General features: G+C 39.7%; 3 protein-coding genes across 8 annotated transcripts; 2 read left to right on the forward strand and 1 right to left on the reverse strand.

The window, feature by feature from the left end:
* Positions 1-14,464: 14,464 nt before the first annotated feature.
* ELOVL4 (ELOVL fatty acid elongase 4) lies at positions 14,465-54,776 on the reverse strand. Its single transcript, XM_019967073.2, has 6 exons — positions 54,354-54,776; positions 25,538-25,725; positions 24,286-24,366; positions 20,897-21,068; positions 19,606-19,733; positions 14,465-17,050 (listed from the first exon to the last, which is right to left on the reverse strand). The coding sequence occupies exons 1-6, from the start codon at positions 54,451-54,453 to the stop codon at positions 16,775-16,777; spliced, it is 945 nt and encodes a 314-aa protein (XP_019822632.1). The 5' UTR covers positions 54,454-54,776; the 3' UTR covers positions 14,465-16,774.
* A 61,258-nt stretch (positions 54,777-116,034) lies between these two features.
* Positions 116,035-162,358, forward strand: TTK (TTK protein kinase). 6 transcript variants are annotated; one of them, XR_011568378.1, is made up of 23 exons: positions 116,035-116,198; positions 117,341-117,481; positions 120,256-120,478; positions 120,833-120,939; positions 121,322-121,465; positions 123,327-123,441; positions 123,600-123,672; positions 123,763-123,857; positions 125,037-125,124; positions 126,162-126,282; positions 129,439-129,587; positions 136,315-136,451; positions 138,109-138,235; positions 141,071-141,163; positions 149,252-149,409; positions 149,537-149,688; positions 150,891-151,015; positions 152,360-152,437; positions 155,592-155,768; positions 156,222-156,306; positions 156,835-156,932; positions 158,565-161,018; positions 161,902-162,358. XR_011568378.1 is itself a non-coding variant. In XM_019967074.2 (22 exons), the coding sequence occupies exons 2-22, from the start codon at positions 117,343-117,345 to the stop codon at positions 158,649-158,651; spliced, it is 2,571 nt and encodes an 856-aa protein (XP_019822633.2). In that variant the 5' UTR covers positions 116,035-116,198; positions 117,341-117,342; the 3' UTR covers positions 158,652-162,358. The 6 variants fall into 6 exon arrangements, 5 of the variants coding, with proteins under 5 accessions (XP_019822633.2, XP_070651874.1, XP_019822634.2 ...); XM_019967074.2 differs by having other exon boundaries at positions 158,565-162,358; XM_070795773.1 differs by having other exon boundaries at positions 136,318-136,451; positions 158,565-162,358.
* Positions 162,359-217,585: 55,227 nt separating this feature from the next.
* BCKDHB (branched chain keto acid dehydrogenase E1 subunit beta) lies at positions 217,586-484,561 on the forward strand. The gene is made up of 10 exons (XM_019967076.2): positions 217,586-217,820; positions 223,642-223,719; positions 226,353-226,421; positions 269,848-269,981; positions 270,204-270,359; positions 273,329-273,437; positions 309,085-309,182; positions 312,730-312,840; positions 410,032-410,118; positions 484,415-484,561. The coding sequence occupies exons 1-10, from the start codon at positions 217,625-217,627 to the stop codon at positions 484,553-484,555; spliced, it is 1,179 nt and encodes a 392-aa protein (XP_019822635.2). The 5' UTR covers positions 217,586-217,624; the 3' UTR covers positions 484,556-484,561.
* The last annotated feature ends 92,155 nt before the right edge of the window (positions 484,562-576,716 follow it).

Genomic DNA, 576,716 nt, shown 5'->3' on the forward strand with positions numbered 1-576,716 from the left:
TGATGGGCTGCCGTCTATGGGGTCGCACAGAGTCGGACACGACTGAAGCAACTTAGCAGCAGCAGTAGCAGTAGTATGTGCCAGGCCATAGGCTAAATGCTTTTCCAGCAATATTTCATTGAGTTCTCATTAAACCTGACTACCCAATTGTGATATAGAAGTGGGCAAACTAACATGAATTTTAAGTATAAAAATAAAATATGGGATGAACCAAGCCACCTCAAATTTTTACTGGAATAAAGAATCCCTTCTTCCCCTGCTGAGTCTACAGCACAACGATGGCAAAAAGGTGCTGATCCTTTCAGCAATATCTAAATGAAACTAATCATATTAATGAGAAATGTAAATGATTAAATGTCTGTGACTGATTATTCCAAGAAGTCAGAGCCGTTGCCTTCATAATAGTCTGATCATTATGACTCAATATATTTATAAAATCACAATTTATGTCTAACTAGCAAGAATAAAACAAACCTGGAATATGTTTCCTCTAGTCTGTATGCTCTAAAAAATGAAGCATAAGTTTAAGGTAATTAAAAAATATGATTTATCAAGACAGCAGGAGACAAGCCACAGACTAACAGAAAATATTTGCTGAAGACCTATCTGACAAAGGACCGCTACCTAAAATACACATGGCACTCTTGAAGCTCAACAATAAGAAAATAAACAATCCAAATTTAAAATGGGCAAAAGACCTGAGCAGATATTTCATCCAATAAGACAGACAGGCAGCAAATGAAGATATGAAGAAATCCTCCACATTCTATGTCATTAGAAAATTGCAAATGAAAATAACAATGAGATGACACTACACACCCATTAGAACAGTAGCCTCCAAAACTGACAACATCAAATGCGGACAGGGACGTGGAGCAGCAGGAACTCTCACTCATTGCCGGCAAGAGTGGGAAACGGTACAACCACTTTGGAAGACAGTTCAGTAGTTTCTTACCAAAAAAACCACATACTTCTACCACATGAACCAGCAATTTGCTCCTGGGTAGTCACCCAAAGCAGTTGGAAACATGTCCACACAAAACCTGCACATGGATGTTTATAATAGCTTTATGCACCATTACATTTATGTTCAAACTGCAGGAGATTTATAGATGTATACAGGGATTGGCATGGTATTAGTAATGGTCCTTAATCCAGGAATCCATGGCAGGCCCCTCTGGATTTAAAGTCATTAATTTCTATTATTGTCACAGTGCCCAACCAGGAGCCCTTAATCTGATTATCTCTCCTGCTATTCTAACCAGAGCTATTCCAGTACTGTCTTATAACAAGTGCAAATTAATTCCTAATATAAAATAATAAATGCTAATATAGAAAGTTCTTTGAATTTATTGTTAATAAATAAATTTTGAAGTGCTTCAGTATTTAGTTAAGAAATCACACTCTTTCCTTTCATGATCTTCTTTGCCTGAATTCAAGTTACTTTAGTCCACAATCAAACAATATTAGAATAGGCTTCCCAGGTGATACAGTGGTAAAGAATCTGTCAATGCAGGAGACCCAAAAGACTCAGGTTCAGTCCCTGAGTCGTGAAGATCCCCTGGAGAAAGAAATAGCAACCCACTCCAGTATTCTTGCCTGGAGAATTCCGTGGACAGAGAAACCTGGCAGCCCACAGTCCATGGGGTTGCAAAGAATTGAACATGACTGAGCGGCTAACACATACATACATACATCCTTTCACACATTTTCAGGCCGGCTCACAAGTGAAGCTGTAACACTGCTGCAGTCCATTTACAGCTTGTGTTTGCATTTTATGTGGAATAGTATTTCAGTTCAGTTCAGTTCAGCCACTCAGTCATGTCCGACTCTTTGCGACCCCATGAATCCCAGCACGCCAGGCCTCCCTGTCCATCACCATCTCCCGGAGTTCACTCAAACTCACATCCATCGAGTCAGTGATGCCATCCAGCCATCTCATCCTCTGTCATCCCCTTCTCCTCCTGCCCCCAATCCCTCCCAGCATCAGACTCTTTTCCAATGAGTCAACTCTTCGCATCAGGTGGCCAAAGTACTGGAGTTTCAGCTTTAGCATCATTCCTTCCAAAGAAATCCCAGGGCTGATCTCCTTCAGAATGGACTGGTTGGATCTCCTTGCAGTCCAAGGGACTCTCAAGAGTCTTCTCCAACACCACAGTTCAAAAGCATCAATTCTTTGGCGCTCAGCTTTCTTCACAGTTCAACTCTCACAGCCATTCATGACCACTGGAAAAACCATAGCCTTGACTAGATGGACCTTTGTTGGCAAAGTAATGTCTGTGCTTTTGAATATGCTATCCAGGTTGGTTATAACTTTTCTTCCAAGGAGTAAGCGTCTTTTAATTTCATGGCTGTAGTCCCCATCTGCAGTGATTTTTGAGCCCCCAAAATAAAGTCTGACACTGTTTCCACTGTTTCCCCATCTATTTCCCATGAAGTGATGGGACCGGATGCCATGATCTTCGTTTTCTGAATGTTGAGCTTTAAGCCAACTTTTTCACTCTCTTTCACTTTCATCAAGAGGCTTTTGAGTTCCTCTTCACTTTCTGCCATAAGGGTATTTACCAGGCACAATTATTTTCTTTTTCATTTTCCCAATCAGAGTTTCAGCATAAATGAAAATTTATCATAGATGGTTTAAATGAAAAACCTTTTATAAAGAGATGGCTTACAGAGGTGTAAGCAAGGTTAAAGGAACAAATGACTTTGTGGTGCCCAGACCCTAGCAAGAGGGTGATGCTGTTATCACCCCTAGAAGTGAAGAAGCAAGAGAAGAAAGCAGTGCTCCCAGAGCTTAGTGAGAATTAAAACTGTGGATAGATTTCCCAGCAGGGACTGTGGTTGTGGAGGGAAGTAGCTAGGGTCAGAGATGCATCACCCAAATAGGGAAAGAGCATGGAACAGATGTTCTATGCATTCTATCCATCCACTTTTGACCTCCTATTGATTAGATCCAGCTAATCAGGGAGCCAAAGTGATGCAGTGTCCACATGGGTCAGTGTCCTAGGACACAAAGCAAGGCAGAATGGATCAGACGCATGTAAACACAATCAATCTGTATTTCACAGAAATTTTCAAGAGGTCAAACTCGTGGGCTGAGGGAAAAGCGACAGTGCAGCAGGACTGATGCTGTGGCAGGGTGAGGCACTGCCCTCGCCACTCACCTGGGCCTTCGTGGCTGTCCACTTGATGAAAGGGTACTGCTGTGCATGGCTTAGGTTATGACACAACGAATCGGATAACACCCAGTCCACGATAGGCAGTACAGCTTCCATGGTCATGTGATAGTCTGTGGTCAGCTACACAAATTTCTCCCACGGTCTGGAAGCAGTCCAGGATCTGTTTCTTTAAAATGGCATATTTGGAGACTAGACTATGGCTTTACCCTAAAGCCCTAGAGGACTGCACTGTAATTCTACGTTAAGGCTGGCCAGAGGCCCCTATAGGATTGCTTTCTGTCAGATTCTTCAAGAACCATTTGATCTGTTGGATCTTAAGACTCAAATAGCACAGTAACTTGCATGGCAGTCCATAGTAGGAACAAAGCCATTTCCTACTCTGGCTCCGTCCAGAACTGTCAGCCTGATGGGTTACTTGATAAGTTAGTTAAAGTAGCCCCTTAAATGTATATATGCTGTTTCAAAGGTCCAGTGAAATATAGTAGTCTAAGAAATTCACCTCTTTAATACCGGTGGGTAACAAAGAATAGCAATTGTCTTTCACTGAAGACAAAAAAAATCTCCATCTGCTATAGACCACTGGACTGCCCCAAACTGTTGATGTCATGGCTTTTGAATATACATGCTTTTTCCCGCTCCCACCACCTGTTGGGCACTTAGCAAGGAACCATGGTATTTTCCCACCTCCTGGGCTTCTTTGGTAGCTCAGATGGTAAAGAATCTGCCTTCAATGCAGAGGACCTGGGTTCATCCCCTAGGTTGGAAAGATCCCCTGGAGAAGGGAATGGCAACCCATTCCAGTATTCTTGCCTGGAGAACTCCATGGACAGAGGAGCCTGGAAGGCTACAGTCCAAGGGGTCGCAAAGAGTTGGACATGACTGAGCAACTAACACTTTCACTTTCTACCTCATCCTCATCACTAATCACCACATCCAATAGCAGGATGAACCAAGAAATATCTTATGGTGCAATGAGACAAACAGGATTTATAGATTATTATAGAATACTAGATAATCAACACTATCCTGCAGTAAGACCACAAAAAAATAAAGGTGAAAGAAACTACTTCTGTTTCCTCTTTATTGGAAAGGAGAAGAAAAACATTTGAAGATTGATAGCTAAGTATCAGATGTCAAAATTATATTGATTTGTTGCAGTTAATTGACCATGTCTAGAACAGCCACTTGGAAAAGACAATGGCACCCCACTCCAGTACTCTTGCCTGGAAAATCCCATGGACAGAGGAGCCTGGTGGGCTGCAGTCCATGGGGTCGCTAAGAGTCAGACACGACTGAGCGACTTCACTTTTCACTTTCATGCATTGGAGAAGGAAATGGCAACCCACTCCAGTGTTCTTGCCTGGAGAATCCCAGGGACGGGGGAGCCTGGTGGGCTGCTGTCTCTGGGGTCGCACAGAGTGGGACATGACTGAAGCGACTTACCAGCAGCAGCAGTAGAACAGCCACTGAACTTGGAGTTACATGATTAAGTTAACATTTCCCAGATTACTCAGTGGTAAAGAATCTGCCTGCCAATGCAGGGGACATGGGTTTGATCCCTGGTTGGGAAGAGCCCCTGGAGGAGGAAATGGCAACCCACTCCAGGATTCTTGCCTGGAGAATCTCACGGACAGAGGATTCTGGCGGGCTAAAGTCCAGGGGGTTGCAGAGTCAGATAGGACTAAGCATGCACGCATATATGCATAAATAATCCAAGGTCATTCTCCAAGACTCTCCAATATCTGGCTAGGGTCAAATTGGAGAGTTAAATTAGTGTATAATAAAAGTAATCACCCCTGAATCTTCATGCCTTCGTTGCTGGCATGAACCTCTAACATTCATGGAGAAACATGGTATTCCTTTTGGTCCACTGTTTCAAGAAGGTGATTGATATTTAAGGGCTTTGACTCGGGCCTTTAATCTATATTAGCCCTCATTCCACTCAGGGAACCAATGTTGAGATTCAGCCAAAGACTGAGTATGACTAATCCACTGTACATTCAGGAACCAAAGAGTGTAGGTTTGGGGATCCATGGGGCCACTGTGAGATGGACTTAGGCCAAAATTACCTTTATCCCCCAGCCTCTTTAAGCCTCGGTTTTGACTGATGGTCACAGTGGGAATTTGGGTGCCTGACGATCAGCATCGGCTCAGTGATCCAGTAATTCCCCTAAAGTCTGCTTATTTCCCTTCCCTTTGGGTGAAAGCTAGTAGAATTTATACTGCATTCTTGTGACAATGTCACAGGGAATTTTCTCAAGGGAACCCCACATTCCCACATTCCTTTCATTTAGGAAGTCCTGGGTCTATGAAATGACTCAAGTATAGAAACTGGTGTGGAGGCTGTCTCTCTCTGTCGTGGAGACTCAAGCCACACCTGTGCTCACTAAGTTTAGAGTGAGAGATAGAAATCAAGTAGGTTGCCTATCTGTTTCAGTCCTAGGGACATCATAATAAATTAACAGCCACCATTACTACTCGGGCTTCCCAGGTGGCGCAGTTGGTAAAGAAGACTCCTGCCAATGCAGGATATGCAAGAGATGAGGGTTCGATCCCTGAGTCAGGAAGATCCCCTGGAGGAAGAAATGGCAATGTACTCCAGCATTCTTGCCTGGAAAATTCCATGGACAGAGGAGTCTGGTGGGCTACAGTCCATGGGGTCATAAAGAGTCAGACATGACTGAGCATGCACACACACACACACATAAATACAGATGAAGCTATTTTAATAACGACTCAGGGGAGTTCCCCGGCAGTCCAGTGGTTAAGACTCCATGCTTCCATTGCAGAGGGCACAGGTTCAATCCCTGGTCAGGGAAATAAGTTCCTGCAAGCCATGTGGCATGGCCTAATAATAATAACTGTCAGACTCAGCTGCCCATTACTATAACCATGTCCATTTTGGCATTTAAGTACTGGCATTTGGCCTCTAGCAATCGGCAATACCATCATTCCTACTGAAGTCAGAGAATATATTTCAGAAACAGCACTTTCCCTCCTTCATCATCCTGAAGGATCGGAGTATGTTACCCCAAAGCACTTCACTTTGACAACAAGGATTTTTTGAGCTGCAGACAACTGAGAAAAAGCAGACACAGAAAGAGCTCTTTGCCCTCCCTCTGACTGCCTAACAGCAGGGAATAAATTTTCCCTGTGAGGCCGTTCCCTCTACTCCTGTATCAGAAAAGGGAGAACAACCCTTATCCCTGAAAACAAAGAAGGAACGGAGATGAGTCTGCATTATGAAAAAAACAAAAAACAACCTTACAAAATAACCCTATCTCCCATGAGTTTCTCCTATATGCTTTCTAGTTACTTTCCTACAGAGTCTGAGCCCTAGAATCTGAGATTCCCTTTCCTTTGTCCAGTCACCTCTCTATAATTTGTTGTCTTTTGTTAAAATGGTATATAATTCCCAAGGCTAACCATTTCTTCAGGTTTTTTATTTCTTCACCTATGCATATAAAATTAAAAATATTAACATCAATGTTATAAAGCTCTTCTCCTGATAATGTCTCTTGTCAGTTTAATTCACAGGTAAAGTTGCCCTAAAACTCAACATTCAGAAAACTAAGATCATGGCATCCGGTCTTCATTTCATGGCAAATAGATGGGGAAACAATGGAAACAGTGACAGACTTTGTTTTGGGGGGCTCCAAAATCACTGCAGATGGTGATTGCAGCCATGAAATTAAAAGACGCTTGCTCCTTGAAAAAGTTATGACCAACCTAGACAGCATATCAAAAAGCAGAGACATTACTTTGTCAACAAAGGTCTGTCTAGTCAAAGCTACGGTTTTTCCAGTAGTCATGTATAGATGTGAGAGTTGGACTATAAAGAAAGCTGAGCCCCGAAGAGTTGATGCTTTTGAACAGTGACACTGGAGAGGACTCTTGAGAGACACTTGGACTGCAAGGAGATCCAACCAGTCCATCCTAAAGGAAATCAGTCCTGAATATTTATTGGAAAGACTGATGCTGAAGCTGAGACTCCAATACTTTGGCCATCTGATGCGAAGAACTGCCTCATTTGAAAAGACCCTGATGATGGGAAAGATTGAAGGTGGGAGGAGAAGGGGACAACAGGGGATAAGACGGTTGGATGGCATCACTGACTCGATGGACATGAGTTTGAGTAAACTTTGGGAGTTGGTGATAGACAGGGAGGCCTGGCGTGCTGCAGTCCACGGGGTCTCAAAGAGTCGGACACGACTGAGCAACTGAACTGAACCAAACGGTCATGAACCTAAGAGGGTAGAAGAAGTTTTCCTCCTTACAGTCCACAGCCTACAGAAAACAGCCACTACAGAAATTTGCAAGGACATATGACCAACATACAGTTAACACTGTATTTCTCAAATATGATGAGACAGCGGTCAAGGAGAGTCACATGCAATAAATAACCTGCAACATTCCTAACACCCTTAGCCTTTGGAGTCTCTCCTCCGTAACACAATGAATTTCTAACATATGTCTCACTCTGATGCAGGCCATTAATGATTCCAGGTTTTCCTGATTTCAGGTTAAACATTTGACAATTATTAAAGCTACTCCTCACTGTTATGTCCTCAAATTATTCTGATAAGTACATATATATTAATAATTTCAATCCCATCAAATTCTTTAAAAATAATTTCAGGGTAACCCTAAGACATGTTTCTTTTTGCTTGCTTAGCATTCATAGAATCAAGGCAGGGAAAAATTAGCCAAGTCCCAAAGCCTTTGACTGTGGATCACAATAAACTGGAAAATTCTGAAAGAGATGGGAATACCAGACCACCTGACCTGCCTCTTGAGAAATCTGTATGCAGGTCAGGAAGCAACAGTTAGAACTGGACATGGAACAACAGACTGGTTCCAAATAGGAAAAGGAGTACGTCAAGGCTGTATATTGTCACCCTGTTTATTTAACTTATATGCAGAGTACATCATGAGAAACGCTGGACTGGAAGAAACACAAGCTGGAATCAAGATTGCTGGGAGAAATCTCAATAACCTCAGATATGCAGATGACACCACCCTTATGGCAGAAAGTGAAGAGGAACTGAAAAGCCTCTTGATGAAGGTGAAAGTGGAGAGTGAAAAAGTTGGCTTAAAGCTCAACATTCAGAAAACGAAGATCATGGCATCTGGTCCCATCACTTCATGGGAAATAGATGGGGAAACAGTGGAAACAGTGTCAGACTTTATTTTTCTGGGCTCCAAAATCACTGCAGATGGTGACTGCAGCCATGAAATTAAAAGACGCTTACTCCTTGGAAGGAAAGTTATGACCAACCTAGATAGCATATTCAAAACCACAGACATTACTTTGCCAACAAAGGTTCATCTAGTCAAGGCTATGGTTTTTCCTGTGGTCATGTATGGATGTGAGAGTTGGACTGTGAAGAAGGCTGAGCACCAAAGAATTGATGCTTTTGAACTGTGGTGTTGGAGAAGACTCTTGAGAGTCCCTTGGCCTGCAAGGAGATCCAACCAGTCCATTCTGAAGGACATCAGCCCTGGGATTTCTTTGGAAGGAATGATGCTAAAGCTGAAACTCCATTACTTTGGCCACCTCATGCGAAGAGTTGACTCATTGGAAAAGACTCTGATGCTGGGAGGGATTGGGGGCAGGAGGAGAAGGGGACGACAGAGGATGAGATGGCTGGATGGCATCACTGACTCGATGGACATTGAGTCTCAATGAACTCTGGGAGTTGGTGATGGACAGGGAAGCCTGGCATGCTGTGATTCATGGGGTCGCAAAGAGTCGGACACGACTGAGCGACTGATCTGATCTGATCTGATAATTCTAGGCTATCTCATCACAGGATAGATTCTGTGTTTTCTCACTGGAGAATGCTCTAATTCTTCTGACAGATCTGATGACACTAAAAGCGTAGAAAGCAGACACGAGGAAGATCAGCATTGTTTTAGAAGGTTTCCACCTTGGGTGAGACAGTGACTGCAGCCATGAAATTAAAAGACACTTCTCCTTGAAAGAAAACCTATGACAAACCTAGAGAGTGTATTAAAAAAACAGAGACAACACTTGGCCAACAAACGTCTGTATAGTCTAAAGCTATGGTTTTTCCAGTAGTCATGTATGGATGTGAGAGTTGGACCATAAAGAAGGCTGATTCTTTTGAACTATGGTGTTGGAGAAGACTCTTGAGAGTCCCTTGGACTGCAAGGAGATGAAACCAGTCAGTCCTAAAGGAAATCAACCCTGGATATTCATTGGAAGGACTGCTGCTGAAACTGAGGCTCCAATACTTTGGCCACCTGATGTGAATAGCTGACTCGTTGGAAAAGACCCTGATGCTGGGAAAGATTGAAGGCAAGAGGAGAAAGGGGCAACAGAGATGGCTGGATGACTCAATGGACATGAGTTTGAGCAAGCTCCAGGAGACTGTGAAGGACGAGGAAGCCTGGCAAGCTGCAGTTCATGGGGTTGCAAAGTCGGACAGGACTTAGGGACTGAACAACAACCACCTTGGTTGAAGTCATTACAGGATCTCAAGTAACCAAGGACTAATATCTGACCAGGAAGAAACTGCTGCTTTTCTTGGCTAGAGATATTCAATGGGATTTAGAGATTCAGGTTCTCGGATTCATCCAAATCCATCCAAATGTCCCCATTCCAATTCTTTGGTTCCCACTCTTTCCCAATTAACACCGCAACTTTCACTTATTGAGGCTGTGAACTTCAGTGGTAATTCTGCCACCACTTTGGACCAAACTTTGGACCTCATTTTAAGGTGAGATCTCCCACTACAAGATGTAAGAGGGCCTCTTAGGGCAGCTAGGAATGAGCGATTTTTCTTTCTGATAGCTCTGCAGGGCAATCAGAAACATCCATCTCACTCAAGTCTTTATATTCCTCATTTCTATCACAATGCTTCAATAATGCCACCACTAGGTCTGCCAAAGACTTTGCTTTCAGTAGTTATTTTGTTCTAGGTGACCATGGTGAAAATGTCAGCTATCTGCTACATGGAAAATAGTATCTCATTTCCCACTGGTCATGAAATTGTCACTGCCTATAAACTCAACGAGGTCAGATAACCAATGCCACATTCTTATCTCAAGCAGCCTGTTTCCTGACTACATTTTGGTACTGAATACTTCATTATGTAAGTAATGCAATACTTACATGAAGTATGTAATACTTCACTGCATGCAATAGATATCACTCAACGTATTTCAGGCAGAAAGGGCTGTAATTCAAAGGATTAGATACTTACACTATTACTGATAACTTGGAGGAATAAAAGTCAGGAGGCCACCCGCTAAGTCTTTGACTTCAAATTCCCATGACCACATCTGCCATGACTGTTATCACCACTTCCACTGCCTGCCTTCACCAACTTGGTGCCAAGATAGTAGAACATGCAGTTCAGCTATTGCCAACATATATGTCAGTAAGAAGTCTATTCATACAATTGCATTACTACAGAAAGATGGCATCCACCTCCCTTCTGCCTTTCAAAAGTTTCATTAAGTGCCTCCCTGAGGCTTCCCTGGTGGCTGAGATGGTAAAGAATCCACCTGCAATGCAGGAGTCCCCAGTTTGATTCCTGAGTTGGGAAGATCTCCTGGAGAAGGGCATGGCAACCCACTCCAGTGTTCTTGCCTGGAGAATCCTAGGGACGGTGGAGCCTGGTGGGCTGCCGTCTATGGGGTCACACAGAGTTGGACACGACTGAAGCGACTCAGCAGCAAGCAACTAGTTAACCTGAATTTGTCAGGGAGTCTGAGAAATGTACTCTTTCATCCTCCAGACTGTTAACACAAAGGGAGGAAAGGATGGAAGGAGAGCATTTCAAAGGGTTAGGAATGGATTCATAGAGTTGTTAACATCCAGCACACAAACCTAACGATGCAGCTGGATTACCTAAGTAGTTAATATGTGCAGAAGACTCTGGGATGTAAACTCCAAATTTCAACTCTGAGGATAAATTAGAAATTTTTTCCCCAAATCAAGTCCCATACTCCCATATGGTACTAGCTCCCATACTCCTTTTCTTTCTGACAAAAAGACCAGACACCACTTTTACGAGGGCTGGTGATAATAATTCAAGTCTAACGTAAACATGTAAACGTTGTCAAATAAATATATCTTTAATGAGCAACTATCTTTGTAACCAAATAACATCTTGAATTTTCACTATGAGAATTCAACATGGAAAATATCTGAACTTCACATATATGTATAGTTGATAAACCCTAACTATATATAATCTGCTTAGAAAAATGTTAAAGTGTGTTTGGTTCCCAGATTTACTGAGGAAATTAGAACATAAATCATATTCAAAGGTGAGGTGTGAATGTCACTAACATAATACTGTGCAAGACTAATAAGCTACCCACCCTCTCATTACCAAATAGCTTGGTAATCATTCTTCTTGCAAGACTGGTTCTTAGGATAGCTACCTCACAGGGAGGAGAATCTCAGTCTAAGCCTACAGCATCAGAGATGACAAAGAATGAATCTCAACTGCACACTTTCCTTTCTCTTCACGGCAAATGAAAAAAAGGAAGAAAAAAAAAATTAAACAGAGGAAAGGAACTACCTGACTGGCTTCTCTAAAATTGAAAGAAAAGGATTCAAGGGTATGTGGAGACTGACAGTGGATACAGAACATGCCTGTGGGCTGACAAATACTCTTTACAACGCACAGTCTTGTATTTAAAGTGGGATATCCAGTAACTTCAAGACCTTGTCTTTTTAGAAATGGTTGTATTATTTAAACCTTTCCAGAGTTTTTCATCTTAGAATGGCTTTTAATGTGGACATATTCTTTGTGGAGATGTTCAGTTACAATGTGACTTTCTGATAGCTGCATTAGATTAGGTAGATAGATATCAAATGATGTGTTTCAGCATGCATTTATTCTTAAAGAAGATACTGCTTTAAGGACAGATTCTTTGGGGAAACCTCACCTACGAGGACGCTAGTGGTAAAGAGCCCGCCTGCCAATGCAGCAGATGTAAGAAATGTGGGTTCTATCCCTGGACCGGGGAAGATCCCCTGAAGGAGGGCATGGCAGCCCACTCCAGTATTCTTGATTGGAGAATTGCCACGCACAGAGGAGCCTGGTGGGCTACAGTTCATAGGGTTGCAAAGAGTCAGACACAGGTGAAGCGAGTGACACGCATGCACATACTTATGCGAATAGAAAAAATTAAAAAAATTCTAGTTGAATTTCAATTTAAGATCAGATGGATCTCCAAGAAATAAAAGTATGAAGGAAACTTCGGTCACATGTGGACATGTAAACATGTCTCTATGTTGTAAAATGAAAAAGACAAAAAAGGAGACTTAAGTTCTGGGATTTCTTTTAAACAGATAGAAGAACATTTAATTTCTCAAAAGATACAGCAAAATTTAGACCTGTAAGTGCAAAAGGACACCAAGAGATAATTCAGATCATCCCCCTGCCAGGATGGTAATTAGTCACCATCCAAATGAAGCTATTACCATCTTTTCATATGTCATAGTCCTCACCTGGTATTTGTTCTGTATGTCAATTATAACTTTTAACTTAGACTTCTGAATCTTCAGGAACACAGTTATGTTACAGCCTCCTATTATAAAAACTTAAAAAAAAAACCGCTGTGCCCTTCAACTGACACTTGTGCATTCCCTCTATATTACATCAGGAAAACCGACCTGAAAAACACTTGTGTGATCAGTGTTTTCACACAAGAAATGTTTCTACATTTCTTCCTTTTCACAAAGATCCTTCTGGTTCAGATGTCCTCCGCCTAAAATTGTTGTTGCTGTTAGTCACTAAGTCGTGTCCGACCCTTTCGCTACCCCGTGGACTATATAGCCCACCAGGCTCCTCTGTCCATGGGACTTTTCAGGCAAGAGTCCTGAAATAGGTTGTCATTTCCTCCTCCAGGGTATCTTCCTGATCCAGGGATTGAACTCACATCTCCTGCATTGGCAGGTGGGTTCTTTTAATGCTGAGCCACCAGGGAAGCCCATGCCTGAAGTACCTAAGCTTAATTTAAGGATGGATTTTAAAACCCAGTAGTAAGGACTTGCTTTCTGAGGTTACCTGTCAAAACTGCTTACATGCTGAGTGGCAGATGATTGATTTCATCAAGCAGGTTTTGTGTTTCCTGCTCAGATGCTGTGTGCCTGGGCAGGTTGCTCACCCTCTCAGCTCTTTGACCCTATTGATCATCCAGCAAAATCCTAACTCTGAGTCACCCAGGTCTGTAGTGAGGATGCCACTTACAGCCCATACATCCAAAGTCATCTTTTTCTCAGTAAGGACAATGTTACAAATACGGCTGGCTGAGGTTAAGGCGATAATAAGGCAAGAGCTGAGAGACTGAACAGTTCAGCATGCTGTCACAGTCTACTGAAGGTGAGATTCAAAAGCTCTGCCCCAATAGTCAATACCCAAGGCTTCAACTACATTATTAACAGATATGACAGCAAAATCACCTCCATCTCTAGGTTCTCTTTCTCATTTATAGGGTATCCCTCTATGAAGCACTTCTCTGATGACTCAGATGTGTCTGCAATGCAGGAGACCCTAGTTCAATCCCTGGGTCAGGAAGAACTGGAGGAGAGAATGGCAACCCAGTCCAGCATTCTTACCTGGAGAATCCCATGGACAAGGGGAGCCTGGTGGGCTACAGTCCATGGGGTCGCAAAAATTCGGACATGGCTGAGCAACTAACCTATATGAAGCAAGCTTTCAAATTAAAATATTCCTGATAAATAAAAAAGCACTGCTAGATTTCATGTTCTAAAATGTGAATATAATAATCTATAGGAAAATATTTTTGAATGCCTCAGAGTATGCGTGGAAAGGGTGAAAAAGAGAATAACTAAATTAATAATGCTAAAACTGGAACTAGTCAGCGTCCACCAGCAAAACAGAGCCAGGAGTAACACAGAAAAGAGAAGAAAGAGAGCCGTAGTTATCAATTCAATGGGAAAACACACTGCTAACACATCTCAATTATTTCTAGTCAATGCAAATATTTCAGAAATTCCCTATTTTCTGTGTTAGAAAACTTTTCTTAAGTTAATGACAAAGTTTTACCAGAAAGAGGATGCAATCCTCCTCACTGATTTTTACATATGAGGCATGTGTATTTAGTGGGGTGATAGAGAAATTATGAAAGCGATCAGAAAAGGCTGTATTTATTATATCTTAAAATTATCTTTGGAAAAAAAAAAACTTAAAAGTATAGTAAAGAATGGAAGATTTAAATATCAGCACAGGAGAACTTGCTAACTTTATTTTTAGAACAAAAAACAGCACACCATTAAATAGTGTTACCATGTACACACTGCTATATTTAAAATGGATAACCAACAAGGACCTACTACTGCATAGCACAGGGAACTCAGCTCAGTATTATATAACAACCTAAATGGGAAAAGAATTTGGTAAAGAATAGATACACGGATATGCGTAACTGAATCTCTTCACTGTACACCTGAAACCAATACATTATTAGTCAACTACACTCCAATATAAAATTAAAAGTTTCTTTAAAAAAAAAAAAAAAAGCTTACATTTGAAATGACAAATGTAAGAATTCACAACAAAATGATATGTCAGGATCCAAAAATTCTTCCAAAGATACATCTAAGTTTTAAAGTAAAAATATGCTACCATGAAAAAATAAGCTTTTTGCCAGAAATTATTGACACCGAAGTTCTAGTTTCATTTCTTGTCTACATTAGAAATTGGCAGCAGGGAATAATTTAGAATATTAACAACTGAATTAAATAAATAAATATCTAGCAGATTTATATTATAACAAACTGAGTAGCCAAAAAAATCATTTTTCCCACAGCAGTAGTATATTTATTGTGCTGAAATCAGGTAGCGGGGAATGAATAGCTCTAGGGAACCAGTACAGAATGTTCACAAGATTTACAAATCTCTAGTCATTACAAACTGAGCGGTAAAAACAAAAGTGTTGAATCCTCCTAGATCAAACTATTACGTGCTGCAAATTTTCTGTAGTTCTCATGTCTGCATGCCTTGAAGGGGGAGGGGGGGAGTGTGTAATTTGAATGCACAATAAATATTTCATAGTTTACAAAGTATTCTGAAATAGTCTGCACAAACAGCATTACATCCTGCACATGCAGTTTTGATATCTTAAAGATACTTAGAAATACTCATGCCTTTTTATTTTTTGGTCACAAGATCTCTGTGCAATACCCACTAGCAATTTAACCTATGTAATAAGACATAGTACATGTTCTTTCCCAGTCAATTTCCAGTTGTGTTTTTACATTACATGAAATACTTCATTGGTAAAGAGCAAATTTAATTTTCTGGTTCTGACTACTCTCACTTTTACTCACTTTATGTCTTAGCAATTAACACCTTGTAATAATCAAGCATTGAATTTAATGATCTTTAGCACCAAGGAGTCAAGAATATCGCACCAAAACGGGTTTACACTTTGTATCTAGTTACAAATAAGATCTTGCAACTCTGACACAGAGAAATATCACTCCAAAATTAAACACATTGAAAGAGAAGGATAATTTCACAAAAAAGCTTGCTGTACGCTATTTGTAAAAAAAAAAACAAAAAGTTAGTGAATTTGAAAGTTAGTATTAAAATTTACATTAGAGGACTCCTTGATTTTTTAATTAAAATTTATTTAATTTTAAATGTTCTTTCCAACAGAAGAGGTAGGTGTATTTCCACATATGAAAAATCGGTAACAGCCACAAATCAAAACAAGGAAAGCCTGATAAAAATCAACATATTCTCTTCTAACAGCACATAAATGTAGAACTATTTTATGATGTTACTAGTAGACACATAAATTGTTTCATGTTCCAATCAGACAGTAATCTTAATTTTCATAATATATATCTAGTAGTAACAGGAGTATTGAAAGGCTGCCTTTTAATCACAAAAATTGTTTCCCACAGTGATTTGTGCTGCAGGTCACAGTGAACTTTGAGCCACTGGACAGGATTTTACTGTAATTCTATTTTCACCAACACCATCATCATAAAGCCTCTAAGAGTCTACAAAGATCATCAGATTTTTAAAATTTAATTCCAACCAAAAGGGTATCTTCAGACTACAGGTGGAGAGACTTGATCATTCCAGTCAGCAAATGAATTCAAATGTGCACGTTTTAAAATATCTGCATTTTCAGTTTGGGACCAGAAAAGATAAGGTAACTGATTTTCATCAGTACTTAAGTTGCAATTTAGCTAAAAAAAAAAAAAAAATGCATAAAGACCATGTTTCTGTGATCATCACACTGAAGGATGAAGAGAAATGAAAAATCTCATGCACTGTTGATGTGAATGCAGGGGGAGGGGCGCGGGGGAAGGGTCTCCAAAGTCACGTGATGATTGCTTTAGTCTGACAACATCAAGGCTGATAAAAAAAAAGTTTAAAATAAAAACTTCATAAATAAAACATCTGGGTGTTGTATTTAACACTTTACTCAATCTAAAGGTTACTAATAATACATAGAGCACATTTGCCTTTTTGCTCCCCACCCTCAAACCCTTATTTGCTTCTGTTTTCCCTGAAATCTTAAATGAAGTGGGAACTTCCTCACTGTCAACCCCAGGTAAGGCCCAGTTCCTTTTACTCTCCTTTTGCTTTTCCATTCTTCTGCTTCTTGCCATTTTCTACCACTAGGTGGTTTTCGGATTTGTTCACACCATTAGCTGAAATACCATTCGTTGCTGTTTTTCCGGGTTTTGCTTTCTTAGGCTCTTTGTACGTCCGCACATAGAAGTTAAGGAAGAGGAATATGAAGCTGACTGCATAGACAATGAGAGCCCAGTGCATCCACTTGGGGAAGGGGCAGTCGGTGTAAAGGGACAGTGCTGTGTGCCCAATGGTCACATGGAACTGAACCTGAAAAACAGAACAGCACAGGTGCGCTTACCGTGGGGAGCCAACAGCTCGTCACGACCCAGACAGGCCCATGCGTGCCCCCAGCACCCAAGACCTAAGAGCTCTCTGGCTCCTTCTCACGTGGGCCGCATCTCAAAACCATGTCCTCAACGAGGGCTTCCTGCTAGGACCCAAATACCCCCACCCAATGGGGTCCTCCATCCCTTTAACCAAAGGGTTCTGGTTTGTGCTGGTTTTCTGTTTCATAGGAATTATGTCTTTTGCATCTGCTGACTTCTGGACTGTCTGTCTCTTCCCTCGAGTACCACCTGAGGGTAGGGCTCCGCATTGATCCCCACGATTCCTGGGCCCTTGGCCTCTGGACCCTGGGGATTATTTTTTGGATAATGCTGAATAACATTATCTAATGAGAGGGACTATCACTGGCCTAAGAGAGTGAAGGCACTTCCGTTTTTGTTTTCCTCCCAAATATATTGCTTTCTTTCCACAAAGTTGTTAGCAAGCTGGTACATATACTTTTAAAAATACTTTTAAAAATGAGTTTATCAGAATGGTTCATTATCTGTTTTCTTATAGGAAACAGGTAAATATGCATTTTAAAATTAATTAAAAATTAATTTAAAAATTGACAACACAATCCTTTAAAAACTAAGATTCTTGGTAAAACTTAGTAGATATTTGATAGTAAGTATAAAAGGAGAGGATGGTTCTCAATATAAGAGTTTATGAATTCCATGGGGTTAATTCCATGGGGTTAAACACTTAATTTTTTACAAGGTTAACATACAAGATTCACTGCTGTGAGAACTTCTGCCTTGGAAATACACTACCCTTCACAAAATTAACACCCTATTTAAAATGGGCAATTGCAGCTTCTCTGTTAAGGATAGCATCATCAATATTATTATATTAAATATTATTTTAAAATTTTATCCCATATATAGCTCCAAATTTCTATCAGACTAAAAAACTTTAAAAGTTTCCCAAGGCAAAATCCAGGTTTTAGGGACTTTTGATTTCACAGTGATTCTTAGAACCTGCAACGCTAGAAAAGGGTGTGTCTGGGGGGTGACTGAGTGGGGCATCGCTCAAGGAGAATCAGGTGCCGTCTTCCCACAAAGTAGATTACAACAGTTCACATGATTTCTGTCTTCATCTCATTTTCTTGGGTCCATTTACTAATAACTGAGAGAAACGAATTATACAAACTGTGTAAACAGGTTACACAAAAACTGGAGGAAGCTTCCTGTAGCATTTTACTTACAAATGAATCCTGCACACCCAGCACTCCCCAAAAGCTTTGCTTCCTGTTTGGGTAGCCTGTTGTTTGGCAACTTAAAACAGAGATGAATGATATTTCCAAATGTGATTCCACTGATAAAATTGTGCACATGCTATGATTAAAGCAAATTATAATAAATTCCAAGGCTTGAAGAATAGCTACCAGGCTGGTTTTGGATTTCCTGAAGATTGCACTCAGTCACCCAGATGCTACCAGAAGTCCTACTAGGGGCTAGTGCTGCGAACTGTCTGCTCTGAAGATGAACATTTGAGTATACCAAGCTCTGCTCTCTAAGGATTGTGTGTTAGAGAATTAAGAGTTCTTTGATCCTTCGTCCTTTAACCTATTTATTTTTTGGCCACATAGCGCTGCATATGGGATCTTAGTTCCCTGACCAGGGATCAAACTCACACCCTCTGCAGTAGAAGCATGGAGCCTTAACCACTGGGTGGCCAGGGAAGCTCCCCTTGGTCCCATCCTTTACCCCACCCCTTCCTTGGTTCTGTGACTTCTATACAACTTTCCTATTCTAAATGTATAGGATCTGTTCACAAGGACGGAAAAATGGGAGTAAAAAACAGAAAATTTATTTAAGGGCAGAATGAAGAGAAGTAATAATAACATTTTAAGTGGGAAAAAACTAAGAAAGAAGTTAGTTTTCTAACTGTCAGACGAGTGTATGCTCCTCGGTTCTGTCTCATCCACAACAAAGATTTGGAGTGACGGACATTAAAGTGCTTGGCGTGTCACAGCTCTCGGGTCTTGGACAGACCGTGTTCTAGCTCTCAGGGTTCAAATGGACCGTGTTATAGCTCTTAGACAAATCAGTGTTACAGCTCCTTTTTATTTAGATAATAGCAGGAAGATCCATCCTCGAGGCGTGAGGGCATGTTGACCCAAAGACGCGAAGAGAAGAACGCCCCACTGTGCGGGGTGGAGGGGAGAGAGAAAGAGAGAGAGAGCCCTTTGGCTCCTCTTTTTATATGTTTTTCCCTCCCCCTGGGTCTGCCCTATGCAAACTGGGCTAGCCAAGAATGCTGTTTGTTTTACCTGAGGTCCTCAAACCTTCCTTTGTTCTATTTTTGCGGGCTTTTCCCTTCCTTGTCTTTCAGCCACTGCCATTTTGGACTCCTGTTTCCTATTCTATCAACTTCAACTCCTATCGTTGGAGCACAGAGAAAGCCAGTTTGGTAACATAAAATGGTTGAAAATAACTCAGCACTTCACAATTAATGAGAGTCTAACATTCTCAGTGTTTTAATTGAGAACTTACCAGCTGCAACATGGTCAGGTATCGTTTCCACCAGAGATATTTCTGAATCCACGGGCCGAAGGCAGCTAACCCATAGTATGAATACATAATCACATGGATGAAGGAATTTATCTGGGCTCCAAAAAATGCTTTAGAAAAAGAGGTAGTTACAAGACACAGAAATCTTTATTTAATAGGTGATAAACCATTTGAACGTAAAATAAATCAATCTACATTATTTTCCAACATTTAATTCTGAGTATAGATGAGAAATAAAAGTTGTAAAATAGTTCTAATGGACAAGCCTTCTCTTCAGATAATGCCAAATATTTTTACAGTTTAGACTCCAGCTTTTACCATATAAATAAAAATGGGTGTTCTTCAAAGGCAAAGGACTTCCCAAGTGGCTCAAATAGGCCCTAATATACTTAAGTAGGTCCTAATACTGCCAATATTATTTTTCATTCTGTTGCTCTTGGGGGAATAAAAGCCAGGGTACATATAATGGTTTAAACAGACTTGTAAATCCTTCATTATTGTCTTTACACGTGCCGATACACATAGCTACAACAAAATAGTACTCATTTCTTAGATTTCTAAATAGTTTAAAAGTAAAGTAGCAAGGTGAAGTGTAGTATGACTTGTACCCTGGGTCCCCATCAGAGGAACGGTCTGTTTCCAGCTCAATGATGTGAATTATCTCCAATGTACAGGCATCTGAAAAGCTGGAGGCAGATCTTGGCCAAACTATGAGTTCAGATTCTCTTCAATACTGAGAAGGCTACATACAATTTCCTTTGAGTAAGAAGCAGTAGGTACACTGGGGCCTATTTGAGAACAAGAGCAGGCTCTGGGCTTGGAGAAGAGACGGAACCTTCAGATGGAGAAGTTCTATCTTGGTATCCTCTGGATCAGAACCACTAGAATTGCTCCCTCTCAAAATACTGTTTGCTACACTTGGGATTCATTTATGCTAATCTCTGGGGTAAATCTTTAGGTGTCAAAGTAGTCACAGATAAACAGCTAAAGCTCTACTTTCTTCAAATTTCTTTAAAGTGACATTAACACAGGAATAATTAAGCCTGGAAGTAAGTTATATATTTGTGTGTGTGTGTGTGTGTTAGTTGCTCAGTCATGAGCCTCCTCTTTGGGATCTCATGGACTGTAGCCCGCCAGGCTCTTCTGTCCATGGAATCCTCCAGGCAAGAAAACTGGAGGGGGCTGCTGTTAGACCAAGTCAAATTCTCACCACTCTCCACCCGACACATTTATGTAATTTAGTACCCGGGGACACATTCCTGAAGATGCTCACCCTGTCCTCCTGCAACCCACTTAATTCCAATCCACCACAACGTAAACATGGTACAGTGATGATACACGTGAAGAAAAGAGACTTGGTTGTTTTTCTTCCTCAGGATAAAAAACACCGTGTCCAAATACTCAATTCCTTTAGATATAAAGTACCACCACAGAGCAGCAGCTATCTGCAGAAAGAAAGGGAAAGCATTTTATAAACACCAGGATGATACTATCACATGGTTGTCTACTAAAGTTAAGTCTTAAGCAATTTTTACTGCACAAAATGTATGAGGCATAGAATCATTTTTGTTTAAGTGGGTGTGAAACGTAGGCATTTATTCATGGGGAAAATGATGGGAAATAAAAGAGTCCAAATCTATATCTACACTGTGCCAACAGTTCAGAGGAAATTTTCAGTCTGTTTCATAGCCGATGTCATGGGTACCAACCTGCTGATTGCAGTGCTGTGAACACTTTCAACTGCTATGATTTTCAATGTGGTAGAGAAACTGAGATATTTACTCTATAAAGGTATTTCAGTTGTTCATGCCTAGCCTATATTCCAGCCTCAGATATTCTTGCAAGTATGCTTGAGTAGCAACTGGTCTCTCTTTCTCACTTTAACATGTGCAACAAAATACTTAACCACATTATTTTTTATTAGGCAGTGAAATTTTTTAAATGATAAACTGCAATAAACACACACACGCAACAAATATTTCCTAGGTCATAAATATAATCCTGCTTACATGAGTAAGTCTTTTCTTTTCCTGAGCTCTAATTAAGACACCAGATGGTGCAGAAAGATTACATTACACGCTGAGATTAAGGATCCAAGGATCCAGTGAGAGGTGACCTCTGTATATACATTTTAAAATATTTCACAAGAATCCCACTAAAATAGTAATCTAGATTCATCTTTCTTATGTCAAGTATTTTCTATGACATCTGCCCTATATACCAACAGCAAAGGCAGCGGTACAAAACTGAAATCTGACGGTAAACCTGTGTGTGTCAGCAGTTTGGCAGATGCATTCACAGGAAGGCTTAGGCTCTTCAGAGCTGATGGGGTCTTTCTTCATTTGATAAGAGCACCTGTTGGATGCCATGGGTTTGTGTTTGTTTGGGTTTGGCTGTTCGCTTTTGAAAAACAAAATTACGATTATAAAGTGTAGGCAAGGAAAAAAGAGAACAGCCAAAGAAAAAAATAATGTATCTACAAACTGAGAATTATTTACTGAGTCTGTTTGCATAATAACATTGTTGAAAATGATAAAGTTGTTTGAAAACAAACTTGAAATAGGGAACTACTGACAGCAACATTATATTTAATATTCACTATTATGTTAGTCGGAGAAGGCAATGGCAACCCAGGACAGTACTATTGCCTGGAAAATCCTTTTAAAGTGTAACATTTTGGTGCAGTAAGGGGCTTTGCAGGTGGCTCAGCAGTAAAGAATCCACCTGCCAATGAAGGAGACATAGGTTTGATCCCTGAGTCGGGAAGATCCCCTGGAGCCAAAACTGGCAACCTACTCCAGTATTCTTGCTTAGAGAATTCCATGGACACAGGAGCCTGGTGAGATATAGTCTGCGGACTTGGACTTGACTTAGCAACAGAGTATGCAAACTCTATCTAGAAGGGAAGAGGTCATGTCTTATTTTCCCTCTTATCTGGCACTCTAAATCAGCAATGATTCATAAACAGTAATTAACAATCCTTCTTTCTAGTTTGTGAAAGTGTTAATCGTTCAGTAGTGTCTGACTCTTTGCGACCCCATGGACTGTAGCCCGCCAGGCTCCTCTGTCCATGGAATTCTCCAGGCGAGAATACTAGAATGGGTAGCCACTGCCTTCTCCAGGGGATCTTCTGACCCAGCAATCAAACCCAAGTCTGCTGCACTGCAGGCAGGTTCTTTTGCATCTGAGCCACCAGGGAACTGAAAAGCTACATCAAGTGAGAAGATCCCTCTTAGCTACATAACAACGAATACAAAGATGAGTCTCTGAGTAAAACACTTATTCTGCCACATCTCAGAATAACAGAGAGGGAAGAAATGTTCAAATACAATCTGCTGCCACTCTTGTCCTTTCTCCTCCTAGATATCAGGTCTCACAACAGCTACATTTTTAAAGAACTGATCAATTTACGCATGCCAGAGGGCAGGCACACAATGCCCAGAGTAGTATTTTAAAAACTTTATCCCCCAAACGTTAACATGTTGTTTCACCCAAAGGGTTTATCTAAGCTCACTCCTCAAAGAAAGCAAGTCCGACAAGTTTCCTTTTCTCTCTCCAGATGCAAGCAAGACCAGTGCTCCTCTGCTCCAACCAGGAGAAGGTTCTCTAGCAACAAACCTAAACAAAGGGGCTCCCCTCAGGCAATCTCAGGTCTGAGCTCCCGGTTAACCTTTTGTTTACATGACTGCCTCTCCCCCTTTAGCTAGAAAGCCAGCTCCACAAAGGCTGGATCCCTGTCTGCCTTTCCACTTGGGCTCCCAGTACTATCTGTGTATAGCTGATGTTCGGTACACATTTGTTGAATGATTAAAACCAACGTGACAACCAAAAGGGGTAATTTTTCATCAGCATGTTAAGTCTTCTAATGGGGAAATGAAGACAGAGGCATAAAATCATAAATACATTAAAGCAAGTCTTGGGTCTTGATGAATACTAGTGTTTATATTGTTGAACCCCAATGCTAAAGAGCTATTTTTTTTCAGGGCCAGCTACTACATATTATATTATTACTACATATATTATATCTAATATAAAACACACACATAGATATAACATATGTTATGGACACATGTTTAATATGAACACAGTATACAAGAGGCATTCAATAAATACTTAACAAAGTAAGATAATTTGTTTCTTCACTTGAGTAAAATGGCAATTTTACTGATGTAGGTGACTACAAAGTAAAATATGAAAACACTGTATTACTAGTCTATTTTTCTCAAACATTTTTCTCAGAAACTGGGTTTATACCTACACAAGCTGTGCTATGCCTAATTTACTAAACATTAAATCGTTTATATTTGTCTTCCTCATACTTTCTTAACAAATGAATTCAACTTCAAGAGTTTCTATTCTTGACCCAAAAAAACAAAAATCTAAAATATAATCTTTATACTAAACATGGAACTATTATTATTTTTTTTTTGAGTACTGCATTTCAGTAGTCCAACACATATTCACTCTCAAATCATCAAATGAGAAAAGATAATGGGGAAGGAAAATGGATTTTAAATTATGTAATTTTTAAAAAGTAGTTTTACTGACCCAAAACAATCCCACTATAGTTTTACCACTACATTTAAAGCATATTTTTCACAGACTAGAGACTACAAAATTAAACCAACTTCTACTGATTACCAGTATTTTTAATGTACTTACCCTGACTTCATGAACGTTATCAGAATAATCCACAGTCTGGCAAATATAGCTATATCCTGCATTATATGATCCCATGAGTAACTGGAAAAAGCAAATAACATTTGGAGTAAAGTTTTAGAAGATATAGCATTTAAAAGTACTACATACAATGTGCAAACTTCCAAAATATTTTTAAAAGCAATATTGTCTTAAAAATAAATTTCAAATGCACTAAACATTTAATATGTTGGAATTTCTAAAATTAATCATCCATCAATTTATTCTTAAGTTGAAATCTAAATTTAAAATGACATGTAAAATTTGGACTGAGACATTCTATCTATATTATAATATTAAGAGAAACTGTGATTAATCATGCTGCAAGAGTTGCATGGGTTTCTAGTTTTGAACCAGAGTGGATTGCATCTAACAAATTAGGTAAAGTAGCCAAATAAATTAAAGTTTTTTATGATGTTGAGTTTCTATAGGCTACGCTGTCAGTTAAAGAGATTTTTTAAAAGGAGCATACGGTTCATTTTCTTAGCATCACCAGTTCAGCTTGCTGGGTTCAGGTTGAACACTAATGAGGAGTCTCTTGGAAAACAAACTCCTTTCACTCTTGTAACTTAAAAAGTGGTTGGGTCAGTCTAGCTTTTAGGATTTCCTTTTAAAATGCCATAGAGAATTTGTTGGTGTCCAGAAAAGTATACATTGATTAGCAGCAACAGCTGTATAACAGTTAACTCATTTTAGTTCCAACCTAAAATATTAGTACAATTATATTATGTGGTAGGATTTAAATTTGAAATCAGTATTTTACATCTGCACATTTTCATCAGTTACCAAACCTGCAACTGCTGAATGAGAAATATAAATAGCCACAACTATTTACTGAGGTCTTAATATGTTGTAAACACTATGCAAAAATTATCTCACTTATCTCTGATACTTTAGAAGATAGGTATTATGCCCATTTTATAGATGGGGGAAATGAGCCTCAAAAAAGTTAAGGAACTTCCAATGTCAGAAAAACTAGTAAGGGTTATTTTAGAATCCAGTTTGTCTGCTCCCAAATTTCACTTTAAACAAGTCTTATCCTTTATGTATGTTTCAGATTTTTGCTATCCATGCTTATGTCAATAACATAAAATTTACTCTTAGAGGAGCTAACAGTTATCTTACGGCACAACATTCCGATCGTAGTTTTACACATTCTTATTTTCTAATTTGCAACAGACCTGAGGAAGTATAAAGTGAACTTTAGTAAACCTACCTCTCTGAAGATAAAAAGGTTAAGCAAAACCATCCCGAAATTATAGAGAATGAGCACTAAACGCATCTGGAAAGGTTCTCGGTCCTTCATCCATTTTGGACCCAGCCACACGAAGAGGAGGTACAGGGTGCTTATGCAAAGTGTAGGCAGTGGAGACTGCATCAGAGGCCAGTTCTCGACGCGTTTATCTACAGAGGGGACACAAAATTCATTACATGATAAACGTTTTATCAGATGAAATTATTAGGAAGTGCCACATTTCAACTTAGCTTTCCTCTGTGACCAAATACAGATCCTTAGAGGCCCAACAAAAACACATGACATAAGTTCTAATGACGTGGACGAACCCAGACCCTACTGTACAAAGCGAAGTAAGTCAGAAAAAGAAAAACAAATATCGTGTATTAACACACATGTATGGAATTTAGAGAGACGGTACTGGTGAACCTATCTGCAGGGCAGCAGTGGAGATGCAGACACAGAGGACAGACTTGTGGACACAGGGGGATGAATTGAGAGTAGAATGGAAACATGTATGCTACCATATGTAAAATAGCCAGTGGGAATTTTCTGTATGATGCAGCGAGCTCAGGCCAGTGCTGTGTGACAACCTAGAGGGGTGAGACAGAGTGGGAGGGAGGTTCAAGAAGGAGGGGACATACGTATACCAGTGGCTGACTTATGTTGATGTGAGGCAGAAACCAACACAATACTGTAAAGCAATTATCCTCCAATTAAAAAGATATACATTTAAAAACTACATGACATTTAAACCAAAGAAACAAGACCAATTCCTGGGAGTAGCTTTTGGAAGTGAAGTTGCATTATATAAGGTACACCTTATACATTTGACAGAGAACCCTGACAACAAAGAGACGAAACAAGGTTCACTGAAAATACAGAATAGGCTTGGGATGAAATGTTAATCAAAGGTTTCACAGACAGAAAATACTTAAAGGAGAAACTTGACCTTATATTAAACGTGAAATAAATCAGCACAGTTTGGAAGCTGCTCCCTCCTATGCTAAAAGCAGGAAAAATTTAGTAAACTGAAAAGGTCTGGAGAATGGAAGCCATCCCCTGGAACATTTCTGGATGCTGAAGACAAGAGTATGGTTATATCTTAATTAAGTTGAGGATTAAGTTAGAGGTCATTACAGTTTGATAATTTATTTAAATGGCAACCACCATATTCAAGACATTTTTCTTTTTTCTTGAGAACATGAATTTATTCTTTTCCGATGAATATAATCAACTTAAGTGCTTTTCTGTAAAGCTATAAATCATTTACCTTATGTATGTGTAAATATATATATATATCTCCAATGTAACACATTATTTCATTTAAATTGAGTCAGCTGTCTTTAAATTCAAATATGTAATCTTGAATCAAATTTATAACAGAGTTTTGCCACAAATATTTCTGAGATGCATAATAATGAAATATGAGGTAGACAAAAATTTACATTATAAAAAGACACTGAAGTCAATTTTTATATTTCTAAAAGCTAAATGGCATTTTGAAGGTTGTGAATCTAATGTCTAATTTATTCTTGGTAATGCATATTATTTCTATGTTGTATTTTGAGGAAAATAATATATTTCTCAATAGTTAAAAAATTTTAGCCAGTTCCTAAAACCTAGCCTAAAGGAATGTAATTTGATTGCTCATTACAATGTCTATTTAAACTGTCAGTTTTATTAAAACTATATATGTGAAACAGCTCTGGATAAGTTAATTATCTTTCAAAATACTTTACATAAAAATAAATTAGTCTGTTTCTATATTACTGTCAACAGAAAATAAGATAGAACATGTGAAACACAAGTACAAAAATATTTAATCACATAGCTTCCAAAGTTGGGAAGTGATTTAATAACTATGGTTTCCATAAAAGAAGAGTTGCTACAAGGGTGGGATGGGGCTTCCCAGGTGACACAGTCAATAAGAATCCCCTCGCAATATAGGAGACGTGGTTTCGACCCCTGGGTCAGGAAGATCCTCTGCAGAAGGAAACAGCAACCCACTCCAGTATTCTCACCTGGAAAATCCCATGGAGAGAGGAGCCTGGTGGGCTACAGTCCATGGGGTTAACAAAGAGTCGAATATGACTTAGTGGCTAAACAACAACAAGGATGGGATACTGACTCAAAAAGAAGGAAAAAAAAAAAAAAAAAAACCACAAATATGAGAACAAGAATAGAAAACCCAGAGGAACTGTTTTCACTTTATAGTTTACAGTAGAAGCCTACATCTTATCTATTCATAGAAATTATGGTCTGTCACTTAAATCAAAACATATTCCAGAACTAAAAATAAACTAAAATACTTAAATGACAGGAGGGATAGTAGTCCTCTTATAGGGAGGGTAATTTAAAAGACGGTGGGATGGCTTTTGTTGAAGGCACTGTGCCACTGTGGTCTCATTAGTGGTTGGGCAGTCTTCTTTAATGTCGCTATGCTGTCCTTCTGCACTCATATCTTTCTATGTCAAAAGGCCCCTTAAAACATGGGGTATTTATCTACTTAGATCTCTATTTTTCTATATTATAGAAAAAGACTAATACAAAGCCCCTAAATCCTAAAGCTTGGCTCTACTTCCGGTCACAAGAAAAGAAGTTGCAGGGGTGTCCCACCTCCATCCACAAACTAGAGGGCTTTTCCCATGGGATAGATGCAGAGAGCAAAAGAACTCTGCTATGAGATAATCTATGTAACAAAGAAAATCACAAAGAAAGATCGATTATATTCTTTGCAGCTGAAGACGGGGAAGCTCTGTACAGTCAGCAAAAATAAGACCAGGAGCTGACTGTGGCTCAGATCATGAACTCCTTATTGCCAAATTCAGACTTAAATTGAAGAAACTAGGGAAAACCACTAGACCACTCAGGTATGACCTAAGTCAAAATCCCTTACGATTATACAGTGAAAGTGACAAACAGATTCAATGGATTAGATCTGATGGACAGAGTGCGTGAAGAACTATGGACAGAGGTTCATGACATTGTTCAAGAGGCAGGGATTAAGACTATCTGCAAGAAAAAGATATGCAAAAAGGCAAAATGGTTGTCTGAGGAGGGCTTACAAACAGCTGAGAAAAAAAGAGAAGCAAAAGTCAAAGGAGAAAAGGAAAGATCTGAATGCAGAGTTCCAAAAAATAGCAAGGAGAGATAAGAAAGCCTTCCTCAGTGATCAATGCAAAGAAATAGAGGAAAACAATAGAATGGGAAAGACTAGAGATCTCTTCAAGAAAATTAGAGATAGCAAGGGAACATTTCATGCAAAGATGGGCACAATAAAGGACAGAAATGGTATGGACCTAACAGAAGCAGAAGATATTAAGAAGAGGTGGCAAGAATACACAGAACTGTACAAAAAAGATCTTCACGACCCGGATAATCACGATGGTGTGATCACTCACCTAGAGCCAGGTATCCTGGAGGGCCAAGTCAAGTGGGCCTTAGGAAGCATCACTATGAACAAAGCTAGTGGAGGTGATGGAATTCCAGTTCAGCTATTTCAAATCCTGAAAGATGATGCTGTGAAAGTGCTGCACTCAATATGGCAGCAAATTTGGAAAACTCAGCAGTGGCCATAGGACTGGAAAAGGTCAGTTTTCATTCCAATCCCAAAGAAAGGCAATGCCAAAGAATGTTCAAACTACCACACAATTACCCTCATCTCACATGCTAGTAATGCTAAAAATTCTCCAAGCAAGGCCTCAACAGTACATGAACTGAGAACTTTCAGATGTTCAATTGGGATTTAGAAAAGGCAGAGGAACCAGAGATCACATTGCTAACATCTGCTGGATCATAGAAAAAGCAAGAGAGTTCTAGAAAAACATCTACTTCTGTTTTATTGACTACGCCAAAGCCTTTGACTGTGTGGATCACAATAAACTGTGGAAAATTCTTCAAGAAATGGGAATACCAGACCACCTTACCTGCCTCCTGAGAAATCTGTATGCAGGTCAAGAAGCAAAAGTTAGAACCGGACATGGAACAACAGACTGGTTCCAAATTGGGGAAGGAGTACATCAAAGCTATATATTGTCACCCTGTTTATTTAACTTATATGCAGAGTACGTCATGCGAAATGCTAGGCTGGATGAAGCACAAGTTGGAATCAAGATTGCCAGGAGAAATATCAGTAACTTCAAATATGCAGATAACACCATCCTTAAGGCAGAAAGCAAAGAGGAACTAAGGAGCCTTTTGATGAAGGTGAAAGAAAAGAGTGAAAAAATCTGGCTTAAAACTCAACATTCCAAACACTAAGATCATGGCATCTGGTTGCATCACTTCATGGCAAATAGATGGGGAAACAATGGAAACAGTGAGAGACTATTTTCTTGGGCTCCAAAATCACTGCAGAATGTGACTGCAGCCATGAAATTAAAAGACGCTTGCTCCTTGGAAGAAATGTTATAACCAACCTAGACAGCATATTCAAAAGCAGAGACATTACTTTGCCAACAAAGGTCCATCTAGTCAGAGCTATGGCTTTTCTAGTAGTCATGATAGATGTGAGAGTTGGACTATAAAGGCAGCTGAGTGCCAAAGAATTGATGCTTTTGAACTGTGGTGTTGGAGAAGACTCTTGAGAGTTCCTTGGACTGCAAGGAGATCAAATTAGTCAATCCTAAAGGAAATCAATCCTGAATATTTATTAGAAGGACTAATGCTGAAGCTGAAACTATAATACTCTGGCTACCTGATGGGAAGGATTGACTCACTGGAAAAGACCCTGGTGCTGGGAAAGATTGAAGGCAAGAGGAGAAAGAGATGACAGAAGACAAGACAGTTGGATGGCATCACCGACTTGATGGACATGAGCTTGAGCAGCTGCGGGAGTTGGTGATGGACAGGGAAGCCTGGTGTGCTGCAGTCCACGGGGTCGCAGAGAGTTGGACAGGACTGAGCAACTGAACTGACTATGTAACAAAGAAAGGAAGATAAATTCACCTTAAGGCGATTCTAATTTCTAACATTATACGTTATTTCTTACTCTTATATACACAATTCCTACTGACTTCAAAGGCAGTTCCGAGCATCAAGCAAGGGAAAAATTAGAGAGGTGGGTCCAAAATTTCCCCCAAATCAAGAATAAATAAAAACGTGCATTCTTGGGAGGGAGTTTGGGGGGAAATGGATACATGTATGTATATGTATGGCTGAGTCCCTTTGCTGTCCACCTGAAACTGTTACAAAATTGTTAAGTGGCCATACTCAATACAAAATAAAAAGTTTAATAAAAAATTTAAAAAGAAAAAATGTTAATTGAATCATGGAGTCACAAAGAGTCAGACATGACTGAGCGACTGAACTGAACTGAATCTTCAAGAGCTCATGCTCGTTCTCAATCATGTCTTACTCTTGTGAACCAATGGACTGTAGCCTCCCAGGCTCCTCTGTCCATGGGATTCACCAGGCAAGAATACTGGAATGGGTTCCCACTGCCTACTGCAGGGGATCTTCCTGACCATTAAATACAAACAGTTCTACAAAACACACATTGGTTTTTGCAATCCTTGAACGTAAGCCTCAAACTTTGCTTAAAATATTAATTTGAATATTATTTTCCTTAAACCTGAATAGCAAGTTTACACATGACATAAATGATTGGTTATATCATCATAATTTTGTAAAACCAAGAACAATGAACTCTGAATGGTGGGAGAACTGAGGTTCTCTTTAACAGACTCTCTCAAACCACATAAAAGTTGGCATTTTGTTCAGGACTGTTACTTTTCAAAGAACCGAAATCTTTCAATAAAATAAAATAAAGTTCTTTTGGGAAAAAAAATGCCCATCTCTTAATGCACAGTGTTACTCACGGAACAGAGATATTTAAAGAGACACGAGTAAGAAGCTGAAGGTCTAGACAGGAAGAAATACTGACAGAACCCAACAGGGATAAAAGAGGTGGCAGGGGGCAGACAAGGAGTAACAGGCGCAACAGAGAAGGCATGCGAGACTCCACTAGCAGACAGGCGAGCTGTTTTAAGGCCAGCTCTGTGGCTGTGGGTAAGACCTTAAGGGCACAACTTGTCCTCATTCCCTTCATCTGTAAAGCCTGATGGGGAGCAGGGAAACTGGATTAGCGCTTCTCCGACTTCAACAAGAAAAAGAATCACTTGGGAGCATAGTTACAGTGAAGGTTCTGACTCAGTAGCTTGGGGGTATGGCTCACCTTTAGGAAGATTTACTTTCTAGAAGTAGGATTGTACTTTCTAGAAGCTCCAAGTGAAGCTATGCCAATGTTCCATGGACCATCCTTGAGTAGCAGAACACTAGGTGACCCCTTGGGAGTTTTTCTTCTAACTTCTAAAAATGGCTACTTTTTACAACAACAGCAAGGAGAAGAAGGGTTCCCTGGTAGCTCAGATGGTAAAGAATCCCCCTACAATGCAGGAGACCCCAGTCTGATCCCTGGGTTGGGAAGATCCCCTGGAGGAGGAAAAGGCAACCCACTCCAGTATTCTTGCCAGGACAATCCCATGGACAGAGGAACCTGGTGGGCTACCGTCCATGGGTTTGCAGAGCTGGGACACGACTGAGCAGCTTTCACTGTTTCACAGAGAGAAAGAATGGGATTGAAGATAAGGAATACTGGGTTAAGAAAACAAGCAGTTTTTGCTGGCCAGGGACCCACTTCTCACAGCCAGAGCCCTGCACGTATTCTCCTTATATCACACTGTTCTGTGGCCATCCTCCAATGCCCTATCCCCACATCCTATGCCTCTGGTCTGACCTCTTCTTCTGAGTTTGGTGTTTATTTTTTTTAAATAATCACTTTTTATCTCTTTATTTATTGTTGGCTGTGCTGGCTCGTTGTGGCTGTACGGGCTTTTTTCCTCAAGTTGCGGCTAGTAGGGGCTACTCCGTAATTGTGGTACCAGGGCTTCTCATTGCGGTGGCTTCTCTTACTGCTGAGCGTGGGCTCTAGGGCATGTGGGCTTCGGTAGTTGCAACCCGTGGGCTCAGAAGTCGCGGCTTCCGGGCTCCAGAGCACAGGCTCAGTAGCTGTGGTGCACAGGCTTAGTTACTCCACAGCAGGTGGGATATTCCTGGACCGGAGATCAAACCCATGTCTCCTGCATTGGCAGGCGGACTCTTTACCACTGACCCACCAGGGAAGCCCTTAAATAATCTTTTGAAGGAATTAAATCCTCTAGTTACTTGAGTTACACGGAATCCAAATATATATCATGCGTATTAGAGTAAAAGAAGACATGTTTTTGGTTTGCTGTCAGTACACAGTGATGGGTGGGGTTCCACACCATGAATTTATTAGGGGTGGGAAAAAAAGAAAAATTCTATTGAAACACTATCCCTCTTGCCAACACTGAAGTCAGATTCTGTCATCAAGGAATATCAAGATTCAAATGGGTTTTATGTAACATTCTTGGGAATGCTCTCTATGCAAAGCTCTTACAGGGGAGGGAGAGGGTCAGTATGGCACAAATAGCATATAAACTGAACTCTAGTTGATTCGTCATATTGTCTTCTTTCTATATTTTATTTTATTAATATGTTTACTAACATGTCTATGCCATCCTATTTTGATGATTTTGCTCTTATTTTTGAGTCTATTTATTAACAATTTTGGGCCTTCCTCATGGCTCAGATGGTAAAGACTCTGCCTGCAATGCAGGAGACCTGGGTTCAAGACCTGAGTTCAATCCCTGGGTCAGGAAGATCCCCTGGAGAAAGGAATGGCTACCCACTCTAGCCTTCTTGTCTGCAGAATTCCACGGACAGAAGAGCCTGGTGGGCTACAGTCCATGGGGTCACAAAGAGTCAGACATGACTTAGCAACTTTCACTTTCACTAACAATTTTAAGCCTTTCATGTTGCACATCCCTGAATATTCATTAGAAAGACTGATGCTGAAGCTCCAATACTTTGGCTACCTGATGTGCAGAGCTGACTCATTGGTAAAGACCCTGATGCTGGGAAAGACTGAAGGCAGGAGAAGAAGGGGACCACAGAGGATGAGATGGTTGGATGGCATCACCGACTCAATGAACATGAGTTTGAGCAAACTCTGGGAGATGGTGAAGGACAGGGAAGCCTGGCACGCTGCAGTTCATGGGGTTGCAAAGTGTCGGACATGACTTAGCGACTAAAAAACAACAATAAATTAGATGTGTAGAATTTCAGATTTAGAAATGATCCCTTTATTTTAAAAATGAGATGCATAGAGACCAAGAGACTTGCAGGAGACGGTGGAGCCCACCTTCTCAGTCACCATGCCCACTGATTTCAGGCCTAAATTATAGGCCTGAAGAATTTTTCAAATAGAACTCTGACTATCCATCATGGTCCTTAAAGGGAAAGAAAACAAGAGAGACTTACAGAAGCTCCCTGAGCAGAAAGAAGGACAAGAGATAAACACACTGAGGCTCGCACCTTCTCAGGTGCCGCATCCAGCAGACCTGGGCTAGGGTCACGATGCTCTGGAAGACACGACACCAAATACCGAGGAAAGACCAAGGATGTGTAGCTTTTGAAAGAGGAGGCCTCATCAAATACTGAGAGACCTAAAGAGGCACCAGATTTCTTCTCTATTTCCAGAGAACCCATGAGAAGGGCTTTGGCAAAATAAATTATGCCTATAAATTCAGAAATTTCTAACCATGAGGTCTCTCTTTCTATAAGTAGAAAAGCTGTCTCCTTTGGAAATGAGTTTCCTTTATTTAAGTTGTGAATAATTAAATTAATTTTAAATGAAAGTTAAGCACATCTAAAATTAAATGTTACTGCAAATCAAGTTTTGGAGCAAGGAACTTTATTTCAAAAATAAAAATTACCAAGACATATTTTAACCTTCCAGACCCTTAAGGGTTAACTTCTTTCTCAAGAAACTGTTTTCATCTAAAACACTCTGACTGTTTCACAAAGCTCATGCCAAGTGAGACTGGTTGACAAACACTAGTTTGGTCAATAATCATACAATTTTATCTATATTAAAAGGCCATGTAATGGTTAACAACTATGTGTTCAAGAGAACTCACAAGCTGTTCACTAGAAAAGAGTTCACTTTATTATGTGTAAATTACACCTTTATTTTTTTAATGGTACCAAAAATATGGTCCATCTGAAGCGGGGCTTCCCTTGAATACCTTCCCCACCAACAGTTTTGCTTATTCTTAACCTGACTTACATCTTAAAAATCACCCAGCATAGTAAATAGAACAGCCCTTCATCCCTTCTGAGCTCACTGATTGGGGACAGGTCATTTTGTCCTTTACCTCTCAAAACTCATCATCTATTAGAGGAGACAGACATGACAAATCAATTGCTTTGCAGGATTCTGAGAGCAACATCAGAGGCCAGTCTGGGGACAGGAGAGAGGTGACAAGGGCAGCTTCCGGAGCTGACGCCCAAACCACTCCTTGAAGAAAAGAGGAGAAACTTGGCAAGGAGATAGGAAGGGCGGAAGGCTTTCCTGCAGAGAGAACCATATGTATAAGGAGCCACAAATCAAGAAATAAAACACGTACTCTGGAATCTAAGCAGGCCTGAGGTAGAGGATGTGAAGTGAAAGTGAAAGTCGCTCAGTCGTGTCCGACTCTTTGCGGCCCCATGGACTATACAAGTAGTCCATGGAATTCTCTGGGCCAGAATACTGGAGTGGATAGCCTTTCCCTTCTCCAGGGGATCTTCCCAACTCAGGGATCGAACCCAGGTCTCCCACATTGCAGGCGGATTCTTTACCAGCTGAGACACACAAGGGAAGCCCGAGGTAGAGGATATACACAAGGAAAGATGACAGGAAATGACTAGAGATTTACAGGTCAGATCAGACCTGGGAGAGTCTCACAAACTCTGCTGAAGAGGCTGGAACTTATCCTGTAGATAACAGAGAGATGCTTCCTTGGTTAGAAACTGGAGACCACATGTGGCTTTCAGCAGATGCTGATGGAGGCAGCAGGGGATGGACTGAAAGGGAAAGGCAGGAAAACCAGCTGGGTCAGTGGTTTTCAAGTATTTGTCTGTTGCCCACAGAAGAACCATCTGCTCATTAAAAATGTAGATTCCTAGTTTCCACCCCAGATCTACTGAATCAACATCTCTGTGGGTAGGGCTCAGTACTACAACCTTCAAATTCCCCTGCTGATGCTGATGGGCGGGGCAGCCAGCCTTGGAGACCACTACACTGTGCAAGAAATGAGTGTAACCTGGATTCAAGGGCTGCACTGCCAATGGAAAAGATAGGCAGATGTGAAAGTCACAAGAGCAAAATCTACAGGCTTGGTGGCTGATATGGATGTGAGAAGTGAGAGTGAAAGAAAAGCTTGGGGTTACTCCCAGATTTCTGGCCCGGTTGGTGGCACATATGGTGAAGTTGTGGATCTGGGACAGAGAATAAAGGAAGAGAAGCAGGAGGTAATCAGGTGCTTTCTAAACCTCTTCTGTCTGAAGCACTCGTGGGACACCCAGCAGGAGGTATCCAGCAGGGTCTGGAGCTGCAGATGACTGCCAGGGCAGCAGAAACACAGAGGAGTCACTGGCAGTGAGAACCCCTCCAGGATTTCAGGTCACAAGGGAAAGAACACACAGAATGAAAGACTAAAACGAACGAAGGCTGAACCCTGGGGAACACCTAAGGGAAGAGTGGGATCAATGGCTGCGAAGCAACCAGAGAGGAAGGAAGAGAAAATAGAAAAAGACGTGAGGACCAAGAGAGGGGATGGGCAACAGACTCTATGGATGCAGGATCAACTGTTCTTTCCAACTCTTTTTAATGAGAAAAAATAACTGTCTCACAAGGTTGATGGGTGATAGTTAAATGGGTACGTTCTCAGCACACGTGGACGCCACAGGCCCTTCCTTCTGTTGCACCGTTCCCTCTGCATCTCCACACAGGTGGGTCATGTGTTAGGGATCACCTGGCAGGTGGGTCCTATGTCAGGGATCATCTGAGCCCCTCTGGCTAAGAGCCAAGCCCTCTATGTCTTCTAGGCCTTTTCTTCCCAACCTAGAGGCGTTCTCTAGGCTCTGAATATGAACTCTCAAGTCAGACTAGCAGCCTTATGACACCAGCATTCTCATTCACCAGCTGAATAAGCCCCAGCAAGCTACCCAGTCTCTCTGACTTTATGGGTGATGTTAGGGTTGCTGGGAGGAATAAGACACGACGTACACTGTCTGACAGAGAATAAGAGCTCAGTACATGTCAGCACTGTCTTTACTATTGACAATAATCAAACCACTAAATCCTCCTCTCTCCCAAGAGTTAAACCAGATTAAAGAAAAATCACCATCAGCAACTAATCTTAGCAGAAGACTATAAAGTGAGAAGACAGAATATTTTATAACATATGCTCAGCATATATATTTTATAACATATTCTCAGCATATATAACAAATTATAAAATGTGCTATATTCTCAGCATATATAATATGTTATATATGCTGAGAATATAGCACATTTTATAATTTATTCAGGAAAGCAAATGCATAACAAGTCTAACTCTAAATTTTTAATTATTTGAAAAAAGTTTTTTTAAAAAAACAAAAGCATCCTTTTAAGAAAATGTAAGCCAGATTTTAATAAATAATAAAATATTTTTAGTCCAATAGTTTTGAAGTAACCCAAGTCCTTGGAAACTTCTACTTGTATACAAACAACTGTAATTAATTCTAACAACAAACTATGTATAGTAAAACAATTTTCTTAAAAAGCTCTATAGGCCTCTTCTTTCTTTGAAGGCTTATTTCTTCTAAAGCTTTTAAGAACTTGGGATTTCTACCAGTTAGAAGGAACTTTCTTCTGCAAGTAGTCTAAGCTGACAGTTGATTTACAGGGCTTCCCAGGTGGTTCAGTGGCCATCAAAAGAAAAATTAGTAAAAATTTAAAATTTTAGAAGATCCAAATTCCCAGAATTGACAAGGAAGGGCACATGGTTACAGGAGGGAATAATCTTAGTTGGGTGATGACTTGGAGAGTCACACAAAGCAGAGGGAATATGGCACCCAGGGACAGAGGGCAGGACCTGAACTGACAACAGCTGGATTCCAGCTCTATCGGTCATTTTCCAGCCCCATGACTTTGAACTTGAAACTCTTGGGCCGCAGTTTTCTCCTATGTAAAATGCGGGTGATAATGTGTGTGTGCTCAGTTACTCAGTTGCGTCTGATTCTTTGCCAGGCCATGGACTGTAGCCCGCCAGGCTCCTCTGCCCATGGAACTCTCCAGGCAAGAATATTGGAGTGGGTTGCCACTTCCTACTCCAGGGGATCTTCCTGACCCAGGGATCGAACCCACACCTCGTGCATTGGCAGGTGGATTCTTTACCACTAGCGCCACTAGATTACCCAAATCACAGAGTTGCTTTGAGGTTCAAACTGAAAACCCTCTGTAGGAAGCCACTCCAACACGAACCCTTTTTGCACTCAAAATTCACTAAACATGAATTTCTTCTCAAACTTTTAGAGCACGCTGTGACTGCCTCTAGCATGCCATGACCCTGTCCTGGCACTGTCTGCTTAACTGTGTCCCATGCCAAACAGGGCAGGGACGTGATCTCTAAAACCACAGAGGTTCCCACGGTGGCTGCACCCACAAATGGTTGAGCCCAAGCACACTGAAGGCCACAAAGTATCTAGAAAACAGCTACTATTATTACGGCTACTGTGAGAATCGACAGTCAAGACATTTTATTTTTATTGAAGTGTAGTTGATTCACAGGGCTCCCCAGGTGGCTCAGTGGTAAAGAACCGCCTGCCAGTGCAGAAGACCCAGGAGACGCATGTTCAATCCCTGGGTCGGGAAGATCCTCTGGAGAAGGACATGGGGACCCGCGCCAGTATTCTTGCCTGGAGAATCCCACGGACAGAGGAGTCTGGTGGGCTACAGTCCATGAGGTCACAAAGAATCTGCCACGGCTGAGTGACTGAGCACACACGCAGCTGATGTGCACTGTTGTGCCAATCTCTGCTGTACAGCAAAGTGACTCAATTTTATAACTATACAGATTCCTAACATTCAAGATATTTCTAAACTGCCCTTTTGATTCCTACAAAATGAGCAAGAGTCCTTGATCAATATCATTCTAAAAAAAATACAAAGTCTCTGTTGGAGTGGGAAAAAAAACAAGTATTCTATATAAATCCATGCCATTGCTGTGGTTCTCTTAAATAAATTTTAATAACATTATTTTAAAATTCTTTAAAAAAATTTAAAATTTTAAAATATTTTTAAATTCTTGTTTTTCTATCATAGTACATAGTGATTGTGGTGTCAGTCTCTCAGTCGTGTCTGACTCTCTGCAACCCCATGGACTGTACTCCACCAAGCTCCTCGGGGATTCTCCAGACAAGAATACTGGAGTGGGTAGCCATTCCCTTCTCCAAGGGGAATCTTCCCAACCCAGGGAGCGAACCGTTGCACTGCAGGCAGATTCTTTCGTCCAAGCTACCAGGGAAGCTCTAGTAGGTAGTACATAGTAGATTATCAAAAACATTAAAACTCCATCCTTGTGCTATTTGAAGTGCGGTCCCAGGCTTTCCTGGTGGTCCGGTGGTTAAGAATCCACCTGGTGCAGGGGACACGGGTTCATTCCTGGTCTGGGAAGATCGCACATGCCGAGGGACCACTAGGTCCAAGCATCCCATCTACTGAGCCCGAGCTCTAGGGTCCTCAAACTGCAACTACTGAGCCCACGAGCCCTAGAGCCCAAGCTCCACAACAAGAGAAGCCACGGAAACAAGAAGCCCACACGCTGGAACTAGCGAGGAGCCCCTGCTCGCAGCAGTGGAGACCCAGCGCAGCCAAAAATACATACATAATTTAAAAAGAAAAGAAAGTGTGGTCTCTGCACTAGCAGAAAAGCACATCTTGGGGACTTACTTGAAATGCAGATTCTTCAGGCCTCACTCAAGACTTACTAAGCCAGAGCTGTGCTTTAATTAGTTTTCTAGGTGATTAACACATTAAAGTCTAAGAACTGCTTTAGTCTATTCAGAAGTGTAGGCCTACTTTATATAATACATAATCAAGTCATGTAATTTTGATTTGTTTGTTCCTAGAGCCTCCCTGAATAAATCAGCTAGTTTTGTTTTCTAATGACGTCTACCTCTATTTAACCTCCCATAGTGCTTAGTCGCTTAGCTGTGTCCGACTCTTTGTGACCCCATGGACAGTAGCCCGCCAGGCTGCTCTGTCCATGGAATTCTCCAGGCAAGAATCCTGGAGTGGATGGTCATTCCCTTCTCCTGGGGATCTTCCCGACTCAGGTATCGAACTGGGTCTCCTGCATTTTAAGTGTATTCTTTACCATCTGAGCCACCAGGGAAGCCCTTAACCTCCCACAGACAAAAGAAAAACTCAAGTCCAGCAACCAACTAGAGACACTGAGTAGCTTCTGGAGTATAGTCAAGACATCAAGACATCAAGAAGTATGTACTACACATTGTTCTCTGTAACTATTCACCCCTCCTTAATAAATTAGAACCAACAACTGCAAATCAACTCCATGTTTTTAACACCTGGAAGCTAATCACTAATCTTCAGGTGATATTGTTATAAATCCATTCGCCTCTAAAGACTATACAAAATAACAGTGACTTCATGGTATGCTGTACACTGAAGCATCCCAAAGAGAAACTGCTATTTTTCTGAAGAATGTAGTCAATGTCTTCCTCCAATCATTATAAGTATCATGAGGGCCAGGGCTACAGCCCTTGTTCCTTGATGTATCTCTACAACAACACTTGCAAAAACTTGCTAAAAGAAATTTTTTAATGAGCAAATGTAGATAACTGTTGTCAAGAAGAGTTTGAGAAAGATCTTATCTCTGTGACAAGGATAAACTAAATACCACCTCTTCTGGGTACCAGTCTAAAATCTGATGCTTAATATATTCTTCAAGCCAAGGAAGATTTGGGGTATCAGAGAGATGAAATAGGCAGAAGCAGAGAAGAAAGGTCTGGATACAAGTGGACAGGTCACCAGCTGAGATTTACTCTAGAAATCAAACATTCTGAAGATAGTGGAGGACCAGGGGGTGAGTCAGGGTGATGACCAGGGGGAATGTCTGTCTGCTTTAACCCACTCTGGGCTCAGGGCAGAGGATGCTGCTTTTAGTTTGGAAGACTGCCTGGATGAACTGAAGGAAAGGGCAGCTCCTGAAGAATTCGGAGGCTGAGCTAGAAAAGACTAAGAGGTTAGAGTGTGATGGGCAGACTGGAGGGAGTGGACGTCATCACCAGCAAGGCTTTGAGGGGTTCAATGGCCAGCGTAGAGTTTTATGAACTCAGCTGTATACTAGTCACCCAAGAGCCTGCAAGAATGAAGAGAGGAGTTAACACAGAGAAAAAAGAATTCTGGTTCCAAGTATATCTGTACAGAGAACACAAAAAAGGTGAAAAGCGAGAGAAATTATAAAATTTCTCATAAAGAGCAGCTAAAATAGGGACGGACTCAGAAGCTTCAAGGAGAAAAGGCAGTAATGCAGACAAGGTGAGTGAGTCAATGTGTGATACGAGGTGCAGATCATTTACACGAAGGCTTAATTTGGGAGGGTTGGTCCTAAATGGATATTATCTGGAAGGTTGGTCTATCTGCTTAGAAAATGGGGATAGTAGAAACAAGATTGTAAAGCAGCTATACTCCAATAAACATTGCTGTTGCTGTTGCTTGGGCTTCCCAGGTGGCTTAGTGGTAAATAATCTACCTGCCAATACAGGAGATGCAAGAGACATGGGTTCGATCCCTGGGTCAGGAAGATCCCCTGGAAGAAAAAAATGGCAACCCCCTCCAGTATTCTTGGCCTGGAGAGTCCCATGGACAGAGGAGTCTGGTGGATTACAGTCCATGGGCCACAAGGAGTCAGACACAACTGAGCAATTCTTGGCCTGGAGAGTCCCATGGACAGAGGAGTCTGGTGGATTACAGTCCATGGGCCACAAGGAGTCGGACACAACTGAGCAATTGAGCACCCACACATGCTGTTGTTTAATCGTGAAGTCATGTCCAACTTTTTGCGACCCCATGGACTATAGCCTGCCAGGCTTCTCTGTCCATAGGACTTCTCAGGCAAGAATTCTGAAGTGGGTAGTCATTTCAGGATCGAACCTGCCTGGGAAGCTCCAATAAAAAAATAATTAAAAAAAAAATTTAACTGAAAAAAAATAAATAAATAAAATGGGGATAGTTACATACTAAACCCAAAGGAGTATAAGGATTAAATGTGACACATACAAAGCACTGGTCAGAGAGCTTTGCCCATAATAAATATTCAATAAATGTTCACCATGATGACTGGACAATAAAACAGTATTTGTAGGACGAGTAAGGAGGCTGTGTTGCTTTATGCAAAGGTCACCAATGAAAGACAGAGGTAAAAGATCTCAATTCCATCCCAGCTCTGTTACTTTCTAGTTGTACAGTTTTAAGTCTATCTCTTCATCATGGTGGTGGTTAAGTCACTAAATTGTATCCGACTCTTGCAATCCCACGGACAGCAGCCCACCAGGCTCCTCTGTCCATGGGATTTCTCAGGCAAGAATACTGGAGTGGGTTGCCCCTTCCCTCTCCAGGGTATCTTCCTAACCCAGGGATCAAACCCAAGTCTCCTGCATTGCAGGCAGATTCTTTACCACTGAGCCACCAGGGAAGTCCTCTTCTAAGGACACGAAGAAACATTAAATAATACAAAGTATATAAAATTCATATCATAGCCTTCTATAATTCATAAGTCCTATAATAGAAGTTCAATAAACAGTAGTGAGTTCTACCATGTGCAGACTATATCTATATTCATGGTTTAAAAAATTACATATTCATAAAAGCCAGTGGGGGAGATTTAGGGCAGTCATAGGTCACAAGGAGAGGCAGATGTATATGCGTATGTATAATATATACTTTTTAACCATGAATTTAGATACCATCTTCATATGTTGAAACTCACTGCTATTTACTGAGCTTCTAGTATAGGATCATTATGGACTATAAAATGCTGTAATTTCCATTTTATACACCTATGTTAATGTTCACAGTAGGCATTATTTAACAACTCTATGAGAAATATCAATAACCTCAGATATGCAGATGACACCACCCTTATGGCACAAAGTGAAGAGGAACTAAAAAGCCTCTTGATGAAAGTGAAGGTGGAGAGTGAAAAAGTTGGCTTAAAGCTCAACATTCAGAAAACGAAGATCATGGCATCCGGTCCCATCACTTCATGGGAAATAGATGGGGAAACAGTGGAAACAGTGTCAGACTTTATTTTTCTGGGCTCCAAAATCACTACAGATGGTGACTGCAGCCATGAAATTAAAAGACACTTACTCCTTGGAAGGAAAGTTATGACCAACCTAGATAGCCTATTGAAAAGCAGAGACATTACTTTGCCAACAAAGGTCCGTCTAGTCAAGGGTATGGTTTTTCCTGTGGTCATGTATGGATGTGAGAGTTGGACTGTGAAGAAAGCTGAGCGCCAAAGAATTGATGCTTTTGAACTGTGGTGTTGGAGAAGACTCTTGAGAGTCCTTTGGACTGCAAGGAGATTCAACCAGTCCATTCTGAAGGAGATCAGCCCTGGGATTTCTTTGGAAGGAATGATGCTAAAGCTGAAACTCCATTACTTTGGCCACCTCATGTGAAGAGTTGACTCATTGGAAAAGACTCTGATGCTGGGAGGGATTGGGGGCAGGAGGAGAAGGGGACGACAGAGGATGAGATGGCTGGATGGCATCACTGACTCGATGGACGTGAGTCTGAGTGAACTCCGGGAGTTGGTGTTGGACAGGGAGGCCTGGTGTGCTGCGATTCATGGGGTTGCAAAGAGTCGGACACGACTGAGCGACTGATCTGATCTGATCTGATGATGAAGAAATGGACTTAAACATAATGTACATTTGATATAGAAGAATAATGTTATGTATACAGGAAGCCAAGACAGAATGCAGGCAAGTAATCTTCTCACCCCATTTTCACACTTTGCTGGGCTTCTCAGAAAAAGCAGTTGTAAAACATGTGCTAATCTGAGAGTTCAAAGCCCAAATACCACCCTTAGTGCTATCAGTGTGGCTTTAAAAAAACTAAAAGTAAAAAAACACTGAGATACTACCGGAGTATGAGGTGTGTTTTAATGGAAACTTTGGTTAAGATCTTCTCTTGCTAACTGTTCTATTTGCTGAATATCCATAATGGATCCTGAATTCCTCTTCACTAATTAACTAATTTAAGAAGTTTTTAGTTCTTGTATTATGAAGTTTGGCAAACACTTTCATAATTCACTTTGAATATACTTTTTTTAAGGTCCTAGGCGAGTCCATAATATGGAGTCACCTTTACCTTCTCAGGCTAAATACCACTACCACTTTTTTATATATTTTATATATATATATATTCATATATATGGTATATGGACTTCCCAGGTGGCACAGTAGTAAAGAATCCACCTGTAATGCAGGAGACACGGGTTCAATTTCTGGGTCAGGAAGGTCCCCTGGAGAAGGAAATGAATGGCAACCCACTCCAGTATTCTTGCCCGGGAAATCCCATAGACAGAAGAGCCTGGCGGGCTACAGTCTCAGTTCAGTTCAGTCGCTCAGTCATGTCTGACTCTTTGCGACTCCATGAACTGCAGCACGCCAGGCCTTCCTGTCCATCACCAACTCCTGGAGTCCACCCAAACCCATGTCCATTGAGTCCGTGATGCCATACAACCATCTCATCCTCTGTCATCCCCTTCTCCTCCTGCCCTCAATCTTTCCCAGCATCAGGGTCTTTTCAAATGAGTCGGCTCTTTGCATCAGGTGGCCAAAGTAGTGGAGTTTCAGCTTCAACATCAGTCCTTCCAGTGAACAACTGATCTCCTTTAGGATAGACTGGCTGGATCTCCTTGCAGTCCAAAGGACTCTCAAGAGTCTTCTCCAACACCACAGTTCAAAAGCATCAATTCTTCAGTGCTCAGCTTTCTTTATAGTCCAACTCTCACATCCATACACGACTACTGGAAAAACCATAGCCTTGACTAGATGGACCTTTGTTGGCAAAGTAATGTCTCTGCTTTTTAATATGTTGTCTAGGTTGGTCACAACTTTCCTTCCAAGGAGTAAGTGTCTTTTAATTTCATGGCTGGAGCCCAGAAAAATAAAGTCAGTCACTGTTTCCACTGTTTCCCCATTCTATGCAGTCACAAAAGAGTCGGACACAATTTAGCAACTAAACAACAAATATATATACATATATATGTGTGTGTGTGTGTGTGTATATATATAATACTTTAGTTTAATTTCATACAACAGCCCTTACAGCACCATTAAGCATTTCAGATGCTTTTCTTTAGATTACCTCTAGTGGTATTATGACTCTGTTCAGATTTAGTATTCTATATAGTGATACTATGTCCACGAGAAAGCAGTGTAAGGTAAGGTAAAATAAGAGAAGGTACACGTCTGAGGACTTTGCCTTCTTGCTGGGCGAGCACAATGGGAAACAAGGGCACCGGGCTAAGAGATGAAACAACCTCTTTCGATTCGTTTCCACTACACTGTCACGTGCAAGTTGTTTAACTTCTAAACATGGAAAATATCACTGCCGGCCAGGCCTAAACCCCAGAGTTGTGAAGTTCTCGGTAATCCTGTAAAGCAAAATACAAAGCCAAGGCTGTAGTCCCTGTCATTTGCTACTTTCTAGCCATTTGCATGCATGTGTGCTAAGTCGCTTCAGTTATGTTTGACTCTTTGCGACCCCATGGACTGTAGCCCACCAGGCTCTTCTGCCCATGGGATTCTCCAGGCAAGAATACCATAGTGGGTTGCCATTCCCTTCTCCAGGGTACCTTCCCGACCCAGGGGTCAAACTCACATCTCTTACATCTTCTGCATTGGCAGGTGGGTTCTTTACCACTACTGCCACCTGGGAAGCCTTCTAGTACCATTTGGGTACTTTTTAAAAAAAGCAACAGTACGGAGAAGGCAATGGCACCCCACTCCAGGACTCTTGCCTGGAAAATCCCATGGACGGAGGAGCCTGGTGGGCTGCAGTCCATGGGGTCGCTAGGAGTCAGACATGACTCAGCGACTTCACTTGCACTTTTCACTTTCATGCATTGGAGAAGGAAATGGCAACCCACTCCAGTGTTCTTGCCTGGAGAATCCCAGGGACGGGGGAGCCTGGTGGGCTGCCGTCTGTGGGGTCACACAGGGTCGGACACGACTGAAGCAACTTAGCAGCAGCAGCAGCATGAATACTCTACAAAGAGAGACATTTTATGATAAACAAACAAAAAATAAAAACAGTTTTAGTGTTTTGGCAATGAACACCAAAGAAAGATCATTTCTAGAGATGCTATATTAATTTTACAACACATGAAAATCTTTTTAAAATTGTAGTAAAAATACATAAACTTTACTATCTCAACCGTTTCTAAAGTATACATTTCATTAGTGTACACGTCATTAGTGTTACATGTATTCACAATGTTGTGCAACCAGCCTCCAGAACTTTCTCATCTTGTGAAACTGAAACTCTATATCCATTAAACAAGTCCCTGTCTCCCCAGCACCTTCCCAACCCCTGGAACCACCACTCTACTTTCTTTTTCTATGAATATAACTATTTTAGGGACTTCATAATCACCAGTATTTGGTTCTTCCTGACTAGCTTCTGTTACTTAGTATAACGCCCAAACGGTTCAGCCATGCTGTGTCTTGTGTCAGAATTTCCTTTCTTTTTAAGGCTGAATAATATTCCACTGTATGCATGTATCACAGTTGATCTACTCACCCATCAGTGGATATTTGGGTTGCTCCCACTCTCGGCCATTATTAACAGAGCTGCTCTGAATATGGGTAAACAAATATACATGAAATTCTTTAACAATACATGTCTGTGCCTAAGTTTTCATCTGATAAACAAACAAAATGAAAAAAGAGAAGCTTACTCCTTCAAATAATCAGTTCAAAAATCACAAATGCCTTGATGTGATCACACCTAACAACAAGAAACTGATTCCTCAGTGGATTAATGCATTTGACTTTCAAATTCTAATTAAATACAAATAAAGTATTATACTGAGTTTTTTTTAAAGAATTACAATATTCCATGGAGAAGAATAAATGACAAAAGTAAGATGCTTTAATACCAAAGTGCCTAACCAAAGTTAAGGAACACACAGCAAAACCATTTAATTTCTTTTGTTTTCCCTGTATGCTAAAACCTACATATTAGTAGCAATTTTACAAAAAATTTAAGCCATACTTCCAAATTTGCTAGAAATGCTCAAAGAGTACTTAAAACTGAAAATCTTTTCTAATAAGGTATGATAAAATTTGCATGTTCTATAGAAAAAAAAGTATGAAGTAAAATTAAGTTTAGACTATCTAAGCCATTGCTTTAGGAGCTATTCTGAGAATTCAATAAAAAGGCCTGAAGGGGACATGTAGTTTCAAATCTTCTCATTGTACAAGCAGAAATATGAGCCCCCTCAAATCATGAGTAACTTCTCCAAAACCATGTAAAAAGCCATCCTCAGAATAATAAAATTACTCTTTAATGTTACTGCTATTATTTTTGACAAAATAGTTAACTCTGGGTTGTTTGAGAAATACCTAGATCATCAGAGTATTACAGCAACAAACACAGTACTACATCAAAAAAACAGGGGCTTAAATATCTGTATCTCTGCGTTTTTTATTCCTTCACCTATCCCTTATGGCGCAAATAAGAGAAAGTGAAAAGGACTAAACATGAACCTGTTATTTTTAATATTTACACAGCACTGCTGCTAAGTCGATTCAGTCGTGTCCGACTCTGTGTGACCCCATAGACGGCAGCCCACCAGGCTCCCCCATCCCTGGGATTCTCTAGGAAAGAACACTGGAGTGGGTTGCCATTTCCTTCTCCAATGCATGGAAGTGAAAAGTGCAAGTGAAGTCGCTCAGTTGTGTCCCGACTCTTAGCGACCCTATGGACTGCAGCCCACCAGGCTCCTTCATCCATGGGATTTTCCAGGCAAGAGTACTGGAGTGGGGTGCCACTGCCTTCTCCTTACACAGCACTAATAACAGTTTTACTGGTGAAGACTGGAATTGTTGCCTGGAGTCAGGTTTTCAATTACTTATCAGTATATGTTTATTTGAAATTGCTTTATCTATGTAAAGAATGTTTAAAAGCTGCACCTATATTTAGAATTTAAGAGCCAGGAGAGACCTCAGAGATTACCTGCTGCTGCTGCTGCTAAGTCGCTTCAGTCGTGTCCGACTCTGTGTGACCCCATAGACGGCAGCCCACCAGGCTCCGCCGTCCCTGGGATTCTCCAGGCAAGAACACTGGAGTGGGTTGCCAGTTCTTTCTCCAATGCACGAAAGTGAAAAGTGAAAGTGAAGTCACTCAGTCATGTCCGACTCTTAGCGACCCATGGACTGCAGCCTACCAGGTTCCTCAGTCCATGGGATTTTCCAGGCAAGAGTACTGGAGTAGGGTGCCATTGCCTTCTCCGCAGAGATTACCTAATTCAACTCAATTTGCAGATGAAAAAAGTTGACTTGGAAAAGCAAAGTGCCCACTATACACACTCACTGGTAATTAGTGGCACGTCCAGGACTAAAGCCTAAAGTCTAAACCCCAGTCCAGGGTCCTCTCCATCTCCTACACCACATGGACACCTCACTTGCACACACACCACAGTGCTTACGTGCAGATGATGAAGAGAGAGGAAGAACGGCATCTGGTTCTACATCTCTTGACAATATTCTGTGCTACTAAGTGATTTTATGGTTTGATTCCTTCATTAAATCAAGTCAACACTGATTGATTTAAGACTAACTTATGATAAAGATCATTCTTAAACTCTCCATAATTTACTGTAACCCCTTAAACTCTCCATAATTTAGTGTAATCCCAAGCCTTATTAATATTTATCAATCAGAATGTATCTGAAATTTCACTATCTGAAATCAAGCTAGATTAAGGGAGTCATGTCAAGTCAACAGATGTACGGGCACTCCCCAGTGTTGGGGAGAAAAGTACAAAGAAGGGAAAAGATAAGTAATAATGAAGGTTAAAACAGTGCAAGAAAACAGAGTCTCAGAAGAAACTGCACAAGGAGGTACATGAGCGATTGCTCAGGGTAATGGGGTCAGATGGGGCGACGAGCTGCGCTGGGTACCAGGGCTGACAAAGGCTCCACGTGGGAGGGAGCCTGAGCCGGGGCCTGGTGAAGGGCATGTGGGAAGGGAACCAGGGAAAAGGGCAGGAAAGGCAAGGGCAGTGTGACAGCCAACATCAAGTGCACCTGTTTTACTCAAGCGTGAGTCTTCCAGGTTGGCTAGAGCTTCGGGCCTGTGGACAGGGACCAGCGTAGACAGGAGAGCCAGAAACTGGGTTTTGAGAGGCTAAGTATTTCTTCCTCCCCTCTCTTCTCTAAAAGTCAAGATCCATATGATTTTGTAACATATATATTGTAATACATTCTCATCCTAAGGGAAAATGAAACAATGGCACCTTAATTGAACAGGAAAAAATGTCCTAATAAGGAAAAAGAAATAAGAGCCATCTCAACGTGAGAAAAGACAGATTCTGCTACCCGACTCTTCTCTATGTGACCACAGACGTCTAATTCGAAATAATAAGTGACTCAATAATTCAAAGATAATACTTTGGTTAACATTAAATCATTCACTAATGACATTATCACAGGACTTAGGAAAAAAACAAAACACTGAATTTTAAAAGGATGACCAACTTCTTGTGGCTCTTAAGATCACAAAAGCACTCACTGATATAATTATCTATGTAATTCTTAAAACCTTGTTTCCCAAAGCCAAAGAATCTAACTGTGTAAAACTGTGTCCCGATTCCAGTTTTAGAGCCTGCATTGTTCTCCCCTCCTGGCATTCCATCTGTGATTGGATACTTTGGCGGAATGGACGAGAGTATCAGACATTAGAGTCCAGGACCAAACAAACAAACAGACAAAACCCTACAGCAGCATGGACTTCCTGGAGGCTGCAGGGAGGCTGTGAAAAAAGGTAAGAGGAGGACTTCGTTGAAAACATGGCCTAAGGGAGACACCATGTTAGAAGATGAACATGTATTTGTCTTTCACTGTCCAGAACTTAGAATGTCTTTTCTCAAAGAAACACTGAAAATGATGAGTTCCCACACTAGTCCAAACAGAAAACCTATTTTAGATAATGACGTGAATTAAAAAAAAAACAACTATACATTAGCTGTGACAAATAACAAGATCAATGCAATAATGCTGTGCTATGCTCAATAGTGCCCAACTCTTTGTGGTCCCACGGACTGTAGCCCACCAGGCTCCTCTGCCCATGGAATTTTCCAGGCAAGAATACTGGAGTGGGGCACCATTTCCTACTCCAGGGGATCTTCTTGACCCAGAGATTGAACCCTTGTTGTCTCTTGCTTCTCCTGCATTGGCAGGTGGATACTTTACCAGTAATGCCACCTGGGAAGCCCCAGTGTAACTGAATAACCTGTTTTAAGACCCATGCGCCTCTGGGGCCCAGGAAACTGTGGAACAGACCCCTGCCTATCTGAGCTGAGTTAAACACCCCCTTCCGTGAGCCCTCAAGTTTCAGCACACCTGTCTGACTCACTGGCCCTTAAACTCATTCCTAGTTTCCATGGACTTTTAGTTTTGACATCCATTTTTAGTCAACCTAATAAACACTCTCCAACAGCATCCACATCAATTTCACATGGTGAAACAGCTTAAATACTCTAAAGACAGAGCCATACACTCCTCTCACAACTCAAGACTGCCAGGCAAGTGGAAGTGGAGACACGGAGAGTAGAGGAGTTTCCTGACCTTCCCCAGGCTCCAGCGAGGCCTGACCCTGACTCTGACCACACTGCTTTGAGACCATGACAGCAAGGAAGTTGGAATGGGTGTCATCTCCAGACTTCTCAAGCTGCCTGGGATGGTGACCACTTGTCCTCATTCTATCCCAGAGCCCAGAACAGTGCCAGCACATGGCAAGTGATGAGACAAGAAGGAAAGTTTATACAAGCCTCGCTTCCAGATTTTATCATCACCCCACAAGAGGCCTCCACCCTTTTGGACCACACTTCTCCCATCTGACCCTCCAAAGTGAGGGGAAGGTCAGATAGACTGGCCTTTCACATGCTGATCTCAAGTCCTACTCATCTACCTACTTTGATCACAACTCCCAAGTAGACAACTCATTTTTCACCCAACTATAGTCTGCTATATTAGTGAACATAGAGCAGTGCCCTGCCCATCACACATGCAATGTGCAAACATATTCCATGAACAATGGCTGTTTACAAACACATGGTCAAAAAGAAACATGGTATCTCCAGAGGCAACTGGCCTTAGAGTGGACATGCTGGTTATTAACTTTCTAAGATGTTTCTTTGTTAATGCTACTAATAAGTAGCATTAACACAAATGCTACTAACACAAAATACTACTAATAAATAATTACTAAAATAATAAATGCAATGGAAAATATAGACAATTAGGGTATTTGTAAGTCGGGGATATTGACTCATCAGTTTTGAAATCGTACCTACAATTTTTCTTGAGTAGATATACACTTTGAGCCTAGGATCCCAGTCCAATGATTTTAATGTACTCATAAAATGAAAGAACAAAAGGAAAACACCACAATGACATCAGAGTACCTACTCTCATGCCACCAACTGGTATTAAAAAAGTCCTGTATCAGTCTATACTTTCCTTTATATTATAAACTAAGACTCACTTACTTGTTCAAAATATCTAAAAATAGAGAAAAATTATTTTTGCAGGTTTTCTAAGAGTACAGCTCTTTCACAGTTTCAATTCCAAGGTAAACACTATTAATTACATGGTAAAAATAACATTTTGAATGTTCATACACTGCGGGACATATTCTGCATTTGCTAGATGTGTCTTTGAAAAGCCCAGTTTTTATGCATTGCTTTGGACATGTGTTATTAAATACCGTCATTTAATATAATAGCAAAAAATTTTAATTTTTCCAGACATTGCCCTAGGGCAAAAATCTTTGGAATCATCAAACGTACTCCCCAAGTGTGTAACTATTCCTATTAGACTGCCCAAAGTAAATAGAGTTAGGCAGAAACCTTGACACTAACTTTACACTTAGGCAGACACCTCAGGGGAGAGAAATATTTAATGAACTGACAGAACAGAAAGCAAGAAGCCCACAGCTACCACGTGGGGATGAAAGCGCTCCAGGGCAGGCAGCCTTGTTCATCTCTCGCTCTCCCTGGAGGATCTGAATTCTTTCACCATACTCACCACTATTTCTCAAGACCATCTTTCTCTCTGCCCACTTTTATCTTACCCTCCTTCCAAATTCATCAACTTTTTCTTCAGCCTCATCTCCTAAGCTACTTTTCTACTTTGAAACTCCTTCACCCAGATATTCATGAAATTATAGGAAGGAGGGCCTCTTGGAATCAGTCGTATGAATCAGTCGAAGACAGGAAAGTGTAGAAGCGGGGGTGTGGCGACAGGGTGAGAAGAAATGGGGCAGCTCGGGGTTCAGACCAGCTCTTGTGCCTGAGTCTGAAATAGTCCTCCTTACACAGCAGTAAGGCAGAGCAGACTATATCCCACTAAGCCTCTAAGTTGGTTAAGAAATACCATCTACCTACACTAGGTAGCTCAAAGCAAGGAAGCAGTCTCAGGTTTCGTAAGTGGATAGCCAGAGCATGGGCAAATACCTTCCCTCTGACCTGCTAGTGAGAGGTCACTTCTTTCTGGTAGCTACTCTCATTTCTCAGGCTGGGTCCACGATACTATATTATTTTATTTGCCCTTCACAGGCCAGAGGAAAGCTTTCACATGAGGCAACTGCACGAAATTTCCCACTTCATTTGTGACTTTTTTTTTTTTTTTTTAATACTAGCATCATTAAGGAAGTAAGTAAGTAAAGTCGCTCAGTCGTGTCCGACTCTTTGCGACCCCATGGACTGTAGCCCGCCAGGCTCCTCCGTCCATGGGATTCTCCAGGCAAGAATACTGGAGTGGGTTGCCATTTCCTTCTGCAACCAGCATCATTAGGAAGGAACTAACCATCACAGAAAGGTACATTCTACCTTTGCTCTCAATGGTTCTGAAATTGAGCCTTCCCAAAGGTGGGAAAGCTCTGAGGGAGGGCAGACAGACAGGCATGAGAAGTCCTGGGTGTGGCTGGCTATATGGAGATTGGAGGACCTTGACAATGTCTGGAGTCTGAAATATGCAAAGTGCAATTATCTGCCAACCAATTAGCGTGATGTTCAGCTCTGCACAATTGTGTAATGGGAAACCCTGATGCAATGTTTAAATAACCAAAATCACAGAGATGAAGGAAATGATAACATCTCTCCCAGTTTTTGTAGGTACCGCAAAACCTCAATGGACACTATATAGAAGGGAGACTTTAAAAATCAATGACTCCATTAAAAACTGCTTTTTAACCATTTTCAAGTGCAACAGCTAATTAAATCGCTTATTTCTCACTGTCAAACTTAACATCTTCTGAAAAAGAACTTTGCTGAAGTTAAAACCGAGGCAATGCCAAGGAATCATTTTGTCTCCCACAGAAATAATTTCAGAATACGTTTTTTCCCACAACATATATCCATGAATTCATGCTGCAACCACTGCTTCTAACAACAAACACCAAACTATACAACAGACACCAAACTATAGGAATATATTTCCATTTCTAGGGAAGGGAGGCTCGATGGTAACATGTCACGTAAACCTCTTCCACTGTTGGCATGAAGGGCAGTACTGCAAAAGGACTGGCAAATGAGAAAACATAAGATCCCTCCTAAAATCCTGTTGGCCTCGTTTATTATTTCAAAATTTTGTAAACGCTTTAAACCCAAAAGTAACTGAAGCAAATAAAGAAAAAAAATGGTAAAGTATAACAACTGCCTCCCCTTAGGCAGGAAAGCCGCCTAGCTCAGTTAACTAAGGATCCCTGTCAAACTGCGACGGCGAAAGAGAAAAGTTGGTCAATTTAAGAAAATGATACCCATGCAGGCTTCTGGGACCACCTCTAGGTGCTGCTGTAGAGACCCCCCATCCTACAGATTCCCCATTTCTCTCCCGGTTGTTTTAGCTTCCCCCCCTCCCCCTGACCGCACTGCACTGCGCAAAGCCTTCGCAGACTATCACTTGGATCCTCCGGGCGGATGAAAAAGCCTCCGAAACTAACCCCCTCCCAGGTTCAAGGAGCCGAACAATGGCTTCCGACTTTTCCTTCCAAACGATGTTGCGGACGGACAAGCCAGACAAGAAAATTACGGGCAGGTGTGTCAAGGCAACCAGGAGCCCAAAAGGACAGCGACCCCCCACCCCGACCCCGGGCCCTGCTCCCCTCCCCCGAGCCCCATCACGGAATGTTCCTAAAGGTTACAGCAGACCCCGGAGCCGGAGAGAACGGTCAGAGCCCGGCAGGTGCGCGGCCACAGGGTGGGGCGGGCCTGCGCCAGGCTCCAGCTGCGATCGAAGCGCCTGCATCCGAGAAACCTGGCGAGACCCGCTGGAAGGAGCTCAAGAGGGAAACCGTGCGGGCGCCGGGGGAGGGGAGCGCCTTAACGTTCGGATCCGATTTAACCAGTGCCCGCCCGCCCGCCGGTCCTCGGACCCGCAACACCCCAACAGCCGCCGGGCGGGCGGCGGAGGGCAGTCGGGGCCGAGGCCGAGGTCCCCCCCGGGGGAGGATGGCGAGGATGGAGAGGACGGCGAGGATGGAGAGGACGGCGAGGACGGCGAGGACGGCGAGGATGGAGAGGACGGCGAGGATGGCGAGGACGGCGAGGATGGCGAGGATGGCGAGGCGGCGGCTTTACCTGTGATGGACAAGGTCCAGCGGTAGAACTCCACGGTGTCGTTCAGCGCCGTGGACACCGCGTTCAGGACGCTGCCCGGCTCCGAGTCCAGGAGCCCCATCCCGGCCGAGAGCGGGCGCCGGCGGCGACGCGAGGAGGAAGCAGACACCCCGCGGGAGGGCTGGCCTCGGCGGCGGCGGCCGGGGGACCCCCTTCCCCCGCGAGTCCCCCCGTCTAACGGCGGCGGCGGCGCCGCAGCTGCGTCCTCGCCTCCTCCTCGGGGCCCCGCGGCGGCGGGGACGCGGCGGCGAGGAGCCGGGCGGAGGGCAAGGGACCGTCGAGGCTCCGGGGAGGAGGAGGAGGGAAGGAGAAGCAGGCGGAGGAGATGCCGCCGCGCGCGCCGGGCGCTGCACCAGTCTGCCGCCGCGCGCCGCCGCCGCCGCTCCAGTCTCCTCGGCCGGCGTCACGTGGCCGCGCGGGGCGGAGGGGCCGGCGCGCCCCTCCTCCCGCCCGCGCGCGCGCGCGCGCGCCCGGGGACGGCGCAGGGATGCTGCGGCGGGGGCGGCGGCCGCGCAGGCGCCCCGGATCCCTGCTCTGGCCGCCGCGTTCGGGGAGACCCGCACGGCGGCTTCCCCGCGCCCTCTTCGCCCAGGTCACCCGCCCCACCGCATCCCCAGCTCCTTTCCCGCCTCCCTCTCCCTCTAGGCCGCTGCGGAGAAGTCTTCCGCCTGCCCACAGGTGACCTCGCATCCGCCCGGGATGCATCTTAGAAAACAGGACAGGTGAAGGATGGGAGTCTTGTGGGCAAGGCTGATGGACGACGTGCTTTGGTCCCTACTTGTCAATCATTTCGGTGTCCCTTGGGTTTTTGTTTTTGATTTTTGGTTGGTTGGTTTGTTTCACCTCCGCCTGCACTGATGTCACCACTATAAGGGAGATGCTGAAGTTATCCTTCTAAATAAGTAAAAGGATATTTGTCTTCTGAGCTACGGTGATGGAGAATGGACTTTGGGGAGCTAATCATTAACAAGTTAAATAATTTGAATAAATGCTCACGTTTATTGTTCGGTAGAGTCTTTTAATATTCAGGGAGTAATCAAAGCAGTGTAATTGTTAAATGAGGTTATAATAAGTAAACGAGGTCATTAGGAAAAGAAAGAGGGCCTAGAGAGGCCTTACAGTTAGAGAAGTCTGCTCAGACCTGAAGGAGTTGTGGTGAATCTGAAAGGATGATTACTCAGGAGACAAAAGACAATCTAGGCAAAAGAGGGATGAGTTGTTTATTTATTTATTGTTTAGATGAGAAGAAGATAGGAGGCCACAAGATAATCTTACCCCTGAAAAGTGAACCTCTAAAAAGTACCAAAACTACACTACACTCAGTTCATAATTAGCTTCTGACATCAAATAAGACCTTTGAGAATAGTCCAATGACCTTTTCACCTACTTGATATTTAAGCATGTCACCTACTTTTTGTGTAACCTTTTCACCAATTGTTGATTTAGGAAGCTCCAGTTAAAGGCCACTGATGGATCAATAAATACAGGCCTTTGAGTGCAGTGTTAATTTCTTGTGCTCTTTGACAGTATTAAAATAATCTGAATACTATCTTTGTCATAGTTATTTGTTTGCCAATTGACCTGTTATATGATCTTTGATTTTATTTTATATTGGAAGCATCCTGGAGGATAAGAATTATTTTGGGTTCCTTTTCAAAGACCCAACCCAGTGCTATAAATAAGTATTTATGATGATGTCAAAATGATAATATATTTTTTCAGAACATAAAAAGAACTGTAAGTGGCAGACATTTTAAGGAGAGAAGCGATAACTAAAAGTAACTGATTTATTGTATCACACAAGTAACCAGAGTCTTCATTAAATGCTTTTTTTTTTTTTTTTTGGAAATTAACCAAGCAAAATGTAATTTATCAAAAAACCAGACTGAAGGTTTTTATATTGAAATTATGGTTTCTCAAGTCTCAACCTAAATTTATGTGTATCTGTCCCATTCTAGAAGCTATACAGTATGTATAAAACATCCTGTCAAGTTTGGAGAGTGGATTGTTGTTTTAGTTGCTAAGTCCCATCTGACTCTTGTGTGACCCCGTGGACTGTAGCCTGCCAGGCTCCTCTGTCCATGGGATTTCCCAGGCAAGAATACTGTAGTGGATAAGAGTGAATAATGATCAACAATTTACTCTTCTATTTTGATGGTCTGGCAAGGTTCAGATTAGTTTGAATTTCATCTAGAAAATTGACTACTATTTCTGCATTGTGAGATCCTGAATACTTTCTATGGAGAACAGATCCCTCCCCTCTTTCGCTTTCACATTTGCAAAATCTCAGCATCTCTGCTTGTTTAATACAGTGTCAAATTCTTAAAACCATTTCAGATGGTATTTCCCCAGCCTCTTTTTTATAGTGAGGCCAACTTAAGTGCCTCTATTCACTAGGGGGCGCCTGTCACATATACAAAAATCCTAGACAAGTGATGACAGATGTCAGGCAGGGCACTTGCACGCAGGGCTTCCATGACCTACCTGGTAGAGTAGTATGTTTGTTTGCATTTATGGGCTGTCCAAACATACACCAAGAACCAGAGCCCTAGAACTTACCTGCCCTGACCTATCACCCAGCATGGAGACTGACAGGCCAGTCCTCAACTCACAAGGTGTGTACAAACACCACTGGCTGACCAAACCCAAAGTCTACCTACCCTATTTGTGCAACAGAAGACTTGCATGTCCACTCAGCTAGAGTGGCAGACATCTAACCAAGATCTTGGTGGCATTATGTCAGAACAAAATCAAATACAAGCATCCATGGTTGGTATCTGCAAAATTTTGAGAATGGAGTTCTTTCTTGGGGAATGAATATAAATACAACACAGTTACCTACAAAAACTAAAGGAGAGGATATGATTATAAAAAGATCATTTTACATAAAATAGCAAAATATATTTTAAATGTCTTCCAGCCCATACAGAGTTAAGAACATAAATCAAGCTATCCACTTTTTTCCCCTGGTGTTTCTGTATTTCCATGTTGTCAATATTGTCAGCAACCTATGCTTTCAAAGAAAGCAGAACTTAAAAATCTGTTGAGTCAGGAGTGAAAGGAAGTCTGATAAAGAGCAGTAGAGAGACCCTGAATCTTACAGAAGTAAATGTTGCCAAGTGGATCATACTCACAGAAAATGAAGAAAATCGATAGTAATTGCTGTCTATTAGTTCTAGTTTTCTGTTAATTCCACTGGCCATTCCACCCCCTACTCCATAAAGGTAAAAAAGTATGTGGTATCCATTACACCATGAAAGAAAGTGAAAGTGAAAGTTGCTCAGTTGTGTCCGACTCTTTGTGACCTCAAGGGCTATTCAGTCCATGAAATTCTCCAGGCCAGAATACTGGAGTGGGTAGCCTTTCCCTTCTCCAGGGGATCTTCCCAACCCAGGGATCGAACTCAGGTCTCCCATATTGTAGGCAAATTCTTTACCAGCTGCTGCTGCTAAGTTGCTTCAGTTATGTCCGACTCTGTGTGACCCCATAGATGGCTGAGCCACATATATTCTTAGCTAGTTTGGAATTACAATCTTTTCCTTAAGGCACCTTTCATTAAAAATTTGTTAGGATGTTTACTTTTTTGTTACCTTGTATATAATTATTTTTATTATATGAAGTGGATATTGATTCTCCTGATAATTCTTGTATATTGAAAAAATTACAAATAAAACAGTGAAGTGAAAATCCCTCACAATCTCATCTCTCTTCTTTTTCCAATTTTTACACATCTATTGGAGAAGAAAATGGCAACCCACTGCAGTATTCTTGCCTAGAGAATCCCATGGACAGAGGAGCCTGGTGGGCTGCTGTCCATAGGGTCGCACAGAGTTGGACACAACTAAAGTGACTTAGCATGCATGCATTACATGTCTATATAAGCTCTTTTCTCTTTACAGAAATGTTTATTTTAATGCTATTCTATAATCTGCTTTCTAAAAATAGAAATCTATTTCTTAACAATAGATTAGAGCACTTTTCAATGTAAAAATACTGACTACATAATGTTCCATTATATGGATATACCACAATTTATTTAGTCTCTGCAATTTAGATTGTTTACAACTTGAGCTATTATAGCAATTTAACTGTTAGTACCCCAGTATGCACAATTTTGTGAACTTGTCTAACTATATTCTTAGCATAAATTTCTACAAGGGAAATTTCTAGGTCAAGGAGCTTTAATTTAAAATTTTGGGTATCTGATGAATAAACTGTGGAAAATTCTGAAAGAGATGGGAATACCAGACCACCTGATCTGCCTCGTGAGAAATTTGTATGCAGGTCGGGAAGCAACAGTTAGAACTGGACATGGAACAACAGACTGGTTCCAAATAGGAAAAGGAATTCGTCAAGGCTGTATATTGTCACCCTGTTTATTTAACTTATATGCAGAGTACATCATGAGAAACGCTGGACTGGAAGAAACACAAGCTGGAATCAAGATTGCCAGGAGAAATATCAATAACCTCAGATATGCAGATGACACCACCCTTATGGCAGAAAGTGAAGAGGAACTAAAAAGCCTCTTGATGAAAGTGAAGGTGGAGAGTGAAAAAGTTGGCTTAAAGCTCAACATTCAGAAAATGAAGATCCCATCACTTCATGGCAAATAGATGGGGAAACAGTGGAAACAGTGTCAGACTTTATTTTTCTGGGCTCCAAAATCACTACAGATGGTGACTGCAGCCATGAAATTAAAAGACGCTTACTCCTTGGAAGGAAAGTTATGACCAACCTAGATAGTATATTCAAAAGCAGAGACATTACTTTGCCAACAAAGGTTCATCTAGTCAAGGCTATGGTTTTTCCAGTAGTCATGTATTGATGCAAGAGTTGGACTGTGAAGAAGGCTGAGTGCCAAAGAATTGATGCTTTTGAACTGTAGTGTTGGAGAAGACTCTTGAGAGTCCCTTGGACTGCAAGGAGATCCAACCAGTCCATTCTGAAGGACATCAGCCCTGGGATTTCTTTGGAAGGAATGATGCTAAAGCTGAAACCCCAGTACTTTGGCCACCTCATGTGAAGAGTTGACTCATTGGAAAAGACTCTGATGCTGGGAGGGATTAGGGGCAGGAGGAGAAGGGGACGACAGAGGATGAGATGGCTGGATGGCATCACTGACTCGATGGATGTGAGTCTCAGTGAACTCCAGGAGTTGGTGATGGACAGGGAGGCCTGGCGTGCTGTAATTCATGGGGTCACAAAGAGTCGGACACGACTGAGCGACTGATCTGATCTGATCTGATGACTGATTAACCTCCAGAATTACATCAGTTCATAATTCCACCAAAATTATGAAAGTGTGCTCATTTCTATACACCCCATTATTCTTGCTGAATTTAATTATGTCCTATAGTCATTACTAATCAGATGGGCTGATAATGATACTTACTGTTGCTTAACAGTTAATCATGTTTATTGGCATTTAAGCTTCTTTCTTTTGAGAACTGTCTACTTGTATTTGTTGCACACTTTATTAGTTACATCTATTTTTCTTACTGATTTATAAGAGATTTTATGTAATAAAGTTATTGCTCTGTGTGTGTGTGCTAAGTTGCTTCAGTCATGTCCTCCTCTTTGTGACCCCATGGACTATAGCCCTAACAGTTTGCTATATATGTTGCTAATGTATTTTCCCAGTTTATTTATATTTCACTGGATTTATTATAATAATTTTTTCTGTTTGTATTTTTTATCTCTTTTTTGGCGGCCAGACCACTCAGCCTGTGGGATCTTAGTTCCATTTAAAATACAATGCTCAAAAAAATAAGTACCAAGAACAGAATCTTTGAAGAAAGAGTTAAATTAAATGAGAGAGTCATAAATGCAAAGGCCTTGGTTAGCTCTGATTTCTCCTCAATCTAGAATCACATGTTTGTACTGCTTATTTATTTATTTGGCTACACCAGGTCTTGGTTGCAGCATGCAGGATCTTTTTGTTGATCATGGGGAATCTTTTAGTTGTGGCACGCAGGATCTAGTTTCCCAACCGGGGATCAAACCCACACGCCCTGCAGTAGAAGCTTGGAGTCTTTAACAACTGGACCACCAGGGAAGTCCCTATAATAATTTTTAACTGTGCATATTGGAGGCTGGGGATAAAGCATACGTTAGGCTCACTCAAGGCTGTATATTGTCACCCTGTTTATTTAACTTATATGCAGAGTACATCATGAGAAACGCTGGGCTAGAAGAAGTGCATGTTGGAATCAAAATTGCCGGGAGAAATACCAATAACCTCAGATATGCAGATGACACCACCCTTATGGCAGAAAGTGAAAAACTAAAGAGCTTTCATTTTGATGAAAGTGAAAGAGGAGAGTGAAAATGTTGGCTTAAAGCTCAACATTCAGAAAACTAAGATCATGGCATCCAGTCCCATCACTTCATGGCAAATAGATGGGGAAACAGTGGAAACAGTGGCTGACTTTATTTTGGGGGGCTCCAAAATCACTGCAGATGGTGATTGCAGCCAAGAAATTTTTAAGACACTTACTCCTTGGAAGGAAAGTTGTGACCAACACAGACAGCATATTAAAAAGCAGAGACATTACTTTGCCAACAAAGATCCATCTAGTCAAGGCTATGGTTTTTCCAGTAGTCATGTATGGATGTGAGAGTTGGACTATAAAGAAAGCTGAGTGCCAAAGAATTGGTGCCTTTGAACTGTGGTGTTGGAGAAGATTCTTGGGAGTCCCTTGGACTGCAAGAAGATCCAACCAGTCCATCCTAAAGGAGATCAGTCCTGGGTGTTCATGGGAAGGACTGATGTTGAAGCTGAAACTCCAGTACTTTGGCTACCTGATGCAAAGAACTGACTCATTTGAAAAGACCTGATGCTGCGAAAGATTGAGGGCAGCAGGAGAAGGGGACAACAGAGGATGAGATGGTTGGATGGCATCACCGACTCAATGGAAATGAGTTTGGGTGGACTCTGGGAGTTGGTGATGGACAGGGAGGCCTGGCATGCTACGGTTCGTGGGCTTGCAAAAAGTTGGACACGACTGAGCGACTGAACTGAACTGAACTGAGGCTCACTCATCACCACCTCCACCAGAATTATGAATCAGAATGGTTTTTCAAACTGTGTAACTTCTGGAAATTCCGATCTACACTTCTAGGAGCAAACACTACTCCCTTCCCAAGAATCTCAGCTCCAAACATCTTGCACTGAATATTCATTATTTTGAGATCCTCAGTACATACACCCAGTCTAGACTCTTTTATAGATCAGTGCTCTTGGTCCTATCTCTCTTCACATAGCTATACTTCAAGGCCATATTGTGCATTCAGGGACATAGTGATGAGTGCCAAAGCACAGTATTGCTCCCAGTTCTTCTGGCTTGGTTATAATCCAGAAAGATTCTATCACACTCAACTGAGTATTTCTAGGTTTACGGTTCTTTCATTTACTACATCCTATAATATCACCATCTTCCCCAATGATATAGACCTTGACCATGAAATCTGATGATAAATGGAAAGTGTTAAGGAGAACACTTCTTCACCTTGCTCTCACCTTCCCATTACTGACAGTCAGTCTGGTTTCATCATAGCAGAAGACAAAAGAGACCCCTGAGAAAAAACCAATTCACGTGATAAAGAGACTGGCTGAATTTCAAGGACTTAGTATTGAAAATCTGACTCTTGATTGCAGGCCAGCATTTAGCTGACTGGAGAAGCCATCTTTCACCAGCCATCTTGATATTTATTCTGGGGATGCCTTCAGGAAAATGGCCATATGTGACTGAATTTAAAGAAAGTTGCTAGTGATGAGCTAAAGTGTTTGGGGCCCAGCAGCTATTCAGTAGGACATTCGCAGGAGAAGAAGAACTGCAGAAAAGTGAATGACCTCCCTTAGACCTTGGAGAAACAGCTGTGACCCTGAAGAATCCATGGACAAAATTAAAAGGCAAAGCTGAAGGAAAGTCTTGGCTTCTCTACTGTCATTTATATCTGCTCCCCTTTCTCATTCTTTTTCACTAGCTCCTCCTCTTCTTTCTGATCTTTGAATATCAGAATTCTTATATTACACCTCCTGCCTTTTGATCCATTCTCATGGCATTGGTTGCCATCTTTGTATAACTCCCAAATGTGTATTTCCAGTGTACAGCCTTCTTTCAAGTTCATAAATCTCACAGCTTGTGTGGTACTTTGTCTTTGATGGGCTTCAGGCGTCTGAATCTGAGATGTTAGAACACATTTCCCCCACGTCTGTTCTTGCTTCATCTTCTTTCATTACTACACATGCCCCAACCCATCACCGACACTTTACCCTCCCTTACCATCCATATGCAATCCATGACCAAGTCCGATCACTGCTACTGCAAAACGTATCTTGACTCCTTCCACTTCACTCAGCTCCACTGCATACACTTTAACCTAAGCTTCCATCATCTCCTCCTCACCTTAATCACTTCATCCACCCCTTATCTGCTCTCTCTGCATGCATTTCTTTCCTCCTTCTCACACAGCAGTTTAAATACTCTTTTAAAATTGCCCATCAGATCATGGAAAATGATGTATCTGATAAGGAGTCAATAACCAAAATACACAAAGAATTCAATATCAAAGAAACAAGCTGATTAAAAAGTGCTGAAATTTGACAGAAAACAAAATTCTGTTAAGCAATTATCTCTTAATTAAAAAATAAATAAATTTTTAAAATAATGTAATTGAAAGAAAAATAAAATTCATAAGTCAGTAAAAAAATAAAAGTGAGCAGAGGATCTGAATAGACGTTTTTTCTGAAGACGACATACAGATGGCTGAGAGGCACATGAAAAGATGCTCAACATCTCTATCATCAGAAAAATGCAAATGAAAACCACAATGAGATAGCACCTTGCACCTGTGAGAATTGTTATCAAAAAGACAAGAAATGCAAGGGCTGGCAAGGATGTGGAGAAAAGGGAACCTTTGCACACTGTTGGTGGGAATGTAAGTTAATTCAGTCACTATGGAAAACATATGAAGGTTCCTCAAAAAATTAAAAATAGAACTGCCATGTGACCCAGCAATCCCATTTCCAGGTATTTTTCCAAAGAAAATAAAAACACTAGTTTTATTGCAGCATTATTTACAATAGCCAAGATATTGAAGCAATCTAAGTACACATCAATCAGTCCAGTTCAGTTCAGTCGCTCAGTCATGTCCGACTCTTTGTGACCCCATAGACTGCAGCACGTCAGGCTTCCCTGTCCATCACCAACTCCCACAGCTTGCTCAAACTCATGTCCATAGAGTCAGTGATGCCATCCAACTGTCTCATCCTCTGTCGTCCCCTTTTCCTCCTGCCTTCAATCTTTCCCAGCATCAGGGTCTTGTCCAATGAATCAGTTCTTCGCATCAGGTGGCCAAAGTATTGGAGTTTCAGCTTCAGCATCAGTCCTTCCAATGAATATTCAGGACTGATTTCCTTTAGGATTGACTGGTTGGATCTCCTCACAGTCCAAGGGATTCTCAAGAGTCTTCTCCAACACCTCAGTTCAAAAGCATTATTTTTCGGCTCTCAGCTTTCTTTATAATCCAACTGTAACATCCATACATGACTAGATGAACCTTTATTGGCAAAGTAATGTCTCTGCTTTTGAATATGCTGTCTAGGTTGGTCATAGCTTTTCTTCCAAGGAGCAAGCGTCTTTTAATTTCATGGCTGCAGTCACCATCTGCAGTGATTTTGGAGCCCAAGAAAATAAAGTCTGTCACACCCATCAATAGATGACTGGATAAAGAAGATGTGTATGGCTAGACAGATGATATAGCTATAGATATAGATGGGCTTCCCAGGTGGTGCTAATGGTAAAGAGCCTGCCTACAATGCAGGAGTCCAGGGTTCAGTCCCTGGGTTGGGAAGATCCTCTGGAAGAGGGCATAGGAATCTACTCCAGTATTCTTCCCTGGGGAATCCCATGGACAGGGTAGTCTGGTAACTGCAATCCATAGGATCACAGAGTCAGACACAAGTGAAGTGACTTAGCATATATGCACACACGGATAGATATATCCACACACACAGTAGATTTATTATTCAGCCATAAAAAAAAAGAATGAAATCTTTATATTTGTGACCACATGGATGGACCTAGAGGGTATTATGCTAAGAAAAATAAATCAAATTTAGAAAGACAAGTTCTGTATGATTTCACTTATATGTGAATCTAAAAGCAAAACGAAAGAAAAAATGTAATAGAACAGTCATAGATACAGAAAACAAATGTGGTTACCAGAGGGGAAGGGCATAAGGGATGAGTGAAATAGCTGAGGGAGATAAACTTCCAGTTACCAAAAAAAAAAAAAAAAAGAGCGACAGGGATTAAATGTAAAGATGGGGAAATACAATTAACAATATTGTAACAACTTTGTTGGCTGACATGGTAATCACATCATGGTCATAATTTTGTAATGTATAGATATATTGACTCACCTATGTTATGCACCTGGAAATAACATAGTCTTGTAGGTCAATTCGGAAAAGGCAATAGCAACCCACTCCAGTGTCCTTGCCTGGAGAATCCCAGGGACAGAGGAGCCTCGTGGGCTGCCGTCTATGGGGTCGCACAGAGTCGGATGCTACTGACATGACTTAGCAGCAGCAGCAGTAGGTCAATTATACTTCAATTAAAAAAAAAAAAAAGGAGACCTACACTAGCTAACACAATACTGAAGAAGAACAAAATTGGAGAACTTACACTGCTTGATTTCAGGAGTCACTGTAAAGCTACAGTAATCAAGACAGTGCAACACTGAGAAAAGGATGTATACACAGAACAATAGAAAAAGCACCCCAGAAAGAGACACACAGATATCCTCAACTGATCTTTGACAAAAGTACAAAGGCAATTCAATGGAAAAGGAATAGTCTTTTCAACAAGTTGTTCTGGAAAAAATTGTGTCCATATACAAAATAAAACAAAAACCATACATCTTTCACCAGAATTAACTCAAACTGGATCACAGATCTAAGTGTAAAATGTAAAATAATAAAACTTCTAGATGAAAACATAGGATATAATCTAGGTGACCTTGGTTGCAATGATGAGTTTTTAGATACAACACCAAAGTCACAATTCATGAAAAAAAAATTAAGAGGCTGCCCTGTCAGTTCAGTGGTTAAGACTCTACACTTCCACTGCACGGAGCATGGATTCAATCCTTGGTCAGGGAACTAAGATCCCACATGCCACATGGCACAGCCAAAAACAAACAAACTGATAAGTCATTAAAATTAAAAACTTCTGCTCTGTTAGAGACTGTTTAGAAAATGAAAAAACAAGCCACAGACTTGGAGAAAATACTTGCAAAACATTTTTCTGATAAAGGACTTGTATCCAAAATATAAAAAGAATTCTTAGCATTCAACAAATCCTTAGTATTCAACAATAATAAAACAATTCAGTTTAAAATTAAGCAAAAGAATCAGACACTTCACCAAAGAAAATATACAGATGGTAAAGAAACATGTCGGAGGCTCAGTATCATGTGTCATTAGAGAACAGCAAATTAAAACAATGAGATACTACTAAATGCCTATTAGAATGACTAAATTAAAAAAAAAAAAAAAAACAAGGAAAAGAAAACCTTGGTAACACCAATCGCTGGTTAAGGTACACATTAGACGAAACTCTCATTCACTGGTAGCAGAAATGCAAAGTCGTACAGCCACTCTGGAAGGCAGTTTGGCGGTTTTTTACAATGCTAAACATAGTCTTATCATGCAATCTAGAAACTGTACTCATGAGTATTTCCCCAACTAATCTGACAATTTATGTCTACACAAAAAGCTGCACATAGATATGTATAGCAGCTTTTTCATAACCACCAAAAACAGAAAGTAACCAACCTGCTCTCCCATAGATGAATGGATACAGAAACTGTGGTACATCCATACAGTGGAATATTATTCAGCAAAACAAAGAAATAAGACATGAAAGACACGGATGAAACTTAAATGTATATTGCTAAGTGAAAGAAACTAGTGTGAAGAGGGCTACACACTGTACAATTCCAATTATTTGACATTTCTGAAAAGGCAAAACTATGGAGAAAGTAAAAAGATCTGTGGTTTCTGAAGGGCTCAGGGAGATAGGAAGAGGCTAAATATGTCTAGTACAAGGAATTGTGTGGGTGATATACTCTTGTATATGATACTGTGATGGTAGATAAATAGCACTATGCATTTCTCACAATCCATAGAGCTTTAGAGCAAAGAGTTGAGCCTTAATATATTATTCATTTAGAAGGTTGGGGAATAGCAGGATGGAATACAGGCTGTGACAAAAGAATGTAACTGTATTACAGAATGTATGGAACAACCACATTGAAGAGGGTCAGGGTAAAATTTGCTGCCCTAGTAGATTTGGAAGTGAGTAGAGTCTATAAGTGGAGAAGGCAATGGTACCCTACTCCAGTACTCTTGCCTGGAAAATCCCATGGACAGAGGAAAACTCCATGGATGGAGGAGCCTGGTGGGCTGCAGTCCATGGGGTCGCTAGGAGTCGGACACGACTAAGTGACTTCACTTTATTTTTTCACTTTCATGCATTGGAGAAGGAAATGGCAACCCACTCCAGTGTTCTTGCCTGGAGAATCCCAGGGATAGGGGAGCCTGGTGGGCTGCCATCTATAGGGTCGCACAGAGTTGGACACGACTGAAGCGACTTAGCAGCAGCAGCAGCATAGTCTATAAGACTAAAGGCAAAAGGAAATGCTCATAGGCAATGTACTCTAGTTGCTAAGGTTGTTTCCCACAGGAGTACAAGTCCACAGTTCTGATGCTGCTATATGAGTCCACTGGAACTGAACAATTAAGTAACTGGATGGAGAATAGCATGAGCCAGGTTTCTCATTGTTGAAGTGGAAGCTTATAAATAAGCAAGGAAAAGATTATTATAAATTAGCCATGGGGTGATAGAGTTGGAGAAATCCATATAAAATCATTATTAGCTTAATTTATTGATAGAGATGTGTATATACACATGTATCTTTGCTCTGTCAGCTGCGAGGGCTTAGAGGCACTGACACCCTTCTGGCAACAAGCACACTTAGTACCCAGATTTTGGTTCCTAACACTATTCTCCTATCAAAGTAAACAAAGATAAAATGACCGATTCTAGGACTGGGGTAGGAATGTATAAGATGACCCCCGAACATCTTTTAGTACCAGGAAGTCATGAAATCTTCAAGAAAAGAAATACAAATTGGTGTGAGTTTTGACAAAGGGACACAGGAAACAACTGGAAGAGCTCCCAGTGCCCAGAGCTGGAACACTTTGAGTGAAAAAATAGAGAAAGTAGTATTGCCTTGTAACCCAAAGTGTAAAATAAGATCCATGAGTCCAAACAGATAGAAGTGATTGAACAAATAAATATAGGGGGAAGAAGAGAGAAATCCCTTGCAGAAGAATTCTAAAAAATTAGGTAGCTATTCCCCACTCGATGGGATGGGGTATAACACCCCACTCCCTAAGTGAGGGCTGCTTGTAGTAACTTCTTTCCAAAGAGCACAATGTGGAAAGGGAAGAAAAAAAAAGTAACTTTTTGTTAGATAAATCTGACAAATACTACCTAAGCTAGGTGATCAAGGTCAACAGTGACAGTGATAAGAAAGATTGATAATATGTACCCTTGCTTTGATGTGATAAAAATAACACTTTACCTCTGTGGTCTTATTTCCCCAAGCCTATAACCCCAGTCTAATCATGTGAAAAACATTAGGTGAATTCCAGTTGAGGAGTATTCTACAAAAAAATAGCTTGAAAAAGTGAAGTCGCTCAGTCGTGTCCGACTCTTTGTGACCCATGGACTGTAGCCTACCAGGCTCCTCCATCCATGGAGTTTTCCAGGCAAGAATACTGGAGTGGGTCGCCATTTCCTTCTCCAGGAGATCTTCCCAACCCAGGGATTGAACCCAGGTCTCCCGCATTGTAGGCAGATGCTTTACCATCTGAGCCACCAGGGAAGTCAAAATATCTTAGTTCTCCACAAAACTAAGTTCATCAAAAGCAAGGAAAGTTTGAGAAACTGTAACAGACAAGAGGCATTTAAGGAGACCTGAAAACTAAAAGTAACATAGTATTTTGGATGGGATCCTGGAAAGGAAAAAGAAACACTGAGAAAGTTTGAATAAAGTACTGACTCAATATTGGCTTAGTAACTGTGACAAATATGCAATATGAAAATGAGATGTTAATAATAAGGGAAACTCTGCGGGGTGTATATGAGAACACTGTACTTTGCAATTTTCATTTATATTCAATCTATTCTGAAGAATAAAGATTATTTTAAAATCATCAATAAATAAAATGTGAAAAATAATTATAGCCTTTTGAAATCATTTCAATTATGTGGTTTATCTTAAAAGAAATAACTACCAAATGTATCTTACGGTATAATCAGTTGAATTTGGTACCTAAGCATACATACGTTGTGAGATTTAAATGAGATCAGACATGGAAAACAGTATGACCACTCAAAGGATATTGGTTGCTCTTGCTATTGTAGAAGCTGATTACTCAGGTGTAATCCACAAAGAATCAATAATGCAGCAGAAAGACAAGTAAAACAAGTATAATAAAGGGTAGTAAGTGATGACTAACAACTCTTCCTTTGCCAACTGTGTAACATTGGAAGATGAGTTAATCTCACCACTTCAGTCTCTGGCAGCCCCAGTAAATGTAGTAATAAAAATATTAATCTCAATGACACCATTGATGACAAATTGCTACAGAAGTATGCTGAGGGGCAATAGAAACAACAGGATCTCCTAACCTAGACTGTGGATATCACTGGTTTTTCTAGAAAAGATAGAAGCTAAGATATATGTCATGAATACATGTTAAACTAATTTATATACAAACATTCAGTGAGTTTCTACTACATATATTAAGCTCTACTTAATTTTTTGGAACTCAAATCAAGAGTAATTTCACATTACTGCCCATCACATCTCTGCCTTCTATAACTTTTACTTTTCTTTTAAATGTTTGACATCAGTCAATTTTATATCTAGAATCAACAGGCATTCTTTAAAGAAAAAATGTCTTTGTAAATTGGACAGTGTTCTCCCTAGCCAGAGCATGTATAGAATAAAATTGCAAGGGTTTAGCAGTGAATAGGGCCTAAACAATCATAAAATTATTCCTAGTTTTAAACTCAAACTAGAAATTGAAAGAAACATTATTTTCTCATGCTCTACTGAGATCATTTTTACCAAGAAACTAAACTGTCTGTGAGTCATAAGGTCTATTGGGTGGAGCTAATTTAATTGATCTGCAATGTCACAAATTTTAATTATCAAAAATGAATCAGATTCAGCAACATTTCTAATATTACCTATCTATTTTGGTCCAGAATAATACAAAAGATTTCCAAATAAAGGATGATACATGAATTAGTATTGGGCACAAAATCCTCAAAGCTGTGAAATAACCAGTTTCTTGGTAAATTTCTGGTAGTATGAATTTATTTATTCCTTTTTGATCTAGAATAAGTAAGAACAAGACCAAAGGAAAACAACATAGTTTGATCATATTTTGTTAGATTCCTAACTAAGACAGTGCTCATTTTACTGATAGAATTTTTCTTTGGCACTTCCTTTGTATGCAACAGATCACAGATTTTAGGAGCAACTAGGGGACTTCTCTGGTGGCTCAGTGGTCAAGAAACTCTATCCACCTACCAATGCAGGCGACATGGGTTTGATTTCTGGTCTGGAAAGATTGCACATGCCACGGAGCAACTTAGCTAGCGCACCACAACTACTGAGCCTGTGCTCTAGAGCCCGGGGTCTGCAGCAGGGAAGCCACAGAAATAAGAAGCCCGAGCACCACAGCTAGACGGAAGCCCCCACTTGCTGCCACTAGAGAAAAGCCCGCAGCAATGAAGACCCAGCACAGCCAACAAATACATAAGTAAATAATCTTTTTTTTTTAAAAAAGAGCAACCAGGAAGATAGAGAGTATGTTATAATGGAAAGCATCCTGGTCCCGGAATTAGGAGGCCTCAGTTCTGTTTTTATCTCTGGCCCTAAGATGTGTGGGCGTGGACAAGGCCCAAGGCCTGGACAAGAGTCTCCTTAAGGCTCTTCTTATCTGATAAATGATGATAATACATTCCTTATCTTCTTCAAATAGTTGTTGTGTGGGTCGAACGAGATAAAGATCATTAGAGTTAAATTATGACATTTTACCAGTGAAATTGTTATCAATGAATATACTTTAAAGAGAATAAATTCATCAACAGATATTGAAAAATGTTTTAAAAAGCTATTGTGATATACCTCTCTTCATTAACAATTGAATTAAGTAACCTCAGAAAATGTTCTAAATTTTACTTTGTAGGTACAAAATAGAAATGACCATTGCAATAGTTAGTTAGCAATAGTTAACCATTGCTAACTATTTCTTCCTGTGGGGGAAAAATTATAGCCCTCTGAATACTCTATAGTATATTCTCATGTTGAGAAAACCACACCCAAAACAAAGACAATTAAAAACAATTATATAGATTGACCACCACAAATGTAATTTTAGGTAGATTAGCAATGTTAATGGTTAGTACAGTTCCTAAAAAGAATAATATGAGCTACATTCTCTAAAATTTGATGAAATACTGTATTAACATTATTTTCTCTCATACAGAATTATCAAGGGATTATATTGGGAAAAGAAATTATAAATTTTCTTTGGAATTGTATCTGTCTCCTTACAGCAAATACCTTTCTCCCTTGCCTTTATATCATGCTTTCTCTCCATGTCATTCGAAGAAGGCAATGGCACCCCACTCCAGTACTTTTGCTTGGAAAATCCCATGGACGGAGGAGACCGGTAGGCTGCAGTTCATGGGGCCGATACGAGTCGGACACGACTGAGCGACTTCACTTTCACTTTTCACTTTCATGCATTGGAGAAGGAAATGGCAACCCACTCCAGTGTTCTTGCTTGGGGAATCCCAGGGACCGGGGAGCCTCCTGGGCTGCCATCTATGGGGTCACACAGAATCGGACATGACTGAAGTGACTTAGCATAGCATATCCATGTCATTTCACTGCAGGTGAGAGAAATATACAATTCCTCTAAGAAGTCATCTAAAAAGGAGAGGCCAAGAAATGCTACTTATCAGTTCTCAGCTTCCTAGAAAGTGAAAGTGAAAGTAGAGTCGCTCAGTCCCATCTGACTGTTTGCGACCCCATGGACTGTAGCCTACAACGCTCCGTCCATGGGATTTTCCAGGCAAGAGTACCGGAGTGGGTTGCCATTTCCTTCTCCAGGAGATCTTCCCAGCCCAGGGATCCAGTCTAGGTCTCCCGCATTGTAGGCAGATGCTTTACCATCTGAGCCACCAGGGAAGATAGTAGACAAAGATGTCACTGTAGTTCAGTCACTAAGTAGTGTTCAACTCTTCATGACCCCATGGACTCTAGCAAGCCAAGCTCCTCTGTTCTTCACTATGTCCCGGAGTTTGCTCAAACTCATGTCCATTGAGTCAGTGACACCATCCAACTGTCTCATCCTCTGCTGCCCCTTTCTCCTCCTGCCTTCAATCTTTCCTTGCATCAGGGTCTTGTCCAGTGAGTTGGCTCTTTGCATCAGGTGGCCAAAGTATTGGAGCTTCAGCTTCAGCAATAAACCTTCCAATGAATATTCAGGACTGATTTCCTTTATTTTTTTTTTTTTAATTTAAATTTATTTATTTATTTATTTTTTGGAGGCTAATTACTTTACAATATTGTAGTGGTTTTGCCATACATTGACATGAATCCACCACGGATGTACATGTGTTCCCCATCCTGAACCCCTCTCCCACCTCCCTCCCCATCCCATCCCCCTGGGTCATCTCAGTGCACCAGTCCCAATCACCCTGTATCATGCATTGAACCTGGACTGGTGATCCATTTCACATATGATAATATACATGTTTCAATGCCATTCTTCCAAACCATCCCACCCTCGCCCTCGCCCACAGGGTCCAAAAGACTGTTCTATACATCTGTGTCTCTTTTGCTGTCTTTCATACAGGGTTATCATTACCATCTTTCTAAATTCCATATATATGCATTAGGATACTGTATTGGTCAGAAAAGGCAGTGGCACCCCACTCCAGTACTCTTGCCTGGAAAATCCTATGGACTGAGGAGCCTGGTAGGCTGCAGTCCATGGGGTCGCTGAGAGTCGGATACGACTGAGTGACTTCACTTTCACTTTTCCCTTTCATGCATTGGAGAAGGAAATGGCAACCCTCTCCAGTGTTCTTGCCTGGAGAATCCCAGGGATGGGGGAGCCTGGTGGGCTGCCATCTATGGGGTTGCACAGAGTCGGACACGATTGAAGTGACTTAGCAGCAGCATACTGTATTGGTATTTTTCTTTCTAGCTTACTTCATTCTGTATAATAGGCTTCAGTTTCATCCACCTCATTAGAACTGATTCAAATGCATTCTTTTTAATGGCTGAGTAATACTCCATTGTGTATATGTACCACAGCTTTCTTATCCATTCGTCTGCTGATGGACATCTAGGTTGCTTCCATGTCCTGGCTATTGTAAACAGTGCTTCGATGAACACTGGGGTACATGTGTCTCTTTCAGTTCTGGTTTCCTTGGTGTGTATGCCCAGCAGTGGGATTGCTGGGTCGTATGGCAGTTCTATTTCCAGTTTTTTAGGGATTCTCCACACTGTTCTCCATAATGGCTGTACTAGTTTGCATTCGCACCAACAGTGTAAGAGGGTTCCCTTTTCTCCACACCCTCTCCAGCATTTATTGCTTGTAGACTTTTGGATAGCAGCCATTCTGACTGGCGTGAAATGGTACCTCATTGTGGTTTTGATTTGCATTTCTCTAATAATGAGTGATGTTGAGCATCTTTTCATGTGTTTGTTAGCCATCTGTATGTCTTCTTTGGAGAAATGTCTGTTTAGTTCTTTGACCCATTTTTTGATTGGGTCCTATCTCCTTTCAAAGACAATGGGCTGCCTTTCTGGGTGCGTTCAATGTTCTTTCAATGAATTTGTTGGGGGAGAAAGTGGTCTCCCCGTCCTATTCCTCCACTATCTTAGGACCTGATAGCCTGATTTCCTTTAGGATTGACTGGTTTGATCTCCTCTCAGTCCAAGGGACTCTCAAGAGTCGTCTCCAGAACCACATTTCAAAAGCATCACTTCTTCAGCACTCGGTCTTCTTTATGGTCCAACTGTCACATCCATACATGACTACTGGGAAAATCATAGCTTTGATTAGAATTTTTAGGCAAAGTGATGTCTCTGCTTTTTAACATACTGTCTAGGTTTGTCACACTTTGCTTCCAAGGAGCAAGCATCTTTTAATTTCATGGTTGCAGTGATTTTGGAACCTAAGAAAATAAAATCTGTCTCAGTTTCCACTTTTTCCCCTTCTATTTGCCATGAAATGATGGGACTGGATGCCATGATCTTCATCTTTTGAATGTTGAGTTTTAAGCCAGCTTTCTCACTTTCCCCTTTCACCTTCATCAAGAGGCTCTTTAGTTCCTCTTTACTTTCTGCCCTTAGACTTCCATTATCTGCATATCTGAGGTTGTTGATATTTCTCCTGACAATCTTGATTCCATCGTGTGATTCATCCAGCCCAGCATTTCCCATGAGGTACTCTGCATATAAGTCAAATAAGTAGGGTGACAATATGCAGTCTTGTCCTACTCTTTCCTCAATTTTGAACCAGTCGGTTGTTTCATGTCTGGTCCTAACTGTCGCTTCTTGACTCACAAACAAGTTTCTCAGGAAACAGGTAAGATGTTCTGGTACTCCCATTTCTGAATTTTCCAGTTTGTTGTGATCCACACTACAGTCAAAGGCTTTAATGTAATCAATGAAACAGAAGTAGATTTTTTTTGGAATTCCCTTGCTTTATCTGAGATCCAATGAATGTTGGCAATTTGATTTCTGATTCTTCTGCCTTTTCTATCCCCAGCTTGTACATATGGAAGTTCTTGGTTCACATACTGCTGAAGTCTAGCTTGAAGGATTTTGAGCATTACCTTCCTAAAGTGTAAAATGAGTGCAATTGTACATTTGAACCTTCTTTGGCATTGTCCTTCTTTGGGATTGGATTGAACACTGATCTTTTCCAGTCCTGTGGCCACTGCTGAGCTTTCCAAATTTGCTAGCATATTGACTGCAGCATTTTAACAGCATCATCTTTTCTGATTTTAAATAGCTCAGCTGGAATTCCATCTAGGTTTGTTCTATTATTTTATTTCCTATTTATTTATTCTATTTCCTATCACAGCCTTGACTTCACACTCCAGGATGTCTGGCTCTAGGTGAGTAACTACACAATCATGGTTAACTGGGTCATTAAGACCATCTTTGTACAGTTCTCTTGCCACTTCTTCTTAATTTCTTCTGCTTCTGTTAGGTCCTTACCATTTCTGCCCTTTATTGTGAACATCTTTGCATTAAATGTTCCATTGGTATCCCTAATTTTCTTTGAGAGATCTCTAGTCTTTCCCATTCTATTATTTTCCTCTATTTTTTTGGCATTGTTTTCATATGAAGGTTTTCTTATCTCTCCTTGCTATTCTCTGAAACTCTGCATTCAGTTGAGTATATCTTTCCCTTTCCCAGTTGCCTTTTGCTTCTCTTATTTTTTCAGCTATTTGTAAGGCCTCCTCAGACAAACACTTTGCCTTCTTGCATTTCTTTTTCTTTGGAATGGTTTTGGTCACTGCCTCCTGTACAGTGTTATGAACCTCTGTCCATAGTTCTTCAGGCACTCTATCAGATCTTATCCTTGAATCTATCCATCATCTCTACTGTATAATCATAAGGGATTTGATTTAGGTCCTACCTGGATGGCTTAGTGGTTTTCCTTACTTTCTTCAGTTTAAGCTTGAATTTTGCAATAAGGAGTTCATGATCTGAGCCACAGTCAGCTCCAGGTCTTGTTTTTTACTGTCTAGAGCTTCTCCATCTGTGGCTATAGGAACATAGTGGTATTGACCATCTGGTGATGTCTATGTGTACAGTCTTCTCTTGTGTTGTTGAAAAAGGGTGTTTGTTATGATCATCCTGTTCTCTTGACAAAACTCTGCTAACCTTTGTCCTGCTTCATTTTGAACTCCAAGGCCAAACTTGCCTGTTATTCTAGGTATCTCTTGACTTCCTCATTTCCCTCAAAGGGAAAGAGATACTTCCTCATTTGACTTCCTCATTCCAATCTCCTGTGATGAAAAGAACATCTTGGGTTTTTTTTTTCTTTTTGGTGTTGGTTCTAGAAGGTATTGTAGGTCTTCATAGAACTGGTCAACTTCAGCTTCTTCGGCACTAGTGGTTGGGGCATAAATTTGCATTGGAAATAAACTGAGATCATCCTTTCATTTGTAAGACTGCACTCAAGGACTGCGTTTTGGACTCTTTCATTGACTATGAGAGTTACTCCATTTCTTCTAAGGGATTCTTGCCCACAGTAGTAGATATAATGGTCATCTGAATTAAATTTGCTCATTCCCATCCATTTTAGTTCACTGATTGTTAAAATGTCAATGTTCAATCTTGCTATCTTCTTCTTGACTATGTCCAATTTACCTTGACTCATGGACCTAGCATTTTAGGTTTCTTTTTTTTTTTTTTCTTTTTTAAAAAACACATTTATTTTTATTGTAACAAAGTTACTTGTACAGTTTTAAAGCTGAAAACTGAGAAACATCTTTCCAGTGAAACAAGAAAACATTTAAAACAGGAACAAAATTACAATTTTGTTTTAGAGAATGTCAATTGCAAATAAGATACTATAGGTTCTGCTGATTCTCCCATTGAGTGGCAAGGCTCCAGGCATCATTAGAAGAGAATTCTATTTTAACAGTGTCATCTTAAGCTGCAAAGATGTGTGGATAATGGACATCTTTGCATTTTAGGTTTCTATGCAGTATTGTTCTTTACATTTGACTTTACTTTCACCACCAGACACATCTACAACTGAACACTGTTCCTGCTTTGACCCAGCTGCTTCATTCTTTCTGAAGCTATTAGTGATTGCCTTCTGCTCTTCCCCAGGAGTGTATTGGACACCTTCCAGTCTGGGGGTGCTCATCTTCTGGTGTCATATCTTTTCGCTTTTTCATACTGTCCATGAAATTGTCAAGACAAGAATACTGGAGTGGGTTACCATTTCCTCCTCCAGTGGACCACATTTTCTCAGAACTCTTCACTGTCTGTCTTGGGTGGCCCTGCACAGCATGGTTCACAGCTTCATTGAGTTACACAACCCCTTTCACTACCCCAAGGCTGTGATCATGAAGGGGCAGATGTGAGTAACAGTCCTCAAAAGAAGCCTTGATTGGAACTGATGAACTGGCGAACTGTGTAAGGGAATCTCTGGACAATCCCAGGACTGTTCATATGGATAGCATATGAATATCATAAGAAGCAGTTGCTTAATTTACATATTTACAATACATTGTCTTAAAGAAAGCAACAATCAAAGAATGCTGTTACTGGTCCCAGGATGAATATAACAAATCTATTAAAAATAACATTGGGGAGAAAAAAGAAGACTTGACCTGCAGTTTCATTGAGGGGTTAAAAACACAAGAAAATGCTAATATTTTAGAGGAAATAACTGGGAAAGAAAAGAGAGAGGGCCTTAGAGGAGGATTGATTCCTATTTGGTAATAGGTTTTTAAGGCAGGGGTCCCCAGCCTCTGGGATCTAATGCCTGATGATCTGAGGTGGAGCTGATGTAATTATAATAGAAATGAAGTGTGCAATAAGTGCAATATGCTTGAATCAACCCAAAACCAAGCTCACAGCCAGTCTGTGGAAAAATTGTCTTCCACAAAACTGGACCTTGGTGCAAAAATTATTGGAGACCATTGATTTAAGAGTAAGGACAGTATCCTATTCATCTTGTATGTATCTTATTCTTGTATGTGTGGTAGCATGGACAGTGCCTGACAATGAGGACGTTTTTGATATAGATAGCAAATATTGAATGGATGGGTGGATGAATGGATTGATGTATGGATAGATGGATAGTAGATATAATAGATTCACTTAGAAAATATAAACTAAAACAAGGTATCACAATCTCTTTCAGACCTGTTAATTAGGCAGGATTGAAGATGAAGCAGGAATAACAGCTAGGCACTTGAACATGTGAACACCTATCCATCTCTTGTCTAATTACCCCTGCCAGTCTCCACTCTCTTGATGATCATTTGGCCAATATAAAGGGGACTGAAGAGTAAAGCTGAATAGAAATAAAGTCAGTAAGAATGAGAAGGAAAAATATTATGACAACAAAACAACTAGAACCAAACAATAATTGATTGAAATGTGTAAATTCTGAAATATGCTTTATATGCCCTGACTGGATATCAGTGTTACAGTATCTGTTCTCCTGGATAGTATGCAGCAGAAATAAGAGATATCCTATAAACTGCAGTTGAGTAGTAAAAAGAAAAAAAAAGAGATGCTAATGCTCACATACCCACTATTTTGATATTCCTAATTGGCGCTTCCTATTTTACAGGCTTTAATTAAATTATTACATATAAGATATGAATGGAAGTAGCTTACATCAGTGGAGTAGGAAATGGCAACTCACTCTAGTATTCTTGCCTGGAAAATTCTATGGACAAAAGAGCCTGGCAGGCTACAGTCCATGGGGCTGCACAGAGTTGGACACGACTGAGCATGCACACATAGCTTACATCAGAGGTAGCAAAACAAAGTTCCTACAACTTCCATCAAAGTAATGTAAATAAGAGACTTTCTGGTGGTTCCGGAGAAGGCAACAGCACCCCATTCCAGTACTCTTGCCTCGAAAATCCCATGGACGGAGGAGCCTGGTAGGCTGCAGTCCATGGGGTTGTGAAGAATCGGATACAACTGAGAGACTTCACTTTCACTTTTCACTTTCATGCTTTGGAGAAAGAAATGGCAACCCACTCCAGTGTTCTTGCCTGGAGAATACCAGGGACAGAGGAGCCTAGTGGGCTGCCGTCTATGGGGTCGCACAGAGTCGGACACGACTGAAGCGACTTAGCAGCAGCAGCAGCAGCTGGTGGTCCCGTGGTTAAGAATCCACCTTGTGATGCAGAGGACTTGGGTTTGATCCCTGCTTGGGGAGCTAAGCACCACAGCTAAGGAATTCACGTGTCTAGAAGACACAGCAGAAGACCATGACACAAGAAAGACCTGAGGAAGCCAAATAAATAAGTAAATTAAAAAAAATATATAATGTAAGTAAGTGACAGTTTTGTACCTTTTGACATAAATGCTCACCAATGAATGTAGAAGGGATGAGAGGAGTAGAAAAATCAAGATTTTCCAACCACCCTAGTAATAATTGATTCTAACTTGTTATACATGGATATTAAAATTATTAGTTGAAGAACTGTTTAACTTTCTGACAGTCTGGTAGTTAAGAACTAGGATGCCACGTGCTATGCAGCATGGCCAAAAAAAAAAAGAAGTGCAGAAGAACTGTTAAGGAACAGGTTAGTCACATAATCTGAAATATCACTTCACCAATCACAATCAGATTAATTACAAAGCGGAAAAGTAAGTTTTACAATGGAAAACTGCAGATAATCTTAACAAATGATGACCAATCTTGGGACTGACTGATGCCATGTACCTTCTGACATAAAGCACTGAAAGACCAACGAGTATGTAACACGATGTGGCCCCACGTCTCTGGAAGGGCAAGGGGCTCCATATTTCCTCTTCACAAGGTCCTCAGGGGAACTATTAGATTGAGTCATGAAATGTGAGAGTAAGTTGTAGGAGTCAGTCTGAGCAAAATGTATTAACAGCAAGTATTTCAGGAAATTGTGTGTCCCCTCAGAAAGCTGGCGTTCATCTGGAAACACTCCTCAGCTGCCTGAGGAGCGGTAGCATAACATTTTTGCATGACACTCACAGCAAAAATTTCCGTGGGCTCTGGGGCCAATTCACATATCTCTGTAGCAGGATGACAAGAGCCAGTACCCTGCTTCAAGTGCTCACATGCATGCTAAGTCACTCAGTCGTGTGCAACTTGTTGTGACGCTATGGACTGTAGCCCACCAGACTCCTCTGTCCATGGGATTCTCCAGGTAACAATACTGGAGTGGGTGGTCCTGCTCTAGGGGATCTTGCCGACCCAGGGATCAAAACTGCGTCTCTTATGTCTCCTGCACTGGCAGGTGTGTTCTTTACCACTAGTGCCACCTGGGAAGCCACACACACATCCCCCCAAATGCTCACATCTCCCATCAAAAGCTCACTGATGAGGTCCTTCCCGTTGACTTTGAACATGACATCATTTAACCAAGAAACGTATCCTAGGCTGATGCCTCTTAAGCTTTAATATGTACACAGGCCCCTGGGGGGGGGGTCTTATTAAATTATAGATTTTGATACATACTCTGGCATGGTATTCAAGAGTTTGCATTTCTAACAAATTCCTAGGTGATGCTGATGTTGGTTGGCAGACCACACTTCTGAGGGTACCACCCATCTCATTTCTGCCTTCACAAACAAAGTGATTACCAGTGATTACTGCTGAAACAGGCCTGATTTAACCAATTCTATCAGTTGCCATAAAATTATAATTGTTCTGACTAAAAGACTTGCATTTGAGTTTTCTTGAATAGTGTTTCAATTGTATAAATCAAACTGATTTTTAATCACTAAAAAATATGTATATAATTCTGTAATAGTCTACTATATGGTTGACTTTTTTTCTCTAGATTAGTTTGGGGACTTCATCTTGAAAATGGCAGATAGTGGAAAACATTAACTTTCTAAATTCTCTTAAGAGCTATTTGGACCAATTAGCATGGAGCAAATTTGAGGCTTGTTATGCTAAACTATTGATATTTCTCTTGGCAATCTTGATTCCAGCTTGTGCTTCTTCCAGCCCCGTGTTTCTCATGATGTACTCTGCATATAAGTTAAATAAGCAGGGTGACAATATACAGCCTTGATGTACTCCTTTTCCTATTTGGAACAGTCTATTGTTCCATGTCCTGTTCTAACTGTTGTTTCCTGACCTGCATATAGGTTTCTCAAGAGGCAGGTCAGGTGGTCTGGTATTCCCATCTCTTGAAGAATTTTCCACAGTTTATTGTGATCCACACAGTCAAAGGCTTTGGCATAGTCAATAAAGCAGAAATAGATGTTTTTCTGGAACTCTCTTGCTTTTTCCATGATCCAGCAGATGTTGGCAATTTGATCTCTGGTTCCTCTGCCTTTTCTAAAACCAGCTTGAACATCTGGAAGTTCACGGTTCACGTATTGCTGAAGCCTGGCTTGGAGAATTTTGGGCATTACTTTATTAGTGTGTGAGATGAGTGCAATTGTGCGGTAGTTTGAGCATTCTTTGGCATTGCCTTTCTTTGGGATTGGAATGAAAACTGACCTTTTCCAGTCCTGTGGCCACTGCTGAGTTTTCCAAATTTGCTGGCATATTGCATGCAGCACTTTCACAGCATCATCTTTCAGGATTTGAAATAGCTTGAGAAATATCAATAACCTCAGATATGCAGATGACACCACCCTTATGGCAGAAAGTGAAGAAGAACTAAAGAGCCTCTTGATGAAAGTGAAAGAGGAGAGTGAAAAGTTGGCTTAAAGCTCAACATTCAGAAAACGAAGATCATGGCATCTGGTCCCATCACTTCATGGGAAATAGATGGGGAAACAGTGAAAACAGCATCAGACTTTATTTTTTTGGGCTCCAAAATCACTGGAGATGTTGACTGCAGCCATGAAATTAAAAGACGCATACTCCTTGGAAGAAAAGTTATGACCAACCTTGATAGCATATTCAAAAGCAGAAACATTACTTTTCCAACAAAGGTCCGTCTAGTCAAGGCTATGGTTTTTCCAGTGGTCATGTATGGATGTGAGAGTTGGACTGTAAAGAAAGCTGAGCGCCGAAGGATTGATGCTTTTGAACTGTGGTGTTGGAGAAGACTCTTGAGAGTCCCTTGGCCTGCAAGGAGATCCAACCAGTCCATCCTAAAGGAGATCAGTCGTGGGTATTCATTGGAAGGACTGATGCTAAAGCTGAAACTCCAATCCTTGGCCACCTGATGTGAAGAGTTGACTCACTGGAAAAGACCCTGATGCTGGGAGGGATTAGGGGCAGGAGAAGGGGACGACAGAGGGTGAGATGGCTGGATGGCATCCCCAACTCGATGCACATGAGTTTGGGTGAACTCCGGAAGTTGGTGATGGACAGGGAGGCCTGGCGTGCTGTGATTCATGGGGTCACAAAGAGTCGGACATGACTGAGCGACTGAACTGATGCTAAATTATTAATTTTAACAGTTATTTTTAGTTTGAGCAAGGTTTACAAACTGAGCTCTTGGACCCAATTCAACCTATAGATGTGTTTTGTGTGGCATATGAAGTTGTTTGTTTGTACGTTGCAGTATTTTACAATTAGGACTTTATCCATAAAAATAGTTTAAAAATATTAACCTTCCTTGAGCTACTGACATGCTTAACTTTCTTTACCAAACAAAAAATTTAAAAGCACTGACACATTTGACTTTCCATATTTGTTGCTATATTGTTAATTGATTATTCAATGAAATCCAGAGCAGAATAATGTGAGAAAAGAAAGAGCAATGCTGTTTTTAAAAAATCTATGAACTCAATGAAACACAAAATGAAATTGATAGTAAAAGAAAATACTTTCATGGAACTCTACCAATGTTATGTGTCAGCTTGGATGGGAGTGGAGTTTGGGGATAATGGATACATGTTTATGTGTGGCTGAGTTCCTTTCCTGTTCACCTAAAACTACTATGACATTGTTGATTGGCTATACCCCACCCAATACCAAATAAGAAGTTTAAGCTTTGCAAAAAATACTTAAAAGAAATAAATAAATACAAATACTAAATATGTAAAATGAAATCCATGCGTTGAGACTGATGACATCATTAATTGACAAAATATACTCCCATTTTAGTAACTATTTAAGAGAATAATACATTAATATTTTCTATGATCTTGTGGTAGATTGCCATATTAATGCCCCCTTGAATCCCTTGGGGATCCTTGTGGCTCCCCTTTGAAATCCACTCTGGATTTGGCCATGTGTCAGCACTGGCCCATGGAGACACCAGTAAAGAAGACAGAAACAGATGCTTATATAAGTGTTTGTATATTGAGGCTTTTGATCACCAAATAGCCCAATTACCTTGAAATGCCACAAATATCTCTAACTGCCAAGTCAGGATAATAATAATAATCACTAAGAGAACTCACATCTTTGTATCTGGATGTTTGACTATAAGGAAAATTAGAAGTTTAGCAAAACTTAATGGAGTATGTGTGTTCCAAGTTAATGTAGTTGACCAACCATACCCAGGCATTCATGCTCTTAGACCTGGCCTTGCCACTCAGCATTCATAGACTGCTGACATGGTCACTTGAAGGGTCCCATTTAGTTTCCTTTAAGGTGAAAGACCACATGTAAAGAGAAGCCAGCCATCTCAGCCTCTGAGCCCTGTGGACTCACAGACTGCATGTGTGAACCCAGAAACCAAAATATTTCTTCTATCTCCTTGTTCTCTCTCATTTGTAAGTTAACTAAGTTACATATATGAAACAAACCTGCAAATTAAAGCATTCTTAATAAACTTACATGGAACAAACCTATAAATTAAAATATTCATGTTAAACAAAACATTGCTGGATTCTGTATTCTATGATTATATGTATTAAAATTGTTTGAATGTCCAGAGAGTGTGGAGAGTAAGGATAAAATAAATGAATAATCCTAAAGCCAAAATGTAGTCTATTACTTCCAAGAATTTTTTTAATCAAGGAGCTAAAAAGTGATGATTCATAATAAAAGGAATTTTCAAATTGCAGGGTATTTTAATAGATTAAGAACCCAGAGTATGAAAGCTGGAACCTAAAAAAGAGATATATGAAGATGACTATACATGTTCTTTCTTTTTTAACTTAAAATTAATTTCTTTCAGATTTTCTAGATTTATAGTTTCTGACAGATTTTACAAAATGGAAACAAACATCTACAAACATTATTTTGGTTAGATAAAACATATATATATTTTGCAGGTAAAAGATTCTGCCACTATAAATACAAACAATATCTTTCTGCAGATTTGGAAAATATCAACTTCATAAAATATCATATATTGATACTTTGCTTTTGGTTTTCTTAAAAGACATTCTCTTAGAGAACAGGCTGAGGTCAAATGTTAGAGAAATAAACTGACTTGCCCAAAATTGCAGTTGGGTGACTGCAGCCATGAAATTAAAAGACGCTTACTCCTTGGAAGGAAAGTTATGACCAACCTAGATAGCATATTCAAAAGCAGAGACATTACTTTGCCAACAAAGGTTCGTCTAGTCAAGGCTATGGTTTTTCCTGTGGTCATGTATGGATGTGAGAGTTGGACTGTGAAGAAGGCTGAGCGCGGAAGAATTGATGCTCTTGAACCGTGGTGTTGGAGAAGACTCTTGAGAGTCCTTTGGACTGCAAGGAGATTCAACCAGTCCATTCTGAAGGAGATCAGCCCTGGGATTTCTTTGGAAGGTATGATGCTAAAGCTGAAACTCCAGTACTTTGGCCACCTCATGCGAAGAGTTGACTCATTGGAAAAGACTCTGATGCTGGGAGGGATTGGGGGCAGGAGGAGAAGGGGACGACAGAGGATGAGATGGCTGGATGGCATCACTGACTCGATGGACGTGAGTCTGAGTGAACTCCGGGAGTTGGTGATGGACAGGGAGGCCTGGTGTGCTGCGATTCATGGGGTGACAAACAGTCAGACACGACTGAGCGACTGAACTGAACTGAACTGAGTAGCTGGCTCAGATGGTAAAGCGTCTGTCTATCAATACAGGAGACCTGGGTTCGACCCCTGGGTCGGGAAGATTCCCTGGAGAAGGAAATGGCAACCCACTCCAGAACTCTTGCCTAGAAAACACCATGGATAGAGGAGCCTGGTACAGGCTACTGTCATGGGGGTCACAGAGTTGGACACGACTGAGTGATTTCACTTCAGGGGCTTAAATAAGATGAAAGCTAAATTTTCTACTCACTGGTCTAATACAGTCTTTCCATTTTACCAGTCTGCTATCTTCTTTTTTTTGTGTTCCTGAGTATTTTAGAGCTTTATGCTATTTTCACAGGAGTTTAGGGTTTCAATTTTAGATGAAAAAAAATGAAGGATGACTTCTACCTAGTGCCAAAACGATAACCTTCATTTGTTCATTTGATAAATATTCAGTAGCTACTGTTACATTAGGCCCTGTTCTAGGTTCTAGGAATATAGTAGTGAACAAGTTGGGCAATTATTCCTATTGTTGTGGAGAATTTTAGAGGCAAAAACTAAACAAGTAGAATCTACAGTATTTCAGGTAGTGATACTGTGGAGAAAAATGAAGCAGGGCTGGCAAATAAGCAGTGCAGGAGTTGGGGTGAGGCTTGGGTACTTGGTGACCCATTTAAAATACAATGCTCGGAAAACGCAGTACCAAGAAAAGGGCCACTGAAGAAAGAGTTAAAGGAAATGAGAGAGTCATAAAAGCAAAGACCTTGGTTAGCTCTGATTTCTCCTCAACCTGGAATCATGGGTTTCTTTCTTTTTTTTAATAGTTATTTATTTGGCTGTATCAGATCTTAGTTGCAGCATGCAGGATCTTTTAGTTGATCATACGGGCTTCCCTGGTGGCTCAGAGGGTAACGTGTCTGCCTGCAATACGGGCAACCCAGGTTTGATCCCTGGGTCAGGAAGATCCCTTAGAGAAGGAAATGGCAACCCACTCCAGTATTCTTGACTGGAGAACACCATGGATGGAGGAGCCTGGTAGGCTACAGTCCACGGGGTCACAAAGAGTTGGACACAACTGAACGCCTTCACTTTCTTTCTACAGAATCTTTTACTGTGGGATCTAGTTTCCTGACCAGAGACTGAACCCAGGCCCCCTGCACTGGGAGCTCTGAGTCTTAGCCACAGGACCACCAAAGAAGTTCTCTAGAATCACATGTTTCTGTTTCAGTTGTGTATAACGTGTGACCCAGAAACTGGGTTAACAGCTGTATTGTCAAAAGTTTGTGAATTTCCTATAATCTGAGCATTCTGTGTTATCCCCACGCATGTATACTAAGTTGCTTCAGTCGTGTCCAGCTCTTTGCAACTCTATGTAGCTCGCCAGGTTCCTCTGTCTAAGGGACTCTCCGAGCAAGAATACTGGAGTGGGCTGCCGCGCCCTCCTCCAGAGGATATTCCCAACCCAGGGACTGAACCCAGGTCTCATATCTGCTGCATTGGCAGGCAGGTTCTTTGCCACTAGTGCCACCTGGGAAGCCAATCTTATCCCCATAACAAACTTTTACTTATGGTTCATTTTATTTATTTATTTAAACAAAGTAATAAAAGCAATACAAAATTTTTCCCCTAGAATGTTTGTGTGTGTATGTGTGTGTGTGTGTGTGTGTGTACATCTGTGTGTGGTGAGGGATGTATGTGTGTGTGTGAAAGAGAGATTGGGGGGGTGACAGGTTGAAAGCAAACTGCAATATATGCAATTGCCTGCTGTGGTGCCAGCTGTTGGTAGAAACTGGGTCAGAGGGTGGAGTAGGTGGAAGTGATGCTTTTCAGTTGGTACAGATGGTTCAGTCATCTGCCAGCTGAACCATGACTGAGAACTGAGGCCCTTGACAAACCCAAAGGAAAGCTGTGAGCTGAATTGTTTAGGTTGATTCCCATGTTGTGTTAACAGTACATGGAAAGGGACAACCACACACAGTATCCATTCACTAGGGATAAGTACTGTGAATGATACCAAAGCATGGAGAAGCATTACTCAACCCTGGAAATTAATGGCTGTTTTCAGTGACCGAGACTGTGGAATCAGGAATGATCACTCCTTCAGAATTAAAAAGAACTAGGAAGCAAAAGCCAAGAGTTCTAGTCCTAGTTTTGTTATTTCCCAGATTTTAACCCACGGCAAATCACCAAGCTGGTCTAGGCTTCAATCCTCCACCTGCAAAATGAAAAAAAAAAATTGTGCAGCCTATTTTTTAAACTGGTGTGAGGATTAAATGAGACCGTTTAAGTGAAATCCCTTGGAAACTTGTAACATTATTTACAAATATAAAATATGATCATCTTTTGTTTCTCTTGCTATTTCCTTCAGGAAGTTAGGACTGATTGCAATTATTACCATTATTACATTTTGGTATAGGTTATTGATGTGATCATATAATAAGATGTATTTCTTTCCCAAATGACTACCTTTCAGAATGCTAAATTACCAGCTATTGAATATCTAAACTTTTAAATTCCTATTTCAGAGAAACTGTCATCAATTTCACTCACTAATATCAATGTACTATGTTCTATTTCCCCTTTGAATTACTATTTCTCTTTCCATCTCCTTCCATCTTTAAAAATCAGTTCAGCTCAGTTCATTAAGTTCAGTTCTTCAGTCATGTCCATCTCTTTGCGACCCCATGGACTGCAGCACGCCAGGCCTCCCTGTCCATCGTCAACTCCCAGAGCTTGCTCAAACTCATGTCCATTGAGTTGGTGATGCCATCCAACCATCTCATCCTTTGTCTTCCCCTTCTCCCGCCTTCAATCTTTCCCAGCATCAGGGTCTTTTCCAATGAGTCGGTTCTTTGCATCAGGTGGCCAAAGTATTGGAGTTTCAGCTTCAAGATCAGTCCTTCCAATGAATATTCAGGACTGATTTCCTTTAGGATGGACTGGTTGGATCTCCTTGCAGTCCAAGGGACTCTCAAGAGTCTTCTCCAACACCACAGTTCAAGATGATGTATTTTCTGTAAGATACCTATGTCATCAAAACCAACATTGTCATTCAACCAATGCCTGCTTTTTCTTCTTCCTGTCTCTCCTGCAGAGCTGATGCAAAAGGCACCACTTAGGATTCTTAGCCTGACTCTTTTTTAGAGAAAAGGGCCCTTGCTCCTCCATTCTTCGCCCCGAGGCATCCGTGGCAGGACCAGTCGTGCAACCTTACCCTACCAGGTAAAGAAGGGAGCGAGCCTCTGACAGGCACTGCTGTCACCGTCCTGGATGACTGTGGCACAAGTGGCACTTGAATCAGACCAGTGGGGACACACGGTTGTGCAAGAGGCTGTAGGCGGGAAACTTTATCCTTGCCCCAGAAGAGCACTTTGCCACCTCTGCGTGTTCCAAGTGAGTCCAGTCCTTCTGAAGCTTTGAAATAAAAACCAACAATATGAAAACATTAGGACGTTGTTCCTAATGAAAAGATATGCATTCAATTGTTTAAGAAGAACTATAATAGAAATACATATTAGAATAAAATAGAATAAATATGTTTAATGAGAATAAAATACTGTATTAAAGTTTTTTCTTAACTTACTGACCGAAAGTCTTGAGCTACTTTATGTATTCAGATAAGTTAATTCAAGCCCTTCATAGGGGATATAATTAGAAGATACTTTTAAATAAAATAAATAAATAAATTGGAAAAGACTTTTCTTTTCCAATGCATGACTTATACTTAATCCTCAGAAATTATTTTAGGATTTCAGAATATTGCTCTCTTTTAAGTGTTGAATTTTGTCTTTATTCTTATTTTTATTTAAGACATATTGATATATTTTGCATATTTATACAGGAGAAAACAAACTGTTCATATTTAGTTTCTTTCATTTTCACTTTCGATAATATTGACTTTTAAAAAATATTTAAATTTTTATATTGGAGTATAGTTGGTTTACAATGTTGTGTTAGTTTTCAGGTATACAGAAAAGTGAAACAGAGTATGGTTTATTATGCTTATTATCATGGCACAGTGTTATGAAGTTAATTGCCCGTGTTTTAGTTAAATGTCTTCTAGGATTCATGTTGATGGCTTTTTTGAAATTATTCATCCTAAATAGGTGACTGGTCCCTTAGTGTCTCCTTGCTTCAGAGGCAAGATGTGGCAAGACTCTGAGAGGAGCTGGCCTCTTTCTGAGGTCTCTTAGAAGCCTGTCTTTTCTGCACAGTTACTATCAGACCTGCTGAAGATTCCAGGGCTCCACACATGGACAAAAGCAGCAGATCTTCTGGAACTGTCCTGGCCCTTGAACAGTAACCACTGTGAGCAAATGACTGATGAGAGGTGCCCTCCAGAACCGTAGTGATAATCCAGACACAAGGTTCAGTCTCGTTGTGGGTGGGGCCCCAACTATTACTAATTTCTTTCCAGGCGTTAAGAAAGGGGCATGCAGGAGGGAGGGGACATATGTATATTTATGGCTGATTCACGATGTTGTAAGGCAGAAACCAATGAAACAGTGTAAAGCAATTATCCTTCAATTTAAAAAAAAAAAAAAAATATATATATATAAACCATGAGAAAAGGGGTGTGGATTTGGATTTCAAGTGATTTAGAGATTACAAACAAATAACTTTGTGACCTGGGCTCCTGCTAGTCCTTTGTTTTGACTTTTAACATACACATTCACAAACTGAACCAGGAATTGAAGAGAATTAGCTATGACTTCCTGGTTTGAACAAGAGAGTATTGTGCTGATGATCTTAGATTAGTTAGGCTCACAGATATATAACAGCAATCTTCAATTTTATTCATTGTCTTTTCATTGTGAAAATAAAGTAAAAAAGCTACATTTTATTTAGAAAAGTCACCACAATTTCATTGAAATAGATCTTTTTTTTCATTTTTTAAAAATTGTACTGAAGTATAGTTGATTTACAATGCTGTGTTAATTTTTACTGTATAGCAAGTGACTCAGTTATACATATATATATTCTTTTTCATATTCTTTCCCATTATGGTTTATCACAGGCTATTGATTATCCTTCCCTGGGCTTTACAGTAGGACCGTGTTGTTTATCCATCCCATGTATAATGGTTTGTATCTGGTAATCTCAAACTCCCAATCCTACCCTGCCCCCTTTGGCAACCACAAGTCAACTATTTTAATGCTGTGTATGTATATCCTTCCAGACAATATAATTAACAACAAACCCGTGTCCCCAGTTTGAGGAATAACATGGAAGAATTTCAGCAAAATTGTTTAAAGCTGAATTCCTTCCTGCTCTTGGTAGAGGCCCCTGTGCAGTGACTGGCTTCTGTGTTCCCTCTGAAAGTGAAAGTGTTAGTCAGTCAGTCGTATCTGACTCTTTGCAAACCCATGGACTGTAGCTCACTAGGCTCCTCTGTCCATAGAATTCTTAACGCAAGAATACTGGAGTGGGTTGCCATTTCCTCCTCCAGGGGATCTTCCCAACCCAGGGATTGAACCTGCATCTCCTGCAATGGCAGGGATTCTTTACCATCTGAGCCACCAGGGAAGCCCTCTGTGTTCCCTCTGGTGGCCTTTAAATTGCTCTTGTTGACATTTCGTGGCTTCTGTTGCTGGCTGCCTTTATTGGCAAGGATGTGGGAGATGGCCTTATGTGACTGGAAGATTTGTCACTGCTAAGTTGATTTGAAGATTTTCTTCTGCATCAGTGTAGAAAACCTGGTGGGCAATAGAAGCAGGCTCAGGCCTGTGAGAGCACGTCTGGGAATTGCAAGTCTATTTTCCTGGGACCTGAAGAGCCTATGGGAAAGAGTGTGAGCTTGATCTCCTGCTTGGACTGTAGGCATGCTGTGTACATGCTAGTCGCACTGCTGCTAAGTCACTTCAGTCGTGTCCGACTCTGTGAGACTCCATAGATGGCAGCCCAGCAGGCTCCGCTGTCCCTGGGATTCCCCAGGCAAGAACACTGGAGTGGGTTGCCATTTCCTTCTCCAATGTATGAAAGTGAAAAGTGAAAATGAAGTCGATCAATCATGTCTGACTCTTAGCAACCCCATGGACTGCAGCCTACCAGGCTCCTCCATCCATGGGATTTTCCAGGCAAGAGTGTCCAATTCTTGGTGATCCCATGCACTGTAGCCTGCCAGGCTTCTCTGTCCATGGGATTTTCCCAGGCAAGAATACTGGAGTGGATTGCCATTTCCTCCTCCAGGGGATCTTCCCAACCCAAGGATTGAACCTGCATCTCCTGCACTGGCAGATGGATTCTTCATCACTGTGCCATCTGGGAAGCCCTTGGACTGTAAGCATTTGGGGTGAATTATGAGATGCTGCTGCTAAGTCGCTTCAGTCGTGTCCGACTCTGTGGGACCCCATAGACGGTGGCCCACCAGGCTCCCCCGTCCCTGGGATTCTCCAGGCAAGAACACTGGAGTGGGTTGCCATTTCCTTCTCCAATGCATGAAAGGGAAAAGTGAAAGTGAAGTTGCTCAGTCGTGTCCAACTCTTCTCGACCCTATGGTCTGCAGCCTACCAGGCTCCTCAGTCCATGGGATTTTCCAGGCAGGAGTACTGGAGTGGCGTGCCATTGCCTTCTCGAAAATTATGAGATAGTCAGCCACAAATCAAACTGAAGTAGAGCTATAGAGTCTTCAGGGAGAGAAGTCATTAAAAGTGCAGAAGGAGGGAAGCTTAATCATCAGAGGAGAAAGATCGCTAGTATGTACAGCTTTGTGACTGTTACAGCTGTTCCCAGCCCAGTCCCATAATTTATATCTGGGTCCAAGTGAAGGTTATAAGTAAAAGCTGAAAGATCATTTACTGAACACTTCATAAAACATAAGGTGCACACACTCATACTGCATTGTTCTTGACCCTTCATATTGAAAGTTACAAAGGACAGACAGGTAACCCTAATTTGCCACCAATCTCCAAGCTTTAGTACTGCAAACAGAGCATGGCAAAGTCCTTTGTGCTCAGTAAAGTAACTCCAAATTTGCTAAAGAACGAGGAGTTTGGAGGCACAGAATCTTGGAGAGCAACGGGGACCCCTGATGGAGAAAAGCAGTTCCCAGTGAGGCTAGATTTGCTCCCTATCACAAAGAAGGCAACCCCTGTGACTTTCAAAAACAACAAAGGGAACACCTCAGGGCCTGAGGACCAGCATTATACAGTTAGGGGTGATAAGTCCTGAAATCTGAGTCTTGTTTTTTTCCCCCAAGACAAGTTTTTTTGGAAAGCGTTTCTAATTGTAGAAGTTGCAAGCAAGCTACTTTCACAGTTACGGTTCTATGGAGCTGGTAGTTTCAGAGATCCCAGCGTTCAAAAGCATATCTCAAAGTTAATAATAAAGCCACGCCCACACCAAAAGGAAAGCACTCTTAGGCTGATTTGAAATGTACAGCTGTGGATTCCAGTCGTTCTCAGAAACGGGCCCGGCACTTCCTTGGAAACCAGGTGGGATGAAGGCACCACCTGCAGAAGTAAATGTCTCTAAATAAGTTAGCTACATGGACAAGATGACCCAGTCCTTAGAAAACACAGGAAGCACCAAGTCTCTGCTGGTGGGGTATGTGATACAACTCATTTATCAGGGCACTCACGGGATCCCAGGGCCAGCAGCCACTGGGACACAGTGCACAAGGTGAAAGCTGTCAGCGAAGGGTGAGTACTGAAGGCCAGGGATCTCTCCCAGTACCGCTCAGCCTTCAATTTACTACAGCAGAGGGCATGTTCTGGGGTATCTTTGGGAAAACACTTGAGACAGTAAAAGAAAGATGATCTAGAATGCAGCTACCCGCTGATGAGTTCCTTTGAGAGCTAGACACAGGCTCACATAGCCACAGATGGCAGATGCTGCTATAGAGAACTACTGTCTGTTCCGAATGGTTTAGTCTCTTTGGTTTGTAATGGTGCCCCTGGACTTGTTATCCTCTTTCATTTTTATTCAGCACATATTTTTTATGTGTACGTAATAAGTACATCCTCTATGTGTGAAGTTATAGTAGTAAGCAAGACATATTTTTTATTAATTTTTATTGGAGTATAGTCAAGTGGGCCTTAGAAAGCATCACTACAAACAAAGCTAGTGGAGGTGATGGAATTCCGCTGACTTATTTCAAATCCTGAAAGATGATACTGTGAAAGTGCTGACTCAATATGCCAGCAAATTTGGAAAACTCAGCAGTGGCCACAGGACTGGAAAAGGTCAGTTTTCATTCCAATCCCAAAGGAAGGCAATGCCAAAGAATGCTCAAACTACCACACAATTGCACTCATCTCACATGCTAGTAAAGTAGTGCTCAAAATTCTCCAAGCCAGGCTTCAGCAATGCGTGAACCATGAACTTCCAAATGTTCAATCTGGTTTTAGAAAAGGCAGAGGAACCAGAGAACAATTGCCAACATCTGCTGGATCATGGAAAAAACAAGAGAGTTCCAGAAAAACATCTATTTCTGCTTTATTGACTATGCCAAAGCCTTTGACTGGGTGGATCCCAAGAAACTGTAGAAAATTCTTCTAGAGATGGGAATACCAGACCACCTGACCTGCCTCTTGAGAAACCTATATACAGGTCAGGAAGCAACAATTAGAACTGGACATGGAACAACAGACTGGTTCCAAATAGGAAAAGAAGTACGTCAAGGCTGTATATTGTCACCCTGCTTATTTAACTTATATGCAGAGTACATCATGAGAAATGCTGGGCTGGAAGAAGCACAAGCTGGAATCAAGATTGCCAGGAGAAATATCAAGAACCTCAGATATGCAGATGACACCACCCTTATGGCAGAAAGTGAAGAACTAAAGAGCCTCTTGATGAAAGTGAAAGAGGAGAGTGAAAAAGTTGGCTTAAAGCTCAACCTTTAGAAAACGAAGATCATGGCATCTAGTCCCACCACTTCATGGGAAATAGATGGGGAAAGAGTGGAAACAGTGTCAGACTTTGTTTTTTTGGGCTCCAAAATCACTGCAGATGGTGACTGCAGTCATGAAATTAAAAGACGCTTACTCCTTGGAAGAAAAGTTATGGCCAACCTAGACAGCATATTGAAAAGTAGAGAAATTACTTTGCTAACAAAGGTCCGTCTAGTCAAGGGTATGGTTTTTCCAGTAGTCATGTATGGATGCAAGAGTTGGACTGTGAAGAAGGCTGAGCACTGAAGAATTGATGCTTTTGAACTGTGGTGTTGGAGAAGACTCTTGAGAGTCCCTTGGACTGCAAGGAGATTCAACCAGTCCATTCTAGAGGAGATCAGCCCTGGGTGTTCTTTGGAAGGAATGATGCTGAAGCTGAAACTCCAGTACTTTGGCCACCTCATGTGAAGAGTAGACTCATTGGAAAAGACTCTGATGCTGGGAGGGATTGGGGGCAGGAGGAGAAGGGGACGACAGAGGATGAGATGGCTGGATGGCATCACCAACTCGATGGACATGAGTTTGAGTGAACTCCGGGAGTTGGTGATGGACAGGGAGGCCTGCGTGCTGTGATTCATGGGGTTGCAGAGTTGGACACGACTGAGCGACTGAACTGAACTGAACTGAACTGTACTGATAGTTGCTTTACAACATTGTATTAGTGTACTCTGTACAGCAAAGTGAATCAGTTATATGTATACATATATACTCATTTTTCGGAGAAGGCAATGGCACCCCACTCCAGGACTCTTGTCTGGAAAATCCCATGGACGGAGGAGCTTGGTAGGCTGTAGTCCATTGGGTTGCTGAGAGTCAGACACGACTGAGGAACTTCACTTTCACTTTTCACTTTCATGCATTGGAGAAGGAAATGGCAACCCACTCCAGTGTTCTTGCCTGGAGAATCCCAGAGATGGGGGAGCCTGGTGGGCTGCCGTCTATGGGGTTGCACAGAGTCAGACATGACTGAAGCAACTTAGCAGCAGCAGCATACTCATTTTTGGATTTCCTTCCCACTTAGGTCACCACAGCGCATTGAGTAGAGTTCCCTGTGCCATACGGTAGAGTAAGACTTATTTTGGTAAATTCTTAAAGACCTCATAGCCTGGCAAGCAAGAGGCATAAACAAGTTTATTCATTTATTCATTCAACAATTTTTAATAACTACCTACAATATGCTAGATACTGCTCAATGGTTTTGGCACAACACTGAATGAGAAAACAAGGAAGGATCTTAATCTCATGGTGCTTACTTGGTAGGAGGAGACAGACGATAAACACAAAGATAAATAACTAAACAAGATAACTACAGATAGTGATAAGTACTATAAAAAGATAAAGCATGGTGATGTGATGGAGAAAAACCAAAGGCCTCACTGAAGAGATAACTATTTGTACAGGAACCTGCAAGGTGGACAGGAGCCAACCACTGAAGATCTGTAAGTGTGTGTTCTAGGCAAAAGCAACAATACAAAATAGAGCCCTTACACAAGAAATATTTTGGTGTGTTCAAGAACTGAGAAGAAAGTATGCTAGAGCTTAGTGGGAGAGAAGAAAGAGTGAGATGAGATGCTCTCAGAAAATCAGAAAGGGCCAACCCATCAGGACCTTAGAGGTTTTGGGAAGGAGCACAACTTCCCAAAGATCCTATAAAGGCCAGAGATGTTATAAGTAGGGGATTGCTGTGATCTGAGAAGTTGCAATAACATGTGTGAGATATTTCATTTCTACTTTCTAACAGCACTCTCCCCCAGTATCTAAGAAACTTAAACTCTTTTCTTTATGTTTATTCTTTGGCCACAACTCGTGTCATGTGGGATCTTAGTTTTCCAACCAGGGATTAAACCTGTGCTTCCTGCATGACAAGCACTGCAAAGAGTCCTAACCACTGGACCAACAGGGAATTCCACAAGGAACTTAAATTCTTCAGAGCTGATTCTAGTGGGTCACTAAGTAACCCTAATCCCACCAGAAGGCTCACTCTTTATCCTAATATATGATGCCTCTGCATTGACTCTTATCTCAGTTCCTATCCATTCCAGGGACCATAAGATGGGATACCCCGTAAGACACTGGTGGTGGGGGGCTTTGGTTTTCTCTTCTTTGCTGGAGATTTCCATGTCAACACTATCCAGCAACCACCTCTCCCAGGAGATTCATGAGTATTAAGATTTCTACTAGCCTTTCACATGAGAACAGCCCTATATTGAGGAATTTGACACACATACACATACAACCCCTAGTTTAATAGAGTCTCAGTAATAGTCATGCATCAGGGGAAAATGACAGAGACGTCTGCAAACCAAATAGGATTGTGAGAAGGGTGGTTTAAACACATAAAGGAAGGCAATTACATCCTATATAGTAGCTACGTGTTCTTGTACATGAACATATCTGCAAAACTCAAGGGACTCTCAGAAATGTTGGCTTCTGCTGCTGCTAAGTCGCTTCAGTCATGTCCACCCTGTGCGACCCCATAGATAGCAGCCCACCAGGCTCCTCTTTCCCTGGGATTCTCCAGGCAAGAATACTGGAGTGTGTTGCCATTTCCTTCTCCAATGCATGAAAGTGAAAAGTGAAAGTGAAGTCACTCAGTTGTGTCCGACTCTTCAGGACCCCATGGACTGTAGCCTACAAGGCTCCTCCATCCATGGAATTTTCCAGACAAGAGTCCTGGAGTGGGTTGCCATTTCCTTCTCTGAGAAATGTTGGAGGAATGTGCATTTTTCAAAGAAATGGTAGGTTGCACTAGGCAGTTAGGGAAGAATGAGTCACCAACAGGCTACAACATGGAATAGCATATCCATCTTCAAAAGAGACTCAAATATTTTCAAAATATTTGGGGCTTCTGGATAAGATGAATCATTTGGGTTTATTTTGTTTTCATCCATTCACCACCATTAAAGTTACTTTCATCATCATCCACATATATACACACATATATATGGACTTACATTGTTTTATAATGGCACCCCACTCCAGTACTCTTGCCTGGAAAATCCCATGGACAGAGGAGCCTGGTAGGCTACAGTCCTTGGGGTCGAGAAGAGTCGGACACGACTGAGCGACTTCACTTTCACTTTTCAGTTTCATGCATTGGAGAAGGAAATGGCAACCCACTCCAGTGTTCTTGCCTGGAGAATCCCAGGGACGGCGGAGCCTGGTGGGCTGCCGTCTATGGGGTCGCACAGAGTTGGACAAGACTGAAGCGAGTTAGCAGCAGCAGCATATAGAGTAATATAAGTTATAAATAATTGTAATATCTATGTATAACCATATTAGTTACTATGTATACTGGCATTTATGTGTGAGTCACAAATATATATTACAATTATTATGGACTGAATATTTGTGTCTCCCCAAAATTCATATGTCCCCCCAATATGATGTGCTCTTATAAGAAGAGAAGAGGCATCCAGAGATCTTTCTCTCATTTTCCCCTCTTGTGCACAGAGGAAGGACCATCTGAGGACTCACTGAGAAAATGAAAAAGTGCCATCTGGAAGCCCAGGAGAGAGGCCTCCCCAGAAAACAACCCTGCTGACACCTTGATCTCTGACTTCCAGCCTCCAGAACTTCAGGAAAATATATTTCTGTTGTTTAAGCCACTCAGTTGATGGTATTTTGTTATGACAGCCCAAGAAGATTAATTCAGATTTTAGTACCATGAAGTAGGATGCTGATGAAGCAAATACCTAAAAACGCAGAAATGGCTTTGATGGGTCAAGGCTAGAAGAGTTTTGAGGTGCATGCTAGAAAAATCCCAAATTGCCTGTTGGTAGAATATGGATGGGGCTTCCCTGTTGGTTCAGTGGTAAAAAAAAAAAAAATCCACCTCCCAATGCAGGAGACAAGGGTTCAATCTCTAGGTTGAAACGATCCCCTGGAGAAAGAAATGGCAACCTACTCCAGTATTCTTGCCTGGGAAATCCCATGGACAGAGGAACCTGGTGGGCTACAGTCCATGGGGCCACAAAGAGTCAGACACAACTAAGCGACTAAACGACAACAGAAATATGGATGTTATGGGAATTCATTGATGGTCTGGTGGTTAGGGTTCCACGCTTTCATTGCCAAGGGCCGGGATTCAGTCCCTGGTCAGGAAACTGGGATCCCACAGGCTGTGCGCCCTGACAAAAAATAAAAAATTTAAAAAAGAAATATGGATGTTAAAGGTGATTGTAGAGAGAGCTCAAAAAGCAAAGAAACAGACAGAGACTGAAAGAGGTGAAGGTGTACCTTGGTCTGTTTTTTATTTTCCTTATTGCTTACAGTTAAATGTAAGAGGAGATATAAACTGAAGCAACTGTAATGGCTAGAAGAAGCTTTTATTATCACAAGGAACAGAATGTTGGTAGAAAAAAGAACATTAGAGGTGTTTCTGGTGAAATCTCAGACAGAAATGAGGAACATATGATTGGAAATTAAAGAGTAGATGATCCTTGTCGTAGGGTAAGGGAGTTAGAGAAGGCGAGGTTCAGAAAAAGAAGGAGGCTGGCACTTTACAGGAACAGATCACCTTTAATGAGGTGAGAAGGGGCAGCAGTCAGATTAGTGAGCTGCTGTGCTTATCCAAGAAAAGAGTAAGTATATATAGGCATGTATGTGGAAAGCTACTGTCTTAATGGGGCCTGTTCTTCTCCAAGGGTGTTCAGAGTAGTTATCCCTTAAACGGCTGGGGCAAGGAGTTCTGGAGATCGGCCAGAGGCTGGACTGGCTGGGAGCTGGGCATAATCATCCTAATGTCCATTTTTTTCTTCAGGTGAGAGAGTTCTTTGTTTTGCATAGAATGTTGGGGAGGACCTGGAAGGGAGTTTTAACTCCAGGCTACCTCGAGCCATGCAACTTTCCTTCATTCCAGACCCTAAGGAATATATACAAAAAGAGAAAGAGAGGTGGGCGCTGTTAATGTTCAGGGCTTCTTCATGCTGATAAATGATGGTCAGGGGTTTGTGGTCTGGGAGGAAGGAAGTCGAAGGCCTGTAGTGTTGATTTTCTATTTTAGCCATCAGGGTCTCAAGCAAAAGAACAATCTTGACTTGGTCTCAGGAAATGGCTCAGATTCAGTCTTGGAGGACTCTCTGGAAAAGATTAAACAAACAAGGCCCAAAGGTGAGTAGGAGGATGATAAAAATGAATGGTCTGAGAAAGAGTAAAAGTTATAAAATGTTTTCTGTAGCCACAGGATGGAGATGTAATCGTCAATGTGTTTGAGCGTGGATCCTTGAGGACTTGAGACCCAGATATCTGCCAGAAGTTGTTCCAGGAATAACTGCAGCCATGAAACCGACAGGCTCATCTGTTGCCAGTTGGGGCTGGTAGAAGCTGTGAGAACTTTAGAGTTATAGGGCCTGTGTGAGAAACTTGATAAGTATTAATCTGGCAAGCATTTTCATCGTTGGGCTGTATAACCTTTATTTCTTTTTTTTACCGGGTGATGTATACCCAAGGGGTGATTTAATTTTGTAGTGGTAGGGGTCAGCAGAATTACTGTGTAGGGTCCTTGTCATTTGAGGGTTAGATCTGAGTGGGACTGAACTGTCATATTGACTTTGTCTCCTATTTGAAGGGATGGGTATGGAAGATTGGGGTGTGGTCGAGGGAGTAAGTTATCCATATGTTGTCAAAGGGCATCTCGTATCTGGGCAAGTAAAGGCAAAGGAAGGTGGGAAGGCAGTTTGGGACTGTCTTGGGAGGGGGGAAGACCCAAAGGTATTATGGGCCTCCCATACATGGCCTCAAATGGACTGATATTTAAGGGTATTTTTTGGTAAGGCCTGGAACTTTAAGCGGAGAAGGCAATGGCACCCCACTCCAGTACTCTTGCTTGGAAAATCCCATGGATGGAGAAGCCTGGTAGGCTACAGTCCATGGGGTTTCGAGGAGTTGGACACAACTGAGCGACTTCACTTTCACTTTTCACTTTCATGCTTTGGAGAAGGAAATGGCAACCCACTCCAGTGTTCTTGCCTGGAGAATCCCAGGGACGGTAGAGCCTGATGGGCTGCTGTCTATGGGGTTGCACAGAGTTGGACACGACTGAAGCGACTTAGCAGCAGCAGCGGCAGGACCTTTAAGAGGGCTAAAGGGAGGAGTTTAGTCCAGTCTTGATGAAGTTCGACTGTTAATTTGGTCAGAGTTTCTTTTAGGACTCGGTTGGCTCTCTCAACCTTACTGGAAGACCGGGGATGATAAGGAATGTGAAACCTCCAAGTAACTTGAAGGGCTCGTGCAATAGTTTGGGTGATTTGGGATGTGAGTTCAGGACAGTTGTCAGACTGGAGGGAGGCAGGCATTCCAAACCTTGGGAGGATTTCAGTAAGAATAAGCTGAGCCACAGTAGGGACTCGTTTGTTAGTAGTCGAGAAAGCTTCAATCTATCTAGAAAATGTATCTACAAAGACTAGGAGAAGTTTAACCCTTTTTATAGGTGGCATGTGGGTGAAATCTATCTGCCAGTCTTGTGTGGGAAGATGTCTGTGAATTTGGCGGGTGGGGAAAGAGGGGGGCGAATGTTAGAATTAGGATTTGTCCATTGACAAATGGTATAAGTTTGGGTCAGATTATTTAAATAAGTCACATCGTCCTTAATCAGTTTAATAAAGTTCTGAAGGAAAGCCTTAAGTACTTTTGCAGAGGGGTGGAAAAGGGAAAGTAAATATGAAAGTAATGTGTGGATGTTAGGCTCATTAGTTTGGGCTAGACGCTTACTCCTTGGAAGGAAAGTTATGTCCAACCTAGATAGCATATTCAAAAGCAGAGACATCACTTTGCCAACAAAGGTCTGTCTAGTCAAGGCTATGCTTTTTCCTGTTGTCATGTATGGATGTGAGAGTTGGACTGTGAAGAAGGCTGAGCACCGAAGAATTGATGCTTTTGAACTGTGGTGTTGAAGACTCTTGAGAGTCCCTTGGACTGCAAGGAGATCCAGCCAGTCCATTCTGAAGGAGATCAGCCCTGGGATTTCTTTGGAAGGAATGATGCTAAAGCTGAAACTGCAGTACTTTGGCCACCTGATGCGAAGAGTTGACTCATTGGAAAAGACTCTGATGCTGGGAGGGATTGGGGGCAGGAGGAGAAGGGGACGACAGAGGATGAGATGGCTGGATGGCATCACTGACTCGATGGACATGAGTCTGAGTGAAACTCTGGGAGTTGGTGATGGACAGGGAGGCCTGGTGTGCTGCGATTCATGGGGTCGCAAAGAGTCGGACACACTGAGCGACTGAACTGAACTGAACTGAAAGACAGGACTAACAGAGGTGGTCTGCCGTTTTGTGTCGTGATCTGTTACACTGTTATAAAAGGAGGTAGGACTATGTAGCTGATGTCTCCGGCAATGTATTACAGCAGCTTGTTTTGGGAACTGAGCCGCATGGAGGAGTTCAGAAATAAAAGAAGCATTGAGAATAGGCATGCCCTTCTGAGTGAGCAATCTCCTCTCTTTCCAGATTATAATGTTAGAATGTAATATGTTATAGGCATATTTGGAGTCAGTGTAAATGTTTATCTTTTGGTCTTTAGCTAGGGTCAAAGCTTATGTAAGAGTTATCAGTTTAGCCTGTTGTGAGGATGTGTGAGCTGGGAGTGTGGCTGGCTTGATGAGGCGAGGGGGGATAACTTTGTTGGGCTGTCCCTGAACTATAGCATATCCAGCCCCAAATGGGGCTTGTTTTTGGGCATTGCCATCTATGAACCAGGATGGGACTTTGGGGTCATTAAGGGGCTGATCAGTTATATGTTCAAAGGGATTAAGTGTCATATCTAAGGTCTGAACACAGTCATGAAATAAGTGTTCTGTTTCTGGATCTGGAGTAGGGAGTAAGCTAGCAGGATTAAGAGGTTTACAAGGCATAAAAGAAAGGGATGGGTCGAGGAGTTGTGTGTGGAAGATCTGTAGTTGAGCAGGGGGCAGAGAAGGGAAAGCCCGATGAGAGAGTAAATCTTTGTAGGAATGATGTGAGCGTATATTTAGAGGAGCATTTTGGGTTAGTTTTTGGGCTTCAGGTATTAAGAGGGTGGTTGCAACTAAGGCCTGGAGACAAGGTGGCCATCTGAGCGTGATCAGATCGAGTTGTTTTGATAAGTAAGCTACAGGCCCCATATGTCTCCCCTTTTTTGGCACAGAAACTTTAAAGCATGTCCTTGTTGAAAATGTACAAAAAGGGAAAAAGGCTTGGTGTAATCAGGTAGGTAAAGAGAAGGGGCCTGTAGTAAATGTTTGATAAGAGTCTGTATAGGGGTGTGGAGAGAGGTGGGGGCCAATAAGGGTTCATCTGAGTTTTTTCAAGTAGCTTGGTAGAGACGTTTTGCATGGAGGGCAAAATTTGGGACCTATATTTGGAAGAAGTTTAATAGACCTAATAGAGAAAGAAGTTCTCTCTTGGTTTGGGGCCTGAGGGTCTGTTTCAAGGCTCGAAATCTCTGAGTTGGGATTATTTTGGATGTGGGAATGAGAAGTAATTTTATGTAATTGACAGTGGTGGAAGCAGTTTGTGTTTTGGAGAATGAGACTCTGTAGCCCCAGTTGTCTAGGGCATTTAATACTGTTGCAGTATGGACTAGGCAGTTATGGTGAGAGGAAAATAAATCGTCTACATACTGGACTAAGGTAGTAGAGCCTAGGTCTAAAGTTTGTAGGTCTCTTTGGAGGGCTTGACTGAAAAAAATGAGGGCTATCTCTAAACGCCTGTGGTTAAACAGTCAAGGTTAATTGTTGAGATTGATATGTGTCTGGATCTATCCAGTTCAGGTCAGTTCAGCTGCTCAGTTGTGTCCGACTCTTTGCGACCCCATGAATTCCAGCACGCCAGGCCTCCCTATCCATCACCAACTCCCGGAGTTTACTCAAACTCATGTCCATCGAGTCAGTGATGCCATCCAGCCATCTCATCCTCTGTCGTCCCCTTCTCCTCCTGCCCCCATCCCTCCCAGCATCAGAGTCTTTTCCAATGAGTCAACTCTTCACATGAGGTGGCCAAAGTACTGCAGTTTCAGCTTTAGCATCATTCCTTCCAAGGAACACTCAGGACTGATCTCCTTTAGAATGAACTGGTTGGATCTCCTTGCAGTCCAAGGGACTCTCAAGAGTCTTCTCCAACACCACAGTTCAAAAGCATCAATCCTTCGGCGCTCAGCTTTCTTCACAGTCCAACTCTCACATCCATTCATGACCACTGGAAAAACCATAGCTTTGACTAGACAGACCTTTGTTGGCAAAGTAATGTCTCTGCTTTTGAATATGCTATCTATGTTGGTCATAACTTTTCTTCCAAGGAGTAAGTGTCTTTTAATTTCATGGCTGCAATCACCATCTGCAGTGATTTTGGAGCCCCCCAAAAATAAAGTCTGACACTGTTTTCACTGTTTCCCCATCTATTTGCCATGAAGTGATGGGACCAGATGCCATGATCTTAGTTTTCTGAATGTTGAGCTTTAAGCCAACTTTTTCACTCTCCTCTTTCACTCTCATCAAGAGGCTTTCCTCTTCACTTTCTGCCATAAGGGTGGTGTCATCTGCATATCTGAGGTTATTGATATTCCTCCCAGCAATCTTGATTCCAGCTTGTGCTTCTTCCAGCCCCGTGTTTCTCATGATGTACTCTGCATATCAGTTAAATAAGCAGGGTGACAATATACAGCCTTGATGTACTCCTTTTGCTATTTGGAACCAGTCTGTTGTTCCATGTCCAGTTCTAACTGTTGCTTCCTGAGCTGCATACAGGTTTCTCAAGAGGCAGGTCAGGTGGTCTGGTATTCCCATCTCTTGAAGAATTTTCCACAGTTTCTTGTGATCCACACAGTCAAAGGCTTTGGCATAGTCAATAAAGCAGAAATAGATGTTTTTCTGGAACTCTCTTGCTTTTTCCATGATCCAGCGGATGTTGGCAATTTGATCCCTGGTTTCTCTGCCTTTTCTAAAACCAGATTGAACATCTGGAAGTTCATGGTTCATGCATTGCTGAAGCCTGGCTTGGAGAATTTTGAGCACTACTTTACTAGCGTGTGAGATGAGTGCAATTGTGTGGTAGTTTGAGCATTCTTTGGCATTGCCTTTCTTTGGGATTGGAATGAAAACTGACCTTTTCCAGTCCTGTCAAGGTGAAGGCAAATAGGGGCTGTGAGGATTGGTATAGAGGTATAGTAAAGAAAGCATCTTTGGGGTCCAATACCATGAAATAGGGTGTGTCAGAGGGAATATGTGAGAGAAGGGTGAAGGGATTAGTGACCACGGCGTGTACGGGTATTATGGCCTCATTGACCTTGTGAAGATCTTGGACTAAATGTCAGGAGTGGGGTCTCTTTTTGACTGCCAGTATGGGAGTATTATGAGGAGAACAGATAGGCCGCAAAAGGCCTGCTTTGAGCAGTTGGGAGATTATTGGTTTAAGTCCTTGTTGGGATTCTGTGGTCAGGGTATATTGAGTTTGGGTTATTATTTGAGAGGGATTTTTAAGAAAGACCTGAATGGGGGAATGGTGTCTGGCCTTTGATGGGGCTTCGGTGTCCCAGACCTGAGGATCTATCTGGGGAAGTTCAGGGGGTAGGTTTTGGGAGTGAGGGCTGGCCAAGGGTTTGGGTGCCATTTGGATGTAAAGAATTGATATGGGAGGTTTATAGAAATTTGTAGCTTAGTCAGAAGATCATGTCCTATCAATATCATTGGGCATTGAGGAACTATTATAAAAGAATGTGTTAATGTTGTCTTATCAAAGGAACAAAGGAGAGGACGGTTTATGGTAATAAAGACCCCCAATTTGGATAACAGATCTCTCTCTCTAGGAATGCCATTGGGCACTTCGGCATTATGAGGAATGAGTGTATGAGGGCCAATTTTCCAAATTGACAGAGTAATGGAGGCCTGATTTTTGGCCTTAAGGGAACTCCAGAGACCCCCTGATAGTGAGTTCTGAGTCCTGAGTTGGGCCAGAGTAGGAAGTTAAGAGAGAGAAAGCCGCTCCAGTGTCTACTATAAAGGAGGTCTTTTTTCCGGCTACTACCCCGTCTACCCTAAGTTCCGAGCTTGTGTCTGGAACACAGTCCGGGGGGCTGGAACCTGGCCCCGTTGTTGGAATAACTCACAGCGTTGGGTTGGGGTTTGGGGTGAAGTGGGGATCTCTCCAGGGCGCCAGGTTGTCCCTGTGGACACTCCACTCTCCAGGTCTGGGAGGTGGAGACCTCCCTGGGCATGTCAGGGCATCTCTGGGGACAGTCCACCTTCCAGTGGCCCTGCTGACCCCAGGCTGGGCATGCTTTTGTGGGGGGCCACGGGTTAGGACATGTCTTTGTCCAGTGTCCTGACTGGTTGCATCAGAAGCAGGGCCCGGGGATGGGGGGCTCTTAAGTTTCAGTCTGGGATGACTTGGGCCAGGCTGATCTTAATTGCTGCCGCCAAAAAGGCGTATTTAGCTTTTCTCTCATGGTCTTTTTCTCTTAGCCTCTTCCTCTCTATTATTGAATACCTTGAAGGCTATTTCTAGAAGGTCTCTTTGGGTGAGGGGGGGGTGGTCTTAGGGCCCTTCTCTAACTGGCATAGTTTTCAGTGAATATCCGGGGCTGACTGGCTTATGAACTGGACATGTAGGTACAGAAGTCCGGCAGGGGTGGAAATATCTAGATTAGTGTATTTTCGGACTGCCTCAGTAAGCTGTGAAAGAAAAACGGCAGGATTTTTATCTTTTTATTGAGTCATTTCCCTAATCTTATCTTAGTTAATATGAATGTGTGAGCTTTTTAACATTCTTTCTAGCAAACAGGTGATCATATGATGCAGGTTCTGGATGTTGGCATCACCTGCTGGATATGTCCACCGTGGCTCAGTTAAAGAGATTGTATCATCAGTCACCGGATTAGTCTTATCTTGGTTATGGAGCTGATCAGCATGAGTCTGGGCTGCCTGTCATATCCGTCTTTTTTTAAATCAGGGGTTAAAGTGGCATTTAGGATGATATCAGTAACCTCAGATATGCAGATGACACCACCCTTATGGCAGAAAGTGAAGAGGAATTAAAGAGCTTCTTGATGAAAGTGAAAGAGGAGAGTGAAAAAGTTGGCTTAAAGCTCAACATTCAGAAAACGAAGATCATGGCATCCGGTCCCATCACTTCATGGTAAATAGATGGGGAAACAGTGGAAACAGTGTCAGACTTTATTTTTTGGGGGCTCCAAAATCACTGCAGATGGTGATTGCAGCCATGAAATTAAAAGATGCTTACTCCTTAGAAGGAAAGTTATGACCAACCTAGACAACATATTAAAAAGCAGAGACATTACTTTGCCCACAAAGGTCCGTCTAGTCAAGGCTATGGTTTTTCTGTGAGAGTTGGACTATAAAGAAAGCTGAGCACCAAAGAATTGATGCTTTTGAACTGTGGTGTTGGAGAAGACTCTTGAGAGTCCCTTGGACTGCAAGGAGATCCAACCAGTCCATCCTAAGGAGATCAGTTCTGGGTGTTCATTGGAAGGACTCATGTTGAAGCTGAAATTCCACTACTTTGGCCACCTGATGTGAAGAGCTGACTCATTTGAAAAGATCCTGATGCTGGGAAAGATTGAGGGAGGGAGGAGAAAGGGATGACAGAGGATGAGACAGTTGGGTGGCATCACTGACTCAATGGACATGGGTTTGGGTGGACTCTGGGAGTTGGTGATGAAAAGGGAGGCCTGGCGTGCTGCGGTTCATGGGGTCACAAAGAGTCGGACACGACTGAGCGACTGAACTGAACTGAACTGAAAGATCATTTTAGGTTAAATGATATGTTTGTGTAAGGCAGAGGAATTTTTTTTTTTTAATTGAGTAGGATTCTCTGAAAAGGATCTCAATTTTTCTTCAATTCGCTCATATCAGAAATTGAGAAAGGCACATGAACCCATGTAGGGCCCTCCGGTCCTGCTACCTCTCTGAGAGGAAATGTGTTTGTTTCAGGTCCTGGCTGATAGAGGGCGGGTGGAAATCTCTTTTGGGGTTTTGGAGTCATCGCTTTCTGTTTTGGAGGAGGAAGGGCTAGAGGATACAATCTTGTCTTTGGAAGCTTTTTTTCTGGGGTGGTAGGGAGGAGGCTCATTTGTTGGGTCAAAATTGGGGGCTAAGGGTTTAGGGGGCCTTTTAGGGGCTTTTGATTTGGATTCTTTTGTAATGGAGGCGGAGAAAGAGCAGAGGAGGATTTGATAGGCAGAACAGTCTTTGTAGAGAGAAGGACACCTTTTAAGGTCTCAGAAGGCTTGAATATAGGGGACCTCTGACCGTTTGCCATTCCGTTTGAGGAAGTTCCTGAGATCTGATAAAATATTGAAATCGAAAGTCCCGAACTCAGGCCAGTGATCTGTATAGAGTTGTTTTAAGCGGTTAGCTTTGAGTTCAGTGAGTAAGAGTGGTTTGAGAGTTTTGAGAACACAGGCCAGAGAGGAATCTTTTGGGACAGGTTGGCCAGACCCCATAATTGAAAGGCAAGCAGAGGCTTCTATTGGGAGCTTGAGTCGTACCTGTAGTTGCAATAGGAGTTATGAGAAGAGAGCTCTGTGTCAAGATGGAGGGTCCCCCATCAACTACAGAGTGGCCCTAGGCAGGGGGTCCCCTGGACCCAGAGAGGACTGAGTTCTAGGGCTCCTCTAGAACACCATCCAGATCTTATCTTAACCTAGGGCCTGGCTTGAGTGGAGTGTTGCATGTAAAGCACTCGAATGGCAAAAGACCCCTGTCCTGGAGTTGGTCAGTCTCATGGAAAAGAAAGTGTAGAGAAAAGAGGAAGAGAGAGAAAGACAGAGAGAGAGAGAGGCCAATATTTTTCGGGTTAGGTGGAAAACCAAAAGCCCTTACCCAAGACTTGTACCGCTCACGAAGGCACAGGGCGTCCTCTCGAGGAGATCTTGAAAGCCTGGGTGGCAAAGTGAGCTTGGCAGGCTTCCACACTCCAAAATGCTGGCCATGGAGAACAAGAAGGAACCTCAACCTCCCAGGTTTCGGCACCAAAAATGTAGGGTAAGGGAGTTAGAAGGTGAGGTTCAGAAAAAGAAGGAGACCAGCACTTTCCAGGAACAGATCAACTTTAATGAGGTGAGAAGGGGCAGCAGTCAGATTAGTGAGCTGCTGTGCTTATCCAAGAAAAGAGTAAGTATATATAGGCATGTATGTGGAAAGCTACTGTCTTAATGGGGCCTGTTCTTCTCCAAGGGTGTTCAGAGTAGTTATCCCTTAAACGGCTGGGGCAAGGAGTTCTGGAGATCGGCCAGAGGCTGGACTGGCTGGGAGCTGGGCATAATCATCCTAAAGTCCATTTTTTCTTCGGGTGAGAGAGTTCTTTGTTTTGCATAGAATGTTGGGGAGGACCTGAAGGGGAGTTTTAACTCCAGGCTACCTCGAGCCATGCAACTTTCCTTCACGTGTTATAAAATGAGGAGGAACTTGGCTGAATTGTGTTCTAGTGCCTTGTGAGAGGTAGAATTTGCAAGGGATGACCTTGGATACTAAGCAGACGTTATTTCTACACAAATTTTGAAGGTGAAGATGCAGCAGGGGTTCTCCTTATTGCTTATAGTAGAATGCAAGAGGAGAGAGATACTTTGAAGGAATTGCTTGGGTTTTTTAAAAATTATTTTTTATTTAACCTTTGGGGATTTTTTTTTTAATTCATCTGCTGCTTTTCATTTTCTTTTCTTTCTTTGAAAATATTTTTTAAAAATATATTTTAAATTCTTTTATACTCTATTTTTACTTTCCTGAGGGAATTGTTAAGAAATTCCATACTGCAAAAATGAGAAAGTGTGTCCTGAAGGAGTGCCAGTTCCTGTCCTGTATCTAGACAGGATCTCCATATGAAGATTACTAACAGATTTAATCAGCCATCTCAGTTGAAGCCAGTAATAAGAATGAGATTATACCAGCAGAAGTGCTGCCAACTGAAGGAGAGACAGAGAAAATGGGATAGAATGAAGACTGGCAGACTTCCACAGGACAGGGGTACTCACTTCTGACAAGTTCCCGCTCTGGATCCATATCTGAGAACATTTTCAAAATATATCTTAAATCAGTGGTCAAAGACCAAAATGATCAGAGAGCTCAATAATTGAAAACCCTTACGTCTGTTTTCATAGACCTCTACAAAGTTAGGTGTTTCTAGTTCTGCACTTAGCAGTGTTGCCATGGTATATAATTTTACACTTTTTATTTTTATCCTACTTGTTTCTTCATATTTAAAGTGGGTTTATTGTAGGCATCAGATAATTGGGCTTTGCTTCCTTATTCAGTATGAAAATCTCTATCCTTTCCAGGGGGAGTTTGGGTCATGTATCAGTTCAGTTCAGTCGCTCAGTTATGTACGAGTCTTTGCAACCCCATGGACTGCAGCACGCCAGGCTTCGCTGTCCTTCACCAACTCCCGGAGTTTACTCAACCTCATGTCCATTGAGTCGGTGATGCCATCCAACCGTCTCATCCTCTATCATCCCCTTCTCCTCCTGCCTTCAGTCTTTCCTAGCATCAGGGCATTTCCCAATGAGTCAGTTCTTCACATCAGGTGGCCAAAGTATTGGAGTTTCAGCTTCAGCATCATGTATACTTAATCATGTATAACTAATAAATCATGTATACCTAATATGTACCTAATCTATAATAATCTATTATAACCTATAATAATGATTATACCTAATCATGTATATCTAATGCATCATGTATACCTAATATAATTATTGATAGAGTGGATTTAATTCTATTTTCTCTTTTTTTAGTCTTTTCTCCCTGACTTCTGCTTCATTTTTTATTAATTGAACATTTTGATTTTTCCTCTTTTGTTCACTGATTAGCCATAAATTTTACTTGTCTGCTTATTTAGTTTTACTTGGTTTTCAGTGTTATACTGAATTTAGAGGGTTTTTTTCATACTGTTTTTACTGCTTTAGAGTTTTTAAAAACACTATCTGATATGAGATGTGAGCCACATATATAATTTATAATTTTTCTAATAGCTGTATTAAGCAAAGTTAAAAGGAACAGGTGAAATTTTAATACTTTAAAAACCTGATTCAATATATTCAAATTATCATTTCAACCCATAATAGTATTAAACTATTAATGAGAAATTTTAAATTATTTTTTCCACTATGCTTTTGAAATCTGATGTGCATTTTACACTTGTAGGCTATTTCCTTTCAGATTATTCACATTTCAAGTGGTAAAGAACTATTTGTAGCTAATAGCTACAGAGGTAGACTGTGGAGGTTTATAGAATGCATTCTTAACTTATCACAAGTGATAGTATACCATTTGACATAAAGTAGAAAAACTTTAAGCAAAACACCTTCCCTCCCCCCGGCCTTAGAGCATTTAGTGTCATTTGTTTTTCTTTTGTATAAACCTAACAACATGTTATTATTGTTATTATTTTTTTGCTTTGTATATTTTAAAAAGATTTTTAAAGTAAGAAAAATGTCTTTTATATGTACTCATATTTACCATCTTCAGTGTTTTTTGGTTTTTACGTAGATTCAGAATTTTTTTGGTCTGAAGGACTTCTTTTAATAGCTCTTATACAAATCTGCTGCTAAGTCGCTTCAATAGAGTCTGACTCTGTGCGACCCCATAGACGGCAGCCCACCAGGCTCCCCCATCCCTGGGATTCTCCAGGCAAGAATACTGGAGTGGGTTGCCATTTCCTTCTCCAATGCATGAAAGTGAAAAGTGAAAGTGAAGTCGTTCAGTCGCGACCCCATGGACTGCAGCCCACCAGGCTCCTCCGTCCATGGGATTTTCCAGGCAAGAGTACTGGAGTGGAGTGTCATTATACAAATCTACTGGTGATTAATGCTTTCAACTTTTGGATGTCTGAAAACATCTTTATTTTTCCTTCATAGTGAAAAATATATTCATAGCCTATACAACTGTAGGTTGATAATCGTCTCTCTTCAGTATAGGCATACATCATTTTATAGTGCTTCACAGATATTGCTTTTTTTAAGTAAATTGAAGGTATGTGGCAATCCTGTATCGAGAAAGTGTATTGACACTATTTTTCCAATAGAATTTGCTTGCTTCAAATTTGTCTGTCACATTTTGATAATTCTTGCAATATTTTAAACTTTTTCATTACTGTGTGTTATGATAATCTGTGATCAGTGATCTTTGATGTTACTATTGTACTAGTTTTGGGGTGCCATGAACCACATCTATATAAGATAGTAAAATTAATTGATAAATCTGTGTTCTGGCCACTCTCCCAACCAGCAGTTCCCCTATCTCTCTTGTGGGATCTCCATATTCCCTGAGACACAACGATATTGAAATTAGGGCAATTAGTAACTCTACAGTGGCCTCTGAGTAGTCAAGTGAAAGGATGAATTTCTTGTCTCTCACTTTAAATCAAAAGTGAGAAATGGTTAAACTTAGTGAGAAGGGCATGTCAAAAGCAGAGAGAGGCAACCAAACCTAGGCCTCTGGCACCAAGAGTTAGCCAAGTATGAATGCAAAGGAAAAGTTCTTGAAGGAAATTAAGTGTGCTGCTCTAGTGAACATGAATGATAAGAAAAACAGTCTTATTGCTTTAAACAGTCTCACTGCTTTTTCTCTAAAGAGAAAGTGGTCTGGATAGAATATCAAACCAGCCTCAACATTCCTTTAAGTCAAAGCCTAATCCAGAACAAGGCCCTAATTATTTCAATTCTGTGAAGGTTGAGAGAAGTTAGGAACCTGTAGAACAAAAAATTAAAGCTAGCAGAGGTGGGTTCATGAGGTTTAAGGAAAGACACTTGTCTCCATAATATCACAGTACAAAGTGAAGCAGCAAATGCTGATTTAGAAGCTGCAGCAAGTTATCCAGAAGATCTAGCTAAGATGATGAATAAAGGTGGCTACATTAAAAAACAGATGTTCTACGTAAATGAAACAGCATTCTATTGGAAAAAGATGCCATTTAGGAATTTCATAGCTAGAAAGGAAAAGTCAATGTCTCTTCAATGCTTCAAAGCAAAGGCTGACTCTCTTGTTAGGGGCTGATGCAGCTGGTGACTTTAAGTTGAAGCCAGTGCTTACTTGCCATTCTGAAAATCCTAGGGCTGTTAAGAATAGTGCTAAATCTACTCTGCCTGTGTTCTATATATGGAACAGCAAAGCCTGGATGATAGCACATCTATTTACAACAAGGTTTACTAAAATATCTGTAACTTACTGTTGAGATCTACTGCTCAGAAAAAAAAGATTTTCAAAATTTTACTGCTCATTGACAATGCACTTGGTCACCCAAGAGCTGATAGAGATGTGAAATTAACTTACTGTTGTTTTCATGCCTGCTAACACAACATCCATTCTGCAGCCTGTGAATCAAGGAGTTATTTTGACTTTCGAGTCTTATTTTCAGAAGTCTTAGGCGCAGGTCTGTGGGTAAGAAATACACTTCATAAGGCTGTAGTTGCCATAGAGAATGACTCCTCTGATGGATCTGGGTAAAGTGAATTGAAAACCTTCTGAAAAGGACTCATCATTGTAGATGTCAAGAAGAATATTCATGATTCAGCAAAGAGGTCAGAATATGAACATTAACAGGAGTTTGGAAGTGATTCCAACTCACATGGATGACTTTGACAGACTCACAACTTCAGTGGAAGATATAACTACGGAAGTGGTAGAAATAATAAGAGAGCAAGAATTAGAAGTGGAGTATGAAGATGTGGCAGAATTGCTGCAACTTCAAGATAAAACTTGGATAAAACTAGCTTCATAAGGATGAGCAAATAAAGTGGTTTCTTGCGATGAAATCTACTTCTGGTTGAGATGTTATTAAAGATGGTTGAAATGACAAGAGTGTTTGTTTATTTTTAAAAGAAGCCCCACACTCATTAGCACCCTATTTGTTTGTTTGTTTATCTAGCTGCACTGGATTGTAGTTGTGGCATGCAGGCTCTTTAGCTGCAGCATGTGGGATCAGGTTCCCTAATCAGGGATTGAACCTGGGCCCCTGCATTGGGAGCATGGAGTCTTAGCCACTGGACCACCAGGGAAGTCTGACAACAGAGAGTGTTACATCAGCTTATTTGAAATAGCAGTTGCAGGACTTGAGAAGACCCACTTCAATTTTCAAAGAAGTTCTGTGGGTAAAATGTTAACAAACAGCATTGCATGCAGATAATGCAGAGAACAGAGAAACCATTCACTCAAGCGAGAGTCAATTGATTTAGCAAACTTCCCTGTCTTATTTTAATAAATTGCCATAGTCATCCCAATCTTCAGCAAACCACCCTGAACAGCCAGCAGCCTCAACATTAAGCCCAGACCCTCAAGCAGCAAAAAGGTTATGATTTTTTGAAGGCTCAGATGACTGATTGTTATTACTTTTAGCAATAAAGTATTTTAATTACTTTGTACATATTTTAGACATAATGCTATTCCACATTTAATAGTTTGTATGTGTTTTGTATGCACTGAGAATCAAAAAATTATGTGACTTACTTTATTGCAGTATTTGCTTTATGGCAGCAGTGTGGAGTCAAATCTGCCATGTATCTCAGGTTTGTTTGATCTTAAAGATATTGCTCCATTGTCTCTGGGCTTATGTTGTTTTTGATAAGAAGTCTTCTATTAACTTTATGATTCTTCTTCTATATGTGTTTTTTCTCTCTGGTTGTTTTTTAAGACTTTGTCACTAGTCTTGAGCAATCTAATCATGTGCCTACATGTAACTTTTATTAAGTTTCTTGTGCTTGGGATTTGTTGAGCTTCTTTGATCTGCTGGTTTATAGCCTTTACCATATTTGAACAATTTGAGGCCATACTCCCTTCAAATATATTCTTAAGTTCTCCCTCCTTTCCTTTGAAAAGAATTCTTAATTTTAAGAATTTTTTTATTTTGGAATAATTTTTGATTACACAGAAGTTGTAAAGGTAGTGCAGAGAATTGACATACATGCCTCTCTCCATTTCTCTATTAAGATCTTCTATACTGTTATACCTTTGTCAAAATTAAGAAACCAACACTGGCACATTACTATTAACTAAGCCTTAGTTACTTATTACTTGAATTCCATCAGTTTTTCCATTCATGTCCACTTTTTGTTCCAGGATCCAATCCATAATACCTCCTTGTTTTTATTTGGCAAATCTTCTTAGTGTCCTCTGGTCTGTGACTGGGGATATTAATTTTAACAATATATTTTAAGACAATATATCAAACTATCATTTCAAACTGTAATCAATATTTTTAAAATTATCTATTATTTTACATTATTTTTTTCATACAAATCTTCAAAATCTAGTGTGTATACTCACAGCACAAATTAAACTCTTTGGAAGTACTTTATCTGAATTGAGAGCTCACAAAATTTACAGTTGAAAAAGTAGACTAACATCCTCTGGTGGTTCCAATACACTTAAAATTCTTCCAATAATTGCACTATCAGTTTTTAAATTAAAATTAATTACTTAAGGAACTTAGTTCCTCAGTTGCAATAGCCATATTTCAAGGGCTCAATTGCCCTATGTGGCTAATGGCTACCATAGTAAATAGTACAGCTCCAGATCATTGTAAGGACTTTTGACATTTATTCTGAGCTCTGAAGTGGAAGTGTTAGTTGCCCAGTTGTGTCTGACTCTTTGCAATCCCATGGACTATAGCCCACCAGGCTCCTCTGTTCATGGAATTCTCCAAGCAAGAATAATGGAGTTGGTAGCCATGCTCTCCTCCAGATCTTCCTGACCCACAGATCAAATCCCGGTGTCTGCATTGCAGACAGATTCTTCACCATCTGAACCACCAGGGAAGCCCAGCAAAGGAGTGACATGACCTCACTGAAGTTGACTCTGCTCTCCTGGAGAACAAACTGAAGTGAGGGCAGAAGCAAGGAAACCAGCCAGGAGGCTACTACTATAACCAGGTGAGTGGTGAAGGTGTCTCAGACTAGGGCAGTAGTAGTGGAGGTGGAGAAAAGTGGTAGGATTCCAACATTACCTTGTTAGACTTGACACAATCTGCCTATGGATTAGATGTGGGATTGGGAATGACACCAAAGTTTTGGGCTTAAAAAAAAATTATGAATGTCTTGTACAGAGAAGATTTTGTAAGAAGTAGATTGAGAGTGGGGAGATTAGGGGCTATTTTGAACATTTGAGTTTAAAATATCTATAATATCTACCTTACATTGACATGCTAACTAGGCAGTGGATATGAATCTGGGGTTCAGGGGAGAGAGGTCTGCTGGAGTAATATATTTGGGAGTCATTAATGTGTAGATGGTATTTTAAAATGTAAGAGTGGAGGCTATCTATCACTGTAAAGTGTTAGCAGTAGTATTTTCAGAAAAATGCAAGTTTGGGGATTGGGTCCAAGAGCTCCACAAAAACTGGTGGCTCATTGGTAAAGAATCCACCTGCCAGGCAGGAGACAGGATCTCTGGGTTGGGAAGATTCCCCTGGAGAAGGAAACAGCAACCCACTCCAGTATTCTTGCCTGGGAAATCCCATGGACAGAGGAGCCTTGCGGGCTACAGTCTGTGGGGTCACAAAAGAATAAGACACGACTTAGGGACTAAACAAGTTATCTTGTCTAAGCTCACTCTGCTCGCTTTACAACAGGCCAATGAATTGCAGAGGAGGGGGATGAGACAAGGAATACAACTTTATTCTGAGAGCTGACGGACAGAGAAGATGGCAGACTAATATCTCAAAATAACCATCTTGGGGTTTGGATACCAGGTTCTTTTATTGATCAGAGATGGGGGGAGGTGAGGAAACAAAATAAAAAAGCCATTAATCTTGCAGCTGTCTCCTAGAATGGGAGGCCTCAGGCAGGGTATATGTTCCTCCTTCCTGCCATCTAGAGGTGGACAGGTCTCTGAACAAAGGCATTTTAACAGGCAGAAGGGCATGATTCTCTGAGGTAAGCCATTATGTATGATTATAATAACAAAAGCAAGGAAAAGCAAGTCAAAGACAGTTCCAACAGATTGGCTTTTCCCTGCAATAGCAGCAGCAGCAAAAGCAGGTGCTGGACTCAACAATGCAAAGGCAGGGATGAGCCAACCAGATACAGTAAATCATTTTGCTCTGATGAAACAAAAATACAGAGCCAGAAGGTATTAAAAAAAATGCAGTCAGTAAGGAAGGGCTTTCAGGCTGGCCGGGTGGCTAGTCAAGAGCTGAGAACGCGAGGGTTCAAAACACAAGCTTTGGCGTTAACAACGGACAGCTGCAGTTAAGTTTCTTTCACGTACACAAAACCGACCAATTTCTCCTACCATAGAGCATGTCATTCTGCTGGTACAACAGGCATCTCGTTTCCAAGAAGGAGAGAAAGCATTGCCTCCTACCGCAAAGGCACTTAGCAGCCAAGCCAGCCCTCGCGGAGGGCACTTGAGCTCTAAAGTGGGACAGGCTCGGAGGGGAGAAGGGAGGCTGCTAAGGCGAGTTCAGGCGTAGAATCTCGATGGGCATGTGTGTTCTGCGCTGAATTCTGACAGAATGGAAGAACCCTGGCTTAAAGACAAGGCAAAGCGTCATTTAAAGACAGTGGAAGGACTAAAGTTAGTGGAAACTCAAGGACAAAAAGCACTGAGACTTTTGAGCTGGCGGCAGGGCTGAAGGCACTGCGAACGACCCTCCCCTACCACATCCTCCGGCACCAAGGACCCTGAAGGACCAATAAGTGAGGAGGCGGAGGGGGCGGAAAAAGGCCGACTCACCAGGCACCTTTAAGGTCCTGATGCTGAGAGCAGCGTCAGCCAGCGCCTATCTCCCTCTCACCGGCTAACTCGGCTCGGGAGTGGTTCCTTCTGGGGCAAAACCCTGGCCTGGTTTTTAAACCGGAAGGTGCCGGAAAGCTGGTCTATCCGCTCCTCGAACTTCCGGGGCGCGGAGCCGGTGGAGTCAGAGCGGAAGACCCCCGCCGCGAGGGACGTTCCGGTCGCAAAAAAAGGGGCGGTGCCTGCGCGCACCAACCAATCACAGCAGATGCTTTCACGTGGCCAGCACTGGCCAATAGGCGACCGCGTCGGTAGCGGCGGGGAAATTCAAACGTGTGTGTGGAGAGGGGCTGGAGTTTCCATCTTTTCTTCTCAGCTCCGCTTTTCCGCGGAGAGGCCTACCTTGGCGGCGAACGGAGGGGCGGAGGCGGCCGGGGTCTGTGGGCGCTTGAGCCGAGCCGCGCGGGCCGGTGAGCTGTGGTGACGAGGCGGGAGGTCCCCGAGCCTGGCAGAGGACGTGGGGTGCGGCTCACAGGCCGGAGGGGGAGGGACGGGCCCGCTGTCCCCCGCCGGTCCTCCTGTTAGTGCCGGCGGTTTATTTGTCGAGGACTCAGGAGGCGAGAGGTAGATGTATGGACTTGGCTGGGAGAAGGGGCCTGCTAGGGCCTCTGCGGGAGACTCCTCTTCTTGTGTGGTGTTTTAGAACCGGGAGAGGAGCCGGTGGCCGTGGTTCTGACAGTTACCTTTGGGGCCTGGCTTCAGGGGGTGATACCAGGCACCCGCTTTGTCGCTTCTTTTCATTAACTATACTCGAGGTCGGGGGCGGCGTTGATATCAGTGACCCTGGGTTACTGGATTGATGGGTGTGAGAATCATCACAAAGATGACATTGACGGGAAGAAAGGCTGCGGACTCTTTGTGGACTAAACAAACATCAACACCGTGGAGATGGAATAAGTAATCAGTACTGTACAAATACTGTAGATTCTCGGTATGGGAATGATTAAGGTAGCACATCACCTTTCTGCCAGATATACAGAAGAATAAGCCTGCTGATATCCCATTTGTGAATAAAGGGCTGTGATGTTGTATGTATTCTGCTTTGTAACCACTTGCAACGTGCAAGTTTACTGACATAAAGCAGGTGAATAAAGGAATGGTTTTTATCATTGTCGAGAGGATTTTTTATGCCTATATGTTTCTACCAGAATCCAAGCAAATATACTATCACATTTTTTAAAAAAAAGACTGAATTTGCAGATGGCCCAGAGAAAATAATTATGGAAAAAGAGTGAAAGGAAGGCATAGAAAAAAGTTTGAAAGGGGGCAGCAACTTCCCTGTTGTGCAATGCCTTTTTGAAGTTCTGGTGGAAAGAAGGAGTGTACTGAATACTTACCTGTTGGAAACCTTGCTGGACAGATTACAAAGACATGCAATTGTTTTTGTGCACATAGCTTCCCAAATACCACCCTGATAATATCTGTGTTGAAATGTGTTCGTTTAACTAATGTTTTAGTCTCCTGGGTTCTGAAAGGCTAGTTGCAACATCTTTTTTTTAAATTCTAGTCAAAGTAGGAATTATGAATAGTTCGATTTTTTTTTTTTCCTTAGAAATGGAGGCTGAGGAGTTAAGTGGCAAAGAGTTGACAATTGATTCCATAATGAACAAAGTGAGAGATATTAAAAATAAATTTAAAAATGAAGATCTTACTGACGAGCTAAGCTTGACTAAAGCCTCCACTGATACTACAGGTGAGTTGCGTTGTTTTGAGTGCCCTCTGAGGTAGAGGAAGGAACTGTTAACTGATTGATGCTCACCAATGACAGCACAAACATTTTATGTTTTAATCCTTTTGTGTGAAAATAGTTCCACAATTTTCCACTTTCTTAAAAAAGGAAACAACACTATTTATTACAGTGTGCTCAAAGGTGGTTTTCTTCCTTTTCCATTGTTGGCAGCTGTCATTTCTGCTCATATGCTTGCCATCAATAGGTACTCCTTCCCCGCCCCCCCCCCCCCCCCGCACATTTTGCTGCAATCTGAGAAAGCCTCACTAATTACACCTTAATAAAACGGTGTATAAATGTAAGGCTAACCACACAGTATATGATTTGAAGAACCTTTCTGTTACTCTCCCAGCACTCTCCCAGCCTTTCTTGCCTGTTCTCCTTTGCTCGTTCTGTTTCAGCGGGAGCAGCTTCCCTACTGTGTCTCCTGTGTGCCGGACCAACCCCTACCCCAGTACCTTTGTTCTTGCTTTCTGCCCACTCTTAAACCTTCTTCAGGTTTTTGCTCAAATGTCTTCTCAGCAAGGCCCTCTCTAATCCATTTATTTATTTAATTAAACTTTTTTATTTTGAATTGGGGTATAGCTGATTAACAATGTTGTGATAGTTTCAGGTGGACAGCAAAAGGGCTTAGCCACACATACACATGTATCCTTTTTCTCTCAAACTCCCCTCCCGTCCAGGCTGCAGCATAATATTGAGCAGAATTCTGCTTGCTATAAGGTAGGTCCTAACCCACCTATTTAAAATAGCAACCTACTGTATTATTTTTCTCCACTGCAGTAGTCGCCTCATATCTCCTTTGTTGTTGTTCAGTCACCAAGTCATGTTCAATTCTTCGCTACCCCGTGGACTGCTTCCCTGTCCCTCACCATCTCACTGAGTTTGCCCAAGTTCATGTCATATCTCCTTTACTCATTTGTTGTCTGTCTACTCCACTAGGATGTGAGCTCCATGAGGGCATGGTTTTTATCAGTGGTGCTCTATCTACAGAACTAAGAATGGTTCCTGGCAAGTAGTGGGTACTTAAAATATTTTTTGAATGATGAATGAGTGAAAATACCCAAAGTTTAATGTCCTAGTTTTATGAAAAGTATTAGCTCAGAAGCTGAACTCTTTATATTAGGTTGTTGAAAAAGTCACCTTTAGATAAGTTTTGTTTTATTTATAGTAACCATTCAATGGATGAAGGATTGGAAAGCAAAGGCAAAAACCTATCCATATAAATAGTCAAAATGGCAGGTCATATTCCTTGAAACAACTTAGGAACTTATCATTTTGGTGTTAAGCAAATTTTTTAATGGTGATAGAATAAACACATACTTTATTTTGTGTATTTAAGTAGCACCATTGAAGATTATGGCTTCCCTGGTGACTCAGTGGTAAAGAATCTGCCTGCCAATGCAGGAGATGTGAATTCGATCCCCGGGTCAGAAAGATCCCCTGGAGAAGGAAATGGCAACGTACTCCAGTATTCTTGCCTGGGAAATCCCATGGACAGAGGAGCCTGGTGGGCTACAGTCCATGGGGTCACAAAAGAGTCGGACATGACTTAACAATAAAGCTTATTTACAACAGGGTAGATGAGTCTTTATTTAAAACCCTTAGCTTGCTCAAAACTGTGAATATGTAACATGTTGATAAGTGGGATGTAAGACATTATAATACCGAGTAAGGTTAAACCTGGTTTCTAGATGAGAAGAATTTACCTATTTACCATGCTGCATTGTAATGCATGTTTAGCTCAAATGACTGCTGACATAATAGAGACAGGAAGTTCTGAACAGAGAGAGCACAGTGCATGAGAAATACATCTGCATTTTTAAAGACTTTTTAAGAAAACTTGAAGACAAATTTGTTAGGGAAGTGATGGGAAATGAAACTGGAAAGTGAAGTTAAGATCAGAATAGATTATGGGTAAAAACAAAGTTCTGAATCTGTTTTAGTAAAAAGCAAAAGCAGTAATTTTGTTTGTAAAAGCAAATATTTAGCCCTCGTTGAAGGTAACTGAAACTAATAGAAGGGATGATAAGTTTCTCTAAATTTAATAATGTTTAGTAATGACTAAAGTAACCTGACAAGGACACTGACATTAAATCATGTTGTCTTTTAAAATCTGTTAACACCAAAGAAAATTAAAAATAAATTACAATGTGAAAATTATGGAGAAACGTGGGTAACTTGCAAGGAGAAGACAATGACCATATGAGTTGCTTATCTTCTGTAAACTGGTTTTGATTGATTGAAAAGTAAATTGAGGAATATGGAGATAATATTGGATGGATAAGGTTGTAAAGAAGGTTATGTTAGGGCTAGGACGATATGTTTCTAAATTTTTAATAAGTCATTGATGAAGAATTTTCCAGGAAAGTTGGTACTGGTGGTGGTAGGAGAGGCTTAGGTTTTCTTTGACTTGTTAGGATGCTAAAATAAAATTAGGCTGCTACAGGATAGCTTTCTTAGACTGCATATGGTATTTTAAAGCTACTCATAAACATTTCCAAATTCTCTTTTCTTCAAAATATGCAGCTTTTTACAGTAAAACATACCCTCTTAAAAGATATATACTCAGTAAATGTTTATATTTACATGAATTGTTAAAGTTTAAAAAATATTTTAACGAGTTTGTGTGCATTTGTACTGAGAGTATAAATGATTACCTGTAATTTGAAAGAAAAGTGCAATTTGGTATTTGTTTTTTGACTTTCATTTTTTGCTATATTTTGTCCCTTATTCAGATAACTCAGGAACTGTTAACCAAATAATGATGATGGCCAACAACCCAGAGGATTGGTTGAATTTGTTGCTCAAACTGGAGAAAAACAGTGTCCCTTTAAATGATGCCCTTTTAAATAAATTGATTGGTCGTTACAACCAAGCAATTGAAGCACTTCCTCCAGATAAATATGGCCAAAATGAGAGTTTTGCTAGGATTCAAGTGAGATTTGCTGAACTAAAAGCGTAAGTATTAGCATTTTAACTGTATTCAGCTAACTACATTACATAATACAAAACTACATCACCAAAAGGTAAAATGAAAACATGTTGTCAGAACTACTTGTAAGTTTAATATTTTTTTTACCAAGTCTTTTTGTTTATAATTAACAAGTGAACTTGTAAACTTTCTTTACAATGTACATATTTCCACAAAAATTACATACTCTAGACTCCACCTAAAAAAATTTAAAAATTAACTTATTTAATTTTACAGACAGAAAACAATATTCTGTGTCTTCTGGAAAATAGGATGAGGAGTTATCAAACAGGCAACTGTGTTCTTTTTCTTAAAACTTAACTCTGAAATCTTTATTTCAGTATTCAAGAGCCAGACGATGCACGTGACTACTTCCAAATGGCCAGAGCAAACTGCAAGAAATTTGCTTTCGTGCATATATCTTTTGCACAGTTTGAACTATCACAAGGTAATCTGAAAATGTCAAGTCCAGATTTTAAGTAAAAGATAACTTCCTATTGTAATTTAAATCATGTGTGTGAAATAGAAATAATGAGGCAAAAGGCATGAAAGTTGATCAGATGAAAATTCAGGGAAGGATGCTACCTGAATGTAAGTGTACGAAATATTTGTTATACCAGTTTCACTTGCACATTACACAAGTTAAACTGTTTGACATGAATTGTTACCAGAAGTGAGAAATTGCTTGTTTGCTTATAAATAAAATGTGTGAGCCTTGGAATAAATATTTTTGCCTGAGACTTTAAAATATTTTTCCTAGGTTCACAGAATATGTATCTGAGGAGTAAAGGTTGCTGCATTAAAATGACTGTTATTTTTTACTTTGTTAGGTAATTTCAAAAAAAGTAAGCAACTTCTTCATAAAGCTGTGGAATGTGGAGCAGCGCCACTTGAAATGCTGGAAATTGCCATTCAGAATTTGAACCTTCAGAAAAAGCAGCTGCTTTCAGAGGAGGAAAGGAAGAGTTTATCTGGTAAATATGTTTGTGTGTGCTAATACTTTTCTGTGGTGTTTAGTCCTGCCAAAAAAGGATTCAGGATAATATTCTATAGAAAAATATTGTTTATTTAGAATGATCAAAGTCTAAGATTAAGTTTTAGATGTAAAGGTGGTGAGACTTGCAGAAGTAACAAAGTCATTACTCTCTTACTGGCATTTTTTTTTCCCCTACTCAAACTAATTAGTAACACATTAAAACAACTCAGTAAAAACAGTAAGGTCCCGGACTCCCCTGGTGGTCTGGAGATTGAGACTTCTGCTTCCACTGCAGGGATACAGGTTCAATCCCTGGTAGGGGAACTAGGATCCCATATGCCACAAAGCATGGCAAAAAATAAGTAAATTAAAATTTTCATCTACAAAAAAAAAAATACACTTTAAAATAAAGCAATAAGGTCCCAATGTATAGCACAGGGAACTATATTCGATATATGTAATAAATAGTAATGGAAAAGAACATGAAAAGATATATATATATATATATATGTATGTATGTGTAATTTAATTACTTTGCTGTACACCAGAAACTGACACAACATTGTAAATCAACTGTATTTCAATTAAGAAAACAAACAGGGACTCCCCTGGTGGTCCAGTGGTTAAGAATCTGCCCTGTAATGCAGGGGACCCAGGTTCCATCCCTGGTTAGGGAGTTAAGATCCCACATACTGTGGGGCTTTTAAGCCTGTGAGCTTCAGGTACTGAGCCCTGGGCGCTCTGGAGCCCGCACACCGCAAGGGAAGATCCTGCATGACGTAGTGAGGATCCCACATGTCGTAAGGAAGACCCAAGGCAGCCAAATAACTAACAAACCAAACAAACTTGATCTAAGCAAGCGAATCACCTTTTGCTGTTAGAAATAAGGCACATGCCTTTACTCTGGGTAAGTTCAGTTCAGTTCAGTCGCTCAGTCCGACTCTTTGCGACCCCATGAATCGCAGCACGCCAGGCCTCCCTGTCCATCACTAACTCCCGGAGTTCCCCCACTCACGTCCATCGAGTCAGTGATGCCATCCAGCCATCTCATCCACTGTCGTCCCCTTCTCCTGCCCCCAATCCCTCCCAGCATCAGAGTCTTTTCCAATGAGTCAACTCTTCGCATGAGGTGGCCAAAGTACTGGAGTTTCAGCTTTAGCATCATACCTTCCAAAGAAATCCCAGGGCTGATCTCCTTCAGAATGGACTGGTTGGATCTCCTTGCAGTCCAAGGGACTCTCAAGAGTCTTCTCTAACACCACAGTTCAAAAGCGTCAATTCTTCAGTGCTCAGCCTTCTTCACAGTCCAACTCTCACATCCATACATGACCACAGGAAAAACCATAGCCTTGACTAGACGAACCTTTGTTAGCAAAGTAATGTCTCTGCTTTTGAATATGCTATCTAGATTGGTCATAACCTTCCTTCCAAGGAGTAAGCGTCTTTTAATTTCATAGCTGCAATCACCATCTGCAGTGATTTTGGAGCCCCCAAAAATAAAGTCTGACACTGTTTCCCCATCTATTTGCCATGAAGTGATGGGACCAGATGCCATGATCTTAGTTTTCTGAATGTTGAGCTTTAAGCCAACTTTTTCACTCTCCACTGTCACTTTCATCAAGAGGCTTTTTAGTTCCTCTTCACTTTCTGCCATAAGGGTGGTAAACAGTTATGTAATTATGAAACAATTATGAAGTATCGTTGGAGAATTAGCATCACAGCATCTTCATATCTGAATATCTTATTTAGGGACAACTATTTACTATGAATTGACTTTTAAAGTATTATTTATGAGTTTGTTTTGTGTGTGTATTCCTTATGTCTTTACAAATTTAATTACAGTTTCAAAATGTTTACAGCATCTACAGTATCAAGTGCGCAAGAACCATTTCCCAGTACACTTGGACATTTACAGAATAGGAACATTAGTTGTGATTCTAAAGGACAGACTACTAAAGCCCGGTTCTTATATGGGTAAGGAAACTGAATTCATTTTTTAAATATTCATCATAAATTTATATTATATATCATCTGCATATATGTTTTCATGTTATAATAGTGTTTAGCAGTTGATGAAAATGCTTGTATCAATATTATTCTTTTAAAAATCGGTTTTTCTTTTTTTTCTTTAGAGAGAACATCCCCCCTCAAGACACAGAGATAGGCTATCGAAATCCCTTGAAACAAACAAGCAAGGCTAAACGGGTAAGTTATTTTTTACTTTGATTAAAGCAGAAGTGGTGAGGTCTATGCTTATTTCCTTGTTAGTTACTTAATCTTCCAAAACATTTTTAGTCATGCCCATTTGGAAGAGTCCCAGTTAACCTTCTAAGTAGCCCGGATTCCCATGAGAAGATGGATGTTTCAGTTGCACCACATTTTACTAAAAGGTATGTTTGAGTTTTAACTTTCGTTTTCAAAACTTGAAGACTGATGGCAAAATGATTATAAAGTCTCTTACTACATAAAAGTGGTTACGAGTACATTTTTATTTAGAATGAGGAACGCGTGGGAAATACGACTTTATTTTGCTTTTTTTCTCATTAAAAATATTCATTAGAGCAACTGTTTAAAAGTTAGGAGACATAGAAGAAAAAGTATTGTTAATATGAAGCTTACAGGACTATGCACAGACTAGCCCAGCAGTAAAAACTCATGACGTTTGAATCGCTTATGGTAGCCTCTATGGTAAGACACTCTAGTGTGTGTGTAAGTGTCCACTGAGGGTGGGAAGTCTGAAAACAATTTTCTTTGCAGCTAGTTCAAGGAAAAAGCAGCTATTGGTAGGAAAAATCATTAACTCACTCATTTGCTTCTGAGCCTAGGGCTTTAAGAAGTGGGGCAGGGTAGGTAGAGATGAAATGTTGTCCACCACATCTGAAGTGTTCTCCTTCCTTCAGTTTGAAAAATGAGAATCTCATAATCCAGCTTAGCTAAGGGTCTTCATTTTTCTGGTGTATTTTTAACTCTAACCACTGTTCATAACATTATTTCTAATGGAAAAGACTCCTGGATTCCACAGAATCATTTTGCCAGTAAACTTATAGAGATAAAACATTGTTTTTAGCTGGTGTCTTCTTTACTTAAATGCTTATTATACTTAAGGTTTGACTGAATATTGATATTAAAGAGCATTTTGGATGTCAAGGTTAAGCTCTAAAAATCTTATGAGGTGGCTATTTTCTGGTTATCTTCAAGTACTAGCTCAAGATTAAAGGAAACTTTCTCCACTCCAAAAAAAAAAAAGAACAAAAACAGCCATTTTCTTGGTGCTTGTATTGATACACTGAGCTAGGCACTGTGGAGGCCCATAGGAGGGTCTACACACTAGTTCTTATCCTTAAAGCTATTTACAACCTGAAATGTAGTTTAATCTACACACTGCTGTTTCCTTATTCTTTCCCATATTCATGCCTTGATTCCAGCTTTAACCTAACTTTAAAATGAAAAAGATTAAATGACTTTGCTAATTCTAAAAAATAATAGTAATAAAATGAAAAAGATAATACCCTGAATACCCTGAAATGATTGATTTCAAATTAAACAATTGTTTTGTTTCATGGTAACAGACATATCTCTGGGTCAGAGTGCCGAGATACAATCACACCTGGATGTAAATCAAGTGGAAATGATTCCAGCGAATTGAGACATTTAAAGGTTTTTCCATTTTCAAATCTTTATCTGGAGCAAGGGTTCCTGACCAGGGTTCATGGAGCTTTTTCTGGGGAAGGGATCCATGGTTTATGTATCTCCAACAGTGTTCCTAAAACCCCAGGAGAGGTCGGGCCACTAATGGGAAGTGATACAGAAGTCCTAAACTGTTTCTCCTCAGTGGAAGTGGGAGGGCAAGGAATGACCGTCTTCTGTTGAAGTACTATTTATTATATAGTGTTTAAGCAGGTTAGTTGGCCTGGGTTTGGGAATAATGGGGCAAGCTTTTGTTTCTTGGTGTGTTGAATCATATGATCTGACAGCAAATTAGACAAAAATGAGAGGGTGTCTTTGTGGTGGGGCAGAGGTGAGGGCTTTAAGATACTCAATCCTGACATCCTGATATGGCAGACATGTGAACTTCCAAGACAGGAAGTAGCTTTAGTCCCTGATGCACTGATTTTTAGGGGTTATACTGTTCTTATTGAAGTTCATTTAGACCCTTGGCATCATAATGTGGGTCTTTTCAGTTTTACATTTTTTGTAATTTCTCTCTCTCTTTCGTGATGTATCCTTTTAAATGAGTTTAACTAATTTACAGCTATCTTAGGGAATAGCACATAGTTGTGTCAGGAGTTTACTTTTGGGATTTAGAATAAGCACTGTCTTAGACTTCTATAAATCTTAATTTTGACCAATGTTGTTATTTTTGGTGATAAAATGATATAGTAACAAAATAGTGAAGCATGTTTTACAATGTTGAATTTAAGCTTTCTAACCTCTCTTTTTAAGTGAATATGCCTTATCATTTGATAATATGTCTACTGAAAGCAAATTGGCCAAATCTATCATTATGGCCATTCCCATTGCTCTAGTCAATAATTCAAGAAGTTATTTTTGCTTGTGAGTCTACATATAATTATTTTCCTAGCAGTCTTTTCATATAGATGAGACTCTAGTATATTGAACACTAAGATTAGTACTACTTCTGTTTTTAAGCCTTTGTCTTATATTACATCAAAATAAAATCTTACTCTATGTAGTCTGTTCAAAATGTTCGTTCCAAGGAACCTGTGATGTCAGATGAGAAGAGTTCTGAACTTATTACTGATTCAGTAACCCTGAAGAATAAAAGTGAATCAAGTTTTCTAACAAAATTAGAAGGTAAGAGTGACAAAATAGACTACCTCTTTAATTAAGAACCACTTTGTTACTTGTGAAAGTTGACCAGCCCCCTAAAAATTGACATGGAAGAGTAGGTCCCTTTATCTTGTGTTTCAGTTAAATTGTATAAAGTATATGAAAAGTATTCAATTCTATAGCAGAGGATTTGCCTAAAAGGTGTGTAAGAGAATAGAGGGAAAATTCAATGGCATTGAGTTAATTTTCTCAGTTGGCTTGAGAAGTATTTGGGAAAGTTGTATTTATATGACAAGTCTTTTCTTTCCTCTTTTGTCAAACATTTGCTTTTCCACTATATGTGTACTATGGTGGATATTCTAAGAGCATATAAATGAATGAGACAGGTTTTAGCCCTGAAAGTCCCATGTCTCAGGAAACCCTGAAAACTGGGATGCCATTATTTTGATTGGGACCATCAGCGTTCCCTGATACCTGCAGGGAATTGTTTCCAGGGTCCCCCCCAGATGCTCAGATCCTAGAATGCTCAAGTCCTTTATATAAAATGATGTAGTATAGTCAGTTCTGTGGAACCTGTGGATATAAAGGACCAACTATAGATTTCTTTTCCTGATATTTGGAGGAAATGATTTTATTTTATGTTTTCATGGCATCTATTACAAACTGATATGACTGAAAAAGCATCTTTACCAAAAATACTTGTTTATAGTACTGATCTGGCACCTAATTTAATGCTAAGTGAAAGTGAAAGTGAAGTCGCTCAGTCATGTCCGACTCTTCGCGACCCCATGGACTGCAGCCTATCAGGTTCCTCCGTCCATGGGATTTTCCAGGCAAGAGTACTGGAGTGGGGTGCTATTGCCTTCTCCAAATAAGTGAATGCTTACTGAATACCCACACTATGTTAATGGTATTTTATTATGTAGTAAAATTTGCAATCAGAAAACTACCCAAAGCATAAGAATACAGCCAAATGACATATCATTTCTTTCACGTGCATTTCTGTCAAGTATATTCAGGGTGGGGTGGTCAGGTTCACAGCAATTGTATACATTCAGCTCATCGATAGTACCAAGCAGTTTTCCAAAGTGTTGTGTTTAACCAGCACTTATATTGGCTTTTACTCCATATTCTTCCCAATCATTTTATTGTTGGTTTTTAATGTTACACATTCTGATTCTGCTAAGTAATAGTTCATTGTGGTTTTAATTTGCATTTTCCTGTTGTCTAATGATGTTGAATGCCTCTTTGTGTTTATTGGCCATTTGGGTATCTTCTCAAGTGTTTGTTCAAGTATCACCAATTTTTCTATTGAGTGTCCTTTATTTTCCTCAATGATTTTTTTGGTCTATATACAGTTCTTTTGTTGGGTACATGTGTTACAAATAACTTCTCCCATAATGTGGTGGAGACTTGATTAAATTTTAAATTATCATGCATTTTAATTTATCAGTCTTTTCCTTTGTGGTGAGTGTTTTCTTTGTCTTTTAACAAATCTTCCTACTCCAAGATCATAAAGATATTTCTATATGTTTTGGAAGGTATCATTTTACCTTTAACATTTAGACTTCTATTCTACTTGAATTTAATATTTATGTATGGTTAAGATGAAGTGGCAGGATTCATGTTTTTCTTCTCCATGTGGATATCTAGTAGACTCCAACAGCATTTATTGAAAAGACCCTTTTTTCCCCTCAGTGAATTGTTATAAGTTAGATGAGTCTGTTTGTGATGTCTGGTTTTTGGATAGTTCTCTGTTCCATAGTCCTTTTATGACTTTGTGCTAACTCTGTCTTAATTACTGAAGTCAGTCTTCATATCTGTCAGTGCAAATCTTCCAACTTGTTTCTTTGTTACAGACTATTTTAGTTATTCTAAGCCTTTTGGATTTCCATATAAATGTTAGAATCTGTCAGATTCCTTTTTTCTTTTTTTTTTAATGGTATTTTGTTTGAGTCCTAGTGGGACAAGTTGACATCTTAACAAATAAATTTTCTAGTCCTCTAACCTAGCATACCCCTTCATTCATTTAAGTAGTCTTTAAAACATTATTGAAAAAACTATTTTCTGTATAGAGATTTTGCATTTCTTTTGCTAGAAATATACCTAGATATTTGATATTTTTGATAATACAATGATGAGATCTTTAAAAAAAATTATCCTTTGCTTCTTTGTTGCTAGTATATAAAACTACAACTGATTTTTAACTATTGTTCTCGTTTATAGAGACATTGCTAAAATCACTGTTTACATCTAATATTTGCCTATGAGTTCTTTCATGTTGTTTGAAAATATATAACATTTTCTTTCTTCCAATCCTTTTACTTTAATTTCTTTGCTGTGTTGCACTTAACAACCTCTAGAATAATGGTGAATAGAAAGAATTGATAAGTAGCATTTTTGTTCATTCCTTAGAGAGACACTTTCACTGTTTTACCCTTGTATAATAACTAGCTTAGAGTCTTAAAGCTGTTTTTTTATCATACATCAAAACAGATTGAGGTTAACAGTTTTTTTGTGACTGGATGTTGAATTTTATGAGATACCTTTTCTGTGTTTATTGAGTCGGTCACGTACTTTTTTTATTATTATGCCAAATTAATTTTCAGTGTTAGGCAAACTTTACATTTAGGAATAAACACAGCTTGGTCATAATTTATTGTACCTTTTGTATATCACTTGCAAATATTTTATTTAGAATTTTTGCATTTGTAATGATAGGGATGGAATAGTGACACTCATAAAACAGTCAATATTGTTGAGTCTGTCTTGTTCAGAGACCCTTAAGATAGTAAATTACAGGCTAACTTAAGGTAAAATTTTTGTTAAAAAAACTAGATCTATGAAAAGTGGTGAACTGGCTTTTATTAGTGAGACTTTATGATATATGTTTTTGGACTTTTGCATATTTATTTCTTTGTTTTCTGGTAAAAAACAGAAGTATTTAAACTGAGAATAGTCTCTGATAAAGCTCTAGATAACAACCTAGGAAGATGGCTGTTGCAGCTTTGTAAAACTGATTTGCTAACAGCAAATTGTCAGTAGCTGGGTAAAGCTTATAATTTCTGTTTTTAAGAGCAAAACGCTAATAGAATTTGTAACATGTTCTGTTGTTTAGGTTTAATTTTGTTATTATCCAATATTCTTGCCCATTAATGACAACAATAAATTCAATTGCAGAAACTAAAGAACATCAAGAACTAAAGGTTCCAGAAAGTGAACTGAAACAACGGCAATCAAAGAGAAAGTCTGAATGTGCAAACCAGAATGCTGCTGCATTTTCCAGTCAGTGGCAGATTCCAGAGGTAATCCCCAAAATTGATACAGAGGTAACTTTCTTTTCCACATCAAGTGTAGCATTTTTTATAATGTGATGATCATGTTAAGTGTTTTCTTCTTGTATTCTTTAGTGGAGTAGTTTGCTCAGAAGTATGTGTGTGTGTGTTTTAAATTCACAAAACAATGATCAGTAACAAACTAAACAATAGGTTTAGTTTAGTAACAGTATATATCAAGCTGAATTCTTTTCTGCTTTCAATAGTATTTCTAGATTGCTGGTAGACTGGTGCAGAGGTCAGCAAACTACAGCCGAGGAGCCAAATCTCGTTCCCAGCCTGAATGTAAACAACACTTTTTGGGAACACAGCTATGTCCATTTATTTACTTACTGTCTTTGCCTGTTTTTGAACTATAAAAGCAGAACTAAGTAATTGCAACAGAAACCTCATGGATAAAATAGAAAAATACAGACTAGATAATGTGAATTCATAACAAGTTGAATGATCATTCCCCATGGCTGGGGTCTATTTCAGAAGAAAGGATCTGTTAGAGAGATACATCTGAATATAGTCCTTGGTCATACTCTCCTTACAATTAATTTTTAATTGTAGTCTCACTCAGCAGTTCTCAAATATTTCCGTCTTGGGAATCCTCTTTTATATTCTTAATTATTGAAGCCCCTAGAGAACTTTGGTTTATGTAGGCTATGTTGATCTCTTTTTGCTATATTAGAAAGTAAAACCAATAAATTTTTAAAGTATTTGCTAATTTATTAAAAATATCAATAATAAGCAGATTACATGTAAATAATACTGTTATGAAAAAAGTATTTTGTTTTATTGAGGTATAATATATATTAGTTTTAGGTATATGACATTATGATTTGATATTTGTATATACAGTTGACCCTTGCACGATATGGGTTTGAACTGTGTGGGAACTTATGCATGGATTTTTTTTCAGTACATATGTACATATAGTACTATATGATTTTCTGTTGGTTGACTCTGAGGATGTGGAACAGTGGATACAGAACTCCAACTGTAAAGTAATATGTGAATTTTTGACTTTGTGGGTAGTCAGTGCCCCTAACCTCTGAGCTGTTCAAGAATCAACTATATTGCAAAATGATCACCACAATAAGTCTAGTTAGCATTCATCACCATACCTAATTACACATTTTTTTCTTCAGATGAGAATTTTAAAGATCTACTCACTTAGCAACTTTCAAATGTGCAATACAGTATTATTAATTATAGTCACCACATTGTCCATTACGTTCCAATGACTGATTTATTTTGTAACTGGAAGCTTGTACCTTTGATCCTCTTTATCCATCTCCACTCCTCCCACCCACACCCCTTGGCAAGCCCCAAACTATCTGTGAGCTTGGTCTTTTGCTTTTTCTCCCCTCCAGATTTTACATCTAAGTGATATAATGCAGTATTTGTCTTTCTCTGGCTATTTCACTTAGTATGATGTCCTCAAGATCCATCTGTGTTGTCACAAATGGCAAGATTTCATACCTTTTATGGCTGAATAATAGTCCATTGTATATCTGTACCATATTTTCTTTATCCCCTCAGCCATCAATGAATATTTAGATTGTTTCTGTTTCTTGGCTCTCATAAATACTGCTGCTATGAACATGAGAGTACAGACATCTTTCAAGTTAGTGTTTTCCTTTTCTTTGGATAAATACCTAGAAGTGCTAGGTCATATGGTAGTTCTGTTTTTAATTTTTTGAAGATCTTCCATACTAGTTTCCACAGTGGCTACACTAATATACATTTTCACCAACCCTGCACAAGACTTCCATTTTTTTCCACATCCTTGGCAACACTTGTTATTTCTTATCTTTATGATAATAGGCATTCTGACAGGTATGGGGTGATACATCATTGTGGTTTTGATTTACATTTCCCTGATGATTGGTGATGTTGAACTTCTTTTCATATCCACTGGATATTTATTTATATGTCTTATATGGAAAAAATATCTAATCAAGTCCTTTTTCCATTTTTAAGTTGTTTTTGTTTTGAATTTTTATTTGATTTTTTGATAATGAGTTCCTTGTGTATTTTGGATATTAACCTCTTAATGGATATGTGGTTTGCAAATATTTTCTCCCATTTCATAGATTGTCTTTTTTATTTCATTGATGGTTTCCTTTGCTGTGCAGCTTTCTAGTTTGATGTAGTCCTATTTATTTATCTTTGTTTTTGTCTTTACATTTGGTGTCTGATCCAAAAATTCATTACCAATACCCGAATTTTCTTCTAGAAGGTTTAATGTTTTAAGGTCTTACATTCAAGTCTTTAATTCATTTTGAGTTAATTTTTGTGTGTAGTGTGAGAAAGTAGTCCAGTTTCATTGTTTTCCAAGTGGCTATCCAGTTTTCTGAAGACCATTGATCTATGTCTGTTTCTTGCAAATATCAGATTGTCTTAAATACTGTAACTTTGTAATACGGTTTGAAATTAGGGAGTGTGGTTCCTCCAGCTTTGTTCTTTTTCAAGATTGCTTTGGGTATTCCAAACTTTTGTGATTCTATACAAATTTTAAGATTGTTCTATTTCTGTGAAAAATGCCATAGGAATTTTGATAGGGATTGCATTGTATCTATAGATTGCTTTGGGTAATATGGTCATTTTAGCAATATTCTTCCAATCAGTGAGCACAAAATATCTTTCCATTTATTTGTGTCTTCAGTTTAAGAAGAAGACATCAGTGTCTTAGTTTTCAGTATACTAGTGTTTCACTTACTTGGTTAAATTTGTTCCTAGGTACTTTATTATTTTTGATGGGATTGTTTTCTTAATTTCCCTTTCTGATAGTTTATTATCAAGGTATAGAAATGTAACAGATTTTTGTATATTGATTTTGTTTCCTGCAACTTTACTGAATTTGTTAATTTTTTCTAACAGGTTCTTTTCGTGTGTGTGTGTGTGGCATCTTTAGGGATTTCTGCATATAATATGTCATCTGCAGATAGTGACAGTTTTACTCTTTCCTTTTCAATTCTGATACCTTTTATTTCAGCTTCTTGTCTACTTGCTGTGGCTAGAATTTCCAATACCATTTTAAGTAACAGTGGCAGGAGTGGGCATCCTTGTCTCGTTCCTGATTTCAGAGGGAAAGCTTTCATCTTTTCACTGTTGAGTATGATGTCAGCTGTGTGCTTGTCATACGTGGCTTTGTTATGTTGAGATATGTTTCTTCTGAAAAATAAATATTTTTCAAAACAAACTAATTACAGTGAGGAGAGTGATATTTGTTTTATAGTCTTTACAATTTTTTTTAATGGTTGGCATTAGAGGGCTAGATTTCTTGTATCTGCTTTTGTATCCAGTCTGTTTCACTATCACATGCCTTGGGAAAACTTTATATTAATGAAAGAATGAAAGTGAAAAAGGCAAATAATGTCTTAGTATGATTATGAAAATAGTTTTAACCTCTCAGACTCCCTGCAAGTATCTTGGGGAAACTGGCAAACTTTCTGCTATTTCTGGGTCACTCGTTGAGAACTGTTTATCTAAATAATGGAGTGGATAATAAATGTTAAATGAGAAGAATCCTGAGAGGTTGAATTATGGACAATCAGCATCTCCTGTATTTTTCTTTTTAAAAGTTAAAAACTAATAGAATGGTGAAAGGACTTAAAACTATTTGTCATTAGGGAGATTCAAACTAAAACCACAATGAGGTGCTATTTCACCCACACCAAGATGGCTGTAATTAAAAAGAGACAATAGTAAGTGTTGTTGAAAATGTGGATAAATTGGAACCCTCATACACTGTTGCTGAGGAGCTAAACTGATGCAGTCTCTTGAAAAATGGTATGGCAGTTCCTCAGAATGTGTAGCAAACAGTTACTGTATAATTCAACAATTCTATTCCTAGATATATACTCAAGAAAATATATATCTGCAAAAAAGCTTGTATGTGAATGTTCATAGCAGCATTATTCATAATTGTTAACCCAAATAGCCATCAACTGGTGAGTGAATAAACAAAATGTGGTATTCTGATTTTATTTCATTTTATTATTCAACAGTAAAAACTAGTGAACTTTGGGAAGGTCATGTAAGAACTGCTATATGTAAAATGGATAACCAACAAAGACCTATTGTATAGCACATAGAACTCTGCTCAGTGTTATGTGTCATCCTGGATGGAATGGGAGTTTGGGGGAGAACGGATACATGTATGTATATGACTGAGTCCTTTTGCTGTTCACCTGAAACTACCACAACATTGCTAATCGGCTATACCCCAATGCAAAAATGTTTTTGGTCTTAAAAGAAAAACATTTTTTAAAAAGTAGTGAAGTGTTGATAAATGCTACTACATGGTAAGTGATAGAAACCTGTCACAAAAGGCCACATATTTTGTGATCTCCTTTATAAGAAATGCCTGGGATTGGTAAATCCACAGAGACAAAAAGTAGGCAGGTGGATGCCAGAGTCCAGGAGGAGTAGAGATTGGGGGTAATGGCTAATACAGAATTTCTTCTTAGAATAATGAAAACGTTCTATAATTTAAATCGTGGTGACGATTGCATACTCATGAATATATTAAAAACCACAGAAGTGTACACTTAGGTGAAAAAGAAAAGACTAGGCAGTTTTTTGTAAAGAATCTGCCTGCAATGCAGGAGACCCCAGTTCAATCCTGGGTTGGGAAGATCCCCTGGAGAAGAGATAGGTTACCCACTCCAGTATTCTTGAGCTTCCGTGGTGGCTCAACTGACAAAGAATCTGCCTACAACGCGGTAGACTTTGGTTCAATCCCTGGGTTGGGAAGATCCCCTGGAGAAGGAAATGGTTACCCACTCCAGTATTCTGGCCTGGAGAATTCCATGGGGTCGCAGAGTAGGACACGACTGAGCTACTTTCTCTTTGCTTCACTTACCTTATAGCTATAAGCTCCCCCTAGCTATGTCCAGACCATTTCTTCCCTTGTAAAAACCCTGTACTTTTCTTTTGGTGGTGTGTGCTGCATGCAAGATTTTAATTCCCTGACCTGGGATCAAGCCTGTGCCCTGTGCAGTGGAAGCGTGGAGTCTTAGCCACTGGGCCACCCGGGGAAGTCCCCAAACCCTACCCTTCTGAGGTGCCTTCTTTTGGGATGTGCTGTCCTGCAATTGCTCATTGTCATTATCTCTGAACATCCTCGTGACTCCCCATCATTCTCTGAAAATATTAGGCTCTGGATCACTTCTTTCAACTTCAACCCAACAACTGTCATTGTTTTTTGTTAGCTTCTGTACCCCTATGTATCACTAGTCCTACACCTGGCCTCCAAATTCATAACTTCTTCCTCTTTCATGCCTACTTTGTTAATTTCACCTTAGCTACCCATTCCTGTGCCCTCAATTCTGATCTCCAAAATCTCAAATGCAAACATCTAAATCTATGGTCTGTGAGTATAACCTTTCCACTTTCGTTACTAAATAATCTTGCTACCACATTTTCTCAATACCATTCTGGCTACTAATCCAAATATGTGTGTGTGTGTATACACACACACACACACACGTATGCATATATATATATATATATATACACACATATATATACATATATATGTGTGTGTGTATATGGGATTGGGGGCAGGAGGAGAAGGGGACGCCAGAGGATGAGATGGCTGGATGGCATCACTGACTCGATGGACGTGAGTCTCAGTGAACTCTGGGAGTTGGTGATGGACAGGGAGGCCTGGCGTGCTGTGATTCATGGGGTCGCAAAGGGTCAGACACGACTGAGCAACTGATCTGATCTGATGTGTATATGTATATAAGGAAATCTTAAATGGAAAATTTATCTGGGAAAAGAGGTATAGTGGCCAAAAACACAGAAGACTGAAAAGTAGAAAATAGTTTAGATTTATCCATTGTGGATCTCCAGAGTATAATGTGGACCCAGTGGATTGAAATTATAGAAGCTGATTTAATCTAGATATCAGTGAATACTTACTAATAACTAAAGCTGTCCCCAAATTAAAGTAGAGATAGTGAGCAATCAGTTACTAATAGTGTTCAAACAAAATGTGATTTGCAGGAGTTGGCAAGATTTTCTGTAAAACCTTTGTGAGGCAGATGGTCACTGTTGTAGCTTTTGAACTCTGCCATTATTGCATGAAAACAACCACAGGCAATATGTAAACAAATGGGCTTTGCTGTGTTCCAATAAAACTTTATTTATAAAAACAAACAACAGCCCGAATTCAACCTACAGGTTGTACTTTGTCAGTCTCCGCTGTAGCGGATGTTCATTCATCATTGCTTTGGAATTTGTATGAGATAAATTTTGTAAGCTATATGTCTTTTACAAGGGAGAAGAACACTAGATAGGTGTTTGCCATTTCAAACGTTGCTAAATAATTAGTATTTGATCATTTTCTCTCCAAACATAAAAGTAGGGGATGATTCTATTTGTAAAGACTGGTTTTCTGAAGCACAGAACACTTATTAATATCTAGATTATACAAGTCCAATGCTAGTGACAGTAAATATTTAGATCCTGTTTGTTCAACACTGCTGTGTGCCTTCCCTCTAATTGCAATCTCTTTGAGGAAAGTATAACAAGCTTCAAAATTTAGAGTGAAAGAGCTTTAACTGAAAAGTTATTGAAAGCCTATAATACATCTACTTATTTTAGCATATTTTTGTATTTCATATTTTAATTTTATTTTAGAAGTTTAATATTTGTGAAATTGTTGAACAAGTGACTAATTAAAAAACCCGAAATCATGATGTTTTTTATTTTGGTTTAGCAGAAACAAACCACTTTTGAGCAACCTGCCTTTTCCGTTTCAAAGCAGTCACCACCAATATCAACACCTAAATGGATTGATCCAAAATCTATTTGTAAGACACCCAGCAACAGTGCCTTAGATGATTACATGAGCTGGTAATTCCTTTTGGTTCTTAGCTTGGTACAACATGTGCTTTGGGGCAAACAGATCTGGAGGTGAATCCTGCTCTATTACCTGAAAGACTTTCTAAATTCATGTTATTTTTCTCATCATCAGTTTTTTCATCTGTAAAGGAAGGGAAGGTAGCCACAATATATTTTTAAGGATTGTTATGAAAGTCTCTGTCATTGTAATCTGTACCTACTCTGTGTATATGCTTTTTATATCTATAGGTCTCTAGGCAGTACCTTTAAATAGTTTGAGTATGCAAAAATTCTTGTTAATCAAGCACTGCCACTTGTATATCTCTGTAGTTGAGAGACTTTAAAGATTAGCATTCTTACAGTAGATAAAGGGTGGATGCATATTATAGCGAAGGAGGTGTTAATTGGAGTGTGAGAGAGGTTGGTAGCATATCTCACATAGTTCTGGGTTTGTTCAAGATTGGAGTGGCTGCTAGTGAGGAATGAGTGAAGAAGCTGATCAGTGCTGATTGACAGAAGACATAAGGCATGTTGAAAAGCAAATCAATGGCATTTCTAAGAAAGCAAAGAGGGGATATGGCATGTGATATCCTTCAACTAGTGGCTATATTTTTAATATAGTTTTAATGTCTTAGAGGATAACTGAAGTTCATGTCTTCAGCTTTTCATTTTCACAATGTGATCTTGAATACTAATTAGAACTGGCCTTGGAGTTTTAGAACTGATTCTATTAAATAAGTAAGCTGTTTAATACAATTTTGCTATTTATTACCTCATTTTATTATACTTAGAATACTTTAAAGAATGACTGCTAACTAAAATAGGATATCGTTATTTCTTATCAAGTTATTTATTGTCAACAAATATTTGTAGAATTCCTTTGTGCCAAGCACTATTCTTGGTGTTGAAGATACAATAGTGAATAAGAGAAGCAAAGCACAAATGCGAGCTGAACAGCTTTGTGTTCCAAGGTCAAACTCTCATGTAATTGGCTTTCAGATATTTCTAGTAGGTTGCCATAGAACATTATTATTAAAAAGCACTCATAAAATCAATGATAGACTGAGCTTTGTCTTGGCTAAATTTTGTAAAATAACTCTTAACTGTATTTTTAAATGACATCATATTTATTTTAATAAGGACTTCTCATCTGGAAACAAAAATTACTTTCAGAAAGAATACCCCCAAAGTGAAATTTCTGGTGATGGTGAATCTAAAATAAATATTTCAGATGTATTAGGAAAACTGACTTGGGTTCTATTTGATATAACACAATTATACTCACCACACAAAGTCTGAGTCAGAATCTTGTTTTTATTTTATTTTTAATTTAATTTTATTTTTTAACTTTACAATATTGTATTGGTTTTGCCATATATCAAGATGAATCTGCCACAGGTATACACGTGTTCCCCATCCTGAACCCTCCTCCCTCCTCCCTCCCCATACCATCCCTCTGGCACGTCCCAGTGCACCAGCCCCAATCATCCAGTATCGTGCATTGAACCTGGACTGGTGACTCGTTTCATAAATGATTTTATACATGTTTCAATGCCATTCTCCCAAATCTTCCCACCCTCTCCCTCTCCCACAGAGTGAAGTAAGCCAGAAAGAATCTTGTTTTTAAAGCTTAAATGTTTTAAATTTTAAAAAATATATCTTTCCCCAGTTTTAGAACTCCAGTGGTAAAGAATGACTTTCCACCTGCTTGTCAGTTGTCAACACCATATAGCCAACTTGCCTATTTCCAGCAGCAACAGCAGCAAATACCTGTTACTCCACTTCAGAATTTACAGGTTTGATAAGCTTTATTTATGATGGTACATGATACGGCATGATCAAAGATTTTATTTTTGCAGGATTTATTTGTTAAGAACAGTGTTAAAAACTTATTCAATCTTAGTCCCATTAGGCCAAACTGATTTTCTGATAAGGGTGCCTCGTGACTTTGATAGGTGAGTTACTGAAGAAACTGAAGTATTTTTCATTAACTTGTCCAAAGTATCTAGTCTGAATAGCTAGATAAAATTTCTTTTGTAATCTAGGTGATTTTTCATTCCACACAGCTATTTAAACCAGTTGTTATTGGGAAGCTTCATTTCATCAGCTGATTAATATACAAGTATATATATTAATATATATACAAGTAATATATAAGTTTTTAAGAATATCAGAATAGCAATATGAGATGCTACTAGAATATATTATAAAAAAACCTTTTTTGCTGGTGAGGCGATTGTATTGGCATCTGGAAAGATAACTATTTAGATACTCTTGATATCAACACTAAAATTAATTTTTAATAACTATCTGAGAAGCAGCTTAATATTGGTAGAAAGAATAGGCTTTGGTGAGAGTTTGCTTGGCCTTGACTCTTGGCCTCACTACTTACCAACTATGTGACCTTTTGTAAGTTAATTAAATTCTCTATTTCCTCATCTATAAAATAGGGATAATAAAGCTCTCTATCCCATAGGATGACTGTGAAGATTAACTTAGTTAATATATATGTAACTCTTAGATCAGAAACTGGTGCTTGGTAAAGAATAAAAGTTGGTAGCAATTGTTTAAGAAAAACAGCAAAAAAAAAAAAAATTAATGAACTCAATAAATCAAGAGATTAAAAAATTAGCTGACAGAAAATAAACCAGTGGTAACCAGGGGCTATAGGAAGAGGAATGGAGGGTTATCTCTAAAGGGTGTAGGGTTTCAGTATGAGATGAGGAGAAGGCCTGGAGATGAATGGTAGTAATGTTGGAACAGCAATGTGACTGTACTCAATGCCACAGATAGGACACTTAAAACGGTTAAGATGGTACATTTTATGGTATGTAAATTTTACTACAATTTAAAAACCAATGGAACAAGTTTAGCTGACAGTAGATTATGCTAAAAGAGGTAATAGTGTTTTGAGGGTTGACTCAACAGTATAGTAAACTACAAAAAAGAAAAAGAGAAAGATAGCCTGGTTTGCCCATCATGTTAATTCAAAGAAAATTCATTGAGGAATTACTCATGTCAGGCCTTGTTTGAGCTGAACTCTGAAAGGCAAGCCAGAGGATCCTTCTAGAGGAGCTTGGTGTCAGGAGGAAACTGAAAAGCCAGAGTGTGACTAGAGTTCACCAAGGGGCAGGGCGATCCTCAGGGTTTTGCTGGGCTCTTTAGGCTTTGCTCCGAGGGAATTAGGAAGCTGTGGAACAAGCTGGAGTTGGGGAGTGAAGCAGTCTTACTTGTATTTTGGAGAAATCTACTTTGATCATGGGTGAGGAGGGTGGACTGAGCAGGTTGTGGGATGTTCTGGGTAGGACACTGAACTTCACACTGGTGTTGAATCAGATATAGGTCAGAGTTACTGTGTTCTAAAAACAGTCAGCAGCTAGGAGGAAAGGATATTGGACCGCTTCCTTTGCTCTCAGAAATTTTCGCAGGAGAGGAAGCTCCAGAAGGAAGAGTAGGGAAGGGCAGTGAAGGGCAACTCAGTGGAAAATAAGGTGTCCATATGTCAAAGCCTAACACTTTCTTATAGAAAACATACTTCATGGCTCAACAGTGTCTTTTCAACCCTAAAAGTTAAAGAAGTTACAGTCCTCTTTTATATCCGGGCTTGCCTGCTGATGGCTTAGCAGGTAAAGAATCTGCCTGCAATGCAGGAGACACAGGAGACCCAGGTTCGATCCCTGGGTTGGGAAGATCCCCTGGAGGAGGAAATGGCAACCCATTCCAGTATTCCACCTGAGAAGTCCCATGGACAGACGATCCTGGTGGGCTACAGTCCAAAGGTTGCAAAGAGTTGGATATGACCGAGAACGAGCACGGTGTACCAGTTACATTATGTAGGAGAGCACCCGAGAAAGATTCTACCGTTTGGGATCTAAAGCAGGACTTAGTTGAACTGAGGTTCATTTAGACCTTGTTTCAACTTGGTTAGTCAGCTGATTGGGTGGTGTCTGTGTCCAGCTTCCTGCTCAGCTCAGAGTAAGTCCTTATGCTCTCCATCTATTCAGAGCATTTATTGGTCCACAGAGGGCTCTCACGTCAGGGAAGGGAAGGCATGCAAGTTGAATATGGTTCACCAGTTGAGAGTTTGCTGAAGAAGATGCTCAAGTTCAAACTAAGCAATTCATTGAATATTATCCAGCATAAAGGGGACATTGCTGAAATCTGCCTTTGATTGACTCTGGAACACTTAGCACCTTAGCATGCTGCTTCCTTTATAATGTTAGGCTAAATGAGAAAAACGAATATGATAAAGTTGTGTGTTTGTTTATGTATGTAAGTAAAGAGGTTTGTATAAGAGAATAGATGAGAAAGATGAAAAGTGACAGCTTGTGAATTTGTCTGTTGGACATTAAGTGGGGTTTTTTCCCCCTTAAATTTTCTGTTTATGTATGTAAAGTTGAGATAAGTTAGACGAGGAGACTTTGAACCATTGCTTATATATTAATAAATTTATTTCTTTGACTAAAGTATGTAAATTGCTTCTGTAAAATATTGAAATGTTGTGACATATCTGATTGCTTAAGATTTCAGATAACTTCAAAATTGGAAATGTTTCACTATATTAAATGCAAGTTAGTTTCTCAGCCATGTTCTATGAATGTTTGAAGCTTTATCTTATTTTAATTATTTAGATTTCAGCATCCTCTTCAACAAATGAATGCATTTCAGTTAAAGGAAAAATATATTCCATATTGAAGCAGATAGGAAGTGGAGGTTCAAGTAAGGTAAGTTTCTTAAATTTTTAAGGAATGAATAAAAATATTTTAAACTTTCCTCTGTTTGTCTGTGTACCTTTTGGGGCCTTTTTTCTTAATTTCTAGGGGCCCATATTTCCCTTGAGCCAAAAAATCCTTATCCCTTTCTCCCCTCCCCTTTCTTTCAATCTCAATTCTGTGTTCTTCCCCTCCAGTGGCCTATGATTCTGTATTTCTTAACATTGACTGGGGGATGGCAAACGACAGCTTTGTGACATCCCCAAAGAATCTTTCTGAAAGTGAGGCTGATGGTGATTAAGTAGTAAGTGAGCTGAGTATGATTCAGCAAGGTTTCTGATTAATGGGTCTTGTTTTGAGTTTTTCTTTTCAAAAAACAGAGTTTAGTAGCAAATGATTCTCTAGAATTGGACTAGATCATTTCTGAAATTTATCTGAGTTCTAAATCCATATGGTGCTAGTTCTCTGGATAAAAGGCATCTCAAAAGAGTTTCCAACTTCAGTACTTCTCATTCTGTTCTGTTCAATCCACTTAAAACAGATTTTTATTTTTACCTTCTTTGCTCTTCAAAACAGTTGTTATCAAAATCACTAGAACTTCCCTGAGATTCCAGTGGTTAAGAGTGCATGTTTCGTTTGACAGAAAACAACAAAATTCTGTAAATCCTTCAATTAAAAAATAAATTTAAAAAAGACAAAAAGTGCATGCTTCTACTTTGGGAGGCTTGGTTTTGATCATTGGTTGGGGAACTAAGATCCTGCATGCCACACAGTGTGGCCAAAAAAAAAAAAAAAAAATCACCAATGACCTCCATATTTTTACCAAAACTAATTCTTGCCTTTGATTCTGGGCTACATAGCAAATGGGACAGTTGATCACTTTCCTCACCAAAGCTCTTTTTCCTTCTTGGCCTCTCCGTGTTTCTCTTCTCCAGTGGCTGTTCTGTTTTTCTCATAGCGCTGACCTCAGAAGAGCAAGGCCCCTGAGCTCAGTTGCCTCTTTTCTTCTGTCTCTAAACTCACTCTCTTGGTGCTCTCATCCAGTCTTGTGGTTTTACACACCAGGTATATGCTGACAGTTCCCAAATTTATATTTCCAGCTCAAACTTCTCCCTTGAATTCCAGCGTTGTGTATCCAGTTTGACTGCTCAGCATCTCTTCTTGGGTGTCTCTAGATATTTAAAACTTAATATGCCCCAAGCATAACTCTTGTTTCATAGTCTCCCATTTCAGTAAATGGCAGCTTCTTTCTTCCAATCACCAGGCCTAACACCCTGGGTCATCACTGATTCCGCTTACACTTACACATTCATCCAGCTGATCAGCAGGTTCCACCTCAAAGTCCATCCAGAATCTGACTCTTCCTCACCACCTCCACTGTTGTCCCTTTGGCCAAAGTAGCTTCATCTTTTCACCTGAATTCTTAAAATTGCCTCCTAACTTGTCTCACGGATTCTTGCTCTTCTTGTCTGCTTTAGCGTAAGGGTTTAGTTTCCTCCAGATACCCTCACATCTTTGCTCAGGTATCTTCTAGATCAGGCCTTCCCTTGACTACATTCTAAAACCATCGCTCTTGCCTTCCAGTCCCCAGCACACTGTATTCTCTCCTGCTGTATTTTTCTCCTTAGCTCGTCTAATATGTTCTGTAAGTTACTTACTTGGTTTTATTTTTTGTGTCCCCTTGCACTTGAATGTGAGTTCCATCAACATAGGGATGTTTGCTCCATTATCTAGAACGGTGCCTGGAACAGAACAGTGACTGAGGTGTTTGTTAAATGAATAAGCTGACCCTCCTCAGCTGTTTTGCTGTTCTAAGTTGTTATGGATAATACATATGCCATAAACCATATTGAAGTGAAGTTGCTCAGTTGTGTCCGATTCTTTGCGACCCCATGGACTGTAGCCTAACAGGCTCCTCCATTCATGGGATTTTCCAGGCAAGAATACTGGAGTGGATTGCCATTTCCTTCTCCAGGAGATCTTCCCAACCCAGGGGTTGAACCCGAGTCTCTCATGTTGTAGGCAGACGCTTTACTATCTAAGCCACCAGGGAAGTCCAAACCATATTGGGTTCATTTTCATCTTAACAGTGTTTTGAACATTATTTTCCTTGGAAGATAATGATGATGTAAGCTTACTTAAGTCAAGGGCCAAACGATAAAGTTATGACCAGCCTGTATTTTCTTCGTGCAATTAAATTATTTAATTATCATGATGGCCTTGCCAAATTCAGTATGCCTCAGGGAAAAGAGGGTAACATGCTTTATGAACCTAACACTGTTCATGCTCTGTCTGCTAGAGTTTAGACAGTGACCAACTTAGACTGTATTAAGAACATTTTAGAAGATTCATGGGGCTAGTAGAAATGGTCAAGACATTGACCATTCTAGTTCTTTCATTAACTTTGCATGAAACTGAAAAATTATAACTGACACTATCTCTAACTGGAAGTAAACGCTCCCTAATCCTTTTCATGAGTTATTGCCAGAGCAGGGACATTAGGGGAGGACAAGCACATACATGGAAAAAGCTGATTTAGAAGTTGCACTTGCTCAAAATTTTTGAGATCTCTGTTTTAATATCCTGCAAATCTTTTTTTCTGATATACCTGACAATGGTAATATGTTTTGAATGTCCACTTTATTCTGTCCTAATTGTCTTTAATAATGGTAGCTAATGTTTGCTACACACAAACATGTCATCTCAGCATCCTTCCAGCCCTGGGCAGAAGCTGCTCCTAACATTCTAATTGTATTGAAACAGAATAGTAGATACTCTAAATTCTCTGAGAGGTGTAAGGCTGTTTGTTGTTGTTTAGTTGCTAAGTTGTGTCTGACTCTTGGACCTCATGGACTGTAGCCCCGCAGGCTCCTCTATCCATGACATTTCCAGGGCCAGAATACTGGAGTGGGTTGCCATCTCCTTCTTCAGGGGCTCTTTCCAGCACAGGGATCGAACTTGCATTTCCTGCATTAGCAAGCAGATTCTTTACAACTGAGCCACCAGGGAAGCCCGTAAGGCTGTTTGCTGCTGCTGCTGCTAAGTCGCTTCAGTCGTGTCCGACTCTGTGTGTTTACCTCATGCCAAATAGCTTTGTGCTGTTTAAAATTGCTTTTCTTTCATTCCTTGCTGTTGTCTGCTGCCTCTTGCCCTATCACTGTTTTATGTTCCTCCCCCTCTAATTTGCTTTCTGAGCAAGTAAACCAACAATACTTTGTTAGAGTTTTGTATTTAAAGTACAGGTAATTGGATGTAGCCGACGACCTGATAGGCTCTGCTTTCAGTGCGGTTTCAATGCATGAATCTCATTTACTCTTGGGCTCTTTTCTTATTTCTTGCCACTATTTGCTGGATCAGTTCAGTTCAGTCACTCAGTTGTGTCCGACTTTGCAACCCCGTGGACTGCAGCATGCCAGGCCTCCCTGTCCATCACCAATTCCCGGACTTTACTCAAACTCATGTCCATTGAGTTGGTGATGCTATCCAACTATCTCATCCTCTGTCGTCCCCTTCTCCTCCTGCCTTCAATCTTTCCCAGCATCAGGGTCTTTTCCAGTGAGTCAGTTCTTCGCATTAGGTGGCCAAAGTATTGGAGTTTCAGCTTCAGTGTCAGTCCTTCCAATGAACACCCAGGACTGATCTCCTTTAGGATAGACTGGTTGGATCTCCTGGCAGTTCAAGGGACTCACAAGAGTCTTCTCCAACACCACAGTTCAAAAGCATCAATTCTTTGGCGCTCAGCTTTCTTTATAGTTCAATTCTCACATCTATACATGACTACTGGAAAAACCATAGCTTTGACTAGATGGACCTTTGTTGGCAAAGTAACGTCTCTGCTTTTTAATATGCTGTCTAGGTTGGTCATAACTTTTCTTCCAAGCAAGCGTCTTTTAATTTCATGGCTGCAGTCACCATCTGCAGTGATTTTGGAGCCCCAAAATATAGTCTGTCACTGTTTCCCCATCTATTTGGCATGAAGTGATGGGACCAGATGCCATGAGGTTAGTTTTCTGAATGTTGAGTTTTAAGCCAACTTTTTCACTCTCCTCTTTCACTTTCATCAAGAGGCTCTTAGTTCTTCTTTGCTTTCTGCCATAAGGGTGGTGTCACCCGCATATCAGGAGACAGAAATGGCAACCCACCCCAGTATTCTTGCCTAGAGAATACTGTGGACAGGGGAGCCTGATGGGCTGATGTCCATGGGGTTGCACAGAGTTGGACACGGCTGAAGTGACTTAGTATGCAGGCATGCATTGGAGAAGGAAATGGCAACCCACTCCAGTATTTTTGCCTAGAGAATACCGTGGACAGAGGAGCCTGGTGGGCTGCTGTCCATGGGGTTGCACAGAGTCAGACACGGCTGAAGTGACTTAGTATGCAGGCATGCATTGGAGAAGGAAGTGGCAACCCACTCCAGTATTCTTGCCTGGAGAATCCGAGGGACAGAGCAGCCTGGTTGGCTGCCGTCTATGGGGTCTCACAGAGTTGGACATGACTGAAGCGACTTAGCAGCAGCAGCATCTGCATATCTGAGGTTATTGATATTTCTCCCAGCAATCTTGATTCCAGCTTGTGCTTTATCCAGCTAAGCATTTCTCATGATGTACTCTGCATATAAGTTAAATAAGCAGGGTGACAATATACAGCCTTGACGTACTCCTTTCCTGATTTTGGAACCAGTCTTTTGTTCCATGTCCAGTTCTAACTGTTGCAGATAGTCAAGGTTACTTGGCTTTTAAATAAATGATGTTTTCTTTAATGTTAAAAGAGGTAAGTTAATATTTCTTGCTTACACTGGCATTCTCTATCTGAGTTTATACATTTTAGAAGCCCCATCCCATTGCACATTTGCTGAAAGTTAGACACATTACCAGTATTTTTCCAAATGTATTAATATTATCTGCCTAATAAGCATTGATTAGAAATTGACTGTCATTATAGCCAGAACAGTTTGGCCTGGACCTCACCATAGCAACATCTTGTTACTGTCAACTTGATTTTAAAAATTGAAACTCAATCTACTTTTCACAACCAAATACACTGATAGCTTACAATTAGCACTTATTTTTAATATTGTTTACCACATGGATGAAATTGTCAACTCCAGTCATAGTGGAATCAACACCATCTGTGAAATGAATTACTTTTGATCCCCTTATTCAGCCCTTAGTGTTCCTTGGCATTTTTTAATGTCTTTTCCTTCAGATTATTTCCCTGGTTATGATATCTAACAGTGTTATGAATGTATATGAAATTTAAATTACCTTATATGTTGATAGATGTTTTATTAGATTTATGCATTGGAGTCATTGAATACCCATTGTCATAGGTAGATGAAAATGTACTGTTACTCTCCTAACATTTTTTTTCCCTTCTATACTCAGAATAAGGCCAAACATTTTTTTTTTCCTTTTTTTTTTAATTTTATTTTTAAACTTTACAAATTGTATTAGTTTTGCCAAATATCAAAATGAATCCGCCACAGGTATACATGTGTTCCCCATCCTGAACCCTCCTCCCTCCTCCCTCCCCATACCATCCCTCTGGGTCATCCCAGTGCACTAGTCCCAGGCATCCAGTATCGTGCATCGAACCTGGACTGGCAACTCGTTTCATACATGATATTATACATGTTTCAATGCCATTCTCCCAAATCTTCCCACCCTCTCCCTCTGCAACAGAGTCCATAAGACTGTTCTATACATCAGTGTCTCTTTTGCTGTCTCGTACACAGGGTTATTGTTAGCATCTTTCTAAATTCCATATATATGCATTAGTATACTGTATTGGTGTTTTTCTTTCTGGCTTACTTCACTCTGTATAATAGGCTCCATTTTCATCTACCTCATTAGAACTGATTCAAATGTATTCTTTTTAATGGCTGAGTAATACTTCATTGTGTATATGTACCACAGCTTTCTTATCCATTCATCTGCTGATGGACATCTAGGTTGCTTCCATGTCCTAGCTATTATAAACAGTGCTGCGATGAACATTGGGGTACATGTATCTCTTTCCCTTCTGGTTTCCTCAGTGTGTATGCCCAGCAGTGGGATTGCTGGATCATAAGGCAGTTCTAGTTCCAGTTTTTTAAGGAATCTCCACACTGTTCTCCATAGTGGCTGTACTAGTTTGCATTCCCACCAACAGTGTGAGAGGGTTCCCTTTTTTCCACACCCTCTCCAACATTTATTGCTTGTAGACTTTTGGATCGCAGCCATTCTGACTGGTGTGAAATGGTACCTCATAGTGGTTTTGATTTGCATTTCTCTGATAATGAGTGATGTTGAGCATCTTTTCATGTGTTTGTTAGCCATCTGTATGTCTTCTTTGGAGAAATGTCTATTTAGTTCTTTGGCCCATTTTTTGATTGGGTCATTTATTTTTCTGGAGTTGAGCTGTAGGAGTTGCTTGTATATTTTTGAGATTAGTTGTTTGTCAGTTGCTTCATTGGCTATTATTTTCTCCCATTCTGAAGGCTGCCTTTTCACCTTGCTAATAGTTTCCTTTGGTGTGCAGAAGCTTTTAAGTTTAATTAGGTCCCATTTGTTTATTTTTGCTTTTATTTCCAATATTCTGGGAGGTGGGTCATAGAGGATCCTGCTGTGATGTATGTCGGAGAGTGTTTTGCCTATGTTCTCCTCTAGGAGTTTTATAGTTTCTGGTCTTACATTTAGATCTTTAATCCATTTTGAGTTTATTTTTGCGTATGGTGTTAGAAAGTGTTCTAGTTTCATTCTTTTACAAGTGGTTGACCAGATTTCCCAGCACCACTTGTTAAAGAGATTGTCTTTAATCCATTGTATATTCTTGCCTCCTTTGTCAAAGATAAGGTGTCCATATGTGCGTGGATTTATCTCTGGGCTTTCTATTTTGTTCCATTGATCTATATTTCTGTCTTTGTGCCAGTACCATACTGTCTTGATGACTGTGGCTTTGTAGTAGAGCCTGAAGTCAGGTAGGTTGATTCCTCCAGTTCCATTCTTCTTTCTCAAGATAGCTTTGGCTATTCGAGGTTTTTTGTATTTCCATACAAATTGTGAAATTATTTGTTCTAGCCCTGTGAAGAATACCGTTGGTAGCTTGATAGGGATAGCATTGAATCTATAAATTGCTTTGGGTAGTATACTCATTTTCACTGTATTGATGCTTCCAATCCATGAACGTGGTATATTTCTCCATCAATTAGTGTCCTCTTTGATTTCTTTCACCAGTGTTTTATAGTTTTCTATGTATAGGTCTTTAGTTTCTCTAGGTAGATATATTCCTAAGTATTTTATTCTTTCCGTTGCAATGGTGAATGGAATTGTTTCCTTAATTTCTCTTTCTGTTTTCTCATTATTAGTGTATAGGAATGCAAGGGATTTCTGTGTGTTGATTTTATATCCTGCAACTTTACTATAATCATTGATTAGTTCTAGTAATTTTCTGGTGGAGTCTTTAGGGTTTTCTATGTAGAAGATCATGTCATCTGCAAACAGAGTTTTACTTCTTCTTTTCCAATTTGGATTCCTTTTATTTCTTTTTCTGCTCTGATTGCTGTGGCCAAAACTTCCAAAACTATGTTGAATAGTAATGGTGAAAGTGGGCACCCTTGTCTTGTTCCTGACTTTAGAGGGAATGCTTTCAATTTTTCACCATTGAGGATAATGTTTGCTGTGGGTTTGTCATAAATAGCTTTTATTATGTTGAGGTATGTTCCTTCTATTCCTGCTTTCTGGAGAGTTTTTTTCATAAATAGATGTTGAATTTTGTCAAAGGCTTTCTCTGCATCTATTGAGATAATCATATGGTTTTTATTTTTCAATTTGTTAATATGGTGTATTACATTGATTGATTTGCGGATATTGAAGAATCCTTGCATCCCTGGGATAAAGCCCACTTGGTCATGGTGTATGATCTTTTTAATGTGTTGTTGGATTCTGATTGCTAGAATTTTATTAAGGATTTTTGCATCTATGTTCATCAGTGATATTGAAGGCCAAACATTTTAAATTATTTACATCAATAATCCTTATGTGTCTGTCTAATAAATGTAGAAGTATTGTGAGAATATATAAATAATGTATTCTAAACTTTTTCCTTTGTTTTACTGTATAGGTATTTCAGGTATTGAATGAAAAGAAACAAATACATGCTATAAAGTATGTGAACTTAGAAGAAGCAGATAGCCAAACAGTTGAGAGTTACCGGAATGAAATTGCTTACCTGAATAAACTACAACAACATAGTGATAAGATCATCCGACTTTATGATTAGTAAGAATTTTTCAGTTTAAAAGAAAACTTTTTTTTTTTTTTTGCTTTAATTCTTATGATAAACACTTAAATCTTGGTAGTATAATCTAACCATTTATTGTTTTGTTTTCGTTTATTTTAATGGCAGTGAAATCACAGATCAGTACATCTACATGGTAATGGAGTGTGGAAATATTGATCTGAATACTTGGCTTAAAAAGAAAAAATCCATCAGTCCATGGGAACGGAAGAGTTACTGGAAAAATATGTTGGAGGCAGTTTACACAATTCATCAACATGGTATTTTAAAATCTCTTCATTATAATGTTAAAATATTCATTAGTAGTGCCATCTTAGAGAAAGACACTTATAATTTTAAGGTATTGGTTATTGGCAGCTTTAGGCTAAATAAACTAAATATTTGGCAGTTTAATGAAGATGAAGAGACAAAACCATTTCTTTAAAATACTGTTAACAAAAGAATACAGGGCATGAACTCAAATCCCCACGTTCATGAAGCATCCATAACACAAAATGTTTCATTATCAGTAATAACATAGTCCCTAGTCCTGGGTCTCCAAATATTTGAATCGCAGCAGATCTGAGACTAAGGTTCAGGCATTCTAAAAATGTTAAATGTTTATTTTACTCATTCTAGTTGTTTTGTATTATGCACCTTGTATGAGAGTTTTTTTTTTTTTTAACTACTAGCTCTACATTCTGGGTTGGCTTTTTACTTGGTCTTGGTTCTTTTTTGTTTGTTTATTTTGCTTTTTTGTTTTATTTAAAACTCTTTAATTCTATCATGGCCTTATATACTGTACAGAGCAATTGTCTCTTGTTTTTGCATCCCAGCCTCTCCCTGCAACCCCTAATCTATTTCTCCTTCCTCATAGAATCCTGAATTTCCTTCCAACTTTTCAACAGTTTGGACTTGGTTCTTTTTAGTGGTTCTTTGCCTTTTCCTTATTTTAAATAACTGATAATATAGGTAATTGTAAACTATCTCCTTATGTCTCTCTTCCTATAAATTAGAAGATAATTCACCAGTGATCAAGATCAGGCTTAGGGGTGGGTATGTGAGGGGCAATAGAGTCCTACCACATGGCAGCATCATTTACAGTACTGTCTTGTGGTCAGAGAAGCACAGTGGTTGTTAAGAGCATAAACTCTGAAGTCAGACTGCCTGGTTCAACTCATGACTCTGTTCCTTAGGCTGTGTAGCCTTGAACAGATTGCTTAAACTCTACCTTAGCTTCTGCAACTAAAAAGAGGATAGTAATAGTACTTGCCTCAGCATTGGTATGAGGGTTGAATGGTTCAATACAAGCTGCAAACTTAAAATAGTGCCTAGCGTGTAGCAATTTGTTGTATGTTCACAGAGCATATTAAAAATGAATATTTAATTTGACTAAAGAAACCAACTCATGAGTAGACTGTGCAATATCTTTGTACTTAGAATGTTTGACATTGTCTGATATTATACTGTATTTAATTTGAAGGTATTGTTCACAGTGATCTGAAACCTGCTAACTTTCTGATAGTTGATGGAATGCTAAAGCTAATCGATTTTGGAATCGCAAACCAAATGCAACCAGATACAACAAGTATTGTTAAAGACTCTCAGGTAATGAATGGCTGGTTACTACACAGTAGAGTTCAATTCCTTTTCATCTTTGAAGTATTAATTTGCTAATGAGGATTTTATTTTTCCCTACTTCATTTTTCAAAGGATTTGAAAACTTTTTTTATAAGAATAAATATTATAACCATAAAAAATAAATCAGTCACACAGTTAATACAATTTAGTATAGAAAGTCAAGTCCCAGTAGACATATATCCAGCAATTTTGAATGATTTTCATATAGCTGAGGTAGAGAAGCAGTAATACCTGCCTTGAAATCATTTTGGTTATCTAAAATTCACCTAAAACTTTGTCTCAGTTTCCTGGTAGCAGCCAAAGAGAATTGCAGTTTTATGTTTTTCATTGTCCTTTATGAGGTAAGATTATTTCATCCTTCCAGAGAAGTAAAGCTTTCCCTATCATTTACATTTGAAAAAAATTATTAAGTGGGCCATGATATTGGAAACAACATAACAAATATTGTACTCAACCACATTTTTATAATAAGATATGCAACAGCAATCTTAATAAGCTTGTTCCCATAAAAACCAAGGTGATGACAATCAAAGAATGACTAAAAATAATCCTGCTTACAGCCAGGACAGTGTGCTCCATGTATGCAGATCTCTGATGTGGATCTGCCTTAATCCTAGGAATAAAACTGGATTTTTTTTTTTTTAGGAGTAGCTGGGCAGCATGCCCTTCAAACAGTTCTGTTTGACAGTTACTTCTTTTTATATCAAAAATACAGCTGAAATTTAGTTGTAAATCAGTTTGATGATAACTTCTATGGCAAGACTCTAAAGTATAGGCATTCATTATTTGAAAGCAGAATCATTTTAGAATAAAACAAATACAGTGTAAGGTTGGCATAATCCTGCTGCGGAAACTCTTGCATGATGTAGACACCCATCCTGTCTCTATTTGGACGGGGGCCTAGGGAATACTTAGAGACAAACTGGATTTTTGGTTGATTGGTTGGTGGTTTATATTGAAAAGTGTTCTGGGTCTATTCCAGCACAGAAATGAGTGACGAATCAATTCCTTCAAAGTTTATGGCCATTAATAAATTTTATCCTGTGAAATGTTATGGTCTCTGCCTACCATAATCATAGAAATAGCTCAGCATTCTGAAAGGAGTTAATTTTTTGATTATGAATCTAATTTATTTTGCTGGAAATGTGAAGAAATTTGTTTTAATATTTTTGTCAGTTATTTGAGTTTCACAAATATATTACTGAAATCTGTAATTATTCAAGTTGTCAAGAATTTGGCATTCATGTTTTTAAAAATAGCAGACTGAAGTATTTTCATTGATTTCCGTGTTTTCTGTGATTTGGCAAGTAGGTTGGGACGGTTAATTATATGCCACCAGAAGCAATCAAAGATATGTCTTCAAGAGAAAATGGGAAGTCCAAATCGAAGGTACTTTAAGATTATTTATATCCCATTTATTTTGCACAAACAGGAAATGGGCTAGTCTCTGACTAAATTAACAGATAACTGAAATTTTATTTCTTTAAGTTCTAAAATTAAGCCATTATAGAGACCTTGCCTTATTAAGCAGACTGTCCTGGGATTCAATTTTACCCTTCTTTATTGATTTGAGATTGCTCTTTTAATATTGTGCTTTTAATGTGGTGATGCCTTACAATGTGCTCCTATAAGAAATGCATATTGGATATGTTTTTAGTTTTAAAAATAAGACTAAATTCTGATATGGACATCTTAATTAACACTGAACTTATAACCTTAGAAGTCTTTTTTGTTTCCTCTCTGACTCTTAACGTTTTATTTCTTACCGTTTCTTCATTTGTAAATTTTACATTTCCAAGTACAACTCTAGCAGGTAATTTTTCCATGTACTTTCCCACTTGCCTTATTTTACTACCACTGTGAGCGCTCATGCTAGTTTCACTGGTGCCCTTTGTTGAGTCAGCTTTGCCTGCCGTGGTGCCTCTGGCTCCAGACTCATCCTTTTTCCCCTATAGCAGTGCAGTCTAACGGATGCAAGCATACATCGCTGTGCAGTCCCTGTGTTCAAGTTACAGATCTACCTCATTATCAACTGTCTTTGTGACCTGACTTGCCTGTTTCTTGGTCTGTCAGTTAGGCTTCCGAATAGTACCTATTTTAAAAGTAATTGAGGATTAAATGAGAAAGAATATAAAGCATTTAGTACATTGTCCAGCTGAAAACAGTTGCTTAATAAATATGCTTTCACTTGCTAAATTATATTTTCCTCCCTAGAAAATTGTGGCTTCTACATATCTTTGCAAATAACTGACATATAATTATGCGTAACAGCTTCTCTTATAAAAATTCTTCTTAAATCTCTTTAGCTTCTCCTTTTCTTTTAGCACATAGATTTGTCTGCTGTCTTTTCTTGATTAGACTTGCCATAGTTTTGTTAATTTTCAAGAGCTAGGTCTTGGGTAGAGGTGGGAGGGAGGCCCTAGAGGGAGAGCATCTGTGTATACTTATAGCTGATTCATATTGTTGTACAGCAGAAACTAACACAGCATTGTAAAGTAATTATCTTCCAATTAAAAATAAATTAAAAAAATAAAGAACCAGGTCTAGATTTCACTTATTATATTTTCATTTGCTAATTAATTTCTGCTTTTGTCTTTGTCATTTGTATTCCCTTTAGGTTTTTTTCCCTTTGCTTCTGCATTTAAATAATTGCTATTTTAATTTTAGTAGTCTTCTGTATAAAGTTTTACTCAAGTAAAACTTTGAGTTTTACTGTTGCTGCTACTGTTACTGTAGCGTTTCTTATTTTCACAAATTTCCAAAATTCCCGATTTCAGGTTTAAATTTTTCTTTCTTTATTTTTTTTTCTTTAAAATAAAATTGGGTTTGAGCTGCATGTAATGTTCAGATCTTTTTCAGTTGTCAACTCAGTACTTTAATATGTAATAATGGGAAATATCAATTCCATTGTATCACCTGCTCTGCAGTGGCCTTAGGGATTCTGAATAGAAGATAAATTTTTATCCCAACATGTAAGCTCATTGTTGCTAAAGAAGAGCTCAGGGCCCCTCCCAGTCTAGCTCTATTCTGAAATTGCTTTCCAGTGAGCAGCTAATGGCCACTTGGGGCTTCTGTTCTGAGGTCTGTCGGGCACATTGATTACTTCTCTCTGCGTCAAATGCCTCTACCATGCAGGACTTGTGGCTGTTGGTGATTTGTCTCCATTTACATTCTGGTTTTATTGTAAATATTTTCCTTATGTTTATGGTTTTGCTACCAGGCAGCTCTGTCTAACTTATCTGGGGATTTGGAGAGTTTGAAAAACTATGCTGCCATAACACTGCTATTTTCCTTGAATCTGAAATTATTTTTAGTTTGTGATTTAGGTTTAGAAATGGACTTAAATTTCCAAGTGATTAAATTAGAGGAAAAGATTATTTATTATTATTATCAGTTGTCTTTGTGTTCAGATAACGGAATCTATTTTCTTGCTCATGTTCTGAAGGGCATGTTAAAATTTGCCCCCACTTCAAAGAATTTAATATAGTTGCTTAATATAGTTCTATTAAATGTGGTTTCAGTGCATAAAAATTCATAACATCTTAGTTGATTATACCTTTTATCACAGTGAAATGACCTTCTTCTGTTAGGAGCATTTTGCTGTGTTCTCTTTTTCTAAATATTAATATTGTTGTCTCTTCTTTTTCTTTTTTGTATTTGGTTATATGTGTCCATTTTTTTCCCCCTCCAGCTTTCTGTGTCATTTGGTTTAGATTAATCCTTTGTATAGAACATATGGTTACTTTTGTTATACTGTATATTGAGTATGTATCTTTTAAAAGAGGAGTTTAGCCATTCTCATTTACTATACTCACTGCTGTGCTTGGTCTTAATCATGTTTTTTTAAAGTCAAAAGTAGAATTATGTTGTAATATTGCATTACTTCTAATGAGGTAATTTAATACAAAGAACATTTAATAATTAATATTTACTGAGAACCAGAAACTATTCTCTATGTTTACCCATATCTCATGATTATTTAATGTCCATGACAGTGTCCTTTTATTATTTCTGTTTTGGAAGTGAGGAAACAGATAAGGAGAACTACCAGCTAGTACTAAGGCAGGGACTCAAGCCCAGCCCAGCCCAGCCCAGCCCAGTCTGGCTCTATAGTTTATGTTCTTAGTTTTAGGGTAGCTCAGCTTAACCTTTTTTAAAATCTATACCTAGTTACATATTATGAATTTATTTAAAACCATATTTTAATCCAGTAATTTTGGGGAAAACAAGTAAATTTCATGCTTGCAGTTATGATTTTTAGCTTTGTGTTTTCACAGACTGACAAGAATGTAATATTTTGTTTCAGTCAATCTATTTTAATTATGAGTTTGTTGAATGGAGCTCATTTCTTTTGATAAAATTGCCTAATGTAATAAAAACTAGAAAAGGATGTTTTGTAACGAACATAATTTAATACTTGACACATGTAATGATGTTTAATTATGATTTTAAATATGAGGGTAAATATGTGTGTGTGTATAATATTTTAATTTTATGCCAAAATAACAGTAACTTCTTCTTTTTTTTTTTTTTTTTAACTTAGATAAGCCCCAAAAGTGATGTTTGGTCGTTAGGTTGCATTTTGTACTATATGACTTATGGGAAAACACCGTTTCAGCATATAATTAATCAGATTTCTAAATTACATGCCATAATTGACCCTAATCATGAAATTGAATTTCCTGATATTCCAGAGAAAGATCTTCAAGATGTATTAAAGGTAATATTAATAGTATATAAATATAGAAGAATTATATTTCATATAGTACTTAATTGTTTACTTAAAGAAATAGCTGAGGGAATTCTCTAGTGGTCCAGTGGTTAAGACTCAGCACTTTCACTGCTGTGGCCTAGCTTCATTCGATGGCCAGGGAACTAAGATCCTGCAAGCCGCATGGCATGGCCAGAAAATGAAAGAGAAATAGATGAAATGATTGGAATTTCTGGAGTAGATAAAGCTTTTCCACTGAAAGTTCATTTTGAAGGTTTTTAAAACATATGAATACTTGGAGATTTTGAAGAAATGATGTGTAAAATCATCTTGTCATTTCTGAGTAGGCACTCTAGAAAGCAGCTTCTGTAATATGATGCAACCTGGAAAAATACTTTATCAATATTGCATAAGGAAACTTGCTTTGTTTTTGTTTTAAAAACTTAACCTTTATGTTTATAGTGTTGTTTAATAAGGGATCCTAAAAAGAGGATATCCATTCCTGAGCTTCTGGCACATCCGTATGTTCAGCTTCAAACTCATCCAGGTACTTCTTTAAAAATAAATTCATTATCCAGTTGGTAATATCAACAACCTTCTGACTACTCTTTTCCTGCATGCCTCCTCCCTTAAGGAAGTTCCTTAATGCTAAATACGAAAATAAATGAGATCGCCTTCCTTTACTTGCTGGCATTCATTTTTACTTATCCTAGGAAAGGGACTATGAACAGTGATAAATTATAAGAATGTAGTTATTGTGCTTTTAAGCAGAATACACATTTATATATGAACTTCTATTTTTCTTACTTGATACCAGTGTGCTATTAATTCTATATTTATTTTACACCTAGGCTTCATAGGTGTCTCAGTGGTAAAGAATCTGCCTGCCAAGCAGGAGATGTGGGTTCAATCCCTAGGTTGGAAAAATCCTCTGGAGGAGGAAATGGCAACCCACTCCAGTATTCTTGTGTGGGAGATCCCATGGAAGAGGAGCCTGGCGGGCTGTAGTCCATGAGGTCGGACGTGAGTCAGACACAACTTAGCAACTAAACAACAAAACCAAATTATTTTATAGGTAACCAGACGGCTAAGGAAACCGCTGAAGAAATGAAATATGTTCTGGGCCAACTTGTTGGCCTGAATTCTCCTAATTCCATTTTGAAAGCTGCTAAAGTGAGTATGTCTATGCTCTGTCTACACTAATTTTAATTGTTTTGTATAGTTTAGTGAGTTAATAGGCACTTAAACAAGTAAACCAAAGGAAAATTGGCCCAGTCATTAGATCAGCTATGAAGTGTGTTTCTGTATTTAGATACTGAATATGTGCTTTTTAACAAATACAGATTTATTTGATTTGCACTCTTGTAATGGGCAGACAGCACAATTGAAAATGGATTGTCATATAAGGTATATTGAAAAGATTGCTGTCAAGTAGGTCTCAACCAGACTAAATTCAGTAAAGAATCTTTTAAATCAACCCCATTTTTAACACAGCTTTTGAATTTATTTCTTATAGCCAATTTTATTTTTAAACCATCTTAGATAAATCAGAGTATTTGTCACATATAATGACTTCTGGGTAGCTGTATATAGCAGTCAGTACTTTTCTCAAAGCAAATGTCTCAAACCTGTTAGTCTCCCAGTGCCTGTTTACACCATAATTTTTTGGATCTCACTGACATTAAACATGTAATCATTTTTATATAACACTGTATACTTAATTGACTTTAGTTACTAGTTTAATATTTCAGCTATAACATTATTGTAAAATTACAGTAACTTAAACTAAAAAACACTCTTAGCTCTCTGGATAGGGATAACACCAATCTAAGATGTTAAGAACTTGAATACATTTCTGGAGGAATTTATTACATATTTACCATTATTTGCATTTATATAAGGTAAATTTTTTCTTAAGTTTTCTCGAGTGCTAATAACTAATCAATGGCTTTAGGAATTGAAATTGGACCAAAATTTGTTATGTAATTTTTCTCTATATTTCATTTCTCTAATTCTACCAGTGTATTGTTTAAAGCCTTTTATAAATAAAATTAGGTGGATTACCTTTATCACTAAGATTATGTGTTCCTTGATGGCAAAGATATCTTCTATCTTCATAAATTAGATGTTAGCTTAGCCTTAAATCCTTTATTAAATATTGTAGATTTTAGTATATTAATTAGACTTATTTATATAGCAGTTGTATTTTTTAATGTCTTCCATTCTTTAGTTTAAATATCAACTGAAAGTATATTTTCTGTTGATTTTATTTTATAGTATAGGACTTTACTATATAGTAAAGTATACTATATCTAAGACTGGCTTTATTTAAGAAAAAGTTAGGTATCTTGTAATAACACAATGAAAAAGAATATATAGAGGAACAGACAGATATAAATATATCTGAATCACTTTGATATACACCAGAAACTAACACAATATTATAAATCAACTTTATATACTTCAATTAAAAAGTTTTGCTATGTAAAACTATGTACATCAGCTATAAAAGAAAAAGTAAGGGAGATTAAGGCGACCTTGAGGATGCATCCATACACTTAAAAATAACTGTGTTACATTTTTCTTCCAGAAAGATTGAGCTGCATCTCATGATAGCTGATTCTTAGGCCAAGCTAGGTGTTTAAAACCTTTAACTATCTCCAATAGTGTATAAAATAATTTGTAATTATAAGAACAATAGAGAAATGTTACATATAAGAAGATGTGAAGTTAATTAAACCTTTGTTAATCTGATATACATTGAATTTTAAATATTACAAATCAGATGTGTGTTTTTAATTTTAGACTTTATATGAGCAATACAGTGGTGGTGAAAGTCATGGTTCCTCTTCATCATCCAAGACTTTGGCAAAAAAATGGCAAAGAAAATGATTTGTGGCTACTCACGAACTGTCAGGTATCACCTGTAAAATACCGGAACTGTTAAACTCTTGGTTCTCTGTGGAAATCTCTTGAAGACAGCTTCACTCTGAACAGAAAAATTTGGTGGATTATCCTCAAAAGAAAACTGTAAAAATCCGCTAATGGCACTGTATGTATTAAATTGTAGAATTGTTTTCCCTTTTATGCTTCCCTGTAAGTCTAATCTATTTGATATCATTTTCACACTTGGGATAGTAGATGGAAAATGGAAATGTATTCTGAAGAACTATGTAAATAGGCTTTGTATAATATAAAATGACACTAAATTCTCAAAGTTATAGAATTGTTTTCTTCAAGCAAATATACTGTTGGTGAAGCAACAGATTTCTTAATAAAAATGGATTAAGGGAAAACATGAGAGTAGACCTTAGTAAATTAACTTTGGGGGAAAAAATTCCAAAGGTTTCAAATTCTAAAAAAAGATTTCCAGTTGTTTTATGGCACTGGTAATACTTCATCATTTTAGAGCTGCACTTGGCTCTTTTAATTCTCTTTGATTCTTCATAATATCTTTGTTTTGGGTGTTCAGAGTGTCATGCTGGATTCCTAGAAGTAGGCAGTATAGAGCATGACCTCATTGTATGACTTGCTTAATGATGAGCAATTACAAATGTGGTCCCAGAATTTCTGAGTCTAAGTATAACAGGTTACTTAAAGATATTATCATACAGTATTCTTTTCCCCAATTTTTTCTTTATATTTTGATAGACCTTTTTTTTTTTTTTATTAAGACTTTATTTTTAGAATAGTTTTGGATTCACAGCAAAATTGAAGGGAGGGTGCAGAGATTTCCCGCATGGCCTGCCTCCCTATCAACATCCACCACCAGAGTGGTACTGTTGTTACATTTAATGAAGCTATATTGACACACTAATAATCACCCAAAGCCCATAGTGTATATTACAATTCCCTCTCAGTGCTGCGCATTCTAGGGATTCAGACAAATGTATAATAACATCCATCATTATGCTATTTTAAGAGTGTTTTCACTGCCTGAAAAATCCTCTGCGCTCCACCTGTTTATCTCTCTCCTACTTCTAACCCCTGGCAACCACTGATCTTTTCACTGCCTCTATAATTTTGCCCTTTCTAGAATAATCCCATATATTCGGGATTGTACAGTGTTTAGCCTTTCAGATTAGCTTCTTTCACTTAGCAGTATGCATTTAACCTAGTAACATCCACCTTCCTGTCTTTTCATGGCTTGAGAGCTCATTTCTTTTTAGTGCCTAATGGTATTCCATTGTCTGGATGTACCACAATTTATCCATTCACGTACTATAGGCCATCTTGATTGCTTTCAAATTTTGGCAATTATGAATAAAGCTGCTCTAAACATCTGTAAGTAGGTTTTTGTGTGATATTCAGCTTCAAAGAGTTGAATACCAAGGAGCATGATTGATATATGGTTAAAGTATGTTCAGTTTTGTAAGAAACTACCAAACTGTCTTTCATAGTAACTGTACTATTTTGCATTTTCTCTAACAGTGAATGAGAGTTTCTGTTGCTCCATATCCTTGTCAGCATTTGATGTTGTTCATGTTCCAGATTTTGGCCCCTCTAGTAGATTTGTTGTGATATCTCATTGTTCTTTTTATTTGCATTTCCCTGTTGACATATATTGTGTAGAGAATCTTTTCATATACTTAACCATCTGATAGCTTCTTTAGAGAGATCTTTTCTCCTTTTTCAAAGATCTGTTAACTGTATTTATGGGTAGTCTATTTCTGGGCTATCCATTCGGTTCCAGTAATCAGTTTAGCTTTTCCTTCATCAATAAATGCTGTCTTGATTACTGTCACTTTATAGTCAGTCTTGAAGTCAGGCAGTGTCAGTCTTCCAACTTTGTTCTTCTCCTTTACTATTGTCTTGACTGTTCTGGGTTTTCTGCCAATTCATGTAAACTTTAGAATCTCTTTGTCAATATACATAAGGAAACTTGCTAGAATTTTGATTGGGATTGCATTGAATCTGTAGATCAAATTGGGAAGAACTGACATCTTGACAATATTGAGTCTTCCTGTTCCAAGAACATTTATTCTCTATTTAGCTCTTCTCTTGGTTTAATTATTCAGAGTTTTTCAGTTTTCCTTGTATAGACCTTGTACATACATTGTTAGATTTATACATAAGCATTTCATTTTGGGTGGGGGGTGGCTAATGTAAATGGTTGGAGAAGGAAATGGCAACCCACTCCAGTATTCTTGCCTAGGAAATCCCATGGACATAGGATCCCATAGAGCCTGGCGGGCTACAGTCCATGGAGTCTCAAGAGTCGGACACTACTGAGCAAGTAAACCACCACTGATGTAAATGGTAATGTGTTTTTAATTTCAGATTCCACTTGTTCTTTGTGGTTATATTGGAAAACAATCAGTATTTATATATCGGTGTTGCTGTTGTTGGTTATTTGTTTCAAGAGTGTTTTATTGATTTTTTTTTTTAATTTTGAATTTTCTGCATACATGATAAAGTTTCTCACTATTAGGTATGCTGTTTGCTGTATGATTTTTTATGGCTATTCTTTATCAAATTGAGAAATCTCTGTTTCTAGATTGCTAAAGGTTTTTATCATGAATGGGTATTTGATTTTATCAAATGCTTTTCTGTATCAATATTAATAATGATTATGTGATTTTTCTTTTTTTAGCCTATTGATGTAATGGATAACTGGCTGTTAGTGTAGCTGACATCATCTTGGGCCCTTCTAGTTTCTCCTGTCCCCCTGCTGACCTTAAGCAGGACTGTGCTGTATCTTGTTTTCAAGCCCCTGCCCCTGCCCTAAGTTAGCTGTGAAATTGTCCCAGTGGCCCCTCTAGTGCACAGTGCAGCTGTCAGTGCTTCTGCCCAGTCCCACCCTATGATTAACTTAACCTATCAATTTTTATTGATCGTTTTCAAAAAAAATCAGCTGTTGGTTTTGTTGATTTTTCTCTTTTGATTTCCTGTTTCCAATTTCAGTGATTTCTCCTCTAGTTTTTATTAATTTTTTTTCTTCTGTTTACTTTGGATTTAATTTGCTTTTCTTTTTTGGTTTTCTAAAGTACAGACTTAAATCATTGATTATAGATCTTACTTGTATTTTTGTTTAATTTTGCTGTAAATTTTATTTTATGCACTGCTTTTACTGCATCCCATAAATTTTAATAAATTCTATTTTCATTTCTGTTAATTGAAATATCTTAAAATTTCTCTCCAGGGTGTGACTACTAGGAAGCAGAGATCATCATGGGCTACCTTTGAGACTCACTACCAGCAAATGTTGGCTGTCTTTATGATTTTTTTTCCTATTTCGTACAGATTTTAAAGCTTATCCTTAAGAGTGTTGGCCTAAATTACCTTTTCCTTTTTTTAAAAAAGTAACTGTTTTACATATGTGTATATTCTTAATCAGTATACTGATATCTCCTTAATTTGTTCTTGAAAAATCAGATCTTCTGTGTAAAAATAACATATCATAAAATAGTAAAACACCCTTAAACAAGGGGCAAGCTATCAAGTTAGGATTACAGTGTTTAAAATAACATCTTCTGATTGTTAAATTATGTCCAGTTTTGCCCTGTGTATTTTGAGACTATTTCACTAGATATAATATAATGGTCACCATTTCATAGGGATTCTCTTTGTTTCTAAATATATATTTATCTTGGCCTTTCTATGTTTCTTTGGTTAATAGTTGCCTCGTACACACATATATTCTTTAATTTCTGTGTCCTTTTAGGAATATCCCATAAATAACATACCTGAATTTTACCTTTTATTGTCACTGGCAATTTCTTTCTTACCTGACAACTTTAATCTATTAACATTCATTATGATTATATTAAATGTGTTCCTACTATCATATGCTTATATTTCTATTTAATCTATTTGTTCTGTGCTTCCTTTGTTTTTAGTCACCCTTCCCATCTTTTTTCCTAGTTTTGTGTTTCTTTTTCTATTTCATAATTTCGCCACTGACAGCTTAGAATTTTATCTCACTTTTTTTCTTTTCAGTTGTTAGTCTTAAATTTTACCATTCTTATTTAACTTAACAAAGATTTAAGTTAAGCAAATATCTTGACTTCCTGCCAGAGAATTCAATGACTTTAATGTATTTTAACTACATTAACACAACTTCTGTGGCATCGTGGTGTAACAGTTTTATCCTACTATAACCCCATAGACTACTATCATTTTATACAAACAATATTTATTTAAGATTCACATAAACATTTTTTTCTGGTCTGATTTCTAAACTGATACCTATTTTCTCTTTGCACATTGAGGTTATTATTGTACGCCTGGTTTCCATTATTGCTATTAGAAACTCTTCTGTCCATCTCATTATTATTTCAAAATAAGTGATCTGCCTTTCTCTTTAGCTGATTTTAAGATCTTTCTACCTTTTGTAATCTGCTATTTCACTAAAATATGGCTAGTCTTTTTTTTTTTTTTTCTTTTAATTGTTTGGTACATATTATGCTTTCCAAGTGTTTGGAATCACGTATCTTCTTGACTCAAAATTTCTTAGCTATTATGTCTTCAAACTTTTTCATTTTTAAAAATTCCATCTGGTTATTTTTTGAATGTGCCCATTTTTCCTTGCTGATTTCTTGCTTCTTCCTCAAATTTGTGATTCTTTAATGATTTTACATTATTATTCTTTAATCATTTTACATGGAACAATTTTACATTTCATACCTACGATTCCAGTGATATTTCTGCATTGAAATCTTTTTTTTTCTAACTCTTATGGTGATTTTTTTTTTTTTACTGAATTGGAGATCTCTAAGACCATTCCCAAGTTTGATGATTTGCTCAGAGAACTCAGAGGATTCAGCATTTGGTTATGGCTTATTCTAGTGAAAGGGTATAATTAGCAAAGGAAAAGGTGTGTGGAGCAAAGTCCACAGGAAACAAGACATTAGGTCCGAGGGTCCTCTCCCAGTGGTTCACATAGGGTGCACTTAATTTCCTAGCAGCAATTTGTGACAATACCACAGAAGCGCATTAGAGAGTTGGCAGCTTAGGTTTTTGTTGGGGGCTGGTCACATACTCACCCTTTGTCTGGGATGTGCCAAAGTTTTAGGCTCCCAGAAGGAAAGCTGATGTTTAGCTTAAACCAGATTGCTTGTTCGTCACAGTTTAGGCACAAGGACCCACTCTTACTACTTAGATAATGCTGGGAACCCTTCCGAAATCCTAGTTCCCAGACTTCAGCCAAGGGCCAGCCTTATAAGAAAGCCTTTTAAAGGACAGCAGTCTCAGGCTTGCTATGTTGACTCTTCTGTACGCTTCCCTTCTTGTGAGTTTTGTCTGTCTTTGTTTGTGATGTATTTGCTTGATCTCAATTGTTGGAAGTCCTTAAGGAAGCTGGTGTTTGCTGTTAAACCAGTATTTGTATCAATCAGAGTAGGTTATTGTCATGGTAACAAGCAACCCTAAAAGTTATCAATAGCTTTAAGCAATAAAATTCTGTTTCCTGCTAATATCTATGGGGGAGGAAGGAGGACATTGCTCTGGGTTGTCCTTACACTCTCAGACCCAGACTTTCAGGTTGCCATGACAGACAGAAAGGGAAAGTGTGATAAATTTTACACTGTCTCTTACAATTACTCCTTGAAAGTGACATCCTTGACTTCCATACACAATTCATTGGCTAAAGAAGTTACATGGCTTAATGTAATAACTGTGTGTTCAAAATAGAAAAAGCTAAAAATATACTATGAACAACACTAATTAAAATTTAACAGAAGATATAACAATACCCTTTCTTATTTTGCTTCAAACAGGGGTTCCTACCCTGTAGTTCAGGGCTTCCCAGGACTGCTGGGTGTGGAGTAACACAAAGAGAGCAGAAGTATTTTCTTTTTTTTTGGCTGTGTTGAGTCTTCATTTCTGGTCAGCTTTTCTCTACTTGCTGCAAATGGAGATTGCTCTCTAGTTGCAGTGCTCAGGCTTCTCATTGTGGTGGCTTCCATGGAGCACAGGCCATAGGGCATGTGGGCCTCAGTCGCTGTGGCACACGGGCTTAATTGTCCCATGGTATGTGGGATCTTCCCAGATCAGGGATTGCACCTGTGTCTACTGCATTGGCAGACAGATTCTTTACCACCGAACCACCAGGGAAGCCCAGAATAGAAGTATTCTCTTTTGTGTCACTTTGGTGGGGTTTTTTTCCCAAAGAGCAACTTTGGGGTGCTCTCCATGGTGTTCTCCTTCCTCTTTCTTCTTTTCTTTCTTCCTTCCTCTCTGCTCTACTTCTCCACTTTTACCTCCAGGGAGAAAGTGTATTGTACTGAAGAGGAAAATGTATTTGTAACGACACTACTTAATTGCTTAATAGTTAAAGTAAGAAATAACTTTTATTGGGTTACAATGTTTGTAGAGCCATAATTGTGTGTGTGTGTGTGTGTAAAATGTGTGTATATATGTATAGATACTGAGTTAGTCAGAAAGTACATTTGAGTTTTTCCATAAAGAACTTTTTGGGCAACCCTATATATATATATATAACCAATTTTTATACTATTATTAGAAATGTACTAAATTAGACATTTGAGAGAATAAGATCAGAAAGGTCCCCGTAGCCACAGATAGGGCAAGGAGGAAGTAATTGTGGATGGTTGTTTTATATTCTGGCTACAACTTCACCAGTGAGGTAAAGCAAGAACACAGTTGTACTCAAGCAAGCAGAGCAGAGGGTCCAGCCCAAACTCTGTAATAAAGTCTTCACTTAGTTCAGGGATATTATAATGTCCTTATAAGATACATATTATGTGTATGTGTGTGTGTATATATATATATATATATATATATATATATATATATATAAAGGTTTAATATGCTTTTTAAAAAAGCATTTGCAAATGAAGAACGTGATAACTAGTCATGGAGCAATGGTGGACTAGCTAACTCTACCCAGGAGAAAAGTCTAATGGAGTTTGTGGTGGTGGTGGAGTCAGGGTGGGGTGTGTTGAAGGCAGATAACGGAGGAGTGGAGAAGGATTGGGGAAGGGTTAGGAACCACACTGGGAAAGCATACTAGGGGAGATTGAGCATGCTACCTTTCTTCCCTTTGGTGGGACAGATCGGCTGACTACATCTGGTAAATTGCCTCTTACATATCATCTCTTGGAATAAATATAAACTAATCTTTTACGTGTTGTGTTAGTCACTCAGTCATGTCCGACTCTTTGCGACCTCATAAACTGTAGCCCCGCAGACTCCTCTGTCCATGGGATTCTCCAAGCAAAATGGAGGCTTTTCCTTTTAAATAGTGCTTTAGTGATTTAAATAGTGATTTTAATAGCACTAAATAGTGATTTAGTGCTTTTTGTTTGTTTTGTTGGAGTATAGTTGGTTTACAGCATTTTAGTTTCTGGTGTACAGCAAAGTGATTTAGTTATATACATACATATATCTGTTCTTTTTCAGATTCTCTTCCCATATAGGTTATCACAGATTATTAAGTAGTTCCCCATGCTATACAATAAGTCCTTGTTGATTATTTATTTTATTCATTTAGTGTTTTTTTAATTACAAAAGGAAAATAGTCTCATCTTAATCTACCTGAGAAGTAAAATAGAATCATCAGTTCAGTTCAGTCGCTCAGTCATGTCCGACTCTTTGAGACCCATGAATCACAGCACGCCAGGCCTCCCTGTCCATCATCAACTCCTGGAGTTCACTCAGACTCACGTCCATCGAGTCAGTGATGCCATCCAGCCATCTCATCCTCTGTCGTCCCCTTCTCCTCCTGCCCCCAATCCCTCCCAGCATCAGAGTCTTTTCCAATGAGTCAACTCTTCGCATGAGGTGGCCAAAGTACTGGAGTTTCAGCTTTAGCATCATTCCTTCCAAAGAAATCCCAGGGCTGATCTCCTTCAGAATGGACTGGTTGGATCCCCTTGCAGTCCAAGGGACTCTCAAGAGTCTTCAACACCACAGTTCAAAAGCATCAATTCTTTGGCACTCAGCCTTCTTCACAGTCCAACTCTCACATCCATACATAACCACAGGAAAAACCATAGCCTTGACTAGACGGACCTTTGTTGGCAAAGAATGCCTAATCCCAACACCCTGAGTTAGTTACTGGTAACAGTTGGCATATTTGCACAATTGAGATAATATATTGATAACTTTATACTCCTGTTTTTTCACCTGCTTTTCTCATAAGCATTTTCCTAAATCATTTAAACCTTTCATAAATACAGTTTTGATTCCTATGAAATATCATGTGAATGTAAAAAAAATATTTCTTTTTTTTTTTAAATTTTGTGTTAAATAATTCAGAATAAACTACAATTTGTGTTACATAATTCAGAATAAACTACAACAAAGCTGTTTTGCTTTTAAGGAATGGAAGTTAATCGTTTGTCCTAAAACATAACTAATAACATAAATCCATAAATAAAGACTGTGACACTGTCATGGATTTTTTTTTTTTTTGGATCTATCAGCAATTTGGTATTAGATTTGGAAACTGAGATTTGATTTTACATTTAAACCATTCCTGATGTGTAGTGGTCAACCCAGTACCTTTGTAAGTAGATTCAATTTAACAATATTTTAGGGAGAAGAAAAGGCTATCTAACCAGAAAATCCTGTTGGTTCCACTTTCAAGATATATCTCTAACTCGAAGTCCTTACCTACTCCACCTGTATCACCTTGGATCATTGCAGTAACTTCCTACCTGTTCTCTCTGCTTCTACTTGCGTTGCTCTGTACTGTGCTCTTCACAGAACATGCAGCTCGATACCCTCCTGTATCGAGGGTATTGCTCCTCTGCTCAATACCCTCCACCTGTGTATGCATGCTCAGTCTTGTCTGACTTTGCGACCCCATGGACTGTAGCCTACCAGGCTCCTCTGTCCATGGGGATTCTCCAGACAAGAGTACTAGAGTGGGTTGCCATTTCCTACTGCAGGGAGTCTTCCTGACCCAGGGATCAAAACTGTGTCTCTGCATCTCCTCTATTGGCAGGTGGATTCTTCCCCACTGCAACACCTGGGAAGCCCTACCGTCCACCTGAGTCACATCTAATTTAAAATAAATGCTAAATGCCCAGTGTCTTAAAGGCGGGCTTTCTGTATGCAGTCATATCTGGCCAAGGCCTTAGGGCCTTTGTCTTTGCTGTTCTCTTCCCTAGAATGCTTTTCCCCCAGTAGTCACTCTGTTTATTCCCTCATTTCTTTATGTTTGTTCAAACGTCATGTTCCTAATAAGGCCTTGCTTAAACAGCATATTTAAAATCACAACCCCCCCCCCCCTCCCTGTGCTACGTAATCCCTTTACTTGCTTTACTACTTTAAATATTATTTATCCTCCTGAGTGAAAACTGAGTGATAGTCTCTCAGTCGTATCCAACTCTTTGTGACCCCATGGACTGTAGGCTGCCAGGCTCCTCTGTGGGGATTCTCCAGGCCAGAATACTGTAGTGGATAGTGGTTTCCTTCCGCAGGGGATCTTCCCATCCCAAGGATTGAACCCAGGTCTCCCGCATTGCAGGTGGATTCTTTACCAGCTGAGCCACCGTTCTAACATTCTCTAACGTGAACGTTCTCTAACATCCTCCTAACATTCTCTATAATGGATTTAACTTTTTACTGTTCACCTCCCTCTACTGTAATACCAGGCTAATAAAGCAAACCTCTTTTATTAGTTTTCTTCATTACTGTATCCCCAGTGCTTAATGCAGTGCCTGGCCGGTAATTGCCACTTGATACGTATTAGTTGAAAGCATGAATAAAAGCTTTTTTTCCTGGAAAGGAAGAATTAGAACAGATTTCTTGTGGAGATACAATAGGAGCCATGTTTGCATGTTCTTCCCACCCCAGGCTGAGACTCCCTTGGCTCCACGTGCTTGGCTGGCTGAGAGGGCCCCCTGGTGGTAAGGGTGGGAGGTACTGAGGGTGCCGTTCACCCCAGAAGTTTGGAAGCCGGTGGCTTAGTGAGTCAACGTTCACAACCCCCAGGTTGGGTGTGGAGCAGCAGCAACAACATCTGTGGTTCTGGTCCTCAGCAGGAATTTCTGGTTTGGGTGTGAGTCTGCACCAAGGACTGACTTGAAACTCTGCTGTAGGTCTTAGCCAGGGACTGGCTTGCTAAGTGGGTCAGGTCAGGTTGAAAGACTGACGATTGCTAGTTACCCAAATCTATCTGGTCACTGCCCAGAGAATTTTCCTTGCGTTTTTGCAGATCATTGCATTTGTTTTGTCCTCAGCAACTGGTCCTTGGTGCTTAACCTTCTATGACTGGGGGCAACATGGAACAAGTCAAGAAGGGTTCAGCTCAAGCAGCAACTCCTTATGATGAAGAATGATTTTTTTTTTCTTTTACAAAGATTGATATTTTGTTCTTCTGATTATCAAGATGGCTCTACAGCCAACATTCTCCTTTTTTTTTTTTGCTGTGCCATAGGGCATGTAGGATCTTAGTTCCCCAACCAGGGATCAAACCCATGCCCTCTGAAGTGGAAGTGAGGAGTCTTAACCACTGGACCACCAGGGAAGTCCCCACATTCTCTGTCTTTTTTCTTGCCACTTCGGTCTCCAGATTTGAACTCTGAACAATTTTGTCTCCCTTTCCCCCCACTTTTCTCTTTTCTATCCCAACCACACACCGAATTTGTATATGACTCCCTCCCATTCTTGCACTCTCGTCTGTAAACCCCTTCTTGTCCTGACACTCCCGTGTCCTCCATTCCATCCTGTACAATGGTGGTTTCCAAAGTGTGCTTCCTCGAGTAGCAGCATCAGTGTTGTTTACCTGAAGATTGGGTTTTCCTCTTAGTTGGTGTTGAGCCAAAAGATGCAACCCAGAAAGGAGAAGGATTTATTATTTGCAGTAAGAAGAATACCAGGGATCTTTCCCAAAGCAGTGTCTCCTGGAATAGCAAAATTGGGGAAGTTTTAATTTAAGGGTATATGCATATTCATGAAAGTGCTTGAGCAGAGGAGAATTCAGCATAGAATTGGGGCAAGGGTTGGCAGAGTCCCTTGCATTGGCAGGTGGATTCTTTACCACTGAGCCACCAGGGAAGCCCAAGATGGCTTTTTGATTGAAAGAAACAAACAGGAAGGAAGGACTCTTTGTTAGACACACCCTGTAAACACGTGATAAATACTTGTTGAATGCCCGAGTCTGAAAAGGGAGCTAAGAAGACATCAAGGAAGGTGAATGGGGGCCTCAGATACCAGAATATACCAGCAAGAGGAAAGAGGAGTGACAGGAAACCAGTGCAAGTGAACAGTTTGATTTAAATAACACCCTATTTCTCCTGAGAGGAGCATGTCACCTTCATGCCAATTGGTGACTAGGAATTCAGGTTGTAAGGTGAGCCCACGAGTAGAAATCAGGGGAGATGATGATAATTTTGTCTTGCCTCATTTTGTGAGCTGAGTGATTTTGACACTCAGGAGCCAAGGAACTGCTTCCTTCCTGAGTTATAATTGTAGAAATGCCTAAAAGGGCAGCCTTCTTAGAGTATGTCACTCAGTAGATGAAGAAACAGCTATGAAAATTAGCAAGTTACCCAAGGATGCACTGCTGTTCCTTTTCAGAGTAGAAACTAGGATCCAGATCTTCTGACTTACCATCCTAGACCTCTTATTTTTTCTTGAAATCTCTATAGCTTTTTTTTTTTTTTTTTTTAAAGAAAACTATGTTAAGTTTTAAGAGTCTATATCTTATGAAACTTTATCTAGGTGAGAATAATTAATACCTAACTTGATTCCAGATTTTCAGATGTGAGACCTAATTCTAAGAAAGGTTTAATAACTGAGATGAACTTAAATTATGAGGTAAAAGCAACTGTCAGAGTGATTGACATAGGCTTGGCCTTTAATGCCTCTGTTTTTCTAATCTTTGAATTATAATTCAGGTCCTCACCTGAAACTTTCTCCTCATCCTTTGTTTGCATAATTTAGGGCATTGTCTTTGGAGTTATTCAGATATGAATTTGAACCCTGGCTCTGTCATGCTCTGTGTAATTTTTTCATAATTGCTTAATCTCTCCAAGCCTTGCTTTCTCCACTATAAAATGAAACTGACAATACCTTACAAGTTTTATCAAGAGAACACAGTGGTCATAGCAAACATGCTATTCCAACAACACAAGAAATGACTGTACACATAGACATCATCAGATGGTCAATCCCGAAATCAGATTGATTTATTCCTGCAGCCAAAGATGAAGAAGCTCTATACAGTCAGCAAAAGCAAGACCTGGAGTTGACTGTGGCTCAGATCATGAGCTCCCTATTGCAGAATTCAGGCTTAAATTGAAGAAAGTAGGCAAAACCACTAGGACATTCAGGTATGACCTAAATCAAATCCTGTATGATTATACAGTGGAGGCAATGAATGGATAAGGAATTAAACCTGGTAGAGATCTCAAGTGCCTGAAGAACCATGGACAGAGGTTGGTAACACTGTGTAGGAGGCAGTGACCAAAGCCATCCCCAAGAAAAAGAAATGCAAGAAGGCAAAGTGGTTGTCTGAGGAGACTTTACAAATAACTGAGAAGAGATGCAAAAGGCAAGGAAGAAAGGCAAAGACATACCCAACCAAATGTAGAGTCCAAAGAAAGGCAAGGAGAGAGAAGAAGGCCTTCTTAAATGAAAAAGGCAAAGAAATAGAGAAAAACAATAGAATGGAAAAGACTAGAGATCTCTTCAAGAAAACTGGAAATACCATGGTAACGTTTCATGCAAAGATGGGCATGATGAGGGACAGAAACAGTAAGGAACTAACAGAAGCAGAAGAGTTTAAGAAGAGGTGACAAGAATACACAGAACTAACTATACAAAAACAATCTTAATGACCTGGATAACCACGATGGTGAGGTCACTCACCTAGAGCCAAATATCCTAATGTGTGAAGACATGCCACCTCAAGTGGGCCTTAGCATCACTACAAACAAAGCTAGTGGAGGTGATGGAATTCTACCTGAGCAATTACAAATCCTAAAAGATGATGCTGTGAAAGTGCTGCACTCAGTATGCCAGGAAATTTGGAAAACTGAGCAGTGGCCACAGTGGAACAGGTCAGTTTTCATTTCAATCCCAAAGAAGGACAATGCCAAAGAATGTTCAAACTACCATACAGTTGTACTTATTTCACATGGTAGTGAGGTTATGTTCAAAATCCTTCAAGTTAGACTTCAGCAGTATTTGAACTGAGAAATTCCAGAAGTACAAGCTGGTTTTAGAAAAGGTAGAGGAACCAGAGGTCAAATTGCCAGCATTCATTGGATCATAGAGAAAGTAAGGAAATTCCAGAAAAATATCTACTTCTGCTTCATTGACCACACTAAAGCCTTTGTGTGGATCACAATAAACTGTGGAAAATTCTTAAAGATGTGGGAATACCAGACTACCTTATCTGTCTTCTGAGAAACATCTATGTGGGTCAAGAAGCAACAAAATCAGACATGGAACAACTGACTGGCACAAAATTGGGAAAGGAGAATGAGAAGGCTATATATTGTCACCCTGCTTATTTAACTTATGTGCAGGGTACATTATGGGAAATGTTGGGCTGGATCACTCACAAGCTAGAATCAAGATTGCTGGGAGAAATATCAACAACCTCAAATATGCAGGTGATACCACTCTAATGGCAGAAAGTGAAGAGGAACTAAAGAGCCTCTTGATGAAAGTGAAAGAGGAGAGTGAAAAAGGTAACATTCAAAAAACTAAGATCATGGCATGCAGTCCCATTACTTCATGGCAAATATAAGGTGAAAAAGCAGAAGCAGTGACAGATTTTAGTTTCTTGGGCTCCAAAATCACTTCACATGGTGACTGCAGCCATGAAATTAAAAGATGCTCCCTCCTTGGAAGGAAAGCAGTGACAAACCTGGACAGCATATTTAAAAAGCAGAGACATCACTTTACTGACAAAGGTTCATATAGTGAAAGCTTTTCCAGTAGTCGTCTATGGATGTGAGAGCTGGACTATAAAGAAGTCTGAGCACCAAAGAACTGATGCTTTCAAATTGTGCTAGAGAAGACTGTTGAGAGTCTCATGGACTGCAAGAAGATCAAACCAGTCAATGCTAAAGGAAATCAACCCTAAATATTCATTGGAAGGACTGATGCTGAAGCTCCAATACTTTAGCTATCTGATTCAAAGAGCTAACTCACTGGAAAAAACCCTGATGCTGGGAAAGATTGAGTGCAGGAGAAGAAGGGAGCAGCAGAGGCTGGGATAGTCAGATAGCATCACCAACTCAATGGACATGAGTCTGAGCAAACTTCAGGAGATAGTGAAGGACAGGGTGCTTGGCTTGCTACAGTCCACGGGGTCACAGACATGATTTAGCAACTGAACAACAGCAGTACTTTACATGATTACTCTGAAGAGTGAATGTCGTGATGCTTCAGAGTACTTAGCACAATACTAGACACTTAATAAGTACTTAATATATATGGCCTATTTTTTTATTATTGATATGCAATTAAACTTTAGTCCAATCTATACCTTCTCATTATGAGGCAGTAATGGAAAGAGTGTGGTTTGAAGCAACTACCTGAGGTTGAATCTTGACCCCACTGCTTACTACTTGTGTGATCTTGGAAACATTACTTAACTGTTCCAGGCCTCAGTTATTGTCCCCATTTTACAGACTAAGACCCTGTTCCTAATTTGCAGGGTCACAGTGGACCTTGAGAATCCCAGGGATGAGGGAGCCTGGTGGGCTCCCGTCTATGGGGTCGCATAGAGTCAGACACGACTGAAGCGACTTAGCAGCAGCAGCAGCAGCAGTGGGCAATGAATGAGTCAGTACATGAAAAGTGCTTAGATAAGTGCTTGGCACAGCAGAAGTACCCAGTAAATATTAGGGTTAATATATTTCTTTCAGTACTTAATTGGCTTGTTTTCTGACTTTGAAGAGATCCTTTCCTCTTGGCAAGACTGAACTTGAAAAACTTTTCTTGTCATTCTCCTATTCTATGTCTGTATTTGCACCTGATGGCTTACACCTCCCATATCTTTTATTCCCTACCTTTCTCCCTGTTGGAGTTGGAGGAACCCTTTGCTCCATGATCAGAAAATAACCAATTATGCATGAAAGAAATGGTCAGCAGTAAAGGAACAAGAAGACTGCTGATAATGTTAGAGGTTTAAAGTAATTTTAAAAAACTAGAGGACTTACCTGATGTTCCAGTGGTTAAAACTCCATGCTCTCACTGCTGGGGGCACTGGGATAATCCTACATGCCATGGGGCATAACCCCCTCTCCAAAAAAAAAAAAACTAAGGAAAATTTGAGGATGTTAAAAAGGAAATTAATGATCTAGACAGAATAGAAACTATGCTGCTGCTGCTGCTGCTAAGTCACATCAGTTGTGTCCAACTCTGTGCGACCCCATGGACTGCAGCGTACCAGGCTCCTCCGTCCATGGGATTTTCCAGGCAAGAGTACTGGAGTGGGGTGCCACTGCCTTCTCCCAGAAACTATGCTAGATTACTTTCTATTTAGTTGGCATGTGAAGGAAATAATACATCTTTCTGTTTGCCCAAAGACACATTCTTTTATTCATTCCTTTTTTCTGTATTTTCAACAAGTAGCCCGATAATTCTCATTCTGGTCTGCCTAGCTGCCAGTCCAATCTTGTGCCCATCCAGTACTTCATGTGACACCCTTGCTGGTTGGCTTCTAGAGGGTAGTCACCTCCTATCCTGTGTGCATACGGCAACCACACTAACTGCCTGCTCACAGCTCTTCCCTCTTTCTGCCTGGAAGCAGGGCTCAGGTTCCACAGAGGTGTCCAGACCCCTCTCCAAGGGACTCAGAGAAAACTGGCTCTGTCCCTGGCTCTAGGAGTCGATATTGATTGGCCGAAGCTCGACTTGGTAGTCTCATTGTTCTTCCAAAGACAAGTTCAGTCCTAGGCACAGATCTTAATTCTGGCAAATGAAATACGAAGGGAAGTCAGGGAGCTCTTGGAAGTATATCCTAGTGGTAAAAATAAACTTATGGAAAGAAGCAGTACCTAGTCTGGATGTAGTCATGTCTGCATTGATCTTAAACTCTAGTCGCCCCCCTGCAACTGTGAAGCGGATTAGAAGGAGGAGGGCAGACCAGAAGGGTGGGAAAAAAGCATGGATCCTTGGGGATGTGCCAGAGCATGAGGTTAGCTCTGAAGCCATCTCACTGTGGAAGTTCTTGTTTTATGGGATAATAACATTTCCTTAATGATTAAGCCAAGTTGGGGACTTCCCTGGTGGTCTAATGGCTAAGACTCCATGCTTCCCACGCAGGGGGCCTGGGTTCTATCCCAGGTCAGGGAACTAGATCACAATTCAGAGTTTGCTTGCCATAACTAAAGATCCCATGTGCTGCCACTAAGACCTGGCACAACCAAATAAGTGAGTAAGTAAATAGTTTTAAAAATAGTCATAATTAAGCTAAGCTGCATGTCGTCTGTTATATGTAGTTGAAAGTGTCCTAAATAGTACACATACCCTTGTTCTGCTTGGACACAGACATTTTCTCTAGGCCTCTTCACTTCTACTGCCTCGGTGAGTATCCCAGCCCAGAATAAGAAGCCTCTCCTTTGAGCTCCTTTATCCACTCAGTATGGCCTCTCCATCTTTATCTCTTCCTGTAAATGTAAGACCCTGATATACCTTTTTGGTTCCCAATGTCCAGCACACCACCTGAAAAACAGACACTTAATTGCCAGTGGTACTTAGGATGGAAAGAGAACAACTCTGGCCTTTACCGTCTGCATGTTGGTTGGCACTCATTTGCATGGTCAGCAGTATGTTTTAACGGAAAGAGGGTAGATTTAGGGGTTGATGGACTTGAGCCCCAGCTTCATCACTTCCTAACTGTGGGTTCTCATGCCACTTCCTTAACCTCTGTCAATGCCTTTTCCCTCTTATGTACAATATGGTTAACAATACCTTACCGCATTATTTTGAGAATGAAGTGGAGCAAGGAATATAAAATGCCAAGGACATACCGGACACTTGATGACATCATGTACAATAGCTGTGTCTATGTGACTAGATAGGCAACTTCTCCCAAATTTGTGATTGCTGAAGAGAACGCATGGAAAGAGGACAGTCAGTAGTGGTTGGAGTGAAGAACTGGATATTTCACTAATATATGTAAGTTCACTAATATTCTGAATATACGAATGAGGAAACAGGCCCGGAACTGTTCTAAGACTTAAGTCTTACTGCTCTTGGATGCTTTTTTTTTTTCAATCTTTGGCTGCACTGGGTCTTCTTTGCTGCACGTGGGCTTTCCCTGGTTACTGCCAGCAGTGGCTACTCTAGTTGCAGTGCTCAGGCTTCTCATCATATTGACTCACTGCAGAACACGGCCCCTAGGGAGTGCTGGTTTTAGTAGTTGTGGCACAGGCGCTTGGTTGCTCCGAGGCATGTGCATTCTTCCCTGACTGGGAATCGAACCCATGTCCCCTGCACAGGCAGGCAGATTCTTAACCACTGAGCCACCAGGGAAGTCCTCTTGGGTGCATTTTAATGTACACAAATGAGCTTCTTGCCCCAGATTAAGATACATTTACTCCTCAACTTTGTCTCTTCTTCTTGCATTGAGGCTCAGGTCAGGTGACAAAGAAGAGGATGTCAATACGAAATACTTTCAAGACCAGGCTAATTGAAACTGGGTAAGAAAGACTGCTACGGGATCTACAAAATGAATCATTGCATCCTTCCTGAGAGACATGATATAAAAATTGGTAATGTGAAGTGAAAGAGCAAGTAGTAAGGGGAATCATCTCTATTCCAATTTTGACACCAGAAGAGATGTTTTAACTGCAGCAATTTGATTAATTTTATTTCCCTCATCTATAGATGCTTTTGCTCTCTAAAGCACGTTCTCTCCTTGTTATTTGAAAGATCACATTAAAGGGGAGAGGAAGAGAGTGGAGAGCAAGGAAATTAAGAACATGGAACACCTTGACACCTTGGTCCCCATGAAGTCACCCAGTCATTAAATGCCAGCAGCCCACAGGAGTTGCTCAAACTCTCACACTCTTGACATTTGCTCAGAGGAACACTCAGGCCTCTTTTGCAATCCAGGGTTAGAAGGCTTTGTAGAAAAAGTGATGTTTAGATTTTGGTTGTGCTCTTGGCCTGTATGTTTAACATAGCAGATGGCCCTGGACAAGGGGTCTGAATGTGTTTCCAAACTCAGAGGCCATGACATAAACATTCTGTCCTGAGGCCAGTCATTGCTAGGATAGGGAAGGGAAAGAAAGCCCAAGTAGGTCTTGGGTTCTCAGAGCAGAAGCAGAGGAGTCTTGGCTATTGATGTACCTGGTTACAGGGAAAAGGCAATGGCTGTTGCATGAGTAAGTCATGATACATGATTACATGAGTGAGCCAAGAGCATAATATAATGAATATAAAGTATTTATACTTTAAGAAATCCATTTCCGAAGTCAGTCACAGATCTTTCAATCTTTCTCTTCTTTCCACAACACAGCAGAAATATTAAAAGGGAAATGGATACGTACCATTCAGCCAATTGTTCCATACTCTTGGGTTGTAGAAGAATAAAACTTATATTGATTATTCATTGGTTGTCTTCCTACTTTAAAATGTAATTTTTTTCATTTTAAATTCATTTATTTAAATTCTTTTATTTCTCACTTTTTTTCTGACTCCCTAATTCTTGTCAAAGATAGTAGAGACCACACTTCAACTATTTTATTGCAGTGACAGTTTCTCATTTAAATTGTTAGAATTTTTAAAGCTTGTAAGACTAAACAAATATTCACAGAGAAGCATTCAAGGATGTTTCTGGCAACACATTGGTGGGCAAGAAATTGGAGGCAATCTGTCTTGGGAGAAATGGGGAAATCAATGGCGGAAATGCCAGTAGCAGTACACTAGTTGTCCATGAGCCACCATGCATAGATCTCGAAAATAGTGCTAAGAAAGTGAGAAACAGAAACAAGAACATTTAATTAAATAAGTGCACACAGAGACATCCCTAGTGGTCCAGGGATTAAGACTTCATGCTTTTCACACAGGAAGCCCAGGTTCAATCCCTGATCAGAGAACTAGGTCCTGAGAACCTAGTTGCAGAGAACATGCTGCAACTAAGACCTGGTGCAGCCAAATAAATATTTAAAATATAATAATAAAATAAGTACACACAGAAAAATATTTTTATAAAGAAATATATAACTTAAATGGTGAAGAAGTGAAAGTCACTCAGTCGTGTCCGACTCTTCGTAACCCCATGGATACTGGAGTGGGTAGCCATTCCCTTCTCCAGGGGATCTTCCCAACCCAGGGATCGAACTCAGGTCTCCCATACTGCAAGCAGATTCTTTACCAACTGAACCACAAGGGAAGCCCCAAGTTAAATGGTATATGTCAAATATTAAAATAGGTATTTATTTGGGGGAAAGGCAATGCTAGAGAAGGAGGAAAAAAAGTTAATGGCAAAATTTAGAGAAGATATTTACATGTATTAGCAATGAGCATGTGCCATAAATGGCACAGAATAGTATCAGTGTAGATTAACTCAGCTGTGTACTGGAGGGTCCAAATAAATCTATAAGTAAACAGAAGAGAAGGGATTATCTATAGTGGAAGAGCTGAGAGATGTTTCTGAATGCTGTTTCTATAGAGGCAGACTTGATGTGTCCCAGGAATTGTATCATTTAAGGCCAGGAGAATGATAGTTCGCTACCTGTGGGATAGCTAGAGTGTGATTTACCTGGTGAGCTGATGTGACTCAACGTGAGTACCCTACTGACAGGAATGACTGCTGAGATCCATGGACTCAGTCTTGTTGCCAACAGACCACAGAAACATTGAAGGTCATTTTCTCAGTATTAGAAACGATAATCGGAGAAAGCAACTCTTGCCTGGAAAATCCCATGGACGGAGGAGTCCATGGGGTTGCTAAGGGTCGGACACGACTGAGTGACTTCACTTTCACTTTTCACTTTCATGCATTGGACAAGGAAATGGCAGCCCACTCCAGTGTTCTTGCCTGGAGAATCCCAGAGACGGGGGAGCCTGGTGGACTGCTGTCTATGCGGTCGCACAGAGTCGGACACGACTGAAGCGACTTAGCAGCAGCAGGAGCAGCATGAGCATTCCCTGATGGCTCAGAGGGTAAAGAATCTGCCTGCAATGCAGGAGACACAGGAGATGTGGGTTCGACCCGAGTTGGGAAAATTCCCTGGAGTAGGATATAGCAACCCACTCCAGTACTCTTGCCTGCAAAATCCCATGGATGGAGGAGCCTGGTGGGCTGCAGTCCATCGGGTTGCTAAGGGTCGGACATGACTGAGTGACTTCCCTTTCACTTTTCACTTTCATGCATTGGAGAAGGAAATGACAACCCACTCCAGTGTTCTTACATGGAGAATCCCAGGGACAGGGGAGCCTGGTGGGCTGCTGTCTATGGGGTCACACACAGTTGGACACGACTGACACGACTTAGCAGCAGCAGCAGCAGCAGCAGAAACAATAATACCTTCCATGTGTATGACATCTCACAATATTCAAGGCACTTTTGTGTTTACACAAAAGAATCAGACTCATCTGATTCTCCCGAGAGAGGTTAAATGAGATATTATCATACGTTCACAGATGAGGACTCTGACACACAGTGTGTCTTCAGCTACTGTTCCAAGACCACACAAGCTAGTAGAAGACCTGGATCTAGAAGACATGTCTCCTGAGCAACTGCTGTGCTCTGCTCTTTCTCCTGGTGAGAACTGTCAGTTGAATGGGGCATACCCCTTTTTGCTTTGGTTCCCAGGAAGCTCTTCTGAAAGAATTATATCTGGGCTTTTTTTTGGTAATATTTATTTGTTTATTTGCCTGTACTGGGTTAGTGGCAGCCCACAGGATCTTCAGTCTTCATTGCAGCATGCAGGATCTTTCGTTGCAGCCTGTGAACTTCAGTTGCAGCATGTGAGACCCAGTTGCCTGACCAGGGAATGACCCTGGGCCCCCTGCATTGGGAGTGTGTTGTCTTAGCTACTGGACCACCAGGGAAGTCCTGTATCTGTTCTTATCATCTGCACATTTATTCTTTTTCCCTTGGTCTTGAACTTTACTTTTTTTTTTTTCCTATTTTCCTGGTCATAGTTCTTTATTCCTACTTAAGTTTTACCCTTATTTTATTCTGTGGCCACTACAGACTACATGAACTCATTTGTACAAGAGGTAAGAATATAAATAAATGCATAAAAGTAAAAATATGGGGTCCACAGTTTTACATAAAAGTAAAAAGTTTCCACAGCGGGAAGATAAAAAAGCACATTTTACTAGGATGGTCAAATAGCTAGCTCTAATAAGGCTATATTAGAAAACCACATTTAGAAAATCATAAATGCTTGGATTGTACATGGTTTGATTAGCATTTTGAAAACCATGGCAAAGAAGAGGGCAACTTCTCTAACACTAAATTAAGACCATGATGTAGATTTTGAAACTTAACAAATCAAAATGACCCTGGCTCAGTAGTCCCTGTTGCTTCATGGATAAGGAACAGTCCTCCATGGAATCCCCCTCTCTGGAGTGGTCTGGTTTTAGAGCATCAGACTGGTATGCTGGGTTTACAACTCTTGTAGGCTTTTGATGTGGATCATTTTTACAGTCTTTGTCAAATTTGTTACTCTATTGTTTGTTTTATGTCTTGATTTTTGGGCTGCAAGGCATGTGAGATCTTAGCCTCCTGACCAGGGATTAAGCCCGCACCCTCTGCATTAGAAGGTGACGTCTTAACCACTGGACTGCCAAGGAAGTCCCTTCCATTTATTATTTAGATTGCCCTTCACACCGATCACTGACCTCAGCCAACCTGTCCAGCTTCCTTTCCATCCCTTCCCCTGACGTTCCATCTGGCACCTACATTGCCATGGATTCACCATCTCCCTTGCCAGTACGCACATTGGGTCCTATGATGGATCTCCCTTCAAGGCCCAGTTCATGTCACTTCCCTTGAGAAACTGGTTTAGGCTCCTCAGGTCTCATCACTCAGGCAGAAGCTTCTTCCTGGGGTCAGCATTTTGAATATGCTGCCATAATTAGTAGCTAATTCATACCTTTGTCTCTCCTGCTAGATTTTGAGCTCCTTCAGTCAAGACGTGTTTTATGTCCTTCACGCCTTCTTCTGACCTAGCATAGCACTTGTTATATAGGAGGTACTCAGTTAATGTACTTGATGATGTGATTTACAGGTGGCTGAAATGGTGTCCAATGAGTTGCCACATGCAGCTGCAACATGCAGCCAGACACTCTACCAGGTCACAGCTGCAAATGGTCAGGTGTGCACTCCTTTGGCCTGATTCTTGGGCTCCAGTCACAGCAACTCCTTGCCTTTCTTTGTGGTCTTACTGTGGTCCTCTTTACCCTCTATTTTCCTAATGATGAAGCTAATCTTAAAAGCCTAGATGCCTGCTTTAAAAGTTAATTTTTAATTATCATGATTTAATTTTTTGAAATCTCATTTTTTTAATCTGGCAAAAAAATGTAAATATCAATATGTTTATCATGCTAAGAAATGTGTAGGTTTTTAGGAAATAAGAATATTTACAGTCTATGAAAAACATCTCTGTGTGTATACATGCTATGCTATGCTAAGTCACTTCAGTCGTGTCCGACTCTGTGTGACCCCATAGACGGCAGCCCACCAGGCTCCCCCATCCCTGGGATTCTCCAGGCAAGAACACTGGAGTGGGCTGCCATTTCCTTCTCCAATGCATGAAAGTGAAAAGAGAAAGTGAAGTCGCTCAGTCGTGTCCGACTCTTAGCGACCCCATGGACTGAAAGCCTACCAGGCTCCTCCGTCCATGGGATTTTCCAGGCAAGAGTACTGGAGTGGGGTGCCATTGCCTTCTCTGGTGTGTATACATATATATTAGTATATACACACATAAACACATATATATGTGCATGCGTGCATGCTCAATCATGTCCGACTCTTTATGACCTCATGGACTGTAGTCCGCCAGGCTCCTCTGTCCATGGGATTTTCCAGGCAAGAATGCTGGGGTGGGTTGCCATTTCTTCCTCCAGGGGATCTTCCCGACCCAAGGATTGAACCCTAGTCTCCTACATTGGCAGGCAGATTCTTTACCACTGAACTACCTGGGAAGCCCTATGTATATGTACTTACATATTTTAAATACGGTTTCTACAGTCGGTTTCTGTGTTCAAATTGAGTTTCTAGCTGAAATTTGAAGTTTCACTTTTACAGTCTGAAAGCAAATTTGAACCATTCACAGAAAACCTAGAGCTGAAAACATTTTTTTTTTTTGCTTTTTAAGTTTGTGCTTGTTGTTATGCATGCAGGCATTCCTCCCTTCTGCAGATATTTATTGAATCTAGGGCTGGGGACATAAAGTAAATAAGACAATCAGTTCAGTTCAGTTTAGTCACTCAGTTGTATCCGACTCTTTGAGACCCCATGGACTGCAGCACACCAGGCCTCCCTGTCCATCACCAACTCCCAGAGTTTCTATCCCTAAAAGCTGGTAGGGGCATAGCAGGAGCTGGAGTGGGGAGTAAGGGACAAATGTGAGGAACCTGTAGACCACAGGAAAGAGTTACTTCTTTTCCTGCCACCTGCTGGGAACCACTTAAAAGTTTTAAAGCAGGACTGAGACACAGTTCTGTCTCTACCTGTACTTTAAAATGTTTTTCTCATTCTTTGAGAAAAATGGAGTAGTGGGAACATAAGCAAATAAGATAATTGCTAAAGGCTATGGCAGTCATCAGTGAGACAGTGAGCGCTGCAACTATGGCAGTGGATTAGGGTGGAAAGAAGAGGCATTCAGTAAATACGAGGTAAAAGCAATAATACGGGGGACTTCCCTGGTGGTCCAGGGCCTAAGACACTTCTCCCAATGCAGGGGGACCTGGGTTCGATCCCTGCTCAGGGAACTAGATCCCGTATGCCCCAACTAAGAGTCTGCATGCCCCAATTGAAGATCTCACATGCTGCAAAGATTAAAGGTCTCATGTACCTCAACTAACACCCTGCACATCCAAATAAAATATTTTCTTTGAAAGCAATAAAGTGAAAGTCGCTCAGTCGTGTCCAACTCTTTGCGATCCCATAGTCTATACAGTCCCTGGAATTCTCTAGGCCAGAATACTGGAGTAGGTAGCCTTTCCCTTCTCCAGGGGATCTTCCCAACCCAGGGATCGAACCAGGGTCTCCTGCACTGCAGGCAGATTTGGTCACTTTAATTGGGGAAGGTGACAAACAAGGGCAATAGTAGCTTTCTGGCTTTTGCAGTGTGGGGCTGCTATTTGTGGGAATTAGGAACACAGAAGACCAAAATAAACTAAGAATCTGTATATAACTACTTCTCAGAAATAGCTACATTTGAAAGTGAGGTCACTTGAATGACTCTTTAAAGGTCAAAATCCTGAAAGCAACACTTTACACTGTACTTCCAAGGGGACTGCAGGAGAGGGTATCAGGTTTCTTTGGTCAGTCTGTTCTTCCCCTCTAGATCCTCGGACGCAACTACACTGCTTGAGTGGTAAGCTAAGGCTGACCAATGCCTTGGGTCCAGTTACTCTGAATCTCAATGTGCTGTACTACCTGGGGGTCTGTGCTAGATCCCATCAATACACTGACTATCTGAGGCTGGTCACACATCAAACTACTGAAAACATTACTAGTTAGTTGTGTGCAATAAAATTTATCTCCCCAAGTCTAATGTTTTAAATCCCTGGCTCATGTTCCTCATCAACTGTTTTGCAAATATATGTCACATAGAAAGTTCAAATTAACTAAGCACGCACAATCAATATAGAAAATACTAGTAGTAACGTAATTTATGCCAGGTACTATTCTAAATAAAGGGCTTCCCTGATAGCTTAGTTGGTAAAGAATCCACCTGCAATGGAGGAGACCCCAGTTCGATTCCTGGGTCAGGAAGATCCGCTGGAGAAGGGATAGGCTACCCACTCCAGTATTCTTGGACTTCCCTTGTGGCTCAGCTGGTAAAGAATCTGCCTGCAGTGTGGGAGACCTGGGTTCACTCCCTGGGTTGGGAAGATCCCCTGGAGAAGGGAAAGGTTACCCACTCCAGTATTCTGGCCTGGAGAATTCCATGGACTGTATGTATAGTCCAGGGGGTCGCAAAAGTTGGACACAACTGAGTGACTTTTGCTTCACTTCATTCTAAACAATCTCAGTGAATCATCACAACAATTCACGGAGGTAAGAACTATTATTTGACCACTTAGTAGATGGGGGAAGGGAGTCATAAGATTTACCCAAGGCCATGTATTAGTAAGTAATTCAAGCTAGTACGGCCTGACAACCAGATCCTTAAATCATTGCACTCACTGGAGTAAATATGACCCCATAATAAAAATTTTATTCTTGTGGACAGTAGCTCGTCATTTTACTATGGAAAACCCAGGGAAAGAAAAACTCAACATATGTTGGGCCACAAGTAAATGTTAAGCACAATTAGAAACAGAACTAGATTATTTATAAAAAGGGGCTTCCCAAGTGGCCCTAGTAGTAAAGAATCCATCTGCCAGTACAGTAGTTGTAAGAGACATGGACTCGATCTCTGGGTCAGGAAGATCCCCTGGAGGAGGAAATGGCACCCCACTCCAGTATTCTTGCCTGGAGAATCCATGGACAGAGGAGTCTGATGGTCTATAGTCCATGGCATTGCAAAGAGTTGGACACAACTGAGTGTCTGAGCACAGCACAGCATTTTTAAGAATTCAACATTCATTCTGTAATTCTCAAATCCATTCTGTAATTCTCAAATCACTGAATCACAGCATTAAAAAACTTGACAGAAACTGCTTTCATTACAACCGGTTTACTTAATATTTGTGCACTTTGGGAAGAGTTTGTCTGTCACTGAAGATTAAAGTGTTAATTTTAAAGGTTGTGGACCTGTTAGGCAAAACACACGGACTGAATCTGCACATCCTGATCAGGAACCATAGTAACCATTTTTGTCAGTTATTTCAAGACAGGAGGTCCTGATAAGGAATGCAGAACTAACCAGAAGAATTCGGGAAAGGTCAAAAAGAAGACATCACGTGTCCCACCACCTCCCAGAATCCTTGTTGCATCCATCTTGGCTGAGCAATGTAAGCAATACCAGGAAGGACCCTGAGCCAGAATGATTGGCCAAAGACAACCCAGAAACTAATCCCATCATCATAAAACCCGAGACTGCGAGCCTCTTGGCAGAGCAATTCTCCTGGGTTCCCTTACCCTGCTATTCTCTGCCCAGGTGCCCCTTCCCAAAACATCTCTTGCTTTGTCAACATGTGTGTCTCCTTGGACAATTCATCTCCAAGTGTTAGACAAGAACCCCCCTCTGGTCCTGGAAAGGGGTCCTTCTTCCTGCAACAGACCTGTTGCTTTCTCGCCACTCATGCTGGGGACCAGGAAGAAGTCATAGCGGGGAGTTCCCATTAGCTACAATGAACACCCATGAATCATGCCTTTGCATCATGAAAAGTGCTCTCAGACCCTTCCTCTGAAATCTGATTTTTGGCTCACATGACCTCCCTTGGAACCACACTGGGCATGAAGTATCATTAGGGTGGCCAGAGGTCGTGGTTTGTCAAAGACCTCCCTGGCTGTGTCACTAGAAGCGTCACAGCCTGGGAGACATCTCAGTGCTGGTTGATGGTTCAGACCTGAGCAAGCCTGGCCGGTTGAGGTCCCTTGCTCAATAGCTTGGTCGGACCTTAGCATCCAGACGAGCCAAGTCCTGGGGAAATGCCAGGAAGTGTATCTCTCCCTGGAGCCTTTGCTTTCAGTTTAGTTTTTTCAGTGCCAAGTTACTCTAAGCTTGCTTATCCTTTCCAGAGTCTGAGGCTCTCGCTGCATGTAAAGGTCTGAGACCATCATTGATATCTCCAAAGTCATTCCTAATAGCATGTTCATTCTCCCAGGTTTTGGCATTGACTTTTTAGTCTCAATTCTTAAAGACCTTTCAGGGAATTAGGATGCGTGTGGCAGGTCATTTAGTGAGGGTAGCCATGCCCCTGTAGTAGCACTACAGAATCATCAGGGCAGATAGGCATGCACATCTTGTTTTCCATGGCTCCTCCCTTTCATTTATTTAATGGGGACATTCCCGTTTCTGCTGGTTGTTGTTGTTCAGTCGTTCAGTTGTATCCAACTCTGTGACCCCACAGATGTCTGCACACCAAGCTTCCCTGTCCTTCACTATCTCCTGGAGTTTGCTCAAACTCGTGTCCATCAAGTCATTGAAGCCATCCAACCATCTCATCCTCTGTTGCCCCCTTCTCCTCCTGCCTTCAATCTTTCCCATCTTCAGGGTCTTTTCCAATGAGTCAGCTCTTTACATCAGTTGGCCAAAGGATTGGAGCTTCAGCATCAGTCCTTCCAATGAATATTCAGGGTTGGTTTCCTTAAGGATTGACTAGCTTGATCTTGCAGTCCAAGGGACTCTCAAGAGTCTTCTCCAGCATCACAGTTTGAATGCATCAATTCTTTGGCTGTCAAACTTCTTTATGGTCCACCTCTCACATCTGTCCATGACTATGGAAAACCATAGCCTTGACCATATGGACCTTTGTCAGCAAAGTGATATCTCTGTTTTTTAAGACGGTGTCTAGGTTTGTCATAACTTTTCTTCCAAGGAGCAAATGTCTTAATTTCCTGGCTGCAGTCACTGTCTGCAGTGATTCCTGCTTACTGTGCGTTTGACCTGCCTTTGTTGGTTAATTATGGGCCAAAATAGGCCACTCTTACTTTAAGAGATAGAATCAATGAGAGTTTTAAAGAATTGTTTTGAAACAAAAGTATAACTTTTCATGTGAATGCTAAAAACAAAAACAAACCAAAGAAAAGAAAACAAAGCATGAGACACCAAGACCCCTAATTTTTTAAGCAACAAGACGAAGTTAAATGCACACATGTTGATTTACTCTTGAAGGTCTAGAATCGAGGAGTCTCTTACGTAGGCAAAGGCTTTTCTTGTTCCTAGTGTTGTCTGCGTGTTCTGTTAGAGCTATAGTTGCTTCCTTGCCCTCCTGTTTTCAGAACTGATATTTCTCAGGCAGAGGCAGAAGTACAGGACAAATATTCCAGAATCCTTAAGAGAGTACAACCAAAGAGACTGACCAGATAGTGATGTGGAAGTGGGTTCAGGGGAATAAAATTAAGGGAAGATTGGGTAAGGATCAAGAGCTTGTGAATTCTAGCTATTGGGGTACTGGTGGCTTGGCGTTTGAAATGTAGGTTCGTAATGAAGATGATGACAAGGGCTATCAGAAAATAATTGAAATTAAATGAGCAAACCTCTAAAATAGGTTCAGTACTTGAAGGAATTTTAATCTTAATTACATGAGTTGCTTCCAGTTATAGTCAAAAATGGTATATGATTATGCAGCTTGATAATCTTCTGTATGTAACAGGTTAACCTGGTGGCTTCTTGTGATTAAATCAGTAAATTCTATTTGTGTGTGCTCTCTGTGAATTTTTATTTTTATAGCATGACCCTTTGTTCACCACTTGAAGCAGCAGGGCAGAGATTCCTCAGAATTAATTTTAAGCACATGTATCTGTAATGCTGGACATTGTCTTGAAGATTTTACAAGTATTAGCTCATTGAATTCTGACAACAATCCTTTGAGGTCCTGTTATTAAGGCCATTATTCAGGCTGACATATATACACTGCTGCTGCTGCTGCTGCTGCTGCTGCTGCTAAGTCACTTCAGTTGTGTCCGACTCTGTGCGACCCCACAGATGGCAGCCTACCAGGCTTCCCCATCCCTGGGATTCTCCAGGCAAGAACACTGGAGTGGGTTGCCATTTCCTTCTCCAATGCATGAAAATGAAAAAAGTGAAGTCACTCAGTCGTGTCCGACTCTTAGCGACCCCACGGACTGCAGCCTACCAGGCTCCTCCGTCCATGGATTTTCCAGGCAACTACCATATGTTAAATACACAGCTAGTGGGAACTTGGTATAAAGTTCAGGGAGCTAGTGTGGTGCTCTGTGCTGACCTAGATGGATGAGATGGGAGGTGGGGTGAGAGGGAAGTCCAAGTGGGTGGGTATATATGTATACACATCGCTGATTCACTTCGTTGTACAGTAGAAACTTAAATAATTTCTATTTAGTAGAAACTATTAAATGATAGCTTAATATTTGGTACTATTAAATAGCACAACATTGTAAAGCGATTATACTCCAATTAAAAAAAAAGAAAACGAGGCATAGAGAAGTTAAGCAACATAGACAAGGTGAAGCACTGTGTAAATGACGGCAGAGGCTGCATTTGAACCCAGGCCTTTTGTCTCCGGTGTGTGCTCCGCTCTCAGACATGGAGGTGCACTGGGGAGAACCTCTCTGGGGAGAACTGCACTCTGGTCCCTTTGTTCTCAGTGGAGTAGGAGCAGCATTAGAAGACAGGCTTGCTCTAGAGCTGACTCCATGAGAACTTGTGGCTTAACAGGAAGAGAAGAGGCAAAAACAGTGCAATAAAAAGAAAACAGATTTCACAAAAGCAAAGTACCCTGGGATCATTTGTGAATGTTGCTTTTGCAGAAAGAGTTAAGTCCCATTGGGAAATTGAGGGTGTTGTTTCAGATTTACAAAGTCATTTCTAAGAGAAGAGGCTTGAAATTCTGTTAAGTCAGTCAATCTAAACTATCACTCAGCTGACTTTAGTCCGGGAAAGCTTTATGCACAGGAGAGTCCAATAATAACCAGGCATGATGATGACCCTGACTCAATGAGAAACCCCTCAATCCACACACATGACTCACATATACAACTTCATAAGGCAGAGATGTGTGTGACCCACTTTAAAACATTTCCATGAATTGAAATGAGATGCATCCTTGTGTAAATAACCTATATGTGGCATTTCTTAACTCCCTGATTCTTTCTAAATGACCTTTAGAACTGTAATTTTATAAAGTATAATGTATACTGTCTTGGTCTAGAAACGTCACCTGTACTAATCCATCCAACTTCAAAAAAATTATCAACATTTGAGTCATTCTATTATCATCTGTATCACCTCCATACAGATGAGGACTCCCCACCCCTTATTGATTATTATTATTAGAGTTTGTTTTATGTAAAATGTGTATTGTTGTTGTTGTTTAGTTGCTAACTCACGTCTGACTGTTTTGAGATCCCCTGGACTGTAGCCTGCCAGTCCTGTGTGTCCATGGGATTCTCCAGGCAGGAATACTGAAGTGGGTTTCCATTCCCTTCTCCAGAAGAGGATCTTTCTAATCCAGGGATTGAACTCAAGTCTCCTGCTTGGCTGGCAAATTCTTTACCACTTGGACACCTGGGAAACCCTTGATTGAAATGTACAAATATTAGCTGTACAGTTTGACAAATGTATATGCATGTGTAACCCACATATTTATCATACTGTAGAACATTTCCATTTCACCAGAAGATTCCTTCTTAATCAATCCCCAACACGTTATGGTAGCCAGCCTGTACGATGGGCCACAGAGACTTCTACCATCCGCCCGCACAGTTTCCTCCCACACTGAGTTAAGATATCTCAGGTAACTGTAGGATACTGTGGAAATGATGAGTACATTTTTAAAGACGTTGAAAATATCATCTTGTTTTCTTTTGGATGGCCTGCTCCAGGAGAAGCCCACTGCCAAGATGTGAGGACACTCCAGTAGACCTATGGAAAGATCCATTGGTAAGGGACCAAGGCCTGCTGCCCATGGTCAGTGGGATGAGAAGCTTTCTGCCAGCTGCTGTGTATGTGAGTGAGCCATCGGGAAGGTGAATCAGCCAACCTTGCTCAAAGCTTCAGATGGCCGCATGCCTGGTCAATGTCCCAATTTCAGCCTCACGAGGGACCCTGACTGAGAACCATTGGACTATGGCACTCTCAAATTTCTGACCCATAGAAACTGTTTGATAATAAATGTCTGTTATTCTGTGCTGGTAAATTTAGGGTCCTTTGTTACACAGCAGTACATACTACTATACCCTCACTATCTCTTGATTTTTTATCTTATTAATAATCTTGCTGATTTTAGAACTTCATATAAATAGAATCGGGCTCCCCAGGTGGTACAGTGGTAAAGAATCTGCCTGCCAATGCAGGAGACGCAGGAGACATGGGCTCAAAACCTGGGTGGGGAAGACCCCCTGGAGAAGGAAATGGCAACCCACTCCAGTATTCTTGCCTGGGAAATCCCATGGACTGAGAATCCTGGCAAGCTACAGTCCATGGGGTTGCAAAGAGTTGGACATGACTTAGTGACTAGATAAAAACAACATAAATGAAATCATACTGTGTGTCATTAATAATTGATTTTAAAATGTAATTTTATCCTTAGTAGCTTGAGCTATTCCCTGAAAAATTTCTAAAGAATTTTTTGCTAACGGGATTAGAGAGGCACCTCTTAATTGCCTTAGCAATTTCCTATTTGTCTGTGTGTATTTCATTATTTAGCCTTTTCATCACATTTTCTCTTTAATAAAAATAGTTATTTCATCCATAGGCATGATCCTTATGAGGTGTGTCATATAACCTGGTGTCCCACTAGGACCTACCTAGCTCAGGGTCTTGAACCCAGGAAGTACTCAGTAGATACACAGTAACTGCGTAACTAAATCAGTGTTATTGCCAACATTCCAATGACTGAGTGATAAAAAAAAGTTCAGTGTGTAATCCTTCCTCTTAGTGCTGCACTTTGTTATTCATGATTTCTGACCTGTAATCCCTATCATATCCCAAACCATTCAGAAATAGGTGTTTGAGGGGCCGTCTGAGCTTTCTGGAGCAATCAAAAGCAACTGGAATAACATGTTGCATCACTGTGTACCTGAGGTATGTATTACACCTACTACCTGCAGACTTTGGCTGGAAATTCTTCCCTGAGGAATGTCACGAAGAGGGACAGAACACAGTCTGTCTTTACTGAATACAAGTTTCACCAACTTCTGAGTCATTCTGTTATTTGTTTTGGAGAACACATACATTGTTTAATTCCAAAGATGTCAAGATAGAAAAAAAATCTAGGTCTGTTTCATTTGCAACCACTGCTAAGTTGCTTCAGTCGTGTCCAACTCGTAGCGACCCATGGACTGCAGCCTACCAGGTGCCTCCGTCCATGGGATTTTCCAGGCAGGAGTACTGGAGTGGGATGCTATTGTCTTCTCCCTTGAGGAGGACACAATATCATTTCCGTGAAGTCCTTGCCCACAAAAATGTATAACCTGAATTTAATCATGAACAAGTACTGATCAAACCCAAATGGAAGGATTTCCTACAAAATGATAGGCTTATATTCTTCAAAAGTGTTGAGGTCTTAAAAGACAAAGATGAGTACATTGTCTAGATCAGTGTCCTAGAATTTTAGCACACATCATAAACCCTGTGGGAGGGCTTGCTAAGGCACAGATTGGTGCTTCCTTAGTTTCTGATTCCTAAGTCTAGGAAAGGGTCCCCAAACTTGCATGTCGGTTTTTTTCCATGATATACATGCTGATGGTCTGGGGACCACGTTGAGACCCATTGGTTCAGAATGAGCAAGCTATAACCCATCAATCTAATCAGGTGCTGCCTTTCTATAAAGTTATACTAGAATACAGCCACACCCACTTGTTTATGTCTTGTCTATGGCTACTTTTGCCCAGGTTGATAGCTCTAATAGAAACCATCTGGCCTGCACAACAGAGAATAGTTACTATCTGACCCTTTTCAGAACACATTTATTTGCCAACCTCTGGCATAGAATCTAGGTTAAGTAGGTAAAGTGGTAACACAGTTCGCCCCCACTGTCCAAAAGTAGGGCATCCCTATGACACCTTCCAGAAGTGGAAATGGTGCAAAGGGGAGAGCAATTACCCATGAGCACATCTTGGTAGAAAGTGAAGAGGAACTGAATACCCTCTTGGAGAGGGTTAAAGAGGAGAGTGAAAAAGCTGACTTTAAAACTCAGCATTCAAAAAACAGATCAGGGCATCCAGTCCCATCACTAAATGGCAAATAGATGGGGAACAAGTGGAAACTGGCAGGTTTTATTTTTTTGGGCTCCAAAATCACTGCGGATGGTGACTGCAGTCATGTAATTAAAAGATGCTTGGAAAAAAAAAAAAAAAGATGCTTGTTCCTTGGAAGAAAAGCTATGACAAACCTAGACAGCATATTAAAAAGCAGAGACATCGCTTTGCCGATAAAAAACCATATTGTCAAAGCTATGGTTTTTCCAGTAGCTTAGTTGCTCCATCGCATGTGGGATCTTCACAGACCAGAGACTGAACCTGTGTCCCCTACATTGGCAGGCGGATTCTTAACCCCTGGACTACCAGGGAAGTCCCAATCTTCTTTATTATTGTTGTTACTATTACTGTGCTTGACTTTGTTGCCATGAAATTCCCAGCTTGCCCCATGGTGTCTCTGTAAGGCCCAAAGAGGTGCTATTGGGACAAACCTCAGGTTTGCCCAGCTCAGGGACTGGAGGTTCAGGGGTAGGGAATGTCTTCAGCTTGGAGGGCACCCCTTTCCCTGTGTACCTCGCTATACACGACTGGGCTCCTCTCTCATCTCTCCCTGCTGCTGCTACTGCTGAGTCACGTCAGTTGTGTCCGCCTCTGTGTGACCCTATAGACAGCAGCCCACCAGGCTTACCTGTCCGTGGGATTCTCCAGGCAAGAACACTGGAGTGGATTGCCATTTCCTTCTCCAATGCATAAAAGTGAAAAGTGAAAGTGATGTCACTCAGTCGTGTCCGACCCTTAGCGACCCCATGGACTGCAGCCTACCAGGCTCCTCCACCCCTGGGATTCTCCAGGCAAGAACACTGGAGTGGGTTGCCATTTCCTTCTCCAATGCATGAAAGTGAAAAGTGAAAGTGAAGTCGCTCAGTCGTGTCCGACTCTTAGCGACCCCATGGACTGCAGCCTACCAAGCTCCTCCATCCATGGGATTTTCCAGGCAAGAGTACTGGAGCTCATCTCTCCCTACAGATAGCAAAAAGGGATTCATTCCAATTTTCTTTCTTCCCTATCCCAAGCCTTGTGAAGCCATCACAGATTCTTTCTGGGAACAAAACAGTTCAATGATTTAACCATATTAAGCCAACAGCTTCAATGATTTCTAATCTCACATAAATTGACAAATAATGAAATATTTATTTTTTTCTAGAAATAGGGTGACCTGCAGGTGCTTGTCTCACAGCTTTTCACTTTCAGTTTGCCCTTGAGATTTTTGCCACTGATGTCTCAGGGCCAGGCTCTTGGGCCATCTTGGACACTGAGGTCAGAGAAACACTCAGCCTGTGAAGATGAGGCCCCCAGCCTGAGGTCCCCTGCTCCCATCTCTTGATTGTGCTTTCTGGGTGACCCAGGCCTAAACTTCTGCCCTCCTGAAATGTTATGACAGGCCATAGACAAGAGGAGAAGTAAACCAGAGTCAGCCCTCTCCCAAACTGGATCACAGGGATATGCTGGGAACCGGGCGAAGTGCATTCCACCCAAACTGACCTCATCTTTATAGGATGGCTTCTAGCAGGTCCCCCTTGGATACATTTTCTCAAGTCTTTGCCATGCTGACACCAATGAGAGGAGGCTTCTCTCCTCATGTACAGCTCAGGAAAACAAAGCTGAGGGATCAAGGACTTGCCCAGGGCTACACGGCTTGTAAATCATAGCTCTTTCATCTTTAGCTCCTTTTCGTTTGTTTCTTTTTTGCTTTATTGTGGCCACGCAGCATGCTGGATCCTAGTTCCCACACCAGGAATCAAACACTGGAAGCAGAGTCTTAACCTCTGGAAGAGCAGGGATGTCCCTCTCTATTTTTTTCTATTTTTGTTTATTTTTATCAAAGGTTATAGGTCACATGCTAGGAGATTTGTTCAGTTCAGTTCAGTTGTTCAGTTGTGTCTGACTCTTTGCCACCCCATCAACTGCAGCACACCAGGCTTCCCTGTTTACCACCAACTCCCAGAGTTTACTCAAACTCAAGTCCATTTAGTCAGTGATGCCATCCAACCATCTCATCTTCTGTCATCCCCTTCTCCTCCCACCTTCAAACTTTCTCAGCAATAGGGTCTTTTGTAGTGAGTCAGTTCTTCACATCAGGTGGCCAAAGTATTGGAGTTTCAGCTTCAACATCAGTCCTTCCAATGAATCTTCAGGACTAACTCTTTAAAACAGACTGGTTGAATCTCCTTGCAGTCCAAGGGACTCTCAAGAGTCTTCTCCAACACCACAGTTAAAAAGCACCAATTCTTTGGCACTCAGCTTCCTTTATAGTCCAACTCTCACATCCATACCTAACTACTAGAAAACTCATAGCTTTGACTAGATGGACATTTGTTGGCAAAGTAATGTCTCTGCTTTTGAATATGCTGTCTAGGTTGATTATAGCTTTCCTTGAAATGAGGAAACGTCTTTTAATTTCATGGCTGCAGTCACCATCTGCAGTGATTTTAGAGCCCCCCAAAATAAAGTCTCTCACTGTTTCCATTGTTTTCCCATCTATTTGCCATGAAGTGATGGGCCCAGATGCCATGATCTTAGTTTTCTGAATGTTGAGTTTTAAGCCAACTTTTTCACTCTCCTCTTTCACTTTCATCAAGAGGCTCTTTAGTTCTTCTTCGATTTATGCCATAAGGGTGGTGTCATCTGTGTATTTGAGGTTATTGATATTTCTCCAGACAGTCTTGATTCTAGCTTGTGCTTCATCCAACCTGGCATTTCACATGATGTACCCTAATAAACAGGGTGACAATATACAGCCTTGATGTACTCCTTTCCCAATTTGGAACCTGTCTGTTGTCCCATGTCCAGTTCTAACTTTTGCTTCTTGACCTGCATACAGATTTCTCAGGAGGCAGGTCAGGTGATCTGGTATTCCCATCTCTTTAACAATTTTCCACAGTTTGTTGTGATCCACACAGTCTAAGGCTTTGGCGTAGTCAATAAAGAAGTAGATGTTTACCTGGAACTCTCTTGCTTTTTCAGTGATCCAATAGATGTTGGCAATTCGATCTCTGGTTCCTCTGCCTTTTCTAAATCCAGCTTGAACATCTGAAATTTCACAGATCACATACTGTTAAAGCCTGGCTTGAAGAATTTTGAGCATTACTTTGCTAGCATCTGAGATGAGTGCAATTGTGTGGTAGTTTGAGCATTCTTTGGCATTGCCTTTCTTTGGGATTGGAATGAAAACTGACCTTTTCCAGTCCTGTGGCCACTGCTGAGTTTTCCAAAATTGCTGCCATATTGAGTGCAGCACTTTCACAGCATCATCTTTCAGGATTTGAAATAGCTCAACTGGAATTCCATCACTTCCACTAGCTTTGTTCGTAGTGATGTTTCCTAAAGCCCACTTTATTTCACATTCCAGGACATCTGGCTCTATGTGAGTGATCACACCATTGTGGTTATCTGGATCATGAAGATCTTTTTTGTATAGTTTTTCTATGTATTCTTGCCACCTCTTCTTAATATCTTCCTCTTTTATTAGGTCCATACCATTTCTGTCCTTTATTGTGCCCATCTTTGCATGAAATGTTCCCTTGGTATCTCTAATTTTCTTGAAGAGATCTCCAGTCTTTCCCATTCTATTGCCTTCCTCTATTTTTTTGCATTGATCACTGAGGAAGGCTTTCTTATCTCTTCTTGCTATTCTTTGGAACTCTGCATTCAGATGCTTATATCTTTCCTTTTCTCCTTTGCTTTTCACTTCTCTTCTTTTCTCAGCTATTTGTAAGGCCTCCCCAGACAACCACTTTGCCTTTTTGCATTTCTTTTTCTTGGGGATGGCCTTGATCCCTGCCTCCCGTACAATGTCACAAACCTCCATCCATAGTTCTTTGGGCACTCTGTCTATCAGAATGAATCCCTTGAATCTATTTGTCAGTTCCAGTGTATAATTGTAACTGATTTAATTTATGTCATACCTGAATGTTCTGGTAGTTTTCCCTAGTTTCTTCAATCTAAGTCTGAATTTGGCAATAAGGCTTTCATGATCTAAGCCACAGTCAGCTCCCGGTCTTGTTTTTGCTGACTGTATAGAAAGAGAGTCTCCATCTTTGCCTGCAAAGAATATAACCAGGCCAATTTTGGTATTGGCCACCTGGTGATGTCCATGTGTAGAGTTGTCTCTTGTGTTGTTGGAAGAGGGTGTTTGCTATGACCAGTGCATTCTCTTGGCAAAATTCTGTTAGCTTTTGACCTGCTTCGTTTTGTACTCCAAGGCCAAATTTGCTACTCCAGGTATCTCTTGACTTCCTACTTTTGCATTCCAGTCCCCTATAATGAAAATGACATTTTTGGGGGGTGTTAGTTCTAGAAGGTCTTGTAGGTGTTCATAGAACCATTCAACTTCAGCTTCTTCAGCATTACTGGTCAGGGCATAGACTTGGATTACTGTGATATTGAATGGTTTGCCTTGGAAACGAACATAGATCATTCTTTCGGTTTTGAGATTGCATCCAAGTACTGCATTTCAGACTCTTTTGTTGACTATGATGGCTACTCCATTGCTTCTAAGGGATTCTTGCCCAAAGTAGTAGATATAATGGTCATCTGAATTAAATTCACCCATTCCAGTCCATTTCACTTAACTGCTTCCTAAACTGTTGACATTCACTCTTGCCATCTCCTGTTTGACCACTTCTAACTTACTTTGATTCATGGATCTAACATTCCAGGTTCCTATGCAATATTGCTCTTTACTGATTGGACTTTACTTCCAGCACCAGTCACATCCACAGCTGGGTGTTGTTTTTGCTTTGCCTGCGTCTCTTCATTCTTTCTGGAGTTATTTTTGCACTGATCTCCAGTAGTATATTGGGCACCTACTGACCTGGGGAATTCATCTCCAGGACATTTGTAATGGATACCAAACAAGGTCCTCCACCTTCAGAATTTTAATCGGCTTACAAAAGTCTTTCTGATCACCCCATTCTATTTTCTGAGTCAGTTTCCACACAAATCAAAATTTAGAGCAATACATATACACAAACACACACCCTATCTCAACAGACACTTACAACATCAAACACTTATTAACAGTAAGTGACACCAACACAGCTCCTCCGTACCTAGGTTTGTTGACTATCTTCCCTTGAATCTCAGCAGCCCCTTGGAACACACCCCCTTCCTACACACCTTCTCCCATTCAAGCCTCACTTACCTTAAGGGCATCTTTGGAACAAAAAGCCTCCTGCCAAATGGCTAAGGGAAGTGGCTTTTGGTGGAGAGGAGAAGAGATAACCTTTCATCCTGGGAGTGGGCGTTTACGTTTGGACGGAGAACACAGGCTGACTGTCCTGTGTCCACTGTCACCTGATGATGCCACCTGCAAGCCCTGGAGACTGTCAGAGACAGCCCACAGTTGTTCTTTGTCCTTTGCTGAATCTGAGGGCATCTCAAGATTTCACAGTCGAGTACTGTGTTGTGTTTCAAAAGACTGTCCTCAGCAAAATTAATTTTTCCCTTGATTTTAATTTAAAAAAAAAATCACTGTAAGAATTTAAAAAGTTGTTGTGTGACAGTAGCACCATGGTTATGTAAGAAAATATGAATATTTTTAAAAATTAGAAATAAATGAGGCAAGTGGGCAAAATTTTGATATTTGTTTGGATCTGGGTCATGGATAAATGGAACCTCATTGGGCCATTAGCTCTACTTTTCATTGTGTTCTTTAAATTTTTTGTAATAACAGTTTGAAAGAAAATGAAAAGGGATAATCCTTGAAGATGTGTACAGAAGGAGAACAAAAAACATCATTTTCAAGCTTCCCCAGATTCCTTTGGAGGCTGTCTTATTTTTTAATTGTATTTAATTTTTGAAAATTAAAACATTTTTTGGCCACAGTATGTGGATGTGGGAGCTTAGTTCCCTGACCAGGGATTGAACCCGTGCCCCTGTATTGGAAGCAATGAGTCTCAACCACTGGACCACCAGGCAAGTCGTGGAGGCTGTTTTATACTCAAACCATGTGGCACCTTGCTGCACCTGTGTGAGCTTAGGTAGGTCACCTAACCTCTCTGAGGCTTTGTTTTAGTCATATCTGAGTCTCTTGGTTTTAAAGTCATTGTATTTTTAGGAAGTGGCAAAAAATGTCATAAAATCCAAAAAATAAGGAAAAAGAGTGCAATTTCTAAAACACTGGTACTCACTCTCTGCTTGAGTCTCTGCCATATTGCTTAGAGCAGAAATTCAATTCTATCTTTAAAGCATTAAATGAAAAGCTGATTTTCAGGTAAAAACAATGTAAAATATAAGAAACATTTATATTTATGTTAAACAAGGTATTAACATTGACATAATATGTAGTACAATACAATACATAATTTACACGATAACATAAGAAAGCTGAGCACCGAAGAACTGATGCTTTTGAACTGTGGTGTTGGAGAAGACTCTTGAAAGTCCCTTGGACTGCAAGGAGATCCAACCAGTCCATTCTGAAGGAGATCAGCCCTGGGATTTCTTTGGAAGGAATGATACTAAAGCTGAAGCTCCAGTACTTTGGCCACCTCATGAGAAGAGTTGACTCATTGGAAAAGACCCTGATGCTGGGAAAGATTGAAGGCAGGCGGAGAAGGGGATGACAGAGGATGAGATGGTTGGATGGCATCACCGACTCGATGGACATGAGTTTTAGCAAGCTCTGGGAGTTGGTGATGGACAGGGAAGCCTGGCAAGCTGCAGTCCATAGGGTTGCAAAGAGTTGGACACAAATGACCAACTGAACTGAGTATAGTATTACAATGCATGCATGCTCAGTTGCTTCAATCCTGTCTGACTCTTTTCGACCCCATGGACTGTAGCCCACCAGAATCTTCTGTCTATGGAATTTTCCAGGCAAGAATACTGGATTGGGTTGCCATTTTCTCCTTCAGGGGATGTTTCTGACCCAGGGATTGGACCTGTATGTATCTCCTGTATCTTCTGCATTGCACACGAATTCTTCACCACTGTGCCACTAGGGAAGCCCACAGTATTATAATAACTATTATTATTTTCATAGATTATTATACTGATTAATTAAAAGCAAAAGTGTATGATAGATATTGGTACCCCAACAGTGCTCTAGATACCTCTGTGTACAACTGAGGAGATAGCAGGAGACCATGTGACCACAGCTTTCAGGCAGTGAGTTAGAACAAGCTGTGGTAACAAATCCCACTTGCTTAATCCAATCATCCTCCTTCTCACTCATGTCACAAGGTCTTGTGAAACAGACATCTAAATATCTTTGTCAGATTGCCATAGCTGAGAAAGAGAAGACTGGACGGTCAGTTGGTCCAGAAATAGGATTTAGCCCTTTTACATATCAGTCCATGTTCTAGAACTAGTTACAAAGCTCCATCTACCTGGAAAGAGAGTGGGGGAGAGGGGTGTGGCCATTCAGGGGGCTGTGCATTTCTCTGGTACAGGTGGATATATGACAAACATAGCTCCAACCTAGATCTGAAGATTGGGGAAGCCCTTCTGCTTACAAAGAGGCTTGGGAAAGAAGCACTGGATCTTCTAGATCATATAGTCTCTGGAGAAGCTGAGTGGGATTTGCAGATAAAGGAACAGCACAGAATAATAAAATATTACATGTTTTAGAGATACATTTTGCTAGAAAATACATGCCCCTTAAGAAGTATGGGAATAGGGAATTTCCTGGTGGCCCTGTGGCCAAGATTCAGTGCTCCCAATCCAGGGAGCCTGGGTTTCATCCCTGGTCAGGGAATTAGATCCCACATGTTGGAATGAAAACCTGGCACAGCCTAATAAATGTTGTTCAGTTGCTAGGTCATTGTCTGACTCTTTGCAACCCCATGGGCTATAGCAAGCCAGGCTTCCCTGCCCTTTACTATCTCCTGGAGTTTGCTCAGACTTGATGATGTCATCCAACCATCTCATCCTCTGTCACCCCCTTCTCCTCTTGCCCTCAGTCTTTCCCAGCATCAGGGTCTTTTTTAGTAAGTTGGCTCTTTGCATTATGTGGCCAGTGTAAATAAATAAATTATGTATCTAATTATGACTGATTTGTGCTTTTGTATGGCAGAAACCAACCACAACATTGTAAAGCAATTTTCCTCCAATTAAAAAATAAATTTTAAAATAAAAATAAAAATTTAAATATAGTAATGAAAAGATGAATAAATAAATATAAAAAAAACTAGGAACAAAGTCTGGAAATGATTAGTGAATTGTATAGAGCCATATATACCATGCTAATGGGCTAATTAGCTAGTATCTAGACAAATTTACTGAACATTTTGAACTTTGAATGAATATTATGCAGTAGGAAGAGATAATCTAACCTTGCCACACTGTGGAGAAGATGGCTCCACACCCAAGAAGATTAAGTGACATGCACAGGGTCATATATCTCATTCGTAAGAGAACAAGGATTAAAGTCCATGTTTCCTGACCTCCATCTCAGGTTTTGTGTAGCTACCCTATGATCATGGCCTGATTTGGAAGACTAATCTGGGAGTGATGCTTGGAATGGATAAGATAGTGGGAAGGCCAGAGATGGGAAAACCAATTTAGAGATGATAATATTTTCTTAATGAGGGTGAAAGGACCCTGAACGAGGCCAGTGATCAAGAGATAGGAAACAAGACGTGGCTGGAGATAGAGTGAGAGGATTAACTCCCCATTGGAGCATGAGAGACTTTCTTATTCCTTCCTCTTCACATATCGGCACTTCCACTAGGTTTATACACCTACCTCTGTGTAGGTTGAGGAACAGATGAACTTGTGTGGCTCAGTCTCACATTCTCTCTTTTATTTTTCCTCTGCTGTGGGTTCGGGGCAGGAGATGTGGGACTGTGGTGGTGAAGTTCAGCCTTGACTTTAATTGAATTTAATTGTGTGTTGGGAGGGAGAGTGTTAGCATATTCATGTGGCCATGGGTTCAGATTATATTTTCAAACTCAGCATTATCAGTAAGTACATCCTTCCCTTGGTTACCATTTGTCTCTCTCTAATGTGTTTTACTGATGTTGAAACTGAAACTCCAATACTTTGGCCACCTGATGTGAAGAGCTGACTCATTGGAAAAGACCCTGATATTGGGAAAGATTGAAGGAGGGAAGAGAAGGGACCAACAGAGGATGAGATGGTGGGATGGCATCACTGACTCAATGGACATGGGTTTGAGTAGACTCTGGGAGTTGGTGATGGACGGGGAGGCCTGGCGTGTTGTGGTCCATGGGGTCGCAAAGAGTCGCACACGACTGAGCCACTGAACTCAACTGGACTGAGTGTGTTTTATTTCTTAATTTGTTCTAAACTCAGGGAGAGAAAGGTGGTTATTTATTATCCCCACTCAAACTGCAACAGAAGGAATAGAGGCTTTAAAAAGAGAGACAGAGACAGAGTCATCATTTCAGAACGAAGACTTCAGAAAATTTATGGGTCAACTCTCTCCATTTGTAAGAAAAGGAATTGAGTTCTAAAAAGTTTGGCCTACCTGAGATGACAGGTATGCTCTTGTGTTAAGTGTTGAATACTAGTTCAGAGATCTTTGTCCTACTTGATTATGGATAAGATGGTGATGAAGAGCGCAAACTATAAACAGACCTAGGAAGCAAGCCAGGAGCATGGATGGGAGGGAGGTGGAAATATAGGCCTGGAGCTACCGATGTAAGAGATTTTTTTTTTCCCTCCTGTGGAAGTTTGATGTTTTGGGTAACCAAGTCTGTCACTAATTTATTTATGCTTTCCACCTTTAGTGGCATGTATTGTACAGTTCTTCTGTGTATTCTTGCCATCTCTTCTTAATATCTTCTGCTTCTGTTAGGTCCATACCATTTCTGTCCTTTATCGAGCCCATCTTTGCATGAAATGTTCCTTTGTTATCTCTGATTTTCTTGAAGAGATCTCTAGTCTTTCCCATTCTTTTGTTTTCCTCTATTTCTTTGCATTGATCGCTGAAGAAGGCTTTCTTATCTCTTCTTGCTATTCTTTGGAACTCTGCATTCAGATGTTTATATCTTTCCTTTTCTCCTTTGCTTTTTGCTTCTCTTCTTTTGACAGCTATTTGTAAGGCCTCCCCAGATAGCCATTTTGCTTTTTTTGCATTTCTTTTCCATGGGGATGGTCTTGATCCCTGTCTCCTGTCCAAGCCAGGCTTCAGCAATATGTGAACCGTGAACTTCCTGATGTTCAAGCTGGTTTTAGAAAAGGCAGAGGAACCAGAGATCAAATTGCCAACATCCGCTGGATCATGGAAAAAGCAAGAGAGTTCCAGAAAAGCATCTATTTCTGCTTTATTGACTATGCCAAAGCCTTTGACTGGGTGGATCACAAGAAACTGGAAAATTCTGAAAGAGATGGGAATACCACACCACCTGATCTACCTCTTGAGAAACCTATATGCAGGTCAGGAAGCAACAGTTAGAACTGGACATGGAACAACAGACGGGTTCCAAATAGGAAAAGGAGTATGTCAAGGCTGTATACTGTCACCCTGTTTATTTAACTTATATGCAGAGTACATCATGAGAAATGCTGGACTGGAAGAAACACAAGCTGGAATCAAGATTGCCGGGAGAAATATCAATAACCTCAGATATGCAGATGACACCACCCTTATGGCAGAAAGTAAAGAGGAACTCAAAAGCCTCTTGATGAAAGTGAAAGTGGAGAGTGAAAAAGTTGGCTTAAAGCTCAACATTCAGAAAACGAAGATCATGGCATCCAGTCCCATCACTTCATGGGAAATAGATGGTGAAAGAGTGGAAACAGTGTCAGACTTTATTTTTCTGGGCTCCAAAATCACTACAGATGGTGACTGCAGCCATGAAATTAAAAGACGCTTACTCCTTGGAAGGAAAGTTATGACCAACCTAGATAGCATATTCAAAAGCAGAGACATTACTTTGCCAACAAAGGTTCATCTAGTCAAGGCTATGGTTTTTCCTGTGGTCATGTATGGATGTGAGAGTTGGACTGTGAAGAAGGCTGAGTGCTGAAGAATTGATGCTTTTGAACTGTGGTGTTGGAGAAGACTCTTGAGAGTGCCTTGGACTGCAAGGAGATCCAACCAGTCCATTCTGAAGGAGATCAGCCCTGGGATTTCTTTGGAAGGAATGATGCTAAAGCTGAAACTCCAGTACTTTGGCCACCTCATGCGAAGAGTTGACTCATTGGAAAAGACTCTGATGCTGGGAGGGATTGGGGGCAGAAGGAGAAGGGGATGACAGAGGATGAGATGGCTGGATGGCATCACTGACTCGATGGACGTGAGTCTGAGTGAACTCCGGCAGTTGGTGATGGACAGGGAGGCCTGGCATGCTGCGATTCATGGGGTCGCAAAGAGTCAGACATGACTGAGCGACTGATCTGATCTGATCTGATTGAAAGTCCTTCCCCATCCTCTATGTTATAAAAATGTAACCCTGAAAATACAAGTCAATATAGAACACAGCAGAGTCTTTTCCTTCAAGTCAGAAGAGTTGACTCACAGGAAAAGGCCCTGATGTTGGGAAAGACTGAAGGTAGGAGGAGAAGGGGGTGACAGAGGATGAGATGGTTGGATGGCATCATCGACTCAATGGACATGAGTTTGAGCAAACTCAGGGAGATAAATAAACAGGGAAGACTGGCATGCTGCTGCAGTCCACGGGGTCCCAAAGAGTTGGACACAACTTAGAGACTGAATAGTGAACAACAACAACAGACTTGCAGAAGAGCAACCATTCCCACTGACTTCGGAGTGATAGTGGACAGAGGTAAGATCTGTGAGAGACAGAAGTAGCAACCCAAGGACAGGACTGGGAAGGATGCTTACATTCAGAAGGATGAAAGGAGGAAGAGGAACTCCTGAAGGAAGCAACAGAGTAGTAACGGAAGGAGAAGTGGCAGACAAAAAGTGGGAAAGTAGCTGGTCGGTAGCGTCTAATGTCGAAGAAGGCAATGGCACCCCACTCCAGTACTCTTGCCTGGAAAATCCCATGGACGGAGGAGCCTGGTAGGCTGCAGTCCATGGGGTCGCTAGGAGCCGGACATAACTGAGTGACTTCACTTTCACTTTTCACTCTCATGCATTGGAGAAGGAAATGGTAACCCACTGCAGTGTTCTTGCCTGGAGAATCCCAGGGATGGGGGAGCCTGGTGGGTGGGCTGCCGTCTATGGGGTCGCACAGAGTCAGACACGACTGAAGCGATTTAGCAGCAGCAGCAGCGTCTAATGTTTCATATCAGTCTAGAGAGATGAGTGCTGGGGAGGGGCCAGTGAATGTCACTTCCTACTTCCTTTACAATGACAATTTCACTGGCAGGTATGTCTGGGCAGAGGCCAACTAGATCTGAGGAAGAGTGTCACAGCGGTGATCCCATTTGCTGGTTCTTATTGACTTACCTCTTTTAGCTAATTGCATGTGACATCTCGATCTGCTGTGACTACTTGTAAGAGGAAAATGTCAGTCCAAGGTCAGCATTAATCAATTTAAGTCTTCCTGCCTTGTTTAACTTGAAGAAGGCAATGGCACCTCACTCCAGTACTCTTGCCTGGAAAATCCCATGGATGGAGGAGCCTGGTAGGCTGCAGTCCATGGGGTCGTGAAGAGTCGGACATGACTGAGCGACTTCACTTTCACTTTTCACTTTCATGCATTGGAGAAGGAAATGGCAACCCACTCCAGTGTTCTTGCCTGGAGAATTCGAGGGATGGGGGAGCCTGGTGGGCTGCCGTCCACTGGGTCGCTCAGAGTCAGACACGACTGAAGTGACTTAGCAGCAGCAGCAGCATTGTTTAACTAGAGTGGTTTGGTATCCTGTGGTCTAAATAAACTGCTTTATTTGTTGTAGTTGTTTCCTTGCCAAGTCATGTCAGACTCTTTGTGACCCTGTGGACTGTAGCTCGCCAGGCTCCTCTGTCCATTGGATTTCCTAGGGAAGAATGCATCCCCTGCATTGGCAGGCAGATGGTTTACCCATGAGCCACCAGGGATGCCCAAACTATACCTATATTTTAAAAAGATACATGATTGCAAATATAACTGTAACTTTTTGTGTAGAAATGCTTAATGTTATTTTTTTAATTAAAAAAATTTTTAATATTATTTTAAATATTAGTACCACCAATTTAGCTCCATCATTTCTGAAAGAGTTAGATTTTCAGCCACCTCACTATTTTTGCCAGAATGTTTCTTTGTTTATTTACTTCTTCTAACTCTAAAGAAAAAGATCACCTCCCTAGAACGATTCCACTAGCAAACCTTCTACAGGTTGTTGACACTGCAAAGTCATTGATGGTAACTGATCAACCCTCATTCACACTTTGATCATCCCATGGGCTCTTTCACCTGTGAGTTAACGGTACTGAGCATAGAAACGAGGCTAGAGGATCTGCCATGGTGAGAGATTCTTTCACGGGATGAGATTTGAGACAAAGTTAAAATTTTATGGAGATGTTTTCAGTATGAGACAGTCTTTAAGAGGGTCACTGAGTCCTTCTTCAAGAGACAGAAGAATTTTTCCATGACAAGGAGACTTGTAGGGTCACTGACTAAAGAAACAATTAAAGATCCCATCTTTTTCAGTCATGTCTCATGCCCCTTTCCCTTTGGAGTCTAGCATATTTCAAGCATTTTCTTCAAATGAGAGGTTAAACTCAGTTAAACAAGGTGGGGAGACACAGATTTGACTGGCCTCTCGTGTGCTGCCAGATTTTGCAATCGTAGTTTGAAAACCACCATACTCAATCTTTGTCCCCACTGATATTTTATGGTTTTTTTGAACAAAAGAAATCCTTCCTTTGAGTTTATTCAAACTTGAGGGGATTGTGAAGATGGAAAATTAAGCCAGTGGGTTGGGTTGGTGTAGGACCACATTAAACCTGGCAGGAATCAGTGTTGTATCTTAACTCATTTCCCAACTCTAAAGAGTGAAGTTCACACTCCCTGGCATGACATATACACCTCTTCCGACCTGAGCCTATGGACCCTTCCAACTTTATTTCTTACTAAGGACTGTCATGCATCCTTTGGCCCATTCCAAGGGACTTGTTGTTACACTCTGCTTTGCCTTTGCTCAAGCTACTGTTTTCCTACAGCGAATGTTCTTTCCCTATATTCACGGCCCTGCTCCAGTGACACTTCCCTCCTTGATTCTCTTGTCTAAAAGAAATCCTCTGATATTTCATATTCAAACTCGTTTTTAAAACACAGTCACCTAATGAACCTGTTAAAAATGTGATGTGGATTCCCCGGGACTATCCCAGGGGCTACTTATTTGGTAGGTCTGGAGAAGAGTCCAGGGCTCCATACTTGACTTACCTTCTAGCTGATGATGATACAGACGTCAGGGACCACACTGAGGAACCCTGCTGTATTCTTTAAGGATGTTATTACTTAATAGTTTTTTTACATACTATGTGGGTTGAAAAATGGTCTCTGGAATGGCTTAGCTGTATGGTAAGTCCCCTATACACAAATGAGTTCCATTTGGAGAGTACATTCATGTTGGGGTCCTTTAATGGACCGGAACCTGGTGGTCCAGAGTCGACCGATAAGAAATTAAAGGAGAGAGAAAGAGGCTGATATTCCTTGGTTTACGCAGAAAGCCAATAAAGCCCCTGCACGGGGCTTGCTCTGTTGACGAAGGCCTCAGGTGCCCTCTCGATGGGATGAAGGTGCAGAGCGCCTTCTAGAGAGGGTCTTAGAAGCCCGCGCAGGAAAGTGAACCCAGAGGACCTCTGCACTCCAAGGAAATAGCTTGAGAGAGAGAGAGAGAGAGAAAGAAAGCAAGACATGGGGACCAAAGCTTTGATGGAACAAAGGTGTTTTAATCAACATGGTGTGGTCATATATACTGTAGTTATTCTCAGCAAAGATAAAGATTAAAATTCCAGACTTACAAAACATAGGCGATCCATATTAAAGAGAGAGAGAGTTGTGAATAATCACTTTTACCATATGGTTCATAAAAAGGAAGAGGGTACTTATCACCGTATAGAAAAACTAGTGGAGGAAATGCCTGGATTCCTCAGCCCCCCAGGAGAGGCTTGCCTCTCCTCTTAATTCCTGAATATTCAGGAATTAATAAGGAACAGAGAATTCCTGACAGATCCAAAACAGGAAGCCTCCTGTTAAATGCTTCCCCAGTTTGTTTATAGGCCAACAAAGTTAGCATAGGTACCCAACAAGTACAATCAGCTGTATAGTACTGTTGGGCTTCCAGGTGGTACTAGTGGTAAAGAATCTGCCTACCAATGCAGGAGATGCCAGAGATGTGTGTTCAGTCCCTCGGTTGAGAAGATCCCCTGGAGTAGGAAATGGCAACCCACTCCAGTATTCTTGCCTGGGGAATTCCATGGACAGAGGTTTATAATACTTTCCACACAAATGAAAAACAAACACACACAAAATAAAGATAACATTTTTAATCTTACAGTGCAGTACCTTGAAAAGTACAGCAGTACAGTACAACAGCTGGCACACGGGCTGGCATCGAGTGAACAGGCAAGATGTGTTACTGGAGGAGGGAGAAGAGGGGAGCGATGGGAAAGCTGAAGGATCGTCAGCAATAGGAGACAGAGGGCAAGCTGCAATTTCATGCACACTGGATGTTGATGGCATAGGTTTTGGTTCCGTCTTGAAAAAACAATCCAGTGATGTCTGGGTAATACTGTACCAGCTACGGAGAAGGCAATGGCACCCCACTCCAGTACTGTTGTCCGGAAAATCCCATGGATGGAGGAGCTTGGTAGGCTGCAGTTCATGGAGTTGCTAAGAGTCAGACACGACTGAGCGACTTCACTTTCACTTTCCACTTTCATGCATTGGAGAAGGAAACGGCAACCCACTCTAGTATTCTTGCCTGGAGAATCCCATGGATAGAGGAGGCTGGTGTGCTACAGTCCATAGGGTAGCAAAGAGTCAGACACGACTGAAGCAACTTAGCATGCACGCATGCACTGTATCTGTCCTAGCTTACACACGTTTCCAATGAATGGACATCTCTGCACCAAGGTTTTTATGTTTGGGAAGGAGGTCGATGTTGATTGGGAAAAGATCGGTGAAGATCCATCTCTCTGTCCTCCCATTCCATGGCCCCAGGACAGGACCTCATTAAGGTCTGGAGTGCTTCTCCTTCAGGATGACAGATGTTGCGGACAGCTCTGGAGCTACAGAGTTAGGTCATGGCATCATCTCAACACGAAGAACTAGTATTCAATGAATGAAAAGACAAATTAATAAACATTACTTTGGTCTAGGGAACTAAGCACACTCGCATTCTAAAACCAATTTCAAGGTGGGTTTGGAAGGAGCAACTTTGATTAAATGACTTATCCCCATATGTACAGTGTTCCTTCAGTTTTAAATGGAAAATTGTGATGCCTGTTCACTATATATTACTTACTTTAAAACCACAAAGTATTTTAAAACTCTTGGATTGAGTGTTATATATATATTTTGCATTATTAATAGTTTTCAGTTTAAAATTCTTCATAATATGCCTGTTAAATTTAATACTGTACATTCATATGCAAACTTATAAAGCATAATAAGCTTGGAGATTTCTTCTTATATTTTCCTTGAAAATAGTTACTTTAGTTATTTCCTGATTCACACTTCTTGAGAGAAATTAAGGACCATGGGAGAGCATGCAATAGACATTTTTCAAGGCATTTCTGTCAAACTTTGGCTTGAATTTCATTTTTGCCCTAGCTTCAATTTTCTCCTCTGTTGAGTAAATACCTCAGTTCAGTTGCTCAGTTGTGTCTGACTCTTTGCGACCTCACAGGCTGCAGCAAGCCAGGCTTTCCTATCCATCACCAACTCCCAAAGCTTACTCAAACTCATGTCCATCACGTCAGTGATGCCATCCAACCATCTCATCCCCTTCTCCTCCTGCCTTCAATCTTTCCCAGCATCAGGGTCTTTTCTAGTGAGTCAGTTCTTCCCATCAGGTGGCCAAAGTATTGGAGTTTCAGCTTCAGCATTAGTCCTTCCAATGAATTTTCAGGACAAATTTCCTTTCGGATAGACTGGTTGGATCTCCTTGCAGTCCAAGGGACTCTCAAGAGTCTTCTCCAACACCACAGTTCAAAAGCATCAATTCTTCGGTGCTCAGCCTTCTTTATGGTCCAACTCTCACATCCATGTACGACTACTGGAAAAACCATAGCTTTGACTAGACGGACCTTTGTTGGCAAATTAATGTTTTTGCTATTTAGCATGCTGTCTAGGTTGGTCATGCTATCTAGGTTGGTCATGCTGTCTAGGTTAGCATGCTGTCTAGGTAGGAGTTAACACATACTTCCTAGGAGAGATGAGGATAAAATAAAACCATGTTTATAATGTTTGGGTTTGGCTTGTCATTATCTGATGGAGGCAAAGGCAGATACACTGAACTGCTAAAATGAAATTGCTGCCAGAATGTGAACTAATATAGGCATTTCAAAATTTATGTGCTGGGATTTCCCTTGTGGTCTAGTGGCTAAGACTCTGTTCTCCCAAAGCACTGGGCTCGGGTTTGATCCCTCTTGGGGAACTAAAATCATACATGTCTCAACGTGGGTTCACATGCTGCAACTAAGACTCAGCACAGCCAAATAAATAAAAATATGTATTTAAAAAGTTGTGTGTCGACTTAGGAAATTTGAGTCTCAACTTTTCATGAACAAATGTAGGATGAAAATCTTTGTAATATTTGCATTTTTGCTTTTCTACTCCGAAGTGGCAATTTTTATTATCTTCTGCCACCTGGTGCCTTGACCAAGTTACTACAACCCATAAGTATGAGTTGCTAATAAAAATAATCATAGTAAATATTATTTAGATATTTTTCTGGAGTAGTCACTGTATCAAACCTTTTATACATAAATTAGCTAATCAATGAATTTAACAACCACTTATTGAGCAACAGCTGTGTACCAGCAACTTTTATGTATTATGTGGTTTTATTATGACATCCTTTTAGGTAAGTTTCACATTCTCCCCGTTAGACTCAGAAGGAATAAGTGATATACCCTCCAAGGTCATATAGCCGGAGAGGGAGGAACTGAGATTTAAACCAATTATTTTTCCTCACTGCCTTTATAATATATGGTGGTTAATCTATTCCAATTTATTTATGTAGCTATTTTTATTTCATGGGATGATGATGACTCCAATATAACAACCTTATCAATCAAACTTTATCACTGTCTACTTAGACTCAATATCAAAATACTAACAGTAAGAATACAAGAATTTGGAGTTTTTAGCCTTCTGTATTCTAACTCTGCTGGAGATATAGATTGTATGTTTTTAATTTGCTTTCCCTTTTACTCTGTTTCTTTCTTAAAAGACGTAGAGGAATTCAGATTTATTCTGCAGAAATTCAGAAGCATATTAAAATAGGCTTATAGTCTAGTTTGACTCTAGTTTGAAGAATTCAGAGGAAGGATTTTTGTGGTGAAATTTTTACAACTGGAGGGACTACACAGGCACCTCGGGCAGGTTTCTTTTGGATTCTAAACACAATGTCCACCTTTGGTTGATAGCAGCTCCTTGATTTATGTTTGGGCAATCCTTTTACTTTGCATAGAGTCTTGATCAATAAGATACCTTTCTTCTCCTTCGTCAACAAACAGCAATCAACTAATCTGGGCTAATCAGAATCTCTCCCTTGAGAACGAAATCTCGAAAAAAGTCAGTCAAAGACAGTAATAGTTGGAATCAATTCATCCTTCAGAGTTTGAATATCCTTGTAAGTCTCTAAATTACCTCCAATTACCTGGATCTTTGGGGCTACCTTGTTTTATGCTCTTTCTGAGCTGTTTGCTGCTTCCATTTTGGTGGGTTATCTCATATCTTCTGATTACTGTTGTTATTGCTGTTTAGTCGCTACGTCACATCTGACTCTTTGTGATGCCATGAACTGTAGCCTGCCAGGCTCCTCCCTCCATGGGGTTTCCCAGGCAAGAATACTGGAGTGTGTAGCCATTCCCTTCTCCAGAGGATCTTTCCAACCCTGGAATTGAACCTGCGTTTTCTGCAATGGCAGGCAGATTCTTTACCACTGAGCTACCAGGAAAGCCCCCTTCTAATTATAGTTCTGCTTAAATTAGTCAAATAACCCTAACTGATGAAAGAGTGAGCAGGGTAAGATAATGGCTGCTCTTCTCTAGATGGGGAACACAGTGCATGGAAAGCTTATATGGGAGTTATAGGGTTTGTCTGCACAGTGTGTGGACTGTCCATACCAAAGACACTGGCTAGCGGAAGCTTATGAGAAATGCAGATGCTATGTGAATCAACTATATTTCAGAAAAAAGCTCAGATGCTTTATTCCGTGCTTAACGGATAAGAGTTTCTCAGTGTGAGGTCCACGGAGTCTGAAATTTTAACAAGTTTCTCAGGGATTATTCTGAGAAATACATTTGAGAAACACATAAGGGTGCAGGTTTTGAAATTGGAGAAACATGCATTGGAACGATTTAAGCTGTTTAAACTGCGGTTGGTCCATTAGCTCTCTGATTCTGTTTTGTTACTTGTAAAATGAGAACAGTCAAGACTTTATTCATTAAGTTGTTTTGAAAGTCTGAAATGTATATAAAGGACTTTCATATTGCCTCATCAGAGAAGAGTTGCATCATTCTTGGGTGTTTAGATTCCCAAATCTAATATGTCCAGGTAAAACTGTGAGTAGCCAATATTATGGATGAAAACCATGTAAATCCACAGTGGCAACAACTGGCTACATGTATGCATCGTGTTGTGGACAAATGTATGGTCTTCGTCTACATCGTGACTTAGGGAGAATTTTCCTGAAGAATTAGAATAGGTTGCAAGTGTGCTCAGTCGAGTCTGACTCTTTGGATCCTATGGACTGTAGCCTGCCAGGCCCATCTGTCTATGGGATTCTCCAGGCAAGAATACTGGAGTGGGTTGCTATTTCCTCCTTCAGAGGGTCTTCCCAACCCAGGGATTGAACCTGTGTTTCCTGCATTGGCAGGCAGATTCTTTACCATTGATCTACCTAGGAAACACTTAGAATAGGTGAGAAAAATGTCCATGTAAAATAGTTGGCTTGTACTTAGAAGTGATGTTCTATTATTTTAAAAAACAACACACACTTTACATTCTCAAATTATTTCTCACTCATGCTCCATGTCAAACGAGGTGGACAGGGGCAAATGATGCTCCTGGTAATGTCACTCCAGGAACAGGTTGATGGCTGCTCTAGCATCTGGAACACTGTGAGTTGACGAGGCAGCAGAAGAAAACACAGCTTTGGCCACCAGCTCTTAAACTCTTCCCCCCAGGAGTTCTCCACACTTGTGCTCAAGTTCACTGGCAAAGCACGTCATGTTGCCATGCCTAATTAGGTGTTCAGAGACGTGCCATCTGCCTAAATCCTTAGAAGCAGGGTAAAGCAAAATATATGCGAGTATCACTGATGGCCCATGGGGCCTAGGCATCAGTGTGTTCTGAAATCTCCCCGAGGGATTCTAATGTGAAAGTTAAGGACCTGGTCTCGGGCTTGCATGCTTTGACAGGAAGGGAGGTAAAAATCACCTGCCCTATTTAAAGCCTCATATGAACATGGGCAGGTTCAATGTGCATGTGAAGTGATCTGGGTGGACTTCTAAATTACTAATGTCTATGGGTGGCTTTACATGATGGGGGGACAAATTACTGAGGGTCATAGGCGGTGATCACTGCTCACCTGCCCCTGCTGTCTCCCCTCCTTTTTCACACTGGTCATCACCAGGCATATCCAACAGCTTCATAACGTCTCTGATGCCTCCAGGGGTATGGTTGTTCAAGTTTTGAAATAATATAAATGGGTGAAAGTCACAACAGGGGACTTCTCTGGTGGCCCAGGGGTTGAGACTTCACCTTCCAATGCAAGGGGTGCGGATTCAATCCCTGGTTGGGGGTCTAAGATCCCACATGCCTCTTGGCCAAAACCCCAAAACATAAAACAGAAGCATCACCAACTCAATGAACATGAGTTTGAGCAAACTCCAGGAGATAGTGAAGGACAGGGAAGCCTGGCCTGCTGTAATCCATGAGGCTGCAAAACGTGGGACATGATTTAGTGACAGAACAACAACAAAACAGAAGCAATACTGTAACAAATTTAGTAAAGACTTTAAAAATGGTCCACATAAAAATTTTTTTAAAAAGTCACAACAGAAAATGAAAGGAAGGTAAAATATGAGTCTTAAAACTTTCTTGCAGCCCCTACTCATAATTCTGTCAACCATAACTAATAAGGCTTTTGGAAACCTGGCAATACTCACAAATTATCCTAGGAATTAAAAAAATCTTACAACTGCCAGGTTGGCATGTTTTTTTTTTGTTTGTTTGTTTGTTTACAGATAAGTGACCATCTCTGAAACTTGGTTATGCATACAGGCAGGTATTGATATTTGGAGCGGTAATCTGAGGCATCATTTGTTCAGTTCAGTTGCTCAGTCGTGTCTGACTCTGAGACCCCATGAATTGCAGCACGCCAGGCCTCCCTGTCCATCACCAACTCCCAGAGTTCACTCAAACTCACGTCCATCGAGTCGATGATGCCATCCAGCCATCTCATCCTCTGTCATTCCCTTCTCCTCTTGCACCCAATCCCTCCCAGCATCAGAGTCTTTTTCAATGAGTCTAACCTATAAGACCTTTTAGAACTAACACCCCCAAAAGATGTCCTTTTCATTATAGGGGACTGGAATGCAAAAGTAGGAAGTCAAGAAACACCTGGAGTAACAGGCAAATTCGGCCTTGGAATATGGAATGAAGCAGGGCAAAGGCTAATAGAGTTTTGCCAAGAGAACGCACTGGTCATAGCAAACACCCTCTTCCAACAACACAAGAGAAGACTCTACACATGGACATCACCAGATGGTCAACACCAAAATCAGATCAATTATATTCTTTGCAGCCAAAGATGGAGAAGCTCTATACAGTCAGCAAAAACAAGACCGGGAGCTGACTGTGGCTCAGATCATGAACTCCTTATTGCCAAGTTCAGACTGAAATTGAAGAAAGTAGGGAAAACCACTAGACCATTCAGGTATGACCTAAATCAAATCCCTTATGATTGATTATACAGTGGAAGTGAGAAATAGATTTAAGGGACTAGATCTGATAGAGTGCCTGATGAACTATGGATGGAAGTTCATGACACTGTACAGGAAACAGGGATCAAGACCATCCCCATGGAAAAGAAATGCAAAAAAAGCAAAATGGCTGTCTGGGGAGGCCTTACAAATAGCTGTGAAAAGAAGAGAAGTGAAAAGCAAAGGAGAAAAGGAAAGATATAAACATATGAATGCCGAGTTCCAAAGAATAGCAAGGAGAGATAAGAAAGCCTTCCTCAGCGATCAATGCAAAGAAATAGAGGAAAACAACAGAATGGGAAAGACTAGAGATCTCTTCAAGAAAATTAGAGATACATGGGAACATTTCATGCAAAGATGGGCTCGATAAAGGACAGAAATGGTATGGACCTAACAGAAGCAGAAGATATTAAGAAGAGGGGGCAAGAATACACAGAAGAACTGTACAAAAAAGATCTTCATGACCCACATAATCATGATGGTGTGATCACTCACCTAGAGCCAGAGATCCTGGAATGTGAAGTCAAGTGGGCCTTAGAAAGCATCACTACAAACAAAGCTAGTGGAGGTGATGGAATTCCAGTTGAGCTATTTCAAATCTTGAAAGATAATGCTGTGAAAGTGCTGCACTCAATATGCCAGCATCATTTGTATCTGAGCACAAATGCCAGGTATGTCTCTTTGAAGGATGCCCTTTCTGCAGTGTCTGCTCACAGGCTTTTTTCTATGCAGGCTGGTTCAGATTCCTGAAGAACTGATCACAGGGCATCTCATGTCCCTGCAGGAGATAAGAAGCCAGGGAGAAGTTGTCTAGATGCTTAGGAGGGGTGGACAGAGGGGTAACTCGGTAACTCACACGCTGGGTGAAAAGGTGGGTTAGATCCAAGGTTTGGCTTAAAATAAGTTTCATTAAAACACAGGACCTGGTGCATGGAAGGCTCTGAATACACATGAATAGTAGAAACCAGATTCTTAAAAACTAGAAAGACCCTAAATGTTAAAGTGTTAGTCACTCAGTCATAGCTGACTCTTTGCAACCCCATGGACTGTAGCCTGCTAGGCTCCTCTGTCCATGGAATTCTCCAGGGAACACTGGAATGGGTAGCCATTCCCTTCTCCAGGGGATCTTCTCAACCCAGGGATTGAACCCAGATCTCCTGCATTGCAGGTGAATTCTTTACTGTCTGAGCCATAAATGAAATGAAGCATAAGTTATTTCATTATTTTAGTTTTTATTCATTATTATAGTCTTCATAAAGAGATTCCTTCAATGGTGTTCATCCATTCTGTACTTGACAATCTCCAGTGATATGGAATTTATTACAGTTGGCCCTCCACATCTGTGAGTTTTGTAGCCATGGATGCAACCCAATACAGATCAAAAGTATTTGGGAAAAAAATTCCAAAAAGCAAAACTTTTATTTGCTATACAACAGCAATTTTTATGTAACATTTACCTTGCACTAGTGTTCTTGCCTGGAGAATCCCAGGGATGGGGGAGCCTGGTGGGCTGCCATCTCTGGGGTCGCACAGAGTTGGACACGACTGAAGCGACTTAGCAGCAGCAGGAGGTATTATAAGTAATCTAGAGATGACAAAGTATGAGAGGATGTGCATAGATTATATGCAAATACTGTATCATTTTATATGAGGGGCCTGAGCAACCTTGGATTTTGGTATCCTTGCGGGATTCTGGAATCAATCCCAGGGGGATACTGAAAAACAATTGTACTTCCTAAGACAATGAAAAGAGTCTACTTAGTAAGCTCTTTTTATTCAGCTGGCATTTGCTTCTTTTGTTTCTTGTTCTTTCCTCTGAAATTCATTGAACCGAGTGAAGCTTAGTGTAAACTATGAAGTTTTTGTGATTACAATGTGTATACACTCATTGATCATAGCAAATGTACCACTCTAGTGTGAAATGTTGATAGTAAGGGAGTCTGCCTTTGTGTGAGTGCCAACTATCAGCAAACTGAGAAAACGCAACTTGATTGGCTTTTATCCTTGCTTTTTACCCTCTTTTTAAAAAAATTAATTAAAATTTGACTATATACATGTAATTTTATTTTGTTGCCCCCTCCCCTCATTCAAATAAAAAATACCCTCCACTCACATAAAAATACACAATATAGTGTGCATGCATACACACACACACACACCATGAAACAGAAGAGGTGACCATAACAACAAAAAAAGACAAGATGAAAACTCCCCAAAAAGTTGAATCTGGGGGGCTTGATAGGAACAATGGAGACATAATTCTGGTGCTCTCTTGAGCAGTTTTAAATTCCTGTCTCCAACCCCCCTCCCCTGGAATAACTGCTACTTCTTTGAAACAGACCACTGTGCTGGGTGACTTAGAGTCTCTTCACTGGAGGACTCATCTCCACGCTGTCAGAGCTGTTCCTGACGATGCTGCCGGGGTCCTTGTTTGAGCAGAGGGCTGCTGCCCACTCATGCTTGTCAAGAGACCTGTTGCCAGACTGCTGCTTGTGCTGTGATACTTCCTTCCAGGACTTCTCCTTGGAGACTAACTGTGTTGGTACTATTTGCAATAAGCTGAGTGATCTATGAAGGGGGAAAAAAATATCTCATCTCTTAACCCCATCAGAAAACAGGCAGCTGGCGCCTCTCTTTGCCTCTCCTCTCCCCATTTCTTCTCTTCTTTGCTGTTGTTCAGTTGCTAAGTCGTGTCTAACTCTTTGCAACCCCATGAACTGTAGCATGCCAGGCTTCTCTGTCCATTACTATCTCCCCGAGTTTGTTCAAACTCATGTCCATTGAATCAGTGATGCCATCCTCTGTCGCCCCCTTCTCCTCTTGCCCTCAATTTTCCCCAGCATCAGGGTCTTTTCCAATGAGTCAGGTCTTCGCATCAGGTGGCCAAAGTTTGCTTGCAAAACCAAAGATGAGCTGGGTCAGGAATAGCAGAAGGGGAATATGCTTTCCCCTGCTCCTACCCTTGCATTCTTTCCCTTTCTTCTTCAAATTCTGCTTGGGGCCTGTTCTTTTCCACTTTCATCGGATGGAAACACTTTCATTCTTCTCTCTACCATATTTTGCTGTAATGCGTAAATTCATAGATAGAGAAGGTATCCTTTTATTTTTATTTTGAAAGTGTACTTTGAAAAACATTTGAGTTTTTAAGAATAAAATTTACAAAGTTGATTATTTTAAATGTAAATTAAGAAGTTCTTAAATTCCCCAGGTCTCTAAGCTAATCAGGTCATTTTCGCTGCACCTGGGCAAAAATGCACCTGGATTCCTATGAAGTGGATTTGCAGGTAAAATAGAAGTTTTACCTCTTTCCCTCTCGTTTAAACCCAGAAAAACAAAATTAATAAAAGAAAATCAATACATACTTATTAAGCACACAGGGAGGGTTTGAATAAACAGCGGAGGCTTACAGCACTGATTCCCGCAGTGTTGTCGAAACCCCAAACTAATAACCAAATACCAATCCATAACCCTTTCCATTTCTTGGAGAATAATAGAGGTAAAGAATGGGAGAGGATAAGAAAGGGTTCAAAAGAAAACATAAATCTTAAGGTGAAAAAGCCATCAGAACCTCACGGCGCACATGACACTGGAAAAAGCAGGAACCCATGCCGAGTGGGGAACTGGCGGACAGGCGTGGGGAACCCCTGATCTCGTTGCGGACCCTACCAGGACTCCACCTCTAGGAACCATCTCATTGGAGCTCACCTGTCAGCTTGCACCCGCCCCAGCCCCCTTTCCGCATGCGCACCACGGTCCAAAGCGACTGGGTCGTCTCGAAGCACGACCCACCCCCCGAATTCCTGGTTCTGATTGGTCCGAGTGGCAGGCCCGCTCCTTAGGTCCAGCCAATGGAAAAGCCGCCTCGGCGCTCCGCCCTCCCGGCTGGCAGCTGGCGGCCCCGCAGCCTGCGAATCCGGGTGGTGAGCCGGGATGGCGGCTGTGGCGGCGTTCGCGGGCTGGCTGCTGCGGCTCCGTGCAGCCGGGGCCGACGGACCCTGGCGTCGGCTGTGTGGCGCGGGGCTGTCGAGGGGCTTCCTGCAGTCCGCCTCGGCCTACGGGGCTGCGGCCCAGAGGCGGCAGGTGGCTCACTTCACTTTCCAGCCTGACCCGGAGCCCGTGGAGTACGGTGAGCGAGGGGCTGCCCTGTCCGCTCCGCTGCAGCCCAGTCTCGCAGGCCCATGCGAGGTCACTGAGGGTGCCGCCCTGCCCGTCCTCGGCGGGGGCCGGCAAGCTGACCTCCTTGCATCGCAGCAGAGTCCCTGCCCTGCTCTCGAGAGTCCGCTACCTGTATGTCTGTGATTTCCTCCTTAGTTCCATGTTCGTGCTTTCGAGAGGCATCTCACTCGAGATGGGTGAGAGGGCGCGCGGGGTGTGCTAGGGCTGGAGAGTGCAGGGGCGTGCTTGGGAACGCCACCTTTTCTCCGTTCTCTTATCCTTGCTTTTTCAAGTCTGCCCCACCCCAGAGTTGTCCCAGCTTGCCCACGGACGTGCCACAAACTACAGGCAGAGAGGTATGTTTAAAGAAAAAAGCAGTCCCTCCTCCCTTTTGTGTTTTTGTTTCCTTTAGTAGAGAAAACAGAGGGACTAAAGTAACTCAAGTAATTGGTTTTCCCAAGGTCACAGAACAGCTTCTTCCTAGAGATGCGAAACAGCCATCTTCCTTTCTATCTGGGCCTAGCACTGAGCTTGTGCTGGGCAAGGCTGCCACTTAGCCAAGGAAGGGTAAGCGGTGTGGGTAATGGGCGGAGGAAGACATCGAGTACTTCCAACTGCGGCAAAGAATTGAGCACCTCTCACACCTGGCCTGATGGCAGTTGCATGACTGTTGTAGCTGAGTTTTCTGTAACCTCCGAAAGATCCAGTGCCTATCATCTCAACATTGGGAACAGTAGGAAAACAGTTAACTTTTCCTTGGCTGGCTAATCACTTCTCACATGCTAGAGCCGACTTTTGGGGAAGTGTGTCAGTATTTACTTGTGAGTAAGAAAAGTAAATATTTATTGAGCGCTAACCGCAGGCAGGCCCTGGACAGAGAAATTTACATTCATTCTCTTATTTGATGCTTAGGACAATCTTAAGAGGTAGGTAATCTTTTTTTTTTCCCCTCAGTTTTTCATTTGGGTAGCTGAGATCTTGAGATACTTTGTCCTGGATTACACAGAGAAGTTAGTGGTATAGTGTCGCAGAGTAGGAGACCACTCAAGCAACTTAGCATGCACACAGCTTTGGAATCTAATTATTCAGATTCCAGAGCTTCCATTCTAAACAATGTGCTAAACTTCATGTGGAAACTATTTACTAAGAGGTGTTCTGGTTTTGTGAAATAGTAGACACCATAAAGGTGAGCACAATTTTTTCTCACCAACAATATGAACCTTGAATTCTGTCTTCAAAGAAAGTAGCCCAATACTTGAGAAATAGCGCAGGTCTTCTTAACCTCCTTCCATAATTATGAAATTACTAAAGCTTGAGTAAAATGATAATAAAATGCTTGTTCTTATTATAAAAATAACAAAAGAATATTACAGATAATTTGAATAATAGAAAAAACAAAAAAGATAATCTCAACACCCACTACTGTAAATATTGCTAATATTTCTGGATGTATCTTTTAGGGATTTCATTCCAATTTAGTAGAATTAAAGAATTCCACTGATAAAATGGGGCTTTCCAGATGGCTCAGTGGTAGAGAATCTGCCTGCCAGTGCAGGAGACATGGGTTGGATTCCTGGGTTGGGAAGATCCCCTGGAAGAGGAAATGGCAACCCACTCCAGTATACTTGCCAGGATAATCCCGTGGACACAGGAGCCTAGTGGGCTACAGTCCATAGAGTCATAAAGAGTTGAATACAACTGAGTGAGCACACTAAAATGAATGGAATAAAAATTTCCCATAATTGTAGTTTTAATATAAATACAATTCGCATTATTTAATCAGAAGCATTTCCCCATATTGTTTTTTATAGCTTTCTTTAGAAAAATGTTTTGGGAATTCCCTGGGGGTCCAGTGTTTAGGACTCCATGCTTTCACAGTGGAGGTCCTGGGTCTAATCCCTGGTTGAGGGACTAAGATTCTGCAAGCTGTGTGACATAACCACCACCCCCCCCCCCCAAAAAAAAAAACCCCAACCAAAAAAAAAAACTTGTTCTGTTGAACAGAAACACTGTATAGGTCAGTGGTTAATATCTTGGCTCTAGAATCAGATTGGCCTAGGTTCCATCTTTATCCTTACCTATAACTTTAATAAACTTATCACTTAATCCTCTGTAAGCCTCAGTTTATGAGGACTTAATATTTACTTTGGAAGGTTTTTATGAGGACCAAATAAGGATAATGTGTGTAATGTACTTAACACAGTCTCTGACTGCTAAGAAGCAATCACTCAGAAAATAAATGGAAACATACCCTTATACTTTTGTTGTTATAGTTTTTGTGTTATAAATAATGCAGATGGAAACATTTCTTGTATCTTTTATGTATCTGAGATTATTTCTTTAGGATAAACAATAAATCCAGGGGTGAGATTTCCTACTTGAATATATGACCACATCTTTGGATTTTTAATGCATAGTTCGAATTACCAGTTGATAACTCGTATTTGCAGTATGAGTGTGAGTACTGGATATCATGCTAAAATCACAGGTGTGCTGTGATCCTGTGACATGGTAGGAAATACATATCTGGTGTTTGTTCTGTTCCTGGAACAGAACCCTTGAAAATTCTCATGATGATAGCAATAAAAATGTCTTTAGTTGTATTACTGTTTGGTAAGCCCTGAAGTTACCTAAGGGGCTTCCCAGGTATGCTAGTGGTTAAGAACCCTCCTGCCAATGCAAGAGATATGGGTTTGATTCCTTGGTCAAGAAAATCCCCTGGAAGAGGAGTGGCAGCCCACTCCAGTGCTCTTGCCCGGAGAATCCCATGGACAGAGGAGCCTGGTGGGCTTCTGTCCATGGTGTTGCAAAGTGTTGGACACGACTGAAGTGACTTAGCATACAGCACACAAAGTTACCCAAGGATGGGGATTATCACCAGATGTGCTTAGCGAGTTGGAACTTTCAGTCCCACCCCGCTCACCTCTGGAAAGGGTAGGGGGACCTCCAGGTCAGTGGATTGCCAATGGCCAGTGATTTAATCAGCCATGCCAATCTAGTGAAGCCTCCTTGAAACCCCAAAGAACAGGTTCTGAGAGCTTCCAAAGGAGTGATGCTCTCAGAGAACATCTCACATCTTTCCGCACACCTTGCTGTTTGCAGCTCTTCCATCTGGCTGTTCCTGAGTTATATGTATTTTATAATAAACTGGTGATCTAGTAAGTAAAATGTTTCTGAGTTCTGTGAGATGCTCTAGCAAATCAATTGAACCCAAGGAGGAGTTGTGGGAAGATTAGGCATACTTTATCAATAGTTTTTGCTGTCACCTCCAGGAAAATAAGTAATTCTAAGGAAAATAAATATTTAAATGATATTACCTCTGAATAACTTGTGATTTCTTCCTGACTCATCCATAAATCATACTGCATATTTAAAAAGAATCAAAAGTAAATATTGCTCTATTAAAAATTGTCATTTAAAGCTTTTAAAACCATCCAGTAGAAGAGTAGTTAATCTAAAACCCCAAAATTCTGATTCTGTTCAGAAAACTAAGTATTCAGGAGTGAAAGATTATGTGTTCATATGGAAATATAACCTTTAAATACCCTTACCTGTAAATTGTTTTCATATAAGATGAGCAAATTCTTTGTGGTTATCAAGCAATACTGTCCATATTCACCCTTGGAAACTTGCCAAGCTGCAGTTCACTGAGATATCTTAGGGGCATTCAGTATTAATTCAAATGATCAGCAGACTTGAAATAAATACTAGCATAGTTGTTTAGGCATTTTCATTCTCCCTAGAGTCTTAGCTGTGAAAATCCTCATAGATTTTCATAGATAAAAATTTTACTTTAGGAAATGTTTGAAAGAGGAGAAGGAGTGGGAATGTCATGGTGGTTGAGAAAACAGTTTACCCTAAACCATCATCATCTGATACCCAGCATCAGTCAAATCTTCCAAGAATTTTTCTAGAATGGAGAAAAGGATTTAAGCAAAGTACCTATTAAATGATTTATTCTTAGCCTGAAGAAAAATAACTTGTGAGGTAATTATGGACATGGAGTGTGATGGTGATATGACAACAATTTCTTGAATAAATTCCTATTCTCCACACCAGAAATATGAGTAGAAACAGGCTTTATTATGGGCTCAGAAGGCAGCGGGGCAGATCTGATTGAGTATTTGTTGTTCAGTTGCTGAGTTGTGTCTGACTCTTTGTGACCCCATGGACTGCAGCACACCAGGCTTCCCTGTCCTTCACTGTCTCTTGGAGGTTGCTCAAACCTGTGTGCATTGAGTCGGTGATCATACAGACTGTCATTCAGCAGTGTGGAAGGGATCAGAGAGATGTGTGAGTCCAGAGCTGGACAGAGAATCAGAAGGCTGGGTGTCAGTGGAAGATGGCAAATTGGAGGTGTCCTGAGTCAGAGCCTGCTGTGGAGCCAGGCTGTTCTGGGGATAGGTCTCCAGGAAAAGGACAGGTGACCAGGGTCTCATGGCTGCAGGTTGAAGGCAACAGCAGTTGCTGTTGTGATCCAGCCTGGGAATTAGACCTTGGCTTTGAGGACACACAGGCAGCTGCAGTTCACAGAATTTAGGTGGGCCAGTGGTTGGGGAATAAGCAACAGGCATTGGAATTTGATAACTGCATGGCTATGGATTAAGGTGCATGGATCAGGCACTGACATGAAGACAGTGGTGGTTTAGTTGCTAAGTCATGTCCAACTCTTGCAACCCCATAGACTGTAGCCTGCCAGGCTCCTTCCTCTTTCCATGGGGATTCTCCAGGCAAGAATACTGGAGTGGATTGCCATTTCCTTCTCCAGGGGATCTTCCTGACCCAGGAATTGAACCCGGGTCTCCTTCATTGCAGGCAGATTCTTTATCAACTGAGCTACGAAGACAGAGCTTGAGCATCAGAGAAGACATGGGCAGAAAGGAACTTTTTTTTGCTCTGAGTTGTGTTTTCACAGATGATTTGACCCTAAATTTCTAGGAAGACCATGGGCACTGGGCAGCACTGAGGCTTAAATCAAAGCCCTAAAATCATGATTATTTCTGAATTCTGACATTTGGAACTTTATCAAATAAAGCTTCATACCATTCAGAATAATGGCCAAGGTCAACATGAAGCACAGAGACACAGTCCCGAGTCTAACAAAAGTCAGCTAGTATTTATTCAGTGCTCACTGGTCATGCACTCTTCACTGTTCTGTGCATTTATTGTTCCATTTAATCGTCTTAACAGCCCATTTAGGGGGATAGAGATTGGCTGACAGAGATTCTACTTGAGCAATAAGATAATAGGAAGGACCAAGGCATGGGATTGTAGAGTTATCCAAACAGTTCTGGGCGCTGAAGTTCTTTTAGCCTTTCTCATTGTTTATGGTCCATGGCTATTTGCTCTTATTGGCGCATTTAACACATGCCATTGGTCATGTGTATTTGTTATGACCTATGTTCCTAAAACCCATCCAGGGCATCTTCCCAGACCCCTCCCACTCTGCTTGCTTCTCTATACTGACTTTGCTTACCTTTTACTTATGTGGACACATATTTGTTCAACTTTATTGTATTCTTTCTTTCTTTTTTTTTTTTTAGTAGTTGTTTTTAAATTGTTTAATATGTTTCAGTTTTGGCTCCTCAACAAGCATCTTAAAGTTGTATTGCTTTTATATCTTCCACAGAGACCTTACCATGGTAAATAATCCAGTAAATTTGTGTAATATATTCCATGCTTTCCTTTCTACCTTGGCTTTAATCAAAGTTTAATTGACTGTTAAAAAACTGATTATTTTTTATGTAATAATACATGATTTTTTCTTTTTTCTTTTTTTAAAATTTTCACAGGGCAGACTCAGAAAATGAATCTCTTCCAGGCAGTAACAAGTGCCTTAGATAACTCATTGGCCAAAGATCCTACGGCAGGTAAACTTCCTTGGTGCTTGACTGTGGTTGTTGTTGTTTAGTTGCTAAGTCATGTCCGACTGTTTTGCAACCCTATGGACTGTAGCCCACCTGACTCCCCTGTCCATGGGATTTCCCAGTCAAGAATACTGGCGTGGGTTGCCATTTCTTTCTCCAGGGGATCTTTCTGACCCAGGGATCGAACCCTCGTCTTCTGCATTGGCAGGCAGATTTGTTACTGCTGAGCCACCAGGGAAGCCCTGCTTGACTATGGTAGTTGTGTTAATTCAGAATTGAAGATTTGCTGTAAATGTTTGGAGCTCAATGGATAGCATTATATCTACTTGAAATTTTAAAAAAAAATTTATTATTATTTTTTTTACTTTACAATATTGTATTGGTTTTGCCATACATCAACATGCATCTGCCACAGGTGTACACATGTTCCCCATCCTGAACCCCCCTCCCACCTCCCTCCCCATACCATCCCTCTGGGTCATCCCAGTGCACCAGCCCCAAGCTTCCTGTATCTTGTGTCGAACCTGGACTGGCAATTCATTTCTTATATGATATTATACATGTTTTAATGCCATTCTCCCAAATCATTCCCTGCCCCCTCAACCCCCCCCACCCCCCCACCCCCGCCCCCCAGCACAGAGTCCAAAAGACTATTCTATACATCTGTGTCTCTTTTGCTGTCTCGCATACAGGGTCATCGTTACCATCTTTCTAAATTCCATATATATGCATTAGTATACTGTATTGGTGTTTTTCTTTCTGGCTTACTTCACTCTGTATAATAGGCTCCAGTGTCATCCACCTCATTAGAAGTGATTCAAATGTATTCTTTTTAATGCCTGAGTAATACTCCATTGTGTCTATGTACCACAGCTTTCTTATCCATTCATCTGCTGATGGACATCTAGGTTGCTTCCTTGAAATTTTTATAAGACCTGAACAAATGCTTAAGGCTAAATAATCAAATTATGATATTAAACACATTTTTATCCTCTTATTATGAATTAGTTCTCATGTATATCTGACACTGACATTATTAAATTAATTTTTTTCCATGGTATGTGTGGTCCTGATAATACATTAACATAATACCTTTTAAAATATGTGCTGTTGTTTGTCTAGCATATAGAAAAAGTGGAAAATACCACTTTGTTCAGCTATCTATTTATTGATATAAAATTAAAGTTTAGTTCTGTGCTTTCCTTTGGGATACATTATCATTCAACTTGTAAGATTTTTTTTGGAAAATAACTTTAATATTAATAATTAACTTTATGAGTACCTCATCTTACTAAATTATTGATATAAAAAGAGTTGTGCTGCTGTGCGTTTTCTAAATTAGATTGACTTGGCTTTATATGTATATTTAGTATACCTTGGGTTTCCCCTTGAGAATCTCAGTTTTTAAGGTCAAGTGGAAAGCAGGTTAGTTTTTAGGAGAAGTGAGAGCTGGACTTGCTTTGTTTTGAAACAGAATGACTGATATAGTCATGTAGATAAGGGTGAGTTATTTTCTTGAGGTCTTTGGAGCTGGTGAGGTGCATTAATGGCACTAGAATTCAGCTTTGTGAACATCCCCTTATTCAGTTTAATTTGCCTTGCCTACGTAGCACCCCTGAGTTTTCACCAGAACGATTCTTTGCCTTGCTCTTTACATTCCATTGTACTTGCAGTCTATGTCACTTTCCTGCTGCTGCTAAGGCTCTTCAGTCGTGTCCGACTCTGTGCCACCCCATAGATGGGCAGCCCACCAGGCTCCCCTGTCCCTGGGATTCTCCAGGCAAGAACATTGGAGTGGGTTGCCATTTCCTTCTCCACTTTCCTACTTGTCACTATTCTCTCAGCTTGAAATGCTGTTCTTTCAGCTTCTTCAAATTGCTGACTCTCATTGTATATGGTATATTAGAAAAAAAAAAAGAAAATCAGGGGACTTCCCTGGTGGTCCAGTGGTTAAGACTTCGCCTTTCAATGCAGGGGGTGCGGGTTAGATCCCAGATTGGAAAGCTAAGATCCCATATGCCTTGCAACAAAAGAACCAAAAACATAAAAACAGAAGCAATATTGTAACATTCAATTAAAGACTTGAAAAATGATCCACAGGATTCTTTAAAAAAGGGAGGGGGAATCATTAACCTCCTCCCGCTCCCCGCCCAAGCCAGTAGAAACACCCCTCAAACGCCACTGCCCAAGGGACATATAAGCCTAGAGTGTGAGTCACAGTTCTGCCTCTTGCTTTTTGGCTTGTTAAGTTACTTGACTACTTTTCTGACCTCATTTCCTTCATGGGTGAAACAAGGTGAGGTTCCAGATTAGTGTTTCTTTCACAACGGAGGATCCTCCCCGTGCACTTCACACTGTCTGGAGACCCTGTTGGCTGTTACCACTCTGTGCAGTCAGCAGCCCACCCACTGCACGGAGACCAGGTGTGTTGCTCTGTGCCTACAATGCACAGGACAGGCCACTATGACAGAAGGATCATCCAGTCCAAAGTGTCACTAAGGTCTAAATTGGCAAACCTTGCTTTAGATCTCAGGATCCATTTCTGTTTTCTAATTTCGTATGTAGACACTTACATTACTTATTGTTAGACTCATTTAGGAATGATTAGATACAACATGTTCTTTATTATTTTTCAGTAATATTTGGTGAAGACGTTGCCTTTGGTGGAGTCTTTAGATGTACTGTCGGCTTGCGAGACAAGTATGGTAAGTTAGTATCCTTATATATGAACAGTATTCCTGTAGAGTTTACACATCTTGGCAGTACAAAGTATGCCTGTTAAAATGTTTGCCATGTCCTTATTGCATCGTCAGATTCCTTTTGTCTCCACAGCCACCTCCAGACTCCTTTGGCCTAAGTTTCACTAAATGTGTTCTAACTGTAGCTTCCCTCTGGTCTAGTTCATATTCTGTGTATTATAGATTCCAAAGTATTCTACATTAAGTGTATTGTTTGTCATGTCATTCATACATCTGGGAATCTTCAACCTCTTATTGCTGCCCTGCCTTTGCCAGTTTCAGTCCCATTCAAAGTTCTGCCCTATTGGTCACTGCTAATAGATTTCATCTTTTATTATGTGCATTAGGATTCTCCAGAGAAATCAAACCATTAGGATATACCTATGTGTGAGTAGGTGTGTGTGTGTGTATAAAATATACCTGTATATGTATATATTTTTATATCTATATGTGCTGTAGTGTGCTCAGTCGCTTCAGTCATGTCCAGCTCTCTGACCCCATGGACCCTAGTTCGCCAGGCTCCTCTGTCCATGGGATTTTCTGAGCAAGAATATTGGAGTGTGTTTCCATGCCTTCCTCCAGGGGACCCTCATGACTCAGAGATCTCCTGTATCTTCTGCAATGCAGGTGGATTTTTTTTTTTTTTTTTTTTTGCCTCTGAGCCTCTGGGGACGCCCCATCTGTATCTATGTTTATACCTGTACATACTTCCCAGATGGTGCTAGTGGTAAAGAACCCGCCTGCCAATGCAGGAGACATGAGAGACACGGGCTCGATCCCTGGGTTGGGAAGATGCCCTGGAGGAGGAAATGGCAACCCATTCCAGTATTTTTGCCTGGAGAATCCCTTGGACAGAAGAGTCACCGGTTACGGTCCATAGGGTTACAAAAAGTCAGACAGGACTGAGGCGGCTTAGCACAATACATAGATCTATATTGAGAGAGCGAGAATCAGAGATCTATATTTTAAGGAATTGGCTCACACCATAGTGGGGCTCACAACTCAGAAATCTGTAGGGCAAGCCAGCCGACTAGAAAACCAAGCAGTCTTCAGGACAAATTTCTTCTGGTTTGGGAAACCTTAGTCTTTCCCTTTAAGGCCTTCAAGTGATTGGATGAAGCCCATCCACATTAAGAAGGATAATCTGGTTTACTTAGATGTTAATCACGTCTAAAAATATCTTCCCAGAGTATCTAGACTGGTATCTGACAACCGGGCCATATCACCTAGCCAGCTGGACACCTGTTATTAAGCATCGCAGCATCCTTCCACGTTTCATCCCCGCCAGTCAGTATCTTCTGCCTGGCACGTGATCCATTTCTGCCCATTGCTGTCGCTTACTTCATTCAACTCAGAGTTAAAGCCATCAGAGGAGGCATACTGGCCCATTCCAACATCCTCACAGCAGATTTGCTCTGTAAGGCATGCGTTCCAACGCCTTGCTGTTGCGCTGCCTTCCTTGGAGGCGCTTTGACCTTTCGTCTGTTTCTTCAGTCTTATCTAATCTGGAAATCAAAGCAGTTGAGTTTGGGTAGGAGTTGACACTTGCCTTCCTTCTGGCCTTTACCACTGCCCTGTAAAGCTCATGTGGGTGGAAAAAGGAGTGAGGGGCTTTAAGATTTTTTTTTCCTCCCAGTTTTTCCTTCTTGTTCCCCTCTTCCTCTGATGTTATACTTGCATCCAGGAAACCCTAGCTGAATCCAGGAAATCAAGTGTTCCATCCCACTTGTCAGGAGCTCTCAGGTAGTTCTTTCCCCTTCCCTTTACACCAGTTTGGTTTGGGTCCTGTCCCTCTCTTCTTTCTCCTCGCTGTCTATTTTAATAGAGTCGAGATTGCTGGTTGCATCTCAGCCATCTCAAACTATCTCAATTAGCCCCAGCTAATTCTGACTGCTAGAGACTTTAGATCTTCAAAAAGAAATCAAAGGGACTTCCCTGCTGGTTCAGTGGTTGGAAATTTGCCTCCCAATCAGGGGATGTGGGTTCCATTCCTGATTGGGAAACTAAAAGTCCACATGCTGTGGGGCAGCTAAGCCCTGTGCACTGCGACCGCTGAAGCCTGCAGGCTTTAAGAGCCCGTGCTCTGTACCAGGGGAAACGTGTGTCCTGCAACTAGAGGAAGCCCTCACCCTGCAAAGAAGACCCAGTGTAGCCAAACAAACAAACAAAAAAAATAGAAACCTTTATGCATTTGCTTTCTAAATGCATATGCATTATAGGAAATTTGCAAGATGTAGAAAAGCATAATGGAGAAGGCAATGGCACCCCACTCCAGTACTCTTGCCTGGGAAATCCCATGGACGGAGGAGCCTGGTAGGCTTGCAGTCCATGGGGTCGCTAAGAGTCGGACACGACTTAGCGACTTCACTTTCACTTTCCACTTTCATGCATTTGAGAAGGAAATGGCAACCCACTCCAGTGTTCTTGCCTGGAGAATCCCGGGGACGGGGGAGCCTGATAGGCTGCCGTCTATGGGGTCACACAGAGTCGGACACGACTGAAGTGACTTAGCAGCAGCAGCAGAAAAGCATAAAGAAGAAAATAAAAATTGCCCAAACCAGCAGAGAGAAACTCGAGAAAACCACTATACATATCTTGATATTATATACACTTCAAGGACATATTTGAATATATTTATATATATTAACTAATATTTAAAGTGTAGAATTAGACTTTTTTTTTCCTTAGGATTTTTGACTCTGTTTACATTGCCCATCTGTTGTTGCTTGCTGTCTGTTTTGTCCAGTAGAGATCTTAGCATATTAATCACGTGTGTGTGCGTGCGTGCCTGCTCAGTCGCTCAGTCGTGACTCTTTGCAACCCTATGGACTATGGCCCTCCAGGTTTTTCTGTCCATGGGATTCTCCAGGCAAGAATACTGGAGTGGGTTGCCATTTCCTTCTCCAGGGGATTTTCCAGACCCAGGGATTGAACTGGCGTCTCCTGTATCTGCTGCATTGCAGACGCATTCTTTACTGCTGAGCCACCAGGGAAGCCTAGCGTATTAATCATAGTTGTTTTAAATCCCCAGTCTGATAATTCCAGCATCCTTGCCACATCTGGTTCTGATGCCTGTGCTGTCTCTTCAAACTGTGCTTTTTGCCTTTTGGTGTGCCTTGTCATTCTTCCCTTGTTAGCCAGACGTGATGCATTGGGTAAAAGGAACTGCTGTAAATAGGCCTTTAGGAATGAGGCGGTGAGGTGTTCGTGGGGTAAGGGACAGTGTTCTGTAATCCTCTGATTTGGTTTGTCTTTTAAGTGAGCCTGTGCCCTTGGACCATGAGTTTCCCAAATGTTTCTCAGCTTTTTCTCTCCACCTCTGGTAGAACTGGGTGGCTAGAGAGCGGGAGTTGGGTCTTTTCCTGCCTTGAGGTCAGCTGGGTTCTGATGCTACACAGGCGTTTGGGCTGTGCTTAACTAGCAGGTTTTACTTGAAATGGGAGTGGTTCAGAATGGTTCCTTGTTTACTTCGCCTACTGGAGGCAAGAGGGGATTTTCTCTGACATTTACTATGGAAACCTGATCAAGCTCCTGAAGGGAAACTTCACAAAATTGTAGGGGGGCCCCCTATGACTGGGTCTTCTGAGTTTTTAGCTCTCAGACTTGTCCTCACGAAGCTCCAACAGTTCCTCAGCTACAGCCCAGGTTTCCCACCCCACTTCTGGTCTCTGCTCTGCACAGTCGAGAGTCCCTGTATTCACTGGTCTGCTCTCCATTCTTGGGGATAGCCGTTTGCTCTGTGCCTTTGCTTCTCTAGCGGGTCCAGGAAAAGTTGTTGATTTTACAGCGTGTTCCGCTTTTTACTTCCTGTGAGGAAGGCTTGGTGACTTCCAAGCTTCTTCCGAATTTCCATCTCCAGTCCAGACCTCGGGCCTGAGCGCCACCTCTGTGTGTACTGCCCCTCACCCCACTGCAGTCTTCACCTGGGTGTTCCCGTCACTTCAGCCTCAGCACTTCCAAGCTCATGTTTGCAAACTCAGCTGAATTTATTATGTTCTCCCAGAAAATCCACGCCTCCTCCTACATTTCTTAGCAAATATACCATCGTCCACTTGGTTACTTAAGCCGGAAAACTGAGGAGGTCCTAGTCTCTTCCCTCTTCCTCATTCGCCAAGTTCATCAGGTCCTCTGATTTTATCTTCAGTTTGTCTTTACCGCGGCCTCTCCTTTCCATCCTCACCGCCCTGGAGGCTCACTTTGGATCCGAATCGTCTCTGCTTGGATAGTGGCCTTGCTTCTCTTAGTAATCACCCTCCCTTCTGTCCCAACCTTGATGTCAGTGTGATCAACCTAAAATGTGCATTTCTTGGCAGAATATGCAGGAGATTTTGAGATCTGCCCTCTTCCCACTCACCTGGCCTCATTTCTTTTATTAAAACTGAATTATTTCCCCTTAAGCCTGTGTGTTTTTCATCTCTCTTCCATTGCACGTGCAGTTTGGATCCCCCCCTCCCCACCCCACTTAATTCCCTGGGGAAACTCCTCTTTTACCTTCACAGGTCTTCTTTTTAAGGCTCTTCCTAAAAGAAAACAAACCAATCAAAAAGTGGGCAAAAGATTTCAACAGAAAAAAATTTCTCCAAGGAAGACATACAAGCGGCCAAACAGTACATGAAAATATGCTCAATGTCAGTAATTCTTAGAGAAATGCAAATCAAAACTACACTGAGATATCACTCACCTCACATTAAAATGGCCAACATCAAAACGCCTATGAATAATAAATGCTGGAGAGAGTGGGGAGAAAAGGGAACCCGCCTACACTACTGGTGGGAATGTAAACTGGTACAGTTACTATGGAGGATATGAAGTTTCCTTAAACAACTAAAAAGTATTTTTTACTTTGATCACTGGTATTTCCCCGGTGATCCAGTGGTTAAGAATCTGCCTGCCAATGCAGGGGATATGGGTTTGATTCCTGGTCTGGGAACTAAGATCCCAAATGCCACGGGGCAGCCAAGCCTGTGGGCCGCAGCTACTGAGCCTGTGCTCTAGAGCCTGTGCTCACGGTACAGCCAGAGAGAAAGCCTGTGTGCCATAACTCCTGAAGCTCCTGCGCCCTGCAGCCTGTGTCCTGCAACGAGAGAAGTCACTGCAGTGAAAAGCTGTGCACTGCAAGCAGAGAGTAGCGCCTGCTTGTCGCAACTAGAGAAAGCCTGCGTGTAGCAATGAACCCTCAGTGCAGCCAAAAATAAGAAATAAAAAGCAAGCAAACTAAAGATGAAGTTGCCATACGATCCTGCAATCCCACTTCTGGGCATATATCCAGAGAATACCATAATTTGAAAAGACACATAGACCCCAATGTTCATTGCAGCACTGTTTACAGTAGCCAAGACGTGGAAGCAACCTAAATGTCCATCAGCAGATGAATGGATAAGGAAGATTCAGTACATACATATGATGGAAACTTCGCCATAAAAAAAGAATGAAATAATACCATTTGTAGCAACATGAATGGACCTAGAGATTATCATACTAAGTGAAATAAATCAGATAGAAAGATAAATAGCACGTGATATCACTTATATGTGGAATCTAAAAAAAGAAAAAGATATAAATGAACTCATTTCCAAAACAGAAAGAGACTCAGTCATAGAAAACAAACTTACAGTTACCAAAGGGAAAAGGATGGGAGAGGGCTAAGTTAGGAGTTTGGGATTAACATATACACGCTCCTATATATAAAATAGATAACCAACAAGGACCTACAGTATAGCACAGGGAACTATACTCAATGTTTTGTAATTACCTATTAACATAAGGGAAGAGAATCTGAAGAAGGAAAAATGTATACATATTTTTTCTTCTTCAGACTCTCAAATTCTTCATGTATATACATTATATATGAATATATGAATTGCTGGGCTGTATGCCTGAAACTACTGTTGCCAAGAAGAGAGAAAAAGGTTCTTCCTGACTCTCCGAGCTAATCCAGTCACTGCTTTATCACTGTTCAGATGCTTACATCTTTTGCATATTGCAAAATTACATGTTGTAATTGTCTTCCCAAGAGATTTCTACACCGGGCAACTTCTCCAAGGCAGTAGGCATTTAAGTCATCTTGGATCCTCAGCTTCTAATATATATTCTAATACTATCAGACAGTATTGATTGAGTGAATGTTGCTGAGTGTAGTTACCCTTCACTTCTTTCACCAAGACAGGGGCCTGCTGCCTCAGAAAGGGGATTTCCTTATTTCCCTTTAATGATTTTAGTTGGTCCCATTTTTCCTTAAAAATAGCTTAAACCAGGGAGAAACTAGCTATCACTTGAAAAAGTCCACTGCTCATAGAAGGCGCTGGAAGATTTATGTTTACATGACGAGGAGTTGAGCTAATTAACAGCTATTTAATTCTGAGCTTTACTGTAAGCGGATGTTGTGAATTTTTACACTAGCTTTAGGACTATGAATTCGAATTTTGAATAATTCCAGATCAATATGAACAATTAAATCACCATCACTCTAAGAGGAAATGAACTTGTTTTCAGGAGTGAAGAATAAAGGAAATGGGGAAGATAAATCTATCCAAACAGAACTTTTTGTATATTTAAGAAATAGCACATCTTTTAAAAATACTGTTCTACCCTTTTGAGTATATGCTGGGAATTTAAAGCTACACAGAAACATTCTTGGCTTGGTAGTCTCTTTTTTTTAAGTTAAAAGATTTCATATTTATTTAATTAAAAATTTTTTAATTGAAATATAATTGATTTACAATATTTTGTTTCAGGTGTACAACAAAGTGGTTCAGTTATACATATTTATATGTATTCAAATCTATATATTTTTAAAGATTCTTTTCCATTATAGTTTATTACAAGATATTGAATATAGTTCCCTGTGCTATACAGAAAATCATTGTTGTTTAAAGATTTTGTATTGAAAAGAATTACAAAGATTATGTTGATGTTACTGAATGCTTTGAATACAGCAGGAAAACCTCTTCTGGGGAATTGATTTACTTTCTGGGGAGAGCTGGGTGTTGAGAAGGGATCGGCCAGTAGGTGGCAGCCTACACTTTGAAATGAGACCGTCCCTATTGAGGGTTTTAAATTCGACCAGAAGAGAGTTTGGATTGAGGGTTACTGACATAATAAATATTGTCAAGCTGAATACTACTTAATATTACAAATAAGAAATTGGCTAATTAGGGGCAATGCTATTAAAACAAACTAAGGGAGATAGAACTTAAAAAAATTTTTTTTTGGTATGCCATGTGGGATCTTATGTCCCTTATCAAGGATTGAGTCTGTGCCCCTTGCATTGGAAGGGCAGAGTCTTAACCCTGGAACCACCAGGGAAATCCTAAGAGAGAGCTGTTTTGTACCCCAGATAACCGAGATGAGTGCGAGTTTAGCATCACCAATCTGCATCTCTGCTTCCTGGTCCTTTGACAGAACAGAAAAAGAGTGCTTGGAAACACTTGAACATAGTAAAACGTAACCTCATTAACACACGGCGGGTTTACCTTTTTATGTGAGATAACTCCTTGATGGCCAGTTCGATCCCAGGTCAGGAAGATCCCCTGGAGAAGGAGATGGCAACCCACCCCAGGATCCTTGCCTGGGAAATCCCATGGACAGAGAAGCCTGGTGAGCTCCACTCTGTGGAGTCTCAGAGTCAGACACAGCTGGGTGACCAAGCGTGCGTGCATGGAGGTGAGAGAAGGAACAGCAGAGGACTTGCTGAATCCATTTACGGGCCTAACCATCTGCCTTTTCATGGGATTTGATGTTTTTCCATGACTATTCATTTCTGTCCACCTCGACTGTGGCTTGTAGCAGGATGGGAAAAGGAATATAATCACTCACTTGTTTTCTTATGTAAACTGCAGAGAAATTGTATAACCAGATGCTTTAAGACACTGAATTCGGGAAGGAAAACTAGGACAGGCATGGGGAGAAGGCGAGTTTTCTTCTGTCATCTGCCAGTGTTTGGAAATTGACTTTGAGCTGCAGCATACTTGTCAGTAAAGTGAAAGGAGAGCATGTGTTTAGGTATTCTTTTATCTTTTTTAGAAAGAGGAACACATTTGCTTTAGGCTTTAATTTCTTTTACATTAAGAGGTTTTATGAGTATAATAATTATGCCGTCTTAGAACTGTGGTCTGCTTTGGGCACTTAATTCTCTCTTTTTAATATTGTTGGGGTATTGTTGATCTACAATGTTGTATCAGTTTCAGGTGTACAGCAAAGTGATTCAGTTATACATACACATATATTCATTATTTTTCAGATTCTGTCCCCATGTTAGTATTACAGAATATTGGATAAAGCTTCCTGTGCTATACAATACCTTGTTGATTATCTGCTTTAATAGAGAGTAGTTATGTATTTCTTAATTTTCTCTTAAAGAGTCCCCTTTCCAGTATACGTTTTAAATGTGGAGGCTGAAGGCAGAGTCTTTTGACATGTCTCATACTTGTACCTGAAATAGGAAATTAGCATCTGCAGCAGGAAAAAGTGAGCTTACATTATATGTTGCTCCTGCAAAGAGAGGGTTACTCGAATGATGACCATTCTCTTGGATCCCGTGTCAAATTCCACTGAAGAAACGGAGTCTGTGAGATGGGATTCGGCCTCTGGCCAGTTAAAACTAATTTTGCTGGGAAAAAACAATTTGGTGAACCAGTGACAGTTCTCTGGGAATATGGACTACCTGACTTATCTCTGCGCTTGAAGTATATACATTTAAGACTTCAGGACAGACTGAATACCAGATTTAGACTGTAAGGTATCTTAACTGTTCCATGAATTTGGAGCAAAAACAAGAATTCATAAGATGGTGTAAACTTTTTTTTTCTAATATGCTTAAAAAACTGTTTTAAAAGGATTGCTAGTAGTTGTGCTTTTCTTCCTTCCTAGAAGTCAGGCACTTCACATTGCTCCTGCTATTATAAGGCCCCTTGTTTACTAAAAGCACACATGTAGACACATTAGTTAAAGAACATGTCAAAATGCCTTTCTTTTTATCCAGTTGAAGGAGTTATCCTCAAAAATGGGATGAATGTATTATTAGCATATACTTTACTTGTATTAGTTTCCTTTACATATTTCTTTAATGTCTTTTTGTAAATTTTTATTAAAGAAAAATATATTAGAATTGGTACAGTCACTGTATTTCAACTTCTCAAACTGAGTATCATCACAGTCACCATGATGACCAGTGACTTAACAAATAACATTTAAGAGATTTAGATATTTAATCTATTTTGTAGGGTATTAGTGTGTGTATGTGCTCAGTCGCTAAGTCGTGTCTGGTTCTTTTGCAACCCCGTGGACGGTAGCCCACCAGGCTCCTCTGTCCGTGGGATTTCCCAGGCAAGAATACTGGGAATGGGTTGCCATTTCATTCTCCAAGGGATCGTCCTGACCCAGGGATTGGACTCTTGTCCAGGCAGATTGCTTACCACTAAGCTGCCAGGGAAGGCTATGGCGTATTAGAACTGGAGGGAAATTGAGTATGTATCTAGGAATTCTCAGCTAGGGTGGCTTTGCCCTCCTGGGAGCATTTGGCCACATCTAGAGACACATTTTTGGTTGTCGCATCTGGGGATTGCCACTATACGAAGCGGGTAGGGGTCAGGAATGCTGATAATCATCTCCTGGGGCAGAAGGCAACCGTCTAAACAGAGAATGATTTGACCCCAAATGGCAAAGCTCTGAGTTGAGAAACCTTGATCCCGCCCTTCTTCACATTACGCAGAGACTGAAGTTCTGAGAGGCTAGATGCTGTTGCCAGGTTGCCCAGGGCAAGTGGGGGACCAGAGCCAGAACGCAGTTCTGAGCTCTTGGTTCTACATTGTTTTTTGTTTTTATTTAGGAATTATTTATAAATGAGCAACTCATTGATATAGAAAAGCATGAGAAATATAAGGAATTGATAAGGAATTTTAATAAACAAAGCTTAAGGGTTTGGATTGTTCATGGGATCAGAAGCAGCTAGTCATCAGTAATCGGTATTAAAGTTTTAATGACATTTTTTGTGACTCTTGTGGACAAATTTTTTAATGCATTAAGCTGTTCTGAGGTGGCAGCTGGTGCTTTAATGTTTTTTTTTTTATCTTAGTTGATTAAACAGTAAATGTTAGAACTGCCAGCAGGTGTTCTCTTTGACATTTTCAGCATCAGGTGTAATGCCCTTAAGCCAGTTTTTCTCAACATTGTTTGACAATGGCAGGCTTTTAAAATGATCAGATGTGAGCACCATCAGGGGCTTAGGAGATGGGCTTAGACTAAAGTAGACCAGGAAAAATGGGAATAGCGGTCATTATTGTCAGAAAGGATAAACTTGATTCATATATCTTTTTAAACATCATCATTAAAATTTTTGAAAAATGAAAGTATATTAAGGACAACTTAGATTAAAAGAGAGTAAAAAGTCTTGTTTTATATTTTCACTGTCAAGTATGATATATCTCATTTGTCCATCTATTATCAGGGATAATGTTACTATGTAGCTTCCTAAATCTGGTGCTAGGTCTTATGAAAATTCTTTTCTAGACTAGTACTTTTTTTTTTTTATTTTAGTTTTTGGGCATGCTGAGAGGCATGTGGGCTCTTAGTCTCCTGACCAGGGATTGAACCCAAGGCCCCCACATTGGAACCGTGCAGTCTTAACCACTGGGCCACCAGAGAAGCCCCGAGGCTGGTACTTTGAACAGAGGGGAAAACACAAACTTCTTTCTTTAGCATGTCATATTTCTTGGGTTAGGATGTGCTTGGTATTTTTAATTGTTTTAGTTGGGACAGCTTACTTCCTAATTTTTACACATTACAACCAGCAGTTTTTTTTAACTTCATTTTTCATGGTTTCAGAATTGCTGCTCATTTGACTCAAGTCTAATTTTTGAATTATAAGGCTTCATTTTAGATCCCAGATATGAATCCCAGATTCATTTCATTCCCAGGGAATGAAAGAGGACCAGTAATGATTTTTATATGGGCAGTTCAGATTGCTCTGTATCTGGGAATCCATGGCTTTTCCCACCCTCTTTTATTTGTCTTAAGGAAACAGATCACAAACCCATTAAATTACAACTAAGAACACTCTTTCTTCTAAAAGTAGTGTGCCCGGTGGCCGTGGCAGCTTAACTTTGACACGCTCTGATGTGGAGCTGTTTGTTGTCACTTACCTGTCTCAGGAGGTTTGAATCTAAATGTGTAGGTGGTTACATGGCTAGACAGTCTGTGCTTCAATTCTAAATCGAAATTCCACTGGTTAGCACCTTGCATGGAGAGGGCAATGGCAGCCCACTCCAGTACTCTTGCCTGGAAAATCCCATGGACGGAGGAGCCTGGTAGGCTGCAGTCCATGGGGTCGCTAGGAGTCGGACACGACTGAGTGACTTCACTTTCACTTTTCACTTTCATGCATTGGAGAAGGAAATGGCAATCCACTCCAGTGTTCTTGCCTGGAGAATCCCAGGGACGGGGGAGCCTGGTAGGCTGCTGTCTGTGGGGTCGCACAGAGTCGGATACGACTGAAGGGACTTAGCAGCAGCAGCAGCACCTCCCATGCAGTTACAAAGTCATGGAACAATTAAATGCCAACTTTCTAGTCAAGTTGGGAGTAGCCAGTAAAAGCAGCCCTGCATGGAGAACAAATATTTTTGTCATCTACAAGATCCTTATAGAGTGAGAACTTCTATGGCAAGTCAGAGATGATGGGAGCCCAGTGCTTTGTTTTCTGTTCCTAGTGTGTGTCTCCATGGCTTTGATTGGCAAATAGGATGAGGGATCAGTTAGGTAAAGGTTGGTGAGTGTCATGTGCTAAGGAATCACTTGGGAAACCTGTTGGACAAAAAGTTTTTGGTTTCTGACTGAGCAGCTGTACCCAAAGGCAGCTTCAGCAGTGAAATGCCTGACCTTCTCCAGGGGCATCCTGCCAGCCCTCTCCCCTCCAAGGGCCTCTGATTACCAGCCAGAAGTGGTGGCATTGGGGCAATCTTAAAATTAGCCAAAAGGTTCTTTTTCTGTAGTTTTGGCTTCTGGACACTTAAGCACTGTTGGTAATAAGGGATTTCTCCTCATCTCTGTTTCTGGGCAGGCTGCTCCTTTTCACCCTCCTCTTTTTTTCTTCCTGTCACTGCCGGCTTGGAGTGCAGCAGAAACAAAGAAGCTAATTTCTCAGCCAAAAGGGAACACACACAAACAGTACTATGTGCTAAATTAATCAAGATCCTGTAGGTGCTGAACTTGATCAGTTTGTTCTTTGAAAATGGAAAGGTTCCTCAAAACTCAAGAAGAAAACCGTTATATAACTTTGCTGCTGCTGCTGCTGCTGCTAAGTCGCTTCAGTCGTGTCCGACTCTGTGCGACCCCATAGATGGGCAGCCCACCAGGCTCCCCCGTCCCTGGGATTCTCCAGGCAAGAACACTGGAGTGGGTTGCCATTTCTTTCTCCAATACATGAAAGTGAAAAGTGAAAGTGAAGTCGCTCAGTCGTGTCCGACTCTTAGTGACCCCATGGACTGCAGCCTACCAGGCTCCTCCATCCATGGGATTTTCCAGGCAAGAGTACTGGAGTCGGGTGCCATTGCCTTCTCCTTATATGACTTTAGGAAGATGTTGTTTCATTCATCAGAAGGAGAGAGGAACATGTGAAATGGCATAAACCCATACTATCTACTCAAATCTAAATTAAACACCAATAAACTAAAGGGAAAAGTTCCATGGCCTTCTGAACAAATTCCTGAGTCCAATAGGGCAACTTAGTCATTTGCCCAAAGAAGGTACCTTTTCCATTGTTAAATGTTCTACTGAGTTTCTGCCCAGGGACCTTCTAGTTTTTGATTATTCTGTGTATATATGTGTGTACATATGTATCTCAAGGCTATGACTCCGCTTACAGTGTTTAACCTTTATACAAAAAGAGAAAAGTTGGATGTGGTGGCATGCAATTATTGCACTGGCCATGTTCTTTTAAATGGCCTTTCTTTATCCCATAGTCTGTCGAAAGGGACTCATGTAGGGAGCCAGGAACTTCTCGCCTACACAGCCTCTCCTGACTTCTCTCAGATAATCAGAAGCAGGATTTAAGCCAAATAGTCTCAGTGAAGTGTTGCCCTCACTCCGTCCTCACCAAATTACTTTCATTCCCATTCCTACCTAGTTCCTGTTGTTTCTTTCTTTTTCTTTTAAATTTTATTATTTATTTTGGCTTCTCTGCGGTGCACGGGCTTCTCTAGTTGCCATGAGTGTGTTCTAGAGTGCATGGGCTCAGTGGTTCTGGCATGTGGGCTCAGCTGTGACTTGTGGGATCTTAGTTCCCTGACCAGGGATCGAACCCCGGGCCCCCAGCATTGGGAGTGCAGATTCTTAACCACTGCACCACCAGGGAAGTCCCCCGCTGTTTCTGCAGGCAGAAGGCAGCTCACTACTCAGCTTTAGCTCCCACTAACACTTAAGGATTTCAGTTAAGTGAAATTTCGGTAAAATTTGTTCCCAGTGTTTCCAGGCTGGGCGATCCTGTATTATTGTTTGGTCACTAAGTCGTGTCTGACTCTTTATGACCCCATGGACATACCAGGCTTCCCTGTCCTTCATTATCCCCCGAAGTTTGCTCAGACTGGTGTCCATCGAGTTGGTGATGCCATCCAGCCATCTCATCCTCTGTCATCCCCTTCTCCTCCTGCCCCCAATCCCTCCCAGCATCAGGGTCTTTTCCCATGAGTCGGCTCTTCACATCAGGTGACCAAAGTATTGGAGCTTCAACATCAGTCCTTCCAATGAATATTCAGGATTGACTTTCTTTAGGATTGACTGGTTTGATCTCCTTGCAGTCCAGGGGACTCTCAAGAGTCTTCTCCAACACCACAGTTCAAAAGTATCAGTTCTTCAGTGCTCAGCCTTCCTTAGGTGATTCATTTTTACTAAGGGAGCAGTAGCCAAGTGAATGAGAAATCTTTCACAGTTTATACTTCCTGGTGGCCATGGAGTGCTACTGTTGTCAACTATGTCTATCCACTTCCCATTGTCTCAGAAAAGTCTCTGTGGTCCAGATCTATAGGATCAGAGAACAGACATGGTACTTAAGATAAGCTGTAGATGGCTTTCAGTGGGAGAGGGTTTTAACATACTAGTATTTCCTTGCTGCAAGTCCCCTTCTGGTTTGATCTGTGTCTCTTTGTGGATTCTCATGGGGTCTCAGTTCAACTGCAAGACCCTTTCGTCCTTACTTTCAGCAGGAGTGCTAAGGGCTCAGGCCCAGTTGTTAGGCTTTGATGTGGTTTCTCTTTTCCTCTGGGGGAGTCTCTCTGGTGGAGGCTTTAGCAGTTGGTCACTGTCTTGCCTTGCCTGTCCCCTTCTCGCCCCCTCTGTGTGCACAGCTGTAAGTGGACCAGTGTCCAGCCTCTGGAGAACAGCCAAAGGAAGGAAATGAAGAGGCCTCTGTTGATGGTTTCAGTGACATGGATCTCTGGTCCCTGACTTTGCTAGCATGGGGGTCTCAGGGGTGCTCAAGGCGACTTTGATCTTCATCACTTCCTCCAAATTATCTCCTGCCTACATAGAATCTAAGTAAAAATGATGTGCTAGCTATGGGAGTGTAAGATCAAGACAAGGCCACCTGCCTTTAGTCTCTAATTAGAATGCTTCTTCTGTGTTCCTCCCGTGTAGATATTCTGGGGCCTCTGCTGCCTGGCAACTCCAGCAGTTTCTTTGTTTAGGTCAGTTTTATAATTTCTGCAGAACTGAAAGATTGCCACTCAAAATAGCCCCAGGTCAGTTCAAGCATGTGATAGCCTTGTTAGGCCAAGTAATGGATAATGAAGGCAGAGACTGGCTGAATTACACTTAATGGAGAAAGACTGGCACTGACTATTATCATTGCCACATTGACTAATGGGCACAGGAAATAGATGGTTAATATTAATGTGTCATCTGACAGGTAGAAAACACATCCTCAAACTTTGTCTTAGGCTGAGGCACTTCTTTCAGATTTCCTTGGATTACTCAGGTTATTTTCCTGGGTACAGAGACCAATGCACTAGGTCCATAAGCTTGTTGGAGATGCATCTTAGGAGGGTCGATGCCTTTCAGTGGCATGGTGCTTATGTGGGATAAGTATCAGACATAGGTCTCCAGGTGACCATACCATTCACTACCCAGCACTGATGCTCAACGGCGGCCGTAGGTTGCAATTCTGATACTTCTGTTTCACCCCAGAGATTGTGAGTCAGTGGTCTGGGGTGTGGCCAGGGTGTTGGGAGTTTTCACAGGTCCCCAGGTGATTCAAATGTGCAGCCAAGTTTGAGAACTCCTGTTCCAAAAGGTACTAAAAATTTTCAACATGTAGTCTCTGCCTTTTAGGACATCCAGTAAACTTGGTCTGCCAAAGCATCGCCTCCATGGTGAGTAAAATAACAGTGTAAGAATGAAATAACAATATGAAATGATGGAAGACATGCCTCGAAACTTTCCTTTTAGTCCAGAATGTACATGACAGAGGGTGAATGAAATTGTGTGCTGAGAATTTTGGTGGAAAATGGCAGCTGAATCTTCTGGAAAAAGAGCGGGATATAGATATCGACATTCATTCCCTTCTTAATTCCCACTAATATGTCAAGTGATCTTCTTTTGTAAGGGGCTAAATTCATAAGGATGGGGACAGTGGGACTGGAGACAACATGAATGGCAACTCATTCCAGTATTCTTGCCTGAGAATCCCATGGGCAAAGGAGCCTGGCGGGCTACAGTCCATGGGGTTGCAAAGAGTCAGACATGAGTGACCAACTAACTGAGCAGCACAGTTTCAGAAAAATTTGATTTCAAATTAATGTTGTTGAATGTATTGGTTTAATGTTCTCTGTGTAAGAAATTATCTATGCTTAAAAAATAGGGATATTGCTAGTTTTATAAAACTTCTGTCTGTACAAATTCAAGTAACATTAGAATGCAAATTTAAGTTAACGTTTGATGTCTTTTTTATTTAAAAAGTGTTGACATATTTTGAATCCTGTTGTAAAAAATGTGGATGACATAGTTAAATTGATTGTTTAGGATCTAATGCTGGCCACAGGCTTGGGGACACTGAGGCATAAAGGTGGGAAGAGTAAGAGCAGGATGATTGCTGATTACAGAGGTTCTTAAGTTTTAGTGCACATCAGAGTCACCTGGAAGGCTTGCTCCATCACAGATTACTGATGCTACCCCCAGAGTTTCTGATTGAGTAGGTCTTACATGGGGCCCAAGCATTTTTTACTTCCAGCAAGTCTGCAGATGCTGCTGCTGGTGGTCCAGGAACTGTAGTTTGAGAACCACGGAATCTGTCTGAGAGGTAATGAGTGTCTGACCTGTGGCAGTGGAGGAAAGGTGGAGCCAGGAAGGGGTGAGTGAAGAATCATTTGGGCAGACCAAGAGGACGCATGATGTTTTGCAGGTGGAGGCAGATGGAAAGTAAAGGATTGAGGGCAGTTGTCAGGGGGTAAATATTGAAATATTGACCATGAAGTTTCCATTGGGTATGCAGTTAGGAGGCCCTCCATGACTTGTGACCTACAAAATAAAATAATTTTTATGGAAGAGTGGGGTCAGAAACAGATTAGATGGCTAACGTTTTGAGGAGATGTGATTATCCTGTAAGAGTGTATAGAATATAGATTTCTTTAATTCTGAAACATTGGATTGTCCTCTGTACCATCGCTTATTTTAGCTGGCCATCTGGTTTGGACCAAACTAAAAGCTTCATCAAATTGTACATTGTGATACTTGCTAACTTTCCCCCTGACCTCTTATTTAAAAATGGATCTGATGTTTAAAAGGTTTATTTCAAATAAACCAGTTTATTTCAAGTGAAACTCATGTTTCTGAATGTATGTGTGTTGGTTTTAAATCAGTGTGGCAACTATTTCTCTTTCATTTCGTTACGTGTAGTGACTTTCAGGCTGCCTCTTGGATCCTGCTCTGTGGATTCTCGAAACAAGCCAAATCGAAAACTTCAGCTATGGAGTTCTTTTTTCTTTTCTAATTATTTTTTCATTGGAGTACAGTTGATTTACAGTTTTGTGTTAGTTTCAGAGTTATCGAGTTCTGATGGTTCTATATTGGGGTTTCTCTCACTACTGTCCCTACTGTGACTGTTAGAATCCACTCCCTCCTTACTTCTCTTTCCTTTTTAAAAAATTTAAAAAATTGAAATGTAGTTGATTTATTGGGTTTCCCAGGTGGCAGAGTGGTAAAGAATCTGCCTGCCAATGCAGGAGATGCAAGAGACTCAGGTTTGGTCCCTGGGTTGGGGTGATCCCCTGGAGTAGGAAATGACAACCCTGAAAAATTCCATGGACAGAGGAGCCGGTGGGCTTCAGTCCAGGGGGTTGCAAAGAGTCGGACATGACTGAGAACAAGTTCATTTATAACGTGTTAGTTTCTGGTATATAGCAAAGTGATTCAGTTTTTTTATATATATATACATGTTCTTTTCCGTTATGGTTTGTCACAGGACGTTGAACGTGTCCCTGTGCTGTACAGTAGGACCTTGTTGTTTCTTCATTCTGCATGTACTAGTTTGCATCTCCTAACCCCACACTCCCAGTCCATCCCTACCCCCTACCCCTTGGCAACCATAAGTCTGTCCTCTATGCCCATAAGTCTGTTTCTGTTGTGGATAAGTTCATTTGTATCATATTTTAGATTCCACATATAAGTGATATCATATGGTATTCGTCTTTGTCTGACTCACTTCACTTAGTATGATCATCTCTAGCACCATCCATGTTGCTGCAAATGGTGTTATTTCATTCTTTTTTATACATCCTCCTTATGTCTGATCTGAATGATTGCAATCTTTATCTCGAGTCTGTTCTTACTCTCCTCCCTACTCTATTTTGTGTTATATACATCAGTGAGATTAATTTTTCCACAGTACAGCTCTGATCATGATACTTTCTTGCTTAAAATATTCCTCCTGTTGAATGGTAAAGTCCAGTTTCCCTAGCCTGTGTTTAAGACTGTAAGGTGGTCTGGCTTTGATTTTTCTTTCCAGCTTTGGCCCCCCCCGCCCCACCACACTCTTGGCTGCATCCACTCTGTTTCAAGCTGCCCTTTTGTGTATATGGTGTTATTTCTGCACCTCAAAAAGTCCTCCCCTGCTTCAACTCTGACCCTACCCCTGACCCAGTTCTTCTTTTTCAGCCTTTGCCATCTCAAAGTAATTTCTCTTGATTCTTCTATTTCCATCCAACATCGCATCCATAACTCATATGCTTATTTTGTCCCATGTTTTACTTATATTTACAGTTCATCTTCTTATCTCCCATGAGGCCCAGAGTAGCGCCAAGCATGGAAATTGGTTGAATGAATGCAAGAGTGGGCAGCTGGTTGTCAAGACTTAGTGCGAACAAAGTGATGATTCATTTAACTGCCACAGCAGGAGAATTACCTATTAGGAATGACTTCTAACGGGATTTTATTTTTATAGCTGCTGTGAGGAGGGCTTAAGGGACTTCCTTAAGGACAGTTTGTCAGCTTCGTCAGATCTTTCCTCCATCAAAAATCTTTTGTATTTAACTTAATTCTTACTTTTTGATTGTGTCCTAGGTAGTTCAGTGAGCTGAATACTATTCTGATGCATGTGGGTTGTCACTATATTATATTATGCCATTTATGGCATGCTTCTTAAGTATTGCCTGATGACCCATATTTATGTATATGTGACACATGTACATGTATATTTATTTTATCTGAAATTCATTTGGTGACCAGCTGTGTTTTTCCACACGGTGGTTATTAATTAGGTGAACTAATGGGTTCACTAGCCTCTGTAATGATCACCAGGAATGTTCTCTTTTGCTGAAAAATCAATTTTTATTGGAGTATAGTTACATTACAATTTGTGTTAGTTTCTGCTGTACAGCAAAGGGAATCAGCTGTATGTATCCATATATCCCCCTTTTTTGGATTTCCTTCCCACTTAGGTCACCACGGAGCACTGAGTAGAGGTCCCTGTGCTGTGCAGGAGGCTCTCATGTTTCCTATCTTATGCATAGTGTCAGTCGTGTATACATGTCAAGCCCAATCTCCCAATTCATCCCACACCCACTTCTCACCTTGGTATCCATATGTTCGTTCTCTTTGTCTGTGTATCTATTACTGCTTTGCAGATAAGATAAATCTTTACAGTTTTTCTAGACTCCGCATGTATGCATTAATATATGGTATTTGTTTTTCTCTTTCTGACTTACTTCGCAGTCTCTAGGTCCATCCACGTCTCTGCAAATGGCCCAGTTTTGTTCCCTTTTATGGCTGAGTAATATTCCCTTGTATATACGTACTTCATCTTTATTCCTCTGTTGGTGGACATTTAGGTTGCTTGCATGTCCTGACTATTGTAAACAGTGCTGTAATGAATAGTGGGGTGCATTTATCTTTTTGATTTGTGGCTTTCTCTGGGTGTTTGCCCAGAACTGGAATTTCTGGGGCATATGGTAGTTCTATTTTTAGTTTTTAAAGGAACTTCCATATGGTTCTCTGTAGTGGCTGTTCCACTTTTTGATAAATTCCATTGATGTTTTCTGACTCTACTTTTATTTTCTCTCTGAAGTGTGAACTGGAAAAGTGCTGTAAACAAGTACTTAGACTGTACAAGTACCATGTAGAATTTTTTTGTTATCATTTATTTTAGAGAAAAAAATACAGCTAGCAAAGGAAATGATAATGCTATAGGTTATAAAAATTATGAAACATTTCAGATTTAGAAGAGAATGATATCATTAAATCTTCAAAACTAACTTCTTTTTGACTGAGCATCAAGCACTTGGGCCTTACACGTTATGGATTGTAATTTATGGTGTCTGTGTTTCGCTCTGCCTGAATATGGACTTTGAGTTATATCTCTAGCCCTGTGACTCACAGATACTTATACTTTAAAAAGGGCTGATAGAGTTAGTGAATGTTATTTATTTTCTGGTTAAAACTGGTCCTTCATTCTCTTGAGCTTTATTTTATTAATAGCTCTTCAGTTCGGACTTAGAATTGGTTTAATGTCAACTTTCTCCTATTTACAAAGGGGAAAGCTCATTTATTTTTCATGCTTCTTTGTCGTGTTGTTCCCTCTGCTTCTGAGAAAAGGGCACCAGCCTATTTAGACAGGGACGTTTCGGCTATTTATAAAGTGAAGCAGGTTAATTGAAATTGACAGCTTGGTAATGTCCTCCGTGGCTTATGACGCACATGGATGATGTTGGTGTGCCGTGTGGCCTTCTAGACAGGAATCTGCCGGAGGAATGTGTGTGCTTTGAGCTCTGGTTTTGACGTAGGTACTGGGTACGGATATGTTTTAGGAAACATCTTATTTCCATATAAATGAAGGAAGATTAAAAAAAGCTTTTTTTTTTTTCTAAGATGGTTTTCCCTGAAATTCCAGCTGCTATCACAAGGATGATGAAAATATTTCTTTTGCTTTTCTGGAAAAACAACTTTAGTTATTATTCATGCATAGTGAAGTCATTATAGGTTTATTCAGAAATACATTTTGTATTCATTCATTGGAATCTTTTTTCCAGCATCAGCTATGTGTACATTTTTTTGAAAAAATATGCATTTTTTATGCATTTCTCTAAAAAACACTCTAGGCTCTCAATAAGTTTTAGATAGCTTCACTTAGTATATTTGTATAGTTTCATCAATAAGTATGTCCATTTGATTATCAGAAAAAGAAGAACCAAATAGGTCGTTTTCTTTCTTACACGATGGAACCCTGGTTCTTCTTCTGAGACATAATAAAACATCAGTTTGACTAAAATGAGTTTTTGTGTTTTTCTTTCCATGTGTCACTTAAAGAAGAGTCTTACTTAACCTTGCTGCTGCTGCTGCTGCTGCTAAGTCACTTCAGTCGTGTCCGACTCTGTGCGACCCCATAGACTGCAGCCCACCAGGCTCCCCTGTCTCTGGGATTCTCCAGGCAAGAACACTGGAGTGGGTTGCCATTTCCTTCTCCAATGCATGAAAGTGAAAAGTGAAAGTGAAGTCGCTCAGTCGTGTCTGACTCTCAGCGACCCCATAGACTGCAGCCTACCAGGCCCCTCCATCCATGGGATTTTCCAGGCAAGAGTACTGGAGTGGGGTGCCATTGCCTTCTCCGAACCTTAGAGGGTTGTATAGTACCTATTCCCCTAAAACCCAGGCATTCAGATTACATTTGTTTAGATTTAGTTTCATGAAAGACAAGGTGATTTTGTTAGTGGGAAATGGGTCTCCTTAAATCACACTGATCATGCTCAGAAACAAAGTTTCAGCTTACACATAAGTGTTAAAATATCAGTGGTTGATATTACACTTATACTTGGTCCCCTATGGGCCTGTAGCCCTCATCAAAGTCAGTGTTGGGAGATTCCTGCAGATGCCCAGGGCTCTGGGGTACTGAGTTGGTTCTGTTCTGCCAGGGTCATGTGGTTAACTCTGTGGATCATGTAAGGAAGGGTGTTACTCAAATGCCAGGTGAGCAGCACAGAGTTCAGGACCAGACCTTGGTTTGCTCATGCCCAGTCAGGATAGAATTGCAGTCTATCAGAATCAGCTGGCCCTCGTTTCCAGGCAGTGTCTTAGAATGCTTTGGTCGCCTGGGGCTCAGTCCTTAACTTGCATAGTCTCCAGGCTTCTGCATTTATACAGCTGCAGCCGCAGAGCATCTGTTCCTCCATCCAGGAGCTACCCTTGATTGGCAGCCCTTCATTCCCACTCCTAAGATATCTTTTTTGTTGTTGTTGTTATTGTTATTTTTTAATGGAAATATAGATGACATGCAATATTATGTGAGTTTTATGAAATGATCACCACCGTCACTTTGATCACTGTGACCATTTTGACCATCTCTACTCCTGGGATATATCTCGCTTGTGGAAGGTTAGTGGCTGGGCCTCTTGTGTGTAGTGCTTCTGAGGTGGCTCAGTGGTAAAGAATCCTCCTGCAGTGCAGGAGATTCAAGAGAGGCAGGTTCAGTCCCTGGGTTGGGAAGATCCTCTGAAGGAGGAAATGGCAACCCGCTCCAGTATTCTTGCCTGGAGAATCCCATGGACAGAGGAGCCTGGTGGGTAACAGTCCACGGGGTTGCAAAGAGTTGGACACGTCTGAGTGACTGAACATACACGGGTTTGCATGTATAGCCCTCCTCTGCCCAATGGTAAACCTCTGTCTTTGATGAAGGTGGGTGCCGGCCTCCTGCTGTGCCTATTTGTGGTCTTGCTAATGGAACAAGATTGTGATTTCTAGGTTACAGTTGCTTGTCACAACTCTGCTACCATGACTGACCTTCCTTCCTTGCCCTTCTACAGCCATCACCCCAGATGGAGAGAGTACTCACTGTAGAGTGACTCCAAGCGCCCTTGACTTCGCCTGCCATGCTGAGTAGGCTCCTCCAGCTGGTGGTCTGGGGGTCTTGAAGACTGCTTATGGGCCCCTGTGCCTCAGTGCCAGCCCTTAGGATCTCTCTGCTCCCACTTGCCTCTCCTCTCACAATGCTTAAATCCCATTGATTTTCTAGTGTCACGCAGACATTTTCTCCATTTTATTTTCATTACCACTGTCCTGATAATATTTTACATTCTTAAAATACTTCTGGTTTGCAAAGGACTTGTACATGCCTATTGTGTTTGATTCTGAGTGGTAGGCAGGTTAGTGATTTTTATCCTAATTTTATGAACGAAGAGACTGAAGCCCAGTCTAAGATCACACACTCAGAAAGTGGTAGAACCACATCTAAACCTGTGAGTTCTGACCCGAAGCCCACATTTTTGACTACACTACTCACTAATATATATGGGTCAGGAAGATCCCTTGGAGACAGAAATGGCCATGCATTCCAGTATTCTTGCCTGGGAAATCCCTTGGCAGAGAAGCCTGGCAGGCTACAGTTGGTGGGGTTGCAAAGAGTTGGACATGACTAAGCTACTGAGCACTTCCCATCTTTAGCTGCCATTACTCTCTAGTCTCTTTGTACTTTGTCTGCCTTGGTTCACTTCCCAACTCTGAATTTGCACATTATTTCTTGCCTCTGTGTCTTTGATAGCTGTTCCTTCTTCACTGTGCCTAGTGAGATTCTGCCCATTTATTCAGTGCCCAGTTCCAGCACATTCTCTTTCATGAAACTTGGCAGGATTCCTCCAGGCCTGAAAGAATCTCTTCTTCCCCCTCCTCTAATAACATTTTATTTTTGTATCTCTTTCCTGTATCATAGTTATTTATATTTGTCCTATCTCCTTTTTACCTTGTAGGTTGTTTGAATATTTAAATGTTTAACATTCTTTAAATGGTATCTCAGCTCTATCATTTATCGTACCTTGTATATGGCCAAGTATATATTGTATGAATGTTTATTCCACTGGGGAAAAACACATTATATCAAGTAATACATTCCCTGGGTCAGAGTTGGAGTTCTGATGGTGTCAGAAGGATGCAGGGCTTGATAGTACCTTGCCACATCTATCTAATAACTTAGTTATTAGATGTCAGAAAGATGCAGGGCTTGAATAGTACCTTGTCACATCTATCTAATAACTTAGTTAAATTTGAGGTACCTCCCTTTGTTAGTATATTCTCAGTTTATCATATTTCATAGGTATCCTAGCTCATTTATTAAAGAGCTTATCTAACTTGCAACAAATCGAGCACATTGTTCATCTTTAAAAAAATTTTTTTAATTGATGTATAGTTGATTCCCAATGTTGGGCTAATTGTTGCTGTATGCAAAGTGATTCAGTTATACATGTATATATATATACACACACACACACACACACACACACCTTTTTTAAAAATATTCTTTTCCATTATGATTTATCTTAAAATTTCATTTCAATGTTCCATATTTTTAGTAGTCTCCAACTGGTTATCGCTATTATTGCATTTCTTGGAAAACAAAAGATCCAACTTCTGAGTCCCAAAGTCATTTTTATTTTGCCCTTTAAGATTTCATTATCATTCATTAAAAAGTAAAAAAATTCTTTTTAAGATTTATGCTCAGCTTCCAAGAGCATAGCAAGTAGGAAATGTTGAATTTAATAAACATTTTTGAATAACTCCATCATAATCAAGATCATGTGAACTGTGATTGACATACTCAGTTGGAGATATTTAGTTGAATCTAAACTGATATGAGGACTTTCTCTGAAATCTCCCTTATATCTGAATTTTCCTTATATCTACTACTACTACTAAGTCTCTTCAGTTGTGTCCTACTCTGTGTGACCCCATAGACAGCAGCCCACCAGGCTCCTCCGTCCCTGGGATTCTCCAGGCAAGAACACTGGAGTGGGTTGCCATTTCCTTCTCCAATGCATTAAAGTGAAAAGTGAAAGTGAAGTTGCTCAGTCATGTCTGACTCTTAGCGACCCCATGGACTGGGGTCCTCCGTCCCATGGGATTTTCCAGGCAAGAGTACTGGAGTGGGGTGCCATTGCCTTCTCCGTCCTTATATCTAAGTACATGGAAATTATATCCAATTTAATGTAGATATAAGTATAACTTTACTCACAGTAACATTTTAGTTTTATGCACGTTTGTAGATCTCATTGAGTAAACTGTGAACTTCCAGATGTTCAAGCTGGTTTTAGAAAAGGCAAAGGAACCAAAGATCAAATTGCTAACACCTGCTAGATCATTGAAAAAGCAAGAGAGTTCCAGAAAAACATCTATTTCTGCTTTATTGACAATGGTAAAGCCTTTGACTGTGTGGATCATGATAAACTGTGGAAAATTCTGAAAGAGATGGGAATACCACACCACCTCACCTGCCTCTTGAGAAACCTGTATGCAGGTCAGGAAGCAACAGCTAGAACTAGACTTGGAACAACAGACTGGTTCCAAATAGGAAAAGGAGTACGTCAAGGCTGTATATTGTCATCCTGCTTATTAAATTTCTATGCAGAGTAAATCATGAGAAACTCTGGGCTGGAAGAAGCACAAGCTGGAATCAAGATTGCTGGGAGAAATATCAATAACCTCAGATATGCAGATGACACCACCCTTATGGCAGAGAGTGAAGAAGAACTAAAGAGCCTCTTGATGAAAGTGAAAGAAGAGAGTGAAAAAGTTGGCTTAAAGCTCAACATTCAGAAAACTAAGATCATGGCATCTGGTCCCATCACTTTATGGCCAATAGATGGGGAAACAGTGGAAACAGTGGCTGACTTTATTTTTGGGGCTCCAAAATCACTGCAGATGGTGATTGCAGCCATGAAATTAAAAGACACTTGCTCCTTGGAAGGACAGTTATGACCAACCTGCTGCTGCTAAGTCACTTCAGTTGTGTCCAACTCTGTGCGACCCCATAGATGGCAGCCCACACACTTCCCCGTCCCTGGGATTCTCCAAGCAACAACACTGGAGTGGGTTGCCATTTCCTTCTCTGATGCATGAAAGTAAAAGTGAAAGTGAAGTCTCTCAGTTGTGTCCGACTCTTAGCGACCCCATGGACTTCAGCCTACCAGACTCCTCCATCCATGGATTTTCCAGGCAAGAGTACTGGAGTGGGGTGCCATTGCCTTCTTCTAGACAGCATATTGAAAAGCAGAGACATTACTTTGCCAACAAAGGTCCGTCTAGTCAAGGCTATGGTTTTTCCAGTAGTCATGTATGGATGTGAGAGTTGGACTATAAATAAAGCTGAGTGCAGAATAATTGATGCTTTTGAACTGTGGTGTTGGAGAAGACTCTTGAGAGTCCCTTGGACTGCAAGGAGATCCAATCAGTCCATCCTAAAGGAGATCAGTCTTGGGTGTTCATTGGAAGGATTGATGTTGAAGCTGAAACTCCAATACTTCGGCTACCTGGTGCGGAGAGCTGACTCATTTGAAAAGACCCTGATGCTGGAAAGATTGAGGGTGGGAGCAGAAGGGTACAACAGAGGATGAGATGGTTGGATGGCATCACCAACTCAATGGACATGAGTTTGGGTGGACTCTGGGAGTTGGTGAGGGACAGGGAGACCTGGAATGCTGCAGTTCATGAGGTCGCAAAGAGTTGGACACAACTGAGCGACTGAACTGAACTGAACATATAGATTTCATACTGCCTTTTCAGGATAGAAAGGCATATACATTTATGCACAGTAACTGTGCTATATTGCAATGCAATTAATTATTGACTCAAAGTTTTAAGCACCTCTTTTAAAGGTTCTTGTAAAGAAATTCTCATGTGGTTTCTTGATCATTTTTAAAATCACTGCTTTAAAGATGCTTTTTATTTGCCTTTGTTGTTGGTAAGTAGATTACATGCTGATGGCTTAAACCTGCTATTTTATTTGCTTTAGTTTTTGGAGAAACATCAGGGAATTTGAGGACATTGTTTATAAAGAATTTTTCCATTCAGATTAAATATTCAGAACTATTTTGCCTCTGTGACTGTGGTGCCAAATCATTAAGTTCTAATTTGATATATTTTAGCATTGATGAGTTGAGTAATTTGCAACAGCCAATTTAGGAAAGAAACTTCTCTAATAGAATAGAACAAATCTTCATAAAGGAATCAAGACTACACTTAAATCAAGACTCAGTTTCCTTATTTTGAAGGTGTGGAGCTGGTGAGAAGATATTCAGCAGTGGTAGGATTGGATAATTCTGTAATTCGTTTTCCTGCTTTCTGCCCCTTTCATTTGTTGCTATTCTTTAGTCACTAAGTTGTATCTGACTCCTTTGCAACCCACTGGAGAAGACTCTTGAGAGTCCCTTGGACTGCAAGGAGATCCAACCAGTCCATTCTGAAGGGGATCAGCCCTGGGATTTCTTTGGAAGGAATGATGAAGGTGAAACTCCAGTACTTTGGCCACTTCATGCGAAGAGTTGACTCATTGGCAAAGACTCTGATGCTGGGAGGGATTGGGGGCAGGAGGAGAAGGGGACGACAGAGGATGAGATGGCTGGATGGCATCACTGACTGGATGGACGTGGGTCTGAGTGAACTCCGGGAGTTGGTGATGGACAGGGAGGCCTGGAGTGCTGCGATTCATGGGGTCGCAAAGAGTCGGACACGACTAAGCGACTGAACTGAACTGAACTGAGACTGTAGCCCACCAGGCTCCTGTCCATGGGATTTTCTAGGCAAGAATATGGGAGTGGGTAGCCATTCCCTTCTTCAGGGGATCTTCCCAACCCAGGGATTGAACCTGCATCTCCTGCATTGGCAGGCAACTATACTCCAATAAGAGGTCTAAAAATAGAGTAAAACTGATTGGAGTTAAGACAAAAAAAATAAAATTTAAAAGTTTTAGTATTAGTGATAATCTGAAAAAATAATATAAGCACAGCATCTGAATCACCTGCTATGTGACCAGATATTGCCGTGTGATAAAACTGGCGTTTGTGTTGCCTGTGTTTGTGCTATGTGAATGCCAGCTACTTCACAGTGTCTGAAATATATGACGTGTTCGCTGAGATTCAGATAGCAAACTGTGCTAATATTAATAGCATCCCTGTGTGCCATACCCAGAGGAACTAGCATTATAGCAATAACACATCCAAGTCACGGACAGATGAATTTCACAGATTCCATTTAACTTTCAACAGTTCATTAGTAGTTAGTATATCAATATGTAAACACTGAAGAATTTCTATACCTGACTCCAGTAGTAATTGAATATTTACGCATTTGATAAGGATTTCAACGTGGTTGTGATACCAACTTTATTTCAAAGTACCTTAAATTTAGCATTCAAGGAATGCTGTGGGTGTTTTTTTCTTCTTTTTTTAGTATGAGGTCTGATTATCAGTTGTCAAAGAAAGCCATGAGGTTACATATATTATATATAGTGAATTTAAGTGAAAAGGCATTTTTAGTTTTATGCACAAATTTGTGGATTTCATTGAATGAACTGTGAACTTTCAGATGTTCATTAGATGTTCATTTTAATCATTTCAGATGTTCATCATTTCAGATGTTCATTTTAATCATTCATTAGAATGATTAAAAAAATGAAGATTATATATAGAATCTGATCTGATGCTACATTGCTACAGTAGAAAATTATTATTTTTATACTTCCATTATTTGTTATACTTCAGTTTTGCTGTTAACTTGAATTTAATTGGTTATCAGGTGTTTATTTTTTTGTATTTAAGATTTTTGCCTTTTTCTTTTAATAAGGGTAATACATGCTGAAATTAATTTTGTTTGTATTAAAATGTATTAAAATTGATTTAAGTTGACATTAGAAGTGCAAGAGAATATCTTTCCCTTAAAAGTTATCCATCTAGTACTTCGTTTGAGAAATCGTGGTCTCTGATATTGAACGTTATTATATCTCAAACATAGTGGCTCATCCCGACCAGATGTTCCCTATTTCAGTTTCTGTTCATTCATTTTATAATTTCCCCAAATTTTGGCCATCATTTCTCATTTTAATGTTATTTTGGTCATTCAGTTTTTTCATTTATAACATATTTTAAAAATGTTATATGTTAAAGACTATATAAGGCACTAGAGATGACTGGAGATAGTTCTCTTCTTTATGCCTGGGTGAGTCTGTAGTCCCATCACTGTCACATTTCCCATTATTTGAATGAAAAATTTCATGTATGTATTATTACACATAGATTTCAACTAAACTATTATCTGCCTTCCTGGCATATCTCTGTTTAGAATGCTTGGTGGATCATTGTTGAAAAGTTGTACTGAAAGTGTTAGTTGTTCAGTCGTGTCTAACTCTTTGTGACCCCATGGATTATAGCCCGCCAGGCTCCTCTGTCCAAGGAATTTTTCAGGCAAGAATACTGGAGTAGGTTGCCATTCCCTTCTCCAGGGCATCTTCCCGACCCAGGGATCAAACTCGGGTCACCACATCCTCATTGTCACAGACTAAGTGCCTTTTAGCCCAGGCATGATGGGCCTTTTAAATCTGGTCACTCAAGCAAAACTATTGAATGACTACTAAGTTCAAAGCATTGTGCTAGGTACTACTGAGTGTTCAAAGATGAGTGACATGCAGTCTGTATTCTCAGTAGAGGAGCTCATGGATTCGAATCTGATCATTAAATCCTTGGAACTGATTTGGACTTTGCAGGATCTGGACATTGCTGGTTCTGCATCTAGAGTTGTAGACTCATTAGTTACAGTGAGACGTCTGCATTTCATCTATCCATTCATTGAGTAAACATTTACTAAGCACATTTGCTCCTGGTTGATTTTTATCATCTTTAATTTTCCCGTCTTATCGATTATAATAACCCAGATCTATTTCCCAGGAGTATTCAAAATATAATAGAGTTAGAATCTATAGGACGAGACACCCAAACAGCACTTTATAGCTATTGTTGCCTAGAGGGTACAATTTGAAGAATGTTGCTGTAAGATCATTGTAAATAGAGGCAAACTTACTAAATCTGGAAACCCTGGCACCTGGCACCTTCTGAAAGCAGAACGGAACTGTCCAAAAGGGATACAGTTTCAAGGATGGCCTTGGCCAACCTGTGGGATCTCTGGAGCCATGATGACCCTTTTGAGTTGTCCCTAGTTGAGTTGAAATGATCAGTCCTTTATACTCACACTGATCAATTATTGGATAGTGGCCACCAAGCATGACCTTGAACTTGGAGGTTCGGTGTAGTTGAGGCAGTCTCTGAAGGGGTGACAGCTGGTGTTGGTTTGCTGAGAGCACTCTTAGGAACCAGAGCAACAAGCTCTTCACACGGGGGAGCTGGGCTGCACACCTCAGAGTGCCCCATCCAGGTAGTACACCATGACTATTGCCTTGATGGTGGGAGTGCTAAGTCAAGTCTTCCATTTTCTAGTTATGGATCATGAATAGCCTAATTTAGGATGCTAATCAATGGCAGATTAGTTATGGCTAAGGTGAGTACTTGGTTTATATTTCCCCTATAAGTTTCCACTTGTGTGTATTAGTTGTTCAGTTGTGTCCAATTCTTTGCAACCCCCTGAACTGTGTGTGGCTCTCTAGGCTCCTCTGTCCATGGAATTCTCTGGTCAACAGTTGGAGTGGGTTGCCATTCCATTCTCCAGGGAATCTTCCCAATCCGGGGATCAAACCCGGGTCTCCTGCATTGCAGGCAGAGTCTTTACCATCTGGGCCACCAGGGAAGCCTAAGTTTCCATAATATTCCTTACTCTAATAGTAAGTTTTGGTTTACCAAGGACAGTCCCGTTTTCCTGGGACCACTCAGGTTAGGACTGTTGATCAATTAACATCTGTTAATTATCTTTGCTATCCTAACATTCCCAGACATATTTTCCATTTGGATGATAACTTGTATGCTCATCTTGCTTAGTATGTTTAGAAAAATTTATTTGCATATTTATCCTCTAAATGTCTCTCTGGCCTGTTTATCTAATGAATGCAACAGTCTGTTCTTTTCTCTCTCTTATTTTAAAGAGGCAGAAGTGATCTGGATTAACTTTGTATTTTTACTTTATTTGACCCACAAACAAATGCCTTTCATCTTGATTAAATTCTTCATCAGCAAACTTTAAACTGTGAAATCACAGCATATTCCAAAAAGTGTGTGACTAAAATTTCTTGTCATTAGGTGCTAAGTTGTGTCCAACTCTTTTGCAACATGGACTATAGCCTGCCACGTTCCTTTGTCCGTGGGATTTTCCAGGCAAGAATCCTGGATTGGGTTGCCATTTCCTTCTCCAGGGGACCTTCCTGGCCCAGGGATCGAACTTGAGTCTCCTGCATTGGCAAGCGGATTCTTTACCACTGAGCCACCAAGAAGTGTATTGTGATTAAAATGACTGAAATATATTTGCTGTGTCTCCCTATCCATTGCCCCATTAAAATTGTATTGAATATGTATAATGACATTTATTTCCTGTGGTTTATTTTGTATCTGAGTCACAAATGTTTATGTCCTTATTTATCTTTCTATTCAAAGAATCTGGGACTTGAGCTATTTTTCTGATGAAGTTGATCTTTTTTCTGGAAGGATAGTCTGACCTATTCAGATTTGTGTCCTGAGGAAATATTGGTTACTTAGAGGCAGGCAGTTTTACAGCTGCTTTTTCATAATTTTTTTTTCAGTTTTTAAAAATTCTTGTTTATTTAAATATCTTTTATAGACAAATTAGAATACTTATAAGCATAGTTATAACATGGTAGACATACATATAAATAAATGTATAAGTACTTCAGACAAAATTTAATACATATTAGACAAACGGATAACATGCTTACATTTGGTGTTAAGGTATATTTACATGAATATTGAAAAAAAATGTTTTCACAAAAACTGCTATAAAATGTTCACATTTGTCTTATAATAAGTTAGATTTCCTACACTGATGTTTTATGAAAATTATGTAAAGATCTAATTTAGTCATTCACCTCATATGGTACCATTATTTGTAAATAAAGCATATTTTTGTCAATAGAAATGTACATTTAACTCTTAATCATGTAACAGTTTATCAAGACCATGCCACATTTATTAAACAAACATGCATGCCACATTAAAACTTAATTCATGTACTTTTGTGCACGGTGTTTAGTTATGCTATGGCACTCTATCTTCGTGAAAAATATATTTAAGATTTGGCACAGAATCAATAAATTGTATTGGCACTAATCAGAACAAATGTGATTTAAATTTTCCATGGCACAGAAAATACTCTTTCACAATTTCTCTCTTCCCTTTATAGTTTTGGACCAATGGCAGTTTGCTATTTTGGTCAGAATAGACAGTGGATATTCACAAATTAAAAGCCCTGTCTAGGTGTTTTGCCTATACTCTAGCTGGAAATGAATCAGCTGTAGTTTTTCTGGTAGTTAAACATTTCCTTCTGTATTGTGGCCAACAAATGTCTAAATAAGGGCTTTATCAGCAATAATACATATCATAAGCTTCTTTTCTCTGGGAGGCAGAGAGGTTGGAAGGAAATGGGGGTCTCATCATAAACTGTAAATACAAGAGGAAAGGAGAGAAAATGCAACTGAAGCAGAAGCAGGGGATGTTCTTGTAAAGCTGGTGAGAGAGCAAACCATGAAGTAGCAAAAAATAAAGATAGGAACCTGGGTCTCCATCAAGGTGAAGAAGACTGCCATGGGCTTAAGGAGACTGTCATTCAAAAGAAACAGTATCCAGAGCATTCTTCATACAGCATTCTTGTCTCAGCAAACTACTGTTGCTTTCTAGGAAAAGTTGTAAATTTCCACATCAATGTCTAAATTAACACTGAAGAAATTAAGCTGACTGGCAACTTTTTTTTTTTTTTTTGATCTGAATTCATTCATAAACAGTGAAAGGAGAAAGGGGATAACATTAAGTTTTCCTCCAAACCAGGGAAGTCACACTCTGAGTAGATATTTCAGAGTTGTGTTAAAAAAAAGTCTCAGTTCTTTTTCACATTTTTTCCAAGATAAATGTGAGGTGCTATATTTTGAGAGACTGGTTGACAAAATCTCCTTTCAAAAAGTCTTGATAAATTAATCTTTGTATTTATTACTAGGGGAAAAGGAAGTTGATCTTAGGTTTAATTTTTATACAAATGTGCTTTATTCTAAAAAAAATAGAGCAATGAATAATATATTATTATTTGCTTCACGATCCTTGCTTTCTGATAACGTTTAAGGGCCTTTACAAAAAACATCAGATGAGTGAAATAAAATTGGCAAACTTTTGTTTTAAAGTTTGTTAAGGTGCACACAGACATAACGATTACAAACCATAGAGTACTGAGTTTTTGAGAGTGAAATCATACCAAAACCTTGGTAAGGTTTCGCTGACATCATAGGAGAGTAAGTGTTCAGGAAGGTCACTGATGGTACCCTGCCTGGCACACGTGTAGGGCCAAGGTGAAGGGTACATCACTCAGAAGCTCAGCCGTTAGTGAGCTGTTCTCCAGGGTCTGGCCTCCCTTATTTTCCGTCTCAGGCCCTGCCACAGTCACACTGGATGAGTGTTTCTTTGCCAATTGTTAATTCCTTGCAGAGATGACTCATGACAAAATTTCAAAACCAGTTCCCTCATTCATTTGTGGGTTTATCCCCCTGAGCTGTGAATGACCAGGCTCCTCCAAAGGCTGGTTGTCTTCTGCATCTGAAGTGTTGCCTCTTGCTGCCACTCTTTGTTCATGTGCTGTATCTCCTAAAAGGACAAATCCGTCTGCTTCTGTCTGGTACCGACGGCTTTTTAGGTTCAGGAGGCTTTCTGAAGAAGTGAAACATTGCTGCCGCTGCTGTTACCCAATACTTGTGCCTCAGTCCGCCTTGCTTCCGGGGTTCAGCTTTTTCAGAAAATTTTATTGGAAAACATTTAATTTTTACCCTGGGTAGATTTAATAGTTTACAGGACCACTTTATTCACAAGGAAAACTAATTTAGAACTAGCTGTGGGTTCCAAAGATACTGAGGTCTTCAGTTTTTTTAACCCACCAGGAGGTAATTGGTTGTCACCTTAAACCACGACTACTTCTTTTTCCTAATTGTTGTTTCTTTGCACTCTTCTCACGGTTTCTGGCCTTTGCTTGTGGCAGAGATGTCATAGGGAACGGGATTCACTGGTGGACTCAATTTGCCCATTTGTGATTCTTTGGACAGAGAAGTCAGCCGCTGTTGTTTTGATGTTTGGCGTCATTTAGTGGATGATAACTTCAACAGAGAGTATGCCAGGGATGTCCAACTTCTTAATCACATTCCCTTTACAAACAAAAAGTTAGAAAGTGGTGGTATGACTTTATACTTAATCTTTAACAAATGAGAAGTCGAAGTCATTTATTTAAATGGTCAACCATCTATACTTATGCATTCTTCACATTTTCATTGACTCAGGGGATCATGGAGTTACACAAAGATATTAGCCTAAAACTTAAGCAAAGGTAGCAAAATATAAGAAAATGGTATGCTGTATGAATATCTTTCCTCACTTTTTAATTTTTAAAACTTATTTTTTAGTATGTTGAAGTATAGTTGATTTACAATGTTGCATTAGTTTCTGGTGTACTGCAAACTGATTTAGTTTTTATATATATATATATATATATATATTCTTTTTCATATTCTTTTCCATTATGGTTTATCATAGGATATTGAATATAGTTCCCTGTGCTGTACAGTAGGACCTGGTTTTATCCATCCTATATATAATAGTTTGCATCTATTAATCTCAAACTCCCAATCCATTCCTACCCGCTCCCCACCCTACCCCACCCCCCCCAACCCTGGGAACAACAAGTCTATTTTCTATGTCTGTGAGTCTGTTCCTGTTTCACAGATAAGTTCATTTGTGTTGCATTTTAGATTCCACATATAAGTGATATCATATGGTATTTGTCTTTCTCTTTCTGACTTCCCTCGCTTAGGATGATAACCTCTAGTTCCATCCATGTTGCTGCAAGTGAATATCTTCTATTCCTGTTACTGTATTATCAGTAACCATAAGTTTACCTGAAATGTTAATCTTACTCAATTATCTTAAATTAAGTAAGAAGTAATTCAGATATTACTTATTCTTTTCTAACTCAGTCCAAGGCTGTTGGGCATTGAAAAACTTTCAGAGTAGGCATATTTTTTTCCCCTTCACGTGAACTCACAGCCACTAACCACCTAAGTAAACATTAATTGAGTTTGTTTGCAGTACTTTGTGTCTGTCCCTCTTACAACTGTTGCAGGAAGGGAGACCCCTTCCGGGGCCCGAAACTGGGCTCTTGTCTAACACTTGGAAATGAATTATCTGAGGAGACACATGTGCTGACAAAGCAAGAGATTTTATTGGGAAAGGGCACCTGGGTGGAGAGCAGTAGGGTAAGGCTCACAGTGGCTCACAGTCTCAGATTTTATGGTGATGGCATTAGTTTCCGGGTTGTCTTTAGCTAATCATTCTGACTCAGAGTCCTTCCTGGTGGTGCATGCCTTGTTCAGCCAAGATGGATGCCAGAGAGAAGGATTCTGGGAGGTGGTCGGACATGTGGTGTCTCCTTTTGACCTTTCCGGAACTCTTCCGGTTCCATGTTCCTTACCAGGACCTCCTGTCGTAAAACAGCTCATGCAAATGGTTAGTATGGTGCCTGGCCAGGGTGGGCAGTTTCAATCAGTGTGCTTCCCCTAACACAATAATCTTGGAGCTTCAGAAGTAGATTTGTCCTTATAGTTTTTAGCTGCCATAGGAATTGCAGCTTATCTTAGGTTTTGTTTATCACTTGGTTGAATATTTTAAATTATCATGTGTTTCAGGAATATCCAATTTTTGTACCACCTGACCTAAAGTCTGTGGTCTCTGTGAGATTATGTAATCATATCCTTAATGCATATATATAATCACTACTTAAATGTGCTGAATTCTAGAAGTTTGGTTCCAAATAGCAAAAAGTTTAGTTTGGTTATTTCAGAAAGTAAAGACACATTCATATAGATTTGATTGCTTTTTTTTTTTTTCCTTAAGTTTTTTTTTTTTTGATGTGAACTGTTTTTAAAGTCTTCATTGAATTTGTTACAATATTGTTTCTATCTTATGTTTTGGTTTTTTGGCCTCAAAGCATGTGGGATCTTAGTTCCCCGATCAGGGATTGAACCCATATCCTCTGCATTGAAAGGTGAAGTCTTAATCACTGGACTATCAGGGAAGTCCCTAGAGTTGAATTCTAAATCCAAAGAAGCCTAGCTCTGATTATCTAATCTAGTCTTTCAAAATAAACATTTGCTGAATGTTTGCAATAAATAATTCAATAATGTGTTGAATAGCAAGTGCTAATGCTGTCCTTCCTTCTTGCCTGCTGACTCCAGGCCAGTCCTCTCTGTTCCTAGCGTGGCTCACCGCCAGCCTCACCAGCACTCCTGTCAATATCCACATGGATGCTCTTCTTAATTTTTTATCCTTTGCTCTAGGGATCTTGCGTTCTATCCCACCTTAGCTTTTCACTCTTATGGTCCTACCCCAGACTGTCATTCCTATAGTCCCTCCATCCTCTCAATTTGAAACCTTCTCAACTCTGATCTCCACCTTGAACCTTCCCAGCTCACTGCCTCTCATGCCTCCACCCTAACAATCCTTTGACCATCTTGATCCTTGAAATTCATGAATCCTGCCACCCTACCACTGACTCTCACTCCCCTGATGACCTTTCTTCCCTTTATACCCACTTTAAATTCCATGCCACAATTTGCTTGGCAAAATTCAATGCTGGTTAAATCCATCATTGTCTATATCCTCAATCCTGAGCTGAATATTGTTGGAGCAAAACATATCATCTTGTCAAGTGAACTCACTTTCAGCTCAATACTGGTGACCTTCAGGGCCCACCCAGGCTACACGTTCCTGTATGACTATTTCATATGCTTTTTTCTCAACACTGCCTCCCCAGAATTCCCTAGTGGTCTAGTGGTTAGTATTCCACACTTCCACCACGTGGGCACAGGTTTGATCCATGGTCTGGGAACTAAGATCCTGCATGCCACAGTGCGACCAAAAAAAAAAAAAATACACTGCCTCCCGCATCCTTGTGTGTGTGTGTGTGTGTGTGTGTGAGTTGCTCAGTTGTGTCTTTGAGACCCCATGGACTGTAGCCCACCAGGCTCCCCCATCCTTCTCTTAGCTAATAGTCTAATTCACATTTAACTAAGATAGATGGAGCGAACAGAGAACTTCGGCAAACTCCCCACTGCATCTCTCCGTGTTCCAGCATCAGTGCCCACATGTGCTTTCCCTCTGAATGAACATAAGGGTCCCTGTCACTCTCCACACTAGACCCCTTCTTTGTCTGTCACAGTCTCAAGCACATGGTTCCACTCGTTCGTCCTTCTCTCCATTTCGTTAGTTTTCTCAATCATCAGTTTCTGCCCCTGCAACAAATATCCTTCTGTTTCTTCTGTCTTAAAATAATCCCTCTACTGATTCCATATTCTTCTCCAGCTAGTTGTTGCTCCTTTTCTCTTCTTTCCTTAACAGCAAATTTCTCCAAGTAAAATTGTTATTATTCCTTGTCTACAATTTCTATTCTCCCATCCCTCTTGAATTAGGCCTTTGTTTTCTCCCTTCCTCCCACCTGGCAGACACTGTTATATCTGGGTCACCAGTTAGAAAATGGTCAGCCCTCATCTCACTTTTCTTTTTTAAATTAATTTATTTTTTATTGAAGGGTAATTGCCTTACAGAATTTTGCTGTTTTCTGTCAAACTTCAACCTGAATCAGCCGTAGGTATACATACATCCCCTCCCTTTTGAACCTCCCTCCCATCCCCCTCCCCATCCAACACCTGTAGGTTGATAGAGAGCCCCTGTTTGAGTTTCCTGAGCCATACAGCAAATTCCTGTTGGCTATCTATTTTACTTTTCAGTTGACAGCACGTGGCTCAGGTCACTGTAGTCTATTAGGATCACTTCATCTGACTTCTAGGCCAGCATGTTCTGCTAGTTTGCCTCCAAATTCTGGCTATTATGTCCTTTCCAAGGTTGCTAATTATTTTTCACATCTTTTTTTTTTTTGTGTGTGTGTGTTTGGCTTTGTTGGCTTTCAGTTGAGGCACGTGGGACCTTTGTTGTGTCAAGCAGGATCTTTCATTGCGGCACGTGGACTCTAGTTGTGGTGCATGGAATCCCTAGTTGTGGTGCGTGGACTCTCAGGTTGTGGCATGTGGACTCTCAGGTTGCGGCGCATGGACTCTCTAATTGTGGCACGTGGACTCTCTAGTTGTGGCGCATGGACTCTAGTGGTGCGTGGACTCTCTAGTTGTGGCGCATGGACTCTCTAGTTGTGGCGCATGGACTCTAATTGTGGTGTGTGGACTCTCTAGTTGTGGCGTGTGGACTCTCTAGTTGTGGTGCGTGGACTCTAGTTGTGGCGTATGGACTCTAATTGTGGCGTATGGACTCTCAGGTTTTGGCGTGTGGACTCTCTAGCTGTGGTGCGTGGACTCTAGTTGTGGCGCTCAGGCTCTCGAGTACTCGGGCTTCAGTACTGCTGTATGTGGGCATGTGGGATTTTAGCATCCCGACCAGGGATCAAACCTGTGTCCCTTGCATTACAAGGTGAATTCTTAGCCACTGGACCATCAGGGAAGTCCTCACACCATGTCTTTTTAGCACTAGGTTTTTTCTCTCCATGTACCCATTTAAATATACTTGGGAGTCTCATCAGTCCCATGGTTTTTAATCTTCATTCTGAAGACTTCCAACTCATATCCCTAACAGTCCAATGAACGGCTTTCCCTCTGTGTATGAAGGCACAGCTCAGATGTAACATCTTCACAGTGGGACTGCTGATCTCTCACCTCCACCTGCTTCATAAATTTTCCCTTCCTTGAGCGGTGGTAACTGTCCTTAGGCTGCCCAAGTCAAAAAGTCTGTAAATCATCCTGTGCACTTCTCTGACTCTGCTTCACATCCATTTCTTCAGTAAATCCTTCTGACACTATCTTCATACTGTCTATCTGGATGCTTGCACCTTTGCTGCTCTTCTGTGTCATCATCTCTTGCTGGGGTGATTGGAGCCTCCTGTTATCAGTCTTGCCGGGTCCATATTTGCCTATGTACAGGCTGTTCACCAAGGACCAGCCAGAGGGCTCCTGCTGGAATACGATTTGGAGGATGGGTGACTTTGCTCCATGACTTCCCGTCTTGCTCACATGCTTACTGACTCATTCTCACAGGCAAAGTCAGAATGTTTATTGTGACCACGCCCTCCCTCCCCAACCCTACAGGGCCCTGTCTGACCTCTCCCACCTCCCCAGCCCATCACCTTCACTCTTCCACTTCATGTCTTCCCACAATTTCTCTTACTCCACACCAGGCCCTCTGGACTTGATAACTTGCCTCTAATATGCTGAACATGTTCATAGCCCAGGACCTTTGCACTCACTGATCCCTCTGTCCAGAACACTTATGCCCTGGGATGTATGCACGGTACATTTCCTCACTTTCTTCAGCTCTTCCTTTAAATGTCATCAGGCAGTGGTGCCTCCCTGATCTTCCTGGTTAAGACCACTGGAGTCCCACGTCCTCTCCCCTAAATGCTCCCTGCTTTACTCTTCTCTCTAGCTCTTGTCATTCTCTCATACACTATGTATATTACTCATTTATTTATTTTGATTAATTAAATTTACGTATTTCTGCCTGTGCTGGGTCTTTTTTGCTGCACATGGGCTCTCTCATTGCCATGAGTCGTGGGCTACTCTCTAGTTGCAGTGCAGGGGCGTCTCATCGCGGTGGCTTTTCTTGTGGAGCACAGGCTTTAGAACACGAAGGCTGAGTAGTTGTGGTGCACAGGCTTAGCTGCCCCATGGCATGTGGAATCTTCCTGGATCGGGAATTGAACCCGTGTCCCTTGCATTGGCAGGTGGATTCTTGACCACCGGACCACCATGGAAGTCCTTTGTCATTTATTTTGTTTTTATTGTCTGTTTCTCCTGACTAGTAAGTTCCATGAGGATAGGATTTTTTTTTTTTGGTTTTGTTTGCTGCTGTGTCCTCTGCATCAAGAATAGAGTCTAGACAATATTAGGTACTTTATAAACATTTGAACAATTGTATGAATTATTTTAATCTTTTCAGTATTGTGAGCGATTTGTTGCAGATAATGGAACTGAGGCTTAGGAAGTGTAGTAATTTGTGGTGATAGTACTTAAACCCAGAACAGGCTTGACTCAGAGTGCAATCCCTGTATGCATTAATTCACCCATTGAAATATGGCATGTATGAACTTTATGTTAGGTTAATTGCATTCTAAAGAAGTTACCAGTACTTTGGCCACCTCATGCGAAGAGTTGACTCATTGGAAAAGACTCTGATGCTGGGAGGGATTGGGGGCAGGAGGAGAAGGGGACAACAGAGGATGAGATGGCTGGATGGCATCACTGACTCGATGGGCGTGAGTCTGAGTCCGGGAGTTGGTGATGGACAGGGAGGCCTGGTGTGCTGCGATTCATGGGGTCGCAAAGAGTCGGACACGACTGAGCGACCGAACTGAACTGAACTGAAAGAAGTTACCAGAACTGTGCATTTTATTTATGCTCTTACCCTCCATCATGACCTCTTTGAGAGATAATAGAAACAAATTTTTAAAAAATTTATGTTTTTCTTTTCTTTTCAAAACAGACTTTTAATATTTAGTTCTTGTTGAAGCAGTTCCTGTGATTTCATAGGAAGTTGTTGGAGAGAGTTATTAAACAGTTTCCTCAAACCATTTGGAAGTAAGAGCTGTAGGAAACTCCACTTTTGCCTTCTAGCAATAAAAAGGGCTATACTAACTGAGATGAAAAGTATCTGAATCCAGGCACTTGAACCAGCAGAGAATAGGTAGGAACCCTGTTCATCTGGTGATGGTGCTTCTAGTATTTCAGGGTTCAGGATTCTGCACTTGGCAGCTGGAATCTGTGTTCATTTTCAATTAATGAATTGCACTTGGTCAGTGGAAGCCTAGCTCTTCAGCGGTTATCAAGCTCCTTGCAGTCAGATGGAGAACTGATGAAGGATGGAGATCACGATTTTAGTAGATAGTCCCAGGTGATCACGATTTTAGTAGATGGTCCCAGGTCCCAATGAGTATGAATCAGGCTGTAAGTTTCTGCAGCTGCCTTGAGAGTACAAACTGTAGGATGTGTCTACTGGGTGTTTTCCCAACACTTCCCCTCTGTGTGGTTCACTGTCAAAGGAATGATTGAACTGCAAGTGAGTTCTGTGCACCGAGAAGAATGGGTATCCTTGGGTTATGGACATGAAACATGAATCCTGATCAGTCACCAGACTTTTGGTCCCCTGGCTAGATTGTTGGCTAGGCCATTGCTTATTCAGCTCTCTGAAATGAGAATTTTTCATGAAATCCTGATACTGGCCAAGAGGTGGTGAAATTTCAGGTGACAATTGAGTTGTATGATGCAGATAATGTATCCTGCAGATTAATAGAAATCAGAGCTCCTAATGTAGGGGGCCAGGGCTCAATCCCCGGTCATGGAACTAGATCCCACATACTGCAACTAAGAGCCTGCATGCTGAAATGAAGATCAAAGATCTTGTGTGCCGCAACTAAGACCTGGCACAGCCAAAGAAATAAATATTAAAAAAAAAAAAAAGTACTGAGTCTGTGTGTCTTCGTCTTAGCTGTCTCAAGTCATTTAGCCTGGGCAGGTCTCCCAGGGGAGTCCGTCCCGGCCGTGCTTCCTTTCCTTTCAGGGTCAAGTCTCCTTCTATTCAGGCCTGCTTTTTGGTTCTCCCATGCCTTTAAGTAGTCGTTGGTTATATTCTCTCCATATTTGAATCATTTGATGTGAGAGTGTTCATGTGAAGAAAGCTATTCTGCCATGACCGAGGTTGGAATTTCAGTAAGTACTAAGTGAAAGTGAATGTGAAGTTGCTCAGTCGTGTCCGACTCTTTGCAACCCCATGGGTTGTAGCCTACCACGCCCCTCCATCCATGGGATTTTCCAGGCAAGAGTAGTGGGTTGCCATTTCCTTCTTCAATAAGTACTAATGCATAGTTTTTTCATTATCATTCAGTTCAAAATACTTTTTGGTTTCCATTATAATTTCTTCTCTGGGATGTGGGATATTTAGCCATGTATTTAATGCTTTTTTTTAGGTTTAAAAGTCTTTTTGAGACACTGTCCTCCGTCATCCCCTTCTCCTCTTGCCTTCGATCTTTCCCAGCATCAGGATCTTTTCTAATGAGTCGGCTCTTTGCATCAGGTGGCCCAAAGTATTGGAACTTCAGCTTCATCATCAGTCCTTCTAATGAATATTTAGGATTATTTTCCTTTAGGATTGACTGGTTTGATCTCCTTGCTGTCCAAGGGACTCTCAAGAGTCTTCTCCAACACCACAGTTCAAAGGCATCAATCACAAAAAACTAACCAAAGTGATCACATGGATCAGTCTTATCTAACTCAATGAAACTATGAGCCATGCTTTGTAGGACCACCCAAGATGGACAGGTCATGGCAGTGAGTTCTGACAAAACATGGTCCACTGGAGAAGGGAATGGCAAACCACTTCAGCATTCTTGCCTTTCATACTGCCCATGAGCAGTATGAAAAGGCTGTACATTACATGACTCTTTATTTTGTAACTGGAAGTTTGTAATTTTTGACCACCTTCACTCATTCTTATTAACCCTCACTCCTACTTCTGGCGACCACCAACCTATTCTCTGTGCTTATGAGCCTGGGTTTTTGTTTTTGCTTCTTTTTTTCCCCTCCAGATTATACATATGAATAAAACCACACAGTGTTTTTTGTTCTCTGTCTGACATATTTTACTTAGCAAAATACTCTGTAAGTCCATCCAAATGGCAAGATTTCATTCTTTGTTATGGCTGAGTAATATTCCATTGTGTATGTATGTGTGTTTGTGTCTGTGTATATCTATCTATTTATCTATATGTGTCACATCTTCTTTATCCATTCATCAATCAATGGACCCTCAAGTTACTTCCGTATCTTGGCTATTGTAAATATTATAGCAGTGAACATGAGGGTGCAGATGCATATATCTTAAAAAAAATTTGCTGTTGGCTTCTAGCTTAATTTCACCATGGTCTGAGATTATACCCTGTATGATTTTAATCTTTTGGATGTTGTTGATTGAATATATAGCTCGGTCTGTAGTCAATTGGTGTCTGTATTCTGTGTTTACTTGAAAAGAATTTGTATTCTTAGCTCTTGGGTGCTCTATGTCAGTTATGTTTGTTAACCATGTTCAAATACTCAATAGTTTTTACTTTTTTATTTTGATGTGCTTTTTCTGTCAGCAAGACTTGTACATGAAAATCTCCCACTGTATTGGGAATTTTATCTAATCATCCTTTTAATTCTGTTAATTTTTTCTATTTATTTGCAGTTTGTATTGTTATATGGGACTTCCCAGGTGGCTCAGTAGTAAAGAATCTGCCTGCCAAGCAGGAGATGAGGGTTTGATCCCTTGATTGGGAAGATCTCCTGGAGGAGGAAGTAGCATCCCACTCTAGTATTCTTGCCGGGAAGATCGCATGGACAGAAGAGCCTGGTGGGCTACAGTCCATGGGGTTGAAAAGAGTCAGACATGACTCAGAGACTGAGCATGCACATCACTTATACGAGTATAAATTTAGAATTATGTCATCCTTATGAATTGACTCCTTTAACAGTATGAATTTTCCCTCTTTATGTCTGGTAGTACCTTTTCCCTTAAAGTCTACTTTGTTTGCTTTTAATATAGTGACATCAACTTCTTTTGGTTTAGGTTTTTCATTTTGTGTGTGTATTTTTTTTCCTTTTCCTTACATTTACTTTATTTTTTTAAGTAGCTGGGTTTTACTTTCTTTTATTCTAGTGTGATAATCTTTCTCTTAATTTAGGACATTTAGGTTACTTAGTTAATATAATTACTATATTTACATTGAAACCAACCATTGTACTATTTCTTTACTGTTTCATTCACATGCTGCTTGTTTCCTCTACCTCACGGTTATTAACTCTGAATTTTCCATTGTATCATGCATCACATTACTCTCATTTGTCATATGACGGTAACTTTCTTATCTTTTGTAGGTAAAGATAGAGTTTTTAATACCCCACTGTGTGAACAAGGAATCGTTGGATTTGGAATTGGAATCGCAGTCACCGGTGCTACTGCCATAGCAGAAATTCAGTTTGCAGATTATATTTTCCCTGCTTTTGATCAGGTGAGAAAATTGCATTTTGCCATAATGGAGCATCTCTAAGGCAAGTCCATGAAGTTTGGAACTTTTAACTCCAGTCTCCCACCCCCTATCTTAGGAACTTTTTGTTACCTTTGAGCTATTTTGTTATGGGCATATATTTAAAGATTAGATAAAATGGCTTAAGAAAATGGATGGGAATAAAAAGACTCATCATGAGATGTCCGTTCTCTCTTTTCTCTTCAGATTGTTAATGAAGCTGCCAAGTATCGCTACCGGTCTGGGGACCTTTTTAATTGTGGAAGCCTCACCATCCGGTCCCCTTGGGGCTGTGTCGGCCACGGGGCTCTCTATCATTCCCAGAGTCCTGAAGCTTTCTTTGCCCACTGCCCAGGAATCAAGGTATTCTCACAACATACTTTGCTTGCTCTCCATTTGATGTTTCCATTTTGGTTCATTTTATCAGTATTAACTAATATGCTTATCTAGAGAAAAGCAATTAGAATTTTTGGAATTTATGTGAATTTAATTGTTTTTAAGAAAGAGAGTTTTATTTATTTTAGATTAAGCACCCAGCCCAGGTTTATAGACTGTTCTTGAAGTCACACTGGCTTGACCCTGATGTTAATTTCATACACTTCAAATAATAAGGCCAAGAACATAGTTTATCTTCCATCTCTTTCAAAGCTCTCTTTCTATTTTTTTGCAATAAAAATCATATTTATTTATCAAAATAGCATATTTTACCAAGACATGAAAAATGAAAATGACAAAGTAAGATATACATTCCTGTCTATCTTTGACACGTTTCACGAATTTGTTCAATAGAAAGGCCACACTTGCAAATTCCATTTGAGCAGAAAGCTCTGTTTCTTTCTTTCTTTTGTGTTTTTAAAATATTTTTATTGGAGTATAGGTGATTTACAATGTTATTAATTTCAGGTGTACAGCTAAATGAATTAGTTACACATATAGTTACATATATCAACTCTTTTTTTTAGATTCTTTTCCCATATATAGAGCATTACAGAGACTTGAGTAGAGTTCCCTGTGCTATACAGCAGGTTCTTAATGGTTATCTATTTTCTTAAGAAAAACTTTTTGTTTTGTATTGGGGTACAGCCAGTTAACAATATTTTGATAGCTTCAGGTGAACGGCAGAGGGACTCAGCTCTACATATACATGTATCAATTCTACCCCAAACTCCCCTCCCATCCATGCTGCCATATAACATTGAACAGAGTTCCATGTGCTATACAATAAGTTCTTGCTGGTTATCCATTAAAAATATAGCAGTGTGTAAAGCTCTGTTTCTTTCTAATGGAGCTTTCTCACTCAACAGTTGATTCTGGCATAATTTAAATAAATCTACTGCTTAGACCATATTTACCTCACAGTCAGAGGAGTAAAGCTTTTGCTTTTAGTCTGTTCCTTACTTTTTAAATAGCGACAGAAGACTTTGTTACCTTGGTGTGTTTTCTAGTCCAAGGTAAGGTAATACTTACTCAAGCAATTAATTTTGCAGCCTCTCTTTCTTTTATAGCCTTCCACAATAATTTTAGGTCTTTTGATTAAAAAAAAATATTTTTAATTATTTTATGTCCTAACTTTTAATAATATTTTCTTTTTTATTTTCTGAAAAGCTTTCCAGTGAGTCATTATAGAAACTCATAGATATGTCTACCCAGGGCTTTATGCCTGTTTTTCGATAACAGGAGTCATTTGTGGATGTGTGTGTATGTTTTATTACTTTTTCAACGAAATCAAAGTTGTAAGATTTTGTAGTTAAGTAACGGTTTGCATAATTTTTCAATATAAGCTGCAAGTACTAGTGTGGGACAGAAGCATTTCAGTCAACAGTTATTTTTGTGCTTGAGCTAAAGATCAATTCATGTTTAATGTCTGTATTTTTAAGACCTCGCTCCCCTCCACATTTTCTCTTTTATTTTATCCTAAATGAGAATATACATATAGTACAAAAGGCTAAAAATAAACATGAAGAAAAAACAAAATAGGAACATAAGATAAAGACATGGTGTGTTACAATGAGCTATTTATTTAGCAGTCTATTTTCAGAAAATCGTGAGATTTGTGCTATTTTTTAAATAAAAATCCTTCACTAAAACCGTATAAAAACGATTTTGAAAGTTCAGTTTGCTTCAAGCAATCTTATTTGAGTCTTTGTGATAAATTCAGGTACATTTTGATGATAACTCTTGCTATGTAACACTTAGGTGTATGCAGTTGTTTAAAAATGATTAAACTGGACAACAGTTTGTGATTTGAGCCAAAGTGATGTAGAAGTTAAGAACCTGATGAGTCAGAACTGGTGAAAATCTCTGATGTAGCAAGTGACATAACCTTGGGCAAGTTACTTGGTTCCTGCTTACACCTCATTCTTTTAATTTCTAAGTTGGGGAAAATAATAATTGCTACTTCATGGAATTGCTATGAACAGTAGGTGAATTAATCCACATAGTGAGTTTAGCCCAGTTAACACACTTGCTACCTGCTGCCTTTACTATCACTTTCCTCATTATCAACCTCATTCTCAAGAAGGTCCTGAGCCCTTTCTCCACCTGGAAGTGTGCTGGATCCACACTTTCTTTTTGGTTTTGCAGTGAAGTGAAAAAATAGAAAAAAAGAAGTGAAAGTGTTAGTCCCTCAGTCATGTCTGACTCTTCTGACCCCATGAACTGTACCCCACCTGGCTCCTTTGTCTATGGAATTTTCCAGGCAGGAACACTGGAGTGGATTGCCATTCCCTTCTCCAGGAGATCTTCTTGACCCAGGGATTGAACCTGGGTCTCCTGCATTGCAGGCAGATTCTTTACTGTCTAATCCACCAGAAACTTTTGCAGTAACTACATGTTATATTACCTCGATCATAAAGTTTAGTGGATTATTTTTCCACTTAAGAAGTGAAGGTCAGATTTATCATGAGAAAAGAGATTTTATTTAGCATGTTAAATTTGGAGAAGAAACTTGCATACCTTTGAAAACAGCAGTAGAATATTAGCAGAAAAGACTTCAGAGGTCAATACAGGAAGATATTGACAACTTTACTCATTTGTTTTGGTGAGTGCTCTTTGTGGTTTCCTTTTATTTTTTAATGTATGTGCAAGTTTAGCTCCTTGAAAAAATAACAATATCTTAACTACCAGAATATGGTAGGCATGTGATAAATATTTGTGGAACAAATGGGATTGTTTTGGACAATATGTAAATTTTATGATTAATAGTAATTAGTCTAAAAATACAAGATTTCTATATTAGTAACAATTGGTTATTTAAATTGTGACCCTTATAAATGAGTTTACTTGGAGATATTTTCACTAAAATTGTCTTTAAAAATAATCTGTTCTTGCAGGTGGTTGTACCCAGAAGCCCTTTCCAGGCCAAGGGACTTCTTTTATCATGCATAGAGGATAAAAATCCTTGTATATTTTTTGAACCTAAAATACTTTACAGGGCAGCAGGTAAAAGTTTCCTTTGTTTTATATTTATAAACGTCTTTGTGCATTTTTTTGGCATAGTTCAAAATTAGAATTTTTCTTTAATAAGCTTGATTTGTATTTCCATTTTAGAAAAATATTCTGATTTCTTCTCATCTATAGTTTGTCCTCATCTATATATTTTAAGTTAACTTTAGGGGAAACCCTGTAGCTATTTAAATCTTAATTTTGGAAACAAAGAAGCAATATGAAGTGGTAGCAAGAATGTAGGGATTATGTTTGGCTACACAGTAGATGTTAAGTGGATGTGAGTTGAATAAAAAGGTGAATGAACTCATTGTACTAAATAATAAATGCCCTTTTAGCCAAAGTGTGTTTATAGGTCTTCATCTAAATTAGGATTCCTTTGAGAGTGAAATTGTTGTTCAGTCACTCAGTTGTGTCTGACTCTTTGTGACCCCATGGACTGCAGCATACCAGGCCTCCCTGTCCTTTACCATCTCCCGGAGCTTGCTCAAACTCATGTCCATTGAGTCGGTGATGCCATCCAGCCATCTCATCCTCTGCTGTCCCCTTCTTCTCCTGCCTTCAGTCTTTCTCAGCATCAGGGTCTTTTCCAATGAGTCAGCTCTTCACATAAGGTGGCCAAAGTATTGGAGCTTCAGTTTCAGCCTCAGTCCTTCAAAATGAATATTCAGAGTTGATTTCCATTAGGATTGACTGGTTTGGTCTCCTTACTGTCCAAGGGACTTCTAAAGAGTCTTCTCTAGCACCACAGTTCGAAAGAGAGTGAAGGGGCCACTATTAAGCTGTGACGTAAGGTCTACACTGGGATGAGCATCTGAGGCAGATGAAGTGTTTGATCACCCTCCTTCTAGCTCAGAATCATCATTCTGTAAACACTCATCAGTGATAGCTACTTTTTCAGCCCTAAAGGACATTTAATCATCAAACTGTTTATTCTGCCTAAAGTGTATTTTTATTTTGAATTTGAGAAACATTGCTGCAGGAGTCCAGCTCCAGCAGCCAGGGATTCAACCTGAAGGGGTGAGCGGTGTCAGTGAGAAACTGAGGCAGCCTCTCAGTTTTCGTGGACTGCCTGTTTATTTCAAGCTTATGATTCTCTTTTATACTTTTACAAAAGCATTAGGTCAGAGGTTTGATATTTTCAGTTCCCACTGACCCAGATTTGTTGTCTCCATAAATCATTGTTGCCCCTCAAAATGAGTTCCTTCCCCAGCGATTCTCTTATCTACTTTTTCTCATGTGTCCTTGTGAATACACTGTAACTCATGCTAATGTCTGGGCCGCATACCACATTCCTCAGTTTATTTCTTATCTTTCTAAGTCCTGTTTGCCCCTAGTATCCTAAGCTCACTATTTCTTAGAAAGAGCTTCTAGCTAGTAATATCTCTAAAGTCCCTAATTTCTATAAGCTTTAGTAGAATATGCTAACATTACAACATTCCTTAAATCTTTAGCTTCTAACTATTTTAATTATTCCTAAGACCTAAATTTGGCAAACTCTTTTGCCATAAACACTTTCCTCACAAATAGGCTTCAGATAGCAGTCCCTCCCATGGCCTCAAGCTGTGGCCTGCATGCTCACCCTGGAACACTCTTGTGTAAAAGTCCTTGAACAAATGTCAGTGATTAACTTTATGAATTATTCTCTGAGCACAGCTGCAGAAGGCTTTGTGCCTTCTCATGCTCCTCTCAAAAACAATAAGCACCTTAATATTCTTTTCAGTCAGCTCAGCCGAGGAAAGGAAAAAACAAGTCAGAATCATAAAGCCTAATTCCTTCATTTTGGGTCCATGCCTGCAGAACAAAGGGAGGGGGTTAGGGCTGTTCCTCCATTTTGTCAGTAATGCCTAACGCGGCTCCTGACACATTGCTTTGGCAAATCATTCTTTTCCTTGAATAGTTAAGTTGAAAAACATTTCGTTTTATGGTGATGTGAATTGTGTACATTTAAATACATGTGTTAAGATTTTAAGTGCTCAGTTGTATAGATTTGACAGTCTTATGTGTCTACAAACCACTATGTAAAATAAGACTGAAAAATTTTCATGGCTCCAGGAAGCTCCTTCCTGCCTTCTGTCTGCCAATCCCTTCTCCCTACCCCAAACTTGGCCACTTTCGGATTGCTTTTAGCACAGATTAGCGCACACAGTTTTTGGCTTCATCTAGACAAATCAGTGCTGTATATATTCTTTTGTGTTTGCCTTCTTTAGCTCAGCAGGATAGTTCTGAGATTCATTCATAATGTTACTTGTATCAGGGGTTTATTCCTTATTACTGAGTAGCATTTCCACCGTATGGATATTTCACAGTTTATCCCTCATTGACAAACAAAAGACCATCATTGTTTTTAGTTTTTGTCTATTTTGTACAAGGCTGCTCTGGACATTCTTGCATAAGTGTTTTTGTGAACATGTTGTTTCTTTCTTTTTTAGAGGTGGTGGTAGGGAAATAAACATCTAGGAATAGAATTGGTGTGTCACAGAGTAGATGTAGGTTGAATGTTCTAAGACTCTACTGAAGAGTTTTTCAGAGTGGTTTTGCCATTTTACATTTCCCTTGGACATTTGTCAGATTTTCAGTTGCTCTTAAGCATACTTTAAATTGAATCTATGTAGTTTTTAAGAGCCCTACTATTATCTATCCCATTATGGAATTAAAAGTGACTAACAAAACAATTTGTAATCTTAGGTGAATAGGAAAACATCAGTGTCATACAGAGTAGCTGTCTGATTTCTAATTACTTTGAGTACTCTATGAGTATTGTATTTGTCAGGCCAAGCAATTCAAGCTAATCAATTAATACAGGTTTTTTTTTTTTTTTTCTTCAGTATTTAATAATAAAGACTGAGTAAGAAACATTTGGAAAATATTCACTTTGTTACAGATTTTGAAATTGGGATTGGTGAGGAAAATGTTTAATGTTATAGGATTCCCAGCTAAGAGAATGAGCTTGAGAAATTTGTTTTAGGTTTGGTGCTGGGAACAATTACGAAAGAGCCAGATGAGGATTGGGGCTCAAAAGTTTTTCTGCAGTTTCCCTGTGATTGATTCTGTGCCATTTCAGGGGCTTATTTTTGTTGTGGTTTGGTTTTTCTGGCCACTGCCTGTGACTTGCAGGGCCTCAGTTCCTTGATGAGGAATTGAACCTGAGCCCGTGGCAGTGATAGGGTTAGACCTAACCACTGGACCGCCAGGGAATTCCTTCAGGGACTCCTAACTGAACCTTTTCTTGATCCCAGTTTTGTGTGTTAGTCCCTCAGTCAGGGCCGACTCTTTGTGACCCCATGGACTTTAGCCCATGGGCTAAAATAATATGGTTTGACTTGTCTACTTCTAGGGATTTATTTCAGAGTATACTGATAAAAGTCTGAGAAAATGATACATTGGTACAAATGGTTCATCACAGCACCATTTATAAGAACAAGGACTGGAAACAACCTATTTGCCCATCACTAGGGGACTTGAGGTTGGTTGAGTACATTAAACTGGATCCATTTGATAGATTATACTTCAGATCTCTGTATACTGCTGTGTCAGTCAGGGTCTGGTCAGGCCTCACAAATAGTCCCACGGATAAAGTCCCTAAAAGAAGATAGAGTCTTTTTGAGGGGGAACAAGAATAGACAGTGACAGCCCCTTTGAGGCTTTAGACAGTAGAATATCATATAGAGAATGCAATAAAAGTAGGTTTTATATTTTAAAAAGACACTTGAAAATAGAAGTAGTAGACAAGCAAATTTGAATGTCTAGAATGTCTAGAAAAGAGAAATAAAAGATGAAAGAAAAAAAATGTCCTCTGATTTAACCAGAAATTACAAACAGATAAAGGAAAAATTAGTAAACTAAAAGATAAGGTAAAAAAAAAAATTACCAGAAGGTCATCTAGAGAAGCAAAGAGAAGGAGAATAGGAAAGACATTGAGTATGAAGGGAGAATGAGGAGGTCTGAATGTGTCTAAGGAAGAGAGTTGAGTAAGATTCCTAATAACGTTCATTAATAGAATTTTGCTGACAAAGAAATTCCTTGTCGTCTTTTTGCGGCTCTACCATTGGAACTAGATTGATACAATAGGAAATATTTCAGGGGAGCCTCAGCTATTACTTATTTTCCCCTCCAGCAGTTATTTTCCCAAATGTGGAGTCATGTTTTCTCTATGATTCTTGAAGCATTTAAAAGATACTAAGTCAAGAGTTCCTTAGGAAGCTATTAAGCATCTAAAAAAAATACAACTTGCTAACTCAAAGATGTGTTTTCCCTTAATGGAGAATTTTTATCTATATATCACTGAATCCTATTCAGGAACGGTTCAGTTATAGAGCATAACAGTTCTCCAAGGCTTTAGCTTGTGTGCACAGCTGTCTCCCAGTAGTTAATTTTTCCGTGTCTGTTGGTCCTTTATTTTTCTGTGGGACATCTTCTTATGGGCACTGCTCTTAGTCTATTACATTTGGTTCTGAAGGAGCTGAACTCCATCATCTCAGGGAATGGGTATGTGGCTCTAGTCCAGCTATTCTGACTTTTCTGGGACTTCTGTATGGAGATGAAGCTGCATTTTCTGTGGGCAATTTGCCTGGAGTGATGTGGGACTGCCAGCCATGTCACTTGGTAAATGATGGTCTCTAGTAGAAGACTGTGAGGTCAAACACACGTGTTCACTGTGGGTGGAGAGAAATAGGAACCCAAAGTGAAAATCCTCGCCATTCCTGTTCTTTAGGTTAGTCCCTAAACTTCCCTGAGCTCGTTATTTCTTTTTTTTTAAAAAAATTATTTTCATTTATTTATTTATTGGCTGTGCTGCATGGCATGTGGAATCTTAGTTCCCTGATCAGAGATTGAACCTGTACCCCCTGCAATGAAAGCACAGAGTCTTGACCACTGGACCACCAGGGAAGTCCCCTGAGTTCTTTATTTCTTGAATCTTAATTTGACTAATGAATTTCCCCCAGGTCCTTCTATTTAATCTCATTGTAAGTCAAACCGCCTTTGTGTTTCAGTCTTCTGTAAACTTTGCTGATAAAAATAGGTAACCTTGACTCATCTAACCTGATAGAGAAAAGATATTCTCTTTTAAAATGAAAACATCCTCAGTTGGATTAGCAAAATAAGCCGTGGCCTTTCACAGCTTGATGTAAATGCTACTTTTGTCCTCACGCTAAAGCAGGATGCTCATCTGTTTATAATAGTACTTATTACTTCATAAGGTTGAGATAATCCTTGTGTATGTATTTACTCACTGTTTATGTACTTTAAAAATACTTACATGCTAGACACAATGCAGTATTATGTAGGCCAGTTGTTAATCCTCACAATAACCTTGCCTGAAATTGTCGCTATTACTACTTTATCCATGAGGAACCTGAGGATGAAACAACTGCCCAAATCCACATGAACAGGATTCAAATCCAGACAGTCCATCCCTCAAGTCGAGTACTGGGCATATATTCTCAGATGGTTCTATTTAATTGTCACAAAAGCTCTGCCAGGTTGTATTATCCAGAAACTGAAGTTGAGAGAGTTTAAGAAACTTGCTCACAGAGAAATGAGTGATAGAGTTAGGTTTTAAACCAAGATGTTCTGACCCCAGAGGTGGCTTTTTGTCGAAAAGCTTACCCTATTTTGCATCCCATTTAAACACTATTGAGTAGAGGGCATCACTGAAACAATTTGCTTTGGTGTCCTAGTTTCATGCCAAGAAATATGCTATTGAAAAAAAATTCCTACAGAATTAAAATGATTCACTTTTTAATTGAATGGAAATATATGCTCTCAATAGCCATTCATAAGGCTGTGAATCCTTCCTATAGTGTATGGTCCAAGGTTTGACTGTATACTGACTGCGTTAACTTCTCCATTGGCATAGGATTAATTTGCTTCTTTGAAAGTTATAAAAATTACATGACACAGTCCATTGTAGTCGCAGGTGCTCTGTGCTGTCATTAGGGACTTGGTCTCATGTTCCGAACTAGAAGCAAAGGCAGCTGAGAAATGTAGTTTTCCTGCATTTCAGGGGGAAGGGGTGGAACTGTGTGCCTGTCACAGCTCCTCTGAAACTCTTGATCCCTCATTTTTGGACCTAGTCCCCAAACACTGTTCTATATTCAAATATCTGTGCTGTGGTGACTCTCCTGTATGTCTGGTCCACAACATTTAGAAAGGATTTCTTGCAGTTCAGCCACTAACTTTTTATAGTACCAAGATGAAAAAGAGGTCGGTCATCCATTCTTTAGACAGCAATTTTCTTGAATTTTATTTCTACTTATTTTGAATATACAATAGATGTAAAACTTGTACCTTCTAAATCTGGAAGGAAAAAGGAAATAGTCCTTGGGAACACATATTCTGATTATGACATTTAAACTTTTAGAAAATGGCAGAGGGACATTTAGAAGAGGTGATTAAGGAAGAGCCATCTAGACAGTGTAAAAAATGTACAAAATAGTTTCAATTCAAAAAGAAAATGGGTCAGTGACATTATCACATGTAAGCATCTTGTGGAGAAGCTGTTCTTCTATGTCTTTTGAGCTTTTTGGTTTTATTTAATTGAATAATTCAGGACATTAGTGATACTGAAGTAAGTATGACTTTCATCTGATTCTTCCTAGTGTGGAGAAGTAAGACTAAAAGCTTTTGCTACCTTATTTCCTGAACATGCTACCCTTTCAGACAAAAATAGATCACAATGATAGCGAGGATTTTCTTTCCTTCTCTTTTAAGCAAATACACAGATTATATATGAATTCACACATTCTGAAGAGAAGAAAATTGTTTTAAGTAGTTTTTGAATGGTAGTAGACTCAAAAATATTTCTGCCAGTGTACACAAAAAAGAATTTGTATTTTTTGTTATAAATTTGTTTTGGTTGGCATCATTAAGTACATTATTTTTGTGTGGACTAGAACATTTAATACTAAGCATGCTCACTGATAAGAATCAAGTTCCATCCAGTAATGAGAGAAAATTCATTTGTTAGATGTTAGTTTTTAAATTAAAATGATGCATAGGATTTAAAAAAGCAAATAATGTTACCAAAAATAGTAGTTCCTTACTTCAGCCTTTAGCAAATTCATGTTTCTTTCCTCACAGGCAATCATTTCTAGTAGTTTCTTGTAATATTTTATATCATCATATTTGTATTAATAAATAATATGCTTATACAGCTTTTTAAAATTTTAAGCATTATTATTTAACTTTCTATTAGAATTTAGCCCATCACTTCATGGCAAATAGAAGGGGAGAAAGTGGAAGCAGTGATAGATTTTATTTTCTTGGGCTCCAAAATCACTACGGATGGTGATCGCAGCAATGAAATTTAAAGATGCTTGTTTCTTGGAAGGAAAACTGTGACAAACCTAGACAGCATATTAAAAAGCAGAAACATTACTTTGCCAACAAAGGTCAGTATAATCAAAGGTAAAGTTTTTCCAGCACTCAGGTATGGTTGTGAGAATTGGACCATAAAGAAGGCTAAGTGCCAAAGAATTGATGTTTTCAAATTACAATGCTGGAGAAGACTTGAGAGTCCTTTGGACTTCAAGGAGATCAAACCAGTCAATCCTAAAGGAAATAAACCCTGGATATTCATTGGAAGGCCTGTTACTGAAGCTCCAATAGTTTTGCCACCTAATGCAAAGAGCCGACTCATTGAAAAAGACCCGAATCTTTCCATCTGGGAAAGATTGAAGGCAAAAGAAGAAGTGGGCAACAGAGGATGAGATGGTTGGAGAGCATCACTGACTCAGTGAATTTGAGCAAACTCCAGGAGATAGGGGAGTACAGAGGAGCCTGGTGTGCTGCACACCATGGGGTCACAAAGAGTCGGACATGACTTAGTGACTGAACAACAGCAACAACAAAGAATTTAGCCACCTTCTTTCCCCCAGCTCATGCCATTCCTCCTCTTCAGAATATCCAAACTTTAAAAAATATCTCTATAGAATTACAGTGGAATGTGAAGTCAAGTGGGCCTTAGAAAGCATCACTACGAACATAGCTAGTGGAGGTGATGGAATTGCAGCTGAGCTATTCCAAATCCTGAAAGATGATGCTGTGAAAGTGCTGCACTCAATATGCCAGCAAATTTGGAAAACTCAGCAGTGGCCGCAGGACTGGAAAAGGTCAGTTTTCATTCCAATCCTAAAGAAAGGCAATGCCAAAGAATGCTCAAACTACCACAAAACTGCACTCAACTCACACGCTAGTAAAGTAATGCTCAAAATTCTCCAAGCCAGGCTTCAGCAATACGTGAACTGTGAACTTCCAGATGTTCAAGCTGGTTTTAGAAAAGGCAGAGGAACCAGAGATCAAATTGCCAACATCTGCTGGATCATGGAAAAAGCAAGAGAGTTCCAGAAAATCATCTATTTCTGCTTTATTGACTATACCAAAGCCTTTGACTGTGTGGATCAGAATAAACTGTGGAAAATTCTGAAAGAGATGGGCATACCAGACCACCTGACCTGCCTCTTGAGAAACCTATATGCAGGTCAGGAAGCAACAGTTAGAAGTGGACATGGAACAACAGACTGGTTCCAAATAGGAAAAGGAGTACGTCAAGGCTGTATATGGTCACCCTGCTCATTTAACTTCTTTGCAGAGTACATCATGAGAAACGCTGGGCTGGAAGAAGCACAAGCTGGAATCAAGATTGCCAAGAGAAATATCAATAACCTCAAATATGCAGATGATACCACCCTTATGGCAGAAAGTGAAGAGGAACTCAAAAGCCTCTTGATGAAAGTGAAAGAGGAGAGTGAAAAAGTTGGCTTAAAGCTCAACATTCAGAAAACGAAGATCATGGCATCTGGTCCCATCACTTCAAGGGAAATAGATGGGGAAACAGTGGAAACAGTGTCAGACTTTATTTTTTTGGGCTCCAAAATCACTGCAGATGGTGATTGCAGCCATGAAATTAAAAGATGCTTACTCCTTGGAAGGAAGGAAAGTTATGACCAACCTAGATGGCATATTCAAAAGCAGAGACATTACTTTGTCAGCAAAGGTCCATTTAGTCAAGGCTATGGTTTTCCTGTGGTCATGTATGGATGTGAGAGTTGGATTGTGAAGAAAGCTGAGCCCTGAAGAATTGATGCTTTTGAACTGTGGTGTTGGAAAAGACTCTTGAGAGTCCCTTGGACTGCAAGGAGATCCAAGCAGTCCATTCTAAAGGAGATCAGTCCTGGATGTTCTTTGGAAGGAATGATGCTGAAGGTGAAACTCCAATACTTTGGCCACCTCATGCGAAGAGTTGACTCATTGGAAAAGACTGATGCTGGGAGGGATTGGGGGCAGGAGGAGAAGGGGACGACAGAGGATGAGATGGCTGGATGGCATCACCTACTCGATGGACGTGAGTCTGAGTGAACTCCGGGAGTTGGTGATGGATAGGGAGGCCTGGCGTGCTGCAATTCATGGGGTTGCCAAGAATTGGACATGACTGAGCGACTAAACTGAACTGAACTGAATTTTTTAGTGTATAATTATAGTGTATAATTTTTGGTCAGGTCATTATTTAGTGTTTTCATTGCTATGACTATATTGGTATGATTCACAACTGAGCCAAAAAACTGTATGGTTTTATTTCCTCTTTGGTATACAACACTTTGTTTTCTCTGAAATGTTTTTTTCTCTTCTCTTTTCATTTGCTTGATTTCTCATGTTTCTATGACTAATATAATTCCTACTATCCTCAACGTAATCTTGTTTTTTAATTATGTTCAGACACTTTAGGTGGTCAGTCTGGTTCTTCTTTTTCCCATAGGCAACTCTCTTTTTTTGGACCATCGATTAATGTGGTTAAGATGGTAGATTTTTGAGCCAGCCTGCCTGAGTTTGAAGTACTGACTCCACCGCTTACCAGTTAGGTGACATTTGGCAAGCTGTTTAACCTCTCTGTTTTAGCTATCTCAGCTATACAATGAGGATAAGGAGAGTACCTATCTCATCAAGTTGATTTAAAGATGAAATGAATAGATTTGAAGATACCAACACAATGAAAGTTCTTAGTGCTGCTTGTAGTTGATGTGACTCCCAAGGATAACTCAGGTCTATCATTAGTCTTCAATATGTGATTTAAAAAAATCTTTTTTATATCAGCTGCTTTATCTATACATATGAGGGCAGTGATAAAATTTGCTCAATGCAACTTGAAAGTCCAAGAAAGTTCAGTTACTCCATCTGATCTACTTTAGTTTTCTCTCTTTTTCCAGTTAAAAAAACATATACGCCTGTTGAAAATAACATGTTTTAATATTTCAGTGCAGACAGCATTATAGTTATGTGGTTAGCAATGCCTCACATTGTTTTCTTAAAAGGATTAGTTTTTTCTCATTATAAAGGTACCTCATAAAGGTCTACTGGCAAGCTTTGATGTTTAACAAATCACTTAGGGGCCTAAATCAACTTTCTGTACCGCTTGTGTACAGGCCAGCAATGTAGGCTGAACTCACCTGAACAGGTTTCAAATGGGCTCTATAATAGGTCTGTCATCAGTTGCAAGTCAAGTGTGGGTTGAATTTGCTGATGTTAGTTGGGCTATCTCACGTATCTGGAGCTGTGGTTGTTGCGCCTTGGTCTACCTGTCTCATTTTCCAGCAGGCTAGCTCAGACTTGTTCACATGCTGGAAGCAGCTGTCACAGAGAGCAAGCAGAAGCATACGAGGCTTTTGAGTCCTAGGCTAGGAACTGGCATACCATCTCTTCTGCTAGAGTGTGTTGGTCAAAGCAAGTCACAAGGCCAGCCCCAAGTTCAGGAGGGGGTCAAAGAGATTTCCTCATCTCCATGGGAACAACTGCAAAGTCACATAGCAAAGGGTGTGGATAGATGTTAAAGGATTATGACTACTTTTTAATCTCTTGTATGTTTGTTGAAGCTTCTGAAAAGTACAAGAGCCATCATAAAAGCAGCTCATAAATCCATCCCCTGATTGCTGTTGGTTTTTGTTGTAAATACTGCTAGACTTTTATCTGTAACTTTATCTATAACATTTTATTACTGTCAGTATATTTGTTTTCATTTATTTGATTACAAGTGACTTTTTACTTTTCATGTTTTTAGTTTCATATTTATTTATTTTGTATGAATTGTTCACATAGACTTCAGTCTTAACCTTGTGAAGTAGCATTTATTGTAAACTTAAGATGAGCAGGAAATGCAGCGAATAGATCATATTCCATTTTGTGTGAAAAAGCCTTGAACTAGTATTGAAAAGCAAGAAGAATCAGAAGGTTTGCAACTTGAACTACAAAATTACCTTGAATTTGTTTATATATATATTCTGTGATTGAGCTGGTAAGATGAAATATTCATGGACTGGGGCCCACTAGAATTTTCCTAATACTCTGGCACAGTCTTTATACTTTATTTATTCATTTGTGGGGCTAATTTAGGACATTAAACAGATGTCTATTTTTGATCATTGGCTTAATCCAACTGGGTACGTTCTCAATGCCTGAGCTTACACTATGTATATAAGATCATACTATAAACATTGTTAGGTACTTTGCAAATCTTTTCCCATACATTTACACTTATACGAATATGTGTTATACAGAACACACATATACAAATAATAAGAATAAATGTGTTATGTGTAATTATTCTATAATTTTCTTTTCTTCCCAGTTTATTTTGGATACATTTTTAGTGTCAGTTCACAAAAATTTAGCTGATTTTTAGCTTATGAAGTTTCTTGGAATATCCTATAATTTATTTTTTCTCCTATTATGGAGCTTTGAATTGTCTGTAAATTCTGCCCATTCTAAACAGTGCTAAACCAAACATTCCTACTTATATATATTTAGGCATATGGAAGGAGAAAATTATAAGCCTGTTTTTTGTAGTATAAACTTTTTAATCTATATTTCTTAATTTTATTCTTGTTTTCTGTAAGCTTCTTACAGTCTTTGATTAAGCCCTGAGTAAAAAATAATTGATGAAGGCAGACACTGCAAATCTCCAAATGGCAACTAATGAAAAATTGGAAGGATCAGTTATTACTGACACAGATACTGTGGGGAGACAAGACTCAATATATAACTGTTTATAACCTGAACTAAAAATTGAAAGCTGGAAATGTTTGTAAGACATTTAACGTGGAAATATTAAGAATAAAATGCTTGCATTTTTGTTTTCCTGTGTATCAGAATTTAGCCTGTTCTTGTATTTTTAAACTTTCTCTTTCTGTGTTCTGTTATAAAAAGTGTCTTTTTAGTGTGTTTATTAGAAGTTCATCTTGTAACAAGTAGATCTCAATAGTTTAATGTTACCTTCTGGGAAATGTCACCATTATATCTGTATGGGCTATACCCATGGGCTGGTTGTCATTGAGAGCAGCATCTATCCTATTATTTGGAAATACATATTTGTTTCAAAAAATGTATTATTAGGAAAATATATAGTTTTTAAGGGTTTTTTTTTAAAGTTGGCAAAAAAATTAGAACTTTTTTCTTCTGTTCTTTGCAGCTTGCCTGTAATGATTCTTCTCCAAGAATATGGTTGTTTCCATTTATTAAAACTTTTTATGTTCATGAATTAATTCTGTAGGTATTTCCATTATGTTTGGCACACTTTATTTTTAGGGTTATTACTAGGTGTTTCATTTTGTTGTTGTTGCTGTTATTTTTTTCCACTATGTATTTCTAATTGGTTATTATTAGTATATGGAAAAGCTATTGATTTTGTATGTTAATATTGCATTTGGAGACCTTACTTGATTCTCTAATAATATTTCAGATAATAATAATGTTAGTAATATTAATTATCTTAGATGTTCTAGGTAGAAGGTCTTATTCTTCATAGCTAATAATTTTACCTCTTTTTTCCTCCAATAATTGATGAGACAGTTCTTTTTTCTTTATTAGAACTGTCTCATCCTTTGAAAAAATTTTATTGAAGTATATTTGATATATGATATTATATAAGTTACAGGTATGCAATATACTGATTCACAGTCTCTAAAATTTATAAACATGGACATACTCTACACATGGACATCACCAGATGGTCAACACTGAAATCAGATTGATTATATTCTTTGCAGCCAAATATGGAGAAGCTCTATACAGTCAACAAAAACAAGACCAGGAGCTTACTGTGGCTCAGATCATGAACTCCTTATTGCCAAATTCAGACTGAAATTGAAGAAACTAGGGAAAACCACTAGACCATTCAGGTATGACCTAAATCAAATCCCTTATGATTATACAGTGGAAGTGAGAAATAGATTTAAGGGCCTAGGTCTGATAGATAGAGTGCCTGATGAACTATGGACAGAGGTTCGTGACATTATACAGGAGACAGGGATCAAGACCATCCCCATGGAAAAGAAATGCAAAAAAGCAAAATGGCTGTCTGAGGAGGCCTTACAAATAGCCGTGAAAAGAAGACAAGCGAAAAGCAAAGGAGAAAAGGAAAGATATAAGCATCTGAATGCAGAGTTCCAAAGAATAGCAAGAAGAGATAAGAAAGCCTTCCTCAGCGATCAATGCAAAGAAATAGAGGAAAACAACAGAATGGGAAAGACTAGAGATCTCTTCAAGAAAATTAGAGATACTAAGGGAACATTTCATGCAAAGATGGGCTCGATAAAGGACAGAAATGGTATGGACCTAACAGAAGCAGAAGATATTAAGAAAAGGTGGCAAGAATACACAGAAGAACTGTACAAAAAATACCTTCATGACCAAGATAATCACGATGGTGTGATCACTGACCTAGAGCCAGACATCCTGGAATGTGAAGTCAAGTGGGCCTTAGAAAGCATCACTACGAACAAAGCTAGTGGAGGTGATGGAATTCCAGCTGAGCTCTTTCAAATCCTGAAAGATGATGCTGTGAAAGTGCTGCACTCAATATGCCAGCAAATTTGGAAAACTCAGCAGTGGCCGCAGGACTGGAAAAGGTCAGTTTTCATTCCAATCCCAAAGAAAGGCAATGCCAAAGAATGCTCAAACTACCACACAATTGTACTCATCTCACACACTAGTAAAGTAATGCTCAAAATTCTCCAAGCCAGGCTTCAGCAATATGTGAACCGTGAGCTTCCAGATGTTCAAGCTGGATTTAGAAAAGGCAGAGGAACCAGAGATCAAATTGCCAACATCTGCTGGATCATGGAAAAAGCAAGAGAGTTCCAGAAAATCATCTATTTCTGCTTTATTGACTATACCAAAGCCTTTGACTGTGTGGATCCCAATAAACTGTGGAAAATTCTGAAAGAGATGGGAATACCAGAGCACCTGACCTGCCTCTTGAGAAACCTATATGCAGGTCAGGAAGCAACAGTTAGAAGTGGACATGGAACAACAGACTGGTTCCAAATAGGAAAAGGAATACGTCAAGGCTGTATATTGTCACCCTGTTTATTTAACTTCTATGCAGAGTACATCATGAGAAACGCTGGGCTGGAAGAAGCACAAGCTGGAATCAAGATTGCCAGGAGAAATATCAATAACTTCAGATATGTAGATGACACCACCCTTGGCAGAAAGTGAAGAGGAACTCAAAAGCCTCTTGATGAAAGTGAAAGAGGAGAGTGAAAAAGTTGGCTTAAAGCTCTTCATTCAGAAAACGAAGATCATGGCATGTGGTCCTATCACTTCATGGGAAATAGATGGGGAAACAGTGGAAACAGTGGCAGACTTTATTTTTCCGGGCTCCAAAATCACTGCAGATGGTGACTGTAGCCATGAAATTAAAAGACGCTTACTCCTTGGAAGGAAAGTTATGACCAACCTAGATAGCATATTCAAAAGCAGAGACATTATTTTGCCAACAAAGGTCCATCTAGTCAAGGTTATGGTTTTTCCAGTGGTCATGTATGGATGTGAGAGTTGGATTGTGAAGAAAGCTGAGCACAGAAGAATTGATGCTTTTGAACTGTGGTATTGGAGAAGACTCTTGAGAGTCCCTTGGACTGCAAGGAGATCCAACCAGTCCATTCTGAAGGAGATCAGCCCTGGGATTTCTTTGGAGGGAATGATGCTAAAGCTGCAACTCCAGTACTTTGGCCACCTCATGCGAAGAGTTGACTCACTGGAAAAGACTCTGATGCTGGGAGGGATTGGGGGCAGGAGGAGGAGGGGATGACAGAGGATGAGATGGCTGGATGGCATCACTGACTTGGTGGACGTGAGTCTGAGTGAACTCTGGGAGTTGGTGATGGATAGGGAGGCCTGGCGTGCTGGAATTCATGGGGTCGCAAAGAGTCGGACATGACTGAGTGACTGAACTGAACTGAACTGAAAGTTTATACTCCACTTAAAGTTATAAAATATGGGCTATATTACCTGCATTGTACATTATATTCTTGTAGCTTGTTTTATACATAATACTTTGTTCTTCTTAAATGTTTAATTCTTTCTTAACTTTGAACCTAATTGATACTCCATTTCTTATTTTTAACTTAGAGGACCCTACCTCCCACTTTATCAAGAGAGGAAATATAAAAATTCCTATTTGAACTTCACTTTGTAGATACAGTTTTCAATGACATAGTCACCAACATTATATATATCTTGCGATTTTTTTTTTTCCTTTCCACATTGTTCAAGTGAATAAATGCACCAAGCATCTGAGTGAGGTGAAAAATTTGCATGCAGTGTATCAAATGATTTCTTTGTTGACCTATGTTTTACAGTAGTACTTGCTTGGGTGGCATCAGTGTGTTTGTTTTTCTGTTTTTTTTTATTTTGCTTACAGAATACTGAGGGCAAATATAATAACTAATAGGACAGAAACATTGCTATAGATTGTCACAATATTATTAATAATATTATTATCAAAACAGAACTGTTAACTAACATATAGGGATTTTTTGAACTGATGTGTTCATAGCTGATCTACAGAAATTCAAATCTGGAGTAAAAGACACACAAAAAAAGCTTTTGCATTTTTCATTCTCAGTATATACACGTGTGTGTTGTACAAAAGTTGAAACTGTGTGAATTGAGGTCTGCCCATGCCAATAGGTTAGAACAGTAGAAAGCACTGAACTCTTAAGTCCATTAGGTTATTTAGGAATTCTCATACATATTTAGGAGAAGGCAATGGCACCCCACTCCAGTACTTTGCCTGGAAAATCCCATGGACGGAGGAGCCTGTTGGGCTGCCGTCTATGGGGTCACACAGAGTCGGACGCGACTGAAGCGACGCAGCAGCAGCATACATATTTACTTTTCACAGATAGAAATAAAGCTGTCAGGTTTGTAAAAATTACCATTGGGAACTTTTTCTCAATTTAAAGCATTCATTAATTTTGTCTTTACTCTTTCAGCATCTTTCAGTGTTGTCCTTGAATTTATGGATTCTACCTAATTTGTCTTTATCTCAAACACTGAGTATGTCTTGGGTGTGAAGTGATTATTAAATCAATGACATTTGTCTTCCTTAAATCACTGAACCACACATCATAGTTTCTGGCTGTCTAAGTATGCCCAGCGTTCTTAGTAATTTGGTAGTTTTAATCCATGATTTGATATGAAGGAATTTATATAAAAGAAAAATACAGAATTCTAACAGAGGAGTGACATAGAGCTATGCAGAGAGGCAGGTACTGAGTTGATATGTATGTAGAAATTTTAAAGGATTGCTTTATGGGATAAAAAGCCTACTTAGTGTATAAATTTGAGAAAATAGGTAACCAACAAGGACCTTCTGTATAGCATAGGGAACTATACTCAGTATTTTGTAATAACATATAAGGGAAGAAAAATATATATATATATATACTATATAATATATAAAACTGAATCATAGTGCTATATAGCTGAAACTAGCATGATATTATAAATCGACTATACTTCAGTCAACCAATCGATAAATATCAGCTAGCTTAAAAGCCCATGCCTATTTTTTAATTTCTTTAAACATTCACTTATTTATTATTTTGGCTGTACCGAGTCTTTGTTGCCGCATGGGCCTTTCTCTAGTTACGGCTAGTGGGGGCTGCTCTCTGGTTGTGGTGTGCAGGCTTCTCACTTCGGTGCTTCTCTTGGTGTGGAGCATGGGCTCTAGGGCGTGTGGGCTCAGGAGTTGTGGCACATGGGCTCAGTGGTTGCAATTCTCAGTCTCTAGAGCATAGGTTCAATAGTTGTGATGCACGGGCTTCGTTGTTCCATGGCATGTGGAATCATTCCAGACCACGTGTAGAACCCATGTCTCCTGCATTGGCAGGTGGATTCTTTACCATCAAGCCACCAGGAAAGCCCCTATTTTAAAATTTCTTAATGGATTCATTTAAAAAGTGCTGCATCACTGATGTGCTTGGTGACACAGAAAGTGGTATTCTGTAGAGAACTAATGATTATCAGTTAAAAAGTGAGTGGGAAGAATTAGATTCTGAAAGTAGAGTCTGATAAATGGCTTAACTAACTTATTTTGCTTGTATTTTGTTATGTAATATATAAAGGTGATATGTAATATTCACATCAGATTAAGTCTAAAGATTTTTTCTTTCAAAAAGAAATACGAATTTAAAATATTGTGTTAGTTTAACTCACTGTTCAACTAAATTTAACTGTTAGTTTAATTTTCTTTCTTAGATGTTCATAAAATAATGGTGAATTTGCAATTGACTCTGAAAATTAAAATGTTCTTTTTCTTTGTCCACATAATTCTTTTTGTTAGGAGATTTTTTTTTTCTGCTTTTAAACTCTTGACATGCTGATGGAGAATGGCTTAAAAATAGTGCCTCCCCTCCAATTCAGCATTGCATTATTTTCTTTATTATTTTGCCACTTTTTCTTATAAGAATCTGTATGAATGAATTTCATTCAAATGTAGCTCCTTACTATAGCAAATGTATAGGAAACTAGTTACTAAAGGAATTCTAGTGTCTTAAATATGAAAAATGGACAATTGCTACTCAAATGGTTGATGGGTGAACTTATACGAAGTTATTCAATGCTGTGCCATACAGTACCTGAGGAAAAAACCCTGAAGAGTAATTGCAAGGTATGTTACGGGTCTGGTTGAATTTTGGCATATATACTAAATACACTGATGCACATTGTGGAATAATATCCATCTCATAAAAGCTTTTCTGTTAAATTACATGAGACAGGAAAATGTAATGAGGCTAACTTTGAAATTGTGTTAAGGAATATGATGGTTGTTTTTATCACATCTTTGTTTTTGTGATATATTTTTTGCAAATTATTTTGAGAGGAAATCTTATTTGTCTCATTGCCCCAAAGTACTAGAAATGTGGGGTTTTCAAGATAAGTAATTATCAAAGAAAACGAATTAGCATGCATTTGAGTTTCAATAGGCCCAGGACTTTTTGTTTCAAGTTAGTCCAGCTATTCAGTTAAAAATAATGGGTAAATTAAAAAGCAAATTTCAGTGGTAAGTGACATGACCTCCTGAAACAGTAACACTTGTAAAAGAGTTGAAATCTTAAAATCATATCTGTAAAAATTAGTGTGAGGAGTTTCCTGACTATATATAAGATATTTGCTGATTCTAGCTTGATGTTTTATTTATATTTAGACAGTTTGATGGGTTATTGGTCTTTATTTAGCAGTTAAGAGTCTCTAGCTAAAAGTTGATGGGCGTGCACACACAGATACTAAATTTATGTCTTTCCACCTTCTTGTCTTTAGATAGTCAGAACTCACTTCAATTCATCCAGATAGATTAGGAGTTCACAAATACAACACCAAATGTGACCTGACTTCTTTTATAGTGGGATAGGTTTATCGATACCCTCATTTTCTCTGCTTGTACTAGAATTTCCACACAGAGAGCTTATTTCACAAGGTCAGTCTACAGTCCTCTGTCATGGCTCTCATAAACTCAGTTTCCCATAGTTGGTTTTCAAGGACATTTCTAATTTGATGTACCTGCCCATCACATCATACGTTAATTTCCTCAAATGTGTGTGAGGCTTGCTAAGGTGGGTCAGCTCCTTTTAAAAAACTTAACATTAAAAATTTAATTAAATGTTTCAGTTTTAGTAATTAAAAATTCATTTCATTTGAATTTTCAAATGTGAATTTCATAAATATTTAATTAAATGTTTCAATTAAAACTTCAAATAGAAAGGTTTCAGAAATTGTGCAAAGGATTCCTATATATCCCTCTCTCAGCTTCCCTGGTTATTAACCTCGTGTGTGACCACAGCAGTAATGATCAAAACCAGGAAATTAGCAATGATATAACACTGTTAACTCTACTACACACATAATTCAAATTTCATTAACAGTTCCACTGTGTTTTTTATTTATTTACCATTGGCTGTGCTGTGCACTGTGCAGGATCTTAGTTTTCTGACCAGGGATTGAACCTGTGCCCTCTGCAGTGGAAGCACCGAGTGTTAACCACTGGACTTCCAGAGAAGTCCCCACTTACATTCTTTTATGGATCAGGAACTGATCTAGAATCTCCACTTACTGTTACTTTTCCGTAGTCTCCTTTTTATGGGGACAGACTTTTTTTTTTTTGGTCTGTCGTGATCTCTATGTTTAGTTTGCTTTCTTGTAGAATGTCTTTCTTCATGATTAAATTCAGATTATGCCTGTTTTTGGTCAGGAATCCGTATGAGTGATGCTGTACCCTCTCAGTGCATCCTGTAAGATGACGGATGGCCTTCTTGGTTTACTCGTTTTGCCGTTGCCGTTCGTCGTGTATGGTACTGCACTGCTTAGAATGCCAGCTTTTTGCCTTTGTGCATCTATCTGTCATGCGAGTGTATGTTCCTCGGTTCTTTGTCTCGTCACAACAAAGATTTGGAGCAACGGACATTAAAGCCCTCGGCGCGTCACAGCTCTCGGGTCTTGGACAAACCATGCTACAGCTCTTAGGCAAATCAGGTTACAGCTCCATTTTATTTAGAAGATAGCAGGAGAATCCAAGACTCGAAGAGAAGAGAGTGGAGGAGCGCACGGGGGAGGGAGAGAGAGTGACAGAGAGAGAGAGAGAGAGAGAAAGGGCGCACGCACGTGGGAGAGAGAGAGGGTCTGTGAGAAAAAGCTTTGGCTCCTCCTTTTATATGTTTTTTTCCTCCACCTGGTTCTGCCCTATGCAAACTGGGCTTAGCCAGGAGTGCTGTTTGTTCTGCCTGAAGTCTTCACTCTGGTCCTCGGACCTTCCTTGTCTTTTAGCCACCACCATTTTGGACTCCTTTTCCCTATTCTACCTACCTAACATATCCATTTTTCAGGACCTGCCTTTCCTTGTGGTTTTCTCTGTTTGCTCCAGTTCATCTGATTTCTCACTTTTCTACTTTCCTCTTTGCCTTAAGGCTGAGCTCATGACGTGGCTGTGACCTTTAACCAGTATGGCCCCCAGGATGCATCTCTGGTTACTCCCTTGTGGTACTGAGGCTTATTATTACTGTCGACTAAAAAAAGATGTACAACTTGAGAGTTGTGAGTTAAGTTTTCAGTTCAGTTCAGTCGCTCAGTCGTGTCTGCCTCTTTGCGACCCCATGAATTGCAGCACGCCAGGCCTCCCTGTCCATCACCAACTTTATTTGGGGCAAAACGAGGACTGCAGCCCAGGAGGCAGCATTTCAGAAAGCTCTGAGAGACTGCTTCAAAGCAGCAGTGGGGAAAAGTCAATATATAAGGTTTTGGTGAAGGGGGCTTTCAATACCATGAAGCACTCATTTTACAAAAGCCTTTTTGTTAGTCATGAGGCTCTGATATCACCATAAAGGGATTTAGTGCTTCTCTGGATATGAGAAGACGCAAGGATTGAGATCATAAAATCTGTTCCTAAAAACATCCAACTATCTAAAGACCTTTCCCACCAGATTCCCTGGAGCACAGAGTGCATCACTTCACTCTGAACTCCCTCAGGGATTGTTGAGGGTCCACAGCTATAGCAGCATGGGGTTCTGTCTCCGTAGAGGCAGATGGCAAACACCTTTGTTGTTCAGTGGTTGGCAATGCTCTTGGTAAGTGCCAATTTGTAGTTGACATTACCCATTTTGTGCTGTCTACACATGTTCCTAACGATAACATGGTTTCAGTAATATCAAAGTTTAGCACCTAATAATTTTATTTATGGAAAGTTAATTTTATTTTCTAACTAGATAGTAGCATTACGGAGAAGGCAATGGCACCCCACTCCAGTACTCTTGCCTGGAAAATCCCATGGATGGAGGAGCCTGGTAGGCTGCAGTCCATGGGGTCGCTGAGTTGGACATGACTGAGCGACTTCACTTTCACTTTTCACCTTCATGCATTGGAGAAGGAAATGGCAACCCACTCCAGTGTTCTTGCCTGGAGAGTCCCAGGGACAGGGTAGCCTGGCGGGCTGCCATCTCTGGGGTCGCACAGAGTTGGACACAACTGAAGTGACTTAGCAGCAGCAGCAGTAGCATTTAATATTAGGGGCTTCCCCTGTGGCTCAGTGGTAAAGAATCTGCCTGCAATGCAGGAGCCTCAGGGGCCGTGGGTTTGATCCCTGGGTTGGGAAGATTCCTTGGAGGAGGGCATAACAATGCACTCTAGTATTCTTGCCTGGAGAATCCCACGAACAAAGGAGCCTGGCAGGCTACAGTGTATAGGATTGCAAAGAGTCAGACATGACTGAAGCAACTTAGCATGCACACACTTATTAATATTATAACAAATATATTGACAAATATAGACAAATATGATAGAACAATATTATAATACTATACTGACTTTCTAATGTAAAATATTAATCTTTAGATCTTCAGTAATTTGAGGGGCAGAGGACGGGGAGATTGCATACAATAGTATTTGATTGGTAGGAGAAACTGCATTTAGTTTTCTTTTTCATGTGTTCTTATCTGTAACATCAGTGTTAAAAGTAATTGTTAGGGTAGAAGTGAAAATCACCAAGAAATATGACCATCATTAATACCCTCAAATTTAAAAGGAGTGTTCAAGAAAGTAACAATGTAATATAGAGATTAATTTATGGTTACAGATCAGTTTTGTATAGCAAATGGTAATAGAAATAAGAATAGTGTTCTTGGAGTGAAAACTTTATAGTCTTAATGACTGTACCATTGAATTATTTTAAACTGTAAACCTGTTTTCTTCCTAAGGACGAAAGAACATCTATAGCAATTAACTTAATGTGTCTTCATTCTGCTTCTGTGATGTGGCAGGTAGACACAGGCTGCTTTTCATGGTTTCCAGGTGAGAGCCTGGGGCACAGAAGTAATAGGATGCTTTGTCAGAGATCTGCGGATTAGATGCAGACACAGGGCTGGGAATGGGCTCTTAGGTGGGTGCCTGCCCTCCCGTATCAGACTGTAAATCCTGGCAAATGAGAGAGGCTTCCTCAGGTGTGGAGACTTTGAATCTGCTGATAGTAATCAAGCAGAGTGAAGTAATTCAGAAATACACTTTCTTTTTAAAAACAACATTTAATGTTTTATCACAGCATCATGTATAATGCAATATGATAAAGCCCCACTGAGCTTGACATCAGTGGGGAAACGAGCATTACTGTAGATTAGTGCCAGGGCAGAGAAATGACCCTATTATCTCTGTAACGGTAATACTGTGCCTCCCAGGGAAACTTGCATCATTAAGAGTGAGCTGTTATTCTCTTGCTGATTCTCCACAGGTTGTTAATATATTAAATCAGAAAGCATTGGAAAGTTTTTCAAGGAGCTTGGGAATATAACTCAAAAGTTTCACTGTTCAGCTTGACCTGAAACATCAAGTATGTGTGTGTTTACACATGTACACACAAGTCTGGAGATGAACACTTAGACACATCTCACAGCTCCATTTCTTTGTACACACCTCCTCTTTCTACGTGAAAAACCTCCTTTATTTTCTCTTAAGTACTTCTTTATCTCTAAGATCTTTGCTTTTTCAGTTTCATGATCTAGCATCTTGCATGATGTCTGCATCTGTTGGGTAGAGAGTGACTGTTAAAGAAATAAGCATATATTTATATTCTATATCACATAATATGTCTATAATTTATACACTCTTCCATATTTTAAAAATATATTTAAGAAGACCTGTAAGCATTCTCTTCTCTCCCTGTTCTATGTCAGCCAACTTAGCATAGTCTAAAGTCTTAGCGCGCGACTGCTTGAGTCCTTCAAGAATACATCCGACATCTGTCCCTAAATTAGAAGAAAATTGGGAGGAAAGAAGGAAGAGAATGGGAAATTAAAAGGGGCCAAGTGTAAGCTAATTCGTGCCATGAGCCTGTCAGTGTATATGTAATTTGATATGTGTATTTGCAATTACAAAGGGAGCATATCTCTGGAACTTACAGTATACATTTAATCCACCTTGTCTGATTTTTGGTCTTGGAAAGCTCTGTCTGTCTTTAAAGTCACACATTTTTGTCAGTCTCTGGTGCTGAAGGGTTTCTCTGTGGGATGCTCATTTGTGCCAAGATTAGAATGTAATCAGCATGTGGTGAAATGGAGGGGCTCAGTTAGTCCCACTGCTGTGAAAACAGGAATCTGTATTGTGACTGCATAGGGGCCCTTCAGTTCCTGAAGTTTCACGCTCTAACTCCTCTTACCTGCTCTCTTTCATAAAGCATTATCCATGGTATAGGAATGATGATTAGAAATAATAAACTTCTTGTGAAATAAGTATCTTTTTAAGTTAATAAAACAAAAAAATACCTGTGAATTACAGCTTGCTTTCTTGGATGATCTGTTTGCCAAGTTTAAATAAATGAACATATTAAAATTGTATTCTTTTTGTCGAAATATTGTTGATTTACAATAGTATATTAGTTTTAGGTGTACAGCATAGTGATTCAGTAATTTTATAGTTCATACTTCATTTAAAATTATGACAACATAATGGCTATAATTCCCTGTGCTGTACAATGTACCTTGTTGCTTATCTGTTTTGTGCATAGTAGTTTTATTCCTTAATCCCTTACCTCTATCTTGCCCTTCTTCCCTCTTCCTGTTGGTGGCCACAAGTTGTCTAAATCTATGAGTCTGTTTCTATTTTGTTATATACCTTTGTTTGTTTTATTTTTAAAATTGCACATGTAAGTGATAAAATTCAGTATTTGTTTTTCTCCCTTTGACTATTTCACCAAGTATAATAGCTTCTGGGTCCCTCTATGTTGCTAGAAGTGGCAGAGTTTCATTCTTTTTTATTGCCGTGTAATATTCCATTGTATTTGTAGTGGTTGTTCAGTCACTAAGTCATGTCCGACTCCTCATCTTTATCCATTCATCTGTTGATGGATATTTCAGTTGCTTCCATGCTTCCATAAATCGACTATTGTAATTAATGCTGCCGTGAACATTGGGGTATTTGTGTCTTTTCAAATTAGTGCTTTCATTTTCTTCAGACATGTATGTATACCCAGGAATGGAATTGCTGGATCATACGGTGATTCTATTTTTAGTTCTTTTGAGGAACCTCTGTGCTGTTTTCCATAGTGCCTGCACCAGTTTACATTCCTGTCAACAGTATACAAGGGTTCACTTTTTCCACATTCTCACCAGCATTTATTATTTGTAGACTTTTATTTAAAATTTACTTAATTGAATGAAACTTTCTTTAAATTCTATAGGGCTTTACAATTTTCAAAAGTTTCATGCACATGATTTTGTATAGTCCCATAAAAACCCTTTTCCCCCCTCGACTCCTGTATTTCCCCTCCCCCTTCCCTCTCCCTACAGATTGCCACTAGTTTGTTCTCTATATCTGTGAGTCTGCTTCTTTTTTTTTTTTTAATTCACTAGTCTGTTGTATTTTTTTAGGTTCCACTTAGAAGTGATAATCATATAGTATTTGCCTTTCTCTGTCTGACATTTCATTTAGTACAATGCCCTACAAGTCCGTCCATGTTGCTGAAGATGGCAAAATTTCATTCTTTTTTATGGCTGATTAGTATTCTGTTATATGTAGTGTATGTATATATGTATACACCTCACAGCTTTTTAATCCATTCATCTGTTTATGGATACTTAGGTTGCTTCCATATCTTGGCAGTTGTAAATAATGCTACTATGAACATTGGGATGCATGTATCTTTTTAATTAGTGTTTTTATTTGTTTGTTTGGATATATACACAGGAGTGAAATTGCTGGATCATGAGATAGTTCTATTTTTAGTCTTTTGCAAAACCTCTGTAACTGTTTTCCACAATGGTTGTAGCAGTTTACATTCCTACCATCACTGTACAAGGGTTCCCTTTTCTCCACCTCTTCACCAGTGTTTGTTATTTGTGTTCTTTTTGATGATAGTTGTTTCAACAGGTGTGAGGTGATATTTTCTTGTGGTTTTGATTTGCGTTTCTCTGATGATTAGTGATGATGAGCATCTTTCCCCTTCCCCCCACCATTTTTTGGCCATGCCTCATGGCATGTGGCAATGGCACCCCACTCCAGTACTCTTGCCTGGAAAATCCCATGGGCGGAGGAGCCTGGTGGGCTGCAGTCCATGGGGTCGAGAAGAGTTGGACACGACTGAGCGACTTCACTTTCACTTTTCACTTTCAAGCGTTGGAGGAGGAAATGGCAACCCACTCCAGAATTCTTGCCTGGAAAATCCCAGGGATGGGGGAGCCTGGTGGGCTGCCGTCTATGGGGTCGCACAGAGTTGGACACGACTGAAGTGACTTAGCAGCAGTAGCATGGCATGTGGGATATTAGTTCCCCAACGCTGAACCCATGTCTGTCTTAACCATTGGACCACCAGCAAAGTCCCCAGTGAGCATCTTTTCATATGCCTGTTGCCCATCTGTATATTTTCTTTGGAAAAAATGTCTGTTCAGGTCTTCTACCCGTTTTTAAGGATCATTTGTTTGCTTTTTTGGTTATTGAGTTGTTTATATATTTTAGATTTTGGTCATATCATTTGCAAATATTTTCTCCCATTCAGTAAATTGTCTTCATTTTGTCACTGGTTTCCTTTGCTGTGCAAAAACTTTTAATTTTAATTAGGTTTTACCTGTTTATTTTTGCTTCCATTTCTTTTGCCTGAGGAGACAGGTCCAAGAAAATACTCTTCTGATTTATATCAAAGAGTGTTTGGCTAATATTCTCTCCAGGAAGTTTTATGATTTCCGGTGTTATATTTAGGTCTTTTGTGTGCATGTGTGTGTGTAGTAGAATTTTATTAAAATATGAAAAGGGACAAAGAAAGCTTATGACATAGACATCAGAAGGGACATAGAGAGTGTCCCCCTCGCTAGTCTAAGCAAGGGAGTTATATACTTTTTAAATTAATTATTACAATAAATCAAAAGAATGTCTCAAGGTTGAAAAAATTTTACCAGACCCACTTCCACAATTTACATTTTAGGTAACAGGATTAGAACTTAACAATAGAAAGATCTGACCAGACCCACTCCCATAATATACATTTTAAGGCAACAGGACTAGTCAGAAGGTTTTCAGGAAGGAGAAACTGTCCTCAAGCAGGATACATTGTTGTTATATAATCCTTAGTACAAAGTTTAAACAGAGTTGTTCATTGTGTAGTCATCAGTTCAGGGCTTAAAGAAAAAACATTTTATGTGACTAAGACTATGGAATGTGAAGAAAAAAAAAAAAGACGTTTGTCCTTTCCTCCTCCTTGAGAATTCCAGACCCCTATCTCTTCCTTGAGAGGCCCAGACCCCTCTCTCCTACTTGGGGACCCCGGACTTCTTATCAACCTGCCTAGGAATTGACTCTCTCAACCACCGCCACCCCCCCCCCCCCCTTTTCTTTTAGGAGAATATGGCTGCCAAGGGAAAAGGGGCATCACTCTCTTTCTGTAACTACTTCCTGCTGTCCAGGGGCACAGGCCTTAAATTGTTGAGGCAGCATATTCTCCTGACCCTCATATTGAGGGTCTCTGATCCAGGGGCACCAAGTAATAACTGAAGGAGGTTGTGCACTTGTAGGAGCCTGGACAACCATTTGTAACTTAAAAGCTTTCAGACCATTAGAAACAAATCCAGTTATATAGTCATAGGTGTAAGGCAAAATAGTCATTAAACCAAGCTAAAACATAATCAAAATTAAAAGTTACATTATGTCCATGGTTACATCAGTCCATCTTGGGATTGGTAGATGTCATCAGATCAAGAAGAGGTGTCACATATGATTGTTGTTGATGAAGGTATTCACAGAGCTGAAGAAGGTCCTTTCTTTGAAGCAGAGAAACCCACCATGGGAAGCCTGCAGTTGATGAGGAGAGGGAGTGCTCCAGAGACCCAGCAATTAGACCGATTGTGGAGGCTGGGTTGGGGGTCACCTCCCAGAGTTCTCATAATGTCTGTTGAAAGCTGAAAGCTGAGTCACATAGTTAATTCTAAAGCTTTAGGATCTTTGACAATATCTGTGTACAAAAATGGTCTGCCACTGAGACAGTCCCTTCTTAGAAACAGTTCAAGCCCTTATTAAAGCTATGGGTAAAACTTTAAACCAACTGTCTTGTGTTTCCTGAGTTAGGTTACACAGATGCCTCTTAATAATGTCATTAGCCTTTTCAACTTTTTCTAAAGACTGGGTTCTCTTGGAACAGTGTAAGTGATATTTTATTCCTAGAGCTTTTGACACCCCTTGAGTTATAGCAGCTTTAAAGACAGAGCACTGTTGCTCTGAACTTTAGAGTTTAAGATCCCACTTACATCATGAGAAGTTAGTACTGTAAGATTTCGCCCATTAGTAAACTTTGAGCTTTAGGCATTAGCAAAACAATTGTAGCAATTACCCTTAAGCAATGTAGCCATAGCCTTTTCTCAGTAACAAACTAAATTCTGATCCTGTGGGCAAGCTCAAAGTTGGAGCCTAGCAGTTTGAAGAGCCTTAAAAGCCTTTTGAGTCTCTGGGGACCAAACCAGCTTGTCCGTTTGGGCCTGCTGTCTCAATTATAAGTTTATATAAAGGCGGGCAAGTTCCCCATAAACCCAGAATCCAAATGTGGCAATAGCCTATAATTTCCAAAAATCCTCTCAGTTGTCTTAAAGTGATGTTTGGCCCGTTTAGGAGTTTTGGACAATAAAGTATAAGGATTAGGCACTACGGGGTGTAAAGGAACTACAGCCTCATTTATTATTTTGAATCTTGAACTAGTCTCCATTTATCATTTGATTTCTTTTACACCCGAAATAGGAGTGCTGCATGGACTATTACAGGGAATTAATAGCCCCTGTTCCTTTAAATTTTCCATGATGGGTTTTAACCCTTCCTTCAGTTCAGTTCAGTCGCTTAGTCATGTCCGACTCTTTGCAACCCCACGAATCGCAGCACACCAGTCCTCCCTGTCCATCACCAACTCCCAGAGTTCACTCAGACTCACGTCCATCGAGTCAGTGATGCCATCTAGCCATCTCATCCTCTGTTGTCCCCTTCTCCTCCTGCCCCCAATCCTTCCCAGCATCAGAGTCTTTTCCAATGAGTCAACTCTTCGCATGAGGTGGCCAAAGTACTGGAGTTTCAGCTTTAGCATCATTCCTTCCAAAGAAATCCCAGGGCTGATCTCCTTCAGAATGGACTGGTTGGATCTCCTTTCAGTCCAAGGGACTCTCAAGAGTCTTCTCCAACACCACGGTTCAAAAGCATCAATTCTTCGGCACTCAGCCTTCTTCACAGTCCAACTCTCACATCCATACATGATCACAGGAAAAACCATAGCCTTGACTAGACGGACCTTTGTTGGCAAAGTAATGTCTCTGCTTTTCAATATGCTATCTAGGTTGGTCATAACTTTCCTTCCAAGGAGTAAGCGTCTTCTAATTTCATGGCTGCAGTCACCATCTGCAGTGATTTTGGAGCCCCCAAAACTAAAGTCTGACACTGCTTCCACTGTTTCCCCATCTACCATGAAGTGATGGGAACGGATGCCATGATCTTTGAACCCTTCCTTAACCTCGGACTTTAGTGGGTACTGCTTTTGACTTGGAAATAAGTGTGGCTCTTTGAGCTTGACAACTACAGGAATAGCATTTTGTGCTCGACCCACAGTTTTTCCATCAGCCCACACTTTAGGATTTACATTTTGTTCAATTAATGGAGAGAAAGAGCAGGCTCCATATTAATGAAAACAGAGGCCTGGATCTTGTTCAGTATATCCCTCCACAGAAGGGGTGAGGGAGACTCTGGCATGATCAGAAACTTGTGAGAAAACAGCACAGATTCCCAGTTGCAGCTTAAAGGATGACTGAAATAATAGTGTTTCGCTCGTCCTGACAGTCCCATTACAGTAGTGGATCAGGAGGAGAGTGGACTGGGGGCTTCAGTGAGCACAGAGAAAGTTGCCCCGGTGTCCAAAAGAAAATCCACTGATTGGCCCCCCCATAGTTAGTAATACCCAGGGTTCCTCAGGTGTAATTAGGATGGGAGCTTGTGTGGGGGGCCCCTGGGCACCTTCAGTCCTGATTGCCTTGAGTCTGACCGCTGGGGCCTACCCTTCAGAGGGCAGTCTCTTCTCCAGTATGGTCCTTTGCAGACTGGGCACGAGCCAGGGATGGCTTAGATGCCTGAGGGCAATCCCACTTGAGGTGCCCCCTCCTATCCACAGTAATATCAAGTCCATCCCTTTTTATCCTTGGTCTCTGTGGGCATTTTCCCTCAGGCTGTTTCAGAGCTGGTCTAACAGCCATTTTGGGGCTTCATCTTTTGCCTGGTTTGTTTTTTTCACCTCTCCTCCTCATATTCTCTACCATAATAGATTGTCTGAACCAGTTGCAACAGATTATCTAAAGACTGATTTGTTCCATATGCCTGTTTTAGTAACTTACGGTGGATATCTGGAGCCGATGGAGTGAGAAATCTATCTTTTATTTCTCTCTCTGAATTTTTGGAATTAATGTCAGTAAACTTGAGGAGAGCCTCCTGTAGTCTATCTAGGAATTTACTGGGAATTTCCTTCTCTCCCTGTTCTGTGTCAGCCAACTTAGCATAGTCTAAAGTCTTAGTGCGCAATCGCTTGAGTCCTTCAAGAATTCATCTGACAAAGTGGCTCTGTTATGGGAATTTCTTGGCTCCCAGTAGGAAGGAGGGCTATTTCTTGTTCCCTCTTTCCCCTTGTCTCATGTTCAAGCCATTCATCTCCAAAAGTAGTAGCTTCTTCCAAAACTCTTAAGTGTTTGAGGGGTCAGTGTCTATTCCAAGACATACATTACATCTCTCCAAGTAAGGTCATAAAGTAAAGTTAGTTCTGTAAAGGCTTCTATGTACTTTTTTGGATCTTCTAAATAGGCCCGACCACAGTTGAGACTGTTGGAATTTCTACTGAGACTGAGGCAACCCCTCCTTGGAAGGATGCCCTGACTCTCAGCCTGTTCAGTTGGGAGCCCCAGGTACAGGGGCAGAGTTAGAAGACAGGAGGCAGCTGAAGGTTTCACACCCAAATCTGGACCCTTAGGACATAAGTCTCGCATGTCTTGAAGAGGGATAAAGAGCAACACATATGGCACTTCTACCCATTTCTCTTGTTTTCTAACTACTGTTTTAGTTGTAAAACAGTAATAATTGAGACCTTTCAACCAGTCAGTGTTCCCTCTTCCAAAGGATACTGTGGCCATTCAGTATCACAGAAGATCAGGTGTGTCTTTTTTTTTTAACTCTGGGGATCAAACTTCTCCCAGTTTTTTTAAAAATACCTTTTAAAGGAGTGGTTATGGAACCAGAGCTAACCGGAACTAAGAAAAAAGCATCATCCACAGCCATGGCTGCTTTCCACTGGAGATGTCCCTCTCTGCTCTAGATGGGGTTGTAGACAGACTTTCCGCCAAAGCTTTCCTTCCCTGGTCGGACTTAGTCTGTCCCTTACTGACGCAGGCATCTTACTTGTCCCTCCCGGTTCTACCACCAAGGTGGGGTGGGGATGCACCAGGGGTAGATCTGATGGCATCCCAAATGGATTTTGAGTTCCTTACCACTAAGACCTTTGTTTGATTTGCCCTTTTCTCTGATGCCACCCAGAGTGTAACAGAGTAGAGTAGCTTTCCTGGAATGTTTCCCAAGCTACGACCACCAGGGGAAGCATCCGTCTTACCTGTGCTTGTGCACATTCCTGAGTTACATTTCTGACCGCAGTAGAAATGGTGAGTCATAAAGGGACGAACAACAACCAAGATGTCCCTTCTGAGTGTCGCCACACCAGTATAGCAAAAGAGGTGGTGGAGGGTTGGCCAGAGAGGAAAAAGTGATTTTTGTCCTCGAGCTCCTAGGGCCAATCCTTCCAGTTCATTTCCACAGATTCCACACAAAAAAATATCTAAGGAGTTGAGACAAAAGCCATCAGAGAGCCTCCTCTGATCCACTAAGAGCTAGCACTACCAAAGGAAGAAGCCCATTGTACTTCCAATCTGACCAGATCCTGCAATTCCTGATCTGTGTCCTCAAAAACCTCATGGTCACCAGCAATGCTTCTATCCATATAGATGGAGGCGCAGCCATGACAAAGACTCACTTTCAGGTTGCTGGCCCCTGCGGCAGGCAGCCAAGAGCGTGACTTCTAGCCTGAGAGATGTTCCTGGAGCTAGAGCTCTGCCTCGCTCCCAAACGTGCTCCTGTAACTTTCAGCTCCTAGCAAGGCTAGGCACTTCCATACATGGTGTCTAAGTAAAAGTACATAGTAACAGCATGGATCGCAAGTCCCTTCAAAGTCCATGATCTAACAGATTAGGTTAGTAGTTCTAATTCCAGGGGAATTACTATATGGTCAAAGAGACCAGGAAAAGCTGACTGAGGAAGGGAAGTTTGGTCCACACTCTTCATCCATTTCTGGCTGCTCCTCTTGCAGGGACATTGGGTGTTTCTTGGCGTTGGCAGGTTGGTATAAACTCCCTTTTCTGGGACTGCCTTCAGTCATTACGAGGCACCATGAAACCGCAAAGAAGGGCTCATCACTTGCTTCATGCAGGGCATGCCATTCATTTACACAAGCACACTGAAGAGTTAGTAAAGCAGAAAACGTGTATACTGAGAAAGCAGAGAGGCTAGAGCTCTGAGTGTTCTTACCTTGTCCTGAAGATCCCAGACGAGCTCCCAAGATGATAGCTTACAGTGAACGGTGTTGGATTTGTGATCTCCGAAGAAGACGATTTAGCTTTGGGACCAGGGACCAGGCTTGATCACTCAAGAGCTTTTGTATAGCAGAGTTTTATTAAAGTATGAAAAGGGACAGAGAAAGGTTCTGACATAGACATCAGAAGGGGCACGGAGAGTGCCCCCACATTTAGGTCTTGAATCCATAAAATTGCAATCTTATTTTTATCCTGTCAGGATTAAATTTATGCAAATCTAAGGAGAGAGGTTTTTTTAGGTTCTTTTTAATATGTATCTTCTTGAATCTCGTTCTTGGCATGCTTCTATTTTTTTAATGGAAGATTATGCCTTGTTTGCCATGTTGTCCCTTAATTAGTTATTGAAGTAATGAGGCCTTATTATTCTGGGTAATTTATTGAATACAATGAAGCAGTTAGTCACTCACTGGCAATTTTTCAAAGGAGGTGGGCCAAGATGCCAACCCACTTCTTTCGGTGCTCCAGCCCTTAGAGTTGTGTGTTCCAGGGATTTGCTAATTACTAGCTGGCAACGGATTTACAAGGCGGGAAAGACTGAGCTCTTGAATGGTGTCCACTGATTCATAGGCAAGGCGGAGCGTGTACTGGCTTCCAGCCTTGACTTTTGGTGTGCAGACCTTGCTGCTTGGGGAGAGAAGACGATGATGGCAAGGAGACTGTGTGCTACCTTTGGCATGCTTGCCAGATATTATCAATGTAGTTCTTAACCGTCACTTTAGTTGAGCAGCTGAGAACTGCTAAGTAAAATATATTATTCCAGTTGAATATGTCTGTTTTCCTATTTGACTGTTTCTTTGTCCATCCATCCCTTCATATTTCCATTGGTCCATCCATTCATCTGATACTGGATTTAAGTCATCAATGAATGGTCTGTAATTAACCTCTGAAAGTACTGTTTGGAACTGAGACTGGGAAACATTTTCTGTAAAGGGATAAGCAATAAATATTTTAGGTGTATAGGCCATGATGTCTCTTGGAACTACTCAGCTTTGTTGAGGAAGGGCGAGAACAGCCATAGGTAACATGTAAATAAACAGATGAGGTTGTGTGCCAAGAAAACATTGTTTACAACAGTGGACTTGCCTACTTTGGTTTAGACAGTTGTAAGTATCTGACTGAATGAACATAGTTTGTGTGATACGCACACATACACACAGAGCAAAAAGCCTTAAAAAGTGTTTTTGATGCTCTTCTATGTGTCAGGTTTCTTGGCTTAATTGTCATCTGTGTTGAGGTTTACCCACAAAAGTAGTTTTATAAGTTTTACTATTTTATTTGTTCATTTATTTCATTAAACATATTGATGATTTAAAATGTTCGTTTCTCTCTGTCACTAGTTAAAGACAAGTCATTGGATTGGAAATATACAAAAATACAAGGAATAAAATTTTCTACTGTATCACTGATAGCAGCACCATTAAATTTTATAATTTTTAACTTACAAATATTATTTCAAGACTATACTTTTGATGTGAAAATATGACCAAGATATACTGTTGAGTGGGAAAGGAGATTATGGAAGGGTTCTAAATAGCATGTACAGTGTGATTATATTTGTGGAAGGAAAACAAGATTTACATATGTCTTTGAACTGTGCAGGTCCATCTATTTGCAGATTTTTTTTGACAGTACGCATTACTGTGTTACTGCAGGACCCGAGTTGGTTGACTCTGAGGATGTGGAGGATCAGCTCTAAGTTGTATGCAGATATTTGACTGCACGGAGAGTCCTTGCCCTTGGCCACCATATCGTTCAAGGGCTAACTGTGTATGCATACTTACACACTGTAAATATCTGAAAAGATAGTGAATCAGCCAGGGTTTTTAATTTTTAAGTGATGAGATCAACTTTGTCCAATATAAGCAGAAAATATTCATTAAAGGATAACAAGTAGCTCAGAGATCCCTGGAGTACCTAAGAACCAGGGTTGTGTGTGTGTGTCTCTGCGTGTACTCAGTCGTGTCCGACTCTTTGCAACCCCAAGGATGGTAGCCCACCAACTCCTCTGTCCATGAGATTTCCCAGGCAAGAATACTGGAGTGTGTACGTGTTTCCTTCTCCAGGGAATCTTCCCTACCCAGGGATTGAACCCACGTCTCTTGCATTGGCAGGTGGATTCTTTACCATGGAGCTACCAGGGAAACCCTATATATCTAGATTCAATACCCCAAATTTCACTGCATAACTGGTGTTGCAAAGATATTCCAGCAGGCGGCAGTGGACATGGGACTGTATAAATGTCTGAATCACTGATACCGCTGAGCTTTGGTGCTGGATCTGCCTCCACAGTTGCCAGTATTCTGGAATACTTGCTGGTCTCTTGTGTCATTGGCTTCCGATTCACAGTCTGTCATGGGCGGGTGCATTTGATGGGCAGAGCCCACATTTTATGCCCTAGCTGCATGGGAAGCTGGGAAAGTGAATATGTAGACCTGACTTCTATAGTGGACAAGAGGCCCTTCTTCATAAGGATCATAGGAAGATATTTAAGATCTTCTCTTAAAGTTATTTAAGATCTTGTTATCTTGCTGGACAACAGCAAGAGTGAGAGCTTTCCACTGCAGACACCCAGGAAATTGTTGGCATTGATTACTTCTGGACAGTGGAGTTGGAAGGGCTGACCGGAGAGCAGAGGGAACCTTTTATTTTACTCTTCTGTGCTCCTTGAATTAAAAAAAAAACTCATATAATTTGTACAGTAGAAATTAACACAACATTGTAAATCAACTGCAGTAAAATTTAAACAAAACAAAATAAGGCAAATTCATATAACAATGATAATAAAAGGACTCGGGGGGAAAATGAAGAAAAGGGAGTGACCTTTTTTTTCTTATCTCTTCCATTGTTATCCTGCTTCATGTGGTAATTCAAGAAGACTTCCCATCATCATGGGGGTAATTTGGTTTACTCAGTTTCATTTAAAAATTCATCAAACCATTTCCTCTTGAGTTTGATCAACTCTTGGTTACTTGTACTTTGTTGGGCAGAGATATCATGAAGTGGTTTTCTCTGGGGTACCAGTGATGTATTCTTCCTTTGGCTTGGTGGAGCTGATTCAGTTTGTCTCTTTGAGGTCTACAGAATTCAGATTTGAAAACTGAGGTGTTGTCTTCTGCTGTGGTTGGTGAAAGTGTCCATAGTTGAAAGATGCAAAAATAAAATATACTTAGAAAGTAGGCCATATTATGTGTTTTTTTTTTTCTGTTTTTCAAGCACTCATCAATTTCTTTACTCTTTGATAGAAAAGTTATCTGAGAACTTAATTCAGTCCAATAAAGTTTTAGCAGGCATATTCAAATCTTTTTAAACTTTATTTTTGTATTGTTTTATGTTTACAGAAAAAGTATGAAGACACTACAGAGTTCCCATATACCCCTTTATTTGCATCTTATGTATGATATACTTGGTATAATTAATGAACCAATATTGGTGATATTATTGACATTATTATTGACTAAATAACAGACTTTATTAAAATTTTCTTAGTTTTTCCCTATAGCTGATTTGATTGTACTTTTTCATCTGTGTAGTGCTGTCATATAGTAATTCTATTTGAGTTATAAATAACTTCTGGAATTTGGAGGAAGAATAAATAAAATAAAGCTTTGCCACAATGAAGTTCTTATATTCTTTTTGCATAAATGTCACATAGGAATAACTAACCTTACATTTTTTCCCCCTCGTTTTATGTTCAGTGGAGCAGGTTCCTGTAGAGCCATACAACATCCCCCTTTCCCAAGCTGAAGTCATCCAAGAAGGGAGTGATGTCACTCTAGTTGCCTGGGGCACTCAGGTCAGTAACCATTACAGCAGCTGGTAATGCCATCTTGTGTGTGGAAGCTCTCATTAAAAAAAAAAAAATATATATATATATATATAAAATTTATTTTTAATTGAAGGATAATTGCTTTACGATATTGTGTTGGTTTTTACCAAATATCAACATGAATCAGTCATAGGTTTACCCATGCCCCTCCCACTTGAACATCCTTCCCACCTCCCTCCCCATCCCACCCCTCTAGGTTGTTACTGAGCCCTGGTTTCGAGTTCCCTGACTCATACAGCAAACTCCCATTGGCTGTCTATTTTACATATGGTAATGCATGTTTCCATGGTACTCTTTCTGTACATCTCAGCCTCTCCTTCCTCCCCGCTGCACCCCACCACCCCCAGCTGTGTCCATGAGTCTGTTCTCAATGTCTGTGTCTCCATTGCTGCTCTGCACATTGGAAGCTCTCATTTTTAATTCTGATTCTCTGAAGCATTAAACATGTCTCCCTTATTTCTCATATTTAAATCTTGTTTGATGCTATATCTGTGTCTGGTACTGATTTCTGGTTGAAGGCAAGATGCCTTTCCATTCATATGTATATGGTGAAGCCTTTAAAAATATGTTGATAGTTTACAAAAATGTATTCATTAGACGCTTTCTTTTGAAGCACACATTAGGTATCCTCACTACTTGTTGCTGCTTTTGACATACCATCTTCTTTTTTTGGCCATTATTCTAATTATGCTATTGAATTAAAGATTTAAAAATTCTGTAGTGCTTTAGAATTTTCAAAAGTTTCATGCATACGACTTCATATAATCCCATAGTAACCCCCTCCTTTTTTATCCCCCATCCCTGTAGTTCCCCTCCGTGGTTCTGTCTCCCCACAGGTAACCACTAGTTTGTTCTCTGTATCTGTGAGTCTGCTGCTGCTTCTTTTTTATTTACTAGTTTGTTGTATTTTTTAGATTCCACATGTAAGTGATATGCTGCAGTATTTGTCTTTCTCTGTCTGATCTTTTTCACTTAGCGTAATGCCCTCCAAGTCCGTCCATGTTGCTGCAAATGGCAAAATTTTATTCATTTTTTTTTAATGGCTAAGTAGTGTGTGTCTATCTATCTATGTATATATATTTCACAGCTTCTTTATCCATTCTTTTGATAGATACTTAGGTTGCTTTCATACCTTGGCAATTGTAGATAATGTTGCTATGACCAGTGGGGTGCATTATCTTTAAAATTAATGTTTTTCTTTTTCTTTTTTGTATGTATACCCAAGAGTGGAATTGCCAGGTCATATGATAGTTCTAGTTTTAGTCTTTTGAGGAACCTTTGTACTATTTTCCGGAGCGGTTGCACCAATTTACATTCCAACAGTGTACAAGGGATCTCTTTTCTCCTTTTCCTTGCCAACATTTGTTATTTGTGTTCTTTTTGATGATAGCTATGCTGACAAGTGAGAGGTGATATCACGTGGCTTTGATTTGAATTTCCCTGATGGTTAGTGATGTTTTCATCCCATCTGTTTCCATCTCTTGTGATTATTTTGCTGGCTACATGGACCCATCCACTGGTTCAGCCTCATTATTTCATACCTTCCCCTAGTGAGCTGATCTGTCTTAGTTTTCCTCAGAGCTTATTATCATATTGCTCTATTTCCAAACTTTTAAGCTCAGGACTCATTCTCTGGCCATAGCCTTCTGTCTCTCTTTGGGACTGACAAGTATCCACTGCTATATGTAAAATAGATAACCAACAAGGACCTACTGTTATAGCACAGGGAACTGTACTCTTTACTCTGTAGTGGTCTACATGGAAAAGAATCTAAAAAAGATGGGATATATGTAAATGTAGAACTGATTCACTTTGCTGTTTACCTGAAATAACACAACATTGTAAATCAACTATTCTCCAATAAAAATTAAAAAAAGAAAGAAATGATCAGGTTTTTTTTCTGTGAAAAGGAGGTACTTCTTTTTTTAGAAAATTTAATACTGTAAAATACAAAGAAGATTATGAAATCATTCGCAATCCGACAGCTTCCTTCTCTCTTCTGCACCTGACTTGTGGTTTGGAGAGCGGCAGCCCTCGTGGTTTCTCACCTCCTGTGGCATAACCATGCTGGTTGGTGTGTTACATCTGATGATGGTACCCACGGTGGGTTTTGCAAACCTTTTCTGCTCTCCCCCTTTTCTGAGTCCCCCTTTAAAAAACTCACCCTCCGCATGTGTCCTTGCCACTCCTTTTAGTAGATAAGCTAGAGTGTGTTGGGTTGTAACTGCAACTTGCTTTTCCTTCACACCATCACCTCTGCTGCCAGTTCTTACCACTTTTCCTTTTGTTTCCCAAGAAGTGTCTGGTTTTCACAGCTACCTTTCCAAATCTGTTTCAGAATATATTCTGTTTCTCCTTCTCGAGGACTGCTTGCTATTCATCAGCTGGTCCCTCTCTCCTGTATCTTCAGTTTCTTCTTTCCATGTCCTTCTTTTTTATTTTTTGTCATTGCTATCATTTCAATGTGTTTATTTTATTTTATTTTATTTTATTTTTAAACTTTACAATATTGTATTGGTTTTGCCAAATATTGAAATAAATCCGCCACAGGTATACAATGTGTTCCCCATCCTGAACCCTCCTCCCTCCTCCCTCCCCATACCATCCCTCTGGGTCGTCCCAGTGCACCAGCCCCAAGCATCTAGTATCATGAATCGAACCTGGACTGGCGACTCGTTTCATACATGATATTATACATGTTTCAATGTCTTATTAAAAACAAAATGTGTCTCTCTCTTTTCTACTTAAAAAAGTACTTTTCTCTATGCCACCTTTCCTTTAAATATCAGTGTATCTTCCTCTTTTATCATTAAACTTGAGCAGCTACTTTCTATTCCCTACATTTAATTCCTTCTTTATTTTTTTAAAAAACTTATTTACCCATGAGTTCTGTTCCCACTAGTTAAAACTATTTGTGCTAATATTGCTAATCTTTCTAATTGCTAAATCCAACCCTTATCTCATATTACTGTAGTATGAGATACCAACTGACTACTGTCTTTATGAAGCCTTTAGTTTCTGGGATATATTGTCTTCTGGTTTTCTTTCTGTTTCTTTAACTATGTTTTTGCTTCTTTTAATTCTCCTCCTCCTCCTTTCTCCTTTTCTTCTTTCTTTTCCTCCTCTTCCTATTCTTCAGCTCCCTATTCCTCTACTTTCCTCTTTAATGTGGGTCATCTACAGGGTCCTGTGATTTTTGCCCTTTACTACTCCTACATACCTTTTCTAGAAATTCAACCTCTTCCTATGACTCTATTAACCTTCTCTGTGTTGGTATCTTGGAATCATTATCTCTGGCACTGACTGCTTTCCCTTTCTCAAAGAATCTCTTTCCAGCTATTTTCTGGACGTTTATATCTGATTATTTTGTTGGAGTACTGGGCTTCTACATCTAAAAGAAATTCTCCTTACAAATCAAGTCCTCTGATCTTAAACACGGTCTCCATTAAGAATGTCAGAATTCACCTAGCTTTTCTCTGTAGTCATCCTCTGCCTGTTTTCCTGTTTTTTTCAGGTTCATGTGATCCGAGAGGTGGCTGCCATGGCTCAAGAGAAGCTTGGGGTGTCTTGTGAGGTCATTGATCTGAGGACTATACTACCTTGGGATGTGGATACAGTTTGCAAGGTATGAATATAGTGTTGGTAGTGTCCTTTCCTCAAAATCTGTTTACCAAAAACCCTTTCCCAAATGTGTTGGGTCCTTGCAAATAATTGTTTTAAATTGTGAGCTTCCTGAGCCTTTTCAACCGATTTTAAAACTTCAAAACTTACACCCTGAATGAAATGTATGAGCTTGCTGCTCAAGGAAACAAATTGCTTCAGGATTTTTCCTTCCCTCGGTTCTGTGTTTAAAATATTACAACTCCTGTTCTGCATGCAGCCAGCTCGGGTTGACTTGTTTGCATAATGGACCAGTGCAAATGAGAACATATCAGGGCTGTTGGAATCACCTGGGTTTTTAAACTCTTATTGGTTATGGTTCAGTAAGCCAGGTTTAATATAGCCAGCTAAACGGTTTGGCTGAATTCTCATTTTGTTACTTCTCCGAAAGAGAAGTGAGGTGGATTTTTTTTTTTTTAAAGCAACGTCTTTATATAACTTTAATAATGTGGATCACAGGTTCATATTATGTCATGGGATTCTGGCTGCTCTGATTTACAGTTTTCTACCTAAGTAGTCTCAAGAACTTTGGCTTGTTGACATTGATCTTGTTCTTACTGTTAATAGGATTCATGTAGTCCCCTCTCAAGATTGTAGTTTAGTTCTCACTTATTGGCTGTAACTGATATCTTTCACATTAATGTCTAGATAAGTTGGAGTACATCTGTTACTAAATTGGTATATAAGGAAGGTTAAGTTCTTTTTTGTATATGTGATGATCTTATCTACTAAAGTTTAGGTCACATTGTGCGTAATTTTTCTTGATCTACTTTTATAGCAAATGAGTCACAAGACTGAGAGTATTTCACGTTTATTATATTCAAGAGTTTTGGCATTCTGGTAGCTTTCATAGGCTGTTTCTTAGGTTATTACATAAAAATAATCTGCAGTTACTGCTGCTATAAAAGTATAGCATAGGGTGTTTGTGCATGCTTAGTCGCTAACTCATGGCCAACTCTTTGCAAGTCCATAGACTGTAGCCTGCCAGGCTCCTCTGCCCATGGGATTTTCCAGGCGAGAATACTGGAGTGGGTTGCCTTTTCCTTCTCCAATAGCATAGGGTGTTTTTAGGTAGCGATTGTTTCATAATTTAGAGGAAGATTTCAGGTTTGTTCCAGTAAATGTTCCGTAGACTCACTGGACACTGGAAACACTTGCGATGATTACAAATGGTTTCAATAACATTCTAAGTCCTTATATTTATAGTTTTCATAATAAAGGGCAGTGTTTTAGGTTGAGCTACTTGTAACTACATGAAAATAATGCTTTTTGCAGCATTTTCAAGTCATGTCAGACATTGTTTCCTTTCAAATAGCCAGTGTTCCAAATTGTGGTTAAACAGGGGCCGATAGCCTTTGCCCCAGAGTGGACTTCTCTTTTGCAGTGTGTCTCCCTCACTTGGGGGTTTATATTTATAATGTGAATGGTGCTTTTGCATGAGCATATGATGCTATGTCATGGTGCAGTGGAGAGTACTGATATATGGTTGGAACATATATTTACATGTGTAAACCTTATTTAAATATTTATATACATTATATAGTCAAAAAATTTGAAGCAGCTTATGGTAAACACAAATGAAGTAACACTCCAGTTGGTAACCATGAAAGTAAAGTGAGAAGAAGTAGAGGAAGAAAGAAGTGGAAAACTATATTTATATCAATTTGTGTCTGTGAGCATTAACCCCATCCCCACCCCTACCCTTTATTAAATCTAGTGGTTGCATCTTTGTAGGATCCTGGAATGTAGACCCTGTTCCTTAGGACTCTGTATGACTGGAGATGATGAAAGAGGAGACTAAAAACCTCTACTGAACAGGGAAGAAATGCAGCAAACCTCTGACTGATGCTTTCATCATGTTATTTTTCTAGCTGATGACCCTCCAGTTATAGTAGTAGAAGCCAGCTTATCATTTCTTGATGACTTTGAGTATATTTGTGCCTCTCTTCATTGTTGATCACGGTACATCTTCAGGTTTCTTTTCACACACAAAAGAAAATTTTTGATACTTGGCATCTTCTAGGAATCAAAGATGATTTTAAGAAAGAGGGCCCTATAACTAAACACTGATTTTTAAAATGAGATTTTTTTTGTTTAATAATAATAATAATTCAACTATTAAATAATAACTACTAAATAATAATTTGATTATTATTTAATAATAATAATTCAACTTTTCTTTATTTTTATGAGTTCTATAGTAATCAAAATTTACATCTATCTCTTTCAGTTAGTGCTGTTTTATTGGTTGTTTTTGTCTTATGACAAAATTAGATCTCTAGCTTTATTCATTACATGTTAAACTCAATACCAAAATACATCGCTTGGAATACCTAATCAAAAAAAGCCTATTAAAGGTAAACATAATTTATTGAACATAAACATTACCATACTGTGCATATAGTACAAGGACTCTGGAACATTGGTTAACGTGGTCTGAATTTCACTATGTTTTTAAAACGTTGTCATACTTTTTGCTTAAGCTTTAAAACATTGTTTAAAAGTTATAAACTGGAATAGTTGCTTGGAGACAGAACAACAGAGTTTTTTTTTTTTTAATTAACTTTTTATTGAGGTATAGTTGATTTATAATATTATATTAGCTTCAGTATATTCAGAGTTTTTATAGATTGTATGCCATTTGAAGTTATGAAATATTGGCTATATTCCCTGTGCTGTGCAATATATCCTTGTAGCTTATTTATTTTATACATAGTAGTTTGTACCTCTTTACTCCTCTCTTACCCTTTCTCACTCCCCTCTGGTAACCACCTGTTTGTTCTCTCTATCTGTGAGTGTGTTCTTTTTTTGTTATATTCACTAGTTTGGTGTAGTTTTTAGATTCCACATATAAGTATTTATCTTTCTCTGTCTGAATTATTTCACTGAGCATGATGTGCTCCAGGTCCATCCAAACAGCAGGGTTTCTAATTGTTGCTCAGAGAAACTGTAAAGTTGGGAGACTGCAGTGGGCCTAAGAACCATAGTCAGTTTATCTACTCAATTCTAAACCTGATATTAAACAGTTAAGCTGGAAGCCACTGGAAAGCAGAATAGAAATCCTTGAGTTTTGAAGTATTTAGGAGACAGAGACCTACCCTGAGGCCTGGGGGTTTCTGTAGGGGTAGAGTGGTCTTGGAGAAGGCAATGGCACCCCGCTCCAGTACTCGTGCCTGGAAAATCCCATGGACGGAGGAGCCTGGTAGGCTGCAGTCCATGGGGTCACTAAGAGTCAGATGCGACTTCACTTTCACTTTTCACTTTCATGCATTGGAGAAGGAAATGGCAACCCACTCCAGTGTTCTTGCCTGGAGAATCCCAGGGGTGGTGGAGCCTGGTGGGCTACCGTCTCTGGGGTCGCACAGAGTCGGACACGACTGAAGCGACTTAGCAGCAGCAGAGTGGTCTGAGAACAGCAGTGATGAGAGTGGCAAGACCTGAAATGAGTGGTAAATTGACACTGACCTGCAGCTGCTCTTTACCTGGGGACACCAGTTTGTCTCAATTAGAAGCTGAGAATCCAGGTGCATAGAAACTTTGTTTCATGGGGTTGTAAATAGCTTAGTTGGTAAAGAATCTGCCTGCAATGCAGGAGACCCCAGTTGGATTCCTGGATTGGAAGATCTGCTGGAGAAGGGATAGGCTGCCCACTCCAGTGTTTTTTGGGCTTCCCATGTGGCTCAACTGGTAAAAAATCTGCCCACAATGTGGGAGACATGGGTTTGATCCCTGGGTTGGGAAGATCCCCTGGAGAAAGGAAGGGCTACCCACTCCAGGATTCTGGCCTGGAGAGTTCCGTGGACTGTATAGTCCGTGAAGTTGCAAAGAGTTGGACATGACTGAGCAACTTTCACTCACTCACTCAAGGACAGAATTGGAAACTTGAAGGGTCTTAAACATAGTCTCTGTCTCAAGATATTTGCCAAATTCTAGGGCTCTGTATGATGGCAGCTAAGCAGAATGATCTGAAATGCCAAGCTGTCACTTGAGGCTGAAGTGATAAAGGCCCATCATACTTTCCACTGAAAGCTATGGAGTCAGGTCTTCGTTTAGAGGCAGTCAGAAATAGATCACATCTTCCCAAACCTGCATGCACCTCTACCCTTCTCAGTTCCTTATTGAATTAATGTAATTTACCTTATGCTCTATCTGCCTAGAGCAGGGAGGCATCTTCCCATCACCTGGAACCTCTTGTTGTTGCTGTTCAGCTGCTCAATCGTGTCTGACTCTTTTTGACCCCATGGACTGCAGCACGCCAGGCTTCCTTGTCCTTCACCATCTCCTGGATCTTGCTCAAACTCATGTCCATTGAATCAGTGATGTCATCCAACCAACTCATCCTCTGTTGCCCTCATCTCCTCTTGCCTTCAGTCTTTCCCAGCATCAGGGTCTTTTTTAATGAGTCAGCTCTTGGCATCAGGTGGCCTAAGTATCGGAGCTTCAGCTTCAGCATCAGTCCTTCCAGTGGATATTGAGGGTTGATTTCCTTTAGGATTGACTAGTTTGGTCTCCTTGCAGTCCAATGGACTCTCAAAAGTCTTCTCCAGCACCACAGTTGGAAAACATCAGTTCTTCAGTGCTCAGCCTTCTTTATGGTCCAAATCTTACATTCATACATGACTACTGGAAAAACCGTAGCTTTGACTAGACAGACTTTTGTTGGCAAAGTGATGTCTCTGCTTTTTAATATGCTGTCTAGGTTTGTCATAGCTTTTCTTCAAAGGAGCAAGCATCTTTTAACTTCTTAACAATCAGCATTCAATAAAAAAAAAATTTTTGCAAAGTATATGAAGAGACAGGACCAACTGAGCAAAACCCAAGAGAAAAATAAAGCAATAGAAAGCAGAAACACAGGTGATCCAGATATTGGAGTTAGCAGATGAGGACGTTATGATTATTATGTTTAGGAACACAGAGAAAAAAGAAACAAAAGAGGCAAGAAGTATAGAATTATTATAGAAAATTGGAGTGAGTGTGTATGTGTGTGTGTGTGTGTGTGAAACATTGTAGAACCAAAAAAGATTTTTTTGACAGAACTCAATGGATGTGTTTAAAAGCATATTGAACTTAGCAGATGATACGATTAATGAACTAGAAGGCAAGTTAATAGAAAATGTCTAAACTGAAGCACAGGCAGGAAAAAAAATAGACTAAAATAGAAAAGAGCATAAAAGACATTTGTAATGTGATCAAAAGATCTATTGTAAGATTGATAAAGGAGAAGAGAGAATGAATTGCTCAGATACAATATCTAAAAGTATTTCTCATGAAACTTTTGTGATATCAGCCCACAAATTCAAGATGCTTCATGAACCGCTAAGAGGGATATATTGAAAGAAAATTACACCCATATCCATGATGGAATGACATCTCAAATTGCTGGAGATGCCAACCTAGAATTCTCTACCCATTGAAAACATTCCTTTAAAATTAAAGTGAAATAAATAGTTTAGACAAATAGAATTTGAGAGAATTTATCAGCAGTGCATTTTCACTAAAAGATACGATGATACATGTTGTAATCTCTAGAGTAACAACTGAAATAATAGTGAAACTGTATATCCAGCAAGTTAAAAAGGTAAGTGTAGATTGATAAAAATATTGATTAGACCACAAGAAAGAGAGGAATACATGTACAAAAAAACAGTTGTGTCAATAGAAAACAGAAAGATGACAGATAAAAATCCAGGTATTTTTGTAAAGATTAAATTCAGATGAATTAAATAATTCAAGTAAAAGATTGAGACTTTCAAACTTTATTAAAAAATGATAGTGATAAATGTGCAGCTTAAATGAGATCTACTTTAGGGACTTCCCTGGTGGTCCAGTGGCCAGGACTCTGCTCTCAGTGCAGGGGGCCCGGTTCAATCCTTGGTCAGGGAACTGGATCCCATATGCTGCAAACAACCTCATGTGATACAGCTAAGACCTGGAGCAAATAAATAGTAAAAAAAAAAATAAATAAAAGAGAATAACAAATTAAAAAAAAGAGAAACATACCATTAGTATCAGGACACAAAAATTAGAAAAGTATGGAAAAAGAAAGCTGCTATAGTTATACTAATTTTGAATGAAATTTTAAGGCAAGAAGTGTTACTAAAAATAAAAAGGAATATTTCATAATGCTGAAGGGATTTATTGACCAGAGGATGTCACATTCTTGAATCTGTCATGTCCTTAATAGCATAGCTTCCAAATAGGTAAAGCCAAGGAAACAAAATCAAAGGAGATAGACATATCCACAATCATAGGGGGAGACTTTGACCTGTCTCTTAAAGGCTGATCAGGCAAGGAGACAACATCGGTAGTATGGAAGATCTGAACAGTTAGTAAACTTGTGCTCATTGTGCACCCAACTATGCAAGAAATCATTCTTTTCAATTGAATATAGAACATTTGTCAAAAGTGGCCAGATGCTAGAACATAAATATAACCTTATGGGCTTCCCTTCTGGCTCAGATGGTAAAGCGTCTGCCTACAATGTGGGAGACCCGGGTTTAATCCCTGGGTCCAGAAAATCCCCTGGAGAAGGCAATGGCAACCCACTCCAGTACTCTTGCCTGGAAAATCCCATGGACGGAGGAGCCCGGTAGGCTGCAGTCCATGGGGTCGCTAAGAGTCAGACAAGACTGAGCGACTTCACTTCACTTCAAATATAACCTTAACAAATTTCAGAGTTTGAACTCATTTAGAATGTGTTCTCTGACAATAGTAATATTCAGTTAGAAATTGAGAGAAAAAAAAAAGACATCCAGAAAAGCCCCAACTTCCTGCAAATTAAATAATTTATATTTTAAGAGCCATGGGTTGTAAAAGAAAAATTGCAACAAAAATTAGAGAAGATACTGAACTAAATGGTTATGAAGATACTACCTATCAAAAGTTTAATGATTCAGCTAAGCTCATGCTCAGAGGGAACTTTATAGTTGTAGATACATTTATTTAGGAAAAAAAATAATAACAAAAAAATTAATCTCAGTTTCCATCTCCAGAAAAAAGATCAAACCTAGAGAAAGAAGGAATTAAATAATAAAGAGTTGAAATCAATGAAACAGAAAATGTGCAATAGATATATTTAATAAACTTCAGATCTTTGAAGAGACTAATATACTTGATAAACTTTTAACAAGACTATTTGAGTAATACACCTGATAAATCTTTAACAAGACTAATGAAAAAAATGGATCAAACAAAGTGACAAATACTAGGTGTAAATAAGAATGATGGCAGTCCACAGACATTAGAAAGGCAATGAAAAGATATTATGAATAATTTTACAAATAAGTTTCGGGTGAAATGGACAAATACCTGGGAAAATACAAATTTTTCAAAATTAATCAAAGAGGAATTAGAAAACCAGAATAATCAGGTATCAAAGAAATTGAATCCATTTTTATCAAGCAAATACAAACAAGCCCTAGGCCCAAATGGCTTTACTGGGGAATTCTTTAAAACACAGCACTTTTTTTTTTTTTTTAATTGAAGTATAGTTGATTTACAGTGTTGTAAAACACAATTTAAGCAAAGTTTTACAGACAGTAGAACAAGAGGGAAAACTTACAGATTCCTTTTATATAACCAGCTTGATCTTTGTATCATACCTGTTTAGGGCTGTATATAAAACAAAAATATAGACACATTTTTCTTGTGAACAAAGATGAGAAAATGAGAAACAGAACACTGGAAAATCAAATCCAGCAATTGAAAAGGCCAACGTGAGGGTTTATTTCAAATGAGCAAGGGGTGTTTGAGACCACATTCACAGAGGGGTTGATACAATTCCCCACCCGAACAGAAAATGGCAAAAATAATCTTTTTGTCTTGCTAATACAGAAAAATTGATTTATTAAAAGTCAATATTCATTCATGGTTCAAATATCTTAGCAACCTGCAAATGTGAAAGGGAATTCTGCTATATTAACTTGGTAAAGAGTAACTTTATCTTCGTTTTATAAACAAGATTTAATCTGATAAAAAATTCTACATAAATAGCTATAAAAAGCCTGTGGACAAAATTTGCCAGTGAAATTTTGACAATTTTCCCCTTGAGATCAAGACTGCAATAGGATACTCATATTTAAAGGCAAGAGACATGACAGTTATATGGATTGAAAAGGAAGAAATAAAACTTATCCATTGATAACATGCCTTGTTTATAAGAAAGATCAGTAGAATCTACAGGAAGATTATTAGAATTAAATGAATTTACCAAGGTCCCTGGAAGCAAGGCCAATATACAATTGTATTTTTGTATATTGATTGTCAATACAATCAATTGTATTTTTATATACCAGCCACAGAAATTTGTGGCTGGTATATAAAAATAAGTATCAAATACTTAAAATTTGATAATAATGGAAATGTTTGAAATTAATTTGAAATATATATATATTAAAATTTTATTTTATTTTTAAACTTTACATAATTGTATTAGTTTTGCCAATTATCAAAATGAATCCGCCATAGGTATACCTGTGTTCCCCATGCTGAACCCTCCTCCCTCCTCCCTCCCCATACCATCCCTCTGGGTCGTCCCAGTGCACTAGCCCCAAACATCCAGTATCGTGCATCAAACCTGGACTGGCATCTCATTTCATACATGATATTTTACATGTTTCAATGCCATTCTCCCAAATCTTTCTACCCTCTCACTCTCCCATAGAGTCCAATTCACAGTTGATAATATTTTTAAAAACATCAAAAATCAAACACCTAGGGAGAAATGGAGTGATGTGTGTATAAAAACTTTATGCAGAAAAGCCACAAAATATTTAGAGAAATTCAAGAAGATCCACCCAAACAGAAGAACACAGTATTTTAATTATTGCTTTGGCTATTCTTGGCCTTACAATCTTGAAGAAGAATAAAGCTAGAGGAATTAATAGTCAAATATGTTACAGGCAAAATGTGTTACAAGGTTATAGGAATTACAACAGTATATTGGTGTAAAGGTGGACATATAGACCAATGGAACAGAGTAAAAAGTACAGAGACAGACCTGTTGGTTATTTGATTCGGGACAAAGGTGATTGCAGTTCAGACAGGACAGATGGACTTTTCAGTAAATGATGCTGTTTTGGATACCACAGAAAATAATTATGTTAACTTGTAAAACACAAATGTCAGTTTCAGAAAATTGCAAATCTAATTGTGAGAGAGACTATGATAAAGCTCTTGGGAGAACAGATGAATGTCTTTATGATCTTGTACAAAGATTTCTTAGCTAGAACAAAACAAAACAAAAAAACTCAGAAATGCTAACATTAAAATAAGTTGTTGAAACGATTTCATTTGTTTAATTTCGTTAAGAATTTATTGGGAATTCTCTGGTGGTCCAGTGGTTAGGACTCTGTGCTTTCACTGACGAGGGTGTGGGTTCAGTCCCTGGGCCGGGATCTAAGATCCCACAAGCTATGTGGTGTGGCCAAAAAACCCACAAAAAACAAACAAACAAAAGAACTTATTCATCAAAAGGCCTCAAAAATACATTGACACACTTGGAGAAACTTAATGGAAATTTATGTTCAGAAATATAGAGTACTGTTACAATCAAAAGAAAAAAAAGACATCCTAGTAGAAATATGGGTGCAAGTCTTGGTAAGTCACTTCATGAAAGAATATATCCAAATGACTGGTAAACATAGGGTAAACTGCTCAATTTGTTTAGTCATCAGGACATGCAGATTAAAAACACAATATTGTTGTTTAGTCACCCAGTCACGTCCAACTCTTTGTGACCCCATGGACTACAGTGCTAGGCCTCCCTGTCCCTCACCATTTGCCAGAGTTTGCCCAAGTTCATGTCCATTGCATTAGTGATGCCATCCAGCCATCTCATCACAAATACGACGTGATACCATTAAACACACCATTCTGGGTAAAATGAAAAGTACTCCTCAGAACCAAGTGTGGCCAAGGATATAGAACAATCTATCTCTCATATGTTGTTGTTGGGAATATTAAGTTGTTACAACCATGTGAAAATTAGTCGGGCATTATCCAGCTGATTGCTATGACCCAGCAATCCACTCCTATGTACATACCCAACAGAAATTTACAAAAGATAAGTTCAAGAATGTTCATAGTGCTTCACTCTATTAGATGCACACCAGCCAGAGGATGGAAACGTTATCATAGGATATTGTTCAGCAGTGAAAAGGGATTACCAACAAATTTAATGGAACAATGTGTATTCACCTCACAGTCTGACTTAAAAAAGCTAGATTTGAGTGAGTACATACTGTATGATTCCATTTATATAATGTGCAAAGACAGATACAACGCATCTGTGGTGTTAGGAGTCAGGTAAGTGTCATATGGTGGTTAATCAGGAGGGGGCCTGAGAAGAATGGGATGCTGTAACAGTTTCTTGTTCTGGGTGCTGGTTATATAGGTTCAATTTTGAAAACTGAGCCGAACAGTCATTTATGTGCTTTTTTTGTGTGTATGTTATCCTTCAGAAGAAGGTAAAAGAAGAAAAAAATGAATACACAGAAAAAGCACTGTTTTCCCACTGATGAGTTTCTTTGAATTTGGGTTGTAGTGGAGTTTGTGTAGACTCAGGGAAAGCTGTGGTGTGCTCTGGCCAAGGTAAGTTTCTCTTGTCATTAAATGTTGTTTTAACCCAGCTCAGCTGTCACACGGATGAGAACAGGAACTCTCATCCCAAGGGCGGTAGCTCTGCTCTTCCCAGGAGTGAGAACAGTATCTAAGTGCTGTGCCTTAACATTAAACTAAGGGCTGGGATGGTTTTCCCTGTTGAGATACAGACCTCATTCAAAGGCATTTAGAAGTGAAATGCAAGCTAACAGAGCAGTGGACAGGCGCAGAGTTAGCCCTTGAGGTGCTGTTCAGCTGGAAATGAAGATTCTTCTTTAATGAGTAGAAATTCAGAGTAATTGCCCATGAAAAACCAGAATTGGATTTTGGCAGGAGAATGATGGGCTTTGAAAGACATTTGAGATTTCAAGAATCATATGGGCTTTCCTGGTAGCTCAGCTGGTAAAGAATCCACCTGCAATGCAGGAGACCCTGTTTTGATTCCTGGGTCAGGAAGATCCCCTGGAGAAGGGATAGACTACCCACTCCAGTATCCTTGTGGCTCAGCTTATAAAGAATCCGCCTGCAGTGTGGGAGACCTGGGTTCTATCCCTGGGTTGGGAAGTTCCCCCGGAGAAGGGAATGACTACCCACTCCAGAATTCTGGCCTGGAGAATTCCATGGACTCCGTGGGGTCACAAAGAGTCAGACATCACTGAGTGATTGTCACGTTCACTTTCATTGTCATTCAACTTAGAATACAACATTCAACACTGCAAAAAGGAATAAGAAATGACCATTTACAAAGTGTAGGTGATTTCCACCTGTTTATAGAGAAAATTGACGCCTAATTTTGATATGCTTACACTTTAATTGAAGATTTTTTGTTGTTCACTTGCTAAGTTGTATCTGACTCTCTGCAACTCCATGGACTGCAACATGCCAGGCTTCCCTGTCCTTCAGTGTCTCTTGGAGTTTGCTTAAATTCATGTCCATTGAGTCAGTGATGCTATCTAACAATCTCATCTTCTGCCATCCTCTTCTTTTGCCTTCAAAATTTCCCAGCACTGAAGATTAAATAATGCTAATTATTGAAATAAATAAGGGTCTTCCTTTATATCTTGGGAGTCTCTGATTTCTCTCTGTCTCTCCTGCTCTGCTTTCCCACATTTAATTCCAAAGCAGACCCTCCTGGCTTTGTCTACACAATATGTACAAAATCTGACCACCACTTCTGCTATTACCCTTGATCCTAGTCCAGACCACTAACATTTCTCACCTGGGTTTTGGCCACAACCTCCTAACCACTGTCCCTGCTTGTGTCGTATCCTTGCCATAGGCAGGGGTGATCCTTTGAAACGTGAGTCTTATAATATCCCTTCTAGTCTCAAAAGGCATCAGTGTTTCCCATTCAACTCAGTGGAAAAGTCAGATTCCTAATCAGCATCTATAGGGATTCACCCGATCTCACTGCACTCCACACCTCACTGCCCATCCACTCTTCAGGAAATGCTCCTGATTGATTCTTGTCAACTACAAATTGGCACTTGCCATATACCTCTACAAGGATTAAATCATCTGCTGCTGCAGCTGCTGATTTTCACTATCTCTTGAAAGGAGTTCAGGGTGGAGGGCAGAAGGGAAGCACTCTGTGCTCGAGAATAACTGGCAGAACAGGTCTTCAGATAGTTGGATACTTTCAGGGGCCGACTTTATGAGCCCAATTCTTGTATCTCCTTTTATCTGTGAAAGCACTAAACTCCTTCATGGTGGTGACTGCTCATTGTGACTAGCAGAAATCTGCAAAATCATGTGCTTGATTGCGTGTACTCCCCCTTCACCAAAATCACATATATACTGACCTTCTCCTACTTCCTCTTTGGAGCAGTTTCTCAGAGCTATCTGGGGTGCTGCCTCCCAGGCTATAGTCCTCATTTTGCCCCAAATAGAGCTTAACTCACAACTCTCACATTATGCTTTTGTTTTTATTTTTAAAGTTGACAGTCTCAAACAAGGGACTCTATTAGGTCACCATTCAAATATCATTTTCTCATGAAAGCCTTCCCTGACCAGCTTATTTATAAATATTGAAAACCCATTGTTCCTGCCAAGACTCCCTTTCATCTCTTTGTTTTCCTCTAGAAAGGTGAATAAGATCTAACATATTATGTAACTTTTGTATTGTTGATCTTCTCCCATTGGGAGGTAAATTTTGTCAGGTCAGGGATTTTATCTGTTGGCTCAATGCTGAACTCTCAGTACCTGAAGCAATGCCTGGCTGGATGCTTGGTGTTTGATAAAAAATTATCAAAAAATTATTAGGAGTGATAGCAAGAGAAAGTTTGACAATATGCTACGAAAACCATTATAGTATTGAAATGTTTTGAATTTGGTGCTTTTTCTTACTCTTGGTGCTTTATACAAAAATTGGATAAGTAACTCAATAATATTGCTCTATGAATAAGTCCTCAAATTTATTCTAAGTCAAAACACTTAAGTCTTAAGTTGACCTTTTTTAAAATACATTTTTCATAATGATGTATAGAATTTACTCATTTGAATCAATTTACAATAGGACCAATATATCTATTCTGAAAAGCAAAGTGAAATTGACTGCAGTAAACATCAGCCATCTGTAATTTCTGAGAAATGACTTCTTAGGATAGTTTTTTATATAGATGACAACTGTATATTCTTTGTGGGCTTCTCTGATAGCTCAGATGGTAAAGAATCCTCCTGTGATGCAGGAGACCCTGGTTCGATTTCTGAGTCAGGCAGATCTGCTGGAGAAGGGAGAGGCTACCCTCTCCAGTATTCTTGGGTTTCCCTTGTGGCTCAGCTGATAAAGAATCTGCCTGCAATGCGGGAGACATGGGTTTGATCCCTGGGTTGGGAAGATCCCTGGAGAAGGGAAAGGCTGCCTACTCCAGTATTCTGGCCTAGAGAATTCCAAGGACTGTATAGTCCATACAGTTGTGAAGAGTTGGACAAGACTGAGCGACTTTCACTCAATGCTCAATCACTATATATTATTTGTAGCAACTTTTAAAGAAGAGTCAGACATGACTGAGCAACTGAACTGAACTGAACCTTTTGGATGTCAAAATTTCTAAAACATTTTAGCAAAGAAAATATGATGTATATAACTTCATCTCTTAAAAATAACAGTCCAGAAGAGAATAGGCTGGTGGTTGCCAAGAGGGAGGAGTTTGGCAGAGAGATGGAGTGGGAGGTTGGGGTTCGCAGATGTAAGCTTTTATATACAGAGTGGAGAAGAACAAGGTCCTACTGGATAGCACAGGGAACTATATTCAATGTCCAATGAGAAACCATAATGGAAAATAGTATAAAAAAGTATATATATGTATAACTGAATCACTTTGCTGCACAACAGAAATGAATATAACATTGCAAATCAACTATACTTCAATAAAAATATTAAAACTGAGAAGAAGAAGCCCCCCCAAACCAAGAAAAACCAAGTCCAATGAACTCAGATTGTCATACTGTCGAGGTATTTAGCTGTTTGCTTCATTGATATGTTTTTGCACTTAATTTTTATGGTTTTAGGCCTTTTTAAATTTAAATTTCCTTTTATCCTCTTCTTTGCTGTCAAGTTGATCCAGATGACCAAACTTTGTAACCAAAACATGTACATTGGCCAGGGCAGGCCTGCAGTGTTTCCTCATGAACTGAGACCACATGCTTCACTCTTCAAACCTTATGATATCAGTTTGGGCTTTTCAGAACTTTTCTCTCGTTATATCCTTGTCTGCATTGCAGGTGGGTCGTGATCATGGAATTTAAAGCTGGAAGAGGCTGGTCTGGGCCTGTTCCTTGGGTCTTCCTGCTGGTCCTAGGAGAGGCCTGTGACTTCTGCATCCATCACAGCTCTTAGGCACTGCTTCTGATCAGGGGTTTTCTCTGTTCAGGGGCACTGTGGGTACAAAATACTGTGTTGAAATCTTACTCTCACCCCCAGCTATAATCTACTTTTTTTGAGTATAATCTACATGGGAGGTGTTTTTGTATTTTAAACAAAATTAGGACATGACATAAAAAGAATCTTCTTCTCTACATCCTTTACTTTTCTCTCCACCTCTCTCTTTTGCTTTCCCTCTCCTTTCTCTCTTAAACCTAAGTGATGTAACAAAAGATAATGATGTGTCCATAGATGCAAATGGTTGTTCCTTGGCTACATGCTGAGGCAATTGTGGGCTTCCCTTGTAGCTCAGACAGTAAAGAATCTGCCTGAAATGCAGGAGACCCAGGTTCTATCCCTGGATTGGGAAGATGCCCTGGAGAAGGAAGTGGCATCCCACTACAGTATTCTTGCCTGGGAAATCCAGTGGACAAAGGAGCCTGGTGGGCTCACAAAGAGTCAGACACAACTGAGTGACTAACATTTTCGTTCTGAGGCAGTTGTAGTCTCAGTATTTTTGAGTTGAGGCTATCAAAGGAGCAGGTCAGGGCCTCAGCATTACTAGAATGTGGGACAAAACGAAATAATTCAGCTGGGGCAAGGGGGGGACCACGGTTAGGAGGGAGGGCTCAGTGTTCCCAGTTTTACCATCCTATCATCCTACCCAGTCACCCTAGTTTTTTCCATTCCTGCTTCAGAAGACTTCACTGGGACCCTAGATTAAGGTAAGGCAGGTTCTCAGGCTGGCAGAGGGGGTGGGTGTGGAAGGGTTTTGGGAACAGAGGGTGCTTCTATACTCAATCCAAGGGACATTGTAGGCATGAAACTGGGAAGGCATTAAATGGTCATCTGAATAGAATTTATGTATAAAGAACCAAGTTTGCTTAGTCTTTGTATTTGCACCTGGTGTTAATTACTGTTAACTGTGAATAGTGAAAAACATCTTTAGTAGACCCATAGTACCAGTGAAGATAAACATAAGAACGTATGGGTTGTATTTTAGGAATTTTAATTCTTACTTTGTAGTGTTTGTTTTTATCATGATAGGCTTGCCTTAGACTACCATAGATTTCACTTTTATTAAGAGTTCTAGCCTAGCAAGGTAATACTAAGGTTTGTTCTCTGCACTGAATGGTTCTAAGTTGGTTTTATGACAAAGTTGGAGAATTTGCCCTTAGAGAATCCATAATGGTGCAGTACTACCAGTTATATCCATCTTTTTAGTTGATTTCTGGACTTCATTGAGTAATTCAGTGATTGAATATTGGCTGTTTTGCTTGAGGCTTTATATTTGTGAGGGAGAAGGGAGAATTGAGTGAGAATTAGACTTGACCCAGGAGTGGGGGTTGAGTGGGGTGGGGGGAGGAAAGAGGAGCTAGTAACTTCTATCACCACTAGAGGCCTCTCTTAAACCAAATTTCATGCTTGATATCACCAGGTTTTTGTAGAGGGGCCTGGCTCCATCATTGTAAATTAAAGCACATTTTCTGTTATGGTTCTGAACAAATAGTATGATAGAGCTTTTATTCTAGAACATATATTATAATGTAACCCAAATGTTTTCTATAAAGTATGTATCTGCACATCTATGATCTATTAGTCTGAAAACAAATGAGGAATCTTTCTCTGTTCTTCACTTTCACTCTCTAAATAAGTTTTTTAGTGAAAACATGTAATCAAAGACTATGGCCAGATGAAAATTATATGTCTCCCTGGCTATGCAAGGATATTAGGCTGAAAATGATTACTGATTTAACATGTGTTTGATCTTTGAGGACAGTTTATATTTTGCGGTCGGTAGACTATAAAATTAAGTTATATACTAAAAATTGCATGTATTCTTTTGTGATTATAAGAAGCTTCTAATATTAAAAACCTGTTTAAGGAATGATTTGAAAATCTTTCTAGACTTCATGTTATCTGGGGTAAAATTAAGTGCTTTCCTTTAGAAGTAATGAAAATGAGTCTAATTTTTAGTTTGGAATTATTTTGGATTTAGGTTGACCTTGGCGAGAAAGCATGCAGGTGGGGCGAGATCATTCCATGTGGTGAGAACGGTTGTTCTGTTCCAAAGTAGAAAGCTGACAAGTTGGAACTTTATTCCACCTTCCATGTCATTGTTCCTATTGGATTTTCTTTGTTGTGACCACAGCGAGTTAGTTGTTGTACTGAATGGAGCAAGTTCCAGGTTGTTGGATGCTATATCTAGAAGGTAACTAAGTACATTTATGGCCCTGTGTGGTGGCCTTTGGCCAATTCCTCTGAGTTCCATGAAGGCAGGGAGTTTTATAGATCTTGCTTATTGCTGTGTGTATCCCTAAGAATCTTCAAGAGTGTCTAGTATATAGAAGATCTGCAGTCAATTTTTCTTGAATGATCTTATTGAATTGCAAAAATAACATGTAATTTGTAATAGTAATTTGCTTTTTCAGTGAAAGACGTTAAAGGAGAAACTGGTAATTCCTGTAGAAAAAAATACATGGAAAGTATCATTCCTTCCCCCTGGCAAATTTTTGGTATGACTTAGGATTTAGATGAAGATTAAAATAAAAACTGGGTTCTGATCTAATTTTGTGTTGTGGGCATGCTAAGCCATTTCAGTTGTGTCTGACTCTTTGAGACCCCATGGACTGTAGCCCTCCAGGCTCCTCTGTCCATAGAATTCTCCAGGCAAGAATCCTGGAGTGGGTTGCTGTGCCCTCCTCCAGGGGATCTTCCCAACCCAGGGATCGAACCCACAACTCTTAGGTCTCCTACATTGCCAGGCAGGTTCTTTACCGCTAGTGCCACCTAGCCTTCCCTAATTTTGTGTTATATATTTTATATAACATTGTCTATTAAACATTGTCTATATAACAATATTATATAGTATTGTCTGGTAATTGGTGAATAAAAGAGGTTAAAGGGACACGTTTTGCACATATCTCCCTTAGTATGCATGACAGTTCTTCTAATTAGACATCAGCATCATTATTTGATAGGTGAGGAAACAGGTTCAGAAAAGGGAGAGTAACTTGCTCCAGTCCTACCCAGCTGATGAGAGGCAGCGCTGGGCTCCGCCCAGATTACTGAACTGAGTCTTTCCTTTTTCTTTTTTACACCATGCAGTTTCTCAAGCAGAGTTTGAGCAGAATCTTTTAAGTATCTTTCAAGATGTGATGAAGTAACTAATTTGTGACGTAACTTGAAAGTATAAAAGATACTGGCTATAGAAATGTATTTCCAGAGATGGATAGTCCTTTTTGTCCATGTTTATTTCGTGTGGGCTTTCTGTCAGAACTCCCTATATTCTGATTTAATCCTTTCAGTTATCCTATACGCTAAGAATTAGGACTCCTGTTTTAAAGATGAGGTAACTGAGTCTCAGAAAAATTAGCAATGTCCCTAAGCCTTTTGGCTAATAAGTGGCAGAGTTACAGTAGTTCAGTCTCAGGTCTTCCTGAACTCTGCTATTTTTACAGTACAACAGTGCCTCCTGTTAGAGTAGTTATTTTAAAGTTAACTGACTTCATGCTTTAAAAATTATTGTTTGAGTTTTGCTGATGAAATGCTTCTAAATTTGAGCTTGCAACATCCCAGTAATTTTCTTTCACATTTGCCCACCAGGATAACACTTTGAAAAGTATGTAACATTCTTAATACAGCATAACCTTATAAATCATACTATCTTATTTTGTTTCATTTGGCATTGTTATTTTCCTTCCATGTAGAACTGGGGAGAGCAAGGTTGACCTACTAATTATATTTTTCTATTTCTAATCCTTTTTGATGGGTCCCCTTATACCGGCATACCTCATTTTATTATGCTTCACGGTATATTACGTTTTTAAAAATTGAAGGTTTGTGGCAACCCTGTGTCCACCAAGTCTGTTGTGCCATTTTTCCAGCAGCATCTGTTCACTTTGTGTCTCCGAGTCACATTTTGGTAATTCTTGCAGTATTTCAAGCTTTTTCACTATTATTATATTTGAGATGGTAGTCTGTGACTGGTGATTTTTGATGTTATTATTGTGATCTTGTGGGGACAACAGGGTGGAAGACAGTGAGCTTAACTGATAAATATGGTGTGTATTCTGGCTGTTCACTGATCAGCTGTTTCTGTCTCTCACCATCTCCTCAGGTCTCCATATTCCCTGAGACACAAAAATATCAAAACCAGTCCAATTAATACCCTTACAAGGCCTTTAAGTGTTCAAGTAAAAGAAAAGATTGCATGTCTCTTGCTTTAAATCAAAAGCTAGAAATGATGTAGCTTCTTGAGGAGGGCATGTCCAGAGCTGAGACTGGCATAAAGCTAGTCCCCTTGTGCCAGTTACCCAAGCTGTGTATACAGAGTTTTTTTTTTTTCTTGGTTAAGCAGCTTGTAGGATCTTAGTTCCCTGACTGGGCATTGAACCTGGGCCCTTGGCAGTGAAAGTGCAGAGCCCTACCCAACTGGACTAACAGGGAGTTCCTACAGAAGAGAAGTTCTTGAAGGAAATTAAAAGAGCTACTCCAGTAAAAGCACAGATGATAAGAAGGCAAAGCAGCCTTATTGCTAAAATGGAGAAAGTTTTTGTGCTCTGGATAAAAGGTCAAGTCAGCCACAACATTCCCTTAAGTCAAATCCTAATCCAGAGCGAGACCCCAACTGTCTTCAATTCTATGAAGCTTCAGAAAGGTGAGGAAGGTGCAGAAAAGAAGTTCAATCTAGCCGAGATTGGTGTGTGAGGTTTTTTTTTTTTTTTAAAAAGCTATTTCCCTAACAACAAAGTGGGACGACAAAGCAGCAAGTGCTGGTGTAGGAGCTGCAGCAAGTCACCCAGAAGACCTAGCTGAGGAAATGAACGAGGGTGGCTACACCAAATGACAGATTTTCAGCGTAGACTAAACAGCCTTCTGTTGAAAGAAGATGCCATCTAGGGCTTTCATAGCTAGAGAGGAGAAGCCAGCGCCTGACTTCAAAGCTGCAAAGGACAGATTGACTGTCTTGTTAGGGGCTGATGCAGCTGATGACTGAAGTTGAAGCCAATGCTCATTAATCATTCTGAAAATCCCAGGGCCCTGAAGAATCACGCTAAATCTACTCTGCCTGTGCTCTATAAATGGAACAATGAAGCCTGGATGACAGCACATCTGTTGACAACATGGTTTCCTGAGTATTTTTAGCCCACTGTTCAGAAATACTGCTTAAAAAAAAAAAGGGAAAAAAAGAAAAACAAAGATTTTCTTCAAAGTATTTACTGCTTATTGACAATGCACCCAGTCACCCAAGAGCTCTGTTGGAGATATACAACAAGATTAACGATATATTCATGCCTAGTAATATAACATCCATTTGGCAGCCCATGGATCAAGGAGTAATTTTGACTTTCAAGTCTTTGAGAAATACACTTCATAAAGTCATAGCTACCATAGATAGTGATTCCTCTGATATATCTGGTCAAACTCAATTGAAAACCTTCTGAAAAATTTTCACCCTTCTAGATACCATTAAGAGCATTTGTGATTCATGGGAAGAGGTGCAACTATTAACAAGAGTTTAGAAGATGTTGATTTCATTGCTCGTGGATGACTTGAGAGGTTTAAGCCTTCAGTGGAGGAGATAATTGTAGACGGGATGCACATAGCAAGAGAACTGGAATTCAAAAAGGAGCCAAAGGATGTGACTGAATTGCAATTTCATGATACAACTTGAAGAGATGAGGAGTTGCTTCTGAGGGATGAGCATAGGAAGTGGCTTCTTGAGATAAAATCTACTCCTGGTGAGGATACTGTGAAGATTATTGAAATGACAACAAAAGATTTAGAATACATTATAAACTTATTTGATAAAGCAGCTGCAGCGTTTGAGGAGGCTGAAAGGATTTCTATGGGTAAAATGCTATCAAACAGCATTGCTTTCTACAGAGAAATCACTTGTGAAAGGATGAGTCAGTTGATGAGGTAAACTTCATTGTCTTATTTTAAGAAATTACCAGTGACCCCAGCCTTCAGCAACCACCACTCAGATCAGTCAGCAGCCATCAACATCAAGGCAAGACCATCCACCAGCAAAAAGATTATGACTTGCTGACTTTTGTCGATGGTTAACATTTTTTAAGCAATAAAGTCTTTTTAAATTTAGGTCCGTACATTGTTTTTTAAGACATCATGTTACTGAACACTTGGTAGACTAGAATGTAGAGTAAGCCTAACTTTTATATGCACTGAGAAACCAAAAACTTTCACATGAATCACAGTATGGTGATAGTCGCTTTTTTGCAGGGGTCTGGAACCCAACCCACAATATCTCCCAGGTATGCCTGTACACTTAAATGATTTGAGCTTTACTCAAGATTTTCATTTTGTTTGAACTCTCTGCTTTTGCTTTTAGGAGCAGCATGAAAAGAAAGAAATTCATCACCTCATTTATGGTGAACAAAGATCATAGGTACATTGTGTTCAGAGTTTAACATTTGAGATGTTATGTAAGAAATCTACATTTATTGAATTTTTGTGTTTCTCCCTGGTGACTCTTTAACATACTTTCCCATTAAATTGGTATTCACACTTAGGGAAATTGTAGCATTTATGCTACAATCTGTAACTTTTTTTTGCCTTTTCTAAACACAGTGGTTTTGTAGTATTTTGCTATTAAAATTTAACTTAAAAATTACTGAAACTGTGGTCTATAAAGGCTTTAAAAAATAAAATTAGAATGTATGCCATTTACCTGTTTAATTTATTTAATCCAGAATTGAGACTACCGTTATCAGTCATGGATGGTCAACCCTTCCAAATATGTACACTTCCTGTCACATGTTTAACTTGATTTTTCTTCCAGAAGTTTGTTTTTGCTCTCTACTTGTTTATATTTTCTTTTATATCTTTAATTAAATATATATAGTTTCTTACATAGCTGTTTGACATTTTAAGTTTATTTTGTAGTGCTTTGTTGACATTGTGAATAATGTAATTTTTTCCCCTTTTTGCCCTCATTTTTCTTTTTTTGAGTGTGACAGCACAAGAGATTAAAATAAAGTAATACATTAACATGATGACCAAACACGTAGTACAGCAGAGCTTGTAATGCAAGATAATGTTTTCTGTCTCTGTCCCTAGGCCCAACCTCTGAACCCAGGCATTTTTTTTTTTTAATTAAAGTTTAGTTGATTTACAATGCTGTTAATTTTTGCTGTACAGTAAAGTGATTGAATATATGTAATATTCAGTTATATTCTTTTCCATGATGGTTTATCATAGGATACTAAATATAGTTCTCTGTGCTATACAATAGGACCCTGTTGTCCATTCATCCTATATATAATAGTTTACATGTGCTAATCTCAGCTTCCCACACCATCCCTCCCCCCCCACCCTTGCCTTGGCAACTACAAGTCTGTTCTCTATGGTCCATAAGTCTGTTTCTGTCTTGTTAATAGGTTCATTCCCACATATAAGTGATATCATATAGTATTTGTCTTTCTCTATTTGACTTCACTTAGTATGGTACTCTCTAGTTGCATCTATGGTGCCTCTAAGGGCGTTATCTTGTTTTTTTTTTTATGGCTGAGTAGTATTCCATTGTGTGTATGTGTGACATCTTCTTTATCCATTCATCTGTTGATGGACATTTGGTTGTTTCCATGTCTTGGCTATTGTGACTAGTGCTGCTATAAACATAGGGGTGCATGTATCTTTTTGAATTAGCTTTGTTTGGATATATGCCCAGGAGTGAGACTTTAAACACAGCTACTTTTAGATATTTCTCTTTTGTTCTTTTGATAGCTACTTCTGTATCTCTAAGTAATATATTGTACAGGTATTTCTGCTGTAAGGCAATTTATTTATTTCTGAAAAGTCCTGAATTCTGCAGAAATACTCACTAAAAATGACATGGTTAATGGAAAAAATAGGTTGGACAGACTACTAAAATTTGTCACTTGGTAACTGGATCAAGAAAGAACTTACGATTAGAATCAGGAAGAATTGAACCTGCTGAGTTATGGAGTTAAGGTCAAAATGCATTTAAGTTGGGGAGAACCGTGTAATAAATACTTCTAAAACAGAGCAGAAGGACCAACCTGAGCCAAGAGGTATATTGTATGGAAGGGGCTTTCTCTGAGGCTCTCAGCTCCGTGGTTTTGCTTTGCCTTCCCCCATGCTTCTTGGTGGCATGAAACAATGCGTTGGGGCAAATTGCCTGTGTTCCAGCATGCCTCTGTCAGTTGCTGCTGCCTTTGGCCCCAAAACACATTCCCCACCTTGTGCCCCAAACATGGGCTCCTCTCACCCAGTCCCTCATGTGGCTCGCTGATGAATTAGTCTTGAATGACACAGCCTCAGTTACATCTTTATCTTAGCTGTGATGGAGTCTGGAAACTAGTTTCTTATATTCTACCTTGAGAAAGCGGGGGTAATAGGGAAGCTGTCAAAAGTGGAGAGTGTGTTCAAAAGTTGTGGGTTATCAGGAATAAGGTCGAACACACATATATGTGCATATGTATATTCACACACACACATATATCCATGAACAAAGATCTTCACTCATCAGTTTTAAATGTAATTTCCTCCCCACTCTGATACATGAAGATTCAATGTTCTCACATTACCTCTTAGCTTCACCTCATCATTTTCTCAGTTTTGAGTTATAATATTTTATTTTTTCTACTACTTGTCTTGATTTTTGATTATTTCTTTAAATCTCTGTGATTGTGTTCCAGTAACTCTTATCATACATGGACCTTTCACTGTGTAAGAAGGTGACATTAAAGTCCTCTCTCTCACCTCTCCACCTCTTTCTTCCTTTCCAATTCCCACTTTTTATCAGTTACTTATTTTTATGTTGCCAAAACTGGTAACATTAAATTCTGTTCTATAACTGCAATAAATTTTCTTATCTTTGTCTGTATGTTGATTCTAAAAGTTAAAAACCAGTAAATACTGGTTGCTATTATTCTGATAGCATAAATATTTTTCACCACTAAGCTGACTAAGGGGATAAGATTCTATTTTTTAAATTTAGGCCAAATGTTCTCTGCCTCTGAGCCCCTCAAAAGATATATTCTTATAGTTTCTTAGAGTGCATAAATTATATATGAAATCTTGCCACATTTTAGATGCTTCATATTTGGACCATTGACATTCTTCTAGATCATTTTGGATTTTTTAGAGTTTCAGACTACTGTTTGTTTCCTCTTTGAGAAAGCATAACCAGCCTTTGATATACCTTGAGGAGCAATACTATCTCTTGGAATCTACTTTTCTTTCTGCTTCTCAAGGGAGTCCTCTGGTCTCCAGTTCCAGGCTTGGCTAGGCTTTACTACCATTTTGTAAATCTTCAGGGATATTTCTCCATTTCACTCTTACAGACATCTTTTTATGAGTCTTCCCTATTACATGGCTTTCTCCCTCATTTTGCCTAGGTAAGTACATAATTACTTCTTCAAGCAAAAGGTATTTGGATGAGGGAGACTTGTGTTTTTTTGCACTCACACTTGATTGATAGTTGGCTGTGCTTAGAATTCTGCATTCATAGTCACTTTCACTTAGAACTTTGAAGAGGATGCTTCATTATATACTTACATTATATTGGGGTAAAAAAGTTTCATGCCAGCCTGATTCTCTTTCTTTTGTAAGTGATTTCTCTGAGTGTTTCTTTTTCTGGAAATTTTTATGAATTTTTTTTTCTTTTATACTGAAATGCCATAGGTCTGTGTTTAAATGCCTATCTGTTTCACTTACCTTAATTTGCCTCTCATGATTTTCCTCTGGAGACTTATTACTTACTTAAAAATAATTACATCCTTTCTCTTTTGTATATTTTCTTTTAAAAAAAAACTCTTACTAGTTGGTGAGCAGACCTTCTAGACTGATTCTTGGTGTCTCTTATCTTTTCCGTCCTAATTTTGCCCCATTGTGTTCTTGCATTATTTGGGACATTGCCTCTATTTTGTCTTTTAATTCTTCCTTTGTTTATGTTAATTTCAGCAATCAGAACTTTTTTTCTTGTGCTCTGATCTTTTTGAAGCATCCTGTTTGTGTTGTTTTATGTCATATCTTCTTCTCTTGTTCTGGGTATACTAATATAAATTACATTTATATATATTATAAAAAAACAACTTTTTTTTTTTTACAGTTCTGTTCCATGCATTATCTCTGTTTCTTCAGAAGTTTGGTTTCTTTGGTAATATTTATTTCTCCTTCCTGTTGACCGTTTGGGAGAGCAGACATACAGTTCTCCCATAGGTCTCTCTGCTCAATAGGTGTCTCGTCCGTGGTGAAGTGTAGATCTGTGTACATGGGTGGACTCTGCTATTCAGAGTGAGTGAATGGGCAGGAGGGGGTGCCTCTAGATGTGTAACAGAGCTTGTATTGACTCTTGGCCATCAACCTCCACAGTAGAGGCCTGTCTTTATAGGCAATTTGAATGGTTTTGTCAGAGACTAGTTTCTTTGGATTGTCTCTGGGGTCAGGATTGGAAAGATGTGTTTTATTGGGGCTGTGGGGCAGTTGGTACAGCTGCTTTATTTAATTCCCCTGTTTTCACTCCCAGTTATTACACCCACCTTCCACACCTGCTCATGAGCCCATCGGGGTCACTGAGGACACTGGCTTCCTCTTTCCCTGTCCGCCCCGCTCCACACCCCTGGGTCTGGGCTTCAGCTTCCTCTGCCCGTGGTCTGCGCTCCATCCCACACTCCTCAGAGGCTTACTTCAGTCTCTTTTGCCTCATAATCACTACCCCCTCCTCCACTTTGTTGTTTTGGCTATTACAGGTTTTTTTCCCCTTTGTATTCATTTCCTGCTTTGGGAGAGAAGGAAGACAAAAGCATATATTCAATCAGTTATCTTGAGTTGGAATACTTCTCAGTTAATTTTTTTTTAAACAGGAAGCCTGATGATTTGTATGTCTTAATCTATGTCATTTCACCCAAATCTTACTCACTTCAGTAGTTTCTTAGGTGATTTTTGTCTGATTTTCTTAGTTTGTAATCTTATTCTGCAAGTGAGACCAATTTTGTTTCCTCTTTTTAAATCTACGTGTATATATATTTATTTATTTATTTTTACTTATTTTTTTCTCATTTGGCCAGAACTGCTGAACAATATGGAGTGTTAGCTGTGAATGTGATGTTTCTAAAGCCTGATCTTGAACTGATTGAATTGTTAAGTACAACATGAAAAGTGTCAACTGCATTATATATTGATTTCTTGCTTATTGAGAAAGGTGTCAGAAATCTCCTGCACAGGTAGTGTTTTTGAGTGAATGGATTTGGGACTTATCACCTGAGTACCTCTTATACTTCTTTAGCCAGTAACCACAATTGCAGACTAGGGGTTGGGTAAGAAGGGAAAGTTAGCTTTCTAAAATAAAAAATCTTTCCAATTAAGTTTTGTTAAATTTTAGATGACAAAGATGGTAAATTATCATTGGGCAGCAAAATGAATATTATTTCTTGACAGTAAATCAAGCAAAACAAGTCGCTTAACTAGCAGCTGTAATGGATCTTCTATCCTAAAGCCAATAAAGTGTTAAGGATTAGTTGCTCAGTTGTGTTTGACTCTTTGCAAGCCCATGGACTGTAGCCTGCCAGGATGCTCTATCCATGTAATTCTCCAGGCAAGAATACTGATATGGGTAGCCATTCTCTTCCTTAGGAGATCTTCCTGACCCAGGGGTCAAACCTGAACCTCCTGCATTGTAGGCAGATTCTTTACCATCTTAGCCATCAGGGAAGCCCTAAAAGCCAATAAAGACCCAGGGAAACAAATTTAACTGGAAAGATGCCTGCATGTGATAAATATGGCAGCTAAACAATGGGTCATTGCAAGGACAAAAAAATGTGGTTATTGATTATCATGTAGAAGAAAGGAACCACTTGATTTATTTTTTATTTTTTAAAAGTGCTTTAGAAATTGCCTTTAGCTATTAAAACCAATTCATGATATGAAAATCCAGAGTATAGTATTTGGAAATGCTTGGTGGAAGTTGCAGGAAAGCAATCTTATGTCAAAGAGATTGTGTATCTGTTTTATCCACAGAGGGACTAGAAATCATTTGAAACTGTCACAAAATGAAATGAGTTGCCTCTTGTGGTTATGAGACCCTCACTGATGGGAGAAACTTGATGATCATCTGGCAGAGATGTTAAGAGAAGAATTGGAGAGGGTGTCCTAAACAGCCTTCTGTGTCAAAGGTTGTGCAGATTAAAGGAAACTCATCCTTTAACATTTTGGGAGATAATAAATATTATCTCAGTATAAAATACTGTAATAAAATAATACAGATATAGAAGAGGTTATCCATTTATATAGAATTTCTTTCTCATTTTTAGTAAATACCTATGAGCTCAGTCTTTTCTTTTCTTAACTTAATCTTCCTCTTATCATAATTGAGTGGTCAATTATTTCTTCAGTTCTGTGAGTAGAACAGAGATCCACTAGTTTTACAGTGATTTTTGTGTGTGTATGTGTGTTTACTTTTAAATTGAAGGATAATTGCTTTACAAAATTTTGTGGTTTTCTGTCATACATTAACAAGAATCAGCCATAGGTACACCAATGTCTCTTCCCTCCTATCTCCCTATCCCTCCCTTCAGCCTGTCACAGAGCCCCTGTTTGAGTTCCCTGAGTCATACAGCAAATTCCCATTGGCTATCTATTTTACATATGGAATTGTAAGTTTCCATGTTACTCTGTCTAGACATCTCCCCTTCTCCCTTTCCCCCATGTCCATAGGTCTGTTCTCTATGTCTGTTTCTCCATTGCTGCCCTGAAAATAAATTCATCAGTGTCATCTTTTCAGTTTCCATATATATATGTCAGTATACAATATTTATATTTCTCTTTCTGGCTTACTTCCCCTGAGGAAAACCAAAATTGAGAAGGACACATGTACGTACCCCAGTGGTCATTGCAGTACTATTTACAATAGCTAGAACATGGAAGCAATCTAGATGTCCATCTACAGATGAATGGATATAGTGATTTTATGATAAATCTCTGACAGCTGACTTTTAAACTTTCCCCAGCTATTTTCTCTCCACCCTTCCCCACTGCTCACCACCCACTTCACCAGGGTTATCCACTTTGATTTAGACTGGATCACCTGCGGTACCTCTTGAACTGTTTGTTCCTTGCATTTTCCATGCCTTACTTAAGCCATCATGATTTCTCTCTAGGACATAGTGTCCTCTTGCTCTTTTGAAGCCCATCCTTCTTGCCAAGCTAATTTTTCCAAATTGAAGATCCACATGAGTCCCTAATCCTAGAGTTTAGTACTGTCAGTGGATGTGGGTTGGCCTCAAGATAATGTATTATGACATGGGTCCTCCAGTCTCGGAGAAGGCAAAGGCAGCCCACTCCACTACTCTTGCCTGGGAAATCCCATGGACAGAGGAGCCTGATAGGCTACAGTCCATGGGGTCACGAAGAGTCAGACATGACTGAGCGACTTCACTTTCAATTTTCACTTTCATGCACTGAAGAAGGAAATGGCAACCCACTCCAGTATTCTTGCCTGGAGAATCCCATGGACAGAGGAGCCTGATAGGCTACAGTCCATGGGGTCACGAAGAGTCAGACATGACTGAGCGACTTCACTTTCAATTTTCACTTTCATGCACTGAAGAAGGAAATGGCAACCCACTCCAGTATTCTTGCCTGGAGAATCCCAGGGACAGAGGAGCCTGGTGGGCTGCCATCTATAGGATCACACAGAGTCGGACACGACTGATGTGACTTAGCAGCAGCAGCCTCCAGTCTCTGTCTCTGGTGTGCTATCTCATATGATCTTCTGCCATTCTCTTCACACACGTGTGCTAGTCCAGCTCCATCAAATTGACTGTATGTAGTTCCCTGAAAACGTCATGTTCTCTGTTGCAGCAGCCCCTTGGCACCTGTTGTCTTCCTCTGTATCTCTTTCCCCTGGATGGATCTGAGTCTAATGCATCTTTCAACACTCAGTTATATTTACTCTCCTCCAGGAAGCTTTTCTGAACCTGTTTTCCCATTGTCTGCATTGGGGTCATTCTCTGTGTTCATGCAGCACTTTCCTTGCATCTCTGAGAGCAGCTTTCCCTTTCCTCGTCTTATTCCCATTAGACTGTTCCTCTTATCTCTGTATCTTTCGCAGCTACTAGTGTGTGTATGTAGTACTACTGTCTGTGTGTGTGCTCAGTCATGTCTGGCTCTTTGCAACCCCAGGGACAGTAGCCTGCCAGGCTCCCCTGTTCATAGGATTCTCCAGGCAAGAATGTTGGAGTGGGTAGCCATCTCCTCCTCCAGGGGATCTTCCCGATCCAGGGTTCGAACCCATGTCTTCTATGTTACCACTAAACAACCTGGGAAGCCCATGTAGTACTAGGTCATCTTATTGGATGTGTGAGATCAAAGTTCCTCTCTTGTCCCGTGAACTCTCTACTTATCCAGAGGTTAGGTTTCTTAGACTCTCTTTTCTAAGACTCTTGAAGAAGGTAGAAAAAGACTTCTAAGTGCTTATAGTTTGTTGTCATAAAACCTATCCATAAAAGCACACACATTGATTCTATTGAGGCCTTTAATCACATCCCTTCAACTTTTACTTTACATAGAATTCTAACAAACTTGTTTACTGAGTGTTGTAGCTCACATTACATCAGAAGGAACACATGAGGTCAGGAAAGGCTGACAAAGGTATGTTGACAGGACTAAAGCTGACATACTCAGAGTCTAAAAACAAGGCACTCTTTAGGAAAAGAAAAAAAAAAAAAACAGTAGTAAAAAGTACCTAGAATATCTTTTTTAAAAAAGTTACAGTAGTTTGTAGTCATTTAATTTAGAAACAAGGTAGACATCTACCTTGACTGCATAGTATTATAATTGATGTCCCAAATTTTACCCATCATCATGAAGAGATTAATTTTTGTTTTTCGTACTGTGTTTGAAATACAATCTGACTGCTTAAAGGTATGAGTCAGGTGAACTCTCAAATGTGTTGAATAACTCAACTCCCTATAGTGCTGTATAAATGAGTTCTTGCTGAGTCTCTCTCTAAAAGCTGCAGGATGACTGGCACTTTGCTTCTAGTCATTAATTTCCCTTTGGTTATATTCACATTACTAATAATGTTATGTAGCGATATTCTGTTAGGGCTTTTTTTCTATTAATTTCTAATTTCTCATGTCACACTTAGAAAATAACAAAATGACCCCTTCTCTTGGCTCTTTCTTTTTTCTTAAGTTCTTTCAATCAAGGAAATGTTTATAAATTTTTGGTGGCAGAAACCTCAGTACATTATTAATTCTGATACTACTTTGTATTCATTTTCTCCAGCATTTTCTAAGCTTTTAACTAGATTGGTGGGGAGGAAAAAGGGGAAGATTAAGTCTCAGTGTTCATAGATTGGGATATTGACGTGTGACACATACCATTTGTAGTTACAGTACTTCAAGTCCCCGTGCTGGGACTGGGACTGTTAATCTTCTTGGTGTGACTCACCCGAGACGTGATTCTTCTGTCTCTTGGTGTGGTTAAACTCCTCCAGGGGAGGTGGTGCCAAAGGGTGGAGGGGGGTTGACTAATCTGTTAAGTAGCCTTTTATCTGAGAGTCTAGTTTCTCATTAAGTTCTTCTGACCAAAAGGGTTGATGGTTGGAAATATGGATTTTTTTTTTTTTAATTAATCTCTCGGGGATGAGAGGCTTATTTTGGAAGGATGGAATTTTAAGGAAGCCTGACAACCCCAGTTTCCATGTGACTGAAACATTTTGGCAGCTGAAAAAGCTTTCACAAGTAGGAGCGAGAGGCAGACTTTCCACTGGGAGTGAGAGTCACGTGGAACCTGTCCCTCTGCTCTGGGGTTACAGCGGTTCCCTTGGGACTTTTTTTTTCTTTTTAAATTTATTGGCATATAGTGATTTACAATGTTGTGTTAGTTTCAGGTGTACAGGAAAGTGAGTCAGTTATATGTATATATATATTCATTCTTTTTCAGATTCTTTCCCCATATAGGTTATTACAGGGTATTGAGAAGAATTCCCTGTGCTATACAGTGGGTCCTTGTTGGGGCATCTGTTTTATATATAGTAGTGAAAGTGAAGTTGCTCAGTTGTGTCCAACTTTTTGCAACCCCATGGACTGTAGCCTACCACGCTCCTCCATCCGTGGGATTTTCCAGGCAAGAATACTGGAGTGGGTTGCCATTTCCTTATCCAGAGGATCTTCCCGACCCAAGGACCGAACCTGGGTCTCCCGCGTTGTAGGCAGACGCTTTACTGTCTGAGCCCGGGGTTTTTTTGACCACAAAGCAAGGCATGTGGGATCTGAGTTCCCTGACTAGGGATTGAACTCATCCCCTCTGCATTAGGAGCTCGGAGCCTTAACCACTGGACCACCAGGAAGGTCCTATATAGTACTGTGTATGTTAATCCCTTGAGACTTTTGTACTCCTTCCTCCCTAATGATTCCAAAGGTTCTCATGGGGTTTCACTTGCCATCATGTGCATTATAAATACCTTCACTTCTCTATTCGATATTTATGTGTTTTAATTGGGTTAGCTGATATCTCCCACTGGCACAGGGCTGCCTAGCACTTCATTATCTCTTCAAGAAAGGTTTTTCCTCCTCTCTTATACTGCCATAAAATGATGTTGTTGTGTTAGTTGTTCAGTCGTGTCTGACTCTTTGTGACCCCATGAACTGTAGCCCTCCAGGCTCCTCTGTCCATGGGATTCTCCAGGCAAGAATACTGGAGCGGGTAGCCATTCCCTTCTCCAGGGGATCTTCCTGACCCAAGGATCAAACCTGGGTTTCCTGCATTGAAGGTGGATTCTTTACCATCTGAGCCACCAGGGAAGCCCTCATAAAATGATAACACTTCTGTATTACCATAGTTTTACAACCTGAGAGGCACAAAAATTGGTTGTTTTGCCCAAGATGCTGGAAGAAAAATAGAGAAGTAACCCAAAATGAACAGCCCAGCTCCCTGTGCAACATAACACCCTGACGACAGACTTCAACCTCAAACTAGACTCTTTCCATACAAGGAAGCCCCAGTTTTCTTGTCAGGCAGCTCTATTGATTATAAAGTCTTCAACTGAAATTCTCTTTCCTCTGACTTCTGCCTATTGATTCTTATTTGTCTCTCTCATAAGATCATGTATGCACCTACTTCTGCATGACCTGTTTTCAAATATTTGGGCAGCTTCCCAAGCCTCCTCATAGTCTTCTCATCTCTAGACTAAATATTCTATCCATCCTTTTCCACTATTGTTTACACCTTTTGGTTTCCCAATTCCTCACAGTACTGACTGCTCTTCTCTGGACGTAATGTCAATGTCCTATGACCCTATTAACTTCAGATTGCTTAAAAATAATACGGGAGATATGGTTTGTCTAGCTGGATGCCTAGAAGGACTTGTTTTTTCCTTAAACCTGAGGTTTTAAGGAGACTTATGCTTTTGATGCTTCTGTTTCAGAATACCTGAAAAGGAGTGAGTTCCATGTTATTGGATATGTTAAGCAGATGCATGTAATGTCAGGGATATTAGAGATAAAAAAAAATAGAAAGCATATTGAGTGTGCAGTATCCTTACTAAAATAAATTAAAATGTCTGTTTAAAAATACTTTTGTGAAATATCAGCTGTAAAATATAGAGCATATTAGGAGATAGTCTTGGGGATGCTAGTTTGCTATTTTCTCAGGTTGAAGGCTTCCAAAATAAAGCATCTTTTTCCACCAAAAAAAAAGAGGCATATTAGAGGGTGTAATATTGGAATTAATACTTGAAAATATTCTTCTCTTAGAAGTGATAACATTATATCATTTAGATACTTTTGTTCTTTGACCAATCAGGAGGGATATTTTGCTTCTGTGAAAGACTGCATCTTTTGCCAAAAACCTTTAGTTCATAAAAATTTCGTTGACATTTCCCCTTCATGTCAACATATAGCACTTTAGTTTTCTTCACATTTGTCCACATTATTTACTAATTCTTTATAGAGTCAACATTTAGGGGAATACCAATAGGTTGTTACAGTCTTAAAAAAAAAAAACCTTAATTAGCATTTTTATAGCATTGTTTTGTTTATTACCAACTACTCACCCATTTCTTTTATGAGAGTGATGTTAACTGTGTTTTCTTGTAATAGATGATTGGAACTGTTTATCAGTAATATGTTTGTAAATGGAATATTGTTTACTCTCAATGACAAGTTGTTGAGATATGTATTGACCTTACTAAAAATTTGGGGATAGGTAGATGAGGCGTGCCTGCTCAGTCACTTCAGTCATGTCTGACTCTTTGTAACCCCATGGACTATAGCCCGCCAGGCTCCTCTGTTCATGGGATTCTCCAGGCAAGAATACTGGAGTGGGTTGCCGTGCCTTCCTCCAGGGGATCCGACACAGGGATTGAACCTGCATCTCCTGCATTGTCAATGGATTTTTCACCCACTGAGCTACCTGGAAGCCTGGGTAGCTGATAGATTTTGCTACGTGATGGCAGTGAGAGCTTTTGTGGTGTCTATTTTAGGACAAGTAATTTCTTAGTGACTATGTTAGCAATTTTCTACTATAGTGTATAGAGTCTTATTTTTTTTCCCCCATGAGGTGATTTTTAAAATGTGTGGCTGTTGTGAGATATTCAGTCCAATAATGTTGCATATAAGGACACTCAAGAAGAGAGTTTTTGAGTTAAAAGGAATGGATGCTGGAAACCCAAAATTTCCCAAGCAAATTATGGTCTGTAATAATTCTACCCTTGGGAAAGGGAGGCTCCTCGAAACTTCCATGACTATTAATCTTGAGAAAGAACATACATGGTCTAGTTGGACTGAATCCTCTAGCCATCTTATCAAGCCAGGTCTGTAAAACTAGGGTCAATTGGCATCCCTTTCGGGCCCATTAACCACAGTGAAAATAGTAGGAGTATGTGAACGGCATGATGGGTCCTTTGACAAGTAAGTATAGGGTGTGTTAATGGCACCCCACTCCAGTACTCTTGCCTGGAAAATCTCATGGACAGAGGAGCCTGGTAGGCTGCAGTCCATGAGGTCGCTAAGAGTCGGACACGACTGAGTGACTTCACTTTCACTTTCCACTTTTATGCATTGGGGAAGGAAGTGGCAACCCACTCCAGTGTTCTTGTCTGGAGAATCCCAGGGACAGGGGAGCCTGGTGGGCTGCTGTCTCTGGGGTCACACAGAGTCGGACACGACTGAAGCGACTTAGCAGCAGCAGCAGGGTGTGTTTCATGAATTCTTCCCATTTCTTGATTTTACCAACAGTCTCCCCAAAGTTACTCCCCAGAAATGAATAGTAAGAAGTAAGTTTGCTTGGATTGCTTCAGTCATTTTGGAGAGTGGGTGAGAAGGGGCTTCCAACTGGAGCCTCTTTTTTTTTTCCTTTTCTGCAGCAGGCATCTGTCTTTAGCCTTTTGTGAGGATAATCTGATACCCTCTTTACTACCATGCAACATCCTATCCTGGTTTCTGTAGGTCCCCAGTCTGTGCATGGTCTGGGTAGTTCACCAAGCTCTGAGTGCTTCTTATGGGAGAAGGAGCTCAGGCCCTGGTGTTCAGATGGTTGCTCTTGCCTTGGGCGAGTGAGTCAACTGCTTGATTTTCTCTCCTACTTTATGAAAGTGAGACTTTCTTTTTCTCCTAGTCTTAAAAAAAAGTTTGCAGGCGTAGACGGGGAGGAGGAGCCTGGGGTTCCGATGTCGCCGCTGAGGGAGAGAGCCCCGAACCGGATCCCTGACGAGCACCCCAGCTCCGCGCTCTCCCCACTTCTGCCAAGGGAGACTCCGCGGCCTGAGGGAGTTCCGCGGCAATTGAAAAAAAAAAAAAAAAAAGTTTGCAACAACTAAATAAAAGATAAGTTTCTTGAGTGAGTTAACATCTATCTGGATCCTTTTAGCTATATATAGATGGGGTGACTTTTCAGATTACTAGGATAAATAGACAAAATACCCCCACATGGGTTCAATATGTATTCCAGACTGTCTATGTTAAATAAGGGATGTGAGTCTGGTTTAATTTGTAACAACCATTTCAGTCTTTTTTGAGGAAAAGCAGTGTAGTTATTTTTGTCGTTCATGTAAGTTTTATTACAACATTAAAGAACTTCAGGGAACCCTGAAGGACTGTTTAGTCACTTAAAACCTTAAACTCCCTTCAGGGAGACTAGTCGATTCATGTGGATCCTCCAGAATCATTAGTTAACCAGATTTGAAAATTGCATCAGGATTACTGCATCTCGTTAGGGCTTTCACTTTTTAATTTAATTTTACATTCTTTTAAAAACACACACGCACACACAGAAAATGACTTATGCTTAGCTTTGGAAAGTGTAAGCTTAATTCCAGTTTTTGTGTCCCAAAAGTCTATTTTGTATTTATAATCCTATTAGCTCATTAGCACTCCATTTCTTATATTTGGGTGCCCTGTGAACCCATAGACTTCAGTAACCAGAGCTGCAATCTGCAGTTTAATAATGCATTCTGCTCTGAGGTTTATGACCGTAAAGTTCCTTTACGGGAATCCTGTTTGTGGCTCTAAAAGTGTTGTACTTGAGGTAACAAGTCTAATGTGAGAAGGTTTTGAAAATTCTAAACTGTTAGTGTTGTTTAGTCACGTCCGACTCTTTGCGATCCCATTGACTGTAGCCCGCCAGGCTCCTCTGTTCATGAAATTGTCTAGGCAAGACTACTGGCCTGGGTAAGCATTCCCTTCTCCAGGGGATTCCTCCAACACAGTGATTGAACCCAGGTCTCCTGCATTGCAGGAAGATTCTTTACCGTCTGAGCCACCAGGGAAGCCCAAGAATACTGGAGTGGGTAGTCCATCCCTTCTCCAGGGGATTTTCCTGACCCAGGAATCGAACCCGGTCTCCTGCATTGCAGGAGGATTCTTTATCGTCTGAGCTACCAGGGAAGCCTTCTAAAAATGGTAGAACTGTTATCAAATAAATGTAAGCCTGTGACTCACTGTATTTCCTTGGCTTTTTATTCCCGATGAACTGGAGAAAGAACCACTGTAGGGGGTTGGAAATGTTCTTTTCTAAGGTTGTGGCATGACAGAGCGGTTGCTTTTTCCAACCACCATATGTGGTGATGAGGCTCTTCGGAATGACATTGGGGTCCTCCCTGAACAAACAGCAACAGCCTTCCAAATAACTTATAATAAATGAAGTATGTAGGACGTTTTCCCCAGCCAGATGTAATTTTCGATAGGAAATGAATACATTTAAAGTGACCTCCTACAGGAAAATTTGGGATAAATAGCTAGAAAGGGAAAATGGCCAAAAGACCCTATTCATAATCAAAACAAACCATAGTACAAATACATTTTACAAAAGAAGTGAATGTATGCAGAAAATAAAACCTTAAAAAAGCCTTAAAACAAAACTTGAATATACTGTGTTTTTTGATGCCCAAGTATATAAACACCATTTAATACAACCCCAATTCCGATTCTAATGGGAGTTTTTAGTTTTTTTAAAACTGCCTAAAAATATATGATATTTTATATTGAAAAAGAAATACCTCAAAATAGCCAAGAAAAAAGAGTGAAGGGGATTTTCCATTAGCTGAAATTAAAGCGAACTACAAAGCCATGTGAACAATCTATGGCTTGCAATAAACATATAGATCAGGAGTTAGCAAACTTTGTGTGTAAGGAACGAGATAGCAAATATTTTGAACTTTGTGGCTCAAAGTTCAAAATATTTGCTATCATAGCATGCAAGCAGGTATATGGGTTTGACTGGATTTAGTTTTTAAACTACGGTTTGCCAATTCATAGTATAGACCTTACAACAAAATAGTGCTCACAAGCAGATAGGAAAATTTGTGGCAGAGGTGATATTTCAAGTCATTTGAAAAAGAGAGTTTAATAAGTTGTGCTGGAAAAGTTTATATCCATCTGAAAAAGTTAATATTCTTAAAATATAAAAATAAGTTCTTCGTATCTAAGATTTAAATATAAAAGGTAAGCAATATAATACTATAAGAAAATGTAAGAGAATATTGTATAATCTGTGAGTGGAGGCTATATTTTTAAACAAGACAACAAATAGAGAAGCTGTAAAGAAAGAAGAGAAACATTTGACTACATATAAATGAAAATTTGTTTATGGCAAAGTTATAAACTTTGATGACTTATAAACAAAATATGATAGCATATAATCTATTAACAAAGAAATAAAATGACAGCCTATGAAAAATATTTGTAACATAGTGAAGAAAAGGGCTAACATCCATAATATGCAAAGTGCCTCTGCACTTAGCTCAGTAAAAAAAAAACAAAAAAACACAAAAGTACAAAGAGAGTGGTTCTTGAAAACTAGTGACCAGTGGCTGAAAGAAAAGATGCTCAGTGTCACAAGAAGCTGTCCTCTTCTTCTGTAAAATGGGATGATTATAGTGCCCACCTCATAGTGTTGTTGGAAGAGTTAAATCGAATAATACAAGTAAGCTCCTAAACTGCTTGGCACATTGGCTGTGTTCCACAAGTGTTAGTTTAATACCCTGGAGAGAGAAAAGCATGAGTAGGCAAAGACTGCTGATAAAGCATGTTATGGTGTTTGGTTTGTAGTTGGAAATAGCTGGAAATACACTAATGGAAATTAACTGAAGTATAGTTAATCTGCAACAGTATGTTAGCTTCAGGTGTACAGCAAAAGGATTCAGTTATACATATATATAGTCTTTTTCAGATTCTTTTCCATTGTAGAGTATTTTAATAAATTATGTATAATTGCTATGGAATTTTATGAAGTTATTCAAAATAACTACTTTAAATGTATTCCATAAGTTTAGAAAGCACTATGATGTATTGTTTAGGAGAAATGCAGATTTTAGAGAAATACAGACACTATGGCTTCAGTTTTATAGAATAATATGACAAAAATCCATTGACATGTTTTTATATGATGCTGAAACATTCAACTTCTATGTTTCAAAATCATTGTTTTAATTAAGAATATTCTAAAAGCAGACTATACAGTTCACTGCTTTCTTCCAATACACCTTTCAATATTGGATTTCTTGTTAGACCTCCTCCTCCTTCACTAAGTTGTAAATGTACATTGAGTTTTATTCAGAGGGTGCTAGAAGTTATATCTTATATTTCCTGAAATTCTGAACTCAAGTAAGTCAAACAGAACATAAAGGGCAGCAGTTGTATGGCACACGTGGAGTCAGTCACTACCACCTTGTCTTATTTATTATTCCATGAACAGACCAAGGGTATAGTTTTCAAAGAGCATTGTTGGTATTTAGTTGTTTATTGGTAGGTGGGGACCTAACTTTCTGTTGGCTGTTATCAGAGATGGAATAGTATACTGTAGCTGGAGGGGCAGGAATTTACATCTGTATGTGAATTCAGCACTTGGGCAAAGATTTGGGTAGGTTGGTAGCTTGATAATAAATGATATCTTAAAATTATATTGTTCCTTAGTTTTGAGAACAGATTTTAGCAACAGCAATAATAGTAGTTAAATACTGTGTCTGACTTTTTTGCAACTCCATGGACTATAACCCACTAGGCTCCTTTGTCCATGGGATTTTCCAGGCAAGAATGGTGAAGTGGGTTGCCATTTTCTCCTTCAGGGGATCTTGCTGAACCAGGGATCAAACCCACATCTCCTGCATTGCAGGAGGATTCTTTACCACTGAGCCACTAGGGAAGCCAATACTTCCAGTGTTGACCATTGGCTGAGACATTACACTTGCTCCTCTTTTAATCCTTCCAACTTTAAAGGGATAGATGCTGTTACCATTTCCTTTTAAAAACATTTATTTACTTTTTATTGAAGTATGTTGATTTATAATATCATGTTAGTTTCAGCTGTATAGCATAACGATTCAGTGATATATATATATTCAATATATATTGTATAATTATATGTTATAATTAAATATATTATATATTATTACCTATAATTGTATTTATGTATATATATTTTCTTGTATGTGTATATATATGTTCATTTTCTTTTTACCTTGAGGAATGCATGCTTAGATGAGTTGAGTAACTAACCTTTGGTTACTTGTTGAAAACACAAAAGCCAATTCCTAGACTATTTTTCTCCCAAGTAGAAGAGCTTATTTTCGAATCAGTGTCTGAGCTGAGATTTGAACTTAGGTTACTATTAATACCAAATTCTATGTATGTTGTTGATCTTCAAGGTCTGTTTCTTCTTATTGATTGCCACATTAATTCTGCCCAAAGACCAGCCATTTAGATGTCTTATTATTTCTAATAAAATTTAAGGCCACAAATTAATTGTTGCCTCGTATCTTTATTGTTGTGTTTTGGTGTTGCCCAAGCACTTTATATCTACAGCTAATGCATTAGCCATATTATGGTAATTTGTTTGCATGCATATTTCCAGCTTAGCCCAGGACTGTTTGAAACAAGAGCTGTCTTATACAGTTTTGTGGTATAATGAGTGGCAGACTTTTAGGAGATCAGTTACTGTTGAACTAATTTGATGGTAAGGTCGCAATCAGTTTTGCCTGTGTTGTTCAAAATGTACATATGCATTCACTTAAATTTAATCCAGACCACAGGTCTCAGTTTAGCTGGAAAAGTGAAAATTTTGTCTATGAATATACAGTAATTCCCTTGCAGATGAACCTTCAGGTTGTGAACTTTTAAATATGTGAACGTGCATTTGCATGTTCAGTCACGTAAGTTAGTTCACGTGTCTGGCATATACTGTCGTGTGCATGGGCCCTCTGCAAATGACTGTGCTCTTGTCTACTGTACAGTACTGTATGGAGTTCAGTAGTACAGTGTCTTTATTTCAAGCCCAGGAGGTATGAAAGCAAGTGTAAAAGCAGTGGTATGGAGCTGATTGTCTTAGTTAGATACCCAGGCTGACTTTTTTGGACATATGAACAAATTGGACTTAACTAGTGCACTCTCAGAATGGAACGCATTTGTATGTATGGGACTTACTGAAAATATAATTTTAGGCCTCATATATGGTCATATATTTCCATATATAGCCTAAGGCTGTCTATAATTTATATGGAAGAAATTAAAGCCCTTACTCTTAAACTGTTTCAAGCTTTTCACATGTAGTAACTCATTTATCCTGTACCACCTCAGCATGAGGTAGCTGCAGTGAAAATACTGATGTGTGGAGAGGTCAGATGACTAGCCCGGGGCCACATACCAAGAAGGGTTGAGCCAGGATTTGAACCTGGGTAGTCCAACTTCAGTGTCTGTGCTCTTAACCGATGCTCTATGCTGCCTCACTGGTCTATATGTGGTACATGCATGTATGTGAGTCTTATACCAGAAAGAAAAAGAGATCGAAAGAGATGTTCTTTGATACTTTGCAATGGACTTCATTATCACACCTTTGGAAAATATATAATATTTTGCAGAAAAATCTGGTTTTCTAAGGTCTACTTTAAATAGGATGTAAAATAAAATTTGTCCATATAGATTTGCTATAAGAGAAATTTAGGTAACTTGGGAAGAGTTTGGAAGGGAACCAACAGAAGAGTAAGGAAATTTAAGTCATGTTATCATAGAAAATATAAAGATTTCATCTTAAGGATGTTTTATGAAGGAATTGAAAATGTTTTTCAAATATGTAAAGATAGAAGCTGGTGAAGAGTTTAGGTCAGTTCTTTATAGTTTGGGCAGATAAATTTAGGACCAATTGGTGGATGCTTTAGAGAAATAGCTTTTTGCTCAGTGTAAGGTGGAAACTTCTGCACTGATGAACTTAGAAAATGATGAGGTTTTTCTTTCCAAAATGATCAAAAATAGAATGGAAACAGGGAAGCCACTGAGAATAATCAAGTGTTTAGCTTTTCAAATAGTAGAACTTGGTGACCAGACATGAAGTTCCTTGTAAACCTGCAATTCAGTGATTCTAACACCCTACACAGAAGGGATTCTTCTCTATTATTATTATTACTTATTCTAATATTTGTTATTATTTTACTCATAGTATACACCACACCCCTTGGAAAAGTTCTATGTAAGTGATTTCCAGTGAAACTTATGGTCACTCAATCCATTTGATATAGGAAAAAAATACCTATCACAAAGTCATCACCAAGATCAATGTCAAAAGAGCTTTTCCTCTGTTTTCGAATAGGAATTTTTTGGTTATACTTCTTTTTTTAATTTAATTTTATTTTTATTTTATTTTTTAACTTTACAATATTGTATTGGTTTTGCCATATATCAACATGAATCTGCCACAGGTATACACGTGTTCCCATCCTGAACCCTCCTCCTTCCTCCATCCCCATACCATCCCTCTGGGTCGTCCCAGTGCACCAGCCCCAAGCATCCAGTATCTTCTTTTGTTTAAGTCCTTGGTCTGTTTCTATAACTAGCATGGTTTTTGTGAATGGTGTAATATAGGGGTCTAATGTCATTTTCCTACATGTGATTGTCCAGCTTTTCCAGTGCCTTTACTGGAGAGAATATCCTTTCCCCATTGAGTATTCTTGGTTCCCTTGTCAAATATTAGTTGAACATATATGTGAGAGTCTATGTCTGGGCCCTCAATTCTGTTGCATTGGATTATGTGTCTATTTTTATGCCAGTTCCATACAGTTTTGATTACTGTAGGTTCGTAGTATAGCTTGAAATCAGGAAATATAATCTCCAGCTTGTTCTGCATTCTTAGGATTGCTTTGGGCACTTGGAGTCTTTTGTGATTCTGTGCAAATTTTAGGGTTGTTTTTTCTCTTGCTGTGGAAAAAAGCCATTGGAATTTTTAAGTGTGTGTTAGTCACTCAATTGTGCCTGACTCTTTGCGACCTATAGACTGTGGCCCACCAGGCTCCTCTGTCCATGGAATTTTCCAGGCAAGAATACTGGGGTGGGTAACCATTTCCAGGGAATCTTCCTGACCAAGGGATCAAACCCGGGTCTCCTGCATTCCATGAAGATTCTTGTGCTTACTCAGTCAGTCGTGTCCAGCACTTTGCAACCCCATGGACAGTAGTCCACCAGGCTCCTCTGTCCGTGGAAATTCTCCAAGCAAGCATACTGGAGTGGGTTGCTGTGCCCTCCTCCAGGGCATCTTCCCAACCCAGGGATTGAATCCAGGTCTCCCGCATTGCAGGCAGATTCTTTACTGTCTGAATCACCAGGGAAGCCCCATGCAGATTCTTACAGGGATCATATTGAACCTGTAAATGTCTTGAGGTAGTATAGATATTTTAACAGTATAACTTTTTCTGATCCAAGAACATGGGGTTCCTTCCATTTATTTGTGTCTCCTTCAATTTCTTTCATCAATGTCTTATAGTTTTCAATGTACAGATCTTTCACCTTGTTGATTAAATTTATTCCTAAGTATTCTTTTTGACTATTTTCTTTATTTTTATTATTTTCTTTGTTTTTCCTTCTTTCTTTTTTTCATTTTTGGTTTATATTAACCCACCTAATTTCTGTACATTGATTTTGTGTCCTGCATCTTTACTGATTTTGTTAGTTCCAACAGTTTTTTGTGGAGTCTTTAGGATTTTCTATGTGTAAGATTATATCATATGCAAACAGAAATAGTTCTACTTCTTCTTTCTGATTTAGATATCTTTTATTTCTTTTTATTTCCTAATTGCTCTGGTGAGAATTTCTAGTTGAGTAGGAGTGGTGAGAGAGGGCACCCTTTTTTGGTTTCGATTTTAGAGGAAAAGCTTTCAGACTTTCACCATTAAGTATGATGTTGGCTGTGGGCTTATCATATATGACTTTTAACATGTTGAGGTTCATTCCTTCTAGACTTAATTTGTTAGAAGAGTTTTTATCGTGGAAGATGTTCTGTTTAGTCAAATGCATTTTTGGCAGCCACTGAAATGATCACATGATTTTTAGCCTTAAGTTTTTATAGTTTTACTACATTTATATGTGTAGCATTGCTTTGGCTGTTTTATCTTTTTAAAATATGGTTTAAATGACCATCATCAAAAAGTGTACAAACAACAAATGACAGGAAGTGAGGAAAAGGAGACCTAGTGCCCTGCTGCTGGGAATGTAAATTGGTGCAGTTAGTATGGAAAGCAGTATAGAAGTTTTAACTTTTCAAAAGTGAAAACTAGAATTATCATACGATCCAGCAATTCCACTCCTGGATACATAGCCAAAGAAAGTGAAAACACTAGTTCAAAAGATACACGCACCCCACTACCCCAGTGTTCATAGCCACCTTATGTACAATAGTCAAGATAAGGCAACAACCTAAGTGTCCATTAACAGATGTATGGAAAAAGAAAATGCGATATGGTGTGTGTGTGAGCATGTATATGTATGTATATGTTATGGGGTGTTAGCTTTAAAATATGAAATTCTGCCCTTTGCAACAGCAGGTATGGACATAGACGGTATTGTGCTGTGTGAAAGAAGTCAGAAGGAGCAAGGCAAATAGTGTACAGTATCACTTATTTGTGGAATCTAAAAAATAAAAATGATTGTAAGAAAATCGAAATAGATTCACGAATACAGAGAACAAACTCTATTGGTTACTGATGGGGAGAGGGAAACAGGCAGGATAGGATTAGGGAATTAAGAGATACAAACTACTAGGTATAAGGTGAATAAGCATCAAGGATATATCATGAAGCACAGGGAATGTAGCCACTGTTTTATAATAACTATAAATAGAGTATAATCTTTAAAAATTTTGAATCACCATATTGTACATCTGAAACTGATGTAATATTATAAATCAATAATCCTTTCATAAAAAGTATGGTTTCTTACTATATACATTTTCTATAATTAAAAAAAAATCTCCATTATATTTTTTAGAATTTTTAATTCAACAGATATTTATGGAGCACCTGCTCTGTGCTAGACATTGTTCTAGGTGCTTAGGGTGCATCAGGTGAACAAAAGAAAGATCCTTTTTCTTTAGGCATTAATATTCTAGCTAAAGGAGACAGACAATATATGTAATATATGGAATCGATATTTTAAAAAGTTAATTATATGTATGTTAGAATGAGACATTATAAGGGAGAAGAAAGATTAGGATAGAGGATTAGAAATATTGTAGGGGTATGGGATTATAATTTTAAATAATTGGTAAGGATAGGCCTCACTGGGCAAGCAGTTGAGTGAATGTTGAAACAGTTGAGGGAATTAGCCATACAGCTTTCTGGGGGAAGAATGTTCCAGGCAGAGGCGGGGGTCAGAAGGCAGAAGTGTGCCTAGTGTACTTTGGAACAACCAAGGAAGTTTGTGTGGCTGTAACATTAATAGTGACTTCAAATTATGGGGTGAAGTGAGAGAGGTTGGCGTGTTGGTACTTCAGCTTTGAGGAGGTTCAGAGACAGAGGGGACATGTGTATACCTATGGCTGATTCATGTTGTGTGGCAGAAACCAACATAACATTGGAAAGCAATTATCCTCCAATTAAAAAACTTTTTAAAAATATAGAAAAATTGAGGCAGGAATCTATTAAATTCATGCTGTTTGGAGTGAAATGCTGTAATATCCTACAAAAAGCTTGATCTGGTTACTGTGTTAGAATACACTGAGTGGAGTCTGGGAGATGAATTAGGGGACTGTTGTAGTAATTTGGAAGAGAGGTGGTGGTGGTTTGGACCAAGATGATTAACAGTAAAAGTGGTGAATGAAGTGGTCAGGGTCTGGATGTTTCTTTAAGACAGAGACAGTGGGATTTATGGACAGATTGGGTGTAGGAAATGGGAAAGAGGAGTCAAGGATGACTCAAAAATTTTGACCAGAGCTTTTGGAAGGGCAGAGTTGCTGCTGACTGAATGAACTGATGGCGAGGATACGCTTTGAGGAGGGAAAATCAGAAATGAGGTTTGGACTGTGTTGTGTTTCCTCTGGCTCCTATGAGTTGGAAGTTCGGGAAGGAAGTCTGAACTGGGAGTCATCAATGTATAGATGGTACAGTCCATGAGGCTGGATGAGACTGCTGGGAGAATGAACATTGACAGAATACATACAGGGAGGCAGCCTTGGGCTACTCCAGCCTTTGGAGATTGGGCAGAAGGGAAGACACCAGGCAAGGAGACTGAGGAGGCGTGATGAGCGAAGTAGGATACCCATGTTGTATGAAATCCTGGAAGCCAATGGAGTAACATCAAGGAGAAGGGTGTGGTCAGCTGTGCCATGTGGTGCTGCTAGGATGAGTACTGAGAACTGAGCAATTGGTTTATCAGCACCAAGGTCGCTGGTGAACTTAATGAGAAAAGTTTTAGTGAACTGTTAGGGGGAAAAAAATCTGACTGTGGTGTGTTTAGGAGAAATAAAAGGAGAGGAATTGAAAACTGCTAATGCAGAAAATCCGGAGAAGGCAATGGCACTCCACTCCAGAACTCTTGCCTGGAAAATCCCATGGATGGAGGAGCCTGGTAGGCTGCAGTCCATGGGGTCGCTAAGAGTTGGACACGACTGAGCGACTTCACTTTCACTTTTTACTTTTCTGCATTGGAGAAGGAAATGGCAACCCACTCCAGTGTTCTTGCCTTGAGAATCCCAGGGATGGGGGAACCTGGTGGGCTGCTGTCTGTGGGGTTGCACAGAGTCGGACACAACTGAAGCAACTTAGCAGCAGCAGCAGCAGCAGCAGCAATGCAGAAAATCATAAGGGAGATTTTCTGGCAGAGGGTAAGCAGAGGAGGATGATGTAGGATAGTGGAAATAGGCTCAGGAGAATGTTGTTGTTTTCTTTATTTTTAAAAGGTGGGGTAAATAAGAATGTGATGGGAATGGTCCAGTAAGAGCACAATTTTGAATTATTTACTTATATATATGCAAAAATATTTTTTCTAATCTATTCTAACTGCTAGTGTTCTATTGATGAATATCTTTACCTTGATTTATCTATTCTCTCCTTAATGGAGATTAAAGTTGTTTTCTAGTTTTCTCTATTATATATAATGCTTCTGGGAAGTGGCTATACACAATATTTTTCTCTTGTAGATACCTGCAAATGAAACTTTTAGGTCATACTTTATTTGTATTTTCCACTTCAGTAGATATTGTCAAATTGTTCTATTAATACAGTGTGGTTGCAACATTTCTATGCTCACCAGCAATGTACGAGATGTCTTGCTGTGATAAATTGAGTTGTGTGAAAATGGTAACTTGCTGGGCTCAGTTCTGCATTTCCTAACTGTTATACATCCTAGAGTTGAATGTCTTTTCATAAGTATATTGGCCATTCTAGTTTCTCCTTATAAATTCTCTCCCATTTTTCTACTGGGGAGAAAATTTCTTAGTGATTTATGGAGTTCTTTATATTTTCTGTCAATGCATATGATGGTATCTAGATCTATTTCTTTCTACCTATTTATCCCTCATGTATACTTTCTCCGTCTGTGGCTTCCTTTTTCTTTCTTTTAATGTCATTTTTTGGTCTACCAAAGTTTTATAGCTCGTCGTGGTGATATTCATCTTTGCATTTTAGTTTGTGCCTTTTCTGTCTCACTTAAATCTTTCCTCATCCCAAGATTATATATTCGTTTATATTTCTTTGAGCAGTTTTAGAGTTTTGCCTTTCACGCTTAGGTCTTCAATCTCCTTTAATCACGTGTGATGCTTTTAGCGTGGTTTAAGGTAGGAATCCTGTTTTGCTTTTGGCTCTTCCATGTATTGCCTAGTCTGTCCTTTTCCATGATTTGAAGGCAGCATCTGTCATCATCTCATTATCATATATGCGTGGGTTTATTGGTTGGTTCTGGTGTGTTTCTCTGCTTCTTTTCAGAGCCTTCCTCCACACATCACTGACATAACAACATTGCTTTATAATAAATGTAGATATCTGGTAGAGCAAGTTTCCCCAACTTGTTCTCCCTACTTTGTCTTGACTAGTTTTGGTCCTTGAGTTTTCTGTAGAAATTTGAAGATAATTTGTCAAGTCACATGCACACACACACACCCTTTTGGAATTTTGATGGGAATTTCATTTAATTTATATATAATATAGGGGCTACAGCATTTTGACACACATTGATTCTTCCTTTTGTCTGTTTTCCCACACACTTCTTGCTCATATTTGGTTAGATTTATTTCTAGATACCTTAGAGATTTAATTGCTGTGATGAGTGGGATCTGTTTGTTCCTATTACATTCTCTGTTCCTATTACTGGTTCTATGGAACATTATTTATCACTGTTAGTTAGTTAGTTCAGTCGCTCAGTCGTGTCCGACTCTTTGCGACCCTATGAATTGCAGCACGCCAGGCCTCCCTGTCCGTCACCAACTCCTGGAGTTCACTCACACCCATGTCCACTGAGGCGGTGATGCCATCCAGCCATCTCATCCTCTGTCGTCCCCTTCTCCTCCTGCCCCCAATCCCTCCCAGCATCAGGGTCTTTTCCAATGAGTCAACTCTTCGCATGAGGTGGCCAAAGTATTGGAGTTTCAGCTTCAGCATCAGTCCTTCCAATGAACACCCAGGACTGATCTCCTTTAGGATGGACTGGTTGGATCTCCTTGCAGTCCAAGGGACTCCCAAGAGTCTTCTCCAACACCACAGTTCAAAAGCATCAATTCTTTGGCGCTCAGCTTTCTTCATAGTCCAACTCTCACATCCATACATGACCACTGGAAAAACCATAGCCTTGACTAGACGGACCTTTGTTGGCAAAGTAATATCTTTGCTTTTCAATGTGTTATCTAGATTGGTTATAACTTTCCTTCCAAGGAGTAAGCATCTTTTAATTTCATGGCTGCAATCACCATCTGCAGTGCTGAGTACTGAGTTATATGGAGGTTGAGTGATTAGTCATGGAAAGGGCACTTTGGAAGAGGCAGCAGCTCCTAAAATAGAGGGGTCATACTGAGATACGAACCATGTAGCATCAGAAAGAAGAGGATCCCATAGCTGTCTGAGGCAAGCAAACATGGTGAATAAAGAGAGACTGGGAAATACGAGAAGGGAATGATGGATGATTCTGCTTGACGAGATTGGGTGCATGAGAGCAAGCATTGAAGAGGGATAGTTGAAGGTTCATTTGAGGATGTATTTTAGTCAAGCCTCTCTGATTGTAAGACTTGGAATTCATGAGCGTTAGCTCAGGAACAGCACGGACAGCATTGTGTGCATCAAATGGGTGTCTGGGGGAAGTCCAGCTGTGGGAACTGGCAGTCCGGCCAGGTGTCAAGGCTCTTTGTCAGGAGGTTTTGATTCCCCACTTTCCATGTGCCAGCTTCATCATCCTGACTTCTTCAGCTCTGATTCAACCTTTCAACTGTAGCACCAGCGCCCAGTGAGCAGTTTTCTTACACATCTTTTTTAAATTCATTAATGTGTTAGTTTTTTTATTTGGCTCTGCTGGGTCTTAGTGGCAGCATGCAGGATCTTCAGTTTTTGTTGTGGCCCATGGGATCTCGTTCCCTGACCAGGATTGAACCCAGGCCCCCTGCCTTGGGAGCATGGAGTCTTAGCCACTGGACCTCCAGGGAAGTCCCCACATCTTATTTTAAATTCCAAACCGTGATGTTGGCCCAATCATCTTTTTAACCAGTCTCCTAGATTGCCTGCTAGCCCACAGATTGGCTGTTTTTCATTTTTGTTTGTTTGGTTTTGGTCTATTGCTCACCATTGGTTTAGTCCTTTGGAGGATGATGAAACATCCCAGTTTGCCCAGCATAACTATTGTTTCAGAACAATTTTTTTTTTTTTCTCAGTTTTTAAAAAAATTTGAAGTATAGTTTATTTACAGTGTGTATTAGCCTCAGGTGTCTAGCAAGATGATTCAGTTATAATGTACATATATTACAATGTATTATATACTGTTATGTGTTATATTTATATATTACACATTAGATGGTATGGAAAAACTTGAATGAATTTTTTGGCTAACCTAATATGTGTCTTTCAGATTCTTTTCCCTTAAGAGTTATTACAGAATATTGAGTATAGTTCCTTGTGCTATACAGTAGGTTCTTATTGCTTATCTAGTTTATATAACAAGAACAATTAATAATAATGCCTTTGAAACTCTCTTAGTTCAAACAGTACATTATTTGGTTGTATTACTCACTAGTCTCTGGGGCTTCAACACATGACTACTTATTCCCAAAACAGGGATTGTGGGACAGGAGTGTGTGCTGGTTGGAAACTAGGCCAGGGAGGGTGGTACTGAGTAACATCTCTGCTCTGTGTGGGGTAGAGTTATGGTAGCTGTGAAGCATCTGTGAGATGTCCAGAGATGCTCCACTGGCAGTGGGGTCTCATGTTACTGGAAGGGGATAGATAGAGTGTGGCATTTAGTTGGGTGTCCAGAGACCCAAGTCAATTGGGGTAAAGGTAGATCTGTAGTCTGAGTATTCAGATATGGATCAGAGAAGAGAATGATTTGGTATGTGGTTAAAACTGGCACATCTTTATCAAGCAAAGGGTTTTTCCTTGTTGATCAAGGGTTAAAGGGAGAGGACTGAGGCATGGAACATCAGAGCTGTGGTGCCACGTTCCAGTCCCAGAGTGACTGGGCTGTATCTAGTCATTTAAGAGACCGGACAGCACGGTCAAATCTAGCTGTGAAGTGACCAGGCAGAGAAGGAGCCATGAGTTAGCAGGGAGACTCAAGTACAGGTATGTTTGGAAAATGATACTGAGCTGGATTATTCCCAGAAAACAAAGCGTATTGTGCTTTATTTATTTGAAGTAAAGCTGATTTATAATATTGTGTTAATTTCTGCTGTATAACAAACTGATTCAGTTATACATATTAATACACATATATATGTATATATATTCTTTTTAAAAATATTCTTTTCCATAATGGTTTATCATAGAATACTGAATGTAGTTGTCCGTGCTGTATGGTAGAACCTCGTTTGTCCATGGAGTTCTCCAGGAAAGAATGCTGGAGAGTGGGTAGCCATTCCCTTCTCCAGGGGATCTTCCTGACATAGGAAGTGAACCCCAGTCTCCTGCATTGTATGTGGACTCTTTACCGTCTATAGGGCTTTTAATGTTCTTTTTTAAAATATTGTTTCCGTTATGGTTTATCATAGGATACTGAATATAGTTCTCTGCGCTATATGGTAGGACCTTGTTGTTTATCCATTCCATCTGTAATAGCTTACTTATTATTATGCTTTATTCTTCAGCAGCAAAGTGAAGGCAGGGATGTCAGTGAGAATAAATCCAAAGGTAGGAATATCCTAATGATGGAAAAGAGTAAGGAGTGGGGAGCGCTGTGTTTTATGACAGACGATGATCCTTGATGAGCCGAAATCAGTATGTCCGATACAGGAAGATTCAGGGCAGTTAGAACATTCTAAAGTCATGTCTGGATAAAAGCAAATTAAATGAAGCACTGTTTGACAGCAGCTAAGAATTAGTAAGAAAAGACTTCAGGTTATCTATAATTTAAAAAATCTTACTATAGGTGGATCTCAGTGTTCATGTAGGCCCTTAGAATTATGGAGGTTATGTTTATATTTGCCCATTTGAATAAATTTATATAAAGATAAATGAACAGCTCACTTTTTCTTTCAGTCAATTCTGTGTCATAGCTCTAAATGTAAGCAATGTGTCTTTGAAAAAAATACACTATTTCCTGCTGCCTCATTCTGTAAACATGAGTCTATAAAATGACAAAAGCTACTGGGCTTTTATGCTGGGAACCTGTCACTGGGAAACACGTGTTAAGTAGTGATATTTGGGGAAGGCTGAGGTGTCTGATGACAGATGGAGTTGAGGGCTGGCGAGGTATGGAGACAGAGTTCTTGAGATTACTGTCTTGTGTGTAGTTGTGAGTCTGGAACCCCAAAACAGTGTAACCTAGAGGTATGTGTTGTGGTTGAACTAAGAGGTGGTTTAAAAAACCCGTTAGAAAATTAAGTGTCCTTTTGAAATAGTATCCCATAGAGACGCTGAAAGGCGTTCTTCATAAGTCAAATCTTGGAGGGTTCCAACATAATTATATTAAAAAAAATTAGGTCTGTTAAAACTACCATTAAGAGGATTAGGCAGACATCTTTTTGTTTTGTTGTTATTATCTAAATAGAGATACTCACAGGAAAAGTGAGTAGCCATCCTTTTGTTTGTGTGGTGTGTACTTTTCTGTGTGTGTCTACTATAGTAGTAACAGATAATATCTTTTTACAACTCATGGAAAGAATTCATTTCTTCTCTACCAAAAAGCTAGCCTTGTGGGACCTGACAAAAATCATTATATTATTATGTTTTTTGGCTCAGGAAACTAATGATATCTTGGAAAAAGTGAAGGAGTGTGGCAATGAAAGAAAGACATCTGTAATGAAACAGACAAATTATTAAAACAAAAGATACAGTGTTTCTTTAATTGGATTCTCATGGCCTATGGCTTTAAAACATGCTGACCAAAGGCAGTGTCTGGAAGAAAGGAGCTGTGGATTTTTGAATCACAGCTTTTCCAGTTTGGGTTTAATAGAATTCAACAAACTTTTATTGAGCATCTACTCTGGAGCCAGACAGCCCGAGTTTGATTCTTGGCTGTATTATTTTACCTCTTTGTGCATCTGTTTCCTCATCTGTAAAATGGAGAGGATGACTGTAGTCCTTACCCTTTGTAATTATTTTAAGGAGGAATTGAATTTTAACATGTGTATTCAGGCCTGTGCTTACCACTTTGATTCAAAACTGAACTGATTTGAGACTGGGAATTTAAAGATGCTCGTGTTGTCCTGAGAGAGAGACAGGAAAGCTGGGTAAGCGACCCTGCAATTTCAGTGTTTTCTGATGGTGACAAGAAAACATAGTCAGAAGTTGCTGTGGGAACCTGAAGGTGGACCAGTGAACAGTCTTAGGGGGATGGTTTTATGGAGTAAAACTCAAGGCAAGTTTTCTATAGGAAAGGAAAAATAACCCTCCAAGAAGTCCCAGAAACAAAAAGTAGATGAAGCCAGAGGCTGGGAGACATTCATTTGCAGCTTTTTGAGCTTCCTTCCTCAGTAAATACTGCATCTGGCCACTGTGGCCACTGTTTAGACACTTGGTAAAACCATGACTGAGGTGGTTTTAAGTTCTGATATGCCTTTCTTTTGTGCCCTCAGAGTCTAGTCGGATCTAATGAGATTGTGATAACTAGAATTGCAAATGACCATTCCTCCGCCTAGTTTTCAGGACTTCCCAGGTGGCACTGGTGGTAAAGAACCCACCTGCCAAATGCAGGCGATGTGAGACAAGAGTTCAGTCCCTGGGTCGCAAAGATCCCCTGGAGGAGGAAATGGCAACCCACACCATTATTCCTGCCTGGAGAATCCCATGGACAGAGGAGCCTGTTGGGCTACAGCCCACAGGGTTGCAAAGAGTCAGATACAACTGAAGCAACTTAGCACGCATGCACGCAGCCTAGTTCTCTCTACTGTTGGGTAAAGTATTGACTTCTGGGTTAGAATAATGCCATGAAGAATGGTCAGCAATTTCATGTCAGGATTCTTCTCTTCTACTCTCTGTCAGCTCTAATGAATGAAGGAGAAAAGAGGTGAGTATTGTTATAAACACAAGAGAGAGGGAGGATGACATTTTTAAGACCAATGTGTGGGAGTCATGCTCTAGGATACTCTAGATGTTGACATAATTTGTGATTCTTTAACCTGTGAAAACTGTAAACTGTTAAGCTGAAATAAAAAAGTATCTCATTTTATTATACATTTGTGGATGTGCAGAAGTGTGACTTTATTTCCCTGGAACTGAATTCAGTGTAGCTCTGGAAACTTTTTTTCTGCCAGTAGTGAGAAAGCGTGTCATGTTGCTGCTTCAAGTTAGTATTTCTTTATGAAGCACTTGGGGGTAACTATTCGGCCAACTTTAAGACGTGACGCAGTCTGAAAAAATTTTTGGTCATTCTTAGGGCTGCTGTTCCCATTCTGTGGTTCTTCCTCCACCCCCGCCTTCACCCCCACCCCAGTGTGCTCCAGATGGAGTCTCAGGGGTGGGAGAGCACTGGGAGAAGGGAGGTGTCCATCCAGTTCATGGTCCCATGGCCCTTCCATGTGTCTCATTTTGCTTAGACTTTGGCCTCTCTCTTCATGTTGTTCCTGGTTGCTATGTCAAAAGCTAGGGCATCTTCTGGGTGATGTTTTAGGTAAGACAAAACCACGATGGCTGCTTGCTGATCCATTGGCTGGCTCTCTAGTCCTCATGTTCACTATCCTTACCCCCCTGGGGCTTCCCAGGGGGCACTAGTGGTAAAGAACTCAGCTGCCAGTGCAGCAGATGTAAGAGACACAGTTTGATTCCCTGGTTTGGGAAGATCCCCGGGAGTAGGAAATGACAACCCACTCCAGTATTCTTGCCTGGAAAATTCCATGGACAGAGGAGCTTCGCAGGCTACAGTCTATGGGGTTGCAAAGAGTCAGACAGCACTGGGCACACACTCACGCACACACACACATCCTCACCCCCTACCTCCAGTGTAGCAGTGAAAGCTCCACCAGGCTTCCCTTGAAGGGGCTGTGGGAATGGTTTGGGATCGCCGACAGCCCACCGGAGCCAGGAAGGCTCAGCGTTCTCACTCCCGTTCTACCCCGCCATACTTCACCGCTGCTGCTCTGTGGTATCTACCAACACTGACTTGGAGGACCCATGAAATACTGAAGGACAGGGAAGCCTGGTGTGCTGCAGTTCATGGGGTCCCAAAGTCAGACATGACTTAGAGACCGAGCAAAATGGATTCAGACTGGAAGCTGTGCAAAGCCCTTGATGTTTGTGGATACGCTCAGTCCATCTGAATTTTTTAAGCCATCTTACCATGCCATCTCCTGTTCATCCCTCACCCAGACACACGCTTGCATACACACACCTTTGAGGACCTAGATGATGTTTAAATTTAGTGAGAGACTTTGGTCCTTACCTCTTCTTGCAATCCATCAAACTTTTGTCTCTCTTCCTAAAGCCAGGAAAACTGCTCTCATATCATGTTGTGCTACTGCTATGCTCTCTTGATATCTCTCTTATAAACTCTCAATTCTACATGTTCCAAGACAAATGCTGTTGGAACATCAAACATACTGTTTTTCTTTGAAGCTCTCACAGTAGAAAGTGTGGGTTCAAGACAGTTACCTCTGCTGATCTCATTTAAACAATTCTATCTTGAAAGTTAGAATTGAACAGCTTTGTCTTTGTTCTTGGCTGTGTTGACATGCCTGTCCCTCTAAACTGAACTTCAGCTTTACTGGGTAGAACAAAAAGATCAGTAAGAATGAAAAACAAATCAGATGATATTAAACAAAAACAAACAACCCAACAAACCCATCTCACCTGTCAAATCTTATTGCCTCTGTCTGAGTTGGTACACCACACAAGAGGAATACTCAGTCATTTGTGGCCCTAACTTTGTGAGGATGAGTCAGGCTGCAATCCATGCATATTTATAAACTGAAGTGTTATTTTGTCAAAGATGTGTTAAAATGAGCTAATGTTAGATACAGAGGGGAAATTGTTGGTCAGTTTAAATTCTGACTCCTCTCTGATTCACTTGCATGTCTTTACAATTTATTGACACCTTCTGGACTCTTATCTCTAAGACAGACTTAATGACTCACTTATGACGATAGCGCATACCGTTGGTGCTTCTGGAGACGGTGGAGGAATGTCACCAGCCAACCAAATTCTATTATCAGAGACGAAAAATGAATAGAAATGGTTCTTGAAATGGCCCCTGTGTAGCTCCTGAAATAGCTTCTTGGATAATCACCATTGTGAATTGCTGCTGATGGCTATTACCGGAAGTCCGTGGGGTGATGAGGACCGCTTGAACACTGGCTTTGTCAGGGTGGTTTGAGGCTTTCTGCTACTTAACATTCAGAATGATCCATGATTCTTTCTAAATTGCAATTCAAAACCTCAGGATCTTATCAGTGGGAATCTAAGTATCATTACCCAATAGTTATAAGACTGCTTGCCTGCCTGAGAGTTTTTCAGAGAATAATGTATATGAATGCTGCAAATTTCAGCACCGTGCAAGTGTTAGGTGATTGTTATGATTTTCACTATACTACTGTACTCTGGTTAGCCAAAAAGTTTGTTTGGGTTTCCCTGTAAGATCTTGAAGAAAAACCTGAATGAACCTTTTGGCCAACCCAATGTTTTCTCTTCATCTATTTCCCTTTCATTTCATTGTTTTGGGATAGTCATGCCTATTAACAGAGAAGGCAATGGCACCCCACTCCAGTACTCTTGCCTGGAAAATCCCGTGGATGGAGGAGCCTGGTGGGCTGCAGTCCATGGGGTCTCGAAGAGTCGGACACGACTGAGTGACTTCACTTTCACTTTTCAGTTTCATGCATTGGAGAAGGAAATGGCAACCCACTCCAGTGTTCTTGCTTGGAGAATCCCAGGGGCGGGGGAGCCTGGTGGGCTGCCGTCTATGGGGTCGCACAGAGTCAGACACGACTGAAGTGACTTAGCAGCAGCAGCAGCAGCATGTCTATTAAGCTTGAATTTTAAAGAAAGTCATCTTTTCTCAGAGTCAGCACCCTAGCTGGTCAGGTGGTGGTTTGTTCACTAAATCGTGTCCAACTCTTGCAACCCCATGGACAGAGGAGCCTAACAGTCTGCAGTCCACGGAATTCTCCAGGCAGGAATACTGGAGTGAGTTACCATTCCCTTCTCCAGGGGATCTTCCTGAGCCAGGAATTGAACCCAGGTCTCCTGCATTGGAGGCAGATTCTTTACCATGTGAGCTACAAGGGAAGCCTAAGCTAAGCTGGTCAGAGCCATCTGTATTTTTTCTACCCTTTAAGCCATGCCCTGGGACTTCTTCGCTTCCTATTGGGTCTATTATGCTGTTTTTTGAGCATGGAATACATTTCTAAATGTGCAGCTCTTTGAACAGGAACTACATTCTCTCCTGCCTGGTTTTATTTTTTTTATTTTTGTCTCTAGTCTTCTTTGGGCTTATCATTTACCAACTGGTTTGAAAGAAGATTAATTTGTATTCAACATGTGGGTCACATGGCAGTTACATGCAAAATTTAGAGATTGTTCTGGGGAGGGGAATGACCAAGGCTTCCTCCATGGTCAGTGGTGGTGCTGCTCCCCAAGGCTGAGAATATGAGAGGTGAAATGGAGAAGGCAGGGAGGGTTTGGGCAAAATTGGGGGGTAGGGGAGTAAAGAGAGCTTGCTGTTAGCTTTGGATGTGGCGAAGGCTGGAGGCGTCCTGTCCTGCGTGTGAAGCCTGGGAGAGGCTCTGACTCCAAGTGACAGAGCTGGGAATCATTAGCATAAAGACTGTGATTGAAGCCAAGGGAATGAATGAAAGAAAATGAAGATGAATTGCCTGTTGAATAACTACCAGGCTTTCCGTGGTTATTCTTCTGTAAGCAGATATCCTGGTTGGGGAGAGTGCCTCAGAAATAGCAAGAGTGAAGTTGACATACATTATGTGCTGAGTGTCACTGATCAGCTTTCTGGAAACTACGGTTTTGAAAATCAGTGACAACCTTAGAACAGCTTCTCAGCCTCGGCACTGTGTGCATGGTATTTCAGATGAGTCCATGTGGGGGCGCTGTGGCGTACACTGTAGGTGGTCCCTACCTGCTGGATGGTGGTAGCTTTCCACCTCCTGCCACTCCCCCCACAACCCACCGCCCTCCCTACCCCCCCAACTGTTTTGACAACCGGCACAGTCTGCAGTCATTGCTAACCGTCCCAGGGGCTAGTTAGTGCCACGTGAGCAGGTTCTTCTCTGAGTTGACCTCAAGCATTTGAGGAGGAGCTCTTCTGTTCCCAAATAACTGCAAAATGCATTCACTTCTGTAATTATTCTGACCCCATTAGGAAGCAGCTTCCTCATCCCAGAGGATCAGTTGAATCATTTTATAGTTTTTTTTTTTTTTTTTCTTTTAAAATCATGTGCTGCACAGAAAAGCACTCACAGTGCTATTCTCAAATCAAATCTCATCATTCTGTATGTGTGTATCATTGTATAAATGAAGGGGATGCTGTATTCCAAATAGTGAAATAGCTGTGGTGAAGACTCACAGAATGGCTGTGATGTATCTCAAGAATTTTGAGGCAGACTGTCTAAAAGGGTCACCTGAGAGTATGCTTGAGGATGGAGGTAAGACCGTTTGGGGTTCAAGTGAACTGAACCCTGTTCCAGTAATTTGAATGTAAAAAAGTTTTTAGAAACAAGGACTAGTACTTAATATTTTTAAAGTTACATTCTTCTCTAGTTCATCAAGAAAAAGAATATAAGAAAGTCATTGAATAAATAACCTATCTTAGTAACTGAATCAGCTTATATAAAGTCAAGTTTACAGAAACATGGGGTATGGTTGATTGCAAGCACATGAAGTGGTGTTACTAATACTTGGCAGCCTCTGAAAGCAGTTAGCATCTGTTCCATTCTTGTTTCTTCCCTGACCACTGGCCCCTGCCTCATAGACTGGTATTCCTGATACTCCATGTGGGGAGGGAGCTGAGGCAAGGGGTTTAGATCATGGGGCATCACCTCTTGTCATAGATCTCCTGGTATTTCTTCCTAAGCTCTTGTAAAATGGTGGTGGCTGTGCATTTTATATACCTCATTGTTGTTCAGTCACTCAGTCGTGTCACATTCTTTGCGACCCCATGGACAGCAGCACGCCACGCTTCCCTGTCCTTCACCACCACCTAGAGCTTGCTCAAACTCATATCCCTCAAGTCAGGGACGCCATCCAACCGTCTCATCCTCTGTCACCCCCTTCTCCTCTTGCCTTTAATCTTTCTCAGCATCAGGGTCTTTTCTAATGAGTCAGCTCTTTGTATCAGGTGGCCAAAGTATTGGAGTTTCAGCTTTAGCATCAGTCCTTCCAATGAATATTCAGGACTGATTTCCTTGAGGACTGACTGGTTTGATCTCTTTGCAGTCCAGGGGACTCTCAAGAGTCTTCTCCAACACCACAGTTCAAAAGCATCAATTCTTCAGTGCTCAGTCTTCTTTATGGTCCAACTCGTGTCCATACGTGACTGTTGGAAAAACCATTGCTTTAACTATACAGATTTTTGTTGATAAAGTGATGTCTCTGCTTTTTAGTATGCTGTCTAGGTTTGTCATAGCTTTACTTCCAAGGGGCAAGCATCTTTTAATTTCATAGCTGCAGTCACCATCTGCAGTGATTTTGGAGCCCAAGGAAATAAAGCCTGTCACTGTTTCCACTGTTTCCCCATCTATTTGCCATGAAGTGATGGGACTGGATGCCATGATCTTCATTTTCTGAATGCTGAGTTTTAATCCAGCTTTTTCACTCTCCTCTTTCACTTTCATCAAGAGGCTCTTTAGTTTCTTTCTGCCATAAGGGTGGTGTCATCTGCGGTTATTGATACTTCTCCGGGCAATGTTGATTCCAGCTTGTGCTTCATCCAGCCCAATTTCACATGATATACTCTGCATATATGTTAAATAAGCAGGGTGACAATATACAGCCCTGACATACCTTTTCCCCTATTTTGAACCAGTCCGTTGTTTTATAGGATTGTGTTTGTAGACTTCTAGCTCCCCTGTTAATCTTCATATTTGCAACATGTATTGAGCTTACACTCAGAGCCCCATAGCTGCTTTCTCAAAATCTGATCATGTCCCTTGATTAGTAGAAACAAGAGGGAAGGGGGAAAAGGGAGGGAATACCAGAATTTGGAGTTCTTTCTGTTGCTTTTCATCTTAAAAGACAGGAAGAGTGGGATCTAGACAGCTGGGGGAGTGAGGGTCTTTGCTGTGTGCTACTTCTGCTGTCATTTGATGGGAATGACTAAGGTCACTTTGAAATCAGAGCAATGTTTTATCATTTAAGGCAAAATTAGGTTTGGGCTCATCTAGTCTTATTTGGAATGGGGAAGATGGAGAGAAGATAGTATGGCTAAACCAATGGAGAGATCATGCTTATCCAAGCTTAGTGACTTTCTCCCTGTGTACCTGGTCGAGTTACTTAACGTCTCTGGTCCTGACTCCTCATCTATAAATCCTACTCAAGATTCTGTGGATTTAATGTAATTATTACATAAAATACTTAGTAGTTGTAGCCACAGTTTTCGTAGTTTAAATGGTGAATGTATAAATTGTTTGCTTAGGAACTGTGTAATAACTATTTAAGAATTGTTCTCTGATTGTTCAAGATTTCTATTTTGGCTTCACCACTGACTAGGTAGTATCCTTGGTGAAGTCATTTCATTTTGTGGCCCCTGCCTTGCTTGTAGTGTTCAAAAACCATTAAAATTGATGACCTTTCATTTTCTAAGCTCCAAAGTTGTTTTGTTTGGCTATTTAAAAACCTAGATCTCTTTTTGTTAAAAACAAGATAGACCTATTAACTAACTGGAGTTTGACTCATCTACTAGGTTAAATAGCCTTTGACAAATAATCCTATCATTTTCTAGGTAAGTACTCACAAATAGAATAAATAGTTTTCCTGGTATTTTACCACTTAATTATGTATTAAAGAATCCTATTTAAGATTATAGTATGGTATAAACTTAGTTAAAATGTCTCCAGAACACTCAGCCTGTCTCAAGAATATGTGACAAAGGCAAAATTCTACTAAGAGACATTTGTAACTGAATGCTGTTAATTTCCAGGCACTCTGTTGCTGTGGTGTGGGATTGGGAGGGGAAATCATGTGTCCTTTCTGCATTTAGATTTCCCCTCCTCTGCCATGCGTGTATTGTATAAACCAAGGAGAGTGAGTGCCAGTAAGAGACAGCAGCTCCCGCTCTAGGCCTGGGGTTTTGAGTGTCTCTCATTCTGTCTGGCAGAGAAAGCAATGGCACCCCACTCCAGTACTCTTGCCTGGAAAATCCCATGGACAGAAGAGCCTGGTAGGCTGCAGTCCATGGGGTTGCAAAGAGTCGGACACGACTGAGAGACTTCACTTTCACTTTTCACTTTCATGCATTGGAGAAGGAAATGGCAACCCACTCCAGTGTTCTTGCTTGGAGAATCCCAGGGACGGGGGAGCCTGGTGGGCTGCCGTCTCTGGGGTCACACAGAGTCGGACACAACTGAAGAGACTTAGCAGCAACAGCAGAAGCTGCATTCTGTCTGGTCTCATGGCCACTCTCACCATCTGAAACGACCGACTTGTCCTTTGATGTATTTCTGTTTGTTTATAGTGTGTGCAGCAACCAACATCAACAGATGATGGACTCCCTCATATATAATAGTTTTAACGATAATGATGGGGAGTTAAGTTATTAAGTCTCAAATCTAAGCCACAAAAATACTTTCAGCATTAGCTTATTGGACTTCGCCGCTACTAAAGAAGAGTAGGAACTTTATTATGTAAGAATTTAAAAAACAAAATAAACACAGAACAAAACCTCAGTTCTGCGCCCTCACAATAACTCATGTTTCTAGAATGCTTACTGTGGTTCTGGGCATTTCTTTAAGAGCTTTAAACATCTCAGATGTAGAGAACAAACGTATGGACACCAAAGGGGGAAGGATGGGGGTGGCATGACTTGGGAGATTGGGGTTGACATATATACACTATTGATATTACGTATAAAGTAGGTATTAGAACTAATGAGAACCTACTGTATAGCTCAGGGAACTCTACTCAGTACACTGTGGTGACCTGAGTGGGAAGGAAATCTGAAAAAGATGGGCTCTATGTATGCATGAAGCTGGTTCACTTTGTTATATAGTAGAATCCAACACAGCATTGTAAACGCAACTATACTCTAATGAAAATGTTTAAAAAATAAGAGCTTTAAACATCTCAACAGTGCCTCCAGGTAGGTGTTATTATCCCATTCATTTTATAGATGAAAAAACTGAGGCTCAGAGTAAGAAACTAGTCTGTGTTCAGACAACTCGTGAACAACAGGGCTAGGGGTTGATCCAAGCTGCCCAAGTCCAAGTCCGAAGTTCATGATGAAGCTGTTTTTAAAATCCAGTTTCCCAAATTTCCTTCATGCAACACTGAGACTTATTTTTGTTTGTATCAAATGAAGTGGCAAATGGAGTGGTTTCTGGAGAAATTCAAGTCCAAATAACATTATTGCTGAGATCATTCAGATTATTTTTGTCACGAGTATTTGATGAATGAGACTGTGTCACGAACTGGACGTGGTTATAGAAGAATTAGGAAAGTACATTAGCCCTCCACTCACTGGCTTCTCAGTTGTGAAACCGCTCTTTGACAAGGTTATTGGTCACAAGTTATTTTAACAAATTTTCCAAATCTTCTGAACTTAACAGAAACTGAGACAGTTTTTAAAATTTGTTTTATAAAAGCATCAAATGAGCTGAAGCCAGTATAAGCAATGTACTTTGTATAAAACTAGGGTGTTGTATGGCCACCATCCTAGATGGTTACTTATCCATGAAGATGTAATATCTAATAATTTAAAGCAATCTAAATTGAATTTCTTAATATTGAATTTTATGCAGAGAATGATTACATATATTGATAAATCTAAGGGAGGCCAAGAGAAGAACAAATACTAAAAGTAACATAAATATTAGGCATTAAAAATGTAGTTACACAACTAAAGCCTAATATCACACAATTTAAACCAGAGTCATTTAAATGTACTTGTTGGTAAAGTTCCTTACATTGTAGACTTGACTTTCCTCCTCTTCCTCTTCTCCTTCCCCACCCTTTCCTCTTATCAGCATCATTGCCACCACCATCCTCTCCATCAACTGCATCCCAACATCTACATCAGTACTTCAGTTTCAAGTGACAAAAACCTACTCAGGCTTAGTTAAGCAAGGAGCAGTCTGTTTGGAAGGACACCTTGTAGTCTGTAGTTTGAGTACAGTCTGAAGACTCGGGCCTCTTGGAGCAGTGCAAAGGCACATCAAGATGCTTAAAATGGGTTACAGGTGAGAGTAGATGTTGACTCCTCAATCTGAGGTCAGCTGGGTGGGTCCTTGGGCCATTACTTCTGGCCTGTGAGCTGCCTAGCCCTCTAACCACAGTGTGCCATGCAGATGTTAGATTTTTACATACGCTAGGACTTAAGAATGCCTGAAAAGTATCTTAAAACAGAAGATACAGCAGATAGATAGAACAGAAGCTAGAATGGGCTATATGTCCATTCCTTGGTCCAGAGAATGTTGGGTGCTTTGGTTTATAGTCCTTTCAAATCTGTCATCTTATGGAGGAGGATAAACTTCCTAAAGGAATGTCACCTAAGGGAGAGAGGGCATGGATGGCAGATGGGGAGCTGGCACCATGTCATGCTGTGCTGTCTCATTTTATCATACGTAAAAATGTTTCTCTTAACATGGTAATCACAGATGATCTTTGGCCTAAAATTCAGGACTACATATATAGTATTTTATGAATATTATGTAGTTTTTGTAATAAACTTTGATGAAAGAAGGCTTTCAACCATATCTTGTTTTTAATTCTAAAAGAGAAAATAGAGGGTAATTTTAGCTTTTTTAGATTGTCGATTTCCATCAGGGTTCCTAAAATTATTGTGAAGATATAAAAGTTGTGAAAAATTTTTTAAACTTGAATCAAATTATCTTTAGGCAACATTTCATAAGTCATTATTTCTTTGTTGAAATAAACGTGGTCATTTCTTTATTATTACAAAATAACTGTCTAGGTTGTTGTATCAATGACACTGCCTGTGTTTGATTCAGGCTTATATACTGTACGTGTAGGATCAGCAGGATGGGGCATAGAAGTGCCTTTTCTCTTTTCAGATCAAATCTGTAAAAGTAATAATGTCTGCTCTGATTTCTTCTCTGATTTCTTAGAATCCTAACATATTAGTAGTTTATGTCTGTTTTATCCTAATCCTATCCTCATCTCTTTTAAGTGTAAACTTGTTTTTTTTCCTCACATCATTTTTTTCCTTTTTAAAATTTTTTAATTGGTGGAAAATTGCTTTGCAGTGTTGTGTTTGTTTCTGCTGTACAGCAACTCAAATTGGCCATAATTATATCTCTATATCCCCTCCCTCTTGAGCCTCTGTTCCCTCTGCCCGCTATCCCACCCTTCTAGGTCATCACAGAGCACCAGGCTGGGATCTTTGTGTTATATAGCAACTCACCACTCACTGTATGTTTAGCACGTGATAGTGGATATATCGGAGAAGGCAATGGCACCCCACTCCAGTACTCTAGCCCAGAGCCTGGTAGGCTGCAGTCCATGCGGTCACTGGGAGTCAGACAGGACTGAGCGACATCACTTTCGCTTTTCACTTTCATGCATTGGAGAAGGAAATGGCAACCCACTCCGGTGTTCTTGCCTGGAGAATCCCAGGGACGGCAGAGCCTGCTGAGCTGCCGTCTATGGGGTCGCACAGAGTCGGACACGACTGAAGAGACTTAGCAGCAGCAGTGTATATGTATGTCAATGCTGCTTTCTCAGTTCGTCCCACCCTCGCCTTCCCCCGCTGAGTCCACAGCTCTGTTCTCTACTAGGTTCATCAGTACCATTTTTTCTAGATTCCATATATATGCATCAAAGCACAATACTTGTTTTTCTCTTTCTGACTTGCTTCACTCTGGAAGGGTTTCCCTGATGGCTCAGATGGTAAAGAACCTGCCTGTAAGGCAGAAGACCTGGGTTCAGTCCCTGGGTCAGGAAGATCATCTGAAGGAGGAAATGGCAGCTCACTGCAGTAGTCTTGCCTGGAGAATCCCGTGAACAGAGGAAACTGGCGGGCTACAGTCCATGGGGTCGTGAAGAGCTGGACACGAACGACTGACTTTCACTTCAGTTCACTTCACTCTGTATTAGAGGCTCTAGGTTCATCCACCTCACTACTACTGACTCAAATCCATTCCTTATTATGGCTAAGTCATATTCCATTGTATATATGTGCTGCAGCTTCTGTATCCATTCATCTGTTGATGGTTATCTAGGTTGCTTCCCTGTCTCGGCTATTACAGAAATTACTGCAGTGAACATTGGGATACACTGTCTTTTAGGACTGTGGTTTTCTCAGGGTGTATGCCCAGTAGTGGGATTGCTGGGTCATATTGTAGATTGATTCCTAGTTTTTTAAGGAATTTCCATACTGTTTCCTATAATGGCTGTATGAGTTTTCATTCCCACCAACAGTGCAGGAGGATTCCTTTTTCTTCACATCCTCTCCAGCATTTATTGTTTATAGATTTTTATGGAGGTCATTTTGACATGTTATTTTTAAAAAAATCAGATTCTTTTTGAGGTGTGGTTTTCCTCTCCAGCTCCTGCATTATGAAGTACAGTTGTAAAGTTGTGTTAGTGATCTTTTTAGTTGTTCATAAATATTATAAATACTATTAAAAATAATGTTAAAAAGCAGAGACATTACCATACTGACAAAGGTCCATATAGTCAAAGCTATGGTTTTTTCAGTAGTCATGTATCAGTGTGAGAGTTGGACCATAAAGAAAGCTGATCACAGAAGAATTGATGCTTTTGAATTGTGGTGTTGGAGAAGACTCTTGAGAGTCCCTCGGACTGCAAGGAAATCCAACCAGTCCATCCTAAAGGCAATCAGTCCTGAATATTCATTGGAAGGACAGATGCTCAAGCTGAAGCTCCAATACTTTGGCCACCTGATGCAAAGAACTGACTCATTAGAAAAGACCCTGATGCTGGGGAAAATTAAAGGCAGGAGAAGAAGGGCATGACAGAGGATGAGATGGTTGGATGGCATCACTGACTTGATGGACATGAGTTTAAGCAAGCTCCAGGAGTTGGTGATGGACAGGAAAGCCTGGCGTGCTGCAGTCCATGGGGTCACAAAGACTCAGACACGACTGAGTGACCTGAACTGAACTGAAATAAGTTTAAAAAACAATGCCAAAAGAAAAGTTCTAAATATTCTACAAAAGCCTTATGATTAGAATAACAAAGTCTTTGGGTAAGTCTTTTGAAGAACAATATTCATTGTTTGTTTAAAAATGAGTTGCATTATGTTATCCTTCCAGGTGTTATTTGTTTTCTTTATATACTTCAAGGAATATATTCAACAAACTTCTAGATTGTCAGCTCCTTGAAGGTGAAGCCCAATTATTATTTGTATTGATTTTGTATCTTATTGGTTTTTGCTGATTTAAATTGTGCTTCCATTAACTGCAGCATGAAAGAGACAAGTGCCATATATAATCCTTTGTGAGAATTATAGTAATCATTGTAATTTTTTTCAAGATCAGTTTAAAATAGCCATCCTTCTACAGTTTTCCAAAAATCAATCTTCCATGTCAGGGTTTTTATATCCCATTCCTTTCTTGTCATTAGTGTGTGTGTGTGTGTGTGTGTATGTGTGTGTGTGCATGCGCGTACACACACGCATTCAGTCATGTCCTACTGTTTTTGACCCCATGGACTGTAACCCACCAGGCTCCTCTGTCCATGAAATTTTCCAGGCAAGAATACTGCAGTGGGTTGCCATGCCCTCCTCCAGGGGATCTTCCCGACCCAGGAATCGAACTCATATCTCTTGTCTCTCCAGCATTGGCAGGCGGTTTCTTTACCAACTGTGCCACCTTGTCATTAATAGTGGCCTCTATTTTTCTGTATTCAAAAACTGCTCTGACATTCATTTCTCAAATGCTTTGATTTACAAAAAAAGTAGAAGGATAAGAATTCAGATCAGCCCAGTCAGTTTCTCCCTAAGGAACCTGCCGTTATTATATAGTGTGCAGTGGGGAAAATCTCCATTATGGACAAAATAGTTTTCCATGTTATAGGGTCATAAAACTAGAAGGCTTTTACCCCGTCTTACAACGTATAGTGATGCAAGGCTTGGGTTTGTCTCCATGTGATTAGAGAACAATGGAAATTTAGTTTTCCAAATTGAATTGTGTTATGTAATTTCCTATGGGATATGTCTTAGCCTCCTGAGCATAAAGGAAATGCCTCATGTACTGTGCATAATGTTTTTTATTCTTATTAGAGAAAGCACAAAGGATATAAAAACCTTAAATATATTATCCTAGTCACTAAAGTTATTTATGGCCAACTAATAAGACAGTAAGCCAGATGCAGAAATTTGACTTGTGGATTTTGGTGGCGTGACTCTGCCGTCAGGGACCTGGTCTGTGCCTGATGCTGTGTGCCTTTGCTCATTTCCCCCATACTGGAAACACCTTCATTTTCCCTTCTTCTGGGTCTCCTTTACTTTCTCACCGCAGGAAGCCCCTTACATGCCAACGAGTTCTGTTCTGAGAACACATTCGCAAGACCACTATATTTGTAAGTTCAACAAAGTTAACCTAAACCCAACTAATACAATCAGCTATATATAGTTCTGTACTGTAATGGGTTTCTAGTACTTTTCACAGAAATAATACACACACAAAAAAACAAAAAAATTAAAACATTTTTAATCTTACAGTACAGTACCTTGAAAAATTGTTGTCCAGTCGCTCAGTCATGTCCGACTCTTTGGGACCCCATGGACTGCAGCACGCCAGGCTTCCCTGTCCTTCACCGTCTCCTGGAGTTTACTCAAGCTCATGTCCATTGAGTCGGTGATGCCATTCAACCATCTCATCCTCTGTCACCCCCTTCTCCTCCTGCCTTCAATCCTTCCCAGCATCAGGGTCTTTTCCAGTGAGTCATCAGGTGGCCAAAGTATTGTTGCTTTAGCATCTTGAAAAATACAGAGTACAATATAGCAGCTGGCACACAGGGCTGGCACTGGGCAAGAAGGCAAGAGGAGTTACTGACTGGGCTTCTCTCTGGTTGCAGCGGATGGCCTTCTCATTGTGGTGGCTTCTCTTGTTGCCAGGCACAGGCTCCAGAGAGTGCAGGCTCAGTAATTGTGGCACACAGGCTTGAGTTGCCCACGGCATGTGGAATCTTCCCAGACCAGGGGGCAAACCTGTGCCCCCTGCATTGGCAGGCAGATTCTTAATCACTGGACCACCAGAGAAGTCCAATCTGGTAGTTTCTAAAGTTGCTTACAAATGTGAATACCTACATTATTAACAATAAACTTCATACAGAGAAAGCCAAAAAAAGATCTCATTTTTATATGGAATTTAAAAAATCTTAAACTCATAGAAAGAGAACAGACTGATGGTTGCTAGGGCGGAGGGAAACAGGGGTTGGGGGAAATAGGTGAAGGTGGTCAAAGGGTACAAATTTCTAGTTAAAAGATGAATAAATTCTGGGGGTGTGATGTACAGCATGGTGTCTGTAGTTAACAGTGCTGTATTGTATACGTGAAGGTTGCTGAGAGAGTAGATCTTCAAAGTTCTCATCACACGCACACACACAAATAATTGTTAACTGTATGTGAGGTGATGGGTGTGTTAACTAAATTATTTGTGGTAATTGCTAATCATTATGTTACACATCTTAATGTGTGTGTCAATTTTATCTGAAGGAACCTGGGGGAAATGAAATAAGTCTACCCACTCGTGTTATAGTTGTTTGTTTTTTTTAACTTTTTAAAAATAGACATGTAGTTGATTTACAATATTGTGTTAGTTTCAGGTGTACAGCAAAGTGATTTGGTGTTTTATATCGATATGTGTCTTTTCAGATTATTTTTCACTATACATCGTTACAAGATACTGAATATAGTTCCCTGTGCTATACAGTTCATCTTTCTTGCTTATATATTTATGTTTAGTAGGGGGTATTTGTTAATCCCAAGCTCCTAATTTATCCTTCTCCCTCTGCCTTCCCCCTTTGGTAATCATAAATTTGTTTTTTCTCTCTGAGACTGTTCTGTTTCAAATAGAGATTAATTTGTATATTTTTTTTTATTTCACATATAAGTGATGTATATAACATTTGTCTTTCTCTGCCTGATATAATTCACTTGGTATGCTGTTCTCTAGGTTCATTCATGTTGATGGAAATGACAATATTTTACTTATTTATTTTACAGCTGAGCTATGTTCCGTGTGTGTGTGTGTACACACATATGTATATATAACACGTCTTCTTAAACCAATCGTCAGTTCATGGGTACTTGGGTTGCTTTCATGTCTTGGCTATTGGAAACATTGCTGCTATGAACATTGAGGTGCATTTGTCTTTTTTCTGAATTAGAGTTTTCATCTTTTTTTGATATATGCCCAGGAATGGAGTTGCTGGATCTTATGATAACTCTACTTTTAGTTCACTAAGAATCCTCCATTTGAATGCAGAGTTCCAAAGAATAGCAAGGAGAGATAAGAAAGCCTTCCTCAATGATCAGTGCAAAGAAATAGAGGAAAACAATAGAATGGGAAAGACTAGAGATCTCTTCAAAAAAATTAGAGATACCAAGGGAACATTTCATGCAAAGATGGGCACAATATAGGACAGAAATGGTACGGACCTAACAGAAGCAGAAGATATTAAGAAGAGGTGGCAAGGATACCCAGAAGAACTATACAAAAAAGATCTTCCTGACCCAGATAACCGTGAGGGAGTGATCACTCACCTAGAGCCAGACATCCTGGAATGCGAAGTCAAGTGGGCCTTTGGAAGCATCACTACAAACAAAGCTAGTGGAGGTGATGGAATTCCAGTTGAGCTATTTCAAATCCTAAAGGATGATGCTGTGAAGGTGCTGCACTCAATATGCCAGCTAATTTGGAAAACTCAGCAGTGGCCACAGGACTGGAAAAGGTCAGTTTTCATTCCAATCCCAGAGAAAGGCAATGCCAAAGAATGTTCAGACTACTGCACAATTGCACTCATCTCATATGCTAGCAAAATAATGCTCAAAATTCTCCAAACCAGGCTTCAACAGTATGTGAACCGTGAACTTCCAGATGTTCAAGCTGGATTTAGAAAAGGCAGAGGAACCAGAGATCAAATTGCCAACATCCATTGGAAGATAGAAAAAGCAAGAGAATTCCAGAAAAACATCTACTTCTGCTTTATTGATTACACCAAAGCCTTTCACTGTGTGGATTACAACAAACTGGAAAATTCTTAAAGAAATGTGAATATCAGACTACCTTACTTGCCTCCTGAGAAATCTGCAGGTCAAGAAGCAACAGAACCAGACATGAAACAACAGACTGGTTCCAAATTGGGAAGGAAGTACATCAAGGCTATATATTGTCACACTGCTTATTTAACTTATATGCAGAGTACGTCATGCGAAATGCTGGGCTGGATGAAGCACAAGCTGGAATCAATATTGCCGGGAGAAACATCGATAACCTCAGATACACAGATGATGCCACTCTAATGACAGAAAGTCAAGAGGAACTAAAAAGCCTCTTGATGAAAGTGAAAGAGGAGAGTGAAAAAGCTGGCTTAAAACTCAACATTAAAAAAAAACTAAGATCATGGCATCCAGCCCCATCAATTCATGTCAAATAGATGGAGAAACAATGGAAACAGTGACAGATTTTATTTTCTTGGTCTCCAAAATCACTGCAGATGGTGACTGCAGCTATGAAATTAAAAGATGCTTGCTCCTTGGGAAAAAAGCTATGATCAGACTAAACAGCACATTAAAAAGCAGAGACATTACTTTGCCAGCAAAGGTCCATCTAGTCAAGCTATAGTTTTTTCAGTCATGTATGGATGTGAGAGTTGAACTATAAAGAAAGCTGAGCGCCGAGGAACTGATGCTTTTGAATTGTGGTGTTGGAGAAGACTCCTTAGAGTCCCTTGAACTGCAAGGAGATCAAACCAGTCCATCCTAAAGGAAATCTGTCCTGAATATTCATTGGAAGGACCTATGCTGAAGCTGCAACTCCAGTACTTTGGCCATCTGATGAGAACTGACTCACTGGAAAAGACTCTGATGCTGGGAAAGATTGAAGGCGGGAGGAGAAGGGGACAACAGAGGATGAGATGGTTGGATGGTATCCCTGACTTGATGGACATGATTTTGAGCACGCTCTGGAGGTTGGTGATGGACAGGGAGGCCTGGCGTGCCTGCAGTCCATGGGGTCGCAAAGAGTTGGACACGCCTGAGCAACTGAATTGAAGGATCCTCCATTCTGTTGTCCATAGTGGCTGCACCAATTTAAATTCCTACAATAGTGTAGGAGAATTAGAATTATAGCTTCTTTAATGTTACTTATGAGACTACTTTTAAAAAGGAAAAATAATGATAATTTATGACTCTTCAACAAATGCTTATTGAGCAGCTATAAGGCACTAAGATACAGCACGAGTCTCTTCTGTCATGGGGCTTTCATTCTTACATAGGGCTGGCTGACTCCTTTTGATTTAAAATCCTAATTTCTCCTGTGTTTAACATCATTTTCCACTCACACCTGCATGTTGTTGTTGTGTAGTTGTGCAGTTGTGTCTGACTCTTTGTGACCCTATGGACTGCAGCATGCCAGGCCTCCCTGTCCCTCACCATCTCCTGGAGTTGGCCCAAGTTCCTGTCCATTGCATTGGTGATACCTGTATCACACCTGCATACCCATCCCCCAAAGGTATGCATACATATGCAAACACTCTACATATGATACTATCTATATACATATATACTATTACATTATATATTATTGTATTATACATATAATATATAATTATTATATATTATGTAATCTGAAAGATAATATATAAGAATATAATAATATATAATATAGCAACATATCCTATGTGGGGCATCCCATACACATATTTTTCTGCTTTTGTGTGTAAACCTATAATCAGAGAATTAATTATGTGTAACTATAATGTGTATTTTAAGAATTTGAATTCTGCCTTTAAATAGTCCCTCTTCTGTATCCCAGGTTTTCCAGTAAATATTTTGGCTCTATAATATGTCTGTCTTCCATATTTCTTTGTTCATAGACTTTGTAGTTTTCCTTGTGACTGAATCAAAGGAAAACATGATTACTGATGAAACTGCATTCTTTTTCCCTCTGAGTCCACAAGTGTTTAATGACCGGGGACAGATTCTGTTTTCCCCAGCTTCTGGTCAGCTGAGACGAGGTCACTAGTCTGAGCTAAGGATTCATGTTTTCAAGAGCTTTTGGAGCTTGAAGGAACTTTGGCATTTGTTTAATCTAACTGGGAAAAAAACAGGTGGAACTCTGATTACAAAATGAGGCCATGGCATTGGGTTAAGGTACTCTGTTCTTTATTTAGGATGGTACAAGAGAAAAGCTTCAACAAATTTTATCTTTACTTAAAAAATTCAGCCTTGTGGACATTCTGTATCTTTTCATCATTAACCTATAGTTCTCTGGAATCAAAAATTCTGAAGCAGCAAACAGTGACTGCTAACTGTCCCTTTCCTGCCTTTTGTGCATGTTTCCTGCCTTGTTCTGCCTTCCTCTTGTGGTTGGATTGATGCACTGGGGTTACAGAGAGGGGCAGTCTAAACCCAGGCAGTAACCTCATTGACAGTCTTAGTGATGCTGATGTTTTTGTAGATCGGAGAGAAACAAAAGCCAAAATGAACAAATAGACCTGCATCAAACTAAAAAGCTGTGCAGTGAAGGAATCTAGCATCAAAACAAGAAGGCAGCCTAGTAAATGGGAGAAGATATTTGTAAATGATATATCTGATAAAGGGTTAATATCCAAAATAGATAAAGAATTCATACAATTCAACAACAAAAAAGAACACTGGTTAAAAATGGGTAGAGGGTCTGAATAGATATTTTTCCAAAAAAGATATATACGTGGCCAACAAGCACATGAAAAGATGTTCAACATTACTAATTATTAGGGAAATGCAAAGCAGAACCACAATGAGATACCACCTCATACCTGCCAGAATGGCTAATATTGAAAAGACAAGAAATAACAAATGTTGGAGAGTTTGTGGAGAAAAGGAAATGCTCCTACACTTCTGGTGGGAATGTAACTTGGTGCGGCCACTATGGAGAATATTATGAAGGCTATTCAAAAAATTAAAAATAAAACTGTCATATAATTCAGGTATTCCACTTCTGGGTATTTCAGTCAGTCAGTTCAGTTGCTCAGTCGTGTCTGACTCTTTGCGACCCCATGAACCTCAGCATGCCAGGCCTCCCTGTCCATCACCAACTCCTGGAGTTTACCCAAACCCATGTCCATTGAGTCGGTGATGCCATCCAACCATCTCATCCTCTGTCATCCCCTTCTCCTGGCCTCAATCTTTCCCAGCATCAGGGTCTTTTCAAATGAGTCAGCTGTTTGCATCAGGTAGCCAAAGTATTGGAGTTTCAGCTTTAATATCAGTTCTTCCAATGAACACCCAGGACTGATCTCCTTTAGGATGGACTGGTTGGATCTCCTTGCAGTCCAAGGGATTCTCAAGAGTTTTCTCCAACACCACAGTTCAAAAGCATCAATTCTTCTGCACTCAGCATTCTTTATAGTCCAACTCTCATATCCATACATGACCACAGGAAAAACCATAGCCTTGACTAGACAGACCTTTGTTGATAAAGTAATGTCTCTGCTTTTTAATATGCTGTCTAGGTTGGTCATAACTTTCCTTCCAACGAGTAAGTGTCTTTTAATTTCACGGCTGCAGTCACCATCTGCAGTGATTTTGGAGCCCAGAAAAATACAGTCAGCCACTGTTTCCACTGTTTCCCCATCTATTTCCCATGAAGTGATGGGACCAGATGCCATGATCTTAGTTTTCTGAATGTTGAGTTTTAAGTCAACTTTTTCACTCTCTTCTTTCACTTTCATCAAGAGGCTCTTTAGTTCTTCTTCACTTTTTGCCATATGGGTGGTGTCATCTGCATATCTGAGGTTATTGATATTTCTTCCAGCAATCTTGATTCCAGCTTGTGCTTCCTCTAGCCCAGAGTTTCTCATGATGTACTCTGCATAGAAGTTAAATAAGCAGGGTGACAATATACAGCCTTGACGTACTCCTTCTCCTATTTGGAACCAGTCTGTTGTTTCATGTCCAGTTCTAACTGTTGCTTCCTGACCTGCATATAAGTTTCTCAAGAGGCAGGTCAGGTGGTCTGGTATTTCCATCTCTTTCAGAATTTTCCACATTTTATTGTGATCCACACAGTCAAAGGCTTTGGCATAGTCAATAAAGCAGAAATAGATGTTTTTCTGGAACTCTCTTGCTTTTTCGATCATCTAGCGGATGTTGGCAATTTGATCTCTGGTTCCTCTGCCTTTTCTAAAACCAGCTTGAACATCTGGAAGTTCACGGTTCATGTATTGCTCTGAAGATGATTTTCTTCCTGTAGAACATGAAAACACTAATTAGAAAAATATATGCACCCCTACCTTCATTTCAGCTTTATTTACAATAGCCAAGATAGGAAAATGACCTGTGTCCATTGATGAATGAATGGATAAAGATGTGGTATGTGTATATAATGGACTATAACCGAGCCTTAGAGAGAATGAAATCCTGCCAGTTGCAATGACATGGCTGGACCTTGAATGTATTATGCAATGGGAAGTCAGTCAGTTGGAGAAAGACAAATACCTTATGATTTCACTCATATGTGGAATCTAAAACAAAACCAAAACTCAAAGAAATAGAAAACTGAATAGTAGTTACTAGCAGGGAAGGGGTCAGGTGTGAAACGGTGAAGGGAGTCAACTGTTGTTAGTCATGATCATTCTGTACTGTATACAGATGTTGAATGATAATGTTACATCACTGGGACTTACTACTACTAATAAAAAGTTATAGAAAAAACAAAGAAAAAAAAGAGGCAGGCTGCCTATATGGCTCTTAGTCTCACCCAAGCACTAGGAGAATAAAGATGTACCTTTTCCCAGCCCAGGTTTCCTGGTTCATGAACCTGATGAGAATAGACAGTAGACAATCAGCATTTATTCCGTGAGGACAAGAGTTAGCAGAAAAAACAGCATTTTGGCAGCACTAGTACCTTTCTATCACTGAAGCTCAGGTTAACACATGAAGCCATAAACCGCATTCTTCACAGTCGTGGTGTAAGTCTCTGGGTTGTACTTCTCTCCCAAAGTCATCGCTAGAACTTTCTCTCAATCTGGAGCTAATTAGAGCAGATGTTGTTACTCCTCTAATTATAGTTTACTTTATTTACATGTGTTTTTTCCTTAATAGAGGACTGTTACTATAGGAAGTCCTGGGGTAGTATCCTATGACCAGGGCACTAAGAATGGAGAATGTCCTGTATTATTACGTGGACCAAGATTGTGGTGTTGGAGAAGGAAGACTCTTGAGAGTCCCTTGGACTGCAAGGAGATCCAACCAGTCCATTCTGAAGGAGATCAGCCCTGGGATTTCTTTGGAGGGAATGATGCTGAAGCTGAAACTCCAGTACTTTGGCCACCTCATACGAAGAGTTGACTCATTGGAAAAGACTCTGATGCTGGGAGGGATTGGGGGCAGGAGGAGAAGGGGACAACAGAGGATGAGATGGTTGGATGGCATCACTGACTCGATGGACATGAGTCTGAGTGAACTCCAGGAGTTGGTGATGGACAGGGAGGCCTGGCATGCTGCCATTCATGGCATCTCGAAGAGTCGGACACGACTGAGTGACTGAACTGAACTGAAGTGAGGTCAGATCCTGTCCATGTTTTTGGCAACGTTTCTCTCCTGGCTTCTTGAGCATAAAGAATATGCTTAATATGCTGTATCTGTGAAAAAAACTTGACTTCCCAGGTGGCGCAGTGGTAAAGAAACCGACTACCAATGGAGGAGACACAAAGAGATGCAGGTTCAGTTCCTGGGTTGGGAAGATCCCCTGGAGTAGGAAATGGCAACCTGCTCCAGTATTCTTGCTTGGAAAATTTCACGGACAGAGGAGCCTGGTGGGCTACAGTCCAGGGGGTTGCAAAGAGCTGGGCATGACTCAGCACACAGACATGCCATTTTATCCTTGTTTTGAGGCTATCTCAGGAGCTAAGACTCAGGAGGTGACATTAAATTAATATTGATGTTAGAAATTTTATCACTTTTTAAAAAATGTTTGAAATTTCTTTGGCTTATGATTGTTTATGAGCTATAGGCACAAAGAACATATTTTTATTTTGTGCACATTTGTTTTGTAAGAATAATCTAAATTAAAAAAAATTATTTGTTTTAATTGGAGAATAAATTAAAAAAAATTATTTGTTTTAATTGGAGAATAATTACAATTTTGTGATGGTTTTTTACTGTACATTGCCATGAATTGGCCATATGTATGCGCACGTGTCCCCTTCCTCCTGGACATCCCTCCCCACTCTCTCGTAAGAATAATTTAAATTTATAAACTAGTTTTGAGAAGTTTTCTTTTAGAGGAGGGTTTTCTCAGAACATTATTCAAGTTGAGAAACACTGGGCCAGGCCTCTGTGAGTGCAGGTTGCACAGTGCTGGCTTGGAGGATGGGCGCTGGGAAAGCAAACTCTGTCTGTCTGATGACTCCTATCTCCTGGGGCCCCACTGTTGCTCAATCATGAAGCCAGATGGTGATTTGGGGCCTGCAGTTATACCCTCTGCCCTCACTGAGGGCTTGGAACCTACTTGAGCCCAAAGGTCACCTTAGAAATAGTTAACTCAAATGAGGTTAAATTTGATTAGGCATAGTTGCTTTTATTTGAATCTCAAAGTTTGTATTGGTCAGGCCATCTTTCCCTTTATGACTAACTTCCCATTCTTTATGTTTATGATAGGATAATTTGGGGGTGATGGTGGTGGTTTGGTTGCTAAGTTGTGTCCAATTCTTGTGGTCACTTGGACCAGTCTCCTCTGTCCATGGGTTTTCCCAGGCAAGAATACTGGATGGGTTGCAGTTTCCTTCTCCAGGAGATTTTTCCCAACCCAGGAATCAAACCCGGGTCTCCTGCATTGCAGGCGGATTCTTTAACGACTGAGCCACCTGGGAAGCCCAGATAATTTGGTGATGATGATAATACTTGCGGCTTTCCTGGTGGTCCAGTGGTTAAGACTCCATGCTTCCAGTGCAGGGGATGTGGGTTGGATATCTGGTTGGGAAGTAAGATCCCACATGCTGTGTGGAACTGCCAGAAAAAAAAAAGAAAAACAAAAAATGATGTTAATAATGGCAAGAGCTAACTTCTGCCCTCTACCCCCTGCCCTGCCTGTGTGGATTTCACTGTTTACATTGTCTCTATTTCAGAACTAAATGTATGTTTCTTAAAATATGGGGATGTATGCTAGGGATTCCTCTTTGAGAACTGCACTTCTCTTTAGAGTATTTTTTTTTTAAATTTTATTTTATTTTTAAACTTTACATAATTGTATTAGTTTTGCCAAATATCAAAATGAATCCGCCACAGGTATACATGTGTTCCCCATCCTGAACCCTCCTCCCTCCTCCCTCCCCATACCATCCCTCTGGGTCATCCCAGTGCACTAGCCCCAAGCATCTTTAGAGTATTTTATTTAAAAATGATGATTTCAGTATAGTTGCCAGCTTCCTTATCTCATTTTCTGGTTGACTTCTTATCTTGTGGTTTGCAAAAGTCGTGCTGGAATAGTTCAGTATTGAGGGTAGTGCCAATATGCTTATTAATATTACTGATCTTACCACTTAATTTCAAAGGAATGGCCTTTTGACATTTTTTTCATGTTGAATACTGGCTCTGAATCACGGCAGCTCTTTGAGAATTTGCAGATTTATGTCTCGAATGCCTTTCCCCAGCTCCACTGCCTTGCTTAGTGAGCAGTTTAACTCCCTGATGCAGGCCAGCTTCAATATTATGGCTTCAGTGTCAGTGATGCAGAGCCAGCTGTGTTCTGATTTCAGGATTATGGTTGGCTGTCCCGACATAAGGTGATTGCTCTGGCATCCTGAAACTGTAGGATCAGGGAGCAGAAGGTTATGATAATATGCCACCTTCGTTGAGGTTTCTTGGTTCCACTTGGGCTGAGGTTTAAAATACATGAACTTCAAATCGTGTAGATTAAAAAAAAATGTGGAAAAGGTGTGCATATATAAACACAAGCACACCTATTTTAAAGGTCATACCCTTTTTTTTTTTTTTTTAACAGTAGATGTGAGAAATGATTTGTTGTTTCTTTGCAACTGAGATTTAGAAGTGGTTTCTTTTGAGTTATTTAGGACTATGAATAGTCACAAGAATAACAGAACCCTTGTATATTGCCCTTAATTTATTAGAAGTAATCATAATGTGAGCCACCATTAGAACTGAAGGAGTAGTGTATCATAGATTTAAAAACATCAGCTTATCTGCTTAAGGTATGAATTTATGATTAGTGAAGACCAAGATCCAATCTGATCATTGTGTCTCGGTCTAGTTAAGATGTGCCAATTAGGGGACTGGTAACCTTTGGGAGGATAGATGGTAACAGTGATGCTGAAGTGATAAAAATCTGTTTTCTTGAGCCCACACCATGACCTTCTGAGAGAACCCATAGTCTTATCCTCATCATTTTGATCTTTGGATTTTCTAGTCCTTTTTCTGCGTGGATCTGGAAGAAACCTGATTATTTTCATGGTGGCACCTTCATTTTCTTCTTCTGCTTTAAAATGTTGGCCGTGACATCTGTGCTTCCCCTTCCTACCTGGTCCTTGTGCCTGAGACAGACACACCAGCTCCAGGCTTTCGTCTCACTGCTGTTGACTTGGCCCAGCTCCCAGTACTGATGGCCAAGGTTAGCAATTCACATTTCCCAGAACTGGTGAAAGCGGTGATAGTGGGTGAGTGTGTAGGCAGGGGTAATAAAAAATAATTCTATAGGTTGCCTTTTCTGTAAGAAAATTTGCTAGACAATTATATTTTGATAGAATTATTAAAGCTTCGTAAACAAAAATACATCTCATCAATGGCAGACTTCTTGGTGTAGTGTTTCTGCTATGGAGGACTAAATTTAGTTAGCAGACTGCATTTATTCTTTCACTAGAATGTGAACACTCTGGAGGTCCCCTGGTAAGGCCTTGGAGGATATGAATGCTTCAGATGCAGGGTTACCAAGTGCATCGTGCACAAGAGTTTCAGAGCAGCGGGTACTTTCTTCCTGTACATTTAATATTTCAGATGCTGCCACTGTCCACTTATGATGTCACTTTGGAACCTACAGCAGGACATCTGAAAGCTGAAACTTAACACATCATTTTGGATAGCTTATTGTTTTTCTGGATTTTGGAAACACGTGATGAAGAAAACGCTCAAATATCTTTCTTTTGAAACACTGAGTCTGCTCTGCTAAATGTTACGTTCAGTGAAATGGATGTTTACACGGGTCAGTATCCACAAAATCTTTGGGAAGACCAGAATGGAAGGCTGCCTAATTCAGTGTATAATTTTGTGGGGAAAGATAACATGGCAGAAAGAACATCTTGACATTTGAAAAGAAGTGTCGTCTTGCCAGAAAGATGTTTCCTTAAAGTATAGGTTGCAAGCTCTTGGGCAAAATCCAGCTTGGAGACATATTTTGCTTGGCTTTCACATATTTAAAAAACAAACAACAACAAAAAAGAGTTTGACCACCTAAGTCAGAGACGGTGTTCTCTGGTTGTCCATGCTACCCCTTGAGTGTTGTTGACTCTGTTACTCACATTCCTTCCTGGGGTTCTGAAACACTGGTTTTGTGTCTCTTGCTAAAGGGAATCACTCTGTCGGCAATCTCTGATTTCTGTGCCTTATCTTTTAATTTGCTGTCAGACCCAGACACTGATCCGTTCCGCCTCATGCTCCTTTCCTCTTGGCTCCAGTTCAAGCAACAGCAGGCTCTTGGGAAAAGGGACAGTGGATGGAGACGAGGAGGATGCTTATCCCAGATCCTCTGGTCGTGGTCCTCAGGTGTCCTCAGGGATGCGGGGAACCAATCCATGGAAGGCTCCTGTCTGTTGTGCTGCTTCATCATCTTGCCATCCTGTCTTAACTCTTGCCCCTGTATTTTTGTTGTTGTTGTTGTTGTTGACACTTTTAGGAAGCAAGTTTATCCATACTCATTCATTCTTCAGGTAGTTTTGAATTCTACTGAGTAGGTAGCACAATCCTGGGCCAGTAGAGGGCAGAGACCCAGGTACCTAGAACTACCGCCACTGCTGCTGCTGCTAAGTCGCTCCAGTCGTGTCCAACTCTGTGCGACCCCATAGACGGCAGCCCACCAGGCCCCCCGTCCCTGGGATTCTCCAGGCAAGAACAGTGGAGTGGGGTGCCATTTCCTTCTCACCACTGTAGGTTTCAGTTATTCCAGTGTGGTTTTTAATTATTCCAGTGGGCTTCCCAGGTGGCACTAGTGGTAAAAGAACCTGGCCGCCAGTGCAGGAGATGTAAGAGACGCAGGTTCAATCTGTGGGTCAGGAAGATCCCCTGGAGAAGGGGATGGCAAGCCGCTCCAGTATTCTTCCCTGGAGAATGCCATGGACAGAGGAGCCTGGTGGGCTACAGTCCATGGGATCGCAGAGTTTGGGCATGACTGGAGTGACTTAGCACACACACGAACACAGTGTGGTTTTATTTCCCGCAAGAGACATACTGGTCTCATCTGTAGATTCCCTGTCTCTTGGAGGTTAGATCTTGTGTGTGTGTGTGTTTTTTCTCTCTCTCTCTCTTAATTGGAATCTAGTTGATTTGGGGCTTTCTTGGTGGCTCAGTGGTAAAGAATCTGCCTGCCAATGCAGGAGATGCAAGTTAGATCCTTTGGTCAGGAAGAACCCCTGGAGGAGGAAACGACAACCCACTCCAGTATTCTTGCCTGGAGAGTCTCATGAACAGAGGAGTCTGGTGGGCTGTAGTCCATAGATCACAAAGACATGACTTAATGACTAAACAACAACAATAATAGCAACAACAGAATGGTTCATTTACAATGTTGTATTAGTTTCAGGTGTATAGCAGAGTGAATCAGTTATACATATACATATATCCAGTTTTTTTTTTTTTTTTTTTAGTTCTTATACTCTCTTGAATGCACAATAGATAACATGTTCTTCTAGATCTCCAGTAGGTGGTTTTCAGAGGCATGCTTTTTTTTTGAGTGATCCGGATAATTTCCAGCATTTTTCCCCCCAATAGGCTGTATGTTTTGCTTCCTTTATTCACCTTTGAATTCATAGGGTGATACCATTTTGTCCAGACTCCTCTGCCAAAAAGCATTGTGAGGCTTTACATTGATTCTGGTCTCTGTAGCTAGGAGATTCCCTTTCACAAATTTTCAAGCCAGAGGGTAAAGTGTTGCACCTTCCAGCCTTGTCATTCCGGACATAAGCTCTGCTTATGGGGAAGAGCTTCTCTTACGCTGCCAGCCCTACTAACTCAAGGGCCTGAATTATTGAAGCCCCTGATTTTAGACGGTATATAATGTATGATAGCTGTGGAAAACATTTAAATGGAATATTTCTAAAATGCTTTGTCCTTTTAAACAAAATTAACTTTTTTGATTCAATACATACATATGATCGGAGAAGGCAATGGCACCCCACTCCAGTACTCTTGCCTGGAAAATCCCATGGACAGAGGAGCCTGGTGGGCTGCAGTCCATGGGGTCGCTAAGAGTCGGGCACGACTGAGTGACTTCACTTTCACTTTTCATTTTCATGCATTGGAGAAGGAAATGGCAACCCACTCCGGTGTTCTTGCCTGGAGAATCCCAGGGACGGGGGAGCCTGGTGGGCTGCCGTCTATGAGGTCGCACAGAGTTGGACACGACTGAAGCAACTTAGCAGCAGCATACACATCATATATAAGATTATGTTATTTTTTTGAAATTTAAAAATATATATTTTTTGCCACACTGTGTGGCATGTGGGATCTTAGTTCCCTAACCAGGGACAGAACTTGCGCCTCCTGCAGTGGAATTGTAGCGTGTTAACCACTGGCTGCCAGGGAAGTCCTTATGAGATTATTTTGTATTTTGTTTTAGTATAAATTTATTTATATTATTTTAAAATTTAATTTAATTTCTTTTTTTTTTTCACTCGCAGCTTTATTAAAGAATTATTGGCAAATGATGACTAGCACAGGTCAAAGTGTGCAATCTGATAAGTTTTGACAGGTGGACATCTGTGAACCTATCACCACAATCAAGGTAGTGAGCATGTCCGTCATGGGTCCCTTTCACTCCCCCATTCCCCGTCCCGCCCACCCCCCCATTTCCAGGCAAATTGTCACTAAAGATTAGTTTGCATTTCCTGGAATTTTATACAAATGGAATCATGCACCCGAAACTCTCTTTGTTTGTCTGGCTTTATAAGTGAAATCCTATGGTCTTTCTCTGATGTTTCACTTCAGCATAATACATGTAGGTCCATCCATATTCTCACAAATGGATTATTCTTTTTTTATGACTGAGGATATTTCATTTTATCTATCTATACATATCACATCTTCTTTATTCTCTTATTTATTGATGGACACTTGGGTTGCTTCTATATCTTAGCTATTGTAAATAATGCTCTAACAGACATAGAGGTGCATATATATTTTTGAATTAACATTCTTGTTTTCTTTGGGAAAATACCCAGATGTGGAATTACTAAAGGTTCATCTAGTCAAGGCTATGGTTTTTCCTGTGGTCATGTATGAATGTGAGAGTTGGACTGTGAAGAAGGCTGAGTGCCAAAGAATTGATGCTTTTGAACTGTGGTATTGGAGAAGACTCTTGAGAGTCCCTTGGACTGCAAGGAGATCCAACCAGTCCATTCTGAAGGACATCAGCCCTGGGATTTCTTTGGAAGGAATGATGCTAAAGCTGAAACTCCAGTACTTTGGCCACCTCATGTGAAGAGTTGACTCATTGGAAAAGACTCTGATGGTGGGAGGGATTGGGGGCAGGAGGAGAAGGGGATGACAGAGGATGAGATGGCTGGATGGCATCACTGACTGGATGGACGTGAGTCTGAGTGAACTCCGGGAGTTGGTGATGGACAGGGAGGCCTGGTGTGCTGTGATTCATGGGGTCGCAAAGAGTCAGACATGACTGAGCGACTGATCTGATCTGATCTGATGGTATTTCCACTTTTAGTTTTTTGAGGAACCTCCATACTGTTTTCAATAGTGGCTGTACCAGTTTACATTCTCACTGACACTGCAAAAGAGATTGCAGATTTCCTCTATATCCATACCAACACTTGTTATTTTTTGTCTTTTTGATAACAGTCATTCTGACAGATGTTAAGTGATACCTCATTGTGGTTTTGGTTTGCATTTTCCCATTGATTAGTAATACTGAGCATTTTTTCTTGTGCTTGTTGGTTCTCTGTATGTCATTTGGAAAAATGTCTGTCTATTCAAGTTCCACTTTTTAAATTGAGATGTTTATTATTTTTTTTATGTTGAGTTTTATGCAGTGCAGGAGACCTGGGTTTGATCCCTGGATTAGGAAGATCCCCTGGAGAAGGGAATGACTACCCACTCCAGTATTCTTGCCTGGAGAATTCCATGGACAGAGGAGCCTGGCAGAGTACCATTCACGGGGTCACAAAGAGTTAGAAATGACTGAGCGACTAACACTTTTCATACTTTTTTATGATTTGTCTATTTTGAATATCAACTTCTTATCAGATGTATTGTCAATTTCCTCTTCCATTCAGTAGGTTGCCTTTTTTGTTTTGTTGATAGTTTCCTTTGCTGTGCAAAAGCTTTTTCGTTTGACGTAGTACCATTTTTTGATTTTTGCTTTGTTTCATTTGCCTAAGGGGGCATATCCAAAAAAATATTGCTAGGCCTGATGCCAAAGAGCATACTACCTATATTTTCTTCCAGGAGTTTTATGTATTTCAGTCTTTAATCTATTTTGAGTTTAGTTTTGTATATGGTGTGAGACAGTAGTTCAGTTTCTTTTACATGTGTATTTTGTTTGTTTGTTTGTTTTTGCCAGAACCATGTTGTTTTGATTAGTGGAGTTTTGTGGTATAGTTTGAAATCATGGAGTATGATATCTCTGGCTTTGTTGTTTTTTCTCAAGATTATTTTGTCTATTCAAGGTCATTTGTGTTTTCATACAGATTTTAAATTACTTGTTCCGGTCCTGGGAAAAGCACCGTTGTTATTTTGTTAGTGATTGCACTGAATCTGTAGATCGCCCTGGTTAGTGTGGTGATTTTAACAATAGACTCCTTCCAAATCATGAGCATCGTATAGCTTTCCTTCGTTTGTGCTGTCTTCAGTTTCCTTCATCACTGTCTTATAGTTTTCTGAGTATAGTTCTTTTACCTCCTTGGTTAGATTTGTTCCTAGATATTTTATTCTTTTTGTTGCAATTGTAATTTGGATTGTTTTCTTAGTTTCTCTTTCTGGTAGTTTATTGTTAGTGTATAAAAGCACAGCAGATTTCTATGTATTAGTTTTGTATCCTGCAACTTTATTGAATTCATTTATTAGTTCTAATAGTTTTTTTTGGGATTTTCTATATACAGTGTCATATTATCTGCAAACTGCAGTATTTTTACTACTTTCTTTTCAACTTGGATTCTTTTTATTTCTTTTTCTTATCTAATAGCTGTGCACATGGTCATTTTAAACCATGATGTCCAATATTTTAAAACGTTTAAAATTCTTTTCTGAGGATAAATCTTAGAACTGATGTTGTTTATTCTAGGAATCTGGACTGTTATTAGCTTTTGATAAATATATTCCCAGTCTTCCTCACAAGATTTATGTCAGGCAATGTAAGCAAGATTTTATGATGGGCTTGCCAGAATTAAAATTTAAATCATTTTGTGACTTTAATGGTTGGGGCTGCCATTTTATTCTTATTTTTTTTAACTTATTTTAAAAATTATTACAGCATGGGAACATTTTCATTAGTTAGTAATGATTTTCTCTTCTATAGTAATAATCTTATTTCTCTTTGATTCATTTTCCCTTTTATTTTTGGTTATGTAAGCATTTTGTGAATATAGTCTTAGTGTATAGTTTTATGAGTTTTAGTACATGTGTTGATTCCTGTAATCACCAACGTTTTTATGATACATAATATTTACATCAAAAAATTTTCTTGAGCATTCTCTTTGTAACCACATCTTCTACTTCTAATCTCTGGAAGCAGTGACATGTTCATGGTCACTATAACTTTGAGTTCCTGAGAATGTCATAAAAGGAATCATGCAGTATGTAATATTTTGAGACTAGTTTCTTTCATTTAGCCTAATGCCTTTGAGATATAGTCAAATTATTGTTTAACTCAATAATTCTTTAAAAAAATTTTTATTGGAGTATAGTTGCTTTACAATGAATAGTATTTTTTTTAATTGCAGAGTAGTATTTAATTATATGGATATACTACAGTTTTGTTAATTGAAGTATGCTGCTGCTGCTGCTGCTAAGTTGCTTCAGTCGTGTCTGACTCTGTGCGACCCCATAGACGGCAGCCCACCAGGCTCCTCCATCCCTGGGATTCTCCAGGCAAGAACACTGGAGTGGGTTGCCATTTCCTTCTCCAATGCATGAAAGTGAAAAGTGAAAGTGAAGTCGCTCAGTCGTGTCCGACTCTTCAAGACCCCATGGACTGCAGCCTACCAGGCTCCTCCGTCCATGGGATTTTCCAGGCAAGAGTACTGGAGTGGGGTGCCACTGCCTTCTCCGAATTGAAGTATAGTTGATTTATATTATATTAGTTTCAGGTGTACAACTGTGTTTCAGTATTTTTCCTTTTTTTTAAAATTTCTATTTTTATGTATAATTTTTAAAGGTTGTACTCCTTTTACAGTTACTATAAAATATTAGCTCTGTTCCCCACATTATACAATACATCCTTGTAGCCTCACAGTCAGTAGTTTGTACCCCCCACTCCCCTGCCCCTGTATTTCCACGCCCCTGCTAACCACTAATTTGTTCTCTATATCTGCAGGCTTGCTTCTTTTTTGTTTTATTCACTAGTTTGTTGTATGTTTTAGATTCTGCATGTAAGTGATATATATTATTTGTCTTTCTTTGTCTGACTGATTTAATTTAGCTTAATGCCCTCCAAGCCCATCCGGGCTTGCTGCAAATGGCAAAAAATTTTGTTCTTTTTTTTCCACAAGGTAGTATTCCAATTTTTATATATATATATATACACACACACACCATAGCATATGGTATATATGTATACCATAGCTTTTTTATCCATTCATCTGTTGAAGGAAACTTAGGTTGCTTCCATATCTTGGCGATTGTTAATAATGTTGCTATAACCATTGGGGTGCCTGTATCTTTTCAAATTAGTGTTTATGTGTATTTTGGATATATACCAAGAGTGGAATTGCTGAATCATATGGCAGTTTGGCAACCCACTCCAGTGTTCTTGCCTGGAGAATCCCAGGGACGGGGGAGCCTGGTGGGCTGCCGTCTATGGGGTCGCACAGAGTCGGACACGACTGACGCGACTTAGCAGCAGCAGCAGCATGGCAGTTTTATTTTTGGGTTTTTGAGAAACCTCTATACTGTTTTCCACAGTTGCTGCACCAATTTACATTCCTACCACCAGTGTAGAGGGTTCCCTTTTCTCCTCATTCTTGTTTGTTATTTGTATTCTTTTTGATGAGTAGCCATTCTGATAGGTATGGGTACGATCTGATTGTGATTTTGATTTGCATTTCCCTGATGATTAGTGATGTTGGAGGATAAGCAAAATGATGAACTTATGATAAAGTAAATTACCAAGCATAAAATCTTCTTGGATTACTCTTCAAAAAAATGTTTCTTTTTTTTTTTGAAAAATCACTTACAGCCTAAGTTGTAATAGGTATGTCTCACTTTCTGTGGTATCATGGCCATGATCATCTTATTCTATTTTATTAGTTCTTGTCAATAAAAGAGTTGCAGAATAGAGATTTGTAAATCCAACAGGAGTGGATTATTAGTATTTTTGTAATTTACAAGGAAAGAAAATAAAGAAAGTTTCAGAATTATTTCCCTGAAAAAAAGGCTTAAGTCTAGGTGTAAATTTATTTTTAGATATTGAATTATATTCCTGGACAACTATTATGATTGCATCTTAGCTTCTTATGCATATTCCTTCAGTATGGAAATATGATGCTATAATTCTTGACTTGGAGATTTCTATGCCTTTCTGCCCCTCAGCTACTCTATCAAGTAATTAATGAATGTTTTGTAGACAGATATTATTATTTCTGCTAAAGGAATTATTTTCCTGAATCCACCTGTCATAGAAATAATTTCTCCCCATCATCTTGGTTAAAGGGAAAGTATGAAATTTATGTACTTTATTTCTCTCTGCACCATCTTAGTTATAGATACTCAAATATATGTATAACTTTTGCTGAAATATCATATGAATTTTCCTTTACCACCTTTTTGAGTCATAAAAAAGACCCAAAAGGTTTTAAGCTTTGCCCATGTATTATGAGCTACACATGATTTTTGTTTCGTAATGGACTAAAAATCCATTTAGTCCAACAGCTTTGGAACAGGTTTTAGAAAATAAAAGCATTTATCCATGGTGATGCAGAGTGTAGCAGTGTTTATACTTTTGATCATTCCTTAGAGAAGTATTACCATAGTAGACAACCAGATGGCTTCAGGGAAAATTGTACCCTCGATACATGCCTAAAACAGCAGTGTAAGATGTAACTGGCTGACAATCTTGGTTTTGGTTAGGGCCACTTTTTTATTCACGGTATGCTGGGAACTCAGGGGATGAGGTCAGTCTCTACCCTTAAGACTCTTATGATGGCCAGACATAGTATTTCCCTCTGTCGTCAACACTTGAGAAAAGCTTGCCAAATGGAGACTTATGAATAGAAAGGGAAAGAGTATTAGTAATTGTTTATATTAAGAGAGAAAAATTCATTTTTTCTGTATTATTTTTAAAAAGACCTTTGGGGTTGAAATTTAAAATTTAAAACAATTTGTTTTCACCAAAGATAACTTGATTATTAATTCTCGTGTTCTGCCTTAACAACCTTTAAATTAATTTCTTTCTATTATTGAGCATGTTTTGTTCTAGGACATTGTGACAACCCATATTACAGTCCTGTAGGGACCTGGGTTAACTCTTCTGTGTTTTCCCAGTATTGGCGCATGTGAGTAGCTCAATAAATCGTCTTTGACATGAACCAGTGACCTTTGAACTTATACAACATTAAAAGATAATTGGGAAATTGTGTGTAATACTCAAATATGATGATGACAGTGATTTTCTGGTTTGTACCAATGTTTCAAACTTAGTTGACATTATTCTATCTTCTAGTTATTGGAAGAATATGGAGCAAAGAGATGGGACTCTGATATAATATGTAACTAGACTCTGTTGTTGCCTTGGATGGTGATTACCAAGGTCCCATTACTGATTACAAGTTATCTTTGTGATTCCAATCAGCTGTCTTACCACTGAAGATTTTTCAGGAGAGGAGTGCTATCTTAGATAATCAACTGGGCAAAGGATATGTGACATAAATCATCTTAGGAAAAAATATCCTTTTGTATGTTTCAAAACAGAGGTTCGTGAGGAAACCAGCTGTAATGCTTTTTCAGAAAAGACAGTGAACATTTGAGTTTGCTTATATATTTTTTTCATAGGGTATATCATATTCTGAGAAGATTTTATTTCTGGTCCCCAGAAGGGACCAATTTAAGAAATTTGATGCATTAAGCACTTAGAAAACACTATCTGTATCAACAATAAAAGTCAAAGAGCCTGATTCAACAATTAAAAAGATTTAAAAAAATGATTGATTATTAGACATCACTTACCATTAGGAAAATGTAATTCAAAACCGCAAGAAACTAACGCCCCATACCCATTAGGATGGCTACTATCAAAAAAGTAAAAAATCAAAAACAAGTGTTGGTGAGGATGTCGAATAATCAGAACCCCTGTTCTTTGGTGGTGGGAATGTAAAATGGCACAACTGCTATGGAAACCAGTATGGCTGTTCCTGAAAAATTAAACATAGTATTTCCATGTGATCAGAAATTCCACTTCCAGGTGTATACGTCAAAGAACTGAAAGCCAAGACTCAAACAGACATCTGTACACCCATGTCTGTAGAAGCATTATTCACAGTAGCCAGAAGAGTCTGAGAGCGGAATGGATAAACAAAATATGGTTTATAACTCTAACGGGTTACTATTCAGCCTTAAGGAAGGAAATTTTAACACAAGTTTTAACATGGATAACCGTTAAAGGCATAATGCTAAGGGAAATAAGCCAGTCACAAAAGGACAGTATTGTGTGATTCCATTTAGGTGAGGTTCCTAGAATAGTGACAAATTCATACAGACACAAGTAGCATGTTGGCTGCTAGGGCCGGGGGAAGGGAAGGATGAGGAGTTATTGTTTAATGGGGACAGAGTTGCAGTTGGGAAAAAAATTGAAAAAAATTCTGGTGTTGTATGGTGGTGATGGTTGTACTGTGAATGTGCTTAATGCCACAGAACTGTAGTTAAAAATGGTGGAAATGGTGAAGCAAATAGATTCCATATATGAAATTTTCATTCAGCTCATAATCATAACCTAGATGCTAAACTAGGTACATAAGCTGTCTGTGAATTATCAACCTCTTCCCTCAGTATGTATATAATAGCATGGTAACAAGTTAGTACTTGAATGAAAGTAAGCTCCCTAAATTAGTGAATAATAAATGTAATGAAATAGCCCCATGAATGGTCTTTTTATTGCTGAGTCAGGTTCTTGATTTGCCAAGTAGTGTGTACAGAAATCGTACTACCACTTTCCATGTGTTACAAGAATATAAGCAATTTGCAGTAAGATTTAATTACATGGTAGTTCTGAATGTTTCCTGCTAGTGGGCTTGATGGGTGGCTCTCGTGGTAAGGAACCCACCTACCAGTGCAGGAGACATAAGAGATGCGGGTTTGATCCCTGGGTCTGGAAGATCCCCTGGAAGAAGGCATGGCAACCCACTCCAGTATTCTTTCTTGGAGAATCCCATGGACAGAGGAGCCTGGTGGGCTACAATGCATAGGATTGCAAAGACTCAGACATGACTGATGCGACTTAGCATGCGTGTGTTGCACACTTCAGAGAAGCCTGGAAGAGCTAAGGATGCTCTAAGAATAGAAGCTGTAGGAGACACAACATCCTGATTGTGCGTCAAAGTACAGCTTGACTTTTTAAAACTAATTAATTTATTTTGTTTTTGGCTACACTGGGTCTTCGTTGCTGCGCGTGAACTTTTTCTCGATGCAGGGAGCGATGGCTACTATCTAGCTGTGGTGCGGGCACTTCTCATTGCGGAAGCTTCTTGTTGGAGCACGATCTCTAGAGTCCATGGGCTTCCATAGTTGGGACATGTGAGTTTAGTAGTTACGGCTCATGGGCTCTAAAGCCCAGGTTCAGTAGTTATGGCGCCCAGGCTTAGGTGTCCCAGTGTATGTGGAATCTTCCCGGACCAGGGGTCAAACCCATGGCGCCTACATTGGCAGGCAGGTTCTTAACTGCTGGACCACCAGAGAAGTCCCTCAGCTTGGCCTTTTAATTGTCTTTGTGAACAACTTTCTAAAATTCTACAACATGGAGGTCAATAAATATTCAAATGACATGTTGTAATTTCTCCTTTTCATAAAAAGAAATGGAGTTGAAGTGGAGATTGGGTGTAAGTTTATGGAAGTATTTTTATTCTCACTGAAAAAAGATAGGGCGGTGATAAACATGAAGATTAGAAAACAATGTGGGAAATGGCTACCTCAGTCTTTCAGAATTTGTTTTGGCACACACAAAAAATTATGTTGATCCCTATAGGTGGTTGTTTAAGCTAAAGGGGAAAATGGAAAAACAAAAGAACTTTTAAGAGATATTTACTTACATTTACCTATGTTTCACTACATATCTAATAAACATCTACCAGTCCAATACCGTTATCACATGGTATGTGAGCTCTTGTCAACAGGAAAGAAAACTTATGTTCAGTACCAAGGAAAGGAAATGTTGTGTGTGTTCTTCCAGTCACGCATTTATAAAAGATGTATATAAAAGCAGAAATACATGTAGTACTGCTAACTTGTTGTCCTAAAACCAATCCAGAGCAGGAGAAATAGGTAGAGCTGGCCCAGGGGAGTCCTTAATTAGAATTAGAATGATGATTAGAACTTAATTTTTAGGACTTCCCTTTCAATGCCTTTTATAGCATAATTAGTCCCTCTGGAAAGGGAAATGGCAACCCACTCCAGTGTTCTTGCCTGGAGCATCCCAGGGACGGGGGAGCCTGGTGGGCTGCCGTCTATGGGGTCGCACAGAGTTGGACACGACTGAAGCGACTTAGCAGCAGCAGCAGCAGCAGCAACAGTTTCAAACAACAGAAAATTGGAAGCTTGTTGGTGATTCATTTAAATCTCTGTAATGCTTTAAAAAAATCAATATTAAGAACATTTATTGAGTATCTACATTTATAATTGCATATTAGATATTGTGATTAGGTACGGAATACTTGATATTTTCTAAATTTTGTGCTCTTGAGTGATTTGGAGTCTGCTGGCGGAGACAGTATAGAGATACACACACCTCCTCTATAAAAAAAAAAAAAAATCCCCACATGAAGAAGCAAAAGATGTTTAGGCAGTTTTTCAAACTTTTAATTTTAATAACATGTGCATTTGTTCCCAAATAATATAATGAGCACAGTTTGCTCAGTTTAATGGAGATTTTGTCATGTACTATGTTCTGCAGTAGACACAGGTTTAAATAAGAGTTCCCATCTTTGAATTTGTGTTTTGAGTGTGGTTGGGTAATGGGACAGATGGACTCAGGACAAGATAAATTGCTGATGCTCCTAAGAGAGGTATGGCAGTGAGTGCTGCCTTGATCTAGTGCCTGATTCTTGCCCTTGAACCCTGGCTATGCCTGATTCTTGCCCTTGAACCCTGGTTTTCGGACTCACAGAATATCCTTGCTTTGTTGGCCACCTTAAATTCTATTAGGAAATGATTACTAGGAGGTATATAATAGTGTTGTTGTTGTTCATGCTCAGTCGTCTCCGACTCTTTGTGACCCCATGAACTGCAGCACTCCAGGCTTCCCTGTCCTTCACCAATTCCTGGAATTTGCTCAAACTCTCGTCCATTGAGCCAGTGATGCCATCCCACCATCTCATCCTCTGACCTTCCCTTCTCGTGTGCTCAATCTTTCCCAGCATCAGGGTCTTTTCCAATGAGTCAACTCTTGGCATCAGGTGGCCAAAGTATTGGAGCTTCAGCATCAGTCCTTCCAATGAATATTCAGGATTGATTTCCTTTAGGATTGACTGGTTTGATCTTGCTGCCCAGGGGACTCTCAAGAGTATATAATATGTGTATAATATGATCAGAAAAAAGGAAAAGGGTAACATAGGGTTTAAAATAAGGAAAAGCCTAACTAGTTGAGGGGATCAGGGAGGGAGGGATTGTGTGAGATGATGCTGGAAAGAGGGTTAGGTTATGGTTAGTCTCCAGAATTTGGGGAACAAACTCAGAGGTAGGAAATTATGGGTCACAGTCATGGACTAGCGAGTAGCCTGACGTGCCTGGAGCCTGGAGGGACTATGAGGACACAAACTGGGAAGGTAAGGTCGAGTGACGGCAGCACGTTCGTCTGACATGCTTTGAAATAACTTTCAGAAAGACTTCCACTTTTAATTTTTGCAAAAGTGTTTTTTTCCTAGGCTTGTCAGCTCTGATTATGCCAGTAACTTAGGCAAGAGTGAACCAGTAAAGGTGTCTGACACTTTCCCAAACCCTTCATGCCTTTGTCAGAGTGATTTGCTCATTCTTCTGTTGACTTTATTCAATTCTCTTTATGCCCCGCTTGCTCCCTTACCTACTTTTTCCACATGGGTGAGAAAGCTCTAAGGATTTAGTTTTTCTCCGTTTACACCAATTTCCTATGATACCAAACTCTTTCTAACCCCATTACTAATAGCCTTGCCAAAATGGAGTTTTCCGAACTTTCTCTGGAGTTCATGACTCTTCTTTCTCTTTCAGCACTGGTGTTTCTCCAGAGGAATATCAGCCAGTGGTCTGATTGTGTGTGACACTCTTGCAGATTAATAGTAGTTACTAGGCATATATGAATGCATTTGTTAGCCTGTGACTGATTGTGAAGTTTCTTTTTAGCTAATGTAACAAATGCACTTGGCTACTAAACAAGAAAACATCTCAAAAATTTAATTTATCTTAGTGATATTTGGGGCTAATTAAAATCATGTCCTTAATGCTCCTAGATTATATAGTTGTTATGAACGTGCTCTTGATTAATGAAACAAAGATGCAACTTGACTCTTACTTCTGCTCATATGTATTTATAAGCAGATTTGATTTCAAAAGGAACTAGTAAAGGCCAGCTCTGAGGTTTCTTTTGCTTTTCATTATCTTTATATTCAGATAAAAAATGTTAAAAGGGCTGTAAATTGCCTATCCAGTATAATATTCCCTGCTTTATCTTGTCAGTCATCAGAATAGGCCACTGAACTTGGCGTAGGTCAGGTTCATTTACTTTGTAGGAAGAGGATCTTGCTATAGGTTTTGAATCAGAGATTAAAAAAAAAATACACTTTTGGTTTTTGAATGTGTGTTGCATTTTCAGACACATGCAAGCTTAATGGTCTGCCTTTCTGTATCATTTTCTCCTGGAATGACAGCTTAACAGTTTTCCTGGTTGGATTGTGCTAAAATCTTTAAAGGCTGCATTCACTAAAACATATGTCCCGTGTTTGGGCAAGCCAAAATCTGTGCAATCATTTTAACGGAGTTTAACTTCTCAACTCTGCTATTACTACAGATATCTTATTGTTAAAGCTCCATTAAAATGTCCTCAATTTAGAGTCTATTATTTTGTATAGACACTGTTCTGGGATGTGCTGAAGTATGCCATTGTGCTATCTTAAAAGTAGATTTTGCTAAGAAAGCAGTAGCTTCAAGACATTAAAGAAGGACCAATACAATATTATAAAGTTTAAAAATAAAATAAAATAAAAAAAATATAAAACCAAAAAAAAAAAAGAAGGACATGCTTTCTACAGTTTAATTATTTTAATGAATTTTTAGCTAGTTGACTTTGCTGGAGTGTCTCCCATAGTCTAAGCCTTGGGCTAGATATCCCGCATTGTGGCCATTAGTAGTGATGTCTGGGCAAAAGATGGACAATGGGGAAAAGTGAGGAACAAACTAGGAACAAGGTATCTTGAAGGTTCTTTCAGAGCAGGGGTGCTGTGATCTGTTGGTTGTGTGTGTGTTAGTTGCTCAGTTGTGTCCGACTCTTTGCAGTCTCATGAACTGTAGCCCGCCAGGCTCCTCTGTCCGTGGAATATTCCAAGCAAAAACACTGGAGTGGGTGAGTAGCCATTCCCTTCTCCTGAGGATCTATGCGACCCAAGGATCGAACCCAGGTCTCCCACATTGCAGGCAGATTCTTTGCTGTCTGAGCTGCGATGTCCTTGTGCATTTAGCATTAAGCTTTTGGTGGCTCCTCTTAGATCCCCTCTTGTTGGTTCCTTGGAGGAGGGGACGACAGAAAGTGAGAATCTCTGAGAGAAGCCCAGGGCACACTTGACGGCCATAGGTTGTTTCACTCCTTGCCTTTCAGAATTGTTTTTTAAGTTTTCTTGACAAATTACTCCAACCCTCACAGGGAAAGCCCTTTCATTTTGTGTTAGGGGAGATGGAGAAGGGAATGGCAACCCACTCCAGCATTCTTGCTGGAGAATCCCATGGACAGCAGAGCCTGGCAGGGTCGCAGGAGTTGGACACGACTTAGCGACTAAAGTATGACTGCTTGGGGACACTGACATGTTTTTTGGGGTCCTCATCTTGAATTGGCTCAGCCTTTCCTGGTGCCATTAGCGTCTCTAACTCATTACTGCTCCCTCTGGCTGAGGCCAGGATCCTGGAACACGTCTCAGTGGCAAGAAGCTGAAGAAGCAGATACTGGAAAATCCAGCCTTACGTGATCTTTCCTGGCTGAGATAGGTTTAGCATTCCTATTGAAAAGTTGTTTAAAAACTTAAATTTTTTTACCTGTGATGGATTCATTTTGATATTTGGCAAAGCTAATACAATTATGTAAAGTTTAAAAATAAAATAAAATTAAAAAAAAACAAACTTAAATTTTTTTTTTCAAGTGGAGCTTTACATTTATCTCAGAAGAAAACTTGAAACTTGAAATACCACTTTTTTTTTTGGTAAAGAAAAGGAATATTAAACCCTTATTAGTGTTTATATCTACAGTGATTTATTTTTAAAAGGTTAATGGCTATCTCCATTGAAAGCACCATATTTTTACTATCTAAGTAGGTCAGAATGCTAAATTTGGCTAGAAAAATTTCCCAGCAGTTGGATATCAGTGTGCCTTAAAGTATGAAAACGAAATGCCTGTTAAAGTTGACAGAGCGATGTAGTTTAATCAGAATATCTAGTTGAATCACCAAGCATGGAGAGAGTAACACTCTACTTTGTATATTTGCAGTGATCTCATTATTGTAATGCTAACAGTGTTAATAGTTTCTAAAATAGAAAAGAAGCTATCTTCAGAAATTTTAGTAAGTTAAAATTATGAATGATAAAAAGCACATACCAAGTTGAATTTATATTTGTTCAGTGATCATTCACTAAGTCATGTGTGACCCCATGGACTGCAGCACTCCAAGCTCCTCTGTCCTTCTCTCTCTCCCAGAGTTTGCTCAAATTCATGTCCATTGAGTCAGTGATGTTGTCTAACCATCTCATCCTCTGCTGCCCCCTTCTCCTTTTGCCTTCCATCTTTCTCAGCATCAGGGTCTTTTCCAATGAGTTGGCTCTTTACATAAGGTGGCCAAACTGTTAGAGCCTCAGCTTCAGCATCAGTCCTTCCAATGAATATTCAGAGTTGATTTCCTTTAAGATTGATTGATTTGATCTCCTTGCTGTCCAAGGGACTCTCAAGAGTCTTCTCCAGCACTACAGTTTGAAAGCATCAATTCTTTGGCACTCAGCCTTCTTTATGGACCTTACAAAATCTTGGAATTCTGTTTATAGACTCAGCCTTTTATGATGGATGTTATTTTTTTGAAAATATCAATGTTTTGTCTATACTTGGGCATTTTTCAGAATTTGATGTAATTTTATTTTATACATTTTAATACTTTTCAGATACTAGATGAATTTAAGAAGCAGAAATGAAATTTAGATGCAGTCACAATTAAATAAATTAAAAGACTAAGCTCAGAGCCTAACACAGAGCAACCCCTGTGATAATCAGTGGTTTAGGGATTTTGATTATTATTTCTGACTCTTCTCTTGTTGCTGTAGCTTCTCTTTCTCACTGGTTTGGGTGCTTTGACAATTTCCATAGACTCGCAGCATTGTTAACGTTTCATTTTGTGTCTACCCTTTAAATCTTGGTGTTTTAAAAATTTCTAGAATTACTTTAAGAACTGTCAGCATAACTCCTGATTCAAGAACTTGCATTTTTATCTAACATACTTGCAGAGGTGTTGAAGAACTTCATCTTCTCTGATGCTAATAGTTGATTTCCCATTTTGTCTGGGATCCAGCTTGAAGGTCAAGAGATGGGCTGGTTATGATCTTGACATTCAACTAGTCATACAGAGCCTGGCACAGGGCTGGCTGACTCCCTGTGTTTTCACTGTGCCTCCTTCCTGGTGGAGTTTGGGATCTCAGGGTTCGCTTGTATCTGAAGCTATTCCTAAGATAACATAAAAATATTATTTTTTTGAGATTATGACTGTAACGTCGCATGTATTTGTTACCTTCAGCATCAATTCGAAAGATCTTTCCTTTTGTTTTTATTTATTTTAGACTTATTGAGAATATTTTCAATAACATAAATATACTTTTCACAGAAAGTAAAAAAGAAAAGCAAAAGTTTTTTTCCCCACAATCCCTTCACTGTCAGTTTGCAGGATAAACAAGTTTTGATAGTTCGGAATAAATTCTTCTAGACTATTTATACATGTTGGCTCAATGTGTATGGCTATGTTTACTGGTGTCCCCACCATTGAGGTGGTGGTTTTTCAGAAAAATGAGATGATGTTCTTCTGCAATTTGCTTATTTTATCAACTAGCTTATCACAGGCACTGTTGCATGCCCTCAGTCTTTTTCATGAGTATATAATACTCTGCTGTATTGATGTATCTTGGTTTATTTAGCTTTTCTCCTGTTGATAGAGTTTATCTGCCTACACATCATGTTGCACGAATGCCACAGGTTGGAAACTTCTATCTTGAGTACGTGTGTGTGTGTTTAGTGTCCCCACTACCTTCTGCAGGCTAGAGGAAGGGTAAGCCACTGGCCTTGGCTGCCTACTAGCCTTTTGAGACCATCCTCAAGTTTGTCATTTGATCTTGGATAAGACTCAGTTCACATAAAAAATACCAGCTCTGTTGTATGAGGTTTGAACATAATTACTGCATTTTTATAGATGTTTCTCATTTCTACCCACTAGCTAGGTTGCACCATCTAGCTGAGATGGATTTTGACTGTATCATTCTTAGACGCTCTTATGTCGGCAGAGTTCTGGGTTTCAGAGCTTTAAGAAAGGTTTGATTGTCAAATCTGTTTATGGAATAGGCAATCTTTAAAGTCAGGACCTTTTTAGGAAATGCTTTGAGAATGCATTTATTTTTTTCCTGATTGTGGAGTATTTTTGGCTTTATATTTCTAACCAGGTGCTTTAAAATTTAATTTGTGCCTTTCACACTGACATAATTAATCATAGTCATAAAATTCAAAAACCAACATGTTCCAAGGTTAATATTTCATTAGTAGGCGATGGTGTTCTTTAAAGTGTTCATAAAATTTTACATTCTTCAGTCACTATTTACATAGTAGATATAGTAACTTATTTTTGTCGTGGCTACTGGCCATATCTTGGAGTTTTACATCTGCAGGCTGAAACTGCTGCATGCTCTTGAAATTCTAAACTTTAATTGCCTAGAATGAAGGAAATATTTTTAATTTATACACAGGCATACCTTGGAGATATTGAGGATTCGGTTCCAGACAGCCGAAATAAAGCAAATATTGCAATAAAGCGAGTGACATGAATGTTTTGGCTTCCTAATGCATATAAAAATTATGCTTACACTACACTGTGGTCTATAAAGTGTATAATAGCATTATGTCTAAAAAATGTATGTTATCTTAATTAAAAAAATATTGCTAAAAAAATAATGCTAACCATCATCTGACAATGTCAACTTCAGTTTGTAAAAACTGCAATTATGTGCAAAGCGCAGTAAAGTGAAGGGCACTCAAATGACCTCTGCCTGTAAGCTTTTTTGTTTGGAAGATTTTTATTTCATGTTCCTAAAATAGTAATGTAGAATTTAAAGAAGGTGATATCAACTGATTGGAAATGTAGAGGAGAAATTACAACTTCTCGTTTGTAATATGGTAATTGTGTAATGTATTTTAAGCAGTAACTTGCTGTTGATTTTAGTATTTTTTAACCTTCCGCCACCCTAGCATCCTGCTCTGATATCATAGCTCTACTTTTTGATTTATTATTGTACAGAGTATGCCATGCACAGTGGGAGAAACCACACCGAGCCGGTGTTGAGAATATGTCCTTATTGTCTGTGACATTTTCTACTTTAAAATGGACTTGTGGTCGTTAACCAAATTTCAGTGCACTTGAATGAAGAGAGTTGTAATTGCCTTTTACTTTCCTGGTGATTTCTGCTTGCTTGGTTTTCTTTAATGTCTAGTGGCTTGAGCTTTTCCTTTGTTACAGTTTTTACATGCTATTTTTATGTTTTCCTTCTCAGCACCCACACAAAAATGTCCTAAGACTACTTATATATGTGCACATATATTCCCAAATGGACAAAAAGACACTTTCATTCTTAAAGTCACATGACGAAAAGAAATGATACTCAGGAAAATGTGAAATACAATAATTCCATTTATAGCACAAAAGTACATTTTTAATGACATACATAGAATTACAAATCTCATTTTTCTTTTACCATAGGATTTTAAACTACTGAAAACTTTTTTAGCAGTGCAAAAATCAAACTGTCTGGTTGAAAGGGAGTTACAGCTTATTTGGCATAAAATTGAAATGCTAATTTTAAATTGTTTATGGGATATAAATAATTTATTTTTATTACTTAAAACTACCATTGTATACTTGAAATATGTGTTCTCTTCAGTCTCAGACTTCCTTTTCTCTTTCAGTCTGTGATCAAAACAGGGCGACTGCTAGTAAGTCATGAGGCTCCTTTGACGGGCGGCTTTGCCTCTGAGATCAGCTCAACGGTTCAGGTAGAGTAACTTTTTGGCACTGATGTAAGCATTTGTGCAATTGCATATGTCTATTCCAAGAACAAAATTACTTATCACAATATGTAAAAGTATGCACTGTTTAGAAATGTACATTTTTGCGTTTGACTCCAGTTCACTGTCCTTCAGATAATGGTCTGATTACATCTTCTTAAAAAGAAATCTTAAAAGCTGAAAAATTCCTTAATAGGAAGAGGGAAATTTGAAATAATCTTAAGAAACTCATGTGGGTTATGTTTGCTAGGATAACCGGAAAAGCAAACTCTTAAATTTGAATGTGATGTTTCTGTTTTGATAGAACTTTTCATGATAAAGCTTATCAGGAAATAGTTTATAAGACTGATTTTAATTACCTTACAAAAAAAAATGAATCTGTCAAAAGTCAGTAATTTAAATTCAGTAAATAATTTTACAGTCAATGATTAATTTATTAATTTGATTAACTGAATTACATTATGCTATTGAACACTTATGAAATGGTTTAAAAGCCTCTTTTTAAAAAGTATTCAGTTAAGATGCTGATTATCAGGAAAAAATTCTACAGACCTCTTTAGAGGATTTTTACTTGAGACTTTCATCACATTTATATTTAGATTTGAATAAGATTATTTAAACATTTCATCTTTTACAATTTTTTAAAATAAAAAATTAAATAACTATATTTTAAGTGGAAGTTTGCATGAATTTTAAATTTAGAGTATCTTTGTAGCTGGCAAACATTTTACTTTACTGGTGGTAAGATGATTCTATTGTTGAGATACATATACATTGAAAATTCCTTTAAGAGTGTAAGTTTTAAAACCTTGATATGAAATTATGAGATATGAACCTTGATCATTTCTACTAATAAAATATCTAAGTATGAATTGACAATGTTATAAATATTTTAAAATTAGATAAAATTTAAGCATTAAAACTGGATAAAAAGAATTCATAATTATAATAAAAATTATGCTGTTATTTTTACATATTGTATATATTATCATTAACAAAATTAAGAAAATATTTGAGTTTTGTAGATTTGTTTTCTTTATTATAGAGACTACAATTTGAAGCATATTGCTTATCATTATGTAATATGAATACCTGGTATTTACTGTGAATTTTATTCATGAGTAATATAATGTACTATCTTTGGAAAGAAAAAAAAATGGGGCTTGCAAGAATGAATCACTAACACCAAGATTCCATTTCAAGTCAAAGGCAAACTGGAAAAAGAAACTAGGATTTTCTGATTCCTGCTTAATATGTGGTCCACTAAACCCATTTGAATGAGAGGAACTGGCTGTTGCTAATGGAACCTCTGTTTGACAGCCTTGTTTCATTTTGCCCACTGAATACCATCTCAAAAATTTCACTACCATTTAAAGGTAGAAGGAAAATAAGTAGAACATAGAATTTAGAAATTATAACTAAAATCTGATTTAAGTATGCTTTTAAAATTTGAATTCCATTAATTGTTAGAAGCTGAAATAGATTGTAACATATGTTTCAGTGTGGAAAAGAATTAGAAAGATTGTCTTGCCTAGTGTCTACTGGTCTTGAAAAATATGTGGACTTGTGTTGAAGGAAAATTGTCTCTCGGGCTCCAAGAGTAAACCAGTGAATTCTAGTTTGAGGAGTATCATATTATGAGCTAAATACAGTCAGTGTAAAAAGTTAACACCAAGGTCATAAACACTGTATCAAAATCAGATCCTGAAGTTATATGATAATAATCAGTGATCAAGTTTGTGACAGAGATGATCCAGAATATGGTCATATTTTTTAGCATAATATGAAAACACCAAAACAAAGACCATACCTTGTAATACTCAGACTCCCAAAATGCCCACTGATCCTGAGTGTCTGAGGTCTGAGAAATTTTGAAGCCAAACCAACTATGTTCCTTTAACAGATGAGTGTTTGTCATTCATAGCGCTCGTGATTGAACCAATGTTAGAATTAAGTGGAAGATTTGGGTCTAGGATGGGAGTCTTGAGTAAATGTTGAGTGCACATTCTTTATTCAGAGTACCCCCCGCCCACAGGAGGAAGGTAGAAGTTCTGGATTCATTATAAAATGTTCTCTGTTTGCATGTGAGAACTTTTCCACCAACAAATCACAAAATGATTTAAGGCAACAATGTAAAAATCTGTAGAGGGATCTTCGTTTGATGTTTTGGGGAATTAAAATTGGGATTTATTAATACGAAAAAGATTTAGAAAATGTTCACAGTTGTTTTTGCCAAATTCAGATATTACTTGTACAAATGGAAAGGATAGAAAGTGAATTTTAGCAAAATATAATGAGCATAGTATCTTGGAATAGTCTGCCTGTTGTGGCTTTTGTGTGTTGACTAGAAAGAAAAGAAATGCTAAACACTTTGAGAGGGTTTAAAAAAAATTTGGTAGTAATGTCTGCATAAAATGTAGAGTAATCTGAATAATATAATCTACTTTTCAGTAATTGTTTCATGCACATATTCAAATAAATGCAGCATATCGTATTGAGCATCTTCTTCACGGAAGATCGGTCACATTCCCTATTGTAAGTGAAGCCTGTATCAAATTACCCAGTGCCTGGGTTTGTTTAAACTGAAATCACTTAAGTGTGAGGTGCAGCGGCTTTCACCACTTGGAACAGTTCATGCTTCTCTATTTCTTTTTGTTGTGTATACTTTGTAAGGTTAAAAAAGATAAAGCAGGGTTAAGATTTTGAAAGCAATTTTTGGGACACAGGGAAAAGGTACATAGAGAACTTTTCATTGTTGTCCTAGAAAAGAAGTTTGAAATTAGGGATGAGAGTGATCTGTACACGTGAGCACTAAGGATTAAAATGCTGAGTTATTCTTGTTGTATCAACAAATTTAAATTTTATGTGAAAGTGAACAAACACAAACAAAATGTACTCCCTAAGCATCGTTTTGCGGAAGAAATTTGGTAGTTTTTTAAGAGCTCATGCTTAATCTTACGAAATTGCTCTTAAAAATATATTTTGGGAGAACGATTATTAACTACAGAACTATTGTTTTAAATTCAAAACTGAGAGCACCATTTTCTATTTTCTTCAAATTTTAAATTATTTCCCATATTAAAAGTTAAAAATCCAAGAGAATACAGCATTTTAGACAATATTTCTTTAATTTTATAATTGATATTTTTTGATGGAAAAATTATATCATGTTGTATAATATTGAATGTCAAGTAAAGGAAGTTTTTTGCAAGTATGGGAAGTATTGCTGGCTTTCCTACTGATGATTTTTAGCTAGATAAAATATGAAAAGAATGAACATAAAATATGTCCATATTTTATTTACGTAACTTTTCAATTTATAGCAGATGGTTCTTCTATCGTACAAGGAGTTCAGTGTACACAAATTTTCTCATGCCCGGTGCGTCTTTATTTTAAAGCCATTTATTTTATTATTTCAATAAATATTCATTGTTACCAGTCTCGGTTGGGAGTAATGTTAAAGTCACAAAAGTGTTTAGGAGACTACTTTGTATTAATTAAACCTAACATTTGAAACATATCTCTCAGTAGTTTCTTCATAAAATTTATGTAAATGCTTAGAAAAATAAAAACCAATCCATCAAAGCTGAGCACTCCTTTGCATTCCTACTGGATTAATTTGGAAGTTAACCGAAGGGCAGAACAAGCTGAGTGAGGTCTGGTGTATCTGGCTCCCTCAGGGGACGATTTCTGGGTCGGTCATCCAAGGCTTCACTGTCTCTTCCCATCTAACTTTATATTCCCATCTGTTCTCACTTTGGGGTGAGGGAACTTTCCCTTTCTTTCCTTTGACACATACCGAAACTTGGAGGAGAGCTTCTTTTAGGGAGTTACACATTCCATTCTGTACCCAGATTTGTGGAAAAGTGCAGAGACAACAGAGGTTAGCTAATTCATTGACCTCATTGTGGAGTTTGAGTGAAGATTGTGTTGTTTTGGAAAATTATGATTTAATTTGATGTGATGTTTGTATTCCTCAGCTTTATGTAATCATAGCTTAAAAAATTTTTTTTACTGTGTAGAAAAATATATTTCCCCCAATTTATATGTATCATATATCCTAGAATACAGTATTCAGAATAGGCACTATTTATCAATATTAAGACTAAATAGTTTCTGGTATTTTAATAGTTTTAAATAGTATACTTTCTTTAAGCCTTGTAGAAACCAACTTTATTATTAATTTCTAATACATTCCCATAATGATCAACTAAATCTTGACTCAGATAAGCTTGAGATAATAATACAATTTTTTTTTTCATCTCTGGATTTAGTGCTTAATAAGAGTGCCAAAAATTTTAGGGATTGGGGCTGCTTAAAGATTTGAATTTTTTTTTTTTTTAACACATGGAAGCAATAAGTCTGCAATAAAGAGTCCAATTGGAGAGGATGGTGAATTTCCATACCATTGTTCCATCCTTTCTGTACAGTCTCTATTTCTAGGATGAGAACCCAGAAATTGTGCATTACAGACATATATTTTTAAGATAATCATATTATAAATGTTTGAGAGGGCTTTTATAGGGTTTATATTAGTCCATGTAAAAGGAAGCTTTCATAATTTTCAAGTAAAGAATTTTGTCTTTCTCACTGTTTCATGTTAGAAAGGATTATGCAGAAGGATATTTTTTTCTTATAAACTTATTATTACCACCAAATTTACCAACCCTCTGGTTTAAAAACATCAATCTGAAGAAGAGGGAAAACATCCTAAGTGGTCTTGAGTTTTTTTTATCATTGTGAAAAATATGTTGAAATAAAATTACTGTGTTGATAAAGAGTCATCAGAGAAAACTGTCAAGGCAGTAATCGGATGAACAGTTAACTACACTTTCATAATCTTATTACTCTCCTTTTTCTATGAGTGATACGAAGCATTTGCCAACAACAAAAATAGCAATCAGGAAAAGTGTACTTATGTCCTAATGTCTATCTAGATGGAGCCAAAGCATCAGAATAGAGTAGTCAGATATGCAGTGACCTTCTTAAAATGGAACTTTGCCCTGAAGCCTGTTGAATGTTCAGTAAACAGCTTCTGTGGTCATAAATATAAACCAAAGACAGCCTTTCTGGGGACGTATTATGGGTGGAGCTGCTGTATCGCCATTAGAGGTTAAGCGCGTGTTTTGCTCTGTTGGTCTTCCCCCTTGCTCTGCCCACTCCTTGTCTCCTCCGGTGTCTCTTTTGCCTTTGCTCCTTAGTGCACACGTGGCCAAGCTGCTCCCATCAGCCCTCTTTCTCCTCTCCCCATTCTTCCCCGGGCGATCTCAACCATTTGCGAGGCTAGTCTTAAAACCTTCAAATCTGAAACCTTCATGATTGACTCTGCCTGTGGGGCCTTAGACTGAAAATTCCAACTTCATGCTGATTTTGGTAAGGATAAGAAATTTTTATGATAAAATGGTTTATGTGGAAAGATTTTTAACATGAGACAAGGAGAAAAGGTAGACATCAGCATATGGATATCTGCCAGTTTCTGGAAATCAGCTCATCTCAAAATGAATTCTGTTTCTTTCAATTCTTTCTGGGCCTATTAAATTGTCTTCTTATCACTGTCCCTAAGTGACTGTCACTTCTCACATTGTATCACTTTACTATGCATTATTTTCTTAACACACACATCAAAGGTTGTCCCTCATCTGTTTGAAAACCTCCAGTAGAAGTTGGCTGGCTGTAGGAATAGATCTTTAGGTCACGATCCTTATCTGCCCCAACCAACGTTTGCAGTGTTATTTCTCACATTCTTTTATGATTCTGGTACCACAGGGATCATGTTGCTGGTGAATTTGAAGTTCGTCATGTCTCATCACAGAAAGAATTTAGTGAGAGACAAAGTCCTAGGTAAGAAGTGGATTTATTTAGAGAGAACAGAATGTGGGCCATCTAGAAGGTGAAACACCTTGGGAGAAACACACCCCACAGGAAGAATGTGGGCCTTCTCAGGACAGAGAGCCTGAAATATGGTGGGGTTAGTTTTTATAGGCTGGGTAATTTCATAGGCTAATGAGTGGGAGGATTATTCCAATTATTTTGGGGATAAGGGTGGGGATTTCCAGGAATTGGGCCACTGCCCAATTTTTGGGCTTCTATGGTTCGTCTCAGAATTGGCATGGTGCTGGGTGACTATGTCACTTAGCTTATGCAATTGTATTACAATGAGCATACACTGAGGCTCAAGGTTTACTAGAAGTCGAATCTTCCACCATCTTGAACCTAGTTGATTCTAACCAGCTAGGTCTTTGTCATATCCTATAGCTATATTATTATTTTAAAGGTTGTACCCTATCCCCCTCCCTCCTATTTCAATCACAGTGGCCTGCTAGACATTTCCTGAATGATAATTTTTGCAACCAGCCTTTACTGAATCTTCTGAGCATATCCTTAATTTGGACCTTTCATTCAAGAAATAGAGTCCTTATTTTGTAGACACTTAACATTCAGCTGAAGAAATAGACACTAAACAGATAATTATACTGTGGTACTTATTAGGATAGAGAAATATTCAGAAGACTGTGCAGGGATTATAAAATACTTGATCACCCAATTTGTATGTGATGGCTAAGTTAACTTGGAGAAGTGAACATGGGTGAGGATTCAGGCAGAAGGAACAATATAAATAAGGAGGCAGGAAAAATATTTGATATTCTAGAGTTTAAAATGGTTTTGACTTGACTGAAATGTAGTATGTGATGTTTGTAGCATGAGTTAAGGATCAATAGGTAAGTGGGAAAATCTTACATGTAATACTAAGCAGCTCGTTTTTGTGTAGAGGAAATAGACATGACAGAGTAGAACCAGCCACATAGATACAAATTCCCAGTTTAAATATATCAATATATGTATGTAAAATACACCTTATAAACTTGCTGGCAAAAAGGAAGTTATACAAATTCAAAGAACAATGGTCACAATTATCATTGGTTAAGGCAAAGCGGTGTAACTGAAGGATTTTAAGTGGGAGGTTAACACAGATAGATTTACAATTTAGAAAAACCTCTGGCATTTTATGTTGAGGATGGATTGGGAGGGGTGAGACGAGAAGTCACAGAGATTGATTAGGAACCTATTTGGGTAATTTAGATGAGAGATTTAAGGGTCTTCTAAACCAAGGACACAGAAGTGAGGCTGGAGAGAAAGGTGAATTTTAGAGAGAGGAGGAGAGTATGAAAGAAAGTCTTGCTGACTGATTAAGGAGGAGTTTGGGCAAATTTTGAATGGAGGTGCCCTTTTACTAAGTCAGGGAATATCACTGGAAAAGAGATTTAAGCATATCTATCACCTGTGGAAAATGATGAATTCATTTTAGACTTGTATGCTTTGGGTCTTGGAAGCTCCAAAGAGATTCTAACATATAGGATAGGACTAAGTAACCATCTTCTTATGTTAATGGCTGAGGTCATATAGATATGGTATGATCACACAGGAAAAGGACAGTCTTAAGAAGGGGAGTTACTGAAGCAGTCCTTGCCAACATTTCTGAGCAGGGAGCGAGAGCTGTAGAGGAGGGTAAGATGGAGTGGCTAGAGAGAAGGAAGGGAAGGGGAGCGAGCCACTGCAGAAGACCAGTAGGGAGACTTTTATCATGGAACATGTGGCCAACAATATTAACTGCTTCCCAGTTTGTCAGCTAGACCGATGGTCGTACCTTGAATATGGCAACCAGAAGACACTGGTGACTTTGAAAAAAGCACATGTAGCTCCCATTGTATTTGGTCTGGTGATTAAATGGTGAAAATTAAATAGAGACAACTATTTCAAGAAAGATGACTTATAGTGAAAGAGGAGGAATAAAGTTGTTAGAAAGGGGCTCAGTCTCGCAATGTTATTTGCTGAGCATGGGATGCCATTTTGTCAATTCGAATCCTTTCTTGGTGTTCTCCTTAACCTCCCTTCTCCCCATCCACATCCTCTCCCTCCACCTCCATCCAGCTAGCAATCGGGTTTTCAATCTCTCAAACCTGCCCTTTGTTTTCTATTCCTCTGATAAACTATAAATGGATCAAACAAATGTCCTGTATTAATGCATATATGTGGAATCTAGGAGAATGGTATGCGTACTAAGTTGTTTCAGTCATGTCTTACTCTTTGTGACCGTATGGGCTGTAGTCCACAGGCTCCTCTGTCCATTGTTCTCCAGGCAAGAACCCTGAAGGAGGTTGCTATGGTGTAGATGATCTTATTTGCAAAACAGAATAGAGACACAGACATAGAGAACAAACGTATGGACACCAGGTAGGGATGGTAGGATGAATTGGGAGATTGGGATTGACATGTATATGCTATTGTTCAGTTCAGTACAGTCGCTCAGTCGTGTCCGACTCTTTGCAACCCCATGAATCACAGCACGCCAGGCCTCCCTGTCCATCACCAACTCCCGGAGTTCACTTAAACTCATGTCCATTAAGTTGGTGATGCCATCCAGCCATCTCATCCTCTGTTGTCCACTTCTCCTCCTGCCCCCAATCCCTCCCAGCATCAGGGTCTTTTCCAATGAGAACTCTTTGCACGAGGTGGCCAAAGTATTGGAGTTTCAGCTTTAGCATCAGTCCTTCCAATGAACACCCAGGACTGATCTCCTTTAGAATGGACTGGTTGGATCTCCTTGCAGTCCAAAGGACTCTAAGAGTCTTCTCCAACACCACAGTTCAAAAGCATCAATTCTTAGGCGCTCAGCTTTCTTCACAGTCCAACTCTCACATCCATACATGACCACTGGAAAAACCATAGCCTTGACTAGACGGACCTTTGTTGGCAAAGTAATATCGCTGCTTTTCAATATAATATCTAGGTTGGTCATAACTTTCCTTCCAAGGAGTAAGTGTCTTTTAATTTCATGGCTGCAGTCGCCATCTGCAGTGATTTTGGAGCCCCAAAAAATAAAGTCTCATACTGTTTCCACTGTTTCCCCATCTATTTCCCATGAAGTGATGGGACCAGTTGCCATGATCTTCGTTTTCTGAATGTTGAGCTTTAAGCCAACTTTTTCACTCTCCTCTTTCACTTTCAACAAGAGACTTTTTCATTCCTCTTCACTTTCTGCCATAAGGGTGGTGTCATCTGCATATCTGAGGTTATTGATATTTCTCCTGGCAATCTTGATTCCAGCTTGTGCTTCCTCCAGCCCAGCGTTTTTCATGATGTTCTCTGCATATAAGTTAAATAAGTTAAATAAGCAGGGTGACGATATACAGCCTTGACATACTCCTTTTCCTATTTGGAACCAGTCTGTTGTTCCATGTCCAGTTCTAACTTTTGCTTCCTGACCTGCGTATAGGTTTCTCAAGAGGCAGGTCAGATGGTCTGGTATTCCCTCTCTTTCAGAATTTTCCACAGTTTATTCTGATCCACACAGTCAAACGATTTGGCATAGTCAATAAAGCAGAAATAGATGTTTTTCTGGAACTCTCTTGCTTTTTTGATCATCCAACAGATGTTGGCAATTTGATCTCTGGTTCCTCTGCCTTTTCTAAAAACCAGCTTGAACATCTGGAAGTTCATGGTTCATGTACTGCTGAAATCTGGCTTGGAGAATTTTGAGCATTACTTTACTAGCATGTGAGATGAGTGCAATTGTGTGGTAGTTTGAGCATTCTTTGGCATTGCCTTTCTTTGGGATTGGAGTGAAAACTGACCTTTTTCAGTCCTGTGGCCACTGCTGAGTTTTCCAAATTTGCTGGCATATTGAATGCAGCACTTTCACAGCATCATCTTTCAGGATTTGAAATAGCTCAACTGGAATTCCATCACCTCCAAAGCTTCATAGTGATGCTTTCTAAGGCCCACTTGTCTTCACATTCCAGGATGTCTGGCTCTAGGTCAGTGATCACACCATCGTGATTATCTTGGTCGTGAAGCTTTTTTTTTTGTACAGTACTTCTGTGTATTCTTGCCACCTCTTCTTAATATCTTCTGCTTCTGTTAGGTCCATACCATTTCTGTCCTTTATCAAGCCCATCTTTGCATGAAATGTTCCCTGGGTATCTCTGATTTTCTTGAAGAGATCTCTAGTCTTTCCCATTCTGTTGTTTTTCTCAATGTCTTTGCATTGATCGCTGAGGAAGGCTTTCTTATCTCTCCTTGCTATTCTTTGGAACTTCATTCAGATGCTTATATCTTTCCTTTTCTCTTTGCTTTTTGCTTCTCTTCTTTTCACAGCTATTTGTAAGGCCTTCTCAGACAGCCATTTTGCTTTTTTGCATTTCTTTTCCATGGGGATGGTCTTGATCCCTATCTCCTGTACGATGTCACGAACCTCTGTCCATAGTTCATCAGGCACTCTGTCTATCAGACCTAGGCCCTTAAATCTATTTCTCACTTCCACTATAAAATCATAAGAGATTTGATTCAGGTCATACCTGAATGGTCTAGTGGTTTTCCCCACTTTCTTCAATTTAAGTCTGAATTTTACAATAAGGAGTTCATGATGTTAGCCACAGTAAGCTCCCAGTCTTGTTTTTGCTGACTGTATAGAGCTTCTCCATCTTTGGCTGCTGTTGTTACTGTGTATAAAATAGATAACTAAGGAGAATCTACTGTATAGCACAGGGGACTCTACTCTGTGGGAGCTATACTAAATGGGAAGGAAATCCAAAATAAGGGGATATATGTATACATGCAGTTGGTTCACTTTGCTGTACAGCAGAAACTAACATAGTGTAGCAACTCCAATAACAATTAATTAAATAAATAGAGTGGAAAAGAAAAAGAAAAGGAAATCAAACTACAGAATTTAAGGGAAAAATGTAGAAAATAACTGATTGATATGGGCAAGAAATTTTTTGAGCAAAAAATTAAAACACGATAAGGTCAATTATATTATCACAGATTAAAGTATTTGCATAAAGTGACAAATATTTGTGTGACAAAAGCAAGCATAGTTAAAAGGAGAATGACATCTGAAGAAGTGTTGGAACATATGGCAAAAGATAAATATGTGTATTTTGATAAACATTCTTAAATATCCATAAGGAAATTAATAGCCCTGTATTTAAAGGTCAGAGACAGATTATTTTTATAACATGAAATTATACACCACTTATTATGGTTAAAAATGCAAATTTCAAAATGGGATATTACTATTCTTTGTTACCTATAAAAGCGGTAGCACTTAAACATAAATTATTTTTATTGTTGAGATGGTGCAGGGTGAATGTAGAAAGTGATGATTCATCTTTCCAGGAAATCGGTTTGGTACTGTGTATCAACCCTCTGACTTGTGAATTCTACAGCTCCTCAGTTTAGAGTTACACACAGAAATGGATAAGGGCGTTCTTCTCTGTGCCATGCATTTGATTAGTAAGATATTGGAAGCAGTTATCAATTGCAACAGGAATACAGTTGAATGAATTATTTGTTTATTTTGGTTGTGCTGGGTCTTCATTGCTTGCAGTCTTTTCTCTAGTTGCAGTGAGCAGGGGTGCTCTCTAGTTGCAGTGCGCTGGCTTCTTATTGAAGTGGCTTCTCTTGTTGCAGCGCCGGGGCCCTAGGGCCCACTGACTCCAGTAGTCGCAGCACGTGCGCTTGGTAGTTGCGGCTCCCAGGCTCCGGGACGCAGGTTCAGTAGCTGTGGCTCACGGGCTTATTGCCTCGAGGCACGTGGAATCTTCCCAGATCAGGGATCGAACTTGTATCTCCTGCTGTGGCAGGTGGATTCTTTATCACTCAGCCACCAGGGAAGCCCTAGTTGAATGAATTATACCGAACATTGTGGATCTATTAAAACCATTGAAAGAATAGTTGAAAACATTGTAGCATAATGAAAAACTCACTAGGCAAGCCTACAGGTGTTCTACTTGCCCAATTTAGTGAAAAGAAAAAAAATATACACGTATGTATGTTTAGTCGCTTACTCATGTCCGAATCTTTTGCAACCCTTTGGACTGTAGTTGGCCAGGCTCCTCTGTCCATGGGATTTTCCAGGCAAGAATACTGGAGTGGGTTGCCATTTCCTACTCCAGAGAATCTTCCTGATCCAGGGATCAAACCCCCATCTCCTATGTTTCCTGCAATGCTGGCGAATTCTCTATCCACTGAGCCTTTGGGCTTAGGAAAAAAATAAAAGTAAAAATTTCTATTATTTTTCTCATAATTTATTTTCTATGTACATATATCATAATTTATAGTATTGATAATTAAGAGCTTTCTTATAATTAGATATCTCTCTCACAAGACATGGTAAGTCTTTTAATTCTTCCTAAATTGTTTTAAATAAGAACGCTCATTTTGCTCATCAGTTCAGTTCGGCTCAGTCGTGTCCGACTCTTTGTGACCCCATGGACTGCAGCATGCCAGGCTTCCCTGTCCATCACCAACTCCCAGAGCTTGCTCATAGAGTTGATTTTTTAAATTTCATATTTCACATTGGTGTGGTTTCTTCATCATGTACATTTGAATTTTGGGACTTGTCATTCATAGTGGTAATCCTTAACTCAAGTTTGTGATGTGGGATAGTTTTAAAACCAGTGAAACCCCAGCACATAGATTTGGTTATTATCCAGGTTAGTTCTTTCCCCACATGCATGGTATATTTGATTCATTGGTCTCATTATAAAGGTGAAAGCAGCATAATTTGGGATATTCAGATTATTTCATTTTCCCAGGTTAAACAGTCAATGATACTAAAACTAACATTAATAGTATGTAATGATACCAACATTGGATCCCCTACTGATTTTTCTTCCTGTCTTTGGTATTAGCTTTATGTTGGATTGCCATCTGTCTTTTTTAAATCTTTTTGAACGTAAGCCAGTCAGAAAAAAAGATTATCCACATTCCATCTCTCTGGGTAATGATAAAGTGCTCACTTTCTCTCATACAATCCTTAATATTTTTCCAGTCAGAAGTAGTCCCCTTTGAATTCAAAGGTGCATTTACACTAAACTTCCTGCACATTTTTATCCCTTTCTTTGGAAACTCTGGTTAGTATTTTGTTGTGTCCTTTTGGTGGTGTCCTAGACCACTCCTGTCTAACCCTCTTAAGACCAACAGATCTTCCCGTTGGATGGGAAAAATTAATTCTGCTGGAATGTTTGGAAATAAATGTGTTCAACTGAAAGGTTATGTTATAAAAATATAGTCCTAAATCACGAGGTAGAAATTATTTAAAGGAATATGTGGATTCTCCAGGAACCTCAGTTTGGAAATAGCATCTCCTCAGAGAGTCCCTGGGGCCGCATCAACAGGAGCTGCGCAAGCCAGAGTCTTCCTCCATCACACGGCTCTGTCTTCCTGTCCTCGTAGCCTGAGCAATGTGTGCAGGTGTCTTGTTGATTTGTTTAGTGTCTTTCTTCCCTCCAAAGAAGGCAGCTTCATGTTTGCTCCCGTAAGCCTGGTACCTAAGAACCCTGCCTGACACCAAGCAGGTGCTCAATAAATAATTTAAATGAATTGTTTGTCCCCAGGCATCACTGTTGTTAACAGTTCCTTTGAAGAATGATATTCTTGCTGCCTTATATTGTATATAGAAATCCTAGTTACAAAACCTGCTAGATTGAAGTGTTTTTGTTTTGTATCTCACCACTCCAATTTGTTGTCCTCTGCTCCCTGCCCCTCCACAAAAAAAAAAAAAAAAAAAAAATTGCTTTGTATTTGTTGAGTTAACCTCTGAAATAAACACTGATATTCTGAGCTGTAGAATTTCACATTTCTACTTACTGTCCTTTCGGCAGAGAGTAACTTCTTTTGAATAATCTACTGGTGCTTTTTTTCCTCCTCATAATTGTCTAGTGAGGCTAAAGGAAACTCTTACTTTTAAATAGTTACCAATGAAGCTTCATAGAATGAACAGACTATTTAATGAGTAACATAGGTTCTCAGAACCTAAGGCATTACTTTCTTTTAAAATTTAGTTTTGAGATTGACATTTATACATTACTATACTTAAAATAGATAACCAGTAAGGACCTACGGGTATAGCACAAGCCGCTCTGCTCAACACACTCTAATAACCTAAATGGGAAAATAATTTATAAAAGATACATGTATATGTATAACTGAATCACTTTACTGTACACCTGAAACTAACATAACACTGTTACTCAGCTATACTCAAAAAAAAAAAAAAAGTTACTGATTTCTGTGATTTGGTACCTTTAAATTGTATTTCAGCACCTAGAGAGTTATAGTTGCCTTCAGAAGCAGTAATTCTTGAACATCTGGTTGTATTATCAAAAAGAATTACAACTGATTTAAAATAGTTCATTTTCTTATTTGGTGTCAAATAGTTTCTCACATATTAAAAAATAATTTTATCAAGTATGGCCTTGTCTTAATATTTTTCAAACTACAATAAGGTTATTTAACATTTTGTAAATGAGATGCCGCAGAGCATGTATCCATGATGTGGTCAGTCTTCTTGGTCACCTTGTACAATGTCCTAGGCAAGTACGGAGAAGCATTTTATGTCAGGCGAGAAATTTTAGGCAGGTTTTATCTGCACTGTATTCACCATCAGGGGCTGGTCAGCCTTCTGGATATAAAACTAAATTTCTCAGCTACTTTGTCAGCCTCTTGGTGGGCAGTAAAGTTGCTGCTGTTGAAAGTTCGTTTTATTTTGGTAATTTGAATAATTAAATTTATAGTTCAAATTAGTTTACTTGTTGTTACAAGGCCCGTCATCTCTTTCCATGAATGAGTTCACAGCTCGCCAAAACACGGTTGAGTTGAAAATAGACATGAAAATAGAGATTAACTACTGCTAATGAATTTTCTGCTCAATTCAAATCTAAACACTTATGAAAATTAAGACAAGTTACAATCAACACTTAACTGCCAAAACAAGCAGTTGAAAATGAAAGCTATAAACAGAAATCATGTAGTTTATAATTGTTTTGATTTGAAGAAAATCTATCAATATTAATGAAATCATTCAAGAGGTTGTTTTAATTTGCAGAAATGTCTGAAAAATTACATTTGATTGGGGAAGTGTTGAATATTTGATTATATTCTTTAAAATTACTTCGAAGAAGGGATTTTAATTTTAATTCTTGATCCATTTGAAGAGACCTACCTTCTGTTTTTAATCCTTGAAAAGATCATATAATGATGTTTACTATTAAAGATAGTTTCATATTGCAGGTGGTACCATGAATCAATTTGTCTTTAGCAAAATGGCTGGGTGAAATGATAATTCATGTCCATACCATTAAAAGTATCTAATTATTTGTATTTTAAGAAGTGCACTGAGATGACTAACATTTCAAAATTTACATTTATAACCCACAATTATAGTTATGCCATTGTTTAAAATAAGTTCTGATTATTTCCTTTCTCTTGATAGGACTAATTCACCATCAAAATAACTACATTTTTGTGTTTCTTTCCTGGACTAATTCTTAATATGCAGCTTAGAATGCAGGTAGTATGGAATACTTGCTATGCCTGTACTGTTGAATGCTTTCTGGACCAGTCAGACAATCTGTTTTCCCTGAGATGACTTGTAATTTTAAATGTTCTAGCACCATTTTTCTCCTTTATTCTACTTGCCTTTTAAAAATAGTACCAATGGTTATTCCAATTTGTATTAACAGTTAAGAAAATTGAAGTTTAGTCTTACCTTTGCAGCTCATTATGGAAGAATCTCCAGCCTCTGCACTCTGACAATAAATTTATGCTTTCACTTTTTAACCATGAACTTTTCTGGGCATAGGTTTCTACCTCAGAGTACACGGCAGACCCAGTTGAATGTACTTTGTGAATAATATTTCAACATCACACCATCCTATACTTTATTAAAACCAGCTTTGCTGTGGCAGTTCCAAAAACATAATTCTGTTCCCTTAAAAATAATGAAGTACTATACTTGATAAAAAATAGTCTTTTATTATGATGGAATGTTTTATTATGTATGCAGCTATCAATTTACCTAATAAATAGTGTTCATTTTAATAAAATCCATGTACTTTAGAAAACTAGTACATTGATTAACCCATATTCACACTGAGTCATGGAAGGTACAGGTGAAGCTAGAAGCCGCTTGTTGGTCTGGATGCTACCTGGGTATCTTCTTAGCCTTTCAGAGAACTACAGTATCTTCTTTCTCTCCTTTTCTTCCTTCTTGCCTCCCTCCCTCCCTTTCTTTCTCTTTGCTTTTCTTGACAGTATTCTCCATGCTGGTCTCAGCAAGCCCATGGATCTCTGCAGCAAAGTTATAATTCTGCGCTATCCTTTTAGACAAGAATCAGAAGTGCCCTGTAATACTAGAGGAAGTTAAAGGATTGAGGTTGGATGTAGGCATATATTTTCTTTTCACATGGTTGGTCAAAAATGATATTACAAAGATTATAGAATTACTTAATACCATCTGAAGAGCATTTTAAAATTTGATCATCTATCATTACAAAGAATGTGTATGTGCTTCCCACCAAAGAATATCTGATTTCACCTTTTTACTGATGGTTTCTTAAAATGGTATCGTTGAGTAAGGTGTTATATGTGAAACTTCTGCCTACATTGTTAATTCCCTCCAAGGATAGCATAGCTAACAGTAGTCTTAATGATACTGTTGGAGGATAACTGGCTAAAGTTGAAATGAAGGGGATCATTATGACACATAATTAAGAAAGACAGTCTTTTCCAAATATCAAGAGAAGAACAAAAACAAGCAGAGCCCATAAAACATTTCATAGTGATTTCTCCAAAGAGTAAACCCGATTCTGATTTTTTTCCTTCAGAAAAAATCTCTTCCAAAAAAAAAAAAAAATTCCACTTTGAAATGTTGATTATGCCATTTGAAGAAATTTGCTAAGTAGTTGAAAAGTTCATTTAACATGAGTTTTCTTACTGCTTGCCTTATTACTCAAAATTGAGACAAAATATTACTTGTTCATTGCCGAAACAGCATTTAGCTAAGAATGGAAAATAGAGTTATAATTAGCATCATCATTGTGTTGCTTCTATTGAAAAAGTTCTTTTAGAAGGAAGCCTTGGCTCATTTGCTACCTGGCTAAAAATTTGTTTTCCTCAGAGACAAATACCCTTAAAACAGTGTTTCTTGAGAGGACAGAATTCCAGGTTACGCAAATAGAGATGCTTCCCTTGAGATACTGGAAAGGAAAGATGGACTTATCAGGTGGATACTAGTTTGTTTGTTGAAACTCCTTTCCCTTACAACAGTAAAGCCAACAGTCTATTGTCTCTGCATTTTAAAAATGATAACTGTTTCATAGATAAAATATAAAGACCTTTGTTATCAGTGAAGATTTTGTTAGTGAAAATTTATTTTGTTTTGGAGGGTCACAGGTGTGGGGAATGATGACCTGTAATCATATTGATGCTTAGAAAGCATCACTCCAAACAAAGCTAGTGGAGGTGATGGAATTTCAGTTGAGCCATTTCAAATCCTGAAAGATGATGCTGTGAAAGTGCTGCACTCAATATGCCAGCAAATTTGGAAAACTCAGCAGTGGCCACAGGACTGGAAAAGGTCAGTTTTCATTCCAATCCCAAAGAAAGGCAATGCCAAAGAATGCTCAAACTACCGCACAGTTGCACTCATCTCACATGCTAGTAAAGTAATGCTCAAAATTCTCCAAGCCAAGCTTCAGCAATACGTGAACTGTGAACTTCCTGATGTTCAAGCTGGTTTTAGAAAAGGCAGAGGAACCAGAGATCAAATTGCCAACATCCACTGGATCATGGAAAAAGCAAGAGAGTTCCAGAAAAACATCTATTTCTGCTTTATTGACTATGCCAAAGCCTTTGAATGTGTGGATCACAATAAACTGTGGAAAATTCTGAAAGAGATGGGAATACCAGACCACCTGACCTGCCTCTTGAGATACCTCTATATAAATGTTAGTAAATGAGAGAGGGAGAAAGAGGTGTGATTCTTAGAGGGGACATGTAGCCCAAATAAAAAAAAAAAAAAAAGAAATTTGTATGCAGGTCAGGAAGCAACAGTTAGAACTGGACATGGAACAACAGACTGGTTCCAAATAGGAAAAGGAGTACATCAAGGCTGTATATTGTCACCCTGCTTATTTAACTTATATGCAGAGTACCTCATGAGAAACGCTGGGCTGGAGGAAGCACAAGCTGGAATCAAGATTGCTGGGAGAAATATTAATAACCTCAGATATGCAGATGACTCCACCCTTATGGCAGAAACTTATGCAGATGACACCACCCTTATGGCAGAAGAGGAACTCAAAAGCCTCTTGATGAAAGTGAAAGTGGAGAGTGAAAAAGTTGGCTTAAAGCTCAACATTCAGAAAACGAAGATCATGGCATCTGGTCCCATCACTTCATGGCAAATAGATGGGGAAACAGTGGAAACAGTGTCAGACTTTAGTTTTTTGGGCTCCAAAATCACTGCAGATGGCGACTGCAGCCATGAAATTAAAAGACGCTTACTCCTTGGAAGGAAAGTTATGACCAACCTAGATAGCATATTCAAAAGCAGAGACATTATTTTGCCAACAAAGGTCCATCTAGTCAAGGTTATGGTTTTTCCAGTGGTCATGTATGGATGTGAGAGTTGGATTGTGAAGAAAGCTGAGCACAGAAGAATTGATGCTTTTGAACTGTGGTATTGGAGAAGACTCTTGAGAGTCCCTTGGATTGCAAGGCGATCCAACCAGTCCATTCTGAAGGAGATCAGTCCTGGGATTTCTTTGGAAGGAATGATGCTAAAGCTGAAACTCCAGTGCTTTGGCTACCTCATGCGAAGAGTTGACTCATTGGAAAAGACTCTGATGCTGAGAGGGATTGGGGGCAGGAGAAGAAGGGGACGACAGAGGATGAGATGGCTGGATGGCATCACTGACTGGATGGACGTGAGTCTGAGTGAACTCCGGGAGTTGGTGACTGACAGGGAGGCCTGGCGTGCTATGATTCATGGGGTCACTAAGAGTCAGACACAACTGAGCGACTGAACTGAACTGAACTGAATCATATTGATCTTTCTGTGCCATCTACAAGTCAAGCATTTTAAGTGTGACTTCATATTTGCATTGGTTTTCATGAAACCCTTGGTCATCTGTACATCAGATAGAGCTGGAATTTGCATTAGGGTATATTTATCTAAAGAAATGCTCAGTATGTACAGTAAGTGACCATAGAGTTCCAGCTTCTGTGTCAGGCTAGGGAGAAAGAAGGGAGAAGGCAATGGCACCCCACTCTAGTACTCTTGCCTGGAAAATCCCATGATGGAGGAGCTTGGTAGGCTGCAGTCCATGGGATCGCTAAGGGTCAGACAGGGCTAAGCGACTTCACTTTCACTTTTCACTTTTATGCATTGGGGAAGGAACTGGCAACCCATTCCAGTGTTCTTGCCTGGAGAATCCCAGGGATGGGGAAGCCTGGTGGGCTGCCATCTATGGGGTCGCACAGAGTCGGACACGACTCAAGTGACTTAGCAGCAGCAGTAGCAGGGAGAGAGAGGTACTGATAGGGAGTTTGGAAATTAGATCCACTTCTGTTGGCCTATTAGGGCCAGCTCTTAAAATAGTTGTTCTTGTTTCTATCAGTTCTCATTTCCCATTGTCTGGATAGGAAGATTGTCATAGGAACAAAGACTTGAACTGGTAGTGGAATAAAGGTTACTGTATACTTTATCTTTCAAACTTGGACAGCAGGAGTAAATTAGTTTCATGCAAGCCAAGATATAAAACTAAGATGTTACCTATTTACGCTACTTTATGGGACGACATCCCCTACTACATTTTACAATTAAATCTTAAGTACATTCTTAGTAACAGTGGAATTAGAACTATATAAGAAGGATTCTTATTAAATTAAATCAAATCAAATTTAGATCTCATAAATGTCCAAGAGATAAAAAACATAATGAAACTCAAGAACATAAATGCTATTTCATTGTTCAGTGATTATTTCTTTTAAATATAATGTTAAAGAAAAATTTAAGATGCGTTATTTTTGCTAATGGCTGCTGCTGCTTTTTTTTACATGTAATTTATTTTTAGTTATTGGCAATCTACCTGGGAATTATTAAATGACTTGGTATTTGTTGTGTTGGAAATTGTCATCTTTAATAGCTTGAAAATGTCAACAAGTACCAAATATATTGAAAATAATTTAAAACATGTCTCATTCCCCCAAACTAGGTGTTTAATTTTTTGTCTTATGTACAGAATGGAGATGAAAATATAATTATATGCGCCTTTTAAAAAAACTTTTTGCTGATCTACCAATCAGTGAATGATAAATGACCTTTTCTATCAATAACAACTTTTGATTTTTTACAAGTTTGGCTTTTTGAAACAATTGCCAAAGGGAAAAAAATTTCATTGTTCCCTAACAGTAAATTAAGGATCCAGAGAGATCCACTAACTGTTTCAGTATGTTTCGTATTTCAGTAAACTTTATTTTCATTACATTGAATCATATTATTAAAAACCGAAATGATTCTATAAAAATGTATTCAATGGCACACTGACTTTGGGGTGTATGTTTTTGAAAAATGCCTTGATGAGAGAAACTCTGTTGGCAAGATCAAGATCTCACAGAAAACAGAGATTTAGGAGTAAATAAATAAAATACTTTATGTATTTAAAATAAGGTAAATGAGAATACTGCTTCCAAAAGACACTGAAATCATGGTGTAAGGCTATAGCATAAGTACGTCTCCTGAATGCCCTTCAGTTCATAAAGTGCTGATGAAAGGTACATGGCATTAAGTACATTCTCCCATGTTTTGTGTTAATACAGACTATACTTCATCTTAAGGATTTTTTTAGACCAACTTTTATTGCATTGCACCTTTTTTTTTTTGGTATACACACACACACACACACACCCCCACACACACACACACACCCACCCACACACACATTTATTTTCCTTAAATCCAGGCGAAATACTTGTGAAAGTGCCCAGCCTTTTTACAAATTATTCTGGGACTGAAGGTTATGGTTTTCCTTTCCTGATCTTTGTTCATTTATGGAGTGGCTGAAGCAACACAGTGTTGGGAAGCCTAAGGTCGGGGTAGAGGCTTAGGGAACATGAGTAGCTAAGTGTCCTTTTGTTTAAGGGGCAGAATATAACTGTGTGTCATAAATAGATCTCACATTTTAAAGTTCAGGTGAACAAGTATGAAGTTGTTTTCTCAAAACAAGAGTTGGTGAAATCCTCATTGCTAATAGATTATTGAATGGCCAGTCTGTATATGTTTAGAACTTTCAATCCTCCCCCTCCTTTTTTTTTTTGTTTTTTTTTGGTGAGGGAGGGAAGTTTCTTGGAGTGATATTTTTTTATGATTCTAGTAAGGCATTTTTAGATAATATAGTTGCATATGAAATTTCATTGCATAGTCTAAAATTTAAGCTAAAAACAGTCACCTTTTCATTGATTCCATGAGTACCTTAAGGGTTACATACAGTACAATGTTGAATTTGTTCTTTTTGTTCTTTAAAATAGTAAGCCTGCCAGTTATATCAGCAGGTGGAGTAATGATCAAATTGCACTGATTAATTGCAAACAGGATCAATGAATAAACATGTAATGATAATAATAAATTTTATAAAATAGTAATCATTTGTAATCTTAAGTATAAATAGCTAACAAATAATTTGTCTCTTGGTATAGTTGGTCAGTTCATATAGCATCTTGGTTTGCTATAGTAGAAAACTTACTTGAATGTTTTTAGGGATGACAGATACTATCCCACATGTTAGTACTTTCATTGTGGATAATTCTTATTGGATTCTTCAGGGAAAACCATCGTGCTAAAATAACTGATCAAAGAGAGTTTCTGCTGTATACTGTTGTTATAATTGCTTTTTATAGTCATTCTGGTAAAATCATTTAAAGAAGGTTACTTTTCAAATTCATTTAGTGAAGTTCAAAAGAAATATTCTAAAATATTAGCAGATATTTCTTTCTAGGTAGAGGGTTTATATTATGAATTATTTTAATTTTATCCTTTTCTCCATTTTGCAAAATTTCCAGCTGCTTACTTCCTTCTCAATTTGGCTGTCTATTAAGTGTGTCAAAAAAAAAAAACAAACCCAACCCTACTATTTTCTCAGTGTTCCCTACCTCAGACCAGAAACTGGAAAGTGAAAAGAAAGTGTATTTCAGGCGGATTCTTTATCATCTGAGCCTCCTGGGATGCCTCATTAATGCCTGACTTTCCCTTACACCCTGCATTCAGATCAGCTGGTGGAGCAGAACTCTTAAAAACAAGTCTCTAACCCAACCATTGGCTTCCCTTGTGGCTCAGGTGGTAAAGAACCTTTCTGCAATGCAGGAGACCCTGGTTTGATTCCTGGGTCGGGAAGATCCCCTCTAGAAAAGAATGGCAACCCACTCCAGTATTCTTGCCTGGAAAATCCCATGGACAGAGGAGCTGGGTGGGCTATAGTCCATGGGGTCGCAGAGTCAGAGGCAACTATGCAACTAACACTTTGTTACATCAGTGAAAACCACCACCTTTCTCTGAACTATCACTTTCTTCTCAGCAGTGCTTCCTACAGAGTAGCTTGAGTGGCCTTTTCAAAATGCAGATGAGATCATGGCAATCCGTTGTCCCCGTGGTGTCCCGTCACCCTCAGAGTGAAACTCTAACTCCTTATTTTCTAGCCCTCTCTGCCCCCGTCATTCTTCTCTGTCCTCAGGGATCTTCTTGTTCCTTGAATGAATGTAATTGTGGTCAAAAAACACCAGGCTAAAAACATACTTCTGACCATAGCTTCAGAATATCTTACTGAGCAGACAAAAATAGAAAAATTGATTAGATAGGACAAAAATGCCCTGGATGAGTTATTTCAGTGTCTTATGGTGTGATGTTATTATTATTATTATTTTTTTTTCTTTACCTTTTTCTTGACACCATATTTCATATAACATTTAGAACTTCTGTAGCCAAGGCTGATTATGTAATTATGAAAGTAACTAGGAAAAAATTCTCTTTTAGTTTCTTGGATAAATGCTACATTTGGTCACATATGATTCAGATTTTCCTATAATTTTAATCACCAACTCAGTAATCATTGAACAGAAAGTTAGTATATGATTTTGTTTTTAGTTCTGTGTTTGCTGTTACTTCTTTTAAATGATGATAAGAGTAGTCCTCAATTACATTCTATTAATACTGTTGCAAAGATCATGTTGTAATTGAGGGAGAGGAGAGAGATTGGAAATCCAACAACATAGAATCTGTAGATAAATACAATATAGCTGGAGGAAAAAAACCTAAAATATGATGTATAGGGAATTACACTACAAGTGGTGACTTATTTCTAATCAGAAACAATGAAAGCCAATGTATGACATTTTTAAGGGGCTGGATTTAAAAAAAAAAACTTAGCCACCTGAAAATCTATATCCAGTCAAACTATCCTTCAAAATACAGGAAAATAAAATTCAGATAAATGAAAAATGAGAGGATTCACTGCCATCCTTATTTTCTTGTACTGCAAGAAATATAATACAAAAGGAAATTCTTTTGAATTCATGTTGAAAGGAACACCACCAGTTGTTAAATCTGTAAGTAAAAACTGCAGAACATACATTCTTTTAGTGCACATAGGATGTTTGCCAAGATAGACCATATGTTACACCATAAACGACTTTTAAAAAGGCCTAAGCATTTTAGATCGTTCATAATGTTGTCTGACTATGATAAAATTAAACGAGACATTAATGAAAAACCTAGAAAATAAACAAGCACGTGGAAATTAAAAATACAAGTCTAAATAATGATGAGTCAAGGAAGAAGTAACAAGAGAAATTATACTCTTATGAAATTGAATTATTAGTTCAGTTCAGTCTCTCAGTTGTGTCCGACTCTTTGTGACCCCCATGGACGGCAGCACACCAGACTTCATGTCCATCACCAACTCCTGGAGCTTGCTCAAACTTAACGTCCATCGAGTTGATGAATAATAGTGAACATATTACACAAAATTTGTGCAAAGCAGCTAAAAGAGTGCTTAGATGAATAACTATAAATATATATATATGTGTGTGTATATATATATATATATATATATATATATATATGAAAGAAACAACAACAAGAAACAAACCTTAAATCAATGTTCAAATTTTCCACCTTCAGGTAAGGAAAGAAAAGCAAAATACAGCTATAGTAAGTAGAAAAAAGAAAATAAAGACAAGAACAGAAATCAGTAAAATAGAAAAAAGACTACAGAGGAATTAAAAAAGCAAAGAAAGCAGAAAAAGAAAATTGGTTCTTAGGAAGGATTAATAAAATTGATAATCTGCTAGTAAGACTGACCAATGAAAAGAGAGAGAAAACATAAATCACCAGGATTGGCAATGAAAGTAGGAATATCATCACAGACCTAACAAACATCTAGACGACGTAAGGGAATCATATGAATGACGTTGTGTACTGGGCATGCCTTTACCTGGGTGCTCTTAACAGTGGGCGAGCGCCAGGAGCAGGGCTCAGGAGCGGGTGGAGGAGGGAGATACTGCTCCGCATTGACTGTGTGCTCTTTGCTCTGCTGCTACACCTCTTCTACTATTTAATCCTTTCAGCCTCTTAATTAAGTATCTGTTATGCTCATTTTTATAGATAGGAAATTGAGGCTCGAGAAAGGTAATTAATTTACCCAAGGCTAGATAGCAGGCAAGTAGAGGAACTGAAAACTGCGGCACGTCTATCTCATAGAAGGATCCAGTGTGCTCCCCTGACTCTTTTAATGTGTTGAGAACATAGCAATAGTTAATCTCAGGAAATAAAGGACAAAGCTCATGGAGCGCATGAAGCTGGATTTCCTGTGTGGGTGTTACTTAGCGTTTTCTCTGATGACCTTGCTGTTTCCTCTTGTTTATTTTATCCAAAACACAATTGTTCCAGTTTAGTATCGATACCCATTTTCTCTATTTGTACAATGAAGTCCATTTAAATTAAGCTGATGATTGTTACAAAATATATTGAATGTTACAAAAACTTTTATTTTGCCTTAAAGATGAAAGTGCCCCCTACTGCTCACCCTGCACCATAGATATGAACATCATTTTAGTAATTTAAATGTTGATCTTATAAAGGAGGTATAGTAACACTCTGAAAAATAGATTTTATTTTGCTTTCTTCTAGGAACTGTTATTTTTAAAAGTGGCAATTAAGCTTTTTTACAACTCTTTTTCTGATACATTAGGAAAAGGAGGCTCTTTTCCCCCCTTTGAATCTGGCGAGTTGAATGTAAAATATTTTGGGACATATTTTAAAATAATGAAAGGTAAAGTAGAATACATTTTTGTAGATTTTCTTTTTACAGTCTGATTAAGCTTATAGTTTTGAAGCATTTATTAGGAAATGAATTAATAGTGTTTCCATGATCCATCTCAGAAATACATGTGAAGCTCATGTAGAAAACTCGAGGAGAACAGTATCTTGGCATGTATTGAAGTATATTTCATGTTAATTACATAATTAAAACTTTTATCCTAAATTATTTTTGAGTATAAACCATAGAATGTTTCTTACGAGTATTGTAAATGATCTCTTGTGGCTGCTGAAAGCTTGTTACACACCTTTTTATTTTGTAAGATGTGTATTTCTGTAATCTTGATATAATTAGCATGAAACATATTGGAGGACTGAATGCTTTGAAATGCTCACTTCTCTAGCAGAGCCATATGTTGTCATATTTTCTGATACAGCTAGCTCAAGTTATGTTTGTTGTATGTCATTGTAATCCAAAAGAATTTGAGTTTTCTAGCTAAGGCAGACTTTGAAAACAGCCACCAATTCTACCATTAATTGCGCTGTTTTGTTTTGCTATAAACTATACTTTGGATTCGTTGTTTTCTTCAGTTATGTTTGATAGGAAAAATATTATATGTAGTTGTGTGGAAACAAAGCTCTGGAATAAAATGAAATATGAGCTCTGCTGTGAAACAAACATTGCAATGTGCACATATGGAATGAAGCAGCGTTGATGGGAAAACTCAGATCTGTGGTATGACAGCACTACTTATATTTAAATTTCACACATAGCATTGCTAGCTTAAAGGAGATGATGCTTTAAAAGAAAAAGAGAGCAGAATGTGGAGGAAAAGCAACCTTCATGCACTGTTGCTGGGACTATAAATTTCTGCAGCCACTATGAAAAACAGTTTGGAGATTCCTTAACAAGTTAAAAATAGAACTACTGTATGATCTTGCAGTTTCACGCCTGGGTATTTATCTGAAGAAAACAAAAACGATAATTAGAAAAGATATATGCACCCCTATGTTCATTGCAGCATTATTTACAATAGTCAACATATGGAAGCAACTCAAGTGCCTATCAATAGATGAATGGACTAAGAAGATCTGGTATATTTATATATACAATGGAATCTTACCCAGCTTACAAAGAATGAAAAATCTTATCCATTCTTACAAAGAATGAAATCTTGCCATTTGTGACAACACAGAGGGACCTAGAGGGTACTAGGCTAAGTGAAAAATCAGACAGAAAAAGACAAATACCGTATGGTTTCACTTATGTGTGGAATCTAAAAAAAGCAAAATAAATGAACAAACATCAAATAGAAACAGTGTTTTAGATACAAAAAACAAACAGGTAGTTGCCAGAGGGGAGGGGATTGGGTAGAAGAAAGAAATAGGTGAGGGAGATTAAGAGGTACAAACCTCCAGCTGCAAAATGAATTAGTCACAAGTATGAAATATCCAGGCTTCTCAGGTGGCTCAGTGGTAAAGAATCTGCCTACCAGTGCAGGAGATCCAGGTTCGATCCTTTTGGTCAGGAAGACCCTTGGAGAAGGAAATTGCAACCCATTCTAGTATTCTTGCCTAGAGAATTCCATGAACAGAGGAGCCAGGTGGGCTACAGTCCATGGGGTCACAAAAGAGTCCGACATAATTTACTGACAAAACAACACAACAATGAAATATACAGTGTGGGGAATATAATCAATAACTATATAATAGTTTTGTATGGTGATATATGGTTACCTAGATTTATTGTGGTGATTACTTTGATATCTACATAAATACAAAATCATTGTGTTGTGTAGCAGGAACTAACAGTGTGGTAGATCAATTATATTTCAAAAACAAACTCAGAGAAGATATCAGATTGGTTGTTCCTAGAGATGGACAGTGGGAGGAGGGGGAATTGGATAAAGGAAGTCAAAAGGTACTTCCAGCTAAAAGATAAGTCTTCGGAATATAATGTACAGTATGATAAATGTAATTAACAGTGTCATATGTTTTATATGAAAGTTGTTAAGAGAGTGAATCCAAAGAGTTCCCGTCATAAGGAAAATAAGTCTTGCCATTTCTCTAATTTTGTGTCTATATGAGCTGTTCACTAGACTTACTATGATAAACATTTCATGATATATGTAAGTCAAATCACTCTGCTGTATGCCTTAAACTTATACAGTGATGAACGTCAATTATATTTGCATAAGACTGGAATTAAAAAAAGGTAGTATTTCCAGTGTGGGTAGGACCTTAAAATAAAATTATATAGGGAAAAGTTTTTACGATGATATTGCCTGAACTCAATGGATAGTTCTGTTATATTTTATGACTTCAGTTAGTAGTATTTACATAATCCTATGTCAAGATCCTTTAGTGTTGAGCTAGAGCTACTGTAATAAATCTAGCACGCTAGATGGAGAAAAGTAGGTATTTTTCAAAACTAGCCAAGTTCACTTCTGAGTTGTAACTGAGTTGTCTGGCAAAAATATATGAGAGACAAAAGGAACTGATAATTAGGATAGAATATATGATATTTAAAAAAAAAAGAATTTTAAAGAATGTCCAATTCAGTTTCCCACTTCTGTTCTAATCTCTCTTGATCCCCTTGTAATTTCTTTGCACACCCACAAGTCTGCCCCCAGAAAACTACCTGTGGGGCTGACGGGCCTCTGCATAAAAATCAGCAAGGGTCTTTAGCTCTAGAGCAAGTTAAGAGACTTTGCTGATTCAATTCTGCCTGTACCAATATGGACTCTGTTGGAGAGGGAGAGGGTGGGAAGATTTGGGAGAATGGCATTGGAACATGTATAATATCATGTATGAAATGAAAAAAAATAAAATAAAATGAGAATAGAAAGAGTGCTGTCTCTGCCTCCCTGTCCCCTCCCTCCACTTTCCTCTGCCTCCTCTCTCTTATTTCATGGAAATAGAAACTCTTTGGATACTTAAATACTTCCTTTGGAAGGTCAGTCCTTTATTCTACACTTTTATTCATCTTCCATTATTCCTGTTATATACATTTTTCTCATATTAACTGATGATGTTAATTGGTTTTAATGCCTTTGTCAATGATTCTTTGAAATGTACATTGTCCATTTCTTTGTTTTTGTTTAGGAAATTGTATCAATTCATATGGTGATGCTGTAGACCAATTTTTTTCATTATTGTGCAGTTGTTTTAACTCTTTATGACTATGTCTCTCTTTTGTCTTTGCTTTTTTACACAACTAAAAGGTCCACTTAGGTGGGTTCCAAGAAAATAATAGAAACAGCCTGTCCTAAAAAGTGTTCCAGGAATGTTCAAGATTTTTAATAACTGGGATAAAGCCCACTTGGTCATGGTGTATGATCTTTTTAATGTGTTGTTGGATTCTGATTCCTAGAATTTTGTTTAGGATTTTTGCATCTATGTTCATCAGTGATATTGGCCTGTAGTTTTCTTTTTTTGTGGGATCTTTGTCAGGTTTTGGTATTAGGGTGATGGTGGCCTCATAGAATGAGTTTGGAAGTTTACCTTCCTCTGCAATTTTCTGGAAGATTTTGAGCAGGATAGGTGTTAGCTCTTCTCTAAATTTTTGGTAGAATTCAGCTGTGAAGCCGTCTGGACCTGGGCTTTTGTTTGCTGGAAGATTTTTGATTACAGTTTCAATTTCCGTGCTTGTGATGGGTCTGTTAAGGTTTTCTATTTCTTCCTGGTCGAGTTTTGGAAAGTTGTACTTTTCTAAGAATTTGTCCATTTATTGGCATATAATTGTTGATAATAGTCTCTTATGATCCTTTGTATTTCTGTGTTGTCTGTTGTGATCTCTCCATTTTCGTTTCTAATTTTATTGATTTGATTTTTCTCCCTTTGTTTCTTGATGAGTCTGGCTAATGGTTTGTCAATTTTATTTATCCTTTCAAAGAAGCAGCTTTTGGCTTTGTTGATTTTTGCTATGGTCTCTTTTGTTTCTTTTGCATTTATTTCTGCTCTAATTTTTAAGATTTCTTTTCTTCTACTAACCCTGGGGTTCTTCATTTCTTCCTTTTCTAGTTGCTTTAGGTGTAGAGTTAGGTTATTTATTTGACTTTTTTCTTGTTTCTTGAGGTGTGCCTGTATTGCTATGAACTTTCCCCTTAGGACTGCTTTTACTGTGTCCCACAGGTTTTGGGTTGTTGTGTTTTCATTTTCGTTCGTTTCTATGCAAATTTTGATTTCTTTTTTGATTTCTTCTGTGATTTGTTGGTTATTCAGCAGCGTGTTGTTCAGCCTCCGTATGTTGGAATTTTTAATAGTTTTTCTCCTCTAATTGAGATCTAATCTTACTGAATTGTGGTCAGAAAAGATGCTTGGAATGATTTCTATTTTTTTGAATTTACCAAGGCTAGCTTTATGGCCCAGGATGTGATCTATCCTGGAGAAGGTTTCATGTGCGCTTGAGAAAAAGGTGAAATTCATTGTTTTGGGATGAAATGTCCTATAGATATCAATTAGGTCTAACTGGTCTATTGTATCGTTTAAAGTTTGTGTTTCCTTGTTAGTTTTCTGTTTAGTTGATCTATCCATAGGTGTGAGTGGGGTATTAAAGTCTCCCACTATTATTGTGTTATTGTTAATTTCTCCTTTCATACTTGTTAGCATTTGTCTTACATACTGCGGTGCTCCCATGTTGGGTGCATATATATTTATAATTGTTATATCTTCTTCTTGGATTGATCCTTTGATCATTATGTAGTGACCTTCTTTGTCTCTTTTCACAGCCTTTGTTTTAAAGTCTATTTTATCTGATATGAGTATTGCTACTCCTGCTTTCTTCTTCAATATCCGCAAATCAATCAATGTAATACACCACATTAACAAATTGAAAAACAAAAACCATATGATTATCTCAATAGATGCAGAGAAAGCCTTTGACAAAATTCAACACCCATTTATGATAAAAACTCTCCAGAAAGCAGGAATAGAAGGAACATACCTCAACATAATAAAAGCTATATATGACAAACCCACAGCAAACATTATCCTCAATGGTGAAAAATTGAAAGCATTTCCTCTAAAGTCAGGAACAAGACAAGGGTGCCCACTTTCACCATTACTATTCAACATAGTTTTGGAAGTTTTGGCCACAGCAATCAGAGCAGAAAAAGAAATAAAAGGAATCCAAATTGGAAAAGAAGAAGTAAAACTCTCACTATTTGCAGATGACATGATCCTCTGCATAGAAAACCCTAAAGACTCCACCAGAAAATTACTAGAACTAATCAATGATTATAGTAAAGTTGCAGGATATAAAATCAACACACAGAAATCCCTTGCATTCCTATACACTAATAATGAGAAAATAGAAAGAGAAATTAAGGAAACAATTCCATTCACCATTGCAACGGACAGAATAAAATACTTAGGAATATATCTACCTAAAGAAACTAAAGACCTATATATAGAAAACTATAAAACACTGGTGAAAGAAATCAAAGAGGACACTAATAGATGGAGAAATATACCATGTTCATGGATTGGAAGAATCAATATAGTGAAAATGAGTATACTACCCAAAGCAATTTATAGATTCAATGCAATCCCTATCAAGCTACCAACAGTATTCTTCACAGAGCTAGAACAAATAATTTCACAATTTGTATGGAAATACAAAAAACCTCGAATAGCCAAAGCGATCTTGAGAAAGAAAAATGGAACTGGAGGAATCAACCTACCTGACTTCAGGCTCTACTACAAAGCTACAGTTATTAAGACAGTATGGTACTGGCACAAAGACAGAAATATAGATCAATGGAACAAAATAGAAAGCCCAGAGATAAATCCACGCACATATGGACACCTTATCTTTGACAAAGGAGGCAAGAATATACAATGGATTAAAGACAATCTCTTTAACAAGTGGTGCTGGGAAATCTGGTCAACCACTTGTAAAAGAATGAAACTAGAACACTTTCTAACACCATATAAAAAAATAAACTCAAAATGGATTAAAGATCTCAACGTAAGACCAGAAACTATAAAACTCCTAGAGGAGAACATAGGCAAAACACTCTCTGACATACATCACAGCAGGATCCTCTATGATCCACCTCCCAGAATATTGGAAATAAAAGTAAAAATAAACAAATGGGACCTAATTAAACTTAAAAGCTTCTGCACATCAAAGGAAACTATTAGCAAGGTGAAAAGACAGCCTTCAGAATGGGAGAAAATAATAGCAAATGAAGCAACCGACAAACAACTAATCTCAAAAATATACAAGCAACTCCTACAGCTCAACTCTAGAAAAATAAATGACCCAATCAAAAAATGGGCCAAAGATCTAAATAGACATTTCTCCAAAGAAGACATACAGATGGCTAACAAACACATGAAAAGATGCTCAACATCACTCATTATCAGAGAAATGCAAATCAAAACCACTATGAGGTACCATTTCACACCAGTCAGAATGGCTGCGATCCAAAAGTCTACAAGCAATAAATGCTGGAGAGGGTGTGGAGAAAAGGGAAGCCTCTTACACTGTTGGTGGGAATGCAAACTAGTACAGCCACTATGGAGAACAGTGTGGAGATTCCTTAAAAAACTGGAAATAGAACTGCCTTATGATCCAGCAATCCCACTGCTGGGCATACACACTGAGGAAACCAGAAGGGAAAGAGACACGTGTACCCCAATGTTCATCGCAGCACTGTTTATAATAGCCAGGACATGGAAGCAACCTAGATGTCCATCAGCAGATGAATGGATAAGAAAGCAGTGGTACATATACACAATGGAGTATTACTCAGCCATTAAAAAGAATACATTTGAAGCAGTTCTAATGAGGTGGATGAAACTGGAGCCTATTATACAGAGTGAAGTAAGCCAGAAGGAAAAACAGCAATATAGTATACTAACGCATATATATGGAATTTAGAAAGATGGTAACGATAATCCGGTATATGAGACAGCAAAAGAGACACTGATGTATAGAACAGTCTTATGGACTCTGTGGGAGAGGGAGAGGGTGGGAAGATTTGGGAGAATGGCATTGAAACATGTGAAACGTCATGTATGAAATGAGATGCCAGTCTAGGTTCAATGCACGATGCTGGATGCTTGGGGAGAAAAAAAAAAAAAAAAAAGAATGATACTGTTTAAAAAAAAAAAAAAGAAAAAAAGAAAAAGAAAAACAAACTGAGATGCAAGCCCGGCTCCTGCCTCAGATAAGCTTGGATGACCATGGAGTGTGCAGCTTTTCCCTTCAAGGGACCTTCAGAATTTATTCTCCTGAATGCTGAATGTCAAGGAAGACACAGCCAGAAACTGTGACTCATCAAATTTCCAACGTCAAGACCAGAGAGCACAGACTGGATCCAAGGACTGGGTTTGCACTCAGAGTCAAGGCCCCTGCCTGCTTCCAATGGAAAGGGGGTGGAGCCATGGCCCAGCCTCGCCCCCAGCAGCGGCCTTTCCCTGACTTGACACATGGAGAACAGGGAGTTTCATCCACCGTGCTTGAGCCACAGGCCATCACGACACTTCAGAAAGTGATCTGCCTTGGAAAGTGGTTGGATCTGTATATGAAGGTCACTCACTGGCTGTTTGTGTAGAGCCACATAGTAAATATTTTCAGCTCTGCCGGCCAAATGGTTATATGTTTCTTTTTCTGTTTTTGAGAAAGCCTTAAAAATGTAAAAACCATTCTGAGCTACATACAAAAACTGGCAGCAGAGTGGGCCTTAGTTTGCTGGTCCCTTACTTAAAGCAACAGCGAAGGGTGGGCAGCATAAACTAGGGGTTTTCAGTTTGGTTGTTAAAACCATGAGGCAGGGAGTTGCAGCTACTGAAGCCAGAGCCCCTAGAGCCTGTGAGAAGTTACTGCAACGAGAAGCCCTTGTATACAAAGAGAGTAGCTCTCGCCCGCCGCAATTAGAGAAAAGCCCGCACAGCAAGGAAGACCCAGCATAGCCAAAATAAATAAATTAACTAATTAAAACAAAACAAACCATGAGGCAGCGGTTACATTGCCTTGTTGCTGACAAAGACCACTAATTCTCCGTCGCATTTGCCTGGTCTAACATTCTCTGCTTGTGGAGTCATCTTCCCTTTGGTATGATCCTCTTAAAAGAAGAATTTAGCTATAGATCTGGTGAAATCAAACCTTAAAATGATAGTCTTATTTAGTCAGGAAATTAGATAAATGGGATGGAATTTTAAATAAGTTAGGAAAAAAAAAGATTTTAAATAACTTCTTAAGAATCTTATATATTTCAAGGTTATAAAATGTTCGAGCTAAGTCACAGGCTGTCAATTATAGGTAATAATATTGTGTTTTTGAAGTTCAGACTAGCCAATTAATTTGAAAGAGATGCATTCCTTTTCTAAAGGATTTCCCCAGCTTTGTTGTTGTTAAGTCACTCAGTTGTGTCTGACTCTCTGCGACCCCATGGACAGCAGCACGCCAGGCTTCCCTGTCCTTTAGCATCTCCCGAAATTTGCTCAAACTCCTGTCCATCGAGTCGGTGATGCCATCCAACCATCTCATTCTCTGTCGCCCCCTTTTCCTCTTGCTTTTAATCTTTCCCAGCATCAGGGTCTTTTCCAATGAGTCGGCTGTTTGCATCAGGTTGCCAAAGTACTGGAGCTTCAGCTTCAGCATCAGTCCTTCCAGAGTATTCGGGGTTAATTTCCTTTAGGATTGTCTGGTTTGATCTCCTTTCTGTCCAAGGGACTCTCAAGTGTCTTCTCTAACACCACAGTTTGAAAGCGTCAATTCTTTGGCGCTCAGTATTCTTTATGGTCCAACTCTCACAACCCTACATGACTACTGGAAAAACCATAGCTTTGACTATACAGACCTTTGTCGGCAAAGTAATGTCTCTGCTTCTCCCCCTTAAGTTCATTTTTAAACCATTTGTTGTTCATTGACCAGTAGTCTGTTTAGGGAAAATGACAACAAATGAAAAGTGAAAATATAGCAAAGAATGTTTGGCCAATATTTATTATGCCAAACCCCTTTCTAAACTCTTCACTTGGGTTGTTTCATTTAAAATACTGTTAACACAAAACTGTAACAAAACCCAATACTATAAAATAGGAACCACTGTCATCTCCATTTTTACAGATGAAGGGACTGAAACCCAAAGAAGTTTAGCACCTTGATCAAGGTCACACAATGAGTTTTGTTGTTTCGCTGCTAAGTTGTATCTGACTCTTTGCTGCCCCGTGGACTGTGGGTAGCATTGAACTTTGGCCACGCGATTCCATATTGCTAAATTTCCCTAAAATCTATCTCTAACAGAAAACCAGAGGTTGTATCCTTGGTAAAAGTTGAAAAATGCTTATATTAAATATTTATGAGAATATTTATGGAGCATTTGGACTCTTGGAATTGGTTTTACAATGGCTTTGCAGTTTTAATATGTGTCTGATACAAGTTTTATTGGTTAAAAATATACTAAAAAGAATCTCTAGTTGAATAATCCTTTTTTGTTAGAGTAAGCATAAAAATTATCAGATTATGCAACAGTTGATATTGTTGTAAGTTTTGGCGAATTTTTTTCCCACAAGGAGGCATTATTTATAACATCGTGTCTATGGTACTGTTTTTTTTTTTCTTTAACAACTAAAAGATTTCATTATCTTTTTAAAAAGTTGTAGGTGATCTAAGTTTTAATAAACTTTCATATTACTGATAGGAGCAATTTGGTTAGCAGAATTTCTGGCTTTGTTCACAATTCTTCAAAGGCAGTGAGTGAGTGAAAGTTGCTCAGTCGTGTCCAACTCCTTGTGACCCCATGGATTATACAGTTCATGGAATTCTCCAGGCCAGAATATTGGAGTGGGTAGCCTTTCCCTTCTCCAGGGGATCTTCCCAACCCAGGGATCGAACCCAGGTCTCCCACATTGCAGGAGGATTCTTTACAAGCTGAGCCATAAGGGAAGCCCAGGAATACTGGAGTGGGTAGCCTATCCCTTCTCCAGTGGATCTTCCCAACCCAGGATTTGAACTGGGGTCTCGTGCATTGCAGGCAGATTCTTTACCCACTGAGCTGTATAGTTAACTAATTGTTAGATGGTTTGTCTGTATGCTGTGAGTACTGAGTGTGAAGGGTTTGACCATTAATTTCATGTTCACCTTGTATTGTTATTTCACACCGTTGGTTAATAACCTTTTTTGTTAGATGACCAGTTCCTCGCCTAAAACATAGAAATATAACTCAAGGAATCTTTTCTATATTTTAATATTCTATAAAATTTGTATTTTTCTATGTTCCAGAAGACTGGAAAAGCAATAATTTTAAAATCAACACTATAAAAGAAGTGAAATATACAGCAAGTTTATTGTATGCTATTTCTTTGTTTAAAAAATTGCTTTTACACTTTCGACAAATGTGAACAAGAAGCTAGATAAATAAGATTCATTGTGAATCTTTATACTTTGGAAAGAAGTATAGGTGTTTTTTTTTTTTTTTAAGAAGTATAGGTTTTTTTATTTTTGTAACATTGTTTACTCAGTTCAAAGTCCTCAGGTAAAAATAACAGCATCAAGAAAGCACAACTGACTTTTCTGTGCCAAGTACTTTCTAGTCACTAACTGATTTCTTGGGAATCATTTTGTGCCCAGTTTTTCGTTTTACTAGTGATTATTTCATTTGAGTTAATTGTCAATAGATTGGAAGTACTCATAAAACCTTTAGGGAAATTGTATCTTACTTTCTTCAGGCACTTTGAGATGGCACTTTTTTTTTTGCTGGTTAGACAGAGCTTATAACTCGGCCTCCCAGGAGGATGCTGATACATCCTTAAGCTGTAAGCATCCTTCTAGGAAAGGGAGAAGGGAGCAAGGTCTTTACTTCAGGTCTGTTTTTACTCTCATTTTTGTTTTCAACTTCCTATTGCCTTAACCTTCTAGTTATTGTACCATTTTTATATTTTCTATTAAATGGAGAAGAAAGGGTAGACACAGAGGTTCTTAGATGAGTTTGTTTGCCTGGGCTGCTATTTTAGGGAAGTTGGCTAACTCTATTTCAGCATACACCTGGTGGAGACTGCAGGAACCTCTAAGATGTCAAAGTCAAAAAATTGGACATGACCTTTTAACAGCTCAGGGTAAATTGAATGCAGTTGAAAACCATCTGTGAATGCTTTTGAGACTGTCGCATATTCTTTCTTTACTATTCTTACTTGTTATTCTCAATTAATGAACTCCTCCCCTACTTTTTTCTCTTTCTCTCTAAACCGTACTTTTCTCACTTTACACCTTCTTGACATTTACTGTTTCTTTCATAAACCTTTAAAAATATTTTATAGGCCATTTAAGTATCCTTTTGTGGGCTTCTTAGTTGTCTTTAAAATTCCCTTCTGTTGTGGAGCTGATGACTGAGTTGTTTGGTAGCAGTTTGGGAGCTCAGTGTGCCACTGATCGAATTTCCTTGGTCTTGAAGATGAACAAGGTGTCACTTCTTTTAAGATAGCTATTGTTTGAAAATGTTGACTAGAGTACTTTTTGTAAGGCTTTTAGAAAATATAAGTTTTATATTCCAAATCCCTTATGGTGTTTTAGAAAACCATAGCAAAAAGTAATTTTTTTATTCCAAGATTCTAAAGGACGCTTTAAGGTAACAGTGCTCTAGCTTGAGCTTTGAGTGGAGAGGGGGTTAATTGGAGATGTCATAAAGGCATACTGTGTACACTTTTAACTTATAAATTCCTTAAGTTCATTTGTTGTACCTCATCTTTCTTTTCAGAAATTCAAAGGAAGGAAAGGTAGATTGCTGACACACTTCAGTTGTCATACATACCTGTATGGATTTATACATGTATGTCAGGTATACATGTATGTCATATACATAGATTTACACATGTATAATATAATATTATATATTATTTAATATATATAACATTTATACATTAATATAATATATGTATAATATAATATTATAAATCCATACATGTCATCCATACATGTATGGATTTATAATCTTTTTATCTGATTGGCATATGTGAAAACCTAATATTCAATTTTAGTTAAGACTGAGGCATGACTACTTAGTGTCTTTATTGTTGTTGTTTAGCCGCTAAGTCTTGTCCGACTCTTTTGCGACCCCATGGACCTGCCAGCCTCCTCTGTCCATGGGATTCTCCAGACAAAAATACTAAAGTGGGTTACCATTTCTTCCTCCAGGGGATCTTCCTGACCCAGTGATCAAACCTGCATTACCTACATTGGCAGGTGGATTCTGTACCACTGAGCCACCAGGGAAGCACTTGGTTGTCATAGTTTTATGCAATTTGACCCACATCTTCCTTAAGTTGGGATACTAATGAAATGGGAAAAAAAGTAAAAAATGGAACCAAACTAAAGATTGTTTCCTGGAAACAGAAAGGAATGTTGGGGAAAAAAGTAAAGTTTAGAATATAATCTATAATTTGCTGAAGATAGGGAAGGCTATGGTAATAATAAGTGATTAATTGAAAAGTAGTTACTATCCTAAATGCTCTAAATACATTGGAAAAAATGTCAAGAAGTCTAAGAAAGTGGACATGTTATCAATGTCATGGTCGTTTCATTGGTTCTTTATTTATAAGGGGCTTTTGGCAGCTCCGATTGTCTCTGTTATCTTTGGTGGGACAGATACCTGTTGATCATCTTTTATCATTGCTACACTTTGGACTTCTGGAGCTGATTTACTGGATTTTCTATACATTTTAATTTCTTCTTTACTATCCCCCAAACTTCTGAATTTGATTTTTGTGAATGTCAATAAATTGTGTACTTCTGATTTTCCCAGAAAAGTAAAATGCTGTCAAAATTAATACAAGAAAAAAAAAAGAAAACTCAAATATTCTTCTAGTATGAAAGAAATTGAGTCAATAGCTTATCTTCCCTTAAAGAGAGCATTGGGCCTAATTGATTTTATAGGTGAATTCTACTGGTGTTTTTCTTTTCAAGAGGATAGAAGAAAGAACATGGTCCTTCTCATTTTATGGAGTTAGTATAACTTTAAAGCCAGACAAGGACAATTCAACAAGAGAAAACCGTAGGCCATTCTCACTCATAACCTTAGAGGCAGTTTTTTTTTTTTTTTAATAGCAGACTGAAGCCAGAAATATTCAAGACCAAGTTGAATTTATTCCAGGAATGGCAGATTGGTTTAACATTAGACAATCTATTAATATAATTCATTACATTAGCTGACTAAAAAAAGAAAAACTACATAATCATCTCAATGAATGCAGAAAGAACAGTCAAAATTTTTTAGTACCTGATACTTATGAAAAGAAGAAAATAAAATTCGTAGCAAATTAGTAACTTCTTTTACCTGATAAGGGTTATCTACCAAAAACCTACAACAAACATTATATTTAATGGTAAGTATTGGAAGCATTACTTTTAAAATCAAAAACCAAGAAATCCACTGTGACTAATTATATTTATTGTTGGACTGGCTGTCCAAGGCAAGATAACAAGATGAGAATAAGAATTAAAAATCTATAAGGAGAAAAGAAAGGAAATGTTGTTTATTGACAAAGGGTGAAAGTGAAAGTTGCTTAGTCGTGTCCACTCTTTGCAATCCCGTGGACTTCTCCATGGAATTCTCCAGGCCAGAATACTGGAGTGGGTAGCCTTTCCCTTCTCCAGGGAATCTTCCCAACCCAGGGATCGGACCCAGGTCTCCTGCAAAGGGTATGAGTTTCTATATAGAAAATTTAATCTATACATTGCTTATTAGAATTAATTGGAGGGTATAAAAACGCGTTATAGATAAACATCAAACACAACTGAAAATATAATTTAAAAAATCAGTATCTACAGTGGCAGTTATAGATATGTAGAAATAATATTTAAAAAAGTCATCTGAGACCTTTTTGGAATAATTGTAAAACTTAAACTCATTAGAAGAACAATTTTAAGTGATTTTTTTTTTTAGAAAGATATTCAGATAGATTCATTATTATCTAATTGATCTGTAGATTGAGTTCAGCTTCAAACAGAATCCAAGTAGGTGTTTTCCTTGAAACGTGTCAAGTTGATTCTAAAATGTATGGAAGAATTAGAGCCCCAAATACTACAAATAGGTCAGATGGGGCAAGGGATAATACCGTGTTGATGTGAAGAGCAGCCCACATGTGGATAACACCAGCACCACACATGTCTGTGTGGTCACAAGGCACTCAGACACACAGCCTTGACAGCATGTGCCCTTCCGCTCACCTGCAGAGCCGTGGGGCCGGATAGAGTACATTCCTCTTGACTTCTCCTCCTAGCACGTTCCTGCTGTCTTACAGTCTGCTTCCAGGGATATATAAACGGGAAGGAGTACATACATGACCAACTGTCAGTAGCTCAGAGCAAGGACTCTAGAGCCAAACCACCTGCATTTAAATCCCAGCTCCACCCCTTATTAGTTGGATGATCTCATGGTAATTTCACCTTCCTCTGCTTCAGCTTCTTCATCTGGGATATGGGGGCAATAACACCTTTTTTGCATAATGTCATTGTTAGCATCAAATGAGCCAAAACGCATAAAACTAGCAGAGCATTATCTGGTAGACAGTAATATTTCTGTTTTTCTTTCTTTTTTTAATTTATTTTTTATTTGGAAGTTAATTGTTTTACAGTGTTGCGTTGGGCTCAGGCTGGCCTCCCTGTGTTATGTAGCAGGGTCTCACTACCTATCTCTTTTACACATGGTTGTGTATATGTATCGATGCTACTTTGTCTGTTCCTCCCACTCTTTCCTTCCCCCACTCTGTGTTTTTATTTCTTTACACCGTTATTCTTTTTCTCAAAAAGCTTTCATCAGTGTGTCATTTTTTGACCCTCTTTTGCATCAGGTTTAATTCAATGTTAAATTGCTGGTGTTCAAACAATATGTTCCTTAAGTGCTAAAAACAATGGCTAGTGGATTTATTTGACAGATGAATATAGAAAATTATTTAAAAGCTGGGGGTTTGGCCAAAGATCAGTTTAGTTGGTTGGGGGGGCGGATATTTGTCAGTGAGATACCAGTACAGTGGGAATAGGTACACAGCACAATCTAAATACAGAAACGAGGTGCTTGAAGGAACCTAAAAAAAATCAGTCCTGCCTGAAGACTCATAAAGAATGTAGGATTTTCTCTGAGATTTGAAGAATGAGGAAAAAGTGTCCTGGGCATGTAAGCAGAGAAGCCAGGGCTGATATGACCGGAATTCCATTCACAGGAAGTAGGTATTTAATGACCTTTACGAGGTTGGGGCGATAGGATGTGTGTTGATGGAAAGACACCGTCAGACGCAGGTGAAGAATTTAGTTTCATTAATGGTAAATGATACAGATACTTATGGACACAAATAAGTCAGGTGACGACACAGCATGCTGTCACATGGAGGTATAGTTTTGCCTTTTCCCTTGGAGTCATGCCGCTGCGGATTGATAGCAGGTGTGTGAGTACTCCCTTTGCCTTCCTCCTGACCCCAGCTTCCTCCTGAGAGCTGGCTCCCTGCCCACTTAGAGGTCCCTCTGGAGACTGGCTCCAGGTCTGTCTGCAACCAGCAACTAGTGGCTGGTACAGGAAGTCCCCTACAGACAAACCTTCAAGTTACAAATTTTCAAAGATGCGAACTTGTGCTCACATGTGCAGTCATGTAAGATAGTTCGTGTGTCTGGCTTACATTGTCATGTGGGTGCATCCTCTTCAAGTGGTCGTGCTTTTGTGTGCTTTACTGTATAGAGTACAGTAGTGCATTTTTATATTAAGCCCAGCATGTCTGGAAGCAAGAGTAAAGGCAGTGATGTAGCTGGTACTCTACTACCCAGACATCACTGGATCATTTTTCCAAGAGGGTAGATAGAATTGAATCCAGTGAGAAATCTGAACCTATTACATCAACATCAGGCAAGAGTGAAATTGCAGCTTGCCCTCCATCTCCTATTGCTGACGATCCTTCAGCTCTGCCATCTCCCACCTCCTCTCTCTCCCCGAGTCAGTAACTCTTCTCGCCTGTTCACTCAATGCCGGCCCCTGTATGCCAGCTAATGTACTAAACTGCTATACTTTTCAAGGTTCTGTACTCTAAGATTTAAATGTTTTCTTTTTGTGTGTTATTTTTATGTGTTATTTATGTGCAAAGTATTATAAACCAGTTATTACAATACAGCACTATATAGCTGATTGCGTTAGTTGAGTACCTAGGCTAACTTTATTGGGCTTACGAACAAATTGGACTTACACACACACTCTCAGAATGAAACTCATTCGTAGGAGACTTGCCATATAAGTAAAGCATAATACACTTCTTACTGGTGTTTACTGTGAGGCTGAGTGAGGTGAAGGTCACTTTCCAGAAGCATTCCTCATCAGGTCAAGTACCAGCCCATCTAGATCTGTTCATAAAACTCCTCTACCCTTGAAGCAGAGGCTTGGTCCTCAAGTCTCCTATCATTTAAATGATGTAGTTAAGTGTTAAATGTTAGTTTCTCAGATGTGTCCAGCTCTCTGCGACCCCATGGACTGTAGCCCACCAGGCTCCTTTGTCCATGGAATTTTCCAGGCAAGAATACTGGAATGGGTTGCATTTCCTTCTCCAGGTGATCTTCCTGACCCAGGGATCAAACTCAGGTCTCCTGCACTGCAGGCAGATTCTTTGCCATCTGAGTCATGAGAGAAGCCCTTGAATGATGTAACTAGCAACTTATTCACCCACTCCAGTGTTCTTGCCTGGAGAATCCCAGGGACGGCGGAGCCTGGTGGGCTGCCGTCTATGGGGTTGCACAGAGTCGGACACGACTGAAGCGACTTAGCAGCAGCAGCAGCAATTTATTCTGAAACTTATTCCTCATGCAGTGTAGCCCACCAGGCTCCTCTGTCAATGGAATTTTCCAGACAAGAATACTGGAGTGGATTGTCATTTCCTACTGCAGGGGATCTTCCCCACCCAGGGATCGAACCCCATGTCTCCTGCATTGGCAGGTGGATTCTTTACCATGGCGCCACCTGGGAAGCCATATTGAATTTTAATATGGAACATGACCTAAATGTCTAAATTTACATTTGTTATTCTTTTTAGCAGAATGTGAATTTTACACACCACAATGAAGTAGATTTTTTTTTTTTTTAAATGAGGTTATAAACCCATTTAAAGAGAAAAAATTTACTGAAATTGTAGGCAGTCTATCCAGATGGAATTGTGTCCAGATGTGCCTTGGACACATTTACTGCTATAAACGTGCCTTCAAATAAAAACAAACTTTAAAATATAAAGAAACCCTTCTTAAAGTAAAATCATAGACTACCTTACCCTTCATTCGGTTTAATCTAAAACTTTGTGAATGACAAATACTGAAAAGGTCTCTACAATTGCAATGTAAAGGATGATTCCTGGCCTCACAAAAGTTTGCAGTCTAATCAGAAATAAAACACACATTAATTATATAACATAAACTAGAATCAAATGAGCAAAATTGAAAAAAGATGACACAAAATTCTAAAGTTTGTGAAGCAGTGACTATTCGTTATCATATTGGTTCCTGTGCACCTAACTGTATGTGTGTATCATTTTAGTTTTACGCTGCTGGGATTTTCTTGTGTACCTTTGTTTCCTATCATTCCCCCTGCACTCCGTTGGCATTATATCATGATGTCCTATAGTCTTATGTTCAAAAATGTTTAATGACTATAAGGTGTTCCATTATATAAAAATAATGTAAGCCTTCTGTTTGACCATTTAGGTTGTCTGTCCATCACTTCAAGCCTGAGCAAAAATGAAAGCAGAATTTTGCTAATGTTTATTTTTGACATAAAATGTATTCAGGCATCTTTTCTACTATATACATCAAAGTTTCCTACCTTTGATCATTACATTGTATTTCAACAATAAAGTTAAATACCTTATACATATAATTGTTAAACAGTACTGTTCAGATCAAATGACAAAAATAGCTAGGTTTTCTTATTTACTAATTTAGTTTGCCATTCATATATATATGTGTATGTGTGTGTATATATATGTATGCATACTCACATGACTTTTGTAATTTTACTCAAACTAAATAATATAACCTGTTTATACCTGTTATTTATTATATTATTTTTTATTTTATTTTATTATTATTAAAATATTTCCTATTGGTTAGTTTTTGGTCTATTATTAAAAATATGGGCTTCCCCATATTTTTATGGGGAAGAGAGCTCAGTTGGTAAAGAATTACCTGCAATGCAGGACACCCCGGTTCGATTTCTGGGTCGGGAAGATTCACTAGAGAAGAGATAGACTACCCATTCCAGTATTCTTTTGGACTCCCTGTGGCTCAGATGGTAAAGAATCCGCGTGAAATGAGGGAGACCTGGGTTTGATCCCTGGGTTGGGAAGATCCACTGGAGAAGGGAAATGCTACTCACTCCAGTATTCTGGCCTGGAGAATTCCATGAACTATATAGTCCATGGGGTCACAAAGAGTTGGACACAACTGAGAGGCTTTCACTTCATTAAAAATATGGATCCTTGACAGTAAATTTGAAAAGTAAGAATACATTTGGCCTACTATTTTTGTCTGTTTTTGGTAGCCTCATCATTAATTTGATGACATTATTTCTCTGAAATATTTACTTGTCATATATTATTGACTTTTAGTTATTTTAGTTAGCGAGGAAGTAGAATTATCCTGTATTTTAGCATGTCATTTTTTTCATCTATAAGACATAGCTTGTAATGTTTCATTGGAATGAAGTGAAGAGAGCATGACCACTGGAAAAAACCATAGCCTTGGCTAGACAGACCTTTGCTGGCAAAGTAATGTCTCTGCTTTTTAATATGTTGTCTAGGTTGGTCATAACTTTCCTTCCAAGGAGCAAGCGTCTTTTAATTTCATGGCTGCAATCACCATCTGCAGTGATTTTGGAGCCCTAAAAAATAAAGTCTGACACTGTTTCCACTGTTTCCCCATGTATTTGCCATGAAGTCATGGGACCAGATGCCATGATCTTCGTTTTCTGAATGTTGAGCTTTAAGTCAACTTTTTCACTCTCCTCTTTCACTTTCAACAAGAGGCTTTTTAGTTCCTCTTCACTTTCTGCCATAAGGGTGGTGTCATCTCCATATCTGAGGTTATTGATATTTCTCCCAGCAATCTTGATTCCAGTTTGTGCTTCTTCCAGCCCAGAGTTTCTCATGATGTACTCTGCATCTAAGTTAAATAAGCAGGGTCACAATATACAGCCTTGATGAACTCATTTTCCTATTTAAAGTCAAGGCTATGGTTTTTCCAGTAGTCATGTATAGATGTGAGAGTTGGACTGTGAAGAAAGCTAAGAGCAGAAGAATTGATGCTTTTGAACTGTGGTGTTGGAGAAGACTCTTGAGAGTCCCTTGGACTGCAAGGAGATCCAACCAGTCCATCCTAAGGGAGATCAGTCCTGGGTGTTCATTGGAAGGACTGATGCTGAAGCTGAAACTCCAGTACTTTGGCCACCTCATGCGAAGAGTTGACTCATTGGAAAGGACTCTGATGCTGGGAGGGATTGGGGGCAGGAGAAGAAGGGGATGACAGAGGATGAGATGGCTGGATGGCATCACCGACTCGATGGACATGAGTTTAAGTGAACTCCAGGAGTTGGTGATGGACAGGGAGGCCTGGCATGCTGCAGTTCATGGGGTCGCAAAGAATCGGACACAACTGAGCGACTGAACTGAACTGAACTGAAGAGAGCATGCATGTGTGCTCAGTCACTTCAGTCATGTTTGACTCTTTGTGACAACACAGATTGTAGCCTGCCACTCCTTTGTCCATGGGAGTCTCCAGGCAAGAATACTGGAGTGGGTTTCCATGCCCTCTTCCAGGGGATCTCACCCACCCAGGGATTGAACCTGAGTCTCTTGCATCTCCTTCATTGTAGCAGATTCTTTACCCACTGAGTCACCTGGAAAGCCCGTGAAAAGCACATTTTAAAAAAATATGTAAAGCTCCCATCACAATATCTGACATGTTGTAGGCACAGAAATGACCACTTCATTCTCTTTCCTGTCTGTAGTATAAGGTCAACCATAAACTGGAGAAAATTCTATAAGGGAAAATGCTCTATCAATTGGAACCTTTTGAAAACTGAAAATATCTGTCAAGGATGTTGCTCCCATTGGGCAAGTTGCTGGACGAGAGTGACTAATAAGGTTTCGTACATATTCTGTAAGTTCAAGGTTCTGAAACAGTCAAAGTAACTGGTAGGCTTCACGAGGTAGTACAGTCCCGGTTGAGGATAATTTAGTTTGACAGTTAAATCATAAAACAGATGTTAAAACATTTACAAACCTCAAGGAGCTCTTTTTTAATTGAGAGTCCAATCATCTTAAGAACTTAAGCTATTCTTGTCTTAGAGTTTCCTTGAATCGTAATAATTTAATTTGTTTATAAAAGTAATCCTGGTTCTGTATCCTTAGGAGGCAAAATATTCAATGAAACTCAAACATCAACCGGTTATTTTTTTCTCATTTTACTTTTTTTTTTTTTTCCACATTACATAGTCATTATTCTAACTTTTTACAGGGATAAAAATATACTTCTTTCCATTAAAACTTAACTTCCCAACAACCACTAGGTTCACATCATATAATTATATACAGGGTAACAACATAAGCAAATGTGTATATGATGCCCATCCTTCATGCAGTTCAATTTCCCTTGTCATTAAAGGAGAAAATCTTGAAATCAAGATAACGTTCCAAAAAGAGCTCTTAAACTGCTTCATAGCATCAACTTTTGTCTTATGATTTCTGCTTTCTTTGCCTAGAAATACTGGCAGAAGTGACAGGAAAGTGACCTTTCTCGTTTGAATCCCTCAGTGGCTAGCTGTTGTTTCTCTGCCTCCTGGGTGCAGATTGGGTTACAGAAAGCCGAGCATGAACCCCTCTGCCCTTGGATTGCAGGGGACAGCAGAAACCATTTAGGAGCACCTAACAGTGTGGCTTTTATTCTGCTTGTTTTTTCGCTGTTCTAAGTTGGATCAAATCAGGCTTCCCAGAAGAGAGGCTTGGAGTGGGGTTTAGCATTACAGCAGCCTTTCTCCCAAGATGAAGACGATTTACCTTGTCACCCTTTGACTTTAGGCCCTCTTTCTGGGCTTGCTCTAATTCTTTTAAACATTTTCCTTCAGGTCCTTTCAGCCTTCGTTGAGCTGTCGGGCTCCCAAGTGGCCTTCCCTCTGGGCTTCGAATCCCACACACCCTGGGGGTTCCGTGGCATCTCCCTCGGCCCTCCAGTGGGGCAGACGTGACCTAGGATTGGAAGATCCTTGTTTACTTTTCCACCGCCTCCATAACTAATGACCCCAAATTTAGGGGCTTTAAACAACACACATTTCTTATTTTGCACTTCATAGGTCTGGACCCCCACATGAGTCTCACGGGGCTCACACCCAGTTGTTAGCAGGGCCTTGTTCCTTTCTGGAGGATTCTTTAGGGCTCACGTTTGTTTTCCCAGCTCCCGGAGTCTGCTTGCACTCCTTGGATCGTGGCGCTGCCTCCCTCTGTCTCCCTCTGCAGTCACATCGCCCCCTCACTAACCACAGCTGGGGAAGGCTCTCCAAATTGAAGAAAGTGAAAGTGAAGTCGCTTAGTTGTTTCTGACTCTTTGGGACCTCATGGACTGTAGCCTACCAGGCTCCTCCATCCATGGGATTTTCCAGGCAAGCATACTGGAGTGGGCTGCCATTTCCTTCTCCAGGGGATCTTCCCAACCCAGGGATCAAACCTGGGTCTCCTGCATTGCAGACAGACGCTTTACCGTCTGAGCCACCAGGGAAGTCCAATTTATGTAATTTGAAGGGACTCCGCCCCTGGATTACTCCTTCCCATCTCAGGGTCTGGAACCACTTCTGCCAAGTCCTTAGTGCTGTTTAAGGGAACATAGAGTTGCTGAGTTCTAGGATGTGGGCATTTGTCAGAACAGTTATTCTTCCTGCCTTGACCTCCTCATTTTTGTTAGTGGGCCCCACAAGGCTGGGGACTTGAAGGAGAGATTCCCGATCTCCCTTCCCCCTCCCCACAGTGAGCCCGGATGTAGTCTCCCTCAAAGCCCAAAACTCAGTGTGTCTGGCTCCAGAGCAGGGCTTCTCAGTCTGCCTGTTTCCTTTCTGTTCCACAGGAGGCTGTAGTTTTGGCTCTCTCCCTCTGCTTTCCTCCGGCAGCTCTAGATCTTGTTTGGAGCTCTTCCTGCAGCTTTCCTCACTTTCCCACATTGGGCACACACACTGTCCTCCATGGACAGGGCAGTAGTGTCCCAGCAGTGGGGGCATTTGGGCAGCAGTCCACACCCTCGCCAGCCCCTACTCCTTCCCAATGCAGCTTTGCTCTTTTAAAGAGCAGTTTGGAGTTCCTAAAACCCAGATGAGGCATTTAAACAATTCATCATTCAAATGTGCGGTACTCAGTCGGTTCAGTTGTATCCAACTCTGTGCAACCCTATGGACCGTAGCTCGCCAGGCTCCTCTGTCCATGGGATTCTCCAGGCAAGAATACTGGAGTGGGTTGCCATTCCTTCTGCAGGGGTTCTTCCCAGCCCAGGGATTGAACCTGCGTCTCTTATATCTCTTGCATTGGCAGGCGGGTTCTTTACCACTGAAGATAATTGGAGAAAAGAGGCGGTCCCTGACCTCAAGAAGCTAACAGTTTAAGAGTGAGATATGCAGTGTGATCATTGCTGTGTACAGGATGGATGTGTGTGGATATGTGTATATACATATACATATGTGTGTGTTATAATGGGAGTTCGGGAAAGGTAAGCCCTCAGGTTCTCCTGGGGGATTCAAGTAACATTGTTTGAAGGAAGCTGCGATTGGACAGCCAATAGCATGACCATCCTAACCAGAGAAGTCTTCTTCTTCCCCTCAGTCTTTATGGAAAGAACTCTGCTTGTGGAATTTTAGCTATGGAGAAAATTACAAGTCACAACCTGTATTTTTCTTCTGTCTCTCTCACCCCTTGTTTTTAGGGGGAATCATTAGGAAATCAGAATACTGACTGACACCTTGCTAAGAGTATGGTCTTACATACATTTCTTTTCCCTCCTGTTTTCCCACTGGCGGTACCCAGGTCACCACATTGTTATGTTTGAATGAGTTAATAATGTTGAGCTTTTACAATGGCATACAGCATGCAGAAAATATTCAGTAATGTTATTGTAAAGTATTGCTGTCACCATTTATCATCATGATCTCTTTTGAATCACTTTCCCGCCGTAATCATATGGAAGAAATGTCTTGATTCAGGCCAGCTTTTCTCTTATTTATGGTTCAGGAGTTATTCTCTAGGATGTCTAAGGAAACTTGTAGTCCTCTGGTTATATTACGTAAGTGGGTGTGTAATGGAGCCATGTGGATACCACTTCCAGATGAGGGGTTGTGTTTGTTTAGGAGTCAGACATGACTGAACGACTGAACAAATTGTCAGTTTTCTATAAGATCATTTATAATGCTCAATTTATTTTTTTTTGCCTTTTTTTTTCATTTTTTTTTTTATTTTTTAACTTTACAATATTGTATTGGTTTTGCCATATATCAAAATGAATCCGCCACAGGTATACATGTGTTCCCCATCCTGAACCCTCCTCCCTCCCCATACCATCCCTCTGGGTCATCCCAGTGCACCAGCCCCAAGCATCCAGGTTCATGCATCAAACCTGACTGGCGACTCATTTCATATATGATATTTATACGTGTTTCAATGCCATTCTCCCAAATCATCCCACCCTCTCCCTCTCCCACAGAGTCCATAAGACTGTTCTATACATCAGTGTCTCTTTTGCTGTCTCTTATACAGGGTTATTGTTACCATCTTTCTAAATTCCATATATATATGCGTTAGTATACTGTATTGGTGTTTTTCTTTCTGGCTTACTTCACTCTGTATAATAGGCTCCAGTTTCATCCACCTCATTAGAACTGATTCAAATGTATTCTTTTTAATGGCTGAGTAATACTCCATTGTGTATATGTACCACAGCTTTCTTATCCATTCATCTGCTGATGGACATTAGGTTGCTTCCATGTCCTGGCTATTATAAACAGTGCTGCGATGAACATTGGGGTACACGTGTCTCTTTCAATTCTGGTTTCCTCAGTGTGTATGCCCAGCAGTGGGATTGCTGGATCATAAGGCAGTTCTATTTCCAGTTTTTTAAGGAATCTCCACACTGTTCTCCATAGTGGCTGTACTAGTTTTCATTCCCACCAACAGTGTAAGAGGGTTCCCTTTTCTTCACACCCTCTGCAGCATATAATGCTCAATTTATATTAGAATGTTGACTTTACATTTTTTCTTTAAATTATGTAATTATTGTTTTTAAGAGATAATGAGAATGACCTTTTAAAAGACACTGAGTTTTACTCTAAGCTATGTAATTACCATCTTAAATAAAAGTCATCTTTGAAGTAACTTCTTTTAAAATATTAATAGACAAAGTTGTAGAATCAGGTTTTGAGGGGATTATCAACCATATGTTGTATTTGCTTATAAATCTTTAATGAAATAGAAAACATTGTATAAATGTTGCTGAATGTAGATATTGCCAAATTAAAGATGTGCTAAATATGAATACTTTCTCCTTACTCTTCAGTGAACAAAATGAAATCTAAGTCATATCAAAGTGAACACATTTGTTTTTTTAATAGGGAAAACTTGAATTCAACTTTTATAAAACTATTATAAATGAGTCAGTCCTTGTTTCTTCCAAATTTGATAGAGTATGTTAACCTTTTAAAATTTGTTTTATTACAGTATCATTTTCTTCCAGCTTCTTCCTTCATAATGTCTATAAAAATTTTCTTATAACATTTATACATGTGCAGGGATGATTATATTTTTGAAATATTAATTGAAATGTGATGCCTTCTCAGAGAGAGTTTTTTTGACCACTGATTCAATTAAACCGTCTATACTCTCACAAAAATGAGATATTTTCTCATTGTTCCTGGAATACAACCCCCAAAAAAGTATGTAATTTATAAAAATCTAGTGAAAATACCAAGGCACACAGTGGCCCCAGGATAGAGTCTATTGTGACCTACGTAAGTTTACATTGTGAAAGTGGCGACACTTTTAACAGATAAAAAATGAGACAATACACAGTTGATCCCTGAACAATGCAGGGGTTAGGTGCGCTGCCTCTCTGCATATAACTTAGAGCTGGCCCTCTGTGTCTGTGGGTCTCCTCTCTCTCTGTGGCTCCGCATCAGGGTATGTGTAGTAGTTCCATAATATTTATTATTTAAAAATGTGTATAAGTAGACCCGAACAGTTCAACCCCCTGTTATTCAAGGGTCAACTGTGGCTAAGCTAGGGCAGACAGCCTTTCCCGCACCATGTGCAGCCCTTGTGGTAGGAGTCACCTGGAGTACGGGCTGAGAAGGTTCCCGGGCTCAGAGAAGAAGGGTGGGGGGATCTGTTAGTGACATCCACCGTGGGTGTGGACTGTTAGCCCTGGGTGGGGAGTGGCACGTGTTTTCCATCCTTAAATGAGAAGGGAAGCAGAGAACAGTAGCCCTCTCATCTTCATCTTCTGATTTGTAACTTGGGACCTTTCCCCAATTCTGCTGGATGCTCTTTCCTTTAAAACCCTACTTCTGTAGGCACAGCCTTCCTCAACGAAGATGCCCTGAATAGGATCCCTGGGAAATGAGCAGTCATGGCAATTTAATCTACTGGGAAGCAGACAAGTCACCATCCTTGTGGTTGTGAGAATGACGTTAGATTCCTAATATGTTCTTTTCAAACCTAAAAATGTTTATATTTTTCACTAACATGTCCATAACTGACTGAATCCTCGGAAACTTTCAGAGAACCCAGCTTGCCTAAATTTTAAAGAAGGGGTCACACTTAAACAAAGAATAAATAGTTCTTTATTCTGATGGAGTATCATCCTTAACGTATCTCAAGAAATAGGAAACTAATATCTCATATCCCTGGGAGATGTAAAATATGCAGTAGTAATTAAAACATAAAGTGTTCCTCTCCTGATTCTCTGTACTACCAATAACATTTTATAAAATTAATTATATCTGGGGTTTCCAGTAGGAGAAGAGCGGTCATGAAATCACTTGTATCTTCTCACCATATATGTGTGTGTGTATATATATATATATAAAATATCGTATAGAATTTTGGTGAACATTGAATTTTAAATAAGCTCAGCAGATATTTCCATGAAGTGGACCATGTGTGGTGGGCACTAGGGAGTCAGTGATGGATAGAAAATGGTACCTGCCTTGGGGAGCATTTATTTGCAAGCAGAGGTGTTTGGGTCATCACTATGTAAAACAGGAACATTAAAGCAGGTATAAATACATTGATTAGAGCCTACGAGGCGAGTCCTTATGTAGAATACTGCCATCATTTCTCTTTTGTTTGCTATAAAGCTATCGTCCTCAGGTCCATGGAAGCCAGCCTGTGGTGTGTGTGTTCTGAACAAAAGTGGATCCATTAGGATTTGGGTATCTGCCTAGCCATCTTTAGCTAGAGAAGACTTTGGCCTAGTGACTTGTATTTGTGTGGAAATGAAAACCAGAGTTACTGGAAAATATAGCCACAAAGGGAGGACTTTAAAATTGCAAAAATAGCATGAATCAAGAAGAGTATAAAATCATAATTTCTCCATCATTACCAATAAATATTTATGGGGGCTCCCCAGCGTGACTGTTCTGGATTTTACATCTTGGGCTAGACTTGCCTTTGCCTTTTGTTCTTGCTGTCCTGTAGTTGCCCAAAATGTTCTCTGTAATTTGCCAATGACATTTAAAAAATATAGGCCAGTGTGTCTATGGGTTTTAAAAACATTAAACTAATTTTGGTGAATCTATAACAATTTATAGACAAGCATAACAATTAAGGCCTCAGGCTCTGGAATTGGGCAGTTTGGTTTCGAATATTGTTTCTGCCACATGCAAACTTGGAGCAGTTGCCTGCCTTTCTTAACTTCAGTTTTCTCATCTTTAAAATGAGATAATGAAGCTTCTTTCTACTTATAGGGTTCATAAGGGTTAATGAGGTAACGCAAGTCACATATTTAATTCTGCTTCTGTTATATGCTTATAATATTATTAGTGTTATTTTAGCTACAGAAACACAACTTTTTATTTTGTTTTCTGCTAGTAATGCCTTTTGAGTTATTGTGTTATGTGCGAACACATAATACAAATTGATCTCTCTTTTTTTTTAGAATAATCATTTTCTCTCTGAGATTGCACAGAAAAGTGATAAATTCTGTTACTTCACATTTTCTTTTAAGACACACACCACCTCCCAACACAAATTTTAAGGCACTGAAACACCTTAAAGAGATTTTCTTAATCAGAATTTAACAAGTGGGTCTATACCCCAGTAGAGACCTACTTCAGAGTGTTTTAAAGTAACGAGAAAGTTGTCAACAGTTTTGTACACAGCTATTTTTCTTCTTTCCCCATCAGTATTCCCCTAAACACATACTCTCTCAAAAACTATTTTTTATCTTAAAATTCTCACACTTTAGCCACCACATTCACTTCTACATTCCGAGAGTTCTTTCCTGCACGTCAATTTTGCTACTCCTCTGTTTCCAACTTTATGAAATCTTATTCATGAGAAACATGTTATTTCTCCTCTTTGCTGACTATTTTCCCCACCAGGTCTGCTTAAAGCAGAGGGAAAACCCTTGATTTCAGTGATTCAGAGGTTATTTGTACCAGCCATTTAGCAGTGCGCAGGTTCTCAATCCTAGCTAAACGTTGGAATCTCCAGGGTTTTCAAAAGAAATCCTGATGTAAAGGAGAGAGATCCCATAATACCCTGGCCTTATCCCAGAATAATTAAATCAGAGCTTAGGGACAGGAGTGGAACAAGACATATGTATTTATAGCTTTTCAAGTGATTTTAGTGTTCAGTCAGTGAGACCTGCTCTTGGAGAGGGTTCTGTGAGGCCCGATTAGGTTGGAGTTGTCGCAGGAGCAAGTGAACCAGCAGGAACCGTGGCAAGAAATGTGGGCCGCCATGCTGATATGTTTGGGCGGGGAAGGGAAGAAGAGGGATGGGCCTGCACCTCAAGGAGCTCCAGCAGGAAATACAGCATCTTCATACCAGGAATGGAGCTTCCCAGGTGGCACAGTGGTCAAGAATCCTCCTGCCAGTGCAGATGACGGATGAGACATAGGTTCAGTCCCTGGGTTGGGAAGATCCCCTGGAGGAGCACATGGCAACCCGCTCCAGTGTTCTTTCCTGAAAAAGTCCCATGGACAGAGGAGCTTGGTGGGCTACAGTCCAGGGGGGTCACAAAGAGTCAGACATGACTGAGCAATTGGTTGCTCATGTCAGGGATAACCCACTAGCCTGTCTGTGCTTGCATATATAGCAGTGAGGCTCAGTCACTCCCCTGGGGCGGGGAGTCAACCATTTAGGGGCTGGAGGTGTACCAGTAGTTTGTGAAAGTTTCTAGATAATTTTAAGACACCTGTCCTTTCCTCACTTTCCTCCTTTCTCCCCCCTTCCCTCTCTCTCCAGCCTACCCCCCTGTCTTTGGCTATCTTTCCATTTTCTTTTAGATCAGAAAGGAGGGGCGTGGTATCAGATGCAGGATCTCAGAGTCAGCTTCCCTGTTGGTGGTCAAAGATCTGTAACAATTCCAAGCAAGAGTTCTAGATTCAGCCCTATTAGATCAGGAGGTCACACTTCCTGAACCAGTGACTGAAGTCAGGGAATGGAATATGCCCATTTGCTAAGCCAGTGGAGACCCACCCTTTAGCTGGAGGAAATGTCAGCTTCCTGCCAAATACGTGGGAGGGTATAGGAAGAATGGAAACCTGTAAGGAATCCAGATATTATTATTATTATTTAAGAATAGACCCTGTAGAACCCATCCTAGGTGTTTTGTCGTTGTTTTTGAGTTTTTAGAAGTATTTGTTTATTTAATTATTTGGCTACCTTGGGTCTTAGCTGTGGCCTGTGGGTATCTAGTTCCTTGACTAGGTTGGAACCTGGGTCCCCTGCACTGGAAGCGTGGAGTCAGCCACCGGATCACCAGGGAGGTCCTTGGAATTATGAGAAGAAAAGATGGCAGTGGGTACTCCTAGACAGCCAGTACTGCCCACTACATACATAGAAGTCACGGTGATTCAGTATAATGAGTTACTTTATGTGTGTAAATTATTGATAGTTTTTTATAGGGACATTTTGAATGGCATACAGAAAATACTACAGTGTTAACTAGAACTTCCACCATTTATCCAACCTGTGTGTGTGTGTGTGTGTGTGTGTGTGTGTGTGTAGTTCTGTGCAGTTTTATCCTGTATGCAGACTTGAATAGACATCACCACATCCATCATGATACCCTTTCCCCACCCCCAATTTACTGGCAACTACGAAGCTTTTCTCTATCTGTATAGTTTTGTCAGTTCAAGGCTTATATAAACGAAATATTTGAGACCTGACTTTTTTTATTTGTTCTCATGCCCTTGACCTGCATCCCTGTTGTGGTGTATGTCAATAGTTCATTCCTATTTATGACTGATTAGTTTTTCATGGTGAAGCGAAGTTGCTTGGTCATGTAAGACTCTGCGATCCTTTTGACTGTAGCCTACCAGGCGCCTCCGTCCATGGAATTTTCCAGGCAAGAGTACTGGAATGGGTTGCCATTTCCTTCTCCAGGGAATCTTCCTGACCCAGGGATCGAACCCAGGTCTCCCACGTTGCAGGCAGACGCTTTACCCTCTGAGCCATCAGGGAAGCAGATATGACTGTACCAGTTTTTAAATCATTCTTCCACTGAAGAACACTTGAGTTTTTTTCAGTTTCTGCTACTATGAAAAAAGTGTTGTGAATATTTGCGTACACATTTCTGTTTGGAGGTGAGTTTTCACTTCTGTGAGATAAAGGCCCAAGAGTGCAATTGCTGGGTTAGATGGTAAGTTTAGTTTCATAAAAAACTGCCCAACTGTCGTCCAGAGTGGCTGTGCTATTTTGTCTTTCCACTGCCTATGCCTTTGAGATTCCATATCCTCACTGGGGTTTGGTGTTGGCCCCTGCCTTTTTTTTTTTTTTTTTTTTCTGTTCAGATAAGTGTGTAGTGATACATCATGGTGGTTATAATTTTCATTTCCCCAATACCTACTATGTTGAACATCTTCTGATGTATTTATTTATCTATCCACCTCCCCTTTAATGAAATGTCTGCTGTTCCTGTCTTTTGCCCACTGTCTGATTGGATCATTTCTTTTTTCACTGTTGATTTTGGAGAGTCGTTTACGTCTCTTGTATATAAGACCTCTCTCAGATATTGTACCTTGCTGATAATTGCTTCTAGTCTGTCCTGTGCCTACATTGACTAAATCTGTAACATTTAATGATTTTCTAGAGGTTCTGATCTTCCCTTGAGGCGATGGCGCCTACTTTTCAGCCAGGAAATTATTTTTTGCATTTTACCACTAACGAACATTTTGTCAAACTTCCTGAGGTTTTATTACAAAAGAAATGATGTTTCCTCTTTCTCTGTACTGTCTATTCAGTAAATTTGTCTGCTTCCTATACAGATGTCTTTCTCACCCATTTTTTTATGGTGATAGGATTATTTTTCACCAAGATGGTCAGCTCTGATGTACTTCCTGATCTTGTTACTATGAAGTTAGCCCTCTTCAGTATTTATCAGAGTAATACCTTAAACAAAAACAGTTTGTGACTTGGTAAGGTCCTAGGGCTTTCTTTCTGCTTGTTTGTTTGGCTCTGTGGCCATCTGTATTTTGCTGTCCCTTTTTGCCGCTTGTGTCAGAATGGTCATCAGAGGCAGCATTCTAAGCTTTGTCAAAACTTCAGGGTGAAGTCCTTTTGGTTTGAAATCTCTTACCTCTGTTATCAGTGTTGAAAGGCTAACAGCTCTGAAATCCTCGCCTCTCTCCAGCTGGAGAGATGTGAAGATAAGTAAAAACTGAAAATTTTCAGGTGAACTACTTCTGATTAGTGAATGAGCGCCTGCTGTGTGCCAGACATTGCATGCTAGGATGACTTGTGTTAACAAAATTCAGGAAGGGCATTTCCTCTTTCAGAACTGGAATTTGATTTCATTTATTATCTTTCTGATCATTGTATACCTACAGTATGAATGATGGGGAAAAACTAGAGCCACCCTGGCTTGTTACTTATCTAGCTGATACCAGGTTCAGGTCAAGGACCTAGGTCTTCTACTCTCTGCTGCTGCTGCTGCTAAGTTGCTTCAGTCGTGTCCGACTCTGTGCGACCCCATGGACTGCAGCCCACCAGGCTCCCCCATCCCTGGGATTCTCCAGGCAAGAACGCTGGAGTGGGTTGCCATTTCCTTCTCCAATGCATGAAAGTGAAAAGTGAAAGTGAAGTCGCTTAGTCATGTCCAACCCTCAGCGACCCCATGGACTGCAGCCTACCAGGCTCCTCCGTCCATGGGATTTTCCAGGCAAGAGTACTGGGTGGAATTGCCTTCTCCACTTCTACTCTCTAGAACAGTATTAATCTGAAACCCAAAGAAGTCAAGATGTTTTGTTGTCAGAGAATGTTTTTTTCACAACACAAAAAGATAGCTAATTAGAATTTAATTTTCTAAGAGGCCCCAAATAATAGAATTTTCAAACAATCAGAATTTTCAATCAGAAATAAAATAAACCGTAAGCAAAAATATACCCTTCTAAACATTGGGTAATGTGTACCTAGAAAACTTTCTAGTCATATTTCACCTTCATTTTTAGATTACCCCACAATTATTAACATCTTAAGTTGCTAGGTCATGAAATTATTTTGGGACTAGCTCAGAATTTGTTATATTATAATCAGCTTTGGTCACAGAAAAAGTCCGGGTTGTGAGGGCGAATGTGTTAAGGGGGAAAGATTTCTCTCCACTGCCCCCTGATAAAGCATATGAAAATCTGTTTCTATCTGCAGTGGATTTCTTCTTCTCTTGCCAAAGGAACAGTAGATAAAACGTTTCTAAAATATGATCTCTGTACACGTTGCTAGGTTACTCAATTTGGAGTCTTTTTTCTTTATAATACGTAATCATAAAAAGCCGCTGGGAGAGATGTAGAGATAAGAGACCGGGAGAGGAAGTCAGTAGGGTGAATAAATGGGAAATTGATATTATCATTAAGGCACTGGCTGCTGCTGCTAAGTCACATCAGTCGTGTCCAGTTCTGTGCGACCCCATAGACGGCAGCCCACCAGGCTCCCCCGTCCCTGGTATTCTCCAGGCAAGAACACTGGAGTGGGTTGCCATTTCCTTCGCCAGTGCATGAAAGTGAAAAGTGAAAGTGAAGTCGCTAAGTTGTGTCCAACTCTTCGTGACCTCATGGACTGTAGCCTCCTCTGTCCAGGCTCCTCCGTCCATGGGATTTCCCAGGCAAGAGTACTGGAGTGGTAATGGAGTACTGGATATGGTAATAAATGTGTCACTAGAAAAGATATTTGAATCCTAGCCAAGATGGGGTTCCATGTAGCCGCAAACTCTAGTCAAATATTTTCAATTTTAAAATCTTTGGTTTTTACTTTCCAAACTTCCTCAGGAGTGAGCGTTTCTGTGTAGATCCTTAAAGAGTCTTCTTAGCGAATGAAATGATAGTTTCCTCCAAATTACACACAAGAAATGACCTGATCCTGCTGTGTACTCACTGCCCTCATCCCTGTCTTACTGTGTCTCACATCATCGGCAGCTCGAGCATTCATCTCTAATGATACTTCTGACTTCCTATAAACGAACCCTGAGTTTACCTGAAGACTCTGTCTCCATAGCTGCTCTAGTATGTTCTCTGAAGAATACGGAGATATAAGCTATCAGAACCGCCTGTCACTGTCTCCCTGCCAGGGCCGGTCTGTTGGCCATCTGACCATCTGGCCCCCTTCCCTTCTCATTGCTCTGTCGTCTGTCTTTGGGTGTGGACTCTCCCCATTCCTGTTTTGTGAGCTGGTGGGGCTGCTCCTGGTTCCTCATGGTTTTCAAATGTGGCCCCCTTAGGAAACCCCTCCCTGAGCACATGCAGCTTGCTAACTGTTACAGACCTCTGCCTGCTCCCTTTCTTTTTTTTTTTTTTTAATTAATTAATTTATTTTTAGCCATCCTGGATCTTCATTGCTGACTGGGCTTTTCTCTAGTTGCAGCGAGCAGGGGCTACTCTCTAGTTAGGGTGTGTGGGCTTCTCATTGCAGTGGCTTCTTCTGCTGTGGGGCACCAGCTCTAGGCATGGAGCCTTCGGTAGTTGAGGCTCCCAGGCTCAAGTGCTCAGGCTCAGTTTTTGTGGTGCACGGGCTTAGTTGCCCCGCAGCATGTGGGATCTTCCTGGATCTGGGATCGAACCTGTGTCTCCTGCATTAGCAGGTGGATTCTTTACCACTGTGCCTGCTCCTTTCCTAACTCTTCCTCATACCTATTTATCCCACTGGAACCCAAAACTCTCTGGAGGTAGGCTCTGAAATGTTTGATTGATGAATGATGGAATACATTAATTAAACAAATTTCTTTGGCTATGCAGTCTTGCTGCATGCAGGCATTCTCTCATTGTGGTGGGCTGGGGTCACTCTCTAGCTGTGATGCATAGGCTTTCATTGCAGCAGCTTCTTTTGTTGCAGAGCTTGGATTCTAGGCACGGGGGCTCTAGTTGTGATGCATGGGCCTACTTGCCCCACGGCTTGTGAGATTCTAGTTCCTGGACCAGGGATTGAACCCATGTCCCCTGCATTGGCAGATGGATTTTAAGCACTGGACCACCAGAGAAGTCCAAATGCATGAATTAAAAAAAAAAATCAATATCAAAGTCCCCAAAGCTCCTTGAAAATCGGTACTTGAACTGAATTTGAAAAGTGATCTGTGTGATGATAGCAGGGGATAGTTGTTATAAAGTAGTCAGTTTGGGGACTTCCCTGATGGCCCAGTGGTTAGGGTGCTGAGCTTCCACTGCAGGAGACATGGGTTCGATCCCTAGTCAGGGAATTAAGAGCTTGTATCCCTCATGCCATGCAACTTGGGCAAAAGGAAAAAAAAAAGTTTTGGAATGGCGGTGGGCCTGTGTATGTCTGCACCGGGCTGGAAGGGAAATGAGGATAAAGAAGAATAAGCTCTGGGGAGCCAGGAAAAACTTCAAACCTAGGGAGGGACCCAGTTTCAGTGGCAGCAGTGTGGCATCTGGTGGGTGAGTAAGAAGGTTCCGTTTGAATCGCTGAGTGAAAATCTCCACACCCCACTTACTGTCTTGTTGATTTTTCTGCCTCTTCTGTGACGAGGCTTCTTGACACCCCAGAGTGAGACAGAACAGAAGTAAAAACTGGGATGGTTGGATTAGCCGATATTTACAGATGCCTACTCTGTGTCACACGTTGTACCTCTGTGACTGTGGGCTGTAAAAACCAGCATTCAGGGTGCTTTGCGGTGGTGGTTTTGCCAGCATAAAAGGATTCACATTTTAAAGATTTAGCTATGATGCTTGAGCCCTTGAAGATAAATAATTATCTCCTTACATAGGAGTGGGTTGCATGTAACTTCATAAATGTGATCAATTTAGGTAATTACCTTGCACCGTAATAATTGTGTGTCTGGAGACAACCACAGATAAGAAACAGAACTGATGAAGTGTGTGCTTCTTCTCTGAAACTTCCAAGAGCTGCTTGGAAGCCTGTGTTGCTTTCTTGCTCCCAGTGTTGCTTTTGACACGGCATATGCGCTCTGGAAATCTGATTTTCTTCTCCTGCCTAGACCTCCACACATAACCCACTCCAGCTGTAACATGCTGAGATTACTTATGCCATAGATTTGACCATGTTTTAAAATGGAACTGGAATGTAATGGCTGACTTCACTATTTTTTGCATTTATTTACAAAGCTGCATTCTGGGGAAATAATTCAGTCAGCAAAGAAGATACTGTTTTAGCATCAAGAGTGGTCATTTCAGACTCGAAACTAGTTCTTGTTATCTCCACAGAAAAGGAAACTGTGTGCGTGTGTGTGTTTGTTTTTTCAGAATATTAGTGTTCAGGGCTGTTGCTTATTGATAGGATCAGAGTGGTTGCCATAGCAATCGAACAGCCTCTGGAGGGAGTGTGGTCATGGCCTTAACACTTCCGGCATCCCACCCAGTTTGGAGACAGCCCCTCTGAAAAGAATTTCCTTTCATGGAAATTGCGTTACTGAAATAAAAAGAGTTGAATTTCTGTAGCTCAGATGTGTCCATAGGTCTGTGTTGCACACTTACTGTGTTAAAAAGAAAAGCATTTATTAGTTGTGTGAATGCACAAACGAGACCTAGAAGGACACATCAAAGTGTAAACCGCTTGTGAGGAAGGAAGACTTCGTTGTTTTGCTTCTTGTGTTTTACCCATGTTAACTTTTAAGAAGCAAGTGTTCTTTTAAAAACCTTTTTTTTTAAAAAAAAAAAACATTTATAACAAACACAGGATATGGGATTTCCTTCAGGAATGAACTTCAATCTATTGCATGTTCTTTATTCCCTAAACAGGCTCTCAAACACCCAAAGCCACCTTTCTTCTTTTTCACGTGAGCTACAGAGCTGGAAAGCCATTTCAGCAAGATGCTGATCAGATGCTTTTATCAATATTTGGGGTTTCTGGCGTTTCTGTGAGTGTTCTCAGGTAGAAGAAACTCTCGGCATGTCGCAATCTGCCCAAGCTGTGCTGGGCGAAACAAGTGACTTAATACTCGCATATAATCCTCATATAACTGTAACAGAAACCAGCAATCGTTGGGTCTGCCTCCGAAATTGCTCGCAGGGCAGATTGATGTGTGAACACTATATTTACAGGACCAAAACCCCACCACATTTGCTCTGCAGCTGTGTTTAACGGTTATCAGTTTGGCGCGCGGCATGATTGTTTTGGAGCAAGAATAGACGCTTCAGATTTCCTTTTGGCAATTCCGGAGTCCCTGAAATACCTACTGCTGAAGTGAATCATACGAACTTAATTAGATTTGCTACATCATTAGCATTTGAGGAAACCTAAGGAAAATCCTTGTGGGTTGGTGATTTGCAAGGTCGCATAGAAGCGCACTAATTGAAAACGATGACGTTCTAATGTAGCATAACCCAGATATATTCTCTACATAAATCATGTTTTAATCCAGCTGTCAAAGCGATACTTTCCCAGGGATGCCCAAATTGCTTTCCTCAGACCACGGGGACCTCTCCGCTTCCACACAGGAGATGGACCCCTCTGCGCACGGCCAGCTCTACTTGAGGACACGTATTATGTGTGTATGACAAGCTTTACACCTAGAGTGAGCGCTCCCGGCTATTTAATCAACATCCAGGGCCAGCTATGTAGACTGTGCCAATTACCACTAATTGAAGCTGGCAGACCCCATACCACATTTACATTTGCATTTTAACTTGAAGATGAACTTCATTGCAATGTCTGGTCTGTTGTTTTCACCAGAGGAAAAGAGTTTTACTTTTCTTCTCAACAGACATTTCTTTAAATGCTCCAGAAATTTTCTTCTGTAGTTTTAGAGTTGTACAAAGTGACTTAATCGTGGAGAAGAGCCATAAGTATTTACTGTGAGGAGAGGATTACATTTCATATTCCAGCTTAAGTCTAGGATACAATTTGTAGCCGATGTTTACTGAAACAGTTTTTGCAATCTATCAAGAAGCCGTCGCATTCTTTATCCAATGACTTAGTTACCTTAAGTTCATCTAGACGCTGTCAGCGATAAGGAAATAAATGAAAGCAAGCAAATTTAATTTCCTGGTGAAGCACTTTAATGATACGTGTATTTTTTGGAACTTTTGGAAGAAGAAACTTTAGACGTATAGCCTACCGTGGACTGAACATTCAGTTTTTCCTAAGAATGTAGGATCAGCTTCAGAACCCCAAAGTGGCAGCTTGTGCCCTAAACTCAAGCAAGCTGCTGACAATTAACTAGAAACAAGTTCCAGTCTGGTCCCCACTGCCCCGTGAGACTCTAAAACATTCAAAACATACATCTGAGCTTGTCTTTCTGTAACTCTAAGAGATCCATCTATTTCACATCACCCCCCACCCCGACAAAGGCCCTAAACTGCTAAGCTTTTTATTAAAATTGAAAAAAAAAAATCTTGATCAGATTTGACATAAACAAGCCGACAGTTCCACCAGTTTCTGTTTCCCAGGTATAATGGTAGCACTGGCTACACATTTTCCTTGTATCCAAGCAAGACTCTCTCGCCCACTTTTAAAGTCTTTTGCAGCTGCACCCAAGGGTAAGCACGCCAGCTGGTTCAGATACCACCAGAGCTTGCATGCACTTACGTGACCTCGTTTACCTCACTTAACCTTCGCCAGCCTTAGCGCCTCACTTGCTACTGCCACCTAGATTGTTGAAAGGATTACATAATTACACTTGTTTATTATTAAAGACTATCTCTTGGTTTCTATTTTGTAAATCTCTGGCTTTTTCCGTGCTCTGCCCACACGTTACATGCTCCTTTTCCTGACCGAGAGGACATGTCGACAAACAACATTTCTTCCCTGTGGCCTCCGTGTTGCTTCTTAGGATATCCATCATGTGTTGACTAAAGATAAAATTATCTGTTTGTGTCTGTGTGGGCTTGCGTGCATTGTTACCTGTGCTATGTGACAAATAGGGACTCTCCTGTGATCTCTTTGGGGGATCAATGCTGTGTGTTTTAGCGTGGTGCCTAGTTGAGGGACCTGACTGAAGTTTTATACAGCTCAGATTCAAATAAGGAGATTAAAACATAGCAAGTAAATGCTCTGGTTATATTCCAGATAAAATATGTGAATATCACCCATTTATAGGAAATGTATAAATGTAGTTCATCAAAAATGCATTAGTGAACAGTGTCTCTGGGCATTTCTAATATTAAATTTTTGTGCTTAACTCTAAAAGTAACCAGAAGCAGGTCTCCGTTACTAACTACCTTTCACTGTGGTATCTGTGGTTTAATCAGGCTCATTAGAAATTTATCCACTCTGAGCATGCAATACAGGTTTTGTGAGAATCAGCATACAGTTTATACAAAATTTGAAGTAGAAAAGGAGGGCATGTGTATTATCCCCCTAATTCTCAAATAGCTCTGGATTCTTGAAATTCTAACTGTATGCAAATACATAGACTTTCAACCAGGAAAACATCTTTGTAAGAAATATTAACCAACTTTAAAGGTAGAAACATACATATGTAAACACAGTAAATAGGAAAATGTATTTTGGATTCTGTATGATGTTTTTATTGGTTGCAGACCATAATTACAACAGCTAGATTTACTTTATGAGTAGATTAAACTCATCAGTTGGCAAAAGTTATCTGCATATCAATAATGAGCGCTCTTACAAGCCTTTTTCTTTGCTCAGGTCAGAGACTCCTTCCCAAAACTTGTTTGCTTGGTTAATTTATTCAATTACTCAAAGCTTGAGAATGTTACTACAACTGGGCTCCAATTAACAAGTTTGGGGATAAAATCTCCCTAATAATTGATGGTAGCCTAAAACATTTGTTTCTGTGCTTTTCTTATTAAAATCGCAGTGATCTGGTGAACAGAATTAAACTGCTGAAAAATAACTTGCTCTGATTTATTCATTCAGCAAAACCAACCTTAAAGGCTGTGTTGCTATGACACCTAAGATTAACTTTAAAAAAAAAAGTAGGTTTAATTTCAGTGGAAACATTGACACATCTCTTTTGGCATTATGTAGATAAAGTTGATTTTCCCCTTTTCCTTAACTTTGTATTTGCATTTAGCAAGTTGTTTTAGCATTCTTTTAAACATAAACTAAAACATAAACTAGAAATTTAACACGAAGAATAAGAAAAAGCAGTAAAGAAGAACGCATTATAACAGGAGTATCATTTGTAAGATAGCAAATATTTTAGAACCTCTCCTTTTTATTTTAAATCCAGCTTCTTAAACCTTTTAGAAAGATGGTGTCAAATAGGCAGAAATCACTCTATTTTAGTAGTTTCGTTTTATAATTAGTGTTGAAACTTAAAAAACAGGTTGCAAAATTGGGACACTGACAGGTCCTACTAGAAATTTTCTGAGTGCAGGTTCGATCCCCCAGATTTGAAAAGAATATATTTTCTACGTCACGAAACAAAAGAATCATCAGGTCACTTTAGCCAGAATTGATTTCTGCCTGCCGAGCACCATTTGGTGGAGTGAGAATGCTATACAAAGAATTTTGTTGCAAAACAAGCAGAAAAATTGAACGCTTTGTAGGATCATCAAAAGTTGCTTTACAAGAGTAATTTAAATTTCCTAGTGCCAAGCAAAGCAAAAGTCCTACCTTACAGAGGGCGATTTGTTCATGAGACGACCCAGTGCTGCTAGTCGCTTATGTTTATCATTATGCATTCACATTCTAGGGAAATTCCACTTTCAAACTTTGCTGCTGTGTGGATGCTTTCTTCTATAGGAAGAATTTTGAACTATAAAATTTGAGAAGCTTTAGCGTCTGTGGAAACTTGAGAGCATTGCCTTTTTTTTTTTCCCTCTCTCTATTGAATGTAAAGTGTTTTAACAAAAGCGGTGTAGCCACAGTACATAGTAAATGTCCAAATTTGCCCATAGTATATCTCAAAAGAATTTAGACTTCTAACTTTTTAAACCTCAGAACATCATTGAAGATGGATTGCAGCAAATCAATAGACTGTGTTGCAGGAAGATTTAATGAAGAAATTATTATAAATGGTGAGGCTGCTTCAGGTCATAGCTTAAGAGTATATCTGGGGGAAAGTTTGAAAACAGAACCAAACCAAAGTGGTTTGGATGGGATGCCAAGTTTTACCTTTGTGATTGCTAATTTAGTGTTTATGAAAGATTAAAAGGACAATATTTGTGAAATATTTGGTATAGTCCCTGGGCCAAAATGAGCACTGTGTACTTTTTTAAAAAGCAAATTCAGATAAGATTATAAATTATAGAAAGTTTTCACTTGCTTTCACTTCTTTCCTATTTTAAAATAGTGAAATTTATAAAAGTATCATTTGGAGGGAAAAAAGGCAGTTTCTATTATATAACAAATTATTGATTTTAATGTTAAATTTTTATTTTAAAATTTGCTCTACCTCAGTTTCTACAATAATATAGAGTTAATGCACTGAGATTCATAGATAACTTTATATTAACATTTTTATATTCTAATAGAGCTATTGAATTTGAACCATGAATCATTTCTATATATATCTTAATATCATTCAACCTTGTATTAGGTAGGTAGACTGTATCCAGTTTAAATCAGAAATTATATTTCTGTCTAACTTCAGAAAAGAAGCTTCCATTTGAAAAATGGAGTTTGAATTTCAGTGAATATCCTAATTTAGAATTCAGTTCCATTCTTTGTTATTATTAAAGTCAGCAGACATTGAAGGTGTTCTAATAAAGTTAATAGAGATCTTAGCTTTTAATATAGTCAAGGTTGTGATTTTAAATGAAAGCTTTGCTGAAATAATTGGGATTGAGTGTAATGTTTTAGGTGCTATAGAAATCTGGATGAAATTATATTATTCATATACTGTCTTATTTAGTTATACTGGTTCAACTGTGTTTTAAAAGTGAGAGACATCATATCAACCAGTGTTTGTTGAATGCATCTCATGTGAGTAGTATTAGAAAAGTAAAATAAAAAGCTGTATTAATGGGAAGCATCCTGTTAGTTTGGAGGTAGATTAGGGACTCTGCTGTTTGTGAAGAATAAATTTCACAGGTCTATTTCATAGGTCTGTACAGAAAATTGGTATAGACGTAAAATGTATATTTTAAGCTCCGTTTTAAAAATGTGATACTTTCTGTTTAAACCATTAACTTAAATGAAACCTACTTCATTTTGCGTTAGTAAAGTTGTATTTATTTAATCCAGGAGTGAAATTAACTTGCAGTCGCTGGCATAGTACCTTCACAGGTTTCTGTGACTCATTTGTCATTCAAGACTCCAGCATCATTTTTTTCTCTGCTGCTGAAACTGTCTTGACTATGGGCATATTTTCATGGTAGATTAAATCTACATGTATTAATAACAAATATTCTCTGATAGTATTTGGAAGCCAGGTGATGTCTCACCTTACATAAATAACTAGAACTAATCAACCTAAAGTCAACACGTAAGTCTCTAAGTTCATGGACTTCCAAGCTATCAAATATGTCTCATTTTGGTATATTAATTTAGTTTTTCTCATATTTTTTTTAGTTTAACTCTTGTGCTGCTCATTATGATCCCTAGACAATGTATTGCATTTAGAAGAAAGTATCCTTAATTTAATTTCAAGTAACCATTGAGAAAACTGATTTTTAAATGACTTTAAGGTCCAGGTTACATCACATAAACATTATTGCTAATAATTAAACTAACAGGGATTAAATGGTATTGGAATTTAGGTTTTAAACTTCACAAAACACTTAAAGCTATTTCTTAACGTTTTCCCCTAAAGAAGAAATGATAACTCTATGATCTATATGTCTTGTTCAGTACTTTTCACATGTATAGCTTATTTTACCCTCACCCCAACCTGCTCTTAGAAACAAAATATGTTCTCCTTGTTTAAATGTGTTGTGGTGACAAAATGTTTATGTGATGTAACCTGGACCTTAAAGTCATTTAAAAATCAATTTTGTCAATGGTTGCTTGACATTAAATTGTGGAATACTGCTTCTCATTGTTCCAAGGAAGAACGTAATATCCAGGTTTATGAGATAACCCTGTAGGCAGTGTACTTTGACTTGGATATGTTTCTCATTGCAGTGACCTGCATGTCTACCTTTCCATTAAATGTTTAGGAAAATTAATTGAATAGTTTTTCAGGAAAGTGAAAGGAACTCTTCATTCTGTAATCAGCTGTAAGAAAGTAGAAACATGTATGCAAGACCTAAATTTTTCTTATCACACTTTGAACTTCACAACTTTCCGGCTCAAGATACTTTGTAGTCTTACACAGTGGGCCATATCCAGCTTTCTGTCATTAGAAGGACTGAATAAAAATTATTCCAAGGTTGCTCTTAGAAAGAAATGTGAGTCTGAAATTGCCTTGAATTAAAAAAACCGAAAGCCAAACGATTGCTTTAAAAATAAATCAAATGATATTATACGGTCTTTATTCTTGACTGTTTTTTAAAGTGTTTGTGCCTTGATTACATTCACTTTATCTGTTGGGCACATTTTCACATGGAACCTTCCAGTACCTGACTGACAGGCTGCTTTTCTACAGTAATGCTTGGAAATTACGTTCTTTTGCGGGGTGCGGGGGGATTTGTCAACCATTTCCAGAGTTTCTGACTTAACCCGTCATCTGGCCACGCTTAATCTGTCCTCCTAGGCCCAGGAACTGAAGGGTATAGGTTCCCTGCTCCCCACCAGGGGGCAGCACCAGATCCTGTCTTTCACTGGGTGCAGCCTGGTTCCTTCAGTAACCTCAGTGGTCCCCACCCTCCTTCCTCATAGAGCACTGAAACTTGTTTTGGTATTTTCTTACATTTTTTAAGGCTTAGTAAGTGTCCAATAAATGGTAGCTATCGGTCACTGAGCTATGATGGATATTACATCTCAATCTGTTTGACGGTTCTGTGTACCCGACTCTTTATCTTCAATGATGATTTGAGCTATTTCTGATACCTTGTGTTTATTATCACTCGAAAATTTTTAAGAGGAGAACAAAACCTAGCAATTATTAGGTCAATTGTACTTCAAAAACAAACTTACAGAAAAAGAGATCAGATTTGTGGTTACCAGGGGCAGGAGGATGGGGCGGTGGGAGAATTGAATGAAGATGGTCAGAAGACACAAACTTCCATTTTTAAAATAATTAAGTACTAGGGATGCCATGACCAACATGATAAATACAACTATAAACAACACTGCTGTTTGTTATACATGATTGCTGTTAAGAATTAATCCGAAGAGTTCTCTCACAAGGAAAAGTTTTTTTTTTCCTATTTTGTCAAATTTGTGTCTAGATGAGATGATGGATATTCACTAAACTGACTGGGATAATCATTTCATGATGTACCTAAGTCAAATCATTATGCAGTACGCCTTAAACTTACACAGTGCTGTATGTCTATCATATCTCAGTAAAACTAGAAGGAGGAAAAAAAGCAACAAACCCCTACAATTATTGAGCACTGTGCTGAGTCAGGCATGCAGAGCAGGTACTTCTCATGGGCTGCGGCCCAAGCAGGGAGGCAAAGAGGCAAGGTAACAGCAGAGTATAAACACAACAGGCACAGAATTTTTAACACTTTTGCTGTTGAGTAAACAGAGCCTTAGAAAGATTAAATCCTAGTAGAACAAAGATTCCCTTCAGATAGAGTTCCAAATTACATGCTGTATCAATTATATTGTATAGCCTTGCCATGAAAACAACAAAAAGATTTGTTGGGAGTGACCACAGCTACAGTGCGGAATGCCTGAGACTGGTTTCAGTGATGTAACCGCTGTGACACGGTGACAGGAGAATTTACGGCTGGGTGTCTATAAAACTTTCATGGGGAAGTGAGTTTAACGTTGAGACATTTTGAGCGAGCCCATGAAAGCCGTAACATAAATGTATTTACATGCACATATAATAACATGTAACCTGTGTTATATTTATGAAAAATATATGAATAAATGCAATACTCAATTTTTTGTGTGATGAGGACTATTAAGATCTACTCTCTTAGCAACTTGCAAAGATGCAATACAGTATTAATATAGTTACAATTAAGTACATTTAATTTTTAAAACCTATCAATATTTTATCTTAAGACAACCATGAATCCTATTTTATTAATTTTTATTTGCCTTAAAAATTTACAGAATCTGTCCTCTGTAATTTCTGCAGAAATACTTAAATTTTTATTTTGTTTTGATACAGAAGATAGGCAGATAAATGCCCTTGCCTGCAGCTACGACTTTTATGATTTGAAACTGTTATTTCACATGCTTTGCTTCCTTTTCTGGTTATAACATGCATAGCAACCCAGATGGCTAGTATGTAAACAATTTGAGTTATGCTTTTTAAAATCATTTAGGATAGCCTAGGAGTTTCCTGATGCCCAGGACCGTGCGTTTTTTGCTGCGTGTGTTACCGTCATGCTTAGTTAGCTTTTTCACGTGTCTTAACCTCTGCCTTCCTTTATGTATGAGACAAGTTTCTTAGACTCAATTTAACCCTCTTAAGGCTCTCTTGTGAAACTTTAATCCCAGCCTGCCTCCTGTTTATTCATTTATTTGTTTTCCTGTTGTTGCTGTTCTCAGTAGTTGTGCCTCAAAATTTGCAGAATGAAGGTAGTCAGGTTTGAATCCTGTCTTGGCTCTGGATGTAGCTCTTCAACCTTGGGCAAGTTCCTTCACCTAGTTTGCTCATCTGTGAAATGGAATATCACACCTACCTCCTAGGTTTGTTGAAATGTTTAAATGAGATAAGATAGAACTCATTTACATCAGAAGTTCTTGTTACCATTGTTACGGTTAACGTATTTTGGAAAGAAAATTTTCATACTTACAGAAAGACATATTCAGAAGTAAATTCAAATACCATGTACTGGAGTTTCATGCAAGGGTCTTCTGGAAGAAATGTCTGTTTTTCTCAAAGCATCTGAGTATTTACGTGAAAGCACATCCCACAAGCACAGCATATGCACGTGTTAACTGCCTGATAACATTAGGGCTTGCTTTCGTCCTTTTCACTGGATCCAAGGTGAAACTTTGGATCGTGACTAGCTGGAGGAAAGTTTCTCTTGGCACCTGCCTGGGCTCTCTCCTGTTGCCCCTGGTTACCTGTTCCACTGTGATCTGCTTTGGAACCTCACCATCCCATCTGTCATTGTTCCGTGTCAGTTGAGCCAGTCCACATACAGGCTCTCCAGGAAGAGAGACCAGAAACTGGTACTTCTCATCTCAGCCCCAGCGATGGAAACGACCTGTAATCCTCTCGACAGCCCCGCGAGTTAGGGAGTTATTCATTCCTAACATTATGCGGATTACTATTTTGGAATAAAAAAATCATTACAGTTTGAAAAGTATGAGTGTACTTATGGAAAAGAAGAATATGATGAATCTAGAGTATCTTGCGGAGAAGGCAATGGCACCCCACTCCAGTACTCTTGCCTGGAAAATCCCATGGACAGAGGAGCCTGGTAGGCTGCAGTCCATGGGGTCGCTAGGAGTCGGACACGACTGAGCGACTTCACTTTCACTTTTCACTTTCATGCATTGGAGAAGGAAATGGCAACCCACTCCAATGTTCTTGCCTGGAGAATCCCGGGGACGGAGAGCCTGGTGGGCTGCTATCTATGGGATCGCACAGAGTTGGACATGACTGAAGTGACTTAGCAGCAGCAGCAGCAGCAGCAGCAGAGTATCTTGAAAATTCAGAGCTTATGGTTGCTATAGTTATGGTGTCATAATGTATTTAATGAAGAGAGATATACTTTGTGTGGGATTAATCTGGCCCATTGATCTACACATCTGCCAGTGAGTTTCAAATATTATTTTTCTGCGTATGTGTGTACAGCTTCAATATGGAAAATAAACTGAGCTTGAAAAAGAATGCTTATTTTGATCGTTGACCAGAAAAACATATAGTCACATATAAATCATTTGTATGTGAGCTAGTTCAGTGGGAAGTAACTGTATAGCAGCTTGACCCAAACATCTTATTTCCAGTCTCTTTAAAAGAAAGTTTTAACACAAGTCCGTAGAAGAGATTTGCCTCTTTAATGTACTTTAGTTAGCAAAGCTTTAAAATTTCATACTGTTTCCATCAGTTAAGATATATCTTTATAAAGTGGTAAAGAATCCTCTTGCCAATGCAGGAGATATAAGAGACTTGGATTTGATCCCTGGATTGGGAAAGATCCCCTGGAACAGGGCATGGCAACCCATTCCAGTATTCTTGCCTGGAGACTCCCATGGACAGAGGAGCCTGGTGGGCTACAGTCCATGGCGTCACAAAGACTTGGACACAACTGAAGTGAGTAGCGCACACACACACACACACACACCTTTATAAAACTGAATCATATATTCTTGAATTACCTTCTGTGATTTTTTTTTAAATTTTTTTTTATTTTATTTTTAAACTTTACATAATTGTATTAGTTTTGCCAAATATCAAAATGAATCCGCCACAGGTATACATGTGTTCCCCATCCCGAACCCTCCTCCCTCCTCCCTTCCCATACCCTCCCTCTGGGCCGTCCTAGTGCACCAGCCCCAAGCATCCAGCATCGTGCATCGAACCTGGACTGGCAACTCATTTCCTACATGATATTTTACATGTTTCATTGCCATTCTCCCAAATCTTCCCACCCTCTCCCTCTCCCACAGAGTCCATAAAACTGTTCTATTCATCAGTGTCTCTTTTGCTGTCTCGTACACTGGGTTATTGTTACCCTCTTTCTAAATTCCATATATATGCGTTAGTATACTGTATTTATGTTTTTCCTTCTGGCTTACTTCATTCTGTATAATAGGCTCCAGTTTCATCCACCTCATTAGAACTGATTCAAATGTATTCTTTTTAATGGCTGAGTAATACTCCATTGTGTATATGTACCACAGCTTTCTTATCCATTCATCTGCTGATGGGCATCTGGGTTGCTTCCATGTCTTGGCTATTATAAACAGTGCTGCGATGAACATTGGGGTACACGTGTCTCTTTCCCTTCTGGTTTCCTCAGTGTGTATGCCCAGCAGTGGGGTTGCTGGATCAAAGGGAACCCTCTTACACTGTTGGTGGGAATGCAAACTAGTACAGCCACTATGGAGAACAGTGTGGAGATTCCTTAAAAAACTGGAAATAGAACTGCCTTCTGTGATTTTTATATCTTATATATTTATATATAGTACTTTATAATCATTTTAATTCCACATACCTAACAGTAATTGTTTCCAAATTAAGAAAATGCTATGTGTAAAATCACAAATTTGTGTAACATAAAATGGGAACTTTTATTCTCATAAAATGATTCTTCTTTTTACTCTTTTGTATCAGTGCCAGTTAATTACAAAAGTAATCACTCAGTTGCTAAATTGTGTCCGACTCTTTGCAACCCTGTGGACTGTAGCCCACCAGGCACCTCTGTCCATGGGATTTCTCAGTCAAGAATACTGGAGTGGATTCCCATTCCCTTCTCCAGGGGATCTTCCTGACCCAGGGATCAAACCTGTGTCTCCTGCTTGGCATGTGGATTCTTTACCACTGTGCCCCCTGGAAAGCCCACAAAAGTAATACTGTGTCATAAAAGCTTCAGCAGTACGTATAATGTACACGTGGAGTCTATTGTCCCCTCCTTGTCTCTCCTAACCTCCAAGGGTGACCACTGTTGACAGTTCAAGGGCGACCTCACAGACCTTTTTCTATGCCCCTGAAAACATGTAGATGTATTTCTATAGAGTGATTCTTACAATCCTGCAGAATTAGAAGCATTGTTATTTGGAAAAAAAAAAAAAAAAGTTTGGTGATGTTTGTCTTTCTGCTAAAAAGAGTGGTTTTCACAAACACTGGAGCATCATTTTATCATAAACCAGCTTTCTAGGGAACTAGTTCGAAAGAATAATATTTTATAACATGTGTAAAATCAAGGGTATTTAAGTGAAATGCTTTGCCCTGGCTTTTCTGTATTTTGCAGTACCCAATGGATAGTTTGTTTATGAAGAATGTAGTATTCAGGGGAAGTAGAAAAACAGCTCATGTCAACTAAAGTAATAAACTGAGTTAATCCCAAGTTGACAATTAAATCCCTTTAAAATTACTTATTTCAGTCAAGAAGCAGTCTACCCAGTATGTCATCTCTTTTGAGCTTATTAGTAGTGGAATTTCTTAGGTGATTCTTCAAACCCTATGTCTGCAACGTTCTGAAGTTATTGATGAGGATTTTCTGTTGGAAAAGCCAACACAATTTGTTGTTTGATGCTTTTTAAAAAACATTTATTTTTATTTTTTTAACACCAAAAACATTTTGTATTGGGGTATAGCCGATTAACAAGCTGGGACACTTTTGGGGGAACAGTAAAGGGACTCAGCCATACATATACATGTATCCATTCTCCCCAAACCCCCTCCCGTCTAGGCGGGCACGTAACGCTGAGCAGAGTTCCATGTGCTATACAATAGAGCTTTGTTCCTTCTCCATTTTAAATATACCAGTGTGTACATAACCTTCCCAGAGTCCTTAAGTATCCTTTCTCCCTGGCAACCATGAGTTCATTTCTGTCTGTGAGTCTCTTTCTGTTTTGTAAGTTCATTTGTATCACTTCTTTTTAGATTCCACATATAAGCCATGTCATATGATGGCGTTTGATGCTTTAAGTCGCAGTGGTTTTGGGGTGCAGGGAGAGTGTAAGGGAGCTGACCCTTTCTGCCCGGATGCCCTTGTCACTGGAAGAAATATATACAGGAGATAGGGACAGCGCATCAGCACTACTTCATTCAAAGCTTTCTGCTCAAGTGAAAATGTAAAAATACAGTTAGTGAAATAGAAGAAAATGTGGACCTTTTCAAGGCATTTGTGACACAAAGCAGTGTAGAAAGTGGATACATAAAAACCAAAGGTTTGATTTCAGGTAATAGCTGGGAATGGTAATTTCATTTTCCTAAGAATAGTCTAATCATGTATCTCTTTTTAGTTTTTTTTAACTCTAAAAATTTTATTTTTAAGTTTGAATTTGTCACTTGAATATTTTTTTTTCTTGAAGATAACTTTCTACAGGTTTCCTGTGATTGAGATCTTACATTTTTTAAGTTAATTAATTTGCTTTTTTATTGATGTGCACTACAGTCCACTGGGTTACAAAGAGTTGGACATGATTGAAGCAACTTAGCACACATGCGTACTTATGAAAGTAACATGTTTATGGTATATAAAATTTGAAAAATGCAAGAAACAAGAGAAGACACATACCATCACTCATTTCAAGCTGCAGAGTTTACTGTGAGCATTTGTCATGATTTTGTCATACATTACATTTATATTTGTAGAATGACCTGTTAGATATGATCACATTTTGTCTTAAGCAACAGATATGTATGTAGGCGTAAAATGCACATACATATATGAAAACATATCTTCAGTAAAACTTGGATAAGGCTAAACATACTGTGTGTTACCTCCTTTTTTCACCTGCTTTTTTCGCATTATAATATACATAACTATTTTAATGCCATTGTATTTGGAAGCGAAATGTTTCATTTCTGTGAATAAGAAGTTCTTGAAGTCAACCATCTGGATTCTTCTGCAGGAAGAATGTTTCCTGAACCTGGAAGCTCCTATATCAAGGGTGTGTGGGTACGACACACCGTTCCCTCACATTTTTGAACCGTTCTACATCCCAGACAAGTGGAAGTGCTATGATGCCCTTCGAAAAATGATCAACTACTGACCACGGGTAAGTCTGCCCTGTGTTTTAAGAAAGCTAGTGAGCGCCCCTGACATTCATGTCCGGTTGACCAAGAAACAGCTGTTATCACTGTGTTATCTTTTCATAAATGGCAACTTCCAGAACAAAGTATGGATTTCAGGAAAAAAAATTAACTTATGATAGTATGTTTATATTTTATTTAATAGAAACATATCAAGCATATGCATTATCTGATTTCTAGAAAACAGATATATTCATATGTTACCATTGAATAATTATGGGATGAACTTGCCGTCTGCCATGACTCTAAATATACCTTACCTCGTTTTTCTGACTTTTACCATCATTTCTGTATATTTTTATCAGCAATTTAAACCATTTGTGAATAGAGGTAATTTCTGTTATATAAAGATAACCTTAAGCACCATTCATTTGGACCCCAGCTGTTTAAACTATATGGTGTGATCCATAGCATTCTGAAATTTGCCTTTATATTCTCTTGAAAGATAGGTTTGTTGAACAGGAAACCTATTTATTATGTATAAAGGAAACTGTTGCTTAAAAAAAAAAGAGAAAAATCCAGGACCACTACCATTTCCAGAACCTTTCTTGGCTAGTGAATGATTTAAAATGGGGGATAATGCATGATATTTATTCATTGTGATTTTCTAGGTCATGCTTTTCTGTCCCTCCAGCAGTGTTATTCTAGCAAAAAATGAAAAACTTTTAAGTTAGTTTTCAGGGTTTTAATACAGAAGATGCTATTAATGATACACTGATTTATCTGATCTCTAGCATCCAGTGTTCTTGCCTGGAGAATCCCAGGGATGGGGGAGCCTGGTGGGCTGCCGTCTATGGGGTCGCACAGAGTCGGACACGACTGAAGCGACTTAGCAGCAGCAGCAGCAGCATTTTTGAAATGGTTCAAAATGTGTAGCTAGGGATTAAATGCTTTACATTTTAATATCTAGGTTGTCCAAATAATAATATTATTAAAACATTTTGAAGAGCCATGATCTTTGAAAGGAAAAGTGAGAATGGGCTTAATATAATAAAGCCCATATATTTTAAGATTAGAAAATACTATGATTCTTAAATTCTGTGTGTGGGCAGTAAATCAGCTCACCTCAAACCAGAGAAAGAGATACCTTTACATGTGGGCATATAGAGAAAATAATGCCTTCTCTGCCACTGGGATCCCCACCTTTTTTTGTAGTTCTATTCTGAGGATCCTGGGGAAGGGAATGGCTACCCGCTCTAGTATTCTTGCCTGGAGAATCCCAAGGACAGAGAAGCCCGGCAGGCTACAGTCCATGGGGTCACAAAGAGTCGGACACGACTCAGCAACTAACACATTCTGAGGATGTTGTCATAGGTGTCAGTAGGGCGAGCAGTTTCCATGCCGCGGAATTCTCTCAGCCGTGCAGAGGCAGACGGTAGACACTGTGTGTCTGATCCTAATGTCTGTGAGCGCACCTGGCGGCAGCAGTCTCGCTCAGGTCTGGGGGAGGACTTCCTCAGTTCTATGTGCATCTGTTCCTTCTGTGGACCATCCATTATGGACGGTCCAGGTAATAACGTGCAGCTCTGTGCCTTGTCGCAATTTTTAAAGTAATATTTAGGTGCTGATTTTAAATTTGAGTATGTGTTTCTTTTTAAACCTAAAAAAAAAATGTAGACCTTTCATGAAATTATGATAAGACTGCTCTTCTATGCTAAAAATTAAAAGTGGCCTTAAAGAAAGTAGTCGTGTAATTGAGAAAATCTGTGTTTAATTCACGGTGGCCAGAATGTCTGTAATTGTTATTGATTTCTTTTGCAGAAAAACTGGAAGATTATGACTAGATATGGAAATATTTTTCTCAATTTTTTTATATTCCTTCTTCTTGAAAATAGAGTTTTTATGCAATGAACCGACTTGGATATTGGCTGAAAAATCATGAATTAATTATTGTATTCACACATATGAATTGATCATTTCCATTGAGTGTTTCAGATTCATTTTTAAAAACAGTCCCCATGTAGGCTTATAAATTTCATTCAATTATGTCTGTAAATACTGGATGTAGGACACTATTCAATAAAGCAAAAATCAGATTGTCTTCAGTGTGCATCTTTTTTTTCCATTTAGTTAAAAAACTTTTGTGGAAGAGTGAGAGTCCTAGTAACTTGTTAATTAAATCTGAATGAAAGTGAAATGTTTAGAAATGTTGATTTTTCAACTTTACTGTATTTGGTTTCGTTCTTTACGGCTAAGATGGTTGTATGTTGGCAAAACTTCTGGAATGTTTTTCCTTTTCTTCCGTCTCATTCCAACAAGGTGATATAGTAAGGGGAACTCACTTTTTCTCCTGCACGTAGCGAGGCAGGATCGTCCTTGCTCCCTCGCTTCCTTTTTCGGGAGATGGACATCCTCGGCCTGTCTTTTGTTACAAAATCACCAAGCTTTTGTTTTCTTTTGGTTTTGGCCCTGATGTTGCAAAGCAAATATTTTTTTCCACATCCTTTATATTATGATGCAGCTAAAAAGAAAAACAACATTAACAGCTACGAAAGGAGGAAGCCTCCTTGCTGAGGGCTTTCTCAGGGCCCCTTGTTTCCATCTGTATCTTTCCTGCCCTTCACCATAGCTCAGAGGGGCCTCACAGCAGCATCAGGGACCCCTTTGCAGAGCCCTCACCCCCAGCCCTGTCCCCAAGGGCTGCCTTCCCTCTCATTTACCCTAGAAGAGCTGCTCCTCACCAGTTCCAGTGGAAAGATCCCTGCCTTCCTCCTCCAAAAAGCAGAGAAATAACATCATATAATGTTTTCCCTACTCTAAGAACACTGGGGAAAAAATGGACTTTTTTTAATGATTGCAAATGTATATGTTACTTTAAACTGCAATTTAAAAGTTGTGTTCTGTTTCTTTTTATCAAATATTTGGAGGAGGATATGGAAAGTGACATTTGCAGACTGCCAGCAACTTGGAGGAAAGTAAAGGCACATTGGAACAGATTCTAGAGAGCAGGGGCTAAAATAAAGAAGCAAAGCGTTCGTTAGGGGTGAAAATAAAGCCCTGTCCTTGGTTTAAAAGTAGAAATACCTGTATCGTATAAGACAGGAAAAGATGTACTTGTCAGTGAGAAGTTTGGAAGATTTAGGGAATCCATTTGACTGACAGTTCAGGACATTCTGAGTTGAGGGTGCCAAAACTCAGTATGAACCTTGGCTTTGTCCTTCACTCTCCACCGAGTCTCCGAGCTTCTTTGCAGGGAGCTTTGTGCTCTCGTGGCCAGTCCAGCAGAACAGAGAATGTGAGCTGGTCGTCCATGTCTTGGCCAATCATGTTTTTTTGTAGAACATCTTTTAGTTGCACTTATTCTTTTAGTTGATATTATTTATGATTTCAGTTGAAGTTACTTGTTTTATTGCCATTGGTATCCTTTTTAATACTATTTTTAAAATTCATTTGTTATTGTAAGAATTTTCTCTTAGCTCTTTTAAAATTATTTTCTTTGACTCTGCTTCCCTCCTCCAGTTAGCCCTGCAGTGCCCACCAGTAAATGACCCCTTCCCTCCAAAATAAACAGCTTACAGTTCATGTTAAACTCAGTCTGTGGCATGTGGTGTACATGTACATCTTCATAATTGTCTTAAATACACTTTTTTTTTTAACATGAAACAAACTGTTGTTCCATATTTTAAAAATAAGAAAATAGAAATGCGAAGACACTAAAAAGATGTTAAAGGAATTCCCAACTCCATACTACTCCCAGCTTTAGGATAAAGTCTGCTCCATGTGACAACATGAATGTATAGTCAATGTAATCTTCTATAGTTTCAATTATCCAGTTCCTTCAAGGGCTTCCCTGGTGACTCAGTGGTAAAAGAACCTGCCTGCAATGCAAGAGACCTGGGTTTGATCCCTGGGTCAGGAAGATCCTCTGGAGAAGGAAATGGCTGCCTAGGCCAGTATTCTTGCCTGGCGAATCCCCATGGATAGAGGAGCCTGGTAGGCTACCGTCCATGGGGTCGCAGAGTTGGACACGACTGAGCCACTAACACTTCAGGAAAAAAAAATACCACATTCATGTTCTATACAATCGATAGATGTCATCCAGGCTAAATAAAGATTAGGGGGAGAAAATGAGGCATAGGAGCAAGACAGTGACCTCATTTCAGTGCCTAAAATTTAAGTCACGGAAGCTAAAATCTCTTGTGGGGTCCCCTGAAGATGTCCCACGGGGCATCCACGCTCAGTCTCATGAAGCCTCCTTCCCGTCAGCCTGCCCGTGTTGGGCTCGTGTGGCTTCTGGCTGCTTGGCCTTCCCGCCTCCACTTCTAGTAACAGCACTACTGTTTGTTTAGAGAACTCCCTCTTCCAATGCATGTGGCTCTGCGGGGGCTGCCAATCCCAGAGCATCCAGACCAGCCACAGAGATGGCCCTGGCCCAGGCTTGATGGGTACCACAGATCAGAAAGTCGGGTTACTCATGCAAAAGCACAGCTTAATGGGTCTCAGCCTAACCTTGTCAACGACGCTAAATTCTAAGTTCTCCCACTTTAACCTGCCCCTTGTACACTAGGGATAGAATCAGTACGTGTACACCCAGGCACACAGCCCTGCCTTAGCAGAGATGCTTGGCTGATGGGGTGAGGAATATGACCTCAAAGCATCAAATTGGAATTTCTAGAGAAACGTGAGGTTTGGAGACTCTGATATGTTTTCTTCAGTTCAGTCGCTCAGTCGTGTCTGACTCTTTGCGACCCCATGAATCGCAGCATGCCAGGCCTCCCTGTCCATCACCAACTCCTGGAGTTCACTCAAACTCATGTCCATTGAGTCGGTGATGCCATCCAGCCATCTCATCCTCTGTCATCCCCTTCTCCTCCTGCCCCCAATCCCTCCCAGCATCAGAGTCTTTTCCAATGAGTCAACTCTCCACATGAGGTGGCCAAAGTACTGGAGTTTCAGCTTTAGCATCATTCCTTCCAAAGAACACCCAGGGCTTAGGCCATTGAATTTGGAAAGTAAGAGGAAACATTCATATAGGGGCAAAAATTTGGAAACCCTGACACCTGATGTGAAAGTGAGAGTCGCTCAGTTGTGTCCGGCTCTTTGCGACCAAATAGACTATACAGTCCATGGAATTCTCCAGGCCAGGATACTGGAGTGGGTAGCTGTTCCCTTCTCCAGGGGATTGTCCCAACCCAGGAATCGAACCCAGGTCTCCCACATTGCAGATGGATTCTTTTCCCAGCTGAGCCACAAGGGAAGACACTGATACATCCCTGAATATGATAATTAAATATATTTACCAGGATAATGAGAAATAAAATTAGGACAAGAATGAGGCAGTCATAGGTGGAAAAGACTAGAAGTGAAAATGGAAACAAGCTAGATGAAAAGATATACATCAATAATTGTCATAAGTACACCATTTTTTTTTCTCCTTGGCCCAGCCACATGACTTGTGGGATTTTTGTTTCCCAGTCAGGGATTGAACATGGGCCCTTAGCAGTGAGATTGCAGAGCTTAACTACTGGACTTCCCAGGGAATTCCCATAAACGCACTTTTTATGGGTAACAAACATCTTATATTTGACAAAAGGAATATATCACAGTGAAAATATAAGTTAAAATTCTTTACATTCTAAATGCATACTATTAAAATAGCTTATAAATGCAAAGACTGTGAATAGAACGATTGTAGAAGGCTTTGTCACTCTGCTTTTAATTTGATAGGTGAGGTAGACAAGAAGAAATAAATGGTTAAGTCAATAGAAATATATTTTAAACATTGTATCTTCAAAAACAGAGAATAGATTGCCTTTTAGCCTATAAACAGTGGTTTAAAAAATTGACCATATACTGTATTAAGGCACAAAGAAAAATAAAAGTAAGTTCCTCAAAAAAAAAAAGAATCAAAGGTACCACATCCCACTGAGAAATAAAAAAGCACCTAGCCAAGTAACTGGAACCAAGAAGGAAAACGATTACAGCATAATTAGAACGTAAGATCACTGATGTGCTTCAGCCAAAATTTTACTTAGTGGTAAATTCATAAACTTTTAAGTCGTAAAAAAAAAAATAACTGAAAATACAGGGATGCAGAATAAAGACACATAGACGAATGAAAAGAATAATAAGGTTAAAAGCAGAACGTTTCCAAATAAGAAAAATAAAACCATAAAAGGTTTTTTTTTTGGCAAAAATGAAAGTTTTTCTTTCATTTTATAATGTCTATTTCCTACAAAGATGGAAGTTTTTATGTATTTACGTGGCACTAGTGGTAAAGAACCTGCCTGCCAGTGCCGGAGCCACAAGAAACATGGGTTTGATCCCTGGGTCAGGAAGATCCCCTAGAGGAGGGCATGGCAACCCACTCCAGTATTCTTGCCTGGAGAATCCCATGGGCAAAGGAGTCAGGTGGGCTACAGTCCAAAGGGCTGCAAAGAGTCAGAAGCAACTGAACATGCATGCATGCACGAATAAAAGAAAATAAAGGCTACATAATGGCTGTTCCTATATCAGTTAATAATTCCCAGGGTCCTTTGTTTGAGGATAGGAAAAAATTTGGCCAAACCTAATTGTTTATCCAAAGTATTGATAAGCAAAGATCTTTGTTATTACAATATTTTATTCCATCATTTTAATAAAATAATTATTAAGGTCTTGTTTTCCCAAGTCCTTCAGTTTCTTGCTGTGGCCTACTTCACTACTATAAATATTATGTAACTATGAATTTTCATAAGATACAGTGACTGTTGTTGAAGAACTTTTGATCAGTCAATCTAAGAAAGAACTGGAAAATTTTATTCAAGTCAAATTTGAGAATTATAAACCAGGAAGAGCATCTCAGAAATCTCTGAGAACTGTTGTGGGGATGATTCCCCAGTGATTCAGGTGGTAAAGAATCTGCCTGCAATGCAGGAGGCCTGGGTTTTATCCCTGGGTCGGGAAGATCCCCCTGGAGAAGGGACTGGCAACCCACTCCAGTATTCTTGAATGGAAAATCCCATGGACAGAAGAGACTTGGTGGGCTACAGTCCATGGGGTCAAAAAGAGTCTTAACTGTTCTGCCCATTGGAAGTAAAGGCACAAATGTATCAGTTTTTTGAGGCAGAGGGCTGTACATTAAATGATGTACTATTGAAAGGTACACAATTCAGATCTAAGTGTCATTATGGCCCCTTACAATACCAAGAAGGAATGCTGTCTTTAAGACATTGTCTTAGGGACTTCACTAGTGGTCTGGTGGTTAAGAACCTGCCTTGCAGTGCAGAGGATGGGGGTTCTATCCTTGGTTGGGAAATTAAGATCCCAGACGCAGAGCTACTGAGCTCCGTGTGCACCGCAACTAGAGAGTCTGAGCACTGCAATAAAGATCCTAAGTGCTGCAGTTAAGACCTGATGCAGCCAAATAAGTAATTTTTTTTTTTTAAGTTGTCTTGTTGATGCTAGGAGAATTTTGCTCTTTATGGTTGAGCAACATTTCTCCCGATGGGAAAGGTTTGGTTGATTCAAAACGCAGATTAACAATGCACAGTGGAGGAAGAAAGGTCAAAGGGCAAAGAACATTTAGATGTTTAAACTTTTCTTGTCTTGCCATACAATATGAATTTTGTTTCATGTTATAAAGAATTAGAATAATTCTTAAACAATTTTTTTTGATCATTTGGAACATCTACCTAATTATTATCCTGGCGGTTTTCCCCTTGCATTCCCAATTTTTTAAAGTTGAAGTATAGTTGATTGACAATGTTGTATTAATTTCTGCTGTAAAGTGATTCAGTTATATGTGTGTGTGTGCATGTGCATGCTAAGAGCTTTAGTTGTGTCTGACCCTTTGCGACCCCATGGACTACAGTCCACTACGCCCGTCTGTCCATGGGGTTCTCCAGGCAAAGACACTGAAGTGGGTTGCCATTTCCTCCTCCTGTATATATATATGTATATATATATTTTTAATATATACATTCTCTTTTAATATTCTTTTTCATTGTGGTTTCTCATAAGATACTGAATATAGTTCCCTGTGCTACGCACAGTAGGACTTTGTTATTTATCGATTCTAGACATAAAAGCTTACATCTGCTAACCCCAGCCTCCCACTTCACCCCTCTTCCAGCACCCTCCCCAGTGGCAACCACAAGCCGCCCTCTATGTCCATGAGTCTATTTCTGTTTTGTAGATAGGTTCATTTGTGTCCTATTGTAGATTCCACATGTTTTACTGGTTCCACAAGGCAGGGAGCTTTGGTCTGTTTATTGCAATTCTGCAATGCCTGGAGTGGTCCTGGTCTACAGAGGCTCTCAATGTGCTGCTGAACAAACCAATGAAAGGAAATGCAGCTCTATACCTGAATCGGACCTATACCTGAAAAGCACTTAGGTGAAACTCTCTTTGAGAAGTATAGACATTTAAAGTAATATATTGATAGTGTTTGATGTTTTATACCAGTTGATATTCCAAACCATCAGAGACATGGGGTTATGTTTCATTTCTTAAGGCATTTCAGGAATAGAAGCTATCTTTCCGGTAGGGCTTGACCTCAAAAGTCCCCAAGAGATGAGCATTGTTTCTATATTTTTAGGTTCATTTCTTCATCTAGATTTCAAAACTGTGCATTTTTTAAGGGGATCTAAGATAATATTGTATATTAAAATGTATCTGTGAATGGACAAACCAGAATAGAATGCTCATTCAAAACTGTTCCTTTGAGGGTGATGAGATTTTGTTCATCTCTGTTCTTATAGTCACAAATGGAGATACAGCCTGGTTCAGAGTTATTGTCCTAATGGCCCCATCTGTGCTGTTCCCCTTTCTGGTTGGTCTACAAACTCAGAACTGGGTCAAGGGTAGGACACCATCTCCTTGGCCACAATAACTGGTGGAGGAAGGTGACCCAAACTAACCAATCCAAGCCCTTTTCAGGGTTTTTCAAACAAGCAAACAGATCTGGGATGATATTATTCTGGAAGGACCTACCGCTGCCTTCCTTGTGGAGGAAGGCCATCTTTATCCGAGAAAGAAAGAAACCCAAGTACCAAGCAAAGATGCTGTACAAGATGGGGTCAGTCATGCCCACGGGGATCGACCAGCTCCACTGTTGCTGTGCACAGCCTCAACTCCCTTTCACTCTGTGAAGAACCACCCCAGGATCCTTCAACTTACTTTGTTCCACGTTCTCTTTCTGTTGCTTGCAAGTAGAAACATCCTAATTCAGTCATTCTAATGCTTTGGAATACATTCTGTTTGAAAGAAGAAAGTCCACATGTTTTTAATACAATATACTTGGGGAAAACCTTCCACCCTTGGGACTAGTCTGTGTATCATGCTTGATTTTTTTCTTATCTACAACATGCAAATTAGATGCAGATATTGTTGTATTAGTATAAAGTATCTTAGCCATAAAATAAATGAATTCAGGCTTCCAGCCTGAAAGTTGAACACTGGTAACCTTCCCTTAGGCCAAGAAAACCAGCAGTTCCAGAGCATGTGTCTTTGGGAAGCCTTACTTTTTGGAAGCTTATTCATATAAAATTCTTTGCTGAAGTCATGAGACCTTAGAACTGTTTTTAAACGTATCCAGATAGCCCCAAACAGCCCTTGAGAGTTTTCTTTTTCAAAGAAGTTCAATATGCCTGTGGTCATTCTAGTAGCCAATGTTTCTCTGAGAATACTTAATCTAAATTCCCCATATTTTCCTCCTCCCATTGAATCATGTGTTTACTTTCACCCTATTTCATCTTTTATATGAAATGTTTCAAGGCAGTCAGAGGATATACGTATAGTATCAGGTACCTTTCACCAAATGTAAAGACTGCAAAGTACACTTTATCTTCCCTAAGGCTACCCTAACCAGAGGAAAAGTTAACATTAATAGCAGCAGTGGTTTTCCTTCTTCTTTTTTTAAAATTCTATTCCAACTGCTAGACAGCCTCCTAAAGGTTTCCCTAATTATTCGGGGGAATTGCTGGAGGGTGGCTTGAACCACGCTGAGGTGTCCACAGTTCTCTGGCTGCAGGTCTCTGCTGAGGTGCCTGTTCCCAGCAGCTACGGAAGGCGCTGCAGGGCTGCTGCTGTGACAGGGGCCACCTGCAGCTGACACTCCCTGCCCTGAAACCCCCAGAGGCCCCCTCCCCAGGGACGAGGTGTAGGTGCGGATGCTGAGGCTGCTGTTCATCTTTGGGCCCCTAGAACAGAGATGGTGCTCTGTGTTCTTCCTGGGAGCCGGAAAATCTCATCTCCCATTGAGATACATGGATCCCAAAAGAGTACGGCCATGTGCCCCCAACAGCTCATGGATATTCGGTGAAACAGGCCATGTGCTGTTCACCAGCTGTTTTACTTGGAAAAGAGCTCTTGTACCAGCTCTGTCCCTCTCGGGAGCTCAAGCATTACTGGTCCATTCTGGGCTCCCCAGCTCCTTCTTCTTTGAAACCAGGCTCCTCCGCAGGGCTCCTCTTTTCTCTTATACAGGGAAACCATTGACCAACTTGCCCTCCTATCCTGCAGACCCATCAAAGTCAGGGCAGTGTACTTTAGTCCTAACTTGGTTTAGTCTTCAAGGAAGGATCTCATGTCTCTTAGATTTATTTGATCTTATTATGTGCATTGTAACAATTTTCATAGAGATTATGAGAAACATAATTTGCTTGGAAAATGGAATAACAGTGGTCTGTGATTTATGGTATATCTGTATGATTAGGTACAATATAGAATTTGCCAGTAATGAATATGAAGATTATGTAGCAACATGGAAGCATGCTCAATATATACTTTTAAATGGAAAAATCAGGATGTGGAATTATATGTTTATTATGATTACAACTATTATTTCGTATGATTATGACCATTATTACTTATGATTTTTCTTGTGTAGAAATAGAGACTATAACAGCAGTGTTAGAATGAAGGCCATGAGTTATATCATAATAAAAAGGTATTTTTTACCATGTTGATTATGCAAAGTAATAAAAGTACTGAATACATACTTTACTAAACTGTTAGCAAGTATTAAACATACTTGTGTGTGTTTAATTGCTCAGGATATATGAGTTATTGTTTTTTTATGAGTTTTATTGTGTTCTCTGAATTGTATGGTTTCCTCTGGTTTCCATTCTTCTACTTTTTGGGGTTTCTCTCTTTTGTCTTATGTATGGTGATTACCCGTTGATATTTCTTAAGACTGAGCATCCGAAGTCAACTTGGATTGTGATGGATACCTGCAGTGGAATATTATTCAACCATAAAAATGAACGAAATTCTGATACACGTGACAACGGGGGTGAACATTCAAAACGTGCTGCATAAGAGACTGTGGACACAAAGGGGATGTGTGATTTCATTTATGTTAAGGATCCAGAATAAGTAAACCCATGGAGACAGAGTGCAGATCAGTGGTTGCCAGGGGCTGGGAAAAGGAGTGAATGGGAAGAAAGTGCTTAATTAGTACAGGTAAGGAAGGGGGCTTACTTTGGAGCGATGGACATGTTGTGGGATTAAGTAGAGGAAGAGGGTTCGTGTTGCCACCAGATTGTTTATTTTGATGCAGTTCATTTTGTTATGTGACTATCACATCAATAAATTACTTTTTTAAAGCTGACGGGAGAGTTGTGGATGTATGTGTGGCAAGATGAGCAGTGGCCTTCATTTCCAGATGATTAGTCCAGTGCTTCGGCCACCTGATGCAAAGAGCCGACTCATTGGAAAAGACCCTGGTGCTGGGAAAGATTGAAGGCAGGAGGAGAAGGGGATGACAGAGGATAAGATGGTCAGGTGGCATCACTGACTCAATGGACATGAGTTTGAACAAGCTCCAGGGGTTGGTGATAGAGAAGCCTGGCATACTGCAGTTCATGGGGTTGCAAAGAGACAGACACGACTTAGTGACTGAACAACAACAACAAAGGCAGATAGTCCCCCACTTTGAGAGCACCCTGACATTGTTGGCATAGGAAAGGGTGTCCTCTGGGGCTTTCTCCCAGAAAACATGACCTAATCTCCTGCCTAAAACAGCCTAGTTCATTAAGCACCACTTGGACGTGGGGTCTGGATGTCACATTCAATTCCATGTTTTCTACCTTGGGCATCATTCCATTCTTACTTTGGACCACATTTTCCTGATCCCAGAGGCTGTCTCTTTCAACCTGTCCAGAGGATAATCCCTGGTTTCCACAGGGCAGGCAGACACCCAGTTCTATTTGTAGGGGTGAAGGAAGAGAATGCCTCCAGGTACTCCCCTGGCCTCACCTCTGCTGTGGACCACACCAAGACCCTCCAAGGTCAGCCTCTTTTGGTGACTGGTCCTGTTCTCCATTGTCTTTCCCACTCTGGGTTGAGGCTTTCTTAGTTGCTCAATCATGTCCAACTCTTGGCAACCCCATGTCCAGCTATATAGTCCATGGAATTCTCCAGGCCAGAATACTGGAGTGGGTAGCTGTTCCCTTCTCCATGGGATCTTCCCAGCCCAGGCATCGAACCCAGGTCTCCCAGACTGAGGTGGATACTTTACCAGCTGAACCAACAGGGAAGCCCAAGAATACTGGAGTGGGTAGCCTATCCCTTCTCCGGTGGATCTTCCTTACTCAGGAATCGAACCGTGGTCTCCTGCATTGCAGGCAGGTTCTTTACCCACTGAGCTACTAGGGAAGCTCTTCTTGGATGCAGCACCTCTTATTTGATTCTTCTGACCTTACACTCATCTCCCCTCTCCTGTTTTCTTTGTCCTTGGGGCTTATACTTTTTAAAAACATTTTCTTCATTATCATGGTAATGAAAGAGAGGTGAAAAACCTGTTTGTTGTTCAATAAGCTGTTAACTCGTACCTTTTTTTTTTTTGGCAAAACTTTTCAGGGGAAATTTTACCCGAGAATGAAAAGAATGGTCAGCTCTGAAGTAGACTGGGTTCTCAGCCAAGTTAATGATTTGCTGATCTTTTCTTATGCCGGTTGTTTTTACTGTTAAAGTGGTCATGGAAAGTGGTAAGAAGCGGCAGGATACGGAAAGGCCCACGTTTATTAAATGCCACTCTTGTGCCAAGAGAACAGCATGATACCTCCTCAGGCTTCAGGTGAAAATTACTGAAATTAAACTAATGCTTCCCCGTCTTGGGTGATTGTTCCTGTAAAGTATCAATTCTCGTAACTCTCTTTGATGTAGGTGAAAATTAAATAAGGAAATGCCTGCTGAGGCCCAGAACCTCAGCCCGTGCCTCCAGGACAGGCTTCTCACATGCCATTGTCATTGATCTGTTTACGCCTTTGACCCCCCCAGCCTCCACAGGAAGAAATCCTGCCGTAGTTATCACCACGCACAGAGCAGCCCGATGAATAATTGTACGATATTCATGGCACTCTTGCTATAGGAGCAATTTAAATGGAAGAAAATAAGTTGGTAAATGTGGTCTTAGAACTTCTTATCAGCTGTGACGAACACTAAAATCTGTATGTTCACAGGTCACTAGCTAGTGGCCCTAGTTTTACTCTTGAGAAATCCGCTGATACATGCGTGTTTCATTGCAGGGACCAGAGATCTACTCACATTAATTTATGCAAAGTGGAATTTGTACTAAGGGATCTAATTGCAGGAGAACTCTAGGACTTAGAAGAATTAGAAAATTACACACATTTCAAAATAATTCCCCTCCTTTCTCTCTCTCTCTTTCCCTAGAGACTTTGGGTATTTCCTCTCTGCCACTTGCCAGCTTCATTTTTTTTTTTTCTCTTTGTTGACTCCCTCAATTCACTCAGCACCTTATGCTTGGCTGCCTTAAAATGGCAGCCTCTACCTGGCTTTCTAGCTTGGTTTCACATAATTAATGCACTTGATATTTGCTCATTTTAATTCCAGGTTCCCAGGAGTAGAAATAATTGGGCCAACTGGGGTCAGGTGTCTTCTGGTCCGCAGTGGGGCCGGGTGTGCCGTGCCCGGCATACGGAGGCCGGGGAAAGAGGGCGTCTCCAGGAGAGTGTGCTTGACCGGTCCCTCTCTCTCTGAGGAAGATGATTGTTATTGTTGTCCTTGTTCCTGTTTCTTCATAAGTATTTTATCCAGAACTTGGTGAATAAGGGTTAGGTGAAAGGTGAATGACAAGTTCTCCTTTAGAGGGGTACCTGAAGGGTGGGGATGGGGGTGGGGGTTCTTTCAAGCCCTATCTAGTGCTGCTTAGTGAGTGAAAGTCGCTCAGTCGTGTCCAACTCTTTGTGACCCCATGGACTATACAGTCCATGGAATTCTCCAGGCCAGAATACTGGAGTGGGTAGCCTTTCCCTTCTCCAGGGGATCTTCCCAACCCAGGGATCGAACCCACGTCTCCCGTGTTGCAGGCAGATTCTTTACCAGCTGAGCCACCAGGGAACCCCGGGTGCTGCTTATACTGTGGTCAAATAGGAACACACACCGCACAAGAAACAGTACTCGTTCTCTGCTTCAGCTGGATTTCTGAAAGGGTCATTCAGCTTCTGGCAGCTAATAAGGAACTGGCAACTAAAATTTAGGAAAATGGAGCCTCTGTTACACCAAGCTTTGGGAGTCTCACACGGACAGAGGGATTAGCAAGTTTCGGACTCTGTGACTCTCTAAATGCCATCTTGGCACACAGAGGTCACATGTTGTACATATTTTTAGGAAATTTGAACCATTCTAAAAGTGAAATTAATTTTACAATGTTGTGTTGGTTTTCAGGTGTACAGCAGAGTGATTCCATTTTTTAATATATATGCATATTCTTTTTCAGATTCTTTTCCATTAGAGGTTATTAAAAGCTATTGAGTAGACTTCCCTGTGCTTTACAGTCCTTGTTGTGTATCTATTTTATATAAATGTACAAGTTGATCCCAAACTTCCAATGTAACCCTCCTCTACCACCCCTTTTGGTTAACTATAAATTTGTTTCCTGTGTCTGTGAGGCTACTTCTATTTTTTAAATAAGTTCATTTATGTCATTTTTAAAGATCTTACATGTAAGTGATATTTGACTTACTTCACTTACTATGATAATCTCTAGGTCCATCTATGCTCCTGTAAATGACACTTCATTCTTTTTATGACTGAGTAACAGTCTGTTGTGTATAAAAATAAACCACATCATCTTTATCCATTCATCTGTCAATGGACATTGAGGTTGCTTTCATGTCTTGATTATGGTAAATAGTGCTGCTATGAACACTGTGCGTGTTTCTTTTTAAATTAGTCTTCTCTGCGTGTATACCCAAAAGTGAGATTGCTGCATGATATGACAATTTTATTTTTAGTTTTTAAAAGAGACTCCATATTGTTCTCCATAGTGGCCGCACCAATTTACATTTTCACTGACAATATAGGGGGGTTCTGTTTTATCCAACCCTCTCCATCATTTATTATTTGTGGACTTTCTGATGATGGCCTTTCTGAGTGGTGTGAGGTGCATACACTATAGACTGGAAAAGGGACTAGAATAGGAGGTAGATTCTGAGAGAGAGTCAGGCACCTGGCGGTGAGCTGGAGAGCTGGCCCAAGGAGAAAAGGTCACCTTTTGTAAAGAAAACAGTGGTCCTGAATATTGCATAATTAAGACAATATACAATGTGAAGAATACAGTCAATAGCTATGTAATATCTTTGTGTGGTGACATATAAAAAAAGTGGTTATTTATTTCAGTTCAGTCCAGTCACTCAGTCGTGTATGACTTTTTTCCACCCCATGAACCGCAGCACACCAGGCCTCCCTGTCCATCACCAGCTCCTGGAGTTTACTCAAACTCATGTCCATTGAGTCGGTGATGCCATCCAGCCATCTCATCCTCTGTCATCCCCTTATTCTCTTGCCCTCAATCTTTTCCAGCATCAGGGTCTTTTCCAATGAGTCAGATCTTTGCATCAGGTGGCCAAACTATTGGAGTTTCAGCTTCAACATCAGTCCTTCCAATGAACACCCAGGACTGATCTCCTTTAGAATGGACTGGTTGGATCTCCTTGCATTCCAAGGGACTCTCAAGAGTCTTCTCCAACACCACAGTTCAAAAGCATCAATTCTTTGGCGCTCAGCTTTCTTCAGAGTCCAACTCTCACCTCCATACATGACCACTGGAAAAACCATAGCCTTGAGGAGATGGACCTTTGTTGGCAAAGTAATATCTCTGCTTTTTAATATGCTGTCTATGTTGGTCATAACTTTCCTTCTGAGGAGTAAGCATCTTTAAATTTCATGGCGGCAATCACCATCTGCCGTGATTTTGGAGCCCAGAAAAATAAAGTCAGTGACTGACTGTTTCCACTGATTCCCCATCTATTTGCCATGAAGTGATGGGACCAGATGCCATGATCTTAGTTTTCTGGATGTTGACCAGATGCCATGATCTTAGTTTTCTGAATGTTGAGCTTTAAGCCAACTTTTTCACTCTCCTCTTTAAATTCCATCAAGAGGCTTTTTAGTTCCTCTTCACTTGCTGCCATAAGGGTGGTGTCATCTGCAAATCTCAGGTTATTGATATTTCTCACAGCAATCTTGATTCCAGCTTGTGCTTCTTCCAGCCCAGCGTTTCTCATGATGTACTCTGCATAGAAGTTAAGTAAGCAGGGTGACAATATATAGCCTTGATGTACTCCTTTTCCTATTTGGAACCAGTCTGTTATTCCATGTCCAGTTCTAACTGTTGCTTCCTGACCTGCATACAAATTTCTCAAGAGGCAGGTCAGGTGGTCTGGTATTCCCATCTCTTTCAGAATTTTCCACAGTTTATTGTGATCCACACAGTCAAAGGTTTTGGCATAGTCAAACCAAAGCCTTTGGTTATTTATTTACTGTATCATTACTTAGATTGTACTCTGTGTGCTAATCTGAAAAATGATGATTAATGGCAAGGATAGGCATGACTGAAACAGGAAGCCTGCCTGGGCTCTGAAGCAGCACTAGGAAACTGACTTTCTATTTCTTCTTTGTGGTGGTCAGCTTAATTCTTCCTTTCATGCTCTCTTATTTCCTCTCTTACCTTCAGTCCTTCAGATCAGGGGAACCTGATTTCATTTTGACTCAAACTGAAATCTTGAGCCCCCCATGCTTCAGTTTCCTATAGCCAGGATTGAAGTGCTTTTACAGAAGGTACATCAGTGCTTTCCTCCAAAAGGAGTCATGAGAGGTCAGGGTAAGCGATAGGCGTGATAGTGCTTAGTGAGTTCCCTGTGTAATCAACAGCTGATATCATTGATTTTTCAGTTCTTCAACCAGCCAGTAAGCCTCCCACAGTCCCTCTCCTGGGGCTGGAATAGCACAGGGTTGCTATTGTAAATTCTCTGGGGATAAGGACAATGGAAGTTGTCCTTCCATTCTCTGGGGATAAGGACAATGGAAGCAACAGTTCAGTTGCTCAGTCATGTCTGACTCTTTGCGACCCCATGAATCGCAGCACGCCAAGCCTCCCTGTCCATCACCAGCTGAAGCTGAAAGTACTTTGGCCACCTCATGAGAAGATTTGACTCATTGGAAAAGACTCTGATGCTGGGAGGGATTGGGGGCAGGAGGAGAAGGGGACAACAGAGGATGAGATGGCTGGATGGCATCACTGACTTGATGGACGTGAGTTTGAGTGAACTCCGGGAGTTGGTGATGGACAGGGAAGCCTGGCATGCTGCGATTCATGGGGTCGCAAAGAGTCGGACAAGATTCCAGGGTTCCATCCCTGAGTGGGGAAGATCCCCTGAGGAGGGCATGGCAACCCATTTCAATATTCTTGCCTGGAGAATCCCATGGACAGAGGAATCTGGCAGGCTGCCGTCAATGGGGTTGCAAAGAGTTGGACACAACTGAAGTGACTTAGCATGAACGTACAGTGGGAGAGAGTAGGTAGATAGGATCACGGGCAAAACTTGATGTGAAAATAGGGAGATCAAGTTGGCCTCACAGTGTTAAATGACACTTTTCTCAAAAAAAAAAAAAAAAAAGAGCCTGAAACTTTCCAAAATTGCAGTCTGCTTTAATTTTAAATGTAATAAATGTTGTTAACTTTCTCACTTGAAACGAAAGTTGCATTAACCAAAGATGTGCCTTTAGATGTAAGTTTAAATAAAGCACCTCTAAAGAAGACTACAATTCTATGTAATTTTACATAATTAACTGTAGCTATTTTGTCATACTACAATTTTCCGCTTTGCTCCTTGTGTCTACAATTTTGATGTTCGTCATGGATTTGGATGGTTTATTTCAGTGCAAGCTTACCCACATTTGTAGGGTGCAGATGGTAATTACTCTCTACCCAAAACCAGACAAGATGCCCCAAGTTTTCAGTTTGATGACACTTGGAAAATTTTTAGCAAAGAAAATAATGACTGCTCTTCAAATCTGAGCACAAACATGAAGGCAAATGTTGTTTCAAAAGGTTACTTTTATTTCAGCCTCTATTCTGCCTTTCCCACTTCTCTAGCTTTTCACTGGTGAGACATGATTGAGCATATTGACATGAGCCTTTCTCAAAAGGCTGAGACTACTATACCATGTCAAGGGCTAATATGGTTTTGATTACCAGAAATTATGTTTTCAAGAGCCTATCTTTGGAAAACATTTATTTTCTTGTCTCTTCAAATAAAAGATCATGCAGCATGTGAAATTCTGAAGTCTTCAGAGTCTTGGATGCAATTTTTTTCTCATTTTCTTTCCATCACACATGAAAATTAATATTTTGAATTTTCTATGCTTTGGGTGTAGAGTATTCTTCGTGGACTAATCTCCTTGAAGTTAGAAAAGCTGACCTCATTCTCTGAGCGTTGTTGTACAAACTGTATTATTGCAAGCCTAGCATAGGGCTGTGGCCAAGGAGATTGCAAAAGAAATGTAGGATCAAGTCCATGCCTTCCAGAACATATAATGCAGAGTAGCAGAAGGAGTACAGCATTCTATTATTAAAGTTTTCTTTTAAGAAGACTATATGTGTGTGTATGTGTGTGTGTATATATATATATATATATATATATATATATATAACTACTTTGATGTACACCTAAAACTAACAAAACATTGTAAATCACCTATACTTCAATGATATTTTTTAAAAGTTCCATCTGAAAATAAAGAAGCAATCTGATAAAATTTAATTAAGTAAAAATTGTTTCCTTCTAAAATAAATAAACTTGACTTTCTAAAACTCTGAGGCGGTCTGTAAGGTAAGGGAGTTAAAGAAGGTGAGGTTCAGAAAAAGAAGGAGACCGGCACTTTATAGGAACACATTACCTTTAGTGAGGTGAGAAGGGGCAGCAGTCAGATTAGTGGGCTGCTGCGCTAAGTCAAGAAGAGAGTAGCTATATAAAGAAAACATATATATGCAGAGATGCATCGTTTTGAGGGGGTCTTTTTTTCCTCATGATTATTTTTGATTAGTTAGCTTTCAACAACTGAGGTAAGAAATTCCTGAGACCAGCCGGAAACTGGGATCGGCTGGGAGCTTGAATGTTATCAATCTTAATGTCCATTCCTTTCTTCAGGGGAGAAAGTTCTTTATTCCATATAGAATGGTGGGGAGGACCTGGAGGGGAGTTTTAACTCCAGGCTATTTTGAGCCATGTAGCTTTCCTTCGAGGTCTACTACATAAAAATACTGAGATGAAGAGTACAAAGAGTATGTTAATATGGCAAAAATTTTGTAGGTGGCTGACATTTGGGGGACCCTGTGCTTGATAGATATGACTTCACAGAGAGCACTGGAGCTACTTTTGCGAACTCCAGCATGGCTGTTGGTTCTACCACTGACACCATCGGAGGCAGTGAAGTGAGAGTTGCAAAGAATTCATGAATACACTCAACCTTCCTTATTGATGTTTGGAATGACTAAAAGCTGTACAATGGTGATGTTATGCACCTTTTAAAATCTGAATGTGTATGAGTCATGTGCACTTGGATTTTGAAAGTGTTTATCACTGACATATTCTTTTTTTTGTATTTTTGCTGTGAACTCAAACATGCAATGGCCCGAACCTGAAACTAACAGGTCCAACTGAGGAAAGAAAGAACAGCTGGCTAGCGTCCCCAAGACACACCTCAACTAACCAGGGATCTGAATAGACTGCTGGCTTGTAAAGATGCACAGATAATTGAACTGGGCATTACTGTTGGGTCTGAAATGGGTATTTGATGGATAGTGGGACAAAGGAGCTCCAGATCCTGTCTATCTTGATGTGGGGTGGGGAGGTCCTGAGGCATGAAGTGGTGGAAGCAGGACATTTCTGCTCTCTGATTGTTCAAACTAATTTTCAGATGAGTATTATTCTACAAGAAATAGAAACTCTGTGTTTCAAAAGTAAGTAGAACCTCTTTTCCTTCCCCCTTTTCCCCCCTCAAGCCTCTTTGTCACAGCCACTGACACCACAATTGGTAAAGCCCATCATTTGTCAGGAGCCTCAAACTCGGTGCCTTTAACTGAGATTAAAACCCAAACTTGTTCACGCTGTGAAAATAGATGTGATAACAGGACCAAGAGTTGGCAATACAGAGGAAGATAGATTGGTTCCTACAGTGGCTTTCCCTGTATAATCAGTGAACCTGTTGAAAGCAATGTTAGGGCCAGGAATTTGTTCTGAATGGGAAGCTCTAATACGACACCCTTGGAAATATTTGAAAAGCAAATGATCTCACTACATCTCGTCCTTCAGGTGTAATCATTCAAAGATGCCTTGTGGTATGTGCAGTTTGTGTTTTTATTAGTACAGAGTGTGTTTCAGTTTTCTGCAAGCCAATTTCGGTCTGGAGGCCAATGCCATAAATTTGAACCTGGAATAATCAAAGCAGAAATTTCCCTGTTGTTTGGCCTTGAGCTCTTCTCATTAGCTGTTAATGAGGTAGAAGTTGTAGGGCCAAGTCCCATGTGAGCTGCTTGGCTTTATGTTGAAGGAAGCATCTTTCAAAGGCACAGATTGAATTCCCATCTCTAGGCAAACATCAGGCCATTTCCTATTGTGGGATAAAATTTGCTCCCGAGGAAGACTGTGGATATTGAGTTTACTGTAGCCCATACCTACCATTGGACTGCTGCTAAGTTGCTTCAGTCGTGTCTGACTCTGTGCGACCCTGTAGACGGCAGCCCACCAGGCTCCTCTGTCCCTGGGATTCTCCAGGCAAGAATATTGGAGTGGGTTGCCATTTCCTTCTCCACCAGTGGACTAAAAGTACCAAATACGGCCTGCTGTTTAGAACAGCCCTGGTGCCTGTCCATAGGCATAGACAGCAGCATTTCCCTTTCGTGGTGAGAGGAACATCTAGCAAACAGAAAGGAATTGACCAAGCTGCCTATGTATGAAAGTCCAACTTTCACTTATAAACCAATGTCCTATTGACCTAAAAGTGATATTTTGTTCCACATAGAATTTTTTTTGCACAATATTTTTGTTGTAGCCACATGTTCCTGGAAACAAACTGACTCAGAAGGACAATGCAGATAGTGGAGGGCAGTTTATTACATCGGCGGGCCCAAGGCAGAGTTTCCTCTTAGCCAAGGATCCAGACCAGTTTCTGTGAAAACCATATATACCCAAAGTGTACGTGCCCAAAGCCACCTCCCCAAATTCTCTGAAACTAGTCTGGACAAAGGAAAAGAAAGATACAATCAAAGTTAACCCGTGATTCATATGCCTTAAGCCTTGGTAGTTAACAGTGGACAATTATCAATAGGCCTGTGGTCATACCCCAATAAGCATAATAGAATTTATGATTCTATTTGGTTACACAGATTATTAGGGTATTCTTCAGGCGACAGAGAGTCTAGGTACAAGCCCTGGGGCTTTCCATCTGGGGGTCTGGTTTTCCAGTTGGTATGTTGTTTCCATAGATTTTGAGCATATAGCTCAAAGTCCACAGTCCAGCCCAAGATGGAGTCCTGCTTTCAAGATTGAGCCTGTTCTGTCTGTTTCCTCCTTCATTTTCAGTGATGTTCTTGGCTTTCAAATATCTTATTACAATCATCTCCCATTTCCCATTTCATAATATATTAGTTCTAAATCTATAGAGTAGAATGGAAATTATTTAAGTCAATTTATCCATCCATCTGTTCATCCATCCAGCTTTTCCCCATCTACCTGTTCATCCAGCCGTCCATTCATCCAGCCATCCATTTCAGTCTTCTCCCTATCCATCGATCTAGACTTCCAGTACACTTCTTGAGGGTGTAGTTGATCCTTGCTGCACTCATGTTCTCTTTGCTGACTCCTTAGTGTTTTGAAACTGGCTTCCAGTCCAACTACTCTCCCCATGTTGCTCTCTGAGAGATTACCAGATTAGCCTCGTGCCCCATGTCTGTTCTCCATCCCCAGCCCAGAGACAGAAGAGAAGGGAGGTGGACTTCAGAGGTGAGCCATCTTCCTTGATCTCTGGCCCTCTGCTGGCAGGAGGGCAGGCATGACAAGTCTTGTCCTACCCACTGCCAGCAAGAGAGCTGTTGCAGGGCTGTATTTGAGCAAATGACCCAAAGCTCACTCTCTTTCTCAAACACATTTCCTTTTCCTTCCATGACTGATGATAATGATTTCTCTTCAACCTAATGACCATCTCAAGAGTCAGCTCCAAAATCTGTGGGGCTGAGTGCAAAATGGAAATATGAGTTCCCTTGTTCAGAAAAGAGGGAAAAGTACTGTGAAAAATACTAAAAAAGCCTTTTCCTTTCTCATGAAGTTTCTCTCTTCACTTGTGATGGTGTCTTTTAATTTGCTATTTAATGTCATTCTAAATAAAGAAAAATTAAAAAGAAAAATTTTTAGTGTGAATTTTACCATTCATCTTTATTTTCTACACCAATTTTAAATGTAAATTTAAGAGCATTTAGTTTATATGTAGAATCATTGAAAATGCCCAGTTAGAATTTTTTAGCTGATACATGCGTATTCATTTCATTTTTTCCAGAAGAGTAGAATCACTGTGCAAAACAAACTGCTGTTTTTTTAAAGTCCACTTGTTGATATGCATGCATTCTATTGACACTCTACCATGGGTAAGTAAGGAAGGACCAAAAGGCCAAGGAACTGTGGTTTCTTGATCAATCAAGGAACCTGATTGATCCCTTTCCTTCTGTGTCATTTTCAGTGCAAGCAATTGGCTAATGCAGGGACGTAGCACAAGTAAGAAAAGATAGAAGGTTTCATGGTAATTCATGTTTCTCAGAAAGGCGTGGATTTCTTTTAAGCCAGCAAATTCTGGTTTGAACAGAAATCATGGCCTCTTGGGGCTTTCAGCCTTCCTCCATTGCCCTCTTCCTCGGTTGAAGATCACTTTGAGTCTTGCCAAACTCCCTTCTGCACATCCTGGGTACTGGAATTCTGTGTCAGGGGACAGCACGACGTGCGACGGGAAGGCGAGGAGGGGTGAACGCGTACAGGGTGTGTGTTCGCTCTGCTTACTCACGTGCTCCATGGACCAATCCAACTTTCCTTACAAAACAAGTTCAGAGAGCAGATTATGAAGAATTTTGAGACTGTAGTAGTACAGCCTTTCACTGGACTTGGAGCCCTTGAGATGCCTCAAGTCACAGCCATGAAGCTGGCCCTAGACTCTCTGATTTCTCTCTTTCATCCTGTCCACCTACAAGGGTCATGTGTAATCTGTCATCTCCTCATTTATTTGTGTATTTGGAATATAGTTGCTTTATGTGTTGGTTTCTGCTGTACAGCAAAGTGAACCAGTCACACTTTATCACTGTATCAAGGTGTACATATATTGCCTCTTCCTTGGATTTCCTTCCCATTTAGGTCATCATCATCATCTTTTCTTGGTAGATTCTATTCACCCTTAGAAATTCAATTTACACTACTGTCTCTAGTTCCCAGCTTTCCCCTAGGCTCTAAATATTCAAGTGCCAATTCATCCCAACACACAACATGTCTCAAATAAAAGTCACCATGTTCCTCCTAAAACTGTTCCTTCCTGCTTCTGCTACTGAAACCAACATTTTCAGTCACTTGGTTCTCAGTGTGCACAGTGCTGATAATGCAGTGGCTGCTCAATACACACCAGTTTATTGTTTATTTTGAAAATCTGCTCCTAGTTACAAATTTTCAGCATTCAGTCTCAACCACTCAGAAGTTGATCATTCTGGTGGTAGATGACCCATGTCTCTATTTCTATTCTCTTCCACTTTAAAAATTATTCTTATACTGTATCTTCAACACATTGTATAGAAACAATGAATTAATGTAAAATCTAACCATCCATTTGTATTGAACCCTCACTGAAGTCTTTTAACAGAAAAAGCATCGATATTAATAGTTAAAATGGATACTGGGGCTTGGAGTGGATTTCACTTACATATGCTTACAACTTTGCCTTCCAATCATTCTCAAATAAGCAGTTTCATTTCCTCTTTTCTATTTCCTGATTTATATATATTTTGCAGTTTTTAAAAAAATGCCAGTGGGCCTCAAACTTAATCCTTTCAAAGCCACATTGGCTACTGTTTTGTTATTTGTATTCTTTGTTGCATGAATTGTAATTGGATGGATTTTAATTATGGTGTCTTGATATTTCCAGTGCCTCCCACTTCTGGTTGGGACAGAAATACAATGGCAGTATTTGGCAGTGGTGTTTTTTTGGCACTTCCAGTTCAGACTAAAACCCAGGAAAGGTTCAACAGTATTAAAAACAACAATAACAACACAAAGACGAGCAGAACTAATAAAGTAAGATGGGGGTTTAGACGACTTCAAATCTTATGCTGGTGTTTGGTTTCTATTTAAGTGAAGCTCAAGTCAGTCTCTGTTTTTATAGGACCCTCCAAGCCAATTCCTAGCCATCTTTGCTCTAGGTTTGGCAAGGGGAATGACTGAACTGCCTTCTTGCTTGACTGGGGCTCATCCAGTCATTAACTGCCTACAACACAGAGGTAGAATTTTTACTTGTTTCAGATGGCCCAGGCACTGGAAACAATGTGCTACTTGTATAAGAAATCCAAAGACATCCAAAGAAATGCCAAAATAACGTGTGGCTTCCAAAAGTGACCCAGAGAGCTGTTAGGCACAAGAAATAGGAAGCCAGCTTTGAATCCAGTATCGACCACTCCATCCAAATATGCATTCTGGCAAAAATAAAAGTGCTAGTTATTTGTGAAATTTGAAAGTCAGATTTCAAATAAGACTTACTTTTAGGCTGCTCTAAGATAGATTTTATTTATGGTAATCTTCTAATTTGAGGATATCCCAAACTATTCTACACTACTCCTTTAGGCAGTCATAACAATTCTGTGACATTTCATTATGCAACATCAAAGCCAATAAAGCAAGATATTAATCAGTTCAAAAAACTTGATTGAACTTTTTATGCATCTATCACAGGCATAAAAGAGCAGTAAAATGAATAACTCCTACCTTAAAAAAAAAAGAGTCAATCCTTTTGAGGTTTAAGAACATGACAAAGTGAAAATGTTACTTGCTGTGTTGTTTCCAACTCTCTGTGATGCCATGGACTGTAGCCTGCCAGGCTCCTCTGTCTGTGGAATTCTCCAGGCAAGAATACTGGAGTGGATTGCCATTCTCTTCTCCAGGGGATCTTCCTGAGTCAGGGATCAAACCTGGGTCTCCTGCATTGTGGGAGGATTCTTTACTGTCTGAGCCACCAGGGAGAACCAGTAGATAAATAATTAAAGGATAATACAGTTTAGTATATAGTTCTATGTTGTATAAATCACAGAACAATATAGTATTTAAAATGGGGTCAGAAGAGGAAGACACCGTCCCTATGGGGAGGAGAAAGCGAAGCTTAAATAGTCTTACTCCTTGCAAAGTTGGTAAAGACCAGAGAAGGCATCTTCAGAGGTCTTGTGAAAAACAAAATACCTAAAGGGTTTTAGACATTGACAGATGCTGCATGATGTTTTGCATTTCTTTAGCTGTAAATGACTAAGACGTTTTCAAAGACTGAGAAGTGTGGAATAGGGAAGAGCTGGAATGTGACTCAGATTATAGAGGAATTAAAGATTTTGAAAGGGTAGCTTGTCTTGATAGAGTAAAAAACTGCTTCTCAATGGGAGTGATGTGGCAGAGGGACACAGAATGGTCTATTCAGACTCTTTATTTTTAACTGGATTCCTTTTTAAATATTAAGTTGGAAGAGTCCTCTATATATTCTAGATATAAGTCTACCAGATATATGATTTGCAAAGCAGATTTCTCCCGCTCTGTGGATTATCTTTTCACTTTGTGTGTGTGTGTGTGTGTGATGTTCTTTGAAGCATAAACGTTTTACGTTTTCAAGTCCAATTTATCTATTTTTTTCCTGTGTTACTCATGCTTTTGGTATCATAACCAAAAGTCACTTGAAACCCAAAGCCGTTAAAGATTTACTCCCATGTTTTTTTTTTTTCCCCTAAGAACTGTAGTTTTATTTCTTACTTTTAAGCCTTTTATCAATTTTGAGTTGAGTTTTGAATATGGTGCGAGGAGGAGTTTCACGTCATTCTTTTGCATGTGGTTTTTTCATTTGTTGCAGTGCAGTTTGTTGAGGAAATTATTCTTTCATCATTGGATGGCCCCGACACCACTGTCAAAAGGCCAGTTGACCATAGATGTATGGGTTTACTTCTGGACACAGCTCCATCCCATCGGTCTTTCTGTCTGTCCTTATGCCAGGACCACACTCTTTCGATTACTCATGTAGTAAGTTTTGAAATGGAGAAGTGTGATTCCTCCTACTTTTTTTTTCTACCCCCAGGATTGTTTGGTCTATTTCAAGTCACTTACAATACATGTGAATTTTGAAATCTGTCCATTTCTACAAAGAAGTCTGCTGGGATTCTTGATAAGGATTGTAGATTAGTTTTTTGAAGGATTATTGTCATCTTTTTTATTTCTTTGTTGCCATCTTAACAACATTAAATCTTTAGATCCATGAACATGGATGTTTTCCCATTTATTTAGATCTTTAATATTTTACAGTGCTTTATAGTTTTCAGAGTATATGCTTTATACTTCATTTGATAACTTTGATTCCCATTTTATTCTTTTTGATGCTATTGTGAATAATATTGTTTTCTTAATTTTATTTTTGGACTGTTTTTAAAAAAATTCTGATTTTATACTTGAATATAACTGGTTTACAACATTATATTAATTTCAGGTGCACAGCAAAGTGATTCTGGACTGTTTATTGTATAGAAGTACAACTGATTTTTGTGTATTGATCTTATTGATATAGTCTACAACCTTGCTGAACGCAGTGATAAATTCTGATAGTTTAGTGGATTCCTTAGGATTTTCAACATACAGGATAATGTCATCTGCTAATAGAGAGTTTTCCATTTTCCTTTTCAGTCTGTATCAGGAAAATATGATTGATATCCTAGTTTTGGACAGTAGGTATACAGTTCAGGAACACACAATTATTTTTCACACCCTGGCCCCTGCCCTACCCCTGTGTCTCTTAGGTGCTTTCTAGTCTAATTTCACCTCATTTGTATGGCCTGTTGTAAAGACGCCTGCATTTGTGACATTCACTGTTATTCTAACATCTCTTTTGAATAAGGAATAACTTCCTACACTGGATATGCCCCATCTCATCAAGGTCAATGACACCTCTGAGGATAGAACAACCAAATGCTAATGTATGTCTGTAACCCTGGACCCAGAATTAGGATGATTCCAGGTGTTCAATATATTAGATCCCTTCTTCGTGTTGCAGTTAAATATAATTCGCCTTTCATTCACAATCTATACAGCCACAATCAGAGGCAAGTTTTATGCATGAGGTTTTTTCTCACCATCTGTTACTTTTAGCAGTTACACGGTGTTTGTTATTCATTCTCCCCAGAGTCCATCATATTTAAATATTAAACTCACTTAATGAGGTCAGCAGGTTTCTAACAAGAACATTTCCCTTGATCTTCATTGAGATATATCTTGTGTTTCATGCTTTCAACAGCTTTTATGTCTAAAAACATTCCACTAAATTATGCTTCTGTGGTTATTTTTGATAACCAAATATTTAAAATAAATTCTGCATCACTTCTCTGTTAAAGGACATTTCTTGCCACCAGCTATAAGGTTTATAACGTTTATTCTTCATTTTCCTGAGTTGCAAAATGGTGAGCCCTGTAATTCCCATAACATCTATTTTATTAGCAATGGCTATATTCTTAGAAAGGTGTTTCATATTTTGCATATTCAGTGTAATCCTCTGAGGCTTGAGGAAATTTCTAACACCTGATTAAAAAAGTAAACATGTCATATGTTTTCTACATATTTTTTGCTATGTTTTTATTAAATTCAGTCTCTCTCTCTTTAGTCACTAAGTTGTGTCCGACTCTTGCAACCCCATGGACCGTAGCCTGCCAGACTCCTCTATCCATGGGATTCTCCAGGCAAGAATACTGGAGTTGGTTGCCATTTCCTTCTCCAGGGGATCTTCCTGACCCATTAATCGAACCCGAGTCGCCTTCAGTGCAGCCGGATTCTTTACCAACTGAGCTTTGAGGGAAGCCCTCATATTCAAATTCAGTCTAACTTGTGGTAAATTACAACCCACGTAGTAAAAACCCTATTAATGGTCAATAGATTTCTTATGATAATGATAGCATGTTCCAGAAAGAGGAAGCAAATGTTGAAAAAGTTTACCATCCTCCTTGATGCATTTTTGACAATCATGAACTCCACACTAAAAAGTATCTCTTTTGTATTCCTTTCAACCATCAAATCTATTTAATAAGATTTTAAAGATACAAAATTAATTTATAATATTAAGGGTTCTGGAGGTATCAAGACATAAATTGTGGTTTATCAATGTTGGCTTTGATAAAATTGTATAAGAAAGAAAACTATAAGAAAGCTATTGAAACAGCATTGAGATAACAATTGGTATTTGAAGTCCCTTCTCATCTAGAGAGCCTACGATTCTAATTATATGGGGCCCGGGCTGTCTTGACTTGCCAGGTGGCACTAATGGTAAGGAACCTGCCTGCCAGTGCAGGACACGTGAGAGAGGTGGATTGGATCCCTGGGTTGCGAAGATCCCCTGGAGAAGGAATGGCAACCCACTCCAGTATTCTTGCCTGGAGAATCCCATGGACAGAGGAGCCTGGTGGGCTACAATTTATGGGGTCACAAAGAGAGACACTGAAGCAACTTAGCATGTATCATGCATGCATGCAGGGGCTATCTTCATTAGATTTGAAATATATATATTTTTGGTGTTACTAACATCTACTCTATGGATACATTTTACTGAAAATCTCTATATAAAATACTTTCACTTGGCATCAGTGAAATGTTCATGCCTCGGGTTTGCGTTGAATCTCTGTAGATACTTTAGTTCAGCACCCAAACTACCGCCCTGACCTGCACCTCCCATCTGTTCCCATGTCCCTCCTGCTCTCCAGGGTGTTTATTACATCTTCCTCAGTTCTCCTTCTCTCCACCACAACCCTGGAAGTCTTCTCTTTCTTTGACATATAATTATAATAAGAATAATTGTATTAGGTGCCATCACTTTTATAAATATTTCCCTGTTTTGTTTGCTTTCCAGTCTGCCATTTGGCTTTAAACTCATAGAGAATGATTTTTTTATGCAACTAATTATATAAAAACTTCATTCTTCAAATGACTATATAGTTTAAATGCCCTTTTGCATAATAAAATTAAGTTCGCTAATAATTTTCAAGGGTGTTAACAGTTTCACATTTTGTATTTAAATAGTCAATTAACTTAAAATGTGTGTTTATAATATGAGGTGAGGATTTAAGTTCTTTTTCCAAAATATTCATCTCTTTTAAAGTAATTTTTGGATAAGAGTACACTGATAGGGTTCAAAATTTTAAATGTGTAAAATAACATGGACTTAATGTACAGACAATTGTTGTCTTTTCTTTATAGACATTCTATCTTAAGAATTATTTTTCTGTATTTTGTTGAACAAGATGATAGACTTTGAATAATTATTTAGAAAATCATGTTTTATCTGCCAATATTTTATACCACAATTTCCTCATTCATGAGCTCTTGATTTTATTCTCTTAATCAGCTGGAAGATATTTACAAGTAATTTTTTTTCAAGAAGTTAACATAGATGGTATAGTGAGCTGAATGGCGGCCCCAAAGATATATCCATATTCTAATCCCTAGAGTCTGTGATCACTACCTTATTTGGCAAAAGATCAAATATTACCTTGAATGGCAAAAGATGTGATGAAGTTGAAGAGCTTGAAGAATTTCTCTAGGATTATCTGGGTGAACTCAGTGCAATCACATTTGTCCTTATTAGAGAGAGGCTGAGGGAGTTTCGACAGACATGAATAGAAGAAAATAGGAAGAGAGAGGCAGAGACTGGACTGATGGAACTATGAGCCAAGGAAAACCAGGGATGCCTGGAAGCCATCAGATGCTGGGCGAGGCAAGGAATGGATTCTTCCTCTGAGCCTCCAGAGGGTGTATAGCCTAGCCGCCACCTTGATTTTAAACTTTTAGCTTCCAGAACTCTGAGAAAATAAATTCCTGGTGTTTTAAGCCACCAAGGATGTGGTAATTTGTTACATAAGTAATAGGAAACTAATAAGGTGATGTTTAATAAGCAAGGGTATAATAAATAAGAATGTCTTTGGAAAACAAACTTATGATTACCAGAGGTGAAAAGAGGCATGGGAAGAATAAATTCAGAGTTTGAGATTAATAGATACACACATATAAAATAGATAAGCAATAAGTTCCTACTGTATAGCACAGGGAACTATATTCAATATCCTATAATGAACTGTAATGGCAAAGAATATGAAAAAGAATGGAAAAGAATATGGAAAGTGTCTGAATCATTTTGTTATACACCAGAAACTAAAACAAGGTTGTAAATCACCCAAACTTCAATAAAAAAAAAAGAAAGAAAAGAAGTGACAATGTCTTTTTCTGCTTTAATATATGAACTACAAACTGGCAAGTTATAAAATTGAGAGAGGGCTTCCCAGGTGGCTCAGTGGTAAAGAATTTGCCTGCCAATGCAGGAGCCGCAAGAGACAGGAGTTCGATCCCTGGGTCGGGAAGATCCTTTGGAGTAGGAAATGGCAACCCAACCCGATATTCTTGCCTGGAAAATTCCATGGACAGAGGAAGCTGGTGGGCTCCAATGCATGGGGTCTCAAAGAGACAGACAAGACTGAGCAACTGAGCACGCACACATAAAACGGACAGGTTACATGCTTATTCTGCTAATATTCTCAGGACATTGCTTTATTGACCATTATCCTTGACCATCATTCTTTTTAAGGGAACATAATTTTCTTCCTGAGTATTTGTAAGGTCTTTTTTTCTTCCGCCTTTTTTTTTTTTTTTTCGGGGGGGGAGGTGGGCAGTTAAAACTTTTTCAAGAGTATGCTTCTTTTTATTGATAAACTTTCTAGAACAGAGGGAGCCTCTCAATGTACAGAGGTTGTTTCCTTTAGCTCAGAATATTTGTCCTATGAGGGTTTTGTATTAGTATGTCCAGGCTGATATGTAACAAAATACCATAGACTGAGTGGCTTCTAAATAACAGAAATGTATTTTTCACAGTTCTGAAAGCTGGGAAGTCCAAGATCTAGGTGCTGGTAGATCTGGTGTCTGGTGAAGAAAGATGTCTTTCTGATTCTATGCTTTCTTGTTCATAGATAGCCATGGCATTGCTGAAACCTTGCATAACAAAAGGGTCCAGAGTGTTCCCAGACCTCTTTTCAGTTTAGTTCAGTTGCTCAGTCATGTCTGACTCTTTGCAACCCCATGGACTGCAGCACACCAGGCTTCCCTGTCCATCACCAGCTGCCGGAGTTTACTCAGACTCATGTCCATCAAGTTGGTGATGCCATCCAACCATCTCATCCTCTGTCGTCCCCTTCTCCTCTGCCTTCAGTCTTTCCCAGCATCAGGATCTTGTCCAATGAGTCAGTTCTTCATATCAGGTGGCCAAAGTATTGGAGTTTCAGCTTCAGCATCAGTCCTTCCAGTGAACACCCAGGACTGATCTCTTTTAGGATGGACTGGTTGGATCTCCTTGCAGTCCTGTTTTATAAGGGCACTAATCTCATTCTCAAAGTTAATCACTAGTCACTTCCCAAAGGCCCTTTACCTCCAATATCATGACATTGGGGATTTAGTTCCAGCATATGAAACTTGAGGGGGAAATAAACATTCAGCCCATTGCAGGCCCTGGTTATTACTTGTGCTTTGAGCTTTTCTTTGTGAACACCGCATCTTATATAGGTCCTCTTCTCTGACTTACATCTCCATGCTCTTCCTGTCATTTTCGTCTATCGTCCCTTTCCTCCAGCTTCCTGGATGGCTGTTTAGGTTTGTCTTTCATAATATTGCTTCCATTTTCTGCGACAGTTCTTATCTTCCTTACAGTTTCCAATATTGATTTTTATTTTCATGTTGTTAGCTCTGTTTCAGTCTTTTATAATTGCAAGTTTTCTTTTCTATCATGTTGGTTACTCATGATTTTTGGAATCTTGTTTATAGAGGTTTTATCTTATTTTTAATTGAGGATGCTGAGCATTTTTCTGAAAAATTCTTCTAAATTTCCTGCAGTATATTGTTTTCAGATTTAGAATCTTCCTCTGTAAAATTCAGATTTTTTATCATACAGTTATTTCCTTTTTCTTATTGGTGGTGGTTGTTTAGTCACTAAGTCGTGTCCGACTCTTGCGATCCCATGGACTGCCAGACTCCTCTGTCCATGGGATTCTCCAGGCAAGAGTACTGGAGTGGGTTGCCATTTCCTTCTCCAGGGGATCTTCCTGACCCAGGAATTGAACCCAGGTTTCCTGCATTGCAGGCAGATGATTTGTCAACTGAGCTATGATATTTAATATTCTAGTTAAAATGACAGATAGCCTATAACAAGTTTACCACAAAGAAAAGCAATTATCTGCCTCACATTGACTTAACTCTGACCATTTCATTCCCCCGTCCAAGGACAGCATTTCTGAACATCATCTTTTAGTTTCTTCTATTACCTTCTTAGTTTAAATAGCATGCTTATATTGTTATCTCTTTACTGTTTGTCCTTATCTTCATATTAGAGTATAAGTGTTATCTCCTTAGTACTTTCTCTCTAATACACTCCACCCTCAGTATCCCACAAGAGCATTTTTATAGTTTTTCTATCAATCAGTATTTAATGTTTACATTATTATGATTAGGTATACTTTCCTCATTACCGACCATGAGAAAATACTTGAGGAGATAATAGTGGAAAACTTCCCTAAAATGGGGAAGGAAATAATCACCCAAGTCCAAGAAACCCAGAGAGTCCCAAACAGGATAAACCCAAGGAGAAACACCCCAAGACACATATTAATCAAATTAACAAAGATCAAACACAAAGAACAAATATTAAAAGCAGCAAGGGAAAAACAACAAATAACACACAAGGGAATTCCCATAAGGATAACAGCTGATCTTTCAATAGAAACTCTTCAAGCCAGGAGGGAATGGCAAGACATACTTAAAATGATGAAAGAAAATAACCTACAGCCCAGACTATTGTACCCAGCAAGGATCTCATTCAAGTATGAAGGAGAAATCAAAAGCTTTTCAGACAAGCAAAAGCTGAGAGAATTCTGCACCACCAAACCAGCTCTCCAACAAATACTAAAGGATATTCTCTAGACAGGAAACACAAAAACGGTGTATAAGTTCGAACCCAAAACAATAAAGTAAATGGCAACGGGATCATACTTATCAGTAATTACCTTAAACGTAAATGGGTTGAATGCCCCAACCAAAAGACAAAGACTGGCTGAATGGATACAAAAACAAGACCCCTACATATGTTGTCTACAAGAGACCCACCTCAAAACAGGGGACACATACAGACTGAAAGTGAAGGGCTGGAAAAAGATTTTCCATGCAAATAGGGACCAAAAGAAAGCAGGAGTAGCAATACTCATATCAGATAAAATAGACTTTAAAACAAAGGTTGTGCAAAGAGACAAAGAAGGTCACTACATAATGATCAAAGGATCAATCCAAGAAGAAGATATAACAATTATAAATATATATGCACCCAACACGGGAGCACCACAGTATGTAAGACAAATGCTAACAAGTATGAAAGGAGAAATTAACAATAACACAATAATAGTGGGAGACTTTAATACCCCACTTACACCTATGGATAGATCAACTAAACAGAAAATTAACAAGGAAACACAAACTTTAAATGATACAATAGACCAGTTAGACCTAATTGATATCTATAGGACATTTCATCCCAAAACAATGAATTTCACCTTTTTCTCAAGCACACATGGAACCTTCTCCAGGATAGATCACATCCTGGGCCATAAAGCTAGCCTTGGTAAATTCAAAAAAATAGAAATCATCCCAAGCATTTTTTCTGACCACAATGCAGTAAGATTAGATATCAATTACAGGAGAAAAACTATTAAAAAATCCAACATATGGAGGCTGAACAACATGCTGCTGAATAACCAACAAATCACAGAAGAAATCAAAAAAATCAAAAATTTGCATAGAAACGAATGAAAATGAAAACACAACAACCCAAAACCTGTGGGACACGGTAAAAGCAGTCCTAAGGGGAAAGTTCATAGCAATACAGGCACACCTCAAGAAACAAGAAAAAAGTCAAATAAATAACCATATTGTTGTTTAGTTGCTAAGTCATGTCTGAGTCTTTGTTGATCCTATGGACTGTAGCCCTCCAGTCTCCTCTGTCCATGGGCTTTTCCAGAAAAGAATACTGGAGTGGGTTGCCATTTCCTTCTCCAGGGGATCTTCCTGACCCAGGAATCAAACCCATGTCTCCAGCATTATAGACATATTCTTTTACCACTAAGCCACCAGGGAAGCCCATTATCCATATAATATAGCATAAATACAACTGTTTTGCTCTCCCTAATGCTTATTTGTTGTTTGATTAATTTTCATATGTGTGTGTGCTTAGTCGCTCAGTCATGTCCAACTCTCTGCGACCCCGTGAACTGTAGCCTGCCAGACTCCTCTGTCCCTGAAATTTTCCAAGCAAGACTACTGGAATGGGTTGCCATTTCCTCCTCCAATTTTCATATATCTACCATTAATTCATACATAGACTTTTTCATTGAAGATTAATCTCCTCTTAATTTGTCAGTCCTATGTATCTCCTGGAGGTGTCCTTTCTACTTTGATTGGGACTCTGCTCTTTGGGCCAGCAGCACAGTTTTGAAGGCTTTGCTTCCCTACTATGTTAAATTCCCCTTTACCGTCATCATCATCCTCATCCCCTTCGTCAGAATTCACTTCTTTCCTGTGTCAAACCCTTTCTTTCCTGGATTCTTGTGTATCTCTTTCTTGGTTTCTTTCCTTGCTTCAGTAGAGCTAATTTTTTGGGAATGTCTAAGAAAGGGTATAAGTGAAGTAAAATTTTGAGAATTTGAAGGTCTAAAAAAATTGTGTTGTTGTTGTTATTCTACCATCACACTTTTTTTCTCCTTTGGCAGGGTAGAGAATTGCAGTTTCTAAATATTCTCTTTTATAACTTGACATTTCTGTTTATTTGTGGAGTCTAGTGTCACTTTGAGGAGGCTTTCAGGATCTTTATCTCTGAGGTTTCTTAAGTGTCACAACCAAATAACTTGGGAAGTGTCTTTGTTCACTGAGATATATGAAGCAGGCCCTCAACTTGGAAGAGCATGCTATCTGGTTCTAGAAATTTGTATTTTAATTTGATATTTTTCTCTTTTTTGTTTTCTCTAATCTTTCTTGTCCTTCTTTTACTTGGCTATTTACCATCCTGGTTAGTATCTCTAACATTCTTATGATTTCCCTACAATTTTGTTTTTTCCTGGCAGGTATTTTTTTTTAACATTTTAATTGAATTTTGCATTTATTGTACCAAATCCTTAATATCCAGAACTTTCTTCATGTTTCCCTGAACATGTCTTAAAAGTAGAATTCTAGTTTTTTTTTTTTCTTTTGGAGTCAATATTTCTTTCATCTTTCCTGAGAATATGAATTAATCATTTTTTTCCAAAACATTTACTTCTGTTGTCTCTAGCTCTCCTGAGGTTCTTTGTTTCTGTGTATTTCAGTCTCAATATTTGAGATTCTCTACAACCTCCAGTGATCCTAGGCCATTTAGTGCGGATTGTAGCTGTGTGCAGTGTGAGAGAGGCTTTTCAAGTAAGAGCTTCGTTAAAGTTTGGGTGGACAGAGATTCAGACAGCTCTCTGGGAGGGATCCCGAACTATCTGTCCCTGCCCGCCTTGCCTCTGCTGCAGGTGTGTTTCCCAGGGAGGACGCCAGTCCCACCTACAGGGCACAAATGCAGCTGCCATGGTTTAGAGCCAAGAGCCAAGTGGGAAGGGGGACCTGAGTGTCACAGTTGTGTGCGTTGGACCTCTTGGTTTGATCTTCTAAGTCTTACATTACAGAAATTCTAGCTCCTCTCTTGGAATTTCCAATTCCAGAATTTCTAGTTCAGCTTGTCCAAAGAGCTTACGTGGCCAAACAGGGGTGAGTGTTGGCCAGGCTTCACACAGTTTGGGGTCTATATGCTTCCCTTTATACTTTAAAGCAATATATCTGCTCTTAATTCTAACTTATAAAAGCCTAAAGGCTTTCCGGGTGCCCGTGGTGCCAACTGGCTTGTATTTGTTTACCTGCTCCTTGAAGGGTCAGATGCTTTCTCTGCTTTTCAGTTTTCAGATTTTTATTCCTGTTTCTTGCCTACTCTTATCTTCTCCTTTTCCCTTTGTCCTCTTGAATTTAAGTTAATGTCATGTGTGCTTGTGTATGTTTCAAATTCCTTTAAATGATTTGGTTGGTATATCAAGAGAAAGCAGAGGTAATTGTGTTTTCAATCTACCTTGAAGTCCCAAATGTGACTTTATTCTTTCTCTTTTGCAGTGCTTTTCTATCAGCTCTTTGTTGTCGGTTTCTTCTTAGTTTCTCTCCTTCCATATTTTATAACTTGCAGGAACCAGCTGGGTTACACGATCATCTCACTCTGCTCATCATTATCCAAATCTATAGATTTATAGCAGGTTCATCTCCACACCTCATGAATTTGTCCCAGTTTCTATATTTCTTGCTTTGATGGAGTGTATCTCTGCTCTGTTCTAGCAGACTTTTTCTTTCTTCCCCCCACACCCTCCTTTCTTCCTTCCATCCCCACTAATTAGCTTATTGTTCATTTGAACTGCTAACAGTGTCTGAAGGACTATACTGTAGGTATGCACTACACTTTAACAGGCACTTTGTCTACTATCAGGACTACCTGTCTCAGAAAATGCACTGCACCCAGAGATTGTCTTTTAATCTGTATCTGAGTTTTTCCAGGAGTTTGCAGCATCTGGAGCTAGGCAGAGGATACTCTGGTTTAGAGACCATCTCTCGGTGGGTAGAGAGACATTTGCAGTGTCCTGGTGGTTATAGGTCCTGGGACTCTGAACACATGGATGGTGGCAGAGGCAGGAAGCTTGTTCTTTGGAATTCTGTTCCATGAAGCCAAGTTAGAATGTGTCAGAAACTACAGCTCCACCAACTGTCTTTTAACTAGTGCTAATTCCTCCCAGATTCTAAATGTCTTTCAGTCTTTGTTTTCATTGTTATTGAGAATTTTCATCAAATTTTATTTTCAACAGCTATTAAGTTAGAAGTTGAAAGAGGGTGATGGGGATTGCCACCCAGATTCTCTTTGAGCCAGAATTCTTACCATATTTGAAAATATACTTGTCATTAACTTTAAACATTTAAAGCATCCTTTTAGCCCAAAGTTCCCTAATTTTCTTTCTAACATCAAGACTGAAAGGTGCATTTTAAAGAATATTGAAAATTTTCATTCTGCAATTTGCCTCTCATCCCTATCACCACTTCGTAGTTTCTGGTAATATAAGCCAGATTTGTGTATCTACCTTCTTTTATATTATATATTTCCTTTTAATAATTATCTTGGACATTTGCATTCAGTTTTGTAAAGACACAGTTTAAAAACTCTAAGCTATGTTTCATGTGTTTTAATATTTGCTTTCAATACTGGGTTTTACCCATAAGACTCTCATTCTTGAGGCACTTAATTTGATTTGCACTCATTTAGAGTATGCTGTTCCCTCCAAAGAAATCCCAGGGCTGATCTCCTTCAGAATGGACTGGTTGGATCTCCTTGTAGTCCAAGGGACTCTCAAGAGTCTTCTTCAACACCATAGTTCAAAAGCATCAATTCTTTGGCACTCAGCCTTCTTCACAGTCTAACTCTCACATCCATACATGACCACAGGAAAAACCATAGCCTTGACTAGACGAACCTTTGTTGGCAAAGTAATGTCTCTGCTTTTGAATATGCTATCTAGGTTGGTCATAACTTTTCTTCCAAGGAGTAAGCGTCTTTTAATTTCATGGCTGCAGTCACCATCTGCAGCGATTTTGGAGCCCCAAAAAATAAAGTCTGACACTGTTTCCACTGTTTCCCCATCTATTTCCCATGAAGTGATGGGGCCGGATGCAATGATCTTCGTTTTCTGAATGTTGAGCTTTAAGCCAACTTTTTCACTCTCCACTTTCACTTTCATCAAGAGGCTTTTTAGTTCCTCTTCACTTCCTGCCATAAATGATGCTGAAGCTGAAACTCCAGTACTTTGGCCACCTCATGCGAAGAGTTGACTCATTGGAAAAGACTCTGATGCTGGGAGGTATTGGGGGCAGGAGGAGAAGGGGACGACAGGGGATGAGATGGCTGGATGGCATCACTGACTTGATGGACATGAGTCTGAGTGAACTCTGGGAGTTGGTGATGGACAGGGAGGCCTGGCGTGCTGTGATTCATGGGGTCGCAAAGAGTCGGACATGACTGAGCAACTGAACTGAACTGGGAGTATGCTGTTCAGTGAAAACATTTTGTTTTTGTTCTATATTTCCTTTCTTTACTTTGTAAAGTATTACTTGAGTCAAATATTTCTGAATTCTACCTTTTTTGAGAATTTTATTCTGCTGTCTTAGCATTGAAACATTGACTCTTCCTATAAAATCATTTTCTTTTTTCACCAAAACTCCTTCCCCCAAATCAAAAGATGTTGCAACATTGTCTCTTGGGATCTCAAGAAGCAGAGGAAAATAGTTCCTAATCTAATTTTGTTGCTTTGTTTATAATCGGTTATTGATTTGTTTCCTTCATGTATGCTTGTAGGGTTTCTTTTTTCTTATCCTTCTAATTCCAAAGTTCTTCCACATGTATTTCGCATGAGTATCTTTCACTACATTTACCTGGACCATGGTTGGCTATTCACATCTCCCTACTGGGCCTCTTGTTTTAAATTTTTTTCTTTGGTGCATCTTTGTTACTTCCTGTCTATTCTTTGTTCTGGTTTCTTCTTTTAGAGACTGAAATTAAAATCTCTGTTCTCATGTCTCCACTTCCCATGTCTGTCCTTTTCTTCTACTATTTTCAGATCTTTTCCTCCGGTATTCTGGGCAGGCTTCAGAAGCTTGCTCCCTATCCTGCCATTTCCGTTATCCTCTTTGCTTCCTGCACTGGTTTTTGTTTGTTATTGCTCTTTTATTTCCATCCTTATCTCCCTCAGCCCCTCATTCTCCCTAGGCGGTTGTACGTGCATTTCGTTTTGTAGGCCTTTTGTAGTGATGGTGCTAGAGACAGCCGAGCTGTCCGCCTAACCTGCTTCTCCTTTCTCCTGCACACCCACTAGACAACATTTCTCAGCCCCTCTTGAAGTTATGTGATCATATTTTACCAAAGAAGTATATGAAGAACAGATTTCAAATCACTTCCACACCTGGCCTATAAAAATCTCCCACATGCGATCTCCCATGCTAGTTCTCATTCCACGGCAACCTTAAAAGCCATGTGTTGGAGATGGTGGAGCCACATGGTAGAAAGAACCTAGTTCCCTGAATTGCCAGTTGGAGGAGAGCCATCTGCTAATCAGGAGCATCTGTTTTGGATTTCACATACCAGAGCAATAAACTTTTATTTCTTGTCCCACTGAAATGTAGGGGTTTATTTGTCATAGCAATCAGTATTATCTTAACTAATATCCAAGGCCTGTTTGTTCATTATGCATTTCTTTTTTCTCCCCTGCTTTCCTTGTAAAAGTCATATATCTTTGACATTATTTTGAGAATGACCAAATTTCTCTCATTTTCTATCATCTGAGTCTTGTGCCATTCTCTTTTTCTTGCATTGTCACATTTATAAGGTCCATGTTTATTTTCGACGCTTGACTCATTCTTTAAAATGTAGTAATTTTTGCAAAATGGAGATTGTCAGTAGACGGTGTTGTTTTTACATGGCTATGCTAACCTTACACTTACTTTTATGGAGGCCTCTCTTTCTAGGATCCTTACCTGTTGAAAGGTTTTCAGTATCTGATTAGCATCCATACAGAGCTGCTTTAATGCATCAAGGTGCAATTCTATATTACTCCCATGATTTGGCCCTTAAATCTGTGAGCCAAAAAAGTGCACTGAAAATCAAAGTCTCCCAGCATGCACTACTGCCAGGATTTTCTTGTTTCTGCTGCAGTTCCAAGGCTTTACATCAGGACAGAACTAGCAACCCACCTACTGCCTCCGCATGTGTGCATTATTGTAACTACAACTTTCCAGGACTATATTGGATGCGGTATAGAGACTAGCACTCAGATCATCCCACAATGTTGTTTTTTTTTTTTTTTAAGAGGGGACAGATACACAATTAATTTTTGATATGAACTTAGGCCTTTGGTTTTTCTTAAAATACAGATTCCTAAGCCCTGCTATGGAAATTTTGATTTAGCAAATCTAGTTAATCCCAGTAATCTGTATTCTTAAAAACTACTACATGATTTTGACATGTGGCTAACAACCTAATTTGGAAGGAAGTTAGCACTATAGCAGATAATCTCTTTAAAAAATCAATTTTCTCACAACACAAGTTTCTATTGACAGATAAGTAGTATTTATATAAAAAATATTCAGATTTAAGAAGAAAGGGATTTCTGATACATGCTACAACATGGATGAATCTTTTTTTTTTTTTTAGTTTTTTAATTAAAGGGTTTACTGAATTTTATGGTTTTCTGTCATACATCAACAAGAATCAGCCATAGATATACCCATGTCCCCTCCCTCCCAGATCTCCCTCCCATCTCCTCCCCACCCCACCCTTCAGCCTATCACAGAGTCCCTGTTTGAGTTCCCTGAGTCATACAGAAAATTCCCTTTGGCTATCTATTTCACATATGGTATTGTAAAAGCTCAACATTCAGAAAACGAAGATCATGGCATCTGGTCCCATCACTTCATGGGAAATAGATGGGGAAACAGTGGAAACAGTGTCAGACTTTATTTTTTGGGGCTCCAAAATCACTGCAGATGGTGACTGCAGCTATGAAATTAAAAGACACTTACTCCTTGGAAGAAAAGTTATGACCAACCTAGATAGCATATTGAAAAGCAGAAACATTACTTTGCCAACAAAGGTCCATCTAGTCAAGGCTATGGTTTTTCCAGTGGTCATATATGGATGTGAGAGTTAGACTGTGAAGAAAGCTGAGTGCTGAAGAATTGATGCTTTTGAACTGTGGTGTTGGAGAAGACTCTTGAGAGTCCCTTGGACTGCAAGGAGATCCAACCAGTCTATTCTGAAGGAGATCAGCCCTGGGATTTCTTTGGAAGGAATGATGCTAAAGATGAAACTCCAATACTTTGGCCACCTCATGCGAAGAGTTGACTCATTGGAAAAGACTCTGATGCTGGAAGGGATTGGGAGCAGGAGGAGAAGGGGATGACAGAGGATGAGATGGCTGGATGGCATCACTGACTCGATGGACGTGAGTCTGAGTGAACTCCGGGAGATGGTGATGGACAGGGAGGCCTGGCGTGCTGCAATTCATGGGGTCACAAAGAGTCGGACACGACTGAGTGACTGAACTGACTGATGTTACTTGAGGATATTATGCTAGTAAAATAAACTAGTCAAAAAGGACCGATATTGTGTTACTTTGCATATATGAGAAACATAGAGTAGTCAGAATCATGGAAACAGAAAGTAGAATTGTGGTTGTAAGGGGCTGAGGGCAGGGAGAAATGGAGTTATTATTAAGGACTGAAAAATTTTAGTTTTGAAAGATGAAAAATTTCTAGAGATGGTTCATGGTGATGACTGTATAATGTAGATGTACTTCATACACTGAAATATGCACTTGAACTGACTCAGTTGGCAAATCTTATATGATGTACCTTTTACCAGTTTTACCACTTTTTTATTATGTATCTTTTATCGTTTACCATTTTTAATATAAAACAAATAGAAATAATTAAGTGATCTCCTTACTCTAACCTTTGAATTTTTACATCATTTGAAATCATGGATTTTGAGATCTCAAAAGCTCTTAGAGATGTGAGACCCTGAGAGATGAGGAGCTTTACATAAGACCAGCAAGTAAGTGAGAAATAAACACGAAACAAGCTATAAGTCTTGGCTGTATTTACCAGGATACTGTATTTTAAGTATTGAGTGTCTCTTTTTTCTTGGTATGGAGAATTTGTTCTGGGAACTAATGAGACTTTCATCAGTCCCCTTCTTGAAACAGGAAAGTATCTTCAGTTGCAAGAGATATGGTTGACCTCATTTCTAGTAAATCCAATAAAGGTCTTGGACTATTGCAAACAATTAATGTTGTTAGAAACAGGTGTATCTGGGGCCATTTCTCAGGTTGACAGGAGGACTCAGGAGTTGAAGTCATGGTTGGGTCCCTAGCATAGAGAACCCTGTGCTCTGGAGTGGAGAGTGGAAAGGAATTCAGGAAAAGCTTGTCCTTGTGTCTTCCTGGCTTCAAAGCTTCCAAGGGAGCTTAGATGGATTCCCTGTGGTGTTTTATGACTAATTAAATTATAATTATGAAAGGAGAGAAATGACCAACATTATAGATGACTATCTGGTAAAGACTTTCCCAGACTAAAGAAATGGAATAACTCAATGATAGAGAATTTAATGAATTACAGCTTGGAAGAAGCCAAACAAAGATGAGTTTACATTAATTTGCCACACACAAAACATTCTCAAAATATACAGGGGATAATGACTAAGCCTTGTGTAAGGGAATTAAGTGGGTTATATGTACACCACAACTTTGGAAAAAGAGACTGCTAACATTCCTTAGGCCACACTGGAATCAAGACCAAATACTTAACTCCTCCAATGGTTGAGTATAAATTGTGCAACCACTGCGTTGCCAGAATTTCCTCTGGTTATGACTTGTTACAGATGCAATTGCCACATGTCATGAGAAATCGTAACAGCTTGGTCATGTCAACTGAGAAAATATGGATTTAAAGAATTTGCTCTTTACAGCATTTTTCAGAATAAACCACTTTGTGGTCAGTGAAGGGATTACATCTGGAGTGCCTGAAAATAAAAGTCATTGCAAAAGCAGGATGAAATGGAAGGATTTAAAGATATCATGTATAGGGTTAGGTTATTTTATTCCCAGGAAGGCATGACAGTTTTGGACACTTAGCATAGCCTGTGATGACAATGAAACCTACGAAACCCAATCACTTTAGCATGATCTTCTGCAAGGGTCTTGAAAGTCCTATCTCATTAATTCACATATCAGTGAATTTCATTTTCTTCTTGTTCACAGTATTATCGAACCCAAGGTCATGTGCCCAACAAAGCAAAGCGTTGGAATTTGAAGAAAGGTTTATTGCAAGGATCAAGCAAGGAGAATGGACACCTCTTGCTCAAGATGTTCTGCATGACAGGCCAAAGAATCCAGAGGACAAAGTGTTGAGGCAAGGAATACGATTTTATGCAGAAAGCTGGCTGACTGAGAAAATGGGAAGCTATTGTCTCAACCGTCTTCTTGGGGTCTGGTTGCCAGATTCTTTTATAGAACCAGAGAGAGGGCAGTAAGTAACTAAAATCAAAAGACAGACTGGAGAGGGAGAGGCAATGAGGAAGTAAATTGAAAAAGGTCTTTAGTCTTGCAAAACATTTCTGGGAATGGCCAGCTTCAGGGAAGGGACATGCCAATCTCTTCTTTCCTGTAGCCATTCACAGGTGGGCAGGGTCAATTATCTCCCTGTGAGATGAACAAAGGCGCTTTAGTCCAACAGTCAGGCACAGGGGCAGGGTCCTCTGAGGCAAGCCATTATGTATGATTATAATAACAGCAACAAAAAGCAAGTCAACGAATCAGTTCCAACACAGAATCAGACTTGGTTCTTCTCTGCAACAAAAGGATTTGAACTCCCCTGTGGTTTTCAAGAGTTTTGTAAAGGCAAAGTTTGGGGTGAGAAGTGCAAGGCATATGACTTTCTTATAATTAATTATTATGGAAGTAAAAATGTGGCTTGCAGGAGTTCTGATCATCAGCCTTCTTATTTCAACCAGGGGCTTCCCTGGTGGCTCAGAGGGTAAAGAATCTGCCTGCAATGTAGGAGACCCAAGTATGATCCCTGGGTCAGGCAGATCTCCTGGAGAAGGAAATGGCAATCCACTTCAGTATTCTTGCCTAGAAAATTCATGGACAGAGGAACCTGGTGGGCTACAGCCCATGGGGTTGCAAAGAGTCGGACACAACTGAGCAAATGACACTTTCACTTCTCTGGTACCAACCAGTCTGTAGTCCACATGCTTATGCTTATCCTGAAGTTACCATTCTCCACCCGGCTGGGGCCCTGAGTTCTTACAGAAGAACTCAGATATATGCATCAGAGTGTTATGCGTATCCCATGAGGAGGAGCAGAAGAACTATACAAAAGAAATCTTCACAACCCAGATAATCACGATGGTGTGATCACTCACCTAGAGGCAGACATCCTGGAATGTGAAGTCAAGTGGGCCATAGGAAGCATCACTACGAACAAAGCTAGTGGAGGTGATGGAATTCCAGGTGAGCTATTTCAAATCCTGAAAGATAATGTTGTGAAAGTGCTGCACTTAATATGCCAGCAATTTTGGAAAACTCAGCAGTGGCCTCAGGACTGGAAAAGGTCAGTTTTCATTCCAATCCCAAAGAAAGGCAGTGCCAAAGAATGCTCAAACTACCACACAATTGCACTCATCTCATACACTAGTGAAGTAATGCTCAAAATTCTTCAAGTCAGGCTTCTACAGTACGTGAACTGTGAACTTCCAGATGTTCAAGCTGGTTTTAGAAAAGGCAGAGGAAACAGAGAGCAAATTGCCAACATCTGTTGGATCATTGAAAAAGCAAGAGAGTTCCAGAAAAACATCTATTTCTGCTTTATTGACTATGCCAAAGCCTTTGACTGTGTGGATCACAAGAAACTGTGGAAAATTCTTACAGAGATGGGAATAACAGACCACCTGACCAGACTGTTGAGAAATCTGTAGGCAGGTCAAGAAGCAACAGCTAGAACTGGACATGGAACAACAGACTGGTTCCAAATTGGGAAAAGAGTACATCAAGGCTGTATATTGTCACCCTGCCTATTTAACTTATATGTAGAGTACATCATGAGAAATGTTGGACTGGACGAAGCACAAGCTGGAATCAAGATTGCCGGGAGAAATATCAATAACCTCAGATATGCAGGTGACACCACCCTTTGGGCAGAAAGTGAAGAAAAACTAAAGAGTCTCTTGATGAAAGTGAAAGAGGGGAGTGAAAAAGTTGGCTTAAAGCTCAACATTCAGAAAACGAAGATCATGGCATCTGGTCCCATCACTTCATGGCAAATAGATGGAAACAGTGGAAAAAGTGACAGACTTTATTTTGGGGGGCTCCAAAATCACTGCAGATGGTAACTGCAGCCTTGAAATTAAAAGACGCTTACTCCTTGGAAGGAAAGTTAGGACCAACCTAGACAGCATATTAAAAAGCAGAGACATTACATTTTGACTAGAAGGCCAACAAAGGTCCTTCTAGTCAAAGTTATGGTTTTTCCAGTGGTCATGTATGGATGTGAGAACTGGACCTTAAAGAAAGCTAAGCACCGAAGAATTGATGCTTTTGAACTGTGGTGTTGGAGAAGACTCTTGGGAGTCTCTTGGACTGCAAGGAAATCAAACCAGTCCATCCTAAAGGTAATCAGTCCTGAATATTCATTGGAAGGACTGATGTTGAAGCTGAAATTCCAATACTTTGGCCACCTGATGTGAAGAACTTACTGGTTTGAAAAGACCTTGTTGCTGAGAAAGATTGAAGGCGGAAGGAGAAGGGGATGACAGAGGATGAGAAGGTTGGATGGCATCACCGACTCAATGGACATGAGTTTGAGTAAGCTCTGGGAGTTGGTGATGGACAGGGAGGCCTGGCATGCTGCAGTCCATGGGGTCGCAAAGAGTTGGACACAACTAAGTGACTGAACTGATTGTTTCTTGCCTACTTTTCCTTTGTATCTGCATCCCCTCACTCCCCTGTTAGTAACTGTTTGAATCTGTCCTTTGGAGGAAAGATGTAGGTGGCTGAAGCCTTTTTCCTGCAAACTATAAATGGAGGACACAGAAAGGCTTTTGTATCCCAAGAAGCTCCCGCAGGGTCCCCCTTGGTTTCAGTAGTACCACGTGTCGTACGTGGGAACGGGTTAGGTACTGTTGTGAGTTGAAACCTCTTTCTCTTGCTTTGAAAAATCAAATGAGACAAATACAATATTGCTGTTTTGAAAGCAAGAGGATTTCTTTTTCAGTTTAGAGGCCGACAGAAACATTTTCTTCAACTTTGTATGTAAGAAAAATGAACCGATTTTTCTGTTTAATTTCAGACCTTCCTGGCAAAGACTTACTGCTGACACGGGTCTGGAACAGGCTGGTATTTTCCTCCTGGGTTATACTTTAGCAGAGTCGCATTATGAATTCAGCTCCCACATGCATAATCACCCTGCTTTGCAACCAGGCAAAGTAAAGATGGGCTATTTGTGTTGGATTTTCTGTAAAACAGAAAGGAAAATGTTTTCTAGTAACAAGGATAAACAGTAAGAATGTATCTGCCAGGGACTGAGGAATTCTTTGTGATTAATGATAACGTTTGTGACTTGATACTGTACCAGATAATCTGTTGAATTCATTTTGCCTTCTTGGGCGGGCACAATCATTTCTAGAAACTAGAGCTTATCTTCATTTGTTTTCTTCATTGTTTTACGGTCTCCTTCTTATTTCATCTTTATTAATTGCTTCCTTCTTTTTAATTTGGGTTTAATTTCTCTTCTCCATCTGGTTTATTAAAATGAAAAGTTAGATCACTGATTTAAGAAGCTCTTTTCTTATATAATCATGTAATGCTATACATTTTCCTCTAAGCATTGCTTTAGCTGCTCTCCATCATTCAGTAAGTCATATTTTAATTTTTATTAAGTTCAGAATGCTTTAAAATATTCCATGAGATGTCTTCTTTGGCTCTTGGGTTGTTTAGAAGCGTGTTTTTAAACATTTCCAAATATTTTGGGGATTCCTCAAACATATTATTGTTTTTAATTTCTAGTTTAATATTTCATGGTCACAAAATATATTTTATAAGAATTTTACTTCTTAAAACTTTATTGAGCCTTTTTTACGTCCCAGAATATACTCTTATTTTATAAATGTTTTGTATTCATTTGAAAAAAAATGTTTATTCTATGATTGTTGGGGAGAATATTCTATAAATATCAGATCAAGTTAGTTGATAGTGTTGTTTGTGGTTTCTATATTCTATTGATTTTTTGTCTAATTGCTCTCTACTATTGCAAGAACATTTTGGCAATATTTCAGCTTTAATTTTGGATTGTCTAGTTCTCTTTTCAGTTTAATCAATATTTGGTTCACGTATTTGAAAGTTCAAAATGGTATTTGTATATACATTACATACACAAACATTTAGAATTATTACATCCTCTAGATGAACTGATCCCACATTAATTTTGAAGTGTCCCCTATTGTTCCTGTTTGACATCTCTTATTCTAAGATCTGCTGCTGCTGCTGCTGCTAAGTCACTTCAGTTGTGTCCAACTCTGTGCGACCCCGTGGATGGCAGCCCACCAGGCTCCCCCGTCCCTGGGATTCTCCAGGAAAGAACACTGGAGTGGGTTGCCATTTCCTTCTCCAATGCATCAAAGTGAAAAGTGAAAGTGAAGTCGCTCAGTCGTGTCCGACTCCTAGCGATCCCATGGACTGCAGCCCACCAGGCCCCTCCGTCCATGGAATTTTCCAGGCAAGAGTACTGGAGTGGGGTGCCATTGCCTTCTCCGATTCTAAGATCTACTTCACCTGAAATTAACATAGCCATTCCAACTTTATTATGCTTAATATTGCATACTATGTTTTATTCCATTCTCTTATTTTTAACTTATTTGTGTCTTCATATTTAGACTGGCTTTCTTAAAAGCAGAGTAAAATTGAGTGGTTCTTTTAAATTCAGTTTGGTGATCTCTGACTTTTAAATGGAGCGTTTAGCCATTTGCATTGGGCTTTTTCTTATTTTTTACTTGTCTCATCTATTCCTTGATACTTTAATTCCTATTTTCTGCCTTCATTTAAATTAAATATTTTCATCATTCATTTTATTTTTTATTGGCTTTTATTTTTCTTAGTGATTGCTTTAAGTTTTAGAGTATACATCTTTAACTTATCATAGTCTACTTCCAAATAATAATGTTACACCATTACATAGAGTATAAGAATCACCTAGTTATTCTTACTATGGTATGCTTTCATTTCCCTCCTCCTGACCATTTTTTCTACTGCAGTGATCTATGCTTCTACAAGCTCTAAATCCCAAAATACATAATTATTTTTGCTTAAAATTATTATCTTTTGAATGTATTTATGCTGGGCTGGAAGAAGCACAAGCTAGAATCAAGATTGCTGGGAGAAATATCAATAACCTCAGATATGCAGATGACATCACCCTTATGGCAGAAAGTGAAGAAGAACTAAAGAGCCTCTTGATGAAAGTAAAAGAGGAGAGTGAAAAGGTTGGCTTAAAGCTCAACATTCAGAAAACTAAGATCATAGCATCCAGTCCCATCACTTCATGGCAAATAGATGGGGAAACAGTGGAAACAGTGTCAGACTTTCTTTTTTGGCCTCCGAAATCACTGCAGATGGTGACTGCAGCCATGATATTAAAAGATGCTTACTCCTAGGAAGGAAAGTTATGACTAGCCTAGACAGCGTATTAAAAAGCAGAGACAGTACTTTGTCAACAAAGGTCCATCTAGTCAAGGCTATGGTTTTTCCAGTAGTCATGTAGGGATGTGAGAGTTGGACTATAAAGAAAGATGAGCACCAAAGAATTGATGCTTTTGAACTGTGGTGTTGGAGAAGACTCTTGGGAGTCCCTTGGACTACAAGGAGATCCAAACAGTCCATCCTAAAGGAGATCAGTCCTGGGTATTCATTGAAAGGACTGATGTTGAGGCTGAAACTCTAATACTTTGGCCACCTCATACAAAGAGTTGACTCATTGGAAAAGACTCTGATGCTGGGAGGTATTGGGGGCAGGAGGAGAAGGAGATGACAGAGGATGAGATGGTTGGATGGCATCACCAACTCAATGGACATGAGTTTGGGTAAAGTCTGGGAGTTGGTGATGGACAGGGAGGCCTGGTGTGCTGTGGTTCATGAGGTCACAGAGTTGGACATGACTGAGCAACTGAACTGAATAAATAAGAAAAATAATTTTTAAAAGGATTTCACATTTACCATATTTTTGCCACTGGTTTACCATTTTCTGATTATCACTGTGCCACCTAAGAAGGCTACACACACACACACACACACACACATATGCAAATTGTTTTTCAGTCACTCAATCATGTCCGACTCTTTGTGACCCCCTGAACTGCAGCATGCCACGCTTCCCTGTCCTTCACTATCTCCTGGAGTGTGCTCAAACTCATGTCCTTTGAATCAGTGATGCCATCCAACCTTCTCATCCTTGGTCACTCCCTTCTCCTCCTACCTTCAATCTTTCCCAGCATCAGGGTTTTTCCAGTGAGTCAGCTCTTGGCATCAGGTGGCCAAATATCGGAGCTTCAACTTCAGCATCAGTCCTTGCATTGCATATTCACGGTTGATTTCCTTTAGGACTGTCTGGTTGGATCTCCTTGCAGTCCAAGGGACTCTCAAGAGTCTTCTCTAGCACCATGGTTCATTTTCAGTATTCTTTATTCTTTTCTGTAGATTTTAGTTTCCATTGGTTACCATCTTCCTTCTGTCTAAGCTCTTCCTTTAGTATTTGTTTTTGTGTATGTTTGGTAACAATGAATTTTTCCAGCTATTTTTCTTTCTTTCCTTTTAATCTGAAAAAAATCTTTATGCCTCATTTGGTAACAATGAATTTTTCCATTGTTTCCATTCCAATTTTTCTTTCTTTCTTTTTTCTTTCTTCCCTTTTAATCTGAAAAAAAAAATTATGCCTTATTTTTGCCAGATATTTTTGCTCACTACAGAATTCTTAAGTGCTTCAAAGATCTTATACCATTGTGTTCTGGCTCGTATACTTCTTGACAAAAATTCTGTTATAATTCATATCTTTGTTTGGAAAAACATGTTTTCTCCATCATGGTTAATTTTAAGTTCTTTTTTCTTTTCTTTATCACTGATTTTCAGTAATGTTGTATGATGTGCTGTTGTGTGAGATTCTCTTTCTTTGCTTTGGATTCATTAAACTTCTTGGATATTTGGGTTAATTGGTTTTATCAAATTCAGAAAAATTTCAACCATTATTTCTTTAAATATTTTCTCTTCCCCCTACATTCCCATATCTATGGTTTCAATTACACATACACTAGACCACTTCATATTGTTTCACAGGTTACTAATGCTCTATTTCCAGGTAGGGGCAAGTATCCTTTTTAGTCTTTTTACCTCTCTAGCTTCCTTTTGAATAGTTTATATTCCCATGTTTTGGATTCACTGATCTTTTTTATAATCTATTGTTAATTGCATCCAATATATTTTTTTCAATTTCAAAATTGCTTTTTTCATCTCATGAACTTCTATTTTTTTCTTTTCTTTAATGAGATTCTATTGGGTGATTTTTTAATGTCTTCCATTTTTCTCTTCATCATTTTAATGTGTTTCTCTACTTTGTGAATACATGAAACATTTATAACATTCATAACAGCCGTCCTAAAGTCTTGGCAGTTTTATCACTTCTTCTGTATATGGGTCTGTTTCTGTTGATTGATTTTTCCCTTGATTATGGGACAGATATTTTCCCGATCCCTGCATGTGTGCTCAGCTGTGCCTGACTCTTTGTGTCCCCATGGACTACAGCCCACCAGGCTCCTCTGTCCATGGAGTTTTCTAGGTAAGAGTACTGGAGTGCCTTGCCACTTCCTTCTCCTGATCCTTGCAGGCTGGTAATTTTTTGCTCATTTGAATATTGCTATTCTTTTCATTGTTAGATTTTTTAAAAATGTCTTTAAAGAGTGTTGGTTTTGTTCTAATGTGTAGTTATTTGAAAACAGCTTAATTCTTTTGAGGCTTTTTGAGGTCCAAAGCCTCTTGTCTCAAGCTAACTTAGCCCTAAGGGGACTCTACTCATTTTCCTGTATATTATAAAATTTTTCTACTCTGGCTGGCAGGAATATGAACTATTTCCAGACCTATTTGAACTCTACAACTTGTTTACCTTCTGCTTTTCAGTGATTTTCCCCCCAGCTTTGGGTAGTTTTGTCTTTTGCATTCCCAGAACTGTGCTCAGTCATAGACTCAATTGTATTTTTCTGTAGTTCTTTGGAGCTTTTTCTCCTCTCCAGTACTCTTTTCTACAATTTCTATCTATTTTGACTTTCTTGAATGCTAATCTCAAACTTAGGAAGACTGCCAGGCTCTATTTGGATTTCCCCGCTCTGTACTTCAGCCTGGAAACTTCTAGGCAGCTAGTTGGAGCACTTGTACAGTTTTCCTCATGTGTTTCCCTTCTCTTAGGGATCATAGTTCTGTGCTGTTTATTATCCGGTGTTTTAAAGCCACTGCTTCATATGTAGCTGTCTCATGGCTAGCAACAGGAATCTGCAGCTGGAGACCGTCATGTCATTCCTCAACTATTATATCTCATTTGATTTTTTATATTCAGGAGCCAGAATAGAGTAATGAGAAAAAATCAGGCCATGGAAACAGACAGTCCAGACCTTAATCATCTCTCTCATTAACTATGCATTAATTTAATTATTCAACTTATTCATGACAGTATTCTTTTATTTTTATAATAGTGAGTATTATTTTGTGCCAGGCATTGTGTTATGTTCTAGCCTTAGTTTGTCATCTATAACATAGGGAGAAATAATACCTCCCTCATTGTGGTAGGGGCTTCCCTGGTGGCTCAGTCAGTAAAGAATCCACGTGCAATGCAGAAGACCTGGGTTCAATCCCTGGGTTGGGAAGATCCCCTGAAGAAGGGAATAGCTACCCACTCCAGTATTCTTGCCTGGAGAATTCCACAGACAGAGGAGCCTGGCAGGCATGGGGGTTGCAAAGAGTCAGACACGACTGAGCAACTTTCACTTTCACTTTCACTGTGATAGATTGCAAAAATGGCCACAAGTTATTCCAACTTTTTTTTGTGACCTTGTAATGCGACCTTGCAGCTTCTTCTACCAATTTCCTTTGCTCATTACATCTGGGCTCACTTGTAACTTGCTTGGGTCTGTATTCTGTGGGAGAAGTGATGTGTGTGAGTTCTTAAGCCTGGACCTTAGGAGACCTTGCAGGCTTCCCTTCTCTTTCCTAAAGCCTTGTGCCTGCCAAGTGAATAGATCTGAGCTGGCATGCCAAAGAATGATGACAGAGAGAGACACATTGGTTATCCTATCTATGCTAAGTAAGCTATTGTAAACCAGTCAGCCCCAGCCTACCCACTAATCTGTTATGTACCAGGCACAGTGCTATGTTCTAGCCTCAGTTTATCAATTTAAGTTATCCCAGTTAAGATGTATTGAGCAGTATTATGTGTTATCTGTGAATGTATTGGTTAGTTGATGATTTCTAAAAGGAAGATAAGTAGGCTACATAGCTGTGCACAGTTATTTTTGAGTAAATAGATTTTAAATTTCAGCTTAGAAGTCATTTCCTCAGGGAAATTTTGTTGACATTTCTTAACAAGTTATATTTTCCAACTATATTTTTTGGGGGCTTCCCTGGTGGCTCAGACAGTAAAGAATCTGCCCACAATGCAGGAGACCCAGGTTTGATCCCTGGGTTGGGAAGAGTCCCTGGAGAAGGGAATGGCAACCCCCTCCACTATTCTTGTCAAGAGAACTCCATGGACAAAGGATCCTGGCAGGCCAGAGTCCACTGGGTCGCAAAGAGATATTCTTTTAGTGCGTACCATATATATTCTTTTTGAGCCAACAATTGAATAATGATTTCTCCAGTACTCTTACCTGGAGAATTCCATGGACAGAGGAGCCTGGCGGGCTACAGTCCATGAGGTCATGAAAGAGTCGAACACGACTGAGTGGCTAACACACTTTCTATAATTCATTAGTAGCCAACTCCTCTATTCCAGAATAAACTCTGCTTCAACATTTATGCCTGGCATTTAAAGCAGTGCCTGACACTTAGTAGATATTTGGTAAATATTGTTTGGATGTATGAGTAAGAGGTAAAATAGGTTAAATAGGACTGAGAAATGTCACTTGGATTTAATAACAAAGAAGTCGTTAACACTCATGTTTACAGCAATTTCAGTAGATTGATGGGAAAAGACATAAGACTACAGGTGAGTGCATATTGCAAAAAACATTGAGAACAGAAAAGAAATCCATTACTACCTTTATTTCAAAATGACAGATTCCTTTTACACTTATTTTTTTTCTTTTAAATTACAAAAATTAAATCTAAAGTGTCAGGTAAAAAAAAATCACAAAATTATTTTAATTAGTTTAATCATTAACATGTCTCTGAGAATCAGCACATAGAAGCTCTTAGTAAGTGGCAAGTGCTGTCATAATATTAACCTCTCTCAGTTTTACTTGCACATTTGTTTTGAATGCTCCAGAATTTGACAGTCAAGAGGCCATGGCATAATAGAATAAGGCAATATGTTCAATATGGTTACTATGCACTAACTGAAGAGGCTCCAGAGAAATGATCATTTGGATATTTGTATAAGAATCCCATTTAAAAATACCTTTCAGGACCCGATATGTACATTTTATTTACTTCTCCTCTGGTAGAAAGGACATGTCTTTGTGTGTTGACGCTCCGTCTTGGAAACTGATTTCGTTGTTTAAAGTGTCAGTTTTAATCATCATGTGAAGTGAAAGACCAGAATGGAATGACCTTTACTTTGAGTGCCATAAATATTTCAAAGGAGACAGACCTTTTGAGTTCAGAAAAGGGTGTGTCAGATGAACAGGTGTCGGTGCAGGCTAATGTGTTGTCTGTCATCACTGACCCTCTGGACTGTAATTTGGCTTGGGTCATACGTGTACAGAAGATTGGTCCTCTCCATCCTCACTCTCTTGGAACCATCCCCCTATTAGAAAGCCATCAGACCAGTAGTCCATTCAGAACCCTATCATCGGTCTCCTAGAGAAAGCCTGGAGTTGGGATAGCGAGAAAATTAAAGCCAGATCCTTGAGCAGGCAGTTGGCTTGGACACACTTTTCCTTTTGTATCATGCTTCCCAATAAGCAACTAATGAGTCCTTGTCACAGGTGAGTGGCATTCAACTGGAAAGAGAATGATTACTAGTGAAGGCAAGTCCCAGAGACACATTTTTGGAAAGGGAAATGGACCAAGCCAAACACATGAGTAAAATATATCTTTAGGTAACAAACCTGGGCATGTGGGAGGGTTATGAGCATGAAAGAGACTAATCAGTGTAATCTACAAGGGGCAGAGGATGGAGGTGTGAGCATCTCCAGAAAAAAAATGAGCAACGTTTCTTTAAAACATTAGAAGTCCTATTAAAAAAAAAAAAAAGGAGAAAGAAACATGCTGAAGTCGTTGTCCATTCATTCTCTTCCTTTGATTCTTTTTACATAACGTTCACTTATTATTTATGACCATGCTTAAAGGAGCCATCTGGTAAATTTAATGGTAAACTACCTACTCCTCTGTTTTATGTTGAGAATTTAGTCATTGTATCACCTTTTATATGGTCCTTGGCTCATACATGCATTCCACAGAATCCCTTGTTTATGAGGTCAGAATGAAGCTGGCTGCAGGCTCAAGTCCTGAAGTTACCTTGATTGGTACTTATTTCTGAGTCCTTCCTCCTCTAAAAGTAAACAGGCCTGCCAGGCTCAGTAGAGAGTGACAGCGCATCAGAAGCTCTGGTAACATCTCCAGCAGTATATCTTGATCACATTTATGCATCTGATATTACTGTCATTACTATATTTCCAAAGTGCCCGTTTCACATGGCCATTTTATTGCTCCCTTCAAGTTGCCAAAGTTCCCTGACTCCGTCTCTTACTGCCAAAAAAGGCATTAAACAATTCAGCTGGTCTTATCATCTTCCAGAAAACAATAAAGGACCTTTTGTGTGCCTTTAGTGAAATGTGTTCAGTGTGCCAGCAAGACTGGAGTTAGGCCTGTCTTCCAGGGCAGGCTTGAGTCCAGCCAGAGAGGATTACGGCTTCCTCAATTCTCTCCCTAGTCCAGACCCTGCATGGAAACTGACATCTTGCTGTAAGTAGAGCATACTTTTGGTGGCTTTTCTTCTAGACTCTAAATTCTTTGCAGGCCTGTTTGAGTCTATTTTTCAAAATGATAAGTTATTGCAAATTCGTGTTTGAAATGTGGCCCAGAATTGAACAGTCATGAGAAGAAACTGTCACAGATTGAAGAAAAACGGGTGACGAGTGGGATGTCCTGGGACTTCCCTTGTGAGTCATTGCAATTTTTAGAGAACTTTTCTGCAGATAAGGATAAATGACTAGGTTTTTTTTTTTTTTTTTTTTTTGAGACAGGCTGGGACCTGGACCCTTTGCTGCAGTGCTGCAAAGCTTGCACTTGGACACACCTCTTCTCAAGCTACAAAATACAAAGAAACTGTATAGAACTAAAAATAACTGACTGCATGTGCAAGTGGGGCAAATTCTGGACCCAAAGATAGATAGATAGATATATAAAACCCAACTGCCATTTCTAAAGAGCCTGGAGCAAAATGGGTGTCAGGGGCATAAAACAGGGTACTGTGCACGCCCCCCTCCACTCAGCACCACAAAGGTGAGGGAAAACCACCTAAGCTACTGCTCCAGTCCGACCCCTGGACACACCCCTACCCTCACCCCATGTGAGGAATGAACGCGCCTCATCTTGGGGAAGGAGCAAGGGAGCCTGTTACTTGTTTTCCCGCCTCCTGCAGCCAGTGTGGAAGCCCCAGGAAAGACCTGGCAAAGTTTCTTGTCTGGGCTCTTCTCAATTCCTATTGATCGGGGAAAGTCAAGAAGCCTAGTCGGCAGCACCTTTAGATGGCGTAGGATGGACCACATCGTTGTTTAGTCACTAAGTTGTGTCTGACTCTTTGGACCCCATGGCCTGTAGCCTGCTAGGTTCCTCTGTCCATGGGATTTGCCAGACAAGAATACTGGCGTGTATTGCCATTTCCTTCTCCAGGGGATTTTCCTGACCCAGGGATCGAGCATGCACCTTTTGCATTGGCAGGTGGATTCTTTACCTTCAGATGGCATAAGATGAACCTCATAGTAGTAAACATTTCAACAAAAAAAATCATTGGAAGAAAATTTCTGAGTAATTTGAAATGATGTGCTCTGTTTATATCAAAGTCTGTGTGTATTTAAAGCACATGCATATAAAAACACTACCTTTTGAATATAGCAGTTCTATCTTCTCCTGGATTTGACTTTAGGAAATGCTTTCTCCTTAATTTAGTTTAGTTACTTGAATCACTACTATGATATCTGGGGGTGTAATAAGCGAGGCAAGACTGATAGCTCCACCAAATCCATTCTCCCCTTCTGTCATGAAAATGCAATTGTGGTTGGGTCCTGGCCTTTTGGGACTGGTGGCTCAGACGATATAGAATCTGCCTGCAGTGCAGGAGACCCAGGTTCCATCCCTGGGTTGGGAAGATCCCCTGGAGGAGGGCATAGCAACCCATTCCAGTATTCTTGCCTGGAGAATTTCATGGACAGAGGAGCCTGGTGGGCTACAATTCACGGGGTCCAAAGAGTTGGACATGACTGAGCAACAAACACTTTCACTTTCCAGGCCTCTTAGCAGGACCACATTTCCCAGCCCTGCTGCAGTTAGATAGCCAAGCTCTTGTCAACAGAACGTGAGCAGAAGTGATGTGTCAGGATGTGGAAATGAAAACATTGGGCAAATCTCCTCCAGACTCTTTCTAGATATGGTTGGGCTCCAGCTTCTTTTGTGTTCTGGAGGATGGAGAAGCAACAAGGTGGCAGGAGTGTGGTCTCTGAATGACTGCACGTAGTTGATCTGTCCTGTCCATCTGAGCTGTTCATTGCAGTTCTGTTACATGAAAAAGAAAGGAATTTCTATATTCTGTAACTCATTATATTTTGGGTTCTCTTTCTTGGAGGAGCTAACTCTTCAATATAACTAACACAGTTATAACTTCATTTAATTGGGAAATGATGTGGTCTGTTTATATCAAAGTTTGTGGTTTTAAAACTTAAGAAACACACTTCAAAAATGTTTCTTCTCAAATTGGAGATGCAAACAACAATATACATGTTTCATAATTTATTTTTCATATATCTATAATATAAAGTTTTCTCCTTTATTTTTCAGCATTGATGAGAGTATGAGGACTCTTGAACTTTCATACATTGTGGAACGTAATTAATTACTGCAGTCTTTTAAAAGCTATTTTGTGGTTATCTATCAAAAACAAAAGACTGCATCACCTTTAGGTTTTACTTCTTGAAACTCGCCTTCCAGAACTGTTTGCACATGTGAAAAGACAAGAATTGAGAAGTTTTTTTTTTTTTTTTGGTAACAGGAAAGGTGTAAACAACCCAAGCATCTATCAATATAGAAATGATTAATAGGTTTTGGGAAAAGCTGTGCTTTGAGATTGTCATTAAGAAAGATGAGGCACAGTCGCATGTTCTGACATGGTAAGAGGACTAGGAAATAGTAAGATAAATGTGTCACAGAACCATGTGTATAAAATGATACCATTTCGGTACAAATGCCTCTGTGTGTGCGCATATGTGTGTTTCCGAGTGTGTTTATGATGAGAGGAAGAAATCAAGGCTGAGATAATGTGCTTTTGTACTTCTTCGTTTTCTGGAGTATCTCATATATAATGGAAGCCAGATGTTGACCCAGATATAATGAGCTTCATCTCCCCCATCAGCCAAAGTGTGAAAAGCTGCTTCCGCGTGAGTCAATAGGGAAAAGTACAGGAAGACGACGTAGCAAGCTTCCTTCCGGCAAGGCAAGAGGGATTTGCGGCATAGACCGGAACACGAAGGAGGGACTATCACTTTTCCGTTCTATATACTTCTCTATCCTTTAACTTTTAAACTATGTCCCATGGCTCCTCAACTCAAGTATAGCGTAATATGTAGAACCACAAAACATTTAAAGTGTTTGGTGAAAATGTATGCACTGTAGGGGTTTTTCCAGAGTGTCAGATGCTGCGGTGGTTCTCAAAACCACCAGCTTAAAGAAATTAGTCTTGATCTAAGGCTCTGGATCAGAAAGAAAATAAAAATGGAAAATATGACTTACAATGGAACTCTTCAAGCAACTTTTGGTTTTTTCTGTGAGAACACTGCAGGTTCCCTGTTGGTAAACTTGGGAATCATAGAGAAAGTATCGTGGGCTGAGAGTTTCTAAGCTAAATGCTTCACTGCAGCTGGGAGATTGTTGTTTCAAAGAGAGCTGAAGAAAACAGCAGGTTAACAAGTGGAGGAGCCTGCTAAATGCAGCTTCTCAAAAGTCAGGCCCTTTGCAAAAATGGAGGTGGATACACATCCCTTGTTAGGTTTCCAAAGAAGAGATTAATGAGTATTGTTAATTTTTAAATTTGATTGAAATACAGTTTATTTACAATGTTGTGTTAATTTCTGCTGCACAGCCAAGTGTATAAATGAGTATGTGCTGTTCTGTGCTAAGTGGTTTCAGTCACGTCTGACTCTTTGTGACCCCGTGGCTCGTGCCCCTACCAGGCAAGAGAATCCCATGGGCTTCCATAAATGAGTGTTATGAGTATCCATAAATGAGTATTCTTTAGTATTACTACTGCTTTGAAACTTCGTTTTCAGAAACAAAAATTGAAGTGCAGCAACAGCTTAGACAAGTATTTGTAACTGCTTAGTGATATGTATGCACCTGTAAGTATATACATGGTCTTCCCGGGTGGCACAGTGGTAAAGAGTCTGCTGCCAATGCAGGAGATACGAGAGACATAAGTTCGATCCCTGGGCTGGGAACGTCCTTTGGAGAAGGGAATGGCTACCCATTCCGGTATTCTTGCCTGGAAAATTTCATGGGCAGAGAAGCCTGGTGGGCTACAGTCCTTAGGTTCAGAAAGAGTTGGACATGAGTGAGCATGGTTGCCATGCCATAAGTAGATATATAGGTATAAATAGATGATATATATATAGATATAGCAAATCATGTGTATATATATATATTTTTTTTAAACTAAACTTTGTGATGGTTTTAAGTATTTTATTCAGGGCCAGCTATAATATGAACACTGGATAGGTCTCAACTTCTGAGACAGTAGGATTTTTCAGAAGTTTGGAAATTCAGTTTCATATCAAATCAAATATTATTTCAAATGCTCTTAACCACTAAGGAAAATAAAGCAATACCCAAATCTTCCTTTCCTCATCTAGTAATATTAGGGGTGGATATGTTAAAATCATTTAAATAAGTTAAAAGGAAGCTTACATCCAAAGGTTATTTCCACAGACTGCTCTGGAAAATACCAGTGCTTGGCATGAGTGGTTCTGAACCGTGCTGCCAAAGCATTCAGTAGAGTAGTAACAATAAACCTGCAGTTTGGATTGTCTTAGTATAAGAGTAAATATATTGTCAGAAAAAGCAAGCCTGCTATCGGGCATTTATTCAACACATATTCATGAATCCCCACATGGATTTAGGGAAACAAAGTTTAAATAAGCTGTAGGTTTCCCTAAAAGGGAAAGAGAATATTAATCCAATACTTATAAGGTGAAAGCCCTGTAAATAACACTGTTAAAATTCTTTGGGATCTTAAGCAGGGGTAGAAAAACCCCTCAGCATTGTTAATAGTTTCACAGAGGAGGTGAAATTTAAAAGAGTTTTTCAGGGTGCATAAGATTATCTCCAAATATAGAAAGAGATGTGTGAAATAGAGGCTTGTATACATAGCATGTCTTAAATACAGACTGTAGGTAAAAATGTAAAATTATAGCAGGGTACCATTTTGAAAAATTAGACTGTTGCATTCAAAATAGAATTTTGCCAACAGGCAATAAATTGAGAGAATAAAGACTTTAAAAATTATTTTAGTTATTATTTAACATCAAGGACTGAGTCTGATGGCTACCATAGCTGTTTTTCTGAGTGTATAGAAGAGATTACTTTAACCAGTGTTAAGCTTAGTTGTGAGAATGGAATTGAGCTAGTGGGGAAAGAATATCTTTGAATACTGGAGAAGATATGGAACTTCAAGAACCAGGGAGACTTAGTTCTGTTCTGAAAGTGAAAGTCACTCAGTTGTGTCCAACTGTTTGTGACCCCATAAGACCATTCAGTCCATGGGATTCTCCACGCCAGAATACTGGAGTGGGTAGCCTTCCCTCCTCCAGGGGATCGTCCCAACCCAGGGATGAAACCCAGGTCTTCCACATTGCAGATGGATTCTTTACCAGCTGAGCCACAGGAGAAGCCCAAGAGTACTGGAGTGGGTAGCCTTTCCCTTCTCCAGAGGATCTTCCTGACCCAGAAATCAAATCTGGGTCTCCTGCCTTGCAGGCAGATTCTTTACTAACTGAGCTACGAGGGAAGCTCTGTTCTAGAAGGAGATAACTTGTAGTTTGCCTCCAGATCAGTTGAGGGACATTTCCATATTGTAGATAAATATGATAGCAGAGGGTGATTAAGCAGAAGGGGGCTATATTATTCTTCTTTATCGAACATTCTTGATGCCTGTGTTATGTGGATAGAGGAAGTTGCTGCAATAGAAATGAAGAAGTCTACAGCAAATGGTTTGGATTGTACCATCTGGGAAAGGACCAGGGGGATAACATAGTCATGTTGCAGGAAATAGAGTGGGGTGCGAGAGGATGGTCACATCCCAGATCGTGTCCGAGTCCCTGGGCTGGCCGCCAAGTGTGGGCTCTTGGCTTTGTGCAGAAAAGAACTCAAGAGTGAACCATAGTGATGTGAAAGGAGGTTTATTCAGGCAGGAAACACACTGCAGAGACAGAGTGTGTGCCATCTTGAAAGGCAGGAGAGGCGGGAGGGTATGGGGTTTTCAATTCTTATAGGGGTGGGCAACTTCATAGACTAATGAGTGGGAGGAATATTCCAACTGTTTAGGAGGAAAAGTGAAAGTGAAGTTGCTCAGTCATGTCCGACTCTTCGCGACCCCATGGACTGTAGTCTATCAGGCTCCACCGTTGATGGGATTTTCCAGGCAAGAGTGCTGGAGTGGATTGCCATTTCCTCCTCCAGGGGATCTTCCCGACCCAGGAATCGAACCCAGGTTTCCTTCATTGCAGGCAGACACTTTTACCGTCTGAGCCACCAGGGAAGCCAGGAGGAAGAGTAGGGGTTTCCAGAAATTGGGTCATTGCCCACTTTTTGACCTTTATAGTCGGCCTTGGAACTGACTCTTGTGGCACCTATACGTGTGTCCTGGGGCTTGCTGATGTGTTACAATGAGCGTGTACTGGGGATCAAGGTCTAGTGGAAGACCACTCATCTGCCATCTTGGACCTTTGTGGTTCTAATGAGTTTATGTCATGTCCTCCAGCTGTGTCGTCCTTTTAAAGTTTGTGCCCTGCCTCTTTCCTGTCTCAGTGAGACCTCTGTATGGTTGGGGTCCAAAGAGACATCAGAGCTAAGAGGAACCCCGATTGTCCCAGAAAATGTATAAAGTCAACTGAGCCCAGCAGACAGAGCATTGGCCAGGACACGAGGTGTTTAAGTATCACCTTTCCCAGCTCCTGAAAAGCACTGAGAAAGACACCACCTTCTAATGCCAACCCCATTCTCCCTTGCCATTAATGAGGTCAGAAAGCCAGATCATCTCTTCTGGTTCCTCTTTTACAGATTCGGGTGAATATTTGGCCAAGTATTTATCAATAAGATGTAAGCAGAATTTGCTGGGGTGGGAAGAGTGGCTTTTGTATAATGATTTTTTATCTAGATAAGATATAGATATGGCTAGAAGCACCCCCTTTTATTTTTTTGACTGTGAATATGTGCCTGAAGCCTCCATTTTTGTTCATGAAGCTAGATACCTGAGGAAAAAGCCAATATGCTAAGGGTGTGGAGTGAAAACCAGAAAGAGCCTCTCATTCATGTTATTACTAAACAGATAAAGTTAGAATAACACTTGCTAAACTTTGGCTTTCTTGGCTTGTAAAAACAAACTTTTTTTATACAGTTCATGAGGTTCTCACAGCAAGTGTACTGGAGTGGTTTACCATTCCCTCCTCCAGCTATTCAAAATCCTAAAAGATGATGCTGTCAAAGTGTTTCACTCAATATGTCAGCAAATCTGGAAGAGCCAGCAGTGGCCCCAGGACTGGAAAAGGTCAATCCCCATTCCAGTTCCCAAGAAGAGTAGTACTAAAGACTGTGCTAACCATTGGACAATTGCACTCATCTGCCTTGCTAGTAAGGTCATGCTGAAAATCTTGCATGCTAAACTTTAGCATTATGTGAACCAAGAACTTGCATAAGTCCAAGCTGGGTTTAGAAAAGGTAGAGGAACCAGAGATCAATTTTCCAAGATGTGCTCAATCATAGAGAAAACAAGGGAATTCCAGAAAAACATCTACCTCTGTTTCATCGACTATGCTAAAGCCTTTGACTGTGGATCATAACAAACTGTGGAAAGCTCTTAAAAAGATTGGAATACCAGACCATCATACATGTCTCTTGAGAAACCTGTACATGGGTCAAGAAGCAGCAGTTAGAACCCTGTATGGAACAACTGATTGAGAAAGGAGTATGAGAGGGCTGTCTGCTGTCACAATGTTTATTTAACCTATGTGGTGAGCACATCTTGAGAAATGCTGGGCTGGATAAGTTACAAGCTGAAATTAAGATAGGTGGGGGAAACATCAACAACCTCAGATATGCAGATGGTACCACTCTAATGGTAGAAAACGAAGAGGAACTAAAGAGCCTCTATGAGGATAAAGGAGGAGAATGAAAGAGTCAGCTTAAGTCTTAATATTAAAGAAACTAAGATCATGGCATCTGGCCCCATTACTTCATGGCAAATAGAAAGGGAAAAGTAGAAGTAGTGACAGATTTCCTCTTCTTGGGTTCTAAAATCACTGTGGATGGTGACTGCAGCCATGAAATCAGAAGATGATTACTCCTTGGCAGGAAAGCTATGACAAACCTAGACAGTGTGTTGAAAAGCAGAGACATTTTCTTGGTGACAAAGGTCCGTAAATCAAGGCTATACAGTCTTCCCAGTGGTCACGTACGGTTGTGAGAGCTGGACCATAAAGAAATCAGAGCTCCAAAGAATTCATGCCTTTGAACTGTGGTGCTGGAGAAGACTCCTTAGAGTCCCTTGGACAGCAAGGAGATCAAACCAGTCAATCTTAAGGGAAATCAGCCCTGACTGAAATGGCAATCCACTCCATCACTCTTGCCTGAAAAATCCCATGGACGGAGGAGCCTGATAGGCTACAGTCCATGGGGTTGCAAAGAGTTGGACACGACTGAGTGACTTCACTTTCACTTTCACTCATTGGAAGGACTGATGCTGAAGCTGAAGATCAAGTATTTTGGTCACCTGATGCAAACAGCCAACTCATTGGAAAAGTCCCTCATGCTGCGAAAGATTGAGGGCAGGAGATGAGGGTGTCAGAGGATGAGATGGCTGGATGGCATCACCAATGCAATGGACATGAACTTGGGCAAACTTTGGGAGATGGTGTGGGACAGGGAGGCCTGGCCTGCTGCAGTCTATGGCGTCGCGAAGAGTCAGACACAACTGGGTCACTGAGCAACAACAACAAAACAAACTACTACTTACTTGTGGATGTGTGTGCAGTCATTCAATCCTGTCTGACTCTTTGCAACCCTATGGACTGCAGCCCACCAGGCTCCTCTGTCCATGGGATTTCTCAGGCAAGAATACTGGAGCAGGTTGCCGTTTCCTCCTCCAGGGGATCTTTCTGACCCAGGGATTGAACCCATGTCTCTTGTGTCTCCTGCATTGGCAGGCAGATTCTTTACCACTGCACCACCTGCTAAGCCCCTCCTCTTTATTTAGGTCACAGGTAATCATCTGATCTATAATTTTCAGCCTTTTCATCAAAATGTTACCAAGAATTTTACTATCTGATAGTCATGTAAGCACATTGAGAGTCTGTCTAATGAACAGTGTGCAAGGCCCTCCCCTAATCTCATGTATGTAGATACGCGGAACACGGATGTCTCTGCTGGAGTCATCTAAGCCCAGACTCGGTTTTCTAAGAGTGATTGAAGCAAGCTTTCCCTCTATGTAGTACTAAAAGCCAAAATAAAGAAATAATATTTTCCACTACTCTATAGATTGTAATATTTAGTTAAGTTGATAGTCCTATCATAAAATGTTTAGGAATTACAGGTTTCAGTGAGCTGGAAAAATATTTTCTTTTTTGGTGTGAGGGGTTGGATTGGAGGTAAATGAGACTAGAAGGGTTAAGTGCCAGTTAGATTGTGAAGACATTTTTATGCTGCAATTTAAAAATGGACTTTTTTTTTTTTTTTAAAGGGAATCTTCTTTTGGAAAGTACAAAGTTACATATAGTTCCACTATATATTATAGCTATTTTTTAAGATTTTTAGTTGGAATTTTAATATCAAACTCTCATAAATTAATAGAATGAACAGACACAAAAGTAGAAGGATGTAGTGGACCTGTAAACCGTCAGGAAGCATTTAACAGGAGGCTTCCTGTGCGCTGTTTTGGATCTGTCAGGAATTCTCTGTTCCTTATTAATTCCTGAATATTCAGGAATTAAGAGGAAAGGCAAGCCTCTCCCAGGGGCTGAGGAATCCAGGCATTTCCTTCATTAGTTTTTCTATATGGTGATAAGTACCCTCTTCCTTCTTGTGAACCATATGGTAAAAGTGATTGTTTACAACTCTCTCTCTAATATGGATCGCCTATGTTTTGTAAGTCTGGAATTTTAATCTTTATCTTTGCTGAGAATAACTACCTTGTAAGACAGTCTATATGCCCATACCATGTTGATTAATGAGAGCTCTGGTCCCCGTGTCTTTCTTTCTCTCTCTCTCTCTCTTTTTCAGGCTGATCCCCTGGAACGCAGAGGCTCTCTAAGACCCTCTTGAGAAGGCGCTTGAGGCCTTCGTGAACAGAGCAAGCCCCGTGCAGGGGCTTTATTGGCTTTCTGCATCAACCAAGGAATATCAGCCTATTTCTCTCTCCTTTACTTTCTTATCGGTCGACTCCGGACCACCAGGTTCCGGTCCATTAAAGGACCTCAACAGTAAACCAATTCAACATAATAAAGATTTATACAATTTTCACACAATAGTGGGATACAAATTCTATTCAAGTTCCATAGATCATAAACCAGAAGACACTGGAACATATTCAGGGACATAAAACAGGGTGCAAAAACTTCATGGTCTACAGGTACTGAAATCACACAGAGTCTGTTCTCTTATCACTGTGGAATTATGTTAGAAATCAATATCAAAAGACATTTGAAAGTAACCCACATATTTTCAAGAGCAACGTGATTTAAAAATGAACTTTGAAGAGAATATCTGTCTACCTATCTATCATCTATCTGAATAACTTTGCTATAAACCTGAAACTAACACATTTGTAAATAACTAATTCAATAACAATATTAAAAAATAACTAAAAATTAAAATTAAAAATAAAATCTGACTTACGTGTCATTGAGAACCATGGAAAAGTTTGAAATAGGAGATTAATACCAAATTTGTGTTTTAGGAAGATTTTTTGGGTAACTATGCAGAAGGAAGAATGGAGGGGAAACAGAACAAGGATAGTGAGAATTATAAAGAAGTTAACGTAGTTCCATGTTACTTTATGCCTGAAATACGATTATTGATTTTTTGAAAGAATTTTACCTTTAGTTCTGAATTTGCTTAACATTGCTAACATATGAAATATTAGATACAGATGACAAAAACTCAAAATTTAAGACTTTGTTTAAAATTACTTTAATCAAAATATTTGCTATTAGCACTTCTTTTTCATGACTAAATAAAACCACATGATTGTTAAATTTTAAAATTGCAGTTTATGTGAACTTGTATGTATTGTCTTCATCTCAGCAGGTGCACAAAAACTGCTTAATAACTGACCAAATTGAATGCAACAGCTTCTTACTATATTCATTGCATTTGCAAACAATTTTTCTAACATCTTGTCTATGGATATGACCACTATAACACCCAGGTTTTCTGAGGCAAATATAAGCTTTCAATTTTGTGTCCTATCATCCTCAGAAGCATACTTATCCTTGTCAAATTATGTTTCATTTTTAGTTTCAGAAATGTTAGTCTATATTCTTATATTTTAGTAAATGTAAGAAGTGACTCAAATGATCACATTGCTTACATTTTCTTTGCCTTTTTGCCATAGAGACAAATGAAACAAAATGACCTCCAACTCTCTATGTCACAGTTATACATATATATAGAAATGAATATCCTAAAACAATCATTTGAGTCCTTCTAACCTGTAAGGTTTAGTTTTCAAGTAGTAATCACCTTCAGTGTGCAAAAAGTGCCCTCTTGCCTCTTGTTTACATCTCCTGTAATTGCCAAGATTAAAGTAGTTCATAAAAAGTTGATCAAACTGTTGCCTAAAGTAAGTCTGTGTTGGTTGCTGCGATTGCCCCTTTTTCCTAAAGGATATGACCTATGACGATTCATTCACAGAGTTAGTAAGACTGTTGGTGAGTGCTGATTCCCATGGTGGAGTGGACAGCATGTAAAGGAAGCACTGGGGAGAGGAAACAAGCATATCTGCATCTATACTTAAGTTAAAGTGTAAAATAAAGCCACCATAGAATTTAACAATTCCACTCCTGGGCATGTGTCCAGAGAAAAACATGGTTCGAAAGAATACTTGCAGCCCAATGTTCATTGTAGCACTGTTTATAATAGCCAAGACATGGAAGAAATCTAAAGTCCATTGACAGATGAATGGATAAAGAAGATGTGGTAACACATATACAGTGGAATATTACTCAACCATTAAAAAGAATGGAATAATACCATTTTCAGGAACACGGATGGACCTAGAGATTATCATACTAAGTGAAGTAAATTCGGACAGTGAAAGCCAAATACCATATGATATCGCTTATATGTAGAATCTAAAAATAATGATACTAATCAATTTATTTACAAAACAGAATAGATTCAGACACCTAGAGAATGAACTTTTGGTTATCGGGGAGAAGGATGAGATGGCGGGGTAGATTGGGAGTTTGGTACTGACATGTACATGTTGCTGTATTTAAAACAGAAAACCAACGAGGATGAAAATATTTAAAAAAAAAAAACAGTGTAAGAAAATCCCCAGTGAACAGAAACCTCAACCAAACAGAATTGGGAAACCAGAAGGGGGAGCTCTCACGCCCTGAGATAACAGCAGAGCCCAAAATGAAGACAGACTCAGCCAATGAAAAGCTACTACTCGTGTTTACTCCTGCCCTTCCACTTCCGTTTCCCTCTATAAAAGTGTTCACGTTCCCTTTCTGTGTGGAGACTTGCCTGTGGCTCATCAGGGAGGCAGACCTCAAATTGCAGTTCTCAGTTGCTCCCAAATAAACCCATCTTTGCTGGAGAAATACCTGATAGTCTATTCATTTCAGGTCAGCAAAGGGTATTCAACACTCCATGGAGTGTAGGACCTGATGCAGCTGATTTTAAGGAGACCACATCTGGTATATCAAAAGCCCATAAGGGTTTGTGGTATACATGTCTTGGTATCAGACTATAGAATCAGCCCTGAGGATCCCACTTTATGCAACTTGGAGATGAGGGCCAAACAAAGGGAACATCCCAGCATTTCAGTTCCCTTTGACAATATATGCTATTTAAAATCCAACACACATTTATTTTATTACCTCTTTCTGCAAACCAGCCTCATTAAACTTTTAGGTTTGAGGTAAAGCATGTAAGTGAATAAATGCATACCATGGGCCATCTCTGCACGGTATTGTTCAAGAGAGCAAGGATTTGGAGAAGGGAGTGATCCAAGGAACGTTCAGGAAACTGAGTAGAATGTAAGGTGCACAAAGAGCTGAAGAATGAGATTTGGAAAGACGGGTTATGGAGAATTTCAGAGACTGCAAGGTTTATTGGCTGTGGTTGCACCAGAGAGTTAAGAAGGCACTAGGAGCGAAAATAATCTCTGGATTCAGTGGCATCAAGAGTGAATCTATCAAAGCAAGTAAACATTGACTCATTCCCCTCGAATCCAAATAAGTTAAAGGAGCTCCACAGATGAAGGCACCTTAGGTGGATCATTGACTGCACAGTCGTGTATGAGATGCTGACTTAGTCGCTCAATTTTGACACTGTGTGTGCGTGTGTGTGTGTGTGTGAGGTTGCCTGTTCCACAGCCTGAGCCCTGGGCATTGTCTGATGTGGTGGGATAATTGGGCTGCTCCACCACAGCCCTTCCGGAGAAGGTCCAGAACACATCGTACATGGTTTCCTGTGTTTGTACAGCATGTTGGCACCAGGACAGCAGACCTGCTCTGCCTAGGAGAGCTGGGTGGCCTGGTAGGCAGCACTTGGCTGGGTCCCAGAATGTGGAGAGCGAGCAGGTCCACAGTGGGAGGGACGGATGACGGTGATGAAGCTTGCAAACGTGGGTGAGGATCATAGCAGGTGTTGGAGAGTGAAAGTCAGGTTTTTCTGGGCATGATCGGCTGTGTTCAGATAAAATCCAGATGAGAGTCATGTTTCTGCTCTGTCCTTCTGTGCCTCAGTTTTCTCATCTGCTAAATGGGAACAATAGTTCCTGCCTGATAACATATTAGCTATTATGCAGATCAGATGTTATTGTGAAGATCAGGAAAGAAATAGAGGCCATTTATCAAACACCTATAATGCACCACCAACTGGACCAGGTACTCTGTTTGTTACTTTGTTTAACCCTGTATAAACTCTTTAAGGCCGGTATTGTCTTCTCCCTTCCACAGATGTGGAAACAAGTTTGACAAAGTTAAAATTACCTGTTCAGGTGTGTATTTAACACATTTGCATTGAACACCCACGTGTGCATGCTCAGTTGCTGAGTCGTTTCTGACTCTTTGCAAGGACTGTAGCCTGCCAGATTCCTGTGTCCATGGGCTTTTCCAGACAAGAATACTAGAGCATGTTGCCGTTTCCTACTCCAGGGGATCTTCCTGACCCAGGGAATGAACCTGTGTCTCTTTTGTCTCCTGCATTGGCAGGCAGATTCTTTATTGCTGAGTCACCTGAGAATCCCACTGAACACCCAATATGTGCCAAACATGGTAATAGACCCTGGGAATAGAGTGGTGGATCAGTTATATAAGGTCCTTGTGCTATTGGAGTTTATATTTCACAAGGGTAGATGGATAGTTAAAAATATCAAACATTATTAATACAGAAAAATAATACAAGATTATATCAAACGGAGTCTACTTGTTCTCTATCCTCATATTACCTATAAGCTCAGAGTTACATCTGAACTCTTGATTACATGCTGGTTCACCTTTCCTGTCAAAAATCTTTCATAGTTTCCTGTGAACTTTGTATTACATCACATCAGGGGGCACACCACGTCTGGGTGTCACATTTTTAGACATGATGATATGGACAATCTGACGCCTTCAGTGTAAAGTTGTATTTCACTTTTTATAACAAGGCATCGGCCCACACAATAATAGTTTGTCACATTGTAAATACTCAGCTCCCCATCAATGTTTTACCAAATGGTTTTAGAATTTGTTACTAATCATTTCCTGAAAACATTATTTTATTAGGGGTTGTAAAACTACAATTGTATAATATTAATAAATAATTATCTATTGCATATTCTTTACCTGGAATTCTCCTGTCAAGAAGAACCTTCCCCCATCAAACAGTACTATTTGTTTTGCTGGAAAAGAATTTATGTAGTCCATATTGAAATACTTAAGTGTGTAATTTTTCCCATTAGTTTCCAATAAAATTTGGTTCCCAGGCTATCTCAGTGGTGACTAATAAGTTTATTTTTGGCTTTCCTTTTTTTGAGTGTTACAGTGAACTCATGGATTTTAATATAATAATATATTTCAAACTGTTGCAGTCCTGTAGTCTTTTTGCATTCAAGTTGGTTGACTGGGTGGAGTGGAAGGGGAAAATTGCCTCTGATAGAAAGAGTTGCAGAAAAAAAAATTCTTCCTGGGGAGTGTTTCATATTTCCCAAGATGAAATAGTTGATAAAGTGGCAGGTCTACTTGATACCAACGCCCACTCTCCTTCTATTAAGCCCAGTTTTTTCTGCAAGGGAAATGTAAAAGTACATTACTCTTTAGTAATATCCTGCTTAGCATGGATACTAATCAGTTTGTGCTGTGATAACAAACAATCCCCAAATCTCCGTGGACTGAAGCAACAATTTGTTCCTTCTCATAATATGGTCTTTGGCTATGAGTTGTCTATGGCTGGTGGACATCCGCTCAGCTCCACTCCAAGTGTCTTCCCCTTCTGGGATTCAGGCTGTAGGAGTGCAGTCTTGTGGTGGAGCTGAAAACTTGACAGAGCTGCAGGAAATGAGGACGTCTCTTAAATCTTTCAGGGGTGTTTATACCACATTTGCTCACATTCCATTGACGAAACGGTATCATATGTCCAAGCGCCATTTCGCAGGGTAATGATGTACATTTCTCTGACAGAGGAGACACTGCAAATCACATGGCAAAGGCAGGAAATTAAAGTTTTATTACAGGGAAGGGGGTTGGTGCAAATACTTGAGAAAAAGATTGCAATCTATTGTAGACTGTCATTATGTGATATCTTTCAAAAGAGGAATAGAGATATTTGGTGCTATGCAAACATGCTTTCCAAATGGTCAAAATAGATGCAGGGATGTAAGAATTAAAAGTGGTCACAAATGTAAAAATAAATGCAATCCTTTATATACTGTAGAGGATTATGAAATGTCACTTTTATTAGTTTGGAATGTGCACATGTGACTCCTTAACTTCTTTCTCACAGAGGTACTTTCAGTCCCCCATTCAAAATCTAATTGCTCTTAATTTACCCACAGTTCTAAGATGCACATTAGAAGTAGAAAGTTGTCAGTCGTGTGGACAGGGAGCACTCTGAAGGCAGACAGTGACAAAAAGAAGGCAGGACAGTTGATAGCAAAGGAAGTCATAAGAATAACTAAATCAAGTACAAACCGGAATGTCAGGAATCAGAGCTATTTGGGATGACTTGGAGACAAGCAATTTTGTGCAACTTAATACCCCTTAGCATACAAGAAACTCTCTTTAAAAAATTTTTTTGCCATATATATATATTTTTTTTTATTGGAAAATACTTGTTTCACAGAGTTGTATAAGCTTCTGCTATACAACGATGTGCATCAGCTGTATGCATACATATATCCGTTCCCTTTGAGACCTCCCTCCCACCCTACCCCCATACTGCCCCTCGAGGTCATCACAGCTCAGGGAGCTGAGCTGCCTGTGCTTTGCAGCCGGTTCCCACCAGCTCTCTGTTTCACACATGGTGGTGTGTATATGCCAAGCCTACTCTCCCAGTTCATCCCACCCTCACCTCCCCTTACCGTGTCCACCTCTCCATTCTCTACATCTGCGCTACCTTGAGAAAGTCATAATTCAACGGATGCATGTGCCCCAGTGTTCACTGCAGCGTTATTAAGAAGAGCCAGGACATGGAAACAACCTAAACGCCCCATGGCAGAGGAAGAAACTCTCATTTACTGTCAAGGCTCCACCTTCTTCATGTGTCTCAAAGTACATTCCCTTCCCCACAAGCCACATACACAGACATACACACAAACATGCACCCATAGACCCCCATATATGAAAATCACATGCATTTATCTCCTGTGTTCAGAAAAAATCACTTAGGGTACATACGTACATCAGTTTGGAGAGACCATGCTGTGCTCACAAACAACTCCCAAAATGTTGGTGAATAAAACTAACAGAGCTTTATTCCTTTTTCCTGCTTCATCTCCAACAAGGTTAAGTGTGTGTTTTGGGGGAGGGTCTGCTCATGATAGTTACCCAGGGTTTCTCACTGGTGAAGGTTGCATCTGAACACAGGCTTTATCGTGAATGAAGAAGCAAAGTGGCAGATAGTGAGTCAGGCACAGGCATGGAAGCTTCTGTGTGGAAAGGCCACATATCACTTCTTGACATTTTGTGGCCAAAATAAATCATGGGACCACTTCAAGAACAAAGGGAAAAACAAGGTGAAAAGATAGGACCCTTCAAGGGCAGGAAGCTGTGACTGTGCTGTACACCCAAGAGGAAGAATGAGAAATATTTAGTGAAAGGTGTTAAAGACCAACACAGTGAAACCTATGTGTCTGGGCCTCCTGGAAACACAGAACAACTTAGCTAAAAAGCCAGTCAGAAGGATGCAAGGCCCTGAGAACTTTGGATAGTTGGTTGGTGAGGTTTGATGGGACATGGCAAAATAAAAGGAGGGGCATGAAGTGGTGCCAAGAGGAAGCCCCAATATTACTGAGTCCAAGCTCATTCTTCTTGCTGCATGACAGGCCAATAAACTGAGAGACAAGGGGCCAAGAATAGTGACTTTATTGGGAAAGCCAGCAAAGTGAGAAGATGGAGAACTAGTGTCCCAAAGAACCAGCTCACCTGAGTTAGAATTCAGGAATTTTTTGTACTAAAAGGGGAGGGGATGTGGCTGGTGTTACAAACTTAGTGTCAGAATCCTTTGTCCTTGCAGCTGTCCATGTGGGTCAGTTCAGGATCTTCCTATAAACTTCCAATAAGAGGTTATTCTCTGTTCTGCAACTTCTCTCTGTATGAATGGAAAAGTGTTATTCCTTTAATGGTCAGAGCCTTGAGAATGGGCTATCCTGTATGTTTCAGGCTACTGGCAACATTCTCAACTGGAGCAAAAGCAATAGACTACAAAGGTTAAAATAAAAGAAACAGATCCAATATGGAGTCAGATTTGTTCTTCCCTATGACACAAAGAGGCTTCCCTGGTGGCTCCTGCAATGCAGGAGACCTGGGTTCGATCCCTTGGTTGGGAAGATCTCCTGGAGAAGGGAATAACAACCCACTCTAGTATTCACTCCAGTATTCTTGCCTGGAGAATTCCATGGACAGAGGAGCGTGCTGGGCTACAGTCCAGAAAGTAAAAGTGTTAGTTGCTCAGTCGTGTCTGACTCTTTGTGACCCTATGGACTGTAGCCCACCAGGCTCTTCTGTCTGTCCATGGAATTCTCCAAGCAAGAATACTGGAGTGGGTTGCCATTCCCTTCTCCAGGGGGTCTTCTCAACCCAGGAATCAAATCTGGGTTTCCTGCATTGCAGGTGGATTCTTTCCTGTCTGAGCCACCAGGGAAGGCCTGGGCTACAGTCCATGGGGTAGTAAAGAGTCAGACACAACTGAGCGACTAACACTACTTTCATATATTTATATATATAGAATTCTCAGGTGGTGCTGCTGCTGCTGCTAAGTTGCTTCAGTTGCTTAAGTTGCTTAAGTTGTATCCGACTCTGTGCGACCCCATAGACGGCAGCCTACCAGGCTCTCCCATCCCTGGGATTCTCCAGGCAAGAACACTGGAGTGAGTCGCCATTTCCTTCTCCAATGCATGAAAGTGAAAAGTGAAAGTGAAGTCGCTCAGTTGTGTCCGACTCTAGCGACCCCATGGCCTGCAGCCTACCAGGCTCCTCCATCCATGGGATTTTCCAGGCAAAAGTACTGGAGCGGGGTGCCATCGCCTTCTCCACAGGTGGCGCTAGTGGTAAAGAACTCACCTGCCAATGCAGGAGATGTAACAGACATGGGTTCTATACATGACGCAGAGACAGCCTCCCCCTCAAGAAGGGAGCAGGTCCTTAAAGCTTCAGAAGTTTTTGTGTATTTCAACATTTTCTAAATCTCTTCCTGCTTTACCTAGATACTCATTGAGCTCCTCACGGTAGTCCCCTGTCCCCCGATTTCCATTCTGCTCCTCCAATACTGTCTGGGTGAGCTGGCTCCTCACCCTCTGCTGCACGCCACTGCCTTGTTTTTCCACAAGCACAAGTCTGAGTGACACTCTGCTTCAGTATTTCATCTTCTCTTTCCAGGGAGCTTAATGATGAGAGGATCTGGGCTCCTGTTAGAGGATCATGAATTTATGTAGCCTTGACTCCTGAACAAATCTGCTTCCTCCACTCCACCTGCCCAGTTTCCATTTGACTTTGGCAAATGTGGCTTTGAGATCAGGATTGAGCTCAGGGGGTGTCCAAGAGGCCGAGACGGTGAAACACAGAAGAGGTAGGAACACGACTTCAAGCTCAGAGAATTCGAGAAGCAGAGCCCGTGGTAAAAAACCCAGGGCTCCCTGGGAGGATCGCACAGTGAGGAGACTGAAAATGCGCTCTGTCTCTTGAGAACAGAACCTCACCATCTGCTCTGGTTCTCCCACTAAGGATGTTTCCGGATCACCGTTTTTTCCAGTTGCAATTACTCACACTTGTTTCCTTGGTGGCCTGATGGAGGTGCTGGGCGCACACCATTGCAGTATGTGAACTCGCAGAGCTGGAAGACACCACTCTGTCATACACTGGCCTGCTCCACTCCTGGGGAGCTTCACTTTCTGTTTAATAAGGCAACGAGGCTGGGAGAATCTCCAGTGTGAAACACTTGTGGGAGGATGTGCTGTGTGTTGGTAAGTCTCTTAAATAATAGAAGTCAGGACCGCTGGCCTCACGGCCTCTGCTCTTCCACAGAGACCTGGACGGAGCTGAGCATTGTCTGCAAGGTCGCGGATGCCTAACTCTCTTTCCAGATGTGTCCTCAGGAGACAAGGGCCCAGAAGACCCCTGCAGTGTGAGCACGGATCTGTCTGCAAGACCACACACAGCATCAGCGGTTGTCCTCTACACATCTCTAGCCCAGCCCAGCCAGGTCCTCCAAGGTTAACACAGACCTTTCCATGCTTTTCAGAGGCGTTTGCAAGCTCTTCTGTCGTCTGGCTCTGGTTTGTCCTTCCTCAGTTGTGCCCAATTTGTCCTTAATGACCCTCCACTGTGGTTTGCGGTTTTCTCATACATTATCCCTTCAGTGTCATTCTGATCCTGTTCTTTAGGATTGAGCTCAGACCTCACTTCCCCCATGAATCCTCCTCAATCACTCCTGCTAGAAGGCATCTTGCCTCCTATTTCCTATTTTATATATTGACCAGAAGTCTCATCCCCTACCCCCCAATGCTCCATTTATTTCTTGTACATAGAACCATCTTGCATTTAACATTCTGAGTGTATCGCATATTCCCAACAGTAACGTCCTTAAAGACCAGGGTTATATGTGTGGGAAGTGAGGGGAAAATGTAGACATGCAAAGACATCTTACTTTCCTTTATGTACTATAGCTGTCAGCTGAGGTTACTCTGCATGTGTTGTTGTTGTTTAATTGCTAAGTGTGTGTCTGATTCTTTTGCGACCCCACAGACAGTAGCCCACCAGGCTATTCTGTCCGTGGGATTTCCCAGGCAAGAATACTGATGGGGGTTGCCATTTCCTTTTCCAGGGGTCTTCCTGACCCAGGGATTGAACCCATGTCTCCTGAGTCTCCTGCATTGCAGGCAGATTCTTTACTCGCTGAGTCATCAGGAAAGCATATATATATATATATATATATATATATATATATATATATATATATATATATATATATATATATATACTGGAGAAGGCAACCCACTCCAGTATTCTTGCCTGGAGAATTCCATGGAAAGAGGAACCTGGCAGGCTACAGTCCATGGGGTCACAAAGAGTTGGATATGACTGAATGACCAACACGTTCACTTTCTTTTCTTTATGGTCTCATTCCTGTAATTCTTTACCCTCATTTCCATTTCCTACTTGTCAGAATCTCACACATCTCCTAGGGAGTTTACTTTGTCTCAACTCTGCACCAACTACACATATATGGGCTTCCCAGGTGGCGCTAGTGGTAAAGAACCCACCTGCCAATGCAGGAGACTTAAGAGACAAGGATTAGATCTCTGGGTCAGGAAGATCCCCTGGAGGAGGGCTTGCAACCCACTCCAGTATTCTTTCCTGCAGAATCTGACAGACAAAAGAGTGTGGTGGGCTATGGTTCATAGGGTCACAAAGAGTCAGACACGACTGAAGCAATTTAGCACGCATGTGTGTGTGTGTGTGTTCGTGTGTGTGTGTGTGTGTGTATAGGCTTACCTGATGGCTCAGAGGGTAAAGAATCCACCTGCAATGCAGAATGCAGAAGACACAGAAGACATGGGATCAATCCCTGGTTCAGAAAGATCTCCTGGAGAAGGAAATGGCAATCCAGTATCCAGTATTATTGCCTGGAAAATCCCATGGATATCTATAAAATTCTTTTTTAGGTTCTTTTCCATTATAGGTTATTACAAGATATTAAATATAGTTCCACATGCTATCCAGTAGGACCTTGCTGTTTCTCAGTCCTTCTTTCTTTCAACGTGTAGATGCTGATGAGGATTATCTGCTTTGTGAAAGCATTATGCTTGGTGATACCAAAAAGAAAAACAAAGATAAATATGAATATATCAGAATGAATAGAAAACTTGCTACTTAAAGTACTAAGCTGAGCTGCATGAGTAGCTGACAAGCTTGTCTTTAGCATGCCACCTTGACCTGCTACTTTGCTTTGGGTGTGACAAGTGAGGTACCCAGCCTGTGGTTGGAGGTGCGCTGGTCAGAAAAGAGACAGCTGAATTAGTTTGAAAAGAAATGAAGAGGAATGTGGGGAATGGGGATTTATGTGCTCTTGGAGACGTGGACAGGAAAGGGGTGCAGGTGTGTAGGGCCCATCTCATGGCACAGGGCAGGTCTTGTGGAAAAAGTTTAGTTCGTGAGAAATTCCTGTCAAAGCTGCTGGAATGACCCTGAAGAAAGGCTGTGTCAAATATTTTTACTATGTGCTGCCAAAAGGAGTCTAAGGGCTACTTCAATATATTCTACTGCTACAAAAGCTCTGTGTGAGCAACATTACGAGGGAAAGCGAAGACCATGAACAGCTGTGGCTTTCTCCAGTCGCACAGAGCTGGCGCCTCTTGTTGAGGTGCGCGGGTGTGCTCCAGTTGTGGTGCACAGGCTTTGTCTCCTTGTGGCACGTGGGATCTCAGCTCCCCGACCAGGGATTGAACCCTCATCCCCTGCATTGGAAGGTGGAGTCTTAACTACTGGACCATCAGGAAAGTTCCTAATCTTCTATATTGAAATATAAAAGTCTGTCTTATAATGCTGACGGCGTGTCTACCACTCTCTTCTTCAGTCATTCAACAGAAATCAGCAAGTTCTTCAAGACCCAAAGCAAAGCAGCTAAGTGCTTAATTATGAAGATAATAGTTGGGCAGAAGCTCCTGCCAAATGTTCCTTAAATGCCACTTCTTTAGTGGCCCAAATACCATAAAACAGTATTTTTCCAAGTGGGTTCTTAGGCCTGTATCAAAATCACTTTATGTGCTTGTTGAAAATACAGACTCTTATTGTATCAGAATCTATGAAGATTCTTATTGTTTTCTTAATAAATTCCACTGGGGATTCTTATGGTTAAAAGCATGCATTTTTCCATCTCTGTGTTGAAGAGAAGCAAATTCTTCCCTTCTTAGGACAAGTACATTTTCTGTCACAAACCACCTGTTTTCTTATGGAGGAAAAGTTGGGTTCATTATGCTGTGCTGACAGCCATACGCTTTCCTGTGTTATTTCTGTGTTGGCCACAACCAACTGTTTTATTTTTCTTTGAGAATAATCCAATTAGACCTATTCATCATGAACAGATTACCATGCACAACCTCCTCTGAGGCTGACAAACGTATCTAACATACTCTGCTTTCAAATATGTAGCTTGATAGCAAATATGAAGTGCATGGATGCGTTTGGTGGTATTCAAAACCACAGGAGGAAATGAGCCAGGGGATGGAATCTCAGCTAGAATGTGGCTTGCCATCGGAAGTACTGACTATAGTCCCCCTTATGTGAACTTGGGACCTGTGGCTGGGGCCTCCAATGGCCAGCCACCTCTGCTGGATTTCATCTTTATGCCTTGTTTGGAAGCAAGCCTCTGGACCTACAGAACCAGGAGAAATTAATGTTGGTGCCCCTGCAGAATAGTCCACCCACCCAGTCACCTACAGCTACTGCCTGATTCCTGAGAACTCACCTCCAAAGCAAGTCCTAACCTGGTGGATTGTGTGAGCTCTGGCTCGGCGTCCAGGCTAAGCTGGTACATACTCCCTCCTGTCTGTCCAGGTGACTCACTGAGGGTTCAGAGCACATTTTCCCTTCCCTGGCTGCCAGCTGTAGCTATTGGCTGGCTCCTCTCTCTTTGGAACGGCTTGGCACTCCCGTGCTAATGCAGTGGCTTGAACTGATGTGCGATTGTACAGAGGCCTGCCAAAAAGTGCAAGACTTTCTTTACCACGAGGATGCAGCCTGGGACCCGTGACATCTATGGGAACTTCAGACCTGGGTCCTTCCTGCTGTCTACCTGTTGTTACTTACTAATCCTCCTTGTGGGCTCTCTTCCAGTTTCCCAGCATTCAGAAACCTCACAAATGGCAAAGACATGAGAGTGCCAGTGGTCAGAAAATCAAAGGCAAATTGTCCCCTTTCATCTGTGTCTTATGAAGGGCTTGTGAGTCTAGAAATAGGGGCAATTTTCCTCCCTGCTCTGCCGTCCTTGGCACTTCTGTGTAGTTTGGAGATCATTAACTGAAAGTTGTAGGTGGGCGTACATCTCTTGTAAGTTACCGATCTTTCCAACTAGACTCCCTTTTTCATCAAGAGTAGGGATCCAGTCTCCGGGGTCTTTTGTGACTTCCCCAAAGCCTAGTTTCGGGTTGGGTTTAATGCAGCCTTAGAAACAAGGCTTCCCGAAAGAATGAATGGGACAAACTCCCATGGAAAAGCCAAGCGTGTTGAAGGAAGGGCTGGCTTGCCAGTCATATTAATATTTTCCACACACTTTCTACACCATCAAAGGAAAGCATTTCTTATTCTTGGATGAGAGAAAATGCATAATAAGTCAGTCTGCAGTAACCTAATTTCACCTCATTGGTTAAGCCAACAGCCAGAATGAAATTTTGAAGAAAAAGTATTTGTAGGCATCTGGGCACATGGAAGAGGCTGGGTATTTTCTGTGAATTTGTACTTGGGTATGAATGCTTAGACTTTCTAGTTATTGTTCAGTAGATGGAAGAAGCAGTTGGGTCTCTGTAAATACAGGCAGTGTGCATAGTGGATAAGATAATGTTGAGGTTTGACAGAAAACAGCAAAATTCTGTAAAGCAATTATCCTTCAATAAAAAAACAAAAAGAGAAAAAGAAAGAACCTCAAAAAAAAAAAAAAAAAGAGGATCTTGGGCTCTGGATTCAGAGACTGAACCTTAGTGAGGCCACATTCTAGCTGAGTAAATATGTGTGACATCACTTTTATTCTTTAGTTCTTGGCTGCTTCATTTATCAAGTGTGTGTCATAGCAATCCCCTCATAGAGTTGTGATTAGAAATCAATGATATTATTAACACCAAGAGCCTAGCCATGTAGCTGATATAATCAACAAACACCCGATCAACAGTAGCTATTATTATTAATGGTGTTTAACTAAAAATGCAGGATTTGAAGGATGAGACAGTAAGACTGATACCCAGGTTTTAGATCGTTTCTAATAGTAACCTGAATTTCTGAGCAGTTCCCACTGAGAGAAAAGGGGAAAATGACCAAACACTCATGGAAAACAAAACTACACTAAACTAAACAGAAGTGTCTACTGCACTCTCCTTGGCCTATTGTTAACGCTTTACCTTTTGGAAAGCTGGCCACATAAGGACTTGGTAGAAGACAGAATTGTTCCACCACTTTTATTCCCAAATATGTAGCTAGTGTTCTTAAAGACTCTTTCAAAGGTTGAATTTCAAGCTTATGTAACCGCATGGAAATACTCGATGATTTGAGAGATTTCAATTCGTTGTGACAACTTGGATCTATAAGCCATTTCCCTAGCCATCCCAAATAGATAAAGATCATCTACTGTCAATACAACTGGGATTTAAGTTTTAAAAATTGGAAGAAGATAAGTTTTTCATGTGGTTCCTTGGTTTTTGAGGGCTGTCCATACTGAGCTATCTGGGTATTGATTTTACCCCAATGGCTTCCAAATGAAAATAGATGTGAGAAATATGCTCACTGCTTATACATTTAAAGTCTTCAAAATTAGCTAAATGATGGGGAGATATTTATAGCAAGAAGCTTTGAACTTTCTGGGAAAATCACATTTTATTTTTCCAGTTGAACTGCTTTTAGAAATAATACTGACTGTGTCTTACATAATGCTAAGTCAAAGATCACATACTTTAATGAATACTAAAATTGCTCTCAATACCCTTTAAAAGCCAGCGTGGAGAGAAGCTTTTTCATAAGAAATGGGTATTTCTGGAACAGAATAAATGCTAATGTAAGAGCACTTGCTTCTTAATTTATATTTCCCATGAACTCTATTTGAACTTTACTTCAAGGACACACAGCAGAAAAAGCTGTCTAGAATACCCCACCCTAAACAGAGAATGAATGTATTACATCCCAAGTATAGACTACACAAGTATTGGCTCACTACTTGATAGAGGAAGAAAAATAAAAATACCCCAAGCCCCTTTTGTTTAGGAAAAGCTCAGTTTTCAGGTTTATCCTCAATACTTTGAAGCTGATGGGACTTGGAGCTCTGTGGCTGAGTGGTGTATTTCAGCTGTGAATAATAAGAAATATGAAAAATTGGTTGTTGTTGTCAAAAGCTGGCTAGCTCTGGTCCAGAGTGAATCAAAACTCTGCTGAGATACTACTTTTGGTCCAAGACTTGTCTTCTTGGCTTGAAATTGCTCTGAGTCAGATGGACACTTATCTCACTTGAACGCTCTATAACATTTGACATCGTTGATTTGGATTGTCTTCTGTGAATCAGTCTTCTTTGGCTTCTGTGATTCTCCACTCTGCCTGGCGATGGCTCTTCTTTTTCGGCTCATCCCTTCATTGTTAGCCTTCCTGCAATATTTTTTATGATCTTGTTACATCTCACACTCCACACTTGGTGATGTCATTCATTTAAGGCATCATCTACTGCACATAGAAGGGAAGGATCAAAAATGTGTATTTCCACCTTCTTATTAGATTTTTTTTTCCCTTGACTGTTCTTCTGGGACCCCAAATTTAACTGAACTCATAATTTTCTGTCCCACTTCTCCTGGTCTTCCTTTCTTAATGAATACTATTACTTCACTGCCTAATTAAAAAAGCCTAGGTGTCATCTCTGACTCCTCTACTTCCATTGTTCTCTACAAAGAGTGATCTCCAAGACCTGCTCTATCCACATGCTACTCCTCTCTCATGATTATCCATTTCTGTTCATATTCAGTGTCTGAGTCCAGGTTCTTATCATTGGCTCTTTGATCACTACCTCAAATGCCTTCCTGGTTTTTCCCTGACTCCTTTCTTCATGCTCTAGAGTATAATAAAGCATTACAAAGTAGACACTGGGTCATTTCTCATGTCCTTATTAAAACCCTTCTAAAACTTACCATCATCCTTATGATAAAGTTCAAATGGGTATTAGCATAAAATATCATGTATGCTCTGATTCCCCCCCCCCTTTTTTTTTAAACTTCTTTAACTTCAACTCTTGACATTTCTCCTCTTGAACTTTACCCTCCAGCCATGTTGAAGTACTTGAAGTTACTGAATGGGCCATTTTCTGCCTTTCCTCTGGGCCTTTACTATGTTTTCCTCTCTGCCTGGAACAAGCTCTCCTTGTTTGTGCAGCTCACACCCACCCATCCTTTCAGCTGAGAGGGCATTTCATCTGGGAAACCTTCTCTGATCCTCTTTCCAATCCCAGATCTGAGTTAGCTGTTCCTCCTCGTTACCTCTTACAGCACCCGGCGCATTTATATTCTGAGGTTTGTTGTCCCTCAGTCACTAAGTCGTGTCTGACTTTTTGCGACCCCAAGGACTGCAGCACTCTGGGCTTCCCCGTCCTTCACTGTCTCTCGGAGTTTGCTCAAATTCCTATCCGTTGAGTCAGTGATGCTATCTAACAATCTCACCCTCTGCTTCCCTCTTCTCCTCTTGCCTTCAATCTTTCCCAGCATCAGAGACTTTTACAATGAGTTGGCTCTTTGCATCAGGTGGCCAAAATATGGGAGCGCCAGCATCAGGCCTTCCAATGACTATTCAGGGTTGATTTGATCTCCTTACCAGGTTTGAGCTCCTTATCAAAAAATATTGTCAATGCTTATTTACTTATCTTTCTTCTCCAAGATCTATTTGAGGTCAGGAAACATATCTTTGCTACATTGTATCCCTAATGTTTTCCTCAGTCCTAGGTACATAGAAGGCACTCAATACATATGTTTTATTTATTTACTTAAAGAGAGGGTTTTGATTTTTTTAAAGTCTTAATGACTTAAAAACTTTGTTGCAATACTGCTTCTGCCTTATGTTTTATTTTTTCAGCCTCAAGGCATCTAAGATCTTATCTCCCTGACCAGGGATTGAACAGGCACCTCTTGCATTGGAAGGTGAAGTCTTAACCACTGGACTGCTAAGGAAGTCCCCAGCACATATGTTTTAGAATTAACTACTTAATTGCTGAATTACAACTCATGGAGAAGGATGTGACTCAAAGATCTTACTTTGTGTTGGAAACACCAAGCATTAGATAAGGCTCTCTGGGCAGCTTTCTATAACTGCTGTACCCTCCACTCACATTCTAGACATGAGAGCACTAAAAAGATAACTGATGACTCACCTGAGGCTGTGATGGCTTCAAAAGCCTGAATTCCAGGAGTCATCTCTATGCCCTTCTAAGGAAACAAAAGAGAAATGTTTCACTGTTCTTGAAGCCATTATGTGCCCCATGGTTTCTGAAACCAGAGAAATATTTAACTCCACATGCATGGCTTTTGGGAACTCATGTGGAATCCAGAATGTTGGATCTGATGCTCCATGAGTTTGTGGGAATCAAATAAAGGTTGTCAGTGGCTACAGACTGCCAAGAGGGTTTGATATTTCCATCAAGTTTTCTTCTTCCAAATGAACCTTGGGGTTATTTGTCTATAGTTCTGCCAAGGGCGGTGATTCGTTGGGAACAAGCCACCATGAACATACTCTCAGGTCTCCATCATGCTGCTGTTGTGTGAGAAATGGGACTTATCAAACATGCAGCAGAGCCGAATTCTCTGAATCCTACCAGACTGTTCAGAAACTTGGAACAACACACACCCACAATTAAAACAGAAAAGAAGGATGAGTAAGTGAGGAATTGCAAATCCCATATTTTTCTAAATTAGATTTATCTGTAAAGCTTAAATATGTGCAAACATATTTTGAATGATCTGGTATGAACTACAGTTTTGGTATTAGATAGTTCATTTTGCTTTGTCCTTATGTGTGTGGTAAAAAGAGACTGACTTTGCTGGATATTTGTCTTTAGTAAATATTGGATTTTGAGGGGATATGAGTCTTTTTAGCCAAATTGAAAAACTGCTCAGAATTTAAAGAACACTCCATCTGAATTCAAGCTGTGTTTGGGTTTGGCAACATATATATATTTTTTTCCTTTGGCAAGGAAAAGGATGTTCGATTCTTATGAGTTGGTAGATCTCAAGCAGGTTCCCATGCAAGCTTGTAGTTCTTATGATATAGAGACTTTTAGAGGGAATCTGTAGATGAGGGCAAGATTTGCCTCAAAATGAAGCAAACCAATGATGATTTTTAAGGAGAAGAGTTGTTTCCAAAGGCTTTGAGATGTGAAGCTTCTTTTAGCTTGACTTTCAATAGTTTTTGAATTGCAAAATTTACTGGATTTTTCTCATCCCTTGCAGTTTGTTGTCAGGTTCCTCTTCATAATTAGTAGAATAAAAGCGGTTTGGTTACTTTCAAGGCTTAGAAGAAAAATAAGTACTACCTGTGTGCGTGTGCTCAGTTATGTCTGACTCTTCACCACCCCATGGACTGTAGCCCACACCCTCCACTGTCCATGGGATTCTCCAGGCAAGAGTACTGGAGAAGGTTGCCATGCCCTCCTCCAGGGGACCTTCCTGACCCAGGGTTCCAACCTGTGTCTCCTGCATTGCAGGCAGATTCTTTACTGCTGAGCCACCAGGGAAGCCTAACAACTACCCATAAGCACCTATTATATGCCACTGGACTTCCCTGGTAGCTCAGCTGATAAAGAATCTGCCTGCAATGCAGGAGACCCCAGTTCGATTCCTGGGTCGGAAAGATCATCTGGAGAAGGGATAGGATACCCACTCCAGTATTCTTGCCTAGAGAATCCCATGGACAGAGGAGCCTGATGGGCTACAGCCCATGCTGTTGCAAAGAGTTGGACACAACTGAGCAACTAATACTTTTACTTTCACAAGTTGGGTCCTGGAGCTCCTTTGGTGGAAACTTGGGAGTCCACATGGTGGCTCTTCTCCAAATCTAAAAGAGATGGAAGGAGTGGAGACTCCAGGCGTGGAGTGATACCCTTTAAAAGACTGACTTCGGGGGCCTGAGTGGATACATATGCAGCATTAGTGATGAAAGCTGGATAAACAGCTGAGGACCTCAGAACCAGTAAGGATGACAGACTCTGAAGAGGCACGTAGCCGTATCCAGTGCATTTCACCTTGTCCATCGAATTCTTTTCTCTCTTTGCACCATTTTCTGTCATGAATCCCACTACTTTCCCAAACTGTGGTTTAGCTGGTCCAAATGTCTTGGACCTGGAGGATATGCTGGTAAGTCAAACACAGCACAACAAAAAAAACCCAATTCATGTCATACTTTTCTATCCAAACATTTCCCTTTCCTGATTTTCTCCATTTCTCTTCATGGAAACATTAACACTTACACTCATGCAGGTCAAAACTTCAGAGTCATCTCTGATTCCATCCCTCCTTCCCCATCTAGGCAAGGTTCATTATGTAATGATGATGATGATGATGATGAAAGTCGCTTCAGTCATATCTGACTCTTTGTGACCCTTTGGACTGTAGCCCACCAGGCTCCTCTGTCCATGGAATTCTCCAGGCAAGAATACTGGAGTGGGTAGCCATTCCCTTCTCCAGGGGATCTTCTTGACCCAGGGTTCAAACCTGGGTCTCCCGCATTGCAGGCAGATCCTTTACTGTCTGAGCCACCAGGGAAGACCGCTCATTATGTAAAGTGAAAGGGGTGAAATCTCTCAGTCATGTCCTACTCTTTGTGACCCTATCGACTGTAGCCTACCAGGCTCCTCCATCCATAGAATTTTCCAGGCAAGAGTATTGGAATGGGTTGCCATTTCCTTCTTCAGGGGATCTTCCCAACCCAGGGACTGAACCCAGGTCTCCCACATTGCAGGCAGATGCTTTACTGTCTGAGCCACCAGGGAAGCTCTATGTAAACATATCAGCAAGTCCCCAGCAGTATGACAAGAACACTCTACGGCACAAATTACACATTCAGCAAGAGTTTGAATACAATAAATGGATGTCTTTGCTTTTCAGTTTACTGCTCTCTTTGTGCAGGAAAGATTTTTTACTGATAAAGAAAGAGGAGGAGAAATAGAGAAATCAGAAAACCAAGTATGATTTTTGCCACAAAACAGCCACATCTCACACAGTTAGACACTTTTGCTAGGAGATAGGTTAGGTACTTCAGGTCCCTGGTTGCTTCCTGATATCATTACACCATCACCAGCCACTGTGATTAGAACTGCAGGCGTATTTGGAAATAAACCAGGAGGACATTGAAAGGATACTAGAAATATTACTTGTCATAATCACCTAGCTTGACAGATGAATCTCAGAGTTGAGATGGATGAATGGATGCTATTAATGGATGAATCTCAAGTTAAGAACCTCATCTTCACTTGGTGACCTCAGACCTTCATTCCAGTGCTGAGGTCTTGTAAAATTTCATAAGTTCTTACTGGGTAATGTCTGCCTTCTCCAATAAAGCAGGAGATGCATTCTACGAGAAAGTCAAGTATATTTCTAACAAAGCTCATCTGGTTCTCCTCTTTACATATATTATTAATGAAGGAATTTTAGAAGATTGGAGGGAAAAGATACATAGGCACCTGGGATTTTAAGAGAAAGAGCTTGTCAGATTTGGGAGTTTGAAAATTTTGGACACGTTGACAAAAATGGTGAATGAAAGCTGTCTTTTTGAAAACAGTAAAAAAGAAAAAAAAAAGCTCTCCATTCCTACTGTCAACACCTACTTATCAGAGACCCATTCTGAGGGAGTCATCATTCCTTCACGTTGTTACTGAATCTCTCCTCTGTAGAAAACTCCCTTTGAGTAAAAGAGAAAAATTAGAATCCAGAAGTGATATTTTGCCAGCAACATCTCTAGTGGCCTTTTCATCTCTCTGATGAATTCACTGTAGCTATGGAAATTCTAATTTCCTATCTTGGGTCAGCTTCAGAAATGTGCTTACTTACATGCTTCAAATGGACTTATCAACTAATGAACCAAGAAATAAATTTTTTTTTTTTGGCCTTGTTTAAATATGTCTTGCTCAAACTTTAAAGGTTAGGGCATTTTGGGGTCAGGTTTGCTCCATAATTTTTCTATGCAACATATTCACTTGCCATTAAAATCTTTTTTTTTTTTCTAACACAAAGGTGTTAGGCTTCTGATCTCTCATGGAAATTGCACTTTGCATGAGCATTACCTCATCCAAATGTATATTCCCAGTGAACCTGTCATCAAGTGCACTTGAAGCCTTCATTTTTTCCTTTTGTAGCAAGATGCCTGACTCATTACTTATGCAGGGCTTGCTAATAAAATTGGGGTGGGGGAGTAAAAGGAATAAAAAAAATATGGCAATTATTGACTTTAGACCTGAGTGCGACGATTCCTGCAACATCTGATGCTGAGATTTGGGGGTAAACGAAGTTGGTCTTTTAGAATCAAAATGAGAGCAACTGGAGCCTGTTTATATAATACTTGAGTCAAGTTCATGAACTCTACAGTTACAAAGATAACTGTGCCATGGATTTTGCTCTCAAGGATGCCAAGACATGCCCATGGTTTAGCTATTCATTCAATAAACACTTTCTGAGCATGTTTTTGCCTATTGAGGTCATCTCTGCAGATGCAATGGTACATGAGACACATCCTTACAAATGCTGAGTGCAAGCCCTGATGTAAAGTAATAGGCTGTGAACGAGGAGCAGAAAATGAATAGTAGGCATTCAAGAGATATAGTAGCTTCATGCATGTGCCTGGGGCTTAGTCTTCATGAAGGAGGTAGTATTTGCCCTGGGCCTTGAATGATGGGCATGATTGGAAATATAGGGAAGATAGGAAAAATGATCCCCCATGGAGGAAACGTGAAGCATCTCAACTGAGGATGCCTCAATCTTTAATATTCTCTAATTGGATGATTCCAAGCGCAAGTGGAAACAGGGCTCCTCATAACTGTGGAGGACTGAGGTCAGTGGTGTAGATTCTGCTCTCAGAAGAACCTCACCAGTCAGAGGAACCACCCATAAGATCAACTCCCACGAGAGTCTAAGTCATAAGGAACCATTTCCTGTTCGGCCATGTTTTCTCAACAAAATTTCTATCCATTCACTACCTAAATGGTCTTCCCAGGTGGCTCAGTGGTAAAGAATCTGCTTGCCAGTGCAGGAGATGGAGGTTTGATCCCTGGGTAGGGAAAATCCCTGGAGTAGGAAATAGCAACCCACTCCAGTAGTTTTGCCTGGAAAATTCCATGGATAGAGGAGTCTGGTGGGCCATAGTCCGTGGCATTACAAAGATCAAACACGACTGAACGACTGAACATATATGTACCAGCTAAATACTTAACGAACTTGTATTCAGAGTTCAGAGGCTTGAAAAGTCTGCAATCCTTTTACAGAGAACTGGATAAAATGAAAGCTGCTTTTTACTGCACACATTATATAGGAAGCAGGTTAGTCTCCATTGTCAGAAAGTTCTGAGGTAGAATCTGAAATGGGACACCTAACTCAGCAGCCAACAATGAGGTTTTTGTTGACATTTTCCATTTGCCTTCAGTTCTGTTTATTTCGCTATTTCAAATCCTAAAAGATAATGCTGTGAAAGTGCTGCACTCAATATGCCAGCAAATTTGGAAAACTCAGCAGTGGCCACAGGACTGGAAAAGGTCAGTTTTCATTCCAATCCCAAAGAAAGGCAATGCCAAAGAATGCTCAAACTACTGCACAATTGCACTCATCTCACGCTAGTAAAGTAACGCTCAAAATTCTCCAAGTCAAGCTCAGCAATACGTGAACTGTGAACTTCCTGACGTTCAAGCTGGTTTTAGAAAAGGCAAAGGAACCAGAGATCAAATTGCCAACATCTGCTGGATCATGGGAAAAGCAAGAGAGTTCCGGAAAAACATCTATTTCTGCTTTATTGACTATGCCAAAGCCTTTGACTGTGTGGATCACAATAAACTGTGGAAAATTCTGAAAGAGATGGGAATACCAGACCACCTGACCTGCCTCTTGAGAAACCTATATGCAGGTCAGGAAGCAACAGTTAGAACTGGACATGGAACAACAGACTGGTTCCAAATAGGAAAAGGAGTACATCAAGGCTGTATATTGTCACCCTGCTTATTTAAGTTATATGCAGAGTACATCATGAGAAACACTGGACTGGAAGAAGCACAAGCTGGAATCAAGATTGCCAGGAGAAATATCAGTAACCTCAGATATGCAGATGACACCACCCTTATGGCAGAAAGTGAAGAGGAACTCAAAAGCCTCTTGATGAAAGTGAAAGAGGAGAGTGAAAAAGTTGGCTTAAAGCTCAACATTCAGAAAACTAAGATCATGGCATCTGGTCCCATCACTTCATGGCAGATAGATGGGGAAACAGTGGAAACAGCGTCAGACTTTCTTTTTTTGGGCTCCAAAATCACGGCAGATGGTGATTGCAGCCATGAATTGAAAAGACGCTTACTCCTTGGAAGAAAAGTTATGACCAACCTAGATATCATATTCAAAAGCAGAGACATTACTTTGCCAACAAAGGTCCATCTAGTCAGGGCTATGGTTTTTCCAATGGTCATGTATGGATGTGAGAGTTGGACTGTGAAGAAAGCTGAGCGCCGAAGAATTGATGCTTTTGAACTGTGGTGTTGGAGAAGACTCTTGAGAGTCCCTTGGAATTCAAGGAGATCCAACCAGTCCATTCTGAAGGAGATCAGCCCTGGGTGTTCTTTGGAAGGAACTGATGCTAAAGCTGAAACTCCAGTACTTTGGCCACCTCATGCGAAGAGTTGACTCATTGGAAAAGACTCTTATGCTGGGAGGGATTGGGGGCAGGAGGAGAAGGGGACGACAGAGGATGAGATGGCTGGATGGCATCACTGACTCGATGGATGTGAGTCTGAGTGAACTCCGGGAGTTGGTGATGGACAGGGAGGCCTGGTGTGCTGCGATTCATGGGGTCACAAAGAGTTGGACACAACTGAGTGACTGAACTGAACTGAACTGTTTATTACAGTGATCCTAATTTACTTTCAAGATCCTTTAATCAACTAGGATACCAAGTGATACCTGCAGACTCCTTAATTCAGGTTTGTAAACACTGAAATTGTGAAAGAATAAATCTATTATTTTAATCCATCAGGTTTTTGTTGCTTTGTTACAGTAGCCAGAAACTAACAGAAACCTCATCTGTAAAATGAATAATACCAACCCACTCAAAGATACAGTGAGAGCATTGAATGGGAACATGAGTATGCAGAACTTTGCCTTATCTGGTCCAGAATAGTGTTAGTTAGTTGTGCAGGCCTGTCCCGCTCTTTGTGAACCATGTACAGGGTCCTCTGTGCATGGGATTCTCCAGGCAAGACCGGTTCCCTTCTCCAGGTGATCTTCCCAACCCAGGGATCAAATCTGGGTGTCCTGCATTGTAGGAAGATTCTTTATCGTCTGGGCCACCACGGCATAATTGATCACTAAGTCTTATCTTTTTGGATTGAATTTTCCAGCCCATGTCTCTATGCCAGTTTGGATCGTTTTCTTTAGCATACACATCATGCACAGGCTGTTGCTTCAGTCCTGTCTCACTCTTCGCGACCCCATGAACTGTAGCCCACCAGGCTCCTCTGTCCATGGGATTCTCCAGACAAGATTACTGAAGTGGGTTGCCATGCCCTTTCCCATGGGATCTTCCCAGCTCAGGGATCAGACCCACATCTTACGTCTCCTGCATTGGCAGACAGCTTCTTTACCACTAGCGCCACCCGGGCGCATATACATATACATATCCACATACAACTGATTCCAGCCTGCTTCACTCAGACGTCATTCCGGTCTTCCCATATGATCCCAGCTATGAACCTCTCAAGAGTTTCTCATATTTTTGAAACTGCACACATCTGAGAGTTTCTCAGCTTCAAACCAGATTTCATGTAAAAGAACATCTAATGCTTTCTTTCATATACGAGAAAGAACACTCTTCTCATACTAAAGGTCCAGAAATAGTGAGCTGTGCTAAGAAGGAAAAACATTCATCAGTAGGTAGTGCCTCCTTGGTGATTTTTCACTGTTAGAAAAATCTTGCACAAACTTTTTTTTTTTTTTCAGAATAAGAAAGGAAAAGTACAGTGGTTTGCATTGTGGTACTGCTCACTTCAGACCAGCCTGAAAGCAACAATCTCACTTCATGTTAGGAGTTTAACCAGTAGTTTAGCGGGGCCAGTTCAGCCAAAACCTTGAAGGGAGGGGTAGAATCCTATGAGAAAAGTTATATTTAATCTTCTAAGCCCCAAGATATTAATGTTTCTGTGAACTGGAATTAAAATGTGCTTTGAAATAAATTCTAACATGAAGGAAGAGAAGGAATGAACATTTGAACCAAGAGATACTTGTTTTAGAAAGTCACTTTTTTTTTTTCTGTTGTGTCCTCGTGGCTTTTAATGGGTAAAGCAATGACAACAATGTTGGATGCTGTTATGGGAAGCAGTGTTTTTACGTGTCTCACTTCTTCAAGTGCATATTGATGCCTTGAGGATAATCCTAGGTATAGTGTATGAGTATAAAGAATAAAGTCCTGGGTTGGGTAATAATGTCTTAATTTGAAGGTTGATTGTTTAACTCTAGACTGACATCAAATAGGGAGAGAACTAGACCCATTTTTTAAATGATGTATTCTATATCGAGAGAAGATTTTTTTCCTTTCCTTTAAGAGCTTGTAGTATAGTTCAATGTACACAGTGATATCACTTTATGCAGTGAGGTTAATCAAGAAAATAAAATGCCTCATTCATACTTTAAAGAATCAGATCACATAATATCTATGAAGAATCTTTTAAAAGTTAGTGGCAGAAAAGACTCTTTACTTGTAAATATATAAGACTCTTGGAATTTCGTTCATTCATGAGTTTATTAACAGTATTCATATGTTTTTAAAACATTTATTTCACACTGATAGCAAAACCAGTACTAGGTACAGAAATAAAGGCTTGGGAAGAGATAATACACAAATTAAGTAAGTAAAATATACAATATGTAAGATGATGATGAGAAATTTGGAGGAAAGTTAATTTGAGGAGGAAGTTGGAGAGTCAAGTAGTGTGTTGCACCTTTTGGAAGGATGGTCAGGGAAGGCCTGAGAAGGTGTCAGGTCGCAAACACCCGAAGGAAGGGGCATAGTAAGAACAGTTGTTGAGGAGGAGGGATTGGGATTTGGAAGTCTGAATTATCGGGGAGGAGCCTGAGCTGGAGATAACTGACATAAACATGTTTAGATAAATTTATTTAGAGTATTAAAAATCATTTTTCTTTCATTTATTTATGTTTCTAAGAATCATTTACTTACAGAATATTCTGGAACAATATAAAATTTTCAGCTTATTCTGAAGTCCTTTCTCTACCAGTCTCTATTCTAGAACTGATTCTAGTAATTTAACTGAGGGCACTGACCACAGGCCATTTGGATGTACAC

The sequence above is a fragment of the Bos indicus genome, chromosome 9 (genome assembly GCF_029378745.1).
Source record: "Bos indicus isolate NIAB-ARS_2022 breed Sahiwal x Tharparkar chromosome 9, NIAB-ARS_B.indTharparkar_mat_pri_1.0, whole genome shotgun sequence".
Taxonomy (NCBI): Eukaryota; Metazoa; Chordata; class Mammalia; order Artiodactyla; family Bovidae; genus Bos; species Bos indicus.

Bases quoted from the DNA above. Each gene is read 5' to 3' on its own strand.
- ELOVL4 (XM_019967073.2), bottom strand. From the start codon at position 54,453: ATGGGGCTCCTGGACTCGGAGCCGGGCAGCGTCCTGAACGCGGTGTCC. The intron at 19,734-20,896 runs GTGAGCATCTTC...CTTTTTCTAAAG, and splicing joins GTGGGTTGCAGGAGGACAGG to CATTTTTTGGAGCCCAGATA. The intron at 17,051-19,605 runs GTAAGTTCTCAA...TCTGTTTTTCAG, and splicing joins ACCTGACCATGTTGCAGCTG to GTTCAGTTCCATGTGACCAT.
- TTK (XM_019967074.2), top strand. From the start codon at position 117,343: ATGGAGGCTGAGGAGTTAAGTGGCAAAGAGTTGACAATTGATTCCATA. The intron at 120,479-120,832 runs GTAAGTATTAGC...TCTTTATTTCAG, and splicing joins AGATTTGCTGAACTAAAAGC to TATTCAAGAGCCAGACGATG. The intron at 141,164-149,251 runs GTAAGTTTCTTA...TTTACTGTATAG, and splicing joins GAAGTGGAGGTTCAAGTAAG to GTATTTCAGGTATTGAATGA.
- BCKDHB (XM_019967076.2), top strand. From the start codon at position 217,625: ATGGCGGCTGTGGCGGCGTTCGCGGGCTGGCTGCTGCGGCTCCGTGCA. The intron at 226,422-269,847 runs GTAAGTTAGTAT...TATCTTTTGTAG, and splicing joins CGGCTTGCGAGACAAGTATG to GTAAAGATAGAGTTTTTAAT. The intron at 309,183-312,729 runs GTCAGTAACCAT...TGTTTTTTTCAG, and splicing joins TAGTTGCCTGGGGCACTCAG to GTTCATGTGATCCGAGAGGT.